The sequence below is a fragment of the Colletotrichum costaricense genome (assembly GCF_030867565.1).
Source record: "Colletotrichum costaricense strain IMI 309622 chromosome Unknown Scaffold_11.1, whole genome shotgun sequence".
Taxonomy (NCBI): Eukaryota; Fungi; Ascomycota; class Sordariomycetes; order Glomerellales; family Glomerellaceae; genus Colletotrichum; species Colletotrichum costaricense.
In genome coordinates, this window is record NW_026848240.1 from 695,944 (window position 1) to 1,230,291 (window position 534,348).

Below are 534,348 nucleotides of genomic sequence, written 5' to 3' on the forward strand. Positions count from 1 at the left end.
CGCGCCTCCAGTCAAGCCTCCCCCGCGCTTCTTCTTCGCGGGCTTCCCGGGAAGCCTCCCTAGACACCAAGAGTCAAATCGAGTTAAGAATTTTCCGACTGGCAACCCTGGCGCCAGACCCCGGGAGGCTCCCGTTTCACACAACCCAAATTTCACAAATGCCGGCGCCCCATTTTGACGCGCACCCCACGTCCATATGGACCCCTTCGCGCGCTTGGCAATGACCCGATGGAAGATCGACTGTCGTCTCGTTTGGGATATTGCCCATCGTCAACCATTATCAGTCCTATTTGCCAAGCGCGACGGATGTGAAGCTGTGCCGAGTCAAGACGAAAGGTTGGATCAGCCACCACCGCTTACTTACACCTACAGAGACAGAGTAGCATCCACGCCATCCAACCCCATCATCAGGTCCCATACAACTTGTTTCTTATCCGTCAGGTCGAGCCGGGCTCTCAGACTTCCCGTCTCGACTCCCTCCGGCAAATCATGCTATAACAAACAACATCGGATCCGGTCAGCGGCCGGGATCATCGATGCTAGACACAAGTTGGGTCTCAGGCACGCCGCACCGCACCAAGTTGCTCGACTCGACTTAACCGCGGTCGACTTAGCCTACCTTTCCGCTCCCGCCGTCGTCCTCGCCCCCATACGGATACACACGGTTGTTGCCCACGGTGAACCTTGTTCCCGTTCAGGTCCTCCCGCTTCCCGCTTCCCGCGAGGCGGACGCTAAGGCCACGTCCCCCCATCACGAACCCACCAAGGCTCAACCCTCAGCTGCCTCATCCTTGGCAACGTCTTCTATTTCTGAATCGGCTGGGTGGCACAGGGACCGCTGTCCCATGTCAACGTTTATTCTTTCCCTACCCGCTTCTACACGGGCTGCATTGCGCGGGCTGTCATAGGAAGCATATTAAAGCGAGTCGAGCCCAGACTTTGACCAAGATTTCCCTTTCGCCCATCATCAGAGCGTCTGTTGTCGTTCTATGCTTTTATCGCCCGTTTCTTCCTTCCGTTTTTTCCTTTCTCTTCGTTTCCACTCCTTTTTTATTTTCCTTGCTCTCAAACCTACGACAGCCGGGGCCAGATCAGCATTTTCGTCTGTTCTCTAACTGAAGCTGCGGGACAGCTTCTCATGTCCCCTTGTTCTCAGTTGCCTTCGCTTTACGAATGAGTCCTTGTCAGTAGGCGGCCCCGGATTATTTGGCTGCCTTTTCCCTTCTCGAACCCTCCTTATCTTTTATTTCAGGATTGCCAATCAAGCAGCAATCCTCTTTTGAGCGACAAATACCGGATTTTTTGTAATCAAGATGGACGGAATGAAAGAGCCCAAGCCCCAGTGTGGCGCTAAGAAGGGTGGTCAATCGGCTGAGTATGATGTTGGCCTTCACGTTGCTGGTCTTTGTAAGTTGGCCCCAAAACACTTTCCACTGGTGTCTTATTAATTTGGCTAACTTGGCGCAGTTTTGGTCTTGGCCTTTTCCATCTTTGGTATGCGATATGAACAAACGAAACGAGTCCTTTCGCGGGTCAACGTACTAACAAGACCGTTCCAGGCGCTGGCTTCCCAGTTGTGGCCAAGAAGGTCAAGTGGATGAAGGTTCCTCCTAAGGTCTTCTTCGCATGCAAGCATTTCGGTACAGGCGTGCTCATCGCGACGGCGTTTGTGCATGTAGGTTGTTTTGGCTCATTTGGTTGCACAGAACTAACACGGCACAGCTGCTTCCCACCGCCTTCGGCAATCTCATGAACCCGTGCCTCCCGGATCTCTTCACCGACGACTACCCACCTCTTCCAGGTGCCATCATGATGGGATCCATGTTCATTCTGTTCAGTATCGAGATGTGGATCAATGCCAAGATTGGCGGCCATTCCCACGGAGGACCCACTGGTGATGTGATGCACGACCACGGTCACGGAGCCGTGCAGCCTGCCCGGCCTCCTCGTTATGGCCGCAACAGCTTCGATGCCGAGGCAGACAGCATTGACTTTGAGAAGCGAGTCGCTCAGCGCGCGTACGACGACGAGAAGTCACGCTTCCCTGCGCCTTACTCGGAGACTGTGTATGGAGCGCCACCACCCGCCAACACCAACTTGTCCGACTCTGACATGCCGCCTTGGTTCGTCGTTTTCTACGAGCAGTATGTGCGCCAGCGTATGGAGATGATGAACATGATCCGAACCACCCAGGAGAAGCAGACGTCGTCGCAGGTTGCTGTTACGGAGGTCAAGCAGGAAGATCCGTTTTATGATGCCGAGGGTCAACAGGTTGACCCCGCTGTGTATCGCAAGATGTCTCTCAACATTACCATGCTTGAAGGTGGTATCCTGTTCCACTCAGTGTTTGTCGGCATGACCATCTCCATCACTATTGATGGTTTCATCATTCTGCTCGTCGCTATCCTGTTCCACCAAATGTTTGAGGGTCTTGGTCTCGGTTCCCGTATTGCCGCTGTGCCGTATCCCAAGGGCAGCATTCGTCCCTGGGTATTAGTCGTCGCTTTTGGCACCACAGCCCCCATCGGACAGGCCATCGGACTTCTCACCCGCAGCAGTTACGATCCCGACAGTGCGTTCGGTCTCATCATCGTCGGTGTATTCAACGCCATGTGAGTTGTTCAGTCCGTTCGTAATAAACCTCGGCTAATGTGACTTAGATCCTCTGGCTTGCTGCTCTACGCTGCTCTCGTCGATCTTTTGGCCGAAGATTTCCTCTCAGAGGAGGCCAACCGCCTTCTTTCCAACAAGCAAAAGATTACTGCCTTTTGCTACGTTCTCGCCGGAGGTTAGTAATATCCATGAAACATTTTTGCATGTAAACACCACTGACATACTATTAGCTGCGGGCATGTCAATTGTCGGTATCTTCGCCTAAGTCCTTACCGATACCCCCAGGAAGCAAACTTCCTCCACACCCCTCGATCAGTCTCACGCGAGGGCACAAAACACCCAGTCCGGACCAGTCACGCAATCAGTTTACACGGCTCGCCGGAACGCCGAGGCTAACTTCAGCCGATGAACTCCGAACTCGACAGGACTTTGATAGCAGAGATGAACGCTCGTTATCTTTCAAATGCTGCGCCGGATTTTGTCTCACGGGTCGTGAGGAGACGGACTGTTTCTCACTACCTATCAACAGCAACTCTCACAAAATCTACCACATTCGTTTCTTTCTTGCTATCGCTATTCCCAGCACCATTTGTAGCCAGGGATTTTGTACAATAGTAGTGATGTGGCGTGCGTTGTCAAGACTTGTCTGACACGCAAGGCACAGCGAGTGCATACTGGCAACAGGCAATATTGTTTGGGAGATTTTACTTTTTCTGGGAAACTCTACATTGAGCATTACAAAGGTGTTAAAACTAATGATAAATTATGGGCATACAACATATCACGAGTCTTATGAGAAAAGCCGTGGAGGGCACTTGTACGATAGGGTTGCCCGAAAGGGTCGGGCATCACATTACTAGACTGCATCAAATATTACAACATCCTTATGACATTGTCAGTCCGAACGCTGTCCCCTGTGCCTATCTAATTCGATCGTTTCCTCCAGCCAGGGTTTTCTAAGCGGTCACACCATGGCTTACGGACCCATCAAAGACCGTCTCCGATCATACCACGAGAGACGATCTACAGCCCGTGTCAATATTGGGCCTTTGCAGGCTTGGAGAAGACAGATGGAGACGGAAGAGACAGACGAAAGGGATTAAGTAGCTGAACAAGAGCTCGATTAGACTTTCTCACCCAGACTTATTGGCGTCTGAAATAAAGTAGTACTGGTAACAGCGCGCATCGATAAGGAGGAGGAGGAGGAGGGATCGAGAGATAGAGAGCGAGAGAGAAACGGGAAAGAAAAGACAAGATGCCAAGCAGCTTCACAACAGAAGCAGATAGCGGAAACGAAAAAAACAAGACTGGGCAAGATCAAGAGAAGTACCAAGAGACCAAGAGACGAAAGGCGACGTTGAGAAAGGGTTGCCGAAGTTTAGTGTGTGCCAGGTATGACCCGTGATGCAACCATGTTTGCATGGGCGGTGTGGGATGTCAGGCTGCTAGACACGGCCGACCTTGGAAACGAAACCAGCCTTGCCTTTTTTTTTTTTGGTCATTTTTCCTTTTCTTGCTTTGCGTGTAGGTACGTTGTTTTACGCTTCTCTGTCTCTCTTCTTTTTTGTTTCTCTGTGTCTTTAGACCGTGGACGTGACTTGCCGCCGCCTGTCCCTGCATATCAGAGATGTCAGAGAGAGGGGGGAGGGACCTAGGGTGTTATGTTTTAACCATGTTCTATATAAGGTTATTACACGGGCCGGAGGATTGCTGCATTGTTGAAAGGCAAGGCAAGGGCTGGGGGAGGAAAGGGAAGAGGGAAAGCGGAAAGGCGTGTTTGTGTGCAGTGGTGCATTCCTGTGAGGGTGAGGGTTGGTGATGCATGCATGCATGCATGCAGGGCCGGGCTTCCCGCGCGACTACTGCAAGGGGCATGCTTCGCACTCCATGGGATCGTTGATGATGATTCTTCTTCTGCTGTTGGGTGTTGGTTGCTGCTGTTGTGGATGATGTTGCAAGGCAGGCACCCTAGAGTTGGACATGGGAGGGTTGTCGAGGATGGCTGAGGTAGCGGGGGTTCAGAGGGGGGATGGTGTCACTGGTGAAGCTATTAATATGAACCCCAGACAGACATCTGAGGCGGCGGAGGGGAGGCTCAAAACTCCAGACGAAAAGAAGGAGGTGTAGTGTAGGGCCAGGGGGGGGGGAGGGGGCACGGAGAGTTGGGTTACATGCGGACGGATGAATGGGGGAAAGGGGGGAACGTTGGTTGGGTTTGAGGTTTGGCTGCGCTGCGCTGCTGCAGACTGCACTGCGGAAGTATGCGGCGCACAAGGAAAGCGGCGAGCGCTTATTAGGCAAGGTAAAGTCACGATGACGATGGACGGATGGTGGTTGTGGTTCTAGAAGTTTTGAGTCGTTGTTTCTTGTTGTCTCTTCTCATGCACGCTTTGCTTCTTGCCTTGAGGTGCGCATACCGCATCTCTGCAGATCTTGCCTTACAGCAGTAGCTTGCCTTAGGTGCATACCTGCATCACCTGCAGAGGCACAGACTACTGCAGGCACTCGCCGGCGGCCGAATGCACCGCGGCTTGAACCTTTTTGATCCTTTATGAAGAACAAAAAAATGAAAACGTCCCGAGAGGCGTTATGCAAAGAAGGCATGTGTGCAGTAATCTCGTGATGAGAAGCCTAGGAAGGTTTTCCGACGATCTGGGGGATACCTAACTTTACAGAGGGCTATGTAAGAAAGGATAAAAAGAGGAGGGGAAAACGTGAGATTGGCTTTGCTTGGCAGGCGTCACTTTTTTTTTCCTTGCTAAAAGAGGGATCGAATCTTATACGAGTGCCCGATTCTGAGGTTAACCTCATGGAAGATGAAAAGCTTATGAGATGCTTTTTGGGTGCTTGTTTGGAAGGATGAAGCGGGAATCCGGAGTTTGCCAAGGATTCAACTGTCTCTCAGCATGGCCACAATACGCATCGTGCAGAACTCTCTCCCCACACACATGAAGTATGTGACTAGTACGTAAAATAGGGCGAGCGAAACGTTTCTGTACATGAGAGGAAATGGAGAATAAGTAAAGAAGTGAGGGAAAAAACGACGGAAATAATGGGAAAATCTCGATGACTGACCAAGACCGTGCATCTATCCTACATCCGTTATTCGGTTTCCTTCGGGCGGTTTGAGGGCTGTCTGCGGTATGACTATGACCTCCTACCTAGGACACCCCCCGCCCCCGCTTCCCTTTGTGCCAGGATCGAGGTTCGAAGGTTTCGAGTCGAGCGCGCCAGAGAATGAGAAAACAAAAGATGGGCAACTCGTCACGAGGCAAAAGGTAGGCAGGCAGGCTGAAGGGTGTGTGTATCGGAAAACGATGGTGAGATGGGTGGATGGATGGTGGGCACTTGCTTTTACAAATACGAAAAGTCTTGGCACGTGTATGATAATCGCCCGATGAGCACGGAAACCGTTCGTAACGACATATTACCTGTACAAAATATAAGACAAATATTCCAAAGAAGCAAACGTTGACGACAAATACAATTCGAGCAAAAAAGGGGGTTGCATTTCATGTAGTACCAAAAGATAAAATGTCATGCGGCTTACGACGACCAAGTCGTGCCGGATGCAACGGTATAGTACCTCAGTTACTGTGGTATATGGCTGGCCCTCCGAAAGGAAGATTTTCATCCGGTGTTCGAGCCAGAGATCCGGCCAACCATCCCCCGCCCAGGCAGAAGGCTCGGGCTGGTGACACAGAGATCGGAGGCTACAGAGGGTTGGTGTGTGGCAGTGATGGTGTGGTGTGATGATGTGCTGATTTGACGGGCATCTGACAAGACGAGAAACCTGGGAAGATGGAAGACCTGCTACCTCTTGTTCTGCACCGACCATCAGCTAGTTACCAGAGGGAAGGGGGGAGGGGGGTGTGTGAGAAACGAAACAGAAACTCGAACCGGGAGGTCGAGAGGCCGCATGGACGTTGTTAAGCAAGGAGAGGACAGAAAGGTTTGCCTGTGGGAGGAATGTTGCATTCCGTCATTTTTCCTTCGAGGTGTGCGTGCGAGAGTGTGCGAGTGTGAAGTGTGTGTGTGTGTGTGGCAATTTCAGGCAAGACTTGCCTGAAGGGGCCTTTCGGTATTTCCTTCTTCGTCTTCTTCTTTTCTTAGCAAAGACACAAGACAGAAGAGAAATCTTCAGATGAAGAGGCGGGGCTGGAGGCTTTTTGCGATGAGATTTCCGAATCTAACCAGTCGGCAAACATGCTTTTTTTGTATTTCTAAAATAGCGTTTTATGTTGTGCTGCCCCATGGGAAAAGATTGCCAGAGGTCTTGTAAAGTCTACTTTGAGAGACACAGAAGTGTTCAAGATGACACGTTTTTCGTCGGCAGGTGCGGAAGTTCGTGGCGTGCCTCATTTGGGTGAGGTACTATCATCACACTCGTCGAGATAGCAGAGCAGATAAGTCGAGACGAAAATTCGCTCCCGATATAGGCTGAGTGTCAAACCGTTCGGTGACGTGTCTGCCACGGCTTTTCTTACCCTGGGATAACAAGCAGTTGATATGATCTGGCTCAGTAGCTCCAAAGAGGTTGGCTTGTGCTCTAGGAACTTTCTGCTCCGTCTTGCCAGAGTTCCCCCTTCGAAGTTCAATGTCTATACTGGACAGAAGCAGACCTAATCTGCAAAGTTCAATTGGCGTTGCGTAGAGTGAGTTCGCAGATGGAAGGTTTGAACGACTTTGAATGGATGTGATGATGTGGCAGAGAGGAGGGCAATACACTTCAAGACCATGATCATTGAGTTTTCAGACATCAACTTTGACATCAACTTTGAAGAAGACAAATCCTTTGCGCTCGTTCAACAGCCTTAGCCTATTGTGCTATTGCCTTCAAATATGACACAGAACTAACCCAGGTGAGATGAGACTGCTCTGCCGTTATTTTACTTCTAAACGCTTCGGGGAGGATCGCCGAGACTAGAAAGCAAAGAGTTGGGCAGACCGTTCCTAGGTTTAAGCAGTAATATGGGTAACGCTCTTCTTGGAATTAACTCTACTCGTCACATAGTTTGGCGCTTTGTTAAGTGTCTTCTGAGCGAGTACTCTAGTTCACTATTGTTCGGCGACGTGGGAGGCTAGTCGGTCATCAAACTTGTCGTTGAGTAACCCCATATGTCATCTTTTCATATCAACCATTACACAATATGTACATAGAAAGCGGCCAAAGGTGGCCTAGGCCATCGACTGCCGTCGAAAAAACTTGACCGTAAAATGCCCTCGGGAACTGCAAAAGACAAGCCCCTTAGACAACCGTCACAGTCGCATTCCCGCGGAAATCATCGCTCGAAGACCCGACAAAGACGGTGAAATCGCCCGGCTCAACGACGTACTGCAGCTTCTTATCCCACAAACCCCACGAGGAGACGGGCAGGTCAATCGAGACATCAGCGGTCTCGCCGGCCTTGATGAAGACCTTGGAGAAGCCGCGCAGCTCCTTGTTGGGCACGACGATGGAGGAGATCATGTCCTTGACGTAGACCTGGACGACCTCTGCGCCGTCGCGGGTCGAGTTGTTGGTCACCTGCACGCTAAGGGTGACGGTGTCGGTGGGGGAGACGGTGGAGGCGGAGACGGAGATGTCGTGGTAGTCGAAGGTGCTGTAGGAGAGACCGTAGCCGAACTGTGGTTGGATTTGGGTTAGAAAGACTGTCAAGAAGGAGAGGGAAAAAAAAAAGGAGCTGTTAGATGTGTTCTTACTTCGTACAAGGGCAGAGGAGTCGACAAGACGTAGTTGCTGCCAAAGACCAAGGTCCCGTTGGCGTACTCCTTACCCGGGTTGGGCCAGGACCGGGCGGAGTTGAGATAATCGTAGTACACAGGCGTGGTACCGACATCATGCGGGAACGCGACGGAAAGCTTGCCAGACGGGTTCACGTTTCCGTAGAGGATATCCGCCAGCGCGTGACCGCCCTCCTCCCCCTGGTAGAACATCTGCACCAGCGCGCCAGCCTCGTCCGAGATCCAGGGCTCGGTAATAGGCTTTCCGGAGCTGAAGACGACGACAGTGGGCTTGCCCGTGTCGATGACGGCCTTGACGAGGCGACCCATGGCGCCGACGAGCTTGAAGTCGTGGACGTCAATGTGCTCGCCCGTGGTGGCGTTGAGGCCGGCCCAGAGCTCGTCCTGGTCGCGGGACCAGGTGCCCACGACGACGACGGCGACGTCGGCGGCCGAGGCAGCGGCGACGGCCTCGGGGAAGCCGGACTCGTCGTTGGACCAGCGCTCGGCGCCCTTTGCGTAGGTTACTGTTCCGGAGCTGGCGGCCTTGATGCCGTCGAGGGGGGTGACGCCGCGTTCCATTGCGGTGTGGATGACGTAGTCGCCGTACTGTGTGATATATTGTTAGCATGGGAAAGGCCTTATCGTATAAAGCTTCACAAAAACTTACGTTGACCAATCCGTGGGCCATGGGGCCGATGACGGCGACGTGAGCGTCCTTCTTCAGGGGCAGGGTCTCGTTGTGGTTCTCAAGCAGGATAATGCTCTCGGCGTCGAGGTCGCGGGCGATCTTGCGGTGCTCCTCTGTGTTGAGGTAGTTGAAGACCTCGTCGTCGGGGACGCCAGTGTATGGGTGTTCAAAGATGCCCGACTTGAACTTTGCGCGGAGAACGCGGGAGACGGCCGTGTCGACGACGTCCTCGGGCAGAGTGCCGTTGGCGATGAGCTCGGGGATGTACTGAAAGCTGTAGCGTCCGCCACCCATCTCGACATCATTACCGGCAGGGAGAGACTGAAAGACTGGTGAGCAGGGTGTTGTACTAGGGAGCTAAAGAGAGGTACGTACGTTGAGGGTGATGCAAGCATCATCGGTCTCTCCGCAGACAAAGAAGGCGTTGGAAAGACGAGCGGTACCGCCAGCATCGGACTGAAAGTGTTAGTTACATTCAGTGTCCGGTGTAAAGTCAACAACTTACGATAACATAGTACTCGTAACCCCACTCCTCGCGCAAGATCTCAGTCAGCAGGTGGTGGTCTGCGACCGTGGGGACACCGTCATAGGCGTTGTACGAAGACATAATGCTCCAGGCGTCGGCATCAAAGATGGCGCGCTTAAAGGCGGGGAGGTAGGTGGTGCGAAGCTCTCTGGGACCGCCGTGGACGGGAGCCGTGTTGACACCCTGCTCGGGGGAAGCAAAGGCGGCAAAGTGCTTGACCATGGCGCACACGCCGTTCTCCTGGAGACCCTTGGTGTAGTGATAGCCGTACTCGCCGACCCTGGTCTGAGTTAGCTTACGACTTGGTGATGTCCTTTAGGAGTACCATCATACAAGAAAGGATCCTCGCCGTAGGTCTCTTCGACACGGCCGAATCTCAGTTCACGAGCCAAGTCAACTACGGGGGCGAAGATCTGGTTGACGCCGAGAGCCTTGGACTCGACAGCGATGACCTTGGCCATCTTCTCAACCAGCTCCGGGTTCCAAGAGCAACCGTGGGCAATGGGCGAGTTGAAGATGGTGGCGTTGAGGGCAAGGAAGCCGTGGATACCCTCGCTCTGGATGAAAGCCGGAATGCCTAGAGAGTCGGTCTCAGCATCACAGTTCTACTTGGACCCAATTGAATCAAGCAAGAGATCTCACCCAGAGTGGTGTTGTTCACCAGGTAGTCCTGAGCGACCTTTGCTCCGTAGGAAATGGTGGACACATTGGAGTAAAGACCGGTCCAGATGGAGTTGGCTCTGTTCTCGGCGGCCCAGGTCAGACCGCTTTGGTTGAAGCGGCCATCGGTCAGGTTGAGGTAGTCACGAATGTCGGCTTGGAGTAGTTGAGCCGTCTTCTCCTGGATGGTCATGCGCTTCAACAGGTCAGAGACTCTGTCGTCAATGGGGGCATTCGGGTTCTTGTAAAGGGGCGAAGTGCCATTGGGGAATGTGCCGTTCTGGGCGGAGACGGCCGCGACCAGCAGCGAGGCGAAAGTCAGAGAGAACTTCATGATGTTCCGCGATCCGGGGTTCCGAGTCAATGGAACACTGGCTGGGGTGACGTTCGGCTAGAGATCCAGAGCTCAACGGAAGAAAGGGACACGATCCTGGAGACGAAGGCGAGCTGGTAGAGGGTATTAATACAGCTTCTCACAGCTCGCCTCTGGGCCCTCTCTCTGCAGGCAGACTGCAGCTCGTTTGGAGCCGACATTGAGTAACCTGATTAGTGACATGATGCCCACGGCCAAGGAGCCGAAGTGAAATAGACGTAATTGCAATGGGGCAAAGGGCCGGTGAGGGGAGAGCAGCCTTCTCCGCATCGATCATTATTCATCCGTATTGCACAAAGAAAGGAAAGAAAGGAAAGAAAAAAGGGTGTACCGAGTACCCCTAGTCCGTCCCCGAAAGGCAAAAATGAGGAGCGATGTAATGCTAATTTGCGCTCCCGCAGCGGTCTTGTCCGACATTCATTGGGCAGAAGTTTAGAAGAATGGAAGAACCCTGGGCAGTTACTGCACATGGCCTCGCAGGGAGTGGCGGTGTTGGGACCAAGAGGAAGCGGACTGACGACAGAACAGAGCTATGAGCTGTCGAATAGCTAATCGGGATTGGCAGTGTCCTGGTTTGTATGTATGAAGCTGGCCGTGATGGCATGAGGGGAAGCTAGGAAGCCGTTGGAGATGGAAAAGTTGGAGAAATTCTGTGTCTCTTTCTCACACAATAGGACTGGACTCAATGGAAGACGGGAGGTTGCTTCTGCCGAACCGACCGGGGGTTCCACTTGTTTGTGGAGGAGAAGGAGGCATGTGGGGAAGGAGACAAGCGACAGGTACGTCCCTTACTCCTAAGGTACCTTACTACTAAGGTACCTTACTCCGCAAGGCAACGGCCAGCCGGGTGCTTGGCGAGTGGATCCCGAACCGGCCGGTTTCCACCAATGAAGTCCATCACGGCCCCAGCTGATCCGGACCCCGAGAACCGCCCAAATCCGACCAGTCCGGTTGAAGAACGGCACCAGCACTAACACATACGGCGCCGGGGGGAAACGGGAGGAAACCCCAAGTAAACCCCACACTAACTGCCCAGCGTGGAATGGCACAAGTCACCTTACCTTATCCATTCATCAGATCACTCACCCCCAGATCTCCGCAAAGTCACGAGTCTATGCCACATTCTGCGGCAATACTCGTTCTTCCCCTTCTCCTACAGGCTACATACGCCCTCACCATCCCGCTCTCCGGCCCACTTCGGATCCTGCGCCATCGGGCCGCACCCCGGAACCAATCGGTGGACGTCAATGGCTAAACATGAATCAGCGGCCTCGTCCCCGAGGCTCGCACTATTGCGGAGTACCGGCGGGATTGCGACGATGGGATTCGCTCAATATCTCCCCGACAGCGGGACTCTGCCGTGTTGCGTGTGAGCCCTCTCTCCAAGACGACCCCTCCGATTAATCCTCCGTACGCCTCGTGCTCCAAGAAATTTTGTCGTACAAGAGACGAGATTCACTTCAGTCTTGAGCCGCTTCTCCCGGCTGAATTGTGTTCCTCTTGATTCATCACAACCGTCTTCTCTCTGTTTCGTCGTCCTTTTTGTCAGTGTGTGTGTGAGAGATACCCCCCCTTTCAAGGAAATCATCATGGTCCGTCTTCGCGATGGCATGTGGCTGCCCGCTGAGGGCACGGCGACAGAGTACGCAGAGGAAGTTTACTACACCACTGAGATTGAGGGTGGAAAGGGCCTCAGCTTGTTGTGCCCGACGAGAAAGATCAAGACGCGGGGTCACACTTTGAATGCGAGCACAGTCACTCTTGTAAGTCAACGACTCATACCCTCACTTTCACTCCTCACCATGAAATGCCTTTGCTCACACGCAGCAACAGGATGTCAAGGCCGAATTCGACGGCGTCATCTCAGTCGAGGCAACGCACTGGGCCGGCGCCCTCAACAAGGGCCCCCATTTTGAGCTCTTCCCCGACGGCAGACCACCAGAAGCCGAGACAAAAATCACAAAGGGCGACAAGGGCACGACGACCCTGACCTCGGGCTCGCTGTCCGCGACCATCCACCCAGACTTTGACATACAGTTCCACAGCACCGACGGCGCCAAGCGGCTGACGTCGCTCGGCAGCCGAAGCGTCGGCCTCGCCTACAACCCCGCGCCAAGCACCCCGATGCAGACGGGCGACATGCGTGACTTCAAGCACTACATGTTCACCCAGACCACCCTCGGCGTCGGCGAGACCATCCACGGCCTCGGCGAGCGCTTCGGCGCCTACAACAAAGTCGGCCAGTCCATCTCCCTCTGGAACGCCGACGGCGGCACTTCCAGCGAGCAGGCCTACAAGAACGTCTCCTTCTGGCTCAGTTCCAAGGGCTACGGCGTGTTCATCGACACGCCGGGGCGCGTGGAGCTCGAGGTCGGCAGCGAGCGCTGCAACCGCCTGCAGACCGTCGTCGAGGGCCAGCGGCTCAAGTGGTACCTCATCTACGGGCCCACCCCGAAAGACATCCTCAAGCGCTACACCACGCTCACGGGCCGCGCCGGCAAAGTACCCAGTTGGAGCTTCGGCCTGTGGCTGACGACGAGCTTTACGACGAACTACGACGAGGAGACGGTCAACACGTTCCTCGAGGGCATGAAGGCCCGCGGCTCGCCCGTCGACGTGTTCCACTATGACTGCTTCTGGATGAAGGCTTTCACGTGGACCGACTTCGTCTTTGACTCCGAGCGCTTCCCGGACCCGAAGGCGCAAATCGCCCGCCTCAAGGAGTCCGGGCTGTGCAAAAAGGTCTGCGTGTGGATCAATCCCTACATCGCGCAGCACGGCGAGGCCTTCAAAGAGGCCGCGGACAAGGGATACCTCGTCAAGCGCAAGAACGGCGACGTCTGGCAGTGGGACCTGTGGCAGGCCGGCATGGGCCTCGTGGACTTCACCAACCCGGACGCCTGCGCGTGGTACGAGGAGAAGCTCAACACCTTGTTCGACCAGGGCGTCGACGCCATCAAGACGGATTTCGGCGAGCGCATCCCGACCCTCGACGTCGAGTGGCACGACAAGACGATCGACCCGGTCAAGATGCACAACTACTATGCCTTCTCCTACAACAAGGTCGTCTACGAGGCGCTGCAGAAGCGCTACGGCGCCGACGAGGCCGTCCTCTTCGCACGCGCCGCGTGCGCCGGCACCCAGCGGTTCCCGCTCCAGTGGGGCGGCGACTGCGAATCCACGCCCGAGGCCATGGCCGAGTCGGTCCGCGGCGGGCTCGGGCTCGGCCTCAGCGGCTTCTCGTTCTGGAGCTGCGATATCGGCGGGTTCGAGGGGTACCCGCCGCCGTGGATCTACAAGCGGTGGGTGGCCATGGGTCTGCTGTGCAGCCACAGCCGGCTGCACGGGAGCAGCTCGTACCGCGTGCCCTGGGTGATTGACGACGACGATAAGTCCGAGGAAGGGTGCTCGCAGACGCTGGCGACGTGGACGAAGCTCAAGGCGAGGTTGATGCCGTATATCTACGCGCAGGCGCAGACGGCGGTGGAGAGGGGTTTGCCGCTCTCGCTGAGGGCCATGTGCATCGAGTTCCCCGAGGACCCGACGTCGTGGTACCTCGACCGGCAGTTCATGGTCGGCGACAGCCTGCTTGCGGCGCCCATCTTTGAGGAGTCGGGCGAGGTGGAGTTTTACCTGCCCAAGGGGAAGTGGACGTCGTTCTTCTCCGGGGAGCACCGCGAGGGGCCGGGGTGGTTCAAGGAGACGCACGGGTTCGGGACGCTGCCGTTGTACGTGCGGGAGAACTCGATTCTCGTGCTGGGAGCTGAGACGGCCGTCGGCGCCGTGTATGACTACGTGAGGGACAACGAGGTGCGGCTGTACCAGGTCAAGGAGGGGGCGGCGGCGACGCTGGTGGGGAGCGACGGTAAGGAGATTGGTGTTTTGGAAGTTGGGGCGGATGGGAAGCTCAAGGATACCGTCTTGTTGAATGGCAAGATTTCCATCAAGGAGCTCTGAAGTGGTGTTGGATGGTTATGATGATGACATGGTTCGCGGACTTTTGGCCTGTTGAGTGGCACGTCATTGCTTTTGATGAATTATATGAGGCTATCTCGCATATCGGATTAGATGGCTTAGAGCCGGGCCTTTGTTTTCTAGTTCCTTGGTTTAAGTCTACTTACGATTTTCCAACAGTATTATCATCGTGATTAAGACCCCTTCCATCTGCATTCCTTCGCCGATGGGTGTCCGGCCCGTCCCAGCGGAAGGGAGCAGCCAACCAAGACTTGGCGGATAGTCGGGCATCCCCCACTCGCAAGATCCCAAGCCATGGAATAAAGCTATATGCTCTACCCCGCGTCGCTTACGATGAGCCTTGGAAGTAGTAGAAGGCGTCTCCTGAGACAAGGTACATCAAGCCAACATTTCAGCACCATGTAAGTACCGAAACCCCCTCATTCCCCAAACTATCTGGATGCAATCTCCAACTTACGATGCCCCATGCAAGCAGTACCTAGATTTTGTTCGTAGTCCGGGCCAGGGGGCCCAGGAAACTGATCAGGGGGCTCACCCCAGCCGGCTACATATTTCCCCGCGAACCACAGATCATCTCATCTCCGCACTTTTCCCCCCTCCCCCCTCCCCCCGCACATCTCGGCCCCAGATTCCCTGATTGTGTACGAAGTAGCCACTCATACATCTCCAAGGCCGCCGCTACGTAAACCGCAGCGGTGGCCATTTCCTGTGCAAAAAACACATGTTCGAAATAATTGACCACGAGATCATCAGAAAAATCGTTGCCTCCTTACAGGCTTAGCTTGAAGCCTCACTGGCACAGGTGGTCCCAAAAGGGGGGCAAACGAACGAAATTGCCAAGCTGTGCAATTATATGATGCAACCTGTTGGCCTCTTCCCCCCTATATCTCGCAGAGTTACATCTATTGTACGCATGTATGTAATCTATCTCGACGTAGTGGAAGCTGGACCTGCAGGAACCTGGCTAACCCCTTGACATAATCGTCCCGTCCAGTGCAGAAGACATGAGATGAACCACTTAATGGGCACCTCTGTTCAATTGAAAGCTGAATGCTTAATAGATAGAAAGGCGGGGTGTATTAGCCAGGGGTATCCGTATACTGGCGAGGATTCTGTACAGGATGTCTCGATTCAACGAGGGCTGCCCCCGAAGCAGCACCTTTCATCCCTCTCGGTTTCGGGAGCCGAACGGGACCTTCCGTCGGCTTGTGTCCCTTTCCCATTCTCCCCGGATGGCCCCCCTAACCGCTCGATCAGACTGGGTGAACCGAATCACCCCTCTCTAGGCTGCGATTACCGTATGCGAAATAGCTACGATCTGTAAGACTTTTCTTTGGACGCTGTTGTGAAATTGTGCCATGTATCGGACGCGAACCCAACGCAAAGATATCCGGCCTCGGAGAAGGGAAATCGAAAGGAAAAAAAGGCGAAGACATGATCCATATAGACCTCCTCCACCGCGATTGGGTTCTCCCTGTCCCAAGGTCCCCGGATCAGCATTCCGCTGTGTACTGAATAAGATCTGAAACGATCCCACTCAATGATGACCCGCGATCTCGGGTTCTGGTTCCCCATAGAGCCAGGCCCACGATCTTGGAATGTGACTCTGCGATGTGACTGTAAGTGTTAGTCCTACGGATACACCGTAACGCCCCCCCCTCTGGCATCAGACCCACGCCTCTAAAGGTAGTTTGGTGAAGGTTCATGTCTCATTACGACTCCGTGACTGCGTGAAATGCCCATTATTCATTCATGACGAGCCTTTATATGCACTCTCGGGTATGAACCCTTCATTACCCATACTTGGTGCCTAAAAGCAGCTCATCCTACCTAGATACATACTCATCCGACGGTGATCCAGAAAACCCCAGATCCAAAAGGTATACCGCACGTTGAGCCTCCCATAGGAACATGTGCACATTGCAGGGAATCCTTAATTCAAATCAGTCCACTTGGGGAAAACCATCGTTAGCTCATCTGTCAATAAACGCCATCTTCATGAACTTAAGTCACACTACTCACGTTTTCTGGGGCAGTCGTAAGTTCCTCATAAGACTGCAAAATCTCAAATCCCATCGCCATGACATGTTCGTAAGCGTCGTCTTGCACCTGCGCACATAAGATCGTCAGTAAAGTCCCAACACGCAGGAAATCATATCAGATGGTGAGGAGGGTAACAAAAGCTTACCCAGCTAAGCACCGTCTTGGCCGACTTGTGCGCCTTATTCTGCCGGACGCCCATCAAAGTAAGCCCCTGAAGTACAAGCGTATCCTGCGGTCCGGGATGAATCACGGGCGCCAAAACGCCACCGATGCCCTCGTCGACGGCAGAAAGCAAGGGCGGGATATACGTCGACAGCGGACTCCCCGGCCGACAGATAATGATCGTTCCCAGCAACGCGTCGCCCGCGCCCTTTGCCCTCACGATGCCGCACGCTTTCGTCTCCTGCAGCGCTGACCGGTACAGCTCCAGCACCTCGGGGTTGGCGTTGGCAGCCACGTGGCCTAGCACGCTCTCGGCGTTGTCGAGGCCGTGGATGAGGTCGAAGCTGAGGTTGGCGCGCTGGATGCTCTGCAGCAGGCCCTCGGGGATCGCCCAGCCGCTCAGGTCGTGGATGGCGAGGTTCGTGAGGCGCTTCGGGAATTGTACGTCCCAGCCGTTGTTGGCGAACCAGCTCTTGACGCCACCGCCCTCGTCGATAGGGATGCCAAGGAAGACGCCCGGAAAGGAAGTTCCTAGCTGGATCTTCTTCACGGCCCGCTGGTTGTTGGTCAGGAGGTGCCGCAGCGCTCGCCTGTGGAGGGACCGGCCGACGGAGACGTTACGCTTGGTGGGGTCCACGAAGATGGCGCCGAGAATGCCGATGCCGTCTACAAAATACGTCGCAGCGAAGCCGTACAGGGCGTGTGTGCTGCTGTTCCGGACGACAAAGTGCGCCTCCTCGACGTTTGGCTTCGAGAGCTCGAAGCACGCGGCCGGCATCGACTCCAGATGGCCCAGGTCGACGGTGTTGGCGCGGGCGACGGCCTTTGTGAGCTCCTCGAGGCCGTGGGCATCGCGGCGGCGGTCGTACTCCTCCACGATCCAGTGCTGGCGCGACTTGAGCACCTTTTTGCTCTTTCGTAGTGTCCCTGGAAGAGTTCCCTTTGGTACAATGTGCCCGCAGAGAGCGCGTACTAACGCGTGCATCGCGGTTTCTGTAAAGTCGAAGGTGCAGATGTATGTACCGATGGACTTATCCATGGCAAAGTCGTACGGAGAGCTTACGGCCACGACGATGACAGATTTCTTCTGGCCACGGGTTCGTAGCATGGAACACATCATCTCGACGTGTTTCGTGAAGCCGGCTTGGTACAGGTTTCTGTTGGCGTCCGCGGTGATGATGATGATGCAGGATGCTCTATGAATGAGATTTTCATGGACTTGATGTCAATCGAGTTAGCCCGCCCACATCATTCGTCGTCTTGAAGGGCTACGTACCTGGCCTGACTCCATTCGCAGTGTAGCTGGTATGGAGGAGCTTTCCGTGACGGGACCGAGCTAGAGAGCGTCCAAATTCCCTAAAGACACCCTCCCCACTCATGATGGCACCCTTTTCGCGGTGTAGCCAAGTATCGTGTGGTGTAGGAGCAAGCCTCTGGGCATCCTTCGCTTGAAGGATACTCTTGGTCAAGCTTGACGCTGGTAGTGGTTTCACTAATGGTGTGAGAAGGAGCAGCTCTTCTTCTTGGTGCATCGACTCAGATAGGGGTAACAGCTTTTCCTTGTCTCGAATGACCGTGATGGAATCATCGTATGATTTCCTCGCTAAAGCCATATGTGAGGGATGCAGCTTGGACAAGAGTGATATGCCTGGTGGGTTTAGTGCTGTCTGCCAAGATGTGCAAGTGTCCTTGAGTCGTAGCACGCGGTTCAGAGACGTGTAGATCCGTTCCTTGGTGAAGATGCCGTTCTCGACACCCAGCTTGAGCCCCTTGATAGCTTCAAGCTGGACGTCATAGGCTCGGCAAAGAAGTACCAAGTCACATCCAGCCTCCACGGCCATAACAACTCCATTCTGTACACCGAGCTCGTGGGTCAGAGACTCCATTTCGAGACATTCTGAGATGGCGACACCGTCAAAACCAAGTTCCTCTCGAAGAAGATCGTCCACAACTTGATTGGATAAGCACGCGTGGGATACGTTCATGGAGGGGTTGGAGATGCCACAGCCTCCCACGAACATGGCATCAAGCTTGCCCGTTGCTATCGCGTTCCGGAAAGGCACCAGAGCACTCAGACTGAGCTCTTCCAAAGTCTGTGTGATGATGGGAACGTCCAAGCTGGATCCCAAGAAGTCAAGGTTTCCATAGGACGGGAAATGCTTCCCGCAACTTGCGAGACCGGCATCGCGAATGCCGTTGATGGCGGCGATGCCGTACTGAGAGACCTCCTGAGGGTCATCGCCGGTGGCACGTACTCCGATAGGTTGATACCTAGCATTCGAGAGGACATCCAACACCGGGCCGAGCATGAAGTTGATGCCGCAGGCGCCGACCTCGGTAGCAGTAGCTTTTGACACTTCGTAGGCAAGTTCGACCCGGCCTGTGGCGGCGATGCCCATGGCACTGGGGAACTGGCACACGTAGTCCTCGTCGAAGAGACTGTTGACACCGCCATTCTCTTGGTCAAGGGCAATGAGCAGTGGCTTGGGGTGGCCAGCCTTGTGTGCAATAGTCTGGAGTTCCTTGACCAACTTTGCCGTTTCTTGAGCAGCTAATCCATGGCATCAGCAAACAAAATCACGAACTGTCGATATCAACAGGACTGATCAACAGCGCAAAGGGTACCGACATTTGAGGTTCTTGGCAGTCAAGATGATAGTCCCTAGGTGATGATCCTCAATTAGAGAACGGATCTGGGGCGTCACCTCAGTGCCATCCCAGCCCATGATGAGCATTTGGCCAATGGCCCTGTACGGCGCAACAGCATAGGCACGTCAGCAAGGAGCGAATCGGAAAGGAGCTAGGCGACTGGCATCATTGTGTTCCCTCTACTTCCAGATGCGATGCCGTAAATGGAACGAGGTAAAGGAACAAGACAAGGGCCCATGTGCGCAATTCGGCCATGAGAGGAGGTGGAGGGCGGGTCGAGTCTGAAGGGAAGGAGAATATACTGCGTAGGTAAGGAACAGATGAACGTACCAATCGAGATCCTGCCATAGTGGGTCGAGCTCCTTGACTTGCCCCATAGCTAGTGGTCTGCGGCTCGTCACGTTTTGCCGCGCATAGTACCTCTCGAGATGGCGTGGTTTGAACGGGGGGAGGTGGTGTTGGCGTTGGCGGGTGTTGTTGTGGTGGTGGTGGTGGTGGCGGCGACCGTTCTCCGAGGTTGACGTTGACTTTGAAGTTGACGTTGATTCCCGGTTGCTGGACGGATGTGACCCGGAGCCGTCGCGCGGGACGAAGGAAGAGGAGAAGGAAGACGCGGCGGGCTGGGAGTGGGACGCCATGGGCGGCGGGAGCGGTAGGCTGCTGCACCACCCACGACCGACAATCATTGGCTGGGGAGGAGAGCGGAAGGAGGGTGGGAAAGAAGATTGATTGGCTGGTAGGAGCCGTGTCCGCCTTTGCCCGCACTTTGCCCGACCGGGGAAAGGACGTTTCTTATCGCGATAAAGAGGGTGGGGCGCCGTCTGTGCCGGATCTGCCCACTTTTTCGTAGGTGGGACGTGTGTTTGGTGTGGGGTACGTACCTACCCAAAGACCAAAGCTCCATTTCCAATGTTAGCTCCTCTCTCTCTCTGATCTTCGGCCTTGACAACGGAACGTTACATGGAGCCTCACCACGTCAAACCTTCTTTTCTTTCCCTTTCGTTGCCCCGTCTAGACCGAGTCTGTCACTCCTCTGTCTCTTTGGGCCCTCTCCGGCTCCCACACATGCAACGCTCGTTGCTTTTGGGGATTGTCTTCTCCAAACGTGAATGTCAACGGCCCCAAAGGTCCCCGTCCCTGACACAATGTGTGGGGCCCGGGTAACTTCGTACCCCTCCGATTCTGGAACCTGGGAAGCAGATGGTGAATGATGATGCGTTGCAACTTGCGCCGTGTGCTTGGGTGCTTTGCAGTGAAACAAGACCTCCCAGAAACGAATCGTCTCTACCATGTGGACCAGCCGTTGGTCAAGTACTTTTCTCTGACTCGGAGGGCACATGGCAGTGCAACCGGCACCGGTGCCATCGGCCTCTTATTGCGTATCTCTTGATCTCCGACCCCTCCATGAACCAAACCCCACCAAAAGGCACGTTTGATGCCATTGCCAAACACATACACACCTACCTACCTTACGGAGTACACACACACCCGTGACCCCATCTCCGTCCTACCTCATACCACCATGTGTGATGCCTATCTAGCTGCAACTGTGAGGGGCCATGACGATGTGTCCAACACTTTGGACGACCATGAGACTTTCCACGTAGGCCGGGCCATGCCGGTCCCCCCCAATGGTGAATTCGCCGCCGCCGGTCTCTAGCAAAAGTAAGCAAGCGCACCTGGCTGTTGCTGGTGAATAATACTCGAATCAGTCCTTCAAAGCCGCTCTGTTTCGCATTTTCTTTTGTTCATGGCGTCGTTACTGAAGTGCAACCCAAAGTCAACCCTCCACCAATCCGGAAGCACCTAAACCTTGACTTCAACCTCATCCCTCACCACCCAGTCTAAGATACACACATACCTACACGAAGACGTACAACACCCCATAATGCCCATCGCCATCCCAAAGACGCCAAAGAATGGCATCACGAAATTCACAAACTGCCGTCTCGTAAAGGGCGACGCTCTCGTATCAGAAGACATCTGGGTAAGCTCCGTCACGGGCAAGATCATCCACAGCCAGGCCGCCTTCTTCGACGACCTCTGCCTCCCGGATGAGACCATCAACTTGGGCGGCCGCATCGTGTCGGCCGGCATGATTGACTGCCAGCTCAACGGCGCCTTCGGCTTCAACTTTTCCACGCTGCTCGAGGACATGACGCAATACGGCAAAAAGGTCCGGGAGTTGAACAGGAAACTCGTGTCTACGGGCGTTACGTCCTACGTTCCGACACTCACTAGCCAAAAGCCAGAGCTCTATCAGGGGGTGAGTGAGACATCGTCCACATGATAGTTGACATGGATGCTAAGTGCTTTAAATATGCAGGCCTTGCCTTATCTTGGAGCATCAGGAGGTTTACAAGCAGCCCACGACGGAGCCGAATCGCTCGGCGCGCATGTAGAGGGCCCGTTCCTGAACCCCACCAAGAACGGCATTCACAACATCGACGTCCTGCAGCAGGCAGAGACCTTTGACGACCTGGTCCGATGCTACGGCGCCGACAACATCGAGCCCAGCGCGGCCAACGGCGGCGTCATCCCGATTAAGATGATCACGGCGGCGCCGGAGCGGGGCAACATGACCAAGATTATCCCTGAGCTGCGGGAACGGGGCATCATCTACTCCATCGGCCACTCGGAGGCGACGTACGAGGACGCGTCGGCCGCCGTGGCAGCGGGTGCGACGATGATTACGCACTTGTTCAACGCCATGCGCCCCCTTCACCACCGCAACCCGGGCGTGTTTGGGGTGCTGGGGCTGGCGGAGAGCTTGGCGCGGCCGTATTTTGGTATCATCTCTGACGGTATCCATCTTCATCCGACGACGATCAAGATTGCGTTCAATGCGCATCCTGATGGATTTATTTTGGTGACGGACGCTATGCATATGATGGGCCTTGCCGATGGGTCGTATCAGTGGGTCAATGGACAAGATGTGAATAACATCATCAAGGTCGGCTCTACGCTGTTGCTGGAGGGCACCGATACGATTGCTGGAAGGTGAGAGAGACACATCAATGGTTCGAGGCGACGTCTTTGACAGATACGGAACTAACAGCTCGATAGTGCCGTCACACTGATGGAATGCGTCAACAACTTCCTTCGGTGGTCTGGTACAGGGATTCCCAAGGCATTGAAGGCCGTCACGGCAACGCCCGCGGCGATGCTCGGTCTTCAAGGCGTCAAGGGGTCATTGGAAGACGGGGCGGATGCCGACTTGGTCATCTTCTCTGAAGAGACCAGAGAGGGCGCCACGCAGTTGGTGGTAGACGAGGTTTGGAAGTCTGGGGCGTTGGTGTCGAGCAGAAAGGACGATCAATCGCCGATTACGCCATAGAATGACGAATTGTAGGGAAATACACGAGTCAAAAATCTGGAGATACGTACGAAGACAGGGAAGAAAGATGGCAAGAGAAGAGAGAAGGACAGGGTCGAGCCCTACAATAGACTGTATACTCATAGAACTGCCATCCGAACTTGAGGGTGTAAGTGGATGCGCAGATAAAGTTTCCAAGATGGCTGGGGATGGTTACTGGTAACACCAAGTGCCTTATTGGGTAGGGTAGAGGGGGCTTCGCTTAGTCCTCGCCAGAGTTTGGTTGATTGTGTGCTAGAGGATGGTTGCACAACACCCAAGTAAATTAGTTAGACGCCGATGTTCGGCCATAAATTACAAGATTTCCTAATGATGATAAACGAGGTTGATTGTCGGTTGATGAGTGAGAGAAACAATAGAGTGCTTCTGTACAGTGACAAGAACTGTGTTGCGGGAACCATCGGCCCATTGAATTACTCGCTTACGGTACTGTACATAGTGCGTAACAGCCCGTAGAGGCATCCTTGAAGCTCCCCGCATCTTGGTGCCGTGACTTTAATTCCCTGCCTCCACAGTGCGATAACAGCCAGCCAATGACGGTACACGGGTGTTCTGATAGGGGTGGACACTGCGCAGGTGCTCTCCTTCCCTCTTTCTCGCGCGCTTCGACTCCACGCCTTCTCTCTCTCCAGAAGCCGAAGCCTTGGAGAGAGCCCTCCGCTTTTGTATTTCCCATTGACACTCGTTAATGTAGGCCACCAGCGCCAACCACCCCCACGTCCCTTGACTTGTTTGTCTTTGTCCCAGTGGTCGCGGGCAATCCTTTTGCTCGAATCGACAGAGCTCTTTTTTCTAGAAACTCTCCATCCGGCAGTACTCGACACTACCTTGGACCAGGGCAGCGAAACCCCCAGACAACCTCCCCCACCCGGCCAGGCGTACGTAGCTGCGCGCATCGTCGGCACGGCGCTCGCTACACAAGTCCTACTACCATGCTATGGCTGCGTTCCATTCATTGTCGTCCGGCGCGACGCCCGGCGACGGCATGAGCCTCAATAGCGCCGTGGTCGATGGTATAGACTCTTCCATTTTTGACGATTCACTGCTGTAAGTGCTCTTCCCGTCCTCATTCGGCACTTGGCGAGGCTGGTAAGACGCGGCGAAGTCAGCTCCTCCCGTCTCGCCGGCACCCGATCGCAACCATGAGACGAAAGTCAATTTGGCTAACACACGTCTCGCCTCCTCTCCTGCAGAGATACTGTCAATGGCACTTTCCCCACGTTACCCTTCACGCCCACCTACGGCTTCGAAGACTTCTCCGCCACAGGCTTCGAAGACCCCTTTGCATACTCAAATCGCCAATACGAAGCACCACCCGCTCCCGAAGACTTCAACCAAGACTCGCCCACGCAGGAGCTAGATAATAAGTTGCTCGGCTTTTCGGCCCCGACGCTGAAGGCGACGCTCTTGGACGGTACGGGCCAACATGTAGAACCCAGCATGACGGCCGAGCTGTACGGCATGTTCTTCGTCGCCGAGGACGTCTTTGGCGCCGAGAACAGCGGCCGGCCCCTCGAGCTGACGTGCTACCGGCGAAACCTGTGGCAGTGCTCTGGCCAGGTAACCATACCGCGACACATTACCCACGTGGTGGACGAGCAGGGCCGACAGATGCCCATATTCGAGCTGTCTGCCTCCATAACCGCCATCGAGTCCATCGAGGGCAAGGTCACAGAAATCATATCAATACCCTGGAAGAGCGCGCATCCCATAGGCGCCGAAGAACCCAAGTCCAACGGCGGACCGCCCAACATTGTCTTGGACCTGACCAACGGGCAAGAGGTGGACGCAAACCGGATTTCCCTGCCGTTATCGTGGAAGAGGCTACAGTTCAAGCACGCAACGGCGAATAACGGACGGAGAAAGGGCCTTCAGCAACACTACATTGTGGAAATCAGCTTGGTCGGCAAGCTACAGTCGGGTGAATACATCAAGATTGCCGAAACCCACTCCGGCCCCGTCATCGTCAGAGGCCGCAGCCCGAGGAATTTCGACAGCCGGAAGGACATTCCCCTGACAGGTGGAGATAAGAAGGTTGGCGGGAGGAGCAACAGCGACGCTACCGCTGCGACGCCTCAGAAGGAGAATGGCGGCAACAGTGGCATTCCTACGCCGATACCCAAATATCAAAATGTTGGAAACGTCCAACAACCAGCAGACTGGGCGCCGCCGCAACTATATCGTGAGTCGAGCGGGGGTCAGCCGCCAGCGAAGAAGCTCGCCATGTCACCGGGTATCAACAGACCACCCATACCGGCATGGTCTACAGAACCCTCGAGAAGCCTGGGCAGGGCATCGGCATCCATCTCGGCTCCGCGCGGTGCCATTTCCGGCCCGATCAACCTATCGCTTTCAGAAGATGAGAGGAGTCCGAATAGGTCAAATTCGGACGTGCAGAGCCCGCAGTTCACCAAATCGACGGCGGCTGCGGGCCACAACCCGAGCGAGAGTCCCAAGGAAGAGGACGATCTACTATACGAATACTTTCCGCTTAGCGTCGACGACTGGTAAGGAACCTTCGAGTTCAGTAGCACTGCACGTGCTAACATGTCAAACAGGATGCCGCCAGTCGAGGCAATCTATCGCCCCCACGTAGTCCACCACACCATTGTACCGCCGGAAATCAAGGCACAGCAGCTCCGGAGCAAGGCAAAGAGATACTTTACCGCCGAATCGTAGGGTCTTATATATGGGAGCATATCTGATACGAATTGACGAAAGCCGCATTTGTGTTCGTTCTTTTTGTTTTTACCCATTCCTCTGTTTGGTTTCCTCCATTTTTGGTTGTGTATTATACGGTAATTATTACATGGAACTGCCATTCTACCGGGATGGCAGAGAATGGTTGGGGAGAGGGGCGGGCGGTTGAATGGCAAATTAGGTCTGATGCGGTTATACCCGAGTTGTAGGTGACAGAGACTCAAATACAGAACGATGATTATAGTCGGTCCAGCTTCTTTTCTGAAGGTCGAGTTTCCGTTCGTCGTATTGCGTGCAATACAGTATTTAACACATCACAACTCCCAAGGATGCTGTACAGTACGATACTGTACGAAAGTTTCTCGAAATATTTTTTCTTTCATTCTCAATTCTTCAAGTTTCTGAGTTCAACAAGAAGACGAGCCCTGCTCTTTCTCAGATCCCTAATGCACCATCCGAGTGGACGTCAACCCCCATCTCAGGAGTTGTTTACTTCCTCATACAAAAGTTTCCTCTTTCCGTACTACCAAAGTCATAAATCCAAGTCTCATGAAGTGTTTTATCTTTTTTTCCTTCCCTTTATTTGGCCGTAGTCTACTATGCTACATTCTGTTTAGGCCGTCTTCATACTGAGAAAAGACCTTCTCCTTTCCTACCGCAATGCGTCTTTAAATGGCATCTAGCGAGTGTAAAAAGACATCAATATGCTTACAAAAATCTCAGATTGAACAGAAAAGAAAAGAAAGACGAAAGAAGAGGAGCTGGTCTCCGTCTTCCTCAAGCACCAACGGCATTAACCCTAGACATCATCTGCTGCTCCGGATTCGGCGTCAGCCGCCTCGCGAGCGCAGGCTCAGAGATCCTCGACGCCATACGATCAGGAACCAGCTCCGGCGTAGCAGACCTACTGACCGAGGACGTCTGCTGCTTCTCCGGGTTCGGCGTCAACCGCCCCGTAACCGCAGCAGGAACCCCCGGAATCCGCTCCGCCATCCGGTCCGTCACCAAATCGGGCGTCACGGCGCGGAGCTGCTGCTCCGAGGGGGTCTTTGTGCGGGAGGCCATGCTCTCGAAGACGAGCTCGATGTCCGGGGACGTGGAACGCGAGCGGACCGGGTACTCCGTCGCCGGGGAGGCGCGGAGCAGGCGCGAGGTTGTGGGCTGCGGGTGGAGGATGGTGGGCGTGTCGACCTCGTCGATGCGGGTTATTGGGATCGGGGGAGGGGATGGGCCGGTGCGGATTTTGGAGGGGAGGATTTGTTCGAAGCCTTGTTCGCGGGCTACTTTTTCGATGGACTTGAAGTACTGGGATATTGTGTTAGCCATCCAGATTTCCCTCTTTGGTTTCCTTGGAGTCTTACCTTGACCGTCTTGACTTGCAGCTCGAGCGTCGCATCCTCATCTACGACTATCATGGGGTGAGGGTGCAGCTGCAGACTCGACAGCGTCCACATGTGGTTCACGCCCTGCTCGATACACCTCTGCAGCGCAAGAGCCTTCTTCGCGCCCAAGATAATCGCCACGACCTCGCGCGCCTCAAGCACGGTCTGGACGCCGACGGTGAGGGCTAGGCGCGGGACCTGGTCGACGTCGTTGCCGAAGAAGCGCGAGTTGGCGAGGATGGTGTCGTAGGCGAGCGTCTTGACGCGGGTGCGGGAGGCGAGGGAGGAACCCGGTTCGTTGAAGGCGATGTGGCCGTCCTCGCCGATGCCCGCGAGGAAGAGATCAATGCCACCGACGGCCTTGATTTTGGACTCGTAGGCGACGCACTCTGCTTCGAGGTTTGGGTTTTGGCCGTTGAGGATGTTTACGTTTTGGGGGTGGATGTTTACGTGGGAGAAGAGGTGCTTCCACATGAAGGAGTGGTATGATTCTGGGTGGTCGCGGGGGATGCCGACGTATTCGTCCTGAGGTTGTGTTAGATGAGGCCCATGGAGGTGACATTGTTGTTATGAGATGTCCACGTACCATGTTGAAGGTGATGACATTTTCAAAAGAGATCTATGAGTACACATATTGTTAGTGACCAAGACGCTTGATGATGATGGTAGTTGAGAGACGCGGTCCTACCTCTCCAGCCTTGTACTTCTGAACAAGGATCTTGTATACACCGAGAGGACTGCTTCCCGTGGGCAAGCCAAGGACGAAGGGATGCGCCGGGGTAGGGTTGAAGTGCTTGATGCGGTCAACGACGTAGTTGGCTACGTAGGCGCTGGCGGCCTCGGCATCGTCGCGGATAATCAGCCTCATCGTGGGGGTGGATATGTTTACACGGATAGGGAAAGGTACAACGATACGATATTATACGAGGAGGTATAAGGTATAGGGCCGAGATGGACACAACAAGGGCAAGATGGTAGTTGGACACTCTCAGGTATCTTCAGCTTTCGTATTGTGAGGACAGAGAGGAAAGATAGATACGTGAGGGGGGCAAGATGAAAGGTGCCTTTGCTTATGAGGGAGCAATTACACCCAGGTGGACAGACCAAAAAGTCTTTGCGGTTCGCCCACGCCCCTCCTTCGAGGGGGTTCTACCCTCCTCGGGGCCCGTCTCGTCGCAAGACGCCTGACATCACAGACTTTTGCGGCAACAAGCCCCAAAGTATGCTGATGATTTTCCCACCGCAACCCCGTTTGTGTGGTGGAGGGGGATGGAACGTCACTGCTATCGGCCATGTTTGAGGAACAGAGTCCCACCACCAACCGGGCCGGCGGGGAGGGAACAAGTTGTACTGTACATCACATTATCAGCGTTGCCCGTGACATGTTGTTTTTTTATCGGCCGAGTTTCTCTTTCCAAAGGGATTGGATGTCGAAGCGCTCTCGACTCGTGAACAGCGGAGTTGGTGTACCAACAGGTCATGGTTTTGACGTGATCATCAGCGCGGTTCTACGAATGAGAATTAGGCTGATGAGGAGTCTTGTGATGAGCAGTACCTTTTGTGATCGTCTTGTTGCAGGCAGGCCGTGTTTTCTCAGATAGCATATCGTCATTCACGATTTAGACTCGAGTTGAGCCGAGCTTCCCCGGGTTTGCCGGGCCAGGGTCGGGCATGTTCCTGTTTTCCCAGGCGGGGCGATGGTGGTGTTGAAGGAGCCGTGTGGTCGGGTTCAATGACTCCCCAGCACCTAGCATGGGGAGGGGCCCAAGCTTGGAATAGCTGCTTTCTGAAGCTTCTACTGTGTGGGTGTTTCGATATCGGCGCACGGGGTGGCGATGGTGGTCGCTTGTCGTTGACACGGCCGGCGTCCGTGAACTCGGGTCTCTCCTCCCTGGCTCTTTGGGGGGCCCTGGACTTTCTGCGACCCAGCGGCTGACGATTGATTGCATGTCACTGCATGCCAGCAGGGGTGGACGGATGGCCTAGTGTACGTCTGGAGGATGCTGTGCTTTGCATGCAACTGATACGTGGGGACTGAAGCGAGCGATCTAACGTAACGGGCATGGTTGCCGCCGGCCGGCTACTTTAGTGTAGACTTCTCATGATACAGAAGGTATAGAAGGACGGATACATAATTGATGGGACCGCTCGTGCGGTATCGTGGATGGTTCGAGCTTGAAAGGTCAACGGCGGCTCAGTCGTTGGTCAATTATGTACCGGATTGCTATGAGACGTGGTGCCGTGGTGGAGGCCTCGGCATTGATGATGAGAAGGATTGGTCCATTGGATGAGACAAGAGGCCGGTTGAGATTGATAGAGGCAACCATGCAGGGCCGGTAGAGGAGAACGTGTCAGTGCAACGGCGCGGCTGGTATCGTCAAAGATGGAAGCTCAGCATGGAGTCGTGGAGCGTTGGAGGTGTTGGTTGTTGCATGTAACTTTGGTAGTGGATCTTGACAATTTGGACAAGGTGAGAGAGTGGGGGGATCGACCCTTCCTTGGGCTCCGAAAGCGCCGGAGTCGCTGTCCGTTTTCATCTGATCTTGGTCAGCCACACCACACCGTCTACTCAACACACTCACAGCTTTCGCAACTATCAAAAAGCAACGTTACAGCTGGAGGGGGCAATTCTCCTCCTCCATCCCATCTTGTTCATTAGTTACTGTGCAGTCATGTCCACAGTCAACAAGCTCAACCACAATTGTCAGACAGTGCCCGCCGCGTCTCGTCTAGCAGACACCTATCTACCTTAGTGCTAAGCTTAAGCTCAGTGAGAGGTCCATTGAGCTACCAGTTCCTGGCGTCTGCCAGCGAGTCCCAATGCTTCGGCTCAGCATTTCGTCTCTCCTGGTTTAGGTTGCTTCTATCCAAGTGCCACCTGTGGCTGTTGTCTCAGGCTCACAGCGTACCTATAGGCTCTGAGAAGTCTCTATTCTTTCCCTGCTATACGGTACTCTTTCATCGTTGCATGCGCTCATCTCTCATCTACCGGTTAAGCTTAGGTTCTATTCCTCTCATACTCACCCTCTCTTGTCTCTCTCACGCATCCTCTCACTCTATCCCCTGCAATTTCCAATAAACCTTCTCAACCAACTACGAGGCAACGCGGGCACTTACCCCTTCCCGCGTCCATCCATCCATCAACACGAGCTTTCGGCCCCCAAGTGAAGGAAGTGGGTTGGAGCATCGAGCCTGGACTGAGCTAGAGCAGATGAACCAGCCCTTAGGATTACCGCGTGTCGCCCCATCGCCTGTGCGACGTTGAAGACAACCTAGAAGACAATCCTCGCTCATTCCCGCTTCTCACCTTGCCCACTCACTCACTACCTTGCCTCTAATCCAAGACACCAAGACACCGACCGGTCTTCTGTTCAGTGACCTATTGGTTGCTGGCCGGTGTCGCCATCGCCCTTCTCTCTCCCGACTACCCCCTCCCCACTTCGTCGTTGTTGTTCATCCACTGTCGTTCTTGTTGGATACGACGTCTCTGGGCTTCCACCGCCAACCCGAGCAGTAGAGCGAGGGGAGGGGACCGGCAGGTTCCATTCTCTGTTGTTCTGCCCTCCGTGCGGTGCGCCAGTCACCCTCTCGGGTTGTGCCTGTCGATCCGCTACCTGTCCGTCTACCGTTCCGCCGTGGAGTTCGTTCAAACGTTCGATCAGACATCTTTGCAACCCTCCACTACCTTACCTCTCACACTCTTCCTCGTTCTTTCTTACTCTCACTCTTACCATCTCACTCGCTTCACTCCATCTCAACGGCCTGTCTCCGGGGGACATGGCTCGTGCCCGATTCCGTTTATTTACAATCCGATACCTCGTCAGCTAGATGCCGGCACCCGATTGTGACTTTCTCCGTTTCATAAACAAAAGTCTCTTAATGTCATGCAGCCATATTCACCTCCTACCATGGCCACGTTTCCAAAGTCTTTCCTGGCCGCCGTCGTCAAGCAGCTACTCCGGGGCAAATCGTTGATCCAAGCCCTCCTAGCCTTCTGGCTCACGCCACAAACCGTCTCAGGGAAACCGACAACTTCAAAGGTGGATTGTTGCAGCACATCGGGAACAACGACGCCCTCAGGCCAAAGTATCGAGGAATACCTAAAGGAGGCCGAGCACCTCCTCCTGGGGCCCTTGCTGGACAATGATGGCCTTCTCAAGTTATCCAACGCCCTAAAGGCGCAGTTCAGAGACAAGTTGCAGACGAGCATGGCGTGCATGCTCCCTTCGTACAACCACCAGCTCCCCGGCGGGCACGAGGTCGGTCAGTACCTGGCGGTGGACGTGGGGGGATCGACGCTGCGTATCGCGCTGGTCGAGCTGCGGGGTCGTGGCGCCGTGGGCCGGGAGAGCGAGATTGTGCGGATGAGTTCGTTCAAGATCGACAACGACATCAGGAGCTTGGAGGGCATGGCCTTCTTCGACTGGATGGCCGAGAGGATATGGGACATGGTGTCACAGGACGGCCAGGACCCTTCACGGCCCATGCCCATGGCCCTGGCATGGAGCTTTCCCATTGAGTAAGTTCAGTCCTTGTTGCTAGGGAACGATTTGATTCAACCGGGCGACAACTAATCATCTTCACAAAAGGCAAACATCACTAAAAGGCGGCCGCATCCACGGCATGGGCAAGGGCTTCCTTGCCGCCGAAGGCCTCATGGGCCAAGACCTCGGCGAGGTCATCGAGACCGCCTGCGCAGCTAGGGGCCTGAGAGGCACCCGGCTGCGCGTCATCCTCAACGACGGCGGCGCCACCCTGCTCTCCCAAGCCTACGTCCACCCGGCCACCCGCTTCGGCCTCATCCTCGGCACCGGCGTCAACATCGCCGCCTACCTCCCCGTCTCGCTGATCGGCAAGCCGAAATTCGGGGACCGCCCGCGGGAGTGGTGGAGCGAGGCGCGCGACGTCATCGTCAACACGGAGCTCGGCATGTTTGGCGGCGGGGGCGTCCTCAGCGTCACGCGCTGGGACGGGCTGTTGAAGCAGGGGCACCCGAGGCCCGATTTCCAGCCCTTGGAGCAGATGGTGAGCGGGTACTATCTCGGCGAGGTGGTGCGGTTTGCGTTGATTGAGGCGATTCGGACGACGGGGGTATTTGGCGGCGTGGTACCCAAGTCTCTTGATGAGCCGTACTCTTTGAAGTCCGAGACGATATCTACCATTGAAGGGTAAGCTTGACTTCCTCACACCCACCCTTTTTGACGAATACTTTGCTAACCATAATGACAGAGATACGTCACCATCACTCCCATCATCTATCGACCTCTTCATCACCCAACATCCCTCATCTCACACTCCCACGCCATCAGACCTCGCCGCCCTCCGCAGCCTAGCCTCCTTCGTCTCAAGGAGGTCAGCCGCCATCATCGCAGCGTGCTTACATGCCGTATGGTCCCTCCGTCTCGAGTCTCTAGCCGAAGAAAAGGAGGCCAACGCAAACCGGACGGCGTCGACGAACCAGGATTCCGCAGAGGACGAGGACGCGGACCTTCTTCACCAGAGAATAGAAAAGGAAACATCCCTGCCCCGAACGATGGTAGCCTACAACGGCAGCGTCATCGAGTGCTACCCGGGCTATCTGGCAATGTGCCAGTCGTACGTCGACGCGCTGGTCAACAGGGGCGACAGGAGCGTCGAGCTCGTGCCGGCGAAGGAGAGCTCGCTGCTGGGGGCCGGCGTCGCGCTGGCGAGGGCTTGTGATGGGACTGCGTAAAGGGGGCGAGGTTTTCCCTCACTGGGCGTCGCATAACCCTCGAGAGTGTGTGGACTGAGAAATGGGAGGATAGAGATGATTTTGCACTTTTGAGTGGCATAATTTCTGACAACATGCATGGCAAGGAGTAAAAACATGGCTTTTTTTCTACAAAACGTATATAATCATAAAGCATTGCAATCAGCTCAGCAGGCTCATCGTTGATGAGAATTTTCATCTCATTATTTGAATTTTTGGGGGGGTATCATCACTTCATTTCCCGTCTCTCTATGGCTCTGAGCAGACGCATCTCAGAAAAGCCAATCTCTGCACATCGGCACACGCCTTACTCCTCATCGTCATCATCAACAATTTCCTCCACCTTGCGCTTCTTCCTTCCTGCTGAACGGCCCCCCTCCCGCTTGACCACCCGCGGCTCGTCACCATCTCCGTTCCCGTCCGACTCTTCACCCTCTCGCTCTTCTTCCTCCTCCTCCCGACGGCGTTGCTGCTCCAGAGCCCGCTTCATCTTGCGCAGGATAACTGGATCGTCAAAAAAGTCGTTGAGAGCGATTTCCTATGGTATTCTGCGTTAGTGACTGAAAGGCATTTCCCAAAAATTGGGAGGGCACGTCTTCATCGAGACTTGAAAAACAAGACGTACCTTGGAACAACCAGCCACGGGACACTGCGCGCGATGACCCGGCGACCTACGCAGGAACTCTGTAATCGCCGCCTTTTCAAACGTGTGGCTGCACGCGCTGCTGCTGACGGGGTCCTTGAACAATTGCATGGACAGCGGGCACCTGTACTCCCTGTTCTCTCCAGCAATAACGAGGTCGTCGTCGCTGTCGTCTGCCTCCGCACCCCCCGCAGCTGCCGCGGCTGATTCGCCATCACCACTGCCGCCTCTCCGGGATACGGTAGGCATGACGGGGTTTCCGGCATCGTCAAACCAACGCTTCGCGTTAGGTAGGGAAACCTCAGCGTCGCCGTGCGCGGCATCGTGCCACAACTTCTTGAAGGCGGCGTAGTCGTTATTGACGGCGTAGCGCTGGTAGGCCGTCATGCGCTCGTACTCTGTCAGCTTGTCGGCGCGCTGCTGGCGTAGTATGTCGATGACGGAGTACTCTGGCGGCGGCGGGAGCACGCTCTCGTCCGCTGCGTCGTTGTCGTCCTCATCTGCGTCGCCGCCGCGACCGTTGGCCTCCGCTCGTGTGCGCCCGCCGCGTTGGAGAGGCGCCTGCTCGGGGAGCGTCTGGAAGTAGTTGACCGTGTCCGCGAGCGCAGCCTTTTCGTCAAGGAGCTCCGTCTGCCTGTCAATCAGATCGCGCAGCGCAGCCTCGGCCTCGGCCGTCAGGCGGGGTACCTCGTCGTCCAGCGCGGCTGTATGTGCTTCAACGTCGAGCTCGCGCTGGGACTTTTCCTGGCTGTCGAGACTGTCCGTCTTGCTATCCGCACCCTGCGATTGCGACTCGGCGCGCTTCTCGGCGAAGCGGGCGAGGGCCTCGTGCCGCGTGCGGACGGCGTCGTTGATGCCGACAACGGAGAAACCGAGATGTCGTATCGAGGCTTTCAGGTGGTTTTCGTAGCGATGAACATCACGGCTGTTGGAGAGATCTGCGATGGCGCGCTTCGCTTCCGCCGAGAGCGGGCAGGAGAGGGGTTCGTATTCTGGGAGGGGATTCTGGGGACCAGAGTCATCGTCTTCGTCGTCGGCGATACGTCTTTCTGGGCGGCGTTGGCCTCTGCGACTTAGTACGGGCATCTTTGTTCAGGGCGCTGGCTGGTCGATGTCGCTGCGTCTGCTTGTTCGAGTTGTAGTTGTGTATAGAGCGTAGGATGCGGACGGGGTGATTGCTTTCGTTGGTCGAACGTGGATTCTGAGCTTCACCAGCTTCAAGGATGGGAAATTTCGTGGAAGTGAAGTGGGAGACGCGATTGACGTGCTGTAGCGCGTCTGTGGGTTAAAGAGGTGCCCGGTACGTACCGTCCGGGGTTCCTTGATCGCGGGGGTTGTCCCTGCAGCACCAAGGTACACTTATACACTTCCAACCAACGTCGTCCATCTTCTGGGAAACTGGAACTTTCTTCCTTTCACTTTACTTCATGAGTATCTTAAGAAGCACAAATTGCTACATTTATCGTCGAGGCAGCTTAGCCTGATATTCAGGCTCCCATGGTTCTTCGTGTTGCTCCTCTGTCGCGAATTCCCTCGGGCGGTTTGAAAGCACCCGCAGCAATGAGATGTAAGTACACCGTAATCAACTGATGGTCTGGCTTTATGTCGAAAGCGAGGAGAGCCCCTGAAAGAAAATCTTGTGAGGATGGTCTAGAAGGTCACTTTATTAGTCGTATATGAGTTTGACTATGACTTCCAAGCCTCCACACATTAAAAAACGCTTTTGTTTTATCAGCTCATCAACACTAAGGACAGTAGCAATAAGTACTACGTACTCTTGAAACTTTCCTTTCGGAACCTCCACTACGGTGCTGCTTCCACCGTACATGATGGCAATCACCACATATTGTTGTGAATGTGCTCTCTACTAAGTGGAGGCAATTTTCTCGTCGAGATGATACTTACAGTCATCGCACAGTGGCAGTCATATCCTGTCAACCCCTACTAGGCCGGTTTCATCTACCAAGTAACCCTTGCAGGTGATGTCCCAAGGCTTTAGATCATATGCTCTCATGTGAAAATTCCTCTATTACAGGACCTTCCAGAGGTTTAAAGCTCTCTCTTCTGTCTGGGAAAACCAGCTAGGTCACACTAAAGCCAGCAGGGCAGTCCAGCTCGTAGCGCGATACTCATAGTATCCTTCTTTGTAACGCAGTAGATAATTGAGAAGCATATTTCTAGGACTTCCAGTTGTCCGGGGAGAAGAGCTAGCAACATGACAGCCGGTGTTGTGTGTTTTGGACTAAGGCAAGGCCATCAAGATCCTGAACATTCGAGGAACGACGCCACGCCTTTTGCGCTGTTCACCCTTTCGTGGCACAAGGAGCTACTTTGACCGAATATGCGCCCGCACAATACACGTAAGTCTTTAATGTCTTACGCTCATATCTTCTGGGAGACCAAGACCAATGAGCCTTATCGAATGTGAGAGTTTGCCTCAAAATCTAATATAATAGACAACAAATCAAGAACAGAGTCATGAAACTGGAATGATAGTTTGAAAATGACAGCTCGTAGCCTTTCTGTGGGATTCAGGAGGCCTAGAAATAGTACTCCCTTTCCTCAGACGTGCCTTCCGTTTGACAAAAGCCTAGCCCAGCAAGATTATCTCACTGAGGGTTAAAAAGTCTTGACTCAGCACCTAGAACAGGATGCTGGCAATGTCTCGACAGATTACTAAAGAGCACCTTACGGCTTTATTGATGCCTTGCACTTGTTGACTGCCCAGTGATAGGAAAGGCATAAGCTATTTGGCTATGGTGTCTACCGTGGATATCTGTCTAGAATCTTCACAGGACTTTGGAAGCTTCAAAGAATTCCTCAGGGCCTACTATCAAGTCAGGGTCGTCGTCTAAATACCCCCGTCGTCACGCAGAACGTATCCATCTCCGAATACGATGTGCTGCGTGAGTAGTAGTGGTGAGTAGCGTACATCGCTATAGTATTCCGCCCTTTATTTTGATGCTTTGTGTACAGATTATGCTTAGTCTGAAGCTAATTGACATACTCCGATAGTATACTTCTTACAAACGTTCTTAAGTCAATTTTACTTATATCCAAGTTTCATAGACTACTTTATCTTAAGAGAGGCGAATCTAAGTTTCACAGCATCGCATTCATGGTCAGTGAAAGATAGGAGATATTAGTTAATTCCTAAAAAAAAGAATGGTCTAGCTACAAAGACCTTAGCATGTCATAGTCCATGAAAACTCGCGTACCCCGCGTCAATGATTTATTATAAAAACAAACTCACTTCGACCGCGAACCTCCTAAAATCAATCATTCAAGTCAAAAAAGAAGCAAGGCGGAACCAGCACCATACACTGATCTAGCTAGAAGAATACGGGGCATAGAGCCACGAGTCGTAGAGCGAATACTCTTTCTTTAGGGAGAAGAGACTGAACCTGCTACATCAAGGAGCTTCAAGTCAACTCTGAGTCCTTGGAAACGATGTCGAATCGAATAACCACTTACCCCCCACAGTGTATAAGAAACTCTTTCAGTCAAGATTATCAAAACCGAACTTGCCATTGCTTCTCAAAAGCTTTATTCCTGTACAACTTCATCCAGAGATCAGACACATATCGAGACCCATCACATCCAGGTTTTGAAGTTATGTAGACTCGAACTGCCAAGCGAGCAACACCTTTGTACTGGACCTTACACAACGATTCCTTCATATAAAATATCCCCCTTCCCCCGCCCCCAATAACCCCTTCTCACATTGTCAAGGTAGCCCTCATAAGCACACCCCCTCCACCTACTCACCGGTAGCCCAGCACCAAGACTGGGGACACGGTCGAGAAGGATATACATCTATATATATATCATGAAGTGGGTAGCCCATGTACATCATCAACGCCAACCGCCGTCAACCCACCCCCTATATCGCCTGTCAACGGTCACACAGCCCCCCAAGTACGGATACCTCAAGTCTGCAAGACATCGTCAGCTACCTGCCGGCAAACGGGGACTCATCCACCCCCTCCTCGTTCTGAGGTCTCCCATCTCTCGGGAAGGCGACGGCGATCGATGGCCTTTTCGAGGCAACTTCTCTCTCTCTCTCTCTTCCTTTTGTCCCTCCCACTCATGCCCATTTACATGCTTATTTCGGTTATACATTGATTAGAACACACCGAGTGTTCAGCGATCTGAAATGTCCCCAAGAAGGGTGACACTGGAGATGGAGTCAACCATCGACTTCGAGCCTCGAGCTCTTCACGCCTAGTACCTACCCGACAACGATGTCGACAGCAAAGATCCAGTCCAGAGAAACGACACCCCGAGAACTCCTCCCACCGCCCCACGAAATGAAAGAACCATCTCCGTCTTCTATTTCCATCCTCACCGTGGAAGGAAGAAAGAAGGCGAGAGAAGGAAGCGGAGCCCGGGGGGGGGGGGGGGAAGTAGGCTAGATGCCGGTGCCGGGCTTGGGGTGCTGGGTCATATTGCAATCCCCGTGTAGACGAAGTCAACCATCTCCGAAGGGACACTCCACACCCGTCAAAACGGTTCTCAGGTCCAGTCCCAGTAGATAGGTGGATGCCCTCTTCCCCCGATGACGAGGACCCGGGTCTCTCGAGGCAGGCTAAGATGAAGGTCAGCTGTGCATAAGATTCATAATCCAAGTGTGCTGACCATTGTGTTCAAGCGGCGAGGTTGAGATGGTGATATATGTACGCCTTATATACCGACTTACACAACATGGAAGCCTGCACAACTTCCCGCCCCACCCCACCACCCTCAGAATTACACAAACCTAGAACCTTCATTTGCAGAAAGAGAGCCAGGTTTCGTAGGTAAAACCATAACCAGCAACCCGGTATTCGTACCCGTCGTAACTTCCGACAAAAGAAACCCCCTCCCCTCCTCCCCAAGCCTCAAGGTTTCCAGAGCCCACCAATATTGACAGGCACAGCCACACCAAATCTCAATGACAGTTCACTTACTCATCTCACTCTCCGGAGGGGGAGGTGGGGAGGCAGAGGAAGGGGGGGGGGGGGTTAAATTGGAGTTGCTTCATCCTTTCTTGGACATTGACAACATCTCCACACCACACCCGCGGAGGCGGGAAAGGCGATGGCCTCGAAAGGGGAAATCACTGAATCCACCCTGATAGCCCTCCCGTAATGTTACCAGTGTAACGGTAGCACTAAGCAATTTTGACAGGACTCAGAAGGCAGCTTCGCTTCCGGGCCGCGAGGGTCTTGAAGGAATTCGGATGTCAAGCCGCAATTAAAAAGCTTGGTGGGTTTACCAGGTATGTCGGGCATTCACGAACTCACCTCGTCGGGCCCGAAGAACCCTTGCCAGACATGAATCTCCGGCCGAATCCAATACACCGGCCCCGCGGGCAGCAAAAGCACGATGAACAACGCGTTAAGAGTGGCGATGAAGAAGTTTCCTGTTTCATCCGACAGGTTATTTTGTACTAAACACCAAAAAAAAGATGTCCAAAAAAGACTACTCCGGGCCACGCTCTGTATGCGCTTTATATGCCTCAGGAGAGATGCAACCGTTTGTAAATGTAAGCTTATACAATGGGCTTTCGCCCGAAAAAAAAAAACAAGCTGGGCGTGAACTGTAAGGCCACAGCTTTTTCATTTTTTTTTTTGCCCTCCAGTTCGAATGTGAAAACCTCCCTCCTCCGTAGAGCCTCATTGTAATGAATCTCTCAATCCATATACATTGGATCCCCCCTCACCTGTGACATGGCCAGTCCCATGTCACCACCATGCATGCTCTGCATCGTAGCTTGCATATTAGGCATTGACCGGCTCATGTTGATTGCTTGCCGATTCGCATTCGGATTCCCGTTCTGCATCATGAACCGCGCATCGCTAGCACCCCTTTGCTGGACCTGCCTCGTCCGTGGCACCTCGAGGGTGGCTTGTCGTTGAATCGGCTGCTGGGGCATGGGCTTCGCGGTGGGCGTGTTCATTACGGCAAAACTGTCATCATCCTCCATCTCAGCATCGGCGTCGGCGTCGGCATCCCCATCCGCATCCACATCTTGATCGCTTGCCTCGTCAATCGAGGGCGGGCCTGTTGAATCACCCGGGTCGCTATGGCCAGTGGCGCTCGTTGTCGACTGCCGATGCTCGGGGCTTGGGAATTGTTGCACCTGCTGTTGTTGCATTTGCTGCTGCTGTTGTGCTGCTTGCATCTGTTGGTGTTGTTGCGGTTGCTGTTGCTGCCCTTGCTGCTGGTTCTGTTGTTGCTGCTGCTGCTGCTGCTGAGGAGTCGGCGTCGGCGTAGGGGTGCTGTTGTTTGCTTGGTCCAGTGCCCTCTGAGCATTCATGCCAGTGTTGGCGACACGGTTCATGCTGATAACCGTCTTCCACCTCTCGATTGCCCGCACAACGACGTCGTTCAAATCCAGTTGCCGGTCCTCCAATCGCAGTCCAACGTGGCGGCTTCCACTCTTGATACCTGCCTCCAAAACGTGAGTGAGAAGCTGCCGCTCCAGGGGCACCGTGGCCGGCGAGAATAGCTTGAATTCTCGGGGCTGTTGGAGACGGTTGAGCTGGTCGATCTGAGACTTCAGGTTGGCGTTCTCTTGCTGTAGCCTGTGCTGATCATCCTTCATCTTGTCGATCTCGGTTTGCTTCCTGCCAACGCTCCTAGCCATTTCCAAGAGCCACAGCTCGTTCCGCCGCTGAATAGGCAGAGAAGACCAAACTTGGAAGGCCGAGCCAAGGTGCTCATTCACCTGCTTCTCGAGGTTTTCCGCTGACTTTTCCGCCTTCTTCACTGCTTCGCGGGTGTCTCTGACGGGTTGATCCCGAGGAGGATACGTTAGATCTTCCATAGCTGCCGTAGTAGCCGTTGCGCAAGTGATTTTCCAGTTACTGAATTCTTCTTGGAAGAAAGCCTTCAGAGCATCGTACTCTCTTTGACCAGGTGACTGAACGGACCAAGAGGTGGAAGTGGGATGCTGGGTAGAGGAGAAGAGAGTGGGTGGCGAGGCGAGGCATTGCAAGGTTAATGCAGGAAAGTCGAGGGCTAGAGGGTCAAAGTCGAAAGGCATGGAGTTGTTGTCGATTTGTTGCCTAGAGTAGCCAGGGTTAGCCACCATATACCTCTTTCCCCAATTCTTCACACTTCTGTTGTTTTTCAGAGAAACTCACTTGGCTGCCCTCCACGAGCTCAGAAGCTCTCGTAATGCAAGCTCTGCCGCGCGAGCAGTATCCATGGCATCTGCTAGCTTGTGCTTGACGTCGAACTGCGCCTTTTGCATGACTTGCTTGCTCACTTGTCTTGGCCTCTTTCCTGCATTCTGGCTGCCCTCGCCATCGGTCGAAGTACCGACTTCGCCGTTTTTGGCGGGGATGTTGTTCATGACGCCAGTGGCTTCCCACGAGGGAGTCCAAGGATATTTGCTCAGCGTAGAGTCCACGGCGTATTGCCCGTCCTTTGGCAGAGCCGGGGACTTGTGAGACTCGCCACTATCTGGCGCAGCATCTCGCTTGGTGGCAGGTCTAGGGGTCGTGGCTGGAGTTGAGGCGTTCCTCCCACCCAAGGATCCTCTCGGCTGTCTGCGTGTGATGCTTCCTCGCAGACGCTTGATTGCGTCAACGTCGTGGATTCCATCTGGCGGCTTGGGGTTCTTCTCCTTGATGTAGAGATCGAGGTGTCGACCGAGAGAGGAGGAGGTAAAGGCCTGGCCGCAGTAGGGGCAGTTCTTATCCTTGGGGGCGCCTAGTTTCTGTTGGCTCGAGTCGGCGTTGCTCGCGGTTTCGGCCATTTTGGCTCGGGGTGTTGGATGTAAAGAGACGGGTGGGTAACGAGTGTTTCGAAAGGTTTATCGGCGGTAGGGACGAATTCGTGTTCGTTTCAGAAAGGGTGCTACAAGGCTTCTCTTGCGTGAATAGACACTTGCAGCTGCTCCAGGGGAGCTATGTAATCGAGGGTCATGTGTAGATGGACCGGGTAGAGAGTGATCGGAGGCGAAGCCAGCAAAGTTTAACGTTGGTAGATAAGGTAAGGAAATGTAACGAGTGGTGTTGAGGACAGAGTAGTCAGATACGCAAAGAGAGTAGTTAAAAGAGGGAAATAATCAAAAAAGAAGGACTAGATGCTGAAGAGCTAAACGAGTGTGCGAAGAGAAGGAGGTCGGTGGGAGATGTCGAGAAGTAGCTGCTACCCTTGTACGGACAGAGGTTTACTGAACGCAAGCCAATCCTTGTGACGAAGAAACGTGTATATCGGCCGTTCACGGAGTCAGGTATGGGAGAGGTTCGGGGTCGGTTCGAGATGTGGGCGAGAGCCAAGGTAGCGAGTCGGGTTGACGGAGGAGGGTAAAAAGTAGGATGCCGGGTATTAAGGAAGTAGTAAAATCTTTTCCCGGACTTGTCTCTCTCTCACGCGCTCTTTCTCTCGGTCTCTCGATCTCTCTTGCCGTGCAGGTTCTCAATTCATCCGCGGACTCTCGCAATCTCTCGACCTCTCTGCAAAAACGAAAAGAGACGAAGAGGGGGTGGGTGGGAAAAGGGCAAAGGACGGGGAGGTGGAAGTAAAGTACAGAAGAGTAAGGGGAAGTTGCAAAAATGTCACCCAGGATTTAATTATTGCAGTTTTTTTTAATAAGGCAGGCGGGCAGGGGTAGCACCACCGACCCGCGCCAGAACAGGACGGCGAGGTGGGAGCTTTGGCGCACCCTAAGGTACCACCTACCTTGGTCCTTGAGACCTTGGGTGCTTAGGTAGGTACACCTCATTGTGCGGTACGGGGCGGAGAACTGAGGTGCACCCCCCTCCATCTTCTCTACAAGTACATACCCACCTCACCTCACACTAAAACCATCCCTCTTCATCCCTCATCCCTCATCCCTCACTCATCCCATCCGGGCCATCCCAATCCCAATCCAATCCAATCCAATCCAATCCAAATCTATCCTGTCTATCCACCATGACCAGCGAGCCAGCTCCTCACTCCTGTCCGCTTTCCCCCAGATTGCCGCCAGTGTGCAGGTGCAGGTGCCCTGGTGGCCAGGTGCAGCGCGCGCGCGCAAGCTGCAAGCACAGACGGAGCCAAGGACGGCCCAGATGCAAGCCCCCCCTTCACAAGTTCACGGGCTCAAATGTCCAGGGCCGTACGGTGGTCCCACCTCTGCGCCGGTGCTCTTTTTTTTCATATCCATAAACACCTTTTAATAGCCATTCACTGCACCTTAATAGCACCTTAGCACACTGATCTACCGTGGCATTAAAATAGTTGGAATATTGACTTGGTGAGTTAGGTAATGTCCAATGACGCCTCGCGAAGCTGGCTGCGTCAGGGAGGCGAGCCGTAGGGTCTCATCAGCCAACGGGGAGAGGAAACGTATTCCCGCATCTCCTCTCTCGGAAGGTCGAGGCCAAGTCCAAGATCAAGGTACCTGACGCTGTACCATCCATGACAGATATCCCAGCACACCATAATCAGCCGCCTCGCGCCTCGAAAACAAGGTGAAGAGAGAGCTCGAGCTATCGACACCTTGCTTCACTAACTGCCCGGGAACACCTTACCTTAATTCTACACCGACTGCACACCACCATTGTGACCCATAGCATCTCAAGCGGCTTTGCCTATCGGGGTAACATGGCTAAATTTTCACACACAGAGTTAAACCGAGAATCCCTCGTCCGCGGAGTAGCTCCATCTCCAAAGACTCCATCGACGCGCTCTTGTTGGTCCAAAGTCCCCACCAACTTCCAGAGAGCAAGTCAAGAGTCCCCTAAACCTACCAAGCACGCGATGTGTTCAACTGGGACCCAAACTCAGTCCTCAGATATCAAGACCATCCCGCTTAGGATGTCTCCTTGAGCCGCCGTCATTCCAGCGTCTGGTGGCTCTCTCACATGTCCCGTCGCTTATTCGCTTAGTGTAGTGCTGATCTGGCCCGCGGAAAGGAGAGGGACAGCCCGGCGTCGCCCTGTGCATCAGTGCTACTGGTCTAGCGCTGTCGTGAGGGGTGTACCGGGAACTTTTGCCTCGAGCAAGCTTGCTTGTCGTGTCTCTTCCACGTCGCCTCTTGTCTTGTCTTCTCCCCCTCGGGTCCCGATCTGAACCACCCATACAAGACCCTTTAACAGTTGAGGAAATATTTCTTCAACCCTGCCGAGCTGCCTCATTAAGCCATAATTGCGTTGGGCAGCCTGCCCTCTCTCCGACTCTCTGACTCGGGCCCGTCCTTGAGGGGCCCTGGGTTCGCGGCTTGTCATTGCGAAAGAGCTCCAGTGTCCAGAGGCCACAGGCTTGACAGCCGTCGACGGTTGTGACTCGTGAGGTAATTAGCTGAGGGCACGACCCAATGGAATCCACGGCACAAATGTTCAATAAAACGCAAAGATGCCCAAAGCCAATATGTCGTCTGGTCCAGTCACAGTGGTGCTCCGGTCTCCAGTCTCCAGATACCACCTTTCAACTCACCTCATTCCCATCCTCACCGCGTTGGACAAATTCTGGCTAGACTGGTCGACCGACCGGGGCGCGGGTTGGCATGCCCGGTTCGTTTCTTTAGGCTCCTGGGGTCCCACAGACTCCCACTGGCTTGTATCCGATCCATTTTTCAGGGGGTTTCCGGGAGATCATCCAGGGGAGCCGGTGAAGGACCTCGTGCTAACGGCGCCGACGAACATCGCGGAGTTTGTCTCATGAACATTGCTCACGCAGCATGTATACGTCCTGGATCTGTATACAGTAAGGCGAAGCGGCTGGTCTTCATCAGTTTCTGACAATGTCGGCAAGAGCTTGTTCCGACGAGAGACGGCAGGATTCCACACGTAAACAAGGCCGTGTTCTGCCGAATGTTTGGCCTTGGCTCTTGTTCCTCTCCGCTCCGTGTGTTTGACCCGGGGATGCCATCCGGTGTAAAAGGACCCCGTTTTCCTGCATCTAATAATGGGGTTGGCATCTGCAAGACGCGACGCAAGGACTACGGGACAGATAATCGCGTCCAGGCCACTCATCCTCGAGCTTGCGGCGGCGGCGGTTCCTATCGCCCGCTGTTGCTGGATTCGCTGACACTCCCGGTCCTGGTCGTCCCCTGGAGGCTGGTCGTCTAGTGTAGCCTCCCGCAGCCGCAGCATCTTGGGTCAACCTTGTCTGTCTGGGACCGTCTCGTACGGGCCCCATAAAGTCCACCGAGGAGGTCGACTCAACTGCACACCAATTGACGTTGGCAGCCTGCAGGACACCGATAATTTCCCGTCGCCTCTCGTACGGCAGCTGGAGCTGACACTCAGCGCCACGGCGTGTTTGGCCCTGATCCAGAGCAATAGGCACTCGCTGGCCCGTTCTTCGACCTTAAAATGCCATAACTTGGCATCATCCGCCCTGGGTTTGACGCGAGGGAGAAGCGAAGTAGTTCTGTTGGTCGGTCGGGACCTTGCAGATGATCACCGAGCATGGCTGGCACTGGTCCACCAACTGCGAAATCGAGATCCATGTCTTTTGGCGCTTGCCTAACCCTTTTCAAGAACGTCTCGTTGGTTGTCGTATTTGAACAGCAAATCGCAACCCCTTTTGCACTGCAGAGATTTTGATGAGATGCAAATTACGCTTCTGCAGTTACATGCAGATACGCTGCACATCGAGTCGTTTTTTCTCCGTTGGTTGGAGCGGCACAGTCTTGTTGGTGCCGAGAAGCGCCCTTCACAGGATAAAGTAGCAGTGTCTGGCAGATCTCAGCGAGCTCGCTGGCAAAAAAGTAGACCTCGGCGTACATCGCAGATGCGTTCTTCTTCTTGGATTGGCTGTCGTCGATCGTCAGATTAGCCGCGCACGAACTCATGCGATTTGCCATATCCAACACCCAACGACGTTGGCAAGGGATGATTGCCGTTGAGTAAGGTAACGACACAAGCTTTGACCAGACTAGCTTGCGACGTTGGAAAAAAGTATAATCAGCTTATCGACTACAGCCGGTGTCAATGTCATAAGGATCAAGGCACCGCGATGCAGCGTGTGAGATGTGAAGAATTGGCAGGATCAACTTGGGAAAAAGTTGTTATCTGCTCAGAATTCGTGCGGCAAAACGGGACAGTGAATTGCTTAGGTACTTATTCTGGAAGCTTCCAATCGAGGCGAGAACGTATCAGTTCCTTCCTAGAATTGACTCTCTGGTATTCTACTATACCAGCGTACAATGAAGAGACTACATTTCATCAAGTAAGGCAAGGTACCTTCAAAGAACGACGTAGGTGGGTAACTTACAAACGGGAGTAAGATTCGAGGCCGACCTTCCAGGTTGGAGCTTGGTCCACGGGTTCGGAGCTCCACATGAGCTCCTTCTGCCGTCAGTTGTGGGTACTCAGAGGATGGGGGCTCCCGGACTTGCAGGAAAGCGCCGGAATTGGTGGCGGCAGGTAATATCCGTTCTTTCTCCTCCGTCCAGAGAAGTGGCTAGTGCTCAAAGATCACGTGATAGTCAAGCGCCACAATTGGCTGTGACGCGACTCTGCTACAGCATCTTGCTACCTTTGTGCAAAAGTTGGGGTAGCTTCCGGTATTTGCGATCGTCTCTTTGGCAACGCATCGCAGCTTCCTTTCACGTTGAGTCTTGCGCAACCTCCTGTTTGCGACCATTCAGGTCGCTACTGCCTAAACGAGCTGCGTATACACCTTGGAATAAACAATCTCTACACAATGCCTCCCGGTAAGTCCTCACCTCTTCGAACTTCACCCCTCGCGCCACTAGCCAAGTCGCGTCGAGATTGCGACAACACACTTCACGACGCGAATCCTTCACCAAATCTCCATACAACGTCACAATGTCGCGTCGCATGAAGCTGACAGCTTCTATAGCTATTAGCGATGACGAGATGTCCGACGCCGGCGGCGAAATCGCTATCCCGCTCAAGGAGAAGCGCGCAAAGAGCCGATCCGCAGAATACCGAGACGATGTCAGCGAAGCTAAGAGCGAAGAAGACATTCCCATCATCTCCGGCGACCTGAACGGCAACGCCACCAAGCCTGCCAAAGCTGCTAAGGTAGCCGCTGTCGTGGCCGATGAGGAGGACGAGGAAGGCGACGAAGACGACGATTTGGAGGCTGATGAGTACGCTACCCACACCAAACGGCTTTGCTCGGACAAAAGGGCTGACCGGCCATAGATACGTTGTCGAGAAGATCCTTGACCATGTGGTGTCCGACGACGCAAGTGGCCCTCTTCTGTTCTTCTGTTGGCAGTGCGCCTCGATACTAACGCTTCTTGCAGGGCACTGTGAACTTCCGTGTCAAATGGGAAGGTTACTCTAAGAAATCAGACCAGACCTGGGAGCCGGAAGACAGCCTGAAGTAAGCTTCAAACTGTGATCTGCGATCGACACCAATTTTGAAACGACGCCTAACACATTACCAGGGAAGGCGCATCAGAGATCTTGGAAGAATACCTTAAGAAGCTCGGTGGGCGTGAGGCGCTGTTTGAGGAGAAGACCAAGGCCAAGACCACGAAGAAGCGCGGCCGCCCCAGTGCTTCGTCATCTACACCGCCGGCGAGCAGCAAGAGGGGCAAGCGTAATGGTCACCCCGCCGAATCTACACCTCCCGCGTCAGTAAAGGAGGCTAAAGCGAAGGCCTGGACGCTGCCCAGCGGCAGCTGGGAGGATGACGTCGAGTCGATCGATGCCTGCGAGGACGAAGAGTCAGGCTCCATCATCATCTATCTCAATTGGCGAAACGGCCAGAAGACTAAGCATCCCAAGGAGGTAGTGTATAAGAGATGTCCCCAAAAGGTATGGTCCCTTGTATCTCGGCGCAACACGGGATGACGACGCTAACGGATACGTAGATGCTGCAATTTTACGAAAAGCACATTCGCATCATCAAGGCGGGACCCGACGCCGATCCTACGGACCTTGATACCGCGCCCGAAGCCAAGATGTAGGACACGAAAATAAGGGTGCCGTTTGTGAATTTTATTGGGAAAGGACTGGCGTTTGGGCTCGTGATACATCTGATATCATTAGCAGGTTCTCGAGCGCCGTTGGCTTGGCTTCTGCTCGTTGCGATATTTGCACGCTTTCAGTCCTCGGAAGAAGTCTCATCAGGCCATATCTAAAATCAGGTCGAAGGCGATCCGGACTGTGGGAGGGCTTGCTATATCCCTATTGCGACTGAATTAGCGGGAGGAGGTGTGCTTCACGGTTATACTTCGTAATTTCGGGAGAAAAGAAAACCGCAAGTTCCTCTGTTGATTCCAATTGCTCCAGCTGATGCGTGAGGTTGCCCTTTGTTGTCTCCGTAAAGGACGTTGAACATCTTACATTCCCAATATGCCAACGCAGCTTGGGCGGGCAGGAACTTCTCGGCGTTCATATTTACGAGTGAGCAACATGATCTCAGAGTCGTGAAAGGCACTTCATCCATGTCAATAGGCGGGTGCCGCCGAGTGCTAGATCCAGGTACGATGCAGGTACAGCTAAGTCATGGCCAAGTAGCGCTTTCGGTCTGGTCAAAGTCACGACACACACAATTTTACAGCAAAGAGTACATCCGACCTCTCCCTAAGACGGAGAGGCTTACTGCGACAAGGGTAAGAAACCTGCAAGTTGCGAGTCCGCGAGGTTGGGTAGTGGAGGACGTCGACAGCAAGCCCGTCGGGATACTCCACTAAAAAGCAGCTTTACATCCCTGCATCGCAGGCGGTTGGGCGAGTAGGACAGCCTGAAAGTCGCGGTAGCGTTGTCGCGGATTTTTTGGCCCAGGGTGGTAGTGGTGGTGGTGGTGGTTGTGGTACTTGGTGGTGCGGCGCGCGGCCCAGCCTCTCGCATTTCTATTGACTTTCGGGTTTTGCGGCTGGGCGGGCGACCAGCTTTGGGAAAGCTGGTGGCGGGGCAACGCTTCTTTTTAACGTGAGGCTTGCCCGCGCTGCATTCCTCACCATTCTCAATTCCCCTCCTCTCTTTCTTCTGATACATTGCATATTCTCATTGCGAAAAAGGGTTCATTTGAACGATCTCGAGGTTTCTTTCCCCCCTCTCCTCCTCATCATCGTCGACTACTCCGTAGTGAACAATCCCGTTGTCCACTCTGAGTCTCTATCGTCAACCTTTACCCACATCTCGGACCCATACGTCTCGGCACTTGACGAATTCCCGGCAGGGACATTGAGCTGCTCATCACGGATTGAAATCTCATCGAGCTGTCGCGAACGACAATTCCTTAGCTTCCAACTGGAATTCAGATCGAGGACAATTGTCTGACAGGCCACCCCAAAGGCACAGACAAAAACCTCGGACCGTTGAAAGATACCACCAAACTCAATCGTCTTCCCGAGACCACATTCCACGGCGTCTCCGCCCAGACCCTCCGTGTCTCTCTTCCTCCTCCCAGCCACCGGGCTCTCCACACAAGCTGTCCCCCGCACCGCTCCACACCGGCGCCGGGCTCACTCCCACAACCCCCACCAAAAAATCATCGCGGCCATTAGAGCTCCCGTCAGCTTCACACTCAAGAACCGCACAAGACCAAAGGAGAACAGTCCTAGCTAGCAGTCATGGTCAAACAAAACGACGTCATCGCGATCATTGTCATCGTGCTGTTCGTCGTCCTCGCCCTCGTGGCCTTTGGCATTTACAGATTGGTCCACGTTGCGCGCCAGAGCATGAGTGTGACGTCTGGGTCGAGTAGTAGCAGCTCCGACGAGATTGTCGACGACTGATCTACTCGCCGTTCATCTTTACGGGGTTTACTCGGCGCTGCGGCTCGCTGCTGCTGCTGCTGCAATTACTATCTACCATCGCATTTACACTGAGATACCACGACAAAAACTGTTTACGCAAGAAAGCGCCGTCGCATTTTTTTTGCGAGTTTGAGAGCGTTATGCCAAGGCTTCGGCTGAGACTACGACATGGAAGGGAGAAAGAAGGGAATGAATGAATCTGGGATGAGTGATAATGAGGAGGGGAAATTTGGGAAACATGGAAAGGGATATGAGACATGATTTGTCGGCATTTTTATCTGGCATTTGCGCAGCATTTTCTTACCATACAAAGTTGGTCATTCGGGTTACAAGATGCAGCAAAATGCGTCTGTATGGGGGAAGATATCTACGAGTGTATGATACTGGATCTGGAATGGGCTGCGCCGGGATTGGCGACCTTTTTGAAGGCATGAAGACGAGCCCATGTACATAGAACGAACAAATGGGATGAAGTAGGCCTTTGAAGGCTCAAGATGAAATAGAACTGAATACTAGATATCACCACACCTGGCAGGATCGATGTACCCGTAGTTTCCTTCTAGGAAAAGGAGGCGTTTGAGGAAGATATAAAAGACCGTTCCTTAACCTCACATTACCTATCCCAGCCATGTATGCGATTGTAAGGTTATCGGCCCGCGGTTGCAAGTGGCGAACGTCTTGCGAAGTGGCCAGCTGCCAAGTACTCGCTAAATTGGTTCTGAAAGAACCTGCCGAGTGACTGATTTTAAATAAACATGTGCCTCTCGTCCGTAAATCACGGTCATCGTGCACGTATTCGTGACTCAATCGCCAGGTTGGAGGCCATGATTGCAAGTGGTAAATGTTTTTTAAGGTGCTATGGCTGTTTGCTAAGTCGGCTTTAGGAGAACTTGTTAAGTAATATATTTTAAGTAATTCCGTACCTTTCTTCTATAAATCACTGTTGTCATTCACATATTCGTGACTCGAAAATCACGAATTTGTGCGAAGGCGCTAGAGCGAATACCAAACGGCACTGCCAATGACAAACACATGCAAAGACACTCGAGAAGATACTAGATAACGCTGCTGATCACGAATCCTTGCGAAGGCGCTCGAGAATATGCTGAACAGCTCTGTTCTTTCTGAAGACAATGGGATAGCCTAGACAAAGGCAGTTGGTTGCAAACTGATATCTGCGTTCCTTCCTTGGACCCATTCAAATCTCTAAGAACATGGTTAAATGTGACGTAGCTCGCGGTATACAAGAACAAAGGATTCCAACGTTAAACGCAAGCTCATTTGCCTTTTTATATAGATTCATGATACTAAAGTTGTTCTTGTCTCCTGGAGCTCATGTGCCTGCAGAGCTACATAGCATAGCCCGTTTGAAGATCATCTGGTTCTTTCCAAGCTGAGATATAGGATGGAAGAACATATGTGAGCCTTTTGACTCGTCGCAAGTTTATGTTTGTGTCACTGCTCTCACTCACAGGTAAATAGTGCGGCATCACTGCTGACAACATGCATGGGGATGCAGGCAATGATGGGGCCACTCACATTGCAGGCTGTGGGTATTGGCTGGTGGGCAAGGAACTCAAGTAGCTAGATCAGGCTATGAAAAGCGACCATATTCTCTTCCATCGACCTCATAAACTCTAGCCATGAAAACATTACAAAAATGCGTCTGATCAATGTGAACACACTCCTACTGGAGGAGTTCATGGGCCGGTGCCCCCAGTACGCAACTCTATCGCACACTTGGAATGGCACGCAGGAGATAAGTTTCAAGGAGTGGCAGAAACAACATGTCGCCAAATCCAAAGAACAGAGGTACGCCAAAATACTCGAGGCTTGTCGGTTGACACGTGAATTCGGCCTCGAGTACCTGTGGGTTGATACGAACTGTATCGACAAGGAAAGCTCTGCCGAGCTCTCAGAGGCAATCAACTCAATGTTCAACTGGTATCAAGAATCGGCTGTTTGCTTCGCTTATCTCGAAGACCTTGACTTTGAGGATACCAGTTTGCCGGAAAGCTCAGGCGACGGTATCTCAAGTCAACAACGACGTTGGCGATCTGAACTCGCTCGTAGTCGTTGGTTCACCCGCGGCTGGACATTGCAAGAGCTCTTGGCCCCGAGGCGAATGTACTTCTTTGACAAGAGCTGGAGGATCCTAGGATCGCGGCAAGACTTTGCGCCTGAAATTTCAAACATCACCGGAATAAGAAACGAGTACATTTCCGGCGCCAAGTCAGTCTTGGACGCGAGCATCTCGGAGGTATTCTCCTGGCTGGCGGGCCGAGAGACGACACGTTCCGAAGACATGGCGTACTGTGTGCTGGGACTCCTCGGTCTCAACATGCCGTTACTATACGGCGAGCGTTCGGCGGCGTTTATACGCCTCCAGGAGGAGTTGATCCGCATCTCGGACGACCAGACAATCTTCTGTTGGACGTGGGATCATACGATCCCACATGACTGGAGTAGTCTACTCGCACCATCGCCTTCGGTCTTCAAGGGCGGCGACCGTTTCTTCTGCGGGTCAGAGACCGACGAGTCTCTTGTCGGATGGAGCATGGCCACGTCGTACTCGATGACCAACGTAGGTCTGCGCATCCGCCTGCCCACGCTCAAGATGTCCGGTCTAGATCTTGCTGTGCTGAACGTATCCGAGAGGAGAAGCGAAGCAGGAGAAGAAGACCCAAGCACAGGCCGTGTTTGCATCCCTCTTCTGACGAGCAATTATGTCGGAACTTCAGATGGCGTCTCGTCACTGATTGACGGTTCTGCGGTCGGCGCTCAACGATGGCCGATACCCGCACGACCCATAGCTCTCTATGAGTTGAGGAACATATACCCCTCCAGCCTACAAGAGTTCTGCATTCATCCACTGCAACGGAACGCTGAATTGTTGAAGTACGCTATTTCACTCTGGTATAAAGGAAAGCCTGGGCACGGAGCATCGCAGATGATTATGCCAATCATCGAGACACGAAAGGCACCACGATTTCACATAGAAGTCGGCTCGACCGACCAGAGTTCCGTGACCTCACAGCATGCAAAACAATCTGAGCATTTCTATGTCAACTCGACCGGCCAGGCGCCCTTCAACACACCATACAGAGGCCTTGTCCCGCTCTTTATAAGACGGCGTGGAACACTCGGAGTTGAGCTACAGTTGAACATCGGAGGCGGCCGCGTCGAGAGAGTCGTTGTCGGGGTCCACGCTGCGGCTGAAGAATATTTTCCTCGGGAGAAGGGAAACGACGATTGGTTTTGTTACTTCAAAGACGAAGAGTCGAAGCGGGCAATCTCGGGAGAGTGGTCTTGTAACATGGCATGCTCACCGGATAGGACCATCTTTGTGCATCTGGGTCGACGTACGATACAGTTACCTCACGGCGTGGTGGCGAGGCCGGTGTATATTTCCTTCTTGCCGTCTCCTTCTCTGCTGGAAAAGATGTTTGATCGATTGGGACTCTGGAAAAACGCGGATGTCATACACAATGCTGTGCATCGCAAAATGTTGAGCTGGCCATGGGATGTTGGTGACCTTTAGATAGGATTCAGCTAGGCCGATCGATGGAGGGCCAATATCGCGTATGGACCTCAAGGCCAAAGCAGACCTATGCTTGAGACTGAACTCGATTTTAAAGTATGGAGGAAAAGCTTTCAGAAGAAAAGCGCTGGTTCCATACCTGTTTCATTGTTTATCTTGTGGAGCAGAAGAAGAGGCCGCCATACATCAACGATGTTCCGCTTTATGTCTTGGCTCACTTGTCTCAATCGATCAATCTCTTGGAGCAATAACCGCATTCAAGCTCCGATCTGTCTAGTTCTCGCCCAAAACTGAAAGAAAAGTACTCCGTTGCGAGGTGAGTCGAGGTGTAAACACCCTTTCAGGGTGCAGACAACTTTAGGGAAGGTCTCTTGGGAGGAAACAACTCGAATGTTACCGACGCAGCTACAGTATTCAACATTTCCTTCACAGAGACCAGAGAAGAGTGTAGGACATATAAATTAGTCTGCTAGCCCCTGACAATATCCCAGCGCTCATAGCTGGCCTACTTCCACTTCAACAGACTGTCAACTAATAAGACAAGGACCAAGCAGCATCGCCACCAAAATGAGCCAAATAGACGGCGGCCTCGATTTCAACTACCCCGCCCGCAACAAGATCCTCTATCAAGAGCAGAACGAAGTGGGCTACGTCGACGGAGACGAAAAAGCCGTATCCAACGAAGCATACCGAGAAGACGGCCCCCAGCTATTCACGGGAGAGGTGCTCAAGCTATGCGCAGGGCACTTTCTCAAAAATTGTATACTTCCAGGCAGCACATACTTCACTGCGGGGGTGACACCGGAAGGTAAGGCCAGGCTCCGCTGCATGAGAGAATGGCCGTGGAAAGAATGCAAACGGACGCTGGGAGAGTATAAGAGTTGGCGTTACAGGTACACGGTCGAGGGCACTATCACATTCCACGGCCGTATACAGCCGATAGGCAGGGAGGGCCCAGAGGAGACGGTTCAAGACGCTCAGACGAGCCAATATCAGACTCAGGTGGTTGAGATGTGGTAGGAGGAGGGTAAGGTGAACGTGGAACAGCAAGAGAGTGGTTAGATTTCTGGTGCTTGGTCTATTGGCGATAGGGCGAGGGTAGCCTTGAGGCCGAGGGCGTCTTCTTGGTGACCCTGCAACGTTGGCAGGTGGCGTTGCAAATTGCTGTGCTCTGGTTGTTGTCCATAATATACCCTCCGTGGAAGAATTCAAAGCTAGATGATGAGGAGAGAAGTCTGGATTACTGAGCTATTGGCAGAGCGATAACCTAAAAGGCACATGATATAGAAAGCTGAGATTGGTTTTATGAGACAGGAACAGATTGAGGCGATATGCGACCGTCTCATTCACCAGCCAACTGTGGTTGATTTCGAAGGGAAAATGAAGTAGCGTTTTTTGACATGGGTTGCCTCAGAGTCTGTGAGGCTCATCGTGTGAGGTGAATCGATGATACCTCTGTTGCTGCTTCACTTGACGTTGATAGCTGGACTTTGAAGTCGACCATCTGAAGTCGGATGCACGGTTCACCCCCAAAGTAGAGTGGTTGGTCATGAGAGCTTCACTGGCCATCTGATGATGATATCCAAACACTGAATAGTGCGCAGCGAGTTGAGCAAGAGTCGGGTGAGTAAGCCTTTTGACTTTGGCGATATAGCTGCCCAAGAAGTACAAGGTTCACTGTCAGAAGTGCCCGAGGGCGTCGGCAGAAAGAACAAGAGACAGAGACGGCATCGGAACCCCGGATGTTGCAGTGATGGGCGTATCGAGGGGGCTATCTCATTCATGGGCAGGGCAGCTTGAAACATGGACTGGTGGGAGGCATGACGGGCGCCCGAGCTCTCTGACGGCAACCTTGCCGGATGATGCGTCTGATATCGGTTCGGTGCATAGACGGAAAACAAGCAACGGGAATATGCGGGCGTGTGTCTCTTCTTACAAGCATGAATTGTTCATGTGAGGTTGAAATATCGTTAAAGAAGGCGGTTATCTGCACGGTAACCTTCGCAAGAAGAGGATTGCTGAAAAAGGGGACTGAGTTGCAGGGCGAGCTGCGAACGAGCCAGGCGATTGCGGGACATCAGAAGTCAATCGGTGGCGGGACATTCCACCACCTTACGGATACTTAGGTACTTGCAGATAATTAGCGTTGTGGCATTGCGAGGAAGGAGCCACCTCATCCCTCCCAAATCAATCTTTCAGCGCACCCGATTGCGTACCTAGTCCAGGGAAGTATGTCGCTGCAAGTTCCCGTCAGGTAGCAGATAGACAGGCATTTGGGCAGGTACCACCAATGTACCGTGGAGTCGATGCGGGACCGAGATGGTAGAGGCATTAGACATTGAATTCTGTGAATGACCAGACTTGACGATTGCTACTGAAGAAAAATGATGGAAAAATAAATCATACATTTTGAACGTGAAAAAGAAAGATTCAAGTAACAGGAACGTCTTCACCAGCCACACTGATGGCGAAGTGGCGGCGCTATCAGACTTAGCTCGGGACTGGCGCTAACAGGAGCCCCAGACTCGACGGTCGAAATACTTTCCACCCCATCAACCAGCGGGACCAAAGGCTGCCCTGGCAGCAAGCTACCCCCAAGGACAGACAGACTCCAGCACACGTCCACCCGTTCCCCTTCTGGCTTGCATCACGACACGACCTCGAAATCCCACCTCAACCTCATTCAACTCCCTTCCGAGCGTATTGTCCCCCCATCGCACCGCCACGCCGCCCTCCCGATTCCGATTGCGCGACGACCATGTAAATGGTTCCTCCCATTGCATTGCGAACACCCTCATGATTGCTCCATTCCACTGCGACGGGACCGCCCTACCGAGCAGCCATGGACAACAGGGCCCAACGATTCGAGGATGAGAAGCGGCGCATCATCGAGAGCTGCTTCATCAAGAAGGATGTAGACGGATCGTGTGCGTCGAACCCCGATTTCGCTAGAATTTCTCACTCAAAAAGTCTGCTTCATATGCGTATGGTACTGACCCTTGCTTCCGTCGATAGTGCTCGAGACATACATCACCCACATTCGAATCACCGAGTACTCCTCCCATCCGACCTCTCCTCCACCGCCTCAAGCACGAACACCCGAATCACAGAAACCCCGCGTAATCGTCGTTGCAGTGCGAAAGAGTGGCCGAGTGCGTATGCACAAAACGAAAGAGAACGCCAACGGCTCCTTCTCAATTGGAAAGACATGGAACCTCGACGACCTCTCTGCCATCGAGTCCTTCACGGGGCCGCCGGCTAACCCGACCTTCCGCGAATGGGCTGGTGATACTGGCTTCATCGTCACCATCGGAAAGCCTTACTTTTGGAATGCGCAATCGGATAAGGAAAAGAAGTTCTTCATTGCCAGCCTGGTTAAGATCTATGGCAAATACACGGGAGGCAAGGTCCCTGAGCTATCGGGCTTCGACCAGGCCGAGATGGCCCAAATCCTGAGAAACGAACGACGACCACCCCCTCCCGCACAGGCTGCCTTCCGACCTCCCGCAATGCCCGATGCTGCTTCTAGTCAGACCAGCCTCGGCGCTCCGAATGCGCCCTCCAACTATGGCACTCCCTCGCCTGGCCCCCCAGGCCCTCGCCGACCACCACCTCTCAATGGAATGGCGAATAACTCACCAGCGGGAAGCATGGCATCTTCGTTCTCGCAGGAACCCCCTACGCTGCGAAGATTCGGGAACAAGAGCCAAGAATCTTTCTCGCCTTCCCTGGGAGGCAGGAGCGACGATACGGGAAGCATGCCGCCGCGCTCACGGAATGGCATGCCTGGGCAAGGGGCCTTTGGTAGGTTCGGTGAGCCAGGTCAAGAGCCTGGACTAGGACCACCTCCGCCAATCTCCGAAGAAGGCAGACCGCCAGAGAGGAAGAGGCCACCGATGGACCCGGCAAGGCCCCAGGGACAGGGCTTCAACGACAGAGACCTGGTTCCTGCGCCCTTGGTGAGCCCGGGGATGCGACGAGATCAAGTTGCCCCTCCCCCGAGGAGTACAGCCAGGAAGAACTCTCTTTCACAGAGGTCAGATGGAGGTTCTTACAGGGACAACCGACCAGTTACACCCCTTACGCCTGGAGACCCGGGTGCACCAGATGTTCCTCTCGCACTCAGAACCCCAACAAGAAATGGGGCAACACCCACAAGACAACCTCCTCCCATTGTCTCTCCGCCGCCTGAAATCCCTGTTCCCCCTGTTCCCCCTGCCCCAGTCTCTCCCATCGTGCAGAGTCCGCCTCCAGCCCCTCCACCAGCGCCTGTAGCTGCGGTTGAGGAAATCATACCCGAGGAGCCTCCGGCTGTTGAGCCTACCCCTGAGCCTGAGGCTCCCGTGGAACAAGAAGATGAGAGTCGGCCAGGTTTAGGACCGATGATTAAAGCAAAGAAATCCAAGAATGACCTTGCTGGTGTGCTCTGGAAGGCTGCCTCCGCTGCCTCAGCTTTCAAGCCTCGGCCTGGTGGTGCTGGTGAAAGACTTCGACAGCTTGCCACAAAGAGCACTGAACCTGCCGAAGGAATCACAACAGTTTTCCAACCTCCGCCACGGCCTGCCTCCTCTGACGGCCCCAAAGTCACATCCCCAGAACCTGCAGTCGAAGAGACTGCTGCACCTGCGGAGCCTCCCAAGCGCACATCTGGTGTGCCTGAGGTCAAGGTCACTGTGCCTAATTCTAGTCGACCATCAAGCTTGCAGCCCTCGATTCAGGAAGTTATTAGCGTGAAGAAGCCAGAGGAATCCGTAACCAAGGAGGAGAACAGCAAGTCGATAGTTGCCGGTAATGACGCCAAGTATCTTGCATCTCTTGGTATTGACCCCACAGTCTTGGATAACAAGAGCGGCGAATTCACAAAGTGGCTTGACTACTTTGGCTGGGTTCCTGGCGAGCAGATGAGATCTCGTAACGTGGACGAGATGAGGACAGACCTTGAGCGAGAGCTCAACAAAGCCCAAGCCGGCGGCTGGCTAGCCCGGTTCCAGGAAGAGGATGATCGTGTCGAGGCTATCAAACGCGGCATCGATCTGGCAGTCGCTGAGTGTGAAGAAATGGAGAATCTTCTGACGCTGTACAGCGTTGAACTTTCGGTAGGTTGCTTCGTAAACTTTCCGAAACTGTTGCTGACTAGAAATAGACTCTTTCTGATGATATTGCATACATTGAAGCCCAAGGCCAGGGTCTTCAGGTGCAAACTGCTAACCAGAAGCTGCTCAAGAAGGAGCTCGAGTCTCTTCTTGAGACAACTACTATTACTTCTGCTGATCTGAACGCCTTGAGAGCGGCGCCACTGGAAGATCTGAACGGCCTTGAGGACATCGAAATGTCTTTAGTCACTCTCTACAAGGCCATGATCAAGATTGATCCCACATTACTAGGGGGCGAACCACGAAAGAGCGAAGATATCGGCGGAGAAGTTGATCAAGCCGTGGGTCTCGAGAACACCGACTATGGCAAGATGAGAATCGTTCAGGAGAAGAAGGAGATGTACCGACAAGAAAGCGCTGTCTTCTCGCGACGGTTGGTCGGCTACATGGCCCAACAGTTCGATGTGGCCTACAACGAAGTCAACAGAGCGCTTCGCGAAGCTCTTTCAAGAAAGGTGGATTCTCGCCACCACGACACCGGTCGGGACATGTTGTGGAAGTACAGTCCCTTGATCAAATACGCCAAGGACGTCGACCCCGCCAACTGGGATCGCATGATCCAGGTCTACCAAGACAAGAGCCACCCGGTTTATAAGAACGAATTCCGCCAGGTCTTGGAAGCGTGGAAGCGCAATGCGCGCAAGATGACCGCTGACGAGACATCCGAGCTCCTGTTTACATTTGAAGTCGAAAAGCAACAGGAAGGCAGAGCGACCACTGTCAGGAAGCTTACCGTCAAGCGGAGTCAAACATTGGCCAAGAGTCTGCGTTCGCCCATCGATACCAGCAGCAGGACTAACCTGAAAGAGTCGGGCGAGAACCGAAGCCTTCCTTACGAGGTATTTGGGCAGGTACTGGACGACCTTCTGCCGTTAGTTGAGATGGAGCAGAACTTCATCATCGACTTCTTCCACGCCACCACACTGGAGCAATCGGACTTCCCGGACCTGGTCGCAGCCAGCAGGCCGACAGATCGGAGAGGCGGCGACTTGCGTCGCCATCGTTTGATGGAGCCTGACCGCGATCTTGCTCGACGTGTTACTAAGGGTATGGAGGTGATTTTCATCTTCCTCGAGACAGAGATTGCCAAGCTCATTGAATGGGTTGTCCAAGCCGATCCTTTGTAAGTTGACTGCAACTCCATTTCATCGTCATAACATACTGACCAGATGCTCCAGACAAGGTGCTGGTGTCTTGGCCGTTCTCGAGCGGAACCTGTTGGATATCCAACAATCCAATCAAGACTTCCTCAACGCTCTTCTCCAGAAACTCCACGGGATCTTGGAGTCCCGATTTAAGAAATTCGTCGACGAGCAGATCCGCGCCATCGAGGAGACTAAGGTCAAGATTAATAAGCGCAAGGGCGTTATTTCGTTCATCCGTGTCTTCCCTCAGTTCTCCAACGCCGTGGAAAATATTCTCTCGGGTATCGACCCTAACCTAGCCGTGCGCAAGACGGTTGACCGCGAGTACGATCGCATCCTCAAGTCCATGTTCGACTCCCTCAAGATCATTGCCCGCGAGAACCCCGCAGTCAGCGTCGGTGCGGCAGGTGCGGATCCAGAAGACAAGGAGGCTCTCAACTTCCACATTCTGCTCATCGAAAACATGAACCACTTCCTCGAGGAGATCAACACGCACAGCCTCAATGTCCTCGAAGACTGGCGTGAGGCTGCGACAGGCGAGATGAATGAGCACATGAACCTGTACCTGAACGCTGTGATGCGCCGCCCCCTCGGCAAGCTTCTCGAGTACGTCGAGAACATCGAGGGCCAACTGCAGTCGGGCAAGCCCGGCTCGAGCATTGCTTCGCAGCCATCCAATTCCAAGTCCACCTTCCACAAGGTCTTGGCAACGTACGACTCGCGCGAGGTCCGCAAGGGTATCGAGACATTGCGCAAGCGGGTCGAGAAGCACTTTGGCGACGCGGACGACCCTGCTCTCAGCCAGAAGCTTGTGATCAAGGTGCTCCGCGAGTGCGAACGCTTCTACGGCGAAGTGGAGCTGCGCATTAGCCGCATCACCGCCGACGTCTACAGCGGAGACGTCCTCTTCGAGTGGCCCCGCGCCGAGGTTAAGTCTGGCTTCCGCTAGAGGCATATGCTGCTTGGCCTGAGAGCTGGGACCTATTGATTTGATGCCGATGATGCTGCCATAAGAAAGCAAGCCAATCGCAGCATCAACTTTTGTCGAATTGACTTTTTTCTCCCAAGAACCCCCCCCGTTCTGTTTAGGTTGCTTCCTGACACGACTGAGGGAAGCATTGCATTGCGGAAGGACGACCGGGTTTGTGTCAAGTGTACCCGCAACTGCTTACTCTGGCTTCTATTTTCCCTTCTCAAGATACCTTTCTACGAGCAAGAGAAGATGAGAAAATTTGGGGACCAGAGAGAAGGGGAGGATAATGGTGGTGGTGGGGAGGGTGAACATGTTGTTTTTTTGTCATGTTGTTTCTATAGGCGGCAGAAGGGCAAGGGATATCTTTGGAGGCGACGTTTTTTGAAGGCCACTTGCTCCGAGAGGGAGGGATCTTCGGTATCCATGGATGGGTATGGACAACAAAGCCTTTGTATTGCGCGTAAATAGGAGAGGGGACATTAGATTCCTGTGATGAAATGAGAGACCTTTACGCCGTGTAACCTCATTCTCTGATGAACACCTCTTAATTCCTCGTGTCGAGCAAGTTGATAGCCTGTGCAACGCACGGCGGGAACGACATGATCACGTTTCACTGACACAGGAGGCACGACAATGTTGTCACAAATCAATTTTGACCATTCTATCAACGGGATCCCCTTGGCACGTCACAAACCAGCAGGCTTTAGACGGGTCTGGTCATGGACCCTAGAAACAGTACCGAAACAAGAGAGAAATGCCTCGAGGCCATAGCAGGAAGGCAAGCCGAAAAGCACGTCTGACGCCTAACGAACCTGCCATGCAAAGTCGGGTGGAGGGGCTTCGCTTCGATGTGTGTTGTTACCCTCGCCCTTCAATCCACCTCACCCAAAACTGGTGTTCCCTGACCCAGACCGTTTCCATCCATAAAATCTTTATTGTTGAAAGAATACCATCGCCCGATGTGCAATGCTTGTTCACGTATTTCATACCACAGTCATGTAAAGGTGGCGACATTCGCTGAGATGGCCAACTCGGCCATCTGGTTCGCTATCTGTTTTTTTCTGTTTTGGGTTTCCTGGAATTCGCTGAGTCGGTGACAGAGACAGCGTCTATGACAGGTGGAAAGCTCCCTGGCCTTCCTTGATGGCAGTAGAGAGCTGTTTGCGCATGGCTTCGATGTTGGTGTAGTCGGGTAGTTTGAGGTAGTTCACACACGTCATGACACTGGGGAGATAATCGTCAGACGTGTAGGGATGTTCACTTGGCTTGCAGACGACCGTGAACATGGGCGTCAAGCTCTTGAATCCTGTTGTTTAGGTTAGTCTTGGCTACTTGGGACAAGTCGATGAACGAGAGAGAGAGAGAGAGAGACGTACCTCCTATGGGGAGCTTGGGGCTGCCCGTGGTGAATTGCAGGAAATCGCGGCGCTCAGGAGCCGATAGCTCGCTCATCGTCTGCAACAAGTTCTTGACGGTCTTGCTGTCCATGTTGTAGCCGTGGTCCGCCTTGATCGAATCCATGAGTGCTAGCGAGGATGTCAGTATATCATTAGCCGGACATGCGAGGAAGCACTTACTTTCGAGAGACCAGTCCTCGTCAACCCGGCCAAACAAAGTTACCAGCTCGTCGGGAGTGAATGCGCTTAACGCAGAGTAGGGGAAGACCTGAGAGAAACCGGTGCGGAAAGCGTCTACCTGGCGGCGAACACCAGTGCCCAGGGTCATGTCAATGACACGCTCCAGGTACGAGTCCACGTTGTCAATGGTGACCCGAATTTGTCCACCGTTGGGGATCAGCTCGATCTCTGGAAAACCAGGAAGTGTGAAATCCAGGCACAGGTCGTCCAACTTGACACCGTCAATAACAATATCCTCTGTATCGGTAACCTTTTGAGCAGGCGTTCGTGAAGGGTCTTCGTCAATTTCCTTCTTGGCCACGGCGAACTTCTTAATGGTCTTCAGAGACCTGGCCAAGCCGGGATCGACGACCTTAACTGCGCCGAGTGATGGCTTCACGCCAGGTGCCGATGAACCATCTCCAATGCGGAAGAAGGTGGGGTTGAAGTTCAGATCAATGATGCGAGAATCGATCATTGAGCGAGCAACAAACTTGCCGAGGGTTTTGAACAGTTGCAGGATACGTTCCCCGTTGGGCGCAATGGCTTCATCGTCGCTGAGCGGCCGAGGGAAAAGTCCACTCGCTCCAGAGATGTACTCTTCCGAGTCGTTCGAATCCATCTCTCTCCATAGCTTGAGCTTTTTCTTGGAGAACTCTCTCGACACCGTCGAGTAGAACTCAAGTGTCGGACCCAAGCCGGTTCCGACTTCCTCAAAGTATTCAACCTCGAGAATGCTCTGAGACGCGCCGTACAGCTCCATTACTTTCAAGGCCGACTCCAAGATCTTCGATCTGGAAATGCGAACCTTCTGGCGCTGCAAACGACCCAAGAATGGTCTGTCGTCGCGGCGGTCGCGACGCGAGTCGTCCGCAGAGTGTGCGTTCTGCCAGCGAGTCATCGAGCGAGCATAACCAAATGAGGTCGACTGCAAGAACAAGTGCCTGGTCTCAAAGGGGAAGAGGAAAGGGTACAGTCGTGCAAGGTCTTCTACCCAACTTGGGAGGCAATTGCTCGCGACGATCAAAGGCTCTTCAAGCTGTCTATTGAGCTTCGCCGTCAATTTGGTGTTGACGAACTGTGATAGGGGCTCGACATTCAGACGAACAGCATCTTTTTCGCTGTTCTCAACCATGACATCTTCGATATTGGCGTTCAAGTCGTGAAGGATGTTGAGGAGGCGAAGGATAGAGGCTGTCGAAGGGTGCTTGGCGAGAGATGCCGGAACGTTTCCTTCGCCATTCTCCTCTGTAGTGGCCTGAGCATTGGAACTGAACGAAAGGGTTTCCGCGGGGGGCGGACCAGGGGCACGTCGGAACTTGATCGGGTGCACTGCAGACCAGACACTTCGGCTAAAGTGCTCATCAGAGTTGGCGGCCGAGGTGTGGACGGCACGGTAAATTGTAGTCTCGCTCGTAATCACCTTGTTGTCGAGAGTGAACTGGATATGCCAGTCCTGTGGCACCGCTTGAATGGCTGCGGCGTAAGACATCGGCCTCGATGAGGCTGCCGGCGTGGGAGTGCTTTGTGCCGCAGGAGGGGGCGGAAGAGCACTAGAACGAGTAGGCAGAGAATTCTGCGATGGCGTGGGCACTCTGGTCCCGTCATCCTTCCGCGCGGTGACCTTTCCACCCGCAGCGATTTCCATGTTGACAGCGCCAGGCTCGGGGCCGGGAGATTCGCTCATATCCTCATCCAAGTCACCTACAATAGCATCCAATGCACTGCTTCCGCCAATCTCTTCGTCGTCGGACAGATGCTTCTCGTCTGCACACTCGAGGGCATTCTCCAGGTCGTCTTCTTCAGGAGGTGGTCTGGACGGCGCTGGGCTATCTGCGGCCGACGCCGCGCTACGACGGGTAGATCTCCTCAAAACGCCCTTGTCTCTGGTGCTGGAAGAAGTATCGGGAGTGGCCGCACTCTCCGACTGAGGTGTTGACTTCGACTTCGTCTTGCGGAGAGAACGCGAGCCGCTGGGCGTAGGCACGCTGGGCGGTGGTGGGATCGGACTTGACCCAGACGCTGCCGATGCGCGCTCCGTAAGTCTAGCTGCCGCATGACTGAGTGGCAAACCAGCAGAGCCTGCCAACGACGCGAGGGCCCTCGAGAGGTTGTCGGCCCGCCTTGAGGAGCCACGTGGCCGTTCCGAAAGACTGATTCTGGGTCTCAGGTAGTCATCGAGAGACTTGAAAGTCGCGATGGCGTGAATTGAAACCATTATGTTTCTATAGGACTTGGGTATAGACTCGTCATCAGCCACAAGTCTGAGCCGAATCTGCTTCGCGAGCATGGACGCAGCACTACTGCGATTGCCATCAAAGGTATTTTGGTGGACAGTGATGACCTCGAAATGCTCAGATCTACTAAGCAAATCTTGAAGTTTGTGAACCATGACACTGAAGGGAGTTGCAGGTGAATCAGCAGTGGCGGTCTTGGGCTTGGACTTGACGCTGTAGCCCATGAAGACCTGCAAGAAGTCCGCCTGGGCAGTGCGGGCTAAACCCTCATCGGGATTGCTGAACACTTCCAAAAGCACTCTTACGAGTCCAGAAGCCAGAAGCTCTGCGCTGGTGACACTTTCGAGGACGTCGGCGTCGAAGGACGAGGCCAGCTTCTTGAACAACTCTATGCCGTTTTCAGGCGAAAGATTACCTGCCGATCTGTTGAGGTAGAAGGCTTCAATCTCTCCAGCAAGATCTGAAAGATTGGTGAGAATCCCAGTCGCCTTCTTCTTCATGGCCTTGCCGTGCTTCTCGGTCTCGTGACTCTCCAAGAACTTCTTAGCCACCTCGCGAATCCTGCTTCGCATCGATGGAACGTCTGACAGAAAGTGTTGAGGCGGCCCGTCGAGCGACATTGTTGAGCCGCGTGAGCTAACCGGCGACCCAGAAATGTCGTCTGGATGAGGCTCGTTCTCATTGTCCTCTTCATTTTCCTCGTCATCCGACTCTTCGTGTTCTTCATCGTCTTCAGACTCTTCATTGTCTGAAGATTGATCACCAGAATCTGCTGCGGCCTGCTGCTCTGTGTTGTGGGACTCCTGTGAGTCGGCCGGCTCTGGCGCTGGGGGCGGCGTGTGCTCCTCGATGGCCAGTTTGGTGATTTCCGAAATGACACCTTCACGGTAGAGCTGATACCGGTAAACATCTTCCAAGCGACTGAGAAGGAGTTCTGTGGCTTGAAGTGCCAGCATAACCAGTGAGGGATGGTCCTGTTGAGATAGGATCGAAGCCAGGAAGGAAGCATAGGATACTGTCTTTAGCGCTTCGCTAAGAATCTCCTCGTCGAGGTTTGAAAGCATCTTTAGCTGGGCTGTGAGAACCTTTTGACGAACGTTGAGGTTGACCGTACTCGAAAAAGCGTCGGTCAAGGTCGGGAAAAGAATAAGAGCAAAGCGGCGAACTTCGGACTTGCAGCTGTCGAGCAGTTCGATTCTCTTATCGTTTGGTGACTTGCGCGTCTTCCCAGCTGCCGTGGAAGAAGGAGTGATGGGTTCTGTCGCGTTCATCTCCACGAAGTCGCCATATGAAGGGTCAGCGTTGCGAGGCAGGCTAGGTAGCAGCTCGCAAATGACATTGAGCGTCTCGATAATCTGCTCCTTTGGTCGATGGATTAAGGCCTGCATGATGACAACACTGTCCAACTTGGAGGCAACGTCTTCTGTACCGCTGGGCGGAGAAACACCGGTAAGGATTTGATACAGTGTCTCCACGATGTTGAGCTTGAACAAGTCCGCCGAAAGTTGAGGGCTAGCACGAGCCGTAAAGGCCAGCACTCGCAGGAATTGCGTGTGGATATCAGCGCCAATGAGATTAGTGGTGCCAGGCACAAGCAGCCTCAACACAGCCTTCAACAGGTCGACACTGACGAGTTCTTCCAGCTTTGCAGACTGGTACTTGAAGCTCTCCACAATGCCAGAGACACAGATCGAAGCCTTTTCGACCACTCGCTGGTCGCTGCTGCCCAAGACATTGAGAAGTGTGGGCATGACATCTCGAATGACCGGGAAGGAATCCTCAGGAATGTTTCGACAGCAATTTGCAGCGGTAGTGACGGCTGTTCTTTGTGTGCTTGTTGCGAAGAAATCCAAGTAAGATAAGCAGGCGGTCAAGCCACCTTCTCGGACAATGCTGGACGGATACTCTGCAGAGATCTTTTCGAGGGTGCTCAGGGCTTGCTCTGCAAGGTCGATGAAGGAAATCTCGAGCAGCTTTTGGCAGAGCACAGGGACAGCCCCTCCGTAAACAACGTTGGCCACGCTGGCGGGCAATGCCTCCATCAAATTTGCCAGGCAACGGCAGGCGAGCAGCATGAGTTCGGGATTCTCTTCGCCCGTAATCTCGTTGGGTTGCATCAGAGTCACCAATTCCTTGACGAAGGCATCAGGTGAAAAGTGACCTGACAAGTTATCCTCGTTGGAAACCAACAAGATTTCAGACAGCTCTTGCAGGGCGATCAGCTGCACTGATGGGTCATCTTTTTGACGCAGGCTGTTGAGAAGATCTCGCAGGCGGGACGAAATACCCGTCATCATGCCTGTCAAGGCCCGCAAGGTACTTGACAAGCCACCGGGACCTCCAGGACCTCCGAATCCCCCAAAGGGATCATCGTCTACGTCGTCATCGTATCGCTGACCCTCGTCGTCGTCATCGTTTTCGTCACTATCATCGTCGTCTTGATGTTCGGGAGGAGGCGGTGGGGGCGGGAGAGGAAGAGACTCCTTTTCAGTATCATCTGTGCCCGTCATTGCGGTGTCGGGATCCGCATTGTTTGCGGCATTCCGTTTCGTCTTGCGGGAGGAGCTGGATGTGTTGGCGGAAGGATCTGCTTATGCCGAATCAGTATCATGCTTCAGAGTGTCAAACTAGAGGCAACTGGGGGTTACCTAGGGTGCCGGTGGCAGTCCTCTTGCTTCGGCTGCTACTGGATTTGCGGCTTGAAGATGCCGAGGGTGCGGTGTTCTCTGATGCGTTCGCAGGATCGGCGGAAATGCTAACAAGCACAGTCAGCTTTGAAGAAAGTACAGCTCCGGCTCATGGGACTCCTTACTCTGGGCTCGACATGGCGACGGTAGATTTGCCCTTTCTCTTGGAGCGAGGCGGGACAGTCGGTTGAGTAGGGAGCTGAGGCGGTGGAACAGCTTCGGCTACCTTTTGACGCTTTGATCGCCTGGAGGAAGCTGATGCAGACTGCTGTGGTCCAGGAGTAGGGCTGGTAGCTTGTGTTGAAGCCTTTCGTTTCCGCGAGGCTGAGGTGGGAGGGTTTGGAGGACTGGAGCTCGGTGGTGCAGGGGCGGCCGCTGCGGGATCGGCGCTTGCAGCGGGTTGTGTCGATGAAGCCGCGAGACTCGCCGCTTGCCGGGCAGAAGATCTGGTAATTCTGGGAGACATGAGTGACTGGTTCTTAGGAGGCATGCCGACCGAAGAACGGAAGGCGAGAAAACGAAGGTAAGGATCAAGTCAAATGTGCCGAGGCCAAGATGTCGGTGGCCTCGTGTGTGTCCGCAACGAACGTTAGATGTGTGTGTGGTGTGTGTGGTGTGTGACGGTGTAGTGGATGTGGATGTACAGTGTACTAGACACAACGAGAGAGGTAAAGCATGCAATGAATTGCTGGGGTGGTGGAGGGAGGGGTCTGCTAGCACTGGCTCGAAGCTGACCAAGCGAGAGGGACGAGAGAAAGGAAGTGAAGGAGAAAAAAGGTATCGGGTCGGGGAAGAAGAAGTGTCGAGGAGACGATAATCAAGACTCGATGAAGAGAGGATGAAGGAGCGGTGCGATGCAGCCGTGTTTCAATGGTTGGAAAGCAGGCGTCTCTCTGCCTTTTTTTTTTCTGAGGTGCTCTAGAGGTACGGTGCGGTGGTGCCTGGCAGGGTGTGTACGGTGCGGTTGCGGTGTAGTGAGGTAGGGCGGTAGGTATAGTGACCAGACCCGCTTAAGTTCGAGATCCCGCCGTTCGGGTACCAAAGGTGAGGTAGCTTCAGGCAGAGGAAGAGGAGGAGAACGAAGGTGAGGCGGATCCTGAAGTCGAAAAAGTGCCCTTTTTCGTGCCTTTTTTGTACTTCGAGGACCAAGAGAGACAAGCGAAGGAGATGAAGGTGAAAGAAGCAGCAGCGAGGCAGAAGTAGGTAGACCAGACCGAGAGAAGGCGGCAGGCAGGCAGGCACGAGACGAGTTGGCTGTCGCCGGCAACTACCCCACGGTACCTGGACGTTGTTCCTGCTGCTCCTGCCTCTGCTCCTTCTCTTGCTCTCTCTCACAGGAATATTCTGCGTACCTGTCACCCGACGTTGATTCTTGCTGCTTTCTCTTCTCTTGTATGTCCTCTTCTTCCTCTTGTTCTCGTTCCTCTTCACTCTCGAGTCTCTGTGTCTCGCTCTCATACACACGAACCACACACACGCACGCTCTGCCTCTTTCGACTCTCTCTTTTGTCTCCGCAGAGCATAAAACAATGTATTGGGGTTCGAAACGAAACACGACAAATACGGGTGAAATGACAACCACCTACCGCTGGGAAGACGAGGTCGAAGCTAGGGTGGACGAGCCCGAACCGGAAGACGATGTCGTCGGCGTAGACGGGAGGCGCGCGGGGGGATCGTGGTCGACTACCGATCTGGAGCGCTGGTTTGCAGAGGCGATTCGTTCTGCCATGGATTACGCCATGAGGCAGGACAGCTCGAGGGTTGCTGGCGATTAGGCGTTGTGGTGTCTTGATGTTATCAGCGCCGTCGGGAAATTGCCAAAAGATACGATGGCGTTGCGAGGTTGGTCCGAATCAACGGATCAGACAAGACGATCTCGTTGCGTTGAAAGTCATCGATATTGATGGCCTGATCTATCCTTTGAATCGCTTATCGTCGTATCGTTATCGTCGTCGTCGTCGTTGTCGTCGCAGGAGAACAGATTCGATGGCGATGTTGAAGGTTGGGGAGATGTATGGATGGGGTTTGGAACCAGACGAGGTTATGCAGCGCCAAAGCAGCACGGGAGAGGAAGAAGGTGTCGGGTCTGACTGATGGATGCCCTGGGCCGTGGCCGGCGAACGGGACAGACGCACCACCCGTTGCTGCTAACAGTTTAACAAGCACCACGCCGCACGCCGCACGCCACACGCACCACCACCACCACCACGCACAACACACACATGCTCCAAGCGGCTCTGATATCGCTGTTCCAGTCCACTTTTTGCTCCAAACGTAGCCACTGGGGGATACGGAGTATTGGGCCCGCCAACTCAACATGAGCAGCCACGAGGGGGGAATCCCTGCGGTAAGGCCCATGCTTATGATGCTGCGGATACAGACGTAGGTATTGCGTTCGCCATTCTCGATACCTTACCTGTGATACTAATCAATACGGGCAGAACTATGCCATGGAACGGTCCCTCTCCTGTCACGTCTACCGTCTGGCTCCGTCCCAACCTCGAACGGCGCCAACGCCAACGCCGCTCATGGACGTGCCGTCGTCCGTCACCCGTCACAAGCCTCCCTATTCCATCCCAGCCTACTAGGTGTTGTCTTCAAATGCTCAGTCCGTACAGCGTCACTGTAGTAGTGTCTGACCGTGCTGGGACAACGTTTGGCAGCTCGACCCCGCCCTACCATCGCTGTCTATCCCCAGTCTCTCAGGTGCTGACCTTGCACTAAGGTACTTACAGCCAAAACAGTTTCCCATCGCATTAAAGCCGCTTATCATTACGGAGCCATGTTTCCGTTTACGCATCCACACCTTGCCCAGTGCGCTCCAGATTCTGACAGAGCTGATTCAAGGTTGGGTGGGGAGACGGCATTCCTACCTTTTCTTGCGCCATCAGGGTCGACCAATACTCCAATTTCTAAGCAGCCGAGTCAAACGAGTCAACAAAAACACCTCACGGAATTTCGATAACATGCAATATAGGCTTTTCTCGCATCCACAGCGCTGGAGATTCCGCATTAATCACTTCTTCTCTAGCCAAGTAGGTATCATGCAGGACCCGCTCGTCTATGCCTTCAAGCTATCCTTGCCTCCCTCGAATTCACCAAACTCGTACTCATCCGGGTACTTGTCTAGGTGCTCACGTAGCTGTGCCATTTGCTGCTTCAGATCCGGCGTCAGTTCCTCATAAACGTCTTCGAACATGCCTCGGATTGGCGGCTTCTTCTCCATCTCGGCCTCTTTGAACGCCTTCAGCACCTCCCTTCTAGTCGAGTCTCTGCACTCCTTTTCCTTGGCCTCATCCCACATGCCTTTGGCCTCCATGTACTTGCGCAGACGCGTAATGGGGTTGTCCCGCCTCTTCCAGTCCTCAACCTCGACTCTAGCACGGTAGGCAAACGAGTCATCCGACGTGCTGTGGTGGCTCACCCTGTAAGTCATGGCCTCGATCAAGACGGGGCGGCCCCCGTTCTCGAGCGCCATTTCACGGGCCCTCTTCGTAGCCTCTCTAACAGCCCAGATATCGTTACCATCTACTCTAATGGTGTCGATGCCGTACCCCAGGCCACGGCTGGCGATTCCGTCACCTCTGTACTGTTCTAATGTCGGCGTGGAGATAGCATAGCCGTTGTTTCGGCAGATGAAGATTACAGGACATGACCTTGTAGCCGCGATGTTGAGGGCGGCATGAAAGTCTCCCTCACTCGCCGCACCCTCGCCAAAGTAGGCTGCAACGACTCTCGGGGGTATCGACTGATCTTGCATCCGCTGCATCTTCAAAGCGTATGCCGCTCCTGAAGCTTGCGGAAGCTGCGTTGCCAACGGCGACGAGATGGTATGCTGTACGAGCAACGTGTTAGCCTATGCACCCTCCAATGCCCTCCAGAGGTGCCGTCTCGGTCATGGGAACCTACAATATTCAGCTCCTTGCTACCATAGTGCACCGGCATGTTCCTCCCCCTACCGGGATCTTTCGAATTGGCAAAGAGCTGGTTCATGAAATCCGCCGTTGTGAAGCCCCGCTGCTTAAATACTCCCTGCTCGCGGTACTGGCAGAAGATGACATCCTCGGGCGTCAGCACACTCGCGGAGCCGACGCTCAGCGCCTCTTCGCCCGCCGAGACCATATAGAAGCTCAGCCTGCCCTGGCGCTGGGCGTCGAACATGATTAGGTCCATGACGGAGATGAAGACCATGTCCTTGTAGAGCTTGACGATCTGCGCCTCGTCGAGGTCCGGGACGAAGGCGTCGTCAACGATGGCGCCGTTTTGGTCCACGACGCGGTAGGTCGGCACGGCGGGGTAGTCACCCGGCGTCTCGAACTTGAGGCTGCTCGTGAAGGCGCTCTTTACGGCGCCGGGGAAGGAGACGTGATTCGCGTTTGGCCTTTGGGAAAGGCTACTTGCTGCTCGTCTGGTTTGAGATGTTGCTGCTGCCGCCGCTGCTCCTGCTGTCGGTGTTGATCTCGTCTTTGGAAGACCGCTTCCGGCTCGGGGGAGGGCCAGCCCGCCGAGGGGTGCCCGTCGAAGTATCTTGGAGGTCCTCATCTCTGCTGCTTTTCCTTCTTTGATCTTTGCTCTAAAGAAAGTCAATTGATTGAAAGGAGATGATCACAAGGCCTTGCTCAATGACACGAGAACTTCAGAGACGAAAGGGAAAGGAGTTGAGAGGGCCAGAGTGCCAAAGGGACTGAGGGAGAATGCCGAGACAGCAGCTATCCCGAGGAAGACCGTCTATCGTCGGCCGAAGTTGCGACGTCATGGCTGAGCCGATGTAAGCCGGTACCGATAAGGCAAGTTAGCAGTGGTGACTTCCCCCAAACCCCCCTGAAAGCCGTTACTGAGCTTTCCATCCTTTCCCCGCGCCCCACGTGTATTCCTATCGATAAGAGAAACCGAACCTTGGACAGGGGTGCTTGTGTCTTGGGACCATGACCGAGCAGCCAGCCCATCGACAAGGTTATGGTTTGCTCCGTGCTGGCGTCTAGGGACTGTTTTGTTCCCCCGTAGCCGAATCAGAAGCCAACCTGTGACTTTTATTTCTCTCGCGACGGTTTAATACCGCATGAATTTATGGACCGATTTGATGTATTACCGGTGAGCTTTTTTCTCTCTCCCTTATCTTGGCTGTAAATTACGGTCTCTACGTTGACTTTATCTAACAATGTAGATAAAGTCAGTACTAGACGAATCCATGTTTATGGACGGTGGTTTGCCTGTGCTAACCGATGTTTGGCGAGAAAGTTATCGATGACTGATTTACACAATACAGCGCCTTCGTATATGTGTATTGAGGGTTTTGGTTACTCCGCGCTAATCTGAAATACCAAGTCATGGTTATCTAATGCGACAACACTTCCCAAGAGCCTTGATCAAGTAAGTCTCGTTCTTGAAGTGCGGGTTCCCTCTTGAGTTGGAAAGAGCTAACTAACGCCGGGTCTCTAAGCCGATTCTAACCTCATCAATTCAACTTTAGAAACAATCACGAGGACAATTTGAGTCGCGGAGAACTCATCCAAAGGATCAACCTGTTTAACACTATAGCTCGGTTTGATTTTTCTTCTAGAGCATCATCTCCTGAATCAATTCACTGCACAGCATGTGCCTGGTTGCCAAACTGCGATTGCACGGAAGCTTCATCAAAATGGATTGAACGTTGAATTGGCCCTCGTCCAGGGCCATAACTACTTCTCGCTTCACGGCAGAAGATCGTAGTACTAGTAGGTATACCGGAAGTCCTTATTCTCCCCATCCGTCTTATCCTCCCTCTCCTGCTCGAGACCAGCCTGCAACCTATCCTCCGGCACCCCAAACTTGGAATTGCGCCGCTTGTTCTCCGCAACGCAGAGCAGGTAGTACACGAGCCCGGACGCGGCCATGAGCGCAAAAGCAAACATCATGGCGCTGATGCCGAGCGGGTACCGCGGCGCCTGGCTCGACAAGAACAGCTGAGGTCCGACAATGTTGCCGACGGCGTAGCACACGGCCACCGTGACGCCCATGAAGCTCTTTTTCGTAGCACCCGCCGTGTTGGACGAGTTGAGGCTCAGCATAAAGACCCACGGGACGTTGTAGAAGCCCATGATGTACACGCACGCCAGGCTGGCGTTTCTGTTCAGGTTGATGTCGAGCGTGTGCACCATCACCGCCCCGACGAGCCCGACGAGCGCGGAGAATATCCAGAACAGGCAGCGCAGGTTCTGCACGAACATGGATATCGTGGTGAGGACGACGCCGGCGACCATGGCGACCGCGGCCTGCGGCGTGGCCATGAGGACGGTCTTGGTCTGGCTGAAGCCGTAGCCCGAGATGATGAGCGGGTTGAAGTTTGTGATGCCCGCGTTGGCGACGGCGTAGCCGATGGCGCAGGCCCAGACGCACCAGCATTTCGGGTCCTTGACGGCCTCGAGGATCTGCTGCGCGTCGAATTTCTTCTTGACGTCGACGCCCGTCTGGTTCTCGGCGAGGCGGGCGACGACTTGTCGCTTCTCCCGCTCGTCAAAGAACCATGCCTTTTGAGGGGAGTCGGGCAGCGCGAAGAGAACCACGAAGCCGACGAGGACGGTGACGGCGCCGTAGATGATGAAGATGTACTTCCACGTCGACAGGCTCCCCTTGATATTTCCGATGGCGTATGAGAGGATACCGCCAAACACGCCGGCGAAAGTATTATGCCACAGTGCCGTCCGCAGGGGCTGCTCTTCGCGGCGGTACCACGTCGCGTTGAGGACGAGCATGCATGGCAACAAGGCGGCCTCGAAGATGCCGAGCAGGACGCGGATGGCGGCGAGGCCGGCGAAGTTGTGGCAGGCGGACATGAGGCAGATGCAGGCGCCCCAGAGGACGAGACAGGCGCCGATGAATTTTCCGATGGGGAGCTTGGTGATGAGGTAGAGGGCGGGGAGTTCCATGGCCAGGTAACCAAAGTAGAAGACGGAGCCGAGCCAGGAGTATTCCTGCCCCTTGAGGTTCGCGTCTTGTCGAAGGCCAAAGATTGCGGCGAAGCCTAGGGCGTTCTATATCTCGGTGACATGGTTAGTTAATGATAGTTCACGGGAGGAGAAAGGAGAGGAGAGGGTTTTCGGGAGGCTTGCCTTGTCAAGGAACGCGAGGGTCATGCTGATTACGGCGCAGGGGAGGACGACGAGGTCCGTCTTCAACAGGATGCGCCTGTTTTGCGCGGGCGTCGGCGCCAGGGTCTCGTCATCCTGGGAGGTTCCGTCTTGTACGTCTTTGACATCCGTCTGCTCGGTTGCGTCGTGGTGGTCGATGGCTGATTTGGGTTCCATCACGGGAAATGGAAGCGGATTGAAAGCCACTTGGTGATGGTAAATAGGTATGTACGGAAGCGTGTAAGTCGGAGCTTATGTGTCGCTTCAGCAAACTCTCAATCAACGAGGCAACCTCGTCAGACTCATTCAAGAGCCAACTTGCTTCTCAAAAGTCAAAAAGAATGAAGTCCAAGTTTGAGATCAAGACCCAAAGACCAAACATGCTTCCCTGAGTCGGCGGCGGAACCGCAGGTATTTCAATGGCTCAACTCCACATCCCATGTCCCTGACTTTTCGATATCAATGAGATCTCTGCCGGATAACACCAATATCGTTGTTCGATATGGGGACGGGGCAGAATAGAACCTGCGATTGACGTTATCATTCTGGGGTATCACGCAATGAGAATGTGGAGCTTCTGTTCGGTCCCCACCGAGATCATTGATGTCGAGATATCGGTGCAGTCCGAGGTGCTGTGCTGACTCGTGCTCCGCCGGTCCTCACACTGTTGAGATCAGCGTTCAAGTAATACCGCAGTAAACGCCGTGTTAGCTAATAATGGTGTGGCATTTGTGCCAATATATGACAAGGGAAGACTAGTGATGAAGAGCCTTTTCCAATCATTATCTTGTTATCAAATAGAAAGTTTCCGGGCAAAATGCCGAAGACTACGCGGGCTCACGTTAGATGTCATCCAACGCAGATGATGCTCATTCCTCGAACCGAAACGTTGGTTGTGCCTGCTTCCAATTTGAAGGAAACCTGCCTGAATTCAGACACCTAGATATTGGATCAGGTTTCTTTGGCAAATTAAAGTGTATTCCAGTGTGCATTTGGTCATTCCAGAACATAGGGTGCTCATTGGTAAATCAATTGGTATTTGTGAGACTCTCGAAATGATTATAAAAAAGACTCCGCGAAGACTCAAAGCTTTGACTTTAGTTTATCAAGAACACTCAGATCCCGAGCCTGCTCAAGTTCGGCCAGAATCACTTCCCTCGACCTCGCAGTATCCCGCTCTACCTCGGCCGCATACAGCTTTTGAATCACGTCCGTCAAAGCCCCCCTCTTCCCGTCTCCAATCACCCGCCCATCAACCTCCGTAACATGAATCTGCGACGGGAACGTCCCCGTACAGAAAGCCTCGTCGGCCCCGTACACCTCCGTCAGCGCGAAATCGAGCTCCCGCACCGTGATACCCGCTGCCCGACAGACATCAATGGTCTTTTGCCGCGTGATGCCCATCATCTGATTATCCTTTGTTGGCGCCCACACCTCGTCGCCGCGGACGATGAAGAAGTTTACCGAGTTGCACGTCTTGACGAAGCCGTTGAGGTCCAGCATGAGCGCTTCGTCGACGCCCATAAAGTTGGCGTGCACGCACGCCTGCACGTCCGTCGCCTTGGAGATGTGGTTCCACTGCTCGTCCTTGACGTCGGGCGGGCCGCGCCGAACCCAGGTCGTTCCCAGGCGTAGGCCGCGCGACTTTGCTGTCGGATCTACGGCCTTGATCTCGGGGATGATGACGATGAGCGGCAGGCCGATGTTGACGTGCGGGTTCTGGTAGGGTGTTGACTTTAGGCCTCTGCTGACGACCAGACGTATGTGGACGTGAGGCTCGTTTCCCATGTCGTTTGCGTCCAACGTCTGGTGAAGAAGTGACAGGAGGTCTCCTTTTGTCAGGCCCAAGTCCATGTACATTGCCTTTGCAGACTGGAAGAGCCGATTAATGTGCTCCTTGGCGAATTGGACTCGGCCTCTTACAGCACGAATGCCTTCCTACAATGAGAAGCATCAGATCAGCCTTTGGACTTTTCTATTCCGGCTTGACCCCTTGCTTACCCAGATTCCATCGCCTATGAGGAAGTTGGAGTCAAAGACCGAGACTGTTGCTTGCTCTCTGGGGACTAGACGGAATTCGCCGGTGACGCCGTCGCGTATGCCGACCTTGTATTGAGAGTCAGTATCGTGATTTGATGAAGAATTTCAAGACGAATATATGTCTTACCAATATAGAAGCATTTCTGGAGTTCAGGACAGCCGTGTGGCTTGTGGCCGGTTGAGGCTTTGGCTGAGATTCGGACATGATGCTGGCGATGCTCTGTGCGCTGTGATTCCGTATAAGTCGTAGAACATCTGATTAGACGTCAAGCCTCGAATAAATACCACGCTTCTACAGAACCAAGAACCCCGATTTTTGTTCTGCAGGGACATCAGCCAAGAAAACGCTCAAAAGATGCCCCAGTGCTTATCCCAATGAGTAGGTAGTCTTGAGCGGCACTGAGCTCGGCCAGGGCCGAAACTATGGTAGCATTGCGCAAGCCAGTCTCCACTTATCATCGGCCCAGTCCGAGATCACCTCGGTCTTTGGGTATTAACTTCAACCAATGCAAGGGAAATGAGGCGTCAAATCGATAACAATGATCCGGTGTTGAGCTCTAGTTTTACATCAGAAGCTCGATTGATTGACTGAGGCTGTGTGATGGCATTAGCTTAGCAAGTGTCGATAGCCACCGGTCACTCAACTTACACAAATGGCTGTTGCAGGGAAGGCTTGGTGTTGCCAGGAATCATTGTGACGATGTATCATTTAACCCAAAGTTCCCTATTCTGTTGGACTGGAACTCGTCCATGAAAGTATCAAACCAAGCAGTGAGACCCTCATCTAAACCCATTTGAGCGTTGTCGAAATACCCCGTGACTTGGTTCATGTACGTTTCCAATCCATCGCCTTGAAAGAACATATTGGACTGCGTGTTGTCTGCACCAAGAAGACCAAGTGCACTTGACGCGTTCACAGGAGCTACTGGCGAAGCATCTGTAGGTTCGGTTTGAGTAATTGGCGGCTCCCACGCCCTTGGGCCATAGACTTTGATTCTTGCTGCCTGGAGAAGATCGCGATACTTCAGCAGGCCTTCTTCTTTCATCCGGGCAGTTCCGCGTTCGATGAGATCCATGCACAATGCCACATTGCTTCCATGGGAGTAGAGAAGAGGGGATTCTGGACTTTGGTTCATCGCTTTCACGTGCCTAGTAGCTAATGGTCAGTTCGTAATCTTGAAAGGAATGCCAATTGGGTCTGGTGAGATAAGAAGCTTACCAGTCACAGTACAAGCCTGCCAGCCCTACCATGAGGATCGAATGCACTTGCCGTATGCAGCGGCAAACGGCAGTGATTCCATACTGAAAGTCCAGCTTCTGCCACTGCTGAACAGTTCCAGACACGGCCCGAGAGCATATCTCAGCCATTTCTTTGGAAGGAATCATGAAAGTGGGTGATGGTCGATACATGAGTAGCAGGAGAAGTCCATATTCAATCTTCATCTCGGAGTACTCGCGCGTTCCTTTGAAGTCTAGGGCTTCCAAGTCTCGTTTCCAGCTCTCTAATTCTTGCTGGATTTTCTCAACTTCGTTGCATATTTCCTGAAATGTGGTTCTTGATGCTCGCCCATCAGGGCCTCTGGCGATGTAGATGGATTCAAGGACACGCCCACCGATCTGACGTAGTTTCATCAGATGATTGAAAAGCTTTACATTGAGTTTCTGGAACGAGGGCGCCGCACGACCCTCTTGATCTGTGAGCTCGTCGAGAGTACTGGCGGATGGCTTGGGTGCATCTATAGCATGCTCTCTGACCGAGAGTACCCTGCCTGTTATGACCGCTACCTGTCTTTCCAGTGCGTAGACACACCACCACGTCCGGTTCCGGATCTCCCGGTCATCAGAACTTAGGTCGCCCGGTGTGACGGAACGTCGGTGAAGGCCCATCTCTATGGCTGTTGACATGGTATATCGACTCATCTGCCAAACGTCATCGCCGTGATTTCTAACGTTTGATCCTAACATCCATAAGCACAGCAAGAGCACGGAGTGAAGGCCTTGCAGATCTCTCGGGTGATCGTGTATGTTCAAAAAGAATTGTAGGCCTGTCTGGAAGTAGTCTGTTGGGCTGTTCAAGTCCATCATCCGTCGGTACTCCTGGGCTTCTGTGCAAGTTGCTGAAGCGAGGGCTAGCACCATGAGAATCAGAAACTTTTGATACAATGTGCATCTGGCTGGATCCTCGTAGATTCTTGCAAGACTGCTCCTCAAGAAGGGAAGAGATATGAACGGCCACCATGGATGTATGCGACTAATGTATGTTGTCAGGAGAAATCTTGCGACTGGCTGCGGCGGGAGTGCAGCGTTGTTTCGGACGAGTTCGTGATCGTGACTGGAGGATTCTTGGCGACCATAGTGCGAGACTGATGACGATCCCGACAGGTCAATCTGCTTGAAGAAGATGCGAGCAAAGGTCGAGCCAGTGGCACTGCCCACTAAAGGGAAGAAACATAGATCAACATTTTTCTGTATCGAAACAACAGCTCATGGCCTTGAGGAGCCATACTTACTGTATATTCTCTCCGAGTAGCCGCTCGGCCTCCCGATTGCAAGAACACCAATCTCCTCGGCCTCTTTGCGAACATCATCGAACTGGCCAGGTCCAGCTATCGGACCAGCCTGGCTTGCTGTGGCTTCAGAAACACCGTCGAGTCTGGCCTGAAGCTCAATGATTCGGTCTTGAAGGCTTTTGACAGCAGCGTACGTGTAAGTCACACGGTCAGTAATATTGCACTGCTCATTTTGCTTGTGGCAAGTTGAGCATCGTGGAACCTGTAAATCACACTTGAACATGTCAGTAACCTAGACTCCTCCTTATTAGAAGGGTGACTACCTACTTTGACTTTCCTTGCATGGCAACGGCTACATGCCTTGGATACCGTCGGTGGAAATCGCGATTCCCACGTTGGATCCATCATTTGTGGATTGAGGATTTGTCCGTGTTGCTGCTGGCTCTGTAGCGTGCCAGAGTGTATAGTTCTCTATGTCTCGGGGGTGTCCGAGTCTAGGGTAGGTGGATTTCGGGAGACAGTAAAAAAGGGACAGTGCGTGGCACTGTGTCACTCAGCTGTGGGTGGAAGTCGGAGATTCTTATCGATAGATCGCCCCACTTGCCGTTACTGGTGATTTTCCAGGGATGCGGTTTGGTGACCGGTGAATCTCGGTGTAGAGCTCCAGTTTGCTGTGTGTAAGTCTGTCCTAACTTGGATGCCTTCACAGGCAGCTCAGGAAATCACACAGGAGAAATAAAGAGTGCACACTTTTGTTTATTTTCACGCTCCCAATACAATTACTTCGGAAGGAGCGTACCTTCATTTTTTCCCTCCCACGCACACTCACCACAAAAACCTCTTTCACTTCACACACCTCCGCCACTTACTACTCGTCACAATACGCAATCAACAGCCTCCATTGAGAACTTAATATCCGACTTCATCGCCATCAGCTTTTTTTTTCCCCCAAATTTACTGAGCCTCGGATACACTTTCCATCAAGAAGTTGATCGAGGAGCCTCAACATGACTCCCGCTGGTTCCATCGCTTTGTTGGTCATCCTGGTCATTGCTCTCATCTGCACTATCATCTGGCTCGCAAAGGACCAGGTTCACACCTTTGTCAAGGCTTTGGCCCATCACCGAGCGGCACGTAAGGAGGCTTCGACCACAGCCAATACAGAAGTCACCTCCAACGAGGCCACCGTCTAGGTAAGTCATTTCTTTATTCCATCCGGCAAAGAAAATCACACTCCCATCTGGATATCCTTATTCACGGGCCCTGGTCTTCAATATGTGGCTTGACTCCCCAATGTCATCGACATAGCGCGCACTAGCCACACCCAATCCCCAAATTCTCCACCAAAATTTATTCCATGGAAGCTCTCCAAGCACCGATCGACTGACTTCATTGCGCGCCGCCCCCAGGTCTCTCCACGCATCCTCGACAAGAACGAGCCATTCCATAGCAATGGCGACCCGACGCGCCTTCCGCTCCTCTTGGAGCGCGCGATCTCTTTCGAACCAGCTCAGCACATCTCCTTCCCCTATCTCCCGCCCTTTCGCAATCGCCTCCCGATCCATCAACACCTCAACCGACCCTTCCGCCGATGGCAAGACAACGCACTTTGGCTTCAAGACTGTCCCCGAGTCTGAGAAGGCCGACCGCGTCGCCGGCGTCTTCCACAGCGTCGCCGACTCTTATGACCGCATGAACGATCTCATGTCCTTTGGCTGGCACAGAATATGGAAGTACGTTGAGTTTCTCTCAACATCTGTCACGCCATCACCACTAACGCTCCTCCCAGGGACCACTTCGTCTCCGGCCTCCAGCCAGGCCTCTCAGCCTCCAACCCACCCACCCCCCAACACATCCTCGACATCGCCGGCGGCACAGGTGACATTGCCTTCCGCATGCTCCACACGGCGCACAACATCAACCACAACCCCGACGTCCGCGTCACAATCTCCGACATCAACCCCTCCATGCTCGCCGTCGGCCGCGACCGTTCCCGGTCCCTCCCGGCCTCCCAGCAGGCCGCCATGTCCTGGCTCGAGGCCAATGCCGAGAAGCTCCCCGAGGGCGCCATCAAGGACAACTCCATCGACCTCTACACCGTCGCCTTCGGCATCCGCAACTTTACAAACATCCCCGCCGCCCTGCGTGAGGCCCACCGCGTGCTCAAGCCCGGCGGTGTCTTCGCCTGCCTCGAGTTCAGCAAGGCAGACGACTACCCGCTTTTCAACGCCATCTACAAGCGGTGGTCCTTTAGCGGTATCCCCCTCATTGGCCAGCTTGTTGCTGGTGACAGGGATAGCTACCAGTACCTCGTCGAGAGTATCGAACGGTTCCCCAGCCAGACGGAGTTCAGGGACATGATCAAGGATGCTGGTTTCGTTGTCTCGGGTGAGGGTTATGAGAACTTGACTGGCGGTGTTGCTGCCATTCACAAGGGTATGAAGCCCATTGCGTAAAATGCCGATTCTGGGATAATCCGGGCGTGAGGAAGGAAATTCACAAAGGCAAAAAGGGGTCTAGTGAGCTTTTGAAGCTCTTGTAAACTGTATGTATATGTATCAACACAGGGAAATTCAGTCATCGGCATGGCTGCATAGAAGGCGGGCACCCCCAGATAGATTCTCTACACTAAATGTATACCAACAAAGGCCGCTGGGCCTGTTTCATAAGCAACACAACTCAAGCAACCTTGGAGAAACATGAGGAAACGGCAAGCGCGGCCTGAAGCTCCCAAGTCTGGCTGAACGACTTTACTGTTCTGGACGGGACACTGCTCAGCTGCGATCTCTTGGATTTCGTGTCTGTGAGTCCCCGCAGACGTATTAGTGAAAGCGATCATCGACAACAGCAAAGGCAGCCGCCACGAGCCTTTGATATCTCCCATTGAGACCATCAAAGCCTGACAATCGAGCTCGTGTCGGTAGCATGGCTGCTTACTGCTTATAAGACAACAAGAACGGGTACTCCTTTAAACAAAACCTCCATTCTATCCTTTGGCTGCAATCGCCTGGCAGACTCTCCTTCTATAAGGCGACTTTTGTGTCCAAGGCTCGTTGAGCAGCTCGTCCATCGTTGTTCCTGTTCGGCTGGGATACTCTCTGTCCATCTTCATATCAAAGCGTTCTGATTTTGGTAATCCAAGGTGATGGATCAGCCCACTCGGATGGCTGCTTCGATCTCGACATCGAAGCGGCGGTAGTGTCGGTGACATCTGCGGTGTTGATGACCTTTGTCAGGGTGACTAGGCTGTGAACTTCGTAGAGCATACATTTACTTCAACCATGTTAAGTGCCCGCACTTATATTCATCACGGCGCCTTCACGATCGGTTCGTCAGTAAGTACGAACGGGAGCGGGTCGAGGTAAAGAGAGAGAGAGAGAAAGAGAGAGAGAGAGAAAGAGAGAGAGAGAGAGAGAGAGAGAGAGAGAGAGAGAGAGAGAGAGAGAGAGAGAGGATAACAGCCTCCTATTAATTATAACTACTTGACCCTTGTGGTCGATTCTTTAACGAATACGACCGGGGAGAGCGCAACGAAGGGGGACAAACGTTCGCATCACCTCGACTCTCGATACCTGCATGGTACTTTGTCATGTTATAGCTCATCGAACAAATGATTTCGGATCGGGAACATGGTCTCCAACGATGCACCTGTTGTCGACAATGAAGCCAAGCTCACTCTGGCCTGATGCAAGGGCTCTGTCTGTCAACAACTTCATTTTATAGGATCAGAATTGCGAGGTCTTGGGAATACCAAGCTTCGTTTGACGGTACCAAGACCCAGTTCGTAAATTTGGGAGTCTGTTACCGGCACAGCAATTTTAAGCCCCCTCAAGGAGTCTGTATTTCGGTCTCCATGCAATTCGGCAAGTCCTCTGATTCGCGCCGTACCCTTTTCCTTGGGACCTGAGGATGTCAGCATTGCACGGCAGTCTTGACTACCCCCAAGGGGATACAGCCAAGCTTGCCTGGCAGACTCCAACAAGCTCCGATTCCTTACAGATAGCTGTGCATTTTCACTGCAATCTGAACCCCCCCAAAGGAGATAGAACCCAGCTGACCCCTCGGTTCCCTTCTGCCGCCCTCAAGTCCCTCCTGTAAGCCATCTGTCCATCTTAGGTACTCCGGCCTATGGTACGTAGTTCAGCCCCTTTTCACTGCAACTTTAACTCCCCCAAAGGCAAAGCCGGCCGAGCCTTCCACACAGCCTTGCCCTAGGTAGCCTCTCAACTGCGTCATATAACTACATGCCATCTGTACTCCATTCTGATCATACCAAACCATGGGCTATAACATCTTCGCTCAAGACTGATACCGAGACCACAGCAATGCTGGGTTGGCACTGCGTTGGGAACTCCATTTCTCGAAGACTATCAACCTCACAAAGAGGTGGTTTCTACTACATCAAGACTTCCGCGAAAGCCTCAACATTCGGAACCAAAACAACGTTCCAGGCCTTTCTCTCTCTCGTCTCATAGAACCACAACCACCCTTTTATGCACTTCTCACCGACGAAGGATAAACCCCCAAACATGGATGAAAAACGGAAACTTGAGTTGGAAAAAAAAGGTCTTTTCCACCTTTCCCCCCCTCAAGTTGTCTCATTAAGATACGCGTACAAGAATTGGTAGCACTTATTTTTTCTTTGGCCCCCCTTTCTCCCATTCATAACCGGCAAAAAAACGATGAAATCTTTGTCCTTTCATTCCCCTGCTTGCGAAGGGCCAAACTTGGCCATTACAGCTTCAAAGTCTTCATTTGACGGACCACGTGGCTTCGATTCCGAGGCCTGAGCCATCTTCCATACTTCATCAAAGGCTTCAGGAGGAGAGTCCTACTCTGCCGGGGTAGCAGGACCGGGGGCGGGGGAGGCGCCGCCTTCGCCCTTGAGGCCACCGCGACCACGTCCTCCACGTCCTCCGCGCTCGCCTCCTCGTCCACCTCGGCCACCACCACGGCCGCCACGACGGGTGCTCTCGGAATCACTGGCGCCACCGGCACTGCGGTAGCCGCTGCCAGTGTTTGCAGAGTTACCACCGCCTCTGCTGCTGCCCCAGTTGCCGGCACCACCGCGGGGCTGGAACTTGCTCTCGCGGTGTTGGAAAACCTTGACGAGGGGACGAGACCGGTCCTCTTGAGCCCGGGTCTTGAGGTCTTCGGGAAGGCTGTTCAGAGCAGCATCACGTTCCTCAATCGTCTTGAACATGACAACTTTGTTGGAGTTGCCCCATTTCTCGACCTTGAGGATGTTGTTCTTGTGCTCGCCGTCGAAAAGATCACGAGTCTGCTCCTCGGAGTTCACATTCATAATGAAAAGACCGACAATATCTTGAGCAGGTGTCTTGGGTGCGGGAGAAGAGACGGGGTCAGGGCCGTTGGCTGATCCGTTAGCAGCCGCAGGCGCAGGGCGCTCGTCCTTGGGAGGGACCGCAGGTGGTGCCGCAGCAGCAGGTTGAGGAGTTCCAGGCTTAGCTGATGGCAGGGGTGTTGCGACCGCAGGCTTGGGAGGTGCTTGGGATGACGGCTGTCTGCTGGTGGGCGGGGGAGCCGTAGTCTGAGTGGAAGGCGGGGCCGGGGCAGGCAGGTTGCCAGCGCCAGCAGGTCCGGCGGGAACAGGCGCAGCGGCCTTGGCACCTCTGTGTGAGAAGTTGAAGCCTTGGGCGCGCATCTCAGTTCCGATACGTCCATCCTGAATCTCAAGCACCAACCATCCGAATGCGGCATCAGCCAAGTTGAAGTTCCACATGTTCTTGAAAGCACTCTCGTCGACCTGGCCGAGTTGTGCCTGGCCGGCAACGGGACCGCCGAAGGGGTTGCCTCCCGCAGCAGTAGTGGGCATCTTCTCGACAATCTGGAGGGCGTTCTTGAGCAGGTTCTGCTGGCCCTCGTTCTGAGAGATGGCTGGCTCGACCTCGTTCTTGACCGTCTCCCAAACATCGTTGAAAGAGGCCTTGGAGGCAGCGAGCTTGCCGCGGTAGTGGTCGAGGGTGGGGTTTACGCTGAACTCGTTGTAGGAGCTGCCGTAACGGAAGTGGAGTCCAGCGGAAATGGAGAAGTCGGCCTTGAGGGTGACGGAAAGCTGGTTCAGAATACCCTCACGGGCAGGAGAGGCGTGGGTGACGAAGACACGGGTTTCGGTTGGGTCGTAAACTCGGTGCGCAGTGTCGACAAGTTCGCCCATCTGCAACAAGGTAGTCCACATAGTTCCCTGACCTCCGGCGATCGTAGTTCTTCCTTCGCCATTGTCGAAGAGCTTGTGCATGACAACAGCACCACCAAGACCCAAGAGGCGCAGCTTGACTCCACCGAGCTCGAGAAGCATCGAGCGGGCCTCGTCGATGATGTGCAGGTTGTGTACCTTATACTCTCCGGAACGGAACTTCTCGAGAACGCGGACATCTTCGCAAGCACCCCATACAGTGTATACTGGGATATCGAGCTTGATCTCGCCGCTCAAGAGTAGAGAGAGCTCGGAGAGGGGAAGCTCGTTGGCAGGGAATCGGCTCTTGACGGGTCCGGGGCCGCCCTGCTGGATGGCCTTCTTGACGGGCTCGGAAATCAGGGGAGAGTATTGAGCAACATGCTTCAGGGTTCTTCGCACCAGTGTCAGAATGACAACGGTCGATTATAGAGTCGCGGAGTGTTCCTTACTTTTCTGCGATTCGCTCCAGGGAGGTGTCGTCGTAGAAGCCAAAGTCGCCAGTGTGGATGATGTGATCGGCTCGTGCTTGTCTTGCCAGGTCGTTGAGGGATGTGAGGTTTCCTATCAAAGTTGATGTTAGATTCAAGCTTCACAGCCGGTCGCCCGACGGGATTTGATGGAATGGCGACGAACCTCGAACATCAGCTATGCACAGAACTCGGATGGGGCCAGTCTGGATAACGCGACCCTGGTTGGGGAGGAGAGGCGCAGCTCCAGGAGGAATCGAGGAAGCTCCGTTGGGCATGTAGCCCGGGTTGTTGTTGTATGGACGCGGCTATAGACATCGATGACATGTTAGTACTGGGGCCAGAAGCGGGACAAGGAGGAGCTGTCAAGGTCCCGCCGGAGAACAGCGAAGCATCAGGGCAACGAGGACAGAGCAGAGCGGGGAGATGCGCAATGAGATATAAAGCATCACGAGGTGTATGATACTGATTGGGAAGCTTGAAACGACGAGAAAAGGAGGTAACTCACGGCAGCCATGCTAGTTTGTTGTCGAGGTAATCGCGAGATGGAGATTGGGCGATTGAAAGTCGCAGGGGGGGGACGATCAGGCTCGGGGGTTCGTCGTCGGGTGAGTGACCGGATGCTCGGTTCGGGTGGTCGTCGAGGGGAGGAATTGGGTATCAACGGAGATGGAAATGAGGTTGGAAGGAGCAGACGGTGATGTTTGCGACGAGAAAAGGAACAAGCTCCCCTTACAAGGCTGGTGATATTTTTCTGGAGGTTGAGGAAAAGTGCAAGGTGTAGGTGGAAGCAACGAACGGACGAATTGGCGCACTGCCAGAAGAGGCTGCTCTTGCCCCAAATGGTTTAGCGCGGATGCTCACAGCTGGCAGGGGCTACAGAGGTAAGGTAATGTGCTGGGCCTTCCCAGAGCAACTCCAGCTACCTACCTAGGTACCTACGCGACTCCTCTTGGCTGGGTATCATGGGGCGGATAGGCAGAACAGCACTTAAGCACCTCAAAGATCAAATCGCACTAGACCTCCACCGGAACCTGAGGTACCTAAGCTCGCTGAGTGACTGACGGGAGAGCCTGCTGGGCACCTCCAGGCACCACAGCGGGGCTCGGGCAGCTGCCTTCCAGGTAGGTAGCGCTAAACACAGCCGGGACCTTAGCTCCTCACTTTATTGCTCACTTCTGCCCCGAGTTGGACCTCTCAGGGATAGACACGACATTCGATTCAAACGGAGGCGAACAGCACCTCAGCTCACTCTCTTTGATCGTTTAGACCTGCAGGTCCCGTCGCAAATTTCTCCTTGCAGACATATACAGTACAGTGTTGGATTCTTCTCAAAGAACTATGGCACACCTCAAAGATACCCTAGACCTCTGAGCAACCTTGGCACGTGAGGTCTAACCTCTTGGATGAGGCCCGGCGGGATGAGGCGGGAGTCCGGAGGCCGGAAGCCGAAACAACGACATCCCAACAACTCGCCCCCGGCTTGGGCAAGGTATTGGGGAAGCACGGAAGCAAGTGAGGAGCAAAGAAATGGATCCACCACATTTGCTGTGGTTGCGCTACTCTATTCTTCTTCCCCGCGTGTCGCGATTGAACCTAAGTAGCCTCCAGAAGATTCCGGTCGCTATGCTAACTGTTTACATGTGCTGCAACAAAAGCACTCCACCGTCCGTCCACCACAAGTCAAGCCAGCAGGATACTAAATATGAAGATATGAAAGGATGTGAAAATGAAGGGACTCGTGGAGGCTTAGCCGAGCCACACATGGGTTCCCCCTTTGAATATATGTTGCACTCAATCCATCAACTCCGCCTTATGCACATACGTTTGGATGATTGCACAGCGCCTTCCAACTAGGTTCGAGACTGCAACAGAGGCAGAGCCTAGGAGTCTCGCCGTCCAAGAATGCCCTTTTCACCAGTACCTACAGCCACAGCTGTCGCTGCCTCTGCCTCTGCTACCACTGCTTCTCACCACATGTCCTCACGGTCGTCCCGGCGCCTTACGTCGTCGCTGCCGTCACGCCCGTACTGATCATGATAATACTGCTTGCCAGGCTGAGGGTCATAGCTGTCAGGGCCTTGGTAGCCATTGCTGCGTCCGTTATCCACGTCGCCGCCATGGTCGTACTCGTAGATTTGAGCGTCATCAACGTAGTCCACCTCATCATGAGGATGGTCACCGTATTGGTTTTCGCCCTAGGAATCGAGTCAGCTTGGCTCTCCGGACTAGAGTAGAGATACTTAACATACCCGATGATAGTCAAAGTTGTACTGGCCCGTCGAGTCCTGCTCCCCCGCCTCTTGCTGCTGCTGCTGCTGCTGTTGCTGCGCCAAATACTGCTCTTCCTGTTCTTTGCGGCGACGCTCCTCTTCCAGACGTCTCTGCTGTGGCGACTGAGGAACCTGCATCTGTGGGTGCATGGCCTGAACGATGGCGAGGTAGTTGTACATGAAGTTGCTGAGAAGAACCTGACTCAACAGAGAGCGACGCGGGTTTGCGAGCTTAATGTGAGCCATCCGATAAATCGCTCGTTCCTCGAGCAACGGGAATCTGGTCCAGTGGTAGTCGACATCGGCCTTAAGCGGGCGGTACGGCACCTCCTCCGAGACCCGCAGATGTTGGTTCTTCTTGCTGCTGTTCTCCTTTTCGCTCTTCTTCTTGCCACCGCCAAAGAGGCCCGAGAAGAGACCACCCTCCTTCTCCTTCTTGGCTTCCGACTTCTTGCTCTCCTTCTTTCGCTCTTCGGCCAATTTGTTATCGACGTTGTCGCGGTCCACAATGATACTTTCTCTTCCCTTGGAAGACGCACCCTCGATTGAGTTCTGGAGAACATCCAAACGGGCATTGTCCTGTCCCTTCTCGGCGACTTGCTGCTTTTTCCTCTTCTCTTCTTCCTTCTTCTTTTTGTCCTTGTCGTCACTACCGCCCTTGAGCCACTTTGACCAGCCTCCAGAGGATTTGCTCGAAGATATACTCGAAGCATCATCGTCTCTCTCCTTTCTCAGTTTCTTTTCCACCCTCTTTTCTTCTGGCTTCTTCTCCTCTGGCTGTAGAGTGGGAATGAACGTCAACGTATCGGTTCGGTTTGCGCCACTGCCAGGTAAGACAGATGGGTGGGAGGCCATGTCGTTCAAGGTGTGGTTAGGGGCATTGGTTTGCTGCTGCTTGGGCTGCTGCTGCACCTGTGGCGGTTGTTGAGGTGCCGTAGGTGTTGTCGGGCTTGGCGCAGAGTTGGCTGAGCCCGGACGTTTGCTTGAACGAGCGGGAGGCTCGTCCATAAGGGGCTGTGAAGGGGCATGCTGTGAAGATGAGGACCTCTGGGGGAATTGCTGCCTTTGCGCGTTCTCGTCTGTTGCTGGCGACTCAACAATGGCAGGAACCGGGGGCTTGGCATCAGCCGAAACTGAAGATGTTCTCGTTGGGTGTTGCTGTTCAGGACGTGTGCTCAGGGGAGAAACAGGTTCCTCGATTTCGGACGAAGCACCGTCAGAAGTCGTGCCCAGATCTTGAGAGAACTTGTGCTGGCGTCGGACTGAGCGATTGGGGCGCGAGAAATTCTCTGACACTGGCTCTGATTGCGCTCTTTGCTGCGTAGGCAACGGTGGCACTTCGGGCACGTCAGATGGCAGAGGGGGGACCGTATCCGCGGAGTCAGAGGAATCCGTGTGGGCATGTCGATTGGCGACCCGCTTGGAGAATGGCAACCGATCTGAGCGTACACTGCCGTTCTTTCGGTAGGTTGTTCGGGTTGACCTGCGCAGTCCCATGCCGGGAGCTACAGGCAAGATGGGCAGATCCTCGGCGCCAGCCTCCGGTTGAGCACCTTCGGAAAGCTCACGCACCACTTTGGAAGGGTCCTTGACTAGTTCGTTCAGGTTGAGCTCAGGAGTTGAATAGTCTCTGAGTGAGCTCTTGCGCCCGAGTCTCTCGGCGCCGTCCACGTACCCAACGGCTCCTCTTCCCCCAGAGTTGTCGATTTGTCGTGAGAGCATGCTCTTCTTTCTCCGCAGGCCGCCGCCAGAATCGCTTCGGCCCATACCGCCGTCACCGGAGTCGCCTGATCGCCGCCGAATAGTCTTGACACGATCCTCTAGGAAGGTCTTGAATTCCGTCGGGGCCAGCTCGGGATGGACTGCCGCAGGGACCCAGAGTAGCCGTGAAGGATCATTTTCGTCATCGTCTCCCGTTGGCGCGATAGGAGGCATGGCGACTAGGGACAAGCCGGAAAAGGGGAGCATATCAGGGTCAGCATTGTTTCCGACATCCATAGACATGCGCCGCAGGGCCTGCAAGTTGTTGAGTTCCTGCGCGATGTCGTTGGGGTTCTCGATGCTGCCTAGAGGAAATTGGGAGGACTCGTTCTTAACATCTCGTAAGGAGATTGGCGGCGATTTGGGGCCGTTCTCAAACGACATGCTTCGCTGGCTAGGCGACCGGGTTGGCAACGTCTGTGAATGTTTGAGAGTCGTGGAGCCATTTTGTGCCATGCCCAAGCCCGTCTTGTCCGACGCTGAACGGACCATCTGCCTACGAGGATCGTCGTCGGAGTGGTCGGATTCGAACTTGTTGTTGAGCTGGTCGGTGTAGGACTGTCCGAGGTAGCTGATGGGTCGGCCATCGCTGTCGTACTCCTCGTCGCCGTAGAGGGTTCCAATGGTCTCGGTCACATGGTGGCTGGGGTCTGAAATTGACAGCTGGCTCGCATGACCGCGTCGACTCGCAAAGCTGCCACCAACATCGGCGCGGGGTCTAGATGAGGTCTGCGGATAGCACGGAGAGTTAGTCAAAGGTGCTGTTCAGGGAAAGGAGGCTCAGGAAGTAAAATTCGAGGCCTGAAATGGAGGCAAAGAAAAGCAGCGCGCCATGCTAAACAAGGACGACTCGCAAGGCTCTCGAAACGTTGGGTGCCAAAGATGGGTGCAGTGGCGAGTTATGGGCAGTTCTACGCACCATCATCTAGGAAAGGAATGGCCTTGAGGAAGGCCGAAAAGCCAATTATTCCCTAGAATACACCACTCGTCTGCCAAATGTCTCGTTCGAAAAAAATGCGTCGTTGAGCTCTCATCTGTCGAGGGTGTAGTGCAGCATAGGCGCGGCGTGTGAGCGACGGGAGTGTCGAAGGCGGGAGTTGGATCAAGGTTGGGATCGGGATACGGATACAGGTATGGATTCTTCGGTCGGCGCGTCGTTCAAGATCGCATGGGGACGGGAGGGAAGTGTATTGGAGCGGTACCCGGGATGTACAACGATAAGAGTTGAAAAGACTGGAGAAGTCCACCGTTGCAAACGAGAGATAGAGAAAAAGCAAGCGGCAAATTATGCTGTTGAGAGCACGGAACAGGCGAGGATGGGTCGGTTCGAGACTGGTCCAGGTGGGCAGGTGGCCGGCGTGTCTTGTGCTAACGTTGTGTTGTGTCGTCGGGTAGTGGTAAGGTAGAGAGAGACAGAGAGAGATGATGGTGGAGGTGGTGGTGGTAGGCGAAGTAGTGGTGGAGGAGCAAGGTAGGAAAGGTTGAATGACGGGACGTTGCTGGTTGTTGGAAGTTGTAGCGCTCGGTAAGGCGAATGGTGTCAAACAATCTAATGGTTCGTTCACCTTACCGTCCAGTCTTGTGTCGAGAACTGGACTTTTTGGAGAAGGTATTTGGGATTGGTGCCAGTGCAGACAACCTTGGAAGAGACAGGCAGACGGGGCTGCAGCCAGTCAAGTCAGAAATCAACCCCCTACTGCAGGTCGGGGGAGCGGGCAGAAGACAGAGCGCGAGCGAACGTGAGGGTGACTGGCAGAAAGGGCGATGAGCAGGCGCTACCTTCTCCAGTACAGCACCAAAGTCGAGGTCACGTCGTGGAGATCAGATAGTGTACTTGGGGGACCACCGAAGTAGACGGGTACAAGTCTATTTGCAGAGACGATCCCTGAGAGTGTGCCATTAGAGGAGTCGGAAGCGAGCGAAATGCTGGGACTGATGGAGTGGAGGTCTGAGGGGAACAAGTACCGAGTACTTGGCTCGACCCCCAATCGGCTGGTGTCATTTGTAGCCTGGAGAGAAGGGCGCCACCAGGACTGCATTAGCGCCAGCCAGACTGGGCTAGGCGTTGCTTTGGAAAAAGCGGCCAGTCAAAGTAAAGTGAGGAAAGTGCGGTGGTCTGGCACAAAAGGCCACCTCCCTGTCACGTGCCCAGCCAAAAGCCAACGGGTGCCTGCAATGAACTGCCAACAATAAGGTACCTTAGGTGCGGACTGCCCAGTTGGCGTACTCATAATATCTCAGGTACCTTACCTCATGTAAGATCATAAGGTCCAAGGAGATGTATACGGATACAAAAACGTAGGTAATTCGGTCTGGAAGGCTTTGTGGAATATCCGGGACTGAATTCTTTATCCTTCAACTGGGCATTCAACACCAAGTGGCCCAGGGTCGCGCAAGCAAAGCATCGAATAACCAAAAGATTACCTAATGCACGTAAGGGCATCCTCTTACCTCATGATACATTAGTCTATCGTCCGTTCAGCTGAGTTGGATTGCATTTTGAGTCGTGCATGCGTCCGTACCCGTGCCTGAGCTTACCTAAACCCTACCTACCTAGACTAAGTGAGGTACGTATCGTCCGTTCACTCTTTGCAGAACTGAAGACAGAGGGGAAGGAGCTGCGAACTGACTGGCTGCCGTTTTGGCATCAAGTTGGGGGCAGACACGGCAGGCGGCAGGATGGACAACTGCATGGGCAGGCACAGCGGGGGGCGCAGAAGAAGGGCGGGGAGGAAGGACAAACAAACCCCGAAAAGAAACGAACAAGAAAAAAAAAAAGATAGCGGGCGACTGGCTACACAAGTCTGCAACCTCAACGTTTAGAACGATCAATATTCTCAATCATCGGCGGAACAATACGTAATACCCAAGCAACATGCACAAACCATCAATGACATCGAAGCCTGCAAGGGCCCTCATCGCTGCTACTCCAAGGTACGGATACTCTATACGAATACTCTCGCATCATAGGTCCAAGCCAAGACCCCGACATTTGATGCTGGATCATGACCCGAGTCCGACACAACTGGCTCCGGCCGACTCTCCCCAAAGAGCGCATGCTAACCACGAGGTCCGGATATTGGCAGTGGATGAGACATGGATGGGCCATGGCCGCACTGCGTACGAAGTATACGCAGTACTTCGTACACAATCACTCCGTCATCTCAATTCGCCAAACGACGAAAGGAAATTCGGTCTTTCAGATTACTCGCAATGAAACAAGGAAACCACAATACCGGTTCAGGGCCCTCTCGCTTCTCATCTCTAACTCGAGCTGAATCTGTCACGCTCAAAGCGCGTTTCCTGTCCCCGTCACTGCCACAACCAGATCCGAGCATAGCAGGGACAACCCACCTGGCCCAAGGTCCAAGGGACGACCCATACGCACGCGGCCCTAACATCGTACTTCTATTCACGCCTGCGACACGACACTATCCCTCCAACTTCCTACAAGTGCTCTGTGTTGTGCCACGCAGCTCCACGAGCACGACAGGTTGGCTCTTTAAAGGCACTGCGCCCTCCCGCCAATCCTCGCACCCTCGATGACTGCCCTCAGCTCATGTACTACCTGACTTTTGACGTCGAAACAGCATCGGTCCTTGCTGCTGGCTGCTGCCGAAAATCGACACTAGCACGACCCCGTTTGCCTAGAGTTACAGGGCGATCCCAGAACCCCAACCTGGCCAAAGACAAAGTCCCCAGAATAGCTCACCACTTTATGCCAGGGAACATCGGATCTCAGGACAAGGTTCGGGCGCCTCTTCACTGTTCAGTCACTCAGTCACCAGTGTGCTTTTCTTTTTGTCCGAGGCATGCCTTTATGTTACCTTCTCCACGGCCTCCGAGTCTGTGCCAACGAATACTTCCGCGCTCCAAAGTTGAGGGTTCCCTGAGCAATGCGTGGAATGCAACCCATGCACCATGGCCGACTTCCATTTCCTTCTCGAAGGACTGGATACGGGAGAGACACTGGAGTCTGGAGACCGAGGGCTGGTCAGATGCAGGGCCAGTGGACCGGTCCCCATCGTCACCGCCTCGGGCCCCTATTCACCACCGGCGGCCCCGGCCATCGACGCCGTCTCATCGGGGTCATCTCCCACTTTCGCCCCTTGAGCAAGTTGAGCCCCCTTTGTGCCTAGGGATATTTCTGATTTCAAGGCCCAACCAGCCTCTTGGATCCACTAATACGCCAAAGTGACCTGAATCGGCAATCTCGTTTCCAACGCCCGCGGCCCAACGTCTTTTTTTCATTTTGCCGTTTGCGACTTGCCAAGCACCAAGTTCCCATACGTCAAGAAATCAAGACGTCGAGAACCTTCGCCCCTGTCCACAGGCACAGTCCAACCACCATCGTGATCACGGGTCCACGGCGGTCCATTGCGAAGCGCCCCAGCCGAGTCGCAAAAAAACCGTCGCACGGGGACGACCAACCAGAGGCCGCCCAACTGCGATCGCAGCGTAGCATGTCATCCCATCTGCCGCTTCCTAACAAGGGTGTCGCTGTCCACTGGCATCCAGCGAAGAAGACCCGGCAGCCGGTCATAGGGTAGTCGCTGAACAGTGGAAATGTTAGCCAGAGATAGCGCTAATGAGGTGTATGGCAGCAGCCCTCAACTGGTTGTGCATATGGCTTCGTCGATTTGCGATCGCATCAGCTCGCTGGGCGCATTGTGAGAAATCTCGAAATCAGCATTCTGACTCACGATTACACGGCTTGAGCTCGTTCATGTAATTGCCATCTTCGGTAGCAAGTGTTGGCGATCAAGCGATCGACAATGAAGCATTGGAGCATGCAGCTGAGCCAACTACACATATCTCGCACCTGTGTGAAGCTGCGCTGCGGGCTGCAGCGATATGCCGTCTGTCGTCTGTCAGAGGGACGTCTGGGCCCCCAAACATCAGAGTAACACCAATGGAACACGATATCCATCTCCCAGATGCCAGTCGGACGTGTGGCTCGTTGTCCGCATCCTCACCCTTACAGTTGCAACAGACAGGGTCCGCGTCCTTCCTTGCAGGCTGGTCGAGAAGTTGAGCCAAAGAGCTTGCACGAGCTATTGAAACTGTGGCGGAATGGGTAGATTTGCAGCAGAAAGTGTGGACTAGACCATCTCGAGCTTTGTCTTACATTGGTCATCCAGCACGATCGACAGTCGAGTTTCCCCGCGCCGCCACACCATCTCCAACGCACGGGAGACCTTGGTGTGCATGATCAGGCTGACGTTCAACTGCAAGGTGTGTGTGTACCAGCCTTCACCAACCCTCGTCATCGCATCACACATCTCAAACCGATGCAGCATATCTGCATGGACGTCGCACCTACTGAAGATAATGCCATGACTACGGATCCCAGTCAAATGGCTTTCCGAGCCGTTACGCACTGGCTCCAGAGCCAGACTCTGCCGGTATTCTGCTGCACTACACCGGGATTCCGGCCGCGGATGCCAACAGACATCGAAGCTGACAGTGTGCCTTTATCACAGTCTCATCTGACCAAGGCGCTGAGCCAGCAAGAGCAGCATCATCAAAGCCAGTCGCCTCAGATCAGCGACGCGGAAACCAGCGAAAGTGTCGCGCGGCGCGCATCATCTGCCCTGTGGACGAAGCCACTGCCACAGCTCCCGCCGCCCAACATGTCCCTGTCAGGCAAAGTCGCCATCGTCACCGGCGGCGCGCGAGGCATCGGCGCCGCCATCGCGTTGAAGCTCGCACGAGAAGGGGCCAGGGTGCGTCTCTACCGACCTCAATCTTGTTGAAATGAGAATTTCGGCTAAAGCTAGATTTTCGTGATTCGCGTGATTAAAGGTCGCCTTCACCTTTGTAAACACTTCATCAATAGCCAAGGCCCATGAGGTCATATCCGAGATCGAGGCCTGCGGGTCCTCGGCGACCGCCATCCAAGCCGACGTCTCCAAGCATCAGAAGAAGGTCATCGAGCGGACCATGATGGCGTTTGGCGTCACCAAGATTGATATCCTCGTTAACAACGCCGCCGCGACGCTCAGCGCGACCCTCGATGACACCACCACCGAGGACTACGACCGCATCTTCGACACCAACACGCGCGCCGTGTTCTTTATGATGCAAGCCGTCAAGCCGCACATTGCGCCGGGCGGTCGCATCATAAACATCTCATCCGTCGCCGCGCGCGCCGATTCGCCAGGCAGCATGGCCTACGCGGGGAGCAAGGCGGCCGTAGAGGCGTTTACGCGCGTCGCGGCGCGGGAGATGGGGCAAGCGCATGGCGTGACTGTGAATTGTATCAGCCCGGGGACGGTCAAGACGGAGATGTTTGACTCGCTGCCCGATGACCAGCGCAGCGCCGACTTGGAGAGGGCCTCGCTTACGCCCGCCGAGGCGAGACTGGGCGCCGTTGAGGACATTGCCGACGTTGTTGCGTTTGTGGCGAGCGACGAGTCGAGGTGGATTACAGGGACGGTGATTCCCGTCAACGGAGGCCGTTTGATGAACTGAGGCGGTGATGAGTGAGTTCGGAGGAACTCACGGCTCATGGAAGTATGCGACTGAGTCGCCGATGGAGAGTATCATGAGGGATGCGAAAAGTTATTTATATGCTGGCCGGCCTATGGGACACAAATGGGAAAGAGGAGGGTCGGTTTTGACAAGGCTGTATAACAAGTCAAGTGTACGATGTGAGTCTGGGTCTGAGACATCGGGATGAATTTTCTTGTATTCCTTCCTTGGCTTTTTTTTCTCTTCTTGTCTTCCTTGGGTAACAATACGGGTGTCTCTGGGTCTTCCGGGTTTGGGTTTCTATCTGGTGGGAGCGTCGGTCATGCAGTGCTACATGAAGCTGTACTTTTGGTTTTTCTTGGGATTGCCTGTCAGCTTGTTTGGGAGCTGCATTTCTTCTTCCTCTTCATGTATGGTAACGACTTTTGAAATTTCTTGAGTACACGGCCGGAAACAGTCTGGAATACCACTTACGAATTTGCTCTTATGTATCGGTCTTGCGGAAGCTGTGAGCTGGTGTGATGTGATGTGAGGCTGAGGCAGATGTTGGTGATCGGGCCGGCGGCCTTCGTATATAAAGACGGAGCCAGCTCTCGCTATGGTATGTTCGTCATGTCTATGGTCTTGGCTCCTTTCTGGGTAGGAACAGAAGAGATTGGGTGGCCTCATTTCCACTGAGGAGAACTGGGAGCTGAGGTAGGAGGATTGGAGAATGTGGATACGAGAGGAAAGGCTGGGCAGACGCTCGTGTGATCAAGCCAAGCGTGTCTCACCCACTCTGTTGTCTTGTAGGGTCCCTGTATATTCATCCGCGCGGAACGAATAATAATATGGCGTCGAAGAGGGTTAAAGAGAGATGTCTGGAGATGTTTTGAGGCATAAGGTAAGTCAGGTGCTTGTTTGGGCTTGGGTTCAAGCACTTTCTGCAACAGGGTGCCGATATTTCCAGCCTTCTAAAGGTCCCTCGCAGTGGTTCTTACCAGCTAGAATGATCGCTGGCGTAAGCTGTGCCTTTTATATTGCCTCTCACATGGCCTCCTTCCTCATTTGACACTTTGAGGTCTCCGGAACCACGTACTGAATCTATTGAGTCGTTGGATTCGGTCAGACAAAATGGCATAAAAGCCCTCTTTACTTTCTCGCTTGCCGGCCTCGGGACATAAAGTGTTTATTGCTGTCGATTACGGGAACCAGATGCATGATAGCATGTCCATTTCGGAATCAGTTAGAGCTGGTCAGCAGCTAGCCAATACCGATCGCGTGCTTGTCGACACTTCTTCTACCGTTCAAAGATAGGTACCAGTGTAAAAGTAGAAAGGAGACTCACCCACAGCAAACCCCCAGTCCGGCATGGAATAATAGACCAGCATACGGTAAATCGGCTTCTCATTTTACAGAACCGGCCATATCTCCACATAGCTCGTTGCCACATCCCGAAATCAAAACCTGAAATGTTATTCTCCCATCGCTCACGCCATGGCGAGAGGGGCATGACTCCTGCTTCTAGCTCCCATCGCTTCGAATAATCAAACATATTGACTAGCCTCTCCTCTCGAGCTCATTATACAGCCATGATGTCCTACATCCCTGTCTTCGTGAGCGCGCCAAAGAAGAAAGCTGAAGCGAAAAGTGATCCGTGAAATGACGGCTGGGCTGCTTTCTGACCCCTTCCGTAAGCTCTAGGAGGCCCGCGAACATACCTTTCAGAGATCAAGTAATCGGTGGCAAGGAGGATGCGGAAAAACATTAACTGAGGCGTCTGGGGCCAGGCCTTCTCATGCCATGGTTTCTGGAACATCTCATGGGATCGATGCATGGTCATGAGTACATATATCCCAGAACAAGGTCGGAAATGTGAGTGTTGATCCTGACGCATACGAAGAGACACCGAGAATGCTACACATCATAGATTACAATCTCTGGTCTGCGTCTAACGCAGGCGCTTGGAGAGAAGACGCTGAGTCCATGGCAGCGAAAGGTAGGAGCCACCCAAACGTCAAGAATTATCGAGGCCTCCCTCACGCCCTGTTTGATACCATACGAAGTCGCACATGACATTGCCGTCGCACTGCCTCATTGAAACACAGATCTAATTTGGCCTTCTAGTCTCGAACCACTGCCTCCGTCAACTTCCCTTGGCGGTACCATTGCAGACGGGTTTTGTGCCGTTTGCCCTAGTACTATGAACCAGGACGACGCGGCTGAGAGGTCAACTTGCTATCGTCCATTACAGCATATAGAAACATCTCGCTTATTAATCACTTTCTGCCAGCAACGTGATATACGTCGGAGAATACGGTGGCGATGTGAGCTGCTGTTATATGACGGAGGACTCTGGTCATGTTTAAATAGCAATGTCCTAAGTCCCTCCTTAACATGGGGTCCTCAAAGTAAGTGAACTCATACGCATCGGAAATTAGCGAATTGGACGCAGAGGTTTTGGACGCGGTTGAATCTTGCTTTGCATTGCTGGAGACAGAGTAGTATATAGTCTGTAGAGATAAGCAAGAGCCGTTGAACTAGTCGAACCTTCTACCGGAAAATACACACCCGGCATTGCGGCACTGCTGTCCTGGCCTTCGCGAGCGTATATTTGTTGACCTCTCTCTAAGCTATCGCTCACAAGCGCGACTAGCTTTGCAAGGCGATCCGTATCTTCGATGAGAAGGCCTTTGCCGCCGCTCATTCCTCTCAACCGTGTATGCTTTGGCCGTTCGCTATGGGGGAGAAGACACATCTGACATTTGGATAACATTTCTGGCCTGGAAGGGCACTCATAAACTCTCTTCCTGAGACGTAGGTGGAGGCTTCATAGGCCGAGCATAGATTCTGCGCTATACACCAGCAGGGCCCACAAGTTCAAGATGTCAGCTTCGCACAACGGGCGGATGGAACATTTAGGGCTACAAGCCATGTTACGTTTCTACTTTGTTGTAGGAAGGCCCAAATTGAGAAAAGATCTCAAAGAAATCATCCAAGGTATCATACCTATATGCTAGTCTATCCAAACGTTAAGTGCCTCAATGTAGTTCTCTGGCCTCGCGAGGGTATTGGACGGAGACAGCCGGCCGCCAACACATTGCCATCGACTGCATGGCCACGAACCTACCAGTAGGTCAACATAACCGCTGGAAAGTAATAACAAAGAGTAGTCTTCTTTTGACCTACCAACTCCCGTGAGCTTCTTGGTTTCTTGTGCCCGTGTTCGTGCAGAGATACGTACGCATAGACAACTGGTGTTCACCTACGAAAGTCTGCTTTCAGACACACCGCCATTATATGTGGCGCATGTTCAGTATTATGAACGGGAGAAAGAGAGTACTTTGGGAGGATTGGGTGAGTTCGAGTGACAATGGACCAGTAGACAACACCCTTGAGAGACGAAGAACAGTCTTGACTAAATGAAATCGGGGCGGCATACTTCAGGCACTTGAGCATAGGGACAAGAGACATTCGACCTGACAAATGCGATGATATTACGTTTGATTAGAGACTAAGTTCCTAGTTATATGTGTAGGGCGGAGTTGGGTATCATAATTGTAATTGTATTTCAACGAGTGGATGATGAGACGTGCGAAATCGCGCCAACTCCGAGCAGATGCAAGCGGGAGGAAAACAAAGCGCCTAGACTCTAGCCCTCTTCTAAGCGGACGTCGTCGATCGTCGCCAGATCATGAAGGCCGCAACTCCAGCGCAGGCCGTCGCGCCCAGGGCGAGATAGAGGCTTGTACGGTCTGGGGGCTCCTCTTCGCTCCGAGGGAAAGCGGTGCTGGGATTCGTCGCCGCCTCGGCAAGGGCAATGAACAGCTCGCTGATACTGGACCACTTTACTGTGACGTGAAGGGGCGTGCTCATCATGAGGCTTGACGTGTACGTGTCTGGCTGCGTCTCGCTGCGCTGCGTTGTCTTGTCCTTGTCCGCCTTCAGAGCTGTGTAGATGTTGGGAAGGTCGTCCAGTTGCGGGTAGCGCTTGCGCAGGTCGACGATGTGAGAGAAGGAGTCAGGATCCGAGGAATCGTACGTATAGCAAATAAGGTCGCAAGCGTCGAGCTTGGCCTGATTCTCCAAGATGGCGGGCTCGAGCTCACCCAGCTCTTCCATAATCATGTAACACTGCTTGCCGCCAGGAAGCTCTACGCTGTTGACGGCTCGGCGCGGCTTGATCGTCGGTCGGTGGAGAGTGTCAAACGGCCTATTCAGGAAGGCGTCCAGCAATGAAGATTTGCCAGCCCCTGAAGCACCCAAGACGTAACACAGCACGACATTGCGTTCTACCTTGCCTGGGCGTCTCCTGCGCTTGCGCGACTTGGTCACCTTCAGAGCAGCTGTCGTGGTTTCCCTGGCGGTTGCAGGTTCGAAGCCAAGGTACGCCAGATACTCGAGCGTGGTCTTGGGCTCCATAAAGGTGGTCATGCTCCATTGAGCGAGCCATCCTTGCAGTGTGACGTGCCCAGCCTCGTTGCGTACGGTCGACGATGGGAAGGATGTTTCGATCCAGGAGGCAGGAAGTCCTGGCGTCGGCGCGAAGAGGGCCTCTAGCTCTTTGTCGTTGAGACCTCCATCGTTGTCCTTGTCGAATAGCAAGAACAAATCGACGAAGAAGCGATAGCCAGCCGGGCTCAGTTCTGCTGATGAATACTCGGGTACATCAAACTTGGGTCGCAAGAAGCTGTCTTCCAAGCTCAAGCTGTCTGTGTAGCGGAACTTGCGCAGTATGATCCATATCGTCTCGTGCCGACCCTTCTCCGCGTAGAGTTTGTTGAGTTGCAAGAACCCGCTCTGGTCGATACCCTTCTCGGTCGATAAGTGCGGGACAGACTTGCCAATCGACAGCTTAATGTTCTCGAGATCTTCGGGAGTTAGGGGCTTGTCGAAGCACTTGGACTGGAAGTTGTGCATCTCTTGATCGTTGAGCCACCCGTCTTGGTCCTTATCGCACAGGTAGAAAATGCGTTTGAGGGCGTCGACACAAGCCGGCTTCAAATTCCCCTCCTTGTAATCGAACAGCGGGGCGATGGGGTGGGTGACGGCCTTTTGGCACAGGAAGAAAACTTCGTTGACGTTGCGGTGCTCCCTCGCGCTCGAGCGGATGCACGAATCGATCTCGCGGAACTCGGACATGACAGGAAGCATCTCGCCTTCGACCACCTGCGGCGTGTTTCCTTCGCCCGTCAGGTCGGATTTATTCGCACAGAGCACGACTGGAACATTGACACCGAGGGAGCGGAAGTAAGGCATCCAGAACAGGGCGACGCGCTCATAGCTGTAGTGGTCTGAGTAGACGAGAAGGATGACGTTGCATTTTCGTATCTCTTTCCTGAGGGTTGTTCGGTCCTGAGGGCGGGCAGAGGTGTCGACGATAGTGGTCGTTACGTTCTCGGGGGTGCCCAGCTGTGGAGGGATCGTGATGGAGGGGAGGACGGATTGGATCTTATTGGAGATGAAGACATCCTTGACGAGCGACGCAATGAGGCTGGACTTGCCGGTGCCCTCATCACCGCAAACGCAGATGCGCACTATGGAGTAGCAAACGTGGTCAGTAGGAAGCTTGACAGAGAGAACAGCGGTGGAATGGAGCTCAGCTCCTCCTCGTCAGGCCACCTACCAGAAGCCATGGTTACGGTATTTACAGCTCGATCAAATGCTCCTATTGCGAATCCATGGCAGGGTCTATGGCGAATGGCTGCTACAAGGAGGTCGATTTGATGAAGCGGATCGCCGTTTGAGGTGGGAACTGCTGGCTGAAGATGGCTGCTTTTTCTTGATGGAATTGGCCCAACGGGCTTGTAGAAGCTTTGGAGCGGGTAGGACGGGAGCTGCAGGTCGACGGGGATGACGACCTGATTTACAAGGATGGGTCCAGTGGGGTAAGTGGGAAGGCACTGATAGCACAGCGGCCAGCGCGTCTGGCGATGCAAGTTGCGGTCACCAGGGAGGTCACACACGCTGAAGCATTTTGATGGATTACGTAAGTTTTCCTGGAATAAGACACAATATCAGCTTCTCTTCGTACACTCTCGTGAAGAATAAGAAGGGAGAACCTAGATCTTGGTGGTTGCGGGCCCCGTACGAGACTCGCAGAACTCTCACACCTCTCCTTCTGCGTTTAGTGGCCATGGTAGAAACATGTGCTGGTACTTGCAGAGCTGTGTCATTCTCTTCATTTCTTACTTCAGGTACCTAGGTTCCATACCCAAGCAAACAATATGCTTCAAGACAGGCAGTCCCGGATAAATGGCTCCGTGTGCCCTAGACCGAGACATGTCTTTACGTAAGTTTTAGACCCCATTCAACGAACTCCTATGGATTGGTTTAGCAGTGACATCTCAAACCTTGACCACAATGGTTCGTGATGTATCAGGACATCCCATTTTTGCCAGATGAACTCTGAGTATATATCAACTTGATCTTATTAACTGAACTTCATCTGAGCACATTCGGTCTACGAACTGGTCTTGAGAATTACAAAATACCTACAGCACCCCTGCCTCGTTCTTCGACCTTCGTACCCCACACTTTACCTAACATGCCGTTGTTGCTGTTTCCTCCAGAATGAACCCATAGTCAGGGACAATGGACTCTTCTGATGCTGGCCGGGTTGTTGGGGAATAGGTACACTATATCCGAACTATAGTATTCCTCCCCACAGTCTGTCAGTCGGGGATCCTCCACTCTTCCCTCCACCCCTCCCATCTTGCATCCCCATCCCACCACTCACGTCGCAGCAATCCTTCTCCGCGTCTGACCCGGGGGCCCTCGTTCCCCTGGAATAAGCCATGCCCCAATACCCCCAACCTGCAGTATCGCTTTCCCCTGCCACGCTTGCTGACCTGCCACGCCTCCCCATGAAGACGGAGCCCTGGTGTTGGGAAAATGGGGATAATTGGCACATCCGCCGGGGGGTAAGGTAAGGAATCATGTGCGAGAAAAGGGCGGGGAACCCGAATTGGAAACGAGCAGGCGCAGCCTTGGGGGTTCTTGACTGATTGTGGAGGGTTGTGGTTGGCGCGCACCTTTACACTCCTTTGGCCTGGGACGAACCAACCCCGGATCGGAACCGAACCCGCCTATTCGTGCCTACACCTACCTTACACCTTCAACCTCTCTCTTTCTTACCTACTCACCTCGCTCTATTAATAAGGTGCTACACCACCACCACATCCCTCCTCCGCGCCGCACATGAACTCCTCTTGAGTTCATCTGGTCATTCGCGGCGACACATCTCCGCTGCCTTCTCCCCGTCCACACCTACCCGTCGCGCCTGACTTCCACCGTCCGATCGTCGAACCCTCACCAAAAAGCCGTCCGTCTCTCTCTGTCACTGCCGTTATACGTGCGACCTTCCCGAAACGTCGACCTTGTCAGCCTCGGCCGTCGCCCGTCACCCGTCATCCGATTACCCGTTATCAACAAGGCCCAGGAACCTCCACTCGCGGGGCCGCCAGTGACGTGAGGCGGAGCCGATCAGAACGCACCCAGACCACCGTCCCGAGCGCCCGACGATAACCACCTCCAACCACCTCACCTTCCGACGTCGCGGTTCAACCCTCGCGTGCCTTTGATCGATATTTGCCCACGTAGCAATTGAACACCGCAATAGATCTGGATCATACATAATACTAGCCCATCATGTTGTGAGTTTACCCGACCTCGGCTGGTCCTTGCCCGCGGACAAATTCAGCCAGCACCTATCCAAACCCAGCCGTCCAACCTGCGCCATACCAAACATCACGCAGGCACGAGACAGCCTTTTCCAGCCTCGTTCCAGCCACACACCCCAGAAAACTTTGCCCACAATGTTGGTATCTTCAAAGACAGAGCAGCAGCTGACAATTGCACTCCGTGCGACACCAAAAGCGTCCTTCCCCCTCCCCCGCGATACCCCTCGCACTCGGGCGCCTACGGCGCAATCGGCGCCGGCATCGCCCCCATGATCGAGACGAACAACATTCTCTCCAACCCCGAAGGCCCCGAATACCAGTTCCTCGTCGGTGAGGGTACCTACGTCCTCAAAGAGTGCCTCCATCTCGCCACCCCTCCACCGCATCCCTCTGAGGCCCCCGTCGTCAATCCAAACCCGCTCGCTACGACGCCCCAGCCCGCCTCCGCTGGCACCAAGCTCTCCCTCATATCTCTCGACGTCCGCGCCGCGCCCCCCTTCTTCTACAACAAGGGCGCCAGCACATCCACCACGCTCTCCTCCTCCCTCGGCGGCGACATCCAGGAGCACCCCAACGAAGGGCGGTATTCTACCGAGGCAGGGCTCAGCAGCGATGGAGGGGACGGCCGCGGTGCCTCCCTCAGCGACGGCGTCGCGCCCCCGACGTCGTCATTGACCATGGTGTCGGCTCCGGCATTCGGGGACGGAAACTCGGCGCTCGCGCCGGCCAATACCAAGGACGCGGCCAAGAAGAAGGTGGCCAAACCCAAGAACAACATGACCAAGAGCAACTCGTCCTTCATTTCTAGAGTCATTGTGAACGAGAGCTTGGCCAAGAAGCTTCAGGAGCGGCCTACGGACGGCGTTTTTGCGTTTGCCAATATCAATCGAGCGTTTCAGTGGCTGGATCTGTCATCACCAACAAAGGTTGGGCTTCCCACGTATCGACGTTGCTGCGGACCACTTTACTGACGAGGTTGAAGGCCGACTACTTGACCAAGATTCTGTTTACAAAGGCTCATTGCCTGTGTCACGACGTGAACCCCATCACCAAGAACATTGCTCATATTGATGTAATCATGGGCTTCTCAACGGGAGAAATCATCTGGTGGGAGCCTGTTTCTCAACGGTATACTCGGTTGAACAAGAATGTAAGTCTTTGGAACCACACTTTGAAGCGTGTGAAACCAGGTAGACTGACCGTGCCCCAGGGCATCATCAACGGCACACCGGTATCAGAGATCCGTTGGATACCAGGCTCCGAGTCCCTCTTCCTAGCAGCGCACATGGACGGCTCGCTGGTGGTCTACGACAAGGACAAGGAGGACGCGCAGTTCTCCCCAGAGGAGGAGCAGCTTGCGACCAACGGCTCATCAACAAACGGAGAGAGCGATTCGTCGACCAACGGCGTCAACCACAACCTCAAGATCCAGATCAACAAGTCTGTCCACTCAAAGAACCAAAAGACGAACCCCGTGGCATCATGGAAGCTGTCGAATCAGCGCATCAACGCGTTTGCTTTCAGCCCGGACAATAGGCACCTGGCAGTCGTCTCGGAGGACGGCTCGCTCCGCATTATTGATTACTTGAAAGAAGAGTATGTTTGAGAGCTCTGCCGATGCTCTGGCGTGACTTGCCCTAACTGACACGACACAGGTTGCTGGATCTCTACAACTCGTACTACGGCGGCTTCATCTGCATCACATGGTCACCGGACGGTAAATACGTTCTGACGGGAGGCCAAGATGACCTCATCTCCATCTGGTCCGTCGTAGACTCGGCCATTGTCGCCCGCTGTCAAGGTCACCAGTCGTGGGTGACATCGGTGGCATTCGACCCGTGGCGTTGCGACGACAGGAACTATCGGTTCGGCAGTGTCGGCGAAGACTGCAGGTTATGCCTGTGGGATTTCAACGTCGGCATGCTGCACCGGCCCAAGGCGGTACGTCGTTTTGTTCCGGCTCCCCAATTTCCCCGCGTCGAATCGGGAACCTCGGAGAGGGGGCGTGAGACCAAAAAAAAGCTGACTTGTAGATATAGGCTTCCGTCCATCACCGAGGCTCCGTGTCATCACGGTTCCCCAATCCCTTGCAGAGACAAGAGACGGCCAACACGTCGGCGAGCCGCATCCGGTCCAACTCGACTCTGTCTGGAGGGGCAGTGGACGAAGACGGCAGCAGCATCGTTCATCCTGTCGAGCCTCGTGCGAGGATCGCCATGCTACCTCCTGTTTCTGTATGTTGCCTCGGTTCCTCACTTCCACATGAAGTTCTACATCTTGTCAACTTTTTCTTCTTCTCGAGGATGCTAACACTATCGACAAATAGTCCAAGGCAGTTGATACCCATCCCCTGTGCTGGCTGGAATTCACAGAAGAAGCCATCATCACAAGTTGCAAGAACGGTAAGCCTTGGACCTCGCACCGAGGTGTTACAAGCCTCAACGGACACATGCTAACATGTCAACCCCCCAAAAGGCCATATCAGAACATGGAATAGGCCGACTGATGCCCCGGTGCCGACGGAGGGTGCCTCTCAACCATCTTAGCCGCATACTCGTCTTTTGGTGGAATGATAATGAGTTGGCTACCCTTTTGTTTTTCGTTTCGTTGCAGATATTGGAGGAGTCGAGGTGTAGAAATCATGTCAGCCGATGCATCACCCCTCTACGCGGGGGCTTTGTCCATAATTCTTTTCCAAAAGTGCTTTTTCGCTCAATTTCAATCAAACCATCCATGTCCAACTGCAGTATTATGTGTCAAAAGATGTCATTTCAACTCTCTTTTCGGTTTTTGCCTCAATGCTCTGTCGATGTGCGTTTCCATCATGAGGGTTTCGAGATGATCATGACGTGACGCGATCTGCATGTGATTTGAGGATCCCCAAAGATGTCCAGGAGTTCCCACTGTGAAAAGGATGCGCCACTCTCGAGACACAAAGCTGCATTGGCAGCACTGGCAGCGAAATCAAAGATGCGGCTCCGTAGTATAATAGTGGGCTCTGGGCTTCTGTACATCGGTCGAGAGCGTCGATGGACCCCCTTGGCCCTAGTGTTCCATTGGGGGCCCCTCCTTACAAGTTACCAGCCACAATTGACTCTGTGTGTATCTCTGCGACATTGGTTCGTCGACAATCCGTTGGTTGTCGCACCGCGGCGCGTGGTGTACCAACACACTACGGTGATAGAGAGAGTGCGTGGGGGCTCCACCACGCTCGACGCCACGCCCAGCCATGTTTGATGGAAATGGCAACAAAATGGGTTACGTCTGCATGTAGCAGTGGGTAGCGGGAACAAACGCAATCCAAGCTTGGCTCAGCCGCCAAATATTGCAGGGCCCAGGCACCCAGTGAAACATCAGAGACAGAGAAACGGGAGAGCGGAAGAGGAAACCCGGCCCAGGAAAAAAAAGAGTCTATCAAGTTCCCGATCCACGCTCGACGAAAAGAAGCCGGGACGAAAAGTCGAACGGTTACCGGCGCAGACTTGCAGGGTCATTGATGCCTGGGCTACGTCGTCCCGTTCCTGACCCGGGAAAGGTAGATAGCACATGCTTCTGGAACGGCGTCCATATTGTTCAAGGACGAATCGAAACGGGACCCCTCCTTCAATAAAGTCATGGATCATTGACCTTTTTTACTTGTCAGAAAGCAGGGAATGGAAATTCCCGATGTCCCCACTGTTAATTTGATATGCGATAGGTTCCTGGGAGTCTGCTACAGGTCAAAGACGAGTAAGAATGGGTGTCGTGGTATCCGTATCCGTAACACGAAGAAAAACACCTCGTTGAGCGAAACCTGGCGGAGCCTTTTTCACATGTTGTTGGTGGTGAATGGCGGCCTCGACACGCGGCGCCATAGAAGCAGGGTAGATGCTGAGGCTCTTACTCGTCGTCCAACGAGACTTTGATGAGGCTTTTTGAGCGGTGCAGCCGCAAAGTGTTTTAATGTGCAGTAGTATCGCCGCAATGTGTGTCTGAGATGCATGCGGGCGTATCGGGAGATCCACGTGTATGGATGCAGAGCACTGTTGGAAAATTTTCCCTATGTCGCCGCAAGCTTCGATCATTGAAGCTTCAAACCTTCACGCCCCTCTGTAGTGACAAGGCGTTGGCGCGCCGCGCAGATAACGGGTAGACGGCCCACACTGAGCGGTTTGTGTGCACCTGCATATCAAGGAGCTTACCCTAGCGTGCCTAGGGAACTCGGGAGCCAGGAAGCAAGGCTGAGGACGAGTCCCACAATCGTGGTCTAAAGTGAAGGTCCTACAGGTCGAAGCCGGTCTGTATGTAGTCTATACTGCTACAGGAAGGGTGCGGTATCAAGGTTTCCATCCCAGGAAGCCCAGGAATGTATTAAGAGGTGCGGCGTGGCCCCTCCTTTTTTTCACCGCTGCAAAGGGCCGAAGGTGAGAGATTTCGGAGAGTGGATATGCGCAGGCGGCGGTAGTTGGCGAGATTTTGAGATGGGGCCAAGCTTCGTGACTCAACCTGGCTTGGTGCCCGAGATGGATCTTGCCCAGTTCAACATTGTTGAAACGATGGGCCTGTTTGGTGATTTGACCACGTTCAGCGACGCAGCGAGCCTCTCGTACACATCTGTTGCCATGTGCAGCAATTTACCAAGACGGGAGAACGCATAACCGCTGCGGTTGAACATGTCTGGACGACCCGCTCAGTTCCGACGGTTCTCATTCGATTTTGCAAGCGAAGATGAGCAATGAACGATGCTCAGGCCATGATGTGCACTGGGGCGAGACACAACGGCCCAGACGAGACGAAGCCAGGGACCAAGAGACGTACGAAAGAGATGTCATGTTGATATCAGTGGGGCCCTAGGGTGATCTGACATCAGGTCCAGGAGCAGGCATGATGCTATCTTTGCACAAGGCCAGTCGATTGGGCGGGGGCCCGCGGGCTTTAGACTGCGGATGCCATCTGCGGCAGCGAGCGAGCTGAGCCGTTGAGGCGCCAATCCTACGTACTCATCAAGGCGACGTGCAAGTTGCGCATCGTGGCATTGTGAATTCTTTGGATCTTGACCTTGTATCCGTACGGATACCTTGGTCCCTTGCAAGATGCGGCCCTTCTGTAGCGTACCTTAGCTTGGCGGGACAACGTAGGCGGAGCCTTGGTGGGTAATGGCTTGAGGAGCCTTGACCTCGCTTCTGCTAGTTATCCGCCCTCAGTGCAGCTTCACCGGACAATCTGACTGGGATATGTTCAGATGTCGAAGAAATGCGTACATCGAGGTGGAATCCAAAGCTTTGAGGGCTACGATTGGAACGGCGAAAGGTTTTGCGCTGTCGCTTGCGTATGTGACAAGCAACCATCTACTTTGTAGCTTTGTGTGTGGAAAAGTGACGACATCAAGAAAGCTTCAACACGGCGGCAGGTGGCTGCAGCTCTTAGAGTCGGAGCTTGAACTTCGTTGGTGACACAACACCGACTCGAACATCGGCAAGCATGTGTCCAGACGCCACCAAGGAAGTCTAACTCAAATATTGCTTGAGATAAAAAGCAGCTTCGCAGGAACTTGCCGGCCGATGTGCGATTGCGAGATGGATCATGGCTGCGCCGTTCACAAAGACCGAAACTCGCGCCCGCCGCCCGTATCTTGAAGCTTTCGATTCGGCGTAGGTCCGGGCTCGGCGCGGCTTCGGACCGCTGCACGGTGACTTTGCGGCTTAGTGCAATTTGTCGTTATCTCGGAGTCATTCTTCCTAGCGCTACGCTTATTGGATGCCAGCCACCCGTGGGAAGGGTGAGGGAAAAGTCGCAATCGCGTCGGAGAAAAGCAGGGTTGAAGGCGCCATTGTCGAAATTTCAGCGAGGAATCCACTCGAGATCGAGTCGGTGAGAGGTCCATTCTCCTGGAAGACTGGCACTCTTTGTTTTTTTCTTTCCTCTTGGTCCTTGGCTTTGCCTGAGCCCTAGGGGGTTCAAGCCCTCGCAAATGGAGAAGAGTCGCACTGCGGACGGTGCTGGCCGAATGATCGTATGGTAATGGATTGATTTCTGTCTCTGGTTCATATGTTTCCTCATGCAGGATTAAGTGGCAGCGGAAGCGCTGTAACCGCGGCCATTGTCGGTTGATAGACCGGGACTTGAAGCGCAGAGGCTCGGAGCCCTCTGACCAGGATCAGGTTTCTCAGAACTCAGGTCTTAGGGCTCAGGAGTCGCTTTTCGCTTCTTCGCTTCAAGCTGGAACGAGCAGGGAGCATTCCTGGCTAGAGCAATCAAGGCCTGGTGCTTATCGGTGGAGATTTCACCGAACCCTCAGAGCCCAGATGGGTATGCCCATAGCAGGGCTCGGTCCAGGTCCGGGCCCAGGTGCCAGAGTGCTTCCGCCTCTCTCCTGGCGGCGATCTTCCAAGCAACGGACCAGAGTCTGGCAGGGGTTCAGGAACAATGAGGGCCGTCGTCGGTTCAGTGGACGGGAGTTTGATGGATGATGGGACAGTGGGAACGTGATGCCCAGGCCAGGTCGACAGGGCGTATGATTTGGACGTCCTGGAAGCTCTTTGTCTGCTGAGAATGCTGCATGTGGTGCTGCATGCGGCAGACCTACCCATTCAAACGGGCCCGACAGAGGAGCTGGACAATTTGACTTGCATCGGCTGCCCGCAGGTCTGCAGATGCCAATACGGAGAGGTCATGGCCTCAAGCGCGACCGTCGCCCATTAAGCATGATGCGAGACGTCCAAGTCGGTCGTGAGGTGCAGAATCGGAGAGCTGTGGGATGCGAAGTGCTGGTTCCCCGTGTGACTTGGGGCACTGGGTGCCCCGAGCACATCCATTTCCCGTTTTGACAACATCGTGAGATTCTATCCGTCAGGTGCACTCAAGGTTACGGTGGGGGTAACTCAGATATGGCCACAGCGGTCGTCCTGTCTTTTTTCTTTCCATTTTGAGACCTCCGATGTTGTACATGCTTGAAACAAGCAATGGCTGATCATGATCCAAGCCTCTGCCGCTCAGATGCAAGTACCATGTACCCCGCCGTGCTCTACTAGAAGAGTCTCATGATGAATGATGTTTATGACCAGTGACTGCATCTGAGAGACGATCTTTGTTGGAAGCTTCAACGTCAGCCAGCAGGATTTGGCCCTGCGCATCTTCGATAGCGGGTGTGGGGGTCGCCAATCTTGCCCGTACAAGGCCACAAGAGGCGTGGCCTGTTGGAAATGACGGGCAATGGCCTCGGTCGAGACTGGCAGCTGAAGATGATGGATGCGAGAAACCCCCCATGTATCACGACGATAGAGTCCAGCGGATAGGTCTTGGCTCCTTGGGCGTCTTGCAGGTGGACGAGATGGTTGCCAAAGCCACAATTGGTGACGATGGTGTTTTCGAGGCGGTCTACTGGCGTATCGTTGCTAGCCTAGGCTGCGTCTTAGTTGCATTGGCGATGAAAGACGGTCGATATTCGATATGAGATATTGGGTGCAAACCAACACACTACAGAAGCGTGTATCAGTAATACGGTAGAGCCCGATCAAGGAGGCAAGTACCACGCGGGTTGCAGCTTTCCGTAACGAACGGAGGGAAGACCGCTTTGCAGTTTGGGTAAGGTGGTGGTTGGCGATTGATTGACCAGGGCAGATGCTGGACCCAGGACTTTGCAGATTGAACATCCCACGCCAGAACCGGGCCCACCACGCTGGCCTGTCCACTCAGTTTTGTTGCCTCGAGCGAGTTTTCAAAAACGGGCGTCTATCGTAATTCTTGCCAGGGGACGTCTTACAAGATTCTCACCGGGTGCCGTCACTTTAGGAGATGAGAAGGCGCGGCGGCAATCAAGGTGGCAGGCACGCCGCACAGCGTAGTGTACTCCGCAGCAGGTGCCAGGCGGCATACCAAAGAAGGGGCAGAGACTCAGAGTGACGGGCAGGCGCGCAGGGAACGAGGAAGGGACCCACAGCTTCCATCTGAGCTTCCATTCCACCCGACCAACCGACGTCTATCGCACGATTCATGCAGGGGCCAATCAGTGGCGTCGGTGTGGCAGTCTTTTTTCGGCAATCCGTCGCCTTATCCGTCCAGATGAACGGCGCCCGGGCGGCAATACCGTCTGTAGATGTTTGGATGTATCTTTTGGTGAACCTAAGCTTTGCCTTAGCTAAGGTATCTCATTGTTGGAGGATTCGAGGCCCTTTGTCTGCCCGGCGGTATTCATGTTGGTTGCCGAAGCCTAGGTGCCCTACCACGCCTTGGTCATAATTAGCTTCGGTCACTTCTCAAAATACCGGCTTTGCATCGTAGACAATACCTATCCGTAGGTAGTAAAGGTAAGGTAGACCTCGGCACCGCCTTGAGAAGGCGTCGCTGCAAAGACACCTTCACGGCGGGCACATGCGCCGCCCGTCGGAGCTTCCATCTGATGGAGCGAGGCGCATCGGAGACTTATCTTTCCATGTGCAATGGAACGGGCAGATGTTTAGCTGTACCTGTGAGGTATCGCGGACACCTTAATTGCATGCAGCAGCAGGTGTCCTTTACGGTCTATGTGCCTGGGAAGACGGGACTTGATAGGTAGGTACGTGAGGTTGCGCCTGAATAACGTGTCGGTCGCAGTATCTTTAAGCTGGGCGCATTTCGAGCAAGAGCAACCACCCGCGGACCTGAAAGTGCAAGTGCAGGCGCTCGAACCATGTGTTTCAATTTGGCTTGCTTTTCCCCTTAGCTACGGATATCTTTCTGCCCGTCATTCATTTTCTCCGTCGCCAGTTTGGCTCGCCAATTTCAGAGAGTCGCATTTTGGGTAAATTCCGGTTTTTTGAACAGACGAACCTGCCTCGGATGGCCACATGAGTCCCCAAAACTGCAGGCCGGGCTCTCCGTGAGGTAGCATACCACGACTTGAAGATGATCCCAGCCTCCGTTTACACGATGAAGCCCAGATGAGATGTTCAGCGTTACGAGGCACACAACTGGGTACGGAGGTACGAAAGCAGGTATTTTCTGACCACAGCCTGCCTGCACTGTCCAGTCCATGGGGGCTGCCAAGCCGGCCAAACAATCCACCACACCAAAATCAGCAAACCCACAGCCGCTCTCCCTCTAGGCTCAAGCCCATCCTAACTCTGAAGGGTGCTGATTGCTGAGTCTGGTAAAGGGATAAGAGATAACGATGGTGTGCGATGATGAGAGTCAGACAACAGGCCCAGGCTCAAACTCAGACTCACCAGCATCGGCATCAGCGTCAGTAGCCGCACCATGCATCTCTGCCAAAACGCGCCATCGGTTCACCGTCGCTCCAGATAGCCTTGGATAGGCCGTTTCTAGTTTGGATGGCTGATGAGATGATGCCCCCGTTCATCAGTGTATCATAGTCAGGCACGGAAACACTGCGAAGAGCGCGCATAGATGCCGCGTGCTCTCGTCATGACTTTTTTTGCGCTAAAAAGTGTAGATGGTTCAGATGCTTGGTTTGACCGAGAGACTGACCATGATTCACCCACGCCCCTCCTCGTCGTTTGAGGCAAAAGCCGCAAGAGGAAGAGGAAGAGGAAATTCATCCCACTTGTTCATGGACTCATCCACCAGCGGCAGGGCACCATCGCCGCCAAACCCATGTCTTGGTTCCCGACACCACGCGCGGCACCAAGCAGCAGATACGGAACGATATGCACAGACCAGAGCGCAGATACACACCCGGCCTCTACGTAGTGCCTGAGTGAGTCGCTGTTGAATTCCCATCTGACAGCGACAGCCACAGCCCTTCCGTCAGTCGGTGTCAAGTCGGTGTTCTCTCCCGCGTGGAAAAGGGTACGTGGGTACCTATAGGATACACTGTACCTTTTCATAGGTACCTTGATTATGTGACAGCAGGAAGCAAGCGGAACACCCAGGCTCAGCGTGCACGCTCCATTGACCATCCGTACCTTACCTCATTCTCGCCTTCCCTCTGGGTCTCTCTGGCGCATCGACCCAGCCCTGCTGCACCTCGTTTCTTCGCCGTGGCCCATCTGGATGGGCAACACAACACACCCCGGCTCCGTCTTGGGCCGTCCTCCTTGCCCGGTGGCTGCCGCTGACCCTCATCATCCATCCTCCTGAAAGCCAGCAAATCGACGGAATTCATCCTTCCTGCGCCTGTATCCGTAGTGTACGTACCCGTACCGCCCCTTTCCTCTCTTCCTTGCCTTACTGCGTGGGTTCTCCTTATCCTTTCTCCGTCCACAAGGTCCATGGGGACCCTGAACAAGGAACTCGTCTTTTCGCACACCTCCCGGGCTCACACCCATCTATCAATCTTTTTTTTTGCTGCCGAATCAAGGATGCCCCACCTATCCCACCAAGAGCGAGAACCCGCCGAGGGGCAGGGGCGTGGCCGTGGTGGATGACGGGCGTGGGTTTCGATTTTCGGCTTCCACTTCCCACGCTTTTGCAATTCGACGTGGGTGTGCTGCCCGTTTGTGAGGTAAAGGCGCGAACTTTTTGCTTGTTGCGCTTGGTCGCTTGCCCACGCCTACGCCCACCTTTACCTTTGATCTGACGAATGTCCCAAGTACTTCGTACCCAGAAAGGACGCTCCGTCGATAAATACAAGCTCGTCTCCAGACCTCTCCTTCCCAGATGTTTAGGCTGTTTCTTCTTCCCCAGGCATACCGCTTGGTTCATGTCACACCCAACCTTTGAAGATGCCGTCATTCAATCCATTCTCAACCGTCACAGGCAAGCATGCCGCTTCGCTTTTTGAAATCAGGTATGCCCTCCTGCCCCACGTCTCCAAATCCCGCCCTTTCTTTCCTCTCTCCCTCTCCAATTTCTCTTTTCCGGCGGTGACTCTTTGTTAGTCCCGTTTTGTGAAGGGCCTCCCCGCTGACGTCTGACACCCTACAGGCTAGACAATGATTTCATCGTATTTCGCGGAGGAGAGGACGAATCTGCCGGTCAGATCCTCAAGGGCGTCGTGGTGCTCTGCTTGCCCACGCCGCTCAAGATCGAAGATGTCCACCTGCGACTGACTGGCACCCACCGATTAACGTAGGAGGCCCTCCTTATTTCCGGTTCGATTTGCTGCAGATCAGTCAACTGACTTGCGCTCTCAATAGGTGGGATTACTCCAAAACCGCCGCTTCTGGCGTCTCCAGCCAAAAAGTCGACAAGACCACCACACTGCTCCAACATCGCTGGGCTCCGTTTGTCGGCGGCACTGGTGGCAAGAACACCATCTTGCCGGCCGGCAACTATGAGTGGCCCTTTGAGTACACGCTGCCCGGCAACACCGCCGAGAGCGTCGAAGGCATCCCCGAAGCGAGCATCACCTACAAGCTCAAGGCCACCGTCGCCCGCGGCAAGCTCGCCTACGATCTGCACGCTTACAAGGCGCTGCGCATTATCCGCACCCTCGAACCCGCCGCCCTCGAGTTCCTCCACGCCATGAGCGTCGAGAACATCTGGCCGAACAAAGTCGACTACTCCATTATCATCCCGCAAAAGGCCGTCGTCTTCGGTGCCACGGTACCACTACAGATGCGATTTACACCTCTTCTCAAGGGCCTCGAAATGGGGGAGATTTCAATCAAGATGTTGGAAATCCGAGAGTGCACACTGCAGGGTCCCACAGGCAACGTTTTCAAGGAACACAGGACAGAAAGAGAAGTCTCCAACTGGAAGTTCGACGTCGAGCGCGATGAGCACTGGCACGATACGATCGAAGACACCGGCCAAGAGGGGTGGATGGTTGAGAAGAAGCTGAACCTTCCCAAGAGACTGCGACAGTGTGTCCAGGATCTCAACCACAACGGTATCAAGGTCCGACACAAACTCAAGCTTGTTGTCGCCCTGAAGAACCCCGATGGTCACATTTCAGAGGTGAGCCGCTGTGACTTCGCTCTGTGATGGCTTCGCAAAACTGACAATTCCTAGCTCCGAGCCACTCTCCCCGTCTCCATCTTCATCTCTCCCAATATGCCCCTTGACGAGCATGGAGTTCTCGTTGACCAAGCTCCTGGCGCGCCTGCTCAGGCCGAAGTCACCCGTATCGCACCCCCCGGCTACGGCGAGCATGTCCTCGATCAACTCTACGAAGACGTCGACATGAGCGGCTTCCAGACCCCAGCTATCCAGTCTGGCTTCAGCAGTCCTTTCTACGCCCAATCGCGCGCCGGCTCGTCAGAGAACCTTGCTTCTCTCGCCATGATGAACGGCCATGGTGTTGCTCCCGCGGCACTGTCGCATCGCCTGCAAAACGTATCCCTCGATCCCACGAACCGCAACACCTCGTTCAACTCATTGAACGCCATCACGGAGGACGTTGCAGCCCCGACATCTGTTCCCACAGGAGAGAACTCACAATCACAATCGGCAGCTTTGACCCGCCACAACAGTGCCGAGGATCATCCCAACTCGCACTCCTCAGGACGCAACTCGCCTGAGCACCTCGACTTCCCTGACATGGCTACTTTGAGCAAGGTGCCTAGTTACACAACGGCTGTCAAGACTCCCCTTCGGCGGGGCCCGAGTAGTGACGCGCTCCCCGACTACTTCTCTGCCATGAGCGCCCCAAACACGCCTCCTGCGAGCGAGGCTCCTGTTGCAGACCCGCTTGGCATGATCCCTGAGCATGAAGGTGGCGGCAGCGAGCCGACTACCCCAGGTGGTTCGCACCGTTCATGGCATCGCCCTCAGAGCATGAGCAACCTGCTCCAGGCTGTGCAGGGCGGCGGTGATGATCGCCGAATCCATCTCATCCAGGGACGGGAGAGAGTTTACTAAGGCTACTATGCGGAGATGATTCACACCATACTCACTTGATTATATTACGACTATAGAGAGGGCGGCAACCATTGTTTCGGGCATGGCATCGGCGTTGATGGGTGAAAATGGGATACTTTCCCATGGGACTGGTCTTTTGAGATTTTTACACGATATAGATTTGCGCCTTGGAGGCATCAGGACTCATCGGCTGCTTGGACACACGCAAGGTATAGGGATCGGTCTAATAGTTCGTGGGATCTACCACTGGGGCGATACTGGGAAAGGCAAATAGGGATGTACGATATACCCACCGCTTAAAGCGCGGCGTGTCGATTGCGAGATACCAAAGATGACAAAAAAAGCCAATACTCGATTTTCTCAATATCTTGTGCAAAGCTGCAGAGTGAAGCGATCCAAATGGTTACGCGGGGTACAGTTACCACGACGACGGCAACATCTACCACTCCTTGACTAGTTGTCCGCTACCTACACCGGATCCCGACGATGGAGCGCCCTTGACATATTCAACGGAGAACACGCTCGTAATGCCGAGAGTGTGGTGGTGGCGGCCACGGCGGCGGTGGGGGGTCTTCCGGTACGGCGGCGGTGGGTGTGGCTGGCCTCCCGGCCGATGTCGGACGCCCCGATAAGAGAGAAGTTTGAAATGGAGGGGGAGGGGTTGCAGCCAACCACCCAACTTAGCCTAAAGCGAACATGCCGAGGGGTCACCGGGTATCACGTTGTTCATATCTGGGGTGCTGGGTGTACAATTTTACCTCTTTCGGTACCTGGTTCCCAGGTGTCTGGATGATTTTGGGGGGAGGTAAAGTTTCAGGGTTGTTGTGGCTGTGGCGCGGTGAGACCGAGGTGGGATGCTGGATGTGGTGACGATGGCATCATCTTTTCATAGTATCAAAGTCATGGCTTGACGTGATGGCGGTAAGTTGTCAGGTAGATATCTGAGAGCGTGGGGGAGTGCAGGAAGCATATGGATAGCGCGAGGCATACGGAACCTCTTTGGCAAACATGAGTTCACCAGCGATCTAGACAGGGCCTTGTTCCATTGCTAAACTGACCATGTTGGTAATGAAGACTGCGGCATGTCGATGCGTTTGGTGGAATTCTAATGCTCCTAGATACCTAGCAGTCATCTTCTGCTACCTGTATCGTGAACCGGTTGTCTGCTCTTCTGATAATACAAACAGGCGATGGCTTAGTTAGTATCGGCAGAACGGAGGATGGTAACACAACCACAAGGAATGGATTCCGACGAGAAAACCCTGGCATCTGAACCCTCTCTTGCGTTGCACTCAGACGACCGAACCAATGGGCGTCATCGTTTGAACCCTTTGACGTCTGCCCAATGCCAGCCTGTCGGGTATGCGCACCTCAGGTCGTGTCTCTGTTTTATCATGTCATCGCGGCCGTCACCTGCGGCATCAACGTTCGCTGGACGAAAAGAGGGAAAGCTTATTTGCGTCTAGGAGGGATATCCTGGTGGTGTGGAATTTGCTGTGAAGTCGAGACGCGTGTTAGTCGTTACGTGGGATCTGTGTGTATGTGCTAACGTGAGACGATAGTAATGAGACAGCAGGGCATTCGTCTCATCTCAGTTAGCGCCATCGTGCGCTGGGAAACTAAGGGACTTGTTGACGTCATAAAAAGCCCCCAAATCACTCATGGGCCTCCCGTCTAGCGGATGTGACGATGCAAGACGGACACCTACTATGCAGTAAGGTGCTTTCTACCCCCGGACCAGCTGAGAGGGGGAGCACTTGAGGAGTTCAGCGTGGTAAGGTAGGGTCGACGAGGTGTCTTGGTGGCACCACAGCCGTGACAGTGTCGACAGTCAGCTCAATATGGAACTCGGCTGAAGGCAGGAGTAACAAAAGAAGTGAGAGGATTTGTCCCTTGGGAAGGAAAATGTCGAGATCGTCACAGGGGGTGGTCCAGACCGACCCCACTCTGGACAACCCTTTGGGGCCATTTAATGATTTGGGGCCAGCAAGAGGGTCGTGCTTGTGTGCGACAAGCAAATCTCGGTGCAGCACTGCAGGTGCAGTCCCAGCCAGGGGCCGCTAAGACCAGGAAGATTGCGCTGGCGGCTTGGTGGAGAACGTCATTCGGCCTGGTCTTGGTGCAGGAGCTTGGGCGGGTTTTAATTACCAGCTGTCACTGGCGGCGGCGGCGGGGAATGGGCGATCGAGGAGAGGGACGGGACACATGTAATGTCCGCCAAATATAACCTCTTTTGCCCTTTTCCCTTTCCATGTGGTTCACTGCATTTGTTCTCCCATCTTGCTAGACAGCCTTGGAAGAACGTTCCCAAGAAACGACCCACGACACACCGTCGACACATCACCTAGTAGTATTCACGATACTCCTCATTCGAGCGCAACCCGATCTTGCACATCACGACCATGGCCGACACCAAGGACCTCCCCCAGAGGTCGGGGACCATCATGACCAACAACTCTGTCCTTAGCGACGATGCTGTTCCCGAAGTCGATCCCACCAGCGTACGTGAACCAGTCATTTCGCTCAGCTTCAAATAGTCGAGGCGTTGTAGTATGGACCATTTGGCGCCCAATACCTAACGCTTCTGAGCTCTACAAAAACCACCTAGACCTTCACAATGAAACATGCTAACAGCTGCATTCAGACCGCTGGCCTCCTCGCGGAGCGACTCCAAGCATGGAAACATTCTGTTGGATATCTTGAGGACTATATCGGAGCCGTCGAGAAGATCCACAAGGCCCAGTCCAAGGAGTACGAAAAGGCTCTCAAGACCATCTCCCATCCCTTGAAGGAGGGCCACCACTTCGACCAGAGCCTCGGCGGTATCGCAGCCTATTTCGAGAACATGCGCTCCAACACTCAGGCGATTATTAACACCAATCTCGAGACGGAGAAGACCATCAAGGGCTCCATCCTCCCGGTCCTCGAACGCCTGCACAAGGAGATCAAGCACAAGGGCAAGGAGCTGGCACACGGTGCCCAGAAGGGTGCCAAGGAGGTTGAGAAGGCTCGCAACACCACGCAGAAGCACATTGAGCTTCTCGGCTCCCAGACCGCCTCCTTCGAGTCCGCTGGCGGCAAGATGCACGGGACTGACGATCCTTACGTCGTCAACCGTGGAGTCCTTCACAGATTGCACAAGCAGGTTCTCGAGGAGAACAACAACCGCAACGACCTGATTGCTGTTCAGAACAACTTCAAGGATTTCGAGGCCCATGTTATCGAAGTTGTCCAGCAGGCGATGGAGCAATTCATCCAGCTGACCGGTGGCCAGGCCGAGAAGACTCGCGCTCTCTACTCTGACATGCTGGGTGCTATCCAGAGAGTCCCGGGTGATTTCGAGTGGAACGGCTTCGTGACCCGTAGCGGCGATCGCTTGGTCAACCCCAATGACCCCCCGCGCTCTGTCGAGGCCATCAACTTCCCCAACATGGACCACACCTCTGTGAAGCCTCTCATTGAGGGTTCCCTGGAACGCAAGTCGCGTAACAAGCTTTCCTGGGGCTACTCTACCGGCTACTACGTTGTTACCCCGACCAAGTTCTTGCACGAGTTCAAGGACAATGATAACACTCGCTCTGACCCCAAGCCAGAGCTTTCCATCTATCTGCCAGACGCTGTTATTGGGCTTCCCAACGGAAACAAGTTCAACGTCAAGGGCAAGGATAAGAGCAAGTCTATCAGCTCGAAGCTCACTGGATCGTCCGAGTTGGCTTTCCAGGCCCACACCCCCGATGAGGCGCAAAAGTGGTTCGAGGTTATCAAGAACGTTGCGGGAGCCACCGGGCCTGCGGAGCCCAACTCCACGCCTACCTCGCCCGTCGTTGCCCAGGACGAGAAGATGCCTTCCATCGCACCAGCCGCAACCACCCAGTCCGGCCACTCAGCACAAGAGGCCGGTGTTACTGGTCACGACCCTACCGCGAGCCCAGAGCTCATGAGCCCGGTCGACGGCCCATCCTCCAGCGCGGCGGCTGCACCCGCGGCTGCTCCAGCTGCAACAGCGCCTGTTGACGAGAAGAAGATCTAAGGATTGGTACGACACCCTCAGCTTTTGAGATCCCTACACTTGCAGGCCTAGTCCGATACCTCGAGCAGAGTACTTTCGACAGCCCTATTTTCCTCAAGAAAGTGAGGCGACTGCTGAGGGCGACTCATCGACTTGCGCACCACTGGTTGCCTTGTTGTTTAGTCTTCTAGGGCGGAATCGCACCTCATATGACTTCGACTTGACCACACCACTACACCTGATTGGTTACATCACTTCTGCGCAACATCACAGCCTTACATCCCCGTTGCTTTTTTGCGGCCCTTTCCAGCACACGCGCTTGGAGGATACCATTGTGATTTATGGTTATATAATATAGCGAGCCCTAATCAAACAACAATTATGATCGTTGACTCTTGTCCGATTCCGAGTTCATCTACAGTCAGCTTGATCGAGTCTGATTCCCTTGGATTAACCACAGTGACTAGAAGATCGAGTTGGAGCTGGCCAGTAGGATGTCTGCCTTGGCGCAGGCTGTGCCTCACCACCCTCTTCCACTCCGAGACAAGGCGCCCATACCGCCATCGATACCGCGTGGATGTCTGCACCTCATCGCGGAGCCCTATTTATAAGTGCAGAACGCTCCCGCGTCTTAGGCTGTCGACACCGGCGACATATTTGATTCAGTATTTGGCGCACACCTCGTTGTGGTCGTCTGCCGAGGAATGCGGCCAGCGTATTGAGTCAACGGTACAACTGAAGAAAAAGCGCTCACCATACTTATCGGTAGGTAGTTCAGCCACCAAGCTGTCAAAAAAAAAAAAAAACGAAGACTCTTTGCACTTTTGCGCAAGGGGGAATCTGCGGAGTGTAGGCAAACGTCGCACACCTTCGCTGAAAGTTCGGTGAACGTCTGCTCATGGGGTGGTGTGGCACAAGACAGGACACCCCTTACGTTGCGGGCTTAGCCTTCTCCCCCTCCACCACCTTGCTCCCTTGGAGCTGCGCGCCGCTTAGAGAAAGGCAGACTTACGCCCCGTCCCGTCATCATGATTCTCCACGATGGCCATGCTATCGGTCATAGAATGTGCTGTCTTTCTTGCCAGGGGGGATTGAAGACTCTCCGAAGGGCAAGTTGCACCTTGATGCACCTACGGTACAAGGTGCAGAAGTCCTGGGAACCGGAACAAGTGTCCGCTTTCTTCAAGGCAGAGGTGAACGAGGGAAAGAAGCGTTCTAGTGCCTGTCCGTCAGCCCTGGACAAGAAACGCCGATGGCGATGTCCCTACACTGCGATTATAGTATCCTACGGAAGGCAGCAGCCAGCCTTATCCCGTCGTGACCTGTCTATATACAGCCTGTATAGCTATCTTCCCATTCCCTCGGGGCGAAAGCACTACCGTCTATCAAAAACATCCTGGAATCGTCCATCCTATCATACTTCAATGAAGCTCACCGCTTGGCCTCTCATCGCGGTCTCTCCAGCCCTGATCTTCCTCCTCCAATGACTCCGTAGTAGCGCCCGCCCTTTTCTATCACAAGACTCTCTATCCCGCTTCGTTCCTCATCCCCAGAGTTTCGTCCAAACCAACGACAATGACGAAAGCTTGGAAAGAGCACAAGGACGTTATCGCGAGGCTCTACATCAAGGAAAATCGTACCCTGGATGAGGTCCGGGAGATTATGCAGCAGGACTACAACTTCAAGGCCTCGTCAGTCTAACCAGTTTTCTTTCCCTCTTTTCTTTCCAAGCCGGTTGGATACATCTTGAACTTTCTCGGACCCTACGGAACCCCTCCTTTCTCGGCAACCCATAGGGCGGAAGTTGGCTCTGATACGACGACTACCCTACCTCTCCACCCTGGCCGTCAAGTCCTGTTGCAATGGCACTTTACCCATGGGGGATGACAGAGATCCTCAAATAGCCCTTACAACATCGCCCAGTCGAATACAAGGAATAGACACCAGAAGCAAAACTTGCTAACATCTCTAACCCCAACCACCAGGACAAGATCATACCGCCAGCACTTTGACCAGTGGGACCTGTCAAAGTATAACTGCAAGAAGCGTACCGCCCGCCGTCAGAGCCGCGACTACCAGCAGTACCCCGAACAGCAGCAGTACACCCCTTCCGCTGCTGCTGCTGCCGCTGCCGTCGTCATCGTCCAGGAGACTTACCCAATGAGCCCGCAGAGCTACGGCAGTAGCAGCGGCAGCATGAGCCCCGAGTCCGAGATGGACAACGGCGGCGGTAGGCTCGACGACATGGACGTCGGCCAGTCGTATGGAGGCCATCAGTACACGTACGCGGGTCAGAGCCAGAGTCAGAGTCAGGGCCAGCCTGTCTTGCATCAACAGTATACCCAGCAGCAGCAACATCATCACCAGCAGCTGGAGCAGCACCATCGGCAGCGTCAGTCCTGGGATAACCAGGTGCCGCGGAGCATATCCTCGTCGTGGGATCAAGCTGCTCTCCCCAGCCCTCCCGCGGATCTGAGCGGAGACTCGTTCTTCCAGATGTCTGGGACGGAGGCGCTGTCTGCGCAGGGCAGTCATCGTCCGCAGGCTTATTCAACCGTGATTCATCCCGAGCAGTATCGTCAGCAGCAACAGCAGCAGCACTACCACCGACAGCAGTCGGCTGCGGATCCTCGAATGATGCCGACTCGCCTTTTGGCCCCGGCTCCGCAGCGTCCGGTGAGGCCGGAGCGTCGGGAGTCTGTTCCATATCAGGGTGCTATACACTGTGGGTTCCATCGTTCCGGACTATAGGGGCGGAAGAAGGCTACCTTACCGTGACCTACCCCTTTTCTTCTCGCTTGCACTCTCCTCTGTTGCACCTCTCCCCACCCTCTCTAGGCTCTTGTTTCCACCGGCTCGGATTATTCTGACACTGCTTTGTCATGTTTATTTCCTATCAGCAAGATTAAATCGACAAAAAGAAGGAAAACACGGTGGTTTGGCTTGTTTGGCTTTCAACTTGACTCGGCCAGAATGTATCTCATACTGTTACCGCACTTTCCTTCAATCTCTCGAAACGAAAACAAAAAGAAATGGCCTGCGGGGAAGGTCTATGTTTGCAAGCTGGTCTTTGATGGAAATGAAGGTTGGGATTTTTTTGCAGTTTTGATGGATCACAGGACACAAGAACTTGGCAAAAACCACCTTTCCCATCCCCCCCCCCCCCTCCCTCCCCTTGGCCGTTTCCCATTTTGACTTGATATGTCTTGCTCTTTTGGACTTGAAGTGCTTTAGTTGTAGAATGTAGTTGTATCGTGTTTACACCTGTTGTTTTTTGATTGCTTTGCTCGCCTTGTGTTTTCGTACCATGTGATAGAAAAGACAGAAAACGAAACATTGACCTTTGGAATCCTCTTTCGCCTCTCTTGACGGTGGTATATAGCCCCATTTGGATGATTGAATTCCTTTTTTTTTTGAACACCAAGGACCTATTCCTGAATGATAGACACCATTCCCAAATCATCCTCGTCTACATGAAATCGTCCTCGCTGAAGGGCTCGCTGCTGTGGTTAGACCTCAAGTTCATCTTGGCCGCGCCTTCCGCCAACCCGTACGGGTCGTGAACATGCTGCTTCCCACCGCCGCCTTCTTCTCCATCACCGGCGGGCGCCGAATTAGACCGCACTTGCACTTTGACCTCCCCCTGGATCCCGTCCACGCGAATCGTAGACACCGTCGTCCCGCCGGGTGGCGGCCGCAAGTTGGGCGCGGGCGCGAGGTTGACGAGCTCGCGGAAGAAGTTGTTTGCGGCCTCGCAGCCGTCGAGGAGCCATTTGAGGCAGATTGTGACGCGCTCTTTGGCGAACGGGTTGTGGTCGTCGTAGGCGCAGCAGTTTAGGAGGGGCACGATGCCGTTGTGGTTCACCATTTGGGTTTGTACGTCTGGGTTCCCGGGGGTGGAGTGGCCGGGGGGCGGTTGGAGGAGGGTGGCGAGGATGGTGAAGATCTGGCCCTTGATGCCGGACCAGGGGTATTTGTGGGCCGGGTCGGAGAGGGAGGGCGGGGGAGGGGAGGGAGGGAGGGAGTCGGTGGTTGAGTAGGGGCGTTCGATGATGGGGGTGCCGCCGGCGGGTTGTTGCGAGGAGGATTGGGGGTGTTGGTCTGACGGGGACGGTGCTGTTGCGGCGGGAGGGGGAGGTCTGTTGCGGGAGGGGACGGCGTCGACGAGGGGTTTCTTGGGGACGCCGGCTTCGAGGCCGTTGAGGAGGGTGATGAGGTCGTAGACGGCCTCCCACTCGATGAGCTTCTTCCTCGACTCGGCGATCTCGGAGGCGGTCGTCAGGAAGTCGAGGTACTGCGCCAGGCCGTCCTTGGCGCGCTCCATGTCCCAGGTGTCGACGGGGAACTCGGCCGGGTCGACGTTGTCCTCGCGGATCTGGGCCTGGAGGTGCATGAGGGCGACGCACTCGGGGACGATGCGGCTGCGGAAGAAGCTGAAGAAGAACATGACGAGCTTGACGTCGCGCTCCTGGTCCTTCTTGTCCTGCGGCGGGTTGCTGATGCGGCTGCGGAAGATGTGGTTGACGAGGCGGAGGAGGACGGTCTGGGCGGGGGAGATGATGTCCTTTGGTATGCGGAGCGAGTTCCAGGCGTAGGGGACGAGGGCCGAGTGGTGGAGGGCCTCGATGAGCTGCGAGGTGATTTGGAAGATGAGGGACTGCTCGTCCTTTTCCCAGACGGCGATGAAGACGAGCATCTCGCGGAGGAGGGACTTCCCGCAGTCGAGGGCGAGGAACATGCGGCAGCGCGTCTTTTGGAGGTTCTCGCCCGCGCGGGTGAGGCCCGTTCCCGCCGAGTCGAGGATGCAGGACTTGACTATCATGTGGAGGGCCTCGATCTGCTTCGGGTCGAGGATGTTGGGGATCTCGGTCAGGAGGCCCGTCAGGGGACCCTCGCCGTACGACTCGTCGTCGTCAATGTCCTCGTCGTCCATCATGTCGTCGTAGCCCTCGGCGTACTCCTCCGCGGAGCCTTCTTCCGGGCCGAGGTCCTGTTCGGACTCGTCGACCTCGACGACCTCGTGCTCCTCGGTGCGCATGACGGGCGTGTAGCGGTTGAGGAGGTTGCTCTTGCAGTGCTCCGTCCTCGTCTTGGCGAACTCGACGTTGGGCATGGCGACCGCCCAGCCGTCGTAGTTTACGTCGCGCGCGCGCATCCACCAGGTGTCGATCTCGCGGGATACGCGGCAGTAGGCGCGGTCCTGCTCGAACTTGTCCTCGATGTCGGGGTCCCACCGCGGGTTGACTTTTTCGCCCTCCTCGTAGTTGTCGGCGCGGACCTTGACCTGGCCCTCGGGGAACCAGTTCCACGCCAGGGGCGCGATGGGCGCGAGGACGCCCGGGGGGTTGTGCGACTTGTTCTGGGAGTAGTCTGTGAGGAGTCTGCGGGCGGTCTCGCACATGCGCGAGTTGCGCTCCAGCCAGTGCTGGATCTCCGTTTTGGCGATGTCGACGCGGAAGCCGGAGCCGTCGCCCATGCCCTCTTGCGGGTCGTCGAGCTGCGCGTCCTCGTCAAAGAGTACGTCGTACCAGAACGACATCTTGTTGCGGTCGTTCTTGGCGGTCCAGTTGTGGGCTTGTTGAAGGGACGTGACCAGGAGCTTCTTGTCTGTGGATCGTGAGCGGCGATTCTTCACCTGAAGGCCATGGGGGACTTACACATGTCGGTGATCTCATTCAGCTTGGCCCTTGAAGACTCGTCCAAGATCTCGCCATCGTAGCCCTTGCTCGTGACGTTCACGCAGAGGATGATGGTCTGATAAACCATCTGGTCAAAGTGAACCGCGGCACAGATGTCCTGGGGTACCTCTGGTTCTGATGTGACCAGCAGGTTTCTCGCAATGTGCATGAGCTTGTTCAAGATGGAGAGGTCGTCCTTGAGACTGTGGTGGTTCTTCACAATGAGAGCAGTGCTCTCCTGAGGGGTCACACCCTTCTCCGGATCGTTGAGGCTCGACAGCGGGCCAACTGAGCGTGTGGTGAGACTGGGGATGGCGGCGCCAAAGATCTTGGTCAACCAGATCCATATCTCGACATTTCTTGACAGCGTTTCCCTGGTTCTTGTTAGGAAAATGAGATGGTACGAAACTACAGTAAGACAAGGCGTTGAGGGCACCTACCTAACGTGCTTGAAGGTGTGAGTCTTCTCGAGGGTTTTGGCAATCATTGATGAGACCCGTGCGGCGGTCTGAGGGCCCATGGGCGGGATGGTGTAGTGGCCCTCAAGGCAGATGAGGGCGGCCGAAAAGCAACGCTCCTCGATGGTCTCGTAGCCCGGGGTGCCATCCTCGAGGTCGAGGTCCGGCAGGGACGGCGGCGGTGTGGCCGCCATGGTGTTGTAGGTCGATGAGTGGTGAAGAGCACTTGTGACGTCGGAGATTGGGGTATTTCAAACTTGAAGCATAGAGGTAAAGACCGGCCGGAGAGGCGTTAAGCCTGCCGAGGGGGTATTCGCTAGTAATGAGTGGGAAAACAGGCCGTGGGTGAAGATTACTGAAAATACATGCACAGTTTAAGAATATTCTCATGAAGTTTTTGGAGATGGAGTACCTCCAAGGTGGCGGCCCCGGGATGCTGGATTGTCACTGTGGAAAATTTCCGCCGTCCGCACCGAAAAGTAAGTATCTCTGCACTACAAATTGGTAAGCAGATACACACAGACCAATTGCCATTTTGAGGTTCCAACAGCAAGTGTGAGTGCTCTTGTGATCTTTTAGTGACCTTTAACTATATGTATGAAGGATTCACTCTAGAAATCCCGTAATAGTCCTGCACAGATAATATTCTACAAAGATGTGCAAGAATTTCACTCTCGATTTGGCATCAGGGATTTACGCATCATGTCTAGGCCTTCCCACACTATGAGTCGGGATACAACTACTGTTCTGGGCTGAGAGCCCTGTGAAATTCCGGGCTGAGGCAAGGTCGGTACCCAAGACCCCTCCATTGGACCCCCTAAATCGGCCAATGGCAAGGGTGACAGACACCGTAGACCCCTCTATCGGCCGTGTGCGACTTGGGCCCCCGACGTCCGCCCCTCGGCGGGGTAATTTCGCTGCGGTGTCTGTTCTTCGACGCGAATTTGGGCCACTTGTGCGACAAGTCACAGCTTGACTCACTCCGAATACCATCGTCTCACGACCTCTCGATACCACCCCCGACGCCGCGAATCTTCCACAACCTCGCTTCATCGAATACCACCGCACTCTTACTTCGATCACAATCTTGACAGGACTCGTAACATATCCAAAATGGCGGAAGGCACAACGGCGCAGGAGAGGTTCGCCCTCATCCAGGAGAACTTGGCCGAGGTCATGAACCCCGAGATCATCGAGAAGATCTTGGCCGAGGGACGCAACCCCAAGATCTACTGGGGTAAGAAACATCTCAATTACACTGCGAGACTTTTCGTCGGCGCATTGGCTGACAATTGCCTCATTTCAACCTACAGGAACCGCGACAACGGGCAGACCTCACTGCGGCTACTTCGTCCCGGCCATCAAGCTGGCGCAGTTCCTCGCCGCCGGCTGCGAAATGACCGTCCTTCTCGCCGATATCCACGGCTTCCTCGACAACCTCAAGGCCCCCATCGAGCTCGTCGAGCAGCGCGCCAAGTTCTACAAGTTCGCCATCACAAACATTCTCAACGCTGTCGGCGTCTCCACGGAGAAGCTCAAGTTCGTCCTCGGCAGCTCCTACCAGAAGAGCCCCGAGTACATCATGGATGTCTACAAGATGAGCTCGCTCATTAGCGAGAGAGATGCGAAGAAGGCTGGTGCCGAGGTCGTGAAGCAGTCTGACGTGAGGATACCTGCAAAGTCTGGAGTGCTTGGACTTGGGCTGACAATGGTGACAGAACGCCCCCATGAGTGGTCTGCTGTACCCCGTCCTTCAGGTCTGCGACGAGCAGCACCTTGGAGTCGATGCTCAATTCGGAGGTATGTCCTGATTCGCGTATCCAAGGAGTTCTTAAACTGACATTTGGCAGGCATGGATCAAAGAAAGTTGTTCGCTGCGGCCACCGAATGGTTGCCCAAGGTCGGATACCAAGTGCGCGCGCATCTGTTGAACCCCATGGTGCCGGGTCTGAACGGTGGAAAGATGAGCGCGAGTGATCCTGGTAAGATTATTGCCACCGCCTTTCGGAAATAAATGCTGAACATGGCTTCACAGACAGCAAGATCGACCTTCTCGATGCCCCCGAGGTTGTCCAGAAGAAGCTCCGCAAGGCCGAGTGTGTGCCCAAGGTTGCTGAGGGCAACGGTGTCTTGTCCTTTGTCGAGTATGTCCTGCTGCCCGCCGCTTCGCTGAAGGGCAAGAAGGAGTTCCGCGTCGAGCGTGAGCGCGACGGCCTCGAGACCCTGGTTTACACCGATATCAAGCAAATGCACGAGGACTACAAGAACGACGTCGTAAGTAGCACAGAAAGAGACGCGATATGTAGAAGAAGCTAACACTGGTCTAGTTGACGCCCCAGCTGCTCAAGCCCGCCGTGACCAAGGCCCTGAACGAACTCCTGGCACCCATCCAGCAAGCCTTCCAGGCCTCCGAGGAGTGGAAGCAGGTCACGGAGAGGGCCTACCCCCCGGTTGAAGACGACAAGAAGAAGAAGAAGAAGCAGCCCAAGGACAAGGGCTCCCGCTACCCCGGCGGCGGCAAGGGTCCCGCCGCGCAGGACGGCGCCGCCAAGGAGACGGAGCTGCCGGTGCGCCCTGCCGAGGGCCAGTGATTGTTTTGTTTCTTGCATAAGAAAGCGTTTTTATCTGTACGTGCTACTACGGAATGGGTCGGAGTTCGGATGAAGACCAGCAAAAAGAAAGTCTAGAGAAAGACAGCTAGATACCTCAGATGAAGAAAAGAGCATTTGAAAGAGAGAGCGGCTCCTGAACTTTTTCTCCTGCCTCGTCGCTCCTTCCTTCTTGCCCCTACCCCTTGGCACCAGCCTTGTGTCCTTATTTCTTCAACAACGGGCCGATGATCAAGGGATAGGGGCTATTGATTCCTTGACTCGACCATGAAGTCTCTGGTGTACATCAAGGTTCCGATCATTCGAATCCATCGGTTCATTGCTTTTGCACCGGACTGACGACAAGGTAAACAAGCTTCACTCTGAGTGTATTCGGGAAGGAACGACATACTGCCGCGATCTGCAACACGTGGTGCGGACGGCGAGAACATGTGGTGGGGTGTTTACATAGCGGGATGCCCGGGACGACGCAATGGCGGGGCACTGAAGAAACGGCAGCATTCGAGTGCGGTGGATGGCGGGGTAAATTTCGGCGGGGTCGAAAAAAGATGTCAGACTCCGACCGCCTAGCAAGCTTTCGCGCCGATCTACGTCTTTCAACATTCTCTTTTCTCTAGCTTCGTGATTTTATTTTCCTTGCTTTAACTAAGATACCCTCCATTTTCCCACGATCAACCCATATAAACGACACAATGGCCGACCTCCCCACCACCTTTGACCGTAAGCTTCACCCACGCTCTCCTCCCTCCCTCCCGATTCGGCCCAAAGCCTCAAACTACGACCAAAAAGCGCAATGCCTTTCGACATGACTGACATCCTACTTCCCAACAGGTCCCGTCCACATCGCCGTCATCGGCGGCACCGGCCTCGGAAAGCTCGAAGGCTACACCCCCGTCGCCCAGCTGACGCCCACGACCCCCTGGGGCAAGCCCTCCTCCCCGATCAGCATCCTCGAGCACAACGGCGTCCCCATCGCCTTCCTCGCCCGCCACGGCCTGCACCACCAGTTCGCGCCCCACGAGGTGCCCGCCCGCGCAAACATCGCCGCCCTGCGCTCCATCGGCGTCCGCTGCGTCATCGCCTTCTCCGCCGTCGGCTCCCTGCGCGAGGAGATCAAGCCCATGGATTTTGTCGTCCCGGACCAGGTCATTGACCGTACCAAGGGCGTGCGCCCATTCACCTTTTTCGAGGGCGGCGTTGTGGGCCACGTTGGCTTCGCGGATCCGTTTGATAAGGGGCTTGCGGAGGTCGTCAAGAAGTGCGCGGCGCATATGCAGGGCGAGGGCGTCGTTTTGCACGAGAAGGGCACCATTATCTGCATGGGTGAGTTCCTTCCTCGCCCGACACGAATCTTGGAAGAAACAGGGAGAGGGAAGAAACATTACTAACGAGACGAAAACAACAGAGGGCCCCCAGTTTTCCACCCGCGCCGAGTCGCACATGTACCGCTCCTGGGGCGGCAGCGTCATCAACATGTCGGCCCTCCCCGAGGCCAAGCTCGCCCGCGAGGCCGAGATGGCCTACCAGATGATCTGCATGGCGACCGACTACGACTGCTGGCACTCGTTCGAAGACGTCGACGTCGCCATGGTCATGAAGTACATGGCCGCCAACAGCGAGAACGCCAAGCGCCTCGTCGGCGGCGTCCTCGACGAGCTGTCCAAGCAGGAGAGCGGCGACCTCGTCCTCGCCAAGCAGTGGGAGGGCGCATCCCAGGGCGCCGTCAAGTTCATGACCAAGCCCGAGGGCCGCAGCCCCGAGGCCATGAAGAATGTCGAGTTCTTGTTCCCTGGGTTCTGGAACTAGATGTGAATTCACAGCACCTTTCTTACATTTTTTATAGTCTGGTTCTCGGTACCAGGCGCACGAGCAAGGATTGGTATACGTGCAGGAATATGAGCGTAAGCGTATATAGAAGCAATGGTGAAAATGGCGTGGATAGATAGACTTGTACCTGAGCATCAACTGTTCAGGGCGGTAGCGAATGTAGTCACCAGGATAGAGACTCTGTGCAAAATGGAAAGTACGATACTAATGATGTTAACACTGTGGTCAATGATTTTGGTCTCATGCAATCTCCTCTGTGCTACGATTGTTCCTATCGTGTGGTCCAACGCCTCAGAACGCCGGTTCTAAACCTCCTCAAACCTACAGGAAAAACGTCTACCCAAGAAACCACCTCGCCATGTACCAATTCACATCAAAAGATATAATGCCCGAACACCCTTCTCCGCCGCCGCGATGTGCCAGGGACGTATATCCGTCCCCCTATCTACAACCCCCCTCGCGCGAGCTAGGGTTCCAAGACCCCTAAAGTAGGTGAGCATCTCCCGCATGAGAGGCTCGTACATGCGCGGATTGTTATCCGCATGTACAATGTTGACCTCTAGGACAACAGGCGGATCTTCGAGCTTTGTGCCTCCGCGTTTGACGAGATAACCGCTGATAAGGGCGGGGTTCAGCTCGCCTAACGAAGAAGAGTTGCTCAGTCGATGCGCTAGCACGGCGCCCCAGGTCTGGTCTGTAACGTCGAGGAGAATGGCGTCCCCTTCGACAGGATCGGCATTACCGTCGCCTGGTGTTCCGCCCGGAGTTGCGGCGCTTGTTGTGTTTTCTTTCATGGGCGTGGCCGGCGTACCACTCTGCTCTGGCGAGACTATCGATGCCTGTGGAGTAGACACGGGCGTCGTATAGAAGGCCGAGGATGTTGTTGCCGGGACTTTAATTGCAGGCGGAACCAACTGCATGGATGGATCCGTATCGACCGAAATCAGGGTCAGGCTGACTGTTGCTACCGACTCCGTCTGAGCCAGACCCTGCCAGAACCCAATCTCTTGCGCATCCATGAAGCCGCACTTGGAGATGATGACTCGCCAGTGGACTTTCCACTTAGAAATCAAGTCATGGGTAGTTTCCCATATCTCGTGGTAGACGTCATTGAGCGATGTAGATAGCGCCTTGCCCTTGCGACCAAGGTTGTAAGATGCCGTCATCTGCTGGCATCCCCTGTTGTCAGTCCATGCCGCGGTAATCCATCTCTCGTCGATGCTCTGGGCGTAAGCGATGTGAATGCAAGTGTTCTCATGCATCAACGATGACGAAGACGGATTAGAAAGCTTGAAGTCGATGCCTCTAGGTAGCGACTGTTCAAGCATAATGGCCGGTGATGGCATCGGCCCGCCAAACAGCGTACAGCGGTCATACGTTTCTATTGCCAATTTGATCGCATCGCCAGGAGTCGGTTCTACTATTCCCGTAGAAGAAGTGAGAAAGTCCAAGGGCACGAGTTGCAAAACCAATTCGTTGACTGGAGTCTGCCGCTTGTCCGTCAAAGTCCTTTTGTGCATCTCAAAGAGCCGTTTGAAAGCAGTGCAAGCCTCCACAATAGACCCAGGATGATCCGGAGGATAGACAAAGTATATCACATAGTTCTTTTCCGAAGCGTTGGCCGAAATGAGCCCCTGATTGAGTGCTTCCATGCGGTCATCCAGGCCGGCGACAATGTGAGGACTGACGGTTCCTGGTGAAGTGGCGATTTTGTCTACCTCATAGGGTAGAAGGCCATCGGCCACCTTGGAACTGGTTGCAAGGCGTTCGAAAGAGCCCAACTTGAGAAGCTCGTAAACGTTTCGCATGCGGTCCAGGAAGGCGGCGGCAACGTCTGACATCCCATCCCAATGGGGGAAGACACAAACAACATTGACGTCCTTTGTGCCTTGAGCAGGACCCAAACCCAAGCTTTCCCAAAACTGAACGCTCGCCGGCAAGACCGATAGTCTGGCTTCTGCACGTCGAAGTTCCATGTGAGGGGCTGGGATTTGGAAGAGATTGTTTGGCTTTGGCGGTTCTGTGTTATTATCCCGCGGATTGACCGGCCTCGGATGAAGTCTATTCGGTGGGCCAAGCAGGGGCACGTCAGGAATCTCGACCACACCTTTGAAGTTGCATGTGTTGAAGTCTCCCAGACAAGCGGGAATCACCTCGCGCAAAGCTTGCAAAGCAGTCCGGCCAAGGGAGGATAATTGGCGCCGGGTCTCCGGTATGATTGCCGAGTTCAACGTGTTCGCATGCGCATCGCGTATTCTCAAATTCCCAGTGACCGCTTGCTCGGTGACAATTTGAGCGATGGTGATGGTGTCCTCATCTGGGAGTGAAAGATGAATAGGCAGTGACTCTGCATCTTCAAAGTACTTCGTAATCAGCATTTCTGAGGCTTCAGCCTTGGCCAGCTTTGGAAGGTCCAAAGCTAATGTAGGGTCGGAATCCTCGACAGACTCAATGTCTCGGAGGGAAGTAACGTGAGACGCAACGTCGTCATCCAAGTTCAGTCTTCGAATGCTTGACTTGAAGGGCGACGTCGGTTCGTCTTCCGACGTGCTCGAGTCGTCTTGGTCTGATACTAGGCTGATGTCATCGGCATCGGATGCTAGGTCATCGCCTTTCCCGGGACTTGCAATCAGGGAACTGTTCTCGAGGTTCCCTGTGATGGTTCGGATCAGGGCGTTTGTGTGTTCTGGTTGTTTCAGTGGCTTCCTGCCCTTGCCGTGTCGTCGTAAGTAGTCGGTAGTAGGCGGCCCTTGATGAAGAGGCTGGTTGTTGGATTCTTGAGGCAGGCCTTGGAGCGTCGGCTTCCAATCAAATCGGCCCCCTTGCTCGTACTTCTTGTTAACAAGAGGCAAAACCGGATCAAAGTCCACGCTGTCGAATATGCTGCCTTTCCGCGCAGGGGTTGATTGAGGGGCAGAGCGGATATCTGCTAGAGAAGCCCGAACTCTTTTGTAGACAATGTCCGGATCGAAAGGACTCGACTCTCTCTTCATACCGCCTGCCCTGTCCGTATTGGATCGCTGTTTTCCTTCGTCCATCAACGTGCTCCGCGCATGCTTCAACTCCGGCTTGGTGAAAATTGGAGGACTTGGTTCAGGCTTAGTATCCTCTACCGGAGGAGGCAGCAGTTTTGCCGGCTCAGGCATAGTTACTGGGAGGACAGCAGGCATCGGTGGTCCGTCAGGCATGCCCAAGTCAGGTAAGCCAGATAGGTCGAGGTCATCGCCTTCTTCGTCGAAGAAGTTGAAGTCGGCATCAGTAATGTCGGTATCCCCAAACATGTCCGGGCCCATGTCGCCAAACAAATTATCATCGTTGTCTCCCCCAGTAAAGGAATCCGCTCGACCTTTGCCATTTTCGTTGGAATGCTCATTCGCGTGTTCGTTTGCATGCTCGTTCGAGTGCCAACCGTCAGCGTAGGAATCATGTTGTAGCGTGCCGTGCATCGTGGTTGCGTCGTGTACAGTAGCATCTGTCATGGTAGTATCTATGTCAACAACTGCCATGGTGACTCCAGGGGCTCCTGGGCTAGAGGTCGTCCCGTCCATCGAAGGCGTGATACCGAGGGGATTCTGAACTCCGTCTGGTGGTGTTGGATACATGGCACCTGCAGCTGCCGCATTGCTAGCTCGTCTTAGTCCTAGTGGTGAATGTCCGTTTGGTTGGTGTGACGAAGCTGCTGCCGAAGCCTCCTTTGATGCCGCAGCTTCCCTCTCTTTCTTCCTCTTGGTGACTTTTTCGTCCCTGTCTACGCCCAGCTGAAACCAGGTTCTGGCCTCATTAAGGAAGTCAGAAGTCTCATCTTGCGCCAAAAGTACAGAATCTCCCAGGCCGTTACTTCGCGCGAGCGTGACGGACTTCTTGCGGAAACAGAGGACTGCTGGCCAAGATACCGTAGCCACAGCGGACAATAATGGCGTCGATTTCCCTTCAGCTTTAGAGTTGCCAGGTTTCCGGCGGAGCATCTGTAATGCGATCCATGGACATGACTGTAGTAACGCAGGAGACAGCCCACGGGACTGAAGGATTTTGATGCAGGTTTCTCTCCATTGTGAGGATCTAGCGTCCGCATTCCTCCAAAGCTGGGCATCCGGTGTCTGTCCCAGACCAAGTTCGGGGTACGACGGGCCTCCGCCGACAAACCCTTGGTAGTTCGCTAGAACGCCGAAAGGGGCAGCCAATATCTGAGAGCCTAGTGCAAGTTGGCTCGGACTTGATGGTTCATTCACAGACAAGAGACCCTCGCAACAGGATAAAGATAAACTTATGACTAGTGCGCCCGTCGTGGTAAGGTATACGCGAAATGTTCCCACGACTGCAGACTCCGTGTCCTGAGCTCTCTCGGTCTGACCGTCTCGTGTAACCTTGGAAGGAAGTAAGACGGTTCGATGATTCAGGGGGATTGCTGATACGCGGTTGCAGAATGATGCTGAAGTTGTTGACAGAACGGCCGTAATAAATTGCTCGTATGCCTCTTTTATGGGAACAGAGCCAGTGCCCTTGGAATCGAGTGCGCCGGCTGACAGAGGTTTGGAGTCGGGATCGGAGGAGCTTGGCGGTCCGGAGTTGCCCATCTGTGGGTTCCGTAATGATAGGTCGAGGGCCGAGTTACTTGACGACGAACTTGTTGGTGTATTCGAGGCTTGCTGTCCTTGAGCGCGACCCTTGAACAGACTTATTGGTTCAAAAGAACCTTCGTCAACCATCAGCAATGTTGCGCCCACGACGCTCACACTACTGTCCAAAACCCTTGGGTTATCGTCGCCAGACTCCACATCCTTGCCCGGAATGTGGAAATACCACACAACCCGTCTGTTCGCATCGTAGTACACAATGTGGTTGAGGGTTCTCAGTTCGGTCTCGACATCGGCGGCGATTGAAGGAAAGCTTGACGCCTGTTCAGGAGAGGGCTCGTAGACTCGGTAATTGATGGTAGATATGTTATTCTGGCAGCAAGCTGTTATCAGTGATTGCAATCCACATATTCCAACGGCCAGTACGAACATTTAATAGAGTATTAGTATCGTATTCGCTCGTGTCCATGTCGACGGTCGAGTCTCGCGACGGCGGGATGTGTTCCGTGTCGCAACATCAACTCTCGGTCGCTAAAGCTCCCAGGGGCCGCAGGAGCCGGTTCAAAGCTGTAGGCCGGCAGTCATAAAAGTAATGATTCGTTACGGCATCGGTTGGAATTCGCTATGCGACTGTAAGAGGTTTTGATACGGTTGTTTGGTTGATTTCGCGAAGTCATCGACTCCATCTCCGTAGGTCGAAAGCGCGACCAATGGACCGGCTTCTCGGCATCAACCGAGTCCAACACCGTTACGGGATTATCAAGCGTATTCGAAACGAACTATGTTGCCAACTGATTGTGCGATACTAGATACTTGGATGTCGTTTGTGTTTGGAATTTGTTGGATTTGTCGTCGAAGAGCTGATGTATCGCTTTGATCACTTTGTCGACGTTCAAGCCTGGTTGGGTCGGTAAACCGCCGGAAATCCAGCACTGTCGTTGACACGCAGACAGCCCAGATTCACGCGGCTGAATGCACTAATAGGGTCCTGCTGGGAATCAGCGGGTTGCTTCGACCAATGAAATCAACCAAAGTCCCTGGGCAGCTAACGCAAAGTAGTGGGGCAGTTTGGAAGTCGGAAAGGAGTTAGCTAATCCTCGCCTCACCGAGACCTTCCTTGCTCCAGCCAAGGTGAGGGCCCCCCACCAGCCAGAGCCGGGGACTCTTATCTAATCGGAACTTTTTGGGCAAGAAAAAAAAAAAGTCCCCTCGGCCGCAATTCCTTCACACCTAGTCGCATTGTCGCGAAGCACCCGCCCGTACAATTTCCACCAGCGGTCTCCGACAAACACGATGAAGTTGACGAACCCAGGAACCATTCCGGTCTACACCGTTTCCGGTGCATCGACTGCCAGGCCTCTGCCGGATTGGCTGGCCAGACGAAGAAAGCGATCACTCAAGAACGACGCGGAGTACCAGAGCCGAGTCGAGCTTCTCCAAGATTTCGAATTCGAGGAAGCCAGCACCTGCATTCGCGTCAGTGAAGATGGTGACTGGGCTGTCAGTGCAGGAACATACAAGCCTCAGATTCACGTTCACAATCTCCCACAACTGTCTCTGTCGTTTGCGCGCCACACGAATTCTCTTACAGAGAAGTTGACGATCCTCTCCTCCGACTACTCCAAGACTCTACTCCTCCAGGATGACCGACAACTCGAGTTTCACACCCCGATGGGCTGCCATTACAAGATTCGCATACCCCGTTACGGCAGAGACTTGCTCTACGATCGGCAGTCAACCGAAGCGCTCGTACCAGCCGTGGGAGTCGACCAGGATCGCATGGGTGAAGTCTTCCGCTTGAACCTGGAGATTGGCAGGTTCATGAAGTCTTTCCAGATCGATGTCGGCGGTGATGAGGAGGGAGCTGGCCTCCAAGGGAGTATTGATGCCGGAAGTGTCAACGCTGCGGCGTTGGCCGAAGGCTCCCATGGCCTTGCAGCTTTTGGAACCTCTATTGGCACGGTGGAATTCTGGGACCCGAGATCCAAGTCCAGAGTCGCGCGTCTAGGCTGCCAAGAGGGTGGCATCACTGCCTTGGACTTCAGCACGTCGGGACTGTCCATTGCCACTGGTTCCGAGACGGGCATGGTTCAGCTGTTCGATCTCCGTCGCCCAGTCCCTCTCTTGACCAAGGACCAAGGATACGGCTTCCCGATCAAGAAGCTCATCCACATGACAACAGCTTCTCAAGAAAAGAAGATTTTGTCTGCCGATAAGAAGATCATCAAGATTTGGGACGAGACGGATGGTACACCATGGACTTCAGTCGAACCCATTGTGGATCTGAACGATGTGTGAGTTACGAGACTGCAATCTTTTTCCTTTGAATTCTCACTAATCAGAAACCAGCGCTTGGTGCAAGGATACCGGTATGCTTCTGACTGCCAACGAAGGCAAGTCTCAACACTCGTTCTTCATTCCCAGTCTCGGCCCGGCACCACGATGGTGCTCTTTCCTCGACAACATGGTCGAAGAGATGGCGGAGGAGGTCCGCACCGAGACATACGACAACTACAAGTTCTTGACGCTGCCCGAGCTCAGACAGTTGAGCATGGAGCACCTTATTGGCAAGACAAACCTGCTCCGTCCGTACATGCACGGTTACTTCGTTGCATCGAAACTCTACGAACAGGCACGCCTCATCGCCAACCCGTACGTTTGGGAGGAGGAGAGGACGAAGCGCATCAAGGAGAAGGTCGAAAAGGAGCGCGCCAGCAGAATCAGAGGCAACAAGAAGGTCAAGGTCAACCAGAAGCTTGCCGACAAGCTTCTCAAGAAACAGGAGAACAGAGAGGTTGTCGACGAAAAGGCCGGGTTGCTCGGCGACGATCGTTTCGCCAAGATGTTCGAGGACGACGCCTTCGCCGTCGACGAGTCCACCTACGAGTTCCGTGCTCTCAACCCCAGCACCAAGGTCGCCGCAAAGGATACTCACGAGGTTGGTGTCAGCGCTGCTGCCCAGCCTGTTGTGGATCAGGGCCCCAAGGGTCTGGGTAAGAAGGCTACACAGGAGTACCAGATGAAGATCTCGTCTTCCAACCAGAAGGGCCAGGAGCGCGACACTGCTTTGGGCGCCCGGGTGCAAAAGTCCGGCCGCATCAGCAAGACGCATCGTGGAAATGCCTACGGCGAAAAGGCGGTCACATTCGTTCCCCAAGGGAAGAAGAAGAACGGAGGCCCTGTGGACACTCACGACGACTCCCGGCCGCGCGACCACAAGAACAACGCAAGAAGAAGCGCCAGCTCAAACACATTCCGAAGACTTTAAGGACAAGCGCTATGTATTTTCAAAGGGCATAATAATGGTACAAGAAAAAGGACTCTATACGCTACGCAGATCCAAGTTCGTCAGTCATCCAGTCTCGACCGCCTCAGCAAATGAACCATTACACCAGCACCAAGCCAGTTGGCGGCCGTCATCCCTCCCATACCCTGAGTTTCCTCTCACATTCGCCTACTTGCGGCCCCACCTCATCAACTTGCGCTTCGACTCTGCTTCCTTGAGGCCCTTTTCGAGATCTTCCGGGCGGAGTCTGGGCGTAGGCGGAACGTCGTCAAGCCTCGCGCGCCCGCGGTGGCTACGTGGTGGAGACGAAGACTCCTTGACTGATCTGGGGAACTCGGTCCTCCGCGGCGTGAGAGCGGTGACGACCTTTCTGGCGGACTTGCGCATGGTCTCTCTGATCTTCCATTCTCGCTTCTTGGCAACGTAGAAGAGAACGGCCATGCCAACTGTACAATCAAGGGCCCGGTTAGCGAATGGGGGTTTTGAAGGAGTTGGTGTTTTGGTTTTTCTTGCATGGATTGTTACGTACTTCCGAGGGCGCCAACAACAGAGACGACGACGATGATGGCAATCATGGCTTCACGGGACAGGTTGACGGCCCCAGGGCTGTCACCAGAGGCTCCTGCCTCGGTATCGACACCATTTCCAGATGAACTGGCGTCTCCAGGAGAGTCTGGATAATAGGTTTCGGTCGCCAGGGGAAAGAAGTTGGAGGTTGTGGTCGCCATCTTGGTTGGAGGTCGAGGTGCCACTCGCAGAGGGGCAACGGTGAAGACGGTGATTTGGAAGGATGTTGGAAAAGTTCTTAGAGAGGCACAGCCAGGCAAGGTGGGAAGGCAACCGAACGAGAGAGAGAGAAAACGGCGTCAGAATCGTATGAGTAAGGTAGAATAAAGAAGCTGAACAAAAATCGAAAGGATACCCGGCGCCACGAATGTGGCCCAACTCACTATTTACATTGTTCAAGCGCCCAGAGCATTATTTTCTCACATGGGGGAGCCCAGCGCCAATCGTTTACTCCATCCCCCTCCCCTTTTCACCCCATCTGCAAGCAGCCATACAGAGGGAGCAATCACTTAGAGTGATGTGACTGACGAAGCGAAGGGCCCTCACGACACCCCCGTGCAAGTGCATACATAGCATTTCTCACACGGCACTTGCGAGCACGCACGATAGCACGTCGGCCAGGGTGTGCGTGTGGTCCGAAGACCCACGTCCGGGGCGCAGGAACCGTATCGAAGCACCTTGTTCGAGACCGTGGGGACGCCCAAGACTTTCAAAAGAGAGGACGACCTCGTTTGAGCCCAGGGGACGGTCGAAATAGGCTCGCGACGTTCCCATTGGCGTTGAGCGACCTCGAAGCGCCGGCACACGGCGCTTTCACATCGGGGCCGGGATGTGGTTGGCCAATCAGCGGGGGGAGCCTGGGATGGGCGGCTCGGACGAATTTGGTGAGGTGCAGGGGTCGAACTGCGTCCCGTCACAATCCTACCTAAGGTATTGTGTCAGTGTATCTTTTGAGCTGCATTTCCTCACTGTTTAACTCCATCGTTTTGTATTACTAGAGGATTGCCGTAGTACATATAGACGCTACCCTGCCCTCGAATTCCGCACTATTTAACCTTAACCCTTTTTATAAGTTACCTATCCTTTTTTCTATTCTATCCTCTCCCTTATTAAGGGATCGCTAGAATTATAGTTTTAATAGTTTATTAATAAGTTAGTATTATTATTTAAAAATAAGTAACTTACTCTTATATATAGGTACTAGGAGTTTTATTATTACGGAGATAGTAATAGATATACTAAAGTACTTAAAAAAGCTTTTTAATAGATTTTTAATATTATTTAAAGTAATTATCCTCGAGCTATAAAAAGAAGCCGAGGTATTATATTAATACGGCCCTATTTATCTCGTTAATACTAATAATACCTTTCTTAGTATAAGATATATTAATAATATTTTATAATTACGTTACTACGTTTTATAAATCGTACTTAACGTTAGTAAGGTTTTTAGTATTATTTATTAAGTTTTTTATTAAGGTTATTATCGTAGGGTTAGTTTAGTTATTAATATTTTAATAAGTATTTTAACTTAATTTAGAGGCTTTTATAGCTCTTAAGGAGAGGCTTTTAAGGGACTTATAATTAGACTTTTTATTTATTATAAATAAAGCTATTATAGTTAAAGCTATAGTACTACTTACGGACCTTAATAGTAAGTAGTTAGTAATATAATTATTTTTTTCTTATAATAAGCTTAAAAAAGTATTTTAATTTAAGTATTAGGTAGGTACTATACTATTTTATTAAAATTATATTCTTATATTTATAACTTAGAAAGAATTAACTTTCTTTAATAATAAGGTACTTAGAGCTGCATTTCCTATTTGTATTGCATGTGTACGCGGCCGGAGTCAGTCACTCGAGATCGGTTTTTGAGAGGTTAACTGTCGCCGGCAGTGGATGTAATATCGACGAGCTTAATTGTGTGATGAGGGAGGGGTTCTCGCATTCTCCGTTGACATGACGATCCTGCGGTGTGATGGCGCGCATCTGGAGCTGATTCGAATGGCCTGCGTCTTGAGAGATATACTTTCCTATGGCCTCCCGCTCTATCTGTGATGCCATCTGCACGATTCGTCACCGTCACTTCTTTCCCTCCCGCTGACAAGAGAAGCAGAACATGTTCGTTGTAGGACCAAAAAGCGGGAGAGCCGAGTGGGACAAGCAGATTTTGGTCTTTCCCCGATCAAGCGCGGGCCACCTCTATTCCGACGATGATGCCTTGGAGGTATCACTTGCCGCCTGCTGTCCTTCCCGCTTATCACTCATGTCGTTTCCTCGGTGGAGATCCTTTTGGCATTGCTTGGCTTTTCCTTGGGAAGTTCTAAATCTGGGGGCGACTGCCTTGGCCTCCAGGCTGATTTCTCGGATCTTTTTACGCATCTTTCTCGGTTTGTCATCGCGGGGAGGTTGTTGCCGGAGCTGGCGTGACCTGTCAGCAGGTCGTATCAGAGGAAGGTCGTACCTGCACGGCTGGAGGTCAAGCGGTCTCCTCTCCCGGTGGCCATGGAACGCATAGAGAAGCCACGGTTAAAGGCCGTCCCGGACCCTGCCATTGCTGACGCGGAGAGATAACAGGAAAGTGTCCTGAAACCGGCGACTGCCAAGGGGGAGTCCTCGCTGGGATACGTTCTCCTACTTCTTTTGGATATCGGGCTGATGTAACTTCAATACAGATGTGCTGATAGATTGGTGTTTTCCACTACTTACTACCGTCCTGATCTGGATGCCTGAAGCAAGATCGAGTGATTGGCATTGCTACTGCCTTTTAACTACCATCCCTTCATCAGTTCGGCAAACTCCCCAGGCAATTTGTCATGTGTTTAATTTACACCAACCGCTGTTCCGGGCCAACGCAGGTAGGACATGGGAAGCTTCCGACATATGTAGACGGTAAATGAAGTTCTCATTATGTGCCGAAAAGGTCTTGGAGACGAAAAGTCTAGTTCATGTCAAACCGGGTTTTCTTATTTGCCAGAGAAAAAACATTATCTTGACAGCATGGTACATCAACAGGAAGGAAAGATACACGCTTCTGGAAGGCATGGGCGGTCGAATGCAGGTAGCTAAGGCAGGTATCTTGAGCAATTGCTCTAGAAGCGTGGTTCCTTCCAACCGATGATAGAGAGCGGCTGTTGCCACATTGTTTTTAGCCATTGCTTTCCTGATCTCAAAGGACGAAAGCTCTTTCTGCATCCCAGAAAGGAACCATTAAGTTCTATGCCTTGCGATTACCAAAACCCCATCAGCATTTGTGGCGCGGCAGGTAACCTTCGAAATACCTCCCCGTTCTGGAGATCCATCTCATTAGGTCGTGATGTGTTGATCGTTTCGTCCTCAACTTCAATTCTCATAGCCCGCTGAGTCTGACAGAGCTGTTGCCTCCCGTTTTTGTCTCCCCTAGTCCTCCTAGTTGTCGTCACTTTTCCTCGTCCAGATTGGCTCTCTGCTAAAATTTGCTGTCTTGGACCAGAGACTCTAGATATTGACCACAGCTTGTGGTTGTAGTAGCTACTACGGCCTCTGGCCTCTTCCATACCATGGCCAACAAATCCAGCCCCGACCCTCTGTCAGAAAATGGTGGCATATTCCGACACGCTAGGCTCAGTTCCAACCCCCGTTCGAAAGGATGCAGCCCATATCACTGTCCTGAGGACGGTTCCCAGGCCGAAGACTCTCCCTCAAGTGCGGAGTCCCAACCGTCATTGCTCAGCCAGCTGAGAACCTCGCAGCCGAAAGTCAAGCACGTCATCCAAGATGATGGGAACGAACAGTATCATGTTTCTCAGACACGCGGCCACCGGAGTAACCCTTCATATCATCCTGAAGAAGACACAGAACTTGTTGGGGAGATTGATACGTTCGTCTTCGCACCACAGCCCAAGTACAAGCCGAATCAGTTTTCTGGCCACCAGCAGCGTCGATCTATCAATTTCAGTGCCCTCAGTGGGCGGCAAGATGCAGTGCCTCAAGAGGACTGGGCAGATGCCGGCAACGTACGACCTACCCAGCCCCAGGATCAGCCAGCTTTGATAGACGATAATAGTCACCACTACAACGACGTCGAAACCCATGCAAACAATATGCCAGCTGTTATCTCTCGAAGTGATCCAGGACGAAGGGGGACTCCTTTTCAACGCTTGAGGGCTGCAGAAGTCAACCCGGAGCAATCGAGTAGCCACGGTCAGCTACCGGGCCGAGTCCTCTCAGATCAGATTACTACCAGCTCTGAGAGAGATTCAGCTGGAATATCTGTCTCGAGACGCCCCTCTGTCCAGGCCGAGCAGAAAATAAATGGGTCTGCCATCGATGACCGCAGCATTCGACCCTTTGCTGATGCCGATGCCATTCTTCCCTGCGATCAACGGGAGATTCTGCAGCCTGCACTTGAAAAAATGGCTACTGATAGGGGTTTTTCTTCACAGCGGCACAGCTCTCGGGGAGAAAATGAAGGCAAACAACAGCAATGTGTAGTTTCAGATCGAGACTTGGAACCACGCCTCTCCGAAACTAGCAAACCCGTCGATGATGATCGTGTGATACCTCGTCAGATAGCCCGAGTTCAAAGACAGCATCACGAGACAGTTGAGATTCGGTCGTCTACTCCAGTTGGCGACTTAGAAATGCCACAGAAACAAACTCCTGGTTCTGCTCGCAAGTCGAATCGACAGCACTCTTCGCCTAGAGAGCAGTCAATTCGACGTATCAGGCGCGACCAAGATGCCAGAGACGTTCCGCAACGTACGAAATCGCGTCTCTCAAATACTTCTCGGCGTCGCAAGCACTCCCACCGCCAATCACAACACGGCAAACCGAGTCAGGAAAAGGCCAACTCAGGCTTGGAGAAGCAGCAGGTTACGGCAGAGAGCCACTATGAAGCACTCGAAAGTATGTCGGCTCACTACAACAAAGTTCTCAGCTACTCAAAAGAAGTTGAGCACAAGATGAATAGTCGTCTCCTGGGCCAGAAGCAGCAGATCGAAGAACTGGAGACTCGTTTACAGCAGTATCAAGCACGTTATCAGAAAGACTGCGACCGCCGGGTGCAGTCGAACTCAGAGCTTTCTCTTTTACAACATCAGAAGGACGAGCTCTCCCAGAATCTAGCTCAACAAGGCGGACGACTGCATGAACTAGAACGGAAAGTGGCCGATCTGCAAGCTGAGAGAGAAACGCAAGACAAAGAAGCGACTAGATTGCACCAAGAGCTGGAGGTCACACATTCCAAGCTCGACAAGTTTCAAGAGAAAAGCCGCTCGTACAAGGATCACCTCAATAAGGCTGTTGCAGAACACCAACAACTCTGGCAAAATTCGAGAGATATCACCGAAAACACCATCAATAGCATGAGAAAGGAGCATCAAGAGGCGGAAGAGAAGTTCAAGTTGGCCATGGCAGAGAAACAGGCTGCCCAGGATAAGTTGAATCTCATTTCCAAACACAAGCAGGTATTTCTCCAGCAGGAAGTGGCAGCGGGTAAGCAGATTCGATTCGAAGATTAAGGTCGCTGAACTGACATTGAGAAGCGGCATCAAAGATCAGAGACTTGACGTCAGCCCTGGACAATCTTGAGAAAGATTTCGAATTTGAGGCACAGAGAGCCAAGAAGTTGGAAGAAAAGCTCCTCGACGTGGGTGCCTTGAATGGTCTGCTGCGCCAGATCGATGAGAATGTGGCTGGAGTCTGCTCGGAGGTGGACAATATGCAAGCGCGCTCTCTCGAAGCGCCCGCTGTGCCGTCCGAGGTCATGAGAAGGTACTTTCCAATTGCCCTCGTGTCGTCCGTTTGTAACTGACTTTTGCAGGTTGGACGAAATTGCGGGCCACGTGCAATTTTTCCCTCAAGTCAACGTAGAAGATGAGCTTCAGCGAGCTCTGGAGACCTTTCAAAAGGAAATGATGCCACAGTAGGTGCCCGCTGATGTATTCTGACTTCTCAGCTGACATATGTCCAGACTTTTGGAGGAGTTGAAATCCACTATGACTGGTCAGTCCATCGAAGAAAAACTGCAAAGTCTACAGGAGACGCTCCAGAAACAGTCGTTATCGATGGAGACGGAGCGCGAACATCGTCAGGAACAGTTGATGCTACAACTTTCGGAGAGAAAGGACGAGAACAGCAAACTTGCACAGGATCTTCTGGCCAAGGATGCTGAAATCGCAGATATGTCCAACTGTGTTTCTGAACTTAGTCAAAAACTACGAGAGGCGAAAGACTCTGCAGAGTTGGCATCAAAGAGGGCAACAATCATGGAAGAAAGGCTCCGAGAGTTACAGCAAAGCCTCTCAAGCAAGGATTGTCAGGTCGCAGAGACGCAGACTGAGCTTCAGCTCCAGCGACAAGGGCACGAGACCAAGATCCGAGAGCTTCAGGAGAAATTACGGATTGCCGAGGAAAGTGGCCATCTGCAACGACAGCTAGCCGAAGAGACGGAGAAGAATCTCGCAAAAAGGACCGAGGAAGATAACGAAACCCAAACACTGCTGAAGAGCTCGGAAGAATCTCTGCACCAGGCTCAGCAACAGTTGGCAATGGCCGAGACGGAGGTTGAACGCCTCAAGGCCTTGGACAGTGTTACCAGAGCATCGAAACTCGAAAAGGAGTTGGAGAATGCTCATCAAAGAGTCACCAATCTCACACTCAAGCTTCGCGATACGCAGGTCTCGGCTGCTAACAACGGCCAGCTTGATCAGGTAGCCGAACAGCTTGCCCAGCTCCAAATACTGAAGGAAGAAGTCAAGCAGCTCAGGTCAAATGGCAAGGCATACGCGGCGGTCAGTAAGGACTTCGCAAAAACACTCGACAGACAAGATGCCACGGGAAACGACGATATTCTGATCCCTGATAGTCTTGTGCTGCCGGAACCAATGCTTCCTGTGTTGCTGCAGCAAGATGTTTATGATCCTCTGAACGACTTTCAGCCGAGCTCCTCTGACATGCCGCTGATCCGAGCCAGCAAGCGAACGGTTTTTCGCAGTCCTGTTGAAGAGTCGGAAGATGAGATGCCTGCGCCATCAGTCGAGCAGGAGAAGTCGCAGCGAATGGAGGTAGCCGTTCAGGGATCCAAAATAAGATCGATCCTCCGCCCCCAGAGAATTCCGGTTGCAAAAGCATCGAAAGGAAGTAACAATACCATGGTCGCGCGCCATGCTGGACACTCTTCGTACAACCGACCCGTGCAAAGTGTCCCCAAGTCCAGTCAGGAGGCCATCTTGGGTGTCAAGAACAGCCTTGTGGGCAACCGCGAGGCAAACCTCGGCGATTTGACCAACCCTAACGAATGGGAAAGACTTGACGGACCAGCGAGCTTGTCGGAGCAGCGCGGAACCAAAAGGTCTAGCAACGCCCAGCAATGGTCTCGAGGCTCGAAACGGTCCAAACCATGCTTCACCGAGAATGAAGACAATCGGGAGACTTCACAGGCCGCGGGAAGCAACAATGAGGACTGTCTCCGGGCTGAACCACCGGAGCGCAACCAAAGAGACGGCAATAGGGTGGCCCCAGTAACCGTGGAAGATGATCAAGTTTCCCACCATTTCTTCCCAAGCGCTTCCAAGCCGAATGAGGGCACACGTTAAGGGAGAGTCCGCAGCTTTAGTATCATCCATCGAGGTTGGTTTTCTTGGACGTGGACTGAATATTTATGTGGGTGGAATCATGCAGAGAAATATTGCATTCACGCAAGGTTTGTTCTCTTTTGATAGAATATACAACTAGGTCGCGGCCATCGAAGCCTTCGCTTTCTTTCCGCCTCTGGGGCACAGTCCAACGTGCCAATGCCTTGTCCCTGACGATAGGTCTGAGGGACTGCAGGTTGATGATGTACAGTTCATCCATGTGGTCTTCGAGCCCCAATCGTATGCCGCCGTGAACGCCGTTTATGGTGATATCAGTGTTGTTACATATGGTGTTGGTATTTCGAGAGTGCGCGGGCTCATTTTCCCTTCTTCTTCTGCTCCAAGAAAAGCACCTTTCGCCGAACTGTGAATACGTTAGCCCTGTTATCCCCATCTCCATTTCATGGTACGGATCGATTGGCGCTCGCCTTGGAGACGAGCACCACGTGTGTCGAACCGAGGGGAAAGGGGTCGGCATACTGATTGGGTCGTATTTCAGCAAGCTCATGGGTGTTGCTGTTCGGAGACGCTTGACAGTGTAGAAGTAACCAGTCGCGGCCATGGACAAGAGCCGGACGATCATGACACGGGACTTCGCTGTTGGACACAATCAATTAGCTTGGTGATTTGGAGGAAAGCAGGCAATGCGCTTGAATGAAGCTCAGATGGGTTGCATACCTTTCTTGGCCATCTTGAAGGGGAGTTTGCGCCGCACGCGTTGGATAGCTTGAGGCTTGGACACGGGTGGACGGGATAGCTTCGCAGTATGGAGACTGGAATTTTGCGGGTGGTGAGAGACTGTCGGCGGAAAAAGGGCCGTTCACCGAGATCTGTGTGTCGGTGGGATTTCGGTGTAGTGGACGTGTACTCCACCATCGCTCGATCTTACCAGATGGTGCCAGCTGGCAAGGAGACACCCATTCGATCGCCTGTCAGTGGATAAACTAGTCTCACTCACTTCTCCTTGAATATCTATCAATAGGAACTTTGCGACGTGATGTTAGTCAAGTGATACATCTTGGAAAGAAGCCAAGCAAAGAGGGGCTAAATGAACCATGGCCGATTGAGGGACTGTGGCACCTTGCAACGTGAGTATCCGTAGCATGGAACTGCAGCTCGGCTTATGCCAGCCTCCAGCGGTCAAGCTGCGCGGTCAGAAGTCTATGAGATCGTAATCCGAGCAACTGAGATGTTGGTTGGTGGATCTCGTTCAGGGTCCTTTCTCGGTCAATAGCTCTATCCCCGTTGGGGGCCCAGCAACGTTTTTAGAGCTTGCAGGGACCTGGGCACGAAGCGTCACCGCCAACGATGCCTTTTCCCATGTTCGGACGGTGATGGTCTACGACATTCTGGGTTTGGGCTGCTGGAGCTTAGGTGGGATTCTTCTTTTTCTTTGCGCGCCGTTCCCTGCACGCGGCCCTTTTTCGAGCCCGCAGTTTAATCGCGAATATCTAGCCACCCCCGACTCCCCCGAGTGGTGGTTCGCCCGCCGACGCTGGGCTTTGAAGGGGTGTGGGCAAAGTGGTTATCTCGCAGCTCGGGTCGCGTTTCTCAACAGATGGGCAGGGCCGTGGCCGTGGCCGGAGACAGCAGCAGTAGCAGCGGCAGGATGGTGAGGAGGAAGGTGGGCAGGGCGTAATAATTGGCGTGAGCAGGCAGGATAGGTAGACAAATAAAGAGGAAAGGACATCCCATTCTGTTCCTGTCCTGCCTGCTTTCATGGAGAGTGGTGGTTCAGGAAGGCGTGCACTTTCCCGCGTCGTGGTTCTGAGACTTTCGTTTCGCCGTCAATCGACTGCTTTCCTTTTTTCGCATTCTCAGCTAAACGGGATACGTACTTGACGATCCGGAACCGCCTCCATACCGCCGAGAGCAGACGGCGTTTCGTCGTGGAATTCTCTTTCTTCGACACTTTTCGAGTCTCGGATTTCCAGTAACGGAGAATACCAACCGACTCACCGAATACACCGTACACCGAAGCAGCGATTCTCTCTACGAAACACTACATTTGATACGCTAGCCGATCAGCACAATACGTTCGACGATGGCGGCGAACAGAGTGGCTTGCACTGCGGCCAGGTCGCTGGGAGCACCGAAGAGTCAGGCTGCCGCGAGCCAAGTGCGATTGATGAGCAGCGTAGGCAGATCAAATGGTACGTCGCAATGCTGGGCGAATTTTGCTCCAAACTGCTTCAACAAATTCTGTTTGCTTCACATGGGTGTTTGTTCCCAGCCCTGTTCACAAACCAAAAACTATTCCTGTATCGTGGAAAGTGGAAGGTTGGTGCAGCTCGAAGCTATCCCAAGCTCGCTTGTCCAGCACCGCTCAAACGGGACAGCTCCCGTCCAAGCTACCTGACGATTTCCTCCCCCACCTGTTTTCACTCGCCAGCTTACACCGTACGCCACGTCTCTTTATTCGCCATCCTTCACCGAACAAACGGACAAGGCACTTGATCATTTTCCTCTCAAGTTCGATCAAGCGCGCTTTACTCCCACGTGGACCCCCACACTTTCCATTCTCCCGCGGCATAGGCAATTGGAGTTTTTTCATCAAGGCGTCGAGGACTCGGAAATACCCTGGTGGGAGAATCCGTAGAAGCTCTAGCCTCTGGGCGCGCTGACCGGCTTCCCCCTTGTCCTGCCGTCACCGGTTTCGGACACAGGCCTTTGAGGCAAACCCGCGCCAAACACGACCGGGTCTGATCCACGTCTTCGTCTACGACTCACCAGCAAGTGCTCGGCTGGCGTCCCGCACTGGAGGGGGCAAACACAGCCCGTCATGGAAGCCATCCCGCAGCAGCACAGAAACGATGCCACGCAGGGTCATGTCTCGTGCCCCCGAGGTCACAGTACCAGCCTAAGTAGGCTGGCGACTGTCAGAGTTATTGAATAAGAGCTTCTGCATCGGACGATGACAGGAAGAAGATGCGCTGATTTCCTGTCAACTTTGCCGTCTTTTTTTTCCCTCTGTCCGTTTAATCCATCAATTAAACATTGCGCACTGTTGTAACGGCCCCCGCGTCCGAGACTTGGTTGCTTGTCGATTGCCCTTCGTTGACGAAGAGCTAAATAAATAGCACTTGAGGTGGCTGCGTACGTTTTCAGGGTTTTCTTGAGACTCATTCTTCTTACCTTTTCTCTAAGCATTTCCAACTCCTTTTCTTCTTTGCTCGGCTCTTCCCCGTGTTATCGATCCGAGTCCAGGTGTTTTTCTACCTTGATCTCCACTGTTGCGCGGCAGAAGCCCTTTTACTAACTTTTATATGACTCTTGCACAGATACCCCGCGGTCCCCTAAGATCTTCCTCTCCAATACCCCGCCATCTCAAAGGCAACTTTTCTTCAGCAGCAGCAACAGCCGTTCGTCACCCCACCATCGAACCATGTCTACCACACCGAGCCGTCGGCTGAATGTGCACAACATCAACCAGCATGTTGTTGCTGCCGAGTACGCCGTTCGCGGCGAGTTGGCCGTGAAGTCGGAGGAATACCGAGCGAAGCTGTCCAAGGGCGACAAGGACCTCCCCTTTGACGCCGTTATCTCGGCCAACATCGGCAACCCCCAGCAGCTCGACCAGAAGCCCATCACCTTCTTCCGCCAGGTTGTCAGTCTTCTCGAGAACCCCCTGCTTCTCGAGCACGAGGATGTTTTGCAGAACCAGCTCGGATACAAGAGCGATGCCATCGCTCGCGCCAAGTTCCTCTTGAGCAAGGTCGGCTCTGTTGGCGCCTACAGTGCCAGTGCTGGTGTTCCCGCTATTAAGGAGAGCATTGCAAAGTTTATTGAGCGTATGTCCTTATCTGCCTTCACCTTGGGCCGAGTGTGAAAACTGACAAAGATCTCTGCAGGCCGCGACGGATTCCCCGCCGATCCCGCCCACATTTACCTCTCTGGCGGTGCTTCTTCCGGAGTCAACACCCTTCTTCACATCATCGCCCAGAACGCTCAAAGCGGTGTTCTTGTGCCCATTCCTCAATACCCTCTCTACACCGCAACGCTATCAGTTCTCAACGCCACCTGCGTTCCCTACTACCTCGACGAGGCCGCTGGCTGGGGTACCGACCTGAACACCATCAAGGCTGCCTACGAGAAGGCCACCTCCGAAGGCACCGATGTCCGCGCTATTGTCATTATCAACCCCGGCAACCCAACCGGTGCCTCCCTGTCCGAGGATGACATTCGCGCCGTCTACGACTACGCTGCGGAGAAGCAGCTTGTGGTGATGGCTGACGAAGTCTACCAGACCAACGTCTTCGTTGGCAAGTTCCACTCCTTCAAGAGCGTTCTGCGCAAGCTGCAGAAGGAGACCCCTGGCAAGTACGACGGTGTCGAACTCGCTTCCCTGCACTCCATCTCCAAGGGTATGGTTGGGGAGTGCGGTCACCGCGGCGGCTACTTCGAGCTCGTCAACTTCGACCCCGAGGTCGAGGCCAACATTTACAAGTTCGTCTCCATCACCCTCTGCGCTCCCGTCATCGGCCAGTGCATCGTCGAGCTCATGGTCAACCCCCCCAAGGAGGGCGAGCCGAGCTACGAGCTGTACAAGAAGGAGTACGACGGCATCTTCAACGGCCTCAAGGAGCGCGCCACCGCCCTCCACAAGGCCTTTGACCAGATGGAGGGCGTCGAGTGCGGCGCGCCCCAGGGCTCCATGTACCTGTTCCCCACCATCAAGCTTCCCGCAAAGGCCACCGAGGCTGCCCAGAAGGAGGGCCGCACCGCCGACGAGTTCTACTGCATGCGCATGCTCGAGGCCACCGGCGTCTGCGTCGTTCCCGGCAGCGGGTTCGGTCAGAAGGAGGGCACCCTGCACTTCCGCACTACTTTCCTTGCCCCCGGCACCGACTGGGTCGGCCGCATCATCAACTTCCACAAGGACTTCATTGAGAAGTACCGGTAAGCGAGTTTGGTGCAGCAGCTAGTCGATTTTTCTTGTGCGGGGACCTTGAAGGTGCGAGGTGGCCTGTCGCGTTGGATGATAGCGCGGCTGAGAATACCTAGGTATGAAACGAACGAATTTGCGTAGTCTTTTTCCGGAACCACGTATCCAGGGCGGATAAAAGCAGATATCGATGAGCACGTACGAGGCGTAGAGTAGATATCTCGTTTGTTTCAGTAAGATCTCTGGGATTTGGCAGGTGTTGATGACACTTTATGAGCATAGCTTGCGAGAATAGAAAGATTCCGCTCCCATCAATTCTGCATCCAGACCTTTCACAGTCATCTCATGTGGGCCTCGGTCAAGCCAAGATTTCTCAAATTGGCTTGTCTAATCCGCAGGTATCATACAGAGAGTTATTGTAGTAGCACACATTTGCTTGCCCCAATCCCCGGTTTCTATTCGCCGCCTGCCGTTTCTAGCTCGCGCCTTTCAAAGTCCCAAGCCTGACTAAGGGACACACGATTGTAAAAGCATTGTGGTAAAAAGCTCTCCGTCATTCTTCCAGTCGCCTCGCTCTTTGGCTGATTATGCCCGCTCGCTTCCTCTCAAACGCACAGCCTGGCCGTACTTCTGGAGCTTGGTGATAAGCTGATCGCCCTGGCGGACGACGTCCTGGTACTGCTTGTTCTTGTCGTCGGGGCGGTTGGTCTCGATGACGCCCTTGCCGCTGACGCGGTCGATTGTGCAGGGGATGCGGCCCGCTGCGATGAACTTGGCGAGGTCACTGGAGATGAAGTTAGATGTCTGATCTGACCGATGCAGCTGAAAGGGAGAGAATCATACCGGTCCAGGAAGTCAACAGTGACGCCAAAGTCGGTCGCCATTGTCTCCAGGCCAACCACACGGTAGCTCTGGAGGAGCTGCTGGTAGGCGCGCAGACGCATCTCACGGATGAACCAGTTCTTGTGCTCGTGGAGGTAGCGGTCCTGAGTGAGGAACGACTCCTCGACCTGGGCGAGAGCCTGGAAGAAGTACTTGTACTGGCCGTTGTATAGGCTGGAGACAAGCTGAGCCAAAGGCGAGAAGTCGATAGCCATCTCGGCCTCGGGCTGGTCGGTGCTTGTTCCGAGAGTCGTCAGGTTCACCGCCGTCTTGGCAGCGGCGGGCGGTGCGTCGTGCATGGCGTCGTCGGCACCGGGACCAGCGCTGAGAGCACCAGACAGAGCGAGGAGCTTGTCCTCTCCATCACCCAGGATGGCCTTGATCTCGGGGGCGTCGACAACCTTGCTCTTGAAGTCGACACGCTTCAGGGACACAGATCCGGCGAGAACGGAGTAGACGACGAGGGAGGAGTAGGTGCAGAGTTCGTAGCTGGTGAAGGTGGACAAGCTGTCGAGCAGGAGCGGGGCGGCCAAGTTGTATGACCGGACGGTCAAGAGGTAGATGCCCTCGTACGCCTTGAGACGGTTGCGACGATCCCAGTCACCACCGGACTCGACCAGGGTCTTTGCGCGCTCAACATGCTTCTTGACAAGAAGCTTGTCGCCGTAGAAGAGCCCCATGCGGATTATTGCGAGAACCAAGTCGATCTTGGTGCCCAGGATGCCGGTCTTCTCGAAAACGTCTTCGTATGCGGCGATCGCCCGGTCCTGTCAAAGGGGTCAGTCAGGGTTTCCTTGGTGAGTTGATAGTCCTTCCAATCGCACCTTGTCACCGACTCTGGCCCAGAACTCCGCGCGCTTGCCCCGCGCGGCCTGGATCTCCGTCTCGCCAGCCTTCTCAACGGCCTCATCCTCTTCCTTTTGGAACTCTTCCAACTCCTTGTCGTTGTCGGCCTTCAGCTCTTGGTACCTGGCCTCATCCCAGGGTAGGTTGACTGCGGTGGGGGTGGTCTTGGTGGCAATCATGCCCGCCAGACTCGACTTCCGACTCAGCGGCTTGCCGGGGGTCTGACTGCCACCCTCGCCAACTTGGTTCAGAATACCCTCAAGGGGGTGTGCGAGGTACCGGTAGAGCGGTGCCATCTTGTGCTCGGTGATGGCATCATTGAGAGCTTTCGCAGCGGATTGTTGAGATGGCCGGGATGCGTAGGCGTTTGTGAGGGCGAAGACATGCTGGGCGAGAGGAAGGAGAGGGTACTTTGCGTACTGGGGTTCTGAGCCCATCTTGGCGGTTGATTGTACGAAGGCGTCTGGAAAGGGTCGTGGTCGGTTGCTGAGGAGGGGAGAAATCAAAGAGGTTGAGGCTGCGGGATGGGTTACTGGGTGAGCAAGAGTGATGTCGTTGTATGGTGGTGTTTGGAGCTGGGAGCTCAGGAAAGCCCCCTGCAACCCGCAAGCGTCTGGCCAGAGGCTGACGTGATTGGTCTGCTGCCGGGGGTGAGCTTAGTCAAGCCAGCAAGGCTGCAGTGCGACACGTACCGGACCTGCCTGCAAGCACGAGACAGCCCGCACTGCGCCTACCTACTTGATTGAAATGCCGAATTGCGTTCAAAATATTTCCAAGATGTCAAGTTGGCTATATCCAAACATAAGCAGCATATATGAGGAGACAGCATAGTAATCATGAATATTGTTCTTTGGGTCCAGACTGAGAAAGAGCGTTCGTTTCTAACACCACACCTTCCGTACCTTTAATGAATCCATAGGTGGGTTTTACCTTCCTCAGCAGGTACCCCAGTATACTCCCCCTACCTCTTGCGACGCTTCGCAACAGCAGCTTTCTGTTCCTCTCCAACAGTTCGCATCAACTTTCTCACACCCGTACTTTCACAATCAAATTCTGGAAACAAACACAACAGCCTGCAATCCCCCCGGGAGACGAGAATATTTGCCTTTACAAACAAAGAATTCTCACGTCTGATTCGAGACAATGGCGGGCTACAACGACGACGATTCGTACGAGCGAGAGTCTCATTCATACGACGCGAAGAAACGCAAAAGATCACAATCGCCCTCGAGAAACGGCAATTCCTCGCGAAGAGGCAACAAGCGCGAGGATGGAACCGATGAACTTCCCCAACCCTACAATGCGAAGGAGCTTCAGCCCGCTAAGCGCCGAGCCGTCTCTCCCTCCGAACAGCCTCGCAAGCAGAAGCGACCGGGTGCCCGAGCTCGCATATCCGAGTCTGAAAGAGAGGCCATCCGCCAGAGAGCACTCGAAAGGGAGAAGGAGTTGGAAGCTGCGGCCCACGCTGCAGCTGAGCGTCAGCGTGGCACCAACAACGATGTTGTCACGCAGCATTACAATAGTGTACCAGAGCGCGGTAGAGACTGGAGACGAACCGACAGCAAGATCAAGGGCCTGCGCGCCTTCAACAACTGGATTAAGAGTTGCATCATTCAGAAGTTCTCGCCAGATGAAGACTACACCCCGGGCTCTCGTGAGCCGGGCGCGAAGGAGTTACTCGTGCTTGACGTCGGTTGTGGAAAGGGAGGTGACCTTGGCAAGTGGCAGCAAGCACCTCAATCAGTAGAGCTCTACGTCGGTCTCGATCCTGCGGATATCAGCATCGACCAGGCTCGAGAGCGTTACCGCCAGATGGGTAGCCGCGGAGGCGGTGGCAGGGGCGGTAGAGGAGGATACAGGCGGCCACCTCCTCGGCTTTTCGAGGCACGCTTCCAGGTCAAGGACTGCTACGGCGAGAACATTGAGGACGTTGAGATCATCAGACAAGTCGGATTCGACACCAGTCCTCTCAGCCGACGAGGATTCGACGTGGTGAGCATGATGTTTTGCATGCACTATGCCTTCGAGACGGAGCAGAAGGCTCGGACCATGCTGCGCAACGTGGCAGGCTCATTGAAGAAGGGAGGTCGCTTGATCGGTTGTATCCCCAACTCTGACGTCCTTGGTGACCACGTTCGCAAGTTCAACGAGCAACAGGAAGAGAAAAAGAAGAAGGCCGCAGAGGAACCGCCGCAAGAAGCAGAGGAAGGCGAATTGGAAGATGGCGAAGCAGACCAGTCGGCAGAGTGGGGCAATTCCATTTATCGAGTCCGATTCCCGGGCAAGACACCTGCAGATGGCGTCTTCCGCCCGGCATTCGGTTGGAAGTACAACTTCTTCCTCGATGAAGCTGTCGAAGAGGTCCCCGAGTATGTTGTGCCGTGGGAAGTCCTCAGAGCTCTTGCTGAAGACTACAACCTCGAGTTGCAGTACCACAAGACCTTTATGGAGATTTGGGACGCGGAAAAGGACGATGAGACTTTGGGCCCTTTGAGTGAGAGAATGGGGGTTCGGGAACGTGGCGGTGGACGTCTCCTTGTTTCACCAGAGGAGTTGGAGGCGGCGAGCTTCTACACTGCTTTCTGCTTCTACAAGGTTTAAATAGGGGGAATTGGCATGAGGACATGAGTGTCGTCTAGTAGGGATTCTTAGGATATATCTAGAATCTGGTTCAAAGTACGAACTTCGAGCTCGACATGGTCGCGAATAGGGCCAATTGTGTTGCTCTGACTAAGGCTCATTGTGATACTGTACACTGGCCCCTCTTTGCATGCCATTCATCCCGATCCACAGATCCCTTCCCAGCTTGATCAGTCCACCGTATCGGTATATTCGCGGCTGAATCGTCTACGTTACGACGAAATTGTCAAACATCGCCATGAGCAACGCTGTCCCTGCCTATCCACTCATGTGGAAGACGGAAATCTGAGAGGCTACGATAGTATAAAATGGTAGTCGTCAAATAGATGGTGAAGTTTCTTCTTTCAGAAACCATGCGCAAGCACGGCTATACATATCTGAGAAATACCTAGCTAAGATACCTTGCGTTCGCGATTGCACAATTAGGCTTTCCTTCAGCCACGGCAGACATCTTCGCGGCCTCCAAAGGGCGCCACCTGGCTGGCTAATTCATCGCCCACACCTCCTACATACCGCCAAGCTAGGCTTTCGGATTCTTCGAAATAGTGAACTCCACCGCGTCTTAGACCTCCTTGTGCTTCCACGATACTTACGGACTAGAGGACACGTTGACTTACCGATGTCGTTGTCGATGCACAAAGCACATTTACGATTGCCGCTGTAGCGTCATCCTGAAAGCACTTGAAAAGGATCTTTCCTCTACGAAAACGTTTTCACACTGGGCTGTTTCCGTGATATTGTGGTGATTATAAGAGTCATTGTTGTCACTTCACCTCGGCAGACAGAAAAGGTAAATGCATCAATTTATTGCTACAGGATGTTACCCCCGACACGTTGTGTCCTTTCCTCCTCTCACTTGCTCACCGGCCTCTCGCCATGCTGCTCATATGCATTGCGGATAGTCTTACCCTCGTCGCTTCTTTGGCTGTATCATCGCGCGTGGGCGATGGCATTCTCTCTCTCGCTGCGGTGGCGGCGAGCGACTGCGGTCGTTGCGGGGCTGCGAGTCTTGAGAATCTCTTTCTCTTTCTCTCATGTTTGGTAACAGCTCTTTCCCTTGGTTGCTTGTCTCTGCTTGGGCTATAGCCTCGCTGCTGCCCCCGCCCCCGTAGGGGGTCTGGTTGTTGCCTCCGCCCTCGTAGGGTGCCTGGTTGTTCTCGGCCTCGTAGGGGTTGTCGACGTCATCAAAGCCGGGCTCGGGGAGGGGCTCGATATACTCGCGTCGAATGCGCCATTGTCGTCGTTGTGGCTCGTTGGGGGCCTGGTTGTTCTGAGGAGGGGTCTGATTGTTACCTCTGCCCTCGTAGGGGGTCTGGTTGTTGCTTCCTTCCGCATGGTCTCCATGACTGAACTGGTTGTTGCCTTCGCCCTCGTAGAGGGTCTGACTGTTGCCTTGGTAAGGGGCTTGGTTGTCCTGAACAGGGACTTCGATGATGTTCTCTGCCCCGTATGGATTGTTTGGGCTGAAGTCGGACTCGACATATTGGTTTTTGTCCTTGGGTCTTCTAGGTGCTCCCGACTGGTTGTTACCTCCGCCCTCGTAGGGGGCCTGGTTATTGCTGTTTGTCCCGTAGGGGTCGTTTGGGTCTAAGTCAAGCTCGACATAGTCGTTATTGTACTCGGGACAACTGTCGCGTCGATTGAATAGTCGTGACTCGTTGGTCATGTTGGCACAAAAGCGCTCAATGATCTCGGCACTTTGTCGGTTTTGCGTAGCAATGGCCAGGCTCATCTCTGTCAGATGGCTGACGTTGGTCGCTTGAGAGTTATGCTGTGGTGGCATTGGCCTCGGCATATGCCTCGGCATTCGCCAGTTTCCTGGTGGTCTGTCGCCCATTTTGTGAATTTTGGGTTTTTGACTGGAGAAATTGAATGGAAAGAATGGTAGGTAAGAAGAAGAGAAAAATCACAACAAGATATCTCATCGAGACGACCTGGGAGGCAAGTGCTAAATGTGGGTCCGATAGGAAGACGATACTTTACCTTTAACTCCAGCTCTTTCCCTACTATTCATCCTTCTTTACTTTCCAAAGAGTATTCTCTAGTGAATATATATAAAATAGTAGTGACAGTAGTGACAGTAGTGACAGGAGTGACAGGAGTGACAGGAGTAACAGCAGTAATAGCAATAACAGTAGTGATAGTAGTAATAGTAGTAATAGCAGTAACAGTAGTAATAGTAATAATAGTAGTAATAGCAGTAATAGTAGTAATAATAGTAATAGCAGTAATAATAGTAATAGTAGTAATAGTAGTAATAGTAGTAATAGTAGTAATAGTAGTAATAGTAGTGATAGTAGAGGTATAGACTAAGAGGATAAAAATATTTTTTTTATTAGCCAGTATTTTATTAACTAAGAGGAAATAAAACACAGAATTTCCTATTATAGTAGCCCTCCGAGACTTAAGAAGCCGTAACATCGGGGCGCTACTTATATATAGAAGGCTTCTCTTGAGAAAGCGAGAAGTAGATAATAATTGTCCCTCTACGAGACTACTACCTCCACAGACTCAATAGGCCACTTTGGTCCATGGCTCTGATGATTCATTTACATCTGTCCCTTTCTAGAAGGACCCCATCCAGTCCTTCCACTTACACGACTTTGGCTGTCTTCCTTTCCTCATCACAACATCTACACGAAACTTTTGATAGCTAGCAATCTGAAGGAAAGTCATATAATCGTTAACGACCTTATTATTTTTTTAAATTGCCTAGTAAATATGGACAGAAGACAAACATTCCAAGAAGCGGCCGCGAATTGGAAGACGGTAGACGCCAAGACCATGACGCAGCAATACGTCCAACCAGACGAGCAGTCCCAAAGGCTAGAGACCCATATGAGGAGTTAGCATCACGTCCATCTCGAGTCGGCCTACTGTAATTATGTATCTAATAGATATCCCCATCCCTGGCGCGACTGCCGAGAACGAAGCCAATACATATTGCGACGCTCTACGAGGCGCTCCAGTGTTTGGCCGCCTGAAAACCATTTACACCAGAACTCTTGGAATAAGGATGGCGAAGCCTGAACTGCTAGATCTTGGGCTTTTGGCGTATGGAAGCACTGCCGCTAAGGTTGAAATGAGAGTCTTGACAGCTTCAGTCGTCGAGGCACACCTGTCGTTTCACACAGGCTATATGGTGTTCAACTTCTTCCCGAGTAGGCGAAAACATTCCTTAGTCACATCCGGAGCGTCACGGCCTAGTTTTTCAATATATCGCGTCATTCATGTGAGTATCGCGATGTATTGTGGTAAGGACACAGTTAGGTGACAATCTGAGGGCCTTTGTTTGCACCATTAAACCAACATAGGAAAGATGAGAAGAAACGAACGAGTGAATAGGGATCTTTGACCAAAGAAAGCAGACACCCTACCATCAAAATGAGCCCGCTTCCCAGGGTACGCATGCCATGCTGGCATCGTACTGCTAGGGAGTTACTCAACATTGAATTGACGGAAAGCAACACGCCTTGAGGACTAAAAACAGAACACCGACGCACATATCATTGTGACAGCCTGTCGTTCACCGGCCCTGCATGTATATCCATAGTCTCCTTCGTTCTCGATAGATTCCCTCCGAGCCAGGGGTAATGTAAGCCGTAAATAAAGCGGGCATTGTTCTTGGTGTATCGCCGCCTCCGCGACCCCTGGGAACATGAGCGTCCTTCTCCGTTGGAGGTTCTCGATGAATGCCGTGACTTGCTGATGTTGTGTGTCGTTGCCAATGAAGCGCGTCTTGGCAGGGGTCCACTGTCCGTTGACAGCCAGGTCGATCTCTTTCGCGATGCTCGTTTTTACCAACTCCGCTATGCCCCTTGGTGCGCCTCTCTTGTGAATGGTGTAGGCATCGGCATACGTTTGTAATGCCGTAATCAGTTCGCCAAGTTTCGACCAGTTTAGAAACTTGCCGTCGCGGCCGTCGACACTGACGGCAATCACGTAGATGCCTGCCTCATTCGAGTCCTCGTCGTAGTCGTGAGGCCGGTTCGGTCCGAAATCCATTGCCACAGTTCCTTTGATAATGGACCGCAAGAGATCGCGCGGTATGATGTGCAACACCTCCGTCGTTTCCCAGTCTCTGACGTGGTCGAGCCGAAGCTGCGCTATCGTACAGTCAGGTTGCTTGGGCATGCCCGCCGCAATGAGCTCGTTGGCGATATCGGGAAAGCACAGTGTCAGCTCGTAGAGCGAATCGCCGCGGTCTAGTACCTTCAACATGTCTACTCTGACACCGTCCATCAGGGGGGTCTTTGAAGAGGGGCTGTAATTTGCCATTGTGCAGAATTGTGATTTGTGGGTGTGGAAGACGCTCAGAAGGAACGTTGACGGTGTATGATGGCGAAAAGCTTTGCCCGGTGTTGGGCAGGTTAACATGGGAAGGAAGAAGGTGCGTTTCGGCAAGGGGTCCCCCTTCCCGGGTAGGCAGTCACGCATATCACTTGTTTTTGCAAAAAGAGAAGGAGAAGATGGGTCCACACACTTGCCGTGATCCTGTATTGCTACATCTATTGTCTTATTTCAATGGCCACGTTGGGCCATTGTTAGGCCGTTGCCCCGTCTTCGTGTCTATCTGTCTACGCCCCTGTCAAACGTCCACCGCCTAGCCGACAGACAGAGTGTCGATTGTGAGATTCATGCGCTCGAGCAACGGTTTGGTTGTTGGGAGATTGAAGGCCCTCGGCATGCAGAGACTGGTCTGTCCATTGGACCTCACGAGGCAATTCCCAATAAGACAAAACAGCCCGCCTTCAGCCTGACGCGTAGCGTCGAAGAAGAACAATCCTTGAGGCTCCCCTGGGACCAGAGAAATGGAGTGGCTCGACCAAGCTAGGCACATGTCTGGATCGTTGTCGAGCTCGCCCAGGTCGTTGAGCAGGTCGTTGACCAGGACCAAGCGGTGTACCCAGGCACGAAAGAAGTGCCTGTCGATGAAAACCACGTCACGTGGCCTCAATTCCTCATCTGCAAGTCCGCTTGATGACCCGAGCCGGGCGTTCACCCCACGGAGCATCTCGTTGCTCCGCAGAGCCACCAGCTGTACTGCGCGCTCAGAGATGCTTATTCTCTTGTCTCTGGACATCCAGACAGGTGCTGGCTCCTTCTCCATGGCCGTCTTGGCCGCGCGGTACAAGCCGACCGCAGCCCAAAAGGCCCCCCGCGGAAAGAGTGTCTGGAACGTGTGATCCACTTCGTCTCGTAGCCCAGCTATTTCTTCCTCGATGGGCTCGCCGCGTAGCACTTCATCTTTGTGCCTTTCCAAGTCATAAGAAAACAAAGCATCGCCTTCGTGGAACGCCTGATTGATGGCGGCCATTTCGCACATTACCAATCGCACGTTGGCGGGCACAAGTCCGGTGATGGAAGACAAGAAGTGGGCTGCCGAGAGATGCCATCCGGTCAACTGTATCAGACCGACAGTGGCAGTGCTGGCGTCGGCATCTACTCTGTAATTGACGGGACTGTCAACCGTCTTGTGCAGGTACCCCAATATCAGGAGTCTCTTGATTGCCGGGTTCCAGATTCGGCCATTGGAAGCGAAGGCGCGTTGCGCCCGTTGCAAGGTCATTCCTTCCGTTGAGAGTGCGACTAAGAGAAAGGAGGCCAGGTGTTCCTCCTCGAATCTCCGGCGTGGCTTCTGGTTTAGAATCGCCCGTGGCGAAAGCAAGGCATGGACGGTGACGTTCCTTGCATCGTGTGCAAACGCGCATGCCGCCTGGGCCTTGTGTACGCTGCCCGGTGGTGATTTCCGGTGCAGAACAGACTGCAGATACTGCTCGTCCCAGATGATTGTGTTTTCAGCATCCTGTAAGATGATGTGTCGCATGCCGAGTGATGGCTCAAAGCCCTTGGCCATTCGCTGTCGTGTGACCCGAATCGAGTCCGGCGACATCATGAAGCCTCGGACGTGGGAATGAATTCTCGCATCAATGGCGCGCTTCATGTCGTTGACTTTTCCTTCGTCGGACCCGAACAATACAACTTCGCTCTGGTAGTCCGCTGCGCTACGGAGCTGCAGCATGTGGTCTGCAATCACCTTCGTTGTAATCTGCCTCGTCGACTCGTCCGTCCATTCCTCCCCCTCGTACGATTCCCATTTGATCGTTTCCAGGCTGAACTTGCGAGTCGCATACACAAGCTGGAGCGTGGTGATGGCCGAGCCGTTGTATTCGTTGAATAGTCGCATTGCACGTTTGAGCTCATCGCTGAAAGCTACAGATGCCAGCCACACAATCCGTAACATGCCTTTAGTCGGAAGCACCGATGCAAACCTCAACATGGCAACAGTAAACTCCATGCCCCAGTCCTCGTCCAAGTCGAAGATGACAAGCTGACATGCCGCCTCGTCTGGCACGACTTTTCCAACCATTTCCGTCGGATCCGCCACTATCTCAATCTTTGGATCGTTGTCCGCGTCGTTGCGCTGCCGTGCGTGCCACTGCTGAATTCGGGCCATTTCCGACACTGTCGAGGTACTGTAAAGAGCCCGGGTCGTCTTGTTGGCCGATGTTGCCGCAATTCGTCCAAGGTCGTTGACCAGTCTGGTGCTCTTGCCCGATGCGGTGGGCGCTTCAATGTAGGCAAATGCGACAGACTCGGCCGAGTCGTACCATTTCCGCATCTGCTCGTTCACGTCTTGCCACGAGCGGCAGGTCGCAGGAGGGTTGTGGTGATTGGACCCCATGTTGCTGTGTTGTTGATTTTGCATTGGTAGTTGCAAAAAGGAAGTTGCCGCCGAGTCGACGTAACGGCCAGGCTCCTTGGAATCTGGGAGCAGTGTAGATGTGACGGTGGGTCATCGGTCACACTACCTTACCCTGACCTTGGACAGATACTTCGCTACAGATTTCTTGGGATAATCTACTGTTGCAAGAAACTTCCAAGAGGCCCAACCTCCATGGATGATACCAAAGTTGCAGGCTCTTTTGAGGAGATGTTTCGTGCCCCATGGTAGCTATGGAGCACGGTGAGCTCCAGCTATCCTCAACGTTCTGTGCCTTCATTCGGCTTGGAAGCGTTTGGCATACTGTCACTCTTCACTTTTCGCAAGCACACACGTTTATAAATGACTTTTTATTCATGCCCACCCCCCTCCCCTTCCAAAAAAGAAACTACCTAAACTTCCCCTCCAAAAAACCCGCCCACCCTCCTTTCATTTTATACCTAGGGTTCCTAGGTCTTCGTCGCTCCGTCAAGCCAGCTCACCCCAAGGTGCTATCAGTTGTTATAGCCGTAGTAACCTTGACCCCCCCGGGGCGGTTGTTGCTGGGGCCACGTTGGGCCACGATGTTGCTGCTGCTGCGGCTGTCCGCGAGGACCACTGTCATAGTAGTCGTCGTAGTCTCTTCCGTACTCATACGACGGCTCTTGCGTGTTGCTGCTGCCACGTAGGGCCAGGGCGTTGCTGCTGCTGCGGGCGTCCACGAGGGCCATCGTCATAGTCGTCATAGTCGTCATAGTCGTCGTAGTAGTCTTCGTACTCTCCTCCGTAATTGTACGATGGCTCTTGCTGTCGTTGCTGCTGGGGGCCATACGAGCCTGGGTCTCGATTCTGATAAGGAGGCGGAGGCCGCCGCTGCTGTTGTTGTTGCTGCTGTTGAGACCACGTAGGGCCAGGAGGCGCACCGGGACCGCCCCAGTTCGGGGGACGGCTGAGAGGCGCGTTGGGACCGCCCCGGTTCGGGGGACGGCTTGCGGTGTTGGCTGCAATCTCGCTCCGAACACTTGTAAAGTGTTTTCCCGCAACAACTGCGATCCGGGATCAGGGCTGGACACTTCATTGTCGGCAATGTCTGTGGTCCAATCACTCCTACAATACAGCAGAAAGTAGGTGTGACCTGGCGCGCCGACTTTCCAGTCAAGTCTGGCGTACTCGTCGGAGACTGGCGGCGGGTACGGCGAGCCGTCGCATCGGAAGACACTGATGCGGTCAGCGTCCTCCTACGAGCGTACAGCTCATCGACTCAATTGTTGCGGCAATGTCCTTTGGTGCCCCTGAAATATCGAGAAGGTCGTTTTCGTACGTGGCGTCTACTCGAACGCCTTTTTCAGGGTGCCAGATCATCTTGTCGAACAAGCCCTAATCATGCCTTGCCCAGAGGGTCGAATTCATGCGCTCCGCCTGCACGAGGTTCCGAAACTGGAGGGATTCGCATTGTGGCCCCCATTTCTTAATCATCCGTACAAAGGGGTCGCTCTTGAGGTTTTGCGGCGCATTGCGCCATGTCCGCGTCATGAAGGGGTTGACGTCGTTGCGCCGTGACGTAGATCGTTGTTCTCTGTCCTCGGCGGGAAGCATGCTGTTGATCATCCGGACCAGGACCACCATGCAGTGGATGCCCGAGAGTTTGTCAAAGTCGTCTTGTGATGAATCCGTTGCATCCAGAGTGGGCCATGCGTTGATGAGGAAGAGACTCTGCTCTTCTGGGTCTTGAGTTGTCTTGCGAATGTCCGTTTCAATAAGTTCCATGGTGGCGTATCTGGAATGGGGGTGATGGGGACTTTGAGATTTGACTTTCCCCAGGGAGTGTGAGGAAGGTTGTTTGACAAGCTTGCGGGAGATCGACGCGGCCCGCTGCAGCCACAGGGGACCGTACCTGCCTGGGTTCGACTGTGGGTCCACCCGCCGCATCCAACTTGTTGTCCGATTTCGCAGTTTTGTTTTCTTTCCTTTTCTTTTTCCTCTTTACAATCACTTACCTTTGTTATTTGACGGTCAAACGACACAATGTCCGACCATCACCACGCACCATGGCTCCCTGAGCCCAATGTCCCCCCTGCCCCTCGGGGCAATAGTATGACCTTTGGTTATCTCGGCGTTTCTGACAAAGATTCCAGCTACAGCATCGTTAACCCGCAACGCGGTCAGGATATCGTTGTTGACGACAGAGGATCTTCGATCCGTTTCACGGCGCCAGCGCAACGCGCGTACGAACCCCTCGGATACATCATGGGCCAAGCAGCAGCCCGCGGCAGGAAGATTGGCGGCGTCATTTGGTTCGAAGACGAAACACTCGCCGAGCACCCAATGCCAGTCTTTGACCCGCCCGCAACGATTGCCAACGAGCGGCACACCGCATCCACGAACAGCATCTCCTACGGAACAACACCCCCGACCAATCCCGGCCCGGTACGCCAGGCCGTCCAGCAACAAGACGCGCCCAGTCCACCGACACAGCAGGCCACGCCCGACTTTCCTCCGAGACAACAAGACCCGCCTAGCCTGCCGGAACCGCAAGCCGACCTCGGTTCCCCCCCGGGACAAACTGTCCAGCAAGAGGACTGGCCGAGTCTCCCGCCACGGCCATCGACAGCCGAGAGCAGCTCGAGGCAAACGCAGAAGAAGCCAGCGCCGCCCCAGCTACCCGCCCCCACGCCCAAGCCTCGCGTGGGGAAGCCGAAATTCGTCAGCTTCCCAGGGCTGTTTGGCGGGGCTGTACACGAAGAAAGTGTCGACGCGAGTGGTGGCAGTGACGCCGGTACCCACGTCAGCCAGCTCCAGAGTCCGCCAAGGACATGCGGCGAGACCAGCGCGGCAACGACCGCATCCGAGAAACAGGCCTGGCAAACAGTCGAGAAGAAGAAGGGGCCAAGCGTCATGCCGCACCCCTTCAGCGACAAGGAGTTGCTGCGCCACAACCGTTCGAGGAAATGCGCCAATTGCGCAAAGAAGGGACACATTGCATTGGACTGTGTGCTCCCTGCATCGAGAGGCTGCATCAATCTCTGTGTCTGGTGCAACAAGAGCGATCATTCATTCGATGATTGCAAAAACCCAAGCAAGCCCACGGATAAGGAACGCCTTTTCCATATTCTCGTGGTCCGACGAGCAAACAAGTGCCCGGTCGAGACAAGCCAGTCTTGGTGGGACCTCTGCTCAGAGGCCTCTAGGATCAACGATCCCAGCTCGAATGCCAAAGACATGGGCAACCAGTTCAGGTCCTTGTGTGAATCCAACGTGGGGTTCCCATGGCGTGCAGTGCTGGCTGACTGTACTTTTCTTATAGAAATCGACGAGTACGACTACGTCGAAGACACCAAGCGCAGAGCATCAACCCTCCCGGTCGTCGACGCGTACACCCACGACTCGGACCTCCTCTTGACCCGCCACGCACTTGCCTACGAGAGAGTTGGCGGCGTCCAAGCCTACGCGGCATTTGCCAAGACTCGGGACAACGTCCCCTGCACCTCGCCAATCCCAGACAAGTTCAACATCAGGTTTGCCAGCTTTGTCTGGGACAAGATGGAAGACGAGGTCGACAAGGTTTACAAGGTTGACAAGATTGACAAGGCTGACAAGGTTGAGAAGATTGAAGAAATTGACAACGTCGACAGCGAGTCCCGGCACAGCATTACTGACAGGCCAGTTTTGGTCTCCCAGCCGTTTCCCTTGCAGAATCCTTTCCGCGCTCTCCAAGTCGACAACGGCCAACGCGCCCACGACGACGACGACGAAGACGACGACGCAATATCTTACACTGAGAGTGAGAAAGCTAGAGCCGGTCGCATAGGTCGCATAGAGTGGGCGGATGAGGTAACAGATGCGAGTGCTCCATTTGTGAGCATGTGGTTGTGATAGGCTCGTCCATGGCAGGTCAACGACCTGAAGATTCTAGATAGGTGACAGGGCCCGTATGGTCTTGTGGCAATGTGCCAACGGCACCCCAATTAATAACATTTGATTTCGATTGACATGGTTTTTCTCTATAGGCATGTGACACTGTGACATCTCCATCGCTTGCTTGTTATATTGTGTGTTAATTTATAGTCCTCTGTTCTGCCGTGAGGACTGTGTTGACAAGATGGAAGCGCGTCTCTGAACTCGGACGTGAGTAATAATTATATACTAAGACTCAAATCAAACACTCTTGAATTAAACACTCTTAATTAAACACTCTCAAATTAAACACTCTTAATTAGACACTTTTAAGTAACGCTCTCGATTTTATTAAATATTTTAAATCTAGTTATATACTCTTAATTTAATTAAACACTCTAAATTAAATAATTTAAAGTTAGATATTATAATTAAATATTCTTTATTTATTTAAATACTCTTAAGTTAATTAAATACTTAAATTAAACACTCTTAAGTTAATTAAATACTTAAATTAAATACTTTTAAGTTAATTAAACACTCTTAATTAAATAGTCTTAAGCTAATTAAATACTCTCGATTTAATTAAATACTAGAATTAAATACTCTTAATTTTATTAAATACTTAAGCTAAATACTTAAATTAAATACTCTTAAATTAAATATTTAAATTTAATATTTAAATTAAATACTCTTAAGTTAATTAAATACTTAAATTAAACACTCTAAATTTAATTAAACACTCTTAAGTCAATTAAATACTTAAATTAAATACTTAAATTAAATACTCTTATTTTAATTAAATACTCAAATTAAATACTCTTAATCTGATTAAATACTTTTAAGTTAATTAAATACTTAAATTAAATACTCTTATTTTAATTAAATACTTAAATTAAATATTTAAACTAAATACTTAAATTGAATACTTAAATCAAATACTCTTAATCTAATTAAATACTCTTAAGTTAATTAAATACTTAAATTAAATATTTAAACTAAATACTTAAATTGAATACTTAAATCAAATACTCTTAATCTAATTAAATACTCTTAAGTTAATTAAATACTTAAATTAAATACTTAAATTAAATACTCTAATTAAACACTCTTAATTAAATACTCTAATTCGATAGTTTTAAGTTAATTAAATGCTCTAATTAAATACTCTTAAGTTAAATACTCAAATTAAATACTTAAATTAAATACTTAAACTAAATACTCAAATTAAACACTCTTATTCTAATTAAACACTTGAATTAAACACTCTTAAGTTAATTAAATACTTAAATTAAACACTCTTAATTTAATTAAACACTCTGGATTTAATTAAATAGCTAAATTAAATACTCTTAAGTTAATTAATTACGCAAATTAAATACTTAAACTAAACACTTAAATTAAACACTCTTAATTTAATTAAATACTTAAATTAAATATTATTAATTTAATTAAATACTAAAATTAAATACTTAAACTAAATACTCTTATTTTAATTAAGTACTCTTATCTCAATTAAATACTCTTATTTCAATTAAATACTTAAATTAAATACTCCAACTAAACACTTAAATTAAATACTTAAACTAAATACTCAAATTAAACACTCTCATTTTAATTAAATACTTAAATTAAATACTCAAACTAAATACTTAAATTAAATACTTAAACTAAATACTCTTATATTAATTAAATACTAAAACTAAACACTCTTATTTTAATTAAATACTTAAATTAAATACTTAAATCAAATACTCTTAATCTAATTAAATACTCTTAAATTAATTAGATACTCTTAAGTTAATTAAATACTTTTAATTAAATACTCTAATTAAATACTCTTAAGTTAATTAAATACTTAAACTAAACACTCTAATTGGATACTCTTAAGTTAATTAAATACTCAAATTAAACACTCTTATTTTAATTAAATACTTAAATTAAACACTCTTATTTTAATTAAATACTTAAATTAAATACTCTTATTTTAATTAAACACTCAAATTAAATACTTAAACTAAATACTTAAATTAGACACTCTTAATTCAATTAAATATTCTTAAACTAAATACTTTTATTTTAATTAAATACTTTAATTAAACACTCTTAACTAAATAGTCTAATTAAATACTCTAATTATATATTCTTAAGTTAATTAAACACTCTTTAGTTAATTAAATAGTTTTAAATAAAATAAAATATACTTAATTAAATACTCTTAATTAGGCACTCTTAGATTAAATATTTCAGTTAAACGCTCTTATTTAAATTAGATACTATAATTAAATACTCTTATTAAACACTCTCAATTTAATTAAATACTTTTAATAAGATAACTTTTATTAAATGTTTCTAAGTTAATTAAATATTTATAATTAAATACTTTTGAATTAATTAAATACTCTTAAGTTAATTAAACATTCTTAATTAAATGCTCTAATTTAATATTATTAATTTAATTAAATACTCTCGATTAAATTAAACACTCGAACTAAACACTCTTAATTCTATTAAATACTTAAATTAAATACTAAAATATAACACTTTTAAATTAAATTTTAAGGTTAATATTTGAATTAAATACTCTTAATTTGATTAAATACTCTTATATTAATTAAATACTCAAATTAAATACTTTTAACTTAATACTTAAATTAAATACTCTCGATTTAATTAAACACTTAAATTAAATACTCAAATCAAAGACTTAAATTAAATACTCAAATCAAATACTCAAATCAAATACTTAAATCAAATACTCAAATCAAACACTTAAATCAAATACTCAAATTAAATACTCAAATTAAATATTTAAACTTAATATTTAACTTAAATAATCTCGATTTAATTAGATACTTAAATTAAATACTCTTAATTTAATTAAATACTTTTTAATTAATTAACTACTCTAAGTAAATACTATTAAATTAAATACTCTTAATTAAATACTTAAATTAAATACTTATATTAAATACTCTTAAATTAGAGACTCTTAGATTAAACACTCTTAATTTAATTAAATACTTAAATTAAATACCCTAAATTTAATTAAATACTCGAATTAAATACTCTTAATTTAATTAAATACTTAAATTTATAATAGATTCGGGATATAACTAGTAACAGGATACCGATAACTTAGCGACCAGTATACGGATCGTATTATAAAAGAACTTTTTAGGAAGTAAAGCCTATATAAAGGACTTTATAAACTTTAGTTTTATAATATACTTATACTTATATTATAGCCTCGCTAGTTAAGTACTTATAACCTAATCTCTTATAATTTTAAAACTTTTACCTCTATAAAATAACTAGTATAAATAATAATAGATTATAAAAACGAATAGAACGTTAATAAAGTAATACTTAGCCGTTAGTAAAGAGCCGTTAGTACTAACGAGCTATAACTATCCGGAGTTAACTACTCGACCCTATTCTATCTAGAGGAACGAGCTTATTATAGGGCGAGTCCTACTTAAACGCTAGTATTTATAAAAGAGCTAAATAAAAAAAATAATCAGAATAGATTACCCTTACGGGCTAGTTACCCTACTAATACCCTAAGAACCCTATTTATTATAAACGGGGCGTTTATTAATAACTAATTACTAAATATACGAAGTCTAGGCGCGTATAAAAACGTAGGTAATACTAAAATAGCTAGTTTAATAAACCCTATAAGCCTAATAATAACCTACTTTTATAAAATAATAAAAATAATAATTAAAAACCGAAACTAAGAACGGCGTTAATATAAGGAGCTTATTTAATAGCTTACCGAGCGGCTAGCGACGTATTTAGGTTAACGAAAATATAAAAAGCCTCCTTTTTATAATTATAAACCGATTGGAGAAGAGTTTACGAGTACCTAAGTAGTAGACTAGATTATTACTATAGAAGTAGGTAATAATTTTTATATAAAAAGTACTATAAAATAGTATATTAAATAAGCCCTATTTAAAATATCCCTATTGTTATAAACGTAATAGTATAATTATAAAAAGAGCCTCTAGGATCCCCTCTCTTAGGGTAACTTTTTAGTGTTCGTTTACTAATAGTACGTAGACCTTAAAACGTAAGAATAAGAATATTATAAAGAGCTAAGAACGAAGAAGCTAAAGGAGGGTTAGACCCCTACCTAATTCCTTACTAAATAGTTAGTAATTTATTATAACCTAAGTATAGAAGATATAGAAAACTCGAAAGTAGAGGTATACTAGTTCTTTTTTAAACTACTATCTTAGTTATAAGACGACCTAATTTATTATAAAGTTTTAATTAAGAAAGTACGTAATATAGCTTACGAGGCTAATAGATTATAGTTATTAAATTAGTAGAAAGGTAGCGACTAGTTATAAAAGGATAGTAAAAAGAGGCTATATCCGTTATTAGAGTAACCGCGTTAAATATCCCCTTTTTATAAAAAAAAGAGTAGGGAGAGCTCTAAGGGGCTAAGCTCTAGAAACTTATTAAGAATAATATTATAAAAGCTGTATAATAAAAGTACTCGCGCCGAGCTATTATAAAAGTATCGTAATAGTAATATTAAGTACTTTATATATAATAAGTTAGGCTATATATTTAGTAAGTACTAAAAAAATAAGTTAGGAGGTCGGGGTAATAATAAGCTAACGTACCCCCGATTAAAGCTAACGTTAGTAACTATCTAACGGGTTATTACCGAGCTAAGAGTTATAAAAGTTAACTTTTTAGAAAATAAATAGGTATAAGTAATATACTTAATATACTTATACTAAGTATTAAGAGGGTATTAATAAGAATAATTATAAAGAGTAGGGTAATAGTTTTATAAGGGGTTACTAAAAAGTTAATAAAAATTAATATAGATATATATTCTAAGATAAATATTATTAATACTAAGCTCGTAACCTACTTAGGGTTAACCTTAGCTATTATTATAGCCCCTTTATTAAGGGACTTTTAAAGTAAAGCCGTAAGCTAAAAGAAAGCTTACTAATTAACGCTCTTCCTTATTAACTACTATAAGTAGCTAAGGAAGATTCGGTAACTATTTACTATAGTTAATAGGGATAAAAGAATAGTAGACTTTTTACTATTATAACTATTAATAGGTTAAGAGGGTATCCGTATTAATATTATAACGAATATATGGTTATACGAGCCTATCTCTATTACCGAACTAGAGGTAATAGCTCGTAATATTATTAAGAATTATAAAAAGGCTTATGTATTATATATCGTTACTATAAGAAGTATTGCGGGGATAATAAAGACTAAACTATAAAGAGGTTTATTACTAGAACTTTAATTAGAAGTAGAGACGTTTAACGAGTAGTTAGTAAAGGGACCGTAGTTATATAGTAAGGCAAAATACTTAATTAACCTAGTTCTAGGTACTAAACCGCCGTATAGCCCTATCTATTTACTAAATAAGAAATAACTTAATAAGCTTCGCGCGTATATTACTAAGAACTTAGCGAACGGTTATATTATACTTTCGGTTAGTAAAGCTAGGGTACTAATCCTATTCGTATTAAAAAAGGATAGCACGCTACGCCTTTATATAGACTACTACAGATTAAATAAAGTAACTATAAAAAATTAATACTTACTACTACTTATTAGCAAGCTCTTAGATAGGCTTTATAAAGTAAAATAAATCTTAAAGATAGATATTAAGAATACCTACTACCGTATCTAAATTAAAAAAAAAGACTAATAAAAAATAGCGTTCTAGAACCGATATAGCTATTTTAAGTATATTATTATACCTTTTGGGCTAACGAACGCACCCGTAATATTCTAGGCATACATTTACCGAACGCTTGCTAACTTACTAAATACTTATTATATAGTATATATAAATAATTTAATAATTTACTTAATAATAAAAGAGTAATATACGAAGGATATTAAAAAGGTCCTCTAATAGCTACGGTTATACGGGCTTTTTACTAAACTATTAAAGTACTCGTTTTATTAAAAGAGGGTTAAATTCCTAAGTTATATTATTATATTAGAAAGAATTGAGATTAACCTATTATAAGTATAAACGATCGCTAACTAGAAGGCGCCAGAGTCTATTAGGGATATCTAAGTATTCCTAAGGTTTTATAACTTCTATTAGAAGTTTATTATTAAATACTCGGGTATCGTTATACTAATAATAGCATTACTAAAAATAGAAAAGGGGTAGGTAAAGGATTTTTAATAAACTAAAAAAGTAGATAAGGCGTTTAATTAGTTAAAGGTTACTTTTACCTCGGTAACCGTACTTACGCACTAGAACCTATAACGTATTATATAAGTAAAAACCGACGCTTTAGTTAAAGCTATCGTAGTAATTTTGTTATAATAAGCTAATAAAGAATAGTAACCTATCGCTTATTAGTTATAAAAACTCTTAAATATAGAGTAGTAATAAGCTACGGGTTAATAAGAACTGCTCGCTATAGTAAAAGGATTAGAGTATTAGGCTTACTATTTCTAGGGCTTTTTATAAAAGTTTATAATCTTAATAAACTATTAGGTACTTAAGAGAGTAATCGGTATACCGGCATAGGACTTTTAAAAAAGGCTTGCGAAGTAGGTATATAAACTATTAGTATTTAACTTTAACTTAGAATACTAGCTAAAAAAAATAAACTTAGCGAATAGTCTATTTAGAAAGCTAGATTATATAGAGGGGGAAGTATTTTATAAGGACGTCCTCTCTACGCTAGCTTAGAAACTACGTTTTATTAGCGAACTACTACTTAACGTTTAGCAAAAAATAATTAGTTTAAAAAAAAAAATAATATTATTAAGGTATACGTTTAAGTAGTCGAGGCTTCTTTTTGTAATCCCGGCTAGATATTAGCTAGCTTTAGGGATAGAGAATCCTCTCCCCTATATTAATAACGTATTATAGGGCGTACTAATAAAGTAGTAATAGTTATTACTATAATAACTTAAGGTAAAAAAGTAAAAGAATTATTAATAAACGCTCGTTAACGGTCTAGTAAGGATAAAGAGGAGTCGGATAGAGCTAGGGTTATTATATTAAAATAGTATATCCTACGTCCCGTTATAAAAGAGCTTATAAAGAGTAAAACGGTATTTACTTCCTATTTCTTATTAAAGACTAAGGAGCTTATTAGAGGATTATAGGCTAAAAACGAGTTTTATATATTATAATTAATAAGAGTTTGTGCTATAGTTAGCGAGCTAAGAGCATATTTACTTAATAAATAGGGTATACTATTTTTTAAAAAAAAACTCGTTATCCCTTAAGTAAAGTCTTTTTAAATAGAGATCCTTTACTAATATTACGACGATTATAAAGTAAATTATATAGGAGCTACGAAAACTTTTAAACTAATCTAGAGGAAGTTTTATTAAGAAAATATCTAACGGGATATTTAGGAATACGTTAAGAACTACGAGTACTACTTAAGAGTTATAACCCTAAGATATAAGCCGTACGGGTAGCTATAGTTATTACTATTACTCTTATATCTATTCTAAGAAATATTTATAGACTTTATTATAGGGTTATTACTAAGCGCTCGTAGTAATAGCGCCGAGTATAATTATATTTTAGTTATTATTTATTATATAATAAAGTTTACGAAGTTCTTACCCACTATTAAGATACTTAACGTAGTATAAATAGTAAATATTTTATATAAGGAGGTTAAATATAGGTTTAGTATGCCAAAAGGTATTATTATAAATAAAAATAAGCTCTTTATAAGCGTATTTTAAGAAGAGTTTATTAAGGAACGGGTAATATATTACTAACTATTTACTATATATTACTTATAAACGGACGGCTAAACGGAGCGGACTTATTAAATATTAGAAAAATACTTAAGGATTTACGCCGAGGGCTCGCTAAATAAGTAAGTAGTATAGTTAAAAGAGGCCGAGTTTATATATAATAATAGCCTATACTCTATTATAAAAATATCCCCATATATAGTACTATACGGCTACTACCCTAGGTATATTAAATATATACTTAATTATAAAGCTATAGTTTAGGGGGTTTATAAAAGGGTTTAGAAAATTAATAAGATTAGGGCCTAAGCTACGTAAGCCTGGGCATAAGCCTCTAAAAGCTAAGTAGCTTATTATAATAAAAAATATATTTTAAAAGAGTTTAATTATAAAGAGGTCGTCGGCTTATTAATAAAGAATATATATTTTAAAAATAATAAACTAGTACCGAAATATATTAAAATAGTAATAGTTAAAAGGGTAAGTAAATAGACTTATTAAGTATATCTACTAGAGTAGTATTAGAGAATATATAATATTTTCTTAGTTTCTTAGCTCGAACTATAAGGAAATTGCTAAACGGTTAGTAACTAAATAGTAAATTTCCTAGAGCTAGAAAACGAGTAAGATATTTAAGAAGTTAAAAAAATCGTCGTAAAGTAAAGTAAAAGAAAAAACTTACGTTATCTTATTAAATAAGCTAGGTAGCTTATAGAATATAATACGTAGGAGCTTATTAAGCATTTTAAAAGCGTAGTAGAAGTAGTTAAAAAATTCGAACGTTATAAAAAAAGGATATATATAAAATAGGATAATAAACGTTAAGTTCGTAATAAAAAGTTACTGAAAATAAGTTAATTAATAATACTTTATAGAACCCTTTTTATCTAGCCTAGCGTAACTCTTAAGAAAAAAATATAGTATTATAACCCTCGGTAATACGTTACTAAAGGATTGCTAAAATCTAGCTATATAAGGGGAGTAACTTATATAATATTAGTAGTAATAGTAGCGGCTCTAGCGTATACTTTTAAAGCATAATAGTTAGTAATAGTACTATACTTAGTAAGTAAAAAGTGGGGAGGCTTTGTATATATACTAAGCTAATTATTTAAAGTAAGACCGTTAACCTTATTAATATTATAATAGGTAAGAGGAAGGTAGTTAAAGTTACGTAGGTTATTATATATAATAATAGTAGCGGTTTATAGAGCGTTCGCTACTTAGTTACTACTAGGAGCTACGATAAGAGGTATAATAGGAGCTATAATAAGAAGTATAACGGGAGCTATAATAAGAGGTATAATAGGAGCTATAATAAGAGGTATAACGGGAACTACGATAGGAGGTATAACGGGAGTTATAATAAGAGGTATAATAAGAGGTAAAGTAAGGGGTATAATGCTATTATTATTACTAACGGGTTAGTAATAGTAGACGTTATTTAAGGCGCTACTCTTGTTCTCTAGGTCGAGCTAAGGGGCCTTAGTAATATTAATATTCGTAAAAAACTTACTAATATCGAACTATTAACTACGACCCGTAGCTTTAACCTTAGTTATAATAATAGCTACGTTAAGCTATTATAGAGCTTTTATTTAGAGCGGGAGGAGCATAATATTAACTATATTAAAATTTAGAATAATATAACTAAGGGCTAGGGAACCCTTATTTATACTAAAAAGAGCGGCGCGAGTAGGGGTTAGTAAGTTATTAATATTAAAATAGCGGCGCTTATTATAACGTTAAGAAAAAGAATTTTCTAAATTACTAAGGAGTTTTTTAGAGTCGTTATCCTCGTACTAGGACTTATTAAACTTAAACTTAAAGTCGTCCGGCTTATATTTATTATTAAGAATATAGTTAGTAATAAGAGTATACTTCTTAATAAGAGTCCGAGTCTCGGGACTATAGGAAATAGGGGTAGCGCTATATATAATAACGGTATAAGTAAGTACTTTATTTACTAAATACTTAGTAACGCGCTTATAAAAAGTAGGGAAATTAGGAAACTCCTAGATATGCGTAATAATAATACCCTAAGGAGTTTTTTTATAGTACTAAGTTAGAGTATCGAAGTTATTTTATAAAGCGGTCGCGCGGCTATTATTATAAAAATAAGCTAGCTAGAAATAACTAAGGCAAGAGATAATCTTAGCTTAGTTATTAATATTAATAATACTAGCCTAAAAAAAAATCCAAATTAGTAAAAAGAAATATTTGCTAAATAATTACTAATAACTTATTATAATCGAGATTAATAAGTTTAGATACTCGTAGTTAGTAATAAGTTTTTAGAGAATAGCTTATTCGAGGTAGATTTTTTTTTTCGTATTACTTACTAATAAGTTAGTAATATAAGTAGTAACCTTCTTTTACGCACTAGTAATATAGTTAAAAGTATAGAGAATATAGCCGCGCTTATAGGAATTAAGGTTACTTTATACCTTAGTATTATAGAACTCTATAAGGGTATTCTAAGTAAATTAGGTAGCGCTATATAGCTCCTTAGGAACTTAAAAGATATTATTAGCTAAATACTTTAGTAACGGATTAGCGAGGACTTAATAACTTATAGTAAAATACTTTTTCTTATTAACCTAATAAATAATATACTTAGTAATATAAGTACCAGTAATATAGACGAGCTCGTTAATATCGTAATATATACTAACTAAGTAGCGTATATAGGGAGTATTACTATAGAGACTATAGAAGCCTTTTTTAAGATTATATTCTATATTAAGTATATCCTAGATATATAAAATAGTAGATATTTTAGTAAATACTTAGTAATAGTATAATAAGAGAATTATAATTAAAAAACGATATAGAATTAGAATATTATAAAAAGAAAAGGTATAGTTATGTAGGAAAGAATTTATAGAACGGTTGCTAAATAAAAGGGGAGAAAAAATAAATAAATACGTAACTAGTAATAAGAGAAAATCTTTTATTTTACTCAATAACTTAGTAATAATAATAACCGCGAGGTTAAGTAGGCCCTTATATATTATAACGGTTAAAATACTTTACTACGAATACGTATTACTAACTTAATAACCGGTTAGCATACTATTACTAAATAATAATAATAAGGTATCTATTAAATAATAAGATAGGAGTAATACCTTATTCCTAAGTAAAAAAGGATATTATTAACGCTTTAAAGAATCTATTATAAATAACGACGTTAATAACTTTATTATTAACGTTAAAAAAAGATATTACGTAATAATTTTAGGGACTAAAGTTACGTAAGAGGGGAGTAATTATAATAAATTCGGGATATAACTGGCAATAGGATGCCGATAATTTAGTAACCGGTATACGGATCGTATTATAAAAGAACTTTCTAGGAAATAGAGCCTATATAAAGGACTTTATAAGCTTTAGTTTTATAATATACCTATACCTATATTATAGCCTTGCTAGTTAAGTACTTATAGCCTAATCTCTTATAAAATTAAATACTCTTAAATTAAAGACTCTTAGATTAAATACTCTTAAATTAGAAATTCTTAAATTAAATACTTTTAATTTAATTAAATACTCAAATTAAACACTCCTAATTTAATTAAATACTTAAATTAAATACTCTTAAATTAAATACTCAAATTAAACACTCTTAAATTAAATACTCAAATTAAACACTCAAATTAAATACTCAAATTAAATACTCAAATTAAATACTTAAATCAAACACTCAAATCAAACACTCAAATCAAATACTCAAATCAAACACTCAAATTAAACACTCAAATCAAACACTCAAATCAAACACTCAAATCAAACACTCAAATCAAACACTCAAATCAAACACTCAAATCAAACACTCAAATCAAACACTCAAATCAAACACTCAAATCAAACACTCAAATCAAACACTCAAATCAAACACTCAAATCAAACACTCAAATCAAACACTCAAATCAAACACTCAAATCAAACACTCAAATCAAACACCCTCAAATAAATAAACTTTTTTAATATTTTTAATTATACTTTAATTTAATTATTTACTTTTAATAAAGTACCTATTATTAATGCTAACAGTTTTAAGCTTTTTAAAATATAATATAAAAGAACTAGTTTGATACTTAATATTATAATAAATACCTCTTGCTTTATATAAATATATAAAGAATTTAACATTTTATTAAATTCATATTAAATAAAACATAACGTGTATAAATCTAATTTAAAAAGCAGTATTAATATTAAAATAATTATACTATTTAGAAAAAATACGCAATTTAACTAAACACGAGTTTTATTTAATAAAGCACTACAACATCGACCAACTTGATCCTAGCGACTAAAGAGAAAAAGACCATCTCTAATAAAGAAAATCAAAGGAAAAAGATTCCAGGATATATAATCGTCAACACGTAATGCTTGACAGAGACAAATGCCATCCCAACATTGCTAGACACAACATGATCCAGAGGTCATGCCAATACAGGGTGCTGTACTCCCCCAAACTCGCTGTGACAAGACAGATGTCTCTGTTCAACTCTTCCTACATGAACTTGCAGCCTGCAACATAATATGAAATCGTAGGCCTTCTGACTCAGCAACTTTCAGAATTGGCGGCAAGGTGATGTACCACCCGTAAATAGCATTATTGGGCAATGAAGCCCAGCCAGCTAGATAGGCCGCCGGACCAAGAGCTCTCAGGGCCTCGGTTACCGACAGCTAACGTATTCATGCCCTCAGCCGGGGCTCTTTGTGACCGACTTCAAAACGGGAAGAAGGACGGGTCTATGCCCATGTCAGGTTCAAACAAGACCTGGGGATTGATACTGTTGCAGTCGTCTGCGGGTGACGAAGTGACCTGAATCGCAGGCAAAAGCGCCGCTCCTGGTTCGCCTGACTGGACCCCAGGCTCTGTGTTTTGCCAATTCATTAAAGTGATCTCCTTGTTCTGGGCAATCGGCGGGAGTCTTGCCACGTGAGCTTGATACGAGGACCCATCTGGGTTGCAATAGTCCGAAGCTGAACCCATGAACATCCCGTCGTAGCGTTCTAGTCCAGGATTATTGGCTGAGCTCTGTGGCCACCCGAGCATCGAAGCAGTGTGCCGAGCAAGCACCGGTGATTTGACATTTTCTGCCCCGTTTGTCGCGCTAGAGGCCCCAAACATCGTCCCGTTTCCTATTGTCAGGCTCATCTGAGCGGCGTCGGACGAGTTGCTCGCTTCTTGACCATGATAGTTGTGCTTGAAGCTGCTTGAGTTGGCGCCGAAAGGCCCGTGTTGAGGACCACCATCGTGAGAGTGTGTTTGACTTTGGTCACAGAGACTTTGGGAACCGTTGACGGTCCGCACATCGCTCATGGAGCCGCGGATAAGCCTCATGCCATCAAAGGATGTTCTGGGAGTTGAAATTGGCCCAGCATCATTCGTTGAAAACCCAGATGGGTTGCCGCCGGCGGTATAACTGGTCGAGAAGCTTGATGCCTGGTCGAGCGTAGCAGGCTGAAGATGGCCGCTGATGTAGCGATCATTGCTGTTCGCACCTACAGCTTCCGGGTTAGCTCTTGGTCTCTTTACAGTACAGCAGCACTTACTTTGCGTCTGAGGCACTGCAGGGGATTGCTTCGGAGAAGTTCTGTGAAACCCAAGGTCGATATGGGCACGTTCTTGGCTGAGAAGCGGGTCCTTCTCCAAAAGTTTGTCGACAATCTTCTCCGCGGCCAGGAACTGAAATCCCCAGGGCCTCAATTCCTCGTCATCCACGAGAGCGACATTGCATTTGCCGAGATCTCCGTCAACTAGCCCACAGGCTCGGACAATACCGGTAGTGTATTCTTTCGGTTGAAAAATGCCAAACTTGGTGATGACATTGAGATGACCTCCGGGGCGCCAGGGTATTGGCCGTAACCCGAAACTCAGTGCTACGGCCTTGGAGAGCAGAGAAATCGGGCAGCTAGAATCGAATCGGGTGGCCAGGGGACCGAAACCTATACAGTTTGCGGTCGGCCCAATAGACAATGCGAACAGGTTGAGAAGTTTGGCCGTCCTTGGATCCTGAACCCAACGTACTCGTGGATCAGCTTCGTCGTGTTGGGAGCTCAAAGGCATCGAAGTTGGTGGTGAAGCGGAGAGGGGCTCGTGGCCCTTAGACCTCAACGGTCGGTTTAAGCCGTCCAGATCTGGTGTCTTTTCATACTTGACCGTCTTGGGAGTCCGCTTGCGAAGTATTGAATTGGGTTTCTGTTGGATGCGCTGACTATGAGAAGACTTCAAGTTTTGCCTTGGGGAGCTCTGGTAAACGGCGGAAACGTTTTGATGTCGTGCCTCTAGAGCAGAAGGCTGCGGCAGGTCATGAGCTCCGTTCGTCTCCGGTAACTGTATTTCCGAGGCGTTCGGGGTCAACGGACGTCTTCTATTGGCATTGCGTTGCTCCCAGAGCCCGTTTGTCTTCAGCAATCCTCTCATGGTAGGCCTTTGTGGCTGTGATGTTGTAGGGGGCTGCAGAACTCTGGTACTGTTCAACTTGCACTGAAAGTCTCCTATAGGAGCATGTTAGGCTGTCTTTCTATAGCTACGGAGGTGATCTCTTCCTAAAGTTAGGAACGATGCTTACAGGAATCCATGTGGCAGCGCAACGACGTGTTTTGAGTTATCTGCCGAAGTAGAAGAAGTACTAATGGGCCCGACCAGGTCGTCAGCTCCCGACCCCTCAGCCTTATCCTTTGCGAAAACGGGACGAGGTGGGTGTTGCGAAGCGTGGCAATCCTAGCAACAGATGGCTCTGCAGGATCGGGTTCATATACTTTGGCTTCTCAAGTAAATGAATAGACAGATGAGGTGAAAGGCAAAATCAGAACGAAACCGCAGTGAAGGGCAGGGAAGAGGATACGATAATATCAGGCCGGGAAGACGCAACCAAGTGGCCATGGAGAAGAAAACACCGCCACCCCGAGAGAATTGGAGCTTTGGATTTACAACAGAAAATGTAATTGATGGAACTGCAGAACGAGACACATTCGACGTTCCATAACAGCGGAAGCATCGGCGTCCAGTGAGGCTGTCGACGTGATAGTGCCTTGGTCGCCTTGCCCAGCCCCCAAGGCGTTCCTTATGGGACACGCTTGACGGCTATTCCCATACGCCCTGAGCTCATACAGTTATTACATGCAGATGGTTCAGTGTGCGTGATAATGAGAGGCCGGGGAAGATTCCGGGCGAGAAGCTGGTCGTACATTAGCTCGGTTAAGCTATTCTCAAAGCAGGCTGTATCCGTACAATAACAATGGCTACATGACAAGCCCGTGATCTCACGGTCCAGAAACGCTCCCATAGTCTGGGTTATGCCCGCTGTGGCATCAGCAACGGCGTCGGGCCCGGGGCACTTCTCAAGTTCATTCGGATTGGACGAGTAGCTGGTACGAAGGAAGTCGTTGATGCCCAATACTTTGCTGAGACGGGTGGTTGCAGATTGGGCCCTCCTCAGATATTCATGTCTTACCTTGTGCTTAGGTACTTGAGGGCCAGATTTCGGTGCAATATGCATGTGCAGGGGTCACCTGCAACCTCCCAATGGTAGATGCAAATACCTAATAATGTCCCGTCCTTAAGTGCTTTAGCAAGTGGAATTCTAGTCATACCCCTCCCGCTATAGTTATACCAATTACAATTACAATTGCCCGCCCTGGAATGATGATCCTGCAGGCCGAGTCAGACTTTCCGTTGTATTCAGCTGCGTGTTTCCAACTCCCGCCGGTCCCCCGTAACTCATCGGCCGGTTGCGACGACTCATCTTTCACGAGGTCTCCGAGGCGTGAAGTCATTTGCACGCCAGCCTCACTCACTTTCACCGAAACTGCGTTTACACGCTCATAACTCTAGCCGAGTAAATCAGCCGCGTTTTTAAAGCTTCATTTTCCTCAACTTCTCAACATAAAGTCGATGAGGTCCAGCAACTTCACAACAACCTCATCCCTTCCACCAATGGACTCCTTGCCTTCACATCCTACATCAAGGCAGCTCCATCGTCTACTACCTACTGCCAATGTTTAATTCATTCCTTATCCATCCTTCAATAACTCATCAACGCTGAACGACCATCACCATGTATCATTATGCGGGAGACGTCGACCTTCTGACATCCGACTTTCATCGCCCGACCAGCGCTCTTCAGACGCAATATGGACAACCACCTCCTTCACCCCCGACTGGAACCCACAAACACTCCACGACTGGAATCCACAAGCAATCCAAATCACCAACAAGTCCTCCAACCCCTCCTGAGTCTATGATTCAATGGAAAGCCTACCGGGTCCCCAAACCCAAGCTGTCAGGGTCCGAAGAGAGTGTCTTGTCCCAAGATCAAGTCTGTTCCCTAACATTTTCGGGCACTGAGAGCAAGACTGATCTCAGCTCTTCGTCTTTCTCGCAAAGGGACTGCGACTGCCAGCTGGTCGCAGTGAGCCCACTAGCTACTCACTTCTGTCAACAAACTCAGTTGCCTAGACCATGCCCGGTCTTCTCTGAGAATAGGCCTTCGAACTATCCGAGTGACCCCACTCAGCTTCTGATAAAGTTGGAAGCCCTTGAGATCAATCAGAAAGCTCAATCTAGTCAGTTGCAGCTGTGCGATGGAAGTGACGAGGCAGAAGATCTTGAAATGGTCTCACTCGATGGCTTTGGTTGGGAAGCCAGTGACTCTTTCAAAGATTTTCAACAAGACCCCGCCCACAATTTCTGGAGGTGGGATGAGGCTATACAACAATGGACTCATCAGGATGAAGACACTAAATCAGTGATATATTGTCCAGTAGAGCTGGACTAGGATCGCCAGGGGCATGCTTACGTGGGAATATCAACTTAGAGGAACGCATGAGAACTAGCGTTTGTTTTACAACATTTTTGCTTACAACCTGGCGTTCTCTAGATAGACACACCTCGGGGAATAATTGGGACCCAACCCGAATAGAGGCACAATGAGGGCGTAATGTTCATGGTGACTTCTTTCGGCTTACAGTCTTTTTTGATAAGATACATGCTTCTTCGCTCGAGACTCTCATCATGATAGCATGCGTGATTCTACCTACCCTCTTCAACGCTCTCATGTTCTCTCGAGAGCCAATCATCTTATGCCATAATGTATTCCATCGTAATCTGCCTCCATTGACGTCGCTATTGCCTCGATGGCTGAGCTTAAACCACACCACGATTTCAGGGCATCGCGACGCGTTGACAATGAGTCCTCATCCATCTAAGTGCCCCTATGCTATAGCGCATGAGCGTCTCATGACCGGTCTGTCCGACGACGCCACTAAAGTGCTGAGCAGATCCTGTAGATCACCGGCTGTAATATATGACTGCCTCGTGCACGATGATCCAATAGACTTCCAATCATGATACAGGGGTAACATTGACAGTCACGTTTGCGAAAGCTCTTCAATCAGGAAAAATTTAACAGACGACTAGTCTTTCAATCTGTTGAGCCGAAATCTGTGGTAGCTGTTCCCCTACTCCATGACTAGTCTCTGGAACCAAAAAGAGGAACGGGAACCTAGACACAGCATTGTCTTCATCGCTAGGACATGAAAACTCAAATCTCCATCAAAGAAACGACATGAAATGAGCCAACACTAGTCCAATTCGCGTGGTGCCCACAGCACCGATCCTGTGTGTTTGTCGACATGGTACCAATTCTCACTTTTGACAGACCAGCTCCAGAAGGCATGACCAGGGTCCATCTCGAAGTCTTCCTGGCTAGGACTGATCACATTTTCGGTCTTGCTGGTTCCAGTTGCCGGCTCGTTTTGCTGTTCTACTGGATCCCCGGCCCCGAGTGTTGTTGGAGACGATGGCCAAATTGGTGATGAAACCTTTTTGGAAAGTTGTGAACGAACAGCTAAAGGAACTAGGGATTCGACACTTCCCAAGATTGTCGGTTCTGTCCCAGGGAACGATACTGGAGAAGAGCACCCATTGCGTTGGGAAGATGTTCTGGACGTTCCAGACGTTCCAGACTGCCAAGTGCCATTCCGTGGTAGATGGCTATCGGACTTAGATGCCCTTGACTGTGTATCGTTGACTGACTGAGATCCAATCCTAAGGTCCATTAGTCTGGGTGCCGGTGGACTTGATGGCGAAATTCGTGGTGATCCGTCTACATCACACGCTTACTTAACAAGCTGTTGACTCGATGTAATCGGATCTTGATACTTACTTTGGTGGCGAATGCGACGTGAGATGTCCAGTGAGCAAAGGCTGTGGGTAGATATTCAATTGATCTCTAGATGGCTTGGATGATAGAAATAAGAAGCTTCTCCAATTCTCACGGAACTTTCGACGCTCTAGTAGTTGACTTTGGGGAGATAATGGGCCTCAGAGGTAAACAAAACAAGCCGAGGATTGAGTTTATTATCAATATCATGCATATTTTGCACATAACACACCGTTCGAAGTCACATCATGGCACAGGAAAGCCGGCACCCAAGTTTCTCAGGGCTGTAGCTATCATCCGACGTGTATTCCGTAGACGATCAGGGTCATTCCAGCCAAGCACCGGATACCAGCCGGTCTCCGCGACTACTTGTGACCCATTAAAGCCTTCTCGAGCCGAAGCATGTAGTGATTCTGAACGACATCTTGAGGTGTCACAAGGACGAGGGTGGGATATTCCCACCCCCGTAGGTACGGTACTTCTATCAAACGGGGCAAGCATTTCGGCGTGCATGTTGAGGGGTAAGGCTCAGAGCGCGCGAATCAAGGTACGGGGTTGGGATGACATCAATTGCGCCCGTCAATCCGCCTTGTGTTGCTACGTGAATGGATCGATCCTGTAGTCCTCTTCAAGACGTGCGTTGTCGTGGGCAACACCAACCATGGCTCAATGTGTCGTCACACCAAAATTGCACTTCATCCTGCGGGCTCCGGCTTGAATCGGTGTGAACCCTGTCTTTCACCGAGACCTTGCATGGAGCGGTGTCGAAATTACAATCGCTCATGCACAGCACGAGGAAATTCCATTCCAGCCGGTGCATCGCATGTAGAGTTGCGGTTCATTCGTGTGAACGAATCAGTGTCTGATCAGGAAGATACCCTGACCCTTGAAGACATCACTCCTCATTTGCCTGTGTGTACTGGCAGCCATCTGTGACAGCCTCACATCACTAGCCATCGCGACGACTGCCTGGAACCTATCCTTGCGGTCGCCTTCCTAGCGGCTCGCCTTGCTGGTGGTTCGCCATCCTCATGGTTCGCGTCATGGGGTTCAACGGCATTGCTTCGAACTTATAGCTCTCTCAATATTTATCGGAGGCTGCCGATATCAAGTGTGTATCACCTAAGTAGTTCGACTTTCCTAAGAGCTTGGTCTTATTGCTGGTCCATACCCGATAATCTTCGCTTCGATTCGCTCCTTTGAGACACCATCTGTGTACAACCTCATTTCAACAAGACGATTTTATTAATAATACCAAACACATACTTCTAGGTTCGTAGGATACTACTAGCGTGAAAACATCTTGATCTCTGACTTTTACCCAGTTTAGACTCCCAAACCTCGCGACTCCAAAACGTGCCTGACCGAAATCCCGGGCAAAGACACGAACCTCGAGCACCAACCGAACACTCGGCGAATCGTGTGTAGAAAGAAGAATTGGAGAACAACATTGCCATTATGAGTTACAACGAGCAGCTGAACGAGGGCCATCATGGCCCGCCATCAACGCCGGCAGGCCAACCACCACCTAACCGAAATGGAAGCATCCCCGCAGGGTCTGGATCTATTAGCGTGCCAGGGTCGAACTTGCTTCCGATGGTGGACCTGGAGTCTTTGAGTCCCCAGCAGACCATCAATATGGAAGCAAAGAATGACCAAGGCTTGTTTGAGACGGTCCTCGCGGCTAGTACTGGTCTCGACTACTCTTATGCTAGTTCCAGCACCGTAGCTACCCTTGGACTCCGCAAGCTGCCTCTGTCCCCTACCCATAACAGGCGCCTCTTCCACACACCCTTCGGTATCATGATGCTCAAAGACTTCGCCTCCTTCACAGTTCGAGTACCCGAGGCTAACGTGCCGGAAGTCGACGTCAATGTCGCCGTGCTTGGCCCGGAATACTGCTGGAAGGATGTTGAGATTTTCTTCGGCATGAATCTTTCGAGGAAGATGGCGGAAGCTAGGGCGCATTCGGCCTCTAACGACACTGTTCCCGAGAGGGAGCAGCTCGAGATAAACGGAGACGTACCTGCGCTTCCGCCTGAGATAGGTGAGGTGCCTCTGTCAGCATCGAGACGAATCATTGGGATCGATACCATCGCCGCGGTCCATAGTGCAATCAGTCACGGACGTGCCGGCCGTCGGGTGGGTCGACCAGTCGCCGATGCGGACCTTACTATCCGGACCACCGATCTGATGTTAGTGGAGCCCGCCGCCGGCCACTCCCGATCCACTAGTGGACTAGGAGCGACACCCGTTTTCACAACCGGCGGCACTACTGGGTCATCCCCCCCTTCAACGTATGCACTGGATCGGTCTAGGAACTCGTACCACTCCTCGCAATGTGAACAACTGGCCCCTATCGGCGACTCCCTTGATGTCCTCGAGCCAGGTACCTCACCTGGCGGAGAGGATGACAAATGAACAAGTTGAGTCATCACGATGCCGCTTGCGGTCATTGTAATCACTAACAGCAAGGCAGCTTTTGATACCTGGATTGGCATCGCCTATGCGCGCAAATTAGATTGAAGAAGCGATCTCGAAAGTGACACATTGCTGGAAAGGTTCCGGGCTTATGTAGTGCTACGACGAGCCATATACGTATTAGTTGCAGACCAGATACCGAGTAGGCTTTCGGATCATCTTCTCAAACGTAATGTGTTAGTTTGAGGAGTCGTATCCTATTAGTAGCATCGGACAAATTGGACCAATGGGCGCTTGTTTAGTTACATGTTCAAAATAAGGTATCCGCAACTATCAAAGCTAACGGACATTGTCAATATAAAGCGCTTCTTCCCGAGAACAGTAACCTGGACGAGAACAGAAGCAGGGCAGGTTTGAAACCACTTGATTAAGTGACCTTCAGGAGGTATGTTTCCTAGGCCAACATATTTTACTAATGACCCAACGCGGCAGATGAAAGAATGACATCATATGAGGAGACCGCCTCTCACGAGAAGTAATTGCACAGTTCCCATCTCAGTCTCCATTGCGAGGCACCTCCAGCGGTAGCCTCAGAAAGAGTACATCATTCAGATAGTCAAGCATCAGTAAAAGATATCCAGCTTAAGCCACAATACAAGAAGCATGCCTGTGCCCCAGTTACCACCAAATTGATGCACTCTTTATGAGGAGATTGGGCAGAATTCCGTCTACAGCTAATCCTACGGTCGTCTTGAGGTGAAGTTGCAATGCTGGACGTTTCCTGACTCAGCAAAGAACCAGTCCCAGAAACAACGTTTCAACCCGCATCGACAAGCTTTCCCCAGATCGTCCCAAGGACCACTGAAACAAGTTGCCCCTGCCTCGTACCCGTCGGCAAGCGGCAAGCGTCGATCTTTCCTGACATCATGGTTCTGATACTCACCTGTTGATCTGTGTTGCTTGAAAATGTGTTTGGGAGAGCCTCGGTTTATTCAACAACACGACGGTCAGTCGGTCCGGTCCGCATGTGGACTTGCGTCCGACCATTGACCCCATCTGTGCCACTGCCTCATCACATAGTCGATTTGTCACGCGGGGATACGAATGGTGCGATAAAAATGTGTCATAAGACGGAGTGTTCTTTTCGTTTCCCCAAAGCCTATGGCCTATGATGGACGTTTATGCTGTGAGGCAATTACACAAGAAGAAACATCTTCCCGCGCCTCCTTGATCCAAACGCCAGGACTTGTTAAAACGAGGTTTGGTCGTTATCATTAAGGACGTCGTTGGAAAGCAGGATGAGAAAGGACCATCCGGAGTATCATGAAAAAGCAATAGGATCTTGCGGTGGCGTTTGTTCTCCTCCACTATCCCCTTTGTACCTGCATCAGGTATGCATTTTGGTTCGATCATGCTTTGAATGGAAAGCATTTGGGTATTCGGGTTTGCACCAGGTTCGCGTTCGAGCCGTCGGTTCAGCTTACTCACGCATCTTCACGTAGTTGCTGGGGAAGATGCCGTGTCTCGTTCCGATCATGCCGGTCCTGTCGTGAATGTCAGCTTTACACCCGTAAAACAAAGAAACACCCTTTCACATACCACCAGTCAGTCTCGCTCTCGGTCTTCTTCAGCACCGTGATAACGTCGCCCTTCTTGAATCCTAGATCACCAGGCTGGTCGGCATCAAATGTGAACAGCGCAACGGCCTCGTTCTTCTTGAGCATGGCCGCCTTGCCAGTGAAGTTCGGCTTGGGAGCAGCCGGTCTACCAGGGGGACCCGTCTTCTGATCGTTGAGGCCGAAGTTGGGCGATGGGTTGTCTCTGTAGACGTATTCGTCATTGCCTCTTGAAGCAAATGTGTTGGAGCGTGAGACTCCAGTGTTGGAACGCGAAACTCCACCGAAACCGCCTCCAGCAGGTCTATCATAGACATCGTCCTGCCATGTGCTGGATCTCTTGGGTCCTCCAAACTCGCTGGCGCCACTATCTCCACCACCAAACACACTGCTGCGGTTGTTGTTTCCAAACTCTCGGCTGTTGTTGCCGTTCCAATCGTCCTGGCCCTGGCCCTGGTCGTAAACGGGAATGTCGTTGTACATGGAATCGTTAGCCTGACCGGTGCGGCCGGCATTGAAGGCGCGGGAGTTGAGGATGTTCATCAGGGGCGCGGCCTGGGGCGGGGAGCGGACGCTGCCGGTCAAGATCTGGGCGGCGGTGTAGCGGGTGCCGTACAGCTTCTCGTTGGCGTCGCGGCGCTCGATGATCACGGAGCCCTCCAGCGAAACACCGGCGAAAAGACCCTTGGTCTTGGAGTAGGAGAATATACCGGCAACACTCTTCAGGGAAGCGGCACCGGCGGCCTCGGCGTTGCGGCCCACGGGACCAGCGGCGATGGAAACGTTTCCACCAAGCGTAAGCGAACCAGCCTGCGCGAAGGTCTTGACGGCACTCGCATCGTTCAGAATAAAGACGAAGTCGGTCAACTCAAAACCAATCTGTCCACCAAATCCCGCACCTGCCGTGCCGATAGCGCTTGGCGCACTCCATGATCCATCAGGAAGTCGCGAAACGACGAGACCGCTACCGAAGCGGCCGGAACCGAGGAAACCGGCCTTGAGGACGGTGAGAATCGCAAGACCCTAATTACACGCATTATCTGTCAGTATCGCATCGGCTTGGGGGTGGTTATCGTGAGCGGTGGGAGGCCTCTGGGCATCGAATGCGCCAAGGCAGGCGGGGGATGGCAGATCGCGGGGTGGGAAATATGGCTCACCTTCGCGTTGGCGAGGACGGAGGGAGGAATGATCTTGTCGGGGCTGAAGGCTTGACGAGGGTCGATAAACGACGTCAGGATCTTGCCGCACTTTTTGCATTCCGCTATTGTGGTTCGGTCAGCTCATCTGTTGCGACTGAACAGGATGACGGGTGCGATGGTGCAGCGGGATCACCGGCACCAGCCACAAAATAATGGGTGGACTTACACGCCATAGACGACGGGAGCGGGTTGTGGAGGCCCATGCTGACGGTGTCGAGAGAGAGGAATTACGATTGAGTGGGATGTTTTTTCCTCAAGATTCGGTCGGGGAGGAAGAAAGAGTGAAAAGGGTGTCGAGGGTTGGAGGTGAAGAGAGGGAAAGAAGAAAGAGAGACACGAAAAGGTGAAAGCGTGTGCCTGGGATTGCGATTAGGTATCCGTAGGTCAAGTAGGTATTACGGATACGGTTTCTTGGGGATCCTTCCTCGTCCACGGTTCCCGCAGTAAGGTAGCTGCGTGCACCCACCTCCACGTAATTAACGATTTAGTGGGGTTGTGCCGCGATAGGTGAGGATGAGAGCCGCCGAGAGGCCTGCGCCTCTTCTAAAGTTCTTTCCTTCGTCGGTTGCTATGTGCCGTGAGCTTTGCTTTGCTTTTCTCCTAGTCTCATTAGGCACGTCTTGTTAATCTTATTAATCCCGTTGGGCTTGGCGGATGGAAAGTGTTCCGGGAGGAAGGAGAATGGGCATCAATTGTTGTTTTCTTTCCTGCTTTCTGCTTCTTTTTAAGCTTTCATGGCTTTTCAGCCGAACTCTCGTATCGGACGACGCAGGTTCATCAAACAAACGAAGCGCAATAATTCATCGATATCCACTCGAGCGCGTCATCTCAGCTGGTAGAAGCTTTCAAATCATGAATACTTCTTCTCGAGTGCCAGGTGACATGCCCCTTCATTATCTCCGGGCTGGGATAGCCGTAGCAAAAATTCGAGAAATCACGGACCATGGACCGGGGGAGCTTGGTGTAAGCTGGGCTCTGGCTGCCCTGGTGAGGCGGCGCAAAGGAGGCGTGACCTGGACGGAGTGAGGTAATTCGCGGGGTACTTCTGAAGTCCTGTCTGTTCGGGTTCGGCGCCAGTGTGGCGCAGGCCACTGACGCGCAACCCCCACCGTCAAGGATGGCGTTCCGAGCAGCGCGCGCCCACACCAGCGGGCAGCAGCGATGGACGCCTCGGCCGCGCAGTGACCACCTGCTGCTGACGGGACTGGCAGTGGCCCACCCGGCTCCAGTTCCATCCGCGCAGTTCCAGCCTCGCCTTTGTGAGGAAAGACGCACCGGCCCCCGAAACCTCCGCCGTCATTGGTTTCGCCGCCAGAATTGACCATTTTTGCAACTTCATCACCAAACCTCACGAACCACGAACTACCAACCACAAACCATCGCGCACCACATCCGACTCCTCTCCTCTTCTAACGAAGCAGTCACCGCTAGGAGGACGCTCATCAATCTACGAGAAAAGTGCGGCGTTAGATCGTGGCATAGTCGTCTCTCAACGACTGCAACCACACGCCACCTTCAGAGACCGACGATCTCGCACGCGCGGCAACTCGCCATAAGCCTCAGCGGCGAGGAACGACACCCAGAAAACAACCCGCACTACTCGGGTGCTGGGATTTACTTTGCCACCGCCGGTTCTCATCAAGTCTCATCGAAGAACTTTCGTACCCCTATTCCCTAGAGGAAAAGAACAAGGAAACTCTGCCAAAATGTCAGAAGCCTACGAGCGCGAACGCCAAAACAACGCCCGTCTCGACGAGCTCTCAGCAAAGGTCTCCGCCCTCAGAGGCGTGACCGTCGACATCTACGACAATGCGCGCGCCCACGAGGTCATTGACAGCACGGTATGTTCCCTCGTCGCCTTGTCTTTTCGCTTCGCTTTCCTTTCCTGAACCCCCTTTTTCAACATTTCGTTGGCAAGATACCCCTGGTATTACATGATGAGGAACATTGGTCCGTGTTTCGGAGGCAGCCTCAAGACCTGCTGTTTGACGACAGAACCAGCACTTTGTGCAACTCTGACCCCTACCGTCCTGCCCATATTCTGTCCATCAAGTCATCAGTCTTTCCGTGAGATAGGCCACTGACGATCATGGCTCCATCTAGTCCGAGACGTTCTCATCCATGTCGACCCAGCTCAAGGGCTCCGCCGGCCGGTTAACGCGCATGGCCGCCTCTGGAAACAAGGTCGCCATCCTCAAGCTGTCAGGCATCATCATTGGCATCTTTATCGTCCTTTACTACATCGCCAAGCTGTTCTTCTAAGAAGGAGGAACACGAAACAGACTAAATTTTACGACAAGCAGGCAGAGAACTGGGTAGCATGGGGGAAATCAATGACAAGGAGAGCAGAGCACATCGGCCGCCAAGGGAGAACTGAGTTTTTCTCGTATTTAAACAACGGAGTAAAGGGGGAGGTCCAATCCGACATCGGGGCCTCGGCATCAAACATGAAGGGAAACAAACATAACGGGAGTATTCAGATATATGACGGGCGTGGATGTTCAAATACCCTGCGCATGGAATCGGAGTTTGGGGGGTAGCACGGCGGCGACTGATTGTATCATCACTAGCAGCAAACTTGAGCAAGGCGTGCACTTTGTTTTTGCGTTTTGAGGATTGGAGATTTCCATCTTTTGCTTCAAGGTTTCTGGTAAATTCTTCATCTATGACGCTTTTGCAATTGAATTACAGATGCCATGAGACTCTCTCGTTCTCTCTCTCCTGCCCTGCCTCCAAACATGTCGTCACGTTTTTCATCGAGTGTCTATGTGCCAAAACGCAAATGATGTGCACTGTGATAGGTTGCAAAAACGCTCGTCCTATCTACCCCAGAGGCCCATGCCGCCCAAGATGTTCTCGCAATTTACTGCATTTACTGCCAAACATTGGAGAAGAGGTCCTCGCTGCCGCCTCCGATAGGCTTTGAAGAACCAGAGCCGGCGGCGGGCTCGGTGCTGCTCGTCCATCCACCAAACTCCTCGTCCGCCGCAACCTTGGGTGCGGCGCTGAAGCCGCCAGACGCTCCGGGAACGATTGGTGTGTTGGCGAATGAGTTGGAGGAGAGGCCTCCAGAGGAGCCCCATCCGCCAAAGTCGCCTCCGAGGGAGGGCTTGGGCGCTTCCGCGGCCTTGGGGGCCGCGGGTGCAGCGGCAGCCGTGGTCGCGTCGGGCGTGCTCCAGGCGTTGGAGCCCCAGACGTCGGATCCAGACCAGTTTCCTGAGCTGATTGTGCTGGTGGCAGCAGGTGTGGGAGCGGGGGAAGGTGCCTTGGGTTGAGAGAGGTTGAACACGGAGCTGGATGCGGGAGCGGGAGAGGGTTTGCTCGGGGCGGCGGCGGGTTGGGAAGGAGCCGAGAGGTCGAACAGATCTCCCATGGAAGACGTTGGCTGAGCGGGCTTAGGCTGGGCTGCAGCCGGGGCAGGGGAGCTGGACCAGCCAAATCCGCCGAAGCCGCTGTTGGACGGCTGCTTCTGGTGCGCAGCGGGCGCGGGTGCCGCTGCGGGCTTGGAGTCGAAGAAGCTTCCGCCGCTGAGACCTCCAAAGGCGCTTGATGACGATGCAGGCGGTGGTGATCTCGTGCTGCTCACCGGGCTTGACAGGCTCGCGAACGGGTCTGCCGCGGCAGGCTTGGGGCTGGTTGTGTTGTTGGAGAAGCTGAGGCTGCTGAAAGCGTCATTCATGCCTCCAAAGGACTGCTGCTGCTGGTGGCCAAAGGTGGGCGAGGGCATGCCGCCGAATGCGCCGCCTTGAGCCTGGGGCGCTTGCTGCTGCTGCTGGGGTTGCGGTCGCGGGGCAGAGGCATACAGGGACAGAATGGATTGCTTGAGGTCTGGCCTGGAGGGTCCTCCCATTCCACCGGTGTTGCTGGTGCTGGCTGGCCGAGGGGGGGCGGCGGGCTCGCCAAAGAAGTCCAAGCCCAGGAGAGAATCCTTGGTGCTCGTGGCCTTGGGAGGAGCGGGATCGGATTTCGGGGGTACCTTGCCGGGCTGGGGGCCGGCGGTGCTCGCTCTGGGGATGGGATCATCGCCGCCGATAAGATCGATTTGCGGCTGCGGGGCAGCGACGTTTCTTGGGGGCGCGGCGGACTTGCCGACCGAACTCTTGCGAACCGATTCTCTGCGCTCGACATTCTGCTTCTCCTTAACCAGGCTCAAGGGGACATCGTCGTCACCGTCTACGTCGAGGCTGGCGGGGTCGGGAATGGGGCCGTCCATTGTCCACCTCTTGAGCTCGTACTTGGTGCGGATAAAGTTCTCAATCTTGGATTCCGAGGGAACGTGGCCGGGCGCCAGCTTGGCCTCCCAATATTTGTTCGCGCGCGCATTGCCCCAGCTGAGGATGCTTCGGAGCTGCTCGTCGGTCCAGGAGTCGAGATCGACAGACTTGACTCTGCTAATGTGCGTACCCATGCCACGGTGAATGCCTGAACACCGGATGCAGATAAAGACACCGAGGTTCCAGCTGGCCCATCGCGGGTCTGCAATCATGACACAGTCAGCGGGAATCCCCGATTGAATGAAGATCGAATTGCCTGAGACTTACGCTTGTTCTTTTTGCAATCGGAGCATACTTTGTTGCACTCCAGTTTCAAGAGGCTCTTGATGGTCTGCTGGTTTTGGGCCGCTCTCTCGGCGGCGGGATTGGGCGGTCTTCTAGACATGGTGGCCTTTGATCGTTTTGTGGGAGGTGGACGGCGGGAGGTGATGGAGGGAGATTGAAGCAATGATTCGACGGATGGCTCTTATTTCGTCGTGGCGGCAGATGTAGTCGGAGAAAAGGGGACGCAGCGCAGGATCGCAAAGTTGACAACCTGGACCTTGAATGCCGTGGGCCTGCGATTGATATTATGAATTGCCTACAGACTCCACGCGGCGCTGATACCGGCCAGGTAAGGGGCAACTGGGGTCGAGACCGTAGAATTCGTCCCTGCCTAAGGCAGTGATGACGGCAGTGGAGGTGGGGTCCTCAGACTGTGGTGACATGCTTTGGCAGGTGCCTGCGGTTCAGTGGCAGGTGCCCATATATTGCAAGTCGGTTGCGTCTAAGTCATGTATTCTTGGGCCTTCGTGGCTAAGTCTTCATTCAATGCATCCTCCACGGCCGAAGCCCGGTCATTGTATCTCTCTTGAGATTGTTCATTTTCTTTCAGATATGGAGAATCTCACTGGTGCAAATCATCACCGTAGTACAAGATCTAATTACCTGAGTACGTCGCGAAGTCTTGGCCTAGAGCATTCTTGCACTAGGTCCATGTGAAGAGAGTTTAGAAGAGAGAAGGTGATGCGTGGAAGAAGTAAAAGATAAGATAGGAGGTCTAACGTTTGACTCGTTTCTATCGTACACAACTGGCAAGTCCTTGATGCCACTCTGTTGCAATCCGATGGGCTACCACCTCGATACCTCCAATATGTTGGAATCATGTAGGTTTTAGGGTAGGCAGCCGAGGACTTGCTGCTTCCGCCGTCGAGCTTTAGTAGCTGCCTAAATGCAGGATGACGGAAAGTGCAATTGAGTTGGTTGTTGAAACCATCTGGCCATTGCTGGCTTACATGCAAACTACTATATGGACACATACTCCTCTACTCAAATGGTGTGGTCAATGGGAAGACGAGCACTTGGGACTTGAGCGTGGTAGAGCCGACTGAAGACCGCTTCAACTAGCAGAAGCCTTGCCCACACACACACACACACACACACACACACACACACACACACACACACACATATTCTCTCTCCCACATACATGAATGCTGGCGTGCGGAGTAGCATGCAAGTTTCTAGTCAGTCTTCCGTCAATAATAGCAGTTTGACCTGTAGGGTTAGAGGCCGCCCTTACGACCGACATCAGAATTAGCAGAATGAGTATATCTTCCGGAATGAACAGGTTCTTTCCAGACCATCCAGGTTTCCCTGGTTCTCTCGCGAGAATATGATGGCTTCACCACTACCTTGATGGACCACCCAACGGCAAGGGCGCCAGCAGATCTCGTCTCGGACCTGCAACAGCACCCAAGATCACCGCCTTGTGCCACGTCGTGTGGGTTGCAGTCCGCCTGGAAGCTCAGCGCTCCTCCAATCGAGGATACGTCGGCAGCGCTTGCTCCAAGCAGCATGGATGGCTGCAAACATGTCGCAGAGCGAAAAAGGCCGGAGCATGTAAACCGCCCAGTAAAGTTGCGGGGGCGGGACGCCGGTGCATTAGCTGAACGTGGGGGAAGTGAGGGGTCGCTCGTCCGCGACTTGGACTCGCACCTTAATCCGTCGCATCTTGAGGCCTCTCGAACAGATCCTCTCTTTGCCATAGGCAGGATGTCTCTCGCGTCCGCGTCTGTTTGACCTGCGGCGTCACATCCCGCATCGGACATCCAGCTTAGCACATGCCATTAGCTGAGCCAATTTGTCTCGAGGGTGGAGGGGCGCGATATCGCTTTCCGTCTATCTCGGAGTGTCGTCCCTGGAGAGCCGGCCCAAACGTGCAACCTTCCACCCGTCGTGGCAACTTCGACATCGGACGTAGCTAACAACGCAATGCGGGGGATACTTGGTTGGTATATAACCTTTGTCGGCTGTCGCGTTTGTGTACTTGTTTGTTTCGCTCAAATTCTCTCGCTCCGACTTCAGGCTCTCTGAAATAGTCGGCTGCTTCCCATCCTTTTCCAAAACGTTCCCGCCCACTTGAACCATCCTTTGCTCAATATTGTCCCGCCGTCATGGCTCCTTCTGCAATCGAGAAGATCACGTCGACGGTGTCCTCCTTCGCGTCTGATAGACTCCGCATCCTTGTTCCTGAGAAGGTTTCCTCAGATGGTCTTGCACTCCTGAAAGACAAATACGATGTTGACAACCGCGCGGGGTTGTCTCCCGAAGAGCTCATCGAAGCGATCCCCAACTACCACGCACTGATTGTACGGTCCGAGACGAAGGTGAATGCGGATGTACTTGCTGCTGGCAGAAAGCTCCGCGTCGTTGCACGAGCCGGCGTGGGCGTGGACAACATTGACGTCGACGCAGCAACAAATCAGGGTATCATTGTCGTCAACTCGCCTTCTGGCAACATCGTTGCCGCTGCTGAGCACACGATTGCCCTCCTCCTCGCCACGGCTCGCAATGTCGGCCGCGCAGATACCACAATGAAGGATGGAAAGTGGGAGAGAGGCAAACTTGTTGGTGTCGAAGTTGGCAACAAGACCCTCGGTATTATCGGCCTCGGCAAGGTGGGAATGAAGGTTGCCCGAATGGCCATAGGCCTCGGCATGAAAGTGAAGGCGGTTGATCCGTATGCCAGTGCAGAGATTGCCGGCCAGGTCAACGTCGAGCTGGTAGCTGATCTCAAGAGTCTATTGCCGATTGTAGACTTCTTGACCATTCACACTCCGCTGATGGCGAGTACACTCGACTTGCTGAAAGAGGAGGAGTTCCAGCAAATGAAGAAGACTGCTAGAGTCCTCAATGTTGCGAGAGGCGGCGTGTACAACGAAGCAGCGCTTCTTCGTGCGTTGGATGAGGGATGGATCGCCGGAGCTGGTCTCGATGTCTTCACGGCAGAGCCACCTGTTGCTGAGTCGACAGCGTCTCAGCTGACCCGGCACCCCAAGGTCGTCGCCACCCCTCACCTGGGAGCCTCTACTGTCGAGGCTCAAGAGAACGTTTCGATGGACGTCTGTACGCAGGTGGCCGAGATCCTCCGCGGTGGATTGCCAACAGCAGCCGTCAATGCACCATTGATCATGCCGGAGGAGTATCGCAAGTTGCAACCGTTTGTGCGTCTTATCGAAAAGATGGGCGGGCTTTATACGCAGCACTTTGTCGGTAGTCGAGGGGGTATGATTGGTGGCCGGAAATTCGAGCTCATCTATCAGGGCGACCTGGCGGGCATCTCCAACACACGACCATTATACGCCGCGCTGGTAAAGGGGCTCGTTTCATCCATCAGCGACTCAGGCGGCCGAGATGTCAACATCGTGAACGCCAGCCTGACGGCTAAGGAAAAAGGCATCATCATCAGCGAGACGCACAGCGGGGAAGCGAAGAACGCAGTGTATGCCAGCTTGGTGACGCTCCGATCACACGGCGCAGATGGCGAGCAGGTCATTGAGGGATACGTGTCGGGGCAGAGCATCTACATCTCGAAGCTAGACCGATTCAGCGCAACTTTTCAGCCGCACGGAACGATGTTGGTGCTGCACAACTATGACGAGCCGGGCAAGATTGGCGGTGTCGGTATGGTGCTGGGCCAGCATGGGATCAATATCACCTTCATGCAGGTGGCCAGCTTGGACGGCGAGGAGAGGAAGGCAGAAGGAGGCAATGAGGCATTGATGATACTGGGCGTAAGAGGAGAGATAAGCGGTAAAGTGGTGGATGACTTGCAGCGAGAAGAGGGTATCTTGAACGTGAGCTTGGTAAGGTTGTGAGGATAAGATATCCCAATAGGCTTCCCTGGGGATTCGTAAGGTAGATGATGAATCCAAGCCGAGTGGATTCCACTTCACGTGCTTCATAGTCGTTTCTCTGCGAGACGTGGGCAAGAGCGAAGGTGGCCACTGGCCCCCCACGATTTCGTGGAGCTTGGCAACATTTGTGATCTTATTGGCGAGTGGCAGAGCTCAAGGGGAAGGTGGCATGAGGTAAATAACTGGGTACTCATAACTGTTATCGCAACACTAGTGGGCGGACATTTAGTGCCTAACGAGATCATTGACAATCTGGAGGAATATTTAAGGTTTGGCAATTCTATCACCAGATGCATGAGAGGCACGAGATCTCTTACCATATTTTGACACTGGCAGCTGAATAAACATCTTTACGTTTGGCTGTAAGAGTTCGGGTATCGGCAGCGAAGAAGGACCGTTCACTCGTGCTGTTGCAGCTCCTGCGACAAGTTACCTGCGCATCTGAAGTTTTATGCAAGCCTTCCTAGTAAATGCACAAAACAACCCAAATGGCGTGGGGATTTGCTTGAAAGCGGGTCAATGTCACGTCAAGGTCTGTGAGCACTGAGAGCGAAGGCACAACCTTGCAAACTTGAATTGACCAACCTTGAGGTCATGATCTCGGCAATAGCAATCCTGAGCGTACGGCTGCGTGTGAGCTGGTCGAGCAGAAGGATTGACTGACGTGTTTCGAGGTTGAGCTCTGCTAGGCCCTGACACGATACTATTCATGGTGTTTCTCGAGCTCTGGCTGGTATTATGTGTACGGTACCTTAAGACAGCATGTAGCAGCTTGCTTGTATTGCTAGACCGAAAAACTGAGGCGAGATACATGGCTCTGTGCTCTTAGTGGTTGGTGGCCAGACGCGAGGTAACGTCGACAGGAGGCAAGGAACAGGCTAGCAAAATAGTTCAATTGCACCGATCAGAGTTTTTGAACATGTGCATACACTAGGTACGGATAAGGATAGGCCTGGATGTGTGGTCGACCCTGACTTTGAGCTTCAACCGGAAGAAGCTTCGAGATATTGACTTGCGCTTCACTCAGGAACATCAGCGAACAGGCAGAGCATCAATTGCTCAGGAGACCTGCTTACAGATATGCTGCTTCATCAAGTCTTACATAATTTACCCCAGATTTTGCACAATCCCTGGCGTCACTTATGGAATGACGAGACAAAAGTATCGCGGCAAGAAAGGCAAAAGGCGGGGCGAGTGAGACGAGGTTGCGAGGGAAAATGCGCAACACAGACTTTTGCCCATTCCGAATAGCCGAATTAAAGACCTTGAGAGAGAGGTACGTGCCGATGACAGCGCTGTCTCCCATGTACTACCCAGAGTCTACTTGAACAATTTGCGTGCCAGTGCGGAGGTTCTTGAGGTCTCTGCGGCAATGATGCATCATTCTCTCAGGCTTCGCATTGTAGACGACCCGCCCCCCGACCGTTGATGACGCCAAGCTTGTGCACCACGAGAGCAAATGATTGGCTGGTCTCGGTAGCACACCAACGAGAAAGAAGCAAAGCTTCCGGCGACAGGTGCCCCTCGGCCCCCCAAAGCTACCTTAAGGAACTCTGGGTACCTCTCACCTCTCTCGGCGCCCTTGTGCTTTCTCCGTCTCCATGAGCTATTGATCACCATCTGTGTGTTTTTCTCATTCATTTTAGTTTTTAACTTTCTCAACTCTCGTCCCTATAAACTCCTACCCTCGACATAGCTCTGCAGCCCTCCTCACATCATCAACAAAGTGCCATTGCAAGACCCATCTGCAAGGCACCGTCACTCGAACCATCGCTACCCACAGCAGAATCCACTCGTCTTCCGATCTTGGCTCGTTTGGTGGAGCTTGGCCGCTCGCCTTGTGCACTTGCGTACGCACAGCAGCTGCAGGTAAACAGAGGTGGAGTGCAGCACCTTTACCACCCTGACTCTGCCCCGTTTCTCGCCCGTCTCCCGCGTCCGCCGCATAAAATGTGCGCTTGACCTCGCTGCTTTCCCACCTACTACTCCACGACACTCTCACGACATCCGATTTCTCCATTGACGAGCCGAGTATTATGGCCACAAGGGGAGTCGTCCCGACACGACGGGGCAATAATGCCGGCGGCTTCGGCGTCTTCCGTACTGCCGTTCTCGGCCTTACCAAAGCCTTGACGCTGGGCGTTTCCTCCGTCGCCGCCGCGCCCATTCACGCGCGAGGCCATCACGATGAAGAGCCAGAGGCTGGTGATGCTTTCTGGCCCCTCATGGGTGCCTCCATTGCCCTGGTTTTGCTGGGAGGTGCCTTTGCAGGTCTGACCATTGCGTAAGTTCTTGTCTTGTTCGCATTTCCTACCAACTCCTATACCTGTTTGCTGACCTTGGCACTTAGCCTGATGGGACAGGACAGCATCTACCTCCAGGTTGTCGCCGGCGACCCCGACGAATCGCAATCCAAGAACGCCAAGCGTGTCTACGACCTTTTGAAGAAGGGCAAGCATTGGGTTCTGGTCACTTTACTCCTCTCCAACGTCATCGTCAACGAATCGCTACCCGTTGTTTTGGACCGCTGTCTTGGCGGCGGCGTTGAGGCCGTCGTTGGCAGTACTGTTCTCATTGGTACGTTGGAGTATATCCACCAGCGATAAACGACCTTTACTAACATATTGGCAGTCATCTTTGGCGAAGTCGTACCTCAATCCATCTGCGTTCGATACGGTCTCCAAATCGGTGGCTACATGTCCAAGCCTGTTCTTTTGCTCATGTGGCTTATGGCGCCTGTGGCTTGGCCTACTGCGAAGCTCCTCGACTGGGCGTTGGGCGAGGACCACGGCACCGTTTACAAGAAGAGTGGCCTCAAGACTTTGGTCACCCTGCACAAGTCCCTTGGCGAGGTTGGCGAACGCTTGAACCAGGACGAGGTCACCATCATCAGTGCTGTCTTGGACCTGAAGGACAAGCCCGTCGAGAACGTCATGACCCCAATGGACGATGTCTTTGTCATGGCCGAGGATACCGTATTGGACGAGAAGACCATGGACCAGATTCTTTCGGAGGGGTACTCCCGTATTCCCATCCATGCCACCGGAAAGCCGACCGATTTCGTTGGAATGCTTCTTGTCAAGATTCTCATCACATACGACCCTGAAGATTGTCTGCAGGTCAAGGATTTCCCACTGGCGACGCTTCCCGAGACCCGCCCTGAGACGAGCTGCTTGGACATTGTCAACTTCTTCCAGGAGGGCAAGTCGCATATGGTCCTGGTGTCCGAGTACCCCGGTGCCGACTACGGCGCTATTGGTGTCGTCACCCTTGAAGATGTCATTGAGGAACTTATCGGAGAGTAAGTTTACCACGACCGTACTGCAGAATGATTACTGACTCGTAGCAGAGAAATCATTGACGAATCCGACGTCTACATTGACGTTCACAAGGCCATCCGCCGCATGACCCCCGCCCCGAAGGCCCGAATCACCAAGAGGACAGGCCAGCCGTCCCCTCGACCGATCCCTGAGAACGGTGATCTCATCGAATTCGGAGACGAGCCGCAACCTCCCCATGAACGAAATGGTTCCATCAGTGCGCTCAGCGATGCGCCGGAGAACCTCTCCAGCAGCGCGCCTAGAACCACATTCCTCATGAGAAGAAGCTCGGCCGGACCTGACGGGCGCATGACTTCGTCTGCTGTCCCCGTGAAGGCCACCTTTGATGAGGCTAAGCAACACCTCAAGCATCTCGGTCCCTCTAACCGCGCGTCGAACCCAAAGAACACCAAGTCTACAACCGTCAAAATCAAGCCCGTCCAGACCGGAGCCCCCTTGTCGCAGATCCACAGCCCGTCCCCCAATCTTCGCCCTGCCTCTATAGCTGGAGAAGTCAGCGAGGAAAGACTGGAGCATGACACGGACGAGCATACCCCCCTTATGCGCCCTAAGCTGACCGGAAAGGGTGGCGTACATGCTATTCGCAAGAGCTATGGTGGGGCCGGCATGAGTGAGACTCAGGTTAGGCTCTCGAGTGCCGCTCACGACCACGACGCCGAGGGCGCCAAGGCCCCTGAAGGAGTCGATTTGCCCCCAACTGTCCCTGAACATGGCAGCCCAAAGGCCACACGGAGCGCGAGCCCTGAAGCAGCCCGGACGGACCTGACCATCATCGTCTCGCCTGGTCGGGCAAGCAGCGCGACGAGCGTCACTGATGTTATCGATGAAGGATCTGCCACCCCCAAGCGCCGACCCCTTGTTCGAAGTGGTAGCATCAGTGAGAACGTGGTCGAGACTAGCAGTGGAGTGCGGAAAATCATCATCCAGGCCGCCAGCTCCGATTCCGATGAAGCCGGGTCTAGAGGTTCCAAGGGCTCTTCCGGACACCGCTCGCGGGCTACTAGCCAGAGTAACAAGCAGTCTTCTAGCCACGATTCAGAAGGCGAGGAGCAGGAGAATGGCGACGGTGCGTCTAGCACGGCGCAGAGCACCAGCAACAATAGCCAGGCAGCAAGTAAGAAGAAGAACAGGAGGAAGAAGAGGAAAAACAAGTCGTAGATTGGGCGTAGTAAGATTGTGTAGGTGTTGGTGCTGTCCCCTGTATGATATCGCATAGTAATCTGAGCGGTTGCGGCGCTCATTCACCGTTGTTGCTCTCAAGTCAAATTTTTGGACCACTAATTTCCTGGTAACATGCTGAAGTTGATGTGATTGTTTGATTGTATGTTTCTATATTTTGCTTTATATTTGTTTCTCCTATTGTCCCCGCTACCTTGACCCCTCCCACCAGCCTCAATCGTACCAAATAGCATTCATTCCGAACCCGGGCTCGGGGATACGCAACCGCGCAACACGGCCCAGGAACTCGTCCTGCCAACGGTAGATCTCGATCCAGCCCTCCTGGTCGTCCGTGATGGCGATCCACTCGTCGCTCCAGTCGCAGGGGCTGACGGCGTTGCTGTGCCCGCCGCTCGTGGGCGTGGGGTTCAGGCAGATCTGCCTCTCGATGTGGCCGCTGTCGTCGAGCTTGAAAGCGGCGATGTAGCCCGTCACGTCGAAGCTGTTTGAGCGGGCCGTGGCGAAGAGGTACTTCCCGCTGTGGGAGAGGGTGCAGACGTCGGAGCGGTACATCTTCGTGGTCGCACCCGGGATACCCGGGGGGATGAGGGGGAAGGAGCGGTGGGTGTAGACGGGAAGGCGGGTGGCCGGGTCGACGACGTACTCGCAGAGGCGGTTGCCTGCCTCCATGAGGGCGTAGAGGTAGCGGCCCGTCGGGTGGATGGCGACCCAGCGGGGGTGGTCGCCTGGGTCCGGGGCGTCGACGGAGCCGACGAGCTCGAGTTCGGGGGAGTCGGGGGCGGTCTTCTTGTGGACCCAGAGCTTGTTGGCGGTGAGGTCGGCGGAGTAGAGGTAGGTTTCTGTGGGGTCGAAGACCATGCCGTGGATGCCCGTGTTGGGGTCGTAGGGGTAGTTTTGGACGTTTGTCTCGAGGGCGCCCGAGGAGGAGACGGAGAAGATGTTGCCGTGAGAGGCGTGCTTGTAGAAGGGGTTGCAGTAGACTGCGTAGGGGGGTTTTTGGGCCGCGAGGAGGAAGATTGCGCGGGTGTTTGTTGTTGAGAGGGCGGCGTTGGCTGGGAGGGACGGTGTTAGTTGGAAGACGTTCACGAGAGTGACGAGGTGGTCGTGATGTGACGCGATAAGGTGACATTGGCCCGCTTGCTATGAGAATGAACTTACGGTCGTGGGTCATGTCGTGAGAGGCCTCGTGGACGATTTCTGAGGGGCTCTTGACTGCGAAGCTTGCCCACTTCTTCATGGCGGCGCCGTAGAGGTTCTTCTTGTCATGCTGTGCAGTACATGTGTGTAAGCTAGTTTCTTGGTCACAATGGGATAGAATGCCACTAAGCTCATCCAAACTCAAGCTGATCTGCGGGTAGGTTGATCTGAACTTACGCTGAAGGTCATCCATGATATCGGCTGATCCTCTGGGATCTCGGTGCGCTTTACGAGCTCGAGGGTAAGCTTCTCGTCGTCGAAAGCGACGGTGAAGATGGCGCCTGGCGGGGTCCAGGTCCCGATCATGAGGTGGTGGACGGGCATCTTTGCGGTTGTTGAGAAGAGCCTAGCGGGGAAGCGTTTGGTTTGGAAGGCCGAGAGGAGACGGAAGGATCGCGAGAGCATGAGCTAGAGGGGAGGCCGTCACGAGGAGAGACAGAGAAATTGTAGTTCCAAAACGTCTCGGAGAATGTAGGAGCGAGGAAACTATGGCAAGTCGGGTGAGTTTCGCCGAGGTAATGAGGAAGCTCCAGGGATGTCGAGCTCCGATTGGCAAAAACGTCACGATGACTGGGTCAGGGGAATTCTCTTTACGAGAAACGTCAAGACAAAATCATGTGAAAGGGGAAGGGGGAGGTGTGGGAAAGATGTAAAGAAAACGAGGTGACGAAAGATTTAAGAAAAAGAGTAGGCAAGTTTGGTGTACCTTACAGCTCCTGCCCCTCGTCTCCGAACCCCGGACAACACGACGAGGGGCATGCAGCAGCAGCACCCGGTGCGTGGAGAGACGGGCCCGCTTTTTGACAGTTCGAGTGTGGGGTCGCCGCAATTTGGAGGGGCTGCTCGGGAGATGTGGCGGTAATTGGGCGGAAGGAACGATTGCTCCCGGCAGAGTATTCTTCCCCCACCTTTGGGCAGTCGATTCAGCCAGCGCTCCGGAGTTGTGATTTCACGGGACATCGAATGATAAGATAGCTTCATCTGCTGGTTCCTGCTTGAGGCTCTGAAAAGAAGTGGATTAGGTAACTATGGCCTCGTATGATACCAATGGGGATCATGATGCTCAGTCGTTGTCAAGCGACACTCGATGAGTGATCGTGCGCCAAGTATTCGGGTGCTCCGTGCTCCGCGACGACTGCCAGGCCACGATGCCGAAAGACCGGGGAGAGGAGTCCAGAGTTGCCAGCCGGACACCGGCCGGGGGGACACGAGAACCTCGGGAGCATCTTGACAAGGCCCACGCGGCAAACGAAAGTCATAAATGCGATTGGCCAATCAGTTCATCCGGAATACCCGAACAGAGGGGCGTTTCTCGTTTGTGTTAGTCAAGCAAGTCAAGTTTCCGGGGGCTGGCTAGTACGGCACAAGCGACAGGTCTATTTACACGTCTTACTTCGTCCATCAATATGTATCTATCTTGATTGGCTGTGAAAAGAAGGGAGGTGCGGCAAGGGATCAAAACCTACAATAATATAGGCCGAGGCTCGAATCAGGCTGTGGCTATAGACCATGACTTCCGTCGCAAAGCGACGACTCTTATGGAGAGCAATAGTCATTTACAGAATTCCGGCGTCAACAGAATGGTTAAAAGATACGGACTGACTTTTCGGAATGCTTGACTGTACAAATAAACCTGCCATGTGCGTATCAAGCCTGCTATGGTCTACTCGTCGAGACCCTGTTCGTCATCCCGAGTCCCCTTTCTGAATCTACATCTGAGAGAGCATTGGCACTTCTAGGTGAGGTTTCGTATCTGCTCAGTACGTCCTGGCCGTCGCGCGTGCTTACACCGTCTTTGACGTGAGATACCCATGCCCTTGCCTTCGTTTCAATCTTTGTCTCAAGCTGTTGTTGCCTCTGGTCAGCTCTGGCTGTACGCTTACACTGAGGTGGAGATCATAATTCTACTAACCTCAGTAAACTTGAACAGAAGCCACACAACAGAGGTCAGAAGCGAAGTGACTGCGGCGAAAGGGACATAAGTCCACCAAGCAGGCTTTTTGCCGTCCAAGATGTCTACGTTCATCCCAAATAAGGTCTGCATGATGGTCAGCATTCATGGGCAGCAGAGAAGTTTTGAGTCTTACTCCTATGAATGTTAGTGGTAAGAAGATGAACTAGTCAAGGTGTTGATTAGTATGTAGAGCTATACGTTAGGGAGGTGGTGTTACCGTGATCCAGCTCAATCGCTTCATGCTCGTCGACGAGTGCACAGACTGTCGCGCTTCTTTGATAGATACGAGATTGCATTCCTTTGACCTGGTAAGTGGCATGTTCAACACTGGCAACACCGTCTATACCCACCAGCTGAATGAGATCTCTCGAGTTCTCGTCCAACTCACCGAGCTTCTTTCCAACCGCGGCAGCCAGCTGGTCTATCGCCTCTGTGAGTTCCTCGAGATCGCCGGTCTCGTTGTGCTGTAGGCAGTACTTCCTGGCAAAATTCCGAATGCTGGAAGCGACCTTGGAGAGGTTATGACGATGGCTGAGCCACCTTTGTCCATTCTCAAGGAGGTGATCCAGGAGCGCCGGGTCAGATCCCTTGGATTCAATGATTCTCTTGCGAAGCTGCCGTGTTGCAATGCGTCAGTGAACCTCTCGAAAGTCAATGATGCTGGGGTAAAGGAGATACGCACATGGAGATCCACGAGATTCGCATCGCAGTAAGCGAGCCACGTATGTTTGACATGGATAAGAAAGTGCCTCAGAAAGACCGCGCCATTATCCGGAAGCCAAATGTGTGGCATGGTGGTGAGGTGAGCTTTTGTGTGCCATTGATGGGTTTGCTCATCGCGGAAGACATCCCAGCACAGCACTAATTGTTCACAAGGCAGAGCTTCGTCATTATTGGGAGAGTTCCACATGAATGCCTCAATGTAGTAGGTGATGTGACTCCTGTTGTCTTCTTGTGAGATGATCTTGAGATTCAGTTCCTCAATCTGAAGATTGTCTGTCAAACGACGAAGCTGAGGTGAAAATGGGGCGTCGCCGAGAATCTGTTGTTGCCTACAAAAGTGGTAAGCGTTACAGTCAGCGGCCACGGTGAATGGAGACGCTTACAATGAGAATCTCTCGGTCGGCCCCCAATCCTCGAACGAGCGTCTGTCTCCTGGCTTCAGCCGTAGAACTGTGGTCTTGTCATCTCGAAAGATCTCTAGAGTCTGGCTGTCCTGCCACCCGTGCGCCCTGCGGAACTTGGCCGTATTCACGAAATCAGTATACCCTCCTTTTCCAATGAGGAGGTTGATTATGTTGCTATTGCGATTATTGAGTGCTATTGCAAGCGGTGTTTCGCCTCCCATGTTCTGCACGTTGACGTTGGCAGCAGCGGACAAGAGATCTTCAACTATGTTTCCATAGCTCCGGCGTACGGCGTGGTGCAGCGGGGTATCCAGCGAGGCATCGGCGATATTCACATTGTACTTGCCATCGAGCAAGACTTTGATTAGATCCCTCTCTTTGGCCACGACAAGCAGTGAGAGTGTGGCCGTGTCACTTCGGCAAAACAGTCGGACCACCTTATCCTGTCCATAATGCGCGGCCCACCAAAGTGGCGTCCGACCTTGCGTGTCGACAGAGCTCAGCGGTGCAGTTCCCTCGCTGAGGAGCTCTTCAGCAGCAGTTCGTATCCCGAAATAAGCTGCTAGGTGTAGTCCCGTGACGTTCTTAGGGACGCGCTGCGTATACCCGGGTGTCTTTGTTGAGGATTGTTCGATGAGAATGGCCTGGCTTGACATTACGACATTGGCACGGTTGTCTAGAAACCTCATAGCGGCTGCAACGGGCTCCGAACATGTCTGCGTATGGAACCCCCAGTGACAAGCAGCGTAGAGGAAGAATGGATTGTGGCTTAACCGCTCTTCAAAGTCCTCGTCCGACTTGCAGAACCCATCGTCGGAGGATATCCTCGATAGCTGCCTCAGACAATAGCTGACGATGTTGTCATGAATCTTGGGAGACCGGTCGCTTCTCTCGTGCCAAAAGTAGTCTTTGACAGCGCAGTGGAAAAAGGATATTGACTGTCCTCCCTGCTCTCCCTTGATTGTTACAATGCCGTGCAATGCAGACGCGATCTTCTCTGGCGTCGGAGGCACACGCAGGTACTCTGAGACGTCCGCTACCAGAGCATGCTGAAGCTCGAGCATTGTGAGTGCTCGGTGAGAGAAAGTAAGCCAGTCGATGACGTGCGAAGCGAGACCAGACTGAAAATGATCTGAACGCGCTTCAATTAGTTCGCCGAAGACGTGGTTCAGATGCCGACGTTCTTGAGTCCAATGTCTCAAGAATCTTTGGAACTCGAACTTCGTGTGCATCGGCGAAAGTTCCTCGACGATACGACTCGCGACATGAAATCTGGAATGACTTAGCGACGCATTAATTTTCACGACTGGTGAACTGTGACTTACATCCCCTCAGTTGCTCTCAAAATAATTTCGTAAAACTCGATGTGCTCTGGGATCGAGTACGACGCTGGTGGCTTCACGTGGGAAGTGATATACTCCTTCAGGTCCGTTGTGTCCGAAGCTGGCATTGATAGGGTCGCAATTGAACCGTCTTCGTTTGTCAGAGACACGTCAAACGTTGAAGTGGCGAAAATCTTGATGTCGATCTGAGCACGAAGGCGACTGAAGAAGGACAGAAGGCTGCGAGACACTTCAATGTCAAGTCTATCGAGTCCATCCCAGACGAGTGAGATTCTTGCCCTCTTGGTGTCATTTTTGGTGCTCCGGTGACACAGCAACGATTCAAGAGCCGTTTGACCATTGTTGTTCCCGACGTTGTCGTCTTTCCTCGGCCCCGAGAGCTTCGACAACAATTCCACATCTGTGCCGTAATCGATACGCTCGAGTAATTGTTGGATCAGACATCCCGTGAGGAAATCCATTTGCTGAGAATCGTTCTCGCAAATTAAGAAGAGTACTAGACTATCTGATTTCTTCAACTCGTCGATTACCGCGGCAGCTAGAATCGACTTGCCCACCCCAGGCGGACCAATACAGAAGAGCGTGTTATTGTTCTCATTCTCCCACTGACGGTATATTTCGCTGTTAAAAACCCAGCTACATGTTTGGGGATGACGAAGTGCTAGGTTCTTTCTATGGATTTCTTTCATGTGCTTGGCAGGAGGCAACGTCTTTTGGAAGGCATCCCATGATTGAAGCTCCATCTAAGCTGTGGCAGGTAGTTTGTCGGAGATCACTCGGCTCAAGAGGCAACAAGTATGGTGTAAGTTGCAGGTGGGTTTGAGGGTGAAAAAAAGGGTGGAATTGAGGATGAAAAGCCGGGGGCGGAGACAAGAGTGAAGATGAGGGAGAGGAGAACGAAGATGAGGGTGAATATGAGTATGAGAGTCTTGATGAAAGTGACAATGAAAGTGATGGGAGTGAGCGCCTGACCAGAATCATCAAAATTACTTGCTTCAAACGAGGCGGCAGTGAGGCAAGGCGGTTCTGCATATTCAGCCTGCGCCTGGTCATGAGCCGTAACAAAAGTGCAACTTCAGCTTGGAGACGGATGCTGCGCCTGAGGGAAGATGGCACGGAAAGTTCTATTGGGTAATGACAACCAACTTCAATCTAAACCAAAAAGCCTATGGGGAACTATACAGTCACTTACCACCAATGAGGTGACAGCAGGGCAAGTGCCGATTACTGCTGACCCTACTGTTGATGCAGCCAGAATAGGGTGTGGTTGGCGGTATGATCCTACAGCCTTACTCTTTTCTACGGCTTGATGTTAACTCGTGCGGTCGGTCTTATAAATGCCAGGTGAGGCAGTCTGGTTGCTCGGAAATATGATAAGTGAGATGACTGACTAAAGCATGTCTGTTTTTGTTCATCACTTGCGTAACTCTCTTCGCTGATATGATGCATCAAAAGCCATTGACGTTAATTCCATGGTCATCAGCAGCAGCTCCAGCGCACCGCTTGAGAAAGAATGGCACATACTCCGCACTCCATAATCGCTGCCTTCTGAGAAGAATGTTCCATGTAAAATTCTAATGGAAAGAGGGGTATCTTGATACGTTACAAATACAATGCCGAGTTGGGATATACGCTCATCTAACATTTCCTCAATTCCCTCCTACCGGCCCTAGTGTGCCACACCCGATGACCGCTCATACAACGCCTTGAACGACGACTCGCTCTTCAGGAGTCTACGAGGCTCCCCATACTCGACAACTACCCCTGAATCGACAACCGCAACTCGGTCAAAGTCCCGTATCGACTCAAGCTTATGTGCGATAGCGATGATGGTCCAATCTCTGAACCACGAACGCAGCACCTCGTCGATGATCTTACTAGACTCATCGTCCAGACTATTCGCACAAAAGGTTAATCTCTTTCGTCCACTCTCGGTAGGATAAGTGCCAACTTGAACACCTCTGCGAAAAGGGAATAGAAAAGATGGAAACTCACCTGCTCGTAATCTCATCCAAAACAAGCACCCTCCCCTTCCTCAACATAGCCCTAGCAAAAACCAACAACTGCGCCTCACCCTGCGAGAAGAACTTATCGTCAATCACGGCATCCAGACCACCGCGCTCCTCGACTTTCTCCCAAAGCTGCACCCTTTTCAAGACCGCCGTGATATCCTCGTCCGACGCTGTCTGGCCCGGGTCGATATTCAACCGCACGGTGCCGTCGAAGATATAGGACTCCTGTGGGACTGCGACGATCTTGGAACGGACGTATTCGTGGGGCAGCGTGGCGATGTCGACGTCGTCGATGGTGATTGTGCCCGAGTCTAGGTCCATCATGCGGAGGAGGCAGAGGATGAGGGAGCTTTTGCCGCTGGAGGGAGTGTTAGATGTCTTTGTGCTGGTAAGGTTGGGGTTAGGGGATTACTTGCCTGCCTGTTCGGCCGCAGATTGCAACCTTTTGACCTGGTTTGATTGAGATGTTTACATCTTTAAGTACGGTACCAGATGATCTGTTACAACGTCAGCTTCACACTCTTAAGTTCCGGTTCAACGATTCTCTAAACTTACGGATAGGACGCCGTCACTCTCCGAAGCTCAACGGCTCCTCGACTCGGCCACTCTCCCTCTGGCTCCGCACGCTGCACGCGAGAGTCGTCCTCAGACGCCGTAGTCAAAGAAAAGTTCCTCACCCTCGCAACCGCGCCAAGCGAAACCTCTAACATGACCCACGACGTGATAATCGCCTTGACGCACCCACTAAACGCCAACACATTCGTCAACGCAACACCAATGAACCCGGGCCCAATTTGTTCGCGCAGCGTCGTGACCAATACAATGAGGACAACGGCGATGACGGCAATCACCATGTCAACCGAAAACGTTAGCCAGCTTTGTAGGCATGCAAGGAGGTACTTGGGCCGCTGTGAGTCGTCGAGCCGGCGGAGGTTGACCTTTTCGAAATTGTCTTCCCAGCGGAAGGCTCTGATTGTCGCTAGGCCTTCGAGGGTTTCGATGAGTTGGGAGTAGAGGGGTGCTTTGTGCTCGATGTCGAGGAGGCGCATTTGTCGCGAGGTGCGGAGGTAGAAGTGCTGGATGGCGTAGAAGGTTGGGATGAGGAAGGGGAGGATGGCGGCCATGTAGCGTGAGGAGACGGACATTACTACGAAACGGGCTACGCCGAATGCAACGCCTAGGATTGGAAGGTTAGTTGGGCTTCGGTTTCGTTAGAGATGGAGAGTCTTGCGTACCTACGGCCAAGCCCAGTGCTGCGGCTGGCAGCTCCATGTCGATGAGCTGGAGATCTTGACTGAATCTGTTGACTGTGATGCCGCTGTCCACGGAACTGTGAAATGTCATGGGCGCACTATCTCTGTTAGTATGGAGAGCAAGAGAAAAGTCGGTTGTGTACCTTACCGAGATGTGGTGTCCAGTAGAACGCCGTGGAAATAGACTCCCGACTTGTTGATGATGACAATGAAAAGTTGCCTAGAATGTTTCGTTACCAACGGCTCTGGTTAATACTGTGATGATGCAAGTACTTACCACATCCCAAAGAGCACCGAAGCCACAGACCCGACTCCCAGAGCCGCGTAGACACCAAGCCACTTGCCCAGATCTTGGTTCGGTTTCTGCTCGTTGGACTCCGCCCACCACTTGAGCCAGATATCTGACGATGAATTTGTTAGTCTGATGATTTCCACGTCAATAGACCCTTGGGGGAGAGTACCGGGAAACGAGTCGCAAAAGGCAAAGACAATCATGGCGCCGGCAAAAGTCGACAGGCTAAACCACCCAGCTGCCCTGGCATAGAAGCTATACATCCCCCAGTCGCCGAGTTGACGAGCGGAATCTGCTTGGTCTTCGAGTAGGCCGAGGACCGTGGCTGGTGGTTTATCGTTTGTTATTGTCATAGGTGGCACCTTTCCGCTCTCGCTATCGCTCGTGCCGGCGCGTTTGCTTGAGGAAGATGGTTGTCGGTCGACTTTCGTGACCGCCTCGTTGTCTATGATTCGACCCTCATCGTTAAGAAGTACGACGTCGTCGGCAAACGGGACACGGCGAGCTGTCAGAGGGTCGTCAGCACTAAGCCATGTAAGGAGTAAAAGAGGTCGTACAATCAGATGATGCTAGAATGACAGTCGTATCCGTGTGGCGGAGCAAACCATTATTGCCGAAGAGATTACTGAATACGATGTCTTCGGTGCTAGAGTCTAGGCCGCTGAAAACGTCGTCAAGTACCAACAACTCTTGTCTTGCGTACAAAGCGCGGGCAATGGCCTGCCATAGTGTTAGCTTCACTCGTCTCCCCAACTCCGAAACAAGCTCAATGACAGACCAGACGATGCTTCTGACCACCGCTCATAGAAATTCCCTTCGTGCCCGCCACGGTACTGTCTCCATTCGGCCAGCTAGCGATATCTTGCTCCAAAGCACACGCCTTGATGACGATGTAGTACCAGGCCGGATCGAACGCGGCGTGACCGGTGATGATGTTCCGCACACTGTCGTTCGGTATCCACGCGGTTTGGCCGCAGTACGTGACGCCAGAGAAGTTGGTGGAAATGGTGCCCTTGAAGGACGATAACTCGCCGAGTAAGCACTTTAGAAGCGTCGACTTGCCACAGCCAACGGGGCCGAGCACCAAGGTGAAAGCTCGTCGCCGGACGTTCCAGTTGTCGATGTCGATAACAGGCTTGGAGTCGTCTGACCAAGAGAATGTTCCCTTTACAGAGGCGATGACACTGAGGGGCAGATCAGCGACTGGCAACTCACTTTCATGCATATCGGACATCTCGACGTCTGGGCCTAGACCAGCAGCTTTTGGGGGCTCTGTCACGGATTTCCCTGTCCTAGCGATTTTGCTACCCTCACTGGCGAGTCTGGGGTCAACTCTTTCCTTGCCATTCAAAAAGTCTTGGATTCTCTGGAAAGAAGCCATGGCAGAAGCCAGGAGCGGAAGTCCCATGACGATGCCGACTAATGGCTGGTTCACCAGTATCAATAAAGAGTACGCGGTGAACGCCTTTTGGATCGTCAAAGTATCGCCGGTTCGAGCCGCCGTTGCAACGAATGTGCTGAAGGTGAGTATTGGAGACCAGATCGGCGTGCAAATCACTTGAAAGGAACAGTCTCAGCGTACATATCACGGAGAGGCAACGCAGGAAAAAAGCTTACAAAACATCATGGAGATGCCCAACAGTACCCTGAATCTCTTGGAAACCTCGAGCTCTGTGGTTCGAAGCTTTTGAATCACTGAAAAGGCAACATCATTGAGGCCAGAGATCTTGAGCCATTTGATGTTCCCCAGCGTCTTGGAGGTCGTTGAGACGCGATCTTGCGAGGCTTTGATCCATTCCGCGGATGCTTTGCCGGTAGGAACAGCGAGAAAAGCTGTGGCAAGTAGGACAACTGCCGATACGCATCAGATTCTGAGGTTCTCTCAGCCAGCGAAGCTGATATGGCATCCTACCGAAAACGAGGGCAACGGGCATGGCACAGGCAGCCCCAAGCTGCCTGTAAATCAGGTAAATCCCGATACCAATCTCGAGAAGTCCACTCCAGACCTCGTGAAGCTGCATGATGCCCTGGCTGATGGTCTCGCTATCGGTTCCAACTAAAGTCAGAGCCGCGGAAGGGCTGACGTTGGGCGACGTCAAATCCAGCCTCAACGCTTTCCGATAGACAAGTGCCGTCGTGCTGCCCCTCGTCATGGAGGCCGCACGTTGATTGCGCCAGTCATACTGGCCCGTCGAGACCTACAACATGATATCTCAGCGCTCCGCACTTTGAGTAGTTCTAGAACGCCCTCTTGACCGAGAGCGAAGATGACGAAACGCAGAACCCACAGCAATACCGGTGTAAACGATCACGTACGCCCCTATCAAACCAAAACCGTGATTATTGTAGGGCTGCTGTTGCGGCTGACTGGCAAGGCGAATAGCCTCGTCAATCAGAAACGGCTGGGCGTAGTTGAAGGCGATCTGGAAGAGTTTCGGGACGATGGCCGCGGCAAGAGGGCCGGCAAAGGCGCGGAGCCAGGTGCTGAACAAAGCGCCAGGGACCGTCTTGTCGGGGACTTTTTTTGTGTAGAAATCAGATAGATTAGTCCGCGGAACATTTCGTGTTTTAGTTTGGGGGCCGAAAATAGATTACCTTGGTCCCACGCGCCGGCGAGTTTTCTGTAGAGCGGCTCTGAGGCTAGCTTTGGGTCCAGTGGATAGAGGTCATCTAGTTGAAGGATGTTTCTGTATCCGTTGATAAAGAGTGACGTCAACCAGAAGAAGACTGATCTGTTGAAAGTGCCGCTGGTGACCTCCTTGGAGTATCCTTTGTGTTCTGGAACTAGGATCCTGCGCTTCTCTGTTGATTCTAGAAGGATCATGACAGCTCTGACAGCCAGAGTACAGGTGAAGATGGCGGGTATGGTCTGATGGGGCCCCAGCATCCACAAAGTTCGGGCACGAGCAGTGTCAAACAGAATTGACAGAAACAAGTAAACTGACAGGACGAATGACGGCCTTACGGACCGTTGATGGGCGAGCCATGATAACAGACCCAATCCTATCGAGGCAATTAGACTAATGATGGCGGTGGGAATGGTCGCGCGCGTATGGGTGATAGTTGTCGATGGTGTAGTGATCCAGAGGATCAGGAGAACGAAGTTTAGGGCAGCCAGAGAAATGGATGCAGACTTTCGAGATCAGCCATTGTGGTAGGAAGCAGTTTGCCAGGACTAACAGCTTTGAGCCAGCGCAGGGTGCTGGGCACAACTTTGACATCGGATCTTGCCAGGCGTAAGGCACATGTGGGGAGCAACAGCAGGAGGAGAGATTGCAGGGGAACAGCTAGTATGGCCTCCTCGAAGAAAAGTGTAAAGTCGAATCCGCCCCGGCACAATTCTCCGGCCCACGGACCGAGAGAGTTGTCAAGGCCGGGAGAACAAGCCGGCTGCGGGACCCACATGGTGCTAGCGGGCACCGGGACTCTCGTGTCGCTGATGGTGTTTCAAGACCAAGGGAGTGAGGCAATTTAATCAAAGTGGGATTTCAAACAAAACATGAGCCGAATGTAACGCTTTGTGACTTCGTTTACTAGCAATAGCGTCAAAACGAGGTGCCAAACTGAAGAGAACAATTCCAAAACAGAGTTGCAGTACGCCCAAACTTATTGCACGTCGAGACGAAAGGAAATGAATGGAAATAGTATGAGATTGACTGGGAAAAGGACAGAACAGAATGGAAGCGACGGGCCTGCAGTCACCGCACCACACGCCGCAATCCTCCGTAAACTCCCAGACTCGAGGTAAGACGGTAAGAGCCTTAGGCAGAGGGGGCCAAGTTTGGTGGTGTTGACGTGGAGTTGCCAATCAAATCAAGGTGTGCCTGTCTCGGGGTGCGGCATAGCGGCAGCTAGACACAGCCACCCCGTGAATTGCCCAAAGCGGAACCGGTCTCATCTTGGACTGATGGACCAGATGACAGTCGACGTCAACCACGATGGGGGATTGTATGTCCGATGTAAGAAAGGGACGAAAACCGATCGGCTCGAAGCAGCATCGCCGAGCAGTTAGGCAGGATTTTGGTGCTAGTCAAGGAAGTTGCATCGGACGACTCGGGCCCCGTGCATCGACACAATACGGCGTATTGGTCTGGCCAGGTACTCCGTAGCCTGTAGGTCAGGTGTGAGCGTCTGGGATGAATGAATGCATCAGCACTGACAGAAAAAGACAGGAAACCTGGAGTCGGGGGCCGATGGACGCATCCAGTCTGACCGTGGAACCGTCCAAGTTAGAGGTTCATGTTGATGAGATGACTTTCTCCAGACTTGAGATGATTGATGTATGTGGCGGGTGTCATGTAAGACGAGGCGTGTAGAAGATTGAAAAACTGTCTACTGTGCCATTGGAGCCTTGGGCAGCCTCAGTGGAAGACGGCTGTAGGTAATTGACTCATCCGGGAGCGATAACGACATCTGACCACCACCATCACGTCGTCTGAAGTTGGTTGTGTTCATCTTTGCTAAATACAGAACTGTACGATTCGAAGCAAAACAGGCGTGTGCAGAGGATAGAGTCATTTGAAATCCCAAGTTTGGGACAGCAAGGAACCTTATGGTACCAGCCATGCGGTGTCCCACGTGTTGAAGAGCCGCAGTGGAAGGGAAGACCCAACCACATCTGAAATGGGGATTCGTCACCTCCCACGTGATTTGGACTGTGCTTCAGCCTCTGTTGATGCACAAGGAAGGCACGTCTACGAAGTACCTTACCTACATTACTACTGTGTAAAGATAAGGCAGGTATGAAGGTAACCTGATGATGGAAGGAAGCAAGAGACAGAAGAGGGGAGAGAAAGAGCAAGTGCGAGGAGGGCAGCCACGTGATTGTGATGGGTCTTGCCAAGACGGGAGTCCAATGGGGCCTTCCTTCTGCTCGGGTCGAGTCTGTGTCGACCACATCGCATGACAGGGCAGTCACGACGGGACTCACAGCCTGCTGCTGCCATGTCGGGAACTTGGGGCGAATACTTGCTGGGAACCTGGAGGGCTGGAAGACAACCCGGGACCCAATGGAAAAGACGGGTCATGGTAGAGAAATTGGGAAGGAGGGACCCCCCTTCAGTCAAAGTGATGCGAACCGTCCGTCTCCTCTTGAATTCTCGTGGGGAAAGCAATGCACCGGCATCATTGACCAAGCTCCTCTCTCCTGTGTCTGATTTTCCTCGCTCGCCGATCACTGCTCTGCTCTCCCGCCTCCTTTCTCCATGATTTCCCAAACAGGATCGCAGCACATCCGTTCATCCCCTGATTCCCCTCGCCAAAATGCTTGGCCTCTACTGTAATTCTGGAATACTGGAGCCGCCCCGGCGATCTCCAGACTCCAGAAGTTGCCTGAGGTCTGATTCTGACTCTGACTCTGACTCTGACCAAAGCCAAGACTCCAAGATTAGGTCCAAGACTACTAACTACAAGCCAGGCCTGGAAAAACTAAAAGAAACCAAGAGATTTCTGATACTCGCAACCAAGGCCGGAAGCATCGCCAACACCGAGCGTCTCTCTTGGTATTTCTTAATTCTGGCCTGTTATTCCCACCTCAACAAGAACGCCATGCTGTTGTGGTCTTGGCCAGTGTTGCGCGACGATCATCGCCCGACTTTGTCAATCTCTTCGAGACAGAAGTCCTTGGCAATTCGATGCACCAGTTGAAACACCGTCCCTTCTCTCGACTTCGATCCCTCAACCCTCGAGCCATGTCGACCAGGGTGCGGAGACTCCCAACGTTGCCTTGTGTTCTAGCCCTCGGCATTTATTGTGTGAACTGTGAAGGGATGGGAACGGACGGCATGGAATGGGACGGAATGGCGCAGCAACCGCAACCCGCGGCACCGCTTCCAAACAAGCATCTCTCCAGTCGAGATCCCCCAATTTCTAAAGGCCTAAGCAGACACTGCAAATCAGACAGCCTTCAGGAACAGTAGTGCGGCGAATGACGGAAGAAGGAGAGCGATGTAACGGTATCGACCAGGGCCAAGCTTCAACCCTTCAACGCTTGATTGCGGCTCACAAATCAAGCTCGTGGGGACTCGGAGCGTGTCTTGGTTGCTATACGCTACTTCGTACTGGCAGTGTACTATTACGGCCATCGTAACCGGTGCCCTAGCAGAGATCCAACAAGTCTTTGCAAATCCTGCCATTCAGGCCACTTTTTGCTTCTGCAACGCCTAGGGGGCCGGTTCTGATTCACGAGAGACTCCCCTGCTTGTCAAGAAACGACCCAGGGTGCATCGTTGCACTTCTGAAATTTAGACTTCATCGCTTCGCGCATGCTCATCCTTCAAACGCCATCCTGGCACCTCGCTCTTCAAATGGGCGGCATCCCACTCGTCACCAGCGTCTTGGGATGGAGACAGTCGCGCGCAGAGGGGAAGGAAGACTCTTGTTGGGAAGCGAGAGGCGTTCGCGATTTTGGCCAAGCGCCCTTTTGGGCGGTGTTTCATCCCAGGTTTGACAACCTGTCCTCCGATCAAACCCTTCAACCCCCATGGCTGTTCCACTAACCGCAAGGTACGCGACCTTGGGAATGCCACCACCGCACAAGCATTAACAACACATGCCAACCAGGGCAGGACGGACACTAGTTCCCACGTTCTGTGTGTGCAGAGTACGGGATGATGGCTGGATGCAGCCTATTACCAGGTCTAGCTACCGTCAAGCAGCCACCACCGTTGGGGACCCGTTCCACCTCCGCAAGCCTCAGTTCTGGAGAGGTACATACAAGAATCCGCCGCGGCGGGGCCGTTCTGAATCACCAACCGTCTGATCAACAGTCGCCCTCCATGGCCACCACTGGCACCCTCAACCGCAAACGCATGGTAGCGAGGCCCATCATCAATCGGCTACAGACACCTTTTCTGCTCTCTTTTTATTTTGGTACCTCGTCTCCGCTTTCCCCGGCTCACGGCTGCTCCGGGGTTTGGCGCGACATGGCACCGTCGTGATGCTTGGCACACACCTCTTCCCATTCGCCATAACGTCTCTTTCTCAAACTGAGGACCCGACTCCCCTGCTCCACCAAACTGCACTGCCCTCGCGATGGATCACAGTCTGTGACATGGCTGACATGGTGACATTGGGCAAAGATAGCGTTCACCTCATTTGTTTGACAAGACGTCTCAATTCCTTGGCACTGTGACCTCATGGGTGCAATCTGTGCCTGCTCTACCTGCGGCATGATATTCCGAGGGATCTGGATCCGAGTGAGATTCCCAGGAAGCTTATACTCTATATCAACCCAGCCCGATCTGGCCTTGATTTCGGTTTCTCTTCTCTCGACACTTTCAAGTCTTCAACACAACAACATTTCTGGTTCAGTTCCTTCTCTTTGGCTGGTCCAGTCTTTCCTTGAGTGCCTTTCTCATTTCTTCCATTCTCACATTCCATTCTCTCCAGGTTCTGTGAACCCTTTTCAGTTGTAAATTATACCATCAACTTTTTCTCCATCTCTTTGACTAGAGACATTCAGCACTCCTTCAAAATGAAGAGCTCTATCCTCCTTTCCATTGCGGCCATCGCCGCCCAGGTCATCGCCCTCCCTACCCAGGAGGACCGATCCGTGGCTCTGCCCGTCCGAGACCTGAACTTCCCGGCTCAGGTTGATGTGAGACCTGTTCTGCGCCGCGCCAAGGGCGAGCAAGGTATGTCAAAGAAACTCACACATCAGCGTCCGGAACTCATCTAACTTTCAACGCCAGCCGGTGACAACGCCGACGTCCAGCAGGAGGGCGAGAACGCAGGCGAGAACGGAGTCGCCACTAAGAAGGCCGCCAAGGACGCCGCTGCTGCCGGAGGAGCCGGTGCCGCTGCCGGTGGTGCCACGGCCGGAGGAGCCACAGCCGGCGGTGCCGCCAACAACGGAACTGCCAACGCCGGAGGCAAGAAGAAGGGCAAGAAGGGCAAGAAGAACGCACAGGCCAAGGCCGCGGGCAAGAAGAACAACGCTGCCGCCGGTGCTGCCGGAGCCAAGAAGAACAAGGCCAAGAAGAACAACGGTGGCGCTGCCAATAACGGAACTGCCAACGCCGCCGACGGCGCTGCGGCTGGCGGAAAGAAGGCCAAGGCTGCAAAGGGTAACGCCGCTGCCAAGAAGAACAACGGAGCCGACAACGCAGCTGGCGGCGCGGCTGCTGGTGGTGCCGCCGGTGGTGCCGCTGGAGGTGCTGCGAACAACGGAACCGCGAACGCTGGTGGCAAGAAGAAGAACGGCAAGAACGGCAAGAAGAACAACGCTGCTGGAGGCGCCGCTGCGAAGAACAACCAGGCTGCCGACGGCAACAACATCCTCTCTTCCATCCTCGAGAGCGTAAGTAGCCCCAGAGACGCATGCCATTGAACATTAGCTGACATTCACTTGCAGATTGGTGGAGGCGCTGCAGGCGGAAACGCTGCCAACGGTGGTGCCAACAAGGCCCAGGCTGACCCTCTCGCCCTTCTCAGCGGTCTTCTCGGACGTGACGAGGAGTCAGCCGACCTGGAACAGCGCGAAGAGCATGACCTGGCTGAGCGTGACGACCACGAGCTTGTCCAGCGCGACGAGGAGGAAGCCGATCTGGAGTAAGCGGGAGTGGACGCTCGAGTGTTGAGCGGCTCCAGATGCCGGGGCCCCAGGGCAACAAGCCGAGTCGGAGCCTGGGACGGTCCCGGGCGGTCCCAGCGATCACCGGAGCGGTCTTTGACGGGCTCGACCGGTGGCAAGTCTGAAGCAAAGGCAGCTACGCTGGTAGAGCTGTTTCCGAGTGTGTATGTCTCGAGGTCGGAAAAGAAATGAATTTTTTGTTGGTGCATACATTTTGCTAGCCTGATCTCGCTTGAGATATCAGTAGGCAGCTGTTCCTGTCGTCGCCAAGGGTTTTCTGAGGCATATACGGGAGACTTCACTCAATGGCCAAGAGGTCCTTGGGAATTGTACAACTCTTTGTAATGTTCTGGGACAGTTTTCATTTGTAGGAAATTGAGTGAAGGTGTGCACCGCAGTTTTTAGGCCAGATTCCCATCTTTGAAAAAGATCAGTTGTGATACCATGATAGTGAGAATTCGACCAAAGATTCTTCAAATGAGTATTATGAGAGTGTGATGCATCATAGACTGTCGACTGCATGTTCATGAGTGCGAGTTCATGATGCTACGCAAAGAGTGTGAGGACAGGTACTCAGCCGTGAGGGAGGGAGCTGAAGGGGCCCAGCGGAGTCGAGTCAAGCTTAGAATCTTGGTAGCGGTAATAGACAGGGGCATATCCAGGGACGACCGGGGTTGGAGCTCCGGGGCCGGCGGTCGGTCATCGACACGTGAGGCAGATGATTGGCAGGCGATAAGACGCAGATTAGCGGCCCCTCAACGACTCCCTGTCCATCTTTTTAGAGTAGGTAATTGACTTTTGCTCCCTACTCTTAGCCTCCTCCTCCACCTTGCCAGCAACGGCTCTCGACCAACAACAGCAAGACACCACGCGTCCACCCAGGTCTTGGCCTCGAGAGCAGACTTGTCCTAGGAGGGGAGTTGGTCCGGCTTGTCTTGCGGTTTGTTCGGCTCTTCGGATCACCTTAGTTTGCTACTCCTATCATGGTTGTAGTGTTGGAAATGACACGCTGATTGTGTATCCAGTCTCTCTTATTGCCTATCTCTGCACTCCGTATAGATATACCGTATAGATATGACCCAGGGTCAGAAGCAAAGTTGCTTTCCAACGTTCCGCCGCTCGCCTTTCCCCCACACACCCGTCTCTCAATTCAACCTTTTTCGATATGCTCAGGCCGGGTTGTTCCCCACTGAACTAGACACCAGCTAGGCCACTCTCCCGCCCTCGCAGGAAGCCTTCACCTTCCCGATTGAGCCATGGCCAACCAATACAGCGCCGCGACGGGGGGGTTGAAGTCAATCAAGGCTAATGCGGGGCTCATCTAATGTCTCTGCCGGTGCCGTTAGCCCAGGTTTCTCATGACAACCTGACAAGAACGTGCCAGGCACGCATCGCTCTAAGAGGTCAATTGATACGACAGGACCCCTGCTCTCCGCTCTCCGCTCGACGGGAAAGATCATTGTCTTGCCGTTTCCCTCCAGTGAGGAAGGCTAACGGGCCTCACAGGCTACAAGTCAAGAGATATCGAGTGCGTAATATCGGAGCTGGCCGCGCCCTCCTCTCTCTCGTTGTCCAATCTTATCGCGTACATGGACTCTTGGAGCGCATCCGACGCGGGTTGCTCACATGCAAAGCAGGCAGCTCCCGCGATGCAAGGGCGGAATGGATCGCTGGATCCCGGGGGACCCAGCGAAGCGATATGGTGCAGCTTTCTTGGCACTTTGCAACTCTCTCGGCTCGATACGACCCTGACCAGGGGAAACGGGACCGCAATCATGGGCTGAAGAGGTTCAGCTCCATCCTACATATAGTGGCGACTTGCCCCGCGAGGGGAGTAAACATGGACGATCCCTCTCTTGCTCTTGTGTGCTCAGGACGTTGCGATTCCAGAGAGAAGAGTGAATAGCTTCCGTAGTCGTTTGTTCTCGTTTTGACGCGGTGTACACTGTCAAGATGAAGGTCACCTCCCTCTTCCTCTTCGCCGCCGGCGCCGCCTCGGCCTTGACCATTGCCGAGATCAACGGCAACAAGTTCCTCTCTCCGTACAAGGACCAGTCCGTGACCAACGTCACCGGTCTTGTTCTCACAAAGGGACCCGCCGGAATCTGGATCCGCTCGACGACACCCGACGATGACGCTGCCACCTCCGAGGCGCTCTACGTCTACGGCAGCACCGTCGGCGCGAACTTGACCGTGGGCGACCTCATCACTCTGGATGGAAAGATCCAGGAGTACAGGTACGATACAGTATTGGGCTCTCAATGACACGTAGAGTTCCTCTAACAAAACAAAAAACAGGTCCGCCACGAACTACATCTACCTCACAGAGCTCAGCTCCCCCAAGAACGTCATTGTCGTTTCAAAGGGTAACGCGGTCACCCCGCTCGTCATCGGCGTCGACACCCTGCCCCCGCCGACGGAGCAGTACAGCGGTCTTGACGGCGGCGACGTCTACGCTGTCCCCAACGCCGTCGCCAACATCTCCACCGAGAACCCCGTCCTCAACCCGGCCCTCTACGGCCTCGACTTCTGGGAGTCGCTGAGCGGCGAGCTCGTCACAATCAAGAGCCCCGTTGGCATCTCTCGCCCCAACCAGTACGGCGACACCTGGGTCATTGGCGACTGGCCCGTCACCGGCCGCAATGCGCACGGCGGTCTCACCATGTCTGACAAGGGTATACATCGTCTGTCTTCTCCGAATCATACAAGTCACTAACACGGCAAACAAGACTCCAACCCCGAGGCCATCATCATCGGATCCCCCCTCGACGGCACAAAGAACCCCGAGTCCAAGATGGGCGACGAGCTCACCGAGATCACCGGCATCGTCACAAACGCTTTCGGCTTCTACCGCATCCTCCCCCTGACCGGCATCACAATCGCAAAGAACGCCACCAACAACGCGCCCGCCACCACCCTCGTCAGCCGCGGCGACTGCAGGGGCATCACAGTCGGCGACTACAACGTCGAGAACCTCTCCCCGACCGTCGCCCACCTCCCCTCCGTCGCCGCCCACATCGTAGACTACCTCAAGACCCCCGACCTCGTCTTCGTCCAAGAGATCCAAGATGACAATGGCGCCACCAACAACGGTGTGGTCTCCTCCAACCTAACCCTCTCCACCTTGACGGCCGCCATCGAGACCAAGTCCGGTGTCGCGTACGACTGGGTCGTCATCGACCCCGTCGACGGCAAGGACGGCGGCCAGCCGGGCGGCAACATCCGCGTCGCGTACCTCTACAAGCCCGACGTCGTCGAGCTCTACAAGCCGAACCCGGGCGGCGCGCTCGATGCCAATGAGGTCCTCGAGGGCCCCGCGCTCAAGTACAACCCGGGCCGCATCGACCCCACCAACACGGCATGGGACGCCAGCCGCAAGCCCCTCGTCGCGCAGTGGCGCGCCGTTAACGGGCCCGTGAACAAGACCTTCTTCACCGTCAACGTGCACTTTGCGTCCAAGGGCGGTTCCTCGTCCCTGCACGGCGACCCCCGTCCTCCCGTCAACGGCGTCGTGAACCCGCGTATCGAGCAGGCCAAGATCACCGGCGTACGTTCCCCTCGTCACTCCAAACTTCCAAAGACGCCTAAGCTAACTTGATACTACAGTCTTTCATCGCCGAGATCCTCGCCCTCGACGCAAACGCCCGCATCATCACCGCCGGCGACTTTAACGAGTTCGCCTTCGTCGAGCCCCTCAAAGTCTTCGCGTCCACCTCGGGCCTCATCGACCTCGACGAGGCCGTCGGCGTCCCCGTCGAGGAGCGCTACACCTACGTCTACGACATGAACGCGCAGGAGCTGGATCACATGTTTGTCAGCCCCGCGCTGGCGAACAAGAACGGCACCGCGTACGAGCACATCCACGTGAACTCGTGGGAGCTGTACGATGATCTTGTTAGCGATCATGATCCTTCTGTTGCGCTGTTTAATGTTTGTGGATGCTAAGTGTAGGCCTGTGTGGGGAGGGGTATATGTTCTTGTATATATGATTGTGGTGCTGAATTGAGATGTATATGAGATATGAGAGTAATACATAATGCCAACTCCAAATGACTCGACCTTGACCAGAAACCCCTTCGTATTCTCATATGTTGACTTGACGTGTCCCAAAGTATACCTAAGGTCAGAAATAGGAAAAACATGCTGCCAACTTCAAAATTCTCACTCCTCCCCCACTCGAAAGTTCGCCCCAGTCTTGTCTTCCGACCATTTCATTCAGAAAGCGAATAACCTCGGTTGTCGAAGAAACACCGTGTCTCAGAGAATCAGAATTCGTCGACAGATTCACCAACTCCCGCGGAACCTTTCCAGTCTCTGCCAGTGCATGGCACTATTCGTCTCTGATACGGCGGCAAGGTATCCTCGAGAGTCCTCGATCAAGCTATGAAGATGTCCTCCCAGGGAACGTCATCCATAGACTCATCATGCGTGTCTTCGGCGCGGATGAATGTCTCCTTCATAGGGAGCAGGCGCGCCTCTGTATACTTGACGAGGTCAAGCAATGGCGCCCACTTTGCTTCCGCTGCAGCGAGGTGGCCTTGCTCCCGCAAAAGACGCTCTTCCGTCTCTTGCTGAGGGAGATCCTCAGGTCTGATAGGAGAAAGCTGGTTGGGTCGAATGTCCTTCGTGAGGAGGGTCCAGGTGCGAATGAAATCGGCTGCCCAGGTATCCAGATGTGCGTTCCTATATGATTCTACCGTTGGCAGAGGTCTTGACTCCAAGTTCAAGGCATCATGTAGCCATGACAACACTCCATCGTGGGGTGAAGTTGTATCCAAACCTCTCGCGAAGGTTAATATCGATCGGTCAAAGAAAGTTAATTTTTCCCCTAAATCTTGATTCAAAAGTTCGCTGGCGAAATCATTGAACGGCATGAATATCAAAAGCCTTTCCCAAGTTTCCCAACGTTGTAAAGACTCCTCTGCGAAGTCTTTAACCAAAACATCAAAAGCCTCTTTCTCGGGATTTTCGAAGTGCCATTGAAACTTATGCCGGTAACTGTCAGGATCGCGCCTTGTCAGTGCCAATTTCTCTGCTGTAGGGACTCCTGGGGAAGACCCGAATTCCCAACCTAGATCCATAATAACAGTCGACAAAGCTGTGGAGGGATTTAATGGCCTTTTTCTGGAGCGCGCTTCCCTATGACTGTAGATCGCTCTCAGATCAGCGAGTGATTTCCAGTCGGGTTTCCATCCAACCCAACTGGAAGGGTAGCGAAATTTCCTGACTGCGGTCGAAAGATGTTCCGCAAGAGAGCCAAAATGGCCTTTCTCTCCCGCTGCCACCTTCCCGGACTTCCCTCTTTCGGATGTCTGTTCAAGACAAGCTTGATGTACTGTCAAATCACAAACAGTCTTCTTCGAAAGTTGCCGGCTCGCAGCATTCTGCTGCTGCGAGTCGCTGTGTGCCTCCTCGTGATGTAGCCACATCTCTCGCGGGTTTGTATTTCCAGGCTTGTATGGTGCTGCCTGGACTTCTTCTTCGCAAAGTGGACTTTTGCCACATCTGAGATCTCTAGTACAGTCTAAATCGCGACAGATGGTCTTCTCCAAGTTCCAAAAGTGTTTGATATTCCGAGACATCTCTTCGACCGTGTTCCATGTCTCTGCATGAAACCAGAGCCTTTTGTCCCTCTCGCTGCCCACCGCATTGAGTATGTATCTCCATGTTGAGAAGAGCAGAATCGCTGTGCGATCTATTGAGTTGAGACAACTTGATACGCGATGGAATTCGGGCTGTCTGCAGATGGCCACGAAGCGGTATGTCTTAGGAGCCTTCGGAATGGGCCGAAGCACCAACGCATGGCCGTCGAGGCCCTGGATCTGACAAAGTTCGTCGGTAGATTCGACCCAATTTGGAATGACATTCAGAATTTGTGTCTCTCTCCCGTAGCACACTCTTTCTTGGACGCCTGGAGGGCCTCGATGAATCTCTGGCCCGAGCATACAGCTGGGCAGACTAACAATCAAGCGTCCCCGGAGAGCTAAGAGACCGTTCTGGTGGAAACGAGGTATGCCCGAAACCCATCCGATGTCGCTTCCAGTCGTCTCGCTTTTAGCCGTGAGTCGAGAGTCATTCTCAGCTAAGTAAGGGCCCATGCAGTCCAAGTTCGTCGCTGACGACCAGTCAACGGCCCACGATGGGGAAGGAGTTGAAGATGTTGGCCGTAGTGCTGCAAAGACTGGCAGTAAGAATGCCGTGCTGTTGGAGAGCAGGTAAGCAGTGAAGCCACTGAATACCTGATCTTCACTCAAGGAGTAGTCCGCAGTCAGTTTAGCTTGAGTAGCGTCTGGGAAAAGCCCTAACAAGGCATATATCTTGTCCCGGCGGTCTGTGGCTTCACATCGAACAGTGGCGTGTAGGAGTTTAGGAAGCTCGTCCGAAAACATAATCTCCCCGCGCCCTCGCGGGAGTAAGTGCAGCCACTTTTGCTTCTGGCAGTGCTGCTCGTTGATGGCAGTCATCTCTGTAGAGGTCGGTATAGATGGAGTGTTCGTTTTCCTTTTGGCCTCTGCAGAAAGAAAATCATCCCATCGATCTCCTTTCGTCCCAAAGAGAACCCAGGCATCTTTTGCTGCAGCTATCTCTTGGATCACCCATACTCTCTTGAAGTAAGGCTTCTGTGTGAGATCTATGTGTTGTGGCAACGGCCTATAGTGACCAGTATCGTAGTTCCATGGAGTAGAGCCTGCGGTGTCTGGCTCTTCTGCGTCTTCACCTAGGTAGATAAGAACTCTCTCGGCGTAATTGTAAATATTTTGCATAATGCCAACTTGATGGGACCTCTCGCCCACATCATTCTGGTTTATGCAGATGGCGTCGACCCACAATCTCCTCGGTCGATTTTGGTATCGAAGTCGGCGAAGGGCATTAGAACAATTCTTAGTTATGGGTAGGATGTCCCACCGCTTTCCAATGTAGACTCTCTCGCACTTTGAAGAGTCCCCATTCTCGTCTGCCCACGTATAGGAGAGGGCCTCGTATTCCGGCCAGTCAAGCAAGTTTGCGATGTGAAGCTCAATTCTGATAGGATCATGGTAGCTTCCTCCGATTAAATCAAGAAGCCTAGTCTTGCGGGCGACTAGAGGCTGGTATGAATTCTCGTCTCGAAAAGGTGAGTCGTTTGTAGACTTTTGTTGGCTCGGCGTATGTTGGCCAGGATGCGACACAACGTTCTGACCTGCGTCGTCGAGTGAGGAAGGTTTCGGTTCGGCTGACCCTTCTTTGACCAGGCTGGAGTTGGAGGTTTCTCGGTCCACCAAGTTCAGTGAAGATGGCCATGTAAGCTCGAACGTGGTCTTCGGAGCGGGCACCGGTAGTGCTATTTCGGGTGCAGCCCGTGTCCTACCATGGCGAGGAGCAACGCATTTGTCGCCAGCACAGATTGGTAGACCTAACTCTTCTGAGAACCCAATACTGAGAGACTTGCACGCTTTGTCGTGCCAACTAAACATCTTTGTGCCTATTCCACGGGCGAATATCGCTAGATCGTGAACGGTGAAGTCGGAGATAGTTGGAGTTGACGGATCATTAGTGAAGGAATGCCATGGCGGGGTAAATGATATCCGGGACAAGGCTCCTTTTTGAACTGTCCTTAATAGGAAATGGTTGTGACTTTCTTGCATGAAAATTGTATGATAGACACCAGCAACTGCAAGCCTCACTGGTTCAAACGCGGTTCCCGGCACATCATGCACACGCTGCGCATATCCCACGAATGCCGTGCAAGCCCGTGAGTTCAGGCATCAAGCCCGAGCCAGCGAGTGAAAGTTGTTACCTAGCATCTCGGTTGATCATATGATGGTTCCAAACCCCCAAGCCCCCTGAATGTCACTTGCCATAATGCACTTCGCCTCACCGAGGCAGACTCGCTGAACCTCTCTGCATGAGGTGACGTTCGCAGCGTGTCCAGACCTTTCTGCCGCCAAGATGGTCCGCAGAGTGCTTCAACCTTCTCATAGGTTGGGCAGAGTAAGGTACCCGTCGAGGTCTTCCAAGCCTCACTCTGTTGGTGTATGGCTCGCCATCAGCGCCAACCAGATGAAGCCACAACTGATAGGCACGGTAGGTAAACGGGTGCAACATACTGCAGGCTGGACGCTCGTGAATGTTATGCATGGAGAAGCACTGTTTTCCGAGGCCATGGTTAGTGCCACGCAGATTTTCCAAGAGCCAATGAGAATAAATGGGGTTCAGCTCACTCAAAAGTTCGAGACTATGCCGACTTTTCTCTTCCGAACAGCTGAACCAAAAGCAACCTCAGCTAAGCTACTGCACATCGTCCTCGGCATGTCTAGTTGCGGGAGATAATCATTCTTATACCAGCCAGTCTCGAGACGTAGAAGGAGTTCGTACACAAACGGTTCGTGACGGGCGAACCATTTCGTCTAGGTTGCATGGAGCCTACGGACTAAAGGCATATCGGAGATGCGAGGCCCGCCTCGCACAGCCAAGAAGGCAAATTTACATAAGGTATCTCACATTGAGGCTTGGATCTCCTACGCAACGTCTGTTGATACACTGGGTCCATTCAGCGGATAGTTCAACATCATACGTGGACCTCTTCTCTCACCCTGAGAGCAATACTCAGACTATCATCTACACCCACCAACACCTCTTCAAAACGCCATTCCCCCAAACATCACAAACCATTAAACCTTACTCTCCCCCTTCGCACCCTCAGCAGTCCCCTCCCCACCCTTCTTCTCCTCCGGCGCAAACGTCAAACTGACGCTGTTAACACAGTGCCTCTCGTCCGTCGGGGTGTCAAACCCTTCCCCCTTGAAGACGTGACCCAGGTGCCCGCCGCAGTTGGCGCACACAATCTCGGTGCGCGTCATGCCGAACATGCGGTCCTCGTGGCGGACGACGGCGCCCGGCAACGAGTCAAAGTAGGCCGGCCAGCCGCAGCCCGACTTGAACTTGTGCGTGGCCTTGTAGAGGGGCGCCTCGCAGCCGGCGCAGGCGTAGACGCCCTCGGAAGGGTAGTGCTTGTCGAATTTGCCGGAACCGGGGGGTTCGGTGCCCTTTTCTCGGAGGATGCGGAATTGCTCTGATGAGATGTTAGCCTCATCCATGACATATCCTTCGCGGGCTATAGGCACTGCTCGTCTCATGAAAGCCCGGGTTTTTATACGAGAGACGCGGCACATGAGATGAAGTGAGAATGGGGCATACATACCCTTGTTCAAAACAGCCCGCCACTCATCATCAGACCTCTTATCGGGGTACGACATCTTATCCTGCTGCGAAGCGGAAGATCCAAACAGGGCGCCCAGGAACGGGATCGAGGGCATGGAAGCGCGGAGCTGTCGGTTCGCTGCGAGGGGCGCCTGGGTGCCCAGGGACTGCGCGGCGCGGACGCGGGAAAAGTTGGAAAAGGTGTAGACGAGGGTTGAGAGGAAGGGTGAGAATCGCATTTGGCGGGCAATTCTCTTCTAGATCGCGAGGTACAGTATGTCTCACCAGTCTTATGAGTCGGTGAGTTTGAGGTTGTTCTGATCACTTGGTAGTTGAAGGTTGAGGTTGGAGGGAGGTTTATATAAGAACGTCGTCTGAAGATGTTACAGGACGAGGGGTGAGAAGTGAGGCAGTGGAGGGCAAGAGTGACAAATCGGAGCTCGGGTTGTCCAATGATTTGTAGCTGTGGCCAGTGAGAAGCTGAGGGCGACCTGTTGCGTCAACGACTTTTGGCGGGGTGTGGTTCTGCAGTGCGAGGGTCCCCGGGGTCCGGGCTCGCTTTGGAGCTCCCGCCACAGCGGCACTGCAAGCGCCACAGCGTGGAATCATGATGGAATCACGGCAAAGGATTCCACGACGCGCCCGTTATCCGAGGATCCACCGGGTCAACTTTTGGAATCCTCACATCAGCATCAGCCACTCATGCAGTTTGGAATCAGATCGTGGAGCTTTAGACATCTGCAATGTTACGATTAAATGATTTGATTTTCTTTTCTGAAGAAAGCCTCACATGCCATACTTGAGGCTCCTATCGACACCTCACCAAACACCCGCCTGAGATGAGCTCGAAGACTCCTGGGGCAACTCCACCAACTTTTAAGACGCCTCATACTCATTTCACTCAACCCGCCCAACTGCCGCCTCTCACCAAACGCCGTTCCACAATGCCCTCGCCTCATCTCATATCATGCCACTCATAATGTTCCTGTTCCTGAAAGTGATCTCCCAAAATGAGCGCTTAAAAGTTGGCCTTGCCGGCAAACTTCTCATTCTGAACAACCTCGACCCAGTAGTTATCAGGATCCAACAAGAAAGCAACATTCTTCATGCGGCCGTCAGTGAGGCGCTTCTTCCAGTTGCACTTCAACTCCTCGAAACGCGCGCACGCGGCGTCAATGTTGTCAACCGTGACGCCTATCCTCTTGTTAGTATCCTTTGACCTCACTCAGTTAGATGCAGTAAAAGAAAACTCACAAATGTGACCGAAACCCTGGGGCTGGTCGTTGCCGTTGTGGTAGCTGAAGCTCTCGTCCTTCTCGGTGCCGTGGTTCCAGGTCAGCTCGAGGATGCCCTCGCGCTGCGCCTGAATCTCGCCCTCTTTGAGGTCGCCGTAGGCCAGGAAGAAGAGGGTGAAGTCGCTGGCCTCGTTCTTGCGGATCAGCGTCATGCCCAGGACATCCTGGTAGAACTTGAGCGACTTTTCGTAGTCCTTGACACGGAGCATCGTGTGGTTCTACGTCCACAGAGGATATTTGTTAGCGGTTCCTACGTCAAAGAGGGCCCAAAATAAAGACAGGTAGTCTCACCATTCTGTAGGTGGTCACATCCGTAGTGGTGATACTCTCCGTCTGCTCAATCGGCTTCTGGCTGATAATCTCAACCCAGTACTGATCGGGATCCAACACGAACGCGATGTGCCGCATCTTGCCGTCCGTCAGCTTCTTCTTGAACGTGTATCCGGCGTCCTCGAGGCGCTGGCACGCCGCCTGGATGTTGTCGACGCTGATGCACGTGTGTCCGAACCCGCGGTGCGGCTCCGTGTTGCCGTTGTTGATCTTGTACTCGGGATCATTCTCGGTACCGTAGTTGTGCGTCAGCTCGATGATGCCCTCACGGTCGAACGTGCCGTTGCCGGCGGACCGCGCGTTGGGCGAGTCGTAAGCCAAAAAGTAGAGGTCGAACTTGGCCTCGGGCTGCTGGATCTGCTTGATGACCTTCATACCGAGGGTCTCGTAGAACTTTACTGTGAAGCCGGGGTGTCAATAGGGGTGCTGGAAGATGAGTGGTGATGTTTGGTGCATACCCGAAGCTTTGGGGTCCTTCACTCGGATCACTGAGATTTATCAGCAAATATTCCTGAATCGGTTATCAACCAACTTACTCGAGTGGTTGAACTTGTAGTTCTTGACATCCGTCGTGGCAGCCATGGTCGCGAATTGACTGATTCGTCCTAAAGACACAAACCGCAATCAGTTACACTGCATCTCGGCGATGAGGCAGAAGAGATTGGGAGCCCATGAGCGCCAAGCCATTATACAAGACTCACCGATAGGTTTCGTGGAAAGTGTGTTCTGTATAAGCTTAATTCTCTGCAAGGCTCGGAGGGCGTTCATAGAAGCAACAAGGTTGGTTCATGCAATGGTTGCTTTCAGGAAGTTTGGGAGCGGGGGGGAGTCTTGACAATTATTTCGGGGATCGAAGCTGCATCAGATGGAGCCTTTTCGGATATAACAGTTGGAAAAAAAGTGCATGACGATTTGTCACTGTCGAGCTGGGCTCCGTCTGTCTTGTCGCAGCTCCTTGTCTGAGCAAATAGCTTACCCCGCCACGAGAGAGCTGCCCCTCACCAGATCCCCACTGACGTCAACATGAAGCCAATAGCACAGCACGCCGATTCCCCGTCTTACTCGAGGCCGCTCCGGACCCGAACGCCATCGGGCGACTAGTCGGAACAAGAACAGCAACTCGGCTCAATTGAGCCGGAAAGCACTGGTCACGCAAGAAGGACCTGTTTCCACGAGGGAGATATCTTCTACGTGAATACCCGCTGCGATTGATCTCGGAAGTCTATTCTAAGCACGCCTGCTGCAGAGCGTCTGTTTCCCATCCTGTCAACAAGCCCTGCTCTCCATTTTGCCCGCTGTCTGATGCAATCGCTTCCGGTACGCCGACACACAAACAACCTCATATGTAGTACATTGTGTCCTTCAAGTTCTCATGCACGCTGACGCTCAAAGTCGACGGGCCACCAACGGTACTGCCAGTCTCCGACGCTTCCGACGCATCAAAGTGCTCAGGCCGGTGGACACGAGCTCTCTCGCACACAATGTCTGCGTAATAGGCTGGGGGGCAGATGCTGACGGCCTTGGTAGCTCGGCCAAACGAGTAGCAGAGGTCGTGGGTGAGCTTCTCCAGGTTATCCGCCGCTCTGTCGCCGACACCATACTTATCGCGGAAAATCTCGTCCAAGAGCACCGTGTAGTGAGCCGGGCGGGCGGTGCCCTTCAAGGCAGTGTGAGCTGTAAGGAAGAAATCCCAGTAACGCGCTTGAGTGATTCCACGATCGACAACCGTGCCGTTCTTGATGTTGCGCGACTTGGGATCCATGTCAGCTTCCGAGGTCGGATAGAATCGAGTCTGGTGGCGCTTGACAGAGACGATGATCGAGATCTTGGGCCTGCGGTTACCGTACATCGCGGTACACGCTTGACGGATCATGGGCAGCTCAATATCGAGGACTTGCGTGAACTGACCCTCAGACACGCCATCACGGTAGATGACGATGTATTCCGGAAGGTTGCCCTTGTTGTGCGCTCTCCAGAGCTCGAGGCGACGCTTGAAATGGGTGACCAGCTCGTTACCAAGCATTTCCTGACGACTGTCCTGTTCCCAAGCGACGCCCGGCCATTGACCCATGTCCTTATCAACGCTGGCGACCAAGCCGACCAGACTGGGTGCCGAATTCTTGTCATTTGGCATGTTGGTCGGGTGAGTGACGTCGTAGCCAACGATCATTGTCTTCCCCTGGTTGACAATGTCAATAGGATCCTTGACGATGTGGTTGACACCACCATTCTTCAGGTTCCATTTGAGGCCGACGTTGGCATAGGTCTGCTTGTTGTCCTTCATGAAGGTTTTCTCCACAACGCACACAGAGTGGAAGCCATACACCGTATCTGCGAGCTTCTTGACGGTGCTGTACAATCCAGTATCCTGTCTGGGAAGGACGATGAGCAAGAAGAGACCCTTGGCATTGTGCTTTTTGAACTTGAAGTACTCGTCCAGCTTCTTGAAACGATCAGCGATTGCGCCGGCGCTGTCGGCTACTTCGTGATCTGGAAGTTCAATAGGAGCCGAAAGGCTCATGCCGTTGGTCCTAAGCTCTTGAGCAAAGGCGCCGACGACTCGTTCCACTTCACTTTTCGAGCTCCTTGAGTATCGGTCCTTGATACGCACCCATGTCCAGCTACTGATATTGGGTCCCGCCTTGGCAAACTTGGCATTGATCATGTTCCATGAGCCTTTTGAAGCGGTGATGCTCTTGTTCGCATACGAAAGATTAGGCGCGATTAACTCGCGACCGTGGACGGTCAAGAGATTCTTGTCGACCTTGAGGCCAAAGTCCTTGACAACCTCGCTGTCGAGGCCCAAAGCTTTGCAGCTGTCGAAAGTGAGGGAGATGGCGTTGCTAAAGGGGGATCGACAAGCAAAGTTGAGCATCTCGGTCGTCTCCTGGCCGTTGAGCTTTGCGCGAACAGCTTGGCCGGCAATGATGGTGCACTGCTCAGCTGGGAAGAATGTCGGCTTTTCGCGGGTTCCAAGGTTGACGAGAGGCAAGGTGAGATCGGGAGCTGTGCCGTACTTCCAGGTCCAATATTGCTCGACGGTGTACATGCCTGGCGGTCTGTTGTTCATCACCGTCCTTTGTCCGTCTGCTGGCTCCATCCTGAAGGACACCTGGCGAGGGCCACCGTAGTGCCATGGATCCGCAATTCTAGCATCGTTGCTCCTGAGGTCTCCCCTGTATGCAAGGCCGAGAACCGTCTTCTTACGGGTGATCTCTTGTCCCTTTGCATCCTTGAACTTGATCTCGACACGAGTGCGAGCCAGAAACTTGGACAAGGCGCGAAGTCTGGTGATGTTCCGTGTGGCATCTGCAGGGCTCCTTTGGAAGACATCGACCTGAGACCAAAGGCAAAGGTCGCGAATACTGACGGGCATCTTGAAGACACCATGGGTGACGTTGACGTTCAAGAGCATTGACCCTGTGCCCAGTTTCACGCTTTGGAAGTATCCTCTAATAGCCGTGAGAGGATCCTGTTGGCCAAGCTGGTGACTGGTAGATCCTTGACCCCAAGGAAAGAACCGGCCCTTGCCAATAGCAGTGACCTGGTCGTTCTTACGGGCAGTGTAGCCGAGAATGACGCCTAGAGCGTCGACAGAGGCTGCAAATCTAGGGAAGTTGGCTTCGTCCGGGTCGCTCTTGTCAATCATGGTCTGAAGATACTCCTTCATCTCCTTCAATGGAGCTGCTGTTTCGCCAACGATCTTAACCAGGTAGCTCTCTGACCTGTCGGAATTCTCCTGCCTGAGGATAACCTTGATGGGGTTGACGGCCAGCTTGAGCTTCTTCAGAGAGATGAGCTGGCTTTTGAACTCGGTGGCGAGAATGGCGTTTGGCTCAAGGTTCTTCAACTCTTCGAGAGCAGCTTGAAGAATGATCTTCAACTTGCGAGCCGGGATGGAAGATGGAGGGCCATCGCTGCCGCCGCCGCCGCTACTGCTGCCACCACCTCCAGGCTGGGCCTTCTCCTTGCCCTTGCCCTTGCCCTTAGGTGTAGACTCCTTCTCCTTAGTTTCGCCCTTGCGGACTTCAAGGTTGTACCGCCAAACGGCGTCAGGGTTGACGGTGAGGTGGAAGTAGTTGGCCCACAGGATGACCTTTTTGCCTTTGGTGCCGTAGGCAGGGCGACGGGGCATGAGTGCGGCCGAGTTCGCATCAGTGAGCGTCATCGAGCTCATCTTCTTGAAAAGTTGGGCGTCCTGAGACTGGTGAGCCTTGATGATGCGATTCTCGAGCTCGATTGTGCCGCGATCGGGTTGGGGAATTGGCTTGTTCTGACTGCTGAGAGTTAGTCGAGCTTTAGCGATGGCTGTGATCTTGAACCTACCCGAAGAATTGAGACTCATTCTCGAATGGGTCTCTGAAGCCGCCGTAACCACCTCGTCCACCACCACCTCGTCCGCCGCGGTCAAAGCCGCCTCGTCCTCCCCGGTCACCTCTGAAGCCACCGCCACCCCGGTCACCTCGGAAGCCACCACCACGGCCACCACGATCACCTCCAGGACCGCCACCACGGCCGCCGCGGTCTCCTCTAAAGCTGCCACGTCCGCCGTCTCGGTCACCTCGGAAGCCGCCGCCATCGCCGCCTCCTCGGGATTGGAAGTCACCGCCTCCGCGCCCTCCTCCACCACGGCCTCCACGATCTCCACCACGGCCCCCACGATCTCCTCCCCGGCCACCACGGCCACCGCCCTGGCCACCACGTCCAGAGTCAGCCATTGAATAAGTGAAGGGGTGTTCAGTAAAGCTGAGGCTACATAACAAATCAGTCACAAGTTCAATTGAGATTCCAGTGCTCGGCAACACGAACTGTGGGAGCGCTACTTACTGAACGAGACTGTATTCAGATATTCCTTGGCTTATTTATGTGCCCTGCGTCGTCAACGTGTAAGCATGAAAGAGCCCAGGTCAAGTATGCTTTCAGGGGAGAAGGCACACTTGACGTCGGCCAGCAAGTGGCATGCCAAACGGAAAAGTGCAATGATTTGGCCAATGGCGAATTAAAGCAAAAAGAACAATGGGTGACAAATGATGAAAGTACCAAGGGCAACCGACGCGGGAGGCCGTCAAAGGTACAACAAACGAACCAAGGTAACAAAAAGCTACTCAGCTGATGATCTTGGGTTGGAGGTGTTGCGTTAGTCCAGCGTGAAAGATGGGAGATGGGATGGGTGAAAGTATGTAGGTAGGTAGTGGATCTCAGTCCCGGTAGGGAGGCGGCGGGTATCCTTGTGTGTCTGAAGTGGGGCACTGCACCAGAGAAAGTCAAAAAGGGTCCTTCCTGCTCCTTCACGACGGTACTTGGAAGTTCGGGGTAGCTTCGGAGGAGCTACTACCTACTTAAGCTTAAGGTGAAGGCACGTCAGGGTGGCAGGCAGTTTCGTAGCTTCCCACTGTTGTGAGAGCACCTGCAGATAAATATGGATGATTTGTCCAAGGCAAGCCAAACTGACGATGCCCAAGCTGACAGTTTGCACAGGGACGTAATGCAATCGTTGGAAACCGTCATTGGGACCTATTATCGGTGTCTATCACCCTATCAAAGAACTTGAACTACTGTGGTAGAAGTACTCTGTGCGACGCAACATCAAAGTGTAAAAACGGCGGGGGAGGATGGCCTCCTTTGCCCAAGCACCAACGTCTGCTTGAAGCCCGCAACCAGCTGTCTTTCTCCCATTGCTCCCCATGTGGCTCAGCCAACGCCCTGGCATACTACCGGTGCATGCACAAACCCAGGATATCCAGGGGCTCTCCCGATTGGTTGAATGCGTTTGATCAGCTTCAAGTACACACAAGATGGTTGCAAAAGCACACCCACACCAGTCGATAGACTGCCTGCCAGGTATACGGCTCATGACTAAGCCGACAAGTACAGATCGACCTCGCTTCAACTTACGGCCCAGGATGTAAAGACAACATCCCTAGTGGAGTAGATGTAGCTCTTTTCTCACTTTGCTGGCGCTTTCCTACCGATAAGTGCGTGGGTGTTTTGCTGTTCTGAACATCGTTGACGATGCAGTCAAGCCCATGACTGCAGGCGAGGTCAAGCCAACGCAAAAAGCAAAAAGGAGCGGTGTGTATCTGCACAGCAGGGAAGCAAAAACAAACGGAGTGCCTACCTTGAGTGAGGGGTGCGACCATTTGATTTGCAATCGGCAGCTGGCCGGACCAGAACCACCGGGAAGGCGGAATTGTGGCTGCTGATTGTCCATGTCATCAAGTCTTTCGCTCTGCTATGGCACTAACCTTGCTTTCTTCGGGAGTCATATGCTATCAAGTCAAGAAAGCGTTTTATTTCTGGCATTTAAGTAACATGAAGCTCACGATTTCCAAGCTAGCATATCGTGCAATCGCTATCGAAGTAGCGCATCATTGCAGTCCGTCGTTTGGGGTGGGGCCGGCTGAGAAGGGACCTGGCAGCGGTTACCGGGCGATTAGCTGCGTTGGAGATCCAGCGCAGGTTAACTGCATGCATACCTTACATCAGGATGTGCCAAGCTACCTTACCTAGTGTGCCTAGGTAGATGAGTAAGTTGGTGCCCAAGTACGACTACCAACGACTCGAGAGATTGAGAGAGCGAAAGCGTGGAGCGTTACACGACCTCAAGTTGAGGAGGCACAAAAAGTAGAGTATGCAGCTTGGAGGATCATTTCAAATTTGTTTGGATTTTACAATGATGCCCACTCCCTATTTTCCTCTCAACACCGCAAACGCCCTCGTTGTGAACGCAGTTAGAAAACAACTTGTGAAAGGCAGTTTGTCGTCATCCCACAGCGCGCACCCTTGCATGACAGCGGACCACCGCATACGCCAGCATTGGCGGCAGCCCACCGGCGATTTGGAAGCATCGAGCAAACACGCAACCAAAGCATCATTGATCTCAACCCGTTGCTATTGGGCAGGCTTGACATGGCCCGCCGTAGCCACCTTGAGAATATCGCCTTCGAGCCCCTTGATGTGCACGAAATCGACACCCGCCCTCTCGAGCGCGCTCCGTCCGGTATTATCCTTGACGAACTTTTCCGGCTCCTGAACACCTACGTACACGGTCTTGATAAAAGACCGCAGCTGGAGAATCCTCTTGGTACAGGGCAGATTCCCACTGAGCCTCGTCGAGCACGGTTCCATGGTCGTGTAGAGCACAAGCGGCGTCTTGATGACGGAGCCCAGCTCCTCCTCGGTAACGTCGTGCTGTTGGGCCAGCTTCATGAAGCAGCACTGCTCGGCGTGCGTGTTGCCTGGCAGCTCCAAGGTGTAGCCCGTCGAGATAACTGTGTTGGTGGCGGGGTTGACGAGGGCCGCTCCGACTCTGTAATTTGTCGGCTTTGGTGGTGACTGTTTCGCCAGCGAGAGCGCATATTGGAGGTACCCCTCGTGGTCGCCTGGCGCTATCGGTGCTGGTTGAATGCCCTCAACCTCTGATGCCATTTTCAGGATATACGAAAGTTGACTGGATTACTTCGAGTACAGTGCGATAAGTGAGACTATGAGGATTTCCCGAGTGCTTTGAGATGTTTCAATACTGCAAGACGAATTGAGCTGGAATGGACTCTCACATGAGATTGATCAGCTACAAAAAGTAGCTTTCATCAGTGAGCCAGTCATCGTGGGAGGGGCAGAGGGGCAGGGAGTGAAGCTCTTGCCTCAGCTCAGCGCATCGGTGCCGCAAGCCCCGTTTCGCCGACTTCCTCGACGCACGGACTGCTAATCGACCCGGTGCTTAAACGCATGCGCCCCACCACTTTAGCAGGCGCGTCTCCGCGAGCTTGAGCGCGTCGCAGAGCTCTGAGTGAGCTTTCTGTCTATCATCAACCCAACATTCACATCCCCACAGCCTTCAAAATGTCATCTCCCGACGAGCTTGTTGACGACAGTCCCCCCGAGATCGACCCTTATGAGATCTTGGGACTCGAACGCGAGGCTACACCGGAACAGGTCAAGTCTGCCTACCGAAAAGCAGCACTCAAGAACCACCCAGGTAAGAGGGAGCAGCCCACCATCGTCGTGGGGCATGACTGACATTACTTCTCGCGCAGACAAGGTCTCCGATGACCAGAGAGATGAGGCGAAGGAAAAGTTCCAGGCCATCGCTTTCGCATACGCCATTCTCTCTGACCCGGCACGACGCAAGCGATATGACACAACCGGCTCTACATCCGAGTCCATTATCGACTCCGAGGGCTTCAACTGGTCCGACTATTACCGCGAGCAATTCCAAGATGCAATCTCTGCAGAAGCCATCGAAAAATTCGCCAAGAAGTACAAGGGCTCCGACGAGGAGAAGGACGACGTCTTGATCGCCTACGAAAACTCCAAGGGCGACATGGACGGGATCTACGAATCAGTCATGCTAAGCGACGTGCTCGAGGACGACGAACGGTTCCGCCAGATCATCGACGAGGCTATTGCCAGCGAAGATGTCCAGGCATACAAGCGGTATACAAAGGAGAGCAAGCTGTCAAAAGCGGCTCGCGTTAAGGCAGCAAAGGGCGAGGCGAACGAGGCCGAGGAATACGCTAAGGAGCTGGGAGTCCACGACAAACTCTTTGGCGACAAGAAGGGTAAGGGGAAGAAGAAGGGAAAGGATAGCGGAGAGGCCGATCTGGCTGCGCTCATCAAGGGCAACCAGCAGAAACGCGCCGGGTTCCTGGACGATCTCGCTGCCAAATATGGAGCCACCAGCCAGCCCAAAAAGGGCAAGAAGAGGGTCGTGGAGGAGGAAGAGCCATCAGAAGAGGCTTTTCAGGCCGCAGCTGCGCGGCTGAAGAAGCCCAAGGCAGACGAAAGCAAATCTGCTAAAGCGGGAAGAAGATCGAAGCGGTAAAACATGGCATTTCTGGATCGGCGTCTAAGGCTTGGGGGAAACCGGCAAGGATACGAAATCTTGGTATGGGATACAATCGCATGAATGAAAGTGATATTTCTGAGTTTTGGAGACCTTCCACGTCTTCACGATCATGTTCGATAACTCCAACTTGGCGGATGATGACGACTGCTTTCCTCTGGGGGTAGCACTATTTGGATGCAAGGTGCTTCATGTCACTAGTTAAGGTGAGGTAATGTGAGGTAGCACTTGTATCAGCATGGGGTCCTGAACGGTAGCGCCACAAGGCGGGGCACTCAGCACTGCAGTCGCTAAAACATCCCCAGGTCAACCACGAAAGTTTACTTTTCCCCCAAGAACGGAATCTCCCACTATCACGTACATGTTCCAACGCGACGCGCTTTCGGAGCCTCAGAACGGCCGACCGCTCCCACCCGAGGTAACCTGCAGCTGACTATCACGACATTTCACGGTCAGGTCTTGGTTGAGGATGCCAAAGTGATACTCAACCGACAATGCCATGACGAGCGATGTATCAATAGGCGGCCTCTATCCGCAGTACTGCCTGCAACGCTCCCCAACCTTCAACACATGGTGCCTCATGCAGGCATCCGACGTACACGCCCTGAAGACCGTGCCTGAATATGAAGGTAAAATTGCCGCCAACATGCCCAGTGTGGGTGGCTCCACAGGCTAACGAGGGATGCATCCTGCAGTCCAGAACTTCTACTTCTACAAGAATTTGCCTATCAAATGGGCACGAATCGTCGGCATCGTCGTCGCCGTGGACGACTTCCCGGGCCGGCGCATCTACACGGTTGACGACAGCAGCGGGGCTTGCATTGAATGCACAGTCGCGACAAAGACACCGCCGTCCGACAAAAGCGCTACCAATCTGGACACCAACGGGTGGTTCATCAAACGACCGCAGCCGCAGCCTCCTGCCGACTGCGTCGACGTAGATGTCGGCACCGTCATCGACATCAAGGGAGGACTGGCTATGTTCCGTGAGGAGATGCAGATCAGGATCGAAAAGGTCAAGATCCTCCGGTCCACGGAGGAAGAGGTAGCGCTGTGGGAGAAGCGCACGCGGTTTCGGAATGAGGTGCTTCTGCCGCCGTGGGTGCTTAGCGAGAGGCAGATTCGGAAGTGTAAGAAGGAAGGGATGAGGGATGCCGAGAGCGAGGAGAGGAAGCGCAAGAGGGAGAGGAGGCGCGAGGAGAGGAAGAAGGAGGAGGAGGAGATGCGGCGCAAGACTGAGGCTGCCGAGGCGGCGGCTGCGCAGGAGAACCGGTATCGTGCATACAAGTTGAAGAAAGCAGATGGATCGCAGCCGATGGTACAGACCAGCCAGGTCTTGACGGCAGTTCCAACTACAACAGTGGCTGCAGCTGCACCTATCGTGGAGGATCGATACCGTGCCTACAAGTTGAGGAAAGGAGACGGATCGCGCCCGATTGCGCATGCTGGCCAAGTCATCGCGGCGGTACCGACTGAGGCTACGGCTGCGTCGGTCGTGGAGGACCGATATCGTGCCTACAGTCTGAAGAGGGGACACTCAACCCAAGAACAGCAGCCTCAACGAGCCACGAGGCCGGCTCCGAGTCCGGCCGCGGAAGACCGTTATACAGCCTACAAGATCAAGAAAGGAGGAGACAGTCGGCCGGTCATGAGGCCAGATGCTACGACTATTGACACCGCTGCTGCCGAGGCCGTGGAGGATCGGTACCGCGTTTACAAGCTGGGCAGGTCTGGGGCTAATAGCCTGGAGAAGAAAAGATGAGACTGTGCAAGGGGAGCAACATTCTCTTGGTTTCTGATATACGATTCATTATAGGCGCTTGGGGCGCTTGGGAGTAGACTTGCTTTCGATACCCGCGATTGGCTCTGCGATTTCAATTGACTACTATTACTATCCATTATATGATGCAGACTACACTTCCGACACCATCTTTCGCCTGACGCTACCTTCATCGAGTTGAACAGTTCATCTGCACATGTTCCAGTTCACAGCAGCAAGCCAAGTGTGGCCACTGACATTCGCCAAGATGACGCCAAGGATTTCTCCAAGATCATATTGCCTGGTGACAGGCAGAAGAAGCTGGTTACACCGAGAAGAAGCAACCTCTTGTCTCCAATGCGTCAGCAAAGGGCATCTTCTGACCACTGTCGTCAACCTCAGCTCAACATCTGCTCTCGCAACAATGGCCTGTAGTTGCAGTTACCACCCCGATCCAGCTGCTCAAAAGTCAGCGATGCCATTACTCTTACGTCACTGGCCCGAGTGTCTCGCTAAAGGCAAAGAGAGGGACGACGATATGCCCCTCCATGGCTTTGGTCCCTGGAGATAGAAGACATTCTTTTTGCCCCAACGGGTCTCAATTATACGTGCATACCATCGTATTCGAGGCCAAGTGACCTGTTGCTCTGTCAATTGCACCGGTCATTTTTGCCAATATTGGCTGATTTCCCCTCCCTTCTCGGACTGTCAAGCGGCAGCTTGGATGCCGAAGAGTCTCCACGCCAAGGGCAGGCACGCGTCAGCCAAAGAGGGTCGTTTCGTTTGGGTGCTGCATTAATCGTGCATACTTAACCTCATGAGTCGAAACTCCCCATCTCAACATCTCTCTCCAATTGCGCTTGCCAGAAAGAGACCCAAGACCGCCTAGTTGAACCAGTACACATACCTACCTTGTCTTTATCTTACTTGCCGGTCTTTTTGCGGCTGCATCGCGTCTTGTCGCCCAACGCAGTCCTCAGACCATTGCCAGTGCCGCTGTTGCCAGCCACAACATCATCGTCGCTTCATCAGCTCTTGGCCAAAGACTCAGAAGCCTCTGCTGCCATCAAGACACGGCCACCACCGACGCCTACCTGTCTTGACTGATCGCGATCCCTCAGTGCCTAGCACCTTATCCTATCTCATCACGCGGCTCTCATTGCTCTGTACCTAGACATAGTTCCCCGGCAAGCCGCTCTGCATTCCTAACCAGGTGAGACCTATCCATTGTTTCTGGAACCGGTACATTCCCTTCACATTCTTGGCCCATACGTTGCGCGGTAACGCTGCAAATCTTCACGTTCTGGACTGCGGCAATCCCACCCGTGGGCTTACCACTATCGGTTCACCGAGGACTGTCCATTGTTGATGTGTGGCTGCTTTCACCATGACACCTGTTTATATGAGTTGGAGCACCGCTCCTATACTACCTCATGCAGAATTGAGGAACTTCTCTCCCTGCCACGCGCTACCTAACATCACCCCAAAAGCCAGAAACAGGCTTGAACATCCTCTACAACCTCATACTAACACGATAAGATCATTGCCTCCCCCGCAATGGCGGGCTTTCATAAGAAAATGGGGATCCTCAGGCTAACTTTGATACAGGTCCTCCTCTGTGAGAACGCACTCGCCCTATTTCACCAGCAACACGTTCGCCTTCACGATACTCACCCGGATTCGGTGTCTCTCGGCCAATTGAACGTCCGGGCTTTACTCCTCGATAGTCGTGATATAGCTTGCCTGACAGAGACGGCGAACGTAACCGTAACAGTCAGGGCCACGAAAGGATCACAGCAAACATCAGCACCAGCATTGGATAATTCCCAGGTTCCCAACGTCGTCACCAGCGCCGAAGCTAGCGGAACAGTAGTGATCTTGCCATCTCTAACCAACACAGCGCCTCAAACTTCTGGATACGTTGCGACTGGTCTTACTGCATCGGGCAAGGTTACGTCTTGCCCTCTTATGTCAAACCCTATTCCGACGCCTTCATCTCTCATCGACACAGCGGCGCCTGCTACCTCAGTTGCGCCACTTCCGTCTGCACCAATGCCTTCCGGAGACATCTTTTCTGAGCCCATTGGCACTGGGGCACCCCCGGGCACCATCTCAGCCCGCAGTGATCACCCGGTTCCGAGAAAGGGCATCACCTCGAGCTCACCGATTCAGACAAACAAGTTTTACTCCAACTTCTTCCTCGGAGACCAGACGGCGCCGACGTACACCTACCCTTACGGCATAGCATGGGGGGCAGGACGAGGGGCCGCTGCCAGCTACGGCATGACGATTTCCCACATCGAAGCGAGCCAGCGTGTCTTCGGCCCGACCAAGGCGGATTCTGGAGCTGCGTCTTATTTCATTAACCCGGTAGGTATTCAATCAATGGTAATTAGCGCTCAGGAGCTCGGGTCGGACACCGCGGTGGGAATCGACAGCATCACGGCCTTCTCTGCAACAATTCACCTGAAGCCGAATGCCCAAGCTGTGCCGGCGGTTTCTTTCCCTCTCGTCCAAGGAATGCCCTTCATCACAGCCCAGTATGCCGGCGCGACCCCCGTGATCCGCACGGGAGTCTTCTTCAGGACGGTTACGCGGGTGACACAGGACCCCAAGGCCGGCGTTGCCAAGTACACTTTCCAGCTCGAAGACGGCAAGATCTGGCGGTTGTACGCATATGCAACCACCGGATCCCAGCTCAACCTGCAGGTTGTCAACAACGGTCTCGCCCAATCAACGCAGCCTTTCTACGGAATTATCCAAGTCGCCAAGGATCCCGGAAACGGAGAGGCATTGCTTGACCAGGCGGCCGGTGTTTATCCCACGACAGTCGCGCTGTCGGGCTCAGTGAGCGGCACCACGGGCTCGTACACGTTGAAGTTTGCCAAAGACGGTCATCCTGATGGCAAGCTGGTCATGTACGCGCTGCCGCACCATGTCTCCTCATTTGATTCTACGACGAGAAACGGCGTTCAGCCGGTTCAGCTCATGACTCCTGCCAAGGGTATCGCAACAGCAGTCTTGGCTGACCAGTGGACGATGCAAGAGTCGAACTTGCCTGTGAGCATGGGTTTCGCTCCTTGGAGCCCTGACCAAGGCAGTCTCACCACGCTATCTGACAATGCCAAAGTCGTGATCCGCGGGATAGCGGCCCAGGAGGTATCCCAGGACATGATGGCTCAGTCTGATCTGGACTCCATGTACTTCAGCGGAAAGGTAAGTCTACTTCATATAACTGTGAAACGTCTCAACTAACTCGCAACTAGGCCCTGGCCAAGTTTGCCATACTGATTATTGTGATCAATGACATTCTGGGCGACCCAGCATTGGCGCAGTCAGGCCTGAACAGGCTCAAGGCAGCGTTTGCCACGTTTGCTACCAACAAACAAAAGTACCCGCTGGTATATGAGAGTGAGTTGCGGTTTCTCGAGGCGATACATACACCCCGCTAACCAGACCCAGGCGCTTGGGGAGGTGTCGTGTCTTCGGCAACCTACGTCACGGGCAACGACGGCGCCGACTTTGGCAACACGCAGTACAATGACCACCATTTCCACTATGGCTATCATATCCTTGCAGCCGCAGCCATTGCTCATTTGGACCCGAGCTGGCTGAGTGCGAACAAGGACTATGTGAATGCCCTGGTGCGAGATGTGGCCAACCCCAGCACCCAAGATACCTACTTCCCTACGTGGCGTGCTTTCGACTGGTACCATGGCCACAGCTGGGCCCATGGTCTGTACGCCTCGTACGATGGAAAGGTGAGTTGCGCTTTTCCTCGAGGTCCAAAGCGCATGAACTAACATCACGGACAACAGGACCAAGAATCAAGCTCCGAAGACATGATGCACGCCTACGCCCTCAAGATGTGGGGTGACGCCTCGGGCGACAGCATGCTCTCGTCGCGAAGCAACCTCCAGCTCTCCATCATCGCCCGCGCCCTCCAGGACTACTACCTCTACAAGAGCGACAACGTCGTACAGCCACCCCAGTTTATCGGCAACAAGGTGGCCGGCATCCTCTTTGAGAACAAGATTGACCACACGACCTACTTTGGCGCTAACATCGAGTTCATCCAAGGTATTCACATGATTCCCCTCCTCGCGCCCTCGCCTTTTGTCCGCACACCGGCCTTCGTCAAGGAAGAATGGGACGTGTACTTTAGCAACGGACGCGTCGATACTATCGCGGGCGGCTGGAGGGGTATCATCTATGGAAACCTTGCGACGATTGACGGTAAGACGGCGTGGAACTTTTTCAACAGCTCCAACTTTGACCCTAGCTGGATCGACGGCGGCGCGAGTTTGACGTGGTACTTGACGTATGCAGCTTGTAAGTCTCCTTCCAATCTCAGCCTTGTCACAGTACGAGCAAATACTAACACATCATCTTTCAGTGATGGGCAACGTCTAAGACGTTTTTCAACACCCTGAATGGGAAACCACACCCAGTCCTGATTCAACACTTACATGACTGGTGTATGGAATGAACGACATGAAGATCAACGAAGGGCGGCACCATTCGAATTCGGTTTTCTCTTATTTCTTTTTTTCTTCTTGCGCGTGGACGAAGTAATGAACGACGAAACAACAATGAGCAACGAGCATGATATGAAGAGATGGGAACAACGAAACAAATGTAATGCCTCAATACGAAACACGACACGAAATTCCTACGACACACACGCCCTACTCAAACAGAACCTTAGATTATATCTTTTTATCACGAAGAAAGAGAATTTTGCAATTGCCTCTCAGCCTTTGAGTGTCCATACTGAGTACACAAAAGTGAAAGAAAAAAGTGCCTGCCAAGCGAATAAATGCCAAGCCTCTCCCTCTCTCTCATCTCAAGTCGTCAAAACGTTCATCTGTCCTCTGATCATAACGATCTGGCTGATATTATAAGCGACCGTGGTAATAATTCAGACGAAATGAGCCCGCCAAGACACGGTAACCATTCGGACCCCGTTGAATCACGTACATAATAGGTGAACAGATGAAATATGCAATACACACATCCGGTATCCCAAAAAAACTGTTGGACAGCCAGCTGAAGAATGCAGGGTCTGCATCCCGCAGCGGTCATAATTCAGCCGAGCCTCGTGTGCACCTCACCTGCAGGAGGGCGAGACAGCTAAGCATCCCAAGCCTCGAGGTAGCTCAAGCAACGAGCTCGGGGCGTGCAAGCAAGGAAAACACGGCACATGCATTTTTATGATCCACCACCCCCTCCATCATTGATCAAGCGGGAGAGCAGCCCAGCAGCAGATTGACAAGAAAATCCCAGGGGGGCGGATGGGTTTCTCTTTGGCAGGGCCACGGATGACGCGTCACCCATCCACGTAACACGGGCCCCCGGCTTCTTTAGCTCTTGGGGGCAGCGAGGGGTACGAAGTGCGAATGAACGGGAAGAGAACAAAGATTGGGGGCCGGAAGGCTAAGCTTTTTGGTCGCCACAATGCTTATTGCAACTGCTGGTTAGAATCAGGCTGCCGGCGGACAAAGTCTTGGTCTAGGTCTCTTGTGCAGAGAAACGATCAGCTTGATCAGCCAGATCTGTATCGATCTTGAAGTTGCAAAGATGGTGTCGAGATGTCGGTGTCTACTGTGTACTGCCACATAGACATAGCATCCAAACACCGTACGGCGACTTGCGCGCACTGACTGCCAACACTGTGCTTACTTTGGTATATACGGGGATCGAGCTTCCACACTCATGCCGGTTTTCGAGATTCAGAAAATCGTCCTGGATGTGGAGTGGAGGCGAGATTTCGATTTCCCAGGAAGGTCATCAACTTGGCTTGCGATGTTGCTGCATCGCGTCAGAGCAGCAGGCATCTTGTTGTATCAAGAGCCACGTGAGGCAAACTGCCTTGGCCTTGTGAGTCGAAGAAGGGCCAGCGGTCACAAACCGCCATGGATGCAAGGTCTCGTTGATGTCTGTTCTTGCCAAGTCTCTTGCCAGCTGATGCGTGATCCTTACTACTTGGAAGTCGGCACAGTTGGCTCAGGTACGATGCCTTTCAGCTGGGTAGGGCATTGACTGACAGTGCACCAGAGATGACATCCCGTGTTGGGTCGAGGATATAAGACGAAATTCGAGTAGCAAGGTATTCGCATAACCGTCATGCTTTTTACCAAAACCGCGTCTGGGCGGATGTAGTAATCAAGGCACTGGTACTCCGTACTTGTCCCAAAATTGATTCAATCTGAACCAAGTCCGTTGTGCTGGCACCTTGCTGCTCTGCCAACATCAGTGGATGCAGTCAGCTTAGAAGCATGAGTGCTGTGGCCGTGTTTGTCCGCGAGGATTTGCCAAGCATGATCATCGTTGGTTGTTTCTATGACGGATGTCCATGAAGTCGACTTTGAGATCTTCATACCGGCAAGTCTTCGACATTGAGAGAAGCTACTGCTGCTTCTCCTTGCTATGTTAGCCGGCTGGCCAAGCCCTCAAAGCCACGTGCCTCTTACGAAGCACCCTACGCAACAGACAGCAGGTGCTTTGGCATCACCGTATCAGAGAACGTTGCCGGAGTTTAGTGGGGTTTGCTGTGTCTTTCGAATGGATGGTGGTGGCTGTGAAGGTGCCAGCGCACGAATTTCGCGTGGAAGCGCGCGCGCATGAAGCATGGTGTGGAGGATGACTCGGGATTCGGCTGGGAAGTAATATCAATCGGCGACAGGCCAGCCTCCGTGCCCGTCCCCGCAATTCAGAGTTGGGGAAGTAACGTCGGAAAGGCTAATGTAGAGCAGCATTCGACTAGAATATTACTGCGAGGCAGACGTGCCAAGCTCGAAGACCATGAGTCGGGCCATCAAATCGCAAGGCTGTGTGTGTGGCAATGAGCACATGAATTCTTTTCGGCTGAGTAAAAGGCCAAGACTGACGATGCTTGGCAACGAGGCTTTGATGATGGTGAGGACCGCAGTAAAGCGGCAGCGAAGTTTATCGATAAAGAATCATGGCGATAAGGGGACCAACGTAAGGGGATTCCTGGCCCCATGTCCGGTCAAGGTTCGAAATGGCATTCAGCGATGGATTGGGGGGTCCGTAGATCGGTGCAGGGGACTCCGAAAGCGAATGGACAGGGCGGACCCCCGCCACCCTCAGCAAGCCAAGGCAAGGCGTTTCGCAGGGCAACCGAAAACAGCATTTGGCCAGAGAGTAGACTCTGGAGCTTGTTTGTCGCCGTCGTTGTCGTTTTGGGTGTAAGATGGAACTCTGGGCGCCCTATCTGAGCCCGAGGTTGTATGGATGCTCTCCGTATTGTGACCGAAATAACTCGGAGGGTTGAATCGAAGCAAAACTCTTCAGACGAGCACAGCACTTTGGGTCCCGTTTGACGTTTGGGACAAAGTCGAGGGCGGCGAAAATGGGCCAGCAACTGGGGCTCTGCTACGAATACAGTAGTGCGAGCGTGGTATTGGCACGATTGGGTAGCAAGTGCCATGGTGAATAGTGGGCTGGAGCTCGAGCTGTTTGTCGCATATCGTCTGGTCCCCTGAGCCGAAAGTCAAGACGAATTCCCTGAGAGTGGGACGGCTTCGTGCCGAGACGAGGAATTGTGGAAAGGAGTGTCAAGCCAAGACTGAGCTTGATCATTTTTGACTCCAAGGTTTGGAAGGTTGCTGAGGCAATGCGAGGCGTGCGCGCAGCATTGGGTTCGAACAAGATGAGTGCGGGTGACCAACGGGCAACGATAGTGTTTGCATTTTTGATAGGGGCTGTCCAGCGAATGTATCGATAACGATGGTCTCTCTTCTTTTCGATGCGAGGAGCCGTGTAGCATGTGGATTGTGTTCCTGGTGACGAGGGAATGGAAAGTTGACAGCACACGATGACGGAAAGCATGGGAGCTATCGGAAGCGTGATGGATAGCAGGTACGTATCCCTCGGAACCTTCGTACTTGGGGAAATGGAAGGCGCTCCTACTGGCGGAAATGTGGGAGGGAAGGAGTGAGCGAGTTCACAAGTGACATTGTGCAAGAGCAACTCAGGGAGGGAGGGATCGAGGGAAAGCTCCTTAGCTCACTGCTCAAGAGGGTAAGTGGGCGGGCGCCGAACAGGAAACAGCGGAGAAAGATGAGAAGCAACGCCAGACAACACAGCCACGCTTGGCATCCTAGCAAGCTCCTCATTGGGCGCCGCCAACATCACCCCAACCTCACCCCTTGGCTTTGGAAAGACTGAAACCTGTTCGCTACTGGCTAACCCGTTGTATGACGTTTGGGAGGGCCTTTCTCTCCCCTAGTAAAGTGGTTTTCACTGCAAAAAGGCCCATGGTTACTCAAAGCTTCTCCTTCCGGCGGTGTTTTAGTGAGGTAGATCCGTACAATGCTGTCATACCGGGGTAATCAGCAATTGTCTTGAATGCCGGGAAAGCTGGATTCAGCAGCCATTGACAAGCTGAACAGTGCTAGTCTAGTGTAGTGTATCCGTATACCGACGTCGTTGAGTGGGTTTTCAATGGGTTGATATGCAAAATGTTGGTTTGGATATGTACCTTTTTGCATGTACCTTGCACTAACACGGCGTGCACCGTTCGTCCTTGCATGTATCCGGGAGGCCGCCCATGCATCCAAAAGTGTCATTCCTCGTTCCCGTCACTCCCTCTCGGCACCACAATCACACCAAGCACCACCACTTTCGCAGCAGAGACTCAGAGCGTCTGTTTCGTCCCGTCCTGTTTCTCTCTTCTTTGGGTGCCACGGCATCCATCCCACGTTCTCCATAGTAGCCTGACAGGAAAAGGGGGCTGTGTTCGTTTCTTGTTCAACCCTTCTCCCCAGCCAAGACTCATTTGCCATCGCCTGAACTTCTTGGAACACGGCTTTGGACAACATATTGCTGCCGTTGCTACTTTTTTGGCAACAAATTACAAGCACTATCAATCACTACCAGCCAGACACAGATTCACCCGATACCAAGCCCGCCTCACCTTTTTTGCATCACCGCAGAGGCTACCAATCGGCCTTGCCCTTCCACACCATCTCTTTCTCAACGGTCAAGACACAGCAACACCCTTCCCCGTAGCCCGTCGTCGAGTCGCGTCGCTCTGCTTCAAGCCTCCTGCAGTCGTGCTGCAGCAGCATCCATCGCATCGTCACGCTCACTCGCACGTTCAATCCCAAGCACCCAAGGACCCAATCCACTTGGACCCCCTCCGGTCGATACACCGTCCACATAGATTCCTCTGTACTTTGGACTTGGCAGCCCAACACTGCTTGCCATTGCCTTGTATCTATTGGATCAAGCCGTCACTGAACCGTCCGCTACCTACCGTACCTTACTCCACTCTCTTTGCCGTCGGGCGGCGCAGGCACAGGGCCTCGAGCAGAAATCTCATCCGGTCCGTTGCGACTATCACTATCGGAAATACCCACGCGCAAAAGCTTTGTCTGCAGCTTAGGACTGCCGGCCGTGATAACAAGGTAGGGGACAGAAAAGGCCAAGCAACTCATCAAGTCACTTATAGGCGACATCATGGTGTGTAAGTACATTGCAATTCTCATTCTCTCTGCTTGATCTCGGTACGGATTTACCTTTTTATTCGCACTTTTACCACTTGACTTCTCTACCTGCCTTGTTACCTCTCTGAGCACAAATATCTCCGTTTACCACCCACGTTTGTATTATTCTGCCTTGAAACCCGCTTTGTACTTTCTCCATTCGCACCTGCTTCACCTTATGGTTTACCTGCGTCTACCAAACCTACCTACCTTGCCGCACTTATTCCACTTTCCCACTCTTCCGCTACGACATTACCTTAGTGTAGCCCCAGCAAGCCCCGTTGGACTTTCTTTCCGCCCCATGTCCTAGGTTCTTAGGTAGAGAAGCTGCATCCCTCCCCTGGACACCTTCACCTTGGCGCGCTAAGTCATTTCTACCACGGGGTGAAAGTCATTCACCATCTTTCCCTCCTCCAAGCCACACTCTGGCATCGCAACCACCCACCACCCGCTACTCTTTTTCCATTCTTCCACTACACCTTTGGGATCCGGGCGCACAAATTATCAGGTCGCCCTATCCCGCGCGTGGATCGTCACTCCCTTGTCTCTTCCTTTTTCCATTCTCGCCTTTTTCTAGTACTCGCCGGACGCCTTACCCCCAAAATCCGATCCGGCTTCCCATCTGTCACATCCACGGACCGCGCGACAGGAAATTCTTCTTCTTCATACTGGTCAGGGCTCCGGCTAATTATGACGGCGCCATGTCCGACGATTCAGCCAACCAACATTTCCGCGGACAGGTCCGCTCCTGGGGCACAGCCAACAAGCCCAACGGCCGCGAAGGCGACGTGAACGAGAACTCGCCTCTTCTTTCAAATGGCAACCACTCAGGAACCCACGATAGCCACATTGTCAACGGCGACGGCGGCAACAAGACCCTGAAGTTCCTCTTCAACGCGACACAGACACCTGGCACCGACAGCCCCAATGCCGCCGTAAGATACTCATCGCACGCCTGGCATGTCACCAAGGTGTCGCTCCTCAGCAGTAAGTTTAATCATGCGATATAGCGAGATCATGCGCCGCCGTGTGCTAACAGACCGTTCTCTCTCAGACTATGTCAACTTCCTGCTTGTCATGGTGCCTATTGGCATTGTGGCCGGAAAGTTGCACTGGAGCCCAGTCGCCGTCTTCACCATTAATTTCTTCGCCATTATCCCCCTCGCTGCTGTTCTGTCCTTTGCAACTGAGCAAATTTCGATGAAGCTGGGTGAGGCCCTCGGAGGCCTGCTCAATGCTACCTTTGGAAACGCCGTCGAGCTGATTGTCAGCATTGTCGCCTTGAAGGAGGGTCAAATCGAGGTTGTCCAGTCGTCTATGCTGGGCTCCATTCTCTCTAACCTGCTGCTTGTCATGGGCATGTGCTTCTTCTTTGGTGGAATCGTCAACATGCGCGACAGAGTTACTGGCCAGGGCATGGAACAGAGCTTCGCCTCTGCTACGGCGCAGACCACTTGCTCGCTGATGACGCTGTCATCAGCATCGCTGGTCATCCCCGCCACGGTAAGCCCTCCCGACAGGGTATGAAACCCCGCGCTTAATGACTAACAATACCTCGTAGCTCTACTCGGTCCTCGACAAGGCCGAAAGCGCCGAGAAGGAGCACAGCATCTTGGTACTCTCCCGCGGTACCGCCATCATCCTGCTGTTGCTTTATGTCTTGTACCTCTGGTTCCAGCTGCGCACTCACCCCAACCTCTTCGATGCCGAGACCCAGCACCACCACGAGGAGGAGGTGGAGGAGCCGATCATGGGCCCTATTGCGGCGGCCGTCGTTCTCGTCGTTACCACTGTCTTGGTCGCCATCTGCGCCGATTACCTCGTCGAAAGCATCGATCCCATTGTCGAAACCGCCCACATCAGCAAGAATTTCATTGGTCTTATTCTTATCCCCATCGTCGGTAACGCGGCAGAGCACGTCACAGCCGTCGTTGTTGCTATCCGCAACAAGATGGATCTTGCTATGGGTGTTGCCATTGGCTCTAGCATCCAGATCGCCCTTCTCGTTACCCCGTTCTTGGTCATCCTCGGATGGGCTGTTCTCGACAAGCCCATGACTCTCCACTTTGAGACTTTTGAGACTGTCGCCTTCGCATTCTCCGTGCTGGTCGTTACGTACACTGTCCAGGACGGCAAGTCCAACTACTTGGAGGGCGCCATGTTGCTTGGCCTGTACATCATTATCGCCTTGGCCTTCTATGTCAGCCCTAGCGACGCTATCGATCGGGTGCTGTCCGTTGTTCAGGGTTGAGGTAACTAAGCGCTGGAAATGCCAAAAGTTACGAAAAAGCAATTCGCAAGGCGCTGTCCACCCGACTGCCTTGTATACGTCAGCAAACAAACCAAGCCTACCACTATGTTCGAGTAGGCGTCTTGGCGCTGTGTCGATTACGGGACAATACCCAACAGTCACATCGAGCCCACAGACACCGAGTGACTGAACAATCTATCTTTGGGGATGATGCGCCCCCGGTGCGCATTTCCCTTGTGTACGTAGTCCGAACTGTATTATATTCCCTTGGTGTGGCTTTTTCGTTTGTGAGGCCAAGGTTTTAGGTCTCTCCGCAGAAACGGAGAAAATTGAACGGAGCAAAGGAACAGAGAAAGAAAGAAAAAATCATTGGTTCGCAAGGTCCGTAATCGCTAGTCTTTGTTCCGAATAAGAGAGAGAATATATACCATTATCGTCTGAAGAACCAAGAATTGCACTTTTTTGTATTTGCCTTTGACGCCTTGAACTATAGCCCTGGAGATAGAGAGTGCCGTGACGTGATCTATCTAGGGTAGTAGCATGTAATAATAAGAAAATAGGTCGTCTCCAACACCTAGGGTCCCACCCCTCTGCTTTTCTAGTCCCCAAAAAACCTCTTTACATTGTCGGTCTAGACATGGGGGCAATGATACCCTGCTTCTTGAGCACGCGCGGCTTGACCGCCGCCTGGTGAGATTCCTTGGTGACCCATTCCGGACCCATGGGCAGGCGGATTGAACGCTCGTACTGCTCCTTGGACTCGAATTGATGAGGGAGCTGTGTCGCGAGGTACTTATCGTTCTATAGGGAAAGTCAGTCTTGGTTCTGTTCTTATATTTATGTACTCATGGTGTAAGATGTGGTATTGTGCAGGTAATTTCGAAAAAGAACGAGACAGAAAAGGGGGAGAGGCAGAAGCTAGTGTGTGGTGGAAAAAAAAGGGAAGAAAGGAAGAAAGCATACCTTTTTGACGCGCTTCTCGCTGATGATAACCCTCTCCAACTTGGCATCCTTGCGGTTCGCCTTCTTGACGCCCTCCACCTTTGTAACGAACCGGCCCTGCTGACGCTTCTTCTCGCGCGCGCTCACGCCGTCGCCGACCCAGCCGCCCCATCCAGGTAGCGTGTTATCGACAATCTTGTCGTCGTCTGCGGTCTGGATGGCTTCCTTTTCGCGCGCGAAATCGACGACGACGTCGTCGCCCGCGAAGGCTTTGTCCATTTGGGAGATGTCGCGAATGGCGAGCGGCAGGTGGGATTCCGGGGAGTCCGAGTCGGAGTCTTCGGAGGAGGTGTCGGCTGCTGCTGCTGCTGATGTTGTCGTCTTGTTTGCTTTTGACTTTGATTTGGGCTTGGAGGAGGAGGAGGCTGTGATGGCGAGGGAGTTGTCTAGGTCCTCTACGCGCGCGCCGCTGGATTTGCCGCCCGTCTTTGCGGATTTCTTGCGCGGGCCCGAGGACCAGCCTGAGCCCGTCGTCGAGGGCTCGGCTGTGAGGGAGTAGCCCGTGTTGACGGCGCTGTTGTTGGGCGCATCGTCTCCGTCTTCCACGTCAACGTCGTCACCCCGGGCGGCAGCGGCGGCGGCCTTCTTTTGCTTCCTCCACAGCGCTGGGGCCGAGATGGCGGGCTGCGCGGCGCTGCCGTACTTCTTGCGCCCCACCTCCGTGACCTCGTCTTCCTCCTCGTCATCGCTGCCGCCCGAGTCCAGGTCCCGGCGGATCTGCGCAATGAGCTCGTCGTTTGCCTTCTTCTGCTGCGCCTCGGCCTTTTGCATGAACTTCATCTTCATCAGGTCGGACTTGGGGCCGTCGTCCTCTTCGTCGTCGATGCTCTCGAGCTGTTTCAGGAGTCTCCTGTTCTCCTTCCCGCTGCGGCGGCCGGTGCCCTCCCCGTCTTCGGATTCGTCCTCGCTGTCGCTGTCCTCTTCCTCCTCCTCCTCCTCGTCAGAATCATCCGTCCGACCATCCTTGCGCCGCCTCAGCTCCTCCTCGCGGCGCGCCATGTCGTGCAGACCTGCGCGGTACTCGTCGTCCCAGACGGCGCGCTTGTTGGACGACCCCAGCTTGGCCCACTTGGAGTCTCTGTGTCTCGCGCCGACGCGCTCCAGCACCCGCGCGCGGTCTTGGGCATCCCGCTCGGCCTCGGAGTCGACCTCGACGTCGCCGTTCTCGGCCATGGCCTCCTTAAGCTTCGCCGCCTCGCGCTCCTTCTCCTTGCGGTGGACGCGGTGGTACGCCTTGGACTTGATCTTCTTGATGCGCGCCGCGCGCTTCGTCTCGCGCGAGGCGAGCTCCCTCTCGCGCCGGCGCTGGTGGATCATGTCCTGCAGCTCCTCTTTCGACATGCCCTCCTCCCTCTCTGCTTTCGCGCGCGCGTTCTCCTCCTGCTTGTTCATCGCCAGACCAGACGCCTGCATGATGTTGAGGATCGTCTGCTCGAGCTCGTTGCCCGTCGAGTTCTTGGCCGTGATGGCCTGCAACTCGCGGTTGTCGAGCCCCTCGTCGGCGGCGTTCTGCGGAAGCGGGAAGACGAGGTGGTCGGCGCGGCGGTTCTGCTTCACCGTCTCCTGCCATCGGCCGATGGTCTCGCTCGTCTTCTCGTAGGCCGCCGCGCGCGCGAGGCGGTCTTGCTGGCGCTTGTACAGGGGCACCTCGAGCTTCTTGCCCGCGCCGGGGCGGGACGCTTCTTTTTCTTCTTTGGCCATGAGCTTGACGGATTTCCGCATCTGCGCGTCCTTGACGCCGGACAGGCCGAGGTCCTTGAAGCTGATCTTTTGCTTTTGCTTTGTGGGGGCGGCATCCTGGTCTTCGTCGTCACCACCAAAATTGGCGATGAACTTTTGGAGATCGCCGAGTTTGGAAGGGTCCGCTTCCTGGTCGTCTTCGTCCTCGTCTGAGGAGGGCGGGCTCTCGGCCTCGGAGTCTGAGGCGTCCGAGCCGTCTTGGCCGTCCTGGTCTGCCATGGACTCGTCGGACTCGTACTCGTCGAGGGCTTGGGCCAGGTCTATCGCGTCCTCGCCAAGGGACTCATCGTCATCTTCGTCGTCTTCCTCTTCTGAATCGTCCTGTGTAATCTCAGTCAGCTGTGGAAGCTCTCTCGTGGGCATATCAAAACATTTTGTTCGCCACCCACCTGGTTCTTCTTCTTGCCCTTGCTACCGCCGAATGCGTAACCCTGGAAATCCTCGTGATCGCTATCGCCAAAGGCCTCGTCACTGTCGAGCTCCGAGTCCTCGTCTTCGTTAACGCCGTAGTGCCACTCGTTTCCGTCGCTGTCACTCTGGTACTCGTCGGAGTCACCGCCTGCGCCGCCAGCAGATGGCTTGGCCTTCTTTCGCCTGGGCTGGTCGTCGTCCTCGTCTTCGTCGTCCTCTCCATCTTCGTCGTCATCGTCGTCGACGGCGCGGCGCTTTTTCCTAGCCTCCGGTGCGGCTTCGATCTCGCGGAAGCGTGGAGTGCGCTTCTCCTTGGGCGCGTACAGCTCGGAAGCGGTGGTGAAGGCGTCGAGGGCCTTGACTTGGGCCTTGTTCTTCGACTTGCGGAAGGTCTTTGCCGCCGGCTTGCTGGAGAGCAGAGGTCGGCCGTGGGCTTGCCGCCCATGGGATTGCCTTCCGGGGGGCATCTTGTGTGTACAAAGTAGACGAAAAACAGGTGTTGACTTTGGTTGCGAAAGAAGTGACGCCGAAACAAAAGTTGAAAATTCGTCGACCGTGTCCCGCCTCAGCTCGGATTGCAGCGCACACACACAGTTCGTGGTTTCCCAAAGCAGCGAGCATGGGCAACTTTTTCAAATTCTGCCATAGTGGGCGCAAGGCGGTGAGCCAGAAATTTACAGCGGGGCACACATTGAAGACCCGGACCCCTGCTCGATTCTCAAAGTGTCGGATTCCAGTGGTCTCCAGTTTTCTGTTCCGCGCCGCTGCCCACCGGCGTCCACTGACCGTCCAGGCCGACTCCAGAGTCCAGGGGACCTTTGCGCGATCGAACGAGTGGGCCCACTTTCCACACTGATCAAGCCGAAGGGACCCGGAACTGACCAGCCAGGGAAGTCCGACCACTGGGCTGCCCTGGATTTCCAAAATAATTTATTCTATGATTCATTTATACCTACAACGTCCACACCTCCACCTCCAATTGCACTCTGGAAACACCGCAAACACCACCACCACCACCATGGCGTCGTTCGCACCAGGCCTGCGGAGGCTCGCCGTGAGGGCATCTCCCTCGCTCTTCGTGTGCCGCCAATGCCAGCGCCAACAGCCGCAATGGCGCTCGTCCCCGTCCCGCGTCCTCGACACCATCGTACGATCCCAGCAGCAGACCCGGAGCTTCACCCAGACCAAGGCGCCGCTCAACTTCAGCAGCAACGCCGTCATCGCAGACAAGCCGTCCGCCTCGATCGCAGCGCAGGCTGTGGCCAAGGCCAAGAAGGCCACCAAGAAAAGGGCGTGGCCTGAGACGAACTCCAAGTCTGTGGGATACTGGCTCGTCGGCAGCGCCGTCAGCGTCTTTGGCATCGTCGTCTGGGGTGGCCTCACACGACTGACTGAATCTGGGTAACGATAATTCTCCCTCCTGTTTTTGGACTGCCTCCCAGGGACACTGCAGCTAACCCCTTTCCAATGCAGCTTGAGCATCACCGAATGGCGTCCCGTAACCGGCTCCATGCCCCCGATGAACCAGGAAGACTGGGAATCCGAGTTCGAAAAGTACCGCGCCTCCCCCGAATTCAAGCTCCTCAACCCGCACATGGACCTGGCCGAGTTCAAAAAGATTTACTTCATGGAGTGGTCCCACCGCCTCTGGGGCCGCTTCATCGGAATGTCCTTTGTCCTGCCCACCCTCTACTTCATCGCCCGCCGCCGCGTCACCCCCAAGATGGCCGTCAACCTCTGCGGCATCTCCTGCCTCATCGCCTTCCAGGGCTTCATCGGCTGGTGGATGGTGAAATCCGGCCTCAAGGACGACCTCTTCGCCCCCGGCTCCCACCCGCGCGTCTCCCAGTACCGCCTGACCGCCCACCTCGCCACGGCCTTCGTCTGCTACTCCTGGATGCTCCTGTCCGCCCTCACCGTCTTCCGCACCCGCCGCCTGCTCGCCGACCCCGCCGCCGCCAACAAGGCCCTCGCCGCCCTCCGCAACCCGGCCATCAAGACCTTCCGCCGCCTCTCCTTCGCCCTCGTCGCCCTCGTCTTCACCACCGCCATGTCCGGCGCCCTCGTCGCCGGCCTCGACGCAGGCCTCATCTACAACGAGTTCCCCTACATGGGCCTCGGCCTGACCCCGCCCTCGGGCGAGCTCTGGGACAAGTTCTACTCGCGCAAGGAGGACGGCTCCGACCTCTGGTGGCGCAATATGCTCGAGAACCCTAGCACCGTCCAGCTCGACCACCGCATCCTCGCCATGACCACCCTCTGCTCCATCCTCTCCCTCTTCGCCTACTCCCGCACCCGCCGCGTCGCCGCCGCCCTCCCCGCCAACGTCAAGAAGGGCGTTCTCGGCACCGTCCACCTCGTCCTCATGCAGGCCGCCCTCGGCATCAGCACCCTCATCTACATCGTCCCCGTGCCCTTGGCCGCGGCGCACCAGGCCGGCGCCTTGGCGCTGCTCTCTGGTGCCTTGGTCCTTGGACACCGTCTGCGCGTGCCAAAGTCAACCCTGGCCATGATCCAGAAGCGGATGAAGGCCAAGGCGAAGGCTATCAAGTACAGCAGGCGTTCCTAGGCCCGGGTCCACTCTCCCAATGACTTGCGACTTACTCCCTACAGAGTTACAGTTTTACATTATTTGGTTTAACTGCATTATGGCAGCGACAGCATTTTTTGCATTATGGCAAGTACGATACACACAAAAGCAAGTAGATATGTATAACATTGTAGCAACAACGGATGGACACGGCCAGCCCTTTGAGGCGGTCATTGTGTACCTCGAATCTATCCCATTCAAAAACATTTTGCTCATTTTTCTTTTAATAGAAGCTCAACTCTAGACTATGGAACGTCTGCCGGATATCACTGGGGGCGTACACTTTCTCTTTTTATCTTCTCCGCGTGCGTCACTTGTAGACAATCAGACAGGGCGATTTGTCTTGACATCCGATCCCAGCCATCTTGAGAACTCTCTATTTGTGGGCTGTGATGCATTATTAGCCTCAAATTTTCGCTGCAGCGGAAAGCAGTCAAGACTTACCAATTCCCTCTTCGGGGACAGGCTTGACGCCGACAACCTCGGCCGCGGAGGCCTTCTTCTCACCCTGCTTCTCCTCCTTCATGAAGGGGAAGGCAAGCACCTCACGGATGCTGTAGTTGTCGGTCAAGAACATGACCATTCTGTCAATACCCATACCCCAGCCACCGGTAGGCGGCAGACCGTACTCAAGAGACATGCAGAAGTTCTCGTCAATGAGCTGGGCCTCGTCGTCACCCTGGTCCTTCTGGCGGGCCTGCTCCTCGAAGCGCAGTCTCTGGTCAAAGGGATCGTTCAACTCGGTGTAGGCGTTGACAATCTCCTTCTTGCACACAAAGGCCTCGAAGCGCTCGCACAGACCGGGAATGTCGCGGTGGTACTTGGCGAGAGGGCTCATGACTTGCGGGTGGCCGAAGATGAAGGAGGGGTTGACGCACTGCTCCTCAATGTACTCGCCAACAAGCTTGTCGATCATGCGGGCGTTGGTCAGGGGCGGTGAGCACTCGAGGTTCATCTTCTTGAGGACCTTCTGGAGGAACTCGTTGGTCTCGGCAGTGTGGAGCTGGTCGGCGGGAGGGAACTTCTCGCCTGTGGCCTTCTCGAGCTCGGGAATCATCTCAAAGCGCTTCCAGGGCTTCTCCCAGTTGACCTCGTAGACCTCACCGTGCTGGGTGTGGAACTTGGTCTTGTAGCCGCCAGTGACATGCTTGACAAGGCCGCTCACGAGCTCTTCGGTCAGGTCCATGATGTCATAGACGTCGGCAAAGGCTTGGTAGAACTCGCAGGTGGTGAACTCGGGGTTGTGCGTCAAGTCGATGCCCTCGTTTCTGAATTGACGGCCAAGCTCGTAGACGCGGTGGAGGCCACCGACGACGAGCTCCTTGAGGTAGAGCTCGGGAGCGATTCTCATGAACATTTGCATGTCGAGGTCGTTGTGGTGGGTCTTGAAGGGGGCAGCGGTGGCACCTCCAGCGATGGGACCCATCATAGGCGTCTCGACCTCGATGAAGTCCCTGTCGTCGAAGAAACGTCTGATGTAGGTGACCATCTTGGATCTTGCGATAAGGATCTGGCGGCTCTTGTCGTTCATGATGAGATCAAGGTAACGCTTGCGGTGGCGCTCCTCGTGGTCCTTGAAGCCGTAGTACTCGTCGGGAAGGGTGTGCAGGCAGGGGGTAAGGAGAATGAACTCGGTCGCGAAGATGGAGAGCTCGCCCTCCTCGCCCTTCTCGATCTTGGACTTGGGTGCGGTACGGCCGGGGTATCCAATGATACCAACAATGTCACCTATGCGCGGTCATTATTTCGTGATTCCCACCCAATCAGGAAATTCAATGCTTGCCTCGGCGAAGGTGGACGTGCTGGTCCTCAAATGACGGGCTTCCCTCTGCGACCTCTTGCGCCTGTGCCATAACCTGGACCTTGACGCCCTCGGCACGGATATCGTAGAAGAAGAGCTTGTTGCCGGAGGCACGCTTGTTGTAGATACGAGCGCCCACGCGGACGACCTTCTCCTTGTCATGCTCGCCAGACTTGAGGTGACCAAAGTCCTTGACAAAGTTGCGCAAGTCGTAGTCGGCTGCAACGATGTCAGTATAGAGGTTCAGGGATGAATGTGTTTGCAGATCTCACTGTGGAACTTGTGGGGGTAAGGGTTGGGAGACTTGGTCTCGCGCAGCCTATCGTCATATTGTCAGCCCATACAACCGCTTCTTCGTCTCCGTGGGAAATACGCACTTGTTGATGGCGCGGGATCGGTTCTCGAAGTACTGGCTGGGGTCCAGGTTCTTCTCGTCGGCCTCGGCGTTGCCCTTCTTGGCAGCAGCAGGCTTGGGAGGGGCAGCGGCGGCCTTCGCAGCCTTAGCAGCCTCTCTTTCGCGGGCCTTCTGGCGCTTCTTCAGCTCCGTCTTGGAGACCATCTCGCCGGTGACCTCATCCTTGAGAAGCTTGGCAGTCTCCTCGACCTTGAGGTCCTTGACCTGCTCGGTGGGGGGTTCGGGAGCACTTGAGTCGGCCATGATTGCGGTTTGCTGTGTCCACAAGATGTTTGTCAGGAAACAGAATCTGGGGGAGGGTGTGCGGGGGAATTCCCGTCGTTAAATCAGGGAACGGAGGTTGACTCACCAAATTTGTCTTGCGTCTCGCGATCGAAGTTTTACCAGTCAAAATTATTTAATGCCGGGACGAGGGGCAGCAGTGCATTGGCTACGGCGGGGTAGTGCCATTGACTCATTTGCCCTGACTCACCGCCTTCGATGGAGGGGCAGAGCGACCTGCGGGGGGAGGGGTGCTTTCCCTGCCAGGCGGGCTGTGCCACGATAAGCTCAGCACTGTATTCTCGCACTGCTACCCCTGAGCCCCTGAATGGTGTTCACGATGCTGCAAAAGCGGTCCAATTTGAACTCCAAGCGTGGAAAGGTGGTCGAGGATACTTTCCGTGTTTCCAAAAGCTCTGAGAACCAGAGGTATATCTGTTTCTCTCTGAAGATTGTCTTAATTACAACGATGCGCTGGCGTTCGGCTTGACCTAGCCAGCTGGATGTAATGCCTCGTAGTCAACCCTTCTAAAGAGAATCACAGTGCAACATAGAAGTGAAAACAATTTAAAATGATAGATCAGATTATATGTTCAAGCTTATATTGCATGAAACGTGGTAGTCACTATACGCCAGAGTCGGTCAAACGAGCAGACCCGGCTCAAGTTGCAGGGAAACAAGTCTAAGGGCAACATCTGGACCTGAGGTCGTTGATGATTTGATACCAGAATCAGATAATACAAGCCTATCATGGTCATTGATTTACTATTAGCAGTTCTTGCTTAGGTTATGGCGAAAGATGGGACTGATTTCCAGCTTCTGCACATGAGTTAAGATCTGGACCTGGCAGGTGTTCTGCGCGAACAAGATATGTGTTTGGATCCTAATTAGACCGGACCTTTATACCATAGAACATACAAGCTAGATTTCCTCGACGAGATAGACAGAAACCCAGGAAAGCTAGCTAAGAGACGCATGGCATTCAACCGCATACTTTGCCCATCAACCTCTATGGATCGTCCTCTGGTGAAAATAAACAAATATTGCATGCCACTCCCCAATAATTTCCCCACAGATAAAGAAAGACTGACTAACTTGGCAATTATCAAGTCATGCTATTCAATGGGATTGTATGAGTTCACGGTGAAAGAATGTTCTGCGTGGCCCCCGCCTAATTGAGGATACAATATCACATGCCTCACTCCTTCTATGGAACCTGCCCACCTTGTCCAATGCCTTAATACTGCGTAATCACGATCGGGAAAGTCCCAAAAGCTCAGACCAGGTCTATGATTACCCTCTCTTTGCTCCTGTTCATCTTTGGCAGTTGCTTCCAATCTCAGTATAGACCTTGCGTATATCCATAACATCATCGAAGATCAGTCGACTGGCCCCAATCTCGATATTTAGCAGAATTATCGCAACAGTTCACCATGTCGTCTGGATCATCCCCAGTCAAGAAGGCGGTCATACAAGAAAGCGCGGACAGCAGAGGTCCATCCGAGTTCTCGGAGCGGGAATTCCGTGTACTCGCCATCAAGGCCATCAATCGACTCTTCGGGGCTCGGTAGGTCAACGTTCAGAAGGAATTGTTTCTAGCTTACACAGATTAACATGAGAATACAGCAATGCCCTTATCCGCAGCTTCAACGCTTTCTTTCGCCTCCTCAGCAGGCTGAACATTGTCGCGCGCCCCTTGAGTGTCCATAGCACCCCGGAGACCTAGAGAGCCCATTGGGAGGAGCTCAGAGACGCCATCGTGGAAGTCTACGATCTAGCCGACAATTTGCTTGATTTGACCTTGCAAACCGAGGAGTACATCGACACTACAGGATACGAGTCGCTCTTGGTGGGGACAAACACTTTCCTCGCGGCCATGAAGGTCCCTCTTCAAGCGCTACATGATACTCTAGTGGGCAAGGGGAAAGGGGTGGCAAAGTCTAAATAGACACTTCGTGAGGAGAACGTGAGGCACAATCGATGGATCCGGATACAATCACTCCAGGAAAGACACACACGAGCATTGTATGAGAAAGGAGACTGCGTTAGTCACCGAAACGATACAAAAAGTGGGCAATTATTTCGCTGGGTAGACAAGCTAAATTCCTACGAATCATATGCGTATTTCTGCATGAGCTCCTTTAAACGATCCAGAGGCAATTCCTCAACTGTGTGTCCCAAAAAGCCCTTCAAGGTCTCGGCCGAAGACAAGGCGTTGTAGATGCTCTCCTCCGTCGCATCCGCCGCCGCCTCCAGAAGCGCATTGATACTCGTGTCGTCAACCGACTCAACCTTGAGCGCCTTGGCCTTGAACGGGTCCACCTCCTGCGTCTCCGTCGTCAGCGTCTGCACGGGAATGCGATTGCCCGTAGAGAAGGCGAGGAAGATGTCGCCCGAGGGGTTATGCCCGTAGCCGCCGACCCGCGCCAGCCCGACGGTGGCCCTCTTGGCGAGCCTCTGGCACTGGATGGGCGTCAGGGGCGCGTCGGTGGCGATGGTGACGATGATGGAGCCGTCCTTCTTGTCCTTGTGCGCCATGACCTCGGCCAGCGTGTCCTTCTTCTCCTTTGCGAGAGTGCGGCCGACGGGGAAGCCGCCGATGCGGAGGTGGGCCGCCCTGCCGTAGTTAGCCTGCACGAGGGCGGCGACGGTGTAGCTCGTCTCCTTGCCCTCGCTGTCGATCCCGGGCACGACGCGGGACGAGGATCCGGTGCCGCCCTTGAACCAGTGGCAGATCATGCCCGTGCCGCCGCCCGTGTTGCCCTCGGGCACGGGGTCGTCCGTCACGGACTCGATTCCCTTTGCGACGTGTGCGGATGTGACAGCCAATTTGGAGATGTCGTTGAGGAACCCGTCAAAGGTCTCGCCGACGACGGGTAGCAGGAACCATTCGATTTCCCCGTTCTCGTTGGAGTAATGCTTGATGGCGTACTCGTAGATGCCGCGGTACGCGTCGCCCACCGAGAAGGAGTTGGTTAACACGATGGGGCTGGCGAGGAGACCAGTCTCCTCAATCCAGTGGGATCCGGTCAGCTCTCCGGAGCCGTTGAATCGGAAGATGCCGGCGTAGCAGGCCTCCTTGAACCATTCCTGGCGGGGGAGGATGACTGTTACGCCCGTGTTGACTCCCTCCTCTGTGCGGATGCTCTGCGTTGAGGCGAGGACGCCGGGAACATCGGTAATGGAGTTCTTGGGTCCCGCCGGCCATCTTCCGAGGTCGAGGTTGGGTAGGACATCGCGGATGCGGCCGCGAGGAGTTGATTGTGTAGCCATCTCGTGGAATCAGTTGAGTTGCTTTAGAGTGGAAGTTGAAAGTGAGAAGTCAGACAACTCTGTTCTTATGGTTCCAGTTATAGAGCCGCAACCACAGTCTTTATACATCTTCGCAATCGTAGAAGCATCGTGGTCAGCAAACGTAAGTGGCGTGTCGCAATATTGTAAACGTTCAAGTTCCATTTTCTTTCTTCGCCGATGAAGGATCGAATAGCATCCACCAATTGACTTAGGCCGCATCAGCATAAGAGGATATCATCATGGATCCATTGGCCAATTGCGTCGTCGAACGAAGTCCGAGCCAGAACTTTTACGAATGCCTGGAGATCGCGCGTGGTTTCAATTCTTTCGGCCAGCTTCTTTGGGCAGGTGGATTTGGTACAAGTGGCGCCGCTACCTCACTGTGGACGTAACTCCGCTTACGTTGCGGTGTCAGCGCGGGCTAACCATCCGTGTGTACTCGCGTTTCTGACGTTCAATGCTGACGGTGTTTAAATCCCTCCATGGGCCGTCGACAGCAGCCTAGAACCAGGCATCTTTCAAAGATAAATACTGTACTCAATGGGCCCAAAGTAAGGTGATGAATCAATGCGGACGGAAAAGGGAGGTAATCAGGTACATGTACCTCGGCAAACGGGCCCCACACACAGATCGCTCGGCCGGCAAGTGGGGTCCGAATGCGGGGAAGCTGCTCCAACCCCCGGAGTGACCATCATTACCAAGCTCCCTGTCCAGTCTGAGAGCCCTGTGCGGAGGAGGCGCGGGACTTCGAATCCGACATCGCTTTCTCTCACATAGCATTGCAGCAGCTTCATCACACACCTTCTCTCCTGTTTACTCACATCTTGCGTAGAGTGAAGCGTCCTATCAGCCGTCACCTTGTAGACTATCCGGTGCAACCATTCCATTGACCGCTCACATATTCTTTCACAATTAACCATGACGCCCTCACTTCGGGTCATCCCCAACGTAAGCAGTTGCTCCCCTCTCGAGACAGATCCCTCACTCACACAAGATCACAGGCGGCGTCTCGTGCCGTATCCCTCTTGCGGACAATCCAGGCACATCCGCCATCATGCCCCTGCCATACCAACCCCGGCCATCACCACCACCACAACCCTTTGAACTTCACACCGAGGCCCCTCCGGACGAGCAACAAACGCGGCTATGCCACCCCCGTAGACGGCCCGCAGAAGGAGTACGCTTTTGAGATGGCCGCCTCCTCCATCCGCTTCGGCCCCGGCTCCACGCAAGAGGTCGGCATGGACTTTGCCAACATGGGCGCCAAGCGCGTGGCCGTCGTCACAGACCCCGTCGTCGACGGCCTCTTCGCCATGCAGCAGGTCCGCGAAGCCCTCGACCGCGAGGGCATCAACTACAAGGTCTACAACCAGACCCGCGTAGAGCCCAAGGACAGCAGCATCCGCGAGGCCATCGACTGGGCCCGTCCCTTTGCGCCCGACGCCTTCCTCGCTGTCGGCGGCGGCTCCGTCATCGACACCGCCAAGCTGATGAACCTGTACTCGTGCTACCCCGAGGCTCCCTTCCTCGACTTCGTCAACGCGCCCCTCGGCAACGGACGCCCCGTGGACAAGGCCTTGAAGCCGCTGATTGCCGTGCCCACCACCGCGGGAACGGGCTCCGAGACCACGGGCACCGCCATCTTCGACCTAGTTTCCAAGCGCGCCAAGACGGGCGTCGCTCATCGCAACCTGAAGCCCACTCTCGGAATCTGTGACCCGCTCAACACCCGCACGATGCCCTCGGCCGTGAAAGCCGCCTCCGGGCTTGACGTACTTTGCCACTCCCTGGAATCGTGGACGGCGATCCCCTACCACGAGCGTACGCCCCGGCCCAAGAACCCCATTTTGAGACCCGCGTACCAGGGCGCCAACCCCATTAGTGACGTCTTCTCGTTCCATGCGCTGAGAGCCACGGTGAAGTACCTGCCCCGTGCCGTCAAGAACCCCGACGACTATGAGGCGCAAAGCGAGATGCTGCTCGCCGCGACTCTCGCCGGTGTCGGTTTCGGCAATGCCGGCGTCCATCTCTGCCACGGTACGTTCCTCAAAGTACACCCCTTACGAAAATTCCTCCCCTAACGTGAGATAACACAGGCATGTCATACCCCATCTCGGGCCAGAACCCGGGCTACCAGCACGCGGGATACAAGGTCTCCTACCCCATCATCCCGCACGGGGTTTCCGTGGCCGTCACAGCGCCCGCCGTCTTCCGCTTCACGGGCGCCTCCAACCCTGAGCGTCATCTCCAGGCGGCCGAGGCTTTTGGCGTCGACGTCTCGCGCGTGCGCAAGGAGGACGCTGGAAAGGTCCTGGCCGACGCGCTGACCAAGTTCTTGGCGGACCTGGGTGATCAGCCGGCCGGTATCAAGGAATTGGGCTTCGGTACGGAACACCTGGACGACCTTGTCGAGGGTACGATTCCGCAGGCTAGAGTGTTGATGCTGGCGCCTGGGCTGGAGACGGAGTTGCAGAAGGAGAGGGAGCAGCTGAGGGGTTTGTTTGAAGCTTCTTTGGTGCACTCATAAAGTCTGGGACTGGTGAACCGTGTGTACTGTGCAGTGATTGGGGCCAGGATATAATCATGGAACTAAAAAGAAATTGAGTAATTCAGGTAGTAAGCAATCACCTTTTTGCATTGTTTTCTCGTTTTTTGTCTTTGGGTCGATGATTTTTGGCATCAGTCCCTCATCTGTCTTACGTTGAGGTTGATCCTCTTGTTCTGCATCCAGCCCTTCCACTCTTGGTACTTTCCATCTTCTGCCGGCCAGTCAGCCAAGTAATCAGGGCAAGTACCCTTCATGACCTTGGGCACGCCGTGCCACGCAAACCGTGAGTCCTTGGTCATGTAGATGGCGTCGCCGGAGCGGATGCGGAGAAGCAGGTACTCCTTCCCCGTCGCCCTCGCCTCGTCCGAGATCTTGTCCGGCTCGTTGGGCGCAATCATGAAGAGGCCGTCGCAGCCGAAGCTCAGGCTGACGAGACCCTTGTCCGTCTCCTCGCTGACGTCGCGGTGCATCATCATCGTGTCACCGGGCGTGTAGAAGTTGACGATGGCGGCCTGGGCCAGGGTCTCGGGGAAGATGGTCTCGAGAAAGTTGGCAATGTCGGACGGGAACTGTGGCGGGCGCTCTTCTGGGTAGATGCGGTTCGTCCAGTCGTACTGGCCGCCTAGCGTGACCCAGTGAAGACGGCGCTCCATGACCTGCTTGATCGATAGAGGCTTGTGGACGGAGGGGTCCTTTGGGGTGAATATGGGCGTTGGCTCGGGCGGGTATGAGAAGAAGGATTCGGCGGATCCGTCTTGGGCCTTTGGGTAGGGGAGGTCATAGTGCAGGTGAAGATTGGTTTGGTGTGTTGGGACGCTGAGATCTCGGTTGATCATCAATGAGAGCAGGGTCTTTTGTACTTCTGGAGGAACCAAATCCGGTACTATGAGGAGGCCTTTAGCGGATTTGTTAGAAAATATTCTACGTCTTGAGTTATCTCGTTTCGGGCATCTACCTGGCAGAAGTGGGTGATATAAGATGGGAACTTCTTTGAGTGACGAGGTATCGACGGCATGCGGGCCCAAGTGTGAGAAAGCAGCGGCTAGCTGCTCAACGGAAATCTTGCCAGCCTGTGAGAATTTCCCGGCTTGTTCTGTAGATCTCGGATCATCGAGAGAATCTCCATTTATGAGTTCTTTTTGGTCTGCTCTGGAGTATCCCTTCCACTGTGCCCGCATCGCCTCCGAGGGCTGCTCATGAGCGTCGAGCTCGACAATTTCAGCCGTCATAGTGAAGGGAGTGATTGGGTCTCGGAGGTGTATGAGGAAGCTGTATCCGTATTATAAAATTGAATGAGTGTTATTGAATCTCGTCGTCCATCAACGAAATATTCCAACTGGGTAATTTTCTCTCACGTCTACTCTGTCTTCGCATCGTATGAGAATAATTGGTGACTCTACGGTACAAAATCAAGAGTGAGCCAGTCCGTGACCCCACCATCAGCAGTGACCTTATCGCTATCGGATAAAGGATAAGCTCGTTATCGAGGGGGGGTTCAACACAGCAGGTACGCGGGCAGCCCACCAATAACCAGGGGAGCCCAGGCCACCCTACCACCTTCCGCAGACGCGACCCTTCCCTCCAGCGGCCTTGGTTGGGTGAGATCAGATCGCGCCTTGTTTTTCTTCATTGCTAGTAAACAACGACAACGGATTGCAATTTTAGCACCACAAAACATCGCCCAATCCGCCAAACGAAAAACGCCCATCCCGCCTGGGCCTTTTGCGACCGACATCGACGACAACACCCCATGGAGATTCTCCCCTTGTAACGGCCCTTCGACCCTCGACTTTTCTGCGTTTCCCCCTCCTGCCTTTTTTCTTGTGGTGCATCTTTGTTGCCCCCCTGACGACGACAACGTTCCTCCCTTTGGACTCCCGTCTTTCACTCTCTGCCCCGGAGAGACCCTCAGCTGTGCCCCTCCACACTTCGAGGTGACCGACCACACAACGAACCTGAACCCACCCGAACAACAAAGGCCGTTCCGATCGTGACAACGTCCTTCGACATTCTTTGGACCACCCTGCGATCGGACTCAATTAATTCGCTTGTCTTTTCCCCTACGAATTGATCCCCCGGATAAATACGCCGCACTGCAACCATGGAGAACTACCAGAAGCTCGAGAAGATCGGTGAAGGTAAGCAAGCCCCAGACAACGCCATCCTGGGCAGTCGACCTAGAATGGCATGACGCAACACCGGTCGGCTGCCACCTGTCACAAGTAAATACTGACTTGACCTTCTTTTTGCAGGTACCTACGGTGTCGTCTACAAGGCCCGAGACCTTCTCAATGGCGGTCGTATCGTGGCGCTGAAGAAGATTCGCTTGGAGGCCGAGGACGAGGGCGTTCCCTCCACCGCCATCCGCGAGATCTCCCTCCTCAAGGAGATGCGCGACCCCACCATCGTGCGCCTCTTCAACATTGTCCATGCCGATGGCCACAAGCTCTACCTCGTTTTCGAGTTCCTCGATCTCGACCTCAAGAAGTACATGGAGTCTCTCCCCGTCAACGATGGTGGTCGCGGCAAGGCCCTTCCCGAGGGCAGCTCCGAGTACCTTGGCCGCCTCGGCCTGGGCCAGAACGTCATCCAGAAGTTCATGTGGCAGCTCTGCGACGGCGTTCGCTACTGTCACTCCCACCGCATCCTTCATCGTGATCTCAAGCCCCAGAACCTGTTGATCGATAGAGACGGCAACCTGAAGCTGGCGGATTTCGGTCTCGCGCGCGCCTTCGGTGTCCCTCTGCGCACTTACACCCACGAGGTCGTCACCCTGTGGTACCGTGCCCCGGAGATTCTTCTTGGTGGACGCCAGTACTCCACCGGTGTCGACATGTGGTCCGTTGGCTGCATCTTTGCCGAGATGTGCACCCGCAAGCCTCTCTTCCCCGGTGACTCCGAGATTGACGAGATCTTCAAGATCTTCCGGTACGTGTTCCTGTCAAGCAGCCCCTGTTTCACCCTGTACCTGTCGCTAAACTTATCCACAGCTCGCTCGGAACGCCGACCGAGGATGTCTGGCCCGGTGTCACGTCCTACCCTGACTTCAAGAGCTCCTTCCCTAAGTGGATCCGCGACGAGTCTCTGCCGCTTTGCACGAACCTTGATGCAGAAGGTCTTGAGCTTCTCGAGATGATGCTGGTGTATGACCCCGCTAGCCGCATCTCGGCCAAGGCCGCCTGCAACCACCCGTACTTTGAGACCTACCCCGACCAGCACTCTGGCCAGACCATCAGAAGCGGCGGCCGCATCAACGGACACTACGGCAACTAGGAGTTTCCCGTGGTCCAGCGCGCGGTTCCGATGCAGCATCAGCGCTTCGGCCGCTTCTAATCACATCACTTTTTGGTCCTTGCATTATACCTTCGTTACACAAGGGAGAGGGAAAGGGTTTTCTCTTCGGGGGCCGGCCTAGGGCAAACAGCAGACTCTATGATCAGTATCCTATCGGGTTTTCAGGATACTGCGAGACTATGCTTGTCTCCCTTTTGGTCATTGAAGGTTCACCTACACAAAAGCAAGCTTTTACCATTCTATCCGCTGAAGGGGGCGGGACCATGGCCAACTGTGCATCAGGCCATATTAGTAAGAGGTAACTGGGGAATCGTGGGTAACCGGTTCAGTTCGGCACTTGGCAGTTTGACACGTCTGCGGATGTAAGGATGCGCACAACAGTCACACATGATGGGTTGTCAGGGCATTCGGATGTTGCGACAGGAAGAGATGATGTGTACGTCTTGACACTTTGCGTTTGGCTCAGCGGCACATTACACATCGTGGGACGTGACCATCAACCGGTTGTCCAGTCCATGTGCCACCAGACAACTGGGGGAGGCAGCCTTCCCCCAATATAACGAGAGAAAGAACAAGCAGAACAAAAACACCATCCCATACACAAACACAAAGGAGGACGACTTGACTTCTTCAATTTTCTTTTGTCGTAAACTTTAATGTACGGAGTAAGATGATGCATACGGTCGGTTTCGGTAGGGCAGGTTAATGGAACAAAAAGACTCGTTTGGCATTCTGCCTTTTGCCGCTGAAAATAATGTCACAAGCAAGAATCATGGCCTGTCTTGTGTCTGTTTGAGGTTCATCTGGGGAAAGGGGGGGGGGGGGGGATCGACTCTTTGAAGAAATCGATGCTTCTAGACTTTGCTTTACGAGGTTTTGTTTTTGGCGTACGAGCTATCTCAATGCTTCTGTATAGTCTCGTTCCCGTCTTGTAGAGTTCGAACGGCGTCAAGACCCTTACTGCATAAGCTCCAGATCTATAGCTCGGAGGTGTGTTGAGACGAGACGAAACCCTTCGTGCATGAGAGCCTAGACCCCCCTTTCTGGTGTCAGCTACTGGATTCTAGAGGGTGAGAGGGATCAGTTCATCCGACCATGTAAAGTTTTGGCCGGTTCAATTTTTTTCAAAGGGAGATGTAGATGTGTCCCCGCTAGCTAGCTTACCCGTGCATCCGCGCCGTCCATTCCTCAGCTTTCGATACTACTACCTGGGGCCACCGCTGGGGTCTAACGGCCAAGGGACCTTTGCTGGAATAGACGGATGACCGATCTCTGGCCCCTTTGTTGCGTCGAATGATTTTGGGGTGGGTTTGGCGTATGCAGGGTAGAGGGGGAAGAGCGTTCGAGATCGTGTTCTGTGACACGGGGAAGAGAGTGTGTGAGTATCTAGCGTGAGATGGAGGTGGTTTGGAATGTTGTGGCTTTGGAGGCGAAGGGGGAAGGGTGGTTCAGCTGGGGGGAGTTATTGGGAACGGCGTTTGATGGGTTTCTCCCTTTGGACCATAGGGAATCACTGGGAATCTCTGAGAAGATGACTTTACGGGTAAGCTTGTCTCGTATATTTGTCTGAGGTTTGAGGAAGTTGGTGTGAATGTTATCGCTTCATCACCCTTGGGACTTCTTCAGTTGGCAGAAGCAGAGGTGTAAATGAGATCAATATCAACTGGGCCTAAGACTTAGCGATGGTGCTACACGAGAAGCTACCTTTCAGTCTCGCGAGAAGAATTTGCAATGTAGTAAGAAGCCGCATGTTGCGGCTGAATGATACCCGTTAAGCACATCATCACTCGAGCAGGGATATTGACCAGAATGCCCATCCAATTCCGCACACATTCTGGTTTCAGACACCTCCTCGCGGAAATCAATCCGCACAGATCAAACGTTCCCAAGTGAAGCCATCGTGGGCAAATTCGACCACATCCGGCAAAACAATCAATGTCTTCTGCTTCCAGCCCCAAAGATAGCTCTACGCCAGGAAATCATTCGACTTTCTCCGGCATTTGAGGAGCTAAAAGTGTGTGTCCCTGGCCCGAAACACGTGGTAAAAAAAAGTCGTATCATTCTCTCACAAGAGACGAGAGGGTCCCCTTGTGATTCGGGAGTCAATGAACCGAACAGGTCTGGCGTGAAAGGGTGAGAGAGGGGAAAGGGGCGTGGGAACTACGTGATGGAAGCCTGTTCAGTCCCATCTCTGGATCCCCCTCTTTTACCTTACATTTAGGTTTCGTAGCTGAGGTAGAGGAGAATAGAGGGACAGAGGTGTGCAAAGACGTAATCCCTCGGAGAACATCCCACATGCGGCGAAACCTTCGAGTGAGTATCGTGAGAAAGGCGCCAGCAAAACTGTTGAGCACGTGGGTGATAGAAATACTCGTCGGTGGACTAATTAACAGCAAAACGGTGGCTTGTAATGGAACGTCCCACTTCGCCGACCTGAATTGCCCTACTCATTGCTGTTTGTAGAAACGAAGAACAAAAAAAAGAGGCAAAGAGTCGAGGTAGGTAGGCAGCCCAGCTATCGTGGTGTTCCTGACTCGGGGGAGGTGGTGGCTATCCGCCCGCGCGGCAGTCGTCGGAGTGGTTGCCTTTCCCGGCGAATTCTGTAAGCCGGGCGTCCGCGGAGTTTTGCTCTCTCTTATTATTCACCGTTCGTTCGACGGTAGGTACGGGGGCGTGGTTTCGTCAATGGAGAGAGAGAGAAAAGGCATTCACCGAAAGAGGCTAGGTGGAATCCAACGTAGAAGCGCTAGAAGGGATCTTCGCGCAGGAACAAACGACCTAAGACATTGTAGTGAAGGAAAGAGAGGGGGGGGGGGGGAAGAGGGGCAAACACATTCAACAGAATCAACAGAAACAGGTTCGATATGGACAATGAATAGGGGACGGTGTAAGTCTACCTATCCTATACACCCCCATCGTCCATCGTTGGAAGACATCACACAATATAGAGTTTCCCACACCCTTCTCAACCGCGAAATCGAAGCACTTTTCCTTTCAATCTAGACTGTGGGCGCGGAGAGAGAAATAACCAGCATCGAAGGATTTGGCAGGCTGAGCGGCGCGGGAGGGGTGCCACCCGTTCTCTCTCATCACGCCTTTTCTTCTGGTGATAGACGCCCTTCCGCATACCGCCTGCCTTCTTCATGGTTCGACCTCTTAGATGGATCGCCCTACGAAACGGCCTCCTTTTCCAAGTGATATCAGAAAGGGTGGGGGAGGAGGATCTACACTCCGATGCCGAGTGAGTGTGTGTCTGCGCATGCCCTTTCACAGCCGTGATAGCAGTGACTGGCTGGAGCAAGCTCCGAGCGAGTGTGATGAAAACGCCCCAGAGACGATCATGAAGCTAGCTATCGGTTTACACAAATCCTTCAAACGGAAGGACGATCATCCCGTTTCCCGCGCCGCCTCTAGTAATGGAATTCTTACCCTAACCTCATAGTATCAATTCTCAAGACTTCTAAGGTAGAAGCTAGAATGTGACAACATCCACCTCTTCCTGCCCTATTACCTACCTCCTCGGCCCCCCCCCCCCTCCCCACGACGAAACGGTTTCCTAAGCCGGAGTTTAGTCCGCCCATGTCTTGGTGACAAACAATAGGAGGGACGAAAAAAATGCGGGAAGACACTACCCGCTACCTATTTGAATTCCACCATTGAATTTCTAGTCCAATGATAATCCAAGAGATAAGATTCTCCCGAATAGGAAAGAGCAATGACAAGAAGCATGGCAAACAAGTAAACATGCGCAACCCTTTCCTTTCTGCCAAGATGAAAAAGCAGAATGTAAGATATTTCCTGAACCGGCCATCAGAACCGCGTGGTATCTTCACCTGCCACTGCTGCTTGACCTTTACCTTACGTACTCGTGTCAGTGACTTCACAAGGCACAAGGCCGACGGGAGGAATGAGGGCGTCGGCGACTAGGGAATGGAAAGGAAGAAGATCTTCCCTCCTCCCATCGGCATCGGCACCTTGCCGTACCTCCCTCCTCCCCGCTTACCCCGCCGAGCGCTCTCCCTCCCTCCCTCCCGGCGGCGGGACGATCCTCCCCCGGACGGGACGAACGGGATCCGATCGCACACGCGCGCACTTTCCTAGACCGATGGACGAGGTGAACATTCTATCTGATATCTACCTAGTGATTTGATAACAATGCTAGATCGACGAATAGCCGACAGGTAAGCGGGGACTACGATGAATAAGGGTCTCCGCGTAAAAACATGTACACAATGAAGCAAAAAGTAAGCCTCACGTCATGGAGATACTAGACTCATCAACGGGAAGCTTGCTCCCCGTCGTAGCGATAGGGTACTGGTGTCGTAAAAAACACAAATCGGGACCACAAAGTCCTGCATACGTTGCCTCCCTTTCCATGATTCCGAAGCCATCGTCAAAAGCAGAGAAGCAACGAGAGAGAAGCTTCTCACTAAGAGAAAAGTACGCGTAAGGCGGGAAAGGTGCGAGACGGGAACAAGCACCACACGCCAACGAGAACAACGACGACGATGGCGGCGGCGGCGACGGCAGACTGGTTGGCCGTACACATATTCACAAGGCCAGAGACGGGAGGCTAGCTCACCCAGAAACAGAACCCAATCACTACCTAATTCAGCAATGTCTCAAATGTCGTGACTGTCCCCCCATCGCCGCGCTGCCCCGGGGCTACATCTTTCCGTGTATCCGGGGTGAGCTCGATTTGTGTAATCGTGTGTGTGTGACCACGCCAAAAGAGTCGGCGTGTATGGGTAACCCAGAGTGCCCAAGAAAGGTGTACCGCAGGCAGCCTCCCTTGGAGGAGAAAGCTACCACAACGATCAAGGCTCGAAACGACGCAAGTCCCTACGGACCGAGACCTTCGCGCGGGATAGAAAAGGCGAACGAACGCCTTTGAACGTATCTAGTCTAGCCGCTCTGGTAAAACCACCCACCACAAAAAACCAGGAACCGCGGTAAAACGGGTGAAAAGAATCCGTGTCCGTGTTTACCTGACTACACCTCTCCTCATCTGCCGCCATCACGTAAAGTCAACAACTCCATACCATTTCCGGCGATTGTTCCCCTCTCAAATGTGTAAAGGTAAAAATGAATGGGTATAGACGGAGGGGAAAAAACAGGGGTCTATCTCTTACGGGTCTGGTGCTGAACAAAACGTAAACAAAACAAACAACGGGTAGATCGGTTCAGACGGTTGATCCCTTTGCACAGTCAGCTGCGTAAGCAAGTAGAGCACCAGATAGGCTAGAAGAGGCTTTACATCCGTCATGGGAACTTTTGTAGGTTACCAGTCGGCAGTAGAAGAAGTCTCGAAGGGGGACAAACCATGGTAGAGGGTCCGGAGTTAATACGTCAAATCCGCAAGGAGAAAGGACTGCGGTAGTCAGTGTCTCTTCCTCTACGTAAGCTCTGGTGACGACGCCGAAGAGGAGTACCTAAACGATAGAAGGAGACTGCAGTCAGTACGCGAGTGAGTGAGTGTGCCACATCACACACCGTCACACGTCATTCTACGACGAGGGGCAACGACGAAACATCGCCAACCTCAGACCAAACCAGACCTGGCCAAACACTACCCACCGACGACCAGAACGAAGCGGAACCAACGTTCCCAGCTTTATCTCGATTCCCGGGCTTGCGGTTCAGCTGCTGCTTGCTGCTTAAACTCATACCCAATCCCCGGATTTCGTACCCGGAAATCTTATTCAAAGTGGTAAGACAGGCCCGGCGACTGTTTCTTACGTGCGAAACTATGATGATCCCAAGAAACAGGTTTAAACGGGGGATCATTGAGGATAGGCTTTGGAGGGAGGCAAAAACCCGGGAATCTGGAAAGTGTTCCAGCACAGCCCCGATGGGTGAGACCTCCGTAAACGATTTCGTGAAAAGTCTAGCGGAAGAGAGTTTTTCGAAGCTCCAGTGACCATACCTAGAGGGGACAAGATGAGAGACACTCTGCTACTCGTCCCCCCGATGAGCTTGTGGTTCCACGAAAAAGATCACCACGACGAAGTGAGAGGCTTCCCGACGGGCGTCTGCTCTGGTTTCTGTGCCTGGTGTTCTGCTTGCCCGGGCAGCCAAGACTTGCGTTCAAAAGGGCAATAGATGAACAGAGTCGACGTATCAATGCATTTTGAGCACTAATCGGAAGTCGTGTAGCAGACTCTTGGGCGTACCTTTACGAAATCGCGTGGAGCGTTTGTGTGGATGGGGCCGTTTCTGGCCCTGGGGCCTTCAATTTGTTTCCCGCACCGGACTTGAGGGGAAAAGTAAAGGCTGCGAGCGTACGTGTGCCTGAGAAAAGTGACGGTGCGGCCAGTAGAAAGACGCTAGAAGGCGACGAAGAAGTTTTCCGCACGTCACCGGCGATGCCGCAAACGGGAGGCTTTCGACCGGGGACCTGGGAACGAGAGAAGAGTACGCGGTGCGCGCGGGGCGAGTCCAGGGTGCCGCGGGGCTTGAGGCTACTCGATTTCCCACATGGAGGGCGTGCAAACTCGAACGAGAAGCAAAACGCAAACAGACAGATATCGGTCCCAAGGACGTGGTGCGTGTCTCGGGGACCTGAAGCTTGTGGCAGCAAGACTGGAGGCACTACACCTTTGGCGGACAGAGAGCTGATGGAAACCGGCGGGAAGTGTGTCTCTGGCATCCTGCGATGGGGAGGATCGAGGCACTTTGTGGAGGCTGTGCCCGTTAGGTTTCTGGTTGTCGATGAAGCAGGAGGCTGCCATGTGCGCTGGCTGAACATGTCTCGCCGGATGCGGGTCGAAGTTCGTTGGTGGATAAGAAATGGGATAGAAAGCTCTTTTGTTGACCAGCGGGGATGTCTAGCATAGTGGACCCCGACGAAGATGATGTGTGCTGTTTCTGCTGAAGGCCATCACCCCGACGGTGAACACCAGGGCTAGATCTTGTCTCGGTCCGCGCAAACAGCTGTGAACGCCTTCATCCAGTCTGTCGGGTCCAGGAAGTGAATGACGAAGAGGACTCTGCGAGGCGTTAGTGGGCAAAACTCGAGTTCCTAAAGCGGGTATGTAATAGAGTTGAACAAGGTGTGCTGCTTTCGGGGAATTGTTGTTGTTGTCGTCCTTGACTGTTACCTTACCTCAGCTAGCGGATAACCTTGCAGTAGGATTCTGGGGTCGGTAAGGTACCTGGTAGGGTGACTGCGGCTGCGGGGCCTATGGCCTTGCGAGTGGATGCATGAGGATGGCAGCGGCTACGCAGACTGCCGTGGCTATTTCCATCAGCCAAAGTCTGTGCGGCGTCTATTCGAGGCATGCCGTCCGGGCAGGCCAATGAGACGTCGACGGGCGCTTGTGGGGGAGGGGGAGGGCGAGAGCCTCCCGGGAGACATGGGAGGAACGAAGAGCCATGTTCGGATGACTGATGCGCGGGCGCTAGTCAAGGTCCTGCAGCTCAGCGATGGAACGAGAATTGAGGCGCAGAGGACGAGGACGCGCTTCCTGAAACGCGGCGGTTGGAGGCTGATTCGAGGCGACGGCAAGCGGTTCGTCGCCTGTCTTACTCTTTTGCTTGTCGTGTAGAGACCATCTTGGTTTGGCTGCCGTCATTGGCTCCCACGAGCGGGCGTCTTTTACAGCTGGCGTTTGAAAATTAAGGAATTGAGCTAAGAAGAGGATAAGCCGCCTGCAGTCTTTTGGCGCCCGGCACCAAAGCCATGAATTGCATCTGTTCAAACCTCGAACAGCAATCCTTTCAGACCTATGCGTCCGACAGCAGGAAGCGTAGTCCGATGGTTATGGGGGTGTCAATGTAGAGGGAGAGCCGCTGTGGTGCCAGTGAACAGCATCATTCTCACAGGAGAGCAAGAAAAGACAAGCCTCAGTTTTGGTGGTACAATGTTGGCTTTCTTGTTCTTCTTCCTGGCGTTCCTTGCGTGGGCCGGCGTTGAGCTTGAATTGCCGTCCACATGAGGAAAGGTCACTCGGCGACGTGCCGACGAGGCGTCGCGCAAGACACCGCATGGTTGGCGTTTTCGAGTCGACGTAGGTTTTACGTATTGTTCATCGTGGTGCGGCAGAAATTTCCCGCTTCCACGCCGCGACCGAGACATCAAAGGATTGGGGCGACCGGACGGCGCCACGCCCCGGTAAGCGGACGCCGCTGGTAGATGACCACTGGATTACACAGGAGAAGCTCCTTACAGAGTCCTCGAAGAAAGCTTGCAGTGTTCGTTCTGTTGAGTCTCGGCGGAGTGACATTTCGTACGAAGGGTGGCTTGGCGGGCATCGTGCCTGCGTTTTCCCTTCCAATGCTATGGGCATGGGTTCTTGGATAAGAGTGACATTGGCTTGCCTGCACCGCCATAGCGTTGTCAAAGTCCCGATTATTCTTCTTCCTTTTTCTGCGGCGGAGACAATTTGCAGTGTGACGCTGGCCGGGTCAACATGGCCTTCCAAGCCACCAAAGAAGGACACGAATGACTAACCACCAGAGCCATGTTCGGATCCGGGAAGTGGCGGCTCGGGTGGGACGGGAGGGGAGAATGAATAATCGCCGCGGGGAGGGGAGGCCCCAAGTGTGGCTGGTACCGTAGTATGTTCGCCGTCGCTGTCGCGTCCTCTGGCGCTGCGACTGCGACTGCGAGTAGCGAGGGGCGACCTGGCGAGGAAGAGAGCGCAGCAGGCCAGGCCTGTAGCCAACAGGAGCAAGGGGGCCCGACGCAGGCACGGCAGGGCAGCTAAATCCCTGAAGAGGGTGATCGGAAGAGTCGTCGATCAACTGACTAAAGAGCCGAGGCCGGCGATCAGCGATGGATGGGATGACAGATTGAGAGCAGCGCACGCACCACACCTTGGAATCCCCTGCTGAACGAATGGGAACGCGCGATCATCCCAGCGTGACAGGGGAAAGGGTCCCAAGGGGGGGCGTGAACGTTGATGCGTTGAAAGGCATGCCGCAACTGTGGCTCAAAATGGGAGAGAGACCGCCCTATGCGGGGTACAGATTCAGCGAATGCCTGGCTTCCATCACCCCATGCCACGGTCCCAAGTCCATACTCCGTTCCCACGCATGGGCATGCCTCCCATCAGCTGGCACAAGCCGAACGGTGCAGGGGACAAGACACCATAAGTGGTTCATCGCTTCAGTGGGCGCATGAATTCGCATCACGAACATCTCCGTGTGGCGGAGACTGCCGATGTTTGTTGTGTCAGGCGAACAGGTGTCTTTTTTGATGCACTTTGTCTGAGCCGCACCGGATCACGACGCTGTGGCCGAAGACGTTGTCGCATTCGGCCCAACAGGCTGGAAAATAATCGATTTTCGTCAATAGGCAGGCCTCCCGAGCAGCTGGTCGTGGGCAAGTTCGGAACTTCAGCCACAATCTGTCTCGGGACATAGCCACCTTGTGTGGCCTGGGCCTTGAGGCGCGATTGGCGAACTCGTACTACAGTGCTGGTGTTCCGTTCCAAGGCCACCCCGCCAATCACGGCTCTCGCGTGGCATTGTACCGGAGTGGTCTCCGACACACCAGGACCGAAGCGGCAAGGCCTTCCGGTGCATGTGGGCCCCGGGTTTGAGGAGGTGGGAGATGGAGCTCCGGGGGCGTTGGGAGGAGGGAGAAGGGAGGCGGTGAGGAATTCGGTCGGGTGCCGAGACGGTCTAGACGGACGGACGGCCGGCGGACACTGCATTTCTGCAATGGCTGGACGAGGTTGAGTCTCTGCGTTGGCTCAGCATGCGACGTGGACCAACTCGACCGAATGAATTGGTGATGCCACAGCGAAGGAGCATATCCGGGCGGTGAAGATGGGTTGATTCTGCTCCCCCTCTTCCAACTTCCCTCTGCGTTGCTTGTGATGCTTGTAAGCAGGGTACCTGGTTGCATTACTGCATCAACCTTCCGGTGCCAGATACAGTCGAATCGATTCCTCTGCCATCGACCGACCCCCTGAAAATGGGGTTTAGTTGGACAGCCGATGAGGTACTCGCACGCTTGCGCAACCACTTCCCCAGGGCTAGACTCGAAAGCTGTGGTATGTCCGCCCCGCTGCGTTACAAGCAAAAGAGGGTGCAGATCTGTCGCGCCTTTCAGGGGAAACTCCAGGTGGGCTGCAATAGAGGTTAGGCTGTTGCAGGATTTCAAGCATACCATCTTTCAAGCACTCAGCGCCTTGATGCATGGTGGCTGTCGTTAGCACCCTCCTGCCCGAGATAAGAGGGGCATCATAGTACCCGTCAGTTAAGCAGATAACGCCGCAATAGGTAACGTAGGGATCGAGTACTAGTAAGCGGCTGGGTGTCTTGATATGGGCTACGATGAGGGGGAAAGCAATGTAAATTGGGCCCGAACAAGACGCCTGACACATTTGGCAAGTCGTTCGGTGGCCAGCGGGTCATGGCGAAGCCACCGTCGCAGGAGGCCATTTCGAACAGACGCTTGGCGCGAAGCTATCGACGCCGACCGTAGGGCTCGAGCATGTGGTTGTCGACGGTGCTTGTGGCCGCTTGTCAGCTGCCATCCGGTCTCTGTCCTTGTCTCTGCAACGAGGGGCCCGGGCTTATTCGCACGAGACTCTGCATGCAAGTCGTTGGCTCACGATGGAGCCAGCAGGACCACACTTTGTTGGGGGCCTTTGGACGATAATGTGTGAATGTGAGTGCTTGCTTGCGCTAGGCTGTCAGCTTCTCACCCTCCGCATTCTCGACTCTCACCCTGCGTCTCGGCGTCGGCCCACTGACCCGAGGAAGCCAGAATCAAATGGAGAAGATAGGGGATCCGTTGCAGTGATCCCAAACGCGACTTGGACACGTAAAGCCGGAGGGGAGTGCATTCGATTGGGAATGAAAAGGCATACACATGAAACCGTAACGTGGGGAACGATCTACTTCAGGGGACGGGAGTAGCGATTAGTGCGTGGGTATATCGCCAGCAGGGGGCATTTCCCTCCAGTGAAGTCGAACACGAGCTCGTTCTGAGCCACAACATGGCTACACCCTCTTGTCAATTGCGGGAAGGGAGCGATCAGTCATGCGAACCCGAAACTTTTGACTTTTTGGCGGGTGGTAGGATTGCGCCTGTAGGCTGTTGGCGGCATTGAGACAGAGTCCGTGTCCTGCGTGTTGCCGGAGATCATCTCCAGCGTAGGGCAGGGTAACCGGTTATGGGAAAGGCATGAGGCCCATATCTCGACGTTTGGCTGTGATTGATAGACGGCAAGGGTTGATTGGCCTGGACGTTTAACTGACTGTTGAGCTCGGGGCTAGGATTGCGGCGAGGGCTTTGTGCTTGATCGAGGATTGGATGAGATTCCCGCCTTGTGGAGGAACTCCGTGTACTCGAAAAGTCTGTTTGGGATTTCAGTGGGAGGCGAGTAGGTGAAGCCACACGATTAACGGCTCCTTCTTCCCTTTCAGGCAAGCCAAGGTGCGCCAGGAAATCCAGTGTGTTGCTGATACCCCGAAGGCCCGACAAAGGAGCAAACCCCCCAGCTAGAAACGTGAGGTTCTCAGATTCGTGGGGTTGGAAGACATTTCCTGGCTGGACTGGGCTGGGGGTAGCCTAAGTCTTTGAAGTTAACAGGGAGCCACTGCTGAGTATGCCAACAGGCCGCTAGAGTGTAAAACGATTGACCGTGGTTGGCTGACAGCCCTCATGTTCCGCTAGCTGACGGTTAAGCTGGTGGCAGGACGCAAAACCATTCGGAAATGTCTCAGAGGCCGAAAAAGAGGGCGCTGTGTATGTGTGTCGTTTCATGAGCAGCACCAGACGCTTGACCCGTTGCGGCCTTCTTTTGCTGTTGAGCTGTTGATGCGAAATGGGAAACAACATTGGTGATGATTTCGAAACCAAGGAATCGCCCAGGCGGGATTGGCTATGGTGTGCCGCAACCTGCGGGCGTGGTCTCACTTTGTTCAGACTGTTCAGGCTTTTGCCAGCGCGGGCGTTGGCCTTTGGAGCAACTCTGTGGATGCCAAAGCTGGAGGCGTTCATCGTTGTCCATGTGGACTTTCTTGAAGATGGGCGGCATCATGTAGGCCGTAATGCACACCAAAGCAGCACTGGTTGCAGAACAGTAGCTGGCTGTGGCTTTGTTTGATGATACTTTCCACCCACGGGTAAACCATTGAGTGTACGGAGTACAGCAAGAGATTCAAGGTTCAAGAAGGGCGTACGTGTGTTGATCCCTTCTGGTGCAGTGATAAGGTTGGCAAAGGCGATCATTATTGCAGGCGAGTAGCAGGGGCGTCTCCAAATCAGAGCAGCATAGCCAAGCCTGGCCAACAGACCAACAGCGGTAAACCGTGACACAGCAGAGCGGTAGGGCACAGGAGATGAGTCACGGAGGCGTAAGGTCAACTTGTTTCCAGAGCCTAAAGTTCTAAGCAGAGGGCGAGAAGCAGGGCGGCGGCGGCGGCGAATCGGCGCCAGGTCAAGAAAGATCGGTCACGACGCGGGCCGGTTCTCATCGGTCGGGAAGTGCGCGGCGCGGCATGCTAACACTCGATAGACGTGGTCGACATCATGTCTCGTTCAGGTAAGGCGAGGCAAGGCCGGTCGATACGCTGTTTCAGAGAGGGAGCCGAAAATAAAGAATTGCGGAGATTACACATAGACGCCCAGTAGTTCGAGGTGGGCGAGTTGAAGGGTCGTTAGTCCTCCAGACGGAAGCGAGTTCGAGTTCTCCGGAGGGTCTTGTTTCTTGGCCATGTTCGTGAATCGATTGGTAGAGAGGGCTGGAGAAAGCTGCCCATCGCTTGTTTCATCGGCGTACTCGAGGTAGGACGCGACCACCAATGAACCGCGCGCATCGATTGTGTCGTTTTCAGGTCTTTTGGGGTAGGTATACGACAGTATGCGTAGACCTAGCTGCAGCAGTCCATATTAGTGACAGCGGAAAGCAAGCTGACGTGCGTTGGAGGTACCTTGGCTCGCGTGCCTGAGTCTGTTCTGCTGTGCTTTGCTGCAAGGTAGTAGGTATGCCACTACTCCCGTATGCGTATTCGTGGTTGATTCTTTTTTGGTGGTGAGCTGGCGGCTGAGGATTCGTTCATTTGATCCAGTCACATTTCATCTCTGGCTCCCACCACCAGCGTCAGGCGTCAGGCAAGGGCTGCAACAAGAGGCAAGAGGCAAGGGAGGGCGACTCCAGATGAAGGCATGGATACGTATCCGTATCGTACTTGCTCCTTCCGCCTCATAGCAGCCAATGAAAATGTCCAAGCAACGTGAGGTGCAGGCGCCAGCTCACTTGACTGACAGATGGAGAAGCAGCGAATGGCTGGGGGTGGGTCTGCTTCTGTGCCTCCCTTTCCTTCTTCTCCCGCGTACGAGGTGCACTTTCCTCGATAACAAGGTACCTGGAAGTGTACCTCTCAAGTGAACAGGAATAGGCAAGCACCAAGGCACCTAACCATCCGTACGGGGTGCCTTCCTCCAGATACCTTAATCTTACTGGCGAGTCGCCGCTGGCCTTCGTACGTGCGCATGTTTTGCTGCAGTCTGTCGCCTGGGGCTCTGGGTGGACAAGAAAAGCTGTTGCTGCTTGTTTTGGGAGACATGGGCCCTTGCTTGTGGGATCGTGTCTTGGTGTTTCTACAACCACTGGCTGAAATGGGATCGCTTCTGGTGTGCAGCGGTACTGGGTTGCGAGGTGGGAGGGGCCTTGAAGTTTTGAATCGAGCTGTACTGGCCAGTCAACGGGCTTCGTGAGACACTCTCAAATGAAGGTCGGCCTATTACACAATGGTTCGCGGCTCGGTTGTTGTCGTTCTTGTTCGTCGCTGCCGTCGAGGACCGGCGGATCCAATCCTGCATCGTGCTCCCGTCCGTAACCCGGCCCAGCGTTGCGCGTGTACGGATACTTTGTACCTTGATTTGGGCCGTGGTCTTGGTCATGGTCTTGATGAATGGTCTCAATCTTACTTTTGGGTCTTGGGTCTTGGGATTTGGGCTTGCAAAAGTAAATATATCGATCTCATCCCTCATCTCGGCGCCTCTAGCAGCACTATATTTCATCCCTGTGTCCTCCTCCCTCTAGAGTCTTGAATCTTGAGTCTTGATCTGCTCGGACGTGATTCTCCTTTTTCTTTATTTCCAAATCAACTTGCATCATCGCCGGCATTCGAGGGCTGTTGTATTGAATACGACAGTTTGTCATTAGTCCTCTCCGCATCCAATAGCACCACCGCCGGGCTTCACCACCATCCATCAACCAGCGAAAGCAGGGAGACGGAGCAGAGACAGCACCGACTCGGAGGTACTCCGGAAGCTACCGATCTACCAACGCAGAACGCGTCTCTTCCCCCCGATTTCATCTTCAACAACAGCCGGCCTGGTTAATACGAATCGGATCTCTCCAATACTTGTTTTTTCCTCTAGTTGCCGGGCTTCTTGTTTACCATTCTGTTTACTTTCCTCGAACTTCTTGTTTACTCTCAAATATTGAACCCCTCCGTTGCTGGTCATCGCGTCTCCGAGAGGTACATCCCCAAGTTGCTCGTCGCTCCTTCCCCCTCGAGCCCCTCCAACGACTTTCCCATTCCAGTGGTTCTGTCGCCCCACAGCTGCCAGTAGCGCCTTCCAACTGTGCACCACCACGGAGTACTTCGTACGCACTCTCACACACAGACCAAGCGTCGCTCCTGCCCGCTCGCGCGCTCTCATCCCATCCCATCACTTCGCCGCCAGCGCCTTTCCGTCTGCCGACTTGCCAAGGCTTTCCTCCAGATAATACCAATTTTGATCCCTTTGGTCACGGCCGCCATCCGCCGTCTCCATCACCAAGAGATTTGGAACTGGAACTGGAACCGAATACTCCTTATTGGATCTATTGAATCTTGCTTGGATCGTCATTTTCCGTCTCGTCCCTGTCGTCGTCGTCGTCGTCGTCGTCGTCGTCGGATATTTCGCCCACACGAGTCTGAATTAAAAGGCAGACACCAGCCTGCATTCTTTCAGCCATCAACCCAACCACCAGCCATCAAGCAATCCATCAATCACCCACACTCTCTTCACCATCGACACGTTAACCCTCGTGTTCAATTCCGCCTTCGATTCTGCCCGAAAGCCTCGAACCCTTGGACAAGCACCTGCTGCATACTGCATCATAGCGTGTGTGGTTCCCAATCAATCTCATCCACCCAATCCAGTCGACCCCAACTGCCCAACTTGGACGTCCCCTGCTTGCGGCTTTCCATTCGCAGAAAGACAACCTGCACCGCCTCGCGCCCAACTGCCACCGGACACACTCCCGATACTTTGCACGGTCGAGAACTTTGAGAACGGCATCAAGTACCCGCTACCTCCTTCTCCGCGCAATTTTGATCCGTCGGTCCACGTACCCCATACTCTCCACCGCATCGCCCTGAGAAGTGGAAAGCGGATTCAACTTCGGAAAAGTGCATTGCCAAAGCCTCGCTCACTATACAACTTTGACCTTACACACGGTTCACGTTGTGGCCAACCTTGGACGTTACCGAACCTTCTCTACAGGATACGTTATACGTTAGGGGACACTGCTTGACAACTGCCCTGTCGTCATTTCCATCTTCCCAGCACTCTGGTCCAGTAGAACAGTTCTCTGGACACATTGCTTGTTGCATCGAGAGACTCCATTTCCAGGACCATCCCGATTCCTAAACACCTTGACGTCGGTACCTTGTTGCCCTGTAACGTCAATATCGACTTAATTCATCTGTCAGCGACACTTTGCGCCGGACAAACCTTCGAGTCTGGTCTCTCGCTCCGAGTTGAAAGGAGTGTCAATCATTTTCCCGTCTTCGACCGCCGCTCTCACGTTTTCGGACTTCGGATCCCGGCCGAACAAAGCACACTGTTGCTGCTGACCAGCTGCTCTGCTCTGCTGCGCATCCGACTGCATCGCAACCGCCCCGCGGCCCCGAGAACAATTAATCAACCATCGACATTCGTCTGGCACCGTCCGCTGGCTCGGAAGCTCTGATTCGACCGTCCTCGTCGTTGCGAATAATTTCGATCCTCAAACGGATCACCGCCGCCCTGCCGCTTCTACCGCCTTCAGGTAGAGCAAACTAATACCGATACCTCACGGATACTCCATCCCACTCCCTCATCCCGCTCGCTGCCGAGTAGCCTTGGATTCACGACGCACGACCCAGCCGTCAATCTTCACTTGCTTAATCAATCCGATCCAACTCAAATCGCCGACCGTTGGCTCAATCTGTCCTAGACAGTGGTCGACGCATCAAGCTCATTTCACGACGAGACGAGGAAATCACATCGCCGTCTTGACCCTTTCTCGTAAACTCAAACCCAAAAAAACCACAGGCCGCAATAATCCCTGACTCGCCCCCGGGTCGATTTACTTGACGCCGTCACCTCCTCACCCGCAACTCTTCCAAGCGCTTGGCAAACTTGACTCGGCTCTCAGCGTCCGTTTGCAGAACCTTGAAAAGTTGTCCTATTCCTCCATTCGTCATAGGCCACCGGGCATTTTCCAGAAGTTTGGGTTTTGGTCTGTTCACTGCCATTGTCGTCGCCTTGGACAATCGCAATAAGCATTAGCCGCCATACTCCAACTTCTCTGTTTCCAGCATCCAGGAAACCCACTTGACCAGCGCCCTTTCGTCCTTCTTTGCCGACGTCGTTGGCGTCTACCATTCTACTACATTCACAAATCGCCACCTGCCGGATACTCGCCGACATCGCCGAAATCGTTCCTCTATTCCGCTATACCAGCACATTCACAATCATTGCAACAATACCCACAACACCGCAGCTAGACCAATCTCTCCGTTGACACCGACGAGATTTACTTGTTTCCGTGTCCTATCGACCGCGGCATCTTTGCACCGCCAAGGCCACTTGCGAGAACCTCGCAGCAACAATATTACACTCCTTCGTCTGGGCAGACTCAGACCGTACGCGAACTTACTCTCCAAGAGGGTAGCGCCACAGTCCCATCTCTGATTTGAAGGTTAAATACAGCAGCACGAAAAGCAAACCCACCGACTTGCAGCCGCTCGCACCGAGTCTGCAACCCGCGAGAGTCTAGAGATCCAGACCCCTGCCGGCCAGTCCGCTTACCCCCCCTGCGACCTCGCTTCTTTTGGACAACTTTCTTGTCCAATTCTGCTGGTGGTTTATCGACACACCTCTTTTCCATTCGGAGCATCGCCCACGCCTCCCTAACCACCCCCTGCCACCCAAACCCAAGCACGCCCCTCCCCCCTGTTGGCCTTCACACCCCTGCACCCCTGGGATCTACAGCATTCCAGCCCACCCCAAGCATCCAAGCCCCCCCAGCAGGCACTTCCGTCGGCGTCCTGCTGAGACTCCCCTAAAAAACTAACCCCCTACTACGCTAGCACTTGACTAGCGACCCCCTGACAACCTGCCCACTCAGCCTCGTGGACCGCACGTCACCCACTGACGACTGGCTGTTCCGCATCCCTCTCTACCAGGCTCATCCCCAGAGGCTGGCCCCAGCAATTGCGACGAGGCATATGAACTTCGCCGCACACCACGCTCGTACCCTCCTTTTCGTCTGAATATATCAGCCCAGCCTGCCCTTCTACCATTCTCTCTAATCTCCTCTTATTTCGTCACTCTTCAACGAACTCTTCACCAACCAACAACAAAAGGAACACTCCTTCTACACCAAGGAGCCCTTGACTGTTACTACGACTCCACTTGGAATCATCATCTCCATCTACATCCTTCACTACCAACCACCTCATCCTCAACCACATTACACATACACAATGGAGTCACGGTCACATCTCAGCTTGGCCGAGCTCAACGCCGCCGCCCTCGACCACTTTGTCTACCAACCCGTCAGCAAGTCCATGATCTCGTACTTGGCCGGTGCCGCCTACAATGTCATCTCATGCGACAGTGCTCTGATGCCTCCCGCTTCCGCAGAGGCCCAACGTCAACAGCAGCTTCCCCCGACGCCACCCAGGACACCCGAGCCCCGCGCCGTTCGCACCGAAGACGCCGATTTGCCTACCCTCGAGGCCTTCATTACACAACTCGTTGTTTCCTCCAACGTCCAGGTCCCTACTCTGATGTCTACTCTGGTCTACCTCACCAGACTCAAGTCCCGCCTCCAGCCCATGGCCCGCGGTCTGCGATGCACAACACACCGCATCTTCCTTGCTGCCCTCATCCTGACGGCCAAGTACCTCAACGACAGCTCACCCAAGAACAAGCACTGGGCCACCTACAGCCACGTCAACAATGATTTCTCCAACTTTGGCTTCAGCAGAACGGAAGTCAATCTGATGGAGAAGCAGCTTCTCTTCCTCCTCGACTGGGAGCTCAGGATCTCTGAGGAGGATCTCTACCGCGAGCTTGACCCCTTCCTGGCTCCTATCCGCGCCGAGATCGAGGCCAAGCATGCCCGCCGCATCGCACGCCGCCGCAAGCAAGAGGAGGAGATGCGCCGCAGACACGAGGAGATGATGTACAACACCTACCCCAGCCCCCCGTCATCGCGTGCGAGCTCCCGTTCCCGCCTGGAATCGCCCGACCACGCCCGCACGTACAGCGGATCTTCCATCACCCCTCCCGGTCTGTGCTACAGCAGCAGCTATGGCAGCTCCGTCAGCTCCTACGCTCCTTCAGTGGCATCGAGCCGGTCTCAATCGCGTGCCACCACGCCTCTCGACAACCCCGCCGACGAGCCGTACATGTACGTTCCCAACGGTAGCTTGTACGAGTCGCCAGTGGAGGTGCACATTGAGCAGCCTGCATCGACGCTTCCGAAGCGCAAGCCTCTTTTGCCCTACGAAATCAGCACCGAGGAGCTCCGCGACATGCAAGATGGCACAAAGGCCAAGAGAGCCCGCATGGGCCGCGGGATGTGGGGCCGCGTCTTCGGCGGCGCCGTGACTGTGCGGTAAACCTGCTGCGCAACACAATTTTCACCTTTGTCACAGCCTCCATTTTTACAACTTTTCTCACGTTTTGAGCCACCCCCCAAAAAAGCATGGTGTTGGATTGTGCTATAGAGTTATCCGGGGGAACAGACTTGATTTCACCATCTTTTTTTCCTTTTTCTTTTATCCGAAGGCGTTGGTAATGGACTGGTGGTACATGGACTACGAATCGAGGATAGAGCATCCTCGGGCATTTGCATATATGGAACGGTGTTGGGCGGACATTCATGAACATGATTTTTCTCTTCTTCTTTGGGTCATTTGACGTCCTCGCATGGTAGAGGGTCGTCGTGTGGGATTAGGATTGGGGAAACTGGCACGCCTCGGCTTAGACAGTCTGGCACATACTTTAGCCTAGCAGCAGTACGCGGGTCCATCATCGAAGTCGCAACTGCGAAACTTGATACCCCTACAAATGAAAGCAACGGGCCTTGGCCCGCTTCCAAACAACTATCTCGAGTTCCCGACTCTTTGGTTATCGTGAACGGTGAAGTCGACTCCTGCTTGCAGCTCGGGCCAGACTTTGACAGAGTTCGGAATCATGGTCTACCTAGACCGGCTGGTTGGCGCTAATGAGAAAAATTTATTCTTGTATGGTACCGGTATGTCTTGATGTTCTCCCCTCGTGACGGGTGAATGCAGCCAGCCAGCCAGCCAAACCGGCGGTGTGGGGGTGGTGGTGGTGGTGAACCGTGAGCAGCCCAGAGGGGAGGAATTCGCATTCAGCGGACAATGCGAGACATTTGATCCCGTACAGACAATTGTGGGGGGGTAACCTAGAGGGCGATGCTACGCTGCCGGTCATTTCACCGTGGTCTCATGTCTGCCCGCGGCATACTCACGGGGTCGCATGCAGTTGGGATTGTTCCGATACTTTTTTTTTTTTACTTTCGTTTTCCCTTCCGTCGGTGATGTAGTCGATTTCTCCACGGTGATGCAGAGCATTTCTTGTTTTTTTTTTGTTACTCTTCACGATGACGGGTCAAATTCTGGAAGGGTAAAATTCTTGATTGTACTGATTTGCATGACGTGCCATGACTTGATGAAGAAGCTTATCTTTTTCACCCCATACTGGACTGTCAAAAGCTATAGGTTTGTTAGGTCGACGGGTTTTTACTCTAGTCATGAACATGCACCGAGCGACGTCAGTACGCAGGGCAGGCAGGGGCAAATCAGCGTGCGCGGTACGGGGGGCATGAATCGGACGAGAGAGAGAGAGAGAGAGAGAGAGTTTTTTCTATTGCTGCAACCTTTTGTCGGTGTGTTTCTGCGTTTGGTTCTTTCCCCCCTCCAAAGGATGCGGTCAGGACCTCGGAGAAGTAGAGAACGGAAGAAACCTTAAAGCCCCCAAGGATCCAAGATTGCAATCGTAACGGTCTTTTTTCGTCACACCCGATCGTTGGGTAGACGATTTCGGCATCTAGAGGTACCGAGTATCCGTATTTGGGATTGAAGGAACCGGGGGGGGGGGGAGGAATAAGTGAGACCTGTGGGATTTCCCGACGATGAATGCGGGTGTTGGGGAGACCGGGTACGGGGTTTTTCACGGGGGTGATGACTTTTTGGCTGAACGGACGGAGGCGGACTGGAGGGCGTGGACGTTTACGTGCGGTAGTGGCTTCGGAAGGGGATGTGTACCGCGAGCCCGCAAGCCTCTGGGTCTTGTTCTTCACCGATTCAAGGAAGGGAAAAAGGAGATGGATGGATGGATGGGAAAAAGGAGGATGAAGGACAGATTTGGAAGTGTGTTTGGATCGGGTTTGGATACGGGCCTGTTGGCTTGGTTCACTCCCCTTTCCCCTTCCCCTTTCCTAATCCCAACCTTCCGTAGGTACCTTATCGGAGAATAGCGGTCGATGATGCCGGTGCTGGCGGTGGGATCGGAGGAGGAGGAGGAGGAGGGGTCCAGGCCTTGGATATCGCGGGGTATGGTCGATTAGGCAGCCTTGAAATCCGCTTGACAATAGCGTGCCGTATTTGACGTGAACACTGACAGCCCAGGCTCATGACAGATTTCCAAAAAAAATCCAACAAGCTCACAACCTAGATCTAGGCTTTTCCTCTTCCTTCCTTCCCCCTCCCCCATCTCTCCGCCCTCCGCCCCCCTTTAGATCTGACGCTACCGCTACGTTGTGCTACGGTACTACGGTGCTACCGCGAAAACAAGCGTCGGGCATCGTTCCGGGTCTTTGGGTCACTTGCGAGAGAGGGTAGGTAGGTAGGTAGGTATTCCGGAACCCCTTCACGGAGGATCCCGAAAAAAGGTATCTGGGGTCGGGACATCAGAGTGGTGAAAGTGTGTCCGCTCTATTCCGGTTCCAGTGAAAGGAAGTTCAGAATCCGAAAAGGACGAGGGCGAGGGCGAGGGGGGTGAGTGAGGGTTGACGAATTCGATCGAAATGCGGCTCACTATACTTGAATAAAACTCCCCCGGTGAAAATGCCCAGCCCACAGGCTGTCGTCGTATTTTGGGCATCTTCCTTTTCGCATCCATCCTGCTTACGTTTATCTCCGAATCCGCCGTGTATCCAACGGTTTTGAGAATAGGTACCCTACATCGGCGTTTTTTTGGGGGGCGATGCACATAGAGGTGTCGTGACGCATAATGTGGTTACACGGGTACGGCACCTAGTGTGTCAATGACATGTGCGATAAATTCGGCGGAATGGGCCAAAGTGAGGCGGATAAGTATGTAGTATCTACCAGAAATTCGCCGACAAGGTTTTCTCGATTCTTAGGGGTCCAAGAACATAGTGACGTCTGTAAAAGGTGCCATCTTGGACATTTGGTTGGGCGACAGCGAAAAGAAGAGAGCTTCAAACACACTTCCAAGTTGGCTGTTGGTTTGCCTTGGGTTGGTTGGGTTGGCGTGGGATGGAGGGGTCTTGCTTGCTCAACCACCCCCATTTATTAGACACGTATGTTTGCCCTATCATGCAGTGAAATACACGTCTCTCGTCCCTCTAGGTACTCTTCGTCTGTGCCTCTAGGCATTGTTATCACAAGCTTGAGGAAAATATGAAAAGAGAAAGACAAGGTCCAGGTCATCGCAGAATGCGCATCCTGGTGGACGATGGGGGCATTCAGGCTGCAATCGCAGTCGGGGAAAAATGTCGGTCAATGATCGGAATCTGGGATTGGAAGAGGAGGGGGAGGGGTGTGCGCGACCGATGATCGTGCGCCGTTCAGATTTCCGCCGTGCTTTAGGATGTGCATGTGTGGCTGGGGGTGGGGTGAAAAGGCAACGAAGAATGCATGCCAGGAAGCAGGATTCTTAGGCTCCGACCCCGCGAAGATGTTTCCCCTCCTCATACAGAGTACTGTGCAGGTATCTATTCCTACTCCTTACTCGTATGAGTGGATGAGGTTTGTTTGCCAGAGGTCGTGATCGTGATCGTGAGAAAGGACCTAGGCGGCCCAGGCCTTCCTTGCCCCTGGCCTAGGCTACCTAGGCATGCCTGGTCAAGATACGGATACGTGGATGACAGTTGCAGGGTGTGCGCCGCTTCGTGTTCAGTGTTGGGCTCCAGTAAACTTGGGAAGACCGGAGCTTCAGCCCATGCCTGGCCGCTGGCCGGCGGTCGGGGTCGGCGTGGGTCTCTCAAGAGTCGAGGCCGGCTCGGAGGGGCTGGGGGAGTGTTCATCAATCGACACTAGATGAGTCACGAGGTCGGGGGGCGGCGGGCCAGGTTTTGCGGTCGGATGACTGGCAATATTGGCTCAGTCTAACGGGCTCAGTCGACGGTTCCCACTGCAGTGCCCTCTGCCCGCCCAATCGGCTGTATGTCAGCTGTCTCTTTGAGGTTTGAACAGTATTCACCAAAGAGCAAGTGTTCAGTGCGCCTGTCAGCTTTTGCCCAACGCCGGTGTGCGGCACGCCGCGGCGTGCGGCGGCGTGCCGTGAGCCTGTCGCACACTGCGTACGCCTGGCCTAGGTGCGCGAGAACCCGCCCCCGGATTCGTGGACACGGGCCGTGGCAAAGGGTCGCCTCACGCCAAGGTCAAATGACTTGCATCCCTGCCACCCTGCTCTCCCAAGGGCCATGGGCCATGCCCCGCGCGATTGTACCTACTGCAGAACCATGGCCGCGTCGCGAGACCGAGGGCTCCGGCTGGGCGAACCGCGAAGTTACGGGGAAGTAAGTCTGCCTCCCGTCATCGACTGTGCCTGCACCTATCCGAACGAGTATCCGTACGGATACCAAGGTTGATTCAATGTGGCTTGGGCCAACCGTTCGCTTTTCCCTCGTTTCCCACCTTGCTGGTAAATACTCCATAAAGCTGTGTAGGTTTGTTAGTGATTAGGTTTTTTTTTTTTTCTTTTTTTTTTCTTTTTTTTTTTTTGAGTTGGTCCACATTGTTGACTTTGAAGGTGTTGGCAAACCTAACGGCCGTTGATGAGTTGCTGCGCCGTGTCCTCAGCCCCAGGCTCTCACCCAGAAGCATGGGCTATTTGCCAAGATGCTCGCGAGCATTGTAGTTGCCGGTGGAGGTCTCGGCAAAAGGCAAATGGCAAAAAGAGGAAAAGCATACAAGTCCTATTGTCCCTTTGGATATGCCAGGCCTTGGCTGAGTAGCGTTTGAAGTATCTGTATCCGTAGTCTTTTGATGACGCTTATAGCGGAGCTCGCGGCTCACACGGCGATGCCAAGAAATGCCTTGAGCACTCAGTATCTGTATCGAGCCCAGCCCCACACGAATCGTGACTTTGAACTTCAATATTAGGTATGTCGATCGCCGCATTATTGCCAATGAGAGGGCCGTAATGCCAAGACGAGGAAGTTGGGCACTTGATCTTTGAGGTGGTCGTAGACTTTGCAGCGCTATGAGCCCGCACTGCCCCACTGTCGCAGAGATGCGCTGACATGGGATTCAGCTGAGTTGTGTGCGCTGGTGATCGACGCGATGACGCTCCAAGCCCCTCCATAAGCCGGCAGAGGATTTAGCTCTGATGAATATGGACATGCTTGAGATTGCTTCTCGCATAGTGCACGCCAAAGGGGGTAAATGCAGTGTTGTTCGGTGCTCTCGAACTGGAAGCCTCTGACACAGCCTAAGCGGTTGATCCGATGTCGACATAGCCTTCAGGCTCATCCCGCGTCTGTTCGCCGACCTCAAGAATGGATACGGCAGCATGCTATCCGAAGTTTCCCTGTCTCGAATTTTGCCGAATGATATTGCACGGCCGTAGAAATTGTTCCAGAATTCTTCGTTGGAGCATGTTAGAGACCAGTGCAGTCTGCTTTGACGGTTGGCGATGGCTGACTGGTCAGTTTTCGAAGGCGAAGCTTCGGCAGCATAGGGCGCAGTGGTCATGGTGATTGGAGCAAGCGAGAGGCCGGGTTTGTCGCGACCACTGGAATCCTTCTGCGGTATGATCAGCGAGCAAGAATAGAGGTACACATATTCCCCGACAGGTCTATATCGAACGAAGTCGAAGTATCGATTGGTGGAGGTTGCCCTTGTTTATGTCATGGAAATAACCTAGAGCAACAGTATTGTGACTCCATCAACGTGTCAGCCGCAAGCTGTGTTACCCAGGCATCGTTCTGTAAGAGGTTCATGGTGGCGCCCTCTGGATTGTTTGTTCCACCCAAGCACGCGAGTGAGCCAGCTCTCGCGGAGGTTACTGCAGTCTCTGGCAACGACTTGTCTTGGAGTGCAGCCTGACAGATCGACAGGAACAGACATGGGTAGCTGAGAGGCGATCCGCCCAGGTGTTATGTCGAGGATGAGTGAGCAATAGGCTAATAGCAAGTGCAGCTGCGCTTAGAAATCGGGGTCCACGTGGATCTTGCTGCGACTAGCGGCTAGCGCGATGCGGGGGGAGACGCCATAGACGCTGTCCGCTGAGGTTTGCCACTGGAAAAAGGAAGACGGAACATGGATAGATCTAGTAAAGATCGATTGACAGCGGGTGTGGTATAACGGTACGAGATGGAGATGGAATGTCGTAGATCAGAAGAAAAAGGTGTCACCCATAGTGAATATAACGAAAGGTTGAACAATGGTTTCTAATGGCTAAGTCTTTAACGGTTCCATTGCTCCTTGGTCTCTCCTATTGTAAAAAGGGCAGGCGAAGAACTGCAAGTTTCCTTCGTGCCTTCCATTGCTTTCTGAATGTTGAAATGGAAGGCTCCGGTATGTTCCAGTCTGTGTATTCGAATACTCAGTACCCAAACTGCAGGCACGCTCGGTTTGGCGTGTCAAAGTCGGGTGCCTGTGGTGCCTGCCCCTTGAGGCACTCAAATGAAACCTGGACGGACCCATTGTGAGCAAATTACGTCACGCGTGTGTCTTTGGTACCTGAACAGACAGTGCCAACACAGTGGCTGTTCACGGAAATACGACAGTGCGATCACCGTGTTCCTGCAGAAAAAGTGGTGAGTCGCTGACTCTGATACCTGAGAATTCTGCACCGCACAAAACGCGCATCCCCAAAGAGGCAAAGGGCCACTCTGTCCAGCATTTCAAAGCAGCACAATTGCCGCGCTGTAATTACAACAACGTAGAGTCAAACACCGAATGATCAAGAAACCTAGGGGCCAAGGTAAAACCATCGTAGCGTTCTCGTAAATATTTCATCTTTTCCTGGCAACTGCAGGCTTTTTTTCGGGAGTGCTGCATCAAAGGGACGTGGCATCAATCCCTCGCGTTGGCATTCATTTGGAGAAAAAAAATCTCGGACACCGAGCTTTGAAGCAAACTGAACATCGTCTGCCCAGGCTCATCTATCTGCTGTTCACTCGGCCTTTGATTCTACCAATTTTCCTTCCTTTTACGCTTGTTTTTTCTTCAGTCCTTCGTATCTATGCATCTCCCTCACGCATATCTCAAATAAGAGAAAAGACAAGGACGAGTATCTTACTAAAACCACCTGTAGCTTTCTCCGAAAGCTGGCCTGAGCTACCGCAAAACTCACACCTTGGTTTCAACTTTCGCGTCCAAGTCGCCCTCCCGTGAGCTCCCTCAACATTCCACTCAGGAGGCTGCCAACGCATCTACCATCCCTCCACACCGGCTCTATCATTCTAAATACAAAAAGGACGGCAACGACAACAACTAGCAGGAACACCGGCCACTGAGCCATCGGTCCGTGACGATGGACGACGGAAGGCATCCTCGCATCACCACCTCATTTCTGCTCGCCAACTTGCACTGCCCATCATGCGTCTCTTCCATCCAGCAGGCTCTCCGCGAGTCCTCCAGTCACGATGTCATCTGGGTCTCACCAAACATTGTCACCTCCGTCGTCACCATTGAACACAGACACACGCCAACCCCCGATATCACCATCCGGTGCATGGCCAAGTCACTTCAAGATGCCGGCTTCGAGATTTGCGGTGTCACGACCACGGCTGCCACCGAATTCGACATGGACACCATCACCTTCACCCAGCCTGATTCTGGTGTCATGGACATCAACGCTGGCGCTCACAGCGGCGGCGCCCTCGATGGCCTGCTCTCCTTCGCTCCGAAGTGGTCTTCTGATTCACCCGAGGCCCAGCGGGAAGCCCACCTGCTCAACTGCAAGCAATGCCGTGATTCAGAGGATAGCGGTGCTTCAACCGCAGACCTATTAAACTCACACGTCAACAGTGTGCGCAGCTCGCTTTACAATGGTCTCGACAGTGTCACAGCAATGGCCTCAGGAGGCTCAAAATGGAGAGTCACACTCTCTGTCGGTGGTATGACCTGCGCATCCTGTGTCAATACTATCAGCGAGGAACTCAACAAGCAGGAATGGATCGACAATGCCACTGTCAACTTGGTCACCAACAGTGCCACGGTTGATATCAGAGACAAGTCCAACGCGTCAAAGGTTGCGGAGGCCATTGAAGACATGGGCTATGATGCCAGTCTTGACAGCGTTACGGAATATGCAGAGCCTGGCGATGACTTCAGCGGAGACGAAAGCGACGAAAAGAAATGGCGAGCAACTGTGGCGATTGGCGGCATGACCTGCGCTTCCTGCGCCAACACCATCACGGAACAGCTGAATAAGAAGGACTACATCTCCAATGTTGCAGTCAACTTGGTGGCTAACAACGCCACCATTGACTTTATCGTTGAAGGCAAGCAAGACGACATTGTTCAGTCCATTGAAGATATGGGCTATGATGCAACACTAGACAGCGTATCAAAGGTCAAGACTGAGAATAAGGGCGCGCAAGAGAGGACGGTCCAGATCTCAATCAAGGGCCTCTACTGTCAACATTGCCCCAGCCGAGTTACGCATTCTCTCACATCCTTCACACACCGGCTAAAGGTTGTTTCCAAACCCACTCACGAGAAGCCACTCGTTACCGTCAAGTACACGCCCAGCGCGCCTTCGTTCACCATTCGGCAAATCCTATCCGCCATCGATGCCGCCGATCCCGCCTTCAAGGCATCGATCTACCACCCGCCCAGTCTCGAGGAGCGCTCAAAACTCATTACACAAAAGCACCAGCAGCAGCTCCTTAGACGAGTCTACTTGACGTTGGTCATCGCCATCCCGACTTTCATCATTGGTATTGTCTACATGAGTCTTGTCTCCGACACGGACAAGGGCAAGCACTACCTCATGAAGCCATGGGCTCTGGGCATCAACCGAGCCCAGATTGCACTGTTCGTCCTCGCGACGCCGGTTTACTTCTTTGGGGCCGACGTCTTCCACAGCAGAGCTATCAAGGAGATTAGGAACTTGTGGCGCAAGGGCAGCAAGACACCCATCCTTCGTCGATTCTACAAGTTTGGAAGCATGAATATGCTCATGTCGCTCGGGACAACCATTGCCTACCTTTCTTCTATTGGCCAGATGATTGCTGCCGCCATCAACAGACCTGCAAAGGTGGACGACACGCAGTTTTACTTTGACTCCGTCGTCTTCCTGACCCTTTTCCTGCTCCTGGGCCGTCTGATCGAATCGTACAGCAAGTCGAAAACTGGCGACGCGGTCGAGATGCTGGGCAAGCTGCGACCCACCACGGCTATCCTCGTCACCAAGGACTCCATTGGTAAGACCACCGACACCACTGTTGGCGTGGACATGCTCGAGTATGGAGACGTTGTGCGCGTGCCTCACGGTGCGTCGCCCGCCGCAGATGGGATCGTGGTGCAGGGCGAAGGCAGCTTCGACGAGTCCAGCTTGACAGGCGAGTCTCGCCTCATCAAAAAGGTACCTGGCGACGAGGTCCACGCAGGTACGGTCAACAAGGATTCCGCTATCCAGGTACGCATCACAGGTGCAGCGGGCGCCTCCATGCTGGACCGGATCGTCTCCATCGTTCGAGAGGGTCAGACAAAGAGGGCGCCGATGGAGCGCGTCGCCGACGTGCTGACGGCCTTCTTTGTCCCCATCATCACCCTGATTGCCGTAATCACATTCTTCACGTGGTTGATTCTCGGCTACGCTGGTGTCCTTCCTCGAGACTACCTCGACTCAGAGGGCGGATGGGCTGGCTTTGCGCTTCAGTTTGCCATTGCCGTCTTCGTCGTCGCCTGTCCCTGCGGTCTCGCTCTCGCAGCCCCCACAGCCATCTTTGTCGGCGGTGGTCTCGCGGCCAAGCATGGAATTCTCGCCAAGGGAGGAGGCGAGGCGTTTGAAAAGGCCAGCAACGTGGACGTAGTTGTCTTTGACAAGACGGGCACGCTCACCGTCGGCGGTGAGCCAAAGGTCACGGACGCCGGACTCTACCTCGAGGGGAGCAGCCTCGAGCGTGGCATGGTTTTGGCCACTTTGCGAGCGGTTGAGGAGAACAGTAGCCACCCTGTGGCAAAAGCCATCGTCTCCTACTGCACCTCGCAGACGGACGCCTGGGTCGACGTCGACAGCATCCAGGAACTGCCAGGCAAGGGCATGAAGGCCACGAACCGCGGAGCGAAGCCTGCCGAGGCATTTGACATGATTGTCGGCAACGAGTCGCTGATGCGCGATCACGTTGTCCACTTTGACGAAGGCGTGACGTCTCAACTGCAGAAGTGGAAGAGCGAGGCTAAATCGGTCGCCTTGGTCGCTACTAGACCTACTGCTACTCCTTCTACCAGAACGTCAGATGACCACCCCTGGACTCTCGTCGCGGCGCTTTCTATCGCCGACCCTATCCGGCCTGAGGCAATCCGTATCATCAAGGCCCTCCACGAGCAAGGCACCCGCGTCTGGATGCTCTCGGGCGACAACGTCGTGACCGCAAAGGCCGTCGCGGACCTGGTGGGCATCGACCCGGACAACGTGCTCGCCGAGGTGCTTCCCTGGGAAAAGGCGGACAAGATCACCTACCTGCAATCGGTCCTGAAGGCGCGGGCAGGAACCGGGGGCGGGGGCGACGAGCACACGGGGAAGCGCGCCATGGTGGCCATGGTGGGCGATGGCATCAACGACTCGCCGGCGCTGACCAAGGCGGACGTGGGCATCGCGATCGGCAGCGGCAGCGACGTGGCTATCTCGAGCGCGGATTTCGTGCTGGTGACGAGCGACCTCCGGGCCGTGGTGACGCTGCTCGCGCTCAGCCGGACCGTGTTCAGGAGGATCAAGGTCAATTTCGGATGGGCTGTCATCTACAACCTGCTGGCGATCCCCATTGCCGCCGGGTGTTTGTACCCGATTGTCGTGAACGGCGGGCGGCAGCACGTGCGGCTGGATCCCGTGTGGGCCAGTCTCGCAATGGCGCTGTCTAGTATCAGTGTCGTGCTGAGCTCGTTGGCGTTGAGGAGTAAGGTGCCGTGGCTTGGGTTCCGGGCGAAGAAGATTGAGTAGGGAGGGTATGGCGGTTGTGCCGTGTATTACCACTTTGTTTGTTTACTAGAGGATACCTATGTGCTGAATAGAAAAGAGCATTGTTGATGGTCATTGAAGAAAAGTTACAAATACGATGAGATGCTCTTCACAACTTGAGTCTCGAATCCCTATGCTCGATCTCTTTGCAGAATAGCATTGGTGTGCTGTGCATATTGATGTCAAGCGAGGCCAAATTGGTCGAGAATTACACGCCACACACAAAAACGATAATCTCATGCGAAGCCCCAAATTAGGTCTTACCAACTCAAAAGACAAAAATAACCCGAGAGATATGGTTATCCCACAACTTCAACAACTACATCTAAAAATGGGTTAGGCATCTACCTTGTGACAAGAATATGGCGAAGATGTCGGTCTCCCTTTGTAAAGGACGGACAGCAATTGAAGTGGAGACTGTCCGGAAACGGCGAACAGAAGTGGTCATGGGACGACAGGTATAAGATTCCAGCAACAGAGCAGCTGAATAGCATCTGGACCAATCATTCAAGCAATTGCTCCTTTTAACCTCATTGTTTTGAGTTGTTATCACAATGACATCGTGATCTGTCCTTCAAATACGGACCGAACGACATGATTGGGCACTGACTATGGGAGCTGGTGAGTATCAGTATGGGGTGTAGTTGAATGGTGACGACGGAGAGCGGAAGCCGATGCCGTGACCGAGCGGATACCGCGTACGCCGATTGCCGGGCAGGCCGACCGACAGCCTTGAATCAATGACACGGGCAGTGAAAGCATGAGGAGTGCCCGCCACCGATGAATGTAAAATAGTCAGAATCTGGGGCGAAAGAGGCTTGCATTTCCGGATGGTCGAGCACGCAATTCTGAGCCCAGACCAAAAGATTGCGGATTTGGTAAGCGGAGGTGCCCTGGGTGCACTGGTAGGCCCAAGGGAACGTGGAGGGAAGGGACGTCGAGTGGATCGGAAATGGTGCAATATGGGGCCGTTGCAGATGGGTGCCGGTCGCTCATTGGCGCGCGATGGCGCAATTGTCCCCTAGTCGCAATTCTCCAAGCTTCAACAATTTCCAAACGCCGAGTTTCGCACGCGAACAAGCAGCAGCAGCAGCAGCAGCAAAGCAGACAGCAATGCGCCTGCCACCAGACAGCAAGATGCCTGACAAATGCCCGTCTCTTATTGCCTGCTGTAATGGAGTCAATGGAGTGCGCTTCTCGGTTCCCGGTGCTAGCTAGCTAACCGTGCTTGAAAGGTGAGTGCCGGCTAGAGGGTCTCCTTTGCCGGTCCTGCTCTCACTTTTTTTTTTTATATGCTCGGAACCTGTTCGGAGTCTCCTTAGACGAGAACATCTCTTGAACTTCTACCTCTCTTCCCTTTTTACCTCTCCTCACTTACAAACCTCAAGGTCCTCCTAGAACGAAGAAGCTCATCTCTCGTTCAGGTTGACGCAAGTGACTTGTACGACTTGCTCTTGAGTGTCCCAATTGTCTCTCAGTAGCAACCATTCTCTTGCGAGTGGTGAGGCTCTGTCTTCTGGTCCTCCGTGTATTTTGGACCATCTTTAATCACATATTCTTTGCTGTACTTATTCCCAATTCGTCCTCTCCAAAACCTCCCAAGATGCAGTTCAAGCAGCAAGAGAGTACGGGCTCTGCGGCCGTCGTTGACGCGAAGTCGTCGCCCTCGTCCGCCCCTCAGAAGAAGGTCTCTTCCACCCTTCCCTTTGGCCAGCCCGTGGCCCTCTCCTCCATCTCCGGTCCTACCTACGTGACGGCCCAGCTCCTCGTCCAGCAGGTCGCCTTCCTGCTCTCCGACAAGATCTTCTCCTACTCCGCTCCCACCTTTGATCTCGACGTCGCCGCAAAGGCATGGGCCGAGGCCAAAGAGCGCAACATTCACGGCGAGACCACCGACCTCATCCAGCTCCAGACCAGGACCGGCGCCGGCGCCCTCGCCCTCGGCTACATCTTCAGCCCCGACTTTGATCTGGCTAAGAGGCACCTCCCCCAGACCCTGCTCGCCCCTACGCTGAGCTTGAAGAACCTCCGCGGCGCATTGGACCAGCTGAGCCTGTTGTACGGCGTCGCCTCCCCTTTCGTTGCCCACGTCGCAGCTCTCGACTACGATGCCGCGAACGGCCTCGTCTCCGACTACGACACTGCGCTGCGCACCGCCGAGGACCTTGGCCTCGGCTTGGTTGCCAGCTCCAGCGCTTACGAAACTCAGCACATGGCCCTCTTCGCCACCCTCATGGCCGCCCTGATGCCCACGCTGCACATCTACGATGGTGTTAGACTCGCCCGCGAGACCTCTCGCGTCGTTGACGCCCTCAGCCAGAGCGGCATCGCTGACCTCTACAACAACATCACCTCCGAGTCCACTGGTGTCTCTGAGAGGGCCGCGATCTCTTCCAAGGTCGCCGGCCTGTTGGACGTCTTCAACAAGCACCTCGACCCCACCGAGGACCACGAGAGCCAGCACACCGCGCTCCTGGCCACTCTCATGACCGCCCTCACCCCCAACCTGGGAGTCGAGGACGGCGTCAAGCTCGCTAAGCAGACCCTCAAGGCCTCGGACGCTCTCAACAAGAAGGGCGTCGCCGAGACCTACAAGAAGATCTCCAGCGAGGTCCAGTCCCTGAACAAGAGACTCGACGACGCCGGCAAGGTCGTTGAGCTCCTCAGACTCTTCAACAACGAGCTCGGCACCGCCTACAACCTGTTCGAGTACCACGGACACGACCAGGCCGAGGCCGTCCTCGTCGTCTTCGGCAGCGCCGAGACCCAGCTCGCCAAGCAGGTCGTCACCCGCCTCGCCGCCGACGGCGCAAAGGTCGGCGCCATCAACGTCCGCGTGTACCGCCCCTTTGTTGAGGAGGCCTTCCTCGCCAGCATCCCCGCCTCCGCCAGGTCCATCTCCGTTCTGGGCCAGGTCAAGGACGAGCTCTCCGTCAACGACGCCTCCCTGCAGTCTGCCCTCTACACCGACGTTCTGACCTCCGTGTCCTTCTCTGGAAAGTGGCGCCAGGACCCCACCGTCTCGGACGTCAAGTACTCCGCCTCGGAGGCCCTGACGCCCCAGGCCGTCGCCGACATCTTTGGCAAGCTCCTCAGCGCCGAGGCCGAGTCCAAGCCCTTCCCCGCCTTGGTGCAGGCGCACCAGTACACCTTCTGGGACGTTGACAATTCTGTCGCCGTTGACTCCCCCGCTGTTGTCAGCAACTTGCTCTCCCGCGAGTCTACCAGCAACGTGTACGTCCACGAGTCGTTCGACAACCTGCTCCAGGGTGGTATCATCCGCACCGATATCCGCAGCTCCAAGAAGGCCATTGAGGCGCCCTACGCCGTTGAGGAGGCCGATGTCGTTGCCGTCGGCGAGGAGAAGCTCCTCGAGGACCTCGATATCATCAAGAGCGTCAAGGCCGGTGGCAAGCTTCTCCTGAACCTCCCCAGCTTCAAGGAGGAGGACATCGAGAAGCGCCTCTCCCCTGTCGTGCGCAAGCAGATCCAGGATAAGTCCATCGAGCTCTACATCCTGGACGCCTCCGCTTTTGCCGAGAAGGAGTCCCAGGCTGTCAAGGTCCTCTTGGAGTTTGCCTTCCTCCAGATCGCCCGCTCCGACATCACCGCTGAGGAGGTCGCCAAGATCGCCCTCCCCGAGGGCTTCTCCAGCACCCTCGCCGAGACCCAGGAGGCCCTCGGCCCGGCCCTGCGTAAGGTCGAGTCTCAGTCCGCCTGGGCCGAGCTCCCCGAGGACGTCGTCGTCAGCCCCCTGCCCGCTACTATCAAGCCCAACAGCTTTGTCGGCTTCGACAAGGAGGAGGTCGAGGAGACCTCCCAGCTCGTCGACTGGCAGGCCGCGGCCAAGGGTCTCGCCTTCAAGGAGGCCTACGGCACCGAGAGCGCCCTGCGCCCGGAGCTGCCCGTCAAGACCCACACCATCACCGTCAAGGAGAACCGCCGCCTCACCCCGGGCAACTACGACCGCAACATCTTCCACATCGAGTTCGACCTCGGCGACTCTGGTCTCACCTACGACATTGGCGAGGCCCTCGGCATCCACGCCGAGAACGACCACGAGGAGGTCAGCGCCTTCATCAAGTGGTACGGCCTCGACCCGGAGGCCCTCGTCCAGGTCCCCGCTCGCGAGGATAACGCCGCCTTCGAGACCCGCACCGTCTACCAGTCCCTCAAGCAGAACATTGACGTCCTCGGCAAGCCCCCCAAGCGCTTCTACGAGGCCCTGTCCGAGTTCGCCGCCGACGAGCGCGAAAAGGCCGTCCTCGCCAGCCTCGGCGGTGCCGATGGCGCCGCCGACTTCAAGCAGCGCTCCGAGGTCGACTTCGTCACCTACGTCGACATCCTCCAGGAGTTCCCCTCGGCCCGCCCGTCCTTCCACGACCTCGTCCGCATCATCGCCCCGCTCAAGCGCCGCGAGTACTCCATCGCCTCCGCCCAGGCCGTGACCCCGACCTCGGTCGCCCTCATGATCGTCGTCGTCGACTGGGTCGACCCCCGCGGCCGCAACCGCTTCGGCCACGCCACCCGCTACCTCTCCGCCCTCCCCGTCGGCGCCACCGTCGTCGCCTCCGTCAAGCCCTCCGTCATGAAGCTCCCGACCTCCTCCAAGGCGCCCCTCATCATGGCCGGCCTCGGCACCGGTCTGGCGCCCTTCCGCGCCTTCGTCCAGTACCGCGCCCTGCAAAAGGCCCGCGGCGAGGAGATCGGCTCCATCCTGCTGTACCTCGGCTCCCGCCACCAGCGCGAGGAGTACCTGTACGGCGAGGAGTGGGAGGCCTACGTCGACGCCGGCGTCATCACGCACCTCGGCGCCGCCTTCTCGCGCGACCAGCCGCGCAAGATTTACATCCAGGACCGCATGCGCGAGTCCATGCGCGACGTCGTGCAGTCGTACATCCGCGACGAGGGCAGCTTCTACCTGTGCGGCCCCACGTGGCCTGTCCCCGACGTGACGGACGTGCTGATGGAGGCCATCAACGTCGAGGCCAAGATGAGCGGCAAGAAGGTCAATGCCCGCAACGAGATTGAGAAGCTCAAGGAGGATGGCCGCTACGTCCTCGAGGTGTACTAGTTTCTTTTTGTTGATGGTCTTGTGCACTAGACATCTGTTTGGCATATTTCTTTGTACATAACAGGGCTACGGCCCTATCGAAAAGTTTCCCTGTTACTAGCCAGCTTTCTGGATTGAGCAATTGCGTCGTATCGAATAAGCATCGAATATTTGCTGCACTTCATGCCATGTGCCATTATCGTTATTGTGAATGTCAGAACACCCAGCACACTTCATTTTTTCAGTCAACAGCGCAAAATGCTCCCAAGAGAACGGTCTCAGCCTTTGGAATCTCGAGACACCATCTTCCAAGCTTTATATCTCTCTGCCCTATCAAGGGGTACACAATTATCTGTCACCCAATACGGCCAGTACTACGAGCAGTAACTAGTATATAAAATGAATGAAACGGTCGAGAAAGTAGCGTTCCGACAAGCATTAATGGGCGAGAACGGGAGTGGCAGGATGGAAGATGAGCTGGGGGCGGCTCTAGTCCTATCATGAATGTCATATGGTGCGGTCGCGGAAGGAGTCAGATCATTGTCAGTACTACCGACCGACTACCGAGGTTACTAGTACTGCTTTCTCTTACTTACTTTCTGCTTATTCGCTTGGTGATACACTTTGAGAAACTTAGGGATGGGATGATCAGAAAGGTGGTGGTGATGGGACAGAAAGTGAATAGTGATGGGAAAGGCAGTGAGAATGGGGCATCACGGTAACGTGTCTGCCAAAATACGCTCAACACTCAAGTGTCAAGCGTACCACTTCGCACATCTTGGGGGCCCTACTACGCCAGTGTCTGTGAATGTTGGCTAATTATCAACCCCCTCGTCATTATCAAATCCGCTCACTGTTCGGAAGGCCTCACGCCCGGGCTTTAATCAAATCAGCAGCCTGAACAACATCGTCAGTATACCTCTCTTTCCTCTCGCTTCTACACCTGTTTCCTATCACCAAAGACTCACCTTCTCAGCAACAGCATACACAGTCTGCTGCGTATACGCCCCCGGCAAATCAGGCATCACGCTCGCATCAACAACACTCAACCCCCGGACCCCATACACCTCCAACCCCTCATCAACAACCCCTCCCAACGCCCTCGGCATCATAGCCGCCGTGCCGACAGGGTGAAACGTCGTCGGGCTGATCATCCGCCTCACAGCCTCGCCCAGCGCCTCGTCACTCGTAACATTCGTCCCCGGAACCGTCTCCACGGGCTCGTAGCGCGCCAGCGTCGCGGACTGGAGGAAGTACCGCCGCGTAAAGCGGATGAATTCGATTTGCACGGCGAGATCGGCGGGGTTGCTTAGCGCGCGGTAGTCTACGATGGGTTCGGAAAAGAAGGGGTCGCTGGTGTTGAGGGAGATTGTGCCGCGCGAGAGGGGGTGGAGAAGGACGAAGTTGCTTTCTGTGGGGCTGCCGCGGAGGAAGAAGTTGTAGAAGGCGGCGCCGGGGGAGCGGAGGGCTGCTGCGAAGCGGGTTTGTTGGGCTGCGTAGCCTGCTATTACGGTTGGGTCTGTGTTGGGAGGGAGGTGGGCTGAGGGGGATTGGGATTCGTAGGCGGATGTGATGGCTTCGAAGGAGGGGGCTATTACTGGGAAGGGGAGGAAGGTTGCTACATTGCCTGCGCCTATAGTTAGAGGCCCTGGCAGAGGATGAAGAGTGTCAGTAAGGTTTTCCTGATAGGGTCTTTGGGCAGGGGAGGTTGTACCGGTCCTATTGGCTTCGAACTCTGCTTTGGCTTGGTCGATGAAGGTCTGGTTGTTGACGAGGTCGGTCATATCCGGGTGGACGTCAAAATTAGTGACTTGATGAGAAAAGATGTCAGCAAAACCCCAACGTTGTATGTCTCTTTGAGGGAATATATCGAAGCTCACATGTAAAGGTAGCTCCGGCACCAACAGGATGGTCCTGGAAATTCTGTCCCACGCCGGGCAAGTCGACGACGACGTCGATACCCACAGCCTCGAGAAGTGCTCTCCCGCCTACGCCGCTGCGCTGCAGAATCTGGGGCGTGTGAATCGATCCCGTGGCCAGGATGACTTCCTTCCTCGCCTTTACGATCCGCGCGCCCTTGGCGATGGTGGAGTTCGCCTCGACGTAGGAGACACCGGTGGCGGTCCGGGTCTCGGCTTCGCTGTCGCCGTCAAAGAGGACCTTGAGCACCTTGTGCCCGGTAATGGTCTCGTAGTTGTCCCGCGCGGCCTGGATGCCGTCCCAGTGACCTCGCCGAGCCATGGACCGCGTCACGGTGGCCGGGTCGAAGGAGGTTGGGTACCAGAAGACGCCTGGGTCGCCGGCGCCCGAGTCGGCGGGGAAGTCGACGCCTTTGATTTCTTTGAAGGCTTCTACTTCGGTCTCTGTTGTTGTGGTGTGCTTCTTGTTAGCATAATGTCATGCGTTGTATTCAACTGGTGATATGGAAGGGAGTGGTAGATAAGTACTCAGCATAGGCCAGTGAAAGGTCGGAAACGAAGCGTGGATGCCGGAGGAGTTGCCCCAGAAGCTCGCATCGTACTTGATGTCGAATTGCTCGGTCAGCTCGGGGGTAGGCGGATGGAAGTTCCACGCCTGCGGCCACATTACTTCATCAGTCACAGTCATCTGAGAAAGAGAGAGAACAGCAAACAGAACTTCAGACGATCGGATTGTTACCTTTTTGAAGTAAGGTAACAGGCCATCCCAACTCCATTCTGACTGGTTGCTGAAATAGGACCCCCATCTGTCGTAGTCCTCCTTCTGCCCGCGGTGGACCTGCATGGCGTTGACGCCTGTCGAGCCACCGAGCATGACGCCGCCAATGACGTTAAACTTGCGGCCGTTGAGACCTTCTTGGGGTACGGAGGAGAAGTTGAAGGTGTGGGACTGGTTGCGCCAGGATAGGAGGCCCGTCGTGACGGTATTCACTTGAGACGAGTTGTCTTTGCTGCTGTGTTAGTTCACGCTTCGCTCTCCTGAGCTATGTCTCAAGAGATGAGGTCGGAACTTACCGAACAAACCAAGCTCAATGACCAGCACAGTATCTTGCGAGGGTCGACTTAGCATAGTATGGTGCGCCCTCTTCTTCTGGGGCAAACTTACGCTCGCCACTTTCAGTCAATCGATCCGCGACTGTCAGGCCGGAGGTGCCTCCTCCAACGATAACGTAGTCGTACTCTGCCTTGACATCACAAGCTCTAGGGAGGATTCTCGAGTGAGCGATGGATCGGGGGATACTTGATGAGATAACACGTGGGATATTCGCCAACAAGAAGCCCAAGGCGGCCACAAGGACAGGGATCTTTGTCATTTTGGCTGGCTTCTTTTAGTTCAACAGAATCTAGGCATAGAAGAATAATTGAGGAAATATTTACGAAGCTTCTATGGATCCAAGATTTTCTCTCTTATATAGCCCCGCTCGAGGGGCCTTCGTCTACATAGGGAGAGGGTCATGCGAGGTGATCTTGGCGTGTTTGCCGCCCATGATAACCTCTGCTGCTCTTCACCCCATTGGCAATGACGATTCGCGTACAAAAAAACTATAAGTGGTATCGTTGTGAGATTCTGCTTTGGGAGAGCGCCCACGTTGCAGCGCATCATGTTCTGCAGCCATCGTAAAGAGCCTTGTTCACGCAGCCTTGGCTCTATTGTGTCCGGCTTCAAATCATGCCAAGTTGACAAACCCTCTTCCAACTAAGCTTCACAATGATTATTCCGAAAGTCTACCAGCTCTTCTCATAGTCTATTACAGAACCCGAAGACAGCCAAACCACGGCCCGGCTTGGATTTCTACATCTCTCAGACGGACTTAATCTTAAGGAAGGAAAAGACACCGGTGAGGGACTCAAGTTGTTGTTTGCCAGCTGCAGCTAGCCTCATCACAGTCGTTACCCCTCATCTCGATACCTCTCTGGTCAATAGCATCTCTCGTCTCGCATAACAAGCCGCATATTCCATGTATGCGGAAGCACGGGAGGGACTGCCCAGGCTGTCGGGTAAAGTCGAGGCGTGCCCGAATAGAACGGTCCAGGCGAGGGGCAAATCTCGCATTTTGACAGAGAAGGGCTCGGGTCTCAATTCCTCTGGAGCGAGAACACATGCGAGGTTGCGTGCAGAGGCTGCGCCGCTGGTACGCATCGGGTCACGCCATACATTTTTTTTCGTCTTTTCGGGGCGGGGAAGCTGATCGGAGCGATGCGGGCGTCTGGAGCCCTCCAGGCTGTCTTTTCGTTTCCTTCTTACGTTCCGACTGGTAGAAGCTGTTCTTCCTTGTCATTCGCCTGGTCCGACCGTCAAGTCGAAGTTGTGTTTTCAGAAATCGTTGAATATTTGCGTATGCTGATTCGTCTTTTGACCATAAGTAGTGAAGAATTTGGCAAATATCACGGTCAATCCACACAGAAGAATGATCCAACTGTATAGATTCGGGACCTACAACATACAGTTCTGAGGTTCACTTTTCCCAGGCTCTCGTCTAAACTGATATATATACTTGGAGTAGAACCCCAAGTATCACGCTCATTTAACGTTTGCTGCATACGTAAGAAAGAGGGCGCCACGAACATGGCTAACAACATCATAATCTCTTCTGTAACTAGATGATATTATCTTAGAGTGCTAGTATTATCAACTCAGTAAGAGGAGGTACAAAGTAATTCACAAGAACTACATTCCTCCCATCCTCGCGTCCAAGGCAAGAGCACCGAGCACTCGACCGATAGAAAGACAATGAGCTCTACATATCACAAGAAGAAGATATAGGAGATGTTATACCATGTTCTTAAACAAGTTCGAGAATAAGTTAAACAAGCAATGCTGCCATATGAAGCTTTGAGAGAGTGAACCTACGATATCTTCCTCGAGGTTTCTTCATGAGCCTTCAGGAGAACCTTTTCCACAACCAAAAGTGATGAACGTGTAGAATTATCTACGAAACGAATATGAACAAGTCTTTGAATCAACGGTGAATGCTATGGTAGGTGCTTACCGCCTCGCGCCTTCCTAACCTCTACGTCCCTCCTTCCTTGACCTGCCTCTGGTACATAAGGAGTCTAATCATCCGTTTCTGTCACCAGCACCCATCCGGCCAATTGGCCGGGTGGTTTATACTCTGACGCAGAGAAGCCAAAACAAATACTCCAATGAAGCCGTGCTGGTCCGAGGGGCGCGCTGTTCGAGTCCGGACAGGGGCGTGAATTCTAGCGTAAGTGATCACCAGCCCTCTCCTTCCTTTCCTTTTTGACCTTTTTCAGTTTTGTAAGTGATTAATTCGAACATTTGGCAATAGAGAAATCAATAGTCCATCCTCTGATATTCTGCAGCTTTCATGCTAGGTGAGATGAACTGGAAAATACACGAAGCCAACAAAAGTTCCAAGTTGGTTGGTCATCTGAAGATTCCATCTAGATGCCTGACCGCTGAAAATGCAATTCCTTCTCGATTCTCATTGTGAACCGCCCTGAAAACCCATGTTATAGTCAATTTCCAAGACGAAGGGGAGAAATATTAAGAAAAAGAGTGAAGCTAAACTGGGGCTTCTTTCCAGCCTACTGTGATGTCATGGGACACTTCCAAGTTCGAACCCTCCCGATGGCGATATTGACCACACCACTATCAAGTTAGCAAATTATCTCGACAGCAAATCGAAAACAATCTAATAAGTTTCATCAATATCACTAGATCTAACGTCTGCCTGGACCGAAGTGGAACTGAGTCTAGTCAAGTCGACAACTCCACGGGGCAGTGGCTGTGCACCCACCCAAGCCCCTTTTCCAAAAAGTTCGCCCGCCCCCCTTTCCCTAGGTAAAGAAAGAACCACCATTGACAAAAACACATGGTATTAGCGTTGGTATTAATCTTTGAAAACAATGGAACTTTTCGGTTTTCCTTCGAGGACGGTATGTCCTTGTTCGAGATGGGGAAAATCCATCTTCCTTTGCGGCGAGGTATAGGCAATAGTCTGCCTTGCTCAATGCCCTAGACAATCATTCGTCGCAGAATCCGCTACTCGCAAGGTTGAGTGATTTGGGTTACGAGATCGGTCCGAGTAGGGGACCGTTATGAAGATTTGCGAGATTTCGCTGCGATGGAAGTTCGCCTCGGTGGAAAGCCTCGCGGGGAAATTGGTGTTATGATTCCCCGCTGACCTCTTACACGAGGTCAAAGTTAGCCCGGTAGGAACCACTGCTTCGCCGGGCGGGACGTGGAATATGACCATACCTAGCGAGGGGACGTGAGTGTGAATTGTTCATACGAGGCGGGTTTCCAAGCTTTGCGCTGGACCCATCTCACAGACCCCTCCTCGGCAGTTCAAAACACCGTACCAAGTGTTTCTACTCGACCCAGAGGCGGTGTAACTAGCTTCATGACTAGCAAACCTCCATGAACCATCTCATCATCACGAAAGGGGGGAAAGCACTGCCACCAAAGTGACCTGGACTAGATTACCAAAAGGATGTAATGTTGTTACTATCTGATAAAAAATGCATATGGTACCTCGGGAGTCTTGACGCCGTCGGCCTCATGCGGCTTGTGGGCTGCTCATCCCGGGGGTATAACGAGCAGGAGAACATATTTACACTAGAGAAGTAGAAAAAACTGTTTCTGCGAGGAGGATTTCATGTACAATATCTCTGGAAAAAATGTACAACGTTTGAAAGTACTGTAAAAGTTCCTGGAGCAGAGGCTAAGCCTCTGTCACCCTGTCTCTGCCCCAAAGCAACATCGCCCTTTTTTACTGCACAGTGAATCCGGCGTCGATGGGGTACGTGGCATACGACCAAGGGACAGCGCGCTGGAGGAGCTGGTAATCGAAGCCGTCGCCGCCGCCGCTGACGTACAGGAACTTTGTAAAGGCGGACGAGGCGGCGTAGGTGAAGGCAACGTTAGCCGGGACGAAGACGACGTCGCCCTGGATCAGCGTGACGGCGTCGTACCCCTCGACGGCGACCTCGAGGCTGCCCTCCTCGAGCTGGAAGGCCAGGGGCTGGCCGAGGTTCGCCTTGGTGGCGGTCTGGTTGGAGAGCAGGGGGCTCAGGGTGACGGTGCCCATGGTGAAGTTGCTTGCCGTCTGGTTGGCCGTCGCGAAGGGGGCGACGAGGTGGTAGACGCCGCCGTCGGCGTTGAGGTACTTTGGTCCGCGGTTTTTGGCGACGAAGTTGGGGGTGACGGCGTCGGGCGCGAGGGTGTTGGCGGCCGTGTGCCATGTGTTTGCGCCACCAGCGCTGCCGTTGACGAGGTCGCGGCGGGGGCTGAAGTCGAGTTGGGCGTAGACGTCAAAGGCCTCGAGGGCGGAGATGAGGGCCGGGTCGGAGCCGGAGGAGGAGCCGTTGGAGGCGGCGGGGACGAACTCGGAGCCCGTGGGGGAGACAAAGTCCGAGTTTGCGATGGCGATGAAGAGCTCCTCGAAGCCGCCGGGTTGGATGACGCCCGTGAGCTGGGTGTCCGGGTCGGTGATCTGGAAGGTGTGGACCGTGTTGTGGGGCACGGCGCCGTAGTCGCCCGGGGTGAGGACGCGGGCCTGCTCGCCGGAGCTGTTGGTCTTTGCCCAGAGCTGGATTTGGCCCTTTGTGCAGTAGAAGTTCTCGTAGTGGGCCTTGTGGATGTGGGGGAGGACGCCCAGATCAGACGAGTCCGGGGCGTTGGTCTGCATCAGGGTGAAGGCGCCGGCGGAGGAGTTGCCCGTGACGGAGAAGCGGTAGACCTGCTCGCCGACGGCGACGGCGCGGCCGGAGCCCTTGCGGAGGGCGTAGGGCTGGGACGTCTCGGGGGCCTGGTCGAGGATGAGGCTCTTTCCGGTGCTGTTGGCCTGCTGCTTGAAGGAGTGACCCTGAGGAGCTGCCGCCACGAGGGGGAGGCCGGCTGCGAGCGTTGAGAATCTCATATTGGCGAGTTGTTGAACTTGAACTTTTGTTTACAAGCTTGTTTAACGGCGATTTCCAAGATGGCACACAGACAGGATGGACGAACGAGGAAGAAACATAATCACGTCAGGGGAAACATTGGGAACTTATAGCAGCATGAGAGCAGACGAACCAACGTTACGGCCGGGCATGAAGATCCTCGCTCGGTGTCCGAGCCGTTGCCCCCTTAGGAAGACCCCATCGCGGGATTTTCACCCAGTGTAACCCTTGCCGCATGTCATTGCTTGTTCCTGATCTGAACAGGGACACCGAGCTTCCAGGTCGAGCTACATGCTCCGCTTGTCCGCTGACTAACATGTTTCTTGTGGTGTTAACGTGGAAACGGCCTTCTTCTTCGATCTAGAATGGCTCCATCTCGAACCCATTCGACCCGCTGTTCATCCCATTTGAAGAAACAAGCGCCAGGGATCGCGGGTATCTTGCATGCATGACGCAAACCAGGGCGAAGATGAGCTGAAGATAGCATCGACAAATGGAAGCCCCGAAGGAGAGACCGAATGGAACCGGGCACTATAACGGAGGTGGCATGTGGGTTGGCGTACGTATGTATGCCGATGATTAGAAGGAGGTGTATTCCACTCGAGTATGGGTCTCAGATGGCATTTGACGTACATCTGGGCGGAATTCCCGAAGTTCCCTGTCAATCGGTAGATGCGAAGCCCCTTGTCCACTTTGAACGATTTGACTCCACCCGGGAATTCCGGGCTTGGGAAGCTTCACACGTCGTATTATAGGGGAGCAGCGAAGGAGTAAGGATACTGAAGTTGCGCAGCTCGGTCAAATTGTGGTGCCGTGAGCCGACAGTCCGGTTCTTGTCTTGTTCAACAGGAGCAGGTCTTTGAACAATGGGAAACAGGAAGTGTTGTCTGTATCCGAGCACCCCGCTGGCGTCAACACGGCCAAGTACACTTCGTTTCACGACCTTCCCGTTGAGGGTGTTGATTCAAGGCGTCTTCGTCACTGTTCAACCCAACAATTCCAGCTCGGGGCCGTTTTCCAAGATCTTCTTCGATGTATGGCTGCGTATTTTGGGACGTTGGGTTACCTGTAACGACACTTCGTCTCAGGCTAGGCCAGGAAACAGGAAACAGAAAAAGGCATCTCACGTACAGATTTCTGCGGTTAGATCCCAAGCGAGATACAGTCATGAGCAAGTCCTTGTCGCTCATGTTCATCAGCAACCACTCGTGAGGTTCAGACGCCGTTTGCGGTTGTGCGTGGCAGTGTTCCAAGGAGGCTATACGCCCGCCTTCGGTACCAAGTCATTGCCACTCTTCGTTTTCGAGGCGTGAAGTTGGCCGTCACTTGACGACTCACTTCCAAGACTAAACACCAGATAGTGATCTAAGCCACAAGAAAATTGTATAAGAAGGATCGCTCGATGCTGACCCATCTTGGGTGTCCTTGAGGCCAGTCTCACCCGGCCACTGACAAGGGTGTAAGCTTGTTACCGGCGTGACGCAGGATCGCCCTTTTACCGGGAGGCGTAGTATAACGAGGGAACACTTCAAAAGAAAGGCAGGTGGCCTCACAGGATTTCCAACGTGAAGTCCTTGAGGCTTAAACCATGCGTGGAGTGATCAAGGGTAGGCGCTTGTTGGTGCAAGCCACCGCTGCCGGGGGTAAAGGCGGCGGGTAAGGTAAGATGAGACCGTGAGGGTGACCGTTGTCGGGGCCTCCGAATCTGGCCGGATCATACTCCGTACCTGGTGGTATGCTGTCCGTGGATGGACGAAGGTCTGCTCCGTACTAGCGGGAGCCAACGATGAAGCGCCATACAGCCTTGCTGCCTTGAAATAAAGTTGGCGCGGTCCAAAGGGGATTAATCGTTGTCATACCCCAACAGGGGTGCTGGGCATGTGTTGAAGATTCCGATTCTCTGGGATAGTGGGAATGGCTCGTGCGCCGAGCAGGTCCCGTATCGGGGCGTTTGCAGATCTACAACGGTGTGGCTGCCATGTGAGAATGACCCCTTGCGATTGTGGACTTCTGGAAGGAGTCGCGTGAGGTGTGGGCGTGACAGCCTCATGTCTGAGATATCAAGATTGCGGGTTGTTCAATGTTGACGATGTTGACCAAGTACCTACGATTCCTTGGGTAAGCTGGTAGCTTGAGTGAGTAAGAGGCCCCGAACACCGTATTCGCTTAGGGGTCAGGCAAGTTGGCTTTGTTGGAAGGGTACAATGGTGAAAATGATTCATCCGGTGAAGTATGATCCTAGAAGAGGTAAGAGATGACGGGACGCATTCCCAAAATGCCTGTTCGCAGCAATGGGCAAATGCTTTGTTGGTTCTGGTGCGTGACACGTGAGACAAGGCATTTAGAAATCCCGTGAGCTCCAACAACTGTACCTGACCGGAAAGTTGGAAACAGCCAACTGGAAGCCCCCGCATGCCAAACGAAACTGTCAGATAGAGGGGAAGAAAGGACTGGCCAAACAACGAAAGTCCGGTCCTGCCGTCTCCCAACAGCCCCAAGTGAAATGGGTAACAGCAGGCGAAAGAAAGATGGGAATCGGGAGGCAGCTTCTTCGCTGAGGTAGAAACTAAGGTAGAAAGCCTGCGTGTCAGCCTGTGAAGGGTCCATTCATTGGCCAAGTCGGAAGAAGAACTGCGCATGTGGCTTGGTGTTGAGCTAAGCCAAATTGGGTACGACTTTCTCGTCCATTTTGGAAAGGTACCTAGGCAGCTCCCTCCTGCCCCTCATTCTACCCTTACCTCATGTCCTCCCAGCCCACCTCATTCACGCTCATTCCCAGCTCACCTACCTTTTACCTACGTCCATCTATCTTGTGCCGCCTCTCTGGGTCGCAGCATTGCTAGCCTGCCACTGCCTAGTCCAGGATCTTGGCGTAGAGGGGAGCACCGCTTGTTGCTCACCTTTGAATGGTTCCAGCTGAGCTGGAAACCGCCGCATGTCACTTTCCTTACCTACTCACGCCTTGCTTGACATGAAAGCTGCGCTTACCTGAGGCCAAGCATGAGACCTCCAAGCTAAAGGTACAGCCGGGCGCTTGTTGGTACCGCAAACAAACGTACCTTCTTCCTACATTGCTTGTCATCGCACTACCTCACCCAGGGTAGGACATTTTCCACTTCCCAAGTTCCCAGGTTCCAATAAAGGACATTGAAAACGGGCCCATGATGATCGCCAGAGTTGCCGAGGAGCTTTGCGCATTCAATTAAATTGACTTTCGTCTCCCTGCGATCGTGGATCTTCGAAACACGGCGATAGAACATCCCGACAAAGCAACACCAACCTGGTCTTCTTGTGTACCTTACCGCCGATTCACTGCCTGGTAGCCACATTTCTGCCATCCAAAGTTTACCCGGAAGACCACGTCAAAGAACAACCTCTTTATTCACTTCTGTCAATAGTCTCATGGGCAGCCTGTGCTCAAACATTGAAAAGGACGATGCACCTGGCGAGAAGGATGGTCAGGCTAGTAGGGACATCAATGCGAAGACCATCACACGACTCTCTTCCAAAAGGCTGCGGAAGCTTCGACATCAACGCCATCACGCTCATCACCAAAGACACCAAGCAGACATGGACAAGGGCCAGGAAATGATTGAAGCTCACGAGGTAGTCATCAATAACATCTTCAAGATGCACCGGAAACCCGCCCTCGATAAGATGGACGCCAGAAAAATAGACGGACCTGACGAGTACTTCCACCAAAGAAAGGAAATCTTGGACCGCGAGAATACACTATCTTTTGATTTTAGCGCAAAGATGCGGGCATCAGAGAAGGAGCGGAAAGCCAACGCCATCATTCAGAAACTCAAGGTCAAGGACCATGAGAGCGTGTATAAACCGGCTGAAAAGAGGCAAGGATGGGGTGGTCAGAAACATGCGCGATTTGCTGCTGACCATTTCCTATCCAACGTCGATTTAATCAACCAAACGAGTCTATTCCGAGTTGCCGTCAAGATGCCAAAGGGAGCACACCTTCATATTCATTTCAACGCCTGCTTACAGCCTCATGTATTGCTGGGCATTGCCGAGACCATGCCCCGCATGTTTATCAAAAGCGATCTGTCGTTGGCACCGAGCGCGGCAAAGACTAACCTTCACCGTTGTGAAATCCAGTTTTCCATCTTGCCGCTCGAAAAGGAAGACGAAGTTAAGGGAAACCTTTTCAAGACCGACTATCATCACCGACAAATGATGAAATACTCAGAGTTTATCAAAGAGTTCCCCAAGCATTACAACGGCATGAAGGCCGAGGAGTGGCTAACGAGCAAACTTGTCTTTCACGAAGATGAAGCACATAACGCGCTTCAAACAGTTCAGGGAGCATGGGAGAAGTTCAACGGCCGGACTCGCATGATGAAGGGGCTCTTCAACTATGAGAGTGCATACCGGAAATACACACGGGGCATTCTTGAAGATTTCGTCCGCGACAACATTCAGTATGCCGAGATTCGGCCTAATTTCATGCAGACAAATCAACTCTGGACTGATGACGGTACGAGGCAAATCGACAATAGGGGTATCATGAAAATCATCATAGAAGAATACGACAACTTTCAGAAGGAGACCAAAGACTACTTTGGCGGGCTGAAGGTCATCTACTGCACTCCTAGGTCTTTTACCACGGAACTGGTTGCATTTGCGCTCGACGAGTGTTTCGAATTCAAGAGGGAATGGCCCCAGTGGATCGCTGGTAAGTCCTTGAACGCCGCTATACCTTGAGCAGACAACTAACTGACAAAACAGGATTTGATCTGGTTGGCGAAGAATCGCAAGGTCATCCTCTGCGACATTTCGTTACAGAATTTCTCGCCTTCCGGAAGAGATGTGAGGAATCTCAGCCTAAAGTTGACATTCCGTTTCTCTTTCATTGCGGAGAGACGACAGACATTGGCAACGACACGGACGGCAATCTTGTGGATGCGCTCTTGCTCAACTCAAAGCGCATCGGCCACGGATTTGCTCTGGCCAGGCACCCCTATATCATGGAGCACATGAAGAAAAGGGGTATCTGCCTTGAGGTGTGCCCAATCTCCAACGAGGAGCTTGGTCTCACACCCCGGATTACGGGCCACTCAATGTACAACTTGCTCGCCAACAACGTACACTGCACTTTAAACTCAGATAACGGAACAATATTCAGGTATGCCTTTCTCCTGTTTTGCATCAAGCCATAAGGCAGCAAGAAGCTAACCAGAGACCACACAGATCAACTCTTTCACATGATTTCTATCAAGCGATGGTGGGTAAGACGGACATGACTTTGCACGGCTGGCGACAGCTCATTGAGTGGAGTCTAGAGCACTCTTGCATGTCAAAAGATGAGCTCGCGAGTGTGCGGAAGGAATGGGAGAAGCGTTGGGAGCTATTCTTGCAATGGATTCTTGAAGAGTTCAGGGATTTGTCGTTAGAGATTCCAGAGTAGAAATTCGGCTGGAGCAACCGACATGCCCGGCTTTTCTTTGGTCTGTTCTGGAAATACCATGGGACAGATACGGGAAAGTTTTTAATTCATTTTTTTTTTTAGAAGATTTAACGATGAATGTCTTTATGAAGATCGAAAGGACACTACCAGCCCTGTAACAAAACTGACGAATGAAGGACCAAGTCGACGTGACTCGATGTGTGATTTCTGCCTATTGCGTAACTCATACGAGGTTGGGGGCCGCATCGTGGATGGTAACAGTCTTGGCGTCAGCTGCGACGACGGGCCGTTCCTCTTTCTCTTCCATTATGTATTTTGCCACACAACTTGTTTCTTCCATGTAAAGGTGTGTCCACGCACTTCACTTGCAAAGATTATCTCGGCCGAGTCTTCATTTATTGATATCAACTCACTCTTCCACTCAGATCAGGGCCTGCCAGCCCAGAATTAGGATTTTTAAGGTTAGTTGATAGGTAGTGGACCAGCCAGCCAACATGATACCCCCTCCTTCTCTTCCTCTCCTCCCCCCTCCCCCTTCCTCCGCCCAGCCAAGAAATCGACCGCCGCGGAACCCAACTTTCACCGGGACTTCTCCTCCGCGAGCCTTGCTCTGGGCCAGTTCTTCTTTTTGGTCCATTCCCCACTCGTTCATCTCATCTCGTCTCATCTCATCCCAATATCTCTCGTGTCCTACCTTTACCCCTCCTGCCCTTTGATCCTCCCGAAACGAGCAAGCTCTTTGAGCCCTTCAGAAGCTGCTGTCAAGGGCCGACGGAGGCAATGGTGAGATGGATAGGTAACTCAGAGCCCAGGTCCCGTCCCGTCCGGGCCCCAACAATTTGAGATTGAGGTGAGGACAAACGGCACGAAGTACACGCTATCGATCAGGCTGCAGCCTGTTGCTCGTTTACCTATCTTAGCCTACTGCGCCACCGGAACTCCTCTGTGTCGCACATCTCAGCCTGATTCTGTATGAGGGGACTTTTACCGGTCCAACGACTATTAGAAAGAACTCTGTTATCCGGTACCTGGAGGTGTACATCACAGTCAAGTACTGCCAGGTTATCGGTACTTACTTATTGATCACTGACACTCTGATTGTTTGCATAAGTAGCACAGGATACCGTAGAGAAAGACGCATGAAAAGAACGTTAAATATACGTCTTGATTTTTCTATCTACACGGCAAACGTTTGCGTGGGAGCTGATCTCGAGTCTAGTGATTATGCCGCGTACCAAGGTCTTTCTTTCCCTCTCTGGTCTTTTTCCATCCTCTCGAAGAAAAATCAGCCGTCATGCTTTAAAGCTCTCTGAAGCAGACTAATAAACGCAATGCCAAAGTCAAACCGGCCCTCCCCTTTTTACTTTCACCACCAAAAACTAGAACGCAAAAATTGACTTCTTTTTGTCGGGATCCCAAACTCCAAGAACCGAATATGCATGTGTCATCAAGAAAACCGTGGCTGACAGCGGACCTTAGTCGAACTTGATGCCCTTCTTGCTAGAAATGTCAATCAAGCCGCCGCGGTAGGCGCCGCGCTTCTTCTTGTTCTTCTCCTTGGTGAAGCCCTTGCCCTTGGTAACGATGAGGTCCTCGTGGGCGCGCTGCGAGTAGTCGTTGGGCACGTACTCGTTGCTGGCGAAGCGAGGGTCGACGTAGACGACGTCGGGAATGCGGGAGAAGGGCTTGTTGGGCTCCTTCTTCTCCTTCTTGCCGCCGCGGTTGTTGGCGCGGTAGGTCATGGGGTCGGGGGGCAGAGGCGGGTCAGCGGCCGTGGAGGTCGCGGGCTTGAGCTCCGGGGAAGTCTTCTCGAGAGTTGCGGAGGAGAGGGAGGCGCTGTCGGCGGGTGCCTTTTCCTTCTTGGCCTTCTTCTTGGTGTCTGCGTCTGAGTCGGAGTCCGAATCGGAAGAGGAAGAAGAGGAGTCGGAATCGGAGCCAGATTCGGGAAGGGGCACCTTTGCGGCCTCAGAGCCATCAGAGTCGGAGTCAGAGTCGCTGTCGCTGTCGGAAGAGTCTGAGTCGGAGGAGGAGTCAGATTCGCTGGAGCTGTCCGAGCTGGAATCGGATGAGGAGTCGGAGGAGGAGCTGCTGTCGTCCTTCTTGACCCTCTGCTTCTTGGCCTTGGGGGCCTCGTCTTCAGAGCTGGAGTCGTCTGAGGAGGAGTCGCTGTCGCTGCTGCTACTGCTATCACTGCTGCTGCTGTCGGACTCGGGCGCCTTGCGCTTCAGGCTCTGCTTGGCCCCGGGCTTGGGTTTCTCATCCTCGCTCTCGCTCTCGCTGCTGGAGTCGGAATCGGAGCTGGAGCTGGAGCTGGAGCTGGAGCTGCTATCGCTGTCGCTGTCAGCGGCAGCAGCCGCATCGGCCATGTCCACATCCTCGCTCGAGCTGCTGTCGCTAAAGCTCTCGCTAGTGGTGGGAGCGGTGGAAGAAGTCTGCCAGGTCTGGAAGACGGTGACGAGGCTGGTCTGGGCCGCCTCCTTCTTGGAAGGCTTCCAGCCGCTCTTGGCGCGCTGTTTCTGGAAGGCCTCGTGGGCGGAGGTGAAGGCGTTCTCGGAGAGGAAGGAGTCGACGAGGTCCATCAATTGGGCGGGAGGAGCCTGCTTGGTGGAGGTGGCCTCAGCCTTGACCTTCTTCTCGGACTTCTTAACCTTGGCCATTTTTTCTGTTTGCGTTGTCGCGGAAGCCGTAGGGGTGCTTGCGTTATTGGTTTTTGTGAAGTTGTTGGAGAATAGCCAAGATGGAGGCGCAGACATGTGTGTTGTGCCAGGAGATGGCTCTTATCCGTCGCAATGGGCAAGAAAAAGACAAGGTAAGTGGAGGGGGAAAGAGCCGGCGAGTCGCAAATTCCTCGGTGAGAATGTAATCGTCCTGGGTCTTCCCTCACCTGGGAAAATTTCTGTGGGATCTCTGCGCCGGCGGATCGGTGTCTCCAAAATTTTAGTGTCGGGACCCCTGCTCGCAACTTTTTTTTCTTCCCGACCTCTCACTTCCATTGCGAAAAGTTCTTATCTTATCAGTCGATATATATGAAGCTGGTCTATGCATTTATCCGTATTTTGAGGTACGCCAGTGGTAACCCGTTGCCACGCCTCGTACCTTAGCGCTTGCATCCACGCGACAGGGGTGGCCAGCTCATTGCCCGATCAGCGACTGGCCGTTTGTTGACTTTCGCAAAGCTGGGCGTCTAGGCTTCGACTAGCGACCGAGCGCCATCCTCTTCCTGGGAAATCCATCTAATGGTGCAGTATACCGCAAATGACGAAGGACTCCGAGTGAAAGCCGCTCCAAACAACCAAACCCGAGCTTTGACAAGAAACCAAACCGACCGACCTTGTCCGTCGTCGTCTTCTTCCTGGTCTTTTGATCTTCGCGCCTGGGGCCAGGTCAGATCAGACATCTTTCCTTACATCCACCACCCCGGTTTCATCGAAACACGCAGCGACAATGAATGCTACCAAACGAAAGTTCAACGCCCTCATCCAGGGTATGGGTAGATCATCCGCTTCTACAAAATCGAACGACACCACGAGCTTGCCTTCCGAATCCCCTCGTCCGTCGACGACTTCCCTCCAGCCCTCCAACACGAATTCTACAAACACGAACACAACAGCCGATACCTCTGTAAAACCGAGCATGTCGATTGAAGAGGATATCTTGTTGAAGCGTCGGCGCCTGCAAGCACTGACCGAGAAGAATGCCGCTACGATCAACAGCTCTCCTTCAATTCGTGCTACCGGAGCAGGTGCGACGACAACCTTCTCGAACGTATCTCTGAAGAAGTGGGTTCCAAGGTCTGCCAACGTGACGGAAATCAAGCACGCCCCAAAGTTTGCACCCAGCGACCGAAACGAGCTCCTGAAGAGACTAGCATCGTTCCAGGAGATTACAGACTGGACACCGAAACCCGATGCAGTGAACGAAGTTGAATGGGCAAAGCGAGGATGGGTATGCCAGGGGAAGGACCGTGTGCGGTGTTCGCTCTGCAATAAGGAGCTCGTTGTGAAGCTCAACAAACGCGAAGTTGATGGCAAGGAGGTACCTGTCCTTGTGGCATCGGACGTCGGTAGGTTCATGGTTGCCAGTCCTCGTTGCTACTCAGAACTGATTGGTGAAGCAGAGGAAGCGTTAATAGACAGATACTCCGATCTTATTGTCACGGCACATCTGGAGGAATGTTTATGGAGAAAACAGGGGTGTGATAGTAAGTATTTACAGACCCTATTGACGGAACTAAGACCTAACTTTCCCAGATTCGTTGCTCCGGCTGTCTTTAACCAATGCCAAAATAAGTATGGAGGCTTTACGGACACGTTACGACGAGCTCTGTGCAAGGAAACCCTTCCTTCCCTATGAATTCAACTTGAGGTTGCCCGAGGGTCTCAACATCGACAGCGTCCTCGCCCAGCTGCCGGAAGACTTCTTCACAAGCCCACCGCCGACCAAGGACTCTCCGGATCCAAAGGAGCCAAACAGAGTCGCTTTGGCTTTGGCAATGATGGGGTGGCAGGGTCTCACGAATCCCCGCATCGGTGCGGTGCCAAATTCGGCATCCTGCCACACATGCTTGCGACGTCTGGGCCTTTGGATGTTCAAGAGTAAGGAGGTCGGCGCCGACGGCGAGATTCTCGTTCCCGCGCCAATGGATCATCTTGATCCAGTCAAGGAGCACCGTTTCTTCTGCCCTTGGAAGAATCCTGTGGCGCAACGTCTGGGCAGCGCGAAGCCCAGCTCAGACACGACCTTGGCGGCTTGGAAGTTGCTGACGCAGGTACTGAAGAATGACGCTTACCTTCGCGGAGCGCTCGAGGACCGGCCGAAGAACAGGTCAACGTGGCATAATAGAGGCGCCTCGGTGCCTTCAACACCGGTTCGTAGGGGCGCTGCGGCGCCCTCGACACCAGGGGGTTACGACTCGCCGAGCGCTGCTACTGAGCCAGCAGGCGATGAGGACGAACAGTCAAGAGAAGCCAAGGACAAGGAACGTTGGGCGCGTCTTAGGAGGGTTAAGAGTTTGTTTGAATCGAAGAACGCGAAGAAGATCCGTCGGCAGCTCAGCAGGCCGGGCACGGCGCGTTCGACCGTCTCAGGGGCGGGGGGAGACAAGGAAAAGGAGAAGGAGTAGTAGTGGACAACCAGTCTGCACCATTTTCGTGTCACTCACTTGAGATTTCATACTGAAACAGAGGAACCAAGGAGTTCTCAGGGAATGTCTCATGGTCGATGAAGGCCGTTTTGCAATTTTGTCTTAGCTAGAATACCCATATGATGGAACTTGTCGAAGCGTTGGTTCATCGATGGGGTCTCCCGAAATTTATGAGTGAAATGCTCGCGTGCCCAATCCGTGCGTACTGACGATGAGTTGCATTTCTCTCTAGAGGGTATCTCTTGTCTCTAATATACTCAATCACACTATCCTACAAACATGATCGTACACAAAGTCCCCCGTCCCCTGGCCGCTCACGAACTCCAGTCCCCAAACTTCTTCTCCAGCTCCTCAAACGAAACCACGTCCCCAGACCACGCCGCCGGATCACTCTCCAAAGCCTTACCCGGCTCCAGCCTCTTTTCCTCTTCTTCCTCCCCGCCCTTGTCCTGTGTCTTTTGCGACTTTTGCGCCGCCCTCCGCTGAGCAACCATCTTGCTAGCCTTCTCAGGCGCAACAAACTCCCTCACACCCGCCAACTCTAAAACCCCCATCCTCACCCCCGCCATCCCCGCCGCACCGCTCCGCGTCCCCTCATCCACCTTCCAGCTCTTATCGCGCTCCATCCGCGCCGCGGTGATGTACACCCTCTTCACCCAGCCATCCCACCCCGTCCTCGCGAAGCAGCGCTCCGCCTCGCGTAACCGCTGCGCGATGCCGCCTTCCTCGCGCGCTTTACGGGAGAGCGCTTTGTCCATCTTGGTGAAGACAAGCATCACGGGGCGGCCGGCGTCGGCGAGGAGTTTTACGATTTGCGCGTCCTTTTCGGATACCTTTTTCTCGGAGGATAGGAGGAGGACGATGCCGCGGAGCATGGTGCGCTTGTTGATATATTCGACGATTTCGCGGCCCCATTCTTCGTGCGAGGCGTAGCCGTAGCCGGGGGTGTCGACGAGGATGATGCCGTGTTCTGGTTTTTCTTCCTTTGTGACGCCGCCGCCCTCGGACGAGGAAGAAGAAGGGGAGGCGACTGGTTTCCGGAAAGGAAGGCCCGTCAAGGGTCCCACGCCGTACGCGTTCATGGAGACGGTCTTGCCCGCGCGATCGCTTACTTTCGCGAGCGACGCCGCGCCGGTGAGGGCGTTAATGAAGGACGATTTCCCGCAGTTGCTGGCGCCGACGACGCAGATCTCGGGCGTGGTGGTGTTGAGCGGGTGGTGCTTCAGCCGAAAGGCCGAGTACAGGAACGTCGCGGGCGGAGATAGAAAGAAGCGGGCGGCGAGGGCGTGCGGGAGGACGTCGTCGTTGGCGATGGGGTCCGCGACGAGGCTGCCGCCGTCGCCCTCGAGTTCGATTTCGGGGGGCGGCGGGGGCGGTCTCCGCGCTAGGCGGAGGTCCTTTTCTGAGATTGAGATTGCTGCTTTGATGGCGTCTGGGCTGGCGATCATGGCTGCTGCGTCGCGGTTCCTTCGGGAGGGTTCGGGTTTTGGCGGTTTGGGTTGCCGGGTGGGTTTCTGGTGTTCTTTTGATCTCTTGGGGGGGACGAAGTAGAGTGATCTGGCTTCCCAGACGTCCTTAGGTTTGCTGATCTTGTCCAGTTCTTCTTGAGATAGTTTCGGCTGGCTGGATATCAGTATAGGCCCTCCGAGTATGAACCCTTTTTGGGGAAAGAAGAGTGATAATGCTTCAACTCACCATTAGTACAAAACCGCCACCCTTCCTCTTGGGTGCCGGCGGTCCATCGTCCCTGTGTGACCTCCTTGGCCGGGGAGGACTCCTCCTCGACAATGATGTTGAGAACCTCTCATCCCGTCCACGTTCGTTACGAGACGCATCACCAGAGCTTCTTGAGCTGGAGTCGCTGCCTGACCGTCTAGCAGGTGTACCGCCCGACCGCGATGGGGGCGAGAGCCTAGTGTTCGCCCGTACGCGCTGGTCCTCCCTTGCGCGAGTCTTCCCGTTGTCGAACTCTTCCAGTCGTCTTGGGTGTTTCCGCCCATCGTACCAACCGTCAGCATCTGGTTGGGGTAGCCATGCGTTGTAAGTCGGCCTGCTGCTCATCAATCGCTGCGACGCCAGGAGCGGCCGCTGAGCGAAGGCACGGCAGTTGCATATGTGTTTGAACATTTTCACGAGCCAAACATGAGAACCCGATTATTGTTCTGAAAATTTGATATTCATTGCCAATGGTGCCGAATGATACTTGTGGATGGGAGAGCCCAGGGGATGGTGGAAGGTGTGTGAAGGTCCGAGTTTGCTTGGGATAATGCAACAAACGCATATAGACGTTTCGTTATATGCATAGTTAATCGCCAAACCCCCACCATCGCCACCCCTACATCGAACAAGTTGTCACAACTAACTCATCTCACTTCAAAGTCTCTGCGATCTTGTGGCAATAATGGCCTCTATTTTTGTTCTACCTTCCCTATGCATGGTTCATCAAAGCTCATCATGCATGCCCATTCCCTTGAAGGTTCAATGTAATTCAGCAAAATACAAAATCAATCCGTCCAACGCCTTGTTCATCCAGAATCGATTGGCGAGTTGATCAACCACCGGCCTGGTAGCGGTAGTAGAAGTTCTTCTGGTTGTTCAACTTCTCGCTGACTCCGTAGTCGTAGCGCTTCTGGTGACGGGTGGCGGTGCTCCGGCCTCTGACCTCTTCCTGTCTAACAACGCGCTTCTGCTTGTCAGACGCACCAGCCATGCCAGCAGCATCTCTGCGAGCGATGGCACGGTTGCGAGTCTTGCGATCGCCGGTGGTGGCGACCTCTCTACCATCAACATCCATCTCATCGCCCGAGCCAGAACCAGCCTCAATGGCCAGACGCTCGGCGCGCTCCTCCTCGGTAGGGTAGTTGTGGAGATTCTGTCTGAAGTATCGGTTGTGAGAGCGGTGACCGACTGCCTTGCCAGAGGGCAAGTGCAGCTCATACTCGTCGTAGAAGACAGCACGAGTGTGCTTGTGGGCGTGTGAGTGCCAGCCATCGGCCTGGTGGCGGGCACGCGGATCGTTGGTAGAGTGATGAGGGTGCTTGTCGAGGCGCTCGAATTGTTCGTACTTGCCGTCCGCGGTGAAGGCCGTCAGCTCATCCGAGTCAAGTGAAGAAGCCGAGCTGTCCGTCTCCCAGCCATCATCTCCACCCTCCTCAACCTCCTCGCCGTCCTCCCCAACCAACTTCGTCGGGCGCTTCAGACCCAACTTGGCTCCACCATTCTCATCGGCCTCTTCCTCTTCCTCGTCTGAGTCCTCGCCATCAGAGTAGGTGCTTCGGAAATCGTAGAAATCACCAATGTCGAGCTGAACCTCCTCTGTATCGTAGGGAATCTTGCAGTGACCCTTGTCACGCATGTGAGTCTGCACAGCGAAAGCCGTCTTCTTGGTCTTGAAGCAGTACAGGCACTGGTGACCATCGTGGACGCGCTCCTGCAAATGCTGAAGCAAGCCATCCAGATCAACAAGGTACTGCTTCTCGGGAATGAACATGTCGTGGAATCGCTCCATGTGGTTGGCGTTGAGCGAAACGCTGGGCGACTCGTAGTTGCAGAACAAACAGGACTTGATGGTCCAAGCGATCTCTGGCTTTGACTGCACGGGGGTTGCAGATTCGGAGTCGCGGTTCATGTTGACGTCTTCGCGCTGACCTTGAGCAGAGAGGTGGGGGTTGGAGGGGCGCTTGACGGGTGAGGGGCGCTCGCCGTGGGACTCGTGGATGTTGGTCTTCTTCAGGCCCTCGACGACCTGAGTGAATTCCTCTTCGGCCTCGGAATCCAACTCGCTCTCCTTATCGACGGCGATAGGCTCACCAAGAGAGAAGGTGGAGCTCATGACGGAGCTGGCATCATCGGCAACACCGCCCTTGCGTCTAGCAATAGCAGCGACACGGACCTTGTGCTTCTGGCTCGTCAAGTGGTTCTGGTAGGCGTTCTCGCTCGAGTACGACTTCTGGCAGGCGTCGCAGGAACGTTCGAAGAGAGCCTTCTCTGCCTCAGCGGTCTGAACGGCGCGAGCCTGGAGGACCTTTTCGTTGAAGACCTCGGAGGCAATAGGAGGAAGGGAGGCGACTCTGCGCTTGAGGTTGTATCGGCTGGGTAGATGATGTCAGTTGGTCTGGGCGGAACACAGCGGAAACAAGACGACAAGCCGGGCCTAGAAAACAGAGGGAACTACTCTGGGAAGGAGGGAAATGAAAGTAACATACTGCCAGTCGCTCTTCATATGGCCTCGCTGAAGGTCGATGTTTCGGTAGGCAACAGAGCAGGTGTTGCAGGTGTAGGGGTGGGAAGCCGTCGTTGCCCCTCCATTTGCAGGAACGGCGCCGAGGGCAGCAACATCGACGCTCGCCATGGTGAATGTCGTGTGCGAAAGTGGTGGGTTTTGCTTGATTTTTGTCTCAGAGGTTGCTTGAGTATATTTTTGATTGTTTGGAATAGGGAGGTTTGTTGCGCGCAAACGTGAATTTGCAGGATGCGCAAAAGAAAGAGAGATGAAGGAGGCAAAAGATGAGCGTCCCTCTGTGTGCAGTGCGTCAAACTCTGGCGGGATGGAGGGGAAAATGATTTTAAAAGGGAAAATTCGCAAGGGCTTTAGTGGGTTAGGCGGGGGTTTGGAGGGACGTGATAGGCACGTCACTTGCAGTCTAGGGCCCTTGGGCTGGGCTGTCCCTCAGAAGTTGTACCACTGGAAAGCCTCGAGATTTCCCTTACCTTAGCATGTTCCTGGCAGTTGCTGCCCTGTCAAGTGGGGGCCTGTACACTAATTCTCTCCTTCCCGAAGCACCGGACCTGCAAAGATTCTCGACTGAGAAGCCTGGTGCTTTCTTTTTGGCTTCTGTCTTGTTCTGTCTCGCCGGCTGACATATCAAGAAAGATGAGGCAGGTCGCATGGATACCGAGTACCTAGGGGGGCAAACTGTCGCCGCAAGCACCAGCAAGTCTACTTGTCACCGTTTTGGGGTTAAGGTGTCGCCGTCCCGCGCTTTTTAGAGTTACAGCCTTTATCATGGTAGTACCTACATCTTCGTGGGGAATCATAGGCGCTTGGGCTTGCGCCTCAAATGCAAGCCTCGATTCGAGCATCTCGATGAATGGCTAACAACAAAGTTGAAGCCCAACAAGTACGAATGCCAGGATATGATCCTGACGGAACACTCAAGATCTTGACTAAGATACTACAGGACCAGACAAATACTTGCATTATACCCACCACACTGCTGCAAACTGCTGGAAGAACACTCGTCGCCACACTGAGAAATAGTTACTGTATGGAAACTCGAATGACTAATCCACCGTTACGCGCTGGCTGCAAAACATCGGCCCGTCATGAACAACGATGGAGGGGTTCGAGCGGGTCAACCGGGCGGCGACGGCGGCGCGGGCACCTCTGCTGGGTCCAGAAAAAAAAGGAAGGAGAAGTCGGAGGCAGAAACCGCCGACCTTGCCGAGACTGGAATGGGCGTTTGAACTATGAAGACGGCAACCTTGCGGCTGATGTCAGAAACACCACGAGGCATCCGTCCTCGTAGGTGCTAGGTGCAGGCCCCAGAGTAGGTACCCTGCCCTGGTTCGTCCTTTGATCGCAACTTGCGCGTCTGCCAGTGGAATTTCGCATGCTAAATTGGGACCCTCTGCGGAATCCTCCATGCTCGATTTGCCTGCTCCCGTGCTTCCCGTATCCACTCTTTCAGAAGGACCCCGGAAGCCGTGCCCCGTTTTCGTCGAATCGCACCGTGTCGTCGCCGAGCCTCATAGCGTGGCCATACGGTGCCCAGTTCCTCCTCCAACACTGACGACCGGGACGTTGAGCTATCCTAATCCACCTAACCTACTTACCATACCCACTGCCCGTCATCGGGTCAAGGCTGTTCATTCATCACCAACATATTTCTATTTGGTCCAACTGTCCACTACTGGTTGTAATATCCGTGTACCATTAGACGTCCACGACAACGAAACCGCCCCTGCGTTCTCTCTTATTCTGTCCGACTCCTCTTCTCGCTAGCCGCTCCCTGCCTCGCGCATTTCCTGGTCTTGTACGCCGCCAGCTACCTCATCCAACCTCGACCTCAGATACCCCAGAACTCTCGCCATCCGGATGACATGACTCGGGACGTTCGCCGCCCTGAGAAGGGCCCTCAGACCGAAGCCGGCCTCGATGCTGAACTTCTAGCCGGTCTCTGGGAAGATGCGCCTCTCGCGCGCCTGCCCTCTGATGCGCCGGCCGAACTGAAGGATATGGTACAGATCATAGAGAACCCGAAGCGCGTCTACGCTATCCACCGCGCCAGCCGCCGGCACAACTTCCAGATTCTCGTAGAAACGTGCGTCTTCAACTGTTATTCAGCCTCCATTGTGTGTCCTCCATACTAACAAACCCCTGATTAGGTACGTCCAACAGCTACGGTACGGATGTGACTCCAAGTCATGCACAACCTCGACCTGCTTCTCCTGTCGCAAGCGTCTCGCAGGCAAAGCGCCAATACGCAGATATAACATCACGAGCGCAAGGACCTTGGCAGTGTACCTGGCCAGCCAGGACAACCCAGAGACTGGGCTCTGTCCCTACCTCAATCCCCCGAAAGAAACACCGGCCGCCCTGAACTCGCTCATATTTTCCTCCAACCCCGCGCCTCCAGCATTCAGCGACCCCTTTTCGAAGCGATCCGGTACATCAGGCGATAGTAGAAGGCGGAAGTCAGGTTCGGGCGGCAGGGTAAATGGCGATGGCAGTTCCGTGAGGGCTACCCAGGGTACCGAGGAACTTGGTCGTCGAGCAACAATATCCGCCACGCACGAACGCTCGCATTTCGATGCGGCAACAGGCACTGCACATCCTCCATTCAAGGTTGCCGAACGACCCGTCAACAAGGATTACCGTTCTTTCGCAGCCAATGTGTTTGGGACCGTCGCCTTCAAGATGTTGGAATGGCTCACGCCAGCTGGCCTGGATGCCATGTCCCAAAAAGTCGCGGCATTGGAGGCAGAGGCGACACAAAGTCCTTCCAAAGAAGAACCGCAAATGTTCCGTAATCCATCAGGCCTGTCGACGCCTTTGCAGTCAACGCCTCCCTTGACGCAGGCAGATACGAGAGATTTGGGCGAAGTCTCTCAGTCGACCACGGAACAAGGACCGGATGCAGTCCTCGCTCAGGGGTCACAGACACTGCATAACCCAAGTGCAACGATGCCCAGCTCACGGCCTAATAAACCCAAGAGAAGTTCAAGCACTAGGGTGCGGGCCAACTCGAAGCCTAGTAGGAAACTCTCCATCGAGCCATACCCGACATCTTCACTGCCCGAAGACGTTACGTCCGGGTTGTCCTCCCCAAGGATGAACGGAGGAGCTTACGAGAAACCACTGCGGCCACCAAAAGCGTCTCACGTTAACCCTTACGCCATTCCAGAAATACCCTCGACACCATCATTCTTTGATAATGTACCGCCTCAAAGCCACGCCGTAACGATTGTCCAAGAACCAGACTCAATACCCAATACAAACCACGCCAACAGCAAACCACCACAGCCAGCGGAAACTCCAGTTTCCCATGAGCCGGTCTCAGAAGCTCAACCTTTGCGGGTTGCAAATTCCGCCGAAGATCCGAAACAGAACCAAGACCCGCTGGAGGTATCGATCGCCGACAGCTTGCTCCCACAATCGTTAACAGTACTCAACGTGGAGGTGGTTGATCTCGTGTGCGACATTCTCCAGGATGATGGTACATCAGAGTCCCACCTCCTTGACCCCCCAAGGATTACCAGCACGTACACCACACTCAAGGACCGGGCTTCCAGAATGCAGAGGAAACAGAGCTCCCGAGCCACCTACCCAAAGAGACTCCGGAGACAGTGGAAGCTTTTTATTGAGCAAAGTCTGTTCAATATCTTGAGCGACCCCGTTAGTTTAGTCGCATCCTTTGTCAAGGACGACGAACTGCTCGATTCCCATACCATATGGTACTGCATGCTGAGACTCACACGAGTGGCTCCAAGCCTGGTGTTTCACAGTTTGTGGATGGCAGCTGGGAGCCTGTTCAAAGCACCCAAGTCACTGCAATCCCTTCGTTCCCCCGCTGCCGGAATGTTCCGCCGAACCGATCGATCTCTTGCCAATGTCGAAGCAGGTCAGCTCCTATCGATATGCCTCCATGCGCTGGTGGCCGCGGCCCCTTTGATTACAGACTCCCGAATCCTTTTCGACATGTCTCGAATCCGTTCTAATGGACTAACTCTCGCCGGAAGCGGTGCCCTCGCGCGGCAGCCAGCTTGGCTCTGCCTTCTGTATGAGGATGCCTTCTCAAACGATCTGGCACTCCGGCTGGCGAGGCGTTTGTTCACCGCCATATCCGCGCGTAGGTGTTTTGCAGATCTGGCTGCGCAAGATGACAACCTCGAGGACAATAAAGAGGGCTTCGACGCCCTTCGACCCCTTCTGTCCCAACTTGACCTACTTAACTCGTACTCATCTTCCACTCCTGGGGTGGGCCAGCTCGAGCGAGCTGGCCACGAGTCCAGGGTTTCTACGCTACTTCTAGACTGGGCCAAGACGGTGATGCTTCAGCAATGGGACGGCCAGCCTGAAATCTCATACGATAGCTCCTTTGGTGGAGCGTTGTCGCTGATTGCTGCTATGTGTAAGTTCTGAAATCATTACATGTGAGATTTCCCATTCAACTGACCGCCCCACCAGACGAAAAACGACAAGACTTGCTTCTTGGAGACATACAATTCCGCGTGGATTACTTTGCCGAGAGGCTGGACTCAATCAATATGCCTGTCGCCTGGCTCACCCATACCTCCTCGAGACAGAAGAAGCACCTATTGGACTTCCCCTTCATCTTCGAACCATCTGCCTTGGTGTCTTATTTCCGATCCATCAACTTCTCGAAGATGAGCCGAAGCTATGAGGAATCGAGCTCGCTTCAAACACGTATGAAGGCGATCGTTGCTCCTGGAGGCCTCATTACCAATCCCCATCACAAGCTTGTTTTGCAAGACCTTCTGAAGACAGCCTCCTCAAAGTATTTGATCCTCGAGATTAGTCGTAAGAACGTCATCAGGGATGCTTTCGATCAACTCTGGCGGCGAGAAGCAAGAGAGCTGCATAGACCGCTCAAGATCCATCTTGGCGAGGAAGGTGGCGAAGAGGGATTCGATTCGGGCGGAGTTCAACAGGAGTTCTTCCGCCTCGCTGTTGCTGAGTGCCTCAATCCCGATCATGGCGCTTTCACGGTCGACGATAGGACCCGCATGACCTGGTTCGTCCCGGGCTCCGTTGTACCAGCTTGGAAATTTGAGATCCTTGGTCTGTTGGTGTCATTGGCTGTCTATAACGGCCTGACGCTGCCCATCACATTTCCCAAGGCCCTTTACCGCAAGCTTCTGGGCGAGCCTGTGGATGAATTGCATCATATCGCCGACGGATGGCCAGACCTCGCGATGGGACTTACGACACTACTTGAATGGGACGAGAAACAGGGTCTTGTCGAAGACGTCTTCGCACGCACATACGAATTCTCCGTGTCCATGTTTGGACAGCCCATTTCTCGGGAGATGGATGGGAAGGCTAGCAGCTGGCCCCAGTTCGAGGCGACTGCTAAGACGTCGCTTGTGGACGGGAATCCCGAGGATGCTCCGCTCGTCACCAACGAGAACAGGAACGCGTACGTCAGCGACTACATCAAATACCTGACGGATGTCTCCGTTCGTCCGCAGTACGAAGCGTTCGAGCGTGGATTCCGAGCTTGCTTACATCCCAAGGCACTCGGGCTCCTGACTCCGCCACTCCTCCAATCACTCGTGGAGGGCGTCCAGGAGATTGACATTTCTGAACTGCGCCGATACACCAGATATGTCGGCTGGGACGCGACTCACCGCGGCGTCCGGGACTTCTGGTCGATTGTTAAGCGCTACGACGAGAAGATGAAGAGGCGGCTGCTGGAGTTCGTCACCGCGTCGGACCGTGTGCCCGTCGGTGGCATGAAGAATATGCAGTTCGTCGTGCAAAGAAACGGTGAAGAGGAGGGCGAGGGCGGACATTTGCCCACCGCGTACACGTGTTACGGTACGCTTTTGCTGCCAGAGTACAAAGATAAAGATGTCCTGAGAGAGAGGCTTTCCATGGCATTGGAGAACGCGCAAGGCTTTGGGTTTGCTTGAGCGAGCTTTCTTGGGGGCGCGAGGAGTTGGTTGTATGTTAGAATTAGCGGAACAAAAAATCATCTGGGCACGGAAGAGACATGGGGCTTTTCGTCGGGCTTGGGATCCTTGGCGCTCACTACTTGCATTGGGAAGAAGAATATTGAGGTTCTGCATCCCTGATTTTTCATGGTGTTCTCTTGGCTATGGTGACTTCATTATCGCGATTTCATGTGGTTTGATATGAGGACCAATTCCAGACCTCTCGGCTCTTCCTCGTCCATCGGAATCAACCCAGTAGCCATGGTATGATGAGAGACAAGACCGGGGGTTTTTCTGTCGAGTTGACCTGGTCGACACACAGCTGTAAGCACCTTGACTTTCCCATACCATAATTCCCAGGCTTTCAACACATACCCGCAATCCTCAACCAAGCTCAGAGAAACCCTGGTGTCCATGAAACTTATTTCCGTAAGGGGGTCCGTTAACCTAACCCGGGATGGCTGGTATCCTCCCAGGTTCACGAATGAATGGAACATCCCGTTTTCCTTGCCATAGACGCCATTTTCGTCCAGAGTGAGAGGGTATTTTGCTTTTCATTCGCACTGCCCTTACTGGACGGGAAGCCTCTTCTAAAGTGAACCGTGGGAAGTGCGAGGTTTGATGGACCAACGACCTCTATGGCTCAAAACTCACGACAACTCGCTCACTTTGGCCGTGCCGGGGACCCATCTCCGATGGCTTCAACAGTCAGAAACGTGACAGAACGAAGTCATTTTAGAACCCTGATTGCCCGGTCTTCGCATCATCCCGCGATAAAAATCCTATAAGAAAGAGCCTCTTTCCTATCATTACTGGTATCCTTTCTATTATACATCCCATTCTTCATTCCAATCACGCCCTCATTGAGTACTATCCAGTACAACATACACATTCTCATCTTGAGGAATTGCTATACCCATCTGCTATACCACACTCACCCCCAGCCACTTACACAAGGCACTGCCTTACAGCAGCCAGACTCTTAACCTTGACCTCAGATCAGAGTATCAAGAGATACAATGGAGTCCATTGGCAACATCGTCAACAAGTCCGGTCTGGAGACTGCCACCGCCACAGCCGCCATCACTTCACCAAGCGCGCCAGCTTCAACCGTGAACCTTCAGCAGCGCATCGCCAAACGTCGCCGCGACTGGACCCTCACTCTCACAGACGGCCCCGTCTCCTCTCCCGGTCCCAAGGCAAAGTACCGTAGATCTCGTAGCTGGAGCACCAGAATCGGCGTCGACGTCCCGCTTAACGCAGAGCGGCAGATTCCAGTCTTGTACGCGATTGCCATGACAAAGAGCAAGAGTAACATCACATCCTCGCCCTCCTACTCCTCCTCATCTTCATCTTCATCTGCTATCGAGGGTATCGTCAATGATGAATACCCTCCGGACGCCGAGGAGTACCGCATCTGCCCCGACACAGACTCACCTCGCTACAAGCACGAGTCTGATGTCGGCCTCTGGAGCGGGCCCCGTTCCTCGCCCGGCCCGAAGGTGAGGTACGCCCGGTCTCGCTCCTGGAGTTCCAGGCAGTCAGATAGCGGGTACTCCTCGGTGGAGGAGTGTGTCGTCGAGAGCGAGGGCGACTCTGATGACGGCTACACGCATTATACGTTCCTTTCTGGCGCGGACTATTTCGATAGTGAGCCCGGTAGTGACTGCTCCAAAGGTGATCATGATATCGCCATGATTGACGTGCCTCTCATTGGCGTTTCTGGGGATGGCGATATAATCATGGTTGACATCTCTCCCATGGATTTCCCTGGGGACGGCGATATCGTCATGGTCGACGCTTCTCCCATTGCCGCTTCTGGGGACGATGATGACGATGAGGACATCTTGATGGCCGACTATAGCGGAGACGACGACGTCTCAATGGCTGATTATGTCGAAGACGATGATGTCGAGATGTCTGACCACAGCGAGGACGTTGATGTCGAAATGGCCGAGTACGACGACGAGAATGTGGACGTCGTAGTGGCCGGCTATAGCGGAGGCATCGACTGCGACATCGAGATGTTCGACTATGTCGAAAACAGCGATGTTCACATGATCGACTATGTTGAAGACACCAGAACCAACGTCTTCGACTATAGAGAAGTTGTTGAAACCGACAGCTCCTCCGAGAGTGGCGACTCCGTCGATGACAGGTTCGTTGTATACAACAGCGAATACGAGGACGACTCCGAGGACTTAGACCTCGCTATGGGATACTACAGCGACGGCGACTCTTCCTCAGACGAGGGATACTACCCGGATCCCGACATCGCCATAGCAGACGACAGCGATGCCACCACCGTCACCATATGGTCGTTGGACGGCACCACGCTCATTCGGGACTCTCCAAACGGCTCGGCCAGGTACTCGCCTCCCGCGCTTTCTGATCGGCCCGAACCTGACCTGATTTCGGAGTTTACACTCACCCGCTGGGTCAACGGAGTGTCCGAAAGGATGATGTATGTCGACTTCGACTACTCGGGCACCGAGTATGATGAAGAGTTGCCCGTCGTGGAGCTTAGATTGCCCGAGAATGAGAAGGATCACTATGAGTGAACGATGCCGCATTGTCGTTGCGCTCCTCCCAGAGATTCTTGACCGCTTGAAACGGTCTTGAATGGGAGTAGTGGTGATCCGGCTCATGTTTGCAGAATCCAATGTTCGATAAGTAAGCATAGGATTAAGGGGCTTTGTCGAGGCCGCCGTCGGAGTTGAACATCACCATGGAGTCGATGGTGTTCACCATACTGCGACGCAAAAGGTTCACTTTCTGGATCGCTTACTGCCAAGCCGTTGAGATGGGTGTGATGTAGACTGACGCAAGATGATGATGACTGCATGGGAGAGATCGAGGCAGCGAGAATTTCATGGGCGGGTGTCATGAGCTGGTGTCATGGGCCGGTGTCGAACTCTGACTTCCACCACCCTTCATCACTACCTGGCAGGAACACATATTACACAACACCAATAGCCTTAGGCCACAGATATTGCGAGAGTCTAGAGGACGGTGTAGAACTAAAGGACATGAAGAACAGGGGATATTGCGATGTACTCAGAACTGCCGAGTTGAACACCGCCACTCTCGTCGACGGGCAGTACTAGAGAAGGCGAAGGACGAAGGATATGCATTGGGTTCGTCGCGAGCCTGAAAGATATTTCATCATCAGAGAGATGGCTCCACGGTGGTACGCAAATCCTCGTCAAGAGATGAACCAATGATTCCATTATAGCATAGGACACACAATTCTCTCTTTCTCATTAACTGACTCGCACCATGATGTGATATAACTACCTGGCTCCAATTCGTAGTATCTTCCATACGCACACCATATGCCATTATTGCGACCCGCTCAGAATCCTCCCTGTTAAGTTAAATCATATGCCCCCGACGGGTGATCTTGACTCATTAAACATCACATTCGCTCAGTATCTCGGACCCATGATAGCTTTCAGGAGCTTCTCATACGGTATGTCACCCACTTCAGGACCGTAGCGGTCAATCGCGACCTGGCAGAGATCGATAGCACCTTGCTCTAAATCTTCCAAAATCCTGTTTTCGTCTATGCGATCATTTGGCTTGGAAGTGTCGAGCAAACGATGAAAAGATGTTTGGTGTAAGTTTCTGATGTCCCACATCAATTTGAATCTTGCGATGAAAAGTTCTTCCGTCTTTTCCGAGGAGCCAGAGGGAGTAGGTTCAGTCTGTGTGCTATGGTCCATATTCGTCAATACCGGCCGTGGCGAATCGAGGCTGGCGTCGACTCTATCTGTATACTGTACTGGTACCATGGCACGGATTGGTGGAGCCTGGTCGACTCCTACCACCGACATCGTCGGAGGCGCATCCACACTAGACGACCCTCTGCCAATTGTACCTTGGGCGTGTCTCACAACATCAGTCTCTGCAGATTGCGCTTTGTTCACCGATGCAGAATCAACCGCATCTTTTACCTCTTGGTTGATACCACCATTCTCAATAGCTTCTGACGATGGCTGTTGTTCATGCCTGGTAGCTAGGCCTGGAGCCCGTGACAGTGCTCTGCGTTGGAAATGAGCAGACGAAATGGCTGGCAGCGGGATCGGTGATGTGGAAATCAACGTCGTCTGGGAAGAACACTTTTGCTTCTTGTAAGATGGATTGTCAATCATACCAGCTTCTTTTCTCTTGACGAAGTTGATCCTGGTCGTCTGAGCTCCGTTGCCTCGCTCCGCCGATCCTTGGACTTTAGCGGGTTCGATTTCCGATGTATGAGGTCTGAGGATTTTTCCCTCTTTAATCACACCCTGGGAGTCTTGGTTGGGCTCTGGAGTCCCTGAATGCGTGGTACCCATTTGCGTAATACTCATTTCAGGGGCCTCTTTATCTGCCCTACTTCCGACTGAGAATGGAAGCTGACGGCGGGGAGGAAGCATGTCTTGAATCTGGGTGCTAGAGCGAGGCCTTGTTGTTCGTTCGTCATACTTGGCGAAAGTGACTTCATCGGTTGATGGGCTGAGATTCCAATGATGGAAGTCTTGCGAAGCTGGCGGTGGGCGTACTGATGGCCGTCGTTGGAAAATCGTTGAAGGTGTAGAGACCGCGAACCTGTACTCTGTATTCGGCGGAGCTGTTTGCGATGCGTATTCATTTGGCATCTCTGTGAATGCAGTGCGAGATCGGCTGAAGGTGTAAGGTTTTTCAAATCCATTTGAAGACTGGTGAACAGACCCTGCGCGTTGACTGACGGACGTTGAAGGCCGGTACGTCTGCACAGCTACACTGCTGGCTCGAGGTATCGAGTGGCTTCCTTCCGAAGAAAATTGTGCCCCCGGAGGCGAACCCAGCCGACCTTGGTATTCTTGTCGCATCGCACTTGCATTATGCCTCGAGGAGTAGGGCTGGGTCGCAGCAGAAGTTTGAAAGTCGCCTGCAACCGAGGATGACCGAAATTGCTGCAGTGGAGTGGGCTGGCGACGAGATGATTGCATCGGTCTGGCCTGAAAGCCGAGACTTTGAAAAAGACCTAGTACTTGGTCTTTATCACTCTGGCTTTTGAATCTTAGACGGATCTGTTGATCGACCTACAAATGGTCAGCAGACATCCCCGGTACGAGCATAGAATGTGAACGTACGCTACGAAGGCTCTCTCTAATGACCAAGATATTGGCCCCGGGGCAGTAGCCCAGCATGTAGTCGGCGTCTCTTGGAATAGCTCCATCTCGACTTCCAAGACCGAGCTTGAGCTACATTCTGTCAATAAGCGCGTGCTGTCCAGACTATGAGGCGACTTACAGCCTGCGCCCCCTGTCTCGGCACAATGAGAACATGGTTTGGTTCTCTGTTGGCATTGCCTCGGGATCCCATAGCATCTGCGAGAAGTATCTCCTGTTTCAAGTTTAGGACGGCATTTTCGACGCTGGAGGTGCATAACCAGTCTTTCTCACGGTGGCGTCTCTCGGAGATTGTCGCATGGATCAGTGTGAACGTCCAGTTCTGGGGTTTCTGTACTTTGGGTGGCATGTTCGGGATACACAGAGCCGTGCTTCTGATGGTAATATGTGTTAAAAGTAGAACCTTCAAGTATACCTATAGCTCGAGAAAACGAGGTCGACCAAGTCATCGATACCACCAAACTGTGTAGTTAGTAACATGAGGCAGGGGTGTATAGCATTTCATTGGTAATAGGGTTCTTGGATGGATTGAGCAGAGCAAAGCAATGATCAACGAATACTCCATATGAGGGTTGAGTAGTGGGCTGGAGACAGTCACAGGCCAAATGAGGTTGAATGGTGGTTGCCCTGAAGAACAAATAGGAAGGAACCCTGACTCTGGAGAGTAGGCAAGTGACAGTCGGGGCAGGGGTCTAGCTTCTCTCCAGTCTTCACCCATGCCTCGAGCTGCAGATGGAAGGTGCAGCTCATGTGGACCCAATCCTAATCGGGATTTAAGTGGTACCTTTAGCGCAGGGACCACCAGATTGAACTCGCAGTCACGTGAAGATAAGCGCAGAGGTTACTAGGGATTTCTCAACGTCGCGTAAAGGCAAAACACGGTTGGTTGGTTGTCCCGGCGCATCACTACCGATCGCAGAGGGCCCTGAACTTGCGCAAGTGCACACTTCATCCCCACCCTCTTCCATTGGGAGTCGACAACGCGTTTTACAACACACATATTCAGGCAGTTCTTGTCGCAACACCTCGCGCAACCTTCTCCAACAACTTTGGTCCTGTAGAAGAACTCGAAGCTCTTCTGCGAGCCTCACACCGGGCTACGATCTCGAACCAGTGAACCCGACTTTGCTAGCAGGCTGCCCGTCAGTTTGCCTCACTCCGAACGTACACTTCCATCTGCGCGTCCACTAACAGGGAAACAGCAGCCTGCTCGATCGACCGACCCATCATGGCGCCCAAAGAAGCTGAGGTCGAGCTTCATGCTATCAGCCGAACCCCCGAGTATGAGGACTTCATGGCCAAGCTGAAGGCCTACCACCAGGAGCGGGGCACTGCTCTAGAGGCCGAGCCCAAGGTCGGACCGGTATATCTCGACCTCTACAAGACTTTCACCCACATCTGCGCGAATGGTGGCTATGATAAGGTGTCTGATGAGAAGCTGGCCTGGCGCCGGATGGCCGAGCAGCTCGGCATCCACTCGTCCAATGTTGCCTCAACTGCCTTCTCGTTGAAGGAGAAGTACTACAAAAACCTTGCTGCATACGAGATTAAATTCTTCCACGGCAAGGAACCTCCTCCAAAGGACATTTTGGAGGATGTCTCTGCTAAGGGTGGTGGTCTTTTGTCTCGAACCAGAGAGAACTTCCGTGGAGCGAAGCGCGACAGTGGCACGGCTGCTGACTCTGCCGCGGCTTCTGGCGATGATGGCACCCCTACACGAGAGCGCCCGACTCCAGATGCGGCACCAACGTCCAGCGTGAGAGCTTCTCGTGGCCTACGCGAGGCACCGCCCCAGAGAGTCATCTTTCAACCCGATACAGGCCCTGCTAGGCCGACTCGCCACGTCTCTGGCCAACAGCCGAGCCACCTCAACACTCCTACCCCAGGCGGCCATTCAGGTAGTCATCATGGAACACCGCAACAGGTTCAGCACACTCCCGTGCCTCTTCCTCACCAACCAAGAGCTCCACCGCGTGGACCGAGCGGCAGCTATAATCCGCCCAACCCAGACAACACGTCGGCATCAGTTGAATCTTACCTTCCCCGCTCGCTTCAGCCACCGAACCAGCAGCACGTTCTCCCCATGCGCCCTGTCGATACACCAAGCAATAATCCGGCCGAATTTGCTCGCCGCCGACATGTAGCTCGCTCCCTCCTGGAGCCTCCTCGCCGCAGTGGACCCTATCCTGGAGGTAAAGACATCCTCACTCTCTCGTCAAAGTGTATCAAGCCGTTAACTTGTGTTCAGTTGGATTCGAAGGACCAAATATCTACATTCGCTGTCTGATGGCTTTGCGCTCTGCCATCTTTGAAGAGCAGCAGTTCGCGCTCTACCATTTGGTCAAGATCAGTTATGAACGCCACGACAAGTTCAAATTCGAAGGCTTCCCCGGCCTCAGCGAAGGTCTCGTCGAAAAGGTTCTGGAGATTGGCAGCATTTTCTATGATGTCAAGTGGAAGATCTCCTGGGTTTCGCAAAACGCCGCCGACAATTTCGACACCCTCGATGGCAATGAAGGAACCGAGGACATTCTGGAACGTATCGACAGTTTGGAGCCAAAGGAAGTCAACGAACTCATTGTGCCTGAGCACCTATCTGATCAGATGGTCCTCGTCAATGAGGCTGCTTTGACTCTCAGGAACATGTCACAGCTCCGTGAGAATGCTGCACACTTGGCTGAGTTTTTGCCGATCAAAGACCTGATTTGCATTGTCTTGAGTCTCCCCAAGCACGAGTGGTTGGTTGAGTTGAAGCACCAAATGTTGGACATTGCAGAGGCTTTGACACCCTACTTGGAGATTGACTCTCGCGATCCCCTCTACAAGGTCCTCATGAAGCAACTGAAGGGCTCCGACGATCGGGGTATCATTCTCACGGCTCTTCGAGCACTTGGTCGTATCTCGATGAATCTTGAAGCCACCAACAGGCTGGACAAGGTTCCTACGGCTATCTTGACCAAGATTAGCGAGCTGATGCTTCTGAATGACGACGAGCTCAAGGATGCTTGCCTCGACTTCCTCTACCAGTACACTGCGGTTGTCGGCAACGTGGACAATTTGGTCAAGTCTCTTAACTGCGAGCACCTGATCCATCATCTTGTTCGTCTGCTTTCGCACAATGCTAGACGATACCAGGTCGAAGAGGTTCTGAAGCCTGCGCCGAAACCGGCCACCAGCAACGACCCGGCCGCCATGCCTGAAGACCTGTTACAGGATCTATTGAAGCTAGAAGAGCCGGAGAGATGCAACCAGTGGGTCAAGTGCTTCTTCGAGGAAGTCAACGACTCTTTTGTCACCCAAATCGCAGCTTGGCAGGCGTACCAGAATGCCTTCAAGGCCGCTCTGCAGGCCATTGACCAGCCTCTCATCACTCCGGCAGACTTCATCAGAAACAGCTGTGCGGCGTATAAGAGCTCCAAGGCTGAAGTGTGGGCTGGCACTGGAAATCCCGGCCAGGTTCAGCAGAAGTTCATTATCCGCGGAATCCAGTGTCGACTTCGACCTGTGGGCCTAGACGGCCGGGTCTTTGTCCGTTGTCTATGGGACTCGGCTTCTGGTCGACCCAACGAAAAGTGCGGTCACTTTTTCGGAACCAAGGAGACCATGTGGAAGCATGTCGTTACTACCCATCTCAAGTGGGTTCGGAATGATAAGGGTGGTTTCGACAACAAGGAGGAAGAGGTGAGATGCCAGTGGGCTGACTGCACCAAGTACAAGAAGCCTACGAAGATGAAGCTCGCCCTCATGGGCCACCACCTTCAAACCCACTGCTGCCAGAGCTTCAACGGCATCGCCATCAACGAGAAGAAGGCGCAAGCAGGACCCCAGCCTAGTGACAGTCTTGTGGTTCACTTTGAAGAGACTGCCACGGCTCCCGACGAGCAAAACCCCGCCGCTCCTCCTCAAGCAGCCGGCATCCCTCTCAGCGCGGTGCTGATTCTTCGCAATATTGCCCGCAATGTGGTCAAGACAAGTGCTCAGGAGGATCTGCTCAAGCAGCATGAGCTTGGAGGTGAGGCTGGTGGCTGGAACGAGCGCCTGTTCCGCAACGTTCTTCCCCGTCTCTACGAGATTATGACCGAGAATAAGGTTCTAGTAAGTTTTCTCAGCTGCTACTTATCCCCATTATGGCTACTGACGCGGAATCTCACAGCGGTCTCACGTTTTCTCCCTCATCGAATTCGCCGAGTCGGAAAGAGATTTGTAGGCGCATTCCAACAGCCTGCCTACTTACGATGCGCCATGCGTGGTGTGACGTTGCAGAGACCTGACTGGGCAGATGCTCTGGGTCCAGTCTGGCGACAAGGGGCTAATTTGGCCTTGATACACGACCGTGGACACCATGAGACTGTAAAAGGTCGAGGAGAACTGCGGCAGATGGCATCGTGTCCCGGACTAGAGAGCAAGCACAAAATGTGGGAAAACGTGTGATAAAAACTGTACTTTTTTTGGGATGGCAAATACCCAGGCGTTGAGGAGGAACGGCCATGAGAATTAGCAAGCAAGATAACGACTTTGTTTTCTTCCCCCCAAGCTGTAGAATAGAATCAATTGCGATCAAGGAAACGCCTCTGGAAATCACTATGAGGATTGTGTGTTATCGTTCTTCTTCAACAAGGCCTTTTTGCTGTGATCAGCCCCAAAATGCACGGTCTCTCATTCGGAGTTGAATCCGGATGACGGGAGTGTGGATTCGCTTGGTTTCCCAGGTCGGTCCCCTCCGTTTTTTTTAGCTCCACGATGCTTGCTTGCCTGCTTGCCTGCTAACCCCCCAGGACTTTTCGGAAGTATCGTGAGTGTGGAGCCCCCCCGAACGAGCACACCATCAATCAGCCAAGAACCTGTGCGTTTTCCTTCCCGCTGTGGAGACGGGGGGCCGACCAACTCAAATTCAACACGTCGTGGAAAGTTTGAGGTCCACCTCACGATAAGGCTGATTTGTTTCTCTCCCGTCGGCATTTGCCCCCCCAAGGTAAGGTAGTGTTGCTAGCTCCATCCCTGGAAGAAGGGGAAAGTCCCACGATCGTTGAGTCTTCCGCGATGATCGTCGGTACAGCTGTCATTTGTCTTTTCTAACGCCAAAATGACATGAGATTACTGGTTCGGTGTGGAAAATGGCTCGGGCCGAAAGATGATCTCTTCGCCCTCCCCCCCCCCCCCTCTCCGCCTTTTCCTGATAATTGGAAACCATGTAAGTGAAGCTGCGATGGCAACATTCCAGGCCTTGGCATCAAGTCATAAGACAACCTTCCAAAGGGGCCATTCAATCATTGCAACTGCGACCATGACACAAGACCTCGAGACCGAGTGTCACCTACAATGTCAACAGCATAACCTCTCTGGAATGGTGGGATAGCAGCCTCACTTCCCCATATTCCCATAAAATCACTAAGATTCACAAAGGCCACCGTCATATTGCATTCCACAAGGCTCAAACAAGAAAAGTGACGTAACACAAAAGACGTGTCTTTTCTCTTTGGATTCTATCCTGCGAAACTTCTTTGTCTGATCTGTCCTGTCTACCGGGGAATCCCAGAGTCCAATCCCCAAAAATCATCTTTCTGTCCGTCCCACCCTATCCTCTTTTTGCTAGTCTGGTTGCCCAAAGCCACCGAGGGGGAAACACCCAAAACCATTGGAAAAAAAAGAACCTCTAGTCCAAATCCCCATTTCTTTTGGTTTGTTCCTGTTGACTCCTGAAACTACCTTGCCTGCTTTGAGAACAAACACTTGCGCGAGAGGGAAATGATGACTGACAGACGAAAGTCAAGAGGGCTGAATGGGTGCTGTGCGACCCTTGGACCACTGGGGGGTATAGTCCCGGAAGACTTTTGTCGGATCGGTAAAAGGAAAAAAAAAAGCAATGACACTAAGAAATCGGCACGAAGTCGCCGTAGTGTAGGCGACCATGTCGGAGCAATGATGCTGGTTCCACTGGTATCACGTCTGCCCATGGCAAATTTACCGTCTGTGTGGACCAGCGATGCTCTTCATCGTAGCTGCATGACGGGACGCAGCCCGCAAGCTCAAGACTCGCCAGGTACATGCCAGACCTACCCTAAGGCAACGCAACAAAGCAAAGCCCGGGGAATGGCCGCATTGATGTACGGACTTAGTAGCAAGTGTAACCACCATCGATGATGACGTTGGAGCCAGTCATGAAGCTGGAGGCATCAGAAGCCAGGAAGACGCAGAGACCGTTAAGGTCGTCGACAGCACCAAGGCGGTCCTGGGGAGTCAGGGACTTCCAGATCTTCTTCTGGGCGTCAAGGGCAGGGACTCGGTTGAGGGCAGTGTCCATGTAGCCGGGGGAAATGCAGTTGACGCGAATGTTGTACTTGGCCCACTCAGCAGCAAGGGACTTGCCAAACTGAATGACACCAGCCTTGGAGGCGTTGTAGCAGGACTGCTCCTGGGGGTAGTTGACAATGCTGCCAGACATGGAGGCGACCAGGATGATGGAGCCAGGCTTGCCAGCCTTCATCATGGCGCGACCAACAGCCTGGGACATGAGGAAAGAACCAGTCAGGTTGATGTCGATAAGACGGCGGAACATGGCGGGGTCGTAAGTCTCGGCCTTGATGTTGGAGCTGTTCAAAAGAAGAAGTGTTAGTGGGTCTCGCTAAGCGACAAGGGGCGAATGCTCAGGTGCTATGCGTTTTGTGCACGCTGCATTATGGGGATTATGACGTACTCAGCGATACCGGCAGAGTTGACCAGAACATCAGGAGCGCCGTAGAGCTCAACCACGGAGTCGACTGCAGCGTTAATGGCAGCGCCGTCACGGACATCCACCTTAAAGAAGGTGACGGGCAAGCCAGTCTTCTGGTGCAGCTCGGCAGCAGCCTCGTCACCCAACTCCTGGTTGGCATCGAAGATGACCAGGGCCTTGGCACCAGCCTCAGCGCAGGCACGAGCCATGTAGTTACCCAGACCACGGGCACCACTGTGAACAGGAAGTTAGTCGTGATGTTGTTTGACAGCTCTTGTTTTCTTAGGGCAAAAGAATCAATTGAAGCAATGATCTCGCAATTGACGACAATTGAAGGGGAGAAACGTACCCAGTGACCACAATGGTCTTGCCCATGACAGAGAGCTTCTGCATCATGGGAGGCATGGAGTCGAAGGTCTTACGGGTGAGGGGGACGACATCGTCATTCTCAGGGCCGGGAACCGGGGACTCGGTGGGAGGGCGAGAGTCGTGCTCGCGGACGGGAATGGAGAAGTGGTCGGATTGACCAGTGCCCTTAGCATCGGGAGCGTAGACAGAGACAGGAACCTCCTTCTCGCTAACAACGTCGCTCTTGAAGGCGCGAGCAGAGACGGAGAAGGGACGGGCAGCCTGGCTGCGGATGGCGACGCGGGGAGCGAAGCGGGTGGTAAGACGGAAGGCAGAGCGAGCGGCGGCCATTTTTGCGATCGGTCAGGTGGTGATGAGTAGGATACGAGGTAGGATTGTTTATGGTAGGGAGGAGGGAAAGAGTTGGTCAACGCGAGAAAGGTCTTGACCGGTGATGAAGGTGCGAAGATGGAGGAGAGTCGCAGAGATTCGCAGAAGTCGAGCTTGATGGGAAGAAAAACAATGATGGAATGCGAATGTGGGTGGGAAAAAAAAAGTTGGACGAGCAAGCGAGTGGAAGGAAGTAGGTGTCCAAGTTGATATAGGTAGGTCCAAAGGGGGGAAAGGGAAGGTGTGGCCCGTGTAAGCTACCTAGGGTAAGGAAGGAAGGGACCGACAGTCGAGACGGTCCAAGTGAGGTAAGCTTGGGAAGGTACAGTACGGTATTCGTAGCGTAAGAAAAGGTAGCTGAAGTGGAGGTACCTTGTGTTCGCCGACGCAGGATGATGTGAGGCAGAACGAAGGGTTGGTGGTTTATTGTGCGTGCCTCACCTTAAAACGTTGATCACCCAGCTACCTTGCCTTACGCTGAGCTGAAGTGGAGGAGAGCTGTCCGTATCGGTACCGTCACTAAGGTAGCTTCGTACCTTCCTAGTGTTGCAAGTGATGGACGTGGGGATTCTGAGCGTGGCGTGCGGCGATTGCGGAACCGTTCTAGTGCGCGCCAGGGGTCCCAGTTTAAAATAAAATAAATAAAACAAATATCTAATCACTCCATCCATGAGAAATTCCTGGTGCTGGAGCTCATGTGGGCGTCGACGCGGTGAATGGCATTGTTTCGGCCAGTCGGGATGGCGATGCTGGCTGGGCGAGACGGGCAATTGGGTGACCTGGGCACACCCACTTCCAACATGACTGCGGCTCTACTCTGTTAAGAGACTGCAGATGCTGCATACAGGGGTTGTGGCCACGGGGGTTCTCTCGCTCGGGATTGGGGGCAACAAGATGCAGAGAACACCACCTCACACCACGCGCTTGGGCGACCACGAAGCGGGAAGCACTTGGATTGGCCTTGCCTCGCCAGCTCGCGGGATGAATCCGAACGCTACAGATCCGGCGAGCGTCACCTTACGCTTGGCAGGAGACGGAAGGTTTCGAAGCATTCGAAACAGCGGTGATTGTGAGTAGGTAGGTACTCCGTCAACCTGTATCCGCATACGAAGTACTACTTGAGGCTTGATAGAAATGGCAGGGCGATGCGACTGAAAGGGGTCCCGCCCTTTCCCAGCGTCCCTACCTGGTTCCTTGAGGCCAGTTTCCATGAGCGTGTCAGTTTTCAGGACACCTCTCAGCGTCCTAATGGCAAGAGCGGCCCCCATGGTGACCCTAGCAAGGTGTTTGTTTGGCAATCTGGCCGTACTTTTGCACCGAACGGCAGCACCAATACCTTTGGGTTCAGCATCCCATGGAAATCTGGTGTGGACGGGAGTGTGGTGTGGAAGCTGGGATGGTCGACGCTAGCAATGAGGTGTGGAGTGCAGCTTGCAGGCCTGGTGGGTGGCGGCTACTCCGTCCTGCACCTTGCCCGGCTTCCTGTCCGTCAAGCCATCCGGGATGTCTTAGCGTAGAGTACCCCCATGTGAATCCACTCTACCGTAAAATGGGGCCAAGTTGAGAGATCCTGGATATCTACTGTAGCGTTTGAAAAGGTGCAAATACGTCACCGCTGCTTGTTTGACCCGCCGCACGTCCGCCGCCTCACACCCGCCGCCACAACTCAAAGAGCAGACGAGACGAAAGATCAGAATTGGTTGAGTCTGTCGAGCTCATGAGCTTGCTCATGGTCCCTGAGTCTTGACAATGAGGCTATCAACATACTGCATGAATGTCGGGCCACGGTGACAGCGCATCCGACTGCACCTTGCCAGTCCGATGGGTCTAGATGGGATGAAAGTCGCCGCTGTTGTTATCTTTGCGATGAAAGGCAAGCGGAAAAAGAAGAGAGAATTCCAAAGCTTAAGTCTAAGTCGCTTTGCCGTTGCTTAATGTGTGTACTGAAGATAAGGCTATGATACCAAGGTCACCAGCACCGCAAGCGCATTCCGTAAGTTTAGGTATGGAGGGGAACTGCGTCTCGGGCGTCATTTCCTAGGCCATGGTGTTGGAAGATTTAGAACAACGACATGTCGCGCTGCAACAATTATATGGGGACCCTGCTTGGTGACAGCAACTCTCCGACTGAGCCGACAGTGCTGAAAATTGCTCTCTTCGTCTTGTCATCTCATATGGGAATTGGTTCCCAAGCCATGCCCTCTGTCAGGTATTGTGTGTCGGATTCCGATTCTTACAGAGTTGTGTCCCCGTATTCGATGGTCGATGAGCCCCCCTCCATTATTTCAGTCTCATCCGGACGAGTCTCCAACATCTGTCAGCTTCAGTCGTCAACTCTGTAGGCTGACCGGTGCACTTTTGCATCATAACCATTGTCTACATGTCAGAAGGACCCACAACGGCCACTTTTAGCTGTAACTCCACAGATAATGACGGGCTTTGCGGACCCCTATTTCTTACGGATCTGAGTTGATGCAGCAGGTGTGACGATTCAGGATTACTCCAGTCTGCCAAACTCTCCATTTTCCCGCCTAACAAGGTACCAACGGCGCGAAAGCTACGCAACGGCTTAGGTGGCAAATACTCGTGTGTCGATCACTGCTTCGCTTGTCCTAAGGACTTTGTTCTGACTAGCCTGCGGGAATGAACTGACGCTATGATGCTGACAATGGAGGTTGAGTCGCTCCAGATCGTTTCTGAGAGCATGTTCTTGAGTCTTTGGGCTGGAAAAGAGACTTGCGCTGCAACTTGCCTCTATCTCGAAGAGCATGACGTTGCGTTGCCGCCTTCTAATCGTTTAGACAGCTCGCCATCCAGCTTAATTCCGGCAACGAGCTCAGACCAACAAAGTGTTCCCTGATGATTGAAGCTATGTGTCGGGTCGCAACTTCGGTGCGGGCCGAGTTTCTCAGCCAGTTGGCTTTAAATAAATGTTCTCCATACTCGTAGTCGTAAAGGCTCGTCGTTCAAAGGCGCCACAATGACTTGCTTCGCGACTCGGTGCAGTGTCATGCAGGAACGACAATTGGCTCGACCCCCAGCCTGTAGTCTCATGAGCGCGTGTCTGAGATGCAATGCAAGCTTGCAAAGGTCTCAGATGTTGTCCGCCTCCGATCTCGCTCCGCACGAAGGCTTCTTGGTTTTGATGAGCGTGTCTTTGAATACCTGGACCGTGTCCACGAAGCTAGCGACGCAAGACTGCGGAATGGCTGTAAGTCAATGGTCAGCTGAATCGAAAAAAATTGATCATATCATGGCGTCTGGGGAACCTGGGGATGCGCGCATGTACAATCTCGTTTTCCGTCATCTTTCATCTTCCTGCCAAGCGTCAATTGTTCCTCTACCCCGTTCAGAGTTTTGCAAGCTGGCAAACGGACTAGATTGTCACTCCCAAGTGCATAAAAAGGTAGAGGTATGCGTTGCAAGTTTGTCGCAAATCTGACCTGTATAAATAGATGGCCGGCCTTTGGGGTATACACAGCAGCGACGGTGCGAGACGTCGAGTTGCCCGTTCAAGAGCCAGTTCTCGAGCCTGGTGAGAGCCCAACCGCTTGCCCATGTCTGAGTTGACAGTTAATCTGTATCCTTGTGGACTGGCAAGACTAGGAATCCGTATCACGGTTTCGACTCTAAAGTCTTGTTCCCAAACTAAACGGCGCGTCTCATCCATACAGCGAAAAACGTGGGACAGAGCAGTATCCGGTGTTGCTAGGGTGTCTGCGGCAGGGGTAGCTCTGGTAGTCTTCCCTTAGATTTGGCATTCTCGAATAGCGCCCTCACCGTCGTGTTCCGCTTGTGCCCCGGCCGACTAACAGGGAAGCTTTGGCATTCTGGCACATTGGTTCTCAAGAGCCTCCAGGGCGGTCTGAGTATAGCCCAAAGGCTCGTCTGTGCGCCGGATACCGTCCCGTCACCGTCAGGAACCACTATTGCCTTGAGCCTGTTGGGTGCCAGACGCTGTGCTGCTGGTCTAAATTTGGTGCGAGTGCTCCATTCTTCCTGGAAGCTACAATCGTCTCAGCGTAGTCGGCCGGCGCCGGTAGCAAGGGTTGACAGCAGAAGATCCCTAATTGAGGCTGCATCCCAGCCTCGGGCGATTTCCCACCTGTGTCGTGATGTGCTTCGTACTGAAGCGGCTGTGGGGTTTGATATTGGATTTTCTATTATTGCTTCGTTCTCCGTAAGTTCTCCTTAAAGGTGCCAAGATGACCGTGGGAAATGGACGTTGCGCCGTCAGGCAGTAGGTGCTTGTAGGTACCGTTGTTGGTTCGCCCTGTGTAGCTTGATTCGTCACTGGCCAATCTTCCCGATGGTTGGTTTTCTGTGGTGGTTTGCTGTCACGGAGCTGTTGACGAGGGCGTGTTAGCGTTCCATACTGAGCTACCAACAGGGGCAATGTGGTTCTAGCTGGCATATTAAGACAGAGCGCCGCGGATCCTGTTCCTGTGCCGTCCCGGCAAGGCGGGAGGAACAGTCTAGGCTCTCTAGAGTATCGGTAGACTAGTGGTGGACGTAGAGAAAGGGGAGGTTCTCGTCGTGGGAATGTTTGGGGGACGTGGGCGGGAAAAGGAGTTAGCTGCGCCTCGCCGAAGCCCTCTCTGGTACCATGTCACCATGTCTCTGCCAGGCATATTAGAGAGGATCTCGGGGAAGGTGCTAAGCTCTGGAAGTGGCATGCTGTGACTGGGGTGTCTCATCAAAAAAATTGGTCAGATGATGGACAAGATTTTCAAGGAGCTGGGCATCCGTAACCCGTAGGTCGGCTCGGTTCAAGCATCCCTGGAAAGAGCGAGGAGGGCAAGTGCAGACAGGTCCGAAGTAGCTCTCACTTTCTTTTCTCAAAGACGGAACTGAAAGCGTGCAATGACTGTCGCCTGCCGGGGCACTGATACGAGTTGAGCAAGAGTCGTGGGGGGTTCGTTTGCCAAAAAGGAAGCAACGCCTGAGTTACCTAATAAGCACCTTGGCGGTTCAGGTTGAGGAGGGAAGCCACGTAAAAGTCGAAAGCACTTGCTACCCTGATGTTTCCCAGCATTTTTCCTTTCGGCTTTCTGTCCTCTCTTTTTCAGACCTCAGAAATGCCACTTGAATTTTGCCTATTTTTTTCAAATGCATCAGAAAGGATTCGTTTGTGTTGATGAGTTTCCATCCCATCTGGATTCGACTACAAACGGGGCGCGACGATCATGCCGGCAGTAACACGGGTCGTCCCTTTCACAAGGGCCAAGCGCCTGGAGTCCCGACGGGAGTCTGGAGCTCAAGTGTGGACTCGCAGCTTTCACGATCCGCAGCCGCCAAACCGCTGGCCACTTTTTTCACGATGCCGCCCCTAAAAGGCTCCATTCCGCCCCGAAACGGCAATGGTCCATTTCTAACGTGCACCCAAGCCAAAAACCTTAACCAACGTCTGCCGAAAACATGGGGTGGAAGCACAGGCCACTCACTTTGGTTTCTCTCCCGTCTTCTTCCCGATATTCGATCAAGTTTGTTGTGCTTCGAGATGCTCGGCCACTCGATAACCATAAGCTTCAATATCGACATGACTGAGATCAAGGATACCATCAAGGCCAAGACATACCGCCACAGTTTTAGCTCGCCTCTTTGCCTCGGGCCTGTTCTTGTGGCTCCTCTGCTACGAGTAAGGCACCACAGCTTCGAGACACACAAATATGTATAATCGAGGAAGCGCATCTCGAGGGGAGAGGTCTCGAACCTCGGATACGAATACACAGATGTCGGTAAACACGGTGTGTCTATCAAAAGAACCCTGTTCACCGTATCCCCAGACCCGACAGGCTTGCCACGCGGCTATCAGTCGTGATGCAGGGCGCCACGCATGAACCGTCGACAACCTTAGGTTCGTCAAGCGCCGTTGACTTCTTGGATAGGGACAGTGTGTCCGTCGTTGTCGAAACCCCGTCCGCAAATTTCCATTACTTTCATGGAGGTTTCCATCGCTGCAGGACGGTCTTGCGAGCACGAGCACGTACGAGGCTCTGTCGCAAAGTCGATCCGTTCTGCAGGGATTGAGATGACACCTCTTCCGCATAAAAGCTCCGATCGACCCAAACTAGAATGACAAGTGACAAGTCATCCAGAGAAGCACATGAAGAGCCGATATTGGTATTCGCTCACGTTGTTGCATTCGCCTGGTAGGCTAGTCGTTATTGCCATGCAGCTCTGCAACCTACCCTCACCGGTGTCCACCGCTACGCTTGTCTCGCTGCGGGACAGACAGTGAATGCGTGGCAAGCAATCCAGACAGCTTCTCGATAATTTTTGCCGTCAATTGCACCTAAAAAATCATACTTAGCCACAATCATCACTCTACCTGCTGGCATCATATTGTGCTGGCACCACAGCCCGTGAATCCTTAATAGCATTAGGATTTCAAACTGGCAACTCCAGCAATGCGTTCTTTCTGTCCCCACCCCCAGCTAGAGTGGCAGGGAATGCCTCAAGAAACTGATCATGAGCAATCTCAAGTTGTTCAGAACTTCAGGTAGCAGCCCGCGGACCAGGGCGTTGAGACGGCGAATGAATACTCCTGATTGATCTCAGTGACATTAGCAAGCGTCTTACTTGAATCCTCGATACCCGCCGCGTCCCGGTCGTACCCTTCTCATTGATCTTGTGGTTCTGTCTTGGTCCAAAAAAAAGGGCATCTGAGGCGCTGAATTACTAGGCGAGAAGCACCTTTTTCGCCAGTCGTCTGACTGACTGCTTGCTACCCTCTACCTCCAAGGTATACACAAAGATTCCGGTATCAGATCAGGACAGGCTCACGAATCGTTACCATGCCAAACGAAGCGTACGGACCTAAAAGTCGCAAGTAGTCGTGGCGGGCCGGGGGGCGGGGCGGCCTTGCAGACCGACGGATATCCAAAGTTGCGCCAAACAGAAGACGGTGAAGTTTTCTGTCTTTCCCAGTTACATCCCACGCCTGTCCCCCACACCGACGGCGACTTGCCCACGCCCACCCCCCTGCTATATTTACATTAAGACGAAAAAAAAAATCTCGAAACAATCACACGACGGAGAGAGACCTTCTCGAAGCCTGCGCAAACCCAGGGCTTCCCCGTCTCCACCCATCATGCATGGTTGGGGATATCCCCGTGTCCACTCCGGGGGCCGCTTCCGTGGGGGGAGCAGCCTAATCCATTCCCGTCGCAGATTTCCGCAACCTCACCGCCAGCATCTTTCGGAAATTCTGTCATTTCCATCAGTTGGAGGTTTTGTTGTCTTCCCGCATCCTTCTGAATGACTCTTGTGGGGAGCTTTTCACTGCAACACATCAGATGCAAAGCATGGGGCTTCCCAGCGCAGCCGGGGAGTCTTGACCCCTGCGTACCGGGCGGTCAGTACTCCGTAAAGAAACTTGAATCATGGTATGTATGATGGTGCAGGTGTAGACGTAGGTGATTGTATATTACCAAAACACGTGACTATCGGTGAGCCACTGGAGCAGTTGATGCCATCACGACATGAGCAAAAGCTTTAAACCACTACTCAAATTAACAACAGGAAGTAAAAAGAGTTCACCCCTCCCGGTGCTGAACTGGGGGCTACATCTCTTAGTGCTCATGCTGAGATTCGAACTCGGGTACTCTCGCTAAGCCTGTCGTCGAGTAGGCTGGTTGGCGTGTATAATTGATTGTCGACCGTTAACCACTCCACCACCCAGCCAGTTTGACCTGACCCGTCGACCTAGACGGGCGCCTGCTGGCTGGTGACGGGAATGGGATTGAGGCGGGGTATATACCCTTCTTCCCTCCAGGTCGTGGCCATAAACAGTGTGGGACGGGAAGGTACGGCCGAGCCTCGACGGTATACAGTTACGTGGGTTGCGTAAACCGTATAATCAGTTCGTATATTCCTTCCAATGAGGTGCCAAGCCTCTAGGCTTTCGAGAATAATAAAACCGAGGCTTCTTCCTGCCTCCCCAGCCTCTCCAGCCTTGGGCTTATGTATACTCATGCTGTAATGCCCAGGGAGCGATCCCGGGGATCGGCCTAAGACTACTATACGGATAGCTTGTTGCAAGACGACGTGTCTCTCAATGTCAACCAATCCAGTAGCTTACACGCAGGATCTGCTCAAACCGATACTTTGCTTTCATCTGTGTTAATCGGCACATGGCAACGGACGTCGTTCTTTTCTCTAAGAAGGTATCGACGGCGAGCTAGAGGAAGGTGGAAACACAGCTCTTCACCGAACTTCATCATCTTTGAACGTTCTGAGTAGCTTGCTTTATTTTGTATATTAGGTTCGTATAGGTCGAGTCTGGTATGATATATCGTCTATGCACTCTTGATCTCTTGCCGGAGCTTGGTCAGGCCAGAAGGCGACCGACCTTTAGAGCTGAAACCTTTCCAGGTGCACTCGGACAAGGTCTTCATCTTTCGACAGCGATCTAGTGGCCACCGTTTTTGGTTCGATAGGATGTCGAGACCGAATCGTTCTGCAGAAACGAATAGCAAGAACTCGACAAAGCACGGTATAATCAGGGCCAAGGTTGAGATTGATTGACGTTCGATACATTATTCGGATCTCACTTGAAGGGAGACGGGAAGCAAATGTGCCGCGGAGTACGATCATACACCGAGGCTCCTTGCATCTAGTGCGTTCGCCTCGTCATAACGAGTCGAGTATAGGGAAAATAAAGGGCGAGGACCTAGCCGTGAAAAAGATCCAATGTCCTCACTGTCAGTGAACCCAGATTAGGTCCTCCCTATCTAGTGCCTGCTCTATGTGAAGTTCTACCTTCTCCTAGCTGTCATTGAAGAAGTACGGGCTCAGATATTTCCCTAGCCCCTTTCTGCAGTCTTCTATCTACAATCTTTTCTCGGCTCTTAAGGGCACCCCATGTCTTATGCCAGTCTTACCGAGGAGAACGCTCACGACCGCGTCCGCAGCGTGAAATTCCCACTCGACATGCAAAACATTATTATCTTGTCATCTTTTTATCAAGGCATTCCCCGAAATGGGGTTTTTTAGACTTTCTGCTCCGGTACGAGAAGACGTCCTACAAACCATTAGAAATGGGTAGCCCTCCTCCCTTCAGCATCACAGGGTAACATAATTAAGAAGCTCCGGAAGAGCACACCCCACCAGTTATGCCGAACCCATGAGCCGTTTCTCTAGATGAAGAATCTCCTCAACCCGTTAAAAAGGTGACGTGCTCCCTCGTATAGACAGCCAAGACAGCCGTCGTGAAGGCTGTATTCCACAGTACCAGGTACTCAAAGGCCGAGCAAAGAAACCAAGTCTAGAGGTAGTCGACAAGACTTGTATCCAGTCAAGAAAAGAATCAGGCGCCGTGGTTACCAAATGTTTGCTTTCCCTTTCCCTTACTCTCTCTCTCTCTCTCTCTCTCATAGCAGCATCCCCAAGCACCTACACACCCAACAACCCCTCTCCCCCCAAGAGGACGCGGAATTCATACAAACATCTTCATCCCCAACAACTTTGGAGTAGCAATACGAACACAACCAAACCGCCATGACCTACGAACAAAAAGTGAATGGTAGATGGAAAATCCTTTCCATACCCTGATAGTCCCTCCCCCCCCCCCAAACGGTCACATTTCGCGCGCAGCAACCCCTCCACACAGGCCCCTGGTGGCTTTTTCAGAGGCGCCAGCCGCATAAATACAGAGCGAGGGCAGAGAACACAGTTTATCGGAAAGGGGAGAAAAAGACCTCCATCTATCTCGTCCAGAGGAAAAGGGACGATAGGACCAGCAAAGGCACCGAGAGCTTCACTAAAAAAAAGATGACAATCCAGGGCTCATTGATGCGAATGCTGACATTCCGCATGACATGGTCGCATGAGGATGGGAAAAGGACATGGCGAGGTGGATGGAAACTGGCTTTATAAAGTCGGATAAGTGGACAGGATCATAAAGACCATGTTCTGTTCTGTAGAAGAAGGGGCTGAAGCGTAAATGAGACATCATGTTGAGAGTGTATGGGATAACCGGACCATGTAATCACTTGACACTGCGCGACATCACTGGAAGACAAGGCTACATGCTTTTAACTTTCTTAGGCCTGCTGGGCCTGAGGGTCATTCCTCTACCTAGTCGAGTCTGTCTAGAAAAGCCATAGTGCCACCGCCACGGTGGTACATCGACTCGCGGATGACCAGTAAAGAACGCCCTTCTGTGTGGGCTTCAGACATGAGGGACTATAGAGCCGAGAACATGCCCTCTCACAAATGTCCGTCGACGTCTCGTCTGAAAATCGATCCTTTTTTTTCTCGGAAGTGTTCTGTACAGAGTAGAGAAATCCCCACAAGACAGGTTGAAAAAGGGGTTAGCCTGTCTGCCCCCAAAAAGAGTTGACCACCTATTCCCGCTGGCCAAATCAGATCGTGCGACTCATCGTCTCGTCCCTCCTTAGTAACCGATATCCAGGGTAACATTGGTCACTAGACTTTGGTAACATGATTGGTCCAAAGCGGATGTCTTGATCCAATGGGAAGACAGTTGCGCATACGCAACCAAAGCCTGACTTTGAGGCGAGTTGCCGAGTTCAAAATCGTGTCGCCTCTATGTAAATCGAAGAGAGAAAAGCCGTCACAGAAAGAGACATTGCTCGGTCGCCAACATGCTGAATGATGCTGCGTGTGCAAGTCGTCGAGAAGAAGAAATGTCAGAAAGTCCAAGCCAAAAATGGTTCAGAGCCCTGAAGTGGTATCTTGAAAGCAAGTAGAGTTATGATTGGGGGTCGAAAGGTGGCTAAGCCAAGGCGCGGACACGCACTGGGTCCATGAGCATATCGAGAGCCAAAGGGGTTGACCAAAGGATGAGTAAAGTTGTTGTGCAGAGCGGAGGTGGAAAGCGACCTCAAGCCACGTGTGTCGTGAACAACAGTATTTCCTGGGGTATCTTAATGCACAAGTAAGGGGCAGCCCCATTTTGGATGTATGTTGTCGTCAAGGTCGTCATTAATGTCGATGTTTCAACCGCTTGAAGATGTTCTTCGGTGAATGGCCAGGGGAGTCCTACTGTCCCTTTCTAGCCTTCTCGGCAAGCCGAGCTTCTCTTGCGGCACGCACCAATGGCGATAATTGAGAAAGGTCAACGCAGCCCTTCATGAACTCGTGCTGGAAAGAAGAAGAAAAAAGTCAGTATCAGACTATACCGCTGGGATCTCGACTGAACTCACTCTAAGGAGGTCATGCGCGCTGGCTCTCTTCTCAGGGTCGACTTTGAGGGCAAAGTACAGGAAGTCCCGGAAGACTGCTGACAGGTTGGACTCCTCCTTGATGTGGGGTGTGCCGTTGGTAGCGATCAACCACAGCGCTCTAAGAGGCGATTCGGTCAGGTATGGAGGCTCTCCCTCAATCATCTCAATGGCCATAATGCCCAGAGACCAGATGTCCACCTTGCGCCCGTACTCCTTGCGCGTCACAACTTCAGGGGCCATCCAGTAAGGCGTGCCAACCATAGTGGTGCGCTTATTTTGGGCCTCGTTAATTGTTGCGCAGAAACCGAAATCGGCTGTTTGGTGTTAGTTTTGCCATGATGTCGAATTTCCGCTCAAGACTTACTCAGCTTGATGTTGCCTTCCATTGACAAGAGAATGTTGTCAGACTTAATATCGCGGTGGATGACTCCCTTCGAGTGCAGGTGCTGCAAGCCCTTAAGTGTTTCTCTGCAAACGGAGGCAATTTGGCCCTCGGTCATGATGTTGAAGGTGACAACATCAGTAAGGCTGCCGCCCTCCATGAACTCCATCACAACCCAGAGCTCACCTCCGCAGAGGAAGCTGTCAATGAAGTTGACAATATTGGGATGTGAGCTGTCCTTCATGACCAGGATTTCGTTGATAATGAGATCCTTCTTGGGTTGCTGTTCGAGGTTCATCTGCTTGATAGCGACCAGACGGTTGGTTCCTCGCTCGTAGCCGGTGTAGACACCGCCTGACGCGCCTTGGCCAATCTTATTAAAATTCTTATAGACCTCGCGAGGATCGCCGTCGGAGCAGATGCGCTTCAGTGCAGCGACGACATCGATACCGGTGCTCTGGCGGGGTCGGTGTCTGGGTCTGGAACCAGGTGCGCCAGGTACACCAACTTGCTGTCGCTGGCCGGGACCGCCGTTTGCCGTGGGACCCTGAGCGTACTGGTGCTGCGACTGGGGCGGTGTCGGCTGCTGGGGGGGCTGTCTCTTGCTCGGGGCACGGCTGATCTGGCCAGACATGGCCGCTTGGGCCTGAGCTAGGGCCTGCTCTTGCTGCTGCTGCATGAGTTGCTGCTGGTAAACGTTCGCCTGGGCTGTCTGCGGGTTAGGCGTGGGGGGCACGTAACCGGCGGGGGCGCCAGCACGCGAGTTGGATCGGGATCGGGATCGGTGCTCTCCACGATGCTCTTCGGGTAGCATGGGAACGTTGCTCTCCTTGGGCGGCTGATAGGCGACCGGGGGCAGGTCCTCGGCGGGCTGAGACATTCCAATGCCGGAGTCCTTGCCGGGATAGTTGGAGGGAGCGGACCTCATCGACGAGGGCATGCTGACGGGGGGCTTCGGGGCCGGGCGGCTGGGCATCAGGTTGATGTCCTTGCCGGAGCCTTTACCTCCCGAAACTCCAGGGACGGGCGGCGGCTGGCGGGGGTTTTCGAAAGATCCTTCATGATTGACAGTTGGAAACCTAGGGCTCGCAGGTGGACTGATCATTGGTGACATACCCATATAAGTGGTTGGCGGATACATGCCCGGCGACATGGCACCCGACGGCGAGTTCGCGTTTGCATACTGACGGTAGTCAGGCGCTCTAGCATCGTGGAATTTCTCCAAAACTTGATCCTCGGCTGGCTTCTCGGTCGTTTCCTTGTAAAATGTGATGATGTCAACCATGGTCTGGGGGTTCTCCCTACGTTCCTTCTCGGGAATTCCACTCTCGTTGATTAATCTCTGCCATTCTTTGGGGAGACCCTGTATCGTAGAAAATCGTCAGCTACACCAAGCACACGAGGACAAAGAGGAAGTACGAAAACAGAGAACGAGTAGAGAGTCGACTGCTACACAAGAGAGCCAAACATGGAGCTGGAGGGGAAAATGGAAGGGCCAGACTGACGGTGAACTGGCCAGTAGAGCTGTCGTAGCCAACGTGGGTGACATGGACGGGGTTCTCAGGCGCAGAAATGACTGGCTTCTTTGGGGTGCCGACGAGGCTATTCATGAAGCCAGAGAAGCCCGACTTCTTGCGCAGGACGCCCATGCGGGGCTCCTTTGCCTCGTCTGAATATCTCTTGGGGCTGATCATTGAGTTGTCCGTCACCCGTCCGCCTTGTGATTTTTCGTTCATCATGGAGGAATCGTTCGTGAAGCTCTGGGACTGTCTCAGGGCGGGGCCCTTGATGCGCGAATCGGTCGCTGACTTGATGAGCGGGGCGGGAGCGTTGTGTCGGTGGTAGTTGGGGGTGTTGAAGTGAGGATGCTGACCGGCGACAGGCGACTTGGTCTGCTCGATGCGGTTCAGGACCGCAGCACCGTCAAAGGGAGCGCCGATGAATTCGTCGTGGGGTTGTGACGACAAAGGCGAGGGAGCGGCGGGATCGAGCGGGCGATCGGTGCTGTGGGCGATGCCGACGGCGAAACCGTTACCTACAGGACTGTTGTTGGTGTTGTTGTTTTGGTAGAAATTGTTTTGGTGATTGAAGTGCAGCTGATGGTGGTGAGGAGAAAAGGCGTGGGCGTGGGTTTGGGCGTGGCCGTGAGCAGCAGCAGCAGCAGAAGCGCCAGCGGCAGCAGACGAAGCGTGGAAGGTGGAGGAGGAGGAGGTCTGGGCCTGGGCGTGGAGCTGGGGGTGGTGGTAGGCAGTTGGGGAAGGAGCAGCAGATCCAGCGACGGCGGCGAACTGGTCCTGAGGCAGAATGGGGGAAGGATTGGGAAGGTGCGTCTGACTTGATGGAAGGTGACGGGGCGAAGAGCTGTTGGAAGCGGCAGAAGAAGCAACGCCGGGTAGAGGAATACCAGAACTCTGAGCCGAGCCAGAAGCAGAGGCAGAGGCAGATGCCGAAGCAGAAGCAGAGGAATAAGCAGCTGCTGGCGCGTTTGAGGGGGTCGTCCGGGCTGGTGGAGCGGAAGGAGCGCGCTTCAGCGACGTAGAGCTGCGTTTGCTCTGGAGAGAGAGGGCGTCGATGCCACCATCGAGACCGCTCGAGGAACGGGTGTGTTGCTGGTAGGACGAGGGCGGCTTCTTGGTGAGCCTGCGACGTTGGGAGGTGCCGTTGGAAATAGTCGTGCTCTGGCTGCTATCCATGATACACCCTAAAAAGTCTAAAACGTCGAAGAAAGGGAAAGGAAGGGAAAAAAGAGGGTATGAATAGAGGGTGTGTGAGGAGGAAAAAACTCGGTACGGGCACAATGCGATGCTGTCTCCCCTTGGACTTGTGCTCGAGACGTGGAGTGGACGGCGGGAGAGGTACGCACGCGGCGGCGGCGACGACGGCTGTGTGGTAGTGGTGGTGGTGGTCTGTCTGCCTACCAACTCTCCGTCTCTTAAGAGTCTACGGTCCTCAAGCTGGAGGTGATAAGGCTTTGGTGGGCAAGGTATACTGAGGTGTGTGGAGGGGCCAGTAGTACCAGCGAGAACTGTGTAGATGGCAGCACAACTACAAGTATAGTCGCAGTGACAGCCGTGTCTCGAGACTTTTCGAGTCGGGGAGTGAACCGGGAAGGCGTGCAAGACAGAGGGGAACGGTTTAGCCTTGGTCTTGGTCTTAATTAGCAAGCAGCGGCGGTAATCGATCCAAGCATAAGGTATGGAGCCTTAAGGTAGGTATAGGTAGACCGTACGGAATTTGGGACGGTAGGTACTTACCTAGGTACCTGGGTACTTAAGATGGCGACCGGGCACCCAAGGTACTGTCCACTGGTCCACTGACCTGAGGTTCTGTATAAAAGTAGGCGCTGGGTCGCAGGCTCGCAGCAACTTCTGTGCTTGATGGGGACCGGGACACGCTGACTGTCACTGGCTGAATGGAGACGCAAGAAGTGGATTCTTGGAACCGTATGAGGTGAGGTGAGGTGGGTTGCGGAGCGAGAGGAGTGAAGTGGACGACGGAGCGACGGGGGATTGTTTTACTGGGACCCGGAGGCTGGCAAGATTCGAGAAAAGCTGGCAACTGGGGGCAAACCGCCAGCAAAACCGCCAGCACGACAACAACTCTGTGGAAAAGAAAAAAAAATACGTATGGGTACGGATATGAGAATCTTAGGTTCTGGGTAGCGAATAGCTCCTAGTGGAGTGAGCAATCACCAAGGTGGATGGGAGCGCAGGCCGTCAGACTAGGGCAAGAATGGGACTACTCTCGCTGATTACCTTGGTGCTGCCGATGCTGGTTGAATTTGCTGGGAACCAACTTGCCTAGGGAATGTATCATGTATCCGTAGTGTGCGCAGTAGACTGCCCGGAGTGTACATGCAGCGGGGGATAAGACGAGACAAGACTGGGCTGGACTGGGCTTGGTGGGACGCAGGTTGCACGGTACAGAATCACAGAGTGTGCAAAGAAGGACTCGACAGATTCAATGCAGTCCATGCAGTCCAATGGAGTGGTATGTCAGTGACTTGCTTTCTTCACGGGCTGCAAGACTGACTGCAAGAGACATCACCCGACAGGATCCAGGAAGCAGAACAATTGACCAAGTATCCTTATTAGAAAGTACCTTACTGCGTACACTGAATGGAACAACACTCGTAGCGGGTGGAGTTGGAGGTTCCATTTTGCTTGTTCTGGTCTCCTGCTTCGCGTGTTTCTCGCTCTGTTTTGGTTCGGGTGCTTGGAAGAATAAAAGCGGGGTTTGTTCAGATTGAAGTGGGAGAAGGCACGAGAGGGACCGGCTGGAAGAGGTCAAGTCAAGTGGGCAGGCGTAGCAGGGCCGCAAAATGGGCGTGGCAGCTGGTGGGTACGAAAGTATCGGAGGATGAATTGGCGGACGGGCTACCTTAGCCTGGGGGCCGTGTGGCCGTGTGGCCGCGGCCGTGTGGTGTGGTGGTGTGGGAAAAGGTGGAGCAAAAGCCTGTGAGGTGGGGTCTCATCCGGCAGCGTCAAGTACGTACTTTTTTGGTATTCTCGGTGTCTTCCATTTCATTGCCCGGGCAGGTGCAAGATGCCCCAACCCGCCTTACTTACCTAAGGTACGAAGTACATAGTTACGCTTTGAGATGACAGAGCCCTGGCTGCAGGACTGGATGGGAGGGGCACACACTTTTACCTTGACCAAGGCACGAAGCCTTGCTTTGAGACTTCAGATGGTTGTCTGCGAAAGACTCCAATTTAGAAAACACAGTGTGCCATCTGTCTCCAAACGTACATTAAGCTCCCTAACTGGAGCATCGCGGTCCATTCGTACTGAGCCTCCGAGCCTTGAGGTGATTGATTAGCTTTCCAAGGTCTTGGTGTCATTGTGCCCTACCATCTCGAGAAGGATGAAAGCTTAGAAAAGTGATTCGTATTCTTTCTGAAGAACTGACAGCGCATACGGCCGGACTCTGAAAAGGGAAAGACGACTCGACTTGCCAGCGCTCGCGCTTCCCGCCCTGATTGGCCGCGACAGGCAGCCGACTCAGGACTGGCCAACTTCAAACTTGTGATGCGTGCTTAAAGGTGCTGGAGATGCGCTGCAGTCGAAAGAAGAAACCTGCCCTGCCCTGTACTTTTGATCCAGCTGCATGTTCCCTCTCATGTTGTAGCGCAAGGTAGTTGTTCAGACCCGTGCTTCGACATGACCTCATCTCGGGACTTGCTTTGGTTCCAGGCTGACTCCTACGCATACAACCGTAGATTGGGACTGTGACGGAGACAGGCTGGTCGTCTTTAGGCGCCTGCTACCAGCTTCTTTTCTTATTTCTTCTTTCCAGACGTATCGCCAATGGTCATCTCTGCGAGCTCATGTCCCGACATGGCCGATCCAGCGAAGGGGCTGGGCTGTTAGTAGCACATCCAGCGGCCCAACCAACAATCGCAATTGAACAGGTGACACCAAGCAATCAACGCCATTTGGCCTACAGTGTATGACGACAAGATACACTGTTGACCACATGCCATGCCGTGTGCCCCTCATCGTCATCATCGTCGCCGGGACACTTCCAGTGTCCCTGTATCTGTATCCGTACCTATGCTGTCTGAGCAAGGCTACCTCGGGCAAAGCTACGCGAGACGAGCTTACTCCACCAGCGGCGGAACAGCTGCCTTTGAACACAGAGGTGAGGGGACTCGCACTTGCAGGTCCCTATACCAAGGAGAGGAAGTGGGAGAATGGTGTCTACTATAGAAGCAACTAAGGGGGGCGTGTTCGTAGTTGTGGCAGATGTGCATCGCACAACACCTCGTACCCCAGAATAGAATGCAAAGTATTTTGGCAACAAAAACCCCGAGTCTGAGCTTTCCTCGCCCTGCTGATGGGCTAAAAATGATAATGCAGACAGCCAAGGTACGGATAGACAGGTTGACTGACCTTCACTTACCTAACCGTCATCTGCGTGTTCCCCCCAAAGGCTCGACGTCGAATCGTTGGCGTGTTTGGGAGGGTAGGAGAGAGAGCCGGGGCAGAGACACCGGCGCAGGCCCCTGGGCCGCGTCTGTGGTTCAACCTGATTGCTTTCGGGAAGAAGCACAGCAGGCTCCAGTTGAGGAGTAACAGCAACCGGGACCATGCAACCAACAGAGAGCTCGAGAGCAGAGCTACGGCAACTACCACCAGCAACACCCGCGAGGCAAGGTAGCTTGCTGGTTGCTTGCTACGCTTCCTGAGTTCCTCACATAGCTTAAGTTCCACCGTGCCTTGAAGTTGGGGGCTGCTTTAGGTCAACGTCGGTGCTGTGCGTCTCCAGCCCGCGCCCATGCCCCATTCTGTATACCCGACTGTGCTTGCTTGTGTGCTTGTCTTATTCGGAGCCATGGACCTGACGGTCGACCCTTGGTCAATCTCAGGTGCGCGAGGAATGTCTCTGGTCAGTGGTCAACAGGGACTCGCCGATCGCACGGCGGCTCTAGCCTAACGGGCAGCTAAGTTGCAAAAGTAGTGCGGGCATGCGATGCGGTAGGGAGAAGCCAGGGTATTCGGGGGTCAGGGATTGGGGTCGCCGTTGCGGACACTGGTCAGGTCAGTGGGGAGAGGGAGGAGAGAAAGCTGAAGCACCAAGGGTCTTGAATCTAAACCTGGAGCAAGAGAAACTAGAGGAACAGAGTCGACAGGTCGTCTCGGTATGGAACGGCCAGGTATGCATTGCATTGCTGCAAATCCAGTTCCGTACATAGATGCTGTCTGACCCGGCAAGTTGGTGTGGCAGAACAGGAACTCGGAAGCTGGGCGAGCGACGTTGCCTGCATCTCCCGTTCTGGCAGTCTTGGAAGCTCAAATTCAGAAAAGTTACTTGCTTTGCCATTGCTTACGAAAAAGCTCTCGTGTGGGCTGACTGACGTAAGTAATGCATACAGTGATTGATGCATGTCAGGCTGGCGCAGAATGATGTTTATTCTGTAGATAGCGCGTTGTATGTATGTGACAGTATAGATAGAAGCGTATAAGGTTAGGTGAGCATGCAATGCTGGATTGCAATATCGAGAGAAATGCCTGCCCACTTCGATGCCAGGTTTGATGGAAGATGATGTGAGGGTTGTTGCTGTCTGCGATGCCTTGGTCCGTGGTGGCCGGCGGCTCGGCATCCCCTGGCGCCTACGTCTTCGAGGAAGGTAGACATCAAACGAGGAGACTCGAAATTGAGAAGGAGGGGGGAGGGGAAAGGGCCGGAAGGGAGGGACGGGGCAGAGGTGGAGGGCAGGCAGGAGCAAATTGGAGTCGAAAGTCGAAAGGCGAGGAAAAGGAGAGACTAGATGATGGCGTTTGCTTTCTTTTTTTGCCCAAGCTTCTTTTCTGAGGTGCTTGAGCCTTGGGTTGTTTCGTTTGAACTGACGTTATTTCGCGCCGGCAGGGAGATGCTTTCTTGTTGCGTCGGGAATGTCCCAGTGATTGCGACCGTATGGACGGAGATTTTGTCGTACTGGTCTGACATGACATTGGCACCCAAAAAGTAGGAAGCGGGAATAAAGGTCATGATGGAGATGGAAAAAGTCAGATGAAGCCATCAGTTCGAATAGAGGAAGTTCCTTAATCGTGGCTTCCAATTCATTGACACCTTTGTAATGTAGGTACGTACAGCCTTCCGTGATGATGTCGGCAGGTAAGGTAGAGAAATACCTTGGGTACTCCAGTCAAGGTAGTACCTACCATACTCAGTCTTCCGTACAGCCTCTTTTCATCCGCATCGTCCAGCAGGGGTATGCCAACGAGAACTCGTACAACGTATGCGTTGTCTCTGATCATTACTACCTCGAGAAACCTTACGGTCATCTAATTCAACTACCAACCCACGATGGAAATGAGATGCTCTCATGGTGAGGGTCGCCTTACATGGCGATGCGACACCATCTCAGACGAATACTTGCCCAAAGTTGGGGTGCAGAGGGTGAGACCCTTCTGGCGAAGAATTCTCGCCCACTCATCGATAATTTGCACAGCGACCAGGTCTCACTTGGTTTGGCAAGCCACGGGCCGCTTCAATTAACCGCGGGAATGACCGTCATCTTGCGCTTTCTCCAGCGTATCAGAACATCTTGCTGTCATCTGACGAATCGGCAGCCTAGGATATCGGTACATGCCTCACGGTTCAGAAGAAGGACTTCGGAAATGTAGAGGTAAACTTCGGCCACCCGCCCCGTCCGCTCCTTCCTTTCACCTTCCTTGGGGTTTCCAGCCTGCCACAAGGTAAGGCACGAATATATCGTCGTCCATCCGCTACGACGATCTAGACTACTTTGGTAAGTTACAACCCTCGTTTTTGATCGGACTGAGCCGCCGGGCCGTCGTGTAATAATATCTAGGGATCAACTGGTATTATCCCACTGTGAGGCACAACGCTACCCAGCTTAGGTAAGATCAGGACCGAACTTGAAGGTACAGCCTACAGAGTACGTATTTTGTCTGACATGCTCTCACGCCGGCCAGAATTTCACAACGGGGCTTCGTTGGCCAATGCGCGTTCCTGGCCTCCTAGGGAATATGAATCTTTGTTTCAAACCATCGGGGACTTGGGCTTTCTGCTCCACAAAGGGTCCAGTAATGCTTCATTCATCTCTTTGGGTCTCTTTTCCCTCACACACTGCAATTGATATATATCTTAATCTTCTCCCTTCCTCAATATCCAATCTGCCAGTCACGAGTGTCTGCATATACCCCCAGTCCATGAGGACCAATATCATCCCCGGCTGGCTGTACGAATCCTTGAAGAATCACGACAATTTTCCTAATTACCTCCGTCTTCCCGCCCGTCCTCCCGTTCAGCGCCGCCCTCTAGACCCTTGCTGATTGGGAGGTGATTCCACTCCTTGCTCAAACGAGAGATTATCTTGGGCGGCGACCCATACTACGTACTTAACGAATACACCACCACCACCTTCTCTGTCCGTCCCTATTCCATCGCCAACGTCCGTGCAACCTGGTGGTGTGCACCAGCGATAGTGCTGGTGCCGAGAGGTCATCTTAGATCTACTAATGAGGCGCTCAACTTGGAGAGGAGGATTTCGAAACCGAACCGTGGCTGGCTCCCATCTCCCTTCCAAGAGTAGTGTGGCCGTTATGATCTTATTTTGAACCCCCCTCCATCTCGCTCTCTTCCTTCTGTTCTTAATCAAAAAAGCCGTTACACCAGTCAAGCAAGGTCCCGTTTGCCCGCGTACTAGTCTGAACGAAGAGATGGGGGATGCTGAGAAATGCCCACCAAAGTAAACGGTTTGTGTCTGTGGAAATAATTGCAGGGCTTCTTTGGGGATTACCCGCCGCGCCCTGCTCGTCCATTCCATCTGATTGCGTCTTAGGAGGTCATTCAATTGCCAGGAGATGAGGGTCCTTGATCTATATTTGCCATTTGCTTGTGACTGCTTTGGCTCCATACGGATATTGTGCTTTGAGGTCTGAGCAACCCGCAATTTGGTCGTCATATTGCTTCCATTCCCCAGCAGTCTCGGCGAAGCTTCGAGGAAAGCTACTGTGACACAACCTCATTGCCAACACCACGCATTCACGCAATTGTGTGCGGTTTCTCGATCTCGCATGTACGCGATACCCAGACCAAGGTGAGTATACACATGTGTAATGATTGGCTTTGTGGTGGCTGGCAACTTTGGGTCTTCAACGGATCGATCCCAGGGGAGGTTTGTCGGGCCGTACTGTGCTCCAAAATGCCTTGCCGCCTGCTCAGAATACCCCGCGATTTGGGCTTGATAGTCAGGCTGAGGAGACTCATGGATCATCCCTCTCATGACGCGAACTCGAGATCCCAGGTTCCGGCGGGGCAGTTGATCATCTGCGAGGAAACATGACTGCGACCTCCGTTTCTAAATCTTGAGCAGGGTGCGTCACGGTGATGTCGAGGGGCCACCAGGCCGACATCTCCGAGCCGACTACCTTGCCAGGCGCGTGAGGAATTCCGGCCCTGGGCACTCTCTACTAGCTTACTCATTCGATGTTTCCTGACCAGGAAAGGGGAAGAAAGGAGGAAGGTATAAGGTTGCGTAGATCCTAGCAGACTCGTCCATACACGGCAAACTTCATCATGCCCCAAACTCTCGGGTGCATGAAGGGTCCGACTCACACGTTCATCTAAGGTATTGGTCATCTGGAGAGGAAAGGCTGAGTCTAAAGAAAAGTTTCTTTCGTTCACAATGCTTTTGTAGGAACAAGAAACCACCGTCTGCTGGATGGTGAGGATCTCACCACGTGGATGACAGCATGGTGCACCACTAGTCAACATGTAGATGACTCCCCTGCGATGTCTCCATTTCCTTTTTTGATGGATCGTTGCTGATACTTTCGAAGGGGCCATGTGAAAGGACTATGGAGAGAGTGGGTTTGCAAGTTAATGACGGCGATAATAGTGTCAGTAAGAACAGGAACCTTGGCCAAAGTGGGATACGGATTGTAATGATCGCCCACCTCTCGCATCGACTCCCACTTGCTTACGATGGCACACTGATTGTTGACGAGAAAGTCGCACCTCTTTAGCTGGACGACCTCACGAGATGGAGTTTTTGATCGAATCATGTTTCTCCTTGCTGCCAATGTCTGTCTAGCCATGTCGGACAGAATGAGGCATGAATGTTTGTTTGTACATGGAAAATACACAAACCAAAAGCTCTCTAGCAATCGTCACTGCACCATACAGCTTGCCCTTTGACAAACATTCGACACTGTACGTCGGATACCCAGCCGAGGGATCAAAACGATTGGGCAAACCATACTGTCGGTTCAAGATCGACGAGGTAGAGGCCAGATCTCTCGGCTGGAGGTGATTTTCCGACGAGAGGCGATCTGGGTATCACCCTTCTGTATGCCAGGTGGGTGGACTGATGTTGATAGAGTCCGGAGTTGCAGCGATGTATATTCTATCGCTTTGCAAACTCCGCATCTGAATAGTTCTAGTGGTTTGGTGAAACCACTTACAGCTCCTCATGTTGGAAATCTCGGCCGTTTGCCGGGAAGGCTTGGTTGTCCTACACAAACATTCTACATATCAGCATTTTGCGATGCAACGCAGGTCATTAGTGAAATATATTTGGACGCAGACGAGCATCAGGAGCTATACAAATACCACTGTTCCTGCCTGTTTCCCAAGCCGTCGTAGCCTTGTCAGTTTTCTATGGCATATGATGTAAGGCGACTTATTTTCATTGGGGACGGAGCGAGGACGGCTAGATATTTATGACAAGTCTTGGGTAACTCACGACGGATAGTGACAGACTGATGAATAACTCGGAAAGATATTGCTAGTCGGAGGTCTGAAATATTCTTTGAAGGGTCCTTACCATAAGCTTAAAAGTTTGCAAACTCGAATCCTGACGATGAAAAGTGGAAGTGGAACAGAACTACATCGTCCGCCTCAAGTATATGAAATGGATCATCTCCAGTAAATTTCTCTTTGCTTCAACCAAGCTTCCGGTTAGAAACTTCTCAACTTCTACTTCAACGATTCAACGTGTCTCTCGCGATCTGTCGACACATAGGCCTTGCTTCTCGTCAACGACGTGTCAAGCCCTAATTGCGCTTACCCTGCAGATTGCCGAGGTAGTCAGATATACGAGACGAGATGGATACGAACTGAGACAAGCATTCAACGAAGCCGAGAGGTCCTCCTAGCACAGAGCGTAGGTTACTGAACGTGACCAGCTTCAGAATCCGGCAAGGGTATTTCACCTTCAGAATGGACACGTTCTTGAGACGGACCATGCTCCGCGGCGTCAATACTTGACGGCGCCACCTTTGACGACTCGGTCCTCGATAGCTTCAACTATTTGGGAATTTCGCGGATCATCGTTGTCCAAGCGCCGGAGGCCGGAGATATATGCGGACACCCGACCCCGGGCCCAAGTCGGCAGGCGGCCCCACGTGACGCCGGAGCTCTCATCCGGCCATCGTGCCTTCCAGGTGCAACGGCCGACCCTTTGGGCCTGGGCACTCTTAACAATTTAGGTTGTGGCTGAGGCTAAGTGTGGGGTCACCAAGAGTGGAGTCGGTTGGAGCACCTCTGGTAGGCGGAACCTTTCTGGAAGTAGCACCCCTGCCCGCGCCAGAAATTCCACTTTCCAATTGAACAGCTCGACCATCGTGGAGTCGAGAATCTTCCACCTCACCCTTATTCCCCCCGAATCCTCAAATCCATCTCCGTAACCTATCCTCCCACTTCTCAAACCATCAATTGGTTGGCCTGTTCCCTTCGCCAACTCCCTCTTTCCCGATTCAACTTCCTGGATACGATTATTGTTGCCGGTCAGGGTCACAATGTTCTAAGCCAGCATCAAATTCCATCTTCCCATCGGTTACTCGCTGCTCTACGGTTTCTCACGCTTCAGTCTTCTTTCATCGGAGGTCTGATTCTACTGGTCTTGTCCCACTGCCGTATATACCATCAGTTGTGAGTATTCTTCTCTTTTTCTTCTCTTCTGACCTCCTTCCCTCAAGGAACGCTCCTGCCATAACTGCGTCTTCAGCAGAACACATCAGCTAACTAGGTATCGCTACCCCTTGCAGATATACCGATCTTCTCCTATTCCCACCACCCCATCGAATTCTTCTCTCTACCACGACGACTACAGTCAACTCGCCTCATAATGGCCTCTACCGATTCCACTGTTGCCAACGGCGCTGAGACTTCAGCTGCCCAGCGCCTCCTCCAAACCCATGCCGACCTGCACCCCACTGTCGAGGACGTCCCCGATGAGGATCTCCCCGTGAAGTCCGGCGACGCTCCTTCCTGGGCCGAGCCCAGCTCGAGCAGAGCTGCTAATAAGCAGAAGGAAGCCTCGGCCTCTGGAAAGAAGATCGACACCCACTCCCATGAGCTTTTCCCCGAGCTCGGAACCTCCAAGGGCAAGAGCGCTGGCCCCAACGTCACCCCCATCTGGGGAGCCAAGAGCAACGCCTCTACCCCCGCCAACGGTGTTTCCCGCTCCTCGACTCCCGCCTCGGGAGCTGCCACCCCCAAGATGTCGATTCCTGGCCGTAACGTTGAGACGGTTGTCCTGGATCCCCAGTTCATCCTCCCGCGCAACCAGCTTAAGCGCCCCATCCCTGATATCATGAAGGACATCAACCGCAAGTCGCGCGCCAACATCACTCTGTCAAACGGACCCAACGGAAAACTCAAGTTCGATGCCACGGGCCCCCAGGACGTTGCTCAGCAGGCCCTCAAGGACCTCGTCCAGCAAATTGGTACCAAGGTAGGTGGCCAATCCTTTCTCCTCCACGCGCCCAGGCTGACGTCCCATTTGAAGACTACCATCAAGGTTCCGATCCCCCAATCTGCCCGTGCTCACATCATTGGAAAGGGTGGCTCTGTCATCAAGTCCATTCAGGAGAAGTCTGGCGCCCGTGTTCAACTCCCTAAGGCGGAGGAGGGCAGCGGTCCCATCGACGAGGATGATGACTCCACCATCGATGTTCTCGTCGAGGGCAACGCTTTGTCCGCCGCTTCTGCTCGTAACGAGATCTTGAAGATTGCCGGAGATCGTACTGCCAACCTGAACAGCAAGCTTCGCGGCATCCCGGCTGAGTTCTACCCCTTCATTGCGGGCCCCGGAAACAGCCACATCGGCCGCTACGAGAACAACGGTGTCACAGTCCGCGTTCCTGCACACCAGATCTGGGCTCCTCGTGGCCGCAGCCTTGTCGCGAACGAGGGTGAGCGCCCCGTCTTCGTCCCTGCCGCCGACAACCACATTCAGCTTCAGGGTGACCGCGCTGCTGTCCAGGCTGCGCGCGCCGAGATCGAGCGCCGTGTTCAGGAGCTCCAGAACCAGCTTGCCATCGACCAGTTCAGTCTGCAGAAAGGTCGTCATCAGTTCATCGCCGGCCGCCGCGGCGAGACTCTCGACGATTTCTTCAACCAGACTGGTTGCACCATTCTCTTGCCGACTGACGAGGATGACGACTCTGTCACTGTTATTGGTCCCGCAGCTCAGCTCACCAAGGGTGTCGAGACTGCTATGGACAGAGCCATGAACATGCAGTTCTCCACTTTCGACATTGGCAGATTCCACAAGAACGCTCCTGGAGGTGTCAACACCCACGCTCGCAACGTCACCCGTTACCTGCGTCACCGCGATCTGTTCGACGACATTGAGAGTGCTCACAACACTCACATCAACACTCCGTTCACCTCTGCTGGCGCCTCGCCTTATGAGCTGTACGCTCGTGACGGCAAGAGCGTTCTCCAGGCTCAGTCGGCCATTGAGAAGCTTGTGCATGCCATTCCTCCTGCCAGAATTGCCCCGATTCCTGTTGACCCCTTCTACCACAACTACCTGGTGAAGGACGTCAGCCCTCGTATGAGAAACAGCCACGGCGTTCACGTCATCCTTCCTGAGTCTGGCGAGCCCGAGGCTCCTGTTCTTCTTGTCTTCGAGGGACCCTCTGCCTCCGAGCCCAAGCCTGAGATCAAGACCGGTCGTCCCTCTCAGGATGAGATCCAGGCCTTCCAGAAGGGCCTGGAGGAGGCTCGCAAGCAGATTTTGGATATCATCAACAAGCAGGAGCAGATCGCCTCTGCCTCAGTTGATGTGCCCCAGAAGTGAGTGTGTCGGACCCATTCGCACGAGCGTCCTAGCTAATTTCATTTCACAGGTTCCACGAGCGCCTCCGCCGCTTCATCAAGAAGGAGCAGGCCAACCGCGCCGACGACCAGATTCCCATCCGCGTTTCCTCGGTCGGCACCGTTGTCAACCTGCGTGGTCCCGCTTCTGCTGTCAAGAACCTCGAGGCCAAGGTCGTCGCCTTTGTCGAGCAAGAGAAGGAGGACGAGAAGGAACGTGGTTTCACCATGTCCTTCGACTTCCCCCAGAAGTACGCTAACCACCTTATCGGTAAGGGCGGCTCCAACATCAAGGAGCTCCGTGATCGTTTCGACGTCGAGATCCAGGTTCAAGATGGCCAGGTCGAGCTGAAGGGCCCCAAGGCCAAGGCTGAGGCCGCCAAGGCCCACATCAGCTCGCTGGGCCGCACTCTGGCCGACGAGGTCACCCACATCCTCAAGGTCGACCCCAAGTTCCACCGCGAGCTTATTGGTGCGGGTGGCAGCGTCACGAACCGCCTGCAAAGCAAGTACAAGGTCTTGATCTTCTTCCCCCGGTCCGGCAAGAACGCGAAGGACGAGGAGAATGCCGATGCAAGCAGCGATGGTGGCAAGCCTAAGCGTCAGCAGGAGCCCGACGAGGTCATTGTTCGTGGTCCCAAGAAGGGAGCCGATGAGGCCCGCGACGAGATCCTGTCTCTCCTCCAGTACCTCAAGGACACTTCCTTCACAGCGACTGTGTCTGTCCAGCAGAAGCAAGTTCCGTCCATTATCGGACAGGGTGGTGCTGCACTGGAGGAGCTCCGCGTGGCAACTGGTGCCAAGATTGATATCCCCAGTGCTCGCGATGCCGAGACTGTTGAGATTCTGATCAAGGGTACCAAGCCTCAGGTTGCTGCTGCTAAGAAGGCTCTCGAAGAGAAGCGAGATGTCTTTAACGACACCGTTGTGCAGACTATTGAGGTGGATAAGAAGCACCACAAGTCTCTCATCGGTTCTGGGGGTAAGATCACTTGAACCAACCGAATTTTGTAGCTTTAACTAACACTACCCAGGCGCCAACCTCCGCGACCTCGTTGTCAAGGCCGGTGGATCTGATGACCGCCGCGAGCTTGCACGCACCATCCAGTTCCCCAAGCAGGAGGCTGATGGCAACACTATCAAGGTTGAGGGCCGTTCCGACATTGTCAACAAAATCGTTTCACGTATCCAGGAGATTGTCGCAGAGAAGGAGAACCAGGTCACTGAGATCCTTGAGGTTCCCATCGAGAAGCACAGAACCCTGATCGGCCGTGGCGGAGACGCTAAGCGTCAGCTCGAGTCCCAGTTTACCGTTTCCATTGACATTCCCCGTCAGGGTGATGGCAAGACTGGTGTCAAGATCACTGGTCGTCCCGAGAATGTTGAGAAGGCCAAGGAGCACATCGCCTCGCTCGTCAAGGAGCAGGAGGGAGAGACCCTCCAGGTGCCGCGCAGCCTTCACCACTCCATCTCCAACAACGGCCAATTTTTCCGCCAGCTCCGCAACAACCACCAGGTTTCGGTCGACCACGCTGGACAGGCCCTTCCTCCTAAGCCCAGCGCCGCCGCCAGCCGCAGCAACGGTGGTGCTTTGCCCTTGATCACCGATGACGAGGATGCCACCGCTGACGCCCACTCCTGGAAGGTTGTGGACAGCGCTGCTGGCGAGGATGGCGAGATTGCCTGGGTGCTTCGTGGCTCCCCTGAGAACCTCGAGAAGGCCAAGGCTGCGATCGCCTCCGCCATCGAGCAGGCAAAGAAGAACACCCACACCGGTTACCTCGTCCTGCCCGACCCCAAGACCTACCGCTATGTCATCGGCCAGGGTGGCAGCAAGGTCAACTCTATCCGCAAGCAGAGCGGTTGCAAGATCAACGTCCCCCGTAACGATGCTAAGGAGGATGCGATTGAGGTTATCGGTAGCGCCGATGGCGTTGAGAAGGCCAAGGACTTGATCCTCGAGGCTGTGAGAGAGGGACTCAGCTCCCGTGCGCCCCGAGACTAGAAGTCTGGACGTGAATCTCCGGCGATTGCAACAGAGGAGGGGTCTTACCAACACTTCAGGGACCAACTAAGCGCCCTTACTACGGAGTGGTTTGGCGATTCTCCGGAAGCAGAGCCACTTGAGTGGTAGAAAAGAACGAAAAAGGAAGCAAGGCGGCAGTAGTATCATGAGATGTATGTCGCCTGTCTTCCATGTGTATGGGCTTAAAGGGAGATGTAGTTATGCGTGAACAAAGTGATATATACACAACCATCAACAGAATAAAAATCTGGATCAAAGTTATCTGCTGTTCCTCAAAATGCTGCGAAAAGAATCTGTGAATGAATGTAAGGAAATGCTCTCTTGGCTTCTTGTGCAAGGGGGAAAGAAGGCCCAAGAAAAGGATCTTCGTCCGCTCACCGTCCTGAACCATGCTTCCCACTGCGTGGATTAACCTACTAATCAGCTTGAGGAGAACAAGGCAGGAATTTTGCAATAGTAATTGGGTAATAGTGTACAGACATATCCAGATAGAATTATTTGGTACGTTGATAGGACAATGACCAATTCATGCCTTTCCTTTCCATCTCTTTCCGGTTTCCTCCCTCTCCTTTCCCCGCGACTCCGCTTCGCTTCGCTTACTTTCCATTACTACTCCATTTCCAAGCAGTATATGCCAACAAAGAGTTTGCTACCAGTACTTCCAAACAATGACCAGTTTAGTTGCCAAAAGCCTTATCCATCTGCTTCTTGTACTTATCCTTGATCGCTCTTCTGTTCACCTTTTGTGTCGCAGTGACGAGACCCTAAGAAACCAACTTATTAGATGCTGATGAATGGAGCGAGGGGGGATCTTTGGGGGGAAGGGGGGAGACTTACGCTATCGGGTGTCCACTCCTCCTCGCAGAGGACGACGCCGCCGACAATCTCAAGACCAGAGAGTCCAGCCTTCTTTCCGTTGGAGATGAGATCCTTGAGAACGGCGTCGACGACTTTGCTGTCAGTGTGCATGCTGTGCTCATCAACACCAAGCTTCTTCGCCTCCTCGGCGAGGACCTTTTCATTGGGAGCCACGACGGCGATGGCGCGGGAGTGCTCGCCGTCGCCGTAGACCATGATGTTGGCGACAAAGGGGCTGCCGCGGTAGACGGATTCCATCTTCTCGAGGGCAATGTACTCTCCACCCTGCATCTTGACGAGGTTCTTGACGCGATCAATGACCTTGACGTGGCCGACCTTGTCGAACTCGCCAATGTCACCCGTCTTGAACCAGCCGTCCTCGGTAATGGCCTTGGCCGTCTCTTCGGGGTTCTTGTAATACTCCTTCAGCACGGCGGGTCCCTTGACCCAGATTTCACCCTGGGGAGGGTTGGAGTCGGCGTAGTAGTTCAGATCGGGGATGGACACGAGCTTGAGGTCAACAGCAGCGGGAATAGAACCAATAGCATCGGAAGTGTACTCCAGGGGGTCACCGAGGGCACCGTTGGCGGCTGTCTCGGTCAGTCCGTAACCTGTCAACATAGGCGCCAGAGTCATGGACAGGAAGTGCTTCGTCCCATCCGAGATACCGCTCGCGCCATTCATAATGAAGCGGAGACGACCACCCGTCAACTCGCGAACCTTCTTGAAGACGACATTGTCAAAGATGGTAGCGCCGGGAAGGCCGTGCTTGACCATGAAGGTCTTATAGTTGAAGGCTCCCCAGAAGAGGGCCTTGATGAGAGGGCCAGAGCTGTTGACCTTGGCAATGACACCCTTCTTTACCGTCTCCCAAATTTGAGGCACACCAACCAAGGCCGTCGGCCGGAACTCGCGCATGTCACCAGCGCAGTTCTTGACCGACGTATCCGAAAGGGTTCTCGGGTTACCATAACCAAGGGTGCCACCCACGAACAAGACGAGGTTTTCCAGTACGAGTTCAAAGATGTGGGCCAAGGGCAAGTATGCCAGAACATATTCCTTGTTGCTGACACACTCTTCGACGCAGGTCCAGAGACCAGTAACTGAGCGTAAAACTTAGCATCTGCAGTACATTGAACCTCAAGAAAGATGACTTACTCGCAGCCACAGTTCCAGCGTGAGTCATGGGCACACCTTTCGGCGGACCCGTGGAACCAGAAGTGTACATGATGCAGAACAAGTCCTCAGGCTTTGCCTCTACGGTCTCAACGGGGTTCTCCTCGCCTAATGCACGCACCTCCTCGATACTAACAAGTTTGATATCGGGGTTGGCCTTCTTGAAGGCGTCGACTTCAGTGCCATCGGAAAAGAGGGAGCTGTTGTTGTAGATGACAAATTTGACATTTTCGGCCTTCTTCAGAGCACCGCTTGCTGTCTTGAGGAGTTGAGGGTCGATGTACATAGCATCGGCATTGGACTGGAGCAGCGAATGCTCGACGCCGCTGGCGCCGAGGGTATCGTAAGCGGTGACAATAGAGATGGACTGGGAGCCGCAGGCGTGGGACATGGCCATCCAGTTTGCACTAGATTCCAGAAGGTCGGGTTAGCTTCTTCTCGGCAGGCCCAGACTGGGAGGGGTTCGAGTGCGGAGTGCTCGGGACCTTGGATCTGGGAGGATAGGTAGGACAAAGAGGGTTCTGCTCTCGGACGTACGTTGTGGTAGCGAATAGATGGACTCTGCTTCCTTTGCTCAGACCCAGCTTCCGCAGGCCTGAGCCAATCTGGTTGATATAGGTGAGGAGGTCGGCATAGGTCAGGTAAGAGTAACGGGACAGCTCGAAATACTGCCACTCTTTTTCAACCTCTATGACCTCTCCATCGACATTCTTGGGGACCTTCTTCTTCTCCTTGTGAAGGTGCACGAGCTTCCTGGTGCCAACGGCAGGCTCGTTAGGGTAGACCTGGGCACTTCGCTTGACAATGTCGTAGACGGTGTGAACGTCGGGATGGGGTTGGGTTCGGAGACCATTCTTGGCTTTCCAATGGCGACGGGGAAGAGTCTCGCCCTCAACGCGCTCGTACCCAGGCGACTCGACAGAGAAGGGAGGTTTGTGCACCTGGTACAAGGGCATCACGCCCGTCGTGTAGTCTGGCATATCGGCGGCGGTGGGGTTCGTAGGGAGTCTGGCGTAGAATAGAGCGGTGAGGATGGCGACGAGGAGGACGAGGACGGCGGTGATGTTGGACGGAATGATGGCAGAGTTCACGGAAGCAAGCCTAGGGACGATGATGATGAACGGACACGGAATTGACGGATGGGCCGAGGCGGGGGAGGGAGCTCTGAGGTAAAGCTAGGGGTTTCGAGGTGAGCTAGGTGAATGACGGCAGTAAGTTTGCAATTTTGAGGTGGTCGAAGAGGTTGGCCGGAAGGGTTGTATGGTCGGAGCTTTTTTTCTCGCAAAGATTTGGCAAAGATGAGGGGGAACGTGAGACTTTGACAGAGCCGATGAGGAGGAGCTTCTTGGAAATGCTGGCTGTCGGCTGGGTTACGTAGCTGTATCCGTAGCTGTAGCTGCTGGCACACGAGACTCGAGAGCAGTGCGTCGAGTGAGTACGTGCGTGTGTGCGGGCAGGAGGCGCAAAAGTTAGGTGCGCAGCAAAAGATGGGCAACGGGACTTTAATTGCGTCACGGTTGAGAGCTGGGGAGCATGGGGCATCCAATGGAATGGGGTCTGGAGCTGATAGACAGGCAAACAGCACTGCAGCAGTGCAGCAGCAGCAGCTGGCAGGGACTGCACTACAGGGTACTGAGGGTAGGGATGTCGCAGGTAGGTAGATCCGCCACCGGCCGATGCTTGGGTGGGTCTCCCGCGCATCAGGCAAGGTACGTATCTTTCATGTTGTCCCCCATTCCGAATTTCTGAGGTAATTCCCCTTCTCCCATTGCATATTGTCTGGGCACATCTCAAGCACACCTGCCCCTGGGGTGGGAATGCTGAGCCACTAGTCAAGCTCCCTGCCAGGCCGGGGCTGCATTTGTCTTGGTGGCCGCAGACATGAGAGCTAATTAGAGCTACCTCTGTCGATTATTATCAGCCTCTACGTTACCTTGCTTGCAACGTACGACTACAACGAGAATTTGGATCGTGGACAGCCACGACGGCTTGGCTGCTTGGCTGCAGCTATGTACTGCAGAATCTGGTAATCAGATCTTGTTCCGGCGATTCCAGAGAGTCTCAGCATAGGGGCATATGACCTTTTTCTGGTCAGCCTTGGGCAATGTGGCAAGCTCTGGAAGCTGGAAGAGCCGGAGTGGCATACGTACACCCGTGGCACAGCACTACGGAGTAGACAGCTCTTCTTCTTCCTCCTCCTCAACCACCACACTTTACATCTGCAACGTTAGGTGCTCACCTGGAGAAGAATCTTACCTGCCTCGGCCTCACGAGTTTCAACAGCAGCGAAGACCGAGTGAAATGGCAGCTTCTTGTGGGCCAAATGCAACCCGCCGGTCGCTGCTCAGTCAGGACCATTAACCAGCACCAGGGCCGTTGCTAGCGTGCGGATAAAAAAGAGGGGAGGAAACTGGGCTGCTCCTCCTCGGCTTGGCACGTTCCTTGGATAAGATGCAAGATGCGAGATCGCTCTTGCCTGTCCTTTACCTTCCTCATTACCTTGTTTCGTGCTTTCCTATTGAGAATATGATAGGACCAATTGCTATTATGACAACTCTTTCCTGCCTATTTCATATGTACTTAGGTATCTATCTACTCTGAGTCTGAGCAATAAATCTTACTCGTTCTCAACATTTCATCACTTGGTCTTGGGCACACTCCAGATGACCTTCATTCCCCGCCTATGCTGACAACTTGGCAACTTGTTCTCTCCAACAATTATCCCCAACGCTCAACAATGCTACACTCCATCAATGATCACGCACAAATACTAGACAATGAACAAGCACATGACAGAAGGCTTCGGTGTCGGTGGCAGCCCACGCTCGAGTCCGAGCAGGGAAGGTCGGAAAATGTCCAAGATCAAAGGCTGCAGTCTGCAACCTGCAATCTGCAGAGAACTTCCGATGAAGACGGCGTACCCGTACCGCCCAAGGAAAGGTTTTGGTCCACATCTCGATATCGAAATGGGCTTTTGTTAAATTATCTTCTGCAGGCCTTTTGACTCGAAAAAAACCGGGACCGAACCACTCGCGCCGCGACGCCTGTTCAGAGTACAAACGAATACTCCGTAGGTAACCCCGACCGCCACGGAAACACGGCTTCTTTGGTCTCGGAGCTCCTCTTGTCAAACCTCGCCTATCTACGCGACTCTGCTGACAACTGACAATGGCTGGGTTCTTCATCCGCTCACGTGCAAATTCCAGCCTCAATTGCTGACACATGCGGCGGACATGCACCGACAGCCGAGGCCACAGCAAAGAAAAAGAGGCTCCCTCCAGTGGGCTCCCTGGCATCTGAGTGCCACTGTGCCACTGTCTCTATCCACCTGCAGACAAACCCTGCTTTGCTCCAACGATCCTGCTTTATGCGGACGGGCAGCATCTTGGGCATATCCCCAAACGACAACCCGTTCGTTATCCGAATTCCGTCCAAGACAGAGTTCGGTTCATCGCACAATTTCAACCAACCATCCGAGCTTCCTGTCTGCGATCCTTTTGCCTCTGACTTGCTACTCGCATCTCACCACTTTTGAGGCTATCCCCACGTTGCGAAACTGCCGACATATGTCGTGCTGACGCTCTGCCCAATCCTGCCGAATCGTGCGCCCGAGTCAGACTTGGTCCTCGTCATGAAGAAAAGTCCACGGCCAGCCCGCATGAATGTCGCTTGAACGTTGGGGAAGCTATGGCCACAGTGAGCCACCAGTAGCTGAAGCCCGGCCCAGGAGTTTGCAACGTCTTCAGCTTGTTGTTCCAGCTTGATACTGGGAGCAGACCAGAAAACATCAAACCCCTCATATACACCATGGCGACGGCGTGCTTTGCGGTGGCCAAGGGGACTGTCATGGAAACCACAAAAACCAAACAAAGTGGTCGAACACGGCTCAGGTCAAGATCCGGACCGCACGCGGTGAGAGTTCATCGTGTGGCCGCCGGTCAAAGAGCAATTAATAGCAGCACTCCGTCCATCTCAATCTTACACACACACTTTATCTCTCCTCTCGATGCGGGCCGAGCGTTCAGACGGACCCGATCAAGAATCCGGTCCTCAAGGGAACTTGTCCCCTAGTCGGAGATCCATTCGGGCCCCTCATCCCGGTACAGCAAGCAGCCAGCTTTGCCAACCTCGAAATAAGTGTGAGTTGGGTAGGGCGTCGGACAAAAACAATCACACAGCCAGAGACATCCAGACACCATAATGCCTCCCAATATGCCAGCCCTGTGCCTCATTCACGCACGTATGCTGCATCGTCAGCTTTGATAAACATGCCTCCCCAGCGTCGAGCCCGTCGTTGTGCTAGCGGGATCTACGCTGGTCTAACGGCTTACACTTTGGAACTAAAACAGCACCGCTCGGCACTCCCTCGTACCACAGGGCCGTGTGTTTAGCCTCATCCTCTACAGACAGGAACGCTGCACTCACGTAAACATGCAGCAATCTAGTGGCCCTGCCGTGTTGTAGGCAAGCCAGATGGTGTCCTCTGCTGCAACTAACGGCCATCGTAGTTCTAGAATGGACTTCCCCCATCGGACTATTACCTCCACCATCGTGTCTCTCCCGTCCCTCGCGCGACCAATCAGCTAACACCAGCGGCAGGACCGCTCGACCTCCGACCTCCGACCTTGCTGCACAGTTCTCGAAATATACTCATCGTCACCAGTGTCACAACAATGAAACGCCCCTTTTGCAAGCCCCGAGCGTGCACCTACACAACGTGCCCCAAGAGCCACAAGCACAGAGACGCCCAAGGGAGGCCTGGGTCCTGTCGCCTGGCGGAGACTCTGAAAGGAGGCGGCGGGGAGGCGCACCTCCGAGACGTGTTGTCGGCACGGCATTGATGATATTAAGATAGAGTTATGTCGCAGCTGTTTCCCTCTCTCTTTCGAGATGAACTCCTGTCCTGTTTTCCGCCGATCTAGAGCTGCTGACTGGCTTCGAACACAGCCCCCCTGCTTCCTTTCTCGCGGTAGCCAGCCACCATGTCGCGATTGTGTGGTATGCGCCCTGAAGGGCTGGTGAGTTGCTTCCATTTCCATGGTCCTTGGCCAGCGTCCTGTAATATTGTAGCTAATGCTCGGCCCAGACGGTAGACTCGAGGTTCAGTCCTCTTCCGTCGATGTGTTTCTTCGATACCATCATCATCCCTTTACCGGCGTGGATTCGCCTGACAGTCACTTTCGCCCTTTTCCACTTCATTGTGCCGGTTCTCATCGTCGACAAGATTAAGCGATATACCGTGAAGAAAGAATGGCAGAGGCATGCTCAACTGTCCGTCTATTTTTTTTCTATACTCGTTGTGTTCCTCATGGAGATTATGGAAATCGCCAGACTCGCAGAGATTCGCTATGCCATTGGCCTTCTTCCTTTCGTCTTCGCTGGCTGCGGCGTATGTGCAGTCATGCAGGCCACCCGCGGCATCAAGGGCAAGATTCGCAACTGGCAGGTGGCTAACATCATTTTCTGGATCATGAGCGTCGCTGTCACCATTATCAAGATCCTCACGATTCAGCGCTCAAGCATGCGATTCCCCGAGTTCCGGCGAATGGGAACCGACTATCCGACGACGCATCAGGTGCAGGACTTGGCCGTCATTGCCGGATTCTACGTCCTTCTCTTGATCAACGAGATTGCGCTCTTCTTCCAGAAGACTTGGGAAGAGACTGTCGACGCTGAGAACATCAAAAAGCTCCGCCTCACCAGGTCGATCAGCGACCAAGCCCGCTACGATCTCACCCGGGCTATTGAGGAGGGCTACTACCCCTCGGGCGTCACGTATCTGACCCTGAGACTCGAGGGCGAATCTCAGAGCGAGAAGGCCGTCAGCAAGGACGACATTCTCAAGAAGACGGCCAGCATGGACGCTTCTATCGCAGGGTCGTCTTCCAGCGAGAAAACGGCTGGCAAGAGGCTCATGGATGAGGATTCCATCGAACCAGTACCCATGATACCCCCTAGCTTCAGACGCAACAGCGAGCGGTGGTCGTCGGCCATGACGCTCAAGGATGCTGCCGGGGATGACATGAACGAGAAGGTCGGCGGCAAGGACAACAACAAGAAGCGCGGCAGCGAGAGGTGGTCGAATGCCATGACAATCAAGGAGCCCACAGCTCTCCGTGACGGTCATGACAAGCGTGTGTCAAGCTTCGCCTCCCCGATGGTTGCCGACATCGACGAGATCACACCCCTGGACCCCCCTTCCACCTCATCATCCAGATATGAAGACGAGCATGCCGCGCAGAAAGCCATGCTTCTCGACAGCCCCTTCCCCATGAAAGAACTTCCCGACAGGCGCTCCTTCATGCTCAAGCCTTCGCGCCCCAACACAGAGAGATGGTCCAACGCCATGACTCTGCGCGGCGAGCCGTCATCCGGCAGCGGCAGCCAGGAGCCTTCGCCCAAGGAGCATAAGGAGTATATGCCCTCGGCACCCCCGGCCGCGGCGACGGCTCCGACCACGCCGGAGCGCAGGGCTTCGGCTAGCGAGCGGAACATAATGAGGAGATACTCTGACGCCTCCACGCGGTCTATCAGGAGGTTTTCTGCACGCAGTGACCTCCGCGAGGCGGCGGCCACAGCGGCGGCGTTTGTGGATGGTGATGAGCCGCTCACTTCGCCAACGGAAGCGCATCCTTTGCAGCCGAATCACCACACGCCATAAATGAGCACAGCGATGACACCGCTACGAATTCTCTCACCACCTTGACGCAGATTGTTATCCATCATTCTCGAATGTTCGAGATGAGGGAGGCTAGTGTATAATGAAAAAATATGTAAATCCAACCACCAGATAGGTACCCGGGTAAAGGCGTCAATCGACTGGGCTTTAGGGCGCCGCCGGGCGAGGAGGCGTTTGGATCGGGTTCCCGTTTCTCCCTTTGTAGGTATCCTCCCCCATTTCACCAAACTTTCCTTTTTTCGAATGTAAAATCACACACTATTTAATGAGGCTATGGATCAAAGTCTCACAAGATCTTTCTTTCTTCTTTTTTGCAATATAGATCGACCAAGAGGGATATAGGAGAATTATTGGATGATGAGTGGCTTGTTTCCCAAAAATTGTGATGTGCTTGACCTATGCGACGCTACGGACACTACGGACGTCAATTGATGTTTTCCCCCCGGCGCTAAACTCGGTGTGAGGCTCCATTAGGTGTGGGATTAGACAGCTTGCAATATAGGCGTAGGTATTCGGGATGACGGCAAGAGGGGTGGGCGTGCCGGGTAGGTTAGGTAGCGTAGGATGCGAAGGTGGCTTGCTTGGCTTGTATAGCTTTGACTGATGGGATATTCTTGTTGTGATAGGTATACGTACTCGAAGAACAAAAGGTTCAATGGACAGACATACAACCGAGATTCGACCTGAACTTGGTATGGACATTGGCTTTGTGTAGGTACACACGTTACTATGATAATATACTGCATTGTCGAGAAAAGTCTCCTCCCATCCTTGATGATTCGTAGGTATGGTATTCAAAACACCCCATGGGTAGTCATCTTGGATTCGATCCATGGGGACCCAAACCCATGGGTACACCCAAAAACATTCACAAGGACCCAAATCACAATCACCCAAGAGGACTCAACCCCCAAATTTACCCACGAGAAACTCCAGATCCATTGATACTCGTGCTACGACACCTTATTTCTCCAAGGCCTTTCTCAGAATACGTTTTCTTTGGCGTGCAAGCTTCTTTCACGTCAGGCAGAGCAAGGTTCGCCCCATGGACATTAAGTTCAGTGCTCAAGGTCACGTCAGAACTGGGCTTCAACAGATAAGCATAATCCAGACTCACCTACAGTTCGATCCCGTCATACCGGTACCCTGCAGGAACCGAATCGCAACTCAGTCCCGAAAACCAAGTCCTTCTAGTTTGCATATCTCTCGATCAAGATGCGCATGTAGAACTCTTTCATTGTATAAACTATACTGTCGTGGCCTCATAGCGAATCCCATTCCCCTCACACAAACAAAAAGGGGCTTTCAACAGACCGCCTAGACGCCATGCTTATAAAGCGCTCGAAACACATCGGCCTCTCTTTCGACTCAGGTAATACACACCCACACACACACACACACAATCACACGCACATCATTGCCATGCTTGGAAAGCAACATACGCACATCCCCGTTCTATACATGAAAGAAGGAATGAGAGAAGTGCTTTCGAGATAATCCAGAATCTTTCTAGTACCTCGCCATGTGACATCCTTCTCCCCCAACTCCAATTCTCTATTACCACCACTTACTTCTCATCTCCCCGTCGACCGGCCGCCTTTTCTCCGGAAGAAGATAAGATACGGCACGTCGCTGCTGCCGTTTCTGAACACCGTATCGCTTACATCAGACCCTCGTCCTGTCCCATCGATTCGAATGTGAGTGACTTTGGAATCGTTGATCTTGTACCAAGCCGCCGGATCGGGGGTGTTGGAGTCTCTGACATAGGCGTAATAGTGTCCAGTACTGATGGATGATCCCGAGTGGACAATGACAGCGTAGCACTCATAGTCGAACGGGAGCTCAAATTTCTGGTCCGGTGGAGGACCCACCGTCTGGCGTTCTTCAGGCGGTATAAAGAACTCGTCGAGGTTGAATTTGTTAAAGTCCCACGTAATCTTGCTGCTGTCCTTTGATGCTCTACCGTACTCTGTGTAACTGAATCGTTTCAAAGAGAGACAGAATAGTTCGGGCATCCGTGCAAGCTTGGACTGCTTTCTGCCCTGTACCCTTTTCTTGCAGTTGTCGCATTGATAGTCCGCAAGAATTTCGGGTTCGAGTAACGACCTCACGCAGTCTTCAAGGGTGTGAAGCTTTGAGTTGACGGGCACCGAAAGAAAGTCGTAGTGAGACCAGGTGTATGTGCGGTTGTTGCACTGCGTGCAGACCACAGTCGAAAGCTCCAAGCCTCGCCAGTATTTGTCGACGATGGATAAGTTCTTCTTCTGATATTGACCCCACCACTCGTAACTGCCTTGCAACATTGATTTGCCGCCCCCCATTTGAGGCGGAGGGATATTGTCTGGCTCAGCGCGGTCTCGACGTTGATTTGTCTCGTCGTGGAGGTAGGTTAGGAGCCATGACATGAATTCTTGAGCATCCTGTTGTCGACTGCCACCGAACTCATCGCCCTTATCCTTGATGCGGCTCTTCTCGCAGACTGATCGAGAATAGTCCTGTTGCTAGTCAGCATTTGTTACTCTGAGAAGGATGAGCAAGACAAACCATAAGCGTTTGAGCCTTCATAACGTCAAACTTGCCAGATTCTAGCCAGTGGAACAAGTTGGATAAGATCCGAGACATCAACTGGGGGTGATCATTCTTCTCGTCGGCCTTCCTTGGCACCTTGTACATGTTTTGCCACTCAAACGAGGCGAGCTCTCTGCCGAACCCAGGCGACATTCGAAGGACTTGGATTGTGCTGTTGGCATAGCACCACACACCAGGGTTGTTGAGACCTGTGATGTGCAAAGTATCCTTGGCGGCGTTTGCGACCGAGGGAGAATCTGGACGAGCAAGGGGACCCTGCTTCAGATTCCGGCCCTGAGCAGCCATGGCAATACCGGCGTGAGCCTCGTGGTCATCCTGGGTCTGCGATAACCCACTGTAACTCGGACGAGGCACAGCCGGTGCGGGTCGAGTAGGCGGCGATGGTAACTCGGAGTAGATATCGCCATGATGTTGGGAGTAGCCATGGTTTGGCCGATCAGGGCTGATTGGCGACTGCATGGATTCCTGCTCTGTGGCTACCGCAGGGAATCTTCTCAAAAATTCCTCTGTACTGCGCACATGCATGAAACCGGGAGACCGCGCCGTCTCAATCTCAGCATGGTGCAGTGTTTCCTCCCAAAGCTTGACCTCTTCGGGCCTCAATGGCGTCACCTTGTACTTCCTGCTAGGCTTGGAGATGGAGATGGCAGGTTTCAACGGAGAACGAGCCATGGGTGCTCTAACAGCACCGGCAGTCTGTGAAGTGGCGAGGGCGCTTCTGCCCATGAGGTCGGTCCAAGCATCTAAGCCTCCTTGTAGCAGCTTAGGAGGGTTCTTCAAGTCTTTACCGTAGTTGAAGTACGTTAATGCGCGTTGAAGAGACAATAAAGCAGCAGCGTCCATATCGGGAGAGATGTAGCGCGGTATTGAGTCCGAATCCTGGTCGTGAAACACCACAAGATCGAAAGCATCCCGCCTTTCGAAATGGTGGTACTCCTGAGGAGGCGAGAGGACCATGCTCTCAGCTATTTGCTCCGCTGTGATGTTTTCTCGTAGGAGAATGCTAGGTTCAATGCAGATGACCGCTTGCGAAAGTATGTGGCCTTCGTCAAAGTCCTCTCGACCTCGAACATCGATGATTAAGACTTGTAGGGTTGCGGAGCCCCTTTTGATGTAGTTCATTAGATCGTCAGCAGTAATTGAATCGCCCTCGGGTATCGAAATGCTAGAGGTTCTGGAAGTAGCGGCAGCATTGGAGGCATTAAAGTAGTCGGCGGATGATCTACTAGCCGCAACGACGGTATTGATAGAAGCTGAAGAGCCTGTCCGACTGAACAGGCCCCTTGGTGTGCTCGAAGGCAGTGAAGCCGCTTCGTTAGATACAGTCCCCCTGGCCGGGCTGTAGATCGCATCTGGCATCTTGGGCAGATCTGGTAGGCTTGTCACGACGGCCACCTTTGGCTTTTCGGGCGGATCTGGCATCGCTCTTGGTCCTGCCGGTCTTGGGGGCATAATGGGGTGCGTCCGTATGCGGGGGTCCTGACCGGGCAATGCCACCGGTCCTCGCAGATTGGCGAAACGGGCAGCCAAGTCTTCGGCGGCCTTGCTTTTAGGAAGGCCAGGGCCGCCGGCCCCGGAACGTATCACGTTCCCATGCAGCGACTGGGGCTTCGGTTGAACCGCCGGCTTCGTTCTCGTTGCCGGCGACCCGTGGGCCTGCGTCCCGGCTTCGGCTCGTGTGGGGCTCAGGACCGGGGGGCTTTGCGGTGTCCGCGGGCGGACGGCATCCCCGTTGCTGATGGAAGTTGGTCTTGATATGGTGGGTCTTACGCCCGTTTTCTGGTTATCCGCAATGATGTCGGCCTTGATCTTTTCAAAGTTTCCATGCTGTGAATCTATCTTCTTCATGAGGGCGGTGTAAATGCGGTTCAGATCCCCGCGGCCGCCCTTGACCGACACGGACTCGGTGTGCATAGGCACGTATTTGACAGCGATCAGGGAGGCCTTGATATACTCTTTGAAGGCCATATCGGGTCGACCAAAGTCACGAAAGGTCTCGGCTTGTCGCATGGCGTTGTCAGCCATCTCGAGGATTTTACGCAAGGGTAGGTTCATGTCGATGTGAGGAGCTGTGGATGTAAGGTCATCTATATGTGGCAGCGGGGGCTTGCCGCCGCGGCCGGCAGAGCCCCCATCTCCGCCCATAGCGAAGGTATGTAATCCGGAGCCGTTGGATAAGACCGGACCGCCGCCGCCGCCGAGGACGGTTCTGGTGGCTGAAGAGGCCGTGGAGCTCATGTGAACGGAAATGGATGTCTTGGAATCGGGTATGGAGCTTGAATCATGTCGTTGTAAGCGTGGTGGCTCGGATGCAGGGAAAGGAAGCTATCGCTGGTGATGTCGAGGAAGTGTGGAGATCGGAGGCGTCGAGGTAGGTCGGACGAGGACGAGGACAGGACGGGGACGCAACGATAGTCGGCGCCGGGTTCGTCATGAGTGGCAGTGACGCAGACTAGGTAGTTTTGTAGAGGTTTGTGTTTGGCCGCAGGATGGTTTATTTGGGTTCTGCAGGGCGAGGTTGAATAGACATTGTTCTCTAGATTGAGACGAAGCTCGAAAAGAAGGGTCGTGGTGTGGTTGGGTAGGATGGGCGAAAGGAAAGAATGTCAGTCTTTGATGGATGAAGTTGGATTGGCAGGTGCGCAGCGGTCCTGTGAAAGCCAGATGGTCCGTGGTGGAGGGACAGCCTCGCTCGCTGGCGCTAACAGTTTCAACAATAGCAAGACATTGTGGAGAGGAAACGGTACCGTTGCGGCGGCTGTGCTGGGGAGGGGTGACTCGGTACCTTTTCCGACAGGGCCCGTACTCTTTCTCCAGGGCGTTGCGCTGCAGTGCAGGGGAATAAACCACTTTCCACCACAGTGGAGGCCATCTCACTGACGCATCCGGACTGAACAGCGGTTCGGGCACTGGAACTGGCGGGCAGTGCCCTGCTTCTTGCCCACCTCAAGTCACCCGGCCCCGAGTTTTGAGCGGCGACTTGCACTGACGGAGATGATCCACGTCCTTGGCCTTGACAACTCATATATCATGCAGCGCCACAACCAATATAACTTGGCTTATGAATGCCCACTTTAGGCAGTTGAATTGTTTATTGCCTTTGATGAGAGCATCTGCTCCGAAACTAAGTTACATTGTTCATTGCTCAAGGCCTGCCGGAAAGGCATAAACTGGAAGTTGGTGACTATGCCTCCCAGGAAGCAGAGTCAGGCCTGGGTAGGTGTGAGGTATCTAATGAGGTCCCTTGATTACGTAGCTGCCAGCCCACATGCCCAGTAGCGTAAAGCAAGTCACCTCACAAGAGTCTCCTTCCCAACTCGAAGCCTCCAGTTCAGCCTCAAATGGCACGCGCCACAGATGCTCCACCGCCATCGTCATAGAGGATACGTACTCCGTGCCTGCTCTGGGGGAAACGGGAACGAGCTGAGGTGGGCAGCTGGCCTTGCCAAAATCCCATTCCCTCCCTCCATTCTCAATATTACACTGTTTCTTTGGGTTTAGCGCGGAGACCTCCGTTCGTCACAGGGCCGTGTTCCAAGCGGAGCAGCCACGAGTCCGCGACGACAGCAACCTGAAGATGCAATAGGTATCCGTAGTTAGACTCCTCCAACCCAAGGCAGCGACTCTAAATCCACCGTCCATCCACTGCCCGACACATTCCAACCCCTGCTCATTCGTACTAAGCCAACGTAACCCAGCGGACCTTGTCTGTGTTCGACACCACTGCCCGCAGCTGCCCACGCCTCCACTGCTCTAGCCTATGCCGACTACGCCTAAGCCTGCTGCATCTCCAACTAGGCCTCCTTACCTTACTGTGTACGCACACCCGACCCTGAGGCTGCCGCATCTGGGCAACCATTAGAAACACACACAAGCTTTCCTCTTTGCCTTTCATCCACATCTCCTACATACGCGCAACCCATCTGGCCCGCTTTACATACGACGACAAAGACGACGACAGCCTCGCGATTGCGCGCCCGCTTTCTCGAGCTAGATAAACCATCCCGACGATCGATAGCCGCCTGTTTGCTCTAACTCCCCGCCCGACAAAACATTTCCAGCCTTCAAAATGATGGGCTGGTGGTCCAGCTCGGCCAACACGGCCTTGGACGAGCAAATTGAGAAAGCCACAGGCAGCAGCTTGTACGACTCTCTGCCATCCGTTGTCATGCTCTTCTAACATTGACACAGGGAGGATATCGCCCTGAATCTCGAGATCTCTGATGTCATCAGATCAAAGACCGTTCAGCCTAAGGAGGCCATGCGCTCCTTGAAGAGGCGCATCGGCAACAAGAACCCTAATACCCAGCTGAGCGCACTGAATGTAGGTCATCGTTGCTGCCTGATCACGCTTGACTGAACTGACTCTGTCCGCCCGCAGCTCACCGACACGTGTGTAAAGAATGGAGGCACCCACTTCCTCGCCGAAATCGCCTCAAGGGAGTTCATGGACAACCTGACTTCCCTCCTTCAAGCTGTCGGACCCGCCGCCGTCAACCACGAAGTCAAGCAGAAGATTCTCGAGCTGATACAATCTTGGGCCGCCGCCACCGAAGGACGCCTTGAACTGGGATACATCGGAGAGGTCTACAAGACATTGCAAAGGGAAGGTCATCAATTTCCTCCTAAAATCAGCGTCTCCAGCAGCATGATCGACAGCAGCGCGGTAGGTTCTCATCCACGGCTATGAATCTTCCCAGCCCAAACTGACTAGCTTCTCAAAGCCCCCCGAGTGGGTGGATTCAGATGTCTGCATGCGATGCCGCACCGCCTTTACCTTCACGAACCGAAAGCATCACTGCCGAAACTGCGGCAACTGCTTCGATCAACAATGTTCGGCCAAGTCGCTACCCCTCCCCCACCTCGGCATCATGCAGCCCGTCCGCGTCGACGACGGCTGCTACGCGAAGCTCATGGACAGATCGGCCAAGGGAGGTGCTGCACCACCTTCGCCGCTGTCGCAAGACCGATCTCCCACCTATCCTTACAAGACACGAAGCACATCGGCCATGCAACCACGCAACGCCCGCGTCGACGACGCATTCGACGAGGACCTGAAGAAGGCGCTAGCTATGAGCTTGGAGGAGGTCAAAGGCTACTCTCAGGGCTATGTTGCGCCTACGGCCAATGGTCCCTCGGGACCCAAGGTCAACGGCAGCTCTGCGCCTGCAGCATCGTCCGGCGCGGATGAGGAAGATGACGACCTCAAGGCTGCCATCGCCGCTTCGCTAGCTGATATGGAGGAGCAGAAGCAAAGACATGCGGCAGTCTTGAAGGAGCACACCTCGAATCCCGGACCAAACCCTACTCAGCAGTTTTCTCTGCCCAAGAACGATTACGAGCTAACACCGGTTGAGGCTGAGAACATTAACCTGTTTGCAACTCTCGTCGACCGCCTGCAAACACAACCCCCCGGAACCATTCTGCGCGAGCCTCAAATCCAAGAACTTTACGATAGCATCGGCACACTGCGGCCTAAGCTTGCCCGTACTTACGGGGAGACTATGAGCAAGCATGGTAAGTACCCCTGGAATTCCAGGTGTCCGTCTCTGTCTTCTCACACAGCCTCTAGACACACTACTCGACCTACATGCCAAACTTTCCACCGTTGTTCGCTACTACGACAGGATGCTAGAAGAGCGCCTGTCCAAGGCATACAGCCAGCACGCAATTGGGGGAGGATACAATCTCCCCCCTCGCCAGTCTGGCGCTTACCCTACGCTGCAAGGCAGTGCACCTGGGGGTGCCGGCCTGGCCGAGAATTTCTATACCGGATCACAGCAGATGGACTACGGCCACGCACCGCCACCTCAGGCCTACGCACAACACCCGCAGCACACTCCACAACCTCAGTACGCGACTTTTGACAAGCGCGCATCCATGGCTGGTCCGCCGGGAGGACCGTATCCTGGCCAAGAGCCTCAAAGAACGGATAGCTGGAGAAGCGGAGCTGGTCCCGTACCTGACGGCCAATACGCACCCCAGCAGTCTTATGCTCCAAGCGAACCGCCTCAAGCAAATCACCAGAACCAGCCAGGTCAACCTCCGGGCACCCCTTCGGCAGACCCCAACGCTTCTTATTACTTCAACCCTCAGCAGCCTAGCGCACCTCCTTCTGCTCCGCCGAACGCGGATCCTAACCCATCGCCATACCCGAATCTTCAGCAGCCAGTGCAATACCGACAGCCCATGCCACCCCAACAAACACCTACTCAAACGCCTGCTCAGCCGGAACAGCCCACGCAACAACAGGCTCCGCCCCAGCAGCAAAGCTACTGGCAACCATCAGTACCGCAGCAATCGGCGCACCCTCAACAGCATTGGCAAGGCCAGTACAACAGCGGATATACCCAAGAATCATTTCCGTCTGCTCCGCAAAACGCACCTAAGCAGCCGGCAGTGGAGGAGAGTCTCATTGATCTTTGAAAGACAGGAAAGTAATCAGGAAGCATGCAGGCCATTAGCTCTCGGCGTTTCAGGGTCAGGGAGAGCCCGACACTAGCATCTTCAGACTTAAGAATGAGCTACAAAATGAAAGTTTTATTGGATTATGATCACTCTCCAACTTGTGACTGTGATGTTGATAATGGACCCTATGTGAAGACTGAAGTCGGAGCATCCAGGCAAGGGCTTATGTGAATGATTCACCTAGCATTACCTTACTAACACACGGACGCGGGTGAATACCACGTTCAGGATCCCCCTTCAACATGTACATTTCCAGCACAGGCTTCCCGCATATCAACTTTGCGTGCCTAGGCTATGACTGTAGCCCTCTTAACTATCTTACTCTGTAATTATCCTCGCCCGTCACGAGCCTTCTCAAACGATATTAAAGCGCATCATCAAAGTCAATAATTCCTTCTGACTCACACTTTCCGCCGGGGAGCAAATCTAGAAGTAGAAATCCATTCCACCGGCTTTTGACCGTAGGTAAGGTAAGGCGAGGTAAGGTAGCCGGCCACCCGCTCCTCTTGCCGGACCAATCATGCAAAAGAAGCCACAAAAGCCCGCGTCCAACCCCCTCCGGCCAACCACGGCACGGCGCCAGCGCGGCGTGAGACTCCACTTTCCGCCCCGGTCATCGGCGCCGAATGGTGCGACTGCGGACCGCTGTCACAGCAGCTTAGCTTTCAAGCATTCTTGAAACCAGCAACGCGAAGCGCCCCAACACAAGGCAAGGCACCGTAGAAGGCCCCTATGGCAACCCACGTGGAACCCGTCCGGTGTCATGATTTCTCTACTCGGGTGCCTGCTTATTAGTTTAGGTGTGTTCCGACGCCCGTCCCAAGGTAAAGGCGGTTCATCTGAGTCATTTCTAGACACAGGCTTAACAGACTTTCCCGTTCCCTCCACCGGATTGCCCACACCCACGCCAAACAAGGAAACTTTCCCGAGAATTGGGGGGTGGAGGGACGCATTACGTAGCTCATCCTCTCAACTTACTAGAGCTTTCGTTTATATATAATTGGATCGTGAACCATCCGAACATCTGTCGAGAACCCCGTCTTTCCCATTTCCATTGTGAAATTTAGAGATTCAATTAGACTGCATGCTACTTTTTTCACTTTCTGTTTCTCACTAGAATCAAAGACACTGTGTAACAGCATACACACAAGCATCTTGCCCCGCCACCCCGCCAATTCGTCTCAAGCTCGTCATCATCATACCTGAAGAAAAGTTCAAAAAACCAACCACAACCTCAAACAAAATGCCAGTCCAAATCCACCTCGTCCGCCACGCCCAAGGCTTCCACAACCTCTCCCTCGAAAACGAAGCCCTCCGCGACCCCCTCCTCACAGAAAAGGGAAAACAGCAGTGCGCCGACCTCCGCGCCGCCTTCCCCCACCACGACCGCATCACCCACCTCGTCGCCAGTCCCCTCCGCCGGACCCTCTACACCTGCCTCCTAGGCTTCGGCTCCGACTCCTCTTCCTCTGGCTCTTCGGGCTCCTCTCTCAAGGTCCTCGCCCTGCCCGAGGTACAAGAAGTCTCCGACGCGCCGTGCGACACCGGCTCAGCCATCAAGGACATTGAGGCCGAGTTCGCCGGCCGCGTGGATTTCAGCAGGGTGCCCGAGGACTGGATCGACAAGGCCGGCCCCGACTCGAGATGGGAGCCGACGCTGGAGAAGCTGGAGGCGAGGTCTGCCGAGGCGAGGAGGGCGCTGAGGGAGCTCGTGGGCGGGGATGTGTCCGGGGACGCGCAGGTCGTGGTCGTCACGCACGGTGGCATTTTGCACTTTTTGACGGATGATTGGTATGGGATTGCTCCCAAGAAGGGTACGTGTTTTTCTCGTTTTCGAGATTCTTTATTTGTTTCTTGAATGTCTTCTATGGACACCCCGATGGCATGGAGTTGAGTGAGATGGGAGCCGTTCACTAATTCTAAGTGTAGCAACTGGCTGGGAAAACACCGAGTACAGATCGTACGAATTCGAAGATACCACGGGACAGGACCCCAAGGCCCTCCTCAAAGAGACGCAGGAGAGCTGGCAGCGCCGTAAGGGCGAGGACACCCGCCCGACGCCTGAGCAACAGGCCGAGCTCCGCCAAACCTTCTATCGTGAAATGGAGCCGTATCTCAAGTACAGCCCCGAGAGAGGCTGGATGCAGTAAGTGGCAAGAGGGGCAGGGCAAGCACTAGACGGTTCGTTGCGTGGGAGGACAGAAATCATGGTCTCGACATTGTGGGGGCCTCTCTATTTGCATAGTACACAGCTTGGTATAATCCCAAACACCATAGACCTATCTAGAACCTTTTTTACCGTTTTATAAACTTTTAAAAGTCTTCCTCGCCGGACCCGGCAACAATGACGTTGTTCACCTTCAGGACCATACGGCATAATTGCGTCGCGAGCTGGAGTTGCTGCTTCTTGCTGATAAGGGGGTCGATGACAAATGCATCCTTCATGTCGTTGCTGCCGCGCTGCATGCAGTCGACACCGAGCTTGCCACGGACTCCAGGACCGGCCTTGACCTGCTGACTCTTGATGTCGGCCAGCGTCGCGATGGGGTTCAGACCGCTGTTCTCGGCCAGGGCCATCGGGACAGCGTCGAGGGCCTCGGCAAATCCGCGCATGGCGTATTGCTCAAGGCCAGGGGTCTTGGCGGCGGCGTCCTCGACTGCCAATGAGCAGGCAATCTCGGCAGCACCACCACCGTAGACCACGCGGTTGTCCTTGACAAGGTTGCGCACGACGCACAAGGCATCGTGGAGGGAGCGCTTCGCCTCGTCGATGATCTGACATTGGGGGTTAGCTTTTGGTTAATCTCAAACATTTTGTCAGGAACGCACCATCTTGTTGCTACCGCGCACAAAGACGGTAACCGCGCGGGTGTTGGCGCACTCCTCAATGACCAACATCTTCTCTCTTGTTGTGCCAAAGGTCATTTCTCTGACGATACCTGCAGTTCCGAGCTTCTCGGGCTTGAGGTCCTCGAACCGCGGCACGATACGGCCGTTTGTCGCAATAGCCACCAACTCGATCTCCGGTCCTCCAACCCACCGTACGGCAGGCAAGTCGTTCTGGAGCAGCAGGTGGTTCGCCTCATCGTCGAAACCCCATTGGCAGAGAGCCAAGTTGGCACCGGCATCCTTGATTTGTTGAATCATCTCGATAAACTTCTCGCGTTCGTAACTCTGCAACTTTTTGTACTCCTCAACGCTGGTGATGTCGAGCTTGTGCTTAGTCTTGGGCTTAGGGGGTTCGAAGGCGCAGGTAAGAATGGCGATCTTGGCGTCCTTGACTTCGGAAGGCATCTGGGGGTGAGAGAAATCCTTGTCGATAATGACGCCCTTGACGAGCATGGTATCCTCCAGAGCTCCTCCGACCTTGCCGTCGACCTTGATCAACTCAAAGTCAACGTCCCTCCGGTCCAGGTCGGCAACGGAGAGGACAGCGTCCACTGCGATCTGAGAGAACTGGTCGTGTGCCTTGGAAACAATCTTGCTGCCCAAACTTGTTCGTGCAACCTTCAGCAGGTTTCCTGTCTCTTCTTTGCTGAACTCGATGACATCTGAAATCTTGTCAAGCTCCGACACGGCGATGTCGCAAGCCTGGTCGTATCCGTCCGCAATGCGGATGGGGTGGATTCCCTTATCGATCAGCTCTGCCGCCTGCTCAAGGAGAGCACCAGCAAGCACGACGACACCGGTTGTACCATCACCAATCTCGTCATCTTGCGACTTTGAAAGCTCCACCAACAGCTTAGCGACGTGGTTTGAGATCTCCATCTGTTGCAGAATCGTGGCGCCGTCGTTTGTCACTGTGATGTCTCCATCGGGGGAGATGAGAATCTTATCGAGGCCACGAGGACCCAGGGAGGTCTTGACGATGTTCGCGACCGTTCTGGCGGCGAGGATGTGGTTCTTGACGGCTTCGTTGCCATATTGTCTCTTCTTCTTTCCTTGGCTGCGGGGCAATCAGTCCTGGGTCTCCTTATCAGGGGTTCGGGGTAGGGCAAGAGAGGGCGAGCTTACTCTCTGACAACGATGAAGGGACGGCCTTGCTCGTCCTTCATCACGGCCGCTACAGTGTCATTTCGTCAGTATATGTGGTCTCGAAGCTCGGATCGTGGCATTCATTACCATTGGCCATATCAAGGTCTAGACATAATGTTAGCTGCATGCAACAATGAATTTCACAGGGAAGGGTACCACATACTCATAGCCATGTTGAAGGTTTTCGCACGTCGCTGGGGTTTCGGATGGGTAGTGCGATTCAACTGGGAGTGACGCCGGGGGAAGGAGAGGTATCGTGCGTTGAGGGGGGTTAAGCTCCAAGGATCGGGTCGTGGTGGACCAAAATTTCTGAATAATTGGTGGTGCCTGCCATTCTGGGGGACCAGAAGCTTCGGTTGCCGGGGTGCAGATAATCCGGCGGCTCACCGCCTAGCAAGGCCTGGAAGGCAACAGCAAGTACCCCGCCATGGACGTGGTTGCCCCTCCATGGCTCTTGCGGTGGCCATGACCAAAGCGCCCCAAGCGCCCCACACATGCCACTTCAGGCCATGACCAAACTCAAGTCCACAGCGTCATCTCCGAAAAGCTGCAAAACCAGTTGTTAAAGAGCTTCTATCCCCCCGGTCGAGTGAATAAATCACTGGATATCACATACCACCCAGATCACTTTCATTTTCTTACCTTGAAAGCTTGGGTCTCTGCGACATCCCCTCTCCCCAATCCATCCACAAAGAACACCAAGCTCACCTACCCCAACTACGTCAAGATGTCGCGCCACCAGGCAGTACGCAACCTCGACTATGAGGAGGCCCTCGACGAATTCGAGGGCGATGACTACGAAGAGGAGGGAGAGGCTGATCAACTCAGCGCAGAGGATCGTGAGGCCATGGCAATAGGAACTGCGACAGTACAGAGCACCCTTGGTCCTGATGCCGACAAAGTGACTGTGCAGCAAATTCAAGAGTCGCTGTGGCACTACTATTACGACATCGAGAAGACGGTGTCTTATCTACAGAAGAAATTCATCGCACCTCCACCTGCGCTCAAGCAGGAGAAGAAGGCTAAAGATGGTAAGTTCATTTTCTTTTAAAAAAGTCATGTGAGGGCAGGGTTCCCGGAGAGGTGGCGGCAGTACCAGAAGTTGAGCGTTTCGGCAGCAGATGGGTTTGGTTGCGGAGGCATGGACGACAAGACTACGACTTACGGCATGGTATCAACTTCGACATATCCAGTTCCCAGGGTGGCACCACTATCCCCTGCTTCTTACTTCCACGGCATTTCATGGATGAACGTTCCCAAGAGCCGACAGGCCGTCTTTGTCCCCCCTCGTCCCGTTCCTGGGGGGCTTCTGGGCGGCGGTGATGGTCCTAAGCTATCAAAGCTTCAGGCCCTTGCTGCAGCACGAAAGAAGAAGACGACCGAGGTGAACAAGACAGACGACAAGGTTGATCGAGCCGAGAAGAGAATGTCAACTCTTGCCATTGATGAATCGTCCAAGGAGAACCAGAGAGGCGGGTTGAGCATACTAGCGAAGCGACAAAAGCTGGCAGAAGACCCCGCCGTGAGGACTCAAATCTCAAAATCAGCTACGCCCTCGCAGCAGGCCGACGCAGCGTCTGAAGCAGTCAGTATGGATGTCGACACGGCCAATGAACTCTCTGCCGAGGATCGAAAGAAGACTGAGGATGACTGTTTTGTAGTCCCATCTACGAGGCCGTCTGCCTTTGCTCAGACCCTGTTCGGACCTGCTCAAGATACTGCCGCCGCCTCTCAGACGTACTCCCTGCCGTACATGGACTCTTCCGCCTATGTGCCCAGTGCTTTCTCTCAACCAAGCCCTGACGATGTCGTGCTCGCTGCTCAGGCGAAAGGTTCGCGATTCGCGAAGACACAGTAAGATGCTGACTCTAATGATCTCTAGCGGGCTCCAAGTTCGACGCTGCCGCTAAGAGCGCAAGCAAAAAAGTGGTGGCCAAGTCAAGTGGCTCACAAACCCCCAATTCCGACATGAAGCAACTTCAACTCGACGACTCAGCAGCACCGAAGAACAAAAAGCTGGATGTCGTAAAGGAGTTCGCAAAGAGTGAAAACAAGAGAAGCGCCAGCTTTGTGGTAGTTGGTAAGTCAATCTGTACCTTTCTCCTCCCCAACATACAACTAATACCCAATAGGACACGTTGATGCTGGCAAGAGCACATTGATGGGCAGATTGCTCTTGGAACTAAAGTACATTGAGCAACATCTGATCGATCGTTATCGACGCCAGGGTGAGAAGATTGGAAAGTCGTCATTCGCTCTCGCCTGGGTCATGGATCAGCGAGAGGAGGAGCGGGAGCGTGGTGTTACCATCGACATCGCCACGAATATGTTTGAGACGGAAAAGACACGGTTTACGATTCTCGACGCCCCTGGTCATCGGGACTTTGTCCCAAACATGATTGCTGGAGCAAGCCAGGCAGACTTTGCTATTCTCGTCATTGACGCCAACACGGGAGCTTTCGAGAAGGGCTTGAAGGGCCAGACAAGAGAGCATGCTCTGCTCCTGAGAAGTCTGGGTGTCCAGCGAGTCATCGTCGCTGTGAATAAGCTGGACATGGTTGGATGGTCAAAGGATCGCTTTGATGAAATCTCAGAGCAGGTCACTGGCTTCATGAAAGGCAATGGCTTCATACTCAAGAACGTCACCTTCGTACCCATATCGGGACTCAGCGGCGCCAATTTGGTGGAGAAGCCAGCCGATGAGGGTCTGTCATGGTACACAGGCCCGACACTCATTGAGGCGTTGGAAGACTCTGATCCAATGGCGAGAGCGATTGAGAAGCCTTTCCGAATGTCGATTTCGGAAATATACAGATCGCAGCAAAGTCAACTCACTGTAGCTGGCCGGATAGAATCGGGCACGGTACAAAATGGCGAGGCATTGATTGTGCAGCCAAGTGGAGAGTCTGCCTCAATACGATCGATCGAGGTAGACGCCGATGTACAAGAATGGGCCGTTGCGGGACAGAACGTAAACATCGGCCTGTACGGCATCGACCCGATTCACGTACGCGTGGGCGATATCATCAGCACCAAGGCAGCTCCCATTGAGACAAGCGACAGGCTGACTATGAAGGTACTGGCCTTCGACCACTTGATGCCAATGCCGGTGGACGTCCACCGTGGTCGTCTGCATGCGGCTGGGAGAGTTGAGGTCATCCCAGCCGTACTGGACAAGTTGACGGGAGCGACGGTGAAGAAGAACCCCAGGATCGTGCAGCCAGGCAAGGTTGCGCGGGTTGTTGTCAAGCTTGACTCGAAAGTGCCGTTGGAGGCTGGGCAGCGAGTGGTGCTACGCAGTGGTGGCGAGACAATCGCGGCAGGGTTGCTGGAATAAAACGGTGTAGAATCGAAAGAAGCAACGTGGCGCGGATTCGTATATAGCAGGTGGTGGGCACTTGACGACCGGAACGAGATATTCCCATGCATGGCGTGCGAGTTAAGTTAGGACAGGCGGCGCTGGCATTGAGGCTCGATTAAAGTTGGGGTCAGTTGGGTGTGCTGAAAATAGAGTTGGCTGCAACTTTAGTTGAAGCGCAGCCAATGGGGGCGTGCCTAATTCATAACTTAGATATCCGTAGATGCGAAATGAACAGTTTCCAAGCACCATCACGGATCCTTGATTATGGTTGAGCTATTTTGCGAACCAAGCCGACAACGCACTTTGCAATTCTCCTTCCTTCTTAGGGGTTGAATGACTCCGTGGGTGACTCTTTGGACTGTTTTGGTGGTCTTGGACAGTGGAATCTGTCATTGTGTTCTATGGTATCCGTACCTATCTTGCCTCTCGAAAAGGCCAAATTGACAGATTAACATGGCCCCATCCGGCTGAAGCGACGGAAATGACGCCGTCGTGCCCACGCGCCGCCTCGGGAGAGCATGGGCCAGCAGCCAAAGCTCAACCCCTGCATACTTCCCCCCTCTTTACGGCTTGCAGCCCCCCGTGGCCCCCCTCATCTCAGGGCGAAAGACGGGATGGCACTGCTTAGAGCACCTTAAGTGAGGTCAAGTGTCGCGTACCTTACCTTGTCGCTCTCGCCTTACCTACGAATTAGCACCTTCCGCTTACCGTATTGCCGCGCTCCTCCTTTTTTCCCCTCCCCCTCGCAGGCTGTAGGTAGGCCAGTGGTGGGAATATTCTCGAAAGGGGAGAGGTGCGCATGGCTCTCCCCGAGATCGAGATGGATTGGGGGGTTGGACCGGTTGGTTTGAGGCCACTCTGTTCCTTCCGGGAGCTGCTTTGCAAGTTGAATGGGACAGGTAGACCACTAGATAGGTAGGCAGAGGACACTGCAAGGCTACCAAGAATCAATGAGATGCCACCTAAGTAGGATTGTAAAGGAAGTGGCCAAGTTCATTGCCTCTCACCATGGGGGCAAGTAAGGTAATTTTTGCTGGATCGTGAGTCACTTCCAATGGAGATGAACAAACACACAAGGTGCCTTTGAAGTTTGTCAGACTGCGGCATAGAACTCAACCGAAGCTGTGGAAGCAAAGCGAACAGAAAGGCCACGTTCAAGTCTCCCCCAAGTGCCAAACGTCCAGGGGGGGACCACCAGTAATCGAAATCTCCAGAATCGCAGCCTTGGTGGGGCAGGAGGGAATGACCCCAGCGCGGACGGCAGGCAGCGGCAGCGGTGAGGCGCGCACACCTTGACTCCCGTGGCTAGGGGAGAAACCTCGCACGGTACATTCTCACTGTTCTGCTGCAACGGAGATGTGTCCCCCGAGCACCTAATTCCTGCCTGCCATCCCAACCTTGGGTGTCTCTATCTGCCGAGCAGCAGCGCATCGAGGTACCTTGCTGCTCACCTGCTGCGTGCAGGTGGTGCCTTCCATACCTTGCCTTAGGCAAAGGCACCAAATAGAGTACGGCTGCACCAAGGGTCCACACAGTAAGGATCCACCAGTGACACCCATACCCCAAAAGGAAGAGACCCCTGTCACGTGTGGCGCCTCGCAACGTGAAATCTGGCCTTTTGTGCAATCTGGACACCTCGACTTTTTTTTTTGGAGAAGGCATTCATAAAGGCGGCAGCTCTTCCTTTCCACCGCCGACACTTTACCTCTCCCAATTCACCACTGCCAAAGCCACCTCAACTCGATTGGGTGTGTAAATAGTAGAAGGGAATCCAAAAACCCTCTCTCTCATAAGCGCGTCTTTGACGTCTTTTTTCTCCTTTCTTTTTTTCCCCCGACACCAATCTTTCGAGGTACAAAGAGCTATCCCAAAATCACACACAGGGGAGCTTCACGGCACCGCCAGAAATTCACAATGTCGAGATCCAGAAACTCGATGGCCTTGGGCTTCGGCCTCTTGGCCTGGATGGCTCTCCTCTTCTCCCCCCTGGCTTTCGTTCAGACTGCCCAGGCTCAGGACACTGAGAGCTACGGAACTGTCATCGGTATCGTAAGTTGCACCTCCTAGCTTCCCTGGCGACGGTTGCGCCCTTTGTCGGCCAATCTTCTGTCGCCAGCAGATTCAAATAAATGCGACGTTCTCTCTAACTTCCAATCTCCAGGATCTTGGAACTACCTACTCTTGCGTCGGTGTGATGCAGAAGGGCAAGGTTGAGATTCTCGTCAACGACCAGGGTAAGTCTTATCGTGGTTGCAGCTGCTCCTGCTCCCGATCCCCCAATTCCAGCAACTTTGCTGACTCTGCTGCTTCATAGGAAACCGTATCACCCCATCTTACGTCGCATTCACCGAGGAGGAGAGACTCGTCGGTGACGCTGCCAAGAACCAGGCCGCCGCTAACCCCACCAACACCATCTTCGATATCAAGTGAGCTCCTACCCCGACCGTCGACCGCTCGAGATAACATTGCTAATCACTCTTTCAGGCGTATGATTGGCCAGAAGTTCTCCGACAAGGCCGTTCAGTCCGACATCAAGCACTTCCCCTACAAGGTCATCGAGAAGGATGGCAAGCCCGTCGTTGAGGTCGAGGTTTCTGGCTCCGCCAAGCGCTTCACCCCCGAAGAGGTTTCCGCCATGATCTTGGGCAAGATGAAGGAGGTCGCCGAGGCCTACCTTGGCAAGAAGGTTACCCACGCCGTCGTTACTGTCCCCGCCTACTTCAACGACAACCAGCGCCAGGCCACCAAGGATGCTGGTGTCATTGCCGGACTTAACGTTCTCCGCATTGTCAACGAGCCCACCGCCGCCGCTATCGCCTACGGTCTTGACAAGACCGATGGTGAGCGCCAGATCATCGTCTACGACCTTGGTGGTGGTACTTTCGATGTCTCCCTCCTTTCCATCGACCAGGGTGTCTTCGAGGTTCTGGCTACCGCCGGTGACACCCACTTGGGTGGTGAGGATTTCGACCAGCGCATCATCAACTTCTTCGCCAAGTCCTACAACAAGAAGAACAACGTTGACATCACCAAGGACCTCAAGGCCATGGGTAAGCTCAAGCGTGAGGCCGAGAAGGCGAAGCGTACCCTCTCTTCCCAGATGTCCACTCGTATTGAAATCGAGGCCTTCTTCGAGGGCAAGGACTTCTCTGAGACTCTTACCCGCGCCAAGTTCGAGGAGCTCAACATGGATCTCTTCAAGAAGACCCTCAAGCCCGTTGAGCAGGTGCTCAAGGACGCCAAGGTCAAGAAGGAGGATGTTGACGACATCGTTCTTGTTGGTGGCTCTACCCGTATTCCCAAGGTTGTCAACCTTATTGAGGAGTACTTCAGCGGAAAGAAGGCTTCTAAGGGCATCAACCCCGATGAGGCCGTCGCTTTCGGTGCCGCCGTTCAGGCCGGTGTCCTTTCCGGTGAGGAGGGTACTGAGGACATCGTCCTCATGGACGTCAACCCCTTGACTCTCGGTATCGAGACCACTGGAGGTGTCATGACCAAGCTTATCCAGCGCAACACCCCCATCCCTACCCGCAAGAGCCAGATCTTCTCCACCGCCGCCGACAACCAGCCCGTCGTTCTCATTCAGGTTTACGAGGGTGAGCGTTCCCTTACCAAGGACAACAACCTTCTCGGCAAGTTCGAGCTCACTGGCATCCCTCCCGCGCCCCGTGGCGTTCCCCAGATCGAGGTCTCCTTCGAGCTCGATGCCAACGGAATTCTCAAGGTCTCTGCCCACGACAAGGGCACTGGCAAGCAGGAGTCCATCACCATTACCAACGACAAGGGTCGTCTTACCCAGGATGAGATTGACCGCATGGTCGCCGAGGCTGAGAAGTACGCCGAGGAGGACAAGGCCACCCGTGAGCGCATTGAGGCTCGCAACGGTCTTGAGAACTACGCTTTCTCCCTGAAGAACCAGGTCAACGACGACGAGGGTCTTGGTGGCAAGATTGACGATGAGGACAAGGAGACTGTAAGTTGCCACAAGCCTTTCACCGTGTGCCGACAGATTACTAACATGATTCTCAGATCCTCGAGGCTGTCAAGGAGACCACCGACTGGCTTGAGGAGAACGGCGCCACCGCCAACACTGAGGACTTCGAGGAGCAGAAGGAGAAGCTGTCCAACGTCGCCTACCCCATCACCTCCAAGATGTACCAGGGCGCCGGTGGCGCTGGTGGCGAGGACGAGCCCCCCTCCCACGACGAGCTCTAAATTCCATAGATTTGTTGTTGTTGCTTCGTTTCGGGATTCAAAAGAGACAGTACCCAAAGATTCCATGCAATTTTTCGTCTCTGGTGTTGGCAGGTTAATCGGCGTCGGCAGCATGGAGCATGGCTCCACCATTGTGTAAAGTATACAACGCATAAATGAGACCTCTTGAACACATGCTTTGTTCCCTTGTGTGGTTGTGACTGAGAGGCATCATCTGATGCTGTCGTAGACTCTTCAATAGTTCAGCTTCTTGACTACGTTGTATCTCTGCTGGATGTTTCCATATCTTGAGCTTTCCAAAATTGCCCTTCTACATAGTTTTGATGAAATATTTACCCGGCATCTGGTGAAAGGTTCATCCCTCCTCTCTTCTCCCTCCACCTCAAGCTGCTACTCATCCCCCACTTCCCATGAAGGACCCCGAGCAAGATGAGTGCAACTTAACTTTACTTGCCTTTTGGGGTCTCCTCTGCATATGCGGGATGGCCGGCAGTAAATCTGGGGCAAGCATTTTGAGTCTCATCTGAGGGACTCACACGAACAGACGGCTTGATTGGCCCAGATGCATTTGTCGAGCTTTTATGGCCATCTCTCTCGTCGGCTATGGTGCTCTACTTCGTAGAATGTGAGTGAGGTTCAGTAAAGTCTCACTTTCGGTGAGTTTGCCGCGTCGATGGCGGATACTGCGATGGTAAAGCAAGGTCCCGCTCATCATGTCGATGGAGAGCATCGCGGACTTCCAAAATGGATCATCTTCTCGGGAACGAGATGAAGTGATCCTGTACGGTCACTTTTGGATGGCTAAAAGTTTCAATCTGGAGCCCTGGACTACTCCCCCCTACCTCCCCGCCAGCGGGCGGCTAAAACTTCGTAGAAGCCCTGCGCAGTAGAAGGAGGGAGAATCTTGGCAACAAAGCGTATTCATATAAGGAGCGAGACGAGACGAACTGTCTACACGAAACCTGGGAACTGACTATGGAGTATGACGAGATGGAGACGAGGCTTCGGCTTCCTAAAAAAAACCTTAAAACTACCCGCCTGTACGGTACCATAGACCACGAGGTGGAACTGGCTTCTGCTTGTTATTGTGTTTAATATGAGATGGTTTTGAATGACTCGACGCTGTGACGACGGCCATCTTACAGGTCTGTTCTTTACTCGTTAACTCCGGGCTGAGAGGGTCATGGCGTAAATGCGTAGCTGGATAGAGTTGAGTAGGAAGTGAGGCAGTTCTGAATGACTCGGTCTACTCCGTGCTCGATACGCAGCCATACCTGACGGCATTCATGCTGCCGTGTATCCGTATCCGTATACGATTTTGGTGTACGGACATGGCTAGAGCAGAAGAAGTATAATATGTAAGGTAACTTATAGCTACAAGTCAGCCGTTCTATCTCTCGTGCTCTCATTTTCTCGATACCGCTATCTCTCTATCACACTTACACTCACTCACTCAGTCACTCGCTCACCAACACTCTCTTGCATCAAACCAATAGTACACCCAACCTCACTCACAACTTATACCTTGTACCGCTCTCAACAACAAACCACACAACCGCCGCCACGATGCAACTTCCCACCATCCTCCTCTTCGCCGCCACCGCCGCCGCCCTGGCCCTCCCGGAGCCCGTCCCCAAGCCCAACCCGGAGTCCTGCGACGAGACGTGCCCGAACCCGTGCCGCCAGGCCATCCGCAACACGTACTGCACCGGCGCGAAAAAATCCATCAGCGGAGGGCCGTTGCCGGCGGCGTTCAAGAACCAGTGGAACTGTCCCGCGGGTAGCAGTAGTCCGCCCGCAACGTATATCCAGATGACGCAGAATGGGGCTGCTGAGGGAGGTGTTACTGTCTTCTGCACCATTTGAGAAAGGAAGAAAGAGAGGGGAAGAAAAGGGGAAAGAAGGAAGAGAAATTTCTTGGTGATGCGTGGGGTATGCACATATACGACAGAGCAGGCAGATGTGATGTTGCCCATTCGCCTTCACCTAGGAGGGTTGGTAGAAGGAGAAGGAGGCATGTTCCCAACGTGGAGGGAAGTTGATGGGGGCGGAGCCAGAGCGAGAGATACCTTTGCATGGCTTTATATCCTTCTTTGTTACAACCAACCCATCATCTGATACCCACTATCGTTCACCTGTGAAAATGCTGAGCTTAACTTGTCACAGCCTGGCCGTTTCCTGACATGCGGCTTATCATCGAGCTCGCTTATTCTCCGACCCAGTGAAAATTTTGACTTGAGGCATGGCTTGACAACGATTTCGTTTCTTGCTTATTTAGTCACTAAGAACTGGGTAGAAACAGGCGGCCTAGGAAACATGTCTACTTTTGAACCTGTTAAAAGTTCAGCTTACACCTCGGGCGAAAAGGACAGACGAAAAGGAAAGAGGCTCGCGGAGTCTCATCTACGTCGGGAACGCCTCGCTCACGGACCAGGATTCCCTGTCTTTGTTTACAACAAGCCGCAGGTAGGAGGTAAAGAGTTGGATTCTGCGGATTTGTGAGCTGGCATGTGGTGACTGGATCGTTTGTGGACTTTGGCGAGTGGCATTTTACTCCAAGACCACCAGGGACAAAACTTTACTGTGTGTCCTGAGTTGGCCTAATGTAGCACATGTAATTTGATATTCTGTGAGACTTGAACTTTCCACATGCGACGTGCTGGTGCTGCTCTCTTCGACCTTAGCTGCCGGAGGATGGGCATGTTTGGAATAGCATCTTGAAGATGAGCCGACTGTGAAAGACACCACTACTTCCAGGCAAAGACTGAGGAGACAAGTGCCCTCAAGAGCATATAGACAGCAGTGATAGCACCTTTTCTCGTTGGCGGATAAGTCTGCTTCCCCAGTTGCTCCGCAGTTTCGGGTATGCTCTCATGGATGGCCACTCTGGAGGATATGTCTTGATGATCGGAAATGAAGAGAAGTGCAGTTTTACCTCGATAACTTCCATTTTCGAGCTGACGTATTCGTCCGTTCTATTCTAGCTTGTCTTTGTGTCTTTTGAAGACGAGACCCCGTCCCAGAGTAATGAAGAGACGAAAGACGTTGGGCTTCCTAGATATATATGCCTTCTAGATAAGAAGGCCACCCATTGGCCTGACTTGAGCGCGATTGTAAACCCAGAATCTAGTTCATAAAACGGAACGGTGCTGTGGCATGAAAGTTGGGTGATCCAGGGAGATGCTGGAGATATCGATGCGTTCTGTTCGTGTTCTTTGACCTGGCAGCCATCGCCCTCCTTCCTCTCCCCAGGATAGAGGGGTTCAGGACCAGCACCGTGGATGAATGAGTAGCTCCTTCTGGCGAGAACGAAAGGTAGTGAGAGGCTGCACGGCCTCAAACTGCAAAAGCCACACGTCTCCTCAAGCTGATGCGGTAGATGGAGTCTCTGCGATATCAGTATCTCCTGCGGCGGCTGGCGGTAGTCTATGGAGGTAAGATGAATTCAACGACCTTCAGAATCCATCTTGCCGAGTCACATCACCTACGGGCACCGGTTGAGGGGAATGACAAAAGCTTAGCTCGCTCAGTTGAACTTGATCGCGCGGCCGCAATATTTGCGCTAGATGACCACATATTGTCAATACTTGCTTTGAGATGCGTAAATGGCATGCGCCGACGAAGGGACCACGTCACAAGGTCTTCCACCATGGCAGCAAGTGTAATTATTCATGCATTTGCCTCGACATGTATGAAGCTTCAATTTTATAGGAGACTGCTTCAACGAGCGGTTATGTGAGTGCTAGCACGTTACTGATCTCCGAGCGTGGAAAAGAAGTCTCAACCACAATGATTGCATGGGGCGAAACTGGGAAGAGGACTACAGGTCAATAGGGTTCAGATTGGGAAAACATCAGGGACTTGAGGTGTAGTCAAAGACTCTACAGGAACAGTGTTCGCCATAAAGATGCCGTGAACATGCGCAGCTGGAAGCTTAAATCGAGCCGAGTTCCCTCGTACATCTCGGGATTTTATAGGGCAATTCAATTACTACGGAAAATCAAATGCTCATGCGTCAGAAGGTTGGTGATCTCAAGACAACCTCCATAAACAAGAGGAAGTCAAAAGAAGCATGTAATCCAATCCTCTTGGAACCCGCACATAGTGCCTTTCCGCATTCCTCGGCAGACAGACACCGTCTCCCTCTCGGGAAGCACAAGAAAGCGGCGGGAGCATCCGCTTCCAAGTCCATCATCTAACATTCCGATCTGGTGTAAACTGTGCTTAACCTAATCGTAATAGTTCAACTGAGATAAAACAAAAACCTTAAAACTGGGGGATGTGGCACACATGTGTCGTAGCCCGAATCACGTATCCGTACACGAGGTCGTACATGCGGCTCTCTCTCGCAAGCTGTAACTCAGCATTCCACAGAACTTTATCGAGACGACAGGCTTAGAGCACGGTGCTTTGGAGTGACACCGCATTGAAAGAGGAGAATACCAGAGAGCAGTGTATTCCCTAGACTGCTGCATTACCCAGGACTTCCCCTTCCAAAAGAGAGACTTGAACCTGATGTGTGGTGTTGCTGCGTCTGTCACGTGCACTGGCGGACCCGCAGAGCTACCTAGGCAGTCAAGTTGGCTGCCCTGTCAGCAGCATCCGATATGGTGTAGTGGCCAACATGATGCCCTCTCATCTCTTTGAGAGGTTAGGCATAGCCCCGAGTTCGATTCTCGGTTTCGGAATCTTTTGACATTTTTGGCGATCAGAGCGGTCGCTCTGCCTTCTTTTTGCCTTCTTGTTTGTTTGTTGATGCACATTTGCTGAATTCGTCTTCGTGCTCAACCAACATGGGGGAGCGGGGGAAAAGTAAGCCCCCAATCTTTCGGACGAACCACTTAGACATCAAAACTCTAACCTCCAACCCCAAGCGACGATGTCGTTGATGCGATGACAGGCTGGAGACAAGACGCAACCAAAAAAGAACAGCCTCATCATACCATGATAGACGTGACGCACGGTACCTGGTATACGCAGTACTCATTGGCAAAGAGATGCTCAAGCCAAGTCAGCCTCGTCGCCCACAGGGCGAAGCCTGCCCGGCATGCATGTCTCTAAATCTCGACCCAGAGACGCATGCGGTCCTCTACCCGAGAACCAAAAATCTCGCTTCGAACAGCAGAGAGAGAAGGAGGAATAAGCAATAACCGAGACCTTCATGTCGCTGTCAAATGAAGGCGATGAGACATGCGTCCCCTTCCCAGAATCCCGAGTTCCCACATGCCGATCCTCGTGGCCTCTACCAGGTCCTCACGGACCAATATTCGTTTCTCCGGCCGTAAGGCAGCCTGCAAGTTGATAGATTACTCTGTTCGGTAAAAAATCTTGAATACAGGTGAAAGGAATGAAATGCGATGGGAAAGCAATAAAACAATCACGCAAAAATCCACATCACGCGGTCCACGCGAGATGAGCGAGGCGATGAGAGAGAATCTTAGCAACCGGTAGAAATTGAGAAAGAAAAATGTCCGGCCTGAGCGGGGTGATCGACGTTGGGCTCTCTTTTTCGCTCTTCAAAAATAGAATTTCCTTGTAAAAATACCACATTGCAGTCAGTCTCGAACTTTCTGAGAGGGAATTAGGCAAAAGCGGTGTCCATCGGCCCATCTAGAGACACTTTGGCTCGGGAGCTCTTTTCGTGAGGAGACTCCAACTGTAAGGGAACTCTGCAAGGGTGAAGCGTATCCGTAGTCCGTACTCCCATAACGACTAGGCAATGAATGAACATCTCTTGGCCTTCTACACTTTGACAGGACGAGGGCCAAATATGACCCGGCACCCTGAGCGAAGATCGCCGAGGGCTCGAGCATCCTCTCCCATTGATCCATTCAACCCCCATCTTTCTGTGCCGCATGCTTTATCATGAGGTGGTAGGATCAGCAGGAAGACAGCGATCTTCGTTTCTGTTTGCTTTCGTTTCCGAGGGTCCGAAGGTCTGTAGGCCAGTAGGGAGACCGGGACACCCAATAAAACGATGCAAGCAATTCCCCGCAGATTAGATAGAAAAGCTCGAGCGCGCTCGATAGCGGCAGCAAAAAGTTCGGATGTGCTCTGGTTCGTTGGATGGCACGCTGGTCGTGGAGGTTGCGTCGTGACAACCTTCCCGGCGAACGAAGTTGGAAAGGCGGGCGAGGCCAGAGCAAACAGGAAAACATTGTCCCCTCCCCGCTCACCATAAGGTATCTAAAGGAACAGCATCTATCACGCGGTACACAACTTTGTTGGCTCACAGTTCAGCTTGTGTAGACACACACACACACACACACTTACACACACATGTCTCTCAAGGAAACAGAAAGGAAAGGCAAGTTTAGAAGTAAGGGAGACGAGAAAAGGAGACTGTCATTCGCTGAACCGTCATGTCTTTCCGTCACGCCGTGATTGGAAGCGCCAAGCCTATTGGGAACACCCGCATGCCGCTCTCAATATCCGGCCCCCATCTCCCCCGAGTCCCAGAGACACTCATCTGCCGAGGGCCTTTGCAGTGGTGATCACATCAACCAGTCAGACAAGCAGGCATCCGAGTATTCTCTCACGCAGACAGAAAGAAAGGAGAGAAAAAAATAAAACACACACAGAGAGGTCTTAGACATACATATGTCCCAGCCTGGCAGTCCGCCCAGTGGTCAGTGGTCAGTGGCCAGTGATCACCCGTCATTATCTTGCCTTGCTTTAGTGGTAGGGGATCAAATCTCATCACATCGCTTCCAGTGGCGGGCGCTTGTTCTTGGGCATTTGCATCTGCATCCATGATGTACAAAGAAATCAAGGTCTCAGAGCTGCATAACAGGCGAGCAAGCAGGATTTCTACCTAGACTCTGCGGTGCAGAATGTGTGCCTTTATCTTATGCATGTCCTATCTCCCTCTGTGTTCGCCGCCTCGCGTCCCGAACGCACAGCGCGCGTCGTCCGCGCAGCCCGCGCAGAGCCCATCCCACCCCCTGATCTACAACCCTTCACACTCTACCTTACCATTTGACCACGGGCTTTTCAGCCTGCCAAGTTGTCCCCTCTTTTCGCCTCCGTCTCTGGGCAGTAGCAGAATCCGTATCCTTTCCTATATTCTCTACCATACACTGTCAAAACTGTCAATCGATCGAATCGTCCAGATAATTGACCCTATTGGTAGTCACGTAGTCCAAAAAAAGTTCCCGGTACGGATGGACTGCCCTTCTTTGTACTATGTATGGATGAATCCCGTTTTTTTTTTTTTTTTTCAGCGAACCATGTTTCGCCAGCCAACCAACGGTTTTCCTTTATTCCCCTCCGCCTCCCCCCTGGTTTGCCCTTTCGGTGTCCAAGGCCCAAGGTCCACACCTCTAACGGCCGATCCCTTCGTATCGAACGGCGGGCGAAAAATGGAAAAAAACAGAGTGTGGCACACGGTGGTCACTGGGCACACCGTGTGCGCGCTCAACTTCTAATACGGAATACTCGGTCCCCATAAATTGGAACTAAACGTTGCATAAAAAGACCCCAATGGCTCACACACCCACCCACCCACCTCCTATACCCACGAGCGGCTCCAATAGTGTAGCTCTCCATAAACTAAGCACTAAGGTCAGGTACAACTCTGTCTTTGGCCTTTGAGTACCTACCTAGCTGGGGGCTAAAAACGGGGTTCGGTCCGTTACCTATTGTTTTTTCTTTCGAGTCCTCTCTCTCTTCGCGCGCTGAATCTCTTAGTGCAAGGTACCGTCTAGACGGTGGGACTCCGACTCGTCCGACTCGACCGATAGATCGATGGAGCGCCCCCCCTTCCCCCCGTTCTACCACCCACCCTCCACCAGCCCCTATTGTCTGTCACTCACCATGTCACCGTCTCCATTGTAAAAAATCCCAACTCGTCGAAGGATCCTTTGTCTCTCTTTTTCACTGGAGACACAGGGGAAACTCGGCACAACAATCGGGTAACGTACCTTGGGAGGGTTGTTGCTCCACGTTTTACACTTAAGGATAGTCTTAGAATATCCGATAAGCCATCGTTATCCAGTTTTTGTCAACTCACGTGGTGGCTGTGCAGATGCCGGGTTACCTAGGATGGATGGATAAGTAATGGAACCTAGGGAAAGAAAAGCTTGGCCGCGATTAATCTACGCAGGACGCCGAACCGTTCGGCGCCGAGGAGAAGGAAAGAAGGGGGAAAATTTTAACCAGAGCTCAGAAGGGCAGAAAATAAATAAATAAACAAAAACGGGGGATTGTTTGTGGAAGGGGCATTGCTTCTTCACCGTTCATGCAGTTTCATTCTGAATGGCACGATACTATGGACTCGGCTGTTTTCGGCCTCCGTTTAATACCGGCCACTTGAACAAGTGATGTGCAGCCAGCACCCGGCGGGCGAATATTCTGGGGAGAGAGAGGGAGTTCACTCCGTAGCGCGTCTGCGTTGTCTCGATTTGGAACAGCCTTGGGCAGAGAGAATGGAACCCCGGCTATCCGCCGCCATCGTGAAGTTTCGCCGGCGGGATGTGCTACCCGGCGGGTAACCAGCATGTTCAATGATCTCATAGATGGTTACGGAGCCGTCGCACTTCTTTGTTTTTTGTACGGAGTACCAATTCTCACTGAAGCTCACAGTTGATATTATGACTAATTTATTTCCGAAAAGATTGGTCTGGTATCACTATGAACAAATGCAAGAAAAATAAAAACAAGATACATTGTAAAAGGATGGTATAGCATAGCATTACTCACCAGACCATGTGAGAGCTTCGTTTGGAACATGCAGCCCGGGGTGGGGGAGGATAATTACACTGATAAGAGATGATAGTCTGCGTCATGATAGCCGCCATTGAATTATCCAAACTCCGCTTGCTTGCGAAAAAAAGACTCGACGATGTGAAGAAGAAAACATGTGTCTGGCTTGCAGTACACCCGTTCGAGTCGCGCCCATCTCTTTCTTTTTCTTCTCTTCTGATTTTTGCCCTTTTTCAATGTCTCACATTTCATAACCAATGATGGTTGCTTATGCGAGGAGCGCAAAAGAAACGGCCATGACGGAAGCCAGGACCAGGGTCATGCTGCTGCCGATGAAGCCGGCGGCGCTCTTGCTCTGACCAGCGGCAGTGGTGCCGTTGGGGCAGATCTTGGTGGCGTCGATGGAGGACGCAAGAACGACGGCGCGGGGCTGACCCTTCTCCATGTACAGAGTGACGTTGCCGGTGCCGTCGGCGGTGCTGGTGCCGCAGGTGGTGACCTCGACGACGGCATCACCAGGGTTGAAGCCGCCGACGCTGAGCTGGTAGGTATCGCCCTTGGAGCTCTTGTTGGTGACGCAGAAGACGACCTGGGCGCCCGCGGGGCCCTTGCGGAGGCACAGGTGGGTGTTCTCGACGAAAAGCTGCTCAGAGGCCGTGGTGGCGAAGTCCTTGTTCGTGGCCTGGAGGGCGTTACGGGTCTTGAGGAGGGTGGAGGTGAGCTGGTAGATGGGCGCGGTGGTGTCGTACTTGGATTGCCAGAGGGGCTCACGGTTGAAGGGAGTCGAGTTACCGTTGAAGTGCTGCTCCTGTCCCTGGTAGACGGTGGGGATACCGTCAGTCAAAAGGATGTAAGCCATGGCGTTCTTGGCAAGCTCAATATCCTCATCGTAGACGGCGAAACGGGGCATGTCGTGGTTCTCGACGAAAGATCCGAGGGCGAAGATGTCGGTGCAGCCATCGCGGGCCTGGGAGCGCCAGTCGGCGAGCTCGTTCATGTCACCACCGAAGAAGACCTTGTTGAGGGGGTAGTACTCGATGTAGTTGGGCATGCCGGGCAGCAGGTTCAGGGTCTGGTAGCGGCAGAAGTCGGCGGGGGCTCCGGTAAGGACCTCACCGAAGGCGAAGACGCCAGAGGCGTTGACAAAGGTAGGCAGGAAGGCATCGTTGACGTGCTTGGCGGCATCGATACGGAGACCATCGATAGAGTAGTTGGAGACGAGTTGCTTGATCCACTTGCCAAACTCATCGACGACGGTGGTCTTCTCGGTGGCCAAATCGGCGAGGGCAACGCCGTAGGGGTAGAGCCAGCAGTCCTGGTAGTTGGTGCTGTTGTCCCACTCGGTGACGTTGCAGTAAGGGTGGAAGTCGGACTCCTCGTTGAAGGGGTTGAACTTGGAGTAGTCGAGCTTGGGGGGCAGGCTGTCGAGCTTCTGGACCATGTTGTTGACGACGACATCGACCATGAGGTACATGTCACGGTTGTGCATCTCCTTGACCAGGTTCTTGAAGTCGTCCGAGGTACCGAACTTGTCGTTGAGGGCGTAGTTATCGAGAGACCAGTAACCGTGGTAAGCCTCACCGACGGCGGTGTCATCGTCCATGTTCTTGACAATGGGGCTGATCTGGATAGCAGTGAAGCCCATGTCTGGTGGTCATGGTCAGTTGTAAGGCCCAGGGTCTCTGGGCTAGAGCCCGTGATGCATTCGTCTACAGCAATATACTCACTTTGGATGTAGTCAAGCTTGTTGGTCAAGCCGGCCCATGTGCCACCACAGAACTTGTAGAGTTCACACTCGTGGTCGGTTGAGCCATCGGTATGGGCGTAACGATCGATCATGACTTGGTAGATGGATCTAGACTTCCACGCCTCGAGGTCGGCAGCCTCGACGAGGGCAGAGAGGGCCGTGACAGCGGCCCACGCAAGTGTTGAGGTACGCATGGTGATGATTTTGACTGATGATGTCTGTTTGAACGAACGACTGCGCCGCGTATGGGCGTTGAATTAACGATTGGTTTTGCGCTTGGGTGCGAGCGTGATGAAAGGAATGGATAGGGTCGGAGAGGATTTGCGGCGCACACACAACGATATAGACCTTTGGGATGTAAGAGGGACAGGACCGATGAACGAATGGACGGGGAACCCTTCAATGGAGAATGGAGTGGCAGCGAGTGACTGGCTCTGGGAGCTTGCAAGTGAAAAAAAGGGGTGGGAAGCCTGGGTAGATTAGACGAGTGACTAGAGTAGGACGTGGAGTCGGTTGACAGTGAAAGAAGAGGGGCCAAGCGCGTCAAAACGAGACTCACGCTGTGAACACGAGGGTCGATCAGCAGAGGGAAAAAAAAACCGAGAAAGTGTGGTGGACTAGGTGACTAGGGACAGTCTACGGTATACTAGGCAAACTCTTAGCAGTCATAAGTGTTGGATGTGTATCTATATTCGCACATACTCCTCCGTAGTACGGGTAGTGTACTCAATAATGTTCCGTACTCCGTACCTTCTGACGGCACTGGGCAGAGGGTTCGGGACTGCGGATGAACCAATGCAAGGTACCAGAAACACAGACAGCGCGGAGAAGCAGACAAAGACAAGAGGGTCACGGAACAACAGGCCGAGGGACGGATGGGCTTGGAAATGGCTTGGAGGAAATGACGGTTCCTGGCAACTTTGCCGTACTTGGCCGCAAATGTCAATGCCTCGGATCGAATGGGACGACGAGGCCCACACGGGGGGCGCAAGTGTGTCAATAACCATGACCAACAGCTGGTCGACGGGAAATTGAACCCAAGCAGAGGAAAAGAGAGAGAGACTGAGAGAGAGAGAGCGAGAGACCACGGGGGATACGATGGTCGATACGGCGGCCAAGCCGGGGGGTGTGGAGGCGACCGCGCTAGAAGGGGATAGTGACACTGACGGAAAGGAAACCCGAGCGTAGGATGAGGGAACCAGAGTCTTGTGTTTGAAGGGGAGAGAGAGGGAGCAGGAGACTGCAGAAGCGACATGAGGAAGCGGAAAGCCGTCCAAGATGCAGATGGAGAGGTAGGTAGGATTGGTAAAGAGTTGCGTACTCAGCAACCAAACGGCGATATGTACGGATAATGAAGGCGAGGGTAGCAGAAGTTGTGTGCTGAGTGAGGCAAGCCAGGATATAGCCGTAGCTAGGCACGACTATGGAAAGGCTCTTGATCGATGATGCAGGCCTAGATGTGACAATAGGCGGAAAGGATTAATTAATGGTGGTGTCGTTGGTCAAGATGGTGTGTGGTCAAAGTGGAGTGGTGTGGTGAAAAGGGTGAAAAGGTGGTGGGAAACTGCCGCCAACGGCGCAGCAAGATGGACGGTGCTGTGATGAATGTGTGGCTGCTTGACCAATGAGAAGGAGCAATTGGAGTGTTCATACTGTGAAGGTACATAGAAAGACGAGAGACTCGGCGAGAGATGAGGGAAGGAATTGGTACAAGGTCGAACCTGTCAAGCCTGTGTTATTTTGGACAGCAACCAATCCCAAAAGTTACGTATCTGGCTTTGGCTCCTTTGGCTGCTTGGAAAACCTCGTTTCCCCTGCCAAGAAACGCCAGGGCAGCGCCGCCAACGCCGCCAACGGTGCGGCCTTGGAAAGCCGTGGGAACTTTTTGGAATGGGATTGCGAGCTTATCCAAAAAGAGTGTGGTGGTACCACGACATGGGACGTCACGTCGGCAGTGACAATTGGTCGCGTTGGACATGAACTGATGGCACCAAGACTCGAATGGCACTGTCAGCCTGCCACACTGAGCAGCGTGAGCACTGATGAACAGCGTCGATAGCGTGCTTTGTCTTGTTGACGGGTTGACGGTTGGCGCTGGCGACGCTGATGCAAAGACGTGGCGACACGACGGCGCTGTAAACGACCGAGATTCGCCCTCTCTTGACGAGCCAACTTGGTGTTTACTGTGTACTATTCTGAAGACAGATGGACCTGAGAGGGCACAGCGTGGCAGACATGTTCTTGGTGTCTTCTTGGCAGCGGCGCTGGACAACGGGAGGCTTGTTGTCTGGTTATTGGCCCGCGTTGCTTGGTGTTTGCTTGTCTGCGCCGCAGCTTCTCTAACCAAGACTCCTGTCCAGACTCGAGAGTCTTGATGAGACGACATTTGATGGCTTCGGGGCCTGGTTGGCTTGCCATCGAACACTCGCATTTCAACCAGTGGCAGCCGAAATTCGATCAAGAGTGCGAGAGCAAATTCTGCCAGTCCTTTTCCCTCCCTGCCTGACCAGTGACAGCCTATCTGGCAGTCGGAGTGCATAGCGTGTCCTGCAGGTGGACGCGGGCGTTATATTTTGTTGACAGATGATAAGAAGCCCGTGGTAAATTTGGCAAAGGGAAAAAAAAGGAGTCTGTGTGTTGCTGACCTGTGGTTGGTGCGAGTGCCAAGTGTGGGCGCCATTACTTTCGCTACCTGCTTAGATAATCAAACATAATTGGACGACTGGAGGAAATCAGTCCCGAATTGGACGCAACTCCCACCGTCCTGTCCCACAAACATCCCAACTCCATGGATTCTTGCTTCTCCAGGGGAGAGGGGGGAAGGGAGGAAAAGCAGAGGGGAATACTGAATTGACTGGGGAACTCACTTAAACTCTATAAAGTCTTTTGAGGCAGCCCCTCGCCATGCAATGCGCGGCTTCTCAGACGGTTTCCGCTTGATAGGCCTCATGAAGGCTGAGTGAGCCCTGAATCGAGTTTCTCGTCAACTCCTGGAAACCGGAACTTGGAAATATAGCTGGAAGGCATGGGACTCCCCAGATACCATCATCAACCGGTCGTGTTTCTTGTCACGATGAGACGCAGGGCAGGACAGGGCAGTGAGGCGAAGAAAGAGCCAACGCCACCAAAAGAAAAGGAGTTCGCGTGTCCTTGGGCCCTTGGCTTTCAGCTCGGCGTGGCTTCTGGTTTAGGCGAACATCGCCCCTTACCGCTTTCCCCGCCAGACCCGTCTTCTTCCTCAATCTTTATCCATCAACTCATTCGTTCTTGCCCTTTTTCTTGCAGTGTTCCCCTCCTTCCCAAGATCCATCCTGATTCTAGCGACTGGCAGTAGCGAACCACGGCATCAGTCCTTCCCATCACGTCGCGCCCAGAAGATGCCCAGACACGCCAGTACAAAGAACCAAGAGGGCTTCTCTCCTCTGACTCGCTTGATTGCACCGACCGCTCTGTGCGATACGGCCGATCGTCGCGGGCAAGTGCTGCACCGCGGTAGGAGTCGTGGACTCGTGCAAGGGGGCCCGGCCCCGGTCGGCAGCAAGCGCAGGTGCTCCTCCGACCGACCCCTGGCCCTAGTACCCCGGTCCCAGCCGTCCTATTCGAGGCTACCTCCTCCTGCCCAAGTGGGTCAAGTCCATGAGAAGTCCAGGTACCCTGCTTCCACCGCAGCACTGTGTAGGTACGTACACGAGTACAAAATAGCTGGACAAGGAAAGAGCTGGTAACGCAGTAAGGTACTTACACAGTAGTGGAGTTTCTTGAGACGTACTCTCTGCCGGCGTGGCAGGTGGCAGGCGACCAAAGGAATTCTCAAACTCACAAAGGAACTCGTAGAACTGCCCAGAGTTAAGGACAGCAGGACCGGCAGGGCTTGAGGGAAGGAAGCCACACTCTGTCTTGAGCATGGCTGATGTTAATTGATTTGAAGCCAAGGATTGGCCAAGACGCCGCCAAGTGGATCTCCCGTGGCTGAGGAGTTGTTTTCACTGCAATCTTCACTGCAATGATTGCAATGGCCGCTGTCAATTCTTTCGAAGTTCAGACTGACTGCCTGGCCTCAGACTTTCTCCCCAGTAGGATTCGGCAATCCTCAGACATTCGACATTCTCTTTCTCCCGCATTCCAATCTGTCACACGGTGTCACTCGGGGAAAATACTTCCAAGCTCCATGTGCAGTTCCCCAGGGCTGGGACCACTCTTTGCTCAGTGTCGTTCCTTTTCTTCGGCGCTGTTGCATCCACCAAAGTACCTACTTGATCACTTCTTGTGCGACATTAGGTAAGCTGCAGTCACGCCTCGAAAGCGCATTTCTTAGCACTGCTAGCGACCCGGATGCTAATGCGCGAGGTCCAGGCAGGACAAGATCAATTTTGATTTGCTTTTCTCGACCTTCCTTCTCAAATCCTTCCATGCCGCCATGGCAGACTTGTCGCTTCCTCCTGCGTTAGCTTCCCCACGAGTCGACGTCACGATCACGATCAGACAGACGCGCCCGACGTGTTTCTGTTCCTGGCTTGGCCCAAGTCTACGCCGCACTAAGGCACCTTACTACACAGTACGGAAACACCATGGAATACACTACAGCACCTTTAGTCCTGAAAGACTTGGTGACTTGTTGGACAGGAAGCAGCAACAGCCGGTCGAGCTAGCAGTAGCCAGTACGGACGGGGTGCCACACCATCGCCCTCTGAGCATAAACGGTTTATGCTAGTTGAGATGAACCCCTCCGATTTCCATCTGCCAACGACGCGGCCACAACGCCCACCCTCAGCCTGCCAGGCCAGGCCAGGCCAGGCACGCCGCACCTCGCACCTCCCGTTGCCCACCGTCTTTGAACGGGTCCGGCCCCTTGAGCCTCAAGTCTCCAACTGTTCCCGACTGGGAAATCACTGTTTTCTGGATAATCTTCGACAGCATGGATCACCCGTCCTGACAGCCTGGTTCGTCTCCAACGTCTCGTATTCTTCCTGGGGGTACCGCCCGAAGCAAAACTGACTCGATACAGGAGAGCACGTCCTTGGAGCCAGGGGCCCTACTTGACAGCGGATACTTGGACCGACGACGGAGCTCGCCCGAACTGACCAACAAGATGCACCAGACCGTGCCGGCTTATCCTTGGTCTTCAACACGCTACGCGCACACTGGCCAGAATGACATCCTCGCCCCTGTTCGCCGCTGACCTCGGGGCCACCGTATTGGACAGTCTCTTTTGTGGACATGGTCCAAAATGGTAATTCAAGACGGAGCCCGCCAATCTCCCATCGCACTCATGGTTCGCTCCCACCCAGGCACTTGCCTGCACCCTCTGCATATCCATATTCCAAACTTCGTATAGCCAGAATTAGCCCTGACCACTACACCCCCGGAGCCACATTGTCATGTACCAAGAAAGAGGGGTCTGACGAACAAGAGGAGCAGGCACAGGTACCTTTCTTTGCCTTTTCTTTACTGCGCATATACTCCCTACCCACGGCCTACAGACTCGCTCTCTGGAGTCTGGACAGTGGAAACTGGAGAAGAGGCACAGAGAGGTCCTGGTTCCAAGAGGAAGGGCTAACGATTCGGCTGGCCCGTTCCTGCAGAAGGAAGCCCCATCCGCCCATCACGGAATCGATGCCCTGCGGCCCTGCGGCCTGCTCGCCTGCATCCCCTTCCCCATCCCCATCCCACTCTCGCCCCAAAGACCCAAGAACCAAGACCCAAGACCAAGACTCGCAGACCTGACAGTGCCAGACTGGAGCCTTGAGAGGCGAGGCGGACGGAAAGATCCTTTCCATGGACTCTTCTACGGTGGCCCCCCCAGCCACTCTGCTATTGTACCATGTGCCTGTTCCCTCAATTCCTGTGCCTGTGCTTCTTGTGCCTTTGCCTGTGCCTTTGCCAGTGATCCCCCTTTCCGCCTTCAGCCTGGGGCATATTGCAATTGGACTGACCCAAGCTCCTACGAGATTACCCCCTTTTCTACCGGTACCAGCGTGGCGTTGACGGCCGAGTTTTCTTCCCATCCGTCCCGCGCTTTGCCTTGCAACCCATCCCGTCATTCGTTCTTGCTTGCTTGCTGGTCTGCTTCGCGGCCTTTCTCTCCTCCCCCCATCCCATCACCACCACACTCCTTCGAGCTTCACTTCGTCACTCATTCCTGTTTGTCTTTTTTTTGCTTGTACAATCTTTTGCTCACTCGCCCCTCCCGGCGAGTAAGAGTTCACACAAAATGTCTAATTCAGTATTGGCTTGGGCACTTACACTCCTTACCACATCATCAACCCTCGTTTCCGGCCTCAAATACACCGCGAGCGAAGTCGATTACAACCTCAACACCAACAGATTAGCAAAGAGTCCTGCCGAATACTCAGGAAAGAGAGATGGCCACACCTTCACAGCATCGCCCCCCAACTGGCGGTTTCCCTACTACACGTTATTCATCGATCGATTCGTAAATGGCGACCCCGATAACGACAATGCCAACGGCACACTCTTCGAGCATGATATCATGAGTAACCAGCTCCGTCATGGAGGAGATTTGGCTGGCCTCGTCGATACGTTGGATTACATTCAGGGCATGGGGATCAAGGCACTCTACATTGCTGGCTCACCCTTCATAAACGACCCATGGAAGGCGGATTCATACTCGGTACGCTAATCGCCTAAGAGCACACGACCCACGGCAGTGATGCGAATACTGACATTTCGCAGCCCCTCGATCTCACTCTCCTCGACAAGCACTATGGCAACATCACGGCGTGGCAAGAAGCCATTGATGAGATTCACAAGAGAGGGATGTATGTGGTCATGGACCAGACTATGGCAACGTAAGTATTCGATGGCTCACGTCGGCCTCTTTTCTGTTACTCACCGCCTCTAGCATGGGTGATTTGATCGGCTTCGAAGGATACCTCAACACGTCCACTCCGTTCTCAACTTCGGAGCACAAGGTTCAGTGGAAGACATCCAGAAGATACCTCGACTTTGACATCGGCAACGAATACAATGACTCCTGCACGTACCCGACTTTCTGGTTCGAGGACGGAAAGAAGGTCGATGTCTCTTCTCAGCTGAAAGGCTGCTACGACAGTGACTTTGATCAGTACGGTGACATTGAGGCTTTCGGTGTTTTCCCTGATTGGCAGCGTCAATTGGCAAAGTTCGCCTCCGTGCAAGATCGTCTGCGTGAGTGGGTTCCCTCAGTTCGCCAGCGTCTTGAGCTCTTCTCCTGCATGACCATTCAAACCCTCGACATTGATGGATTCCGTATCGACAAGGCTGTTCAGGTCACAGTCGACGCCCAGGCTGAGTGGAGTACCGCCATGCGAAAGTGTGCGAAGGACCTTGGCAAGGATAACTTCATGGTCGTCGGTGAGATTACCAGTGGTAATACTCTGGGATCTATCTACCTGGGCCGTGGCCGAACCCCCTCCATGGCCTCCGCACTCGAGCTTTCCGACGCCACCAACCTGGATTCGAACAGCTCTTCCACCTCTGGCAGCTTCATTCGTGAGCAAGGCAAAAGCGCCCTCGACGCTGGCGCGTTCCATTACTCAATTTACCGTTTCATGACCCGTTTTCTCGGTTTGAGCGGTCATCTCGAGGCCGGCTACGATCTGCCGACCGACTGGGTTCAGACCTGGAACCAGATGATTCTCACCAACGACTTCTACAACGCCAACACTGGAGAATTCGACCCCCGTCACTTGTATGGTGTCACCAACCAGGACGTTTTCCGCTGGCCCGCCATTGAGAAGGGAACTGAGCGCATGCTGCTCGCCTACTTCATCACCACCCTGCTTCTTCCCGGTGCTCCGCTCGTCTACTATGGCGAGGAACAGAACTTCTATGTTTTGGACAACACCGCCGAGAACTACGTTTTCGGTCGTCAGGCCTTCTCGGCCGCCCAGGCATGGAAGGCACACGGATGCTACGCGGGCAATAACTCCGTCTACGTCGGCTGGCCCATCACCAAGGGCAAGAAGGGCTGTGAGGACGACACTGTCGCGTACGACCACCGTGATCCCTCGGCTTCGGTACGCAACTGGATGAAGCGCTTGTTCTCTTTCCGCGACAAATATCCCGTTCTTGAGGGTGGCTGGCTCCTTGAGCAGCTTTCAAACAAGACTCATGGCGTCTTGTACTCGGGCAGTCCCACTGCAACCGAGACCGGAATCTGGAGTGTCGCGCGTGGCTATATGAGCAACCAGAACAAGACTGATGACCCGGTTTGGCTGGTTTACCACAACAGCCCCAATGAGACCACCTACGAATTTGACTGCAGTAATGAGGCAGATGCGTTCCTCTCGCCCTTTGACGGCAACACCAAGGTCAGAAACTTGTTCAGCACCGATGCCTCCATCACTCTCGAGAGTTCGACAAAGGAGAACGGCTTCAAGGGAGCGGGTCACAAGGCCGGCTGCCTTAGCAGCATCACCATGACGCCTTTTGAGTTCCGCGCTTACGTTCCTGATACCGAGTGGATGGAGATTGCTTCTTCCATTACCGGTTTCGAGCCTGGCCATGACACCCCCATCGACTCCACCAATGCCAACGGAAAGATCCCCATCGCTTTCAAGTTCTCGACCGAGATGACTTGCGCCGATGTCACCAAGGCCGTTTCTGCCTACGTCAACGTCGACGCCAATACCCAGACAAACATCACATTCGATACTCCTGTGTGCGGTGCTATGGATCCCATTGAGAAGGAGTCGTGGACGGGCGCTATTGCTTCAGTCTGGAAGTGGTCTGCCAACCTCCAGAACGTCCCTGATGGCATTGTCAAGATCACTGTCGACGGAGTCACAAACACTACGGATCACTTCCTCCTCCGCTTTGGCAAGCCCATCAACCCCGTTGTTTTTCCTGCTTCCGCCAACTACTCGCGGTCTCTGATGCAGCAAAGCGGCACCGAATACTTCATCAACCACGCCGCCCCTGGTGCTAACAAGTGGCGCTACAGCACCAATTGGGGTTCTTCCTGGAGCAGCTGGATGCCCTACACTGGTGCGAGGCAGCGCATGGTCCCTCAAGCCTGGGAGGGTACCGACCTCCAGAAGTGGGAGGGTGAACATCTCATGGTTCAGTACTTCAGCAAGCCCCTTGGTTCGTCGTCTTTTATCCAGCATGCGGACAACAGTGTCATCCCCTTCTCGCGTCGTTTCCCTCACATTTTCCTCCACGGACCCTTTAACAAGTGGGGTTACGATGCTGGCCTGCCTAACCTGATGACCCAAGTCGGCGACAACATGTGGGAGCTTCACTTCATGTACGAATGGCCCGCCCAGATTCAGCTCAACCTCTGGGGCATCAACCCGGACAACCAACCTGATGCGTCCTTCATTTACGGCGATCCCAACGGCGATGGTGTCCTTGATCGTCTGCCCCCCAGCAGTTTGTCCGACAACGTCGTGAACCTGACTTCGCCGCCACCGATGCCTGCGCTCTCCTACAAGCTGGTTCTCAACGACGCCAACTGGAACTACGTCGCCGTTCCCCAAGGAAACATGTGGATTCAGATTGTCTTCTTTTTCCTTCTCGGCCTCATGCCCATTATCCTGGCTGGACTGGCTGGCTGGATCTATATGAAGGGTTTCTACCAAGTTAAGATTAACAAATCAGGATTCTCCAAGAAGGGTTGGTTACCACTCAAGCTCGGGAATGAGTCCAACATTAACTTCGGCGAAAAAGGCAAAAGTCTCGAGATGTCCCAAATTCCTCCGTCGCCAACCGTCACGCCAGCTGCCGCTGCAGCCACCGGTGGCGCCCCCCGAAGGAAGGTCCTCATCGCCACCATGGAGTACAACATCGACGACTGGAAGATCAGCATCAAGATCGGTGGTCTTGGTGTCATGGCCAAGCTCATGAGTCAAGCTCTCACCCACGTGGACCTGATCTGGGTTGTCCCTTGCGTTGGCGACGTCGACTACCCCATGGACCACGAAGCCGAACCGATGTTCGTTGAAGTCATGGGCGACTCCTTCGAGGTCAAGGTCAACTACCACGTCTACAAGAACATCACGTACGTCCTCCTCGATGCTCCCATCTTCCGCCAGCAAACCAAGGCCGACCCCTACATTGCGCGTATGGACGATCTCGAGAGTGCCATCCTGTACTGTGCCTGGAACAGCTGTATCGCCGAATCCATCAAGCGCTTCAACGCCGACATTTACCACATCAACGATTACCACGGAGCTGCTGCTCCTCTTTACCTCCTCCCGCAGACTATCCCCGTCTGCTTGTCGCTTCACAATGCCGAGTTCCAGGGCATGTGGCCCATGAGAACCGAAGAAGAGCAAAAGGAAGTCTACAGCGTCTTCAACCTTCCCGCCAAGGTCGTCAAGGACTACGTTCAGTACGGTTCCGCTTTCAACCTGTTGCACGCCGCCGCCAGTTATCTTCGTATCCACCAGCGCGGTTTTGGCGCCGTCGGTGTGTCCAAGAAGTACGGTGACCGTTCTTTGGCCCGTTACCCCATTTTCTGGAGTTTGAAAAACATTGGTCAGCTGCCCAACCCGGATCCTTCCGATACTGGAGAATGGAACCCCGAGGACGATATCAGCAACTCCACCGACGAGATCAAGATCGACGAGACCTTCGAAGCCAACCGCGCTACCCTGAGAAGACAAGCTCAAGAGTGGGCCGGTCTCGATGTGAACCCAAACGCGGATCTCTTCGTCTTCGTCGGTAGATGGAGTTTGCAAAAGGGTGTCGATCTGATTGCCGATCTATTCCCCAGCATCCTCGAGAAGTACCCCTCTGTCCAGCTTATTGCTATTGGCCCAGTCATCGACTTGTACGGCAAGTTTGCTGCCCTCAAGTTGGCCAAGCTCATGGAGAAGTACCCTGGCCGTGTTTTCAGCAAGCCTGAGTTCACTCAGCTGCCTCCCTACATTTTCAGCGGTGCTGAATTCGCTCTTATCCCCTCTCGTGACGAGCCCTTCGGTCTTGTCGCCGTCGAGTTCGGTCGCAAGGGTGCCTTGGGTGTTGGTGCCCGCGTTGGTGGCTTGGGCCAGATGCCTGGCTTCTGGTTCACCGTTGAGTCGATGAGTCCCCAGCATTTGCTTCACCAATTCAAGCAGGCCATTGCTTCGGCTCTTGCTTGCAAGCCTAGAAAGCGTGCTCTTATGCGCGCATGGAGTGCCAAGCAGCGTTTCCCCGTGGCGCAATGGATCAGACAACTCGACACTCTGTACAACGACTCCATCAAGGTTCACAACAAGGAGGCTGCCAAGCAGAAGAAGGCTGGCGGCATTCGCAACCTTACCGACTCTTCCTTGAGATCAAGCGTTGCCGTCAGCGAGTATGGTGCTGAGCTCACCCCCACTGGCTCGAGAGCTCCCTCACCTCTCCCGCCGCCGAGCCGTATCGCCAGCCCTGCCGGCCGCCTCAACTCTCCCGACCTCCAGACACCCAACATGCCGTGGTCGACGATCTCCTCTTCCCGTCGCAGCTCTTTCTCGAGCTCAATCGGTGGCCGTGACAGTATGCTTGCGCCCCGCGACAGCATGTTTGCCAGCGGTCGTGAGAGTATGGTTAGCGTTGACAGCTTCGCGATTCGCGCCCAGAACGACATCTCTTCTCCCCAGACTCCCGGCTTCGGCGACGCTCTTGGCCTGCCCCAGCCGAGTTTCTACAAGCAGCAGCGCAACAGCTCTCAGCTGTCCCTGCCCGATGTCGTCGGTGATCGCCACGACCTCAAGCTGCAAAATGTGGACCAGAACTTTACTGATAAGAACGGAGAGTTCTACGCCGAGTTCGAACAGATGCTTAACAAGCTTACAGCCAAGAACTCAGGCACAGACCTTTGCATTGAAACCTATCTCAAGAAGAGTGAGAAGAAGTGGTTCGCAAGATACAGAGACGCCAAGCTCGGCCGAAGAGATCACAGCAGATCAAGAAGCCCTGCGCCTGGCAGCCGCCCTGGCTCCAGCAAGGGACTCGGTGCCAAATTCGACGTCGATGAGCGTGGCCGTAGTCGCACCCCTAGTGGACTCACCGGAGCGTCTCGCTACGATGACAGCCCTGTCGACGACGAGTTCCTTCTGGGCGACAACTACAACGCCCCTACTGGTCTCAAGAAGATCCTGTCCATTCGCATTGGCGACTGGCCCATCTACGCCTTCTTCCTTGCCTTCGCTCAAGTTATCTCCATCAACTCGTACCAGATTGTTCTGCTCACGGGTGACACCAACCAGACGCCTCTGAAGCTTTACATCGTCGCCGCAACGTACCTAGTAACATCAGCCCTGTGGTGGATCCTGGTGCGCTTCACCAAGTCCGTTTACGCCTTGTCTCTGCCCTGGGTCTTCTTCGGCCTCGCTTTCGCCCTCCTGGGAATCTCGCCTTACCTGACTCCTTGGCAAGCCAGCGCTGCTATGCAAGACGCCGCCACTGCCATTTATGCCGCTGGCGCCAGCGCTGGTGCTCTGTCATTCGCACTCAACTTTGGTGACGAAGGTGGTGCTCCCACGAAGCAGTGGATTACTCGAGCCTTGGCCGTCGCTGGTGTTGCTCAGGTTTACTCCCTGATGCTCTGGTACTGGGGATCTCTTACTCACACCCCGGAGACTTCCCCGTTGGCCTTCTTCGACGGTACCAATATCTCCAAGGGTATTGTCGTCTGTATTCCTATCGCCATCATGCTCTGGTCCATCGGTCTTGTCCTGTTCTTCGGTCTTCCTGACTACTACCGCCAGGCGCCCGACAACATCCCCGGATTTTACATCTCTCTCGCCCGCCGCAAGCTTGTACCCGTCTTCTTCATCATGATCATCATCCAGAACTACTGGCTCTCGGCGCCTTACGGCCGCAACTGGGGTTTCCTCTTCGCCTCGCAGTTCATCCCTGGATGGGGTGTTGTTCTTCTCGCCCTTGGATTCTTCGTCGTCCTCTGGTCCATCATCCTCTACGTCTTCTCCTTCTTCTCCGAGAGCCACACATGGCTTCTGCCAATCTTCGCCATCGGCCTGTGCGCTCCTCGTTGGGCGCAGATGCTTTGGGGTACCAGCAGCATGGGCATGTACCTTCCCTGGGCCGGTGGCCCTGTTGGCTCTGCCATCCTCTCTCGCTGCCTGTGGCTGTGGCTTGGCCTCTTGGACAACATCCAGGGTGTCGGTCTGGGTATGATGCTGCTCGCGACGCTGACTCGCCAGCACGTGTTGGCCGTTCTCATCGGCGCACAAATTGTGGGCAGTGCCTTCACGATGCTGGCGCGCGCGACGAGTCCCAACGCTCTCTCGCCCAACACAACCTTCCCTGATTTCTCCCAGGGCCTGATGCCCGGAGTCTCAAGTTACTGGTTCTGGATCTGCCTGGGCTTCCAGCTGGTGATCCCTATCCTCTTCTTCAAGTTCTTCAGAAAGGAGCAGGTATCAAAGCCTTAAAGAGATCATGCAAATGTTACTGCGATGCGAAACAAAAAACACAAATACCCGGAGGCCGCGATGCGCTTTGCGCCGCAAAACAAAAGCGCCGCGCCGCGCCGCGCCTCTTGTCACGTTTGGTCTTTGGGTCAGGGGTCCGGTTCACTTCCGACTTATGGGGCCTATTTTGGTTGTATAATGATGTATAACTTCTTTCTATATACACACACATAACTATCGCGTTTGAACAAAAGCGTTCGTTCATGGTCTACGAATTGGCTCTCTCGCGCGAGCGCTCGCATATCCGAGGGGGAAAATAGGGACGAAGGGGCAAAAAAGCCTCCGTCTCTTTGCATGTTATTTCTCATTCTCATTTACAAAACACATACACGCTGTTCTCTGGTCTCTTTGAGAGTTACAGAAAGCGGCGGGAGGCTGGGAGGCGAAAACCAATCTTTGACGGCAACAACGCTCATGGAAAATTATTTAGATTTAGACTCACGCTATGTCCTCGCTCTTTTTTATTTATTCTTGAATCATGAATAATACCTTTGCAATCAATGAGTTCCTGTTCCCTTTGCATTTGCCTTGACTGAGCCGTGACGAACAGATTGAACCACCGCCCCGACTTGTTGAGAAGATGTAAGTACGCCGCCCATTTACACATTTCCATCCAAGCTCTTAACTGACCTTCCATTGACTGATCCGCCGCGGGGTAGGTGGAATCATGCTGCAAACGAACACCAATCGCCTCATACTCCACGGCTCATTCCGAAGCAAGCTGCAACTCTGGCACCACTCACCCGAAGAAACTTGGCACCTAAAGCGCGGTACTCGCGATAATAGGCACCGGACTCCGAGGCCGTTGTGCTTTCCGCCTTTATCCCTCCGGGATTTCCAGAATACGAAGATGCGCGTCTGCTAGCGTGCATACCGAAAATTAAAGATATGGGCGGGATTAGAGTCAAGGTTTAGGTTACCAAGCTCAAGACGGCAGGTCGATGCAAGGTACGGGATGTGATACGTAGGATTTGGGTGTTGGACGCCCAGTCCAGGTGTGGACCGGCGTTGCTTGGCTTCCAAGGCGAGGTCGCCTCGGGGGTGGAGATGTCGCTGCGACGACTGCCGAAAGAGGATGGGAGACCGGGGTTTCTTCACGCTGGGTGCATGGCGTGTCGTGGTGTCGACATTGTCGATACGAGATCGTCAAGAGGTCCTCTTATGGTATCACGCGAGAGCGGGCATGTTTGCCAACGGCTCTTTCTCATAAATGGCGCTCATCATCCTGCGAGTATGTCATGGAGAGAAGAGGAAGAGCCAGGGACTGACTGGGTCTTCTGAACGATCATTCCGTTTGAGACTTTACATTCGTTTTCTTGACTGACTGACTGACCGACCATGCGTGTCGCGAGTGCCATCATCTCCGTCTTGGCCTTGGCCGGCGCGGGAACAGCCCGAGTATCCCGGCGCGCCGTCGACGAAGATGCTCGTCCTTCCAACGACACGGCCGTCGCGCCCAAGAAGTTCATTGTCGAACTCGAGCAGGTTCGTTTTTTGACTTCCTGCCCACAGAAGAAACCGTTAGACTATCTTAGTAAGAGGAGAGATGCTGATGCGCCTGATAGGGAGCCGACAAGGATGCCGTAGTCCAGCAGCTCCAGGCCAACGACCCGGGCAGCAAGATCCTCAAGGTCTTTGACTCGTCCCTCTTCAACGGCATCGCCGTCGAGTCGGACAGCGAGAACACGGACTCGCTCGAGGCGATCGTGCCCGTCGTCAAGGCATGGCACTCGACGCGCATTCAGCTCGCGCCCGTCGTGGCGGGGGAGTCGTTTAGCGACGATGCGAGGGCGCTCAATTACTCCATCCACTGGATGACGGGCGTGGACAAGCTCCATGAGCAGGGGATCTTTGGAAAGGGCGTCAAGGTTGGCGTTGTTGATACGGGATCGGAGTATACGCATCCTGCTGTGAGTTTATTTTCTTTTCCGCGTCTGTCTGGGGGATGGAGTGGCGAATGAAGAGATCTGATGGGCTAACGTGATGTGAACACTAGCTTGGTGGGTGCTTTGGTGAGGGGTGTAAGGTTGCTGCTGGGTATGACTTTGTTGGCGACGAGAGTGAGTTCATGACGACCAACACGCGTTGAGCTGAGGACAGAAACTGACTTGGGCAGCGAATTGGCCTTACCCCGGAGCAGAGCGTCAACCTGATGAGGACCCCATGGACCAGGCCGGTCACGGAACGCACGTCGCTGGTATCATTGCCGGCAAGAGCTCCGAGTATGTGACGACGTCTCAAGACTAGCTTGGTCAGGGAAAAGAAAGCCTTAGCTAAACGTGTCGAATAGGTTCACCGGAGTTGCCCCTGAAGCCACAATCTACTCATACAAGGTCTTCGGCCCTAATGTGAGTTTCTCAGTCTGGTCCCCCCACCCCTTGGAGACATGCTGACATCGATCCTCAGGAGGGCACAGCAGAGGAAGTCCTAATCGAAGCTTTCCTGCGCGCCTTTGACGACGGCGTCGACATCATCACCGCCTCTGTCGGCTCCACCGGCGGCTGGTCCGACAACGCCTGGGCCCTCGTGGCCTCCCGCATCGTCGAGCAGGGCGTCGTCGTCACCATCGCCGCCGGTAACTCGGGCGACGTGGGACCCTTCTTCCCCAGCAGCGGCGCCGCCGGCAAAGACGTGCTCGCCATCGGCTCCGCCGACGCCTCCATCGTCTCGGCCCGCCAGTTCGCCGGCACCTTCACGCTCGACGGCCAGTCCAACCGCACCATCCTCGGCTACCGTCCCGCCGAGGAGCTCTTCCCCGCCGAGATCGTCGGCTGGCCCATCGTCCCCGTCACGCTCAACATCAGCGTCGAGAACGACGCCTGCTCGCCGCTCCCCGAGGGTCTCAACTTCACAAACACCATCCCGCTCGTGCGCTTCGACGAGGGGTGCCAGGATTACATCCGCCAGCGATGGGTCCAGGAGCGCGGCGCGCGCTTCATGCTCTTCTACCTTACCGACCGGCCCGTCGTCGGCTTCTCGGGCTCCGGCTGGGCGCAGAGCAAATGGGGCCTACTGTCCAAGGACGCGGGCGAGGCCATTGTCAAGACGGTCATCGCCGGCGGCAGCGTCACGGCCGACTTCTCGCTCGACCAAAACAGCAACTACGTCGCCATGTACAACGCCGGCGGCGGGAAGCCGTCGCAGTTCACCTCGTGGGGCGGTACCTTTGACCTCGAGCTCAAGCCCGATGTCACGGCGCCGGGCGGGCGCATCTTTGCTCCGTTCATCGGCCACCGCTACCGCGACCTGTCGGGAACGTCCATGGCCTGCCCGTACGTCGCTGGCGTAGCGGCGCTATATATCGGCGCGCGCGGCGGGCGCTCCGTACACGGCGCGGGCTTCGCTAAAGCGCTGCACGCGCGCATCGTCGCCTCCGGCCGCGCGATCCCGTGGTCCGACGGCACGACGAAGGATTTCGGGTTCTGGGCGCCGCCGATCCAGGTCGGTAGCGGGTTGATCGACGCCGTCTCAGTGTTGAACGCCACGTCGCAGTTGTCTGGGGAGACCAAATTTGCGTTGAACGACACGCATCATTTCTCGCGGTACCATCAGGTCGATGTGACGAATACCGGCCCCACGGAGCTCGAGTATATCTTTACGGTGCAGAATGCCGCTGGATTCGAGGCGTATTGGACTGCTGAGGCTGCTGATGCGGGGATTTCTGCTGTGCCGCGCATCAAGGATCTTGTTGAGATTGAGCCGGTTAAGATTGGGGCTGTTGTCAGCTTGCCGGCGGGCGGGTTCAAGGTTGGGCCTGGGCAGACCAAGACTGCGAAGTGAGTACTCTCCTGATTCCGTTTTGATATGTTGATGACTGGCCCGAAGGATTCTCTGGGCGGTCGCTCCATGGGAACCGCAATGATGGCAGACGGCTAACACTAAGACTTCAGATTCTCCTTTGACATTCCTCAAGGTCTCAACGCTTCGAGACTTCCTGTCTTCAGCGGCAAGATTCTCATTGGATCGAGCGCCGGCGATGTGCTCTCGGTGCCCTACTATGGTAGGCCTTGGTCGCCTCTTCGCGTGAAGCTTTTACTGACAAATTCCCCAAAGGTGTCGGCGGCAGCATCAAGCATGACATTGCTGACATGTTTTACACCTCCTACGGATACCCTCGTGTCTCGTCTGGTGTTAACCGGACCGCTCTCTCTGAGAAGTCTAGGTACGGTTTCCAAGTATACAAGTGAAGGGAGACAACAGACTTACACCCATCAACAGCTTCACCTTTGATCTCTCCCTCGCCAAGCAAGACTTTGTCAGGCTCCAAGTCGCTCTGACCTGGGGCTCTCGCCAGGTTCGCTGGGATGTAAGCAATTACTCTTTCTCCTCTCAAAGAACCGAGGAATACTAATTCCTGTCTTCTCTGCAGGTCTACGAACCCACCTACCAAGAGCGTGAGTGGGTATACCCTCCCGTCGTCGGCGAGAACAAGTACGTCGGCTCCGTCGCCAGCTTCGACGTCTACAACAGCGTCAACTACCCCGTCTTCGATCCGGCCACCGACAGCGTGAATAACACCTTCTCGTACCCTCTCCAGGACCAGTCTCGTGATTCGCCCTACGAGTCGTGGTGGCTTGGTAAGCTGGCGGATGGGAGCCAGATTAAGCCTGGAAAGTACAAGTCAGTCATTCCTCACCTGGATTTCATACCATCTATGTGGCCACGTAGGCTAACACCCACGAACTAGATGGCGTATCGCGGCTTTGAAGGCCTTTGGTAACCCCAAGGCGTCGGATAACTGGGAGATTTTCGAGACGCCTGTGATTGAGGTCCTTCCGCTTGCCGGAAGCAATGCCACCGCTTTCCGGCGTTGAAAACTCTACTACGATCTAATGTAATATCGCTCTCCAATCCCTGTAAATTCACGGTAAATCCAAACCACTTTTTCGTGCACCCCAAGTGCTCCAAATGTAGTCCCATCAGCCTCAAGTGTATCATCATTCCATCGCAACCAACTCATCACCAGCCGCACTTGGCTTGCCCGCATCAGCGTCCTTACCTATCTCCTTACCAAAGATACTCTTCTCGTCAAAGAAATTTACCTCCTGCTCGAGGGCAGCCTTTGCGAGCCGGTCCGCCTCCTTATTCTCCTTCTTCGGCACCTGCCAAAACTCCACCGCCACGCCCGCCTGGCCCAGCGACATCATGGTGAGCATCAGATTATCCCACAGATCTTCGTTCTTGACCTTTTCGCCCTTTGTGTTCTTCCACCCGTTGGCGAGCCACTTCTTCATGTGCGGCGGCTCGCCGTTCCTGCCGCCCGCGACACCCTCGACGAGATACGCCGAGTCGCTCTTGACGACGACGTGGTGCAACTTGAATGACGGCTGTGACCGCCGCGACAGCGACCGCATGGTGGGCAGTCCCTTGGTGGCAATCGTCGTCGCCTCCATCAAGCCCACAATGGCGGCGTAGAGGTCCGCGCGCTGCTGCGTGTGCTGCGGGCGGTCGCGGCCGTCGCTGCCGTCCGTGTCCTTCATGACGTGGCCCCGGTCTTTGGCGTCGGGGATGCGGCAGGCGCGGTTGAGCGGGTTGCCGGGGCCGAGGTGGACGCCGACGGCGGACTTGGTGGGCGGTTGATCGGGACTGTTCTGGGGCGGGCAGACGCCGTGGACGGCGATGACGAGGGAGTCAGTGTGGTGGGAGAGAGCCGCCGCGGGCTTGTCGTCGTCGTCTCCGAATTGGATGGTGCGGACCGTGATGTTGGTGTTGGCGAGGGTGGTCCGGGTGAGGGCGTTGTGGCAGCGTACGTGGACGAGGTTGAGGGGCCCGTGGGAGCCGGGGAGCTCTAGGTCGGTTGGGTTCTCGCCGTAGAGATCTGTGTGGTCGTGGGGGAAGCGGCGGACGACGTAGCCGTCCGAGTTTGGCTCGACGAGGAGGCCGACGGGGTGGTTGGCGTGAGGGTCGTGACGAACCATTTTGGCGGGGTCGTGAATGGCGGTGAATTCGTGTCGTGAACGAGGTCAGGGATCTCTGTCGGTGAGGTTGATGATCCGTCTTGAATGTTTGAGCGGTCCACAGTTATGAGATGATAAAAGTGACAGGTGAGAAGGATGAGATGGATGAGAATGAGAGTGGCAAGCGTGAGAATGGAGTGAAGTGGAGATGCAGCGTTCCATCAAAACTGCACTGGCGTTCCCACTTTTCCCCGGTCCGCTTTCTTCTGTCTCTCGACTAAATGTCAGACTAATGAAATGTCCAGTGCTACCAGAATCGGATATTCAATGAGCTGTGAATCATTCTCGAGTTTCCCAAGTATGTAGTCGGATTATCGCCCGTATTCCACTTTGCCTGAGGTGGAAGATGAGAAGACGGCACCGGAGAGGTCTTGCCGGACCCGGCAGACAGATAGTGGGTTCCGGATGCCGACCGGGCCCGCTTTCACGCCGAGTTGCACAATACTTCGTTCACAGGTCCAGGACCACGAGTGCCTTTGCAGGAAGGCGAATATGTAGAAATAGCGCACGCCTCCACTTGTCAAGTTAGATCTGGCTGCAATGGCTTACGTTTGACAGCCCCCAAACCTACCAAGAATATCGTGACCTTCCATCACCAAATGCAGGCGTTTGATGGATGCTCATCAGTATTCAGGACTCGCTTTACGATCTCGGTTCAGGGAGAAATACGCGAACAAAGTAGAATATCCACTTCTCACGCCGAATTAAAAGGCTAGTGTATTAATGTAGTCATGAGTGTATGCATCTTTTCAAGTGAAAGGGGGATGGGATCTCGGTCATGCCCAGTGATTCTGTAGTTTTTGATAATGCTTGATTGCTGACTCTACTTCTATGCGCACCCAGTTTCCCCATGCTGTACCATAAACCATGCTTTCTCATACTCGTTGAAGTCAAAATTACTCAGGGCTTCCTTCGATTGCCCAGCAGGACCGACGTGCCCGTAACGATGTTCAGTCTTCTAGTGACGTCTTCGAGGGAATCGGAAAACCTTGCCCACACCCTTGCCCTCGGCCTCGGAGCGTTCAAAGACATTCGATCTTCAAATACTCTATAATACCATCACTGTTTGCGCATTTCGGGCAGTAGCTGGGATCGCTATCGGGTTCTTGGTAGGCATCAAGATAAAGCTCATGGTTGAGACAGTAAGTCCTGCCCGGCTCGGCCTTGTCGACGAAGCCGATGATCAAAGTACCTGCTCTTCCAACTTCTTGATCACGGCTCTGGCCTCCTCAAGCTCGGTCTTGATACGTTCGTGCTCTTCCCTCAGCTGGCCGAGTTCGTTGGCGAGGTTGATCCTCGCCGCGCTCTCCCTCTTCCACCATTCTCTGGCGATAGCAGGCCGACACTGGCGATTTTCCATCCGCTTCTGAAAGAGCAAGAAGTCGAGCTCCAGTCTGTCGTGCCTGCGTCTGAGCTCTGCGGTCTCGGCGTTCACTCTGCCCGGGGTTTCTGCGCGCCGAAGGCCTTCCGCGGCGTTAGGTGCCTGTGCGCCTGAGGAGTTACGGACGGCAGTGCTCTCGCCTCCTGTGAAGGAGCGCATCAGTGTTTCGAATTTTGACTGCGATTTCTTGATGGAGTCCAAGACTTGAGGGGCGGTCTGGAATGGCTGAATTGGCTGCGGCTGCGGCTTTGCGGTAGACATGGCACCTTGGCTGGAGGACGCGGTTTATGCTTCTGCAGTTGGCGGAGGATGGAATGTAGCTCGATTTGGGAAGAGGTATTCTGGACCTCTAATAGTCCAGTGGGAGTCTTAAGTACCCATCCCGAAGGTATGGGTCGAGTGCCCACTCTTCCTCGACGGCGAAATATGGCATTGAGATCCATCTTGGTGTCGCTGGATGATGACTGGCTGCATTGAACGTTGGAGAACGAAAATTTCAAGGGGCATTGTCGATATTATAACAGTATACAAAGCCAGGTCTCATCGATTTCGTGAATCCAAATGCTCATGGGAGATTCGTCCACTACATTCCGCGAGATGGAAGCAAGAAACCCGGCCCCTTTGAGGAGTGCATTCAGAACCTCAGGATGACCAGCCTTCAAACAAAGAAACGCTACATTCTAAAAGATATGCATGGTTAAAAAATAAGAGAAATCCTAAATCTTACCTTGGATGGATTTCAATCCCCTTGTTGTCTTGAGGCATCAGCCTTTAACGTATACAGAGCATGACAGAAGCCACCGTTCCGTAGATAAGTGGACGAGTTTCAGAAGCGGAGACAAATGAAACTCTTTGAGGCAGGCTACGATTTATTTGAAATATGATCTGAAGGTCACAGGTTTTCGTTTGCCTACTAAGTACCTACCTAGACAGCTTCGGGAAACGAATGGATCTTGCTCCAATGCTCCGTATGTGTGCTCTAATCTGGCCCCGTAGTTTCAATGATATGCAAGACCGTATCCTAGAATATGGCAATCCATTATTTGGGTTGACTAGAGGCAACTCCGCCCATCTTTACTTTCCTCGGTTCCGATGGCGTGTAAACAGTCCCGGAGGGCTCCGGGAACGAAGCCCCACACACCGGCGCCGACTTGCATACTCTTGCCGTGCCGAGTCCGTGCACCCGGGCGGAACGCACTTGTCCCCACAGCTAGAGAGCCAAAACATCCGACAGGGGTCTTTGTCGGCCAAAGGGCGAACCCTTAATCCGTCGCAATCGCGCATCGCCAAAATTTCGGGCCCCTACCAAGCTCTCCATTGCACCACCCAGCCCAACCCGCAGCCTCTCACCAAGGCGTATCCACGACACCAACCAGCCGACGAAAGCAACAAGCGAAACACGAGAAGGGGCCAATTGACCCAAGACCAAGTCCAGCCTCAGCGCAAACCCCGACCGCACACCCAAGAATCCCCCCCCCGAGCTCGGGCAATAGAGCCGACAACCAAAGCCCGCCCATCATGAGACCCTCACCCGTCCTCCAGGTGCTCAAGTACAGGCACCTGAAGCTGACGACCAAGGACGTCAATAAGGGCTTCTACAAGGGAAACCGGACGGGCGCCATGGGTCGCCACACAAAGTACGGAGGCTACGTGATTGAGTGGCACAAGGTGCGGACGTACGTCGTGCCGGAGGGCTTGAAGGATTTCAAGGTAAGGAGACAGTTGCGCGCGGAACGCGAAAGGGGAAGGAGGAGGATGCCGGCCGCGTCGAGTCGTTGAATGCTGACGTGTTGTGTGTATGTAGCTCACGCCGTTCGTCTCCGAGGCTGTGCGGCCCCTGAGGGGATCGTACCCCACGAAAGAAGGTCCCCGCGACCCCAAGCTCTACCTGGAGAACTGGAAGCAGGTGAACGGTGTCGATTAAAGTGGAGATGGAGAGAGAATCCGCATGGCTGGAAGACGAGAGAGAGAGAGAGAGAGAGAGAGAGAGAGAGAGAGAAAATAGGAAAGGGAGACGAGAAGCACAGCATTGAGATCTGCTGCTGCTTGCTGACGGGAAACGGTATCAGGAGAGACAACCCGAGAAACAACCCCCAGAAACAAGGGGCAGGATCACGTTCTCACCCCAAAACAAGAGTGTACAAGAGCTGTATATACCCTCGACGCTGTAACAATATGTAAAGAAAGACAAAATCACATCCAACAAGCATTTTGCGCATATCCACGCGGAGGATGAGGGTTCGCGAAGACCCCAAGTGCGAGAGTATAAGCTTCCCCAAGGGAAACTATGACGATCAAGATTTGCATACACACTATGATTCAAGCTTCTTATATACTTATTCTCATTCATACAGCAAACATGTCACGCAGTCTGCTCCGACCCCCCGTGACCCACAACCTCCTTCCCCTTCCCCTTCGCAAGAGGCAGATCCTCCGCCGCCGTGACAAAGGTATCCAACGGCGGCCTCATACCCTCATTCTCCGTTGGGACTTGGGTACTCGCCTGGGAAGCAGAAATCCCGTTCCCGTTGAGCTCCACTCCGTCAGTCGTCGCGCCTGTATCCGACCGGTTCAGCTGCGGCATGGGACTGATGGGCCGACTGTCGGCGCCCGACATGAGCGTCACCATGCTCGCCGTCTCGGCGTCCTTCTTGCCGAGACTAAATGGCAGCGCGATGCCGTCGAGGAAGGGCCGCTTGCCCGCGACGCCGGTGCCGCCGGGGACGAAATCTGGGCTCAGGTGATTCCCGTCGGCGGCGGCGGCGGCGGCGGCGGCCTGCTCGTTGTGCTTCTCTTGTTCTTTCCTCTTCTCGATGAGGGCTGCTACCGGTGTCGTTGTCGTCTCTTCAACTGCCGTGGTCTGAGACTCTTCCATCTGCGTGGAAGCCGGCGTCTCCTCCTCTTCCGTCTGATGCTCGTCCCGGACGAACCGCCGCTTGCTGCCCGTAGGCGAGCCGAGGGGCGCCGGATCCTGGTGCTCGATGTCCTCAAAGGACCTGGCTCCCTCACCGCCCCTGGGCGAAGTCTGCTGAGACTCCCGAGTTTGCTGCGACGTCCTGCCGGCGGCGGTGGCGGCGACAGCATCAGAGTCGGCCTTCTTTTCTCTTTTTGTCGTCGTCTCGTCGTGCTTGGAGCCCCAAAGCGACCACAGCGCCAGACCGATACTCTTGGTCTTCTTCCTGTCCACCAGCTCATCCGACGCCTTTCGTCGACCGGCCAGCGCCGTGGGCGGCGGCTGCTCGCCGTCGCCGAAATCCATGTACCCGTCCGCCAGGTCCCTGATGATGCTCTTGTGGACCTTGGCTTTCGCGCTCGAGAACTTCTTGTCAAAGGTGGCTTTGGTGTCGAGCCACCGCCTCACGGGCGTGGGCCTGACGACGCCGACCTCCTCCGACTTCATGACGCAGCCGTCCAGCTCGGATTCGGGAGGTAGGTCGGAGACGACGCCGCGCGTGGAGATCTTTTGGCGGATCATGTGCTTCTTGAAGGGCGGCAACGGCATGCCCGCCTTGCCCACCAGCTCGGGAGGTTGCCCCCCGCCGGCGTTGTTCTCCGTCTGGTTCTCCTCTTTATCCGAATCCGAGGTGGAGCTAGAAGAAATCGTGGAAATGTCGTCGTCGTCCAGGATCTCAATCTCCGTCTGCTGCGCCCTCGCCAGCGCCCAGGCGCCAAACTGCGCGACGGCGCGGTACATGTGCTTGGCCGGGCGTGTGAAGCTGAGTGTCGGGGCGACGTGGCAGAGGTCGTCCCAGACCTGGAGCTGCACGTCCGTCGGCTTGTACTGCTTCAGCTGCGCCAGCCCGGCGTCGTCGAGACCCGGCGGCGGGTACTTGGCGGGGTTCGCGCACTTGTGTGCCACGTAGATTTGCTCGTCGCGGAGGACCTCGCCGCCGCCCACCATGATGAGGAGCGGCGGGAGGCCGCCCAGCGTCGGTTGCATTACCGGGCTGACCATGGGATGTGAGAGTAAGGCATTGGTCGTGTACATCTGGAAAGGGCTATTAGTATATCATGTGAGTGGAGGAAGCTCCCCTAAGAAGACTTACTTGGATTTGGTCCTTGACTGTGGTAAGCTTCCCGTCAATGGTGACGGAAAGCTGCAAGGCCGTCTTTGTGGGGTCCGCGTTACCAGAAGAGTCAGAGGTGCCCCCCAGCGTCTCGTTGCCGTCGCCCAGCGCGATGGGCGCTGCCTGCTTCTTCTCGAGAGTGTTAAGCTTCGTGGCGCTCTTCTCCTTGCCCGCTCGCGCCTTAATGGCCTGCTCCCTCATCATCTCCATATCGTCCTCGTTCGGCGGCGGCCAGGCCCGGGATGGTTTGTGGTGGAAGCCGGACGAGGGGATGTAGTCCATCTGGTTATCTCCCGAGACGCTGGGGAACGAGTGCGTGAGGTCGACCCAGGGGCTGATGAGGACGGCGCCCGCGGGTAGGGGAATACCGCGGTCTCGCAGGATACACAGCATCGAGAGCACCATACCGCCGCCGGCCGAGTCGCCGGCCAGGACGATCGTGGTCGGGTCCTGGACGGTGAGGAGATAGAGGTAAGCGGCGAGACAGTCCTGGAGGCCGCAAGGGAAAGGGAACTGCGGCGCGAGGCGGTACCGGGGTGCGAGGACCCTCGCCTTCAGCTTGCGGGCGTGCCGCTGCATCTGGTAACGGTGCTCGTCGACGCTGCCGAAGAAGTAGGCGCCGCCGTGGACGTAGAGCATCACCCTCTTCGTCGCGCCGCCGTTCTTCTTGCGCTCGTGGTAGTCGGCGCGCATCTCGATCCACTCGGCCTTGAGGGGGCTCTGCGGCTTCCGCCACTTCCACCATTTGCAACCCCCTACGGCCCGTACGCCTCGGGGTCCCAGTTGGGCCTCGATCAGGCCGGCCGACTTCTCGAGCTCGGTCTCGGGGATCTCGACGTCTTCGACTTTGACCCATTGCGGGTGCGGGACCCATTGGGCTGTAAAGGCTTGGAGCTCCTCGACGGTGTGGTGGGAAGCGAATTCGAGGAAGGATCGGACGAGGTGCAGGCCTTCATCGTAGGATAAGTGGGAGTTTGGTCCTTGCTTTGAGGCTTTTCGATTGAGGTACTGTTGTGAGATTGAGAATTAGTCAATTGCACTTGCGTACATGGTCATTGAGCTGTAGCTATCGCGGTAGGGGTTGCATTGCGTATTCTGTGACGAAATAAATCCGGGGCAAGCTGGATTCAGGGACGACCTGACGCGGTTTGTGTATAGGGGATTCGGGAGAGACTCACATGTGAAAAGAGGGTGGATACGACGGTTGGCGTGACCGCCAATGACACCGACGTGGTGTTCAGCTTCAACGGATTCATGATTTCTCTCTCGTGTTCAGTCCAGTCCAGTCCAGCCCGGCCCTCAGATCAGAAACTGAAGGGAGCAACAGAATCTTCCTCCCCTTGGACGGTGGCGGGGGATCTCTTGGCTTTTGAAAGCTTCCTCCCCCTTTGACGAGTTGGTGGACGATCCTATATTGTTTGTGGAACAGACCATCATGTTCGCTTCGAGGGAGCCCGGAGCGGGAAGCACAGAAGAAGGCCGCAACCCTGAAACTTCCACACCCCAGAAGGCTAGAGCTCACTACCGGAATAGGGGACCGATGACATCACTTGCAGCGCCCAAGTGGATGAGCCAATGTCCGCTGGGCCTGGTCAACCGGCCGTAGCTTCATCGCCAGCTGCCGGGATCATGAATAATGAGCTGGTCTGGCTGCCAAGATATGCAGTGCTCTCTCAAGATGAGTTATTGAGATTTAAGCGACATTTCAGACGTAGGCAATTGAGCAGCTTGCACGTGAGGTCAGGTAACGGGGAAGCTCAGGTTCCTTTTCAGGTGTTTTCAGCTGCCCTGCCCGTACGGGGCCCTGGCACACGCCTGGCACACGCCTGGCTAGACCCGAAAGCGGGACCGGGATAGGGTGGGTGGCCGTGGAAAACCCCACACAGCACAACCGACAGTGCAAATCGTCGCATGCACTATCCACCATACAGGGGAAGCGGGAAAAAAATTGTGATCTGGAAATTTGGCAACGAAAACTGTCACCGCACCCCGAGCCAGAATCTGCCCCTCCATAACTTTTTTGATACCCCGCGAAATAGCAGCATCACCAAACAATGGCGACCACCGCCCCCATCACGGCAGGCAAGTTCACGATCTAAACACGCTGATGCCCAACATCTCTACAACATTGAAAATCCTAACACCCGAAAATGTAGAGGCCTGCCAGTCAACCTTTGAACAAGCCGTCGCCCTCTCCCTCCACATGTGGCCCGCCCTCACCCTCGCCGTCCAAAACCACTGGGGCGGCCCCGACTCCGCCGACAAACGAGACTGGTTCGCCGGCGCCGTCGCCGACATCTTCCCAACTTTCACAAAAATCACGGCCGCAGGCCAGGCAATGCCCGCCACGGCCGCCGCCGCCGCAGAGGAGCCCGACACGGGTTACGTCGAGACCATGCTGCTGCAGGTCATGCTCGACGAGTTCGAGGTCAACGTCGACGATGAGACGGGCTACGACGTCGCCGAGCAGATTGTCAAGCTGCGCGCCGAGTGCGCCAAGGGAAACTTTGCCGCCGTCGACGAGCTGCGCACCAAGTGGGAGAGCCGCAAGGGCGCCAAGGTGGAGGGCTTGTATAAAAAGGTCGAGGCCGGCGACCAGGATACCGATTGGGAGGACGACGACAGCGAAGACGACGACGAGGATGATGTCGAGATGGACGATGCGCCTCAGCTTGTGCGTGCGCCAAAGGAGAAGCAGGAGCCCGAGGTCGACGAAGACGGTTTCACCACGGTCACCAAGAAGAAGAGATAAAGGATTTTGTCATATGAGCAAAAAAGAAAAGAAGCGAAGACAGAGAGAGAGAGAAGAAATACCCCCTCCACCACCGCGACTTTGGTTTCTCCAAACAGCAAATGCTTCACAAAGGAGCCCCGCGTGGCTGATGTACAAATGTCCGCATAATTAAGAGCTTGCCATTCGAGCCAGAGAGAGAAAAAACAATCCAAAAAACCCATCCCAAATTCAACGCCAGTCAGCAAAATGTAGACGCTCATACTACTACTCCCAGTCATCGTCACTATCGTCGGCCTTGCGGGAGTCCTTGGGGCTGTTGGGGGCTTGGCTGGGGACGCCAGAGGTGGCACCGACAACGTCGTAGCTGGTGTCACTGTCGGCCTGGGATTTTTCGTCGTTGGACTTGCGTGACTCGGCAGGCTTCAGGGTGGAGGAGGTTTGGGCGGGAGGCTGGATGGTAGTGGAAGACTCGGCTGATGGCGGGCGGGCTTGTGTCTTCTCAGTCTTGGGAGCAGCGCCAGCAGCAGGGGTGGGAGTGGCGGCAGCGGCGGTAGCAGGAGCAGGGGCAGTAGTTGTGGTGGCCTCATCATCGGAGTCGTCATCCCAGCCGACTTCGTCCTCGGCAGAAGCAGCTGTATCTAGTTAGCAAACAGTTGGGGCAATCTAAGATATCCTTCACTCACCCTTGAGCAAATCGCGTCTTCGGGTCTCGGCAGCCTCCAGACCATGTCTGAGGAAGTAGTATCTTTTCCAGAACTCAGCATAGGGAACCTGGTCGGGCACGAGCTTCTCCATCGTCGTTCGCAGTTCGGGGTACTTGTTCAAGTCGTCGCTAATCTCTGCCGTCTTCTTTTCCGCGTCAAACGTCTTGGCCCAGGTCGCGAATTCCTCCGTGGCAGGGTCCTTTGCGAAGCTCTCGGTGCTCGTGTGGATGACGTGCAACTGGGCGTCTTGCCTCGAGGTGTGGATGACCCGCTTGCCCTGCGCGTCCTTGCTCTCGAACATGACGGCGCCGCCCTGGCTGTTGGCGTCGGTAGGCGGCGCGATGCTGACGGCCTCCTTTAGGAAGTTGCTGATATTGGTGCCGAAGCGGAGCAGAGCCTCGTCGGCGGCGTCCTCGGCCTTTTGCAAGTCCTTGAGCCGCTTGGCTGCCTCGGAGCGAAGCCTGGTGAGGTAGTTCTCGGAGCTGCTCATGGCGTCGTCGGAAGCTGCCAAGTCTCTGGTCTTTGTGGGCGTCGTCTGGCTGTCGGTCTCCTTGCTCCTGTCTCCGGAAGACTCATCTTGCGTCGTCGTGTTGACGGTGAGGGATCTCGTTCGGTTGATTATGGAGCTGAAGCCCTTGGATGCGTCCTGACCGAGCTCCGTCACCTCCTTGGAGGCTTCCTTGTAGACTTCTTGTCCCTAGCATCACCGGGTTAGCCGGCTCATTCCTGGATTCCCTTGGAGCTCTTATATGGTGTATCGCCTCACCTGCTTCACGGCACTTCCCAAGAAGCCACCGATGCGCATGCCCCAAGGACTGGACGAGATGGCCTTGTACGCCTCCTGCAAGTCATCGTTCAAAGATGACTGCGGCTGGTCGGATTTGGTGTCCTTGGCGTCGCCATTCTTCTTATCGGCATCCTTGGGGAGCGAGTTCTCCTGGATGTGATCGTACGCCAGATCCATGGCAAGGGCGGCAGAATCCAAGCTCCTTAGAGTTGACGACGCTGGTGGTGTTTATTTGGGTGGCCTTTCGGGGGAAAAGCCTATCGCGAGGCTAAAGCTGTGGTCTTTTCGTGTGGAGTGGAGTTTGAGGCGAAGTCGTGTGATGTGTAGACAGTTGTGGGCGGGCGAATGATGTCTGGCTTCTGACATGAGGCTGTTCTTTCCCTTCCGTTTCCCCCTGACGGGCGGGGTGGTGGACGGCTGCATGGTGGTCAATGCGGGGAGACAACAGTACGTCCACGTGTGGATCCCGGCGCGGCCACTGCCGGAACCTCTTTCGTTTCTGTGGCCTTTTGCGGTCTTCCATTGCCTTTTGCACCGTGGAAATGCGAGAATCGCTTGCATCAAGGCATTCCATAAAGCATCTCTCGTGTCTCACCCGTGGTGCCGCCGCACCCGGGAGCCAAGTACTTGCAGCGCGCAGCACGACCATACGCAGCCGGCTAACAATCAGCATATAAACGGTAGTTATGGAAACATTTCAAGGCGACCGTCAAGGTCATGGATAAGGCGGGACCTATGTTTCTGCACGAAGGGACCTGAAAGCGAACTTTTTTTGAGTTGTTGGTCCGCCCCTACCTTAACCCCCGCGCCGGGGACGGAATGACCTCAGCGCCAGCGCCTCCCAACCGGGACGTTGCGGTCCCTTTTCCGGGTTGCTCACCATGGAGCATGGAGGGCATGCGTGGGCACGCAACGGAGACGGCTGCGGGGATGGAATCCGGTCCCGTTGGTCTTATCTGGCTCCGTGGCGACTTGCAGCGGCGAGTGAAATACCTTGGGACAATATTCGTCTGATCGAACACTCTGTGCCGCCTCTTTGAATGGCGTGCTCCCAAAAACCCATGTAGTAGTGGCCGTGACAATCTTCCATCGTAGGAGGGATTGGCAGTGTGGCACATTAGATACACGGCAGCTCTTTACATCCGTTCATTAGGCAAGAAGGTACGGCAGGCTCAAGTGATCCCTCGGCGATAGTGTGCAGTTTCGCCGCACCCGCCTGAGCCTCGCGCATCTCGCTCCTTCGTGCCCTCCACTCCGATGTAGTACCTAGGTGGAGGGGGAGGCCAAGCATATTCGCAAAGTCCCGAGACGCGCAGTGTGCAGTGTAAGCTTTTCGGGCGGAGTAGCGTCGGGTCTAGACGCCCTCTTAGGCTGTGGCGATTTATGCAAGGAAAAGAGATGTAAGCAGAACTGACCACTTCTGGTCCCTGGACCAACAGTTTTGCTAAGGACCGCACTGCGATACAACAATAGACAGATATGGAAGGATGCGACGATGTGGGCCGTTTACAAGAGCTGTTGTCTCGTGCTTCTGCCGTAGGAGATGTGCGTTTCCTTTACGGATGTTTATATGTAAATTCCTGTATCTTGTGATAGCAGGGCCGAAACGGTGGGATGGTTGCAGAGACGTGTTCGCAGTGTCATTTGTCATCCCAGCATTGACAGCAGTATTCGTTCTTCTACTTCGTGCAAGTTTTCCCCTTGCTACCCTTGGAGCGGCACGTCCCACGAGATGGGTTGCAAGACGATCTTTTGAATTATCAAATCTAGGCAGCCACTTGTTTGAGCATACGCCCGCTGCATGGGATCTTTTGCGTGAACGGCTAAACAAGGCCAAGACGGTCTCGCGGCGAGCAAAGAATAGAGTTCCAGCCAGTCATCCCTAGTTTCCAAGGGACGGTACCTAAGAAAAGCGTAAAGTAGTGTACCTTTCTTTAGGTGTAGCTGCCAAGCTGGGTCAGAGTAGGGGAAGCGTAAGCCTCGACATGGGCTTCGCCTGTTGCGCCGGACGCACTCGGGGTTTGAACGGGGCTTACAGCGGGATAGCAGACTATCTTGGCAGATGTATCTGAATGACGGATCGACGGCTGTAGAGTCGTAGACGCTACCACGGCTACCTCCGGCGGATATGGACATATGCCGGATTTACAGCGACTGTGCGGCACGAAGCGGCTGCATAGGTAGCAAGCTCCCCAACTGCAGTGAGCACTGGAGCAGAGTCTGACTACGCAGTACGGTGGCAGGCGCGGAGGATGGCCCTGACTCATATCCAGCAGGTCGGGCGCGCCGTTTGAAGAATTGGCAGCCGGGTCTGGTTAGTGTCTTGGACTTTACGGGGAGAGAGGACCCATTTCCCATGGAAGATTGCAGTCGAGGCCAGCAGGCGGAGCTCGCCCTTGGCACTTGGCCGATGACTGAGGTTGTGACCCGCCACTCGCATTGTTACGCAGAAAGTGCTATACCCACGTCATGGGACAGATTGGGCGAATTTGGTATGGGCGAGTTCTGGCTAACTGGTGGCCGTTACGTTGTGGTGAGATACCAGGACGGCCTGGGCTCAGAACCTGCAGACTCGCGATGAAATCGATTGGCAACATCAGATGGGATTTGCTGGACTGAAGTCGGCCCTCGGTTGGATAATGTCCGTCCGTTGGGACCTCCACTGTCTGTGTAAGTCCAATCGTGCTCGCTTCCATCTTACCGGGCGGTCGTTGCCGTAGATATGTGTGTGTGATTGATTCCCCATAGTGATAGGTATAATAAGAGAGTGAGCAAGTTAAGGCCAACGGGGAGGCAGCAAGAAGGATGCGTGGCGAATGTTGTCCTTCTTCTACTCCGTACCTTACTCCGTACCCTGGAACATGGAACAGAACCCCTCGAGGCATCACCAGACTAGCAACCCCTGCAACAGTAGCGCGCGGTGCCGCGATCCCTCTTTCAGGGCGAGGGCAGCTCAGGTGGGCAGGTCCAAAAGACACAGAGTCGGAGTACCTCCGTACCGTGGAAGGGATAGGACCAAATGGAGGGCAAATGGAGGCAGATGGGGGGGAAGAGGAGTAAAAACATGGACAATTGTGCAACAGAAATGGATCTGTCGACGGCTAGATGATGCGAAAACGACACTGGCGGCACAGCTGCGCCCTTCGCCTTATCGGAGGCACCAGGTCTCGGAGCCAATAGATAAGCTTCAATCGACCCAGACTGGCCCCGTCACCCCCCCCCCGCTGGGACCCCCCGACCTCTCCCAGTTCTTAGTGTACATATGTACCTACCTACCTGCCGCAATACCTAGGTAGGCAGTACGTACTGTGGTTTCCGTACCTTCCCCCCCTCGGCCGACCCCCTCCATTTCCCCCCTCCCCTTGGGCCCTTCCTCCATTTGGCGTCCACGACGGCTGACAAATTGACACTGAAGAACGCTGAAATTCTTCCCCCTCTTCACCGTCTGCAGTCGTCCATTCAGTTCGATTCTCTCCACTTCCTACTCAGACGCATTTGCCGTCACCGCGAACCAACAACTTTTTTCTCACTACACCGCACACACGCATCACCGCACACCCTCTCCCCAAGCACGTCTTTTCTCCCGCTTTCCGTGGATTCTGGATCCTGCGAATTTTGTCCACAGAGCATAGCAGGTGGCCCTTGGAGACCGGCCTGTGAGTCAGGCAGCAACTTTGTCCCCGAAAGGCATCAACTTCCCTCCATCCGCATCCCACCCCAGCCAGTGTCGGACCATTGCATTTCGTCACCTCTCACCAGTCGGACCACCACTCCTACTTGAGGACGTTATACTATCCTTCTTCAACCTCTCCCTTGACGACGACGATCTCGACGTCCAAGAATCCCTCGGTCAAGGACCATAGGTGTCGCCAAGTCGAGTATTTCCTTGTCCTCTCAGACGACATCACCGTTCGATCCGGCCTATCTGGAATTCAACCCATTGTGACCCCGGCACCCTGAGCCGCAATCGGCATTCCGAGTTCGCCTCCTTTCATAGCCCTCTTGCACCAAATTGACTCCCGTTTACCTTACCTACACTTCGCCGCCCTCTCACACTCCTTTCGCAATGGCTTCCACTACCAACAGTGGTTTCCCAACCAACTTTATCTTGACCCCGCAGCAGCAGAGCCTGCTCTACGCCGCTCTCAACTCCAACAAGCAGCAGCTCGCGAACCAGTCCCCCACCACCAAGGATAACTCAATGTCGCCTTCCTCTTATCAGACATCGCCGGCGCAGGGCGCCGCCGCCACCGGTTTCCAAGAGAGTCCCTACCTCGACAACTACGACTACGACTTTGGTGACTCGAGCTTCGACTTCGATGTCAGCACCGTGGGCCAGGCCAAGATGATCGGCGACATCCCTGGTGGCGCTCAATCGGCCAAGTCAACCAAGTCCGACTCGACTGAGAATGATGGAAACGACAAGAGATCTCACCCTGACGACGATGAAGATGAGGATTCTCCAGGCAACGACGCAAAGAGACGCGAGGGTAGCGAGAAGGCTCCCAAGAAGCCCGGCCGTAAGCCGCTTACTTCCGAGCCGACCTCAGTAAGTTTCAACGATTATTCTAGTAATATTCATGATTCTAACACATCCAAGAAACGCAAGGCACAGAACCGCGCTGCGCAGCGGGCATTCCGTGAGCGCAAGGAGAAGCACCTGAAGGATCTCGAGACAAAGGTCGAAGAGCTTGAGAAGGCGTCCAAGGACGTTAACAGCGAAAACAGCCAACTCAAGGCAAAGATCGACCGCATGACTTCTGAGCTCAACGAGTACAAGACAAAGATTGCGGCCATGAGCACCCGCTCAGTCTCCCACAGCAAGTCCCCCATGGGCTTTGGAAACTCTGCCATTGGCAACCTCAGCGACGTCAACTTTCAATTCGAATTCCCCAAGTTTGGTGTCTTGCCCGGCTCTCAAATGCCCACCAAGCCGGCGCAGCCCGCAAGATCCTCCTCATCGCCTCTGCAAATGAACGGAAGCAACCCCGTCAGCCCTCTCAACCACACCAAGGACAACAGCCCTGGTATTATTGCAGGGCTTGACTTTGGTACCAAGGACGACCTGGCCAACTTCACTTCTCTCTTCAGCCCTTCGCTTGCCAATGGGTCATTGGGCACCAACACATCGCGCGCCAGTGTCGACTCTGGTTCTTACACCATGAACAATGGCACATCGACAAGTTCACCATCAGCGTCATCCCAGTCAAATGGAGGCCCCAGCTCGTCTTGTGGAACTTCCCCTGAGCCCTTCACTCAGTCACCTATGGGCTTCAAGCCTGTTGATACCATGACCACCATTGGAGAGGAGTCAACTGCACAGCAGTCATTGTTTGCCGGTATCGACACAAACAATTTTGACTGGCTTGCCCAGCAGAATGGCGGTCAATTTGATCCCCAGCTCTTTGGCGGATACCGCGAACCGCAAGAAAACATTCTCGCCGCAACTACGTTTGATGAAAGCTTCTTCAATGACGCTCTCGATGCCGACTTCATTACACCATACAACATGGCCCCCAGCCCCAACGTTCCCAAGAAGAATCTCATCGATCAAATCGACGCTGCCAAGAATGCAGACGATGATGTGGTTAAGGAGGCTGTCAAGGCCGAGAATTACAACTGCAACAAGATTTGGTACGTCACACCCCTGTCAGGCAATTACGAATCCGACACTGACAACTTTAACAGGGAGAAGCTTCAAACCTGCCCCAGTGTGCAGGCTGGCGAGTTCGATCTCGACGGCCTGTGCTCCGAGTTGCAGAAGAAGGCCAAGTGTTCAGGTCAAGGTCCTGTGGTTTCCGAAACAGACTTCCAGACTGTCGTCAATAAGTGGATGGGCAAGGACGCCGCCGCCTGCTTCTCGAACCAGGAGAAGAATACCCAGGCAAAGGCCTAAATCATCATCTCGACGTCTAATTGTACATTGGCATTCACGAACCCGGCAATAGGTCAGGCGGCCACGCCAGGAGGCATATCCGAGGAAACGGATGGGACACTTTGGGGAAAGCAGGCGTTTAATCACGGACCAAAAACAAAGGGCAAACTCGAGGCTGAAGTTTTGACCCCAACGGCAAAGGCGAATGGTTGTATTCATCCACATCGGACATCTAGAGATGGCCGGGGGGAGATCTGGTCTAGTGGTCAGGCGGACACCAGTCTGTACTGTACTTGGTTGGAGACTCCTCCCGAAAGAGAGATTGAGAATGGGTAAGGAGGCTATGATGATGAAATTCTAGGCAAGCTCAATTGGCTGTCTTTTTCGACGAGAAAGAAGGAACTTTGGTTTTCTGCAGATGTAATTCTTTTGCTACAGTGTTCGGCTAGTTTGGTTCGACAATGACGCACGAATAAGAGAATCTCCACATTGTGTTATTATATGTTGAAGTGCAAGTTACTGTAGTCGGCGAGAGCTGGAGCTGTATTTCACGCAACCCTTTTAGTCCTCAATGTTCGTTCGCGAGAGCTACGGTCGACATCGAGTCCGGATGTCCATTCGTCCACCGACATGAAAGCTACATCGTAAAGAAAGGGAGAGAGAAAAAGAGGCTGTTCACGATTCTATTGCGTCTCTACCGAGGCTCGCAACGCTTGTCAAGGGTCGTCTACCCTCGGCGCACGGCGCTCGGCCACGGACGAACAGTGACGGAGGCATCGGGAGTGGTTTGTGGGAGAACCTGGGTTTCCCGGGAAGGGTTGGAGGTTTTACCGGTAAGGAGGGCAGGGCGTGGCGGTTTTTTTTTTGTAATCCCGGCCCGCGAAGGCTGGGGTGCATGCTGTCGGCGGCGTAAATCTGGGTTTTGAATCGGATCCTTACGGGTGAAAGGTACGGACGGGGGGCAGCGCAGCACTAGCTCCTACCTACCCTTATCTATAAGTTCGGTACATGAATGTACATTTGTCTAGGTAAGGGTAGGTAGGTATCGAGGGTTGCGGAGGGAGGCGAACGCGGATATCAAAGTCGACATGGTATTTACAATTTCGGCATGCTTATTTTCTGCTCTTTGTTACTTCACTGCCTCATTGCCCCCCTCTCTCTCGCACTATTGCTCTCCCTTACTCTCACTCTTTCTTATCAACCTGAACCCCCCCTGGGCTCCCACCGGCCCCGTGTCTTTCTGAAGAGTCAGGACCGAACCGTTGCGGCGTATGTTTTGCCTTTGCCTGCCCAGAACCTCTTCCCCCGCCCCCCCCCCCCCTCCCCGGCACCCGTCCGTTCCCGCCCGCATCCCCATCCGTCTTTCCCGCATCCGATGAGTCGGGGCGTATCAATGAGGCGGGCAGGTAAAGTCAAGAAAGACATGAGAGGTAGGGCCGAGGGGAAGGGGAGAAAATATCGGTCGGCAGGCAGGAGCAGAAAAGAGTCGAGCAGAGCAGAGCAGAGCAGAGCAGGGACAGTGCCAAGCCCGAAGAGAGAAGCCCGAAGACAAAGCAGAAGGAAAAGGAATTTTGCGGACGGTCAGGAGTTACGGTGATGGGCTCTGGGCAGTTCAAACACCCAAAGTGCCCACTAACACCATACTGCGCACCTATCGAGCCTTGGACCTTGGACCTAGGGACCTGGGCAACGGCTCAAGGCAGGCGGCCAGAGACAGCCCCTTGTTGTACGAGTGTATGTGGTATGCGGTATAGGCTTTCTTGATAATTTCCCGTCCGCTTCCGTTTTGAGCGAGGACCGTTCTGCGTGCTGTGTGTGCTCTGTTTTTCTTCATTTTTTCGTCTCATCATGTGAATATCTCCGCCCCCCCCGCTTCTATTCCGCCTCTATCTCTCCCCCCGGTGATGGGGGCGGGAGCTTGGTGGAAAGAATGACTCTTGTACTCTGTTGACTGCGTATAATGTCATGTCATGTTGTTGGAGGTGCGGAAAACCCGAGGTTTTGTAACGACTTGAAGTTTGGATCGACCGGGAAAGGAAGGTACGGGAACAGGGTATAGGACATCAAGACATCCCGCATACAGAGAGACGTCTTTGCCATGTTGCCATCTTGAAGACGCACGTACACTCGTCCTCTATCTCTCTCTTTCTTACAGTCTCTCACCCACTCATCCCGTCCAACACCCCCCATTCATCCGTCGTGGAGAGTTTGGGCTTGCGGGGGCGGGGCAGGCAACAGAAGAACGGCATAAAGGTATAGGACAAGTTGAGATGGCTACCTCTCACCCCATGCGTACGGTGCCATTATATGCGTGCGCACGCACGTTTAAATGGTGCCATGGTCCGATGGGGTGATGTAGGAAAGGCAAAAAATGGCAAGAACGGCACGTGGTGCTCTTTTTGGGTTTCCCGCTTCCTGGTCCTTATCGAAGTTCCAACATCCCCATCCCCCCCCCCCCCCCCCTTCTCTATCCCACCCGCCCCCCGCTCTTTGCAGGTGCAGAGAGATAGGTTCTGCAGGAAGCTTGGGGAAACAATGGTAAACAACGGGAAACACAGACCTAGAGGAATGGTGTCATGAGCAAGGGGTTGGAGAAACCACCGAGGGATACCTACCTAGATGAGCGGTGTACGGTCTCGGAGTCACGGAGGATGCCGTGATACAGATTTCACCTACCTTTTACCTTTGCCACCACTCTCACGCCTCTGCTTCAACCTCTCACCTTGGATGCTTGGCCTATCAAAAACGTGGTAAGTGGTAAGCTCACCGAGTGCCAGCAGGGGGCCTGTTTAGCGTCGCCAGCCTGTTTGTTCTGTGCTCTCCAACGGCACCGGACACGGAATATATGAAATTTACATCCCATCTCGACTCTGACCTCGGATTTTCGATAGTGCACTCCGTAGCCTGGTCAGTGTAAGCCAACGCCCGCACGCTAGGTTAGCCATCGTGGTACGCTACGTATATCCGTGTAAATGCCTGGCAGGCTGGAAAGCATGGGGGTGTTTATCTCCTACTCAGTGGTAGACAACCCCCAGACCCGATAACAACGGGAAATCCCCCGCATCTGGAGCCGTAGCAGCAGTCAATGAGAGTCTAGAGAGAGAACGAGGCCCAGATGCAATGGGCTCAAGTGATGTCCTACTCCCGCAAGACATCGAAATGACAACTCGGATACTTTGGACAAAAGGCAAGGTACCGAACCCCAAAGCTTGAGGTTTCGACTACTCATCTTATCCAAACAACGCCTCAACCAAACCCACCCAGCCAAGGTAGCTACATAGAGCTAGCAGAGCTATGCTATCGGGTCCTTTCCACCACGAACCGCCACCCACTCTCCTCAATCACTTTTTTGTCAACCATTATCATCCCCCCCAAAAGAACCCTTGCATCTTGCTGTCAAGTCATTCCGTCGTCAATGCCCCCCCCCCGGGGTGCCTCCACGCCTCCGTGCCTCCGTGTTTCCATGTTTCCCCCTCGTACGTCTGATCTATACCGAGTAGTCCGTAGTCCCGACTCCTAGGTAGACCACTTCTAACACAGTAGAGAGTCTGTAGTGCATATAGTCCGCCCCCCCATCGTCGGCCGCCAAGACGGCAAGCAGCAAACCCCCTCGGCATTCGAGGGGTTGGACTCGCCGCATCCACGCACCAAACGTATCGTGGGGCATCCCATCTCCATCTCCATATGCCACCTCTCCATCGAAGGAGGGGGGCAAGTGTCACTCTGCCGTGCCATGCGTCTGCCCGCACAGCAGGTCCAGTCCTCTGGGTTGGCCTGTCACCGCTCTGCGCGTGGCACATCAGAAAAAGGAAATCCGAAAGGAAAACCTTGGTCCTACGCAGTACGGGATACTTGGGGGGAAAAAAAAAGAGGGGTTGTCGTGTCGTATGTGTGGGAGGCACTGGGAGGCAATGGGAGGCGAGAAGGAAGAGGAGGAGGATCTGCAGAGTCCCTCCCCCGACTACCGGTTGCAGCATGCAGATGGCCAATGACGAGCTCGGGGACCGGGGCCTCACCTGCTCCAATCGTGCCAACGTCATCCAATCCAAACCCCCGTCTTTGAGCTGCCGGACCTTGGAAACCTCAACGACGCCCATTGCCTCCTGAGTCTCCTACCCACTCAAGGTACAGACAACTAAGAGTGACAGTAAGGAGAAGAGGCTCCAGACCTTTGGGTCAATGGCAAGACAGCCTCTTTGAAGATCGCGGCTCAAAGTTCATGCACAACACCCGCCCACAACGCATGTACAAAGTAGACTGTTATTACAAAGGGTATATTCTTGATGGTCTGACCTATTTCTCTCCACTAGTCCACACTACGCCCCACCTGATGATTCGTGAATTGGGAATCGCCCCGTCGGAATCCTCCTTCTAGGTTCTGCCATTAGGTAGGTGAAAATTTCGGCCTAGACTTTCCCATCGTCTCAGGCCACGACCTTGACGAATGGTTCCCAGCTGTCGTGAAAAGCATGCCGACTGCCATCGTCTTCCTGGTCGGTGACGGACGGCCTCACAATCTTTCGTGTGTAAGACAGCCTGGGGCCGGCCTCGTGCAACCTTTGCCCGCTTCGGCGTCGCAGTCTGTTCCCAATGAAACCTCTACAGTGTAACCCTTCCAATGGTAGGCACACTGGCTCAAGAATCAGTTGCTGGGATGCCACGATCTAGCCGTCATCTTTTCAGGCCTTTTACAGTGCTTCTTCGGGTAGGCGTGGTTCGGCGATTCCTTCGTGTTTTGCTGAATTCCTCGGGTATCGATCCGTCACCTCTCCCTGTGCGTCTTTCCAACTCTTCCCAAGACCACGAGTGTCTTCTATCCAATGACTTGTCTTGCCCCCTCTTTGCCCAACACTCCCCTTTCCTTCGGCTTGGGGCTGTGACCTCTTCCTTTCTTGCCCCTAAGGAAGCCGAATACGCCGCTTGAGCTCTCAGATTTGCCCTCGCTGATGGCGTTGGCATCTGTCGGCAGCGTAGCATCCTGCCGGGCGAGATCAGACCAGCTGCCGCCACCGTCCAACGTAACCTGCATGCCGCCTGTCGGGCTGGTGACCCTCTTTCCTGCAGCTGGCGGTGCCGCTCGTTGATTAGAATATTCGCTGGGATAATGCGGTATCGGAGGCGGCTTAGATACTGGTCGACGGGGAACACCGGATTGACTGCTACCCGGCCGTCTCTCCAGGCTCGAACTCTTTCGTAATGGTCCTGGGGGTGGCATAGGTCTTCCTCCATTCGTGGCCATTGCTGCCGGTGTAGCCTCATCGGTAGTCAACGCCTGGGGCTGGTTCATGTTGACCATATCACCGTTAACGTATCCGCCCTCTTCACCTTGGCCGGTAATTCTACTGTCATTAGTACCTGTGTAATTTACCGTGAAGGTTTGCAAAGCTTACTTTTTGTACGCAGCCAGCGTGTAATCGAATGGACGGAAGTCGTTTTCAATCATGCGGTAAAGCTCGTCTTCGCGGATCTCCTTGTCTGAAGCGTCCTCTTTTAACCGCTCGCGAGGCTTCTGTCGTCGGGCCCGCGCTTCCAAAGGGGCCTCCTCCAAAAGCAACTCCTCGAGGTCGTACGTAGCATCAAAGTTTGTCTTGTCCGCGGCGGGGACGAAGACTGGCTCAATTTCTTTTCGCTCCAGCGCCTCAAAATCAATCATCATGAAGAATTCGTGCTTCGTAAAGCTCTCCCACGTCGCACCCATTCGTTGATCACGGTTCGAGTCCAAGGCATCGCGGATGGCATATAAACAGGGTAAGCTGACGGGTGGCGAGGTGATGGGATATTTCGGGTTGGCGAGTTGAATTTGCTGGCTAAGGGTGCTTTCCGAGTTGCCGTCGAATGGCCTCTATAGGAAGTTGTCAGTCATTGTATCAGCGGTGCATCTCCCCAAAGACGAATTGACCCACCTTGTTGTATATGCATTCGTAGAATAGCACACCGAGCGACCACCAATCTGCACGAACATCGTAGCCCTTACCAGCGTACACTTCGGGAGCGAGGTAGGCCAGTGTACCCGATTTGCTGGACAAAACCTTGCCGGGAATGATATCGGAGGCGACATTCTGACTCGATCAGCATTTGGGCGTGCCAAGAAATGTTTCCGTCAAAACTTACAAAGTCGGTCAAATGCACGTGTCCATCGGCATCAAGCAGGACATTGTCGGGTTTCACATCGCGATGGATAATGTTTTGGCTGTGAATGTAGCGGAGTGCACATCCCAACTCAGCAATCCAGAACCGCACTGCGTCTTCGGTAAAGGTCTTTCTCGAGATGTGGAATCGTAGATCACCTCCGCTCATCAGATCGACAACCAGATACCTGCACGATTGGTGTCAGTTGGATGCATCAAGCATGACCGGTAAAAGGATTGGTCCCACATGTATTCGATGTCTTGGAAACTGTATCGCAAGTTGCAAATGAACGGATGGTTCACGTGCTCGAGCATCCGGCGCTCTCGTATGATGTTCCGCACACTTTCGGATCGTACGACTATTCTCAGGGACCCGATATCAGTATCGAAGACATTGCATCAAGGTTGTGCATCGCGTTTGGGTTGGGGAGGCGTGTCGAGGTGGAAGGAGTAGTGAGGCGGTGTGTACCTTCATCTTTCCGGATGTATTTCAGGGCAAAAGACAAATTGGTGTCTTTTCTCTCGACGATGCGCACTTTACCAAAGGCGCCTCGGCCGACTACTCGCAGCAGACGGAAATGGTTGAGGTTGACTAAATGGCGGGAAGGATGACGATTAGCTTGGCAACGGGAGATGGAGCAATTGAGGTAGCGATGGCGGCGGTGATGGTGATGGTGGGGGGGGAGGCGAGATGGAGCCCAACCAAGACTGCGCGGTGCAATGCAGATGCAGCCGCAGTAGCAGGTGGGCAGCCAGTGTGTTCTCGGTGGCGGTTGGTGTTGGCAGAGAATGTGTGATGTTTGTGTAATGTGTGTATGTGTGTGTAGGTCGTGGTGGTTTGCGTTGGTTCTGGTGGTTTCCCGGTGTGTTCGTTGTGCTATGCAATGAATCCAGCGAGGGGAGGTGTTCGAGACATACCTTCGCCATCCAAGTCGATGGGCTTGCCCTGGCTGTTGCCCATTTCGACGGTGCAGTCGTCTTTTCAATGGCGTCTCACGTCTGCACTTTTGTTGGATTCGATCTTACGGGAAAAGGTGACGACTCGAGCGCACCATGATCCAAACGGGGGGCGGTGAATATTTTTTGGGACGAAGGTCGACTGGTGGTGGTGGTGGTGGTTGTGGTGGAGGTGGACGTAGGATAGGTAGGCGTAGACGTGGACGTGAACGGGGGAAAGAGACGCGGATGGAGGAGGGCGGGCGGTAAATGGGAATTCGGGGCAGATGCGTAAAACAAGAGAGGAACAAAATGGCAAGGAGCGAGAAAGAGAGACAAGAGAAAGAGCGCCGGCAACAGAAATGGAGGCAGATAGATAGGAGTGGAGTCCGTTGCAGTCAGCTGGCACGGGGTGACAGGGGTGCGAGGGAGGATAGAGGGCCAGTTGCCTCGAATGACGGTGTCAAAATCGGGGACCTGTACCTACCTACTCCGTGAGGTACTTCTCCGAGGTACTTTGTATGCTGTGGTACTTTGTCCTTCAACTACCTCTTACCTTCTCTCTTCAGGTTGTCCAAGGCAATGGAGGTACCGATGGATACCTTGCAGACAATAGAATGGGAAAGTAAAGAAGAGGGCCGTCTGAGGTCGTGCTTGCCTTGTTCGCTGTCCAGTAGGTACGGAGGAAGGTAGGTACTGTGTGTCTGGTCCTGCTTGCTGCAACAGAAGGGGGAGGGGAGGGATAATACAGAGGGGAAGGGGCAATAGGATAGGATAGGATTGTACCGAGTCTGAGTGAATGAATGAGAGGGGGGAAGGAGGGAAAGAGGGCCGGATAGGATAGGCCAGACCAGGTCGAGGGTACCCCCAAAAAAGAGAGAGAGAGAGCGAGCGAGCGACACGGGGCGTGGGAGAGCGGGCAGGGGGCTCAGAAACCAAGGTACTACAAAGTACCAGAATCACGGCAAAAAGGTGCGTCGGATACTGTACTATCCAGTGTCTTATTTCCTGTGTATGCAATCGAGGGTAATGATCCTAGGCAAGGTATGGTAAAGTATGTATCTCTCTCACGTAAATCCGTATTGACTGGATGAAATTTTGGAAACCGAAGAAAGAGTTGAGGCGGGAAGCAGAACAGAGAAGACCCAGACACATGGACGCAAGACCAAAAGAAAGCAGGCTCAAGCTACTTTTTGTCCTTCCTCCTCATCACGCTGAGGCCCAGGCCTGGATTTCCAATTTGGCCAGCATGGGCAAATCAGAAAAAGGAGAAACATGCACTTCCAGCCTTCACCTCGTCATCTCTTTCTCCTCGGAATGCCTCTACAAAACTAAGGCAAGGTATTTGACATGCGGTGAGCACGAGTTTACAACATCATCTTCCATCGCTCTTGTAACTCTATTTGGTTACTCCAGGGGCAATGAGGCAGGGCAAGGCAAAATACCGTAAGGTTGGGCCACCTCAAGTTCGCCTCAAGAAGGACTTTCAACCGCCGCCGGCAACAAGAAAGGAAACAAGAGGAAGAAAGAACAAGCAGCCGCCACGTCGTTGTCCTGCGCTGTCACAAATTCGAAGCCGCCCCCAAGTACTGGCTCCCGGTGGGGGGTAGGTACAAACACTGGCACGGATGGTATCCCACAGTCCCTACCTCTAATTCCATGTGCCGTGCTCGTACCTTACCTTGCGGTGAAGGCCCAGATCAGGGCTGGTGCTAGCCAGCCCAATGAAATGGGGAACAAGTAAGGCAAGGCATCATCGGCAAGGGCCAGGCAAAATCATAGGTAGCAAAGTACACCACGATAGCTCGCTCCGGACGGTACGTGTGCCATCCACATAACCTTACCGCATCTACCGCGATGAGGTACCTCGCTCGCGTGCTCGAGGTTGTGCCCGTGAGCTTGCCGTGAACCATGGAAAAGTGTGGGCAAGACACGGCTACATTTCTGAATGGCCCTGTTCAATGGAGCCCGAACCTTTCGCGGCATCTTTTTACTTGATGGGAAGAATACTTACGCTGCTACTCTGTACGTTAAACGCCCATGTCAGGCCATATTCAAGACTCAAGAGAACGCTGGTCCTCTAGTGTCGGCGACTACTTGGGACCATGATTAATATCTTCTGCCCGTCTCGTGTCTGTGAACGCAATTGGGACGCAACGCCGCGTCCGCGTTCCCATGCGGGATTGGGTTTCCCGGCTGTTGAAGTTGTACTTGTTTCTTTAGCTTTTGCTTTTTGGCGGCTCGATTTCCGGCGCCGAGGCTACCTGCTTTCTCCCGCCGCTGGGACCCTACTACCAACTAAAGCAGTGAGTCTACGGATACCTACCTTACCTATCTGCATGGCAAAGCACCTCATGGTGAGAAAAGCAAAAAAAAAGAGACGTAAAAGACGCCGGCCCAGGATGGACGCAGAATCGAATCGGTCATGTAGGTCAACTAAGGTTAGGTCAGCTCTAGTACAAGCTTGCTTTTTGCTCCAGGTTCATTGATAGCGTGCCGACGTCCCTTCGGCTGAGAGTTTCCTTCTGAGTTAGCATGTGCGGATCACGTACATTTGATGCATGCTAAGGTACGGATAGTAGTGTAGAGCACCTCCAGTAATACTGTACGGTGTGAGTCCCTTTCGTCCCCATGCTCCCCTCACCTCAGTCTTTTGGTCCATCTCTTCATCACGTTGTTCTATTCGTGCCTTGGAATTGCAAAGTGGGAGGTGGGTGGGCGGGTTGCTTTGCGAATGGCAGGGGGGGAAAACACAATGGGAATGGACGTGGGAGTCGGAGTGGGAGCGAAAGTGGGAACCGACAGGCTTGTGCAACGAGGCAGGGATCATGGACCGAGTAAAATGGTTCAGTCTCTCTCAGTCTCTCAGAGACAGGCCTGCTCAGAGGAAACCAGCCTCTAGCCTTCCAGGCCCAATTTCCAGTCTCCAGAAAGAGAGAGAGGAACTGCTGTTTGCTCCTCATCCTCGGCCAGGGAGCATGCACGATGGGATGATGCTAGTAGGTAGTAAAGCAACGCAACATCCTGCAGCAAACCGAGATACCCTGATCCTGCTGTTTGTGTCCTTTCTTCTTCTTTTCGTTACTTTCCTTTGGCTATCTTTCTCTCTCCGTGCCTCCCAGTCTCCCCGATTACGCCTCATGTACATGCCATGGTACCGTGTCATTCCTCAGTAGCACTGCAAGACAGGACAGGGAAGGAGACGGGCCCTTGCGAGAACTGGCCCGTTCCCCAGATTAGAGAATCCGAGACTCTCTTGGGGGAAAAAAGAAAGTAACGACAAGACAGCCACAGACCGATCCCAAGACGCAAAGAATGCCAATGGAGGCCCTGGACCTGACCAGGTTACCAGGCAAGTGTGAAGCGCGATCAGCAAACAAGCAAAGCAAAGCAAATCTCCTGCCCGGGGGCCGGGAAGGAAAGAAGAGGGAAGAAAAAAAAGGAAGAGACAAAGAGGCGTCAGGTTTCGGATGGTTCTGGTTGAGAAGACGACGAAGAGCTTTCCAGAAACGAGCACAATAAGGAAAATGAAGTCACCGCGGGATCTTTCCTAGTACCGGCCCTTTGAATTAGGATCGTTGGTACGAAGTATGAGATGGCGAATGCCATTTCATTTCCAACCAAGCCACATTGCGGCGGTGGTGGCAGTGTAGTCAACGGGAAAAGGTAGAGCATGTGAGCAATGGAAGGAAAGCCGAGAAGAAAGGGCCCATCAGATGGAAACCTGTAACAAGCGACCGTTTGTTTCTTCCCCTGGTCATCAGTGGTTGACTGGGGCCGTTTCCATTTTGCTTTTGTGACGCGGCTGTCCACTGAAATCAAGCAGAATACGACTCTGTGTCTTTGAAATGGATCCAAGGGTCTTTGAAGCGGCGCTTCCCGGCCCTCGGTCTCTGCGCGGGCAACAAAAGCAAGGTGATGTTTGGTGAGGTACCTCATCAACGTTGCTGTTGCATGTCAGAGGCTACCTATATCCGTGGACCGTACGGCGATGTAAGGTACAAAGTAGCGGAAGTATCCGCCAGGAACGGATACCTACACGTGAGCTCTCATGTGTTCTTGGGATTGGCAGCGTCTTATTGGCCCGGTCGGAGTACCCGCGATGAACATACTTGTACGGATACAAGAGGGTAAATTAGGGAGGAGCTGTCCACCTGAGGTCCATGGTTCAGCCAGGAGCAGCTCGTCCGGTGCAAACTTGAAATGGCGTCTGGACTCTGGACTCTGGAAGCCTGCTGAGACGGGCAAGTACTCCAAGGTATCCACATGGTCCGAAGTATCGTCGAGGCCGCGCCTGCTGTGATTTGTCCGTTTCCTTGGGCGTCCTGGGACCTTCCGAGGAGCGTGCGCCTGTCGCCAAAGTGAGTTGGATTGGACCTTCCGACGAGGGAACCTCCCTCATGTGTAGGTACGCCGTATAGTCCTTCAGAGTTCCGTCCAGTCTTTCCTACTGAGGTACCTGCCTATACAGATGTTTCCATCAGATGTCAAGGTAAGGTAGGTACGGATATTCACAACTAGTTCCAGCAAGAGAAGAAAGATGATTGTGCCTCCTTTCGTAGACAATTCCTGCTGACTGCTTCGTCGCATGGTACATCCGTTCAATCGCACATCACTTGAGGGCCTTGCCCATCATTTCCTCGGATAGTTGCAGAATCCGAATGTTTACCCCATGACATCGACTACACATTGGATGGCAAGTCTGTACCGAAAGGGCACAACGGTGCGTCTGTCTGTTTCTGCGTCGGCACCGGGGCTCAACCAATCTTTGAAGCTGCTCTTTCGGTAACATTGGGCTCGAGACTCGATTTGAAACGGGCAGCTCGAACGAACATCCAGTCGATCTCAAGCATCAACTGAACCAGCAGCCGCCAGCCTCGACTTGACCAAATCCCTAGTGTCTCTCGATGTCCGCATAACCTTCCGCATCTACCTTAGACCATCCTGTCTCTGTCTCTGAGGTCTGAGCCTGGCCAACAACGAATTGGGGCAAAAAGTCCCAAGAACGACAAAGTCCATCACACTAGCTGGACATCGGAAGAAGCTAATTCTTGCCTCAGCCCGCAGGCACATCATCCGCTCCCCCGCGAGCCTTGCCAGCTGCAGCCATGGCCAGTCATGACAAGAGGACACAACGCACGCGGCGTCCCACGCCATGCCCGCCGCTCAGAATGAGGTGCCGTCGCCACGAGGCCAACCGCCGATGAACTGCCCCGGGTCTCGAACGGACCTTGGCCTAGCGAGCCGGCCGAGTCTCGAGCATCTCGGTCCCCCAGCCTAGGAACTTTAGCTTTCCATGCTGTCTTTTTTTTTTCTTCGATGGATCCATCTTGGGCCTGTTCCGAGCTTCCGAGTGTACAACGTTTCTATAGCATTCATCATGAACGTAGCGGAGCTACCGGAGCATTGAAGATCCGCAATGCCACAAATTATCGGTCGTCGGATCTGCTGACAAGTAGCAACATGCTTGGATCAAGACGCTGGAATCAATACCTCGATACATCTAGTCAGATCCACTATTGGCACGAAAACGCAGTCCTGGAAACCAACAACCCAGAGAGCATGGAAACCCAGCGTCAAACTAGCGCATTCCCGCATTCCTACACCCACAGAAGCTGACACAGAAAACACGAATGCTACCACAGCCAACTGCATCCCGCCCTGCAAACGGGCGGCGTATAGGAGCGTTGCCGCTTTCAGGCCAGGTTAATATGTAGGCGGCAACAATTCAATGTGGCATCCTTGCCAGCCACGTGCGAAGAATGTGCAGCCGTATCCGTATCCCACCTCCCGCAATCTTGCTTGGAGTTTTGGGCCGCTCTGCCGCAAACTCGATTACAGAGGCCCAACTGCTGGCCATGGCAAGCCACCGTGACAACACTTTTCAATTCTATCAGTACGGCCCAAAATATCATATCATGGAGCCTCGTCAATTTCGCAGTACCGATGCGTCATCTTGCTAGGTACGACCTCCACTTCCTTCCAGGGCTGGCAGGTCCGACATCCTACGGAGTACGACTCGTGGCCATCGTGGGCCGGACCAACCCTGCAAGAGATGTTTTCCCCCGTCGGCGCGTCTGGCTGTGTGACCGCTACTAATCAGGACTCATCGGCACCGACATTACGCCAAAGCTCGTGCGTAGCCGCCTGTATTCGTGCAATCCACCATGAGACAGGGCTGGTCGACTTAGTAGGGGAATTCCACGGCGAATGCATCCTTTTTGCGCTTCCAACTGGTACTCGGGAATGGTTGTATTGCGTATCTCTTCAACACCAGTTGCATACATCGTGCCGCCCATGTTCGCCCTTGACGGACGATGGTTCCACCTTTACAACGACGTGCAGGGCTGGATCAATCCGAGACATTGAGCCGATGTGGTCCATGGAATAGGAACATTGTGCGGCCTTCTGGAAGAATTCTGCCCCTTAGATTTCCTGCCGTCCCAGATTAGCGACTCGTCTCTTTCCCGCCTGTCCTCCACTGGGCCACGCGGGTCCCGATAGGACCCTGTGCAGACGGGACGTCAGCCTCGACATGCTGAGGTGCTGCGATGGTAACCGCTGTCGGAGCAAAAGACCAAACAAGACAGCCTTTCCGTTCAACGCCACGCCCCGTCATGCATGTCAAACATGCACATGTCGAAATATCCAAAATAAGGAGAGGGAAAACCACCCCTTTGCAACCGCCGTAACCCGAAAGAGACAAGTTCTTGTTGATTCAAATCTCGAATATACGCAGTCCCGAATGACAAAGATGCCACAAACAGACTTCCGGTAGCAGCGGAAGGCATGGAAGGCACAGTCTTCTCAACATGCGCAATGCCGGCCAGAAAGATCATCCCAACATCTGCAGGCTCCGTTTCAGAGTTCCAACTGGAGGAGCCTACCCGCGAACATCCATCACCGGTCATCTCCGTGTCAAACACGCAACGCGATCCCCTAGGCTCCCCCTTATCCGACATTTGACACCTGATGACACGCTGGCAGCCAGGCAGACCTTCTGCCGTCGCGGCTCACCTGAGGACTTTCCGCCGGCAATAACGTCGTGGTGGACTTTTCTTTGCAGGCCTCGCTTCTTAACGCTGCTGATCCCGCAGATCACATTCAAACCCAAAACAATACTGCCGCGAAAGTCGGCCCCCTTCGCCTAGTCTGGCAGGCCCCATAAGCAGGGGCCAACGGCGCCCCGCGAGTTCCATGGTAGGCCGCACGCATTGGTCGTATCGATTTTTTGACATCTCGACGCGTCTGTCAGGAGCCTCATTTTAAAACAACCCCGTATTCAATATATTTAAGCTTGCCCACCTTCCATTTTTGAAACGGGGTCGCTATTACTGATACTTGGAAGGCTTGATGGCACATGAGAAGTCATGTGAAAGCAACCAAACCTGGGTCCAAAGCACGACCCTCGACGTTGCATTGTATATTGTGGCGAGCCGGAACAACTGCACGCACACGCCGAATGGCCAGCTGCTGCAGACACAACAATGAGTCTCACGAAATGGGAATATCGGGTGAATGGGATTCGGTCATGTATACGGCCGATCAGCCTTCCTCACGAGTCGCGTGTCGAGAAGCAGAGTGCGACGCTCGATCCCCTGCTTCCATATCAGCAAAAGAGTCGGACTGCTGTCTAAAATGCTTGTTTGAAATTTTTCCGTTTGGAAAACTGGCCTCGAGCTCGCCTGGCTAGCGTGGAAACCATGTCAACTTGCTGCATGGCCCTGAATTTGACAATGCATACAATCTCGGCTCTCGCCGGTCAGCCGGGAGACACAAGGCCGCCAGGCTCGCCGCATTAGGGGGGGCGGGTGGCATTGCTTACTTCAGGACTATCCGGACGACAAGGCTGTAGAAGAACAAACGATCATCACAAGTAAGTGGTCGTCTTACATACGGCATATACCACATTGACATGGACAGATTTTGGATGAATTGGCCAGCAGGATCCTAAACATGGGTCTCATTTCAGTCCGCATATGGTGTGGCATAAGGTAGTGTCAACCAGTGTTGCGCTTAACCTGAAAATGGTCTACAGTCATCGTTGTCTGCAACCTCATTCTGCACGCGCCATCATCGGCGCTGTGCCGCCTCCTATTCCTGTCAAAATGGGATCACACATCCGGGCGTTTGGACTAATATCGTCGAGTCCCAAATCCTGCGAGAATTAGGAGGAACATTGCAGTGGATAACCCGGCTTATGGACAACTTCAAGATCGTTCCTGGAGGAGGCGCAAACGATCGTGGCTTGGTCCTTGTAAGAGTTGTGGACTCAAAGCAATGGGCACCCCGAAAGCCAAGCCTCGGAATTTGCGTGGGTGGCAACGTTAATGTCTGGAAGGATGCAAGTCCGCTTGGCCGACTGCCTTCGGACTTGTCACGCAGCCATCCCGCGCCACCCGAGGTATTCAGCGAATCAAGCACTCATGGGCTCAAGCATCGCTTCGGCCGAGATCTAAAGCTTCAGACACGGGGAGCGACAGCGACAGTCAGGCCTTTGCTAATAATATGCAGAGCAACGACAACATCGCAGCATGGCGTTTGAGCCCCTTGGTCAGCCGCTCCCAACGGCTTAGTCGCTCTTGTTGGACGTGATGCGATCTGCAGCAATCTCAAACGTCAATAGCTAGCAAGAAAGAGGAATATTGGGGATGAGGATATTATACTATATCGATCAGACCGCCTCGATGAGATGCAGACATGGTGCAAGTCGACTTTGCGACCACAAGACCAATCAATAGTCGTCTAGGCCTTCTCTGTTACCCGTGGACGAACACGCATGTTGCCAATTTTCTACCGGATTGGACCGAGATCGAAACGATTTGATAAAGGCAAGCCTTCCATTCAGTGCGTGGCGTCAAGACCAAGTCCGAATGCGGCGCTCTCCAGAGAGCGCCATCTGGTCAACTCGGCCGTAAACGCTAGACGGCGCAAGATTTTGGATCATTCCGAACAAACGTAGAAGCTCAACCTCTTGGCAGGGCATCGACTGTCGGCGATTGAGCCGCTTCAAAGTTGATTTGCTGGTGGTGCAAGGTGACATGAAGAGATCTTGTTAAGCTCACCGAAATAGCTTATGGGTAGCTACGGTATCTAGAGGCACTTGGAAGAGCTAGGTTGACGCCAGCTCCTGGTCCAATTGCCCGGTATACACATGTCATTCTTTGCTGACTTTGCAGTCAGTCCGAGGATGGAGACTTACCATGCAAGTAGGTGGTGAAAATAAGAATGATTATTGATCTGATGAGAATCCGGGGTAAGCCGCAAGTGGCCAGAGTCGTACCTGTCTGGTCTGGCTAAACGTATGGATGACGTCACGGTCCCGAATGAGAGCATCTCGACGTAGCTAAGGTAGCTCCTCCCTCACAGTCCTATGTCGTGATTGCAATTCATTTGCTAACCTCTACGCAGAGTATTTCCATCATTCGGAACCTCAATTCTTCAATTGCCATTACAATTCCACGCCGAGAAAGACGCAGCCTCTCTGGTTCATAACATACTTCTTCGCCCCCCCATTACCATAAACCGTAAAACTACAACCACAAAACCACAACCATGACCTCCCAAGCTCTCCTCCGCACCCTGACCCTCCGCGCAACAGCGGCCCGCACGTCATGCCGCGCCTCGGTCCCCGCGACCGCGACGAGACCCTTCACGGCATCCTCGACGACGAGGTTCGCGTACAAGGACACCCAGGACCGCGAGTCCCTGAACCCGGCCTCTAACGAGGGGACCAAGACGGGCCGCGACACGGAGGTGGCGCACGAGAAGGAGGCGTTTGACCCGTCGACGACGCGGCCCAAGGGAGAGAAGAGCGAGGACAGCGGCACGCTTGATGTTAGCGGCGCGAACCAGGCCGCGTCGAAGCCGCAGGGGGATAACCCGGGCGGAAAGGGTGCTGGGCGGAAGGAGGGGGGCGGTGAGGGGAGTAGTGGTGCTGGGAGCGCGCCCAAGGCTGGAAAGGCGTGAGGTTTGCTCTCGTGGAGTGGAAAACTTGGTGTTGGGTTTGTCGCGATGAGAGGTTTGGCGAAGGGGGGTGGGAGATTCATGGCGAGAAGGAAGGGGGTTGGGATTGGCTGGGAGGTGAGGATGGAGGCGGCATAGCATGGCATGGCAGAGGTGGTGACGGAAAATATCAGTATCATCAGCATCAGGACCGGGAGAGATATCGTTTCTGTCTCGACTTTTCATTACATGACCATTGAGATAACACGGAGGGCAGCTTCCGAGTTCACCCGGCATCTTTCTTGGTGCTGGACTATAAACAATTGTGGTTGCTTGCCTGCACACAAGACAGAATCCATGGAAACAGTCACAAGAGCAAAGAAGAGCAAAAACGACAGGAGCCGACCGAGGTTCGAGCGCAGGAGCCCTGAAGAGTACGGAGCATCACGCACTAGTCAGCACTTCACGGCTTTCACCCCTCGGTCACCAAGGCCCGATACTTGTTGTTAGGACAGGAAGGCACAAGACTTCTGATAAGGCAGGCCTCCTATCTAGGTGGTTCAAGCCAGATGTGTGTGTGTGTGTGTGTGTATCCTGAGCTATCAATCCCCAGTCCTGCTATATACCATGCGCATTACTTAGCTCCCTACCATGGACCTAAATATCTCGTGTGCTATACGTATGGAAATTGAAGGCGGGGCTAGTGGATGTGTGATCCAGGACACCCGAGTGATTCACTACCTTGACCGCCTGGGAAATGACCTACCCGCCGCAGAATACTCATCAGACAGCCTCGCGAGGCTCTATAACCGATGAATCATCACCACCCGTCAACAACAAGTACCTGGGCCGTATGGTCGAGGGGTTAATCGGGCTGCAGAGGCCCCGGTTAGGCAGTGAAGACTCCTGTCTATTTCGGGATCCAAGTTCGATTCCTCGATCGGTCGTCCCATTGTTGTTTTTTTTTGTATTTTTTTGTGTTTCTTTTCCTTTTCTCCCTCGGTTTCCGACTCTTCTCAAGTCGTCGTGATATGCACGGGGAATATCAAATGCAGCCTCAACGCCAAAGCACTCACTTCCAATCGAATTCGATATGTCCCCTGCTCCCCTTCCCACCGCGCGCCTGTCGTCTGCCGATCGTCATGCCGATGATATCTCGTTCTTTCTCTCTCTCTCTCTCTCTCTCTCTCTCTCTCTCTCTCTCTCTCTCTCTCTCTCTCTCTCTCTCTCTCTCTCTCTCTCTCTCTCTCTCTTCTCGCAAATCCGAATCCACACCTAAGCCACAATGGCAGCCTTTACGCATACAATCCATCAGGATCATCATTCTCCTCATCATCATCCACCACAACAACAGGCTCCTTCTTCTTGGTCAAATCCTTGCGACACATCGGACAGCTGCCCTTACTCCTCAACCAGGGGCTCACGCACTCGAGGTCGAAGCGGTGGCTGCTGTGGCAGGGGAGCTCGACGACGAGCGGGTACTTGTCGTCGAGGAACTTTTCGGCGCAGATCGGGCAGGCCTCGTCTTCCTTTAGGGATTTCTTGGGGACGCGGTCGAGGGAGTCGAGGTACTCGTGGGACACGCCCGGGATCTCGGTGGGCGGGGAGGAGATGTCTGATTCGAGGGCCTCGACCAGGGAAGAGAGGAAGGCTGCGTTTTGGGTGTTGGGCGCGGTGGAGAAGAGGGTTTGAAATTGTTGTTGGAGGAGGGTGTAGAGGGCTGCTGCGTCCACGGGGGTCGGTGTCGCGTGGGGGTTGTGGTGGGCGGCGGCGGCGGCGGCGGAGGCGGCTGCGTGGTTGTCGGTTGTGAGGTTTGAGAGGAAGGAGGTGAAGGAGGACATGTCGATGCGGCGGGTTCCGTCTTGGGTTGAGGGCCCGGGCTTGATGTTGTGCTCGACTGATTGGGGGGGTTAGTCATTGTTGGATTGAGTTTGGGGAGAGCATAGGAGGGTTGTTGGTATACCTTCGTATTGTGTAGCCATGGCGGGCGGATGTTCTGCTGCTTCGATTTGGCAAATCTTTCTGTGACGAGTTTGGGGAGAGCGACGAGGTCAGACTGAGCTCTGGATAGAGGTCCACCGATAGAACCCAGGAGTCGAGGTTGGGTTGGAGGACGAGGATGTAGGTGGTTGGCTTGGTTTTGTTGGTTCAAGGATGGAGGCTGCCGCGATGATGTGGCCTAGGCAGTCGTTCGGTGTCGCACGTCTCGGTCAACGCGGGGTGGTGGGATGGACGGGTGGGAGAAATTGGAAAAGGTGAGGGGAAAAGCAGCGAGCTCCAGCCTCCGCGGGGGATTGGAGTCGGAGCCCACCTCAGAGAGCTTCTAGCGCGGAGCTCGGCTGCAGGGATCAGGCACCCCGCGTTAGTCTGGCTCGCCTTGCCTTTGCTTCATCCACCTCTCATCTTGAGCAATCTCACCTAACTGTCTCTTCAACTCTGACAAGCCTCCATCTCTGTAACTTCAATGAAATACTCTTCCATAAGATGGCTATAATTGATTGATCTCCTTCAGATTCTTAGGTCATAAAATTTATCCCAGTGTTGCAAGGTCTCTTCAAAATGTTCATCGGTTGAACGTACGACAGCAGGTACCAAGTCAAAAACTTCCCATCAGAGGAAACTCTACCTCTCGGCTTAGTACAACTTGCTACTCTCCTCGTTATGATTTTCAGGTTCTCCGGAGGGCCTTTACCTAGGTCTTGCTGATGAACGACCTCCAATTGAGAGAAATTCCGCATTCTGCAGTCGCGGATTCCGCGGTGGTGGAGTTTACGATTCGGCGGACTGTCCGCGTTCCCCACGTCCGTCCAGTGTGGGCCTTAACGCCGAAAAGGCAAGACTTACACCATTCGTTGCAGATGTACAGGCTGAGTTTGAAAGGTGCCATTGAAAATTTGAACACCAGTCATCGGAGGCTATCTACCACTGACATTAAATGAGCCAGTCAAAAATATTTAGAAAGAACAATGTCTTAAGGAGGCTTGAGGAGCTGACCAGATCATATCTGGACGGAGAGAGAGAAGATTCGCCATCCGGCGTTAAGCAGCCACCGAGCTCTCCGTGTAAGGCGGAGCTCTGCATGACTTGCGGACTTTTCCCAGCTCGAGGTCTTCCGTCTCGGCTTCCTTCCCCCGTCCTTTTCTTTTTCTCTTTCTTCGGTTCTCGTTATCGCTTCCTAGACACCCAAAACGTCTCGTCGGATTTGCGGTCAAAAAAAGGCAGGAAGGACATAGAGCATGACCAAGGTAAGGTAAGGTAGGCAGGGCTTTCTAGCCGAGTACGTAGCTACTAGTCATGTGTGAAGTGTGCTTTGGCATTCTTCAAGTTCATGCAAAGGCCGTTTTGCCTGAATGCGAGATTGTGCTCCACGGAGTAGGTGTAGATGAGTAACCGCCAAGTAAGGCCAATACGGACTTCAAGGTGAACCGTGAACCCCCTCCCTTTCTCGAAATCAGAGACGAAAAGCTGGAGACTCTGCGAACCTGATGTGGAACCCCGAGCGTGGAGAAGCCGTTGTCATGCTCCCGAGGCGGTCTCCCCGGCGTCATTCCACATCGACGCTACCTTGTACCTACTTCTACTTCTTTTACCGTGACGGCGTTAAGAGAGTGGAGCCTTCTTTGTAATCCAAAGACATCTGCAATAACCTCTATATTTGCACTTTCCGCAGAGGGAGCAACTAGACGCTCAAGAGATAAGTAGAAAGCCGCTCCGACCTCCCCTGTCCAAGTTTGAAAGACAAACCATTCCAACTTTTCGCAATCGTCTCTTTCTTTTGGGGTTTCTCTCCCCTCCCTGCTGTAGTTCGCAAACACCCCCTCCCCATCAAGTACCATCCTAGTTGTCAACGGTCTCCAGTCGTAGACGCAGGTGCCAACTTGTCGTCATATCCAAGGAACATTGCTCGACAGCCTGCCTCTTCCGCTCCGGCTCGTCAACCAGCACACGCCTCTACCCTCGATCTTTCCGTCTCTTTGCCTAAGACTTACCATCAAAAGGTACAATAGCCTTACGCTTCATCCATCCCTCTGTGCTCAGTCTTGCACTCCCCTCATATAGCCTCGTCTTTAGATCACCACGCCCCCCCTTCTCACGGCCTTGTCTCACCAAGTACACACAGACATTGTAAAGATCAAGCAAACTTCATTAGGGTTCGAAAAAGCTCCAGCGCCAGCCAAGCCCTCATAAAGCCCGCATCAACATATCCCACAGACGTCCTGCACTCTGCTCTCGCGCCTCTCTCTCTCTCTCAACTTGTTCTCTTCTTCTTCTTCTTTTTCCCACAGACAGGAAAGAAGCGCCAACCGCTGCAGCATCACAGACAATCATACCCGTTTACCACTGCGCCAGACACCCAACCCGTCGGACCCGACATCTTCGTCGTATCAATCATCTCACCTTTTCTTCTTCTCTCTGTTCCATAGCGACAAAGGGAAAAGCTACAGCAAAAAAACAGTCTTACTCCGATCTGATCCAAATTCTAACAAAACAACAACCCCAAACACAACACAATGGCGCACAACGCCGCAGTCATCGGCTCCACCGGCCTCGTGGGTTCCCACATCCTCGGAAACCTCATCACCTCGGAAGCCTTCGCCGCCGTCAACACAATCTCCCGCCGCCCCCCCAAAGCCGGCGGCCTGACCCTCAAGCCCGTCATCGAGCAGGACACATCGGCCTGGCCCCCGAAGCTCGCCGCCCTGCAGCCCACCCCCACCGTCGTCTTCTCCGCCCTCGGCACCACCCGCGCGGCGGCCGGCAGCATCGCCGACCAGTGGAAGATCGACCACGATCTCAACGTCGAGCTCGTCAAGGCCGCCAAGGCCGCCGGCTCCAAGGCCTTCATCTTCATCTCGAGCGGCGGCACCCGCGGCGCGCTGAGCGCTCAGGCGCCCTACAGCAAGATGAAGAACGGCGTCGAGGACGCCATCAAGGAGGCCGGGTTCGACCACGGCATCATCCTCAAGCCTGGTCTGATCTTGGGCGCGCGCGAAGAGAGCCGCGCCGGCGAGGGCGTTTTCCAGTCCGTCGTTCGCGGGCTGGGTATGCTGCACCGGGGAGCGCAGGATACGTTTGGCCAGGAGGCCGAGGTGATTGCCCGCGCTGCTGTGCACGCTGCCGTCCTCGTCGAGCAGGGCAAGGCGCCTGCCGGTCTGTGGGTCATTGAGGCGCCCGAGATTGTGAGGCTTGGGCGGACCGAGTGGAAGCACGGCGCCTGGCCCCGGTCTTAGGTCTCGGGGAGGTTCAGACGGGTGTTTGTCAGTGACACCCAAAGAGCCAAGGTCAAACCTTCTCAGGAGGACAGGTACGCCCCTCGTCGGAATTATTCTTTTCCTCTCCTGGTCTCACGCCATCTGTCTCCTCTCGCGGGATGTTTCGGTGGTATTACGGCGTTCCGGCCTGGGGCTACACTCTGCTTGTGGCCCAATGGCATCTTTAATCGTGGTTATGGCGACGCAAGAGACACAGGTCACGGGTATCGCGGATGATGGGTGACAAACGGTTCGGGTGGAGAAAAGCTTGTTTCGTGTGGAATCACGAATCTTGTCTTTATCCGTTGTCAGTGGGAACGTTGAGAGACGAGGCCATCAGCAACATCGCGATAATTTTTTTTTTTTTTCCTTTTCCCCTTGATGATATTGTCGGATTTGATTAGTTTTGCTGGAATTCGTTGATATCCCCTCGTGTAAGAGAAATACCACCCAATTGTCTTTAGATAAACGAAGAAAGTTTACGTCCAGGCAACAGAATGTCAAGTATTCATCTACTTATTTATATAATGGATCTACTTCTTGGGAAATGTAGTCAATTGTGCTTCCTATGATCAACCTGCTCACGTCTTACACTTACACGGGACGAATCAATTGAATATGTGAAAATCATCGGACGAGAGAATAAGCAACGAAGATGACTGCATTGTCATACGGCAGCCCCCCGGCCTGCCTGCCGGCTTGTCCTTCCCCCTCCAGAAGGCGAGAGAGGGAGGCCCCACTGCGGTGGTCGGCGCAACGTCGTGCCCCTCCCGATCGCAAAATCGATAACGCACCAGGGCAGGTGCACCTTGCACTTGCACCTGCACCCACTCTCCCTCGAGAGCCTTATCGAAGCCGCCCGAATCGCCCGCATTGGACCTTCCGACTCCAATCAGTCACACCGGAACGACGACCCCTCCATTTCATCCCGCAGCCCCACCACCACCTTCATCTCATCATCGAAGCGGCTCTCTTCTCACCCAATGTCGCAATCTGTCTGACGTTTCTCACTTTCACACTTGGGAAAAAAATCTTGAGATATTTTCTTACAGCCGCAAACTTCTTTTCAATGTAAGCTATGCTACCTCGTTGCGTCTGAATCCCCTGAATTGACACATTTACCAGATACCAAGCTCCACCAGGCTTACTGTTGAGAATCTCACTCACTCACCTCGGTGTTGGATTAATCAGCCTCGCGACAACCGCACATTTCAACCACCTCTCAACACAGAGGGCAGCGTGTACAAAAAGGAGTCAAAACAGAAGCCAGGAGAAACCAAAAACAGCAAAGATGGTGGCAACAGAGACAACCCGTCCCCTCATCGTCGGCCCGGAGTCGGGCCCGGAGGCTCCTTACCCGTACAAGATGGAAGGCAAGGTTATCTCTGGCTTCGGTCGGGGGTCCAAGGAGGTAAGTCGGTCACGGCTTTTTCTAAGGCAACCACTTCACCGACGATTTCATCTCTTGCTCTGCTCATTCTCACGATCTTTACACAAAACGCCCCAAACTCACACCCCCATACTTCTTCATCTACCCATCATCCTCCCCGAGCACAACATCTCACCAAACCTCCATCCCAATACTTACCAACCCCACCACAGCTCGGCATCCCAACCGCAAACCTCCCCGTAGACGCCTCCCTCACCCCCTGGATCGACACCATAAAATCGGGCGTCTACTTCGGCTGGGCCTCCCTCTCCCTGCCCGCCTCGCACCCGGACCGCGTCGCCGCCCCCGGCACGTCCTCCACCGCCGGCGCCGGCCCCGCGCAGCCGCACGTCGACTTCCAGCTCTACCCCATGGTCATGTCCATCGGCTACAACCCCTTTTACAAGAACACGGTCCGCTCCGCAGAGGTCCACGTCCTGCACAAGTTCTCCGCCGACTTCTACGACGCCCACATGCGCCTGCTGATCCTGGGCTTCGTCCGCGACGAGCTCGACTACAAGAGCCTCGAGGCGCTGATTGCGGACATCAACACCGATTGCGAGGTGGCCAGGACCTCGCTCGCCAGGGACGCGTGGCACCCGCCCAAGGCGCTGCGGCCCAAGGGCACCGTGGACGGGACGCTCGATGCCAAGTGGTTGGTTGAGGAGCTGCCCAAGGCTTAGGCTCTGCAAAAACGAGAAGCCGAAATCTCTCGTGATCACATCACATCCTTGTCTCATTCACCTCTCATGATTATGAAGTCTCTTCACAAAAGGTACACAAACAACAAACAAACGAAGCGTTAGAAATATAGAAGAATGCATTCATTCGAAAAAAAAGGTTCTGCCTGTCCAAAACATATAGGGTCCTTGGGTATTTCCCCTCTCTCCCCCCGAGGGGTTGTTGGCTGAAGTGAAGTATCGTGAAGGAAAGAACGAGTTATATGACCATCGATCAATCCTTTCCGCAAAGATGCGCCTTTCCCGGCCTCTCCCTGTAACGAGAAATGGTAATGTCAAACAAATGACGAGAGAACACACTGGACCTTTGAATCAAAGTGAAAAACGCCTCCAATGCCTCTCCCCTCCCTCTTGTGTGCTCTGATCGCCCCTTTTTTTTAGTACCTCACCTCACACAGCCAGTCCATGAGTTTCCTTATTCTGGGAATAGCATGGAAGAAACTGCAATCTGTCAGTCCATGTCTTCTTCGACAATCACACTCTCGAGAGCAGAGATACTCACGTTCATAACAATCAACATGGGGATATCGAATACGTCTCGTTTAATCATCCAGCAATACCGGCAGTCCACTTTGCCGTCCTTCTCAATTTTTGAGATGCCGTGCTCGCCATCGATTCGGGTAACGCGGTTGCTGAGTATGCTCTTGCGCGGGTCCTGCTGTGGCGTCATGTCTGACGACGCCGCGCTTTCCGTCTGCTCTTTCGTGCGGTACTTGAGGATCCGACATGTGCGGTTGACGCTGCCTCGGCTGTCGCCAAAAGCAAGATGCGAAAAGTCGTCGTAAAACTCAACCACGCTGTCATCGTCGAGGATCTCGGCAATGAAGACGGGCTGTTTCCGTGGTCCGCTCTCATTCTTGATCTGGTCGGCAAGCGTTGCGGCGGGTGCCTTTGGCGTTGAGAAGCCCGCACGGCCAGTATTGCGGCCACTGTTGGTCGTCGACCCGGTACCGCCGGTGTTGACGTTCAAGTTGGGGTCGTTCCCGAGGAGAACATCCTTGGTCCAGCCTGTTAAAGCGATGAACTCCTTGTTGACGGCGGCAATCTCGCCAGTACGGCGGAGGACAATAGTGGGCGCCGAGGTGTGGTGCATGAACTCTTCGTACTCGAATAGAGTGCGTTGAAAACACTTCTCCATGAAGATGAGATCCTGGCGACTGAGGGTCTTGGTGCAGGCTATAAATGACGGGCGAATGCTGGCGAGCGCCTTTGCGATGCGCAGCGTCATATTGGCCGAGAAGCGTTTCGGCAGGTAGTCGATGAGAGCGTGGAAGCCGGCGAGATACGGATACGGCTCTTTTACGGTCTCGTAAATGGACGAAGGGTCGCGCTGCCTCTTGCCGAGCAGCGTGTGAGGGCCGCTCTTTTGAGGGGCGCCGGTCTTTGCTTTGGGCCGCGTCGGGGCGGTTATGGTCTGGGAGTTTCCAACAGCGCCAAAGTTCCCACTTGGAGATCCTTCAAAGGTAAAGTTAGTAGGTTGCGGGCTGGCGGTGTTGTCTGTGCTTGGACTATGTAGGCTTGTTGGGCCAGCAGCAATGGCGTAGGCATGTGGAAGGCCATGTTGCAGATTGCCTTGTTGGTACATGCCGTTGGAAGACTGGTCTACACCCATGAAATCGTTGATCATACCGCTATCGTATACTTGGCCAAACTGGTTATTGCCATTGTTGCCAAAGACGTTTGTGGATCCAAAGTTGACTTCACCACTTGGTCCTGACAGGGAGCCGTCACGCGGAGGGGTCTCCGCTGCGCCTGATGACATGTGTCCTAGCATGCCGAACTCCATGGCGCCGTACTGGCTGCCAAAGTTGAGCCCTTCCAGATCAAAGTTGAAGATTGCTGGGTTGCTTGGATCGAATAACGTATTGAAGGGGTCGTTGGCGACCTGCGGCGAGATCATGCCGCCAATGGATCGAGCAGTGTTGCTCGGCTGCGGAAAAGACGGTGATATCGGCGATGGTTGCGCCTGATACGGCAGGCCATCGGGGATGCCGACAGGCGTTTGCTGGCCCGAGTACACGGGGAATGATGCGGTTGAGCTCTGACCAAAATACGTGCTGCCTGCTGTCGAGGCCGTATCCGAGGCCCCGCTGTGATGCCGTTGGCCGTTAGGGCGGGCGGGCGCCGCGTTCGGGTTGTAGTTCGGACCTAGTACGGGCCGTAGAGCTTCGGGCGGAGCATCATGCAGATACTTTGCTTTCTTACGGACGCCGTCTTGGCAAGCCTCTGCGAGTCCACGCTTGATGCATCGCTGACAAGGTCGTTCATCTCCTGTAGCCATCCCATCAGCAAGGTTGCATCGCAGACGGCCATGTGAGTGGAGTAGGCAGCTAAACCCCGGTTACCACGGGGTTTTTGTCAAAGCATTACATGACTTCACGGGTGTTCACTTGACCAGAGACTATCGCGAGCCGGACCCTGAGGAATCGGGCAAAGCTTACCGCAAGTCAAATGGGCTCGTTGGCAGGCGAAGCACGCCCGGCGAGCCTTCTTCCTCCTTGGTCGTGACGGATCCTTGGGATCGTACTTCTTCTTGACCTCGCCGTTGGTATCGGCGCCACTGTCGTGAGATTCAGCCATCTTTTCGTCGTCGTCGTCTCTTACGGGGGTATCGTCGTCGTAGTCGTGGTCATTATCTGACATGGCATCCGAGACCTCTGGCCCGGTGTCGTCCTGGCCGTCAGGCATGGTGTCGTGGATTTATATATACAAGCCTCCCCTTGGGCAGAAATGTGATAACGGCGTGCGCGGGAGCTGGCGCAGTGACGGCACGGCACGGCACTGCAAGCCCCGGTCCACGAATGTCGCTGATGGTCCGTTTGCGAAACCACACGGCTCACTTTCAAACGTATGTGGGCGGGCCCGGCGTCGCGCTGGATAGGCGTCGTATAATAGGAAAGAAAGCAGAAAAATCCTCCTGTGTTGGTGTAGAGTGACACAGGCCGGGGTTCTTTCTAGCTGGGCTGCTGCCACACACACAGCTCAAAGTACACCACCACTGCGTGACTAACTATCTCCAAGACCCGTGTGCGTAGTGGCAGTTCGAGTCTGCGAATAGGAGTCGAGCCGGACAATGGTTTCCCGCGACGAGGTAGTATGGGAGAATAGGGCCAGAAATAGGCGCTGTGCGCTCCCGCGATATAGGTTGGGTAGAGCCTTGTTTTCTCCCTCTCTCTTTTGGTTCTCTTTGCGCCGCAGGGGGGGCAGGCGGCTTACAAGCAGAGCAGGGCAGAAAGAACGGAGGCGGCGAGCCTTGGGTCTCCCACAGCTCGTATCCTCAGCAGTCAGGAGTCTCCAATAGTGAGTTGGTGGAGAGGAAAGAGGCGTTTCTTGTGCGACGTGCTCGTCACGACAGGACTAGGTCCCTTGGACTCGATGGTTGGCGCAGTCGTCTCGAGACCGGTGTTCGCGTCGCGGACCACATGAGGTCGCGGGGACAAGGTGGTAGACAGAGTCGCTGGGCGGATAGCCGGCTGACGGCGCTGGGCCGGGGTGAAGTGAGGGACGTTTTTAGAGGTCGAGGGAGTAAATGGTATATGCAGGAAGCCGTAGTCCCTGTGCTTGTCTGATGCAAGCATTGACACGCGGTACGGGAGTTTGGTGGGCTACTTTGCAATAAGTAGCACTGGTAGGGCGGATCGCATTCGCAGGTTCTCGATCGCAAGCGCAGCGGCGCAATTGAGGGGAAAGCGGCGTCGTCGGGAGGTCGGGGCAGATTTTGGAGTCGTGATGTTTATCCTCGGTCGGGTGGAAGAGGAGCACGCGAGAGGTTTGTCGTCAGAGCTGGCGGCGGTCGGTAAAGAAAACGAGAGGGACGGGATAGACAAGGTACCAAAGTTACGGGCAGTATCCGTAAGGAGGTAAGTGAAATACAGCAGTTAACAGGCCCAAAGAGAAAACGGATGCCCCAGCCTCGCTGCTGTTGGTCAAAGATTTGCGTGCTGAGCTGCGGGGTTTCTTGGAGAAAATGTCACACTCGTCATTCGTTGGGCCGAGGGGGAATGTGGGTGCACCGGCCGAGAAATCCACTTTTCGTGCCTTATGAGTTCCTGCTACATGAAGCACCACACAAAGTGGGATGTTGAAGATGTATATAATACAATGCACAAGTCTGTCCTTCCCACGACGGAACGCTGTTACGGCTGCACAGTCATCCAGGTCCTCGAGTCTCCCGTTGGTGTAGGTAGTTGGCGCCCGTGGCACCATAGGCAGGGTCGGAGATACTTTTGGGGTGACTTTCTCTCCTTCCCGTCGCATCCATCCAAACTACTCCGTAAGGTGACGGACAGTCGGACTTGCAGTAACCGTTGTGGACTGTGGAAGGCAGTACGGTAGTTCCGAACAGAAACGGAAACAACCCATCTTCGTCTGTACTTTCTTGGACTTGATACCGTACATAAGGTAAGGTAGGTAGGTACTACGGATACCTCAAGGAAGGAAGGGGTTAGTTGAAAAGTCGGACACATGCCTGCCGCCTGCTCCTGCAGAATACCTTGCCTTACATATTATGCACCTGTGCAATCCGAGCAAAGGCTCCTCAAGACACAAACTCGCAACTTTGCATCCCCGCAGCTGGATCCGGACCAGGTTGGCCAGGCCATATTCTGCTCACCTCACCCACGATTTGAATTCCATCATGTCAACTTACATCATCCACGACAAGGCCGGAATTCGAACCCAGGAAACAATGACCATCCGTTTGTCATCTGCTGCGCCTTGGTCTCAACGATACCAATATGGCCAGGTTCAGTCGCACGGCATTACGTTAGCGACGCAACTGCAAGCCACTTTATTGGACATCTGGCATTCTCCTTGTTCCCATTGCTGCATGTGAGATCCAATACGATCTCCACATCCAACATCCGCAGTTCGCAGTTTGCCTGGTCCCAAAACAAGCCAAGCCGAGGGCCGAGTGACGACTTACACCCAGCTTCACACCTCCCTGGACAGTCGTGACAGTGCTATACGTGCCACGGCTCGCTGAGGATGAGGGTGGTATCATCGCATTAACTAATGTTGGTTCTAGCCGACGTGCCGAGCATCGGTCTGTCTATCCATCTGCAGCCCATCAACCGCTCGGGGTATCTCATTGCATGTGAGCACAAAATCAAGCAAGGCTTCTCGCCCGTCATTGGCAGCCACTCGGCCAGCCTCCGTATGCCGCGTTACCATCCAACTTTCTCGCTATGGCTGCCTGATGACCTTTCCATCAATGACAGCCCGACACCTTGGGCACTTGCAGACGGTTACTGCCGTCCACCTCATGACGATCGACGCGATCAACAGCCGCATCTGCTGCGCGCCGACTCCCGCTCACTAGTTGTCCAATAATGCCGAGTGGCAGCCCAGCTCGACTGCCTGGGTCAGGAACGCGCTCATCATGGCAAGATGCGCACCCACGACCAACAACACCGGCAGCGAGGCGACATGCGGTCACTGTCAACCATTCACAGCCCGGCAGCCTCTTTGCTAGTCCTCCACACCGATGCGGAAAGTCTGTGCGGTGCCGTCCACGCCTGATCCTTCACCGGCCTTCGCTGAATCTCTCGTTGCATTGTCACCTTCGTCAACTTTCTTTTTGTCCGTTGTGGACTTCTGCCCTCTGCTGCCTTGTCTCACGCCCGCGTGGCGAACCGACTACGACTTCTGATCTTCTTGCCATACTTGAAGAAGATGTATGGAAACGGGAGCATGGCCACCGTCAAGAAGGCGAGCAGTGACGAAGCCCAAGAATATCCAAGCTTGTTGTACATTTGCGTTCCAAACAACGGGAATGCGGCTGTTGAAAGGGAAGTCCAAGTCAGCACCGCGAACGAAACACGACACCTCCCAACTGAGTGGTTGAGAGCGTTGGTGCCACGGGGCAACTCACCAGCGAACATGCATCGCACAAACGCATTACTTGCGAGGGCCGAGGCGGCGTATAAAGGATAAGCATCGACCTGTGAGCCCCAACTTTAGCACAATTCCTGTCGTGTAACCTCCGGGCCTGAGACTGATTCCAAACCCCTGGAACGCCACAAGCGGGGAGCTGGCGGGACATATTCCACTTACAAGAAACGTAAAGATCCCAGTGAAGACGAGGAGAGTTCTGCGGCACATCAAGACGGTCAGTTGCATACTCCTGCATACAAGATGGGAAAACAACACCACCCCACGCTCCGTGGAAGCCTGACAAAGCATGCCTAACGGCCGAAAGCACACGCCAGCGCATGAACCTGCAGAAGCCTGCAGATGGCCTGCTCAAAGCAACCACGGGGTTGTCTTGTCACGGCAGCAAGATGCGCATGTTGCGGAACCACGGGCCTTTTTCCAACTTTGGATGATGGGTGCGATGCTGTGCGAAGGGAAATGTGAACTTACCCAGCTCCAAAAATGGAGGATCCAATGATGGGCATGATCCAGTGCACATGAAGACTCCAACCAAACCAGAAGATGCCAATGGGACAGAGGAAGGCTCCCAGGATGACTGGTGGAAGGCGGAACTCTGGCTCGCTGGCACCCTCGACGCCCGTCTCCTTTTCCAAGTCGGCCATGAGTCGACTACGGATACGGTGCCACAAGGGGTCCGTCGCGGCGGCAAGGAACATGCCCACGAGGATGCCCAGGAAGGTGAGACCGACTTGCCACAGGTTGAAGCCATGGATCGTTGTGAAGACGAGGGGGAATGCGCCGAAGAAAAGGTACAGAATACCCAAGAGAATGGCCGAGAAGATGTCGAGGCTGAGGACCATGGGTTCAAAGGCAATGAGCTGGAAGGGACGCATCAAGGAGATGCCAATTGTCTTGATGACGGACTTGGTCATGTTCTCAACAGGGGCCTTCCACCGCTCGTCACCTGTCTCTTTTCGGATCTTGCGTGCCTTGGTCCGCAGGACGATCGGATCTGGAAGCAAAAAGTCAGCTCTGACAAGCTAGTCTGAGGGCGCACCCTCCATGGACACTCACGATAAGTCTCAGGAACGAATACGACAATGGCGACCAAAAGCGCAAAAGCCCAGATGATCATGACATAGTACGTCCATCTCCAGTGTGCGTTGTAGTTGACGAAGCCACCAATCAACGGGCCGATGCATGGTCCGATGAAGGGAGCAAGTGAGTACATGAGCATAGGGGCTTGGAGCTCATGACGAGCAAACAAGTCACTCACTGTGCCACCGGATACGGCGAGGAAGGCGCTGCCAGACAAACCGTCGAAAAATCGGGCAACGATCATAGTTGCAATATTCTTGGCGACTGCTGACGGGATGATCCAGATGACATACATGGACCAAGAGACGAGATAGATGGGCCGGCGTCCGTAAAACTCGCTGAGAGGGCTCAGGAACATGGGGCCCAAGCTGATGCCGAGAACAAAGACTGACAGGCCAATAGTGCTCACCAGTCGGGAGTTGCCGAATTCTGCATCCATCTGGGCATACGTCGAGGTGTAGATGGAGCTCGCAGCGGTACTGTCTTGCACGTCAACATCTCATTACAGAGTCGATGGTTGACTTCACTTACACGCAAAAACTCGCGCACGATACAATGGATACAATGAGCCACTTTCTCGCCTTGCCCAAACTACGTGGACTCATGGGATCGCTGTCGCCGCCCTCGAAAGTCACTTCATACTGGTCCTTTTCCGGTTCTCTTGGCGAGCTGTCGTCTTCTTGGTAGTCGTCACAGCTGTAGCCGTTTTGTGACCGCGTCCGGGTCAATGATCTTGACTGACGGAGTGACCGTGTACCGGCGGCGCCCGTGCGGATGGGCTCGAAGCCCGAGTCCTCGTGGACTGTGGCGCTGTCATCGTCCTGATTTGATGAATGGCTCTCGGCCTTTTCAATGTCTTTTTCGACTTCGTTCGTCATGATTATCGTCAGACGCCGCAAGGGAGAAAAGCAGCAACGATCCTCGACAATTTTTTTTTCTCCAACTTAGGTCTTACTCAGGGCCGCTTGATAACAACTTGATATCAAGGGCGCAGTAGTCGGCCGATTGCGGATGTCGGATATTTGTACGGATATCCCGCGTGGTTATTATGGGCCTGGTTCCGAGTTCCAGCGGTCGTGTGGATCGTGACAGGATCAGATCAGTCTGTTGCTGGGCTGGGCGTTACTGCGAACGGAGGTATGTGCAGGGCAGTGGTTTTTATTTGGAAGTGGGAGAAACGGCTCCTCTCTCACTGCAACTCTTCCGATTGTTTCAAAGACGCAGAAGAAGAAACAGTGAAAGGGACGAGTCTGTTCATGGAAGAGGACCTCTTTTTCATGGATTTTGCAGTTTTCCCGATAACAAGGCAAAGAAAGGCGCGAGGACCTCGAAGTGGATGGGATAGTGGGGACCTCGCGCCATCGGCACCGCATCCATTCACACGCATTAGTCAAAGACGACCGGATGGCTAGACGGCGCGATCCGTTTGGCAATTTTTCCCATGCACTTCTCGACGATTATTCAGCCCAGAACGCGGTTCGCTCTTTCGAGAGGAAGCACACCGCGGACTAGGGTGGATCTCGTCATCGCGGCGAAAGGGAATAAGAGAGGAGAGGAGAGGAGATGGAGAGGGGCATGCAGGTGTGTCATAGAGCCCCCTGGATGGGGGACAAAACTGTGGGATGGATGACGCTGCGTTGGACCCTACATCGCCTTGGGGATCTTCCAGTTCTGCATCGGAGCCAACAGCCTATTCTTGCGAGAGCGGATGGAAGGGTCCAATGAGAAGGGGTCTCGAGCTATTCGGCGTTAGTTCGTGCGAGTTTTCGATTGCTAACATTTTATTAGTATTGTTATTATCTTTTGGCTGCACTTACGTTGGCCGAAAGGGTGATAGAAGGGACGGGGTTCTCTCGGAAATAAACCGTCATGGATATGACGTCGGAAGAGCCGAGATTCACCACGACCTTTTTGGCTCATTCCAGACATTTCACAAGTCGCGGTTTCTCATTCAGCTGGCGGCAGCGGGAAGAGACGGGGGGATCCTCGGCGTCTGGAACCTGGGATCATTTGAGACAGGAGGCGCCTGCCACCTCTTGTCACTCCTGCAACGAGTCACAGGTGCTAAAATTGGCCCTGTAACCTTGATCTGTCGACTGTTCGAGCAACATACGTCGAGATGTGGTGCTGAGTAGAAACCCAGCCCGTCTTGGCGGAATTCCACTCCACGGCTGTCAGACGCGGCCCGATGGAATGGTTCACCGACCACAGACTCGCAGAGGACGTGCGAATTCGCGATAAGCTTGGTGGTCCCCTCCCATCTATCATACTTTGGCTAGCTTCCGACTCTGTCCATCTTGAGATCTGACCAGATGGGTTCAGAGTTCAGACTGCCCAGCATGTGGGCTCTTGAGGTGATCGATCCCCGCTTTCGCATGTTGCAGGCCCAGCAAAAAAAACACTGGATTGTCACTTTCGCTTCTTTTGTAGAGGGCCGAAGCCGCGAGAGGGTTGTCAGTCACATTGAATTGTCGGCAGCTTTTCCCGGCGCCGGGCGAGACCGTTATCTTGGTCTCCTGCCCAGTGTCTGTGTGCATTGACAATTTTTATGACAGCTTGCCACACACAGACAGACACTCCAATATTTAGGCCATTTCTCCCCGCGGCGCCGGCTCGCCGATCGGGGCCTTTGGGGGTGGCTTAGCTCAGATGGGATTGAGAGTAAGGGAATCCACGTGTTTTGATTTGTGATTTGAGGCGTGGAGATCCTTTAAGCTGAGTATCCCACGGAGTTACGATGAGGATTGGTAATCTAAAACGTTCACTACTAATTGCCTATGATTTACAATACTGAAGCTCACCAACAACTTGGGGCAGTGCAAGGAGGCAGGTAGGTCAGATAATCCTCGATGACCCGTGATTTTTTCGTCATTTCCTTCTTCCTTCTTCCTCTATCTATCTACTCTGATGGAGGTGAAATCATGTGCAGTCTCCATAAGTGTTATTATCATACATGAGGCCCCTTCCCATCTTTTCCTTCGTACCTCTGTTTACTTACATGATCATCATCATGATGAGCCCGCTACTCTTTCTAGTATACCGATATTTCTCGCTTTCGTTGGGTTTGAAAATGCAGTTTGCTGAACTCTTGACCTCCGAAAATAGGGGGTAAATGACAAGAAAAACAATAAAGATGAGAAATTAAAAAACAAACAAAACGCCCGTTACATGCAAGATAACACACACATATAAAACCCCCGGTACGCATGTCGTCGGGCAACACAATGCACGTCGTCAACAGAGCCGCACAACTAGGCCCACTCACAAAGCACCTCACCTCCGGACCTCCGGTACGGAACTTCCGAAAGTTGACTCATTTTTCCGTCCGTTTCATTCCCTCTCACATCCGGTAGGTCTCCGCCAAGCTCCCAAAGTCCGGCACGGTCCCGGAGCAGTCAAAGTCCCGATCGTACGCCTTGGCCGGCAGGATCCCGGCCGCGAGGCCCTTTTTGTAACTCCACAGCGGCGCGCTCTCCGTGTCCCACGTCCAGTACCACCACCCCCACCCCTTTTCGAACGAGTGCATCTGCGCCTCGGCAAACATTTGCAAGAACTTCTTGTAGTCGCTGCTGAAGCCGCCCGCGTCGCCGTTGGCCGTGTCGCAGTCGCACTTGGAGTCCTGGGTCGGGCACCGCGGCTCGAGGATCGACGTCGTCGCGTTGCCCGTGTTGTAGGTGCCCGTCCACCGGTTGCCCCAGCCGACGTTGGTCAGGTGCTTGGCGCAGTCCGTGTCGGCCTGGGACCACTCGGCGAAGAGCGTGGGGCCGTAGCCCGTGGAGGTGTCCATCGACTGCTCCGTCTGCTCCGTCCACCCGCTGCAGGCGTACTCGACCTTCTTCTTGTGCGTGTAGACGATTTGGTCGGTGTTGAAAATGACGTACTGATGTACGTCGAGCGCGAGGTCACTGTAGCCCGTCAGTTTCCCCTGCCAGTTGGCCAGGCCCATGAATCCGTCGCCGAACACCACGACGCCGCCGATGCCGTTGCCCTTGACGAGCTTGTAGGCCTGCGCGGTCCACGAGACCACATCGGCGTTGTTGAGGTCCACGTTGCGCGGCTCGTTGGCGAGACCGTAAAAGGCAATGATGTTCTTGTAGCGGTCCTGGGCGAAGAACTTGGAGAGGCGGTCGTGCATATCCAGGCTGCGCTGGGCGTTGGTCGCGCCGTCGGTGCCATTGAGCCAGCCGATGGCGCCCTGGCGGCCCGAGTGGTTCCAGCCGTTTTGACTACCCGGGAGGCCGTGGACGTCAAGGTTGACACGGAGGCCGTACTTGCGCGCCCACTCGATGCCGCGGAGGAGGTAGCGCCACGAGGTGCGGAAGAGGTAGGGGTCGCCGTCGTAGACCTCGACGGCCCAGTAGTTGAAGGGGATGCGGACGTGGTCAAGGCCGGCGTCGGCGATCTCCTTGAAGGTGGACTCGGTGACGAAAGTCGAGTAATGCTTCTCGAGGACCTCGGCCGTCTGCTTCGTGCCGAGGTGCTTGCAGAGCGTGTACTCGTCAATGATGCCGAGGCGGGAGTCGTAGTTGAAGAGGGAAGGGGTGATGAAGGGCTCGAGGTTTAGCCAGCCGCCGACGTTGACGCCGCGGGCGGGCCGCGAGCCGTAGGAGCCCCAGGCGTCTTTGAGCGCCGGCACCTTGTCGTTTGCCCGTTTCGAGTCGTCCCAGTCGGTATAGAGACCCATGACGGGCAGGTCGCCGACCATCTGCTCCGTGAATGTGACGTTGAAATCGGTTGTGTCATCCCATGACCACGGATCGAGGTAGGTGCCGCGCCACTTCATCGGGACGCTGTCCTTATTTCCGTCGTCGAGGGTCGTTTTCGTGTTGCTGCTCTTGTTATTGTTCTTGCTGACCACCACAGCCACCACAATGATGATGATGAGAAGCACTAATGAGACACTGAGACATATCCCTGATGGCCAGTTAGTCAACATCTCCAGCTCCCGATTCAAAGCAACCTACAAAGCTTCTTCCGCTTCTTGACGGGTTTTGGAGGGTCCTCCATGAGATACTCCTTCTCGAAGCTGTGGTCAGAGCTGTTCCACCCTCCGCCTCTCAAGTGGCCTCTTGACCGTCCCTCCTCCATAATTGCGCCGCTGACCACCCGTTTCTTTTTGTTCTTGTGTTCCCTCCTGGGCTTTTCGTAGACTGCCTCCGTATCCACCTCTCGCCGCACCCGTTTTGGTCGTTCTGTGGGCGCATCTCTGTAGGCTGCTTCGCGTCGTGCCCTCCGTCTCTCCCGCCGCTCTGCGTCTGCGTCTGCATCGGCGTCCCTCGATGGTCTGCCAGCACCCACACTTCTTTCTTTCTTTTCCCTTCTCTTTTGCCTCTTGACGTTATCCTGGTTCAGTTTTGCTAACGCATCCACGGACAGCGATTGTGACCTTCTCTCGTCCCTGCTTTCGCCAGAATCTGTGGCCGGTCGTCTAGATCCTTCTGCGCGTGATCGTCGTTTCTTGTTGTGGTGTTTCCTGCCCGATGAGTCTCGTGGTCGATGCGACGACGGTCTCGAAGATTCACCGGGCGCCATCTCTTATTTTGTCGCAAAATGTCGTCCTCGTTGGGTGAAAGTGACCTAGTCGCCGTTGCACTGGAATGTTCGCGACTCGGATAACATTCCTGGCGGTTAGGTAGAAAAGGCACGGGTTTGCGGGAAATACGTTTGCGTCGTGTACGAAGTACTCGTTAGCCTTCGCTTGGTGCCAGGGTACCAAGATGTCGTATTCCAATTGCTCCTGCCTTGTTTTTGGAGGTGCTTTGGCGCATCGGCTGTTGGCAGGGCAACAATCGACTTTGAGCTCTGGTCCCAGTGGCCCCAGTGTCCTCAGTACCTCCTTATCAGGGCGTTCAGTGGCTGCAGGGGTCTGTGGCTGACAGGAGCCGCTTCAACCCCGCGAACGCCGTCGCAAGCCGAAGATTGACTTACATCACCCGCCATCCTTCGGGTTAGCAACGAGGGCCTACCTCGTCTGAGCCGGCTCCCGTCCTTCAATTCCCTTCATCTCTACGAATAGAACTCACACAAACCACAAGGCATTGGCTTCTCAAAAAGGGATCTTTGGGTTTTCTATCTCTCTCTGTACCATTCACAATGAGGTCGTCGTCAATTTCATTACGTCCACTGCGGCGAGCGCTGGCGCCGTCGGTATCGACACAGCTTCTGCCACCCCTTGCAACAGGCCCCCGGCTCTACTCGACACACCCGCCCAATGCCAAGCTCAACATACCCGTGGACTACGCGACAACGTCACTCCTCGCGCACTCTTCACAGACTGCTCTCGGCACGGCCGAATTACCGGCGGAGGTGCGCGATGGCACGACAAAGAAGATGAACCTGTTTCAAGCCATCAACGATGCTCTCTCCATCGCCCTGGCTGAGGACGACTCCGTCATGGTTTTTGGCGAGGACGTTGCCTTTGGCGGCGTCTTCCGGTGCACGATGAAGCTGGCAGAGACGTACGGTGCCGACCGCATCTTCAACACGCCATTGACGGAACAGGGCATCATGGGCTTCGCCATTGGCGCGGCCGCGGAGGGTATGCGGCCGGTTGCTGAGATACAATTTGCCGACTACGTCTACCCGGCCTTTGACCAGCTCGTCAACGAGGCGGCCAAGTACCGATACAGGGACGGCGCCTGTGGCCGGAGCGTTGGTGGTCTGACGGTACGCATGCCCTGCGGCGGCGTCGGCCACGGCGCCCTCTATCACTCTCAGTCGCCCGAGAGCTTGTTCACGCACATCCCCGGTCTGCGGGTGATTATGCCACGGTCACCTCTACAAGCAAAGGGTCTGTTGCTGGCGGCCATCCGCAGCAATGACCCGTGCATCTTCATGGAGCCCAAGATTCTGTACCGCGCGGCCGTCGAGCAGGTGCCCGCGGGAGCGTACACGCTGCCGTTGTCCAAGGCGGAGGTGCTGAAGGAGGGCAAGGACGTGACGATTATCTCGTACGGACAGCCGCTGTATACTTGCATGTCGGCTATACAAAAGGCCGAAGAGGAGCTGGGCATCTCTGTCGAGCTCATCGATCTTAGAACGCTGTACCCCTGGGATAAGGAGACGGTATTCCAGAGCGTGCGCAAGACAGGCCACTGCATCGTGGTGCACGAAGCGATGGTGAATGCTGGTATTGGTGCTGAGGTTGCTGCCACGATCCAGGAGGATCCTGATACCTTTTTGAGGCTGGAGGCACCGGTTGCAAGAGTTGCTGGATGGAGCATTCACACCCCGTTGCTTTATGAGAAGTTCAACATCCCTGATGTTGCAAGTAAGTGTTGCCTCCCCATGATAAATGCTGCAACGATTTCTAACGTATCTCAGGGGTTTATGACAATATTAAGCGGGTTCTGGATTATTGAGACTTGGTAGGGGACCAGGAGTGATAGGGAAAATAAAGAAGAAGAAAATTCAAAACATAGCACATACCCTTAATGACATGCCATACAACTTCATAAGTAATGTTCTGCTAGCTTTGGATATGAATTGGATGCAGGTAGCAGCGAACCCGTTGACATGTTCGCTTCGTGATGGGGAAGTACACCATGAGTCCACTTCCTTCAGCTCAAGTGGAGGTCCCGCGCTAACAATTAACCCCCTTTCCCAGCCAATCCGCCCCTCCCCATGTCCCGCCTCCAACTGCCCCGCATTACGTTTCAACGTTCGAGAGAGGCAGACAGCTCTCCATTTACTCCGTACAGCCGCAATCGTCACCGACTCAACGACAGACCGATTGCGCGACTAGAACCTTTGACTCTTTTCGCCGCACTAGATTGCAACCTCACAATGTCCCAAGTCGAGACCGTGTCCTCCTTCGTGGAGGGTGCTCCCCCAGGCGAGGTACCTTCCCACTTGCCTCGAGCTCCATCCCCTTACGACGCGCATGACGTCGCGAACCGCACCCCAAGCTGACCTCAATTGAAGCTCGCAGATGTTATTGCAGGTAAACCGCACTTGCCTACCCTAACCCCCAATTCTGCCACGAAGACGCATGGGCCGACAGCTCCGAACGAACTGCTAACACCGTCGCAAAGATATCAAGTCGCTCACCGTATCGGACCCCGAGATCGTGTCCAGCCTCGAGCCGGCGTTTGAAAAGTACAACGAGGAGCAGTTCGTCACGGTGAAGCTGCCAGGCGGAAGCCAGCAGGTCATTGTTAGCGCGCACAGCTCGCTCGGCGACGGCCAATACTTTGACGTGGAGAGCTCCACGAGCTTCTCCTTTGACCACACCACACAGAAGGCGAGCAACGTGCAGAGCTACGTTTTGGAGAGCGCCAACTCGGACTTGATGTAGGTTTTTTTTTTGACGGGAATCGAGACAACAAGATGAGGACAGTGATGCTGAGAAAGAGCTACGTGAACAGCAAGTCGACGTTGAAGAGCCTCAGCCCCTATGTCCAGGAACACTTCCCCAACGCCGCGTACGGCGTCTACCCCACCGAGAACGATTCCAAGGTTGCCGTCATAATCGTCTCGAACAAGTACTCTCCCAACAACTTCTGGTACGTGATACCCCTATAGCGCTCTTCCCTAAGCGTTCCCCACCGCCGCGGGTGCATGTACTAACCCGTGGGATTACCATCAGGAACGGCCGATGGCGATCAGTGTACATCTTCGACCCCTCCTCCGAGGCCCTCGAGGGCTCCGTCAAGGTCGACGTGCACTACTACGAAGACGGCAACGTCAGGCTGCTCACGAGCCGGCCCAGCCAGGCGTCGGTGTCATCGGGCACGGGCGCGGGCATCGTCAAGGAGATTGCGGCGTCGGAGAAGAAGTACCAGGAGGAGCTCAACAGGGGGTTCACGAGCCTGAGCGAGGGCGCGTTCAAGGGCCTGCGACGACAGCTGCCGGTGACGAGGCAGAAGATTGAGTGGGACAAGATTACCTCGTACAGGCTGGGCCAGGATATTGGCGGTGGCCGGAAATAAAGAGAGAGTGGGGGAAGAAGGACAGAAAGAGAGAGTCTTTTGATTGTTAAGGGCTACGTATAGAGTGTTTGCTCGACTGGTGCATTCAGCATGCCAAAGCTAGGAATGGTTTAAAAAGCTTTCTTTACCAACACATCACTTTTGCTGTCAGGAGGGTCTCCAGTGCAAAGAAGTACCTTGGTAAGGACGTATGCTTCATTCCCACGTGTGATCCTGGGAAGGGTGTTGACAAAAATAGACTGCGGAAGTCACCTCTTACCTCAACAGAGAGACTGAAGGAAATCTAGCAGATAAAGAATGCAACTGAATTACCCCTTTTAGCTTTCGGGCCATCAGGTTGTCCATTGCAGCAACCGTCTAGAAAATAGAGGAGGAAATGTGTGGTAGACGGAATTGTCAATCGAACCGGCGGAAATAACCTAATCGGGTAACATATCGCGATGACATCTTCACGACCGCCCATAAAGAAAAGAGCTATCGCAGCCGATTATCTAAAAAAGAGTCAAGAGCTGAGGCCTGAATCTCAATCTTGTTACCCCGCGCGTTCCCCGCCTTTTGGGCTCATACCAAGTCACAAGTGGGAAGCCTGGCACTCGGGAGGGAGTTCAAGGGGAATGACGATACCGGAGGCCGGAGACCGCACGGGACTGCCTCGGCATCATCCCGAATTTCCCGAAGGGTGGGTTGCGGGATTGGGGGGGAATATCCGTACGGCGGAATTGGACACTCGATAAGTTCCATACGTCAGGAAAACGTGTCGTTCGGAGAATCAAGGAAAGTTGATGCTGGCCTCTCTCTCTTTTGTATTTCGTGAGTTCATGATGGCTGAGGCAATGTTCCGTTGGAGGAATTGGACTGCCCGTATGCTCCGTGGGATGCGGACTCTTTTAATGGTCAGTGATCAGTCCGTCCGAAGTGTATGTGCGTGTTTGTGTGTGAGCAGCCCTTTATTTGCGATGTCACAGATGCGAGGTACAGACATGCAGTGTAGTAGTGTATCCCGTACATGTGTGCCCCAGCTGGTCCAGTCCAGACTCCCAGCCCGGAGAGCCAGGCTAATTCACCTAGTCCAGCCCAGGAAACCCCGCGGAACGGCGAGATAAGGCAAGATCCGACGGAACGATAGCGTCAGTATTGAGTCGATTGACGACGAGGGGAGGGAACGGCGCAGATGGCAAGGGTGGGGGACGGTATGCGTTCCCCATGGAAGCGGGATTTGGGAACAATGACCTTGCAGCGGTACGTGTGGGCATTTGCGGGACTTGGTGTTGCAGTCGGGCTGTTGGTGAACCACGAGAAGGCGTGGGAAGCAGCAGCGATTGGCAATGCGAGTTTACGAACACGAATAACTGGGGAATTTGACCCCGAAGACGAGAGGCCGTGCCGGACCCTTGTGGAGAGTACAGACAGACACTCGGTGTGCTTGGGGAGACGTTGCAGTCGTTTTCTTCCAAGATTCCTGTTATACAAGCTGTACCGAATACTGCGTAGAAGGGCATTTTGCATAATAGAACCGCTTCGGTAGCGGACACCGATGTGATTCCGCCCCGTTGGAGGATTGGAGGGGCCATGCGTTTCGAAACGAGCTAGCAACGTGCTCTCTTTCTTTCTCAAAGTGTCGATCGACCGCGGAAGCTGGGGGCGGTAAAGAGGTGGAAGACTAGGTACGAAGTAACCCCCGGTACTAAGCGGCGAGTGTTTAAGTTTTGCAGCGGGAGCCCTGACTCGACAATTCGCTTTGGGAGTATCAACGGGCGGGGTGAAGCGAAGGAAGACGTGGCTGGTCCAGGAAAGGCAGTTTTGCCTTGGCCCAAGGTCCTTGGTTCCGGTTGATGGCTATGGCAAATCGACGCGGGTGTTGTAGGTGAGTGAGACTCGAGTATACGAATTACCTTGGCCTGAATGTGAGAACTTGGGGTATGTGAACAGGATGTGAGCTATGCGTCAAACGGTGGCAGCCTTGGAAGGGTGTCAAATGTCTGTCTGGCTGGGGTTCAACTACCCGAGTGCGATGCCGAGAAGGAGGCCGGCGAGCTTCTCCTCTCTGGTCTAAGCAAGAAGGCCATGGAACTTGTGGAAGTAGTCGGGTCCTTTCCATTGTCACATACCTACCGGTAATACCTTACTTGCCTACTCAGGTAGTGTCCTGACTCTACAAGGTACCAAGTTCCGCCAGCTAAATTGGCTCCCCCCTTTGAAATCGCACCTTCTTCCTTGTGCTGCCGCCTGCCTTACTGTGGTGCCTCTGTTAAGTATCCTCGGCCCACTTTCACTCCAGCGAATCACGGCAACTGTGCACTAATTTCTTCTTTTCTCATTGGCTCAAGACACCGTCCACCCCTGAGCGGACTGCTAGTACCAAGCCCAGTACTGTTGTGAGGTGTCCACAGGTAGTGACCGCTTGGTCCCAGCGGAAGCTTCCATCAGCTGTCAGTCCCAGTCCGCAAAGTGCTGCGCTTTCCCCCCCCCGATTTTTAACGGGGTCCCGCGATAAAGCAGTGTGAACGGGCTCAACAACATCCGAGGGACCTCCTTCTCGTCCGATTCCTTTTTCCTTACTTCCTCCTGCACCCAAAAACCTACCCTTCCTCTCTCACCTAATCTCATCCCCAAAGCCAAACTTTTCCGCCTGCGATTCTTTCCCTCCGCTCTGTGTTGCGCAAACCGAATCGAATTCTTCACACCGAATCCTAGCCAAATCAGCAAGGACCCTCAACAAACTTCCCACCCCTCCGATAAACAAGGAAGGAAGAAAAAATAGGAGCCACGTTTACCAACAACAATCCTCTACCGTCTCTCTACACACAAATCAGTCACAATGGGCGCTGTCGAACTCACCTACCAGGATGTTGCTGAGCACAACACCAAGAAGGACATCTACATGGTGATCCACGACAAGATCTACGACTGCACCAAGTTCGTCGACGAGCACCCGTAAGTACTTAGCTAGACCTGCTTCTGCCTCCCGCCACTCTCGCGCCAGTACCCCTCGTCCTAAGGATTTCAATTTTTCTCGACGAGTACCTCCAACTGACCTCTTTTTCCTTGACAGCGGTGGCGAGGAGGTTCTTCTTGACGTCGGTGGTCAGGATGCCACCGAGGCTTTCGAGGATGTCGGACACAGCGACGAGGCCCGCGAGACCCTGGACCAATTGTACCTCGGTGACCTGAAGCGCCAGGTGAGTCAAAGCAATGATTCTTACTTTGCCGCGATCGCGCGCGCAACGTCCGAGCTGCAGAAAGCAATCGTGCTGACTTACCCCCTTTATACAGCCCGGAGACCCTGCCCCCAAGAAGCAGGTTGCCGCCAGCAGCTCAGCTTCCAGCACCGAGAGCCCCGGCTTCGGCATCGGCCTGTACGCCGTTCTCCTCGTCGGTGGCGTCCTCGCATACGTCGCCTACAACTACCAGCAGCAGCAACAGCAGCAGTCCGCATAAGACACCAGCTGCATTGCTACGGTCTTGGACTTCTTTTTACAGCAAAGCAGAAAATGCTGAGAGGGTTAAGGGGCTCCCACCACGATCGCCACCGCCGCTCCCCCGAAAAGGGGGAAACGAGGATGCGCGCGCCGCCGCCACTGCGATGAAGGCGGGGGCTCTGGTCATTGTCTTCAACAGGCGGAAACTTGGGTTTGAAGAGCGAGAGAAATGGAGGGCGCAAAGGTTTGTTTTGAAAGCCTTTGCGTCACCTTGAGGTCCCATGGATGTGTTACGAGCTGGCGCAGACGGGTTACAGGGGAGCTTTTATTCACAGGCAGAGGATCTGGCTGGTCGAGCAACGGCCGAACCGAATCTGCCGGGAGAAGATATGCTTTTAATAGAATATACGTTCTGGTCATGATACTTTGTTGGAGATTCCGCACTGGATATACTGGGTAGTGGGCGTCGTTGCTCTAGGCACACGATAACGCAATCGTTTAAAGCATTGCGTTCTTTGGTGATTGTACAAACCGCTTAGCAGTGAGATCAACAGACGGAGCTTTGGGTACGGCAATTGAGATTGCAGTCACAGTGACTTCGCCCACGAAGATTGAAGGTTGAGCTGCTACAGATTCACGAGTTGCCGCATACTTGCGTTCACAAATTGCCCTGAGAAATCAACCTTCGCTTCTCCCAAGAAAGTTACCACTCTTGCGTCAACCTGGTGTTTCCATGAGCCAGCATGGCCCGTGCAAGTTATGACCCGCGTTCAGGTCCCTCGCCCATGCTGTTAATCTCGGAGACTCAATGTGTTAGAATCCTGGAACCCATCAGCTCGGAATTTTTATGCGCGAGAAGCGGAATCGGGGCGTCTCCGTATTCCGAACCAACCGGATTGCACCGTGGCTGAGTTATCTCACTCTTCAGTCTCCACCCATTCACCAGCCACGTCCGTGCGCCACATTATCGAACGTCCCTTCCTGGAGAATTGAACTGACCAGCAGCAGGCAGACAGCCAAGCACCTTGAAGTTCATTACTTTCCATTGTATCGACAAAGCAACCTTTTCGCTTCTCTCACACATCGGCTGTCAACCTCGCGACGCGGACGAATATAAGCGGGGTAAAAGCGAACCGCGACAAAAAGATTTCGGATATTTGCAGGCTTCCGGGCTGATTAGCGATCGAGTCGAGAGGAATACGGTCGGCGACTTTTGGAGGCTGAAGCTGGGATAGCTCGACGATTGAAAGAGAGAGGACAACAACGGTGCGACCCGCGAGCGACGATCGATCTGGATTGACACGAAAGATTCTGATACGGTCGAGACGAAGGAAGAAGAATTGAGAGGGTTTCTTCTGGCAGCATCTCCTCGCGGGAAGGCGGCCTTCGACGTGGTAGCTTTTGAGCTGAGATACGCCAAATCCTCACTATATCGAACACCTCCCGGCCAGTCACGTCGTAAATCAGCCCACGACTATAGCTCCTTGCGTCAGGCTTTGGATAGTACCTCTTTCTGACGCCACTACGAACGTCCCGCAAGGAAGGCCACGAGCTTCGGAAAGACCATCTCCTACGGCATCGAATACCCCCCACTATTGCCCATCATGTCTTCCCTTCTCGAAAAGCAGAAGGCTATGTTCAGCAGCTCGCTGGCCTCGGCCGCGAGTAAGCTGCAATCCAAGAGCACATCTCTTGCGCCGCCGTCACCCTCCCCGTCCGTCAGCAGCATGGCGTCAGCATCCAAGAACGACACCACCGCATCGGGCAAGCGGAAGCGCGACCCCAACGCAATTGTGTACTCGCAGCCTCAGAACACTAGTTTTGGTCAGGAGGTCTTTACACAGATGCAGTATGCGCTGGAGTGGCTCAAGGGCAAGGACGAGCCCAAGACGGCGACCGAAATCTTTGACCATCTGGGCCAGACCCGCAGCACTGACAAGCACAAGCAGCAGCTGGTGGAGGGCATGCGGCGGCATCCGCGTATTCAGTGGGTGCCCGATCCGAAAATGTCCGAGCAGACATGGCGGACGGGCACGTACGTCCACCGGCCCATTATCCCCGGCGTCAAGGACAAGATGACGCTCCTGCGGCACCTGCAAAGCAAGCGGGACGCCGAGGGGACCAACGTCAAGGACCTCAAGGACGGGTGGCCCGACTGCGACCAGGCACTGATGGAGCTGGAGCGCGAGCACAAGATCCTGATCGTCAAGACCAAGAAGGAGCAGCACCCGCGCGCCATCTGGCTCGACGACGCGACGCTGCACCACCACGTCGACGACGAGTTCAAGCGCATGTGGAACGTTGTCGAGGTCCCCTCCACCGACGACATTGTCAAGAAGCTTGTTTCCGTGGGCCAGAAGCCGGCCAGCGCCGACCCCAGCACGATCAAAAAGGTCGACTCCAAGAAGCAGCAGAAGAAACGGGCTGTTAGGCGCACCGGCAAGACGACTAATACGCATATGGAGCATCTGCTCAAGGATTACAGCCACATGGTGAAGCGGTAGACACGGGCTACCCAGTGTTTATATACAGGGAATTGCATTTTCCAAACGGCGTTCTGGGTTTGGACGGCGGAGAGAGACGACGAACGGACGGACAAACTTCATTTAGCAAAGACCTGGGACAGGCATTGCTGTCCTTTCTCCGTGTCAGTTCTTTTTCCCTTATAGATGGATGGGCAGGTTCATAGCGGGCTTTTGTGCCGCAGTTGATGCAGAGAACAAGCATTTCACTCATGCGGGAGGCAGGGAACTATGAAAGTTACACCCTAAAACAAAGAACAAAAGAAGAATGATGAATATCCAACATTACTACATTCTTTGATGCCGTGCTATGGGAAATGATGTTATTGCCACCCCCATGCCATATCGCTGAAAAGTCAACAAGAGAATAAAACAAGAAGCCAAACGAACAGACAGGACATGCCTCCCACCCCCTCCTCTCCCTTTCTCACATCATCCTCATTCCTCTCAACATGGCTCGATAGAGGAAAGGAAAACCCCCCCTAACAGAGAAGGGAAACAAAACACCACCAAGAAACTCAACACCCTTCCGTAACCCGCTCAAAAACCCTCAAAAACACATCCGGCTCCTGATTCCCACCAACCCTCCACCGCCCCTGCACCGTGAACGTCGGCACCCCCGTGACCCCCGCCTTCCTCGCGTCCATGACCTCCTCGTCGACGACTTCCCCCGCGCGATCGCTATCGAGCGCGGCCTCGACGTCGGGCTCCTTCAGCCCCGCTGCCTCGACGGCCGTCTTGACGAGGTAGGCGCGGTTCGAGATGTCTGCGCCGAGTTCAAAGTGGCCCCTGAAGAGCGCCTCGAGGAGGGCGTCTTGGGCTGCGGGACCGCGGGAGACGAGGGCGAGGCGCAGGAGCTTGTGCGACTGGCGCGAGTTGCCGGTGCGGCCTGTGACGTTTAGGGCGATGCCGGTTTGTGTGCAGGCGGAGGTGATGCGGGATAGGGCGGCGGGGAGGTCGCCTGCTAGGGAGAAACGGGTTGTGTACATTTCGCGTTTGTCGTAGCCTTTTTGAGGTTGTGTTAGGAGGAAAACTGCTTGTTTGTGTTCTTATTCTCATGGGTGTGGTGTTGGAGCTGTGAAATAAGTTGGCGGTTGATGTGAAAGGATGAGGAAGGGGGGATGCGAGGGTGTCATTGGGTTTTTGGTGTAAGTGGGAGTGAGGGAACATGAGAGTGAGATTTTTCCTCTGCGACAAAAGGATATGAAGCGGAAGACATGCTCTAAAATGCAGGGAAAACAGACAGTGAAGAGTAATGGAGAAGACGAAAACAACGTACCGGTGCTCTTCAACGCCGGGCTCAGATAGAACGGCTTCCACACGACCTCGAACTCGGCGGTAGGGTCCGCGGCGCGGTACTGTGAGATTGCGCGGTCGAGGTTCCTCTTGCCGACGTAGCACCACGGACACAGCAGGTCCGTGACGGCCTCGATTTTGATGACCGTCATTCTGTAATTATCTCGATAGATGGCTACCTTTATTGTTGTGTTGTCGTTGAGTCTTGCCTTAAACTGACGAAGGGGGTTTTATGTGATGACGGTGAATGATGGGCGATGAGGTTGGCCGCGTGGTGTGTAGTGTTCGTCAAGGATATGCCGTACGATGGTAGACCGCTGGGGGAAAAACAAATATGATGAGATTGTCGATTATGAAAATGGAATCACTTGGCTGTTCGAATCTGATGAGTAAACGAGTGATGAGAAAAAGACACCAAGGCGTCGTTTATGCCTTCTGTCGTGGTTTCTCGGCACCCGCCAAGGGCGTGTTTTGGGCGAGTTTGTGTAAGCCACAGAGGGTCGGTCCAGTTTGTCAACCCAAGGTCGAAGGTTGGACTTGACAGCGCCCGGGTTCAAACAATAAACTCTGTCGGGGAACAGCCACCGGATGTGTGTGGATTTTGGGATCAAACTGAACTTGCTGCACCCTTCTGGAAATCTTCGGGAACGTCAAGGGGCAGCTAAAGTACAGCTAGTAGGGGAGAGAAGGGGGGAAGAGAAAGAATAGAAGAAGGTGTGGGTATTAGAGTTTCCTTTCCACAAACTGCGCCAACTTTGTCAGAAGTTGCGGCGATCTTGCGGATATATAATAGGTTGTTTGCGCCGTGGACTCCCCGTCATCTCATGGCTTTGCACCACCAGTCTAATCCCACATTGTTGGCATATGGTGTGCGTGTGTGTGTTTGCATGTGTTTGCGTATGGGTGGTGGTGGTGGACGCGTGGGTTGGGTAGGGGGAAAAATCTTGGAAACGAGGCAGGAAGACCAAAGTACCCTGCTAAGCTTGCCTACTTGGAATCAAAGACGCAAGGTCCAAGGAACGAAAGTATCGAAATGAATACTAATCAACGGGCTCGTAGCTTGCTCAGCGCGGCTGGGTGATTGATAAACTAATAAACGTCGCTCCCAAGGAAACGCGAGTGAGAGCGAGGACGGACCACTTTTCCCCCTGCCTTGTGTTGTCTTCTCTCGAATGTGTCACCCTTCGGGAGAACAGTAAGAGAAGACTGGGAAAAATAAAACATAATCCTACTCTTCGTCCTTCCTCTCCGGATACACACCCACAACCTCGTACTCTTGTCTTTCTCTTTTTTCTCGACTACTAATCCAAAGAAGAATGACCAATTTCTCCGGCGCGCGCGCGCTCTCCCCACCTAAGCAGCCCGAAACCCGAGGTGCTTGGAAAAAGGACCGTCACGACATCATCACCTCTTGTTCATAACGTTATGACTAGAAAAAAGAACCATGAAAGAACTCGTAATATCTCGCACCCGGCTTCTCGGATTCAAGACTGGAAATGTCAGATCCCACCGCATCCCGCCGGCTTCCCCCCCTCTCACTCTGAACCATGGGCAAGACTTTCGCAAGGCCACTCAATTACAAGTTCACTAATCATCTCCCACACGGCTCACCACAAAAGTCGGAAAGGCGCAAGTTTGATTTGAATCCGGGACTCGGGGCAACAAACGCCATGTGCCTCGCCTCCCACCCCCGGGAATTTTTTGATTTTCTGATTATATCATCATTTCTGATTTCATCCAAACGTGAACAGACAAAAGTACAAAGTATGGAGATGAGAAAGGCGACGTGAGAGGGAGAAAAAATAGGAATCGCCTCGGATTCGTTTCGTGAACCTCGGCGGTTCGGTTCGGGTACTGGTCCACATATATTACCGCCAACCATTTTCTTCGCTACTATCGTCGCATTGCCCGGACTTTTGGTCTCACTCTCTCCTAGTCTATCGACTTTGTTATTTTCCCCTTCAGTTGCTGCACTCTCATCCGTCTCAATCTCACGCAGAGGCAGGCATCTTTTGGTCGAATGGCACCGATGGATGATAACCACTTTGAGGTAAGTATTTTGACAGGGTAGTAGGCCTCGAGTCTTGGTCATGCCGTAACGAAAGTCGGCCAAGAAACCTCTTACATGACACCGAGCGGGACCCTCACACAATAACCACCCGCTGCCTGCCACATTGCACCCTCCCAAGTGATTCATATGTCGCTCAATACCTTAGCTCCATTCTCACCATTGCAACCACCATTGTTGCTGCTGCCACTATTGCTATTGCCACTGTTACTACTATGATCGTTATCATCTTTCTTCATGTTTCATGTGGTCCTTGAAGAGCACGCCTTCAACAGCGCAGTAACGTAATCATTATTATGGCATGGGTTACAACGAGGGGCAATCGACCGACATCTACTTTGTCATTCAATTACCTTCCACAAAGGCTTCATTGAACACATGTTCTCCATCTCAGAAAGAAAGAATGCGTGCTGAGTAAGAGACAGCGATGATGATTTTAAGTGTGAGTGCGTACGTGTGTACACGAGCAAATATAAATAGAGTATGTTCAATAAACATCTACCAATCATTCCACAACACCAACTCAACTTTCCACAAAACATGACAATGAATGCGCAACGCACATCCTGTTCGCCTTGTAACACTTATGTACGAAGTTTGCGACATTTTTTGCGGCTGGGAATCAACCAACCGCCAAGTGCAGCGTGCGTTAAGTAGTGGGACACACACGCCAACCCCGGATCGCCCTCCAACGGGATCTAGATTAAATCCCACCTCCACTGATGATGCACAGGTAAGCCGCACGCGGCAAGCAGATATGCACGCGCACACTGACCATCATGAGATCGGTCCTCAAGCTCTCCCGGTCACCTTACGGCTCTAGCTCCGTCATCTTCAGCATTTTTGTAATGCAGGAGGAAGAACATGCAAGCATCAGTAACAAGTTGAACAATTGAGGAGAGAAACAGATTGCTACGCGCATTCGTTGTCTAGTACAGAGTACAGTGTTGCATACAAAACATTGCATATCAGAAAAAAAAAAAAGAGGCACGTTCCTTTCTCGAGCGAGTCTCCGCCAATTCCGTCGGCGTGCTGCTCAAGCGCACGCCATGTCCTGTCTGGGAACTCCTCCCAACCTTTTTTGCCTCCAGCCAATGCCCATGGAGACCCAGCCATCATGAAGTGTGTGTGCTTCCCGCCAGTCTATGATAACAAAAGAAAAGGCGGTTGTAAAACAAACCGGATGACTGCCCGCCCCTTGGTATCTTCCTGACCTTGTCCCGGTGCAGCCCGCAATATTAAAGTTGTATGTTATTTACCGTCCCCACCCTTGCCATGCACAAACTTTTCGTACCGCAAAAAGAAGAAGAAGATGAATCCACACCAAGGAAATCTTTCTGGCCATCTGCATTCCTGGTAATCCCAAAAGACTCAAGGAGTGACTGCTGGCGATAGTGTTACATGTGCCGTCCCTAGTGAGCACCTGCCCACAGCTCGCCTTGACGGCCCTTAATATCATAAGCTCCAGCAGGGGGCTCAGTGCTCTGAGGGCGGCGGACCTGAGCTGGGTTGCCGTAAAACATCTGACCACCAAGCGAAGGCGCAGAGGGGTAGGCATCGGGATCGGGGTAGGTGTAGCCACCACCGTTGCTGCTGTGCGAGGGCGACGGCACGTGCGATGGAGACTGCCATCCGACGGAACCCATGTGAGGGCTACCGCCAGCACTGCCGGGGCCAGAGTGCTGCTCGACGCTGGGCTCGAGTGTCGGAGGCGGTCCATAGCTGGTGGGGTGCGAGGTAGGTCGCATACCAGTGTTGTAACCTCCAGAAGATGTCGATGCCGGGCTGCCAACATGCATGTCTCGCTGAAGGTGAACCGGGAGTGAGCTGTTGCCCATGTACTGGAACTCGGAGTTGGCACGGTGCATGCTGTCGGCACTGGGGGACATCGAAAGGGTGCGCTGGCCAGGCGAAGGCGTGGTAAGAGGCGATCCACGGTTGGACATGGCATCTCCATCAGAACGAGTCGTGTTCGGCTTGCCAGTGGCTCCACGAGCCGCCAGAGCAGCAGCGGTAGCCGCAGCGGCCTCCTCTACTGTACCAGTGTGGTGGTTTTGATGTCTGGTCAGGGTAGTACGGCGAGTGAACGTCTTCTGACAATCGGCATACGGGCACTTGTACGGACGCTTGCCGGAGTGGATACGACGGTGGCGGGCCAGAGAACTGCTGTCGCTGAAAGGCTAAGGCATTTATTAGCACAAGACAGGATTCCTCGTTGGAGAGTCAGCTTACCTTGCCACAGCGCTCACACATGTGAGGCTTCTCTCCGGTGTGGACTCGCTGATGGACAGTGAGAGCAGATCGCTGGATGAACTGCTTTCCGCAATTGGGGAAGTCGCAAACGTGAGGGCGGATTCCGCTGTGGATGCGTTCTGGAAGTAAAGGTTAGAGATGGAATTTCATAGATCAGCATACATAACGTACCGTGACGGGCAAGATCACTTCGGCGAGCAAAGCCCTTGCCGCATGTGCTGCACGGATAAGCCTTGGTGGGCTGCTGAGGTGCCTGCTGCTCGGGTGCCTTGTATTGAGGCATGCCCTGAGACATATCATGCTGAGGGATTCCGGGCAGGATTACAGGGCCGGGTCCCATATGGGAGACAGGCATCTGCATCTGCATCGGAGCGCCGACCATGGCACTGGGTGAAGGGTAGGAACGCGGGACGCCTTCCATTGTGTGACGGGAGTGTTGGGAGTATTCGGAGCCGTGGGGAGAACCGGCACGGTCCATCGGTGGTTCGGGCATGTTTCTCGCGGTGAGTTGGGGGAGTTGATGCATTTGACGTTCGGGAGTAGTTCCGTTGTGAATGTGTTGCATAGCGGCGGCACCTCTTTGATTCATCAAGTTGCCAATGTCCATTACCTCGCCTGGAATAGGCGACCTCATATTACGGCGAAGAAAATCGCTAGCAATAGTCGGGATCCCTGCGTGGATAGCCAGCTTGAGATATGTTTTCGGACGACTCTCCGCGTCAGGCGAAGGTGACTTTGAGTTTATAAAGACTGCGATGTCTAGAGAGAAGGTTGTTAGCGTGATAATCTTCCGAGGGGCGAAGACTCTGAATATTGGAGGTGCGTGACGGCGAGTTTTTTGGGGGCAGCACATCGCCACGGGTGGGAGCGTTTGAGCAGCGTCCACAGGCAGGGTTGTGTAGAGTTCTCCAGGGCGGGGGTAGCCTGAGTTGGGCTGTGGCATGACTAGGTGTGCCAGGAGTACCCGGCGGCGGGCTATTTGAATCAGACTGACGGGTTTCGCTCGCAGGCTTACCTTGTGCGGATGATGGATGAAATCCGGGACAGACCGATCACAGATCACAGACCAGTATGTTGCTCGTTCTCGAAGACTAGGCTTGAGCTTCGCCTGGACCGTACTGAAGAATTGACGATGTGATGATCAATCGGATCTCTAACCGGAATGCTCGTTTGATCGGTTGTGTTTTTGGTGATCCGAGATATATAGCGATCTCCAGCGTCGTCAAAACTCAGTATCGTGACGTGGCGCAATAGAAAATTTTGTCTGTCGAAGGCACAGCCCACCACATATACGCCGGGAAGTCACGGGGTCAAGACGTGTGCTGATCGCTTGTCGTATTTGAGGAAAGGATGGGGATGCCTTTCTTTCGGATATGCGTGATTGAGCCGACGGGTGACGGGAAAGGAGAATGAGAGGGATAGTCAAGGTATAGAGGGCGGCTCAGTCAATATGATCTAGATGACGCGCCACTAGTTAGTGATCTCGTCGGCACCTAACAGTAGACAATCGAGAGAAAAGGTTGATGTGGCATGCACAGCAGAGCATGTGCGAAAGCCAAAGGATGAGTAAAGAGGAAGAAAAAAAAAGGACTGGTGCCTCCGGACCGAGGGCTTGACCAGTTGTGTCGAGAGAGATGGGTGGGTGTTTGTCAAAGTTCGCGTGTAGGAGGTCTCGGACGAGAGATGAGGTAACAGGGGCCAAGAAACCTTGATCGGGGGTGCAGACGGTCCGGCAGGGTTAGGGAAGGAAAAGTGGGTCAATGAGGAAAAGCGCGGGAAAAATTGCTGAAGCAGCACCTGGCATGAGAAGCCAGGGCAGCCACAGCCAGGAGGCGCGGCAGGTGTAGGTGCAGGGTACGTATCGTTTGTGCAGCAACCGGCCAACAAGCCCGTCGACACAGCCACAAGAATGGAAGACGCGGTGACAAAACACTTTCGGTTGACTAACGAGCGGAAGCAAGGTGAAGCCAATAATAAAACAACAAGTGGTGGTTTAAAGAGGGTGAAAGGGAAGCCTCGGTCTGGGACTCGACATTGGCCTCGAAGCGTAATGACGAGGAGTAGACGGCAAGGGATGGCGTACCGGTATGCGAATGCAAAATGAGGATAGGGATAGATGAAAGGAAAAAACATGAAGCTTCGACTTACTGCAGAGAGTGAGAGCAATGGGTATCTCAAGGATGACTATCGGTAGGCGTAGGGGAGTTTCTTTTCTGGGGATTGGAGATGGGAACGTTGCCCGTCGCAAGGAAATGGAGGAATGGGACAAAAATGAAGAAGAAAAAAGAAAGCACGGTTGACCTGAGTTTTGTCGGTGCTGCAGAGGCAGAGGAAGGGTATGAATATGTATGGAGAAGGAAGTCAAGGTGAGAGGAGGGAGCAAGGTGGTGGTGTAAGGTCGGCCCTTGGCTTTTTGGCGTTTGGGTTGCGAGTTGGCGCGTTGGCGCTGGCGTTGGCGTTGGCGTTGGCGTGCAAAGGGTCGAGTGAGGGTCGAGGGTCGAGGGTTGTGTGTGCGTTGTATGGGAAAGAGCAAGGGGGAAAGGTGAAGGGAAAAGAAGCTGTGACGCAGCAAGCGGAGCGCAGACAGGGACGGACGGACGGGGTTCGGCAGGTGTTATAAAAATGTCAACCACGGAGACGATCCTTTTAGTGAGACCGGGGGGGAGATGGAAGAAAGGAAGGAATAATGGAAGGAAGGGGGGAGGGGTGTGCGATGTACCTAGGGACACGGCACGCACAGCACACGCAGTACGGATACAGCTTGCTGTTACTGGGCCTGTCCGTATTGCTGCTCCTGGCCCCTACTCCTGTTCCTGCACCTGAGGGACTGGTGTGGTTTGCGTAGTAAAACGGATCGGTGAGAAAAAAAGAATGGGGTCGATACGTCGAGTCGTCGAGTCGAGTCGGTACACAAAGTATCCGTACGGTAAGGTATGTATGACTGGTTTGGCTTTTGCGTTGTAGTAGCTTGCTGGATGGGTGGGATGGATGGATCGAAAGAGGGCTGGCGTCGGAATCCTTATTAATCTTATGAATCGAACAATGTCGTTCGGATACGCAGGTACGAAAAGAGGTAGACGGATCAGACTATGGATATGAGAAATTGGAAAGAAAAAAAAAAAAGAGGAAAGAGGACAGCGTGTAATATGAGTTTCTTGCATGCAAATTGGGCGAACATGTACCTTTGCTGCTTGACCCATTGCTCACACCACGCAACCACGCCTATCAGTACCTACCTTACACACATCTCTCACAAACCTCAGATACCAACCGTCTCTATTCGTAAGGTACAGACGATGTCCTCACACATCACACTCACACATGGACTTGCGCACACACGCAAAACGCACGTATCGTCAGTCTTGGAACAAGAAGAGAGGGTACATGACATGTCGAGAACCAGAGAGCGCACCCTCCCCCCAAGTCAGGTCAAGTGAGATCCCAAGTGCGGAAGCTTGGTGAATTGAAACGAACGGTTTAGCTGGGACAACTGGGGCCATTGACGCTGAAGCAGGAACGAACGGGGGTGCGAGGTAAGGTACAGAAGTACATGGGTACGAAGGTACAAGGAGACGTCCAAATGGAACACACTTCACGCGCAGCACTTTTGCAAGGCACTTGGATACTTGGGTACTTAGGTAGCACATGGAGACAGACAGCCATCATGCTAAGGTAAGGTACCGCAGCACCCACCTAGAGGTCATGAGGTACTTTCTAGGTCGGGTCGGGCTGGTGTTGCCGCATGGAAAGAGCAACGACACATGAACCGATTATGGGTAGGTACGAGGGTGCGTGCGGCCTGCCCCCTTCCAGGTTTCCCTTGTTGTCTTGGAGCTCTCCACTCGCCCCTGCACTGCTGGTGTACCTACCTTCCTCGCCCTTTTCTCTCTCTTTCTGCGTCGCCCCATGTCCTACTGCGTAAGGTACTCCCTCTCTTTCCCATCCTCTCCCTCTCCTACCTTACCTTGGCCGGCACCGGCTGTGACGATGTTCAAAATATCGAGGTACCTTGAAGTGTGCCTGCCACCGACTGCTCTTGCCGTACCTTGCCGATGCACGGTGTACACAGAACAGACAGTGCGAGGCCGATCTTGTCTCTTCGGCAAGTGGAAGGGGGCTCCAGTGCTCAGCTTCCCTGCCTCTGCTCCACACTGCTGGGCCTGCTCAACCTGGAGTCGGCGGCGATCGTCTCTGTGCTGCCGGTTGGGCCACCGCCGACCTCCAGGGGCTGTGACCATCTTACGAGCTCTACCTAACTATGCGTGAAGCAACCGTTTATTCTGCGCCTCCCATCTCCCATGCATCTCTTATGGATACCTTAGAAGAAGAGAGAAAGTGACGGCATCAACTTCCCCTGGACAGATTTGCAAGGCAACGCTAGACGCAGCGGCTTGCCAAGGTAATTGACTTGAATGGCAAGTGTCAGTGGCCAGAAGGAGACACTGCCTTGCTCCTGCCCCTGATGCCTCTCAACACATGTACATCGTGTGCCTTTTCCATACAACAGGAGAAGAAGTACCTATCACGACACCGCACCTTCTTCACTGTGAAGTACAGAGTAAAACACTCGTACGGATATGAAGCGACAACTTCATTCAACGTCCTGCTATGTTTTCCCCCCATCCGATATGCCTCCTGTTCTGCTTCTTCTCAAGCTGTCTTCTGCCAAAGCCCTGCGGCTGACTTTTTGTACTGGGGTGCCATCGACAGTTTGCGGCTGACAGCTTGCCAACGCCGACGGAGCATCACAAGGCCACTGCCCTCGAGTCTCAACACCATCAACACAACTGACAAATGGGCCCTCGACAATGCAGACAAACATCACGCTCGTTGTCAGACCAATCTGCACGCAATGCATCATCAATGGACGAAAAGGGGAATAGGGGACCATCTTTCATCACTCGAATCCGCTACCGCTGTCACCTCCGCTGCTCATCATCATCACCCTCAGCCCGCCGCCATGCAGACGCAAAGTAATACTGTACGAATGCATCCAACTCTCAAACTTCTTCGACCCCCTTCTTTTCTTCCATCCTTCCACTCAGCTCAGGGGTGCCTCGCCAAATCGACAGGCCTTGCTGCGTACCTTACCTTACCGATACCTCTCGGATGCACACAGTATGCCTCCGGCTGCCTGGCAGCTGCCCTCGCCTAACACAGACCCCAGCAATGCTATTTGGCTTTCTCTCGTTTTGCCTCGTCATCATCAAACAATCGGGTTATTTCTGCCATCATCTCCACCCCGGTAGTGGGTCGCTCCTCTCCCACTCAGGAGCGAGAATGGCACATCCAATTTACCTTTCGCAACCCCACATACAAAACCTACGATAGGGCGGACCAGGGGCTTGGGTGCTCGCATGTGTTTCCTTTGCCTCGAGAGTCGAGAGTCGAGAGTCAGTTCTTGCCTCCCCTCAAATCGCTTTTCCTCCGGTCCAGCACTCGGCCAAGCTGTGTGGCAACCTAGAGAACCCACTCTTGCGTTGCTTTCTTTCGAATTCGATCAACCACGTTGGGTCAATGATGAAAGACAAAATGTCTTCGTCCTCTTAGCCAGACACGTATCAACCATTGTTCATTCGGCACCGCACGCGAATATGCTGCCCGCCTATCGATGACTACGTCCGCAAGCAAGCATCTACGGAGTGCTCCGTATGAGCCGCTACCCAGCAGCACTCAAAGCTCATCAGATAAGCTAGACTTGGCGGTGCTTTGACCCTGCGCCGGACGAATGTTCCAAAGCTTCCATTTGGTCACTGCCCTTCTCGATTGGGCAGTCACCGTTGGCGCTGGCCGAGCACCCTCGAGCGTACGCTGTCAATGAGGACAGACAGAGTGTGGTCAAAGCCACTCCATTTCGCAACGCCATTGCGCTGCAGTACATACAAGTATACAACAATACGGGTTCCAATACTGACTATACAACTGCCCATCCACTACAAAGTACCTCGCGAGTCCAAATATCCACCCTTGCTCTCCCATGGCGAAAATTACAGATGGAACACTGATGGTTGACCGCACCTCTTCTCACCACTCATCTCCCACGCATCACACTCATCAAGAGAACCCGCGACCTAGCCGCCTCAGATGCTGTCGCCTCCCTCTTGTTTGCGTTGACTTCCTCTTGGCGGCCGCTTCTACAAGTTCCATTAATTATGCCGGGCTGCAATGTTACGGCAACGAGGTGCAGAGTGCCATCCAATGAACGCTCGGACACCTCCAAATTTGCTACTACCCTCAGAGCACGTATCAAAGTCGCGAAACAAAGTTACGCTGGAGCTGTTTGAACGACCCCCTGCTTGTTATTTCTTGCCCATTCCTATCCGGCTCTTGTCACTGACGTTTAGCGCACAGCCAGGTTTTACGCCGTATGGATGCCTTAGCATGGCCAATCTCGATCCAAGGGCCCTGTAAAAGGTGCGAGGGTGCGACAGTACAAGGTGCAGGGACTCCCGGCTGCTCCGCCATACCAAAGATTCAAAGGGGCATGGTCGTGGAAGGGCTCCATTGCTTCTGGAAAAGATTGGCTGTTTGCCAAAAACTCTGTGGACAGCCGTGTCGATGTCGATGCAGAGGCCCGACAATCAGGCACAAGCGGCTCGAGGTTGACAAGATGGTTTGGCTGATGCCGTCACCGTTGTCATGTGCCCAAATTATTGGAACCGGGGTCTGCCCACGGCTCTTGGGATGACAAACAGATTGGCACATCGGAAGAGAGACAGAAGGACAACAGTTGAATAACTTGCAATGGGTTCTTTCTCAACGTCCTCGATGGTTGTCGTACCGCTTGCTACCCCTCATTTTTCGTCTTTATTCTTAACTGAATATCTCGGAAACCTTTGGCGACTCTGTGCGTCTCTGGCCCTGTATCCGTATGTCTTTTTCAAAGTAACAAGATGCCACATCGACTTTCTCGAGCTCCAAGGGTGAATATTTCTACACGCTAACGTTCGGTAGCGTAGGGAATAATTAAAAACCAGAGTCGAGTGACGCGACGGCCGTACTCGAATAATTTCTCCTCGGATTGGTTATCCTTGACCGAAGCCCTGCATTGGCATCACCTAACACGGGCAAGCTCATAACAAATATGCATGGCTTGCGATGTCCTCATAGTTGTCACGCGTAAAGGTACAACAACGACGACGACGACGACGACGACATCAAGACGCAGGTACCGTCTGTTTAGCGACGACCTTCATGTCCCAGGACTCTACCACTCTTAGGGCCGCCCTTTGCGCTAAGGACAAATGAACATCAGAGCTAGGGAGCAATGGCCAAAAAGGGGTGTTGCCAGCATCTCTGACCGAAACCCACAGGGATGTGAGCACAAACCTGGCGCAAAGTTGAGTGCGTGGGGAGGCCTAGTGGCCCTCGCATGCAGCCAGGAGATTGATGCTAGGCCTAGCGGGGAAGGTTTCCAGAATTCTTCTAGAAGGCATCGACGGCGTGTGAGCCGCCGTGGAATTACAGCTGCGTCAAAGGGATGGGCTGCGCCGCCGTCTCGCTGCTTCATCTGCGACGAGGGTGGGGTGCTCGATGTCAATCTATCCCTGGAAGGCCTCTTTCTTCTCTCCACTCCTTCTGGAATACTTCGAGAAGGTTGGATGAATACAGGCCCCCCCCGGGTAATTGGCCGACGAGCACAAGATTACACGGACTTTCTGCTGCACAAGGCAAGGCCCCAGAGCCAGGCACCTTGTGTCGTATCAGCCTTGAACCGGGGGGCACTCGCGCGCGCAGACTGGGGGCCCGTCTCCCACTGGCCCATTGGCTTTACCGTTATTGGGATCCATGGCAAAGGGGCGTGTGTCAAGAACGGGCCTTGAGGCCTCAAACACGCCGTTGACAGCGCGCCGAGGGCTTTGGACGTATGTTTGTCGCCCTGGCCGCCCGTTCGAATGCTCGCATGGCTGCCTTGACTTACGAACGGGACAGCCGGCTGCAGAGTAGGGTTGGATGTTGAAGGACTGGACGATTTGCGATGCAGTCAGGCTCGCCGCATGACCAGCGTCAAGCATCAGGCGCCAGAGCACTCACGAAAAGGCACCAGACTGGCAGATAGGACCTTGTCGACCACAGTCAAGGTGATGTCCTGCGGCTCTGTTCCCGAAAGCTCAGACTGATTGAAAGGCCCATTGACGGCCGGCCCTCTGCGGATTATTGCACACAGTACCCGTACCCGCCTCGTCAGGGCTCAGCTCAGGCACGGGCGCATCACGGCATCTCCCAGACTCCCACGGCTGAAGCAACCCACGGCTTATTACAACCGTCATGCATGGTCCATGGGGTGGTCCAGGTGACAAGGTCTTTGGACTAGCGAGCCTCAGCGGAGATTGCCGCAGGCGACTTTGAACAACGATTGTCTGTGCGAGCCGTCCAACTACGGTTACAGACAGCCCAATCTGTCGAAGCTCACGAGCTTTTGGTGGCATTGACCCCTAGTCCCCCCAACCTCTTGACCGCAAAGAGGTAGGAGAGCTAGCGCACGACTGTGAGTAGATCAATCGACGTGGCACGGACGATTCAAGATTAAGAACAGGCGCAAAAGCAGATGAGCGAAGCGGTCAGCCAGAGGCAGGAGACTCTGCTGAGGTGTGCTGTCAAACGATTAGGTGACAAGGTACGGATATACAGAGTACCGTGCCTCACCTCAGCTTAGTGCTCTGTAGTTTGGGTGAGGTGAGTTGGTTGCGGGCAGTCTGCAACCAAATTGGTGCATCACGCCTCGTCCCAAACGGCAAACATGAGCTAAATCGTGTGTGTACGACTCAGTCTGCGAGGCGTGTCGGGACAATCTGTTTCAGAAGATATGCCCAGATTGGTCGCCATGCACTAGTGGTGACGAATACAGGTTGAGTGTATCTCGCATGTTTGCCAGCTGATGGAATTGGGATCCAGGTCGAGTCTTGGGCGGTAACGAGTTGGATCCGACTCCATGCTCTCTGTGCTTGCGCATCGGCATGCAGATTGCCGTTGCATCATCAGCAGCAACGCGGGCATCAACACAACCCCTGACCACTTTACAATCTATCAAGCACTCGACCATGTCAACACGGGGAGCTCAAGCACCGACGCTAAAGCGAGATGCCTCACTTCTAGCGCAAATAGCCGTCGCTAGACACATCGGCAGCGGCTGGCAAGGGATGGAAGATTGGCGTGCGCCAACCGCCTGAGCTTGGAGGCTTGAACAGCTTCCATGATTGTTCCATGCAGGATTCTTTTCTATTCATCCTTCCATGGAGGATCACTTACGATTGTGCTACGCGACCCCTGAGCTTACTACGGCCAAGTTTGTTCTCTGGCTCAACGGCGTTCCAGGTTCCTCGCCAGCAGCCAGCGATGCCTTTGGTAGCGGGAGAATTGTCTACTCTCAGGTAAGGGCGCTCATGTTTCCTTTGTATCTGTGTCTATACTGAACAATGGAGGATCCTCGACAGTCCAAGTCACTCAGGCAGCATGCAGTCCGCACACTGTAAAGCCATGACCGGACAGTGTGTCCAACTGTACGAACACGTCTAGCGCTCTCGACCGCTGGGTGGACAGCTGCGGGGTGCTTGCTCCCCCAGTGGCTTGACCGTGTCCTGTTGCTGGCCTCCTTCGATACAGCGAGATTCAGCGGGATCTAGCTTCATGCCATGGGGCTATGGCCAGTGCCTGCCCCTTGCCTAGCAAGTTCTGTTCCATTTACACCTCGTCAGCTGCGGCCGGCAGGTGGTGCTTTTTACCCCGTGATGCGAAGTTGCGAACAGAGGGAGGCACTTGCAGGCCAAGCGCAAATGGCCTCTGCTCTTCCCTTTCCCTATACTCCGCAGATTGTACTGGTATCTGTGTCTGTATCCATATTGTCCTCTCACGGTCTCACCCCATTGACCAAACCCAAACAACTTCCCATGCTCATGGATTCCTTGTCTGATACTTACCAGTCTTTTTAGCCTTGGCAGGCCTTGTCATGCTAGCAGCTTCGGTGAGGGCCGCGAAACCGAAGATCACGTCTATTTCCGTCCATTCTTTTTGTATCCGTACGTCTATTTCCTCAGGCGCCAAGAAGCAATAGGTATCGCGGTCGTCGACGACGGTTCAACGCATAAGTTCGCTCGAAGTAGCAAGACGGTTCTCGGACTCTGAAAATTGGCCCTTAACGATTCGACATCGAAGCCAGTGATGCGCGCCGACACCCTGCAATCGGGCCTCCCTCACTCACGGATATACGCGTGACACGGAACGACCTGACGTCCGTCACCACCCTTCAATGCAAGAGAAAAAAGATACCCGTCTTCTAGCCAGATGTCTCCCGTGCCGCACTGGGGACCGTCGGGCCTGGCACAGCAGACGAACACTGGGCCTGATCACCACCACGATCAGCGGATGACCCATCACATCTACCGTACCCAAATCAATGCCCCGTTCAGAATCGCCCCCAATCACCCAGGTATCCGTCTAGACTACGGAGTACAGAGCGGTGTATCTTCAATTGATGCGGCAGAGACTTCAATAAAGGCCAAGCCTCGGTCAGTCTGACGTCCACCCAGGGGAATGTATTGTGGCGGATACACATGTCAGCCAACTGGATGCGTCCCGCCTGCGAGCTAGTCAGGATAAAAAAATTTCAGACATTCACCACGAGGGTATAACCAATAGTTGCGCCCCAGGCCCTCAATCGCAGCCACTGCGAGCAGCAGTTTGAGTACCTAATCTCTCTCCATCAACGGACGCTCCGTCGAGATACTTTCGTCCATTTCCGCAGACAACCACCTTATTTTTTTTTTCTCGATCTGGGCATGAAACGCCCGTGCCGAATCGTGGCCTTTGGGAATCTCGACCACTGTCAGTTGCAACACCAACCCGTCCCTTCATTGGCACGACACGGGGAGGCGCTAGCTTCGCCTTGCGTTGCTTGCCTTGCCTGGCATCGACCAGGCGAGGGCGATGAGTTACAACGTCAGGTCAAGGCTCACTGGCTCAGGAGTCGGGGAGTGCCAGACAAGGCTCCGGCAGTTGAAGGGATGTGCATGTTAAATCTCGTTAGACCCACTCACACGAGGAGACTGCGTCTGTTAGCTAAACTTAGCTGAGTGGGATGAACTGAATCCGAGATGACCGCCGGCCGGCTGTGTTACGCTGTCTTCGTGTGTTCCTTGAAGGGCACAGTTGCACTCGAGAGCTGTCAACCGCTCATGGCCAGGCCTTCATCAATGCTTGCTCCATGAGGGTTTGATGGCTATCGTCAAATTATAGGGTCGCAAAGTTCAACATTATGGCCCGCCCGTTGGCCGTTCTGATCCCCAGCAGCCACCACCATCAAGAACAACGGAGCCACCCCAGACAGAAGCGCACATTCCTCTTCGCTGGGAAGACGGTGATGCATGGACACTTTCCTCCCCGGGTACACAATGCCTCAACGATCAAAGTCCAGGATTCGTCAACCATAATGGGCAACCCTTGACATGCTTTTCTGCTGGACCACTCTGCGGCGGTACCGGCATTTCCGCTGTTCCACTATCATCCTGGCAGCAAGGCAAAAGGTCGACACACCAGAATTGTCCAAATCCACTGGTATTCAGCAGCTACATCCGTAACCGTACAGTTACAAAGCACTTTCATGAGGCCGCGGCAAAGGCCTGGCACCCCAGTAATGATCCCTTCGTACAAAGCCATCTTGCGGGTGGGAGGACAACCCGTCGCGGGCAAAACGCAAAGAAAAAGATACAGGGCAGAGATCGGCAGGCAACGCGTCCAACTTTTGCCGCTCGGGGATGGAAACGTCACGCTGGCTGCACACACACACACGCACACACGCGTCTGATTCTTTTTCCTTTTCTTCCATCTGGCTTCTGGAAGGTATCGACGGCGCCGCCGCCGCCGCCACCACCTCCCATAGAAGTCGCCTGTTGACGAGTCCCGGCCGGACTGGAGGCTGTTGACCTCCACCTTGGGCAGCATTGGGCTCTCAACAACGGTCATCTCAACCTTCGTCTCTTCGTCCCGTCCAGGTGCACGGGGGGCGAATTGATCGCTGAAGCATCTTCAAATTCTGAAACCACCATCAAAGGTTCATTCCGGCCGAATGGCGAGAACTGAGTCAAGAATCCTCAAACTTCACAGGTTGAGCCGCTTGCTCCACACCCTCATCGGGGCCGACGGCCGCTGGGAGATACCCACCTCCCTCTTCCAGCTCATGGTACGAATATAGTTTGCTCTCTGTCGTAAGCGTGGTGCAGCGGTCATCAGACTTGCCAGTAGTCATTGGAATCAACAGGCAAAAAGAGAAAAAGAACAAAAAAAGGACGTTGAATCGATATGATTCCATGCCAGGATTGAGCTGCTGAATCCCTCCGGATTTTCAAATACGAGGCTATCATACCTACGCAGACAACCTAGAATGCGACCCATCTGTGCTGTTCGGGTGAATAAAGCCTCAAATGTCGATTATCAAGCTTTGCCTCGCTCCATCAGCCTTGCCTTTGACTTGCGAGCGAGCGTCGTAGCGTCTCTCATGGGCCTTGCGTAACGGTACGGGCTCCAGCGGGGAGATCCATGACGATGGCTCAGCTAGAAAGGCTGCCTGATCTAGCCTGACTCTGCGCGGTTTGGCCGCTCAACAGGGAACCTCGATCTTGCGGGAGCGATGCCGACCCCGGTCAGCTTGGGTCGCGTCCGTCTGGCTGGAATCATCGACATCCGACACCATGGTTCACCCGTAATTACCGAGTAATTCGATCAGTCGGATGAGCGAGTCTGGGGGCGCTCAAACCACCCGAAACCTGCAAGAAAACACACTCGATGCGCTTTGTGCCTACAGCCCTTCGACGTCGCCAGACGAAGGGCATGTTTGTGTTCGAGAATGAGGACCCGGCCGCAGGACTCGTTGTTCCGAGGCGCGTGCGGCAGAAACGTTGGCCCTTCCGCACCAGGCTGTGCCACCTTCATGCTTGGATCAGGTTCCAGGGTTTGGCTTGACGTTGCCGAGCGGCCGTGGGCATCTGCCAATTCTCCGAGGCCCGCTGTGACGGTCCAACGAAGGTTCCGGGGACATCCTCACCAAAGCACTGAGCTCAGTCAGGGCTGCATTTCGATATTCTTTGCCCGGTTTCCTCGTCGCTCAAGGAGTCGTTTGACGACGAATCAGCTTCCCGTGGTGCGGTTTCCCAGTCAGACCAGCAGGTGTTGCAAGTCACCCGCCAGACAAGTCCCCGATGTGGCTAGAAAAGGCGAGACATCTGCACTGGGGTCAACCGCAGCTCCGCCAATAAGCAAGACCCCGTAACCCCTAACATGCCCCCTTGATGGGATAACGCGAACTGGCCCAGGCGGTTCAAGTGCATCATCAGTCCTTGGCCATGAAGGAGCATTCTCATCTTTGAGTCGTGTCTCCAGGCCGGTCTCAACCGGACAAACGATAAGCTTGGGGATTTGCAGCCCCCCAGGGTTACATTCCGCGGTCGATCTCCACGACCGCAAAGACCATCAAGAGGCCTTGCGTTGCTCGTCATCTCCCTACGGATACTAGGCGGACCGCTCCGTAAAGCCAACCCGGAGCCGGTGCGTAGTGCCCAAGGACGGCCCAGAAACACACAGACCAATCGTGCCGAGTAAACGTGTTGCGGCCGGACAGGATTGACCACATCCGTATGAAAGGGGCACCTGGACCTCGTCAACTTGGCTTTGGAGAGGCTGCAATTGACACTACATGCCTATCGATTGCTTTGGCCTGCCGTTCTTGAAATGGAGGCCTGATACGTTGCATCAAAACCACATGTGAGAAACCTACTGAGAGATCCGCGGTGCATAGGGGACGGGAAATGAGGCGTTGAGACAGTCGAAGCTCGGTGAAGATGCGCTTTTTAATTAATACGATAACTCATCCCCCTTCTGAACGGGGAGAATCACGCGAGATAGCCAGTCATATCTGCGACATTGAGACCCACGAAACCCACCTCCCCGGTTATAAAGTCTCGAGAGATGAGCCCGACGTCTTTCATCCGGGGAGCGATGTGCACCTTTTGACCTACGTGGATGGCAGGTTAGGTTGACCGAGCTTATGGGCATGGCTGTCAAATGTGCGGGATGTCAGCCCGATTCGACAGTGTCTCGATCAATCAGCCGCGGGGTCGCGTCGGATTCGTCCATTTGTCTTGACCGAGGAAAGGATATCGGCCGGCGGCCATCCATCCTACCCATTCTCCCAGCAGGCCAGCGAGCCAGCGCATATGCGAGAGTGTTTCTTGCGCGATTCGGATCCAAAACTCATTCTCGCCCCATCATGACCTCTTGTGAAGTGGAATCTCGCCATACTTATTTATCCGCTGCATAGGCAAACTGCAGGACCAATTAACCAGGTGCCGCGTCTTTGCCCTGAGAAACCAACATGCAGGCCCAGCAACATTGTAATGTTTGTGGGTGTCAGTGGGAAAGCGCACAATGGCCAGCGTTTGTGACCCAACAATAGGAAAGCAGAAGTGCGGAACTTCGGTCGTGCTACCCGCCTCCGCATGATCTACGCCGCCGAGCTCTTTACCTTTTCTCTCCGACGACCCCCGAAACGGCCCCGGTCCTCACTCCTTTTTCGCGTTGACTGCAACCCCCGCGTTGCGGCGTCGGTGGCCACCACCACCGCCCCTTGTCCAACCACACACCTTTGGTCTTTTTCTTGTTTCTTTTGGAACGCCTTCGTTGTCTTGTCTTTCCCCCTGAGTTGGGTTGATTTGGTCCCATCCAACCGGTCAAGGAACCAAAAAAAGGTGACGTTTCCGAGAAAGAGGGTGACGCCCTTGGCGCAGGATGGAGGAGGAATGAGACAAGAGGAGGGCCGCGCCGGACCTAGCGTGGCCCTGTCATTGAAATGTCAAGGCTGTCAAATGAGCCTGGCTAACTGGGTTTGCCCAAGTATGAACAGGAGAGACGTCTCATCGGGAAACGTACCCGTCCACGAACACGACGAGGCGTGGATTCCACATCTCACCGACGATCGACGGGCTGGAGAAAAGGTAGGTGGTTAGGTACCTTTGGGCGTTGCATTCTTGTTTGCCTGTCTGACTTTTCTGTTTGGGCTGTTCAGCTGCTCAAGCTGCTGAAACCCTTTTAACCTCTTTTCGCAGTCGGCGATCGAGTAACGTCAAGGCCAAGGCCAAGGGTGGGGGTTGCTTGGGATCACTTGGTGTAAGTCAGGGATTTGGCACTTTGTCTTGAATCGTCAGTGGTATTTCTACGTGCCTGCATCATTCTCCTTCTCCTCGTGGCTACCACCCAACCAGAGAGAGAGCGAGGGCCGAGTGGGATATGGCTTCATGTGGACAGACACCACCGCCTACCTCGCTCGGCGCGCTTGTGCAAATATATGTTTGCCAGGGGAGAGGCGTAAGGAGAAACCTCCCATGCCCACCCCTCCCCTCCCCATCCACTCACATATCGCAGGTCTTATAATGAGGATGAGATGAGATGAAGGGGACAGGGGGTTCAGTGTGGGTTTAAGGGAAGGGAAGGTGCAGAAAAACGTGAATAACGGCATGCTCTTGATGACGAGTGATTCAGGAGTTCTTCTCTGGGGTGGCAGAAACGTTGCCTCAGTCGAAGAGGGAGATTATGTATAAAAGCCATCGACTGGGAGCTCCATCGTTTGAGCTTCTTCCCTTTTTACGAACACTCATCAACTTCTACTCTGCCACCTACACAAAAGTCACACTGTTCCTGTCCATTGTCATTGCCATTACTTTCACACATTTTTAACCACCCGTTTCCTCACCGACATTCGAACCCACGTCATTCTCGTCGGGAAAGAACGGGAGAAACGTCAACCAAGACGGCAACCTGCAGTACCAAAGCCAACAACCCCCCTTTCAAATCTCCTGTCCACCTCAAGTCACAAGAAAGGAAAGAGAAAAGAAAAAAGAAAACAATGGCATCCCAATCAAAAATGGTCAACATGCCCGCTCACGGCAGCGTGCTCGACATTGGCGGCGGAAGCATGTCCTCCGCCATCCTCGAGGACCTCCAGCGCGTCTTTGCCGTGGCCGCCAAGCACGAGAATACCGGTATCGGCGGCAGCGTCGAGGTCCCAACCATGCCCGACGAGCTGCTGTACAACGATGAAGGGCTGGCCATCTGGGCGGAAGTCATCTTCACCCCCGAGTTCTATCAGACCCGCGACGAGATGGTCTTGTTTGAGAAGAATAGCGAGGAGATGGCGACCGTTTACATTCCCAACGACGCTACCATGATTGACTTGGGAGCTGGGTAAGATTACTCCCTTCCTTGTTTATATTTGATATGTCAGGGTAATGATTACTTGCTGATTGGTTTTCTTTTCTTCATCTACAGTGACATGCGCAAGGTCAACTTCCTCCTAAAAGAACTTGCCAAGCACGGCCGCAACGCCACGTACCTCGCCCTCGACATCTCGAACCTCTCCCTCACCTGCAACCTCGGGGCCCTTGCCCCTGAGCACGCGGCCGGCAGCGTCCGCATGGCAGGCCTTTGGGGTGACTTCAAGGCAGGCCTCGCCTTCTGTGACGACATTCCTTCTCCTAGAGTCTTCCTCTCTCTGGGCTCCGTCCTCTTCAACGACCCTTGGAAAAAGGCTGTCACCTCGCTCCGTGAGTGGGCTGCCCTCATGCGCCCAGACGACCTCATCCTCGCCGGCATGGACGGCCACGACGTCACCTCGACCAAGGTCTGGGCTGCTTACCACACCCACCCCGCCCTGTTCGAGAAATTCTTCCATAATGGATTCAAGCACGCCAATGTCCTCCTTGGTGAGGATGTCTTCAAGCCCGAGGACTGGGATATCTGTGGTGAAATCGAGGAGGATGAGAAGCGCCATCGCTTCTTCCTCAATGCAAAGCGCGATGTTGTTGCCGAGAAAGAGGGCAAGACGCTGAAGCAGGGTCTCGAAATCGACTGGTTCGACGCTCACAAGCGCAACGAGGAGGACGTTCACAACATGTGCGCCGAGGCGGGCCTCGAAGTCGTCAAGTCGTGGGCTATTGAGGGTTCCGACATGCGACAGTACCTCATACGCACTGCTGCCATTGAGAACTCCATTGACGAGACGGATAGTGCCATCTACGTACGCGGGGAGTAAACCATTCTCGGTAGCTATACAGGCACGCTGTATGTACATAGAGGTAGATGTGTGATCCTGGTTCTGATCTCTCATAGTGTGAGGATGGGGAATTCTTTCGGAGGCGGATGGACGACTCAAAACATGACGAGATGACGGAAGCGCACTCGATTCTTTAGAGGTACGATAGGTAACAAATGCTTGCATTAGAAAGCAAGAATTGCAAACAAAGAGTGCTCCAGAATGAATAGCACGAAGTATTCTGCGAAAAATGCATCTCTCTTCCAAATGTTTGGTCATCAATGCCCCTATATTTCCTCTAGATCAAACACAAAGTTCCTTCGGTAGAAACAATGTGCGCCACGAGTGGCTCCCACCAGGAGTGTCGCTCTGAAATGAGATCAGGAAGGTCGGAAGGAATGTTGTCATCAACGTTGGCCGTTATCCAATGACGGATACGCAGAAGGGAGTTGAAAGCAGGGGGCACGCTCTGGGATATCTCTGGTTAGAATTCACACCAACTATAGGATTCTCATCACTTTACTTACCGAGCGACAACTGGTGCTGACGACCGATCGAAACCAGTTCAGGGCACAAAGACTATGTGCCTCTGTCGTGGCCACAATTCCTAGGAGGAAGACCGGGAAGAATGGAGATTGTGCAGTGAAGAAGGTGCCATAGGTTGGCATCATGTCAATGCATTTCACCAGCTGGTCAACCTCAGACACGACGTCTGGGTGAGAGCGAGGTAGTCTCTCGAGGCGGCAGCGAAGGTAGATGAGGGCTGCTAGACGCCATGCTTCGGCCGTGACTTCCGTCATAGATTCTGCGTCCATCACAAGGCCGAAATCGTTTCGCTTAATGCGATCTTCGATAGCGCGTTTGTCTGATGTATCTCGAGATTGATCCGATCGCGTTGTGGCCGAAGAGGACGGAGACTCGGCGGCGGGCTGTGTCCACTGATGCAACCTGCCCAAATCTTGGCGGACTATTCTGCTGCTCGATTTCATGTGAAAATCGTTGGTACTGGGGTCCTCCCACAACCATGCTGCCAATTTTGTAATCTGAGCAAAACGAGAAAGAAGTATCGGCGACATGCCGCATCCACCATGTATCCTGCGAGTCTCTGGCTCAGTGCCCTGGCACAGCCAAGAAAATTGCTCTCCTGTGTCTTTCGAATCAAGAGGAGCCATGGGAAGGGCTATGATGGCGGCCCTGGCGGCGATGATCATGTTGCCCATCTGCATGTCGGAAGGCTGTATGTTGGAGGGTACCCAGAAGCGATGACCCGGATCCGACTTATCCAGCAAACGACAAGCGAGGCGAGCACCTTCTAGCCAACGAGGAACCGCACTCGGCGGCCGACGTTGCTCTGGGGATACAACATCGATCATGTTTAGCAGCGTCACGGCGGCAATCAGGCTGTTTGACTCGTGTTCCGTGGGACTGGGACTCCGAGCCTCCTCTCTCAAAGCCATCGTCAAGAGTAGGACGGCTCGTTTATAGTGTGCATTGACTACCTGTCGAATGCTCTCTTCGGGTTGGTAGTCGAGGACATATGTTCCAGCAAGCGCTAGCATCGCGTGCTTGACGCAAGAGCTGTCCTTCATTATTCGGGGGATGTTGACGAGCCAGCAGTTGGTTTTGTGGAGGACACTCCGACCAGAACACCATGCCTTGACGTCTTGAGAATGTTAGCCATTCTCCATGTTGGCCAGATGTACCGAGACTCACAAAACTGGAAGAGATTTTTGTCACAATTGTCTTCAAGGCCTGCCTCGAACAAGAACGTTTGAGAACATAGTTCTGACAGGAGAGCCTGGGGATCAGACGGTTGTATCGCCGCCTGTCGACGCGGTAGGTTGGCTGCCCTCGACTTGCCGCTGTGGAACTTGATGTATCCATCAATAATAGTTCCGGCCTGAATGCGGGTTTTGCCCAGGACGAGACGATCCGCATCATCGGCGTTGTCCTCGAAGGGATTCGTGAGGTCCAAATCCTCCGCCGAGTCGGCCTCTATGGTAGGGAGTCGCGGAGAGAAAATCACATCTGGCGGCGGGTGAGGAGAAACTGGTGGGCCATACGGTGCCCCATGTCTGGTCGATGTCGTCGACGGATCAGTGATTGCTAGTTTGTTGTTAGTCAAGGATTCGTCGGCAACGGTTCCTAAGACCTCGTGCTATCATCATCTATTCCTTCTTCTTCCATCCCTTCTCGTGTCTACCAGGAATCGCACTATACTGGATGGGAGCGGCACAGGCGGCTCAGGATACGTAAAGAAATCCGTCCAGCTTACATGGCTTTGATCGTGCCAGGGGCTGGTCATCCTCAAGGGGTTTAGACAGTCGACGTCTTTGCCGGGGAGTGTTGGCTCCATGAGAGAACCATGGAAACTCGGAGTCTCCTACCGGGCTCCATATTTGGGAATCCTGGACATTGATGTTGGAGTTGTTGTCTCCAGGCGAGGGTGTAGAGGCAGGCGTCGATGAAGGTGTAGTTGTAGGGACAGAAGCGGAGGCTGTTGAATAGGAAAAGAGAGGAGGATCCTCGTCCATGGGCTGGCTTCTCTTCCGCGGCCTAGTAGCCATGACTGTCGCACCAAGCATGCCCTGGACGGGGAGGGACGGAAAGCAGCACGGAACACGGGATGCCCAAGGGCATGTACTTTGTCCGGATGGATACACGAGACCAGCGTGCCCAGGTCTGTCCACAGTCCAGAATGGAGGAGACGAGGTCGTGGGGGAGTGTGTGCACGGGTGCCGGGCGCGATAGTCTGATATTCAAAAGTGGATAGTGTTGGAGGGAGCGCTGCGAAGTCCCACGTCTGTGGTCCACGACAGGGCCAGGGGGGAGGTGAGGTCGATGTGGGACGCGACCGGGTATACCTTGGCTAAGAGCCTAAGGTAAGGGAACAGATGCGGAAAGTGGAGACAACGGGGCTGTTAACGTTAGCGCGAGCTCGGGGAGGAAGGAAGCGTGGACGTGGTGCAGGTCGGGTCGGATGAGGTGGGTCCTACCGGTAAGGAGGAAAGATGGGCCCAAAGGAGAGAACAGCACCAGCACGGTAACACCTGCCACCAGCACCTGAGCGACCGGCCGGCAGGAGCGGACGAGATTCTAGCAACGGCCAGCAGCAGGCCCTAGCAACGCGCTACTGTCAGGGTGAACTCAGGATGCCTTCCCGCGCCCGCTAGCTGAGGAAAGAGGTGGAGACCAATGTTCGTGCAATTGCCTGCCTCGAGATAAAGTAGGGGGAAATGTGAACGTGAATGGAAGCGAATGAGAAAGAGCCAAGGTAGCTGTGGAAGGTAGAAGGAATGGAGTGGGGTGGCAGATGAGGCAACGCGACAATCTGCAAGTGACAAGAGACAAGAGACAAGAAACTTCCACAAAACTTGGTCCAGTGGACGGGAGATCGGGTGACGGAATGGGAGCTCGGATGGAAGTTTTCAGAGGCACAGAGCAAGCAAAGTTGTGAGTACACACGCCGCGCCGTGCGAGTGTCGCTCCAAGTGGTCGACTCCGCCGTGGAATCGTCCTGTGTGCAAGGTGCGTGCTGTCACCGGTACGGAGTACGGAGTACGGACTGAACGGAACCAAGGTGTTGGTGCTCTAATTTAGTTTGGTAGTTCTTGTGATGGCTCCACTTGGACTGGAGGATGGTCAGAGCCAGAGTCAGTCGGACACGAGAAGTCTGCGTTGTCCTTTTTTTTTCTTGAACTTGGCCCGTTCTTTGTCGAACGAATCCGCCTACCAACTGAAATGCTGACTGCTGGCTGCTGGCTGCTATGATTTTGGAGGAAAAGGTAGATGGGTATCGAGAAAGTGCGGTATTTTGCCGAGACAAGATAATTTGGAATGCTGGCTAACGAGGCGGGTGCAATTTGGAAGATGTTACTGGATGCTCAATTTGCGGGTGAAAGTCTGTCCAACGGACGATTCGATCTAGCAGCCGTCGTTTCGGAACTTTAGATTCCAGATGATGGGAGGTAATTGGATATCGGTAAGTATGATCGAATTGCCAACTCGCCGAGTAAATCCTAATGCGCTGTTTCAACGTCTTTGGGCTTGGCTTGCAAAACACGGGGCGGACGGGGGCCGGCGTGTCTCCCGCGCGCGACGGAATGTTGTCTCTGCTAGTCTGTCTGGTCTAGAAGTCTCTTAGTTTACTCTAGTCGTTTGTTGTGGATTCAGGCAAGACGGCCACGGCGTTGTTGGGCTGATGTTGGAGCGGACGGGAGAGACAGCGGGAGCCCCCTCGATGTGCGGATAGCGCTGCGCCCAGAAAGAAAGACAAGGGCGAGGCGAGACGTGGAAGCGCCAGTGTGCAATTGAGGCTTGTCAAATGACCTGATGTGCCGGACGTGTCTTGATTTGGCGTCGAGTCCGTGATTTAGAGTTTCAACCCACTGGGACCTTCCCGCTCGTCGGATAGGTAGTCTGACGGCTTGCCGAGCTGAAGACGAGATGAGATGCTAGATGAGTGACCTGTGTAGGTTTCGTACCTGGCACAGAACGGAGCGCAGTATTTGCGTGGTCAGGTACGTATGATACTCCGTACGAAAAAATGGTGCAATGTAGACGCAGTAGCTGTAGAGCCGAGTACCTTCAAGTAATCGTCATGTAAGCTGGCAGCTGGTCTGTTCGGGTTGCACAAGGCAAAGTTATCGTTACACCGCGATAGGTCGCCCTGTCTGCCTTGCCTTAGCGTGTCTGCGACTGTGACGCGATTCTTACATTCCTTCTGCCAACGTCTGCGCCTGGATTGGCATGGAAGCGAGAAAAGGACGGCGGGGGAGGGGAAAGGGAAGAGACGAAGAAGAAATGGTCGAAGCAGCGGGGTTGGATCCCTTGAACGAGGAGAAAGCAAGACTCAGGAGATGGGTCCAAAAGAAAATGTGTGTGTGTGTGTGTAAGCTTCCGTGTGGATGTCCCATCGAGGGAGGGCACACCGACTGCGGTGCCCAAGCAACTAACATCATCTGAAGGAAGGTGTGACCCAACACGTGTGTCTCAATTGGCATCAAGCATCGGGACCACCTCCGAGAAGGCGACTGAGCGATGTGGTTTGACACACTCCACGTGACTGTGAGCGGTTGGAGGAAAGAGATAGGACCGGGAAGGAAGCGACTGAGGCGGGCGGTCGAATTAGATGGGTGAATATCTACTTACCCGAATACTTTGATCTTGACGTCAAGGACGGGAATGGAAGGTCCCGCCTCGATACCTAACCTTACCCCAGGTAGGTAGGTAGGTAGCTTAACAAGGCAGGTATAAAGGTACTCTGGTTAGGTCCTCTGAGGAAGGGGTCAAGAAGGATGGCGTTGGGGACCAGGAGGGCGATGCGGAGCCGGAGATTGTGGTGGAGGTGGGCAAAGGAGACAAGAGGAAGAAGGAGGCGACAACGACCTGACACGGGCAGTAGCGATGCCAGATTCTTTCCTCCCGTCACCAAGGCAAGGTACGGGTATCTGATCGGGCTCAGACTTCACACGCAGCAGATGCTGGAGCTGGAGCCCAAGGTAAGCTGGAGCTGGACCTCCACTAGTGACTGGACGTGGGCGCCGGAGCGGTGACGGACAAGAGAAGACTGCGACGGCGACTGCGACGGACTGCAACTTCGGGTGAAAGTGGTCCTTGCTGCGTGCGCATGTCACGCCAGGCGAACTCTAAGTCGGGGGTCGGGGGGTGAGCTTAATTCGACAACTCGGGACCCTTGGAGGCGCGTGTTTGGGAATGCGCGGTCAGGTAATTGTTCGTGTCGTTCTTTGTCAACCAGGAAGCAAGATGATGATGGATTATCATGGAAAATCACCTGAGGGAGTCCCACGCGCAGGTAAGATCAGGATGGAATGGATGGCATGTAGGTGGGCAGGTTGTCAAGAAAGCAGAAACCCGCACGTTCTCGAGAAGGAGACATCGAACAAGTGGACTGTCTTTGTGGCACAGCAGGAGAATCACACCCAATGCATTTTCCCAAATTGTGCGGTCACGAGTGGTGGACCCATGGGGACCAGCAAGACGCGGCAAGGTGAAGAAGCACCAGCCTCCAGGAAGGTACCTTAGGTAGAGAATGGAAGAACCTGAGGGTATCTGCAAGAAAAAGAAAGCATAGCAAGAAGGAGGGAACATGAGCGAGGCAGGAATGTTGGACAAGGAAGGGACTCTTGAGTCTTGCCAAGTTAATGGCTGCCAGAGCTTGTTGAACGACGAAGGGGGATACCTTTCGAGGCCGATCTTTACCCTTGGTGTTCCCCCTCCTTCCTTCGTGTAGGTACGAAGTCGCCAAGTACCTTATTCGATGGTGCCCCCCTTCCCCATCTTGCCCATGTCGAACTTGTCACTAGGTATATCTCGCTAGCGTGGCTTCCCAACTGTGCCCCCTCCCTCTTTCCCCGCCACCAACGACCTGCATCCACCTGCCTACTGTAATCTGTTAGTGTGCCAGTCTGTAGACATGGGTTTTCTGAGGCAGACCTTTCCCCATTCGCTCGCACATGCATTTCTCCCTGGTCCAATGTTGCAAATCCAACCAACCGATCAATGCTGCAGCAAGCGGGCAACTTGCAAGTCTGCGGCGCTGCGCCCAGCAACAATTGTGAAATGGGTATTTGCCGCTTTGCAGCTCGTTCGCAGCTCACCAGCTCCCCAGTATTCGTTTCTGTCCTTACAGCTTTCCCAGTGCCCACTTCAACTTTCCTCCACCTCACCGCATCCCTCGCCCGCCCGCCCCACGCTCTTCCTGCCTGCCCGACCCTGGCCTGACCTTTCAGGTTCTATGACCTGACCGCCGTCCATGAAGTTCACGGGAGGGAATCGTGGCATGCATGGTACCTTGGTCTTCCATTACCACCTACATGTTTTCTTTTGCCTCTTCTTACCTCGATTCTCAATAAAGTGTACGATTCTCCAAAAGATACGACGTGGGGAGGGGTTGCCGATCCCTCATGCACCAAAATATTTACGGATACCGACCTGGAAGACGGGCAGACAAGCGCCCAATGTCCGTACGGATCCCGACGGAGTAAAAAAGGGTCTGGCAAGTTGCAACCACAATTATTATCACCTGCAGCACATCTTTTCTCTTTCTCATGCAAGATTAGAGCAGTTCAGAAATGCCTTATCCTGGTCGACGGATGGTATCCGTACTTCATTTCCAGTTCCAGCACGCTGCAGTTGGGCAATAATTACATTCTTTCCCAGCTTGCAGTGCTTGCTTCATCTTCCATGCTGTTCCTGGATCCTCATATCTTTCTTTGTCTCTCATCTATCCGCGGCCATAGTCCTTAACCCTTGCTGATCTGAGGCGTCTGCCAGGTGCCACTTTCGCCATCGTGGACATCATCACCTTCATCACTCAGACCATGTTCATGACCCTGACCTTGACCTTGATCACTTCGGCAAAGCCGCGCAACCAACAGAAGCGGTACCAACGGTCTGGTCGCTATCCGCGCCGGCAACGGCACCGGTTCTAGCACCAGCAGCTCCCAACATGCTGATCGACATCATCGAGATGCCATCAACCGGCGTTCGGATGGGCACCCACCCTTCGGACAAACCCCGGAGCCCCATGGCTTGCCATTACGATTCCATCAGACTACGTCTGGCACGTCCACAAAGGCGTAGATGTTGACAGGTTTCCAACTCCCAACTTATCTTATGCTGCAACACCCATCCAGATAATTGGTGCGAGGATAGGTAGTGCCATCCTCACCACCGTGACTGACACCGCTCTTTCTTCTTTGACATCTTTCAACTAGGAGGAGAAGGAAGACTATGAATTGCCTGCCCCGAGTATACCTCCCATAAGATACCCAAGATATTGACAAGGACACCTCAACTACCAGTCGGTCCTGCCTGTCATCTGTTGCCGCCTTCCGATACTTCAAAGTGGAAGAATAAGGCAGTAAACTAGGTGATCAAGTATTCCGTACTTTCCTCACTCCAAGTTATGTAAGGTGAGGTAAAGTGAGGTAAGGTACCTATCTTCCAAGGTCTCCCTGCGGCCGTGCCTTGGGTTCCATGATCCCCACCCGGTCAACCTGCCTTATGGGTCCCGGTAACGGTGCCTGCCCGCACCCCCCCTCGTCCATGTCTCTCATCCACTCCCACGCCGAAAGGTACCTTAGCACGCTTAGGTATGGAGACTCCAGTCTGTACGGATGCTCTGGACATTTGAACTTCTCGTTCAGATCGGCCGCGTTCTGGGCCCCTCCCCCCCCCTCCCCTCCGAACTTGCCCTGCCTCGAGCCGCACAATTGCTTCTTCCCGCCGCTGCGTCGCTACTGCCACTCCTGCGTCGCACCCATTCCCTCTTTTGTCTCGCGCTGCTTACATTCGGTCTGCTTATCCACCACCCACGCGAAGCCAACCGTCAACCCACCATTGGCCCTTGCACCCCTTCCGTCTTAGACATGCAGAAACATGCAGAATGCCACTCCAGTTTCTCCTCACGGATGGCCTCGTTTTTGTTCTTCTCTTCCTCCACTTTTCACTTCCTCTCACGTTCTGCGGTAGCGGCAGCGGCAGCGGGATCCTCTACTTGCCTCACTCGCCATGCCATGCTCTCCTCTTTCGTTGTCGTGTCTTGCCCCCCTCCGTCCACCAAGACTCCTCCGTCAGGCTTTTCATCATTGCCCCCTCTCCATCTCTTCTCCCACCCCCTTCAGGCTCCTCTCTACTCTGAGCTCTGAGCCCTGAGTCCTGGGATTTTGGGCTCTTCTGCTTGACCGATTCCTACGGGCGTAACGAGGCAAGGGACTCGCACTACGACTGAGACCGCATCTGCAGCTACTTGGAGGATTCACCACCACTCTCTCATCTTCATTTCCTCACACGCACCTCTCGCCAATATCATCGCTGTCGCCAACGCGCCATTACATGCTTGCTGCGTCCTCGGCGAGCCGTTTGCCCCCTTCGTGCCAGCCTGAGATCCGCTTTTTGGCCGTCTGCCGCTCCCCTTCCCCCGGCCTCGCCCCGTCGATGGTCACTCTCCATCCATCAGATTGATCCTCTCTCTGTCTCTCTCTTTCTCCTTGCCTTCAACCGCTTACTCCTTACCTTAGCTTCTCCTCTGGCCCTATCCGCCGTCCCTCGTGTGTTTCTGCTAGACTCGGGTCTTATCTCTTTTCTCTTTCCCCTCCCCCGTCACTTTGTTCAACTCAACCCCCTCTCCACCCGTCTCCATCTTTCAAGTTCTACTTTCCCCTGCCCAAATCCTACAAACTTTTCCTGAGTTGTGACCGGGACGTTACCTCTAGCACTTCTCTAGCTCCATCAACGCCAACGCCAACGCTTGCCCTCTCTCAACGTCTCAACTCTCGACTCCTCGTAAATCCCTCCTTGGCCTGGCCAGCATCACCAAGCTTGCCTTCTTCCACAAAGACCCACTTGGTCTGCTTCGAAATGGTTTGCTGAACTACTATCACCACCGGTCCTCACTCCAACATCAAAGTCTCGATATTCTACCGTAACACTCGCTCCAAACGACAAGCTCAACCGTTTTGGCCTGCTGTTTCAACTTGGCACGATATAACTCACGACCATCCACGAATAGGCACCATCTTAATTGAGTTCATGCTTCGGGCTACGCCACTATTTTCAACATGCCTCTCGATATCAACTCGTTACTCAACCCCGAGAAGGCCGTCAACCGGGAGACGGAGGCTCTCATGATGTTCACGGGCATATTTGATGAATTCAGAAAGACTTTTCCACGGCACAGTCAGAGAGAAGGCGAGTTGGCGTACATGGCAGACGTCACGATGCATGTTTTCGATGCCTTTAAGAAGTTCACCGACGACTACCTGACGAAAGAGCGCTTGGAATCGACCGGTCACAATCTCGTAGACCAGGCCTACCGCGCTAATGGGTTCAACGACATGGGCATTCTGGAATTCGCAAAAACTCAACACAAAATGCTAAAGTGCGTACAAGTACTTTTCTATCTTTCTGGCCGTGGGAGGTGCACACTGCTGACGGCGTTTTAGCAATATGAAGGAAGAAATCAACAGCAGTGCGGGCAATCTGAAGACCATCAGAGATCGTGCAGCTCCACCACACCAAAACAGATATCTTCCTGAGTACAGACAACACCCTATGGCTTCAGACTCCAGCTCCAGGTCGTCATTTTCCGTTTTAGGATCAAGCTCGACAACAGGGTTCTCTGCGGTGGGATCTCAAGCATCATTTTCTGATAGCTCGCGCACCTACCATCCATCTGATGGTGACAGGCGATCAACCAGCCCGCCATCTCCACATGATGAGGACGAAGAGGAGGATGACGATGTCTTGGATGCGGACGACTCGGACGAGAGGAACCCGAATCGTGTGGATATGGACTCTCTTCGACACAGAGGTAAGGGCGAGTATAGGTGCCCTTACTGGAGGACATGTCAAAAAGGGGGTCAAAATATCAACGGGGGACCCAAGATCTTTCACCGGAACTGCATGTACAGGTATGACGGGTGGGTTCCATCTCTGAGTTCAACGCTAATAGGAGCAGGCAACACTTGCAGAAGCATTCCAAACCTCACAAGTGCCAACTACCAGGGTGTCCAAATAAAGACGGATTCGCCAGGAAGGACCAGTTAGTTCGACATCAGCAAAATGTCAAGCACGACCAGCCCTCACCGTTGCCTGGGGCCCGAAGGTAGTATTGCATCTAAGCTCATGAATTAGTCTGCAGCCGGATTGAATTCCGGACCAGCGACCGGGACAGCATCCGGGGCAGGCAGAGCGAATTCCATTTACAGCACGACATAATGATTGGGGGCAACAGCGGTTTTTTATCTCTCTGTTTCTTGCTTGGTATAAGGTACAAGCATTCCATGGCGTTGGGCTAGCACAATGTATCATTACTCTCATGTTGGGAGGGGTCAGCGACAGTCATTTTGGATTGGGACGCGCACATGATGCGCCTTGCATGGGAGAGCTGGTTGGTCAGAGCAGTCTGGTTCTTGACTACCGGGTGGTTGGCTGCTGTATGAGAGAGTACCTGAGGGTTTAGCCCACCTATGAAACATTTGCACGGAAATGCGTGCACAAAGTCTCACGGACTACGATCGATGTTGGTCGCCAAATATCATTCTGTTGGCGAAGAAACCCATGCCCGCTTATTGGACAAGTCTCTGTATCCTTGCGCTGCGCCGTCTTTCGAAGAAAACTCGGAAAGAGTCCAACAAACAGCGAACGGAGGAAACGTTCCAGTCGGCAACATCTGCAGGAGATGCCGATTGGTAATTCTTTGGGCTTTGCGGTGTGCCAGTGAAACATGGACAATCTCATGCGGGCGCCATCAAAGATGGCAGTCGAAAGGCGTTGGGCCAAGGTCGTCACGAAATAGTCTAGGTGGGTAGACATGCCTGCCGGTTAAACCTGGCAGATACTGACTCATTGGGGGAGAAATCGTCGACGTCGATATTCTGTATCTGAGCTGTAGTACCTAATTATTATCACGAGTGTTACCAGGTTTCTGGTTAGTTTCCGCTTACTACGGAAATCCTTCAAACGCTGCGAGACGGGGTTCTGGGACTGGCATGCGCAAAGCAAACAACCTTAGAAGGGAAAAGAGCGGGCGGGCGTATTCGTACTGTACTACTGCCGGCATGATGAGATGCCAGGACGTGGACCGGCAAGACGGCTCAGAACCTGGCGGAAGGGTGACTGGGACACAGTCAAAAGTAAGCGGGAGATGTGCCGTGGGCGTCAGCTTGTGTGGTGGCTCCCCTCCCCCGTTGTGAATTCTGGACCTTGCAGGCTTGGTCGCGGGAGGGGGGGAGGGAGGGGCAGGCAAGGCAGGAGAGGAAGGGCTGGCTACCTTACGGAGCAAATGCCCGTCTGTCATCAGATGTCGTGTCGTACGGGAAAAGGACGCTGGTGAAGCCTGGTGCAACAACACCTCGTGGGCAGATCGTCTCCCGAAGGAGATGTGCGAGAAAAAGACCTGGGTTCACCACAGTTTCTGAACCCTTACATACAATTGCACCTGCACTCATCTACAAGCGATTGGACACGGGACGGCGACAGAGCATCTAGGATGGGGTTGGTTTCACAAAGGCGATCGTCTCGCCTTCTGACATGCGCCTTTTTCTCGAATTGGGGGTAAAGACTGTCATGTCAGATCATTAAGGTAGGATGGAAAGGGGGTAGAGGAAATAATACGAGAACGGCAGACGCCGCAGAGAGAAAGAGGCAAATGCAGAGGGGAAAAATGGGAGGGAAGCATACCAGGCACCGGCACCAGGTCAAGAGCCAGCAGACACATAGAGTGTGAGAGTTAGTTGGTTGGAAGGAAGAGACTTTTTCTCTTGTCCTTTACACACTAGCGCGGAGAGAGAGATGATGGGTGGCGCACCGCAGCAAGACACCGCAGCAGGAAAGTGCCCAGGCTTGGCCATGGATTTTGATGGAACATGGTATGTCTAATCAGCCTGGGGACCCGTATCTCGAAAATCGGCCATACCGACTGAAGTGAATTGCTGGTAGGGATGGGTATGCAGTCGATCGAGTTCGGGGCGCGGGTGCCCCCCCCCCCCCCTTTCGCCAGAAGCGCGCCAGAGACGTGAGGAAGTTGGTTCTTGGCGGTCGCTGGAGAAGAGGTGAGTAACTGCAAGACAGCGGGAGAAGGAAACACTGACACAGAGAGATAGAGAGCAAGGGATTGCCGAACACGTCTTTTCGATTGGGAGCTACGGCAAGAATCCCGCTTCAGTAGAAAGCTGGAACATGGCGTATTTTGGGAAACACAGTCAGGCAACTAAGGTATTCACAGCTACTGCTACTCGAGTGAGGTAATTGAACCCAACACCACCCCAAAAACCAACGGTAAAAGCAACGAGAAAACGGCCAGTCCATCCGGAAGAGGAGCAATGTCCGGAAAGAGTCTTGAATTATGTGTAGGTATGCAACTCGCAAGTTTGCTATCTAGACACCCATCGCTACGACTAACCTTACTCGAGACTGCGTACGTCGAACAGATGAGCGAGTGCTCTTGTTCTAGTTTGAGGCAAGAAGTGGATGGACTACGACCTCGATTCGAGGAGAGCAGACTTCCGAGGAGGAATGGAACCCCCTCCTCGTGGGCTTTTCTTGGTCTTGGGATGGAGTTGTTGAGTATCCATCAGCGGTACGAATCGCACGACGCTGGATTCGTCGTGACCTGCGTTAGTGATATGGAGAATCTTCAAGGGTTGTCGTCCCGCCCTAGGCGTTTCCTGGCGTCTTGAGCATTTCCTCATTGCAGGCTTAAGAGTAAGGTATGGAGCACGGGGACGGGAGTAGAATTAGATAGTCAGCTGGGCTGGGTCTTGAACATTTGTCGAGATATCAATGAACCTGGTCTTCTTTTGCTGAGAAAAGAACGCTAGGCTAGGGGTTTGATGTTCTTGATGGAAGCCAAGGGTAAGGTTGTTGAGGCAGTTGAGCTGTGATTGGCCACTTGGAGAGGAACAAAGGCCGGACCAATGAGAATACACGGCACAGTTTGGCAGTCACGAACAAGGCAGGGCCATGGTGCAACACTTTCCTACGTACCTTAGTAGTGTACGGGTACCCATGGCACGCCGCACCGATGGGCAAGACCCCTGCCCGTTCTGGATATCAATCTAAGGTAGGGTCACTATCGAGTACGTGCCTCCCTGATGCTCCTCTCTTCCTTCCCCCCTGACAGTTGACCTGACCCTCCTCTTCCTTCCTCCACTCCACTCCTCTTTCCCCCATGGCCCATGGCGGCATGGCCCATGGCAGCTGCCTTACCTAAGGCAACTTCAACCCTTTGAGATCGTGGCTTCCTTGCTCGATTCCAACGACGACAAGAAAGCGGAACCGCAAGCGCAACCTGGAAAGACCCGCATCCTCGACGGCAACCACCCCCCCGGTCCCCTTCATTACTCGCTTACTGCACCCCCCTCCAAGTCCCCTCCAACACTCTCGCATCGACAAGTCACAACACCACTTCACCTCACAAGCCCAAAGCAACGACCATCCATCTCAACGTGGTTTACGCTACACTTCACTACCTACACCAGACCACGCTACTGTCTATGTGACCACGGATACCAATCTTGTCAGATCGCAGATCCCTCCGTGCCCCGGGAGCCGCCTGGTTTGGTCTCACCTCGCTCGGCGCCGCCTGCTGCCACTCCCGAGACGAATACGCCGCTTCTGTTGCGACGTTCTGCTCCTTCGTCGCCCTTTCTTTCTGTCTAACCCGAACTCTCCTGGGTTTTCGCCACCCTCTACTGATGTGATGGGATGCGAATCGACGTCGTGTCCTGGCTGTCGTGGGTATACTCACTCCCATGGTTCCAACAACGGCAGCATAGAACACACACGGCATGGCCCCGTCGAATGAATGCAAGTCGTATTACCCCGTCCTCCTGCGCTCCAGCTGCGCTGCGCCCATGACCATGTACATCTGGGATTTCCCGGGGCCCGGCCGCCTCCATTCACTCTAGATCCTCACTCCAGGGATTCAGAGTCAGGCCATTCCAGGTCACTTGATTTCCCGCACGACTCCCCCTAGGGAGAGAGAATGATGGCGAGTTTTCCTAGGAGATCCAAGTGTCAACGTCGGTCCTTCCCCGAGTGGACGGCGTGTGCCATCGGTGGTCGGTTGGACGTCGGCATCTAATCTCGTACGTGCTTGCTGCGCGGGTCCCTTGGAGTAGAACGGATATCCGCGCCTGAGCCGTGGACGACGAAGGAACGGATGGACGGAAGAAGCCACTGAGGCGTAGACGTAGGCACAGGCGTGTGTATCAAACATTCTCCCTTGTGGATATTGCGTTGCTCTTTTCTGTCTTCTTTCCGTCTTCGAGATGCTGACATGTTTATCTATATAAAGACTCGAGCCGTGCCCGAAGTGATGTGAGATCTCCCTCGTGTTAGTTACAACCAGCTCTCAGAAGCAGATTACACTACAAGAAAAACATATTATGGCCAAGTCATCGCTATTCACAGCCCCTCAGGGCACTGGCGTCAAGTCGGAAACCTACATCGTCGTTGGAGGAGGCATCTTTGGCCTCTCTACGATCATCTGGCTGCGTAAATACAAGCCTGACTGCAGTATTGTTCTCATTGACCCTACCGCCCTCGCCAACCCCAAGGCGGCGTCCCACGACATCTCCAAGATTGGCAGGAATGACTATCCAAACCTGCCTTACGCAAAGCTGGCCATCGAGGCCTTGAGGTATTGGGAGACTGACTCCTTCTGGAACCCCTTCTTCCACCAAGTCGGCATGATCCGTGCTGAACCTCACAACAACAAGGATAAGAACCACAACGACAAGGCTCAGGATGTCCATCGCGCCCTCGGCCACGAGTCTGGCGCCAGATGGATGACTCCTGACGAGGTGCGAGCCGAATGGCCTGCCTTTGCCACGGCCGACTTTGAGGGACTCGACCGGGTGAGGTATAACCCTCAGTGCGGCTGGTTCGAAGCGGCCAACTCTCTCGAAGCTGCCCGCCAGAGAGTTATCGACGAGGGAGCCAAGCTCATCACGGCCGAGGTCACGAGCTTGCTCTTCAGCAGCGAAGGAGACTGCACCGGAGTCAGGCTGGACAACGGCCACGAGGTCAAGGGCGTCGTGTTGCTCTGCACTGGTGCTCGTACCTCGTCGCTGCTCCTGGAGAGTGCCCCTGAGCGTAAGGAGCTTCATGCTGGGGATCGAGTCGTTGCTACCGGTGCCGTGAGCTTCACTACCAGCGTTCAGGGGGCGCATAAGGACAAGTTTGAGGGCATTCCCGTGCTCAAGAACCGTATTCCCTCGGTCAAAGGTGAGTCATTTGAACTGTTTCTACTAGTACAGATATTGACGAGAGACCAGGCGAGTCCATGTCCATGACTCCGGACGGAACACTCAAGTTCAACTGTGACATGGCTTTTACATATCACCAGTTTCACGCCATGACTGGCAAGACCATGTCACTCGCACCGTCGTCTCCAAGTCTCACTGAGTGGACTGAAGACGGAGTTCCCGAGCGCCTCAAGGAGCAAGCTCGCAAGACCCTCAAAGGTCTTTACGGAGACGAGATGAATGACAAGGTGATTGAAAAGTACCGTGTCTGCTGGTAAGTCTTGCCCCCCCCCCCCCCCCGTTGCTGCCATCGTATCATCCGTAAAACCTCGGCCCGAGATATGCTTACACCGCCACACGACACAACAGGGACGCGACCACGCCTGG

The 534,348-nt window shown here is 53.4% G+C and overlaps 170 protein-coding genes across 170 annotated transcripts in view, besides 1 other annotated feature; 93 read left to right on the top strand and 77 right to left on the bottom strand.

Annotated features, from left to right (window-relative positions):
* Positions 1-1,313: 1,313 nt before the first annotated feature.
* CCOS01_10595 (ZIP Zinc transporter) lies at positions 1,314-2,878 on the top strand (the record flags this gene model as incomplete). The annotated part of the gene is made up of 6 exons (XM_060458750.1): positions 1,314-1,407; positions 1,468-1,494; positions 1,560-1,675; positions 1,723-2,612; positions 2,661-2,788; positions 2,844-2,878. 6 exons carry the CDS (start codon positions 1,314-1,316, stop codon positions 2,876-2,878), a joined length of 1,290 nt encoding a protein of 429 aa, XP_060310552.1.
* A 1,412-nt stretch (positions 2,879-4,290) lies between these two features.
* Positions 4,291-4,488, bottom strand: CCOS01_10596 (uncharacterized protein; the record flags this gene model as incomplete). Its single annotated transcript, XM_060458751.1, has 1 exon — positions 4,291-4,488. The coding sequence occupies one exon, from the start codon at positions 4,486-4,488 to the stop codon at positions 4,291-4,293; it is 198 nt and encodes a 65-aa protein (XP_060310553.1).
* A 3,373-nt stretch (positions 4,489-7,861) lies between these two features.
* CCOS01_10597 (glycosyl hydrolase family 3) lies at positions 7,862-10,548 on the bottom strand (the record flags this gene model as incomplete). The annotated part of the gene is made up of 7 exons (XM_060458752.1): positions 7,862-8,239; positions 8,317-8,946; positions 9,008-9,349; positions 9,404-9,484; positions 9,534-9,834; positions 9,888-10,131; positions 10,197-10,548. The coding sequence occupies 7 exons, from the start codon at positions 10,546-10,548 to the stop codon at positions 7,862-7,864; spliced, it is 2,328 nt and encodes a 775-aa protein (XP_060310554.1).
* A 1,628-nt stretch (positions 10,549-12,176) lies between these two features.
* On the top strand, positions 12,177-14,544 carry CCOS01_10598 (glycosyl hydrolase family 31; the record flags this gene model as incomplete). The annotated part of the gene is made up of 2 exons (XM_060458753.1): positions 12,177-12,350; positions 12,415-14,544. 2 exons carry the CDS (start codon positions 12,177-12,179, stop codon positions 14,542-14,544), a joined length of 2,304 nt encoding a protein of 767 aa, XP_060310555.1.
* A 1,951-nt stretch (positions 14,545-16,495) lies between these two features.
* On the bottom strand, positions 16,496-20,054 carry CCOS01_10599 (glycosyl hydrolase family 3 N terminal domain-containing protein; the record flags this gene model as incomplete). Its single annotated transcript, XM_060458754.1, has 6 exons — positions 16,496-16,513; positions 16,585-16,671; positions 16,751-17,985; positions 18,044-19,318; positions 19,397-19,515; positions 19,747-20,054. The coding sequence occupies 6 exons, from the start codon at positions 20,052-20,054 to the stop codon at positions 16,496-16,498; spliced, it is 3,042 nt and encodes a 1,013-aa protein (XP_060310556.1).
* A 1,250-nt stretch (positions 20,055-21,304) lies between these two features.
* CCOS01_10600 (N-acetylglucosamine-6-phosphate deacetylase) lies at positions 21,305-22,753 on the top strand (the record flags this gene model as incomplete). The annotated part of the gene is made up of 3 exons (XM_060458755.1): positions 21,305-21,682; positions 21,743-22,416; positions 22,483-22,753. The coding sequence occupies 3 exons, from the start codon at positions 21,305-21,307 to the stop codon at positions 22,751-22,753; spliced, it is 1,323 nt and encodes a 440-aa protein (XP_060310557.1).
* Positions 22,754-23,729: 976 nt separating this feature from the next.
* CCOS01_10601 (NDT80/PhoG like DNA-binding protein) lies at positions 23,730-25,471 on the top strand (the record flags this gene model as incomplete). Its single annotated transcript, XM_060458756.1, has 3 exons — positions 23,730-23,839; positions 23,986-25,299; positions 25,351-25,471. 3 exons carry the CDS (start codon positions 23,730-23,732, stop codon positions 25,469-25,471), a joined length of 1,545 nt encoding a protein of 514 aa, XP_060310558.1.
* A 798-nt stretch (positions 25,472-26,269) lies between these two features.
* CCOS01_10602 (glucosamine-6-phosphate isomerase) lies at positions 26,270-27,742 on the bottom strand (the record flags this gene model as incomplete). The annotated part of the gene is made up of 4 exons (XM_060458757.1): positions 26,270-26,797; positions 26,854-27,399; positions 27,461-27,493; positions 27,563-27,742. 4 exons carry the CDS (start codon positions 27,740-27,742, stop codon positions 26,270-26,272), a joined length of 1,287 nt encoding a protein of 428 aa, XP_060310559.1.
* A 3,016-nt stretch (positions 27,743-30,758) lies between these two features.
* Positions 30,759-32,587, top strand: CCOS01_10603 (hexokinase; the record flags this gene model as incomplete). Its single annotated transcript, XM_060458758.1, has 3 exons — positions 30,759-31,393; positions 31,464-32,042; positions 32,104-32,587. 3 exons carry the CDS (start codon positions 30,759-30,761, stop codon positions 32,585-32,587), a joined length of 1,698 nt encoding a protein of 565 aa, XP_060310560.1.
* A 325-nt stretch (positions 32,588-32,912) lies between these two features.
* On the bottom strand, positions 32,913-34,334 carry CCOS01_10604 (uncharacterized protein; the record flags this gene model as incomplete). Its single annotated transcript, XM_060458759.1, has 2 exons — positions 32,913-33,143; positions 33,231-34,334. The coding sequence occupies 2 exons, from the start codon at positions 34,332-34,334 to the stop codon at positions 32,913-32,915; spliced, it is 1,335 nt and encodes a 444-aa protein (XP_060310561.1).
* Positions 34,335-38,922: 4,588 nt separating this feature from the next.
* Positions 38,923-40,995, bottom strand: CCOS01_10605 (uncharacterized protein; the record flags this gene model as incomplete). Its single annotated transcript, XM_060458760.1, has 2 exons — positions 38,923-40,300; positions 40,379-40,995. 2 exons carry the CDS (start codon positions 40,993-40,995, stop codon positions 38,923-38,925), a joined length of 1,995 nt encoding a protein of 664 aa, XP_060310562.1.
* Positions 40,996-42,158: 1,163 nt separating this feature from the next.
* Positions 42,159-42,392, top strand: CCOS01_10606 (uncharacterized protein; the record flags this gene model as incomplete). Its single annotated transcript, XM_060458761.1, has 1 exon — positions 42,159-42,392. The coding sequence occupies one exon, from the start codon at positions 42,159-42,161 to the stop codon at positions 42,390-42,392; it is 234 nt and encodes a 77-aa protein (XP_060310563.1).
* A 1,427-nt stretch (positions 42,393-43,819) lies between these two features.
* Positions 43,820-44,320, bottom strand: CCOS01_10607 (uncharacterized protein; the record flags this gene model as incomplete). The annotated part of the gene is made up of 1 exon (XM_060458762.1): positions 43,820-44,320. The coding sequence occupies one exon, from the start codon at positions 44,318-44,320 to the stop codon at positions 43,820-43,822; it is 501 nt and encodes a 166-aa protein (XP_060310564.1).
* A 1,683-nt stretch (positions 44,321-46,003) lies between these two features.
* CCOS01_10608 (chromo domain-containing protein) lies at positions 46,004-47,118 on the top strand (the record flags this gene model as incomplete). Its single annotated transcript, XM_060458763.1, has 5 exons — positions 46,004-46,290; positions 46,346-46,376; positions 46,450-46,529; positions 46,594-46,966; positions 47,023-47,118. 5 exons carry the CDS (start codon positions 46,004-46,006, stop codon positions 47,116-47,118), a joined length of 867 nt encoding a protein of 288 aa, XP_060310565.1.
* Positions 47,119-50,575: 3,457 nt separating this feature from the next.
* CCOS01_10609 (HET domain-containing protein) lies at positions 50,576-52,456 on the top strand (the record flags this gene model as incomplete). Its single annotated transcript, XM_060458764.1, has 1 exon — positions 50,576-52,456. The coding sequence occupies one exon, from the start codon at positions 50,576-50,578 to the stop codon at positions 52,454-52,456; it is 1,881 nt and encodes a 626-aa protein (XP_060310566.1).
* A 390-nt stretch (positions 52,457-52,846) lies between these two features.
* Positions 52,847-52,921: a sequence feature (Short protein (CCOS01_10610, KAK1520491.1) was converted to a misc_feature.).
* Positions 52,922-53,023: 102 nt separating this feature from the next.
* Positions 53,024-53,476, top strand: CCOS01_10611 (uncharacterized protein; the record flags this gene model as incomplete). The annotated part of the gene is made up of 1 exon (XM_060458765.1): positions 53,024-53,476. One exon carries the CDS (start codon positions 53,024-53,026, stop codon positions 53,474-53,476), a length of 453 nt encoding a protein of 150 aa, XP_060310567.1.
* A 1,822-nt stretch (positions 53,477-55,298) lies between these two features.
* Positions 55,299-59,703, top strand: CCOS01_10612 (exocyst complex component Sec3; the record flags this gene model as incomplete). The annotated part of the gene is made up of 4 exons (XM_060458766.1): positions 55,299-55,383; positions 55,472-57,552; positions 57,600-58,732; positions 58,788-59,703. The coding sequence occupies 4 exons, from the start codon at positions 55,299-55,301 to the stop codon at positions 59,701-59,703; spliced, it is 4,215 nt and encodes a 1,404-aa protein (XP_060310568.1).
* Positions 59,704-60,836: 1,133 nt separating this feature from the next.
* CCOS01_10613 (HECT-domain-containing protein) lies at positions 60,837-66,757 on the bottom strand (the record flags this gene model as incomplete). The annotated part of the gene is made up of 5 exons (XM_060458767.1): positions 60,837-61,033; positions 61,104-61,253; positions 61,305-66,167; positions 66,229-66,335; positions 66,393-66,757. 5 exons carry the CDS (start codon positions 66,755-66,757, stop codon positions 60,837-60,839), a joined length of 5,682 nt encoding a protein of 1,893 aa, XP_060310569.1.
* Positions 66,758-67,796: 1,039 nt separating this feature from the next.
* On the top strand, positions 67,797-68,042 carry CCOS01_10614 (uncharacterized protein; the record flags this gene model as incomplete). The annotated part of the gene is made up of 1 exon (XM_060458768.1): positions 67,797-68,042. The coding sequence occupies one exon, from the start codon at positions 67,797-67,799 to the stop codon at positions 68,040-68,042; it is 246 nt and encodes an 81-aa protein (XP_060310570.1).
* A 542-nt stretch (positions 68,043-68,584) lies between these two features.
* Positions 68,585-68,991, top strand: CCOS01_10615 (uncharacterized protein; the record flags this gene model as incomplete). Its single annotated transcript, XM_060458769.1, has 2 exons — positions 68,585-68,614; positions 68,689-68,991. The coding sequence occupies 2 exons, from the start codon at positions 68,585-68,587 to the stop codon at positions 68,989-68,991; spliced, it is 333 nt and encodes a 110-aa protein (XP_060310571.1).
* Positions 68,992-69,328: 337 nt separating this feature from the next.
* CCOS01_10616 (dehydrogenase E1 component) lies at positions 69,329-70,809 on the bottom strand (the record flags this gene model as incomplete). Its single annotated transcript, XM_060458770.1, has 2 exons — positions 69,329-70,102; positions 70,177-70,809. 2 exons carry the CDS (start codon positions 70,807-70,809, stop codon positions 69,329-69,331), a joined length of 1,407 nt encoding a protein of 468 aa, XP_060310572.1.
* A 1,169-nt stretch (positions 70,810-71,978) lies between these two features.
* On the bottom strand, positions 71,979-73,550 carry CCOS01_10617 (major facilitator superfamily transporter; the record flags this gene model as incomplete). Its single annotated transcript, XM_060458771.1, has 2 exons — positions 71,979-73,277; positions 73,389-73,550. 2 exons carry the CDS (start codon positions 73,548-73,550, stop codon positions 71,979-71,981), a joined length of 1,461 nt encoding a protein of 486 aa, XP_060310573.1.
* A 906-nt stretch (positions 73,551-74,456) lies between these two features.
* On the bottom strand, positions 74,457-78,331 carry CCOS01_10618 (aminotransferase class IV; the record flags this gene model as incomplete). The annotated part of the gene is made up of 8 exons (XM_060458772.1): positions 74,457-75,311; positions 75,375-75,479; positions 75,541-75,640; positions 75,981-76,007; positions 76,128-76,562; positions 76,633-77,848; positions 77,924-78,185; positions 78,251-78,331. 8 exons carry the CDS (start codon positions 78,329-78,331, stop codon positions 74,457-74,459), a joined length of 3,081 nt encoding a protein of 1,026 aa, XP_060310574.1.
* Positions 78,332-78,930: 599 nt separating this feature from the next.
* Positions 78,931-80,379, top strand: CCOS01_10619 (ubiquinone/menaquinone biosynthesis methyltransferase; the record flags this gene model as incomplete). The annotated part of the gene is made up of 3 exons (XM_060458773.1): positions 78,931-79,057; positions 79,242-79,656; positions 79,713-80,379. The coding sequence occupies 3 exons, from the start codon at positions 78,931-78,933 to the stop codon at positions 80,377-80,379; spliced, it is 1,209 nt and encodes a 402-aa protein (XP_060310575.1).
* Positions 80,380-82,754: 2,375 nt separating this feature from the next.
* On the bottom strand, positions 82,755-85,106 carry CCOS01_10620 (calcineurin-like phosphoesterase; the record flags this gene model as incomplete). Its single annotated transcript, XM_060458774.1, has 4 exons — positions 82,755-84,513; positions 84,572-84,683; positions 84,756-84,897; positions 85,098-85,106. The coding sequence occupies 4 exons, from the start codon at positions 85,104-85,106 to the stop codon at positions 82,755-82,757; spliced, it is 2,022 nt and encodes a 673-aa protein (XP_060310576.1).
* Positions 85,107-86,559: 1,453 nt separating this feature from the next.
* On the bottom strand, positions 86,560-89,548 carry CCOS01_10621 (uncharacterized protein; the record flags this gene model as incomplete). Its single annotated transcript, XM_060458775.1, has 3 exons — positions 86,560-86,787; positions 86,842-89,352; positions 89,543-89,548. 3 exons carry the CDS (start codon positions 89,546-89,548, stop codon positions 86,560-86,562), a joined length of 2,745 nt encoding a protein of 914 aa, XP_060310577.1.
* Positions 89,549-92,182: 2,634 nt separating this feature from the next.
* On the top strand, positions 92,183-92,821 carry CCOS01_10622 (uncharacterized protein; the record flags this gene model as incomplete). The annotated part of the gene is made up of 1 exon (XM_060458776.1): positions 92,183-92,821. The coding sequence occupies one exon, from the start codon at positions 92,183-92,185 to the stop codon at positions 92,819-92,821; it is 639 nt and encodes a 212-aa protein (XP_060310578.1).
* Positions 92,822-93,914: 1,093 nt separating this feature from the next.
* CCOS01_10623 (short-chain dehydrogenase) lies at positions 93,915-95,097 on the top strand (the record flags this gene model as incomplete). The annotated part of the gene is made up of 2 exons (XM_060458777.1): positions 93,915-94,349; positions 94,429-95,097. The coding sequence occupies 2 exons, from the start codon at positions 93,915-93,917 to the stop codon at positions 95,095-95,097; spliced, it is 1,104 nt and encodes a 367-aa protein (XP_060310579.1).
* Positions 95,098-95,301: 204 nt separating this feature from the next.
* On the top strand, positions 95,302-95,526 carry CCOS01_10624 (uncharacterized protein; the record flags this gene model as incomplete). The annotated part of the gene is made up of 1 exon (XM_060458778.1): positions 95,302-95,526. One exon carries the CDS (start codon positions 95,302-95,304, stop codon positions 95,524-95,526), a length of 225 nt encoding a protein of 74 aa, XP_060310580.1.
* A 3,213-nt stretch (positions 95,527-98,739) lies between these two features.
* On the bottom strand, positions 98,740-100,712 carry CCOS01_10625 (uncharacterized protein; the record flags this gene model as incomplete). The annotated part of the gene is made up of 2 exons (XM_060458779.1): positions 98,740-100,613; positions 100,703-100,712. The coding sequence occupies 2 exons, from the start codon at positions 100,710-100,712 to the stop codon at positions 98,740-98,742; spliced, it is 1,884 nt and encodes a 627-aa protein (XP_060310581.1).
* A 2,066-nt stretch (positions 100,713-102,778) lies between these two features.
* Positions 102,779-105,304, top strand: CCOS01_10626 (WD domain-containing protein; the record flags this gene model as incomplete). Its single annotated transcript, XM_060458780.1, has 7 exons — positions 102,779-103,684; positions 103,741-103,908; positions 103,969-104,354; positions 104,414-104,699; positions 104,798-104,992; positions 105,085-105,160; positions 105,234-105,304. Coding segments are annotated over 7 exons (2,088 nt in total), but the record flags the coding sequence as incomplete, so codon positions are not given.
* An 8,094-nt stretch (positions 105,305-113,398) lies between these two features.
* CCOS01_10627 (arrestin) lies at positions 113,399-115,478 on the top strand (the record flags this gene model as incomplete). Its single annotated transcript, XM_060458781.1, has 4 exons — positions 113,399-113,463; positions 113,601-113,744; positions 113,813-114,575; positions 114,630-115,478. The coding sequence occupies 4 exons, from the start codon at positions 113,399-113,401 to the stop codon at positions 115,476-115,478; spliced, it is 1,821 nt and encodes a 606-aa protein (XP_060310583.1).
* A 2,402-nt stretch (positions 115,479-117,880) lies between these two features.
* CCOS01_10628 (PH domain-containing protein) lies at positions 117,881-119,508 on the top strand (the record flags this gene model as incomplete). Its single annotated transcript, XM_060458782.1, has 2 exons — positions 117,881-117,979; positions 118,123-119,508. The coding sequence occupies 2 exons, from the start codon at positions 117,881-117,883 to the stop codon at positions 119,506-119,508; spliced, it is 1,485 nt and encodes a 494-aa protein (XP_060310584.1).
* Positions 119,509-121,062: 1,554 nt separating this feature from the next.
* Positions 121,063-122,238, top strand: CCOS01_10629 (uncharacterized protein; the record flags this gene model as incomplete). The annotated part of the gene is made up of 2 exons (XM_060458783.1): positions 121,063-121,178; positions 121,473-122,238. 2 exons carry the CDS (start codon positions 121,063-121,065, stop codon positions 122,236-122,238), a joined length of 882 nt encoding a protein of 293 aa, XP_060310585.1.
* Positions 122,239-122,956: 718 nt separating this feature from the next.
* On the bottom strand, positions 122,957-125,817 carry CCOS01_10630 (uncharacterized protein; the record flags this gene model as incomplete). Its single annotated transcript, XM_060458784.1, has 3 exons — positions 122,957-125,094; positions 125,145-125,539; positions 125,606-125,817. 3 exons carry the CDS (start codon positions 125,815-125,817, stop codon positions 122,957-122,959), a joined length of 2,745 nt encoding a protein of 914 aa, XP_060310586.1.
* A 919-nt stretch (positions 125,818-126,736) lies between these two features.
* CCOS01_10631 (tRNA synthetase class I) lies at positions 126,737-128,214 on the top strand (the record flags this gene model as incomplete). The annotated part of the gene is made up of 6 exons (XM_060458785.1): positions 126,737-126,860; positions 126,937-127,286; positions 127,342-127,423; positions 127,474-127,605; positions 127,659-127,897; positions 127,951-128,214. 6 exons carry the CDS (start codon positions 126,737-126,739, stop codon positions 128,212-128,214), a joined length of 1,191 nt encoding a protein of 396 aa, XP_060310587.1.
* A 710-nt stretch (positions 128,215-128,924) lies between these two features.
* Positions 128,925-130,038, top strand: CCOS01_10632 (methylthioadenosine phosphorylase; the record flags this gene model as incomplete). The annotated part of the gene is made up of 3 exons (XM_060458786.1): positions 128,925-128,952; positions 129,064-129,555; positions 129,638-130,038. The coding sequence occupies 3 exons, from the start codon at positions 128,925-128,927 to the stop codon at positions 130,036-130,038; spliced, it is 921 nt and encodes a 306-aa protein (XP_060310588.1).
* A 389-nt stretch (positions 130,039-130,427) lies between these two features.
* Positions 130,428-135,102, bottom strand: CCOS01_10633 (uncharacterized protein; the record flags this gene model as incomplete). The annotated part of the gene is made up of 2 exons (XM_060458787.1): positions 130,428-135,005; positions 135,064-135,102. The coding sequence occupies 2 exons, from the start codon at positions 135,100-135,102 to the stop codon at positions 130,428-130,430; spliced, it is 4,617 nt and encodes a 1,538-aa protein (XP_060310589.1).
* Positions 135,103-135,926: 824 nt separating this feature from the next.
* On the top strand, positions 135,927-137,901 carry CCOS01_10634 (uncharacterized protein; the record flags this gene model as incomplete). The annotated part of the gene is made up of 2 exons (XM_060458788.1): positions 135,927-136,927; positions 136,983-137,901. The coding sequence occupies 2 exons, from the start codon at positions 135,927-135,929 to the stop codon at positions 137,899-137,901; spliced, it is 1,920 nt and encodes a 639-aa protein (XP_060310590.1).
* Positions 137,902-138,087: 186 nt separating this feature from the next.
* Positions 138,088-138,647, bottom strand: CCOS01_10635 (uncharacterized protein; the record flags this gene model as incomplete). The annotated part of the gene is made up of 2 exons (XM_060458789.1): positions 138,088-138,365; positions 138,449-138,647. The coding sequence occupies 2 exons, from the start codon at positions 138,645-138,647 to the stop codon at positions 138,088-138,090; spliced, it is 477 nt and encodes a 158-aa protein (XP_060310591.1).
* A 381-nt stretch (positions 138,648-139,028) lies between these two features.
* CCOS01_10636 (uncharacterized protein) lies at positions 139,029-139,376 on the bottom strand (the record flags this gene model as incomplete). The annotated part of the gene is made up of 1 exon (XM_060458790.1): positions 139,029-139,376. A coding segment is annotated over one exon (348 nt), but the record flags the coding sequence as incomplete, so codon positions are not given.
* Positions 139,377-140,608: 1,232 nt separating this feature from the next.
* CCOS01_10637 (uncharacterized protein) lies at positions 140,609-141,007 on the top strand (the record flags this gene model as incomplete). Its single annotated transcript, XM_060458791.1, has 1 exon — positions 140,609-141,007. The coding sequence occupies one exon, from the start codon at positions 140,609-140,611 to the stop codon at positions 141,005-141,007; it is 399 nt and encodes a 132-aa protein (XP_060310593.1).
* Positions 141,008-142,028: 1,021 nt separating this feature from the next.
* CCOS01_10638 (uncharacterized protein) lies at positions 142,029-146,066 on the top strand (the record flags this gene model as incomplete). Its single annotated transcript, XM_060458792.1, has 4 exons — positions 142,029-143,964; positions 144,015-144,243; positions 144,293-144,394; positions 144,443-146,066. 4 exons carry the CDS (start codon positions 142,029-142,031, stop codon positions 146,064-146,066), a joined length of 3,891 nt encoding a protein of 1,296 aa, XP_060310594.1.
* Positions 146,067-146,422: 356 nt separating this feature from the next.
* On the bottom strand, positions 146,423-146,796 carry CCOS01_10639 (ribosomal protein L33; the record flags this gene model as incomplete). Its single annotated transcript, XM_060458793.1, has 3 exons — positions 146,423-146,469; positions 146,586-146,702; positions 146,784-146,796. The coding sequence occupies 3 exons, from the start codon at positions 146,794-146,796 to the stop codon at positions 146,423-146,425; spliced, it is 177 nt and encodes a 58-aa protein (XP_060310595.1).
* Positions 146,797-148,268: 1,472 nt separating this feature from the next.
* Positions 148,269-148,562, top strand: CCOS01_10640 (uncharacterized protein; the record flags this gene model as incomplete). Its single annotated transcript, XM_060458794.1, has 1 exon — positions 148,269-148,562. One exon carries the CDS (start codon positions 148,269-148,271, stop codon positions 148,560-148,562), a length of 294 nt encoding a protein of 97 aa, XP_060310596.1.
* Positions 148,563-149,490: 928 nt separating this feature from the next.
* Positions 149,491-151,008, top strand: CCOS01_10641 (aminotransferase class I and II; the record flags this gene model as incomplete). Its single annotated transcript, XM_060458795.1, has 2 exons — positions 149,491-149,896; positions 149,957-151,008. 2 exons carry the CDS (start codon positions 149,491-149,493, stop codon positions 151,006-151,008), a joined length of 1,458 nt encoding a protein of 485 aa, XP_060310597.1.
* Positions 151,009-151,575: 567 nt separating this feature from the next.
* CCOS01_10642 (26S proteasome subunit RPN7) lies at positions 151,576-153,155 on the bottom strand (the record flags this gene model as incomplete). The annotated part of the gene is made up of 3 exons (XM_060458796.1): positions 151,576-151,774; positions 151,834-152,639; positions 152,697-153,155. The coding sequence occupies 3 exons, from the start codon at positions 153,153-153,155 to the stop codon at positions 151,576-151,578; spliced, it is 1,464 nt and encodes a 487-aa protein (XP_060310598.1).
* A 706-nt stretch (positions 153,156-153,861) lies between these two features.
* Positions 153,862-155,319, top strand: CCOS01_10643 (mRNA capping enzyme; the record flags this gene model as incomplete). Its single annotated transcript, XM_060458797.1, has 1 exon — positions 153,862-155,319. The coding sequence occupies one exon, from the start codon at positions 153,862-153,864 to the stop codon at positions 155,317-155,319; it is 1,458 nt and encodes a 485-aa protein (XP_060310599.1).
* Positions 155,320-156,262: 943 nt separating this feature from the next.
* On the bottom strand, positions 156,263-157,195 carry CCOS01_10644 (uncharacterized protein; the record flags this gene model as incomplete). Its single annotated transcript, XM_060458798.1, has 1 exon — positions 156,263-157,195. The coding sequence occupies one exon, from the start codon at positions 157,193-157,195 to the stop codon at positions 156,263-156,265; it is 933 nt and encodes a 310-aa protein (XP_060310600.1).
* A 1,542-nt stretch (positions 157,196-158,737) lies between these two features.
* Positions 158,738-159,636, bottom strand: CCOS01_10645 (uncharacterized protein; the record flags this gene model as incomplete). The annotated part of the gene is made up of 2 exons (XM_060458799.1): positions 158,738-158,788; positions 159,007-159,636. 2 exons carry the CDS (start codon positions 159,634-159,636, stop codon positions 158,738-158,740), a joined length of 681 nt encoding a protein of 226 aa, XP_060310601.1.
* A 325-nt stretch (positions 159,637-159,961) lies between these two features.
* CCOS01_10646 (uncharacterized protein) lies at positions 159,962-162,043 on the bottom strand (the record flags this gene model as incomplete). Its single annotated transcript, XM_060458800.1, has 1 exon — positions 159,962-162,043. One exon carries the CDS (start codon positions 162,041-162,043, stop codon positions 159,962-159,964), a length of 2,082 nt encoding a protein of 693 aa, XP_060310602.1.
* A 533-nt stretch (positions 162,044-162,576) lies between these two features.
* On the bottom strand, positions 162,577-163,828 carry CCOS01_10647 (uncharacterized protein; the record flags this gene model as incomplete). The annotated part of the gene is made up of 2 exons (XM_060458801.1): positions 162,577-163,299; positions 163,544-163,828. The coding sequence occupies 2 exons, from the start codon at positions 163,826-163,828 to the stop codon at positions 162,577-162,579; spliced, it is 1,008 nt and encodes a 335-aa protein (XP_060310603.1).
* A 258-nt stretch (positions 163,829-164,086) lies between these two features.
* Positions 164,087-165,934, top strand: CCOS01_10648 (uncharacterized protein; the record flags this gene model as incomplete). The annotated part of the gene is made up of 1 exon (XM_060458802.1): positions 164,087-165,934. One exon carries the CDS (start codon positions 164,087-164,089, stop codon positions 165,932-165,934), a length of 1,848 nt encoding a protein of 615 aa, XP_060310604.1.
* A 12,508-nt stretch (positions 165,935-178,442) lies between these two features.
* Positions 178,443-180,143, bottom strand: CCOS01_10649 (uncharacterized protein; the record flags this gene model as incomplete). Its single annotated transcript, XM_060458803.1, has 2 exons — positions 178,443-179,221; positions 179,273-180,143. The coding sequence occupies 2 exons, from the start codon at positions 180,141-180,143 to the stop codon at positions 178,443-178,445; spliced, it is 1,650 nt and encodes a 549-aa protein (XP_060310605.1).
* A 1,636-nt stretch (positions 180,144-181,779) lies between these two features.
* CCOS01_10650 (uncharacterized protein) lies at positions 181,780-182,499 on the top strand (the record flags this gene model as incomplete). The annotated part of the gene is made up of 1 exon (XM_060458804.1): positions 181,780-182,499. One exon carries the CDS (start codon positions 181,780-181,782, stop codon positions 182,497-182,499), a length of 720 nt encoding a protein of 239 aa, XP_060310606.1.
* Positions 182,500-183,304: 805 nt separating this feature from the next.
* CCOS01_10651 (uncharacterized protein) lies at positions 183,305-183,648 on the bottom strand (the record flags this gene model as incomplete). The annotated part of the gene is made up of 2 exons (XM_060458805.1): positions 183,305-183,556; positions 183,595-183,648. The coding sequence occupies 2 exons, from the start codon at positions 183,646-183,648 to the stop codon at positions 183,305-183,307; spliced, it is 306 nt and encodes a 101-aa protein (XP_060310607.1).
* A 1,695-nt stretch (positions 183,649-185,343) lies between these two features.
* Positions 185,344-186,306, top strand: CCOS01_10652 (uncharacterized protein; the record flags this gene model as incomplete). The annotated part of the gene is made up of 1 exon (XM_060458806.1): positions 185,344-186,306. One exon carries the CDS (start codon positions 185,344-185,346, stop codon positions 186,304-186,306), a length of 963 nt encoding a protein of 320 aa, XP_060310608.1.
* A 1,480-nt stretch (positions 186,307-187,786) lies between these two features.
* Positions 187,787-189,324, bottom strand: CCOS01_10653 (SH3 domain-containing protein; the record flags this gene model as incomplete). Its single annotated transcript, XM_060458807.1, has 4 exons — positions 187,787-187,850; positions 187,906-188,945; positions 189,080-189,183; positions 189,288-189,324. The coding sequence occupies 4 exons, from the start codon at positions 189,322-189,324 to the stop codon at positions 187,787-187,789; spliced, it is 1,245 nt and encodes a 414-aa protein (XP_060310609.1).
* Positions 189,325-190,014: 690 nt separating this feature from the next.
* On the bottom strand, positions 190,015-190,446 carry CCOS01_10654 (uncharacterized protein; the record flags this gene model as incomplete). The annotated part of the gene is made up of 1 exon (XM_060458808.1): positions 190,015-190,446. One exon carries the CDS (start codon positions 190,444-190,446, stop codon positions 190,015-190,017), a length of 432 nt encoding a protein of 143 aa, XP_060310610.1.
* A 381-nt stretch (positions 190,447-190,827) lies between these two features.
* CCOS01_10655 (uncharacterized protein) lies at positions 190,828-191,383 on the top strand (the record flags this gene model as incomplete). Its single annotated transcript, XM_060458809.1, has 2 exons — positions 190,828-190,962; positions 191,225-191,383. 2 exons carry the CDS (start codon positions 190,828-190,830, stop codon positions 191,381-191,383), a joined length of 294 nt encoding a protein of 97 aa, XP_060310611.1.
* Positions 191,384-191,993: 610 nt separating this feature from the next.
* CCOS01_10656 (uncharacterized protein) lies at positions 191,994-193,780 on the bottom strand (the record flags this gene model as incomplete). Its single annotated transcript, XM_060458810.1, has 2 exons — positions 191,994-193,597; positions 193,663-193,780. 2 exons carry the CDS (start codon positions 193,778-193,780, stop codon positions 191,994-191,996), a joined length of 1,722 nt encoding a protein of 573 aa, XP_060310612.1.
* Positions 193,781-195,830: 2,050 nt separating this feature from the next.
* CCOS01_10657 (phosphoglycerate dehydrogenase) lies at positions 195,831-197,534 on the top strand (the record flags this gene model as incomplete). Its single annotated transcript, XM_060458811.1, has 1 exon — positions 195,831-197,534. The coding sequence occupies one exon, from the start codon at positions 195,831-195,833 to the stop codon at positions 197,532-197,534; it is 1,704 nt and encodes a 567-aa protein (XP_060310613.1).
* Positions 197,535-199,609: 2,075 nt separating this feature from the next.
* Positions 199,610-202,072, top strand: CCOS01_10658 (uncharacterized protein; the record flags this gene model as incomplete). The annotated part of the gene is made up of 4 exons (XM_060458812.1): positions 199,610-199,857; positions 199,924-200,150; positions 200,205-200,874; positions 200,923-202,072. 4 exons carry the CDS (start codon positions 199,610-199,612, stop codon positions 202,070-202,072), a joined length of 2,295 nt encoding a protein of 764 aa, XP_060310614.1.
* Positions 202,073-202,306: 234 nt separating this feature from the next.
* CCOS01_10659 (carboxy-cis,cis-muconate cyclase) lies at positions 202,307-203,614 on the bottom strand (the record flags this gene model as incomplete). The annotated part of the gene is made up of 3 exons (XM_060458813.1): positions 202,307-203,145; positions 203,252-203,360; positions 203,468-203,614. 3 exons carry the CDS (start codon positions 203,612-203,614, stop codon positions 202,307-202,309), a joined length of 1,095 nt encoding a protein of 364 aa, XP_060310615.1.
* Positions 203,615-205,169: 1,555 nt separating this feature from the next.
* CCOS01_10660 (uncharacterized protein) lies at positions 205,170-208,457 on the bottom strand (the record flags this gene model as incomplete). The annotated part of the gene is made up of 5 exons (XM_060458814.1): positions 205,170-205,328; positions 205,595-205,858; positions 205,927-206,296; positions 206,351-207,643; positions 207,697-208,457. The coding sequence occupies 5 exons, from the start codon at positions 208,455-208,457 to the stop codon at positions 205,170-205,172; spliced, it is 2,847 nt and encodes a 948-aa protein (XP_060310616.1).
* Positions 208,458-209,383: 926 nt separating this feature from the next.
* Positions 209,384-214,676, bottom strand: CCOS01_10661 (ABC transporter; the record flags this gene model as incomplete). Its single annotated transcript, XM_060458815.1, has 13 exons — positions 209,384-209,609; positions 209,710-210,084; positions 210,282-210,903; positions 210,962-211,077; positions 211,128-211,199; positions 211,257-211,776; positions 211,829-211,991; positions 212,050-212,828; positions 212,889-213,122; positions 213,184-213,469; positions 213,560-213,789; positions 213,867-214,404; positions 214,452-214,676. The coding sequence occupies 13 exons, from the start codon at positions 214,674-214,676 to the stop codon at positions 209,384-209,386; spliced, it is 4,386 nt and encodes a 1,461-aa protein (XP_060310617.1).
* Positions 214,677-218,745: 4,069 nt separating this feature from the next.
* CCOS01_10662 (uncharacterized protein) lies at positions 218,746-219,825 on the top strand (the record flags this gene model as incomplete). The annotated part of the gene is made up of 3 exons (XM_060458816.1): positions 218,746-218,905; positions 218,963-219,570; positions 219,625-219,825. 3 exons carry the CDS (start codon positions 218,746-218,748, stop codon positions 219,823-219,825), a joined length of 969 nt encoding a protein of 322 aa, XP_060310618.1.
* Positions 219,826-221,796: 1,971 nt separating this feature from the next.
* On the top strand, positions 221,797-223,788 carry CCOS01_10663 (endonuclease/Exonuclease/phosphatase; the record flags this gene model as incomplete). The annotated part of the gene is made up of 4 exons (XM_060458817.1): positions 221,797-222,080; positions 222,142-222,518; positions 222,573-223,390; positions 223,450-223,788. 4 exons carry the CDS (start codon positions 221,797-221,799, stop codon positions 223,786-223,788), a joined length of 1,818 nt encoding a protein of 605 aa, XP_060310619.1.
* Positions 223,789-224,219: 431 nt separating this feature from the next.
* CCOS01_10664 (uncharacterized protein) lies at positions 224,220-227,297 on the bottom strand (the record flags this gene model as incomplete). The annotated part of the gene is made up of 2 exons (XM_060458818.1): positions 224,220-224,500; positions 225,191-227,297. The coding sequence occupies 2 exons, from the start codon at positions 227,295-227,297 to the stop codon at positions 224,220-224,222; spliced, it is 2,388 nt and encodes a 795-aa protein (XP_060310620.1).
* A 1,197-nt stretch (positions 227,298-228,494) lies between these two features.
* On the bottom strand, positions 228,495-229,262 carry CCOS01_10665 (SelR domain-containing protein; the record flags this gene model as incomplete). Its single annotated transcript, XM_060458819.1, has 2 exons — positions 228,495-228,946; positions 229,025-229,262. The coding sequence occupies 2 exons, from the start codon at positions 229,260-229,262 to the stop codon at positions 228,495-228,497; spliced, it is 690 nt and encodes a 229-aa protein (XP_060310621.1).
* Positions 229,263-230,041: 779 nt separating this feature from the next.
* Positions 230,042-231,230, bottom strand: CCOS01_10666 (lactoylglutathione lyase; the record flags this gene model as incomplete). Its single annotated transcript, XM_060458820.1, has 5 exons — positions 230,042-230,217; positions 230,278-230,536; positions 230,610-231,046; positions 231,107-231,136; positions 231,185-231,230. The coding sequence occupies 5 exons, from the start codon at positions 231,228-231,230 to the stop codon at positions 230,042-230,044; spliced, it is 948 nt and encodes a 315-aa protein (XP_060310622.1).
* Positions 231,231-231,987: 757 nt separating this feature from the next.
* On the bottom strand, positions 231,988-235,366 carry CCOS01_10667 (piwi domain-containing protein; the record flags this gene model as incomplete). Its single annotated transcript, XM_060458821.1, has 2 exons — positions 231,988-234,925; positions 234,975-235,366. The coding sequence occupies 2 exons, from the start codon at positions 235,364-235,366 to the stop codon at positions 231,988-231,990; spliced, it is 3,330 nt and encodes a 1,109-aa protein (XP_060310623.1).
* Positions 235,367-237,539: 2,173 nt separating this feature from the next.
* Positions 237,540-238,076, bottom strand: CCOS01_10668 (cytidine and deoxycytidylate deaminase zinc-binding region; the record flags this gene model as incomplete). Its single annotated transcript, XM_060458822.1, has 1 exon — positions 237,540-238,076. The coding sequence occupies one exon, from the start codon at positions 238,074-238,076 to the stop codon at positions 237,540-237,542; it is 537 nt and encodes a 178-aa protein (XP_060310624.1).
* A 414-nt stretch (positions 238,077-238,490) lies between these two features.
* Positions 238,491-239,472, top strand: CCOS01_10669 (DnaJ domain-containing protein; the record flags this gene model as incomplete). Its single annotated transcript, XM_060458823.1, has 2 exons — positions 238,491-238,626; positions 238,685-239,472. 2 exons carry the CDS (start codon positions 238,491-238,493, stop codon positions 239,470-239,472), a joined length of 924 nt encoding a protein of 307 aa, XP_060310625.1.
* Positions 239,473-239,992: 520 nt separating this feature from the next.
* On the top strand, positions 239,993-241,255 carry CCOS01_10670 (OB-fold nucleic acid binding domain-containing protein; the record flags this gene model as incomplete). The annotated part of the gene is made up of 2 exons (XM_060458824.1): positions 239,993-240,122; positions 240,189-241,255. The coding sequence occupies 2 exons, from the start codon at positions 239,993-239,995 to the stop codon at positions 241,253-241,255; spliced, it is 1,197 nt and encodes a 398-aa protein (XP_060310626.1).
* Positions 241,256-242,809: 1,554 nt separating this feature from the next.
* CCOS01_10671 (glycosyl hydrolase family 81) lies at positions 242,810-245,665 on the top strand (the record flags this gene model as incomplete). Its single annotated transcript, XM_060458825.1, has 5 exons — positions 242,810-244,468; positions 244,519-244,663; positions 244,715-245,013; positions 245,071-245,584; positions 245,649-245,665. 5 exons carry the CDS (start codon positions 242,810-242,812, stop codon positions 245,663-245,665), a joined length of 2,634 nt encoding a protein of 877 aa, XP_060310627.1.
* A 4,711-nt stretch (positions 245,666-250,376) lies between these two features.
* CCOS01_10672 (uncharacterized protein) lies at positions 250,377-250,740 on the bottom strand (the record flags this gene model as incomplete). The annotated part of the gene is made up of 2 exons (XM_060458826.1): positions 250,377-250,475; positions 250,546-250,740. 2 exons carry the CDS (start codon positions 250,738-250,740, stop codon positions 250,377-250,379), a joined length of 294 nt encoding a protein of 97 aa, XP_060310628.1.
* Positions 250,741-251,465: 725 nt separating this feature from the next.
* On the top strand, positions 251,466-253,015 carry CCOS01_10673 (calcium/proton exchanger; the record flags this gene model as incomplete). The annotated part of the gene is made up of 3 exons (XM_060458827.1): positions 251,466-251,751; positions 251,819-252,267; positions 252,326-253,015. The coding sequence occupies 3 exons, from the start codon at positions 251,466-251,468 to the stop codon at positions 253,013-253,015; spliced, it is 1,425 nt and encodes a 474-aa protein (XP_060310629.1).
* A 618-nt stretch (positions 253,016-253,633) lies between these two features.
* Positions 253,634-256,635, bottom strand: CCOS01_10674 (uncharacterized protein; the record flags this gene model as incomplete). The annotated part of the gene is made up of 3 exons (XM_060458828.1): positions 253,634-253,816; positions 253,979-256,078; positions 256,147-256,635. 3 exons carry the CDS (start codon positions 256,633-256,635, stop codon positions 253,634-253,636), a joined length of 2,772 nt encoding a protein of 923 aa, XP_060310630.1.
* Positions 256,636-257,186: 551 nt separating this feature from the next.
* Positions 257,187-258,737, top strand: CCOS01_10675 (cytochrome oxidase assembly protein; the record flags this gene model as incomplete). The annotated part of the gene is made up of 2 exons (XM_060458829.1): positions 257,187-257,569; positions 257,642-258,737. The coding sequence occupies 2 exons, from the start codon at positions 257,187-257,189 to the stop codon at positions 258,735-258,737; spliced, it is 1,479 nt and encodes a 492-aa protein (XP_060310631.1).
* Positions 258,738-259,134: 397 nt separating this feature from the next.
* CCOS01_10676 (lysyl-tRNA synthetase) lies at positions 259,135-261,217 on the bottom strand (the record flags this gene model as incomplete). Its single annotated transcript, XM_060458830.1, has 5 exons — positions 259,135-259,145; positions 259,203-260,433; positions 260,558-260,778; positions 260,832-260,878; positions 260,937-261,217. The coding sequence occupies 5 exons, from the start codon at positions 261,215-261,217 to the stop codon at positions 259,135-259,137; spliced, it is 1,791 nt and encodes a 596-aa protein (XP_060310632.1).
* Positions 261,218-262,668: 1,451 nt separating this feature from the next.
* CCOS01_10677 (uncharacterized protein) lies at positions 262,669-262,961 on the top strand (the record flags this gene model as incomplete). Its single annotated transcript, XM_060458831.1, has 2 exons — positions 262,669-262,802; positions 262,862-262,961. 2 exons carry the CDS (start codon positions 262,669-262,671, stop codon positions 262,959-262,961), a joined length of 234 nt encoding a protein of 77 aa, XP_060310633.1.
* On the top strand, positions 262,962-263,183 carry CCOS01_10678 (uncharacterized protein; the record flags this gene model as incomplete). The annotated part of the gene is made up of 1 exon (XM_060458832.1): positions 262,962-263,183. A coding segment is annotated over one exon (222 nt), but the record flags the coding sequence as incomplete, so codon positions are not given.
* Positions 263,184-263,341: 158 nt separating this feature from the next.
* Positions 263,342-264,508, bottom strand: CCOS01_10679 (peptidase family S58; the record flags this gene model as incomplete). Its single annotated transcript, XM_060458833.1, has 1 exon — positions 263,342-264,508. The coding sequence occupies one exon, from the start codon at positions 264,506-264,508 to the stop codon at positions 263,342-263,344; it is 1,167 nt and encodes a 388-aa protein (XP_060310635.1).
* A 939-nt stretch (positions 264,509-265,447) lies between these two features.
* CCOS01_10680 (iron-containing alcohol dehydrogenase) lies at positions 265,448-267,056 on the top strand (the record flags this gene model as incomplete). Its single annotated transcript, XM_060458834.1, has 3 exons — positions 265,448-265,477; positions 265,531-266,566; positions 266,626-267,056. The coding sequence occupies 3 exons, from the start codon at positions 265,448-265,450 to the stop codon at positions 267,054-267,056; spliced, it is 1,497 nt and encodes a 498-aa protein (XP_060310636.1).
* Positions 267,057-267,208: 152 nt separating this feature from the next.
* Positions 267,209-268,306, bottom strand: CCOS01_10681 (alkylated DNA repair protein AlkB; the record flags this gene model as incomplete). Its single annotated transcript, XM_060458835.1, has 2 exons — positions 267,209-267,972; positions 268,033-268,306. 2 exons carry the CDS (start codon positions 268,304-268,306, stop codon positions 267,209-267,211), a joined length of 1,038 nt encoding a protein of 345 aa, XP_060310637.1.
* An 872-nt stretch (positions 268,307-269,178) lies between these two features.
* Positions 269,179-270,350, top strand: CCOS01_10682 (cell division control protein 2; the record flags this gene model as incomplete). Its single annotated transcript, XM_060458836.1, has 3 exons — positions 269,179-269,215; positions 269,330-270,005; positions 270,068-270,350. 3 exons carry the CDS (start codon positions 269,179-269,181, stop codon positions 270,348-270,350), a joined length of 996 nt encoding a protein of 331 aa, XP_060310638.1.
* A 7,319-nt stretch (positions 270,351-277,669) lies between these two features.
* CCOS01_10683 (uncharacterized protein) lies at positions 277,670-277,918 on the top strand (the record flags this gene model as incomplete). The annotated part of the gene is made up of 1 exon (XM_060458837.1): positions 277,670-277,918. One exon carries the CDS (start codon positions 277,670-277,672, stop codon positions 277,916-277,918), a length of 249 nt encoding a protein of 82 aa, XP_060310639.1.
* Positions 277,919-278,405: 487 nt separating this feature from the next.
* Positions 278,406-278,822, top strand: CCOS01_10684 (uncharacterized protein; the record flags this gene model as incomplete). The annotated part of the gene is made up of 1 exon (XM_060458838.1): positions 278,406-278,822. A coding segment is annotated over one exon (417 nt), but the record flags the coding sequence as incomplete, so codon positions are not given.
* Positions 278,823-279,141: 319 nt separating this feature from the next.
* Positions 279,142-280,030, bottom strand: CCOS01_10685 (uncharacterized protein; the record flags this gene model as incomplete). Its single annotated transcript, XM_060458839.1, has 2 exons — positions 279,142-279,326; positions 279,742-280,030. 2 exons carry the CDS (start codon positions 280,028-280,030, stop codon positions 279,142-279,144), a joined length of 474 nt encoding a protein of 157 aa, XP_060310641.1.
* Positions 280,031-280,937: 907 nt separating this feature from the next.
* On the top strand, positions 280,938-281,243 carry CCOS01_10686 (uncharacterized protein; the record flags this gene model as incomplete). Its single annotated transcript, XM_060458840.1, has 1 exon — positions 280,938-281,243. The coding sequence occupies one exon, from the start codon at positions 280,938-280,940 to the stop codon at positions 281,241-281,243; it is 306 nt and encodes a 101-aa protein (XP_060310642.1).
* A 2,689-nt stretch (positions 281,244-283,932) lies between these two features.
* On the bottom strand, positions 283,933-284,235 carry CCOS01_10687 (uncharacterized protein; the record flags this gene model as incomplete). Its single annotated transcript, XM_060458841.1, has 1 exon — positions 283,933-284,235. One exon carries the CDS (start codon positions 284,233-284,235, stop codon positions 283,933-283,935), a length of 303 nt encoding a protein of 100 aa, XP_060310643.1.
* A 3,845-nt stretch (positions 284,236-288,080) lies between these two features.
* On the top strand, positions 288,081-289,223 carry CCOS01_10688 (cyclin; the record flags this gene model as incomplete). The annotated part of the gene is made up of 1 exon (XM_060458842.1): positions 288,081-289,223. The coding sequence occupies one exon, from the start codon at positions 288,081-288,083 to the stop codon at positions 289,221-289,223; it is 1,143 nt and encodes a 380-aa protein (XP_060310644.1).
* Positions 289,224-294,131: 4,908 nt separating this feature from the next.
* On the bottom strand, positions 294,132-294,575 carry CCOS01_10689 (uncharacterized protein; the record flags this gene model as incomplete). Its single annotated transcript, XM_060458843.1, has 1 exon — positions 294,132-294,575. The coding sequence occupies one exon, from the start codon at positions 294,573-294,575 to the stop codon at positions 294,132-294,134; it is 444 nt and encodes a 147-aa protein (XP_060310645.1).
* Positions 294,576-296,361: 1,786 nt separating this feature from the next.
* Positions 296,362-299,997, top strand: CCOS01_10690 (heavy metal translocating P-type ATPase; the record flags this gene model as incomplete). Its single annotated transcript, XM_060458844.1, has 1 exon — positions 296,362-299,997. One exon carries the CDS (start codon positions 296,362-296,364, stop codon positions 299,995-299,997), a length of 3,636 nt encoding a protein of 1,211 aa, XP_060310646.1.
* A 1,621-nt stretch (positions 299,998-301,618) lies between these two features.
* On the top strand, positions 301,619-305,089 carry CCOS01_10691 (FAD binding domain-containing protein; the record flags this gene model as incomplete). The annotated part of the gene is made up of 1 exon (XM_060458845.1): positions 301,619-305,089. One exon carries the CDS (start codon positions 301,619-301,621, stop codon positions 305,087-305,089), a length of 3,471 nt encoding a protein of 1,156 aa, XP_060310647.1.
* Positions 305,090-305,935: 846 nt separating this feature from the next.
* On the bottom strand, positions 305,936-308,360 carry CCOS01_10692 (glucose oxidase; the record flags this gene model as incomplete). The annotated part of the gene is made up of 7 exons (XM_060458846.1): positions 305,936-305,965; positions 306,037-306,716; positions 306,783-306,878; positions 306,949-307,431; positions 307,516-307,977; positions 308,062-308,094; positions 308,153-308,360. The coding sequence occupies 7 exons, from the start codon at positions 308,358-308,360 to the stop codon at positions 305,936-305,938; spliced, it is 1,992 nt and encodes a 663-aa protein (XP_060310648.1).
* A 3,423-nt stretch (positions 308,361-311,783) lies between these two features.
* On the bottom strand, positions 311,784-312,932 carry CCOS01_10693 (uncharacterized protein; the record flags this gene model as incomplete). Its single annotated transcript, XM_060458847.1, has 1 exon — positions 311,784-312,932. The coding sequence occupies one exon, from the start codon at positions 312,930-312,932 to the stop codon at positions 311,784-311,786; it is 1,149 nt and encodes a 382-aa protein (XP_060310649.1).
* Positions 312,933-316,353: 3,421 nt separating this feature from the next.
* CCOS01_10694 (adenosine/AMP deaminase) lies at positions 316,354-318,373 on the top strand (the record flags this gene model as incomplete). Its single annotated transcript, XM_060458848.1, has 3 exons — positions 316,354-317,641; positions 317,695-318,091; positions 318,157-318,373. The coding sequence occupies 3 exons, from the start codon at positions 316,354-316,356 to the stop codon at positions 318,371-318,373; spliced, it is 1,902 nt and encodes a 633-aa protein (XP_060310650.1).
* A 1,475-nt stretch (positions 318,374-319,848) lies between these two features.
* CCOS01_10695 (SRP40 domain-containing protein) lies at positions 319,849-321,030 on the bottom strand (the record flags this gene model as incomplete). Its single annotated transcript, XM_060458849.1, has 1 exon — positions 319,849-321,030. The coding sequence occupies one exon, from the start codon at positions 321,028-321,030 to the stop codon at positions 319,849-319,851; it is 1,182 nt and encodes a 393-aa protein (XP_060310651.1).
* A 787-nt stretch (positions 321,031-321,817) lies between these two features.
* CCOS01_10696 (uncharacterized protein) lies at positions 321,818-323,495 on the top strand (the record flags this gene model as incomplete). Its single annotated transcript, XM_060458850.1, has 2 exons — positions 321,818-322,574; positions 322,624-323,495. The coding sequence occupies 2 exons, from the start codon at positions 321,818-321,820 to the stop codon at positions 323,493-323,495; spliced, it is 1,629 nt and encodes a 542-aa protein (XP_060310652.1).
* Positions 323,496-323,830: 335 nt separating this feature from the next.
* On the bottom strand, positions 323,831-325,643 carry CCOS01_10697 (ribosome biogenesis GTP-binding protein YsxC; the record flags this gene model as incomplete). The annotated part of the gene is made up of 2 exons (XM_060458851.1): positions 323,831-325,135; positions 325,212-325,643. The coding sequence occupies 2 exons, from the start codon at positions 325,641-325,643 to the stop codon at positions 323,831-323,833; spliced, it is 1,737 nt and encodes a 578-aa protein (XP_060310653.1).
* Positions 325,644-326,067: 424 nt separating this feature from the next.
* On the bottom strand, positions 326,068-327,867 carry CCOS01_10698 (zinc finger protein Yan; the record flags this gene model as incomplete). The annotated part of the gene is made up of 2 exons (XM_060458852.1): positions 326,068-327,607; positions 327,722-327,867. 2 exons carry the CDS (start codon positions 327,865-327,867, stop codon positions 326,068-326,070), a joined length of 1,686 nt encoding a protein of 561 aa, XP_060310654.1.
* A 1,751-nt stretch (positions 327,868-329,618) lies between these two features.
* CCOS01_10699 (HECT-domain-containing protein) lies at positions 329,619-333,674 on the top strand (the record flags this gene model as incomplete). The annotated part of the gene is made up of 3 exons (XM_060458853.1): positions 329,619-329,839; positions 329,904-332,149; positions 332,206-333,674. The coding sequence occupies 3 exons, from the start codon at positions 329,619-329,621 to the stop codon at positions 333,672-333,674; spliced, it is 3,936 nt and encodes a 1,311-aa protein (XP_060310655.1).
* Positions 333,675-334,714: 1,040 nt separating this feature from the next.
* On the top strand, positions 334,715-336,256 carry CCOS01_10700 (uncharacterized protein; the record flags this gene model as incomplete). The annotated part of the gene is made up of 1 exon (XM_060458854.1): positions 334,715-336,256. The coding sequence occupies one exon, from the start codon at positions 334,715-334,717 to the stop codon at positions 336,254-336,256; it is 1,542 nt and encodes a 513-aa protein (XP_060310656.1).
* Positions 336,257-337,123: 867 nt separating this feature from the next.
* On the bottom strand, positions 337,124-339,200 carry CCOS01_10701 (uncharacterized protein; the record flags this gene model as incomplete). The annotated part of the gene is made up of 3 exons (XM_060458855.1): positions 337,124-338,761; positions 338,813-338,923; positions 338,973-339,200. The coding sequence occupies 3 exons, from the start codon at positions 339,198-339,200 to the stop codon at positions 337,124-337,126; spliced, it is 1,977 nt and encodes a 658-aa protein (XP_060310657.1).
* Positions 339,201-340,079: 879 nt separating this feature from the next.
* CCOS01_10702 (arid/bright DNA binding domain-containing protein) lies at positions 340,080-343,058 on the top strand (the record flags this gene model as incomplete). The annotated part of the gene is made up of 3 exons (XM_060458856.1): positions 340,080-341,043; positions 341,100-342,946; positions 343,005-343,058. 3 exons carry the CDS (start codon positions 340,080-340,082, stop codon positions 343,056-343,058), a joined length of 2,865 nt encoding a protein of 954 aa, XP_060310658.1.
* Positions 343,059-344,963: 1,905 nt separating this feature from the next.
* CCOS01_10703 (short-chain dehydrogenase) lies at positions 344,964-346,262 on the bottom strand (the record flags this gene model as incomplete). Its single annotated transcript, XM_060458857.1, has 3 exons — positions 344,964-345,441; positions 345,546-345,797; positions 345,913-346,262. The coding sequence occupies 3 exons, from the start codon at positions 346,260-346,262 to the stop codon at positions 344,964-344,966; spliced, it is 1,080 nt and encodes a 359-aa protein (XP_060310659.1).
* Positions 346,263-347,135: 873 nt separating this feature from the next.
* Positions 347,136-347,818, top strand: CCOS01_10704 (uncharacterized protein; the record flags this gene model as incomplete). The annotated part of the gene is made up of 2 exons (XM_060458858.1): positions 347,136-347,374; positions 347,434-347,818. 2 exons carry the CDS (start codon positions 347,136-347,138, stop codon positions 347,816-347,818), a joined length of 624 nt encoding a protein of 207 aa, XP_060310660.1.
* Positions 347,819-357,308: 9,490 nt separating this feature from the next.
* Positions 357,309-360,568, bottom strand: CCOS01_10705 (uncharacterized protein; the record flags this gene model as incomplete). Its single annotated transcript, XM_060458859.1, has 4 exons — positions 357,309-357,410; positions 357,473-357,807; positions 357,858-359,238; positions 359,381-360,568. The coding sequence occupies 4 exons, from the start codon at positions 360,566-360,568 to the stop codon at positions 357,309-357,311; spliced, it is 3,006 nt and encodes a 1,001-aa protein (XP_060310661.1).
* Positions 360,569-361,729: 1,161 nt separating this feature from the next.
* Positions 361,730-361,906, top strand: CCOS01_10706 (uncharacterized protein; the record flags this gene model as incomplete). Its single annotated transcript, XM_060458860.1, has 1 exon — positions 361,730-361,906. The coding sequence occupies one exon, from the start codon at positions 361,730-361,732 to the stop codon at positions 361,904-361,906; it is 177 nt and encodes a 58-aa protein (XP_060310662.1).
* A 328-nt stretch (positions 361,907-362,234) lies between these two features.
* On the top strand, positions 362,235-362,336 carry CCOS01_10707 (uncharacterized protein; the record flags this gene model as incomplete). Its single annotated transcript, XM_060458861.1, has 1 exon — positions 362,235-362,336. The coding sequence occupies one exon, from the start codon at positions 362,235-362,237 to the stop codon at positions 362,334-362,336; it is 102 nt and encodes a 33-aa protein (XP_060310663.1).
* A 1,441-nt stretch (positions 362,337-363,777) lies between these two features.
* On the bottom strand, positions 363,778-363,966 carry CCOS01_10708 (uncharacterized protein; the record flags this gene model as incomplete). Its single annotated transcript, XM_060458862.1, has 1 exon — positions 363,778-363,966. One exon carries the CDS (start codon positions 363,964-363,966, stop codon positions 363,778-363,780), a length of 189 nt encoding a protein of 62 aa, XP_060310664.1.
* A 4,852-nt stretch (positions 363,967-368,818) lies between these two features.
* On the top strand, positions 368,819-369,022 carry CCOS01_10709 (uncharacterized protein; the record flags this gene model as incomplete). The annotated part of the gene is made up of 1 exon (XM_060458863.1): positions 368,819-369,022. The coding sequence occupies one exon, from the start codon at positions 368,819-368,821 to the stop codon at positions 369,020-369,022; it is 204 nt and encodes a 67-aa protein (XP_060310665.1).
* Positions 369,023-370,474: 1,452 nt separating this feature from the next.
* Positions 370,475-374,458, top strand: CCOS01_10710 (KH domain-containing protein; the record flags this gene model as incomplete). Its single annotated transcript, XM_060458864.1, has 4 exons — positions 370,475-371,083; positions 371,138-372,432; positions 372,486-373,435; positions 373,488-374,458. 4 exons carry the CDS (start codon positions 370,475-370,477, stop codon positions 374,456-374,458), a joined length of 3,825 nt encoding a protein of 1,274 aa, XP_060310666.1.
* A 698-nt stretch (positions 374,459-375,156) lies between these two features.
* CCOS01_10711 (AMP-binding enzyme) lies at positions 375,157-378,581 on the bottom strand (the record flags this gene model as incomplete). The annotated part of the gene is made up of 5 exons (XM_060458865.1): positions 375,157-375,243; positions 375,317-376,440; positions 376,496-376,920; positions 377,051-377,614; positions 378,529-378,581. The coding sequence occupies 5 exons, from the start codon at positions 378,579-378,581 to the stop codon at positions 375,157-375,159; spliced, it is 2,253 nt and encodes a 750-aa protein (XP_060310667.1).
* A 2,914-nt stretch (positions 378,582-381,495) lies between these two features.
* Positions 381,496-383,174, top strand: CCOS01_10712 (uncharacterized protein; the record flags this gene model as incomplete). Its single annotated transcript, XM_060458866.1, has 2 exons — positions 381,496-381,531; positions 381,600-383,174. The coding sequence occupies 2 exons, from the start codon at positions 381,496-381,498 to the stop codon at positions 383,172-383,174; spliced, it is 1,611 nt and encodes a 536-aa protein (XP_060310668.1).
* Positions 383,175-384,766: 1,592 nt separating this feature from the next.
* On the bottom strand, positions 384,767-388,019 carry CCOS01_10713 (ubiquitin carboxyl-terminal hydrolase; the record flags this gene model as incomplete). Its single annotated transcript, XM_060458867.1, has 2 exons — positions 384,767-385,687; positions 385,737-388,019. The coding sequence occupies 2 exons, from the start codon at positions 388,017-388,019 to the stop codon at positions 384,767-384,769; spliced, it is 3,204 nt and encodes a 1,067-aa protein (XP_060310669.1).
* Positions 388,020-389,850: 1,831 nt separating this feature from the next.
* On the top strand, positions 389,851-392,207 carry CCOS01_10714 (VHS domain-containing protein; the record flags this gene model as incomplete). The annotated part of the gene is made up of 5 exons (XM_060458868.1): positions 389,851-389,924; positions 389,973-390,105; positions 390,163-390,447; positions 390,506-391,298; positions 391,354-392,207. 5 exons carry the CDS (start codon positions 389,851-389,853, stop codon positions 392,205-392,207), a joined length of 2,139 nt encoding a protein of 712 aa, XP_060310670.1.
* An 805-nt stretch (positions 392,208-393,012) lies between these two features.
* Positions 393,013-393,249, top strand: CCOS01_10715 (uncharacterized protein; the record flags this gene model as incomplete). The annotated part of the gene is made up of 1 exon (XM_060458869.1): positions 393,013-393,249. The coding sequence occupies one exon, from the start codon at positions 393,013-393,015 to the stop codon at positions 393,247-393,249; it is 237 nt and encodes a 78-aa protein (XP_060310671.1).
* Positions 393,250-393,492: 243 nt separating this feature from the next.
* On the top strand, positions 393,493-394,494 carry CCOS01_10716 (phosphoglycerate mutase; the record flags this gene model as incomplete). The annotated part of the gene is made up of 3 exons (XM_060458870.1): positions 393,493-394,063; positions 394,179-394,395; positions 394,452-394,494. 3 exons carry the CDS (start codon positions 393,493-393,495, stop codon positions 394,492-394,494), a joined length of 831 nt encoding a protein of 276 aa, XP_060310672.1.
* Positions 394,495-394,562: 68 nt separating this feature from the next.
* On the bottom strand, positions 394,563-396,411 carry CCOS01_10717 (T-complex protein 1; the record flags this gene model as incomplete). Its single annotated transcript, XM_060458871.1, has 4 exons — positions 394,563-395,024; positions 395,079-396,195; positions 396,264-396,312; positions 396,372-396,411. The coding sequence occupies 4 exons, from the start codon at positions 396,409-396,411 to the stop codon at positions 394,563-394,565; spliced, it is 1,668 nt and encodes a 555-aa protein (XP_060310673.1).
* A 600-nt stretch (positions 396,412-397,011) lies between these two features.
* Positions 397,012-399,621, top strand: CCOS01_10718 (elongation factor Tu GTP binding domain-containing protein; the record flags this gene model as incomplete). Its single annotated transcript, XM_060458872.1, has 4 exons — positions 397,012-397,315; positions 397,403-398,116; positions 398,167-398,364; positions 398,417-399,621. The coding sequence occupies 4 exons, from the start codon at positions 397,012-397,014 to the stop codon at positions 399,619-399,621; spliced, it is 2,421 nt and encodes an 806-aa protein (XP_060310674.1).
* Positions 399,622-401,559: 1,938 nt separating this feature from the next.
* Positions 401,560-403,860, top strand: CCOS01_10719 (glucose-regulated protein; the record flags this gene model as incomplete). Its single annotated transcript, XM_060458873.1, has 5 exons — positions 401,560-401,694; positions 401,807-401,879; positions 401,960-402,071; positions 402,130-403,618; positions 403,675-403,860. The coding sequence occupies 5 exons, from the start codon at positions 401,560-401,562 to the stop codon at positions 403,858-403,860; spliced, it is 1,995 nt and encodes a 664-aa protein (XP_060310675.1).
* A 1,566-nt stretch (positions 403,861-405,426) lies between these two features.
* Positions 405,427-405,726, top strand: CCOS01_10720 (uncharacterized protein; the record flags this gene model as incomplete). Its single annotated transcript, XM_060458874.1, has 1 exon — positions 405,427-405,726. The coding sequence occupies one exon, from the start codon at positions 405,427-405,429 to the stop codon at positions 405,724-405,726; it is 300 nt and encodes a 99-aa protein (XP_060310676.1).
* A 7,105-nt stretch (positions 405,727-412,831) lies between these two features.
* On the bottom strand, positions 412,832-414,504 carry CCOS01_10721 (alpha amylase; the record flags this gene model as incomplete). The annotated part of the gene is made up of 2 exons (XM_060458875.1): positions 412,832-414,210; positions 414,291-414,504. 2 exons carry the CDS (start codon positions 414,502-414,504, stop codon positions 412,832-412,834), a joined length of 1,593 nt encoding a protein of 530 aa, XP_060310677.1.
* Positions 414,505-414,996: 492 nt separating this feature from the next.
* On the bottom strand, positions 414,997-415,716 carry CCOS01_10722 (uncharacterized protein; the record flags this gene model as incomplete). Its single annotated transcript, XM_060458876.1, has 1 exon — positions 414,997-415,716. A coding segment is annotated over one exon (720 nt), but the record flags the coding sequence as incomplete, so codon positions are not given.
* Positions 415,717-416,045: 329 nt separating this feature from the next.
* CCOS01_10723 (uncharacterized protein) lies at positions 416,046-416,696 on the bottom strand (the record flags this gene model as incomplete). Its single annotated transcript, XM_060458877.1, has 1 exon — positions 416,046-416,696. One exon carries the CDS (start codon positions 416,694-416,696, stop codon positions 416,046-416,048), a length of 651 nt encoding a protein of 216 aa, XP_060310679.1.
* A 3,825-nt stretch (positions 416,697-420,521) lies between these two features.
* CCOS01_10724 (alpha amylase) lies at positions 420,522-427,677 on the top strand (the record flags this gene model as incomplete). Its single annotated transcript, XM_060458878.1, has 3 exons — positions 420,522-420,941; positions 421,004-421,119; positions 421,173-427,677. 3 exons carry the CDS (start codon positions 420,522-420,524, stop codon positions 427,675-427,677), a joined length of 7,041 nt encoding a protein of 2,346 aa, XP_060310680.1.
* A 1,377-nt stretch (positions 427,678-429,054) lies between these two features.
* Positions 429,055-432,530, top strand: CCOS01_10725 (subtilase; the record flags this gene model as incomplete). The annotated part of the gene is made up of 11 exons (XM_060458879.1): positions 429,055-429,201; positions 429,282-429,626; positions 429,713-429,776; positions 429,833-429,938; positions 430,007-430,064; positions 430,123-431,492; positions 431,607-431,716; positions 431,770-431,878; positions 431,935-432,022; positions 432,086-432,336; positions 432,404-432,530. 11 exons carry the CDS (start codon positions 429,055-429,057, stop codon positions 432,528-432,530), a joined length of 2,775 nt encoding a protein of 924 aa, XP_060310681.1.
* Positions 432,531-432,653: 123 nt separating this feature from the next.
* On the bottom strand, positions 432,654-433,634 carry CCOS01_10726 (uncharacterized protein; the record flags this gene model as incomplete). The annotated part of the gene is made up of 1 exon (XM_060458880.1): positions 432,654-433,634. The coding sequence occupies one exon, from the start codon at positions 433,632-433,634 to the stop codon at positions 432,654-432,656; it is 981 nt and encodes a 326-aa protein (XP_060310682.1).
* A 1,222-nt stretch (positions 433,635-434,856) lies between these two features.
* On the bottom strand, positions 434,857-435,315 carry CCOS01_10727 (uncharacterized protein; the record flags this gene model as incomplete). Its single annotated transcript, XM_060458881.1, has 1 exon — positions 434,857-435,315. One exon carries the CDS (start codon positions 435,313-435,315, stop codon positions 434,857-434,859), a length of 459 nt encoding a protein of 152 aa, XP_060310683.1.
* Positions 435,316-436,572: 1,257 nt separating this feature from the next.
* CCOS01_10728 (uncharacterized protein) lies at positions 436,573-436,978 on the top strand (the record flags this gene model as incomplete). The annotated part of the gene is made up of 2 exons (XM_060458882.1): positions 436,573-436,764; positions 436,859-436,978. The coding sequence occupies 2 exons, from the start codon at positions 436,573-436,575 to the stop codon at positions 436,976-436,978; spliced, it is 312 nt and encodes a 103-aa protein (XP_060310684.1).
* Positions 436,979-437,416: 438 nt separating this feature from the next.
* Positions 437,417-440,377, bottom strand: CCOS01_10729 (uncharacterized protein; the record flags this gene model as incomplete). Its single annotated transcript, XM_060458883.1, has 3 exons — positions 437,417-439,042; positions 439,101-440,129; positions 440,300-440,377. 3 exons carry the CDS (start codon positions 440,375-440,377, stop codon positions 437,417-437,419), a joined length of 2,733 nt encoding a protein of 910 aa, XP_060310685.1.
* Positions 440,378-441,228: 851 nt separating this feature from the next.
* Positions 441,229-441,873, top strand: CCOS01_10730 (pre-rRNA-processing protein TSR2; the record flags this gene model as incomplete). Its single annotated transcript, XM_060458884.1, has 1 exon — positions 441,229-441,873. The coding sequence occupies one exon, from the start codon at positions 441,229-441,231 to the stop codon at positions 441,871-441,873; it is 645 nt and encodes a 214-aa protein (XP_060310686.1).
* A 246-nt stretch (positions 441,874-442,119) lies between these two features.
* Positions 442,120-443,523, bottom strand: CCOS01_10731 (BSD domain-containing protein; the record flags this gene model as incomplete). The annotated part of the gene is made up of 3 exons (XM_060458885.1): positions 442,120-442,487; positions 442,539-443,256; positions 443,326-443,523. 3 exons carry the CDS (start codon positions 443,521-443,523, stop codon positions 442,120-442,122), a joined length of 1,284 nt encoding a protein of 427 aa, XP_060310687.1.
* Positions 443,524-445,280: 1,757 nt separating this feature from the next.
* On the bottom strand, positions 445,281-446,042 carry CCOS01_10732 (uncharacterized protein; the record flags this gene model as incomplete). The annotated part of the gene is made up of 3 exons (XM_060458886.1): positions 445,281-445,414; positions 445,486-445,570; positions 445,809-446,042. The coding sequence occupies 3 exons, from the start codon at positions 446,040-446,042 to the stop codon at positions 445,281-445,283; spliced, it is 453 nt and encodes a 150-aa protein (XP_060310688.1).
* Positions 446,043-447,412: 1,370 nt separating this feature from the next.
* CCOS01_10733 (transcription factor PAP1) lies at positions 447,413-449,242 on the top strand (the record flags this gene model as incomplete). Its single annotated transcript, XM_060458887.1, has 2 exons — positions 447,413-447,895; positions 447,956-449,242. The coding sequence occupies 2 exons, from the start codon at positions 447,413-447,415 to the stop codon at positions 449,240-449,242; spliced, it is 1,770 nt and encodes a 589-aa protein (XP_060310689.1).
* Positions 449,243-454,034: 4,792 nt separating this feature from the next.
* Positions 454,035-456,310, bottom strand: CCOS01_10734 (uncharacterized protein; the record flags this gene model as incomplete). The annotated part of the gene is made up of 6 exons (XM_060458888.1): positions 454,035-454,560; positions 454,612-455,063; positions 455,125-455,280; positions 455,333-455,537; positions 455,597-455,708; positions 456,268-456,310. 6 exons carry the CDS (start codon positions 456,308-456,310, stop codon positions 454,035-454,037), a joined length of 1,494 nt encoding a protein of 497 aa, XP_060310690.1.
* A 6,304-nt stretch (positions 456,311-462,614) lies between these two features.
* Positions 462,615-462,904, bottom strand: CCOS01_10735 (uncharacterized protein; the record flags this gene model as incomplete). Its single annotated transcript, XM_060458889.1, has 2 exons — positions 462,615-462,766; positions 462,811-462,904. The coding sequence occupies 2 exons, from the start codon at positions 462,902-462,904 to the stop codon at positions 462,615-462,617; spliced, it is 246 nt and encodes an 81-aa protein (XP_060310691.1).
* A 2,936-nt stretch (positions 462,905-465,840) lies between these two features.
* CCOS01_10736 (uncharacterized protein) lies at positions 465,841-466,254 on the top strand (the record flags this gene model as incomplete). The annotated part of the gene is made up of 1 exon (XM_060458890.1): positions 465,841-466,254. One exon carries the CDS (start codon positions 465,841-465,843, stop codon positions 466,252-466,254), a length of 414 nt encoding a protein of 137 aa, XP_060310692.1.
* A 1,271-nt stretch (positions 466,255-467,525) lies between these two features.
* On the bottom strand, positions 467,526-468,212 carry CCOS01_10737 (uncharacterized protein; the record flags this gene model as incomplete). The annotated part of the gene is made up of 2 exons (XM_060458891.1): positions 467,526-468,127; positions 468,194-468,212. The coding sequence occupies 2 exons, from the start codon at positions 468,210-468,212 to the stop codon at positions 467,526-467,528; spliced, it is 621 nt and encodes a 206-aa protein (XP_060310693.1).
* A 2,529-nt stretch (positions 468,213-470,741) lies between these two features.
* CCOS01_10738 (uncharacterized protein) lies at positions 470,742-471,461 on the top strand (the record flags this gene model as incomplete). Its single annotated transcript, XM_060458892.1, has 1 exon — positions 470,742-471,461. One exon carries the CDS (start codon positions 470,742-470,744, stop codon positions 471,459-471,461), a length of 720 nt encoding a protein of 239 aa, XP_060310694.1.
* Positions 471,462-472,773: 1,312 nt separating this feature from the next.
* CCOS01_10739 (riboflavin kinase) lies at positions 472,774-473,594 on the top strand (the record flags this gene model as incomplete). The annotated part of the gene is made up of 2 exons (XM_060458893.1): positions 472,774-472,893; positions 473,085-473,594. The coding sequence occupies 2 exons, from the start codon at positions 472,774-472,776 to the stop codon at positions 473,592-473,594; spliced, it is 630 nt and encodes a 209-aa protein (XP_060310695.1).
* Positions 473,595-474,102: 508 nt separating this feature from the next.
* Positions 474,103-476,339, bottom strand: CCOS01_10740 (transcription factor; the record flags this gene model as incomplete). The annotated part of the gene is made up of 2 exons (XM_060458894.1): positions 474,103-475,922; positions 476,093-476,339. 2 exons carry the CDS (start codon positions 476,337-476,339, stop codon positions 474,103-474,105), a joined length of 2,067 nt encoding a protein of 688 aa, XP_060310696.1.
* A 596-nt stretch (positions 476,340-476,935) lies between these two features.
* CCOS01_10741 (uncharacterized protein) lies at positions 476,936-477,229 on the bottom strand (the record flags this gene model as incomplete). The annotated part of the gene is made up of 1 exon (XM_060458895.1): positions 476,936-477,229. The coding sequence occupies one exon, from the start codon at positions 477,227-477,229 to the stop codon at positions 476,936-476,938; it is 294 nt and encodes a 97-aa protein (XP_060310697.1).
* A 2,037-nt stretch (positions 477,230-479,266) lies between these two features.
* On the bottom strand, positions 479,267-481,501 carry CCOS01_10742 (major facilitator superfamily transporter; the record flags this gene model as incomplete). Its single annotated transcript, XM_060458896.1, has 6 exons — positions 479,267-479,430; positions 479,524-479,593; positions 479,706-479,742; positions 480,015-480,537; positions 480,600-481,102; positions 481,155-481,501. The coding sequence occupies 6 exons, from the start codon at positions 481,499-481,501 to the stop codon at positions 479,267-479,269; spliced, it is 1,644 nt and encodes a 547-aa protein (XP_060310698.1).
* Positions 481,502-483,963: 2,462 nt separating this feature from the next.
* On the bottom strand, positions 483,964-486,155 carry CCOS01_10743 (beta-glucosidase 6; the record flags this gene model as incomplete). Its single annotated transcript, XM_060458897.1, has 2 exons — positions 483,964-485,537; positions 485,588-486,155. 2 exons carry the CDS (start codon positions 486,153-486,155, stop codon positions 483,964-483,966), a joined length of 2,142 nt encoding a protein of 713 aa, XP_060310699.1.
* Positions 486,156-486,617: 462 nt separating this feature from the next.
* On the top strand, positions 486,618-489,553 carry CCOS01_10744 (transketolase; the record flags this gene model as incomplete). Its single annotated transcript, XM_060458898.1, has 6 exons — positions 486,618-487,893; positions 488,230-488,462; positions 488,547-488,565; positions 488,657-488,915; positions 488,990-489,127; positions 489,211-489,553. Coding segments are annotated over 6 exons (2,268 nt in total), but the record flags the coding sequence as incomplete, so codon positions are not given.
* Positions 489,554-492,371: 2,818 nt separating this feature from the next.
* Positions 492,372-492,991, top strand: CCOS01_10745 (cytochrome b5; the record flags this gene model as incomplete). Its single annotated transcript, XM_060458899.1, has 3 exons — positions 492,372-492,487; positions 492,606-492,732; positions 492,827-492,991. 3 exons carry the CDS (start codon positions 492,372-492,374, stop codon positions 492,989-492,991), a joined length of 408 nt encoding a protein of 135 aa, XP_060310701.1.
* Positions 492,992-494,576: 1,585 nt separating this feature from the next.
* Positions 494,577-495,476, top strand: CCOS01_10746 (transcription initiation factor IIE subunit beta; the record flags this gene model as incomplete). The annotated part of the gene is made up of 1 exon (XM_060458900.1): positions 494,577-495,476. The coding sequence occupies one exon, from the start codon at positions 494,577-494,579 to the stop codon at positions 495,474-495,476; it is 900 nt and encodes a 299-aa protein (XP_060310702.1).
* Positions 495,477-496,012: 536 nt separating this feature from the next.
* CCOS01_10747 (DSBA-like thioredoxin domain-containing protein) lies at positions 496,013-496,942 on the bottom strand (the record flags this gene model as incomplete). The annotated part of the gene is made up of 2 exons (XM_060458901.1): positions 496,013-496,500; positions 496,774-496,942. The coding sequence occupies 2 exons, from the start codon at positions 496,940-496,942 to the stop codon at positions 496,013-496,015; spliced, it is 657 nt and encodes a 218-aa protein (XP_060310703.1).
* Positions 496,943-498,381: 1,439 nt separating this feature from the next.
* CCOS01_10748 (uncharacterized protein) lies at positions 498,382-498,987 on the bottom strand (the record flags this gene model as incomplete). Its single annotated transcript, XM_060458902.1, has 1 exon — positions 498,382-498,987. The coding sequence occupies one exon, from the start codon at positions 498,985-498,987 to the stop codon at positions 498,382-498,384; it is 606 nt and encodes a 201-aa protein (XP_060310704.1).
* A 457-nt stretch (positions 498,988-499,444) lies between these two features.
* CCOS01_10749 (uncharacterized protein) lies at positions 499,445-499,681 on the top strand (the record flags this gene model as incomplete). The annotated part of the gene is made up of 2 exons (XM_060458903.1): positions 499,445-499,591; positions 499,643-499,681. 2 exons carry the CDS (start codon positions 499,445-499,447, stop codon positions 499,679-499,681), a joined length of 186 nt encoding a protein of 61 aa, XP_060310705.1.
* Positions 499,682-500,270: 589 nt separating this feature from the next.
* Positions 500,271-502,054, bottom strand: CCOS01_10750 (uncharacterized protein; the record flags this gene model as incomplete). The annotated part of the gene is made up of 3 exons (XM_060458904.1): positions 500,271-501,038; positions 501,091-501,230; positions 501,283-502,054. The coding sequence occupies 3 exons, from the start codon at positions 502,052-502,054 to the stop codon at positions 500,271-500,273; spliced, it is 1,680 nt and encodes a 559-aa protein (XP_060310706.1).
* A 5,034-nt stretch (positions 502,055-507,088) lies between these two features.
* CCOS01_10751 (uncharacterized protein) lies at positions 507,089-507,313 on the top strand (the record flags this gene model as incomplete). Its single annotated transcript, XM_060458905.1, has 1 exon — positions 507,089-507,313. One exon carries the CDS (start codon positions 507,089-507,091, stop codon positions 507,311-507,313), a length of 225 nt encoding a protein of 74 aa, XP_060310707.1.
* A 955-nt stretch (positions 507,314-508,268) lies between these two features.
* Positions 508,269-508,621, bottom strand: CCOS01_10752 (uncharacterized protein; the record flags this gene model as incomplete). The annotated part of the gene is made up of 2 exons (XM_060458906.1): positions 508,269-508,345; positions 508,441-508,621. The coding sequence occupies 2 exons, from the start codon at positions 508,619-508,621 to the stop codon at positions 508,269-508,271; spliced, it is 258 nt and encodes an 85-aa protein (XP_060310708.1).
* Positions 508,622-508,899: 278 nt separating this feature from the next.
* CCOS01_10753 (uncharacterized protein) lies at positions 508,900-509,058 on the top strand (the record flags this gene model as incomplete). The annotated part of the gene is made up of 1 exon (XM_060458907.1): positions 508,900-509,058. The coding sequence occupies one exon, from the start codon at positions 508,900-508,902 to the stop codon at positions 509,056-509,058; it is 159 nt and encodes a 52-aa protein (XP_060310709.1).
* Positions 509,059-510,743: 1,685 nt separating this feature from the next.
* On the top strand, positions 510,744-511,040 carry CCOS01_10754 (uncharacterized protein; the record flags this gene model as incomplete). Its single annotated transcript, XM_060458908.1, has 1 exon — positions 510,744-511,040. One exon carries the CDS (start codon positions 510,744-510,746, stop codon positions 511,038-511,040), a length of 297 nt encoding a protein of 98 aa, XP_060310710.1.
* Positions 511,041-511,392: 352 nt separating this feature from the next.
* Positions 511,393-512,551, top strand: CCOS01_10755 (uncharacterized protein; the record flags this gene model as incomplete). Its single annotated transcript, XM_060458909.1, has 2 exons — positions 511,393-511,616; positions 512,344-512,551. The coding sequence occupies 2 exons, from the start codon at positions 511,393-511,395 to the stop codon at positions 512,549-512,551; spliced, it is 432 nt and encodes a 143-aa protein (XP_060310711.1).
* Positions 512,552-512,554: 3 nt separating this feature from the next.
* Positions 512,555-513,029, top strand: CCOS01_10756 (uncharacterized protein; the record flags this gene model as incomplete). Its single annotated transcript, XM_060458910.1, has 2 exons — positions 512,555-512,905; positions 512,937-513,029. Coding segments are annotated over 2 exons (444 nt in total), but the record flags the coding sequence as incomplete, so codon positions are not given.
* Positions 513,030-513,949: 920 nt separating this feature from the next.
* CCOS01_10757 (uncharacterized protein) lies at positions 513,950-514,372 on the top strand (the record flags this gene model as incomplete). Its single annotated transcript, XM_060458911.1, has 1 exon — positions 513,950-514,372. The coding sequence occupies one exon, from the start codon at positions 513,950-513,952 to the stop codon at positions 514,370-514,372; it is 423 nt and encodes a 140-aa protein (XP_060310713.1).
* Positions 514,373-517,018: 2,646 nt separating this feature from the next.
* Positions 517,019-518,343, top strand: CCOS01_10758 (uncharacterized protein; the record flags this gene model as incomplete). Its single annotated transcript, XM_060458912.1, has 3 exons — positions 517,019-517,338; positions 517,423-518,170; positions 518,263-518,343. 3 exons carry the CDS (start codon positions 517,019-517,021, stop codon positions 518,341-518,343), a joined length of 1,149 nt encoding a protein of 382 aa, XP_060310714.1.
* Positions 518,344-518,483: 140 nt separating this feature from the next.
* CCOS01_10759 (uncharacterized protein) lies at positions 518,484-520,869 on the bottom strand (the record flags this gene model as incomplete). Its single annotated transcript, XM_060458913.1, has 4 exons — positions 518,484-518,654; positions 518,713-519,848; positions 519,899-520,291; positions 520,461-520,869. Coding segments are annotated over 4 exons (2,109 nt in total), but the record flags the coding sequence as incomplete, so codon positions are not given.
* CCOS01_10760 (uncharacterized protein) lies at positions 520,812-521,308 on the top strand (the record flags this gene model as incomplete). The annotated part of the gene is made up of 2 exons (XM_060458914.1): positions 520,812-520,865; positions 521,117-521,308. 2 exons carry the CDS (start codon positions 520,812-520,814, stop codon positions 521,306-521,308), a joined length of 246 nt encoding a protein of 81 aa, XP_060310716.1.
* Positions 521,309-524,987: 3,679 nt separating this feature from the next.
* Positions 524,988-525,797, top strand: CCOS01_10761 (uncharacterized protein; the record flags this gene model as incomplete). The annotated part of the gene is made up of 2 exons (XM_060458915.1): positions 524,988-525,358; positions 525,482-525,797. The coding sequence occupies 2 exons, from the start codon at positions 524,988-524,990 to the stop codon at positions 525,795-525,797; spliced, it is 687 nt and encodes a 228-aa protein (XP_060310717.1).
* Positions 525,798-527,769: 1,972 nt separating this feature from the next.
* Positions 527,770-528,647, top strand: CCOS01_10762 (uncharacterized protein; the record flags this gene model as incomplete). The annotated part of the gene is made up of 3 exons (XM_060458916.1): positions 527,770-528,089; positions 528,154-528,521; positions 528,622-528,647. The coding sequence occupies 3 exons, from the start codon at positions 527,770-527,772 to the stop codon at positions 528,645-528,647; spliced, it is 714 nt and encodes a 237-aa protein (XP_060310718.1).
* A 3,296-nt stretch (positions 528,648-531,943) lies between these two features.
* Positions 531,944-532,372, top strand: CCOS01_10763 (uncharacterized protein; the record flags this gene model as incomplete). Its single annotated transcript, XM_060458917.1, has 1 exon — positions 531,944-532,372. A coding segment is annotated over one exon (429 nt), but the record flags the coding sequence as incomplete, so codon positions are not given.
* A 40-nt stretch (positions 532,373-532,412) lies between these two features.
* CCOS01_10764 (uncharacterized protein) lies at positions 532,413-532,517 on the top strand (the record flags this gene model as incomplete). The annotated part of the gene is made up of 1 exon (XM_060458918.1): positions 532,413-532,517. The coding sequence occupies one exon, from the start codon at positions 532,413-532,415 to the stop codon at positions 532,515-532,517; it is 105 nt and encodes a 34-aa protein (XP_060310720.1).
* Positions 532,518-533,100: 583 nt separating this feature from the next.
* Positions 533,101-534,348, top strand: part of CCOS01_10765 (FAD dependent oxidoreductase) — a gene marked incomplete at both ends in the record, with an annotated part of 1,501 nt that continues 253 nt past the window's right edge. Inside the window, 3 exons of the mRNA XM_060458919.1 lie at positions 533,101-533,941; positions 533,992-534,235; positions 534,331-534,348. The exon at positions 534,331-534,348 is cut by the window's right edge and continues 253 nt beyond it. Coding sequence (XP_060310721.1) covers positions 533,101-533,941; positions 533,992-534,235; positions 534,331-534,348 — 1,103 coding nt within the window. The remainder of the gene's footprint in view (positions 533,942-533,991; positions 534,236-534,330) is intronic.